This window comes from Acinonyx jubatus, chromosome A3, assembly GCF_027475565.1.
Source record: "Acinonyx jubatus isolate Ajub_Pintada_27869175 chromosome A3, VMU_Ajub_asm_v1.0, whole genome shotgun sequence".
Classification (NCBI taxonomy): domain Eukaryota; kingdom Metazoa; phylum Chordata; class Mammalia; order Carnivora; family Felidae; genus Acinonyx; species Acinonyx jubatus.
Window position 1 is genome coordinate 26,053,697 of NC_069388.1, and position 567,432 is coordinate 26,621,128.

At 48.8% G+C, this 567,432-nt stretch overlaps 17 protein-coding genes and 3 long non-coding RNA genes across 51 annotated transcripts in view; 8 read left to right on the forward strand and 12 right to left on the reverse strand.

Moving 5' to 3' along the window:
• Positions 1–3,285: 3,285 nt before the first annotated feature.
• Positions 3,286–56,173, reverse strand: TM9SF4 (transmembrane 9 superfamily member 4). Of its 2 annotated transcripts, none has more exons than XM_027069823.2 (18): positions 56,145–56,173; positions 34,589–34,702; positions 29,315–29,414; positions 24,317–24,485; positions 24,087–24,216; positions 22,813–22,936; positions 21,389–21,507; positions 21,144–21,255; positions 19,707–19,777; positions 17,164–17,296; positions 16,028–16,109; positions 15,857–15,932; positions 12,874–12,957; positions 11,153–11,328; positions 10,575–10,638; positions 9,164–9,283; positions 8,220–8,309; positions 3,286–5,241 (listed from the first exon to the last, which is right to left on the reverse strand). In XM_027069823.2, the coding sequence occupies exons 1-18, from the start codon at positions 56,157–56,159 to the stop codon at positions 5,092–5,094; spliced, it is 1,929 nt and encodes a 642-aa protein (XP_026925624.1). In that variant the 5' UTR covers positions 56,160–56,173; the 3' UTR covers positions 3,286–5,091. The 2 variants fall into 2 exon arrangements, with proteins under 2 accessions (XP_026925624.1, XP_026925626.1); XM_027069825.2 differs by lacking the exon at positions 56,145–56,173 and adding an exon at positions 34,799–34,828.
• Positions 56,174–56,387: 214 nt separating this feature from the next.
• LOC128311135 (uncharacterized) lies at positions 56,388–79,063 on the forward strand. The gene is made up of 3 exons (XR_008289153.1): positions 56,388–56,571; positions 56,804–56,929; positions 77,704–79,063. It is a non-coding gene; the product is annotated as an uncharacterized LOC128311135 (long non-coding RNA).
• Positions 60,704–102,150, reverse strand: HCK (HCK proto-oncogene, Src family tyrosine kinase). Its single transcript, XM_027069822.2, has 13 exons — positions 101,854–102,150; positions 86,641–86,755; positions 83,515–83,557; positions 83,057–83,156; positions 81,692–81,790; positions 78,191–78,294; positions 75,122–75,271; positions 74,424–74,576; positions 72,775–72,954; positions 71,899–71,975; positions 65,470–65,623; positions 64,492–64,623; positions 60,704–61,236 (listed from the first exon to the last, which is right to left on the reverse strand). Exons 2-13 carry the CDS (start codon positions 86,752–86,754, stop codon positions 61,037–61,039), a joined length of 1,506 nt encoding a protein of 501 aa, XP_026925623.1. The 5' UTR covers position 86,755; positions 101,854–102,150; the 3' UTR covers positions 60,704–61,036.
• On the reverse strand, positions 64,036–64,479 carry LOC128311136 (uncharacterized). The gene is made up of 2 exons (XR_008289154.1): positions 64,139–64,479; positions 64,036–64,102 (listed from the first exon to the last, which is right to left on the reverse strand). It is a non-coding gene; the product is annotated as an uncharacterized LOC128311136 (long non-coding RNA).
• A 17,852-nt stretch (positions 102,151–120,002) lies between the features above and the next one.
• Positions 120,003–137,012, reverse strand: CCM2L (CCM2 like scaffold protein). 2 transcript variants are annotated; one of them, XM_053200103.1, is made up of 10 exons: positions 136,910–137,012; positions 133,965–134,132; positions 132,337–132,420; positions 132,055–132,238; positions 130,787–131,256; positions 127,810–127,900; positions 125,482–125,545; positions 122,802–122,931; positions 122,069–122,207; positions 120,003–121,149 (listed from the first exon to the last, which is right to left on the reverse strand). In XM_053200103.1, the coding sequence occupies exons 1-10, from the start codon at positions 136,937–136,939 to the stop codon at positions 120,839–120,841; spliced, it is 1,671 nt and encodes a 556-aa protein (XP_053056078.1). In that variant the 5' UTR covers positions 136,940–137,012; the 3' UTR covers positions 120,003–120,838. The 2 variants fall into 2 exon arrangements, with proteins under 2 accessions (XP_053056078.1, XP_026925622.1); XM_027069821.2 differs by having other exon boundaries at positions 127,810–127,945.
• A 5,749-nt stretch (positions 137,013–142,761) lies between these two features.
• Positions 142,762–172,196, reverse strand: XKR7 (XK related 7). The gene is made up of 3 exons (XM_027069820.2): positions 171,610–172,196; positions 150,957–151,159; positions 142,762–149,701 (listed from the first exon to the last, which is right to left on the reverse strand). The coding sequence occupies exons 1-3, from the start codon at positions 172,194–172,196 to the stop codon at positions 148,746–148,748; spliced, it is 1,746 nt and encodes a 581-aa protein (XP_026925621.1). The 3' UTR covers positions 142,762–148,745.
• Positions 172,197–185,277: 13,081 nt separating this feature from the next.
• Positions 185,278–191,749, forward strand: PDRG1 (p53 and DNA damage regulated 1). Its single transcript, XM_015071909.3, has 5 exons — positions 185,278–185,458; positions 187,077–187,152; positions 188,159–188,233; positions 190,146–190,226; positions 190,825–191,749. Exons 1-5 carry the CDS (start codon positions 185,372–185,374, stop codon positions 190,905–190,907), a joined length of 402 nt encoding a protein of 133 aa, XP_014927395.1. The 5' UTR covers positions 185,278–185,371; the 3' UTR covers positions 190,908–191,749.
• Positions 191,750–192,535: 786 nt separating this feature from the next.
• Positions 192,536–232,446, reverse strand: TTLL9 (tubulin tyrosine ligase like 9). Of its 3 annotated transcripts, XM_053200105.1 has the most exons (17): positions 229,214–229,259; positions 223,737–223,829; positions 222,811–222,969; positions 222,243–222,294; positions 221,828–221,911; positions 221,532–221,643; positions 220,580–220,765; positions 211,561–211,629; positions 210,889–210,963; positions 209,647–209,737; positions 208,692–208,732; positions 207,711–207,798; positions 202,523–202,581; positions 201,285–201,481; positions 199,446–199,559; positions 197,912–198,036; positions 192,536–193,866 (listed from the first exon to the last, which is right to left on the reverse strand). In XM_053200105.1, the coding sequence occupies exons 6-17, from the start codon at positions 221,574–221,576 to the stop codon at positions 193,790–193,792; spliced, it is 1,167 nt and encodes a 388-aa protein (XP_053056080.1). In that variant the 5' UTR covers positions 221,577–221,643; positions 221,828–221,911; positions 222,243–222,294; positions 222,811–222,969; positions 223,737–223,829; positions 229,214–229,259; the 3' UTR covers positions 192,536–193,789. The 3 variants fall into 3 exon arrangements, with proteins under 3 accessions (XP_053056080.1, XP_026925619.1, XP_026925620.1); XM_027069818.2 differs by lacking the exons at positions 222,243–222,294; positions 222,811–222,969 and adding an exon at positions 232,375–232,446 and having other exon boundaries at positions 229,214–229,257; XM_027069819.2 differs by lacking the exons at positions 221,828–221,911; positions 222,243–222,294; positions 222,811–222,969 and adding an exon at positions 232,375–232,446 and having other exon boundaries at positions 229,214–229,257.
• Positions 232,447–239,435: 6,989 nt separating this feature from the next.
• DUSP15 (dual specificity phosphatase 15) lies at positions 239,436–248,412 on the forward strand. 2 transcript variants are annotated; one of them, XM_027069816.2, is made up of 7 exons: positions 239,436–239,542; positions 240,529–240,562; positions 242,179–242,261; positions 244,812–244,861; positions 245,610–245,684; positions 246,829–247,000; positions 247,849–248,412. In XM_027069816.2, exons 1-7 carry the CDS (start codon positions 239,531–239,533, stop codon positions 248,119–248,121), a joined length of 699 nt encoding a protein of 232 aa, XP_026925617.1. In that variant the 5' UTR covers positions 239,436–239,530; the 3' UTR covers positions 248,122–248,412. The 2 variants fall into 2 exon arrangements, with proteins under 2 accessions (XP_026925617.1, XP_026925616.1); XM_027069815.2 differs by lacking the exon at positions 239,436–239,542 and adding an exon at positions 239,612–239,798.
• A 2,463-nt stretch (positions 248,413–250,875) lies between these two features.
• On the forward strand, positions 250,876–261,090 carry LOC106985963 (interferon regulatory factor 4-like). Of its 2 annotated transcripts, none has more exons than XR_003423978.2 (8): positions 250,876–251,049; positions 255,407–255,596; positions 255,910–256,010; positions 257,424–257,529; positions 257,648–257,713; positions 258,520–258,888; positions 259,500–259,598; positions 260,054–260,194. XR_003423978.2 is itself a non-coding variant. In XM_027069812.2 (8 exons), exons 1-8 carry the CDS (start codon positions 250,876–250,878, stop codon positions 260,186–260,188), a joined length of 1,260 nt encoding a protein of 419 aa, XP_026925613.1. In that variant the 3' UTR covers positions 260,189–261,090. The 2 variants fall into 2 exon arrangements, 1 of the variants encoding a protein (XP_026925613.1); XM_027069812.2 differs by having other exon boundaries at positions 259,480–259,598; positions 260,054–261,090.
• Positions 261,091–261,235: 145 nt separating this feature from the next.
• Positions 261,236–264,098, forward strand: FOXS1 (forkhead box S1). The gene has a single exon (XM_027069814.2). The coding sequence runs from the start codon at positions 262,841–262,843 to the stop codon at positions 263,831–263,833; it is 993 nt and encodes a 330-aa protein (XP_026925615.1). The 5' UTR covers positions 261,236–262,840; the 3' UTR covers positions 263,834–264,098.
• An 8,644-nt stretch (positions 264,099–272,742) lies between these two features.
• Positions 272,743–286,218, reverse strand: MYLK2 (myosin light chain kinase 2). 2 transcript variants are annotated; one of them, XM_015084191.3, is made up of 13 exons: positions 286,071–286,218; positions 285,875–285,974; positions 284,876–285,404; positions 283,655–283,956; positions 282,002–282,107; positions 281,309–281,402; positions 278,962–279,071; positions 278,736–278,877; positions 276,147–276,217; positions 275,879–276,007; positions 274,933–275,085; positions 274,622–274,754; positions 272,743–273,706 (listed from the first exon to the last, which is right to left on the reverse strand). In XM_015084191.3, the coding sequence occupies exons 2-13, from the start codon at positions 285,924–285,926 to the stop codon at positions 273,626–273,628; spliced, it is 1,902 nt and encodes a 633-aa protein (XP_014939677.1). In that variant the 5' UTR covers positions 285,927–285,974; positions 286,071–286,218; the 3' UTR covers positions 272,743–273,625. The 2 variants fall into 2 exon arrangements, with proteins under 2 accessions (XP_014939677.1, XP_053056081.1); XM_053200106.1 differs by having other exon boundaries at positions 285,875–286,147.
• A 12,155-nt stretch (positions 286,219–298,373) lies between these two features.
• On the reverse strand, positions 298,374–359,319 carry TPX2 (TPX2 microtubule nucleation factor). 10 transcript variants are annotated; one of them, XM_053200108.1, is made up of 19 exons: positions 359,181–359,287; positions 356,369–356,502; positions 345,959–346,039; positions 344,412–344,583; positions 342,436–342,558; positions 336,370–336,496; positions 329,363–329,491; positions 328,371–328,499; positions 326,731–326,852; positions 325,475–325,626; positions 323,077–323,245; positions 318,876–319,017; positions 317,605–317,821; positions 308,906–309,001; positions 307,465–307,641; positions 306,885–307,031; positions 304,270–304,381; positions 303,379–303,566; positions 298,374–301,811 (listed from the first exon to the last, which is right to left on the reverse strand). In XM_053200108.1, exons 4-19 carry the CDS (start codon positions 344,515–344,517, stop codon positions 301,701–301,703), a joined length of 2,247 nt encoding a protein of 748 aa, XP_053056083.1. In that variant the 5' UTR covers positions 344,518–344,583; positions 345,959–346,039; positions 356,369–356,502; positions 359,181–359,287; the 3' UTR covers positions 298,374–301,700. The 10 variants fall into 10 exon arrangements, with proteins under 10 accessions (XP_053056083.1, XP_026925609.1, XP_026925612.1 ...); XM_027069808.2 differs by lacking the exon at positions 345,959–346,039 and having other exon boundaries at positions 344,412–344,580; XM_027069811.2 differs by lacking the exon at positions 345,959–346,039 and having other exon boundaries at positions 303,379–303,545.
• An 11,206-nt stretch (positions 359,320–370,525) lies between these two features.
• On the forward strand, positions 370,526–421,201 carry BCL2L1 (BCL2 like 1). Of its 6 annotated transcripts, none has more exons than XM_027069804.2 (3): positions 370,526–370,646; positions 372,192–372,885; positions 417,709–421,201. In XM_027069804.2, exons 2-3 carry the CDS (start codon positions 372,322–372,324, stop codon positions 417,844–417,846), a joined length of 702 nt encoding a protein of 233 aa, XP_026925605.1. In that variant the 5' UTR covers positions 370,526–370,646; positions 372,192–372,321; the 3' UTR covers positions 417,847–421,201. The 6 variants fall into 6 exon arrangements, with proteins under 6 accessions (XP_026925605.1, XP_026925607.1, XP_014939674.1 ...); XM_027069806.2 differs by having other exon boundaries at positions 370,552–370,646; positions 372,210–372,885; XM_015084188.3 differs by having other exon boundaries at positions 370,559–370,760.
• A 14,525-nt stretch (positions 421,202–435,726) lies between these two features.
• Positions 435,727–441,401, reverse strand: LOC106986011 (cytochrome c oxidase subunit 4 isoform 2, mitochondrial). Of its 5 annotated transcripts, XM_053200112.1 has the most exons (6): positions 441,115–441,389; positions 439,921–440,002; positions 438,658–438,746; positions 438,174–438,338; positions 437,247–437,378; positions 435,727–435,973 (listed from the first exon to the last, which is right to left on the reverse strand). In XM_053200112.1, exons 4-6 carry the CDS (start codon positions 438,319–438,321, stop codon positions 435,837–435,839), a joined length of 417 nt encoding a protein of 138 aa, XP_053056087.1. In that variant the 5' UTR covers positions 438,322–438,338; positions 438,658–438,746; positions 439,921–440,002; positions 441,115–441,389; the 3' UTR covers positions 435,727–435,836. The 5 variants fall into 5 exon arrangements, with proteins under 5 accessions (XP_053056087.1, XP_026925601.1, XP_014939676.1 ...); XM_027069800.2 differs by lacking the exon at positions 438,658–438,746 and having other exon boundaries at positions 435,727–436,755; positions 441,032–441,401; XM_015084190.3 differs by lacking the exon at positions 438,658–438,746 and having other exon boundaries at positions 441,115–441,385.
• A 23,092-nt stretch (positions 441,402–464,493) lies between these two features.
• ID1 (inhibitor of DNA binding 1) lies at positions 464,494–466,227 on the reverse strand. Its single transcript, XM_027069798.2, has 2 exons — positions 465,167–466,227; positions 464,494–464,946 (listed from the first exon to the last, which is right to left on the reverse strand). The coding sequence occupies exons 1-2, from the start codon at positions 465,587–465,589 to the stop codon at positions 464,905–464,907; spliced, it is 465 nt and encodes a 154-aa protein (XP_026925599.1). The 5' UTR covers positions 465,590–466,227; the 3' UTR covers positions 464,494–464,904.
• A 25,586-nt stretch (positions 466,228–491,813) lies between these two features.
• Positions 491,814–530,669, reverse strand: HM13 (histocompatibility minor 13). 7 transcript variants are annotated; one of them, XR_003423972.2, is made up of 14 exons: positions 530,370–530,669; positions 521,984–522,082; positions 521,482–521,610; positions 516,408–516,490; positions 511,253–511,341; positions 509,517–509,656; positions 509,313–509,438; positions 508,449–508,506; positions 505,228–505,311; positions 502,085–502,121; positions 499,395–499,497; positions 495,054–495,139; positions 493,125–493,327; positions 491,814–492,278 (listed from the first exon to the last, which is right to left on the reverse strand). XR_003423972.2 is itself a non-coding variant. In XM_027069794.2 (13 exons), exons 1-13 carry the CDS (start codon positions 530,550–530,552, stop codon positions 492,176–492,178), a joined length of 1,320 nt encoding a protein of 439 aa, XP_026925595.1. In that variant the 5' UTR covers positions 530,553–530,668; the 3' UTR covers positions 491,814–492,175. The 7 variants fall into 7 exon arrangements, 3 of the variants coding, with proteins under 3 accessions (XP_026925595.1, XP_026925598.1, XP_026925597.1); XR_003423973.2 differs by having other exon boundaries at positions 509,517–509,602; positions 530,370–530,668; XR_003423974.2 differs by lacking the exon at positions 521,482–521,610 and having other exon boundaries at positions 530,370–530,668.
• Positions 497,952–498,842, forward strand: LOC113602511 (uncharacterized). Its single transcript, XR_003423976.2, has 2 exons — positions 497,952–498,008; positions 498,482–498,842. It is a non-coding gene; the product is annotated as an uncharacterized LOC113602511 (long non-coding RNA).
• Positions 530,670–556,310: 25,641 nt separating the features above from the next.
• Positions 556,311–563,485, reverse strand: REM1 (RRAD and GEM like GTPase 1). The gene is made up of 5 exons (XM_053200114.1): positions 563,365–563,485; positions 561,933–562,335; positions 560,778–560,860; positions 558,090–558,291; positions 556,311–556,899 (listed from the first exon to the last, which is right to left on the reverse strand). Exons 2-5 carry the CDS (start codon positions 562,270–562,272, stop codon positions 556,631–556,633), a joined length of 894 nt encoding a protein of 297 aa, XP_053056089.1. The 5' UTR covers positions 562,273–562,335; positions 563,365–563,485; the 3' UTR covers positions 556,311–556,630.
• A 1,924-nt stretch (positions 563,486–565,409) lies between these two features.
• The window catches only part of DEFB124 (defensin beta 124), a 3,113-nt gene continuing 1,090 nt past the window's right edge, over positions 565,410–567,432 (forward strand). The window contains exon 1 of the mRNA XM_027070304.2: positions 565,410–566,115. Coding sequence (XP_026926105.1) covers positions 566,058–566,115 — 58 coding nt within the window. The 5' untranslated portion in view covers positions 565,410–566,057. The remainder of the gene's footprint in view (positions 566,116–567,432) is intronic.

A 567,432-nucleotide genomic window follows, 5' to 3' on the forward strand; every position in this document is an offset into this window, starting at 1 on the left:
AAGAAAGTAGAATATGGGGTGCCTGGGTAGCTCTGTCAGTTAAGTGTCTGACTCATGGCTTAGGTCATGATCTCACAGCCGTGGGATCGAGCTCTGCATCAGGCTCTGTGCTGAGCATGCAGCCTGCTTATGATTCTCTCTCTGCCCTTTCCCCACTTGCACATGTGCTCTCTCAAGACAAATAAATAGGCATTAAAAAGAAAAAGTCGAGGGGCATCTGGGTGGCTCAGTTGGTTAAGTGTCTAACTTTGGCTCAGGTCATGATCTCACAGTTTGTGAGTTCGAGCCCCATGTCTGGCTCTGTGCTGACAGCTCAGAGTCTGGAGCCTGCTTTGGATTCTGTGTCTCCCGCTCTCTCTGCCCCTCCCCTGCTTGTGCTCTGTCTCTCTCTGTCTCTCAAAAATAAAAAAACATTCAAAATTTTAAAAAGAAGTAAAACTGTCTTTATTCACAGACAACATGAGTATCTGTAGAAATCTGATGGAATCTACAAAAAAAGGCTACTAGAACTAGTAAATGAATTTATTGGCAAGGTTGTCAGGCTATAAGATCAATATACAAAACTCAATTTGCATTCAATTGTATAATGAAAAATCAGAAATAAAAAATACCATTTATAATGCCATCAAAAATATGAAATACTTAGGAAAAATCCAACAAAAAGATGTGAAAGACCCAAACACTGAAGAGTACAAAATATGGCTGAGAGAAAATTAAAAACCTAAATAAATGGGAGAGATATATCTTGTTCATGGGTCAGAAGACTCATTATTAAGATGCCAATTATTCCCAAATTGATCCATATTAATCCTGACTGAAATTCCAGCATATGTTTTTATAGAAATTGTTAAGATAATTTGAAAATTCATATGGAAATCAAAGGGCCTACAAACCCTGAAAAAGAACAAAATTGGAGGACTAAAAACACCTGATCCTAAGAATTATAAAGCTACAGTAACAAAAAGTATGGTATTGGTATAAAAATAGATCAGTAGAACAGAATGGAAATTCCACAAATAAATCTACAAATATATGGGCAACTGACTTTTGTCAAAGGCACAAAAAGAGAAAAGATGACCTTTTCAACAAATGGTAAGAAAAACGAACTTGGATCCATACTTTGCACCATATACAAAAATTACCTAATGGATCATAGGCCTAAACACAAAACCGAAACTATGGAAGTTCTAAAAGAAAAAAGAGGAGGAAAATCATTGTGATCTTGTGTTAGACCAAGATGTCTTAGCTATGACACCAAAAACTAAATCCAGAAAAGAACAATTGATAAACCAGACTTCCTCACAATTAAAATTTTCTGCTCTTCTCTAAAGGACACCGCTAAAAGAATGGAAACACAAGCCAAAGACTGGGAGAAAATCCTTGCAAAGCGTAGATCTGGTGAAGGACTTGTATGCAGAATATATAAAGAACTCCCAAAAGTTAGTAATAATAATAATTTTAAAAACCCAAGCAACTCAATGAAAAAAAAAAAAAAGGCAAAAGATTTGGATACTTCACCAAAGAAGATATACGAGTGACATATAAGCACATGAGAAGATTCAACATAATTTGTCACTTAGGGATATGTAAATTAAAATCACAGTGTGATGTTATGCACCTGTTAGAATGGCTAAAATTAAAAAGATTACTCACAGCAGGTATTAGGATATGGAGCAACTGGAACTCTCATATACTGGGATGGGAATGAAAAGCGAAATGATCATCTTGGAAGAGCTTCCACGTTTAACTGACACACACCTATCACATGGTCTAGTCACTTTCCTTCTCCACTTATTCACAGCAACTTTCTTTGTAGTAGACCCAAGCTAGAAACAACCCAAACATCCATCAGGAGATAAGCAAATAAATTCTGGTATATCCATACAAAGGAATGATGCTTGGAAATAAAAAAGAATCAACTGCTGACACACAACACCACGGATGTCTCAAAAGACTTCTGCTGAATGAGAAAGATGGGAGAAAAAGCATACTGTATTTATATAGAGCCCTAGGAAATGCAAACTCCTCTATAGTGACCGAAAGTAGATGGGTGTTTTCTTGTGGATGGTTAGAGGCTGTTGGGCAGAATTCCAAACGACATAGGAAACTCAGGTCGATGGATAGATGGTTCTTTTAAAAGGCAGCTATGGTAGTGGTTAGAAGAACATGTTTGGGAGTTTTCAGCTGAAAAATACTCTGGTACGCACCTGCCAGGGGACCCCCAGCAGGCTACCTCAACCACAGGATACCTCAGTTACCTCCTCTGTAAAAAGGGGCTAATAACAGAACATGCCTTAGAGGATCATATTCAAGAATGAATGGCTAATATGTGGAAAGTGGAACAGCATCTGGAACACTGGAAGTTTTCCATGAGTGGCACCCAGCGCCCTTCTCACCGCAGGAGAGGAAACCAAGGCACGAGTGGAGGGAGTAGGGTATGAGGTAATTGTTGTTTTTGTTTGCTTTGCATCCCTTGCTGTGGTTAATTATTCTTTCTACCCCTTCCAAGGGATTCTGGTGGGGCTAAAACTCACAGTGTCCAATACCCTTGGAGCATGCAGCCTATAACAGAACCCTGTCTTCCTGGATAGAGTGATGCTCTAAGTATGTGCAAACAGTAATCCAGGCCCATCAAAAACCTTTTCTGGGATTGATCTAAATTGAATATACTGAGGCAAGGAAGGGGAGGTCTTTTTCCTCTAGGCTTTCCAAACTGGCTAACGTAGGCCTAGAGTGATCTGTGACATGCCCTTACCGCCTCCCTCATAGGAAAGATTTTTGACAATGGGGCAGAATGGGATTGAGGGAAGCAAATGGAGAAAGGGAGAATCCTAAGGCTAGCCTTTGAACCCCTGGATCTATCCATACCTGAAGCCGAACCACTCCTTTCCTTGATGACTTACGAACCAGTCAATTCCCCTTGGGACACAAGACAGTTTGACCTATGTTTCTATTTGAAGGAGTCTTAGAGGACAGAGAGGTGAAGTGAGTTGGCAGTAAAATATTGGAGCTGGGAATCCAAAACCAGGTCTCACTGCTACCCAAGCTCAAACTTGATTGCCACTTCCTACCTGTGGGACCAGGGCAGATGCCTGCGATTAAGGATGGAGGGACCGAGCCAATGGGAAACGCTATGGGCTTGTACCACACAGGGGAACAGGGGCCTGAGCTCCCGAAAGCCTGACATGAGACTGAGCTTTGAGGGAAACCACTCAGCTCAACCCATGTAGGGACGATGTCTCACTTCAGGCTCCTAACCCCTTGAAGAGATTCAAGAGACAGGACAACAGGTCAATGGCATATTTATTTACAATCGGACCAAAAAAAGGCATACAGGCATCTTTTAATTAAAAATAATAATGATGATGATTAAAAAAGTCAGAAAAATTGATGATGTTTGAACCTTTTATGAGGAGTCCATTTCCTAATTCCCCCCACCCCCAAAAAAGAGAATCTCTTAGGGAAAAAATCCGAGATTTGAATGAACAAAAGCCTCCATTATCATTCTCTACTGCTTGGGTTCCCTCCTCTCCAACCTGATTCTTGGTGGACACCGTTTGGCGCTACGGAGTCACTGTGAGCAAGGTTGAGAAGTCCACTGGTTTGACTGGTGGAGCTGGTAGGGGCTGCTGGGAGAACCTGGAGTCGGGGTGCAGGGTGTCATGGGGGTGGGGTGTGTTCCGAGCTTAGCCAGCATCCTGAGCTTTGTCTTGTGGTGGGAGTCCCAAAGGGGCTGATGCAAGGGTGAGCGGCTGTTACTTAAACGCTAACCCCAGGGTGGGTCTGGCCTCTTGCAACTTAAGAACAAATGTTTGGTTTGGGACATGCACAGGGTGCACAGGGGGTTGGGTGCTGACAGAGGAGCCAGGCTCGCAAAGCTAGCTCCCTCTTTCTAACTTGGCTCTTTGCCTATTCCTGGGAATCGGGGAAAGAGTGACAGAACTGACCTTCCGTCTTCCTTCCCACAAGCAGGTGTCACCCAAGGAGGCAAGAATCAGACAGACGAGAGGTGGAGGTGGAGGTGGAGGTGGAGGGGATGGGTCTGGCTGAAAGAGCTGAGCATGAGCACTGAGGCTGGGGAATGTCAGGGATAGAATGCCACCTAAAGGAGGGCATCTGAGGTCTCCCGGCCTCGTTCTGTGCTGGTAGGGAGAGTGGAGAGGGCCCGCCACCAGCACACTTCGCAAAGAGCAGCAACCCCCCGGGGAAAGAACTGGGGAGCAATCCTGAGGGGTGAGGACCCTTGTCCCAGACAGACACGTGGATGCTTGGCTTGACTCTGTAAATACTTGGCCCTGGATCCAGGGTTTCTTGGCACACACAGTTCACTGCAAGTCTCTTCTCTGGTCCAGCAAACTCCCGCTGCTCTGAGCAGGGGTGAGTCCTGCTGTCCTGGGGCACTTGGCCCCAAGTACTTCCCGGGGTTTTTCTTGTAGCAATAAGACTTGGTCACCCTGGAGGCCTGGCTGGAAGCCCTGCTTTGGGCAGCCCTGGGAGGAGGCTGGGGGGAGAGAAGAGTGAGGGAGAGGGCTGGTAGAGGCTGGTCGGCACTGAGGATGCACGTCCGGGCTAGAGCTGGGCTTTGTCGCGGCATCAGAGGTGAGGACGGGCCGTGAGAGGCTCGGAAACCTCACCGAAGCCCCAGAAGGCCAGGCGTTTCCTCTTCCAGTTAGTTGTAGGGTGGCCAACAGCCTGAGGAACTGAGGTGGAGACAGTGCCAAACCCAGTGTCTTGGTGATTTATCCATCCTGGATCCTTACGTTAAAAAAACTAAGGAAAAAACCCCCAACCAAAAATAAACCTGAATAAACAGGTCTGAGAGTTCCTGCTGGAGGGAACTTTCGTAGCACTGAAGAAAAAACAACCCACAAAAACCTCATCCCCCACAGAACTGGAATAAATTGATGAAGAAAAGTCCAAGATTTATCTACAGGCCCTCCCGCCCCCCACGCAGCCCCGGGATCCAGGAACACTGTGCCAGGAGTTACATTCCAAACGAGCAGGAGTTATTTTATTTGCGTGCCTGCAGTTCCCCACGCAGAGTGGCTTCCTGTCCGTGGACAGAGTGGGCCTGGCCATGGTCCACCCCCATCAGTCTATCTTCACAGCAGCGTAGATCTTGCGGACAAACATGTAGGCTGCATAGAAGCCAATGGTGCCCGTGAGAAGCCAGAAGGACAGGACCATGAGGGCCGTGTAGCCAAAGTACAGGAGAGAGGGGATGAACTCGACGATGTCCAGCTGGGCGAGTGGAGAGAGAAGAGAGGGGTGGACACTTAGTGTCAGCCTGCCATGGCCAACCTGGACACCGCTCCCCCCCACCCCCGGCCTTCTCACTGATCTTGTGGTGAAGCGGAGGCCTGGTAGGGGAAGGGGCTTGCTCCGAGTTGGCAGGGACGGGCAGGCGGAGCTCACAGCCATGGCGAGCCTTCATCGGCAGCAGGGCCCGGGTACCGCCTTGAGTGCTCATGACCACCATGGCAGGTTTTTAACCAGCCACAGATGGGGGACAGAGGGGTCCAACACCACCCATGGTTCCACAGCTAGGAAGCAGAAGGAGGTAGAATTTAAGCCTTGGGCTGGAGGGCTAGGGGTGTCCAAGGCCCAATTCCACTATCCTAGGCCATTTCTTGTGCGGGGGGGGGGGGGGGGGGGGAGAGGGGGGCGGGCGGGTAGGGGTAGGAATCTTCCTGGAGAAGGGCCTGAGAGCTCATTGGGGGAGAGAGAGGAGCCAGGGCCAGCATGCCTTAGGAATGGCCACAGCTGTGTCACTTCTTCACCCTCCACAGTCCCCAGAACAGCATGGCAACAATCCTGGATGGCTGGAGCAGCAGCCGGGAGGTGGTGGGAGACAGGATTAAAGAGCAGGAGCCACCATTAAGCCAGCCTACAATCCTCTCCTCCTAAGAATGCTTCTGTCACTTTTGTTAACATCTCACAGGGAATTCATCTTGGAGCACGCTGGACTCTCCTGCAGAGTTTAGGGGCCTGGCAGGGATGCTACAGACCTGTTTGTGGTGGTGTTTGCTGGGCTGGGCAGAGCTAATGTGGAACCTTGGTATCAAGACCTACTCGGCACACCAGGGCCTGAGTGGTGCCTGTGCTGGGGCTCATGGGCAGACACATGGTCACAAAATGCCAGGAGCTCGGAAGAAATCAATATATCCTCTAACTGGGGGGTGAAGGCCATGTTTTCAGGCTTAACCCTCCCCAGGTTCATACTTTCTTGTGTCTGGAGATGGGGTGAGGGAGGTAGGGGACAGGACAGTGGTAGGTAAACCCAGTGGCAAAACCAGGAAAGGTACAAGGCAAACAGGCAAAGCTGGAAAGGCCCCTAGAATTCAGGCCGGCCAAGGCTGTCATTTTACAGACAGGATCTGGGGCTGGGGTGGAGGTTTTTAGAGCAGAGAAGAAAGACTGGGGCACAGGGAAGAAGAAAAGGAGATCATGATATGACCCCGGGGGCAGTCTAGGAGGCCCTGTAGCTAGGTTTCATTTGCCCAACACTGTCTCCCATCTTCCATCTTCCCAGTGTTTTGGGGTACCCACTCCTTTACTCTGTGGCCCTGCTGGGGCTGTCAGTTTTAACACAGAACCTAAGCAGGTCGATCAGAGGACGCCATCCCATGGGACCTGAGGAGCAGTGAGGGATGGCATGTAACCCAGGCCAATGAGCATCTTCCCTGGGACTGGTAACTTGACGGTAGAGGAAAGATGTTCTTTTAGCTCTAGGGCTGCCACTGGCATCTTTCCACTTTGAGGCAAGATCCTGCATGCAGATTAAAGCCAAGAATACACACAGAGCTGAGGAATGGATGTGGAGCACCATTTGAAATGCTGGATCTAACCATGCCTGAAGCTAGAACTCCAGCTTCTCAAACTTCCCAAGTTATATCAGTCAATACATTCTCTTTTTGCTTAAGCCAGTTGGAAATGAGTTTTGGTCACTTTCCGCTCAAAAGTTCTGATGAATACAGGCTATAGAGGAGGGAAATTAGATTTCTTCTGGATGATTCCAGGAATAAAAGGATGGCCTGAAGATGGAAGTTACAGGGTGATGGATTCCAGTGTGAATCAAGGAAGACTTTGATAATGACAGGAGCTAACCAAAGAGACTGAGAATGCCAGGAGGGAATGTCTTCTGTCACTGGAGGTGCTAGAGCAGGGGTCAGCAAGCTTTTTCTTCAAAAGCCAGATAATACATAGTTTAGGTTTCGCAGGCCATGTGGCCTCTGTCACAACTACTCAACACTGCCACTATAGTGTGAAAGCAGCCATAGACAATATGTAAGTGAACGAGCATGGCTGTGTTCCAATAAAACTTTATTTACAGAAACAGGCTCACTGGCGCATGCACTATAGTTTGCTGACCCCTGAACTACATGGTTACTTGCTGGGATCTCTGGAAAAGAGGGGCACAGTCGGCAAACCGGAAGCGGGGGTGGAGTACCACAGGATGATCCACACAGTTCTTTCCAACCTGACGATTCGGCCAAAGGGCGTTCTAAGCCTCCACCAACTGACCTGTGACTCTGGTTTGGGAGGACACCCTGGTTGCAAGCAGAGAGGACTCTGCCTGTTTTTGGATTTTGGAGACCTGAGGCACAGCGGGTGAGACCGTCTTCGGTGGTAGACTTGGAAGGGAGGGGTCCACCACAGTGAGCCCAAACTCCTCTCAGTGGCCCATCCATCTGGCTTATGTGTCATGCACAGACCTACCAAAACCACTGTGGCAAGTGGGGATCTGCTTGTGTCCTTCTATGCCACCAGTGGGTGAACCCGAGTTCCTAAATTTGGGCGCCAAAGCCTATTTCGGAATGTTCTGCTTTTATCCTCATTAACTCTTCTCATCTACATTCTTTGTTCTTTCACGTTCTTGCTCTTTCTTTCTTAGTTTGAGCTGAGTACCTCATTATCAGTGTCTCCAATTTCCTGTGAACAGTGCTGTAAGGTGAGAGATTTCCTTTAAGTTCTGCTTTGGCTGTATCTCACAGGTTTCGCATGCAATATTGTGCCACTTATCCTGAAGGCTTTTGTCTCCCAAACACACACAACACAGATTCTCTCTGTCCTAAAAGGCAGCATGTTCTAGAACACAATGACTTTGGTTCTTCCCACTGTTGGTGGGAAAGACTCAGACACTTGGGTGTTCCCCCAGCACCCTCGTCTCCACCAACCTGCCCTGAAAGGGCTGGGGGCTCCCTCACACAGGGCAGTACCTTGTTAACAAAATAAAAGATGGCATAGACAAGGACGTAGAACGCAGATCCCCCGGAGACTAGGAAATTCCTCCACCACCAGCGGTAATCCTGAGGAGGAAACAGAGCAGAGTTATTGTCTCTAGGCACAATCTCTCTTCCCCAAGTTTCATGGTTGCCTGAGGGGCTAAAGACCCTAGATAAGAACAGTAATATTTGGGGTAATGGGAATGTTTTCTATCTTGACTGTGATCATGGTTACACAACCATATGCATTTCTAAAAATTCACTGAACTGTAGACTAAAATCGGTGAACTTTATTCTGCATACGTGATACCTCAATTAAAAAAAAAAAATCAACAAGGACCACAGCAAAAGAGCAGTAATAACAACAACTAACATTTCTTGAGCAAATGCTCGCTGCAGGCCAGACACCATTCTAAGTGTTATACATGAATCAGCTCATCTACTCCTTGTAGTAGCTGAGTCAGGCCCTCTTGCTATCTTGTCACATGATGAGGAACAGAAGACACAGAGAGGTTAACCAACTGCCCAACCAGGGCTTCTAATGGAGGAGCCAGGGATTCAGCTCAGGCTGTTTGTCCCAGAGCCCTTCCCAAGGGGCTCCACCAAGAGCTAGTCTGCAGAGGGAGGGAAGGTCGTCCCATCTGCCTCAGCTACTGGAGAAACCACTACTGGAGTGGACTCTGTACTGACAAATCTAAGTGTCCTTCTGTCAAGTCGCAGTGACTACTCCATGTGACTATGCTGTGAGGTGAGGTAGGGATTCTTAAATCCAGTCTACAGCTGAATAAATGGGGGTTCAGCTAAGTGAAGTGATGTACTTGCCTAAGACCTCATAGCCAGAGGAGGGGGGCCCACATGGGAAACCCAGACAGCTTCATGACCCATCCAGTCCAGACCCAGCTTTCCTCACCCCCAACTCTTGGCCCCATTCCCCTCACCTCTGCACAGAGCTGGAAGTACACCATGACGATGCTGATTTGTGAACACGACACCACCAGGATGATGAAGACAAGGAACAGGAAGCCAAAAAGGTAATAGAACTGATTCTCCCAGATTGCCTGTGGACACATCACAGCTGGCCTTCAGCTAGCCTGCCTCCACCCAGCGACCCCTTCCCTTGGCACATACTGCCTGTTCTTGAAAAGCCACCCCTCAGTTCCAACTGGCACACCACCTGCCATCAGGACAGGAATGGAGACACCATCATGATACCATTGGGGCCTGTAGGCCTCGCATGTGGGTCTGACTGGCCCTTCCTCCCTGGAGCACAGGGGGAGCCAGGCTGTTCTCAGGGAGGAGCTGCGGCATGGCTGATCCTGCAATGGGTGGGCCCCAGCCTGAACTTGACAACTTGTGGAAAATAATGAATCCCACCCAAATCAAAATTACACAGCAGCCACCACCACTTACGGGCAGCCTACTGTGTGCCAGACAAGGTGCTACATGCTTTATGTGCATCTCCAGATATAAGCCTATGAAAGCGTGGCCATTCATGGATGAGGAAGTCAAGGCTCAGAGAGGCTGGCGATTGGCCCAGGGTCACACAAAAAGAGTAAGGTACCCCCTCTGGGGGGCAGCCAACCCATCCTCTGACCCTTTTCCTAGGCAGGGCTAGGTGGGCAAGGGGGTCTCAGCAGGGAGGGGCTGGACCATTCCAGAGCAGCAGATGCTGGGCCAGTATATCAGCAGGGAGGGGCTGGACCACTCCAGGGCAGCGGATGCTGGCCCAGTATAGATTTGGTGCAAGGCACTCTAGGTGCAGAGTGCCGAGCTGGCTCAGCCAGGTGCAGATGGCTCTAAAGAGCCCTTCTGCCAACTTTCATCTTGGCAAGCCTGGGCAGGAGTCACATCATCCCAACAGCTACTACTTGACAAGTTCTGCTTGAATGCCAAGCCCTGTGCCTTTTATAGACATTGTCACATTCTAGCCTCACAACAATCCTGAGAATTAGGAATCACTCCCCCCGCTTTCCTGAGAGTTCAGAGTATAACAGGTAAAAAGATGTATAGGGACCTGGAAATCAAATCAGATGCCATGATGTTAGTCATGGTGGAGACTGGCTGCCATATTACTGACACAGCTTCTATTTACTGAGCACTTCCCACACACCAGACCCCATATACGATGGCCTATCTCATTTATCCTTCCAAGCCATCTGAGGGGCAGGAGTGGACACCCTGAGAGCATAAATGGGCCTGTCTGAAATCTCTCAGGTGGTAAGAGGCAGAGCACATAAGTGGAGGGACAGGGACGAGGCTAGTAGGGGTGAAGGTTGTGTGTGGAGGGGCGGGGGAGCACCCTACCAACCTCCTGGGGCTGACCTAGCCCCGGGGAGAGGCAGTACTCACACTGAAAATGAAGAAGAGCTCGATGAACATGGCGCCGAAGGGCAGGATCCCAGCCATGAGAATGCTACGGTAGAAGGGGAGGGTTAACACTACTAGGAGAGCCGGGCCACTGGGCATCCAGGCTCCTCCCAGGTAGCATGAGGGATGGTGCTCACACAGATGTGGTGGTTCTAATTCTCTGACATACTTTTTGGACCATGACAGCCTCCTGAGAGAGAGGCAAGCTGGGCATCAATCTTCTCATTTTATAGATGGGGAAAGTGAGGTACAGAGAGGTGGCATAACTTGCCTAGATCTAAGTGATGGTCTTCCCCTGTCTCATCTGCACTTTTCCATCCCTCCCTTCCCTATCCTGGGGGTTCTTAGGCCAACACCAAGTCTGGTTACAACTTGGTCTCCTTAATGTGGCGTCGAGTTAAGCTTTCACGAAGTCTACGAGAGCCTGTTGGAGCTGCAAAATACCAGGAACAACATCCCAGGGGAGGGTACCCGGTTCCACGTTCTAAGGAAATGGCTCAGGGCAGTGTCCGCCTTGCCCACTCTAGAATTCCCTGGCCTCACCCCTGCCAGAGACTCACCCAACAAATCGGTTCATGTACCACCGCTGTTCAGGGATCTGCCGGGGAATCTGGTTGGTGCGCACAGGGTTGTCATATGGCTGCTTGCGGAAGCCGAAGTAGTAGCCCAGGTAGACAAGGGGCAGGGAGATCCCGAACCACATGCACAGCAGGGCCACCATGGTGGGGAAGGGTACCTGCGGGCACAGCACCGTGAGGCCCCACAAGGCCCTGAAGCTCAGGCCAGGGGCTATGCAGGGAGGAGGGGGACCTAATGGGTCCCACGGAAGGAAGGCCACCACAACGGAGAAGATCCTGCAGACACATCCCCCACAAGGCTCCTGGCCAGAACCTCCTGGGGCTGATCCAGCCCTGAGGAAACATGGAGGGCAGCTTGAGGACCTTAAAGAAGGAGCCCCGGCATCCCAGAGGGGCTCGTCATCCAGGGAGGAGGCAGGAAGCAAGAACATAATGGGGTGGTGAAGAGGCCAGGATGAAGAATTACATGGTATGTTAACCGAAGACAAAAGGGAAAAAACAAAAGTGTACAAATTGTGTGTTCCCAATTTTGTTAAAATGAAACACCGTAATACACTATGAAGCCAAAAAAAGCAGGTTATAAAACTGTATGTATAGGACTCCATTTTAATAGAAGCAGCCCAGTATTTATATGTACATGTGCCTACAGAGGCCTATGCTGAAAAGTTGACAGTACTTCATCAGATGGGATGTAGGGATTATAAGTGATTTTTCATTTTCTTCTTTATCCTGTTCTACACAGTATTATGTTGTTACAAGAGTCATGCAAACTGGAAGAAGTGAATTAATATATACAAAGTGTTGAGAACAGTACTTATTCCAATGTAAGCACAATATAAATGCCTGCTGTTACATTGCAATTTTAAAGTTATATCATTCTATTTTAAATATAGCTGAAAAGACTGCAAAAATATACTACAACTTCTCTGTACTTTCCAAAATTTCTACAATGAGTATTTATAATGAGCAGTTGGTAACTAACTGGGAGGAAAATGTTGAAAGAGAGAAGGAACACAGGTATAAAAGAGGAAGTGAGAGGATGAACATGACTCTGTCTTTCCTGAGGGCGGCTTCCCCAACTGCTGCAGAGAAGCCAGTCCACTGGCACCCCGGACTCCCGGCCTCACCCAAGGACCTCTGATCAATGGGCACCTGCAGGTGGAGGGGAGGTGGCTCTCGCCACTGAGGCCAGGATGGCAAATGCCTGCCCTCTCCCTCCACTGCAATCCTGCCACAGGATCAAAACCCACCCCCAGCTGAGTCTGCAATCCTACTCCATGAGTCCCACACAAGTTACTACCAATGGCCGGGGCTGGCAGGGTCCCTGCTCTGAGGGCAGGACAACGTGCGGGGGCTGGTGTTGCGGGACAGTGACAGGCGGAGAGCCTTGTTTGGGATACTGACCTAATAAACCCACAGCAGGCAACGTTCCCTTGGCTGAGGCAATGGGAGATTCCCCAGCTGGCCCCTGGACTGTGGAAATCTCCCTTTAGAGAAGTGAGCTCTGGCCAGCTGTCTGCAAGAGCCCACAAGAAAGCCAGGGCTGGAGTATGGGCAGCCGGACGGGCAGGGCTGGGGAAACCCCAGCTCGTCCACAGCCCCTGGGACTGGAACAGAATGCTGGGGACTCAGAAAAGGGAAGGGAACAGCAGGAAGTGACCTGTGGGAGTGGGACCGAGCATAGCCGTCCCTCCCTTACTTACTGCTCCTGATGAGTGCTTTCCCCAGATGAAGCAATTCAAAACGAAGCAGATGCCAAAAACCACACCAGGGTACAGCGTTGCCGTCTGGAAGCAAGGGAGACCAAGTTGGGGGTTGCAATTAGGGAGCTGCCACCCGTTCCAGTGGGGTCCCCAGACTAGAGGCCCTCAACCCTCCTTGTCCCTCAGGACTCAGCTCAAGGACCATTCCTTCCAGAAAACATTCCCTCAACTGCCCTTCCCCTGCCCTCATCCCAGTCTGTGAATATGTATTGTTACCTGGTCAATGTCTGCCTATCCCCGAGACTGGAAGCTCCTCAGGAGCTCCCCCTGCCCACTGAGCTGCTCCCAATCCTTAGAACACAGTAGCTGCTCAATACACATTTGCTGAACAGGAATGGCAGCTCCCTAGTTGCAATGGATGCAACTCCCTAGGAATGAATGAATAAAACTTTTATAAAACACCTATGTCCGGGCCTCACCCAAACAGCCTAGAGTGGTGGATAAGCTTTGAATCTTAGGGGCGGTGGGTGCTGGCCTCACAACACATCCTCTCACCTACTCCTCACTACATGCCTGCCTCGATGGATAATTAGCATTACCCTTTTTAAAGAAGAGGGCACTGAGGCCCAGCAATGTTAAATACACACCCTGACTCCACACAGCTAAGGGTGGATCAGAGGCTCAAACACAAGCAGTATAACCTGAGTCCCAGCTCCTGACCCACTGTGTTGTAGACCATCCACTCAGATCTCTTGGACTGGGGCCCAGGCAAACGGAACCAAAGCCCTGGGCCTACAGGAGCCTTCTTCACTGCTGTGGCCGCCCAAGCACCCAGGAGGGGCACTGACCACACTGCCTGAGGCCCTCTGCAATCCGGCACTCAACCTCCAATGCCAATTTCATCTTAGGCCCATAGCCCCACTTCCCCGCCCTCCACAACGGGTCACTGCCCTTGTGCTGTTATGCAGAGTTATCAACATCTCAGGGTATCTGCCTCCTGAGTGCTAATGCCGTGCCAAGGACCTTCCATTCAGTTTCTCTATCCACACAACAACTCTGAGGGGTAGGTGCAACCATCCGCCACCGGAGATGGGGAAAGAGAAAGGACAGAGCCAGGACTGGGAACTAGGAGATTCCAGAACCCCAGACCACCCTGCTGGCTGCTTCCGCCCATCTGAAACCTTCCTCAAGGCCCACTTCAAATGCCATTTCCTCCCTTGTTGCGTGTTCCTGCTTCATACCACTGTGCAGCAGGGCATTCATCTGCCCTCCTGGCCAAAATTTACAGAGTGGGCACTGTGCTAGGTACCAGGGGTGAGAACAGGAAGAAGATTCCAGCGAGGCAGACAGACCCGTAAATGGAGAACTAGCTCCATGGCACTATTTGTAGGCATGAGGCTCTGCCCAGGCTCCTCTGGGGTGTCAAGGAGGACACAAAGGTCAGAATGGAGGAGGAGGCTTCTAGAGGGTGACACTGGAGCTAGACCTTATGGAGGAGGTGGGAGGAGAGAGGGGGTGGTGTGGCCGGGCACAGGGGAAGACAGGCTGGAGAAGGGCAGATGAGTATCTGCACAGCTGTGGGCCGTAGCACATGCTCACCTGTGGGCAGAGGCAGAGACCCAGGGAAGGGTCATCTCTTGCAGGGACACCAGGGGCGCCTAAGATAGTCAAGGGTCCGGGCGAGAGGTAAAGGTATCCTAAACCTGGGCAAGAGTTCTAGAGCCAGAGCTGGAGCTGGGAGGGAATTCACAGACTGTCTGGCAGGAAAACTCTCAACACTTGTTGCCCGAGAGGAGGTGGGCAGGAGGGAGCAGGAGGCTGGGAAGCGACGCAATAGTCTGGCCTGGGGGTCCAGGTGAATGATGGTGCCCTCAGACGCAAGGCCCAGGTGCAGAGTAGAGAGGCTGGGTTTGGTGTGGGGCTGGCTGAGGGAGGTCCTGGGGGTGCTGTGGGAGGAAGAGCCGCACCAGGGGAGGTGGGGCTGGGTTCCACGCCTCCATAGGTCCTCAGTTCTTGGCACACCGTGGCCTGAGAAAAATACTCAATGCATCAAGAATTTAGGACCTTTCTTTGATCCTTCTAGAACAGTCCCCTTCACAGCTCTTCTACAGGGAGGGCTTAATTTGTGCCAGGGGTGTCGCAGCTAGAGCTCCCCTGGGGCTTTTGACAGAGAGAGAGAGAGAGAGAGAGAGAGAGAGAGAGGGAGGGAGGGAGGGAGGGAGGGAGGGAGGGAGGGAGGGAGGGAGGGAGAGAGAGGGAGGGAGAGGGAGAGACAGAGAGAGAGAAGGGTTTCAGAAAGCTGGGACCACAAGCTTCTCTGAGTTTGGCACCAGGGAGTTCCTGGGTCCTGGAGGGCCTCACTTGTCTGGGAGAGGGGGCTCAGGGCTCCCTGAGAGGTAGGGTCAAGTCCCAGGCATCCTCCTGGGTTTCTATGGTCTTTTCTGTTGCCAAGAACTGTCCTCACCACCAGGAGGACAGAGAAGGGCAGGACCTGTTCTCCCCGAAGAGGAAATGGAGACAACAAAGTCCAGAAGATAGGCTGGAAGCACCACGGCCAGGCCTCTTTTACCCCTGGCGGGTACTTGTCTTTGCTCCATGGCGCAGGATGTTCTCTCAGCAGCCCTGGTGGTCAGTTTCTGGCCTTAAACTTTGACACCTAGGCTTGGTGCCCAAATCCTGTTATTCTGAATTTTCTATTTCTTCTCTTGTTTGAGCCATCAGACAGTGTAAGCTAAAAATCACCTCAATTCAATCCTCTCTTCTTACACATGCAGCAAAAGGCCCTTGGAGGTCTCAAGGTGCCTGTGGCGACAGCCCAGTGTTCCTGACCCTCAGGTGAGTACCCCCCCGCCCCAACTCTATCACTCTGCTGCTCTGCCTCTGGTCCTAACCCCCACCACAGACTGCCTACAACACTGCTGAGGAGCCTAGGAAGAAGCTTCTTGGCTCCACACCAACACTGGCAGGAGGTTAGGATACTTACACAGAAGGCTCCTTTCTTCCACCGATGGCCTTTTAGAGTGCGGTACAGACGGCCAGCAGAAAATCCACCAAACACCCTGCAGGGAAAGGGGAGGGATCCACACCAATGGGATTTGCTGGCTGAAGGGCAGGCAGCCTATGCCAGCCCCAGAGCCTGCTCAGACACACCTACCCCATGAACATGAAGAGGAAGCAGGCCGTGGTCATGAGAGCTCCCCGGCTGGAGGGCGACAGCATCCCGAGCATGGCCACGACTGTGGAGGGAGTGGGGGAAGAGAGAGAGTCAGGGTGGCTAATGGCCATGGTCCCAGGCCCCAGCCCCCATCCCAGGATAGCACACAGGGCCCAGGGCAGATGAGGCTAAATGAGGCTCCCTTCTCCCTTGGCCTTCTTGACAGCATACTCCCTTCCTCTCTGCAGGGGAAGACCGGTCTCAGCTGCGATGCAGAGGGGCACAGTGGCACTGGGCCTTGGCTGGACACATCTTAACTGTGGCTTCCAGCCCACAGAGCACTTGCAACCAGCCAGGCACTGAGCTGACAGACAGCATTATGAACGCCAGCTCACTGAATCTGCCCTATCAGCCCTCCAAGGTAGAGGCTGGTTATCCATTTCTCCAATGAGAAAACACGTTCGCAGAGGTTAAGTGACTTATCCAAAGTTACAAAGCTTAAAGGCGTGAGGCTGAGATACAAATTTAGGCAGATCAGCTGCTGAGAGATTAGATCTTAAAAGTTCTCATCAAAGAAAAAAAATTATGTACCTACGTGGGGTGATGAACGTTAACAAAATGTACTGTCGTGATCATTTCACAATCTATACGTACATCAAGTTGTTGTGTTGTCTACCTTAAACTTACACAGTGTTATACGTCAAAAAATAGTTAAAATGGAAAAAAAAAAATTTAGGCAGACTGACTTAAGAACCATCTAGAATTACCATATATTAGGGTTTTTTGGGCTGTTCTCTGAGAAAAGACCTGATTTTGTTCCCAATGCCATTGCTGACTTATGTTAGTCACTAAGGCCTGACTGTAGAGAGAGGCTGATGTCACAGCTGATGTGCGGCTTCACTGATGGAGTGGGCGTGGTAGGCTATCAATAGTGCTGGAAAACTCTGAGGGGCATCACACCACCAGAGCCTGGTGCTGAGAGGACCCAGCCTTCCCACTGGGATGGCTGACTCTGTCTGGCCCTGTGTTGCTGACATGCCCCCCTTCTCCAGGGGGGAAGCCACTCCTCTCTCAGACTCAGGCCTGTGTGCCTCTGGTGACAGGACCCCACACCCAGCCCCACCAGGCCCACTCACAGATGACTATGAGGATCATACAGAAGAGCTGAATGCCTGAGCCCAGGAGGGAGCTGAGGATCATGGGGTACTGGGGGGGCCTGAAGACATCACCATGAACCAGCTTCCACCCAGACTCTTCCATGGTGTCTTCCTGCAGGAAAGGGTAAGAGAATGAGGCTGCTTCCTGGGCTTCAGAGGAGGCAGCTCCTGCAGGGACCATCCCCAAGGACCCATGCCACCTGACTAGGGCTGAGGGTCCCTCAGGTATCAACCAGCCTCCACTCTGACAGGGGTGTAAGCAAATGAAATAGCGCTTCCCAGAGAACTGTCACATGGAAAAGGAGGGCACAAATATGAGGCTGACAGCTACATAAAAGGCAAACCTCCTCTCCAAATTCCACATGCCTCGGGCATGAAAAAATAATTTAAACATCAACAAAATGAAATGTTAACTCTGAGGGGTTTTGGGTGGTGAGATTTAGAAGCAATTTTTTTTTTAGCTTTTTTTTAATGTTTATTTTTGAGAGAGAGAGTGTGAGCGGCGGGTGGGGGTGGGGGTTTCAGGGAGAGAGAGGGAGACACAGAATCTGAAGCAGGCTTTAAGCTCCGAGCTGTTAACACCGAGCCTGATGCGGGGCTTGAACCCATGAACCGTGAGATCATAACTGGAGCCGAAGTCGGATGCTTAACCGACTGAGCCACCCAGGTGCCCCACCCCCCCACCGCCAGCTTTTTTTTACCTGATTATAAAAGTAGTATGTGTGGGGCGCCTGAATGGCTCAGTTGGTTAAGTATCCAACTCTTGATTTCGGCTCAGGTCATGATCTCACAGTTCATTGAGTTGAGCCCCACATCGGGCTCTGCGCTAATAATGTAGAGAGCCTGCTTGGGATTCTCATTCTCTCTCTCATTCTCTCTCTCTCTCCCTCCCTCCCTCCCTCCTCAGCTCACACATGCGCATGCTGTCTCACTCACTCACAAAATACACTTAAAAAAAGTATGTGTTCTTGTGTAATAAAAAAGTGAAAAAATATTTTTTTGGCATATGGCATGATATTCAAATAGACAAAAAGTAGAAAATTTTTTAAAAATCCAGAAAGACTACACAAAAGATATAAAACTCATAAGTAAACAGTCAAAAGTTTTTAAAAACCCAGAAAGACATAAAACAATGCCATTGTTTTGATACATTTCCTTTAGCCCTTTATATATGTATATGTGCATATTTATATATAATTTTTAAACAATGGAATTGGAATCATACTGTATTTACTGCGTACTTTGTTATTTTCAGTTGATGTTTGATCATGAGCATTTCATCATTTCCAATAAATATTCCTTGCATTACTATTTTAATGCCTGCACAATTTTTCATTGTGTAATTGTACCATAACATAACCAATCCATTATTATGGAATATCAGGCTACATCCAGTTTATTTGAGTTATAAATATAGCTATAATAAATATTTCTAGACCAAGCCTTTGTGTTTTTGTTTTCCTTAGGAAAATTCTAGAAGAATTACTGGGTCAAAGCAAGCAAATCATTTTATACCTTATGGTATATAGACTGATTAGTTACTTTTCAGAAAACTACCAATTTATACTTGCTTGGGTGGTGTGCAAAGGTGTTTAGCTCAGGTCAACCGTGCCAATGGTAAGTATTATACTAAAAAACACTTGAGCTGATTTGAAGGTCCAAACTTTTTTTTTTTTTAATGTTTATTCTTGAAAGAGAGCAACCGAGCACAAGTAGGGGGAGGGGAAGAGAGAGACAGGGAGACAAAGAATTTGAAACAGACTCCAGGCTCTGAGCTGTGAGCACAGAGCCCGATGAGAGGCTTGAACTCACAAACTGTGAGATAATGACCCAAGCCGAAGTTGGATGCTTAACCACCTGAGCCACCCAAGTGCCCCACTGTCTTCTCATTATTGTTGGACTCTGTATTTGCGGGGGGGGGGGCGGGGGGGGGGCGGTTATCCCTGAGGTAAAAATGGTTATTCGCAAGTTTACTAGCCATGTATAGTCTATACATTTTTTGTTCCTTCTCACATTAGAAACTCTGGGGCTTTTTAATTCTTTTAACTGTATCATCTTTTTTCAAGTTTGTTGCAAATACTGTCTCCCACTTTTCTGTTTTGTGTGTGTATGTATTCTGACATGCAGAACAGTTTTTAGATTTTTTGTTTTAAGTAGGCTCCACAGCAAATGCGAGGCTTGAATTTACAGCCCTGAGATTAAGAGTTGCATGCTCTACCAGGCAGGTGCCCCCAGTTTTTAGATTTTTAATGTCATATCCATTAAGTTTTCTTTCTGTGATTTCTCCCAATCCTTTTGTGCTTGGAAATCAGAAAGCCTATCCCCATCATTTTGGGATTAAACATTTATTTTCCCTTTCAAACTACTCTATGAAACACACACACACACACACACACACACACACACACACACACACACACACACACACACACACACACACACACAGCCTGATAGGCCCAGAGCCCCACTGCTAGTCTGCCGTCCCTCTCCAAGTCCATCCCTCCCCAGCCAAGACAACGTACAATGTCATCCTCCTTGTTATAGTTGGCGATGTCCTTCCGGAGGGTCCGAATGATGATCATGCTCAGGATGCCTGAAACAAACGGGTGGGGAGAAGAGTTGTGAGTACTGCCAATACGGTCTCCTGGGCTGCATGCCCTCCTAGGCTTGGTGTTTTGCTGAGTGATGGCTGGGAACTTCCTCCAGTGGGAACTGGCTATGCAGCTGCCTCTCCTGAGCAGAGCTCTACCCCAGCTATCAAGACAAGGGCACACGGAGGATTGCTCCCCTGGTAGGGGCAGGAAAGAGGGCAGGGGACAGGCGTGGGCAGCCAAAGCACAGTGCTTTTTACTCCAGGGAGAACAGCACCCAGCTGCTCTGTGGCTTGGTCTTACTGACTTCTGTAGCCTCACTTCCTCCCAGACTCACCTCTTACTCTGCCCTGCTTGTCTGCTCCTTTTGTCATCCGTTCACAGCCTCCTCTACTCTCACCTCACGCCTCTACCGGGGCTATTCCTTGCTCCCTTTGCCTGCAACGCCCCACTCTGCCCTGACTCCCACCCCCGCTGCAAGACTCACTCTAGGCATCTTTGCCTTTCAACACACCAAATGGTTTGGAGGTCCCTTCACTTGTACCTCCACAGTAGCTCGTTTGCCTCTCTGGGCAGCACACGACAGTGGTTAAGAGAACGTGTTGTAGGACCTCAAGCTAACTTAACATTTTAGGCTTAGCTCATGGAATCTGAAGGAATGAGAGGTTTGTAAAGTGCTTATTAACACAGCAGCTGGCCTTCAGTAAGTGTGAAATACAGAGCAGCAGGCATTATCTTTACTTCCCATATGATACTGAAATGACCAGTTTTACTCTACCTCTGCCCACTACCCTCCCCCTGCTCGCCAGCCTCTCACCAAGCCTGTCCTACTGCAGGGCCGTGGCCTTGCTGGACCAGTCATTCCCCGGGTCTCTGAATGGTGGCTCCTCATTCAGAGAGGGTTTCTCTAACGCAGCCTTCCACAGCTGGGCGTCTGGTCACCCTGTATCTGCTCCACAGCACTTATCACCCTCAGGTCTCAACCATGTTTTTGCTTTTTTGTCTCTCCTACCACCAGAACAGACTCTTTGGGGGCAGAGACTGGGCTGGACCCGCTCAATGCCACATCCCCGGCCTGTGGCACAGTGCCTGCACAGCATGGGCAACAACAAAATCTTGTCGAATGAATCAAGGAAGGTGTGCACGAAAAGAGATGTATCTGTCTCTCCCTAGGGAGCTCTCCAAGGTAGAGACTGAATCTTCTTCACCTCTGCACACCTGATGCCTAGCACAGAGCCCTGATGTCTGTTTTGACCTACACTCGACCCCCTGGAACACCCTAGAAGTCCCCCTTAAGTAATGTGATGCCTCAGACCTTCCTCCCTCACCCTCTTGTCCTCTCTACCTTCCATCCCACAGATCTCTCACCTGATAGGAAGAAGACCACCACGACGGAGTTAATGATAGAAAACCAGTGGATTTGCACATCACTCATGGTCAGGTAAGTGTCCCAGCGAGAGGCCCATTTGATGTCACTTTCCTGGAGGGTGGCAGGGGGAGGGGGAAGAGGGGGAGGATGGAAAAGAAGCACTTGGGAGTCAGGTCTCTTGTTAGACAATTCCTGCCCAGACCAGAACCCACCTCCCCTGTCATGAGCTCCAGCCCCTTCTCACCTCCCAGTGTACAGAGTAGGTGAAGTACAGTTGATTCTCCTTGGTGGGGTCAATTTCCTGGGGCGAGGAGCTGGTGCCCTCAGGCAGGGTGCAAGAACTCTTCTCGTCTGCTTTGATGTCTGTGAGAGATAGAGACTCAGTCTGTTCCTGTGGAGGCCAGTGACACTACCCATGGACTGTTCTGTGGGGTTGGGAGGGGGGCCTCAGAGGCCTGCTGCTGGGACCCAGGGTCTGAGCAGAAGCAAGACAGTTGTAAAACTGTGCATCCCAGAGCCCTGACCTTCCTAAGGGCCATTGGGGATGCAGAGAGGCATGTGCTGGGTATGCAAGAGGGGGTCTGAGACCCTCATTTAATGTCTTCCTTCACTCAATTCAAACATTCACGTATTCACTCAGTCACCCTCACCAAACAGGAAAAATACCACCAATTCATGCTATCATGTTTTCTCATTCACTGTCTCCAAAGACCCAACACTTCAGTACTGCAATCAGATGCTTCGTTCTTCATTTACTCATCTGTTCATCCTGTTATCTGTCCACCAATTTAACGCATAATAAGAACCTACTACGTGCCCAGTACTGTGCTAGAAACAAAATGGGGAGAAAAGGAGACAGAGTCTCTAAACTCAAGGAAACAGTTGAGGGGAGAGATGATGTCAAAAAATCCCACGGCAAACGTAAAGCTGTGCTCACGACACTCACCAGAAGGAGGGGCAGCACAGTGCTCTGAAAGCACAGGATCTATGTCTTACATGAGATTTCTGGGTATGACTGAAAACGAGGTTCCATAGCTTAAAAAGAAAAACAAAGAAAAAAAAAAGCCAGAAACCCACTACCACCTGGACCAAGGCCAGGCCTGCTAAATCCAAGTATGTCCCATGGTGAGCAAAGGCTGACAGGTCAGAAGCTGGACCAGGTCCTATCAGGCCTATAGGGCTAGGGTTGGGCTCTCAGATTCCTGCACAACTGTTGACCTGGGCCAATTCTAGTCTACGCCAATCACTCACACAGAGGAAGAGAAGCACAGAAACCAGCTGCCCGACCGCTCTGCCTGCCCCTTTGTTCTTCAACTGAGGGTAAGCCGGCTGGTTCTTATGAGAGGCCTAGCCAAGTCCCAGTGGCTGTGTGTTCTTGGCCAGGTCACCAATCTCTCTGAGTCTCTGGTTCCTCATCTATGATCACCACATACCTCCAGGGGTTGCCAGGAGGTGGTAAACTGGGAAGGTGCCAGGCCAGGACACAACAGATGGCAGCTCTCCCCTTGCTCGTCACCTTTTCTGATGGGAATGCAGTGACCCTACCTTGGCCGGGCCCATATAACACAGTGGCCTATCAGCTGTCTCAGAAACGAGTGTGAGAAGACCCTGGGTGTGGAAGCCCAGGCCCATCCAGCCCTGCCCCTCTGGTCACACCTCCCCACTCACCCTCCAGCCTGATGCTCTGGGGAATCACCTCGAAGCGGACGACGCGGTACGTGTGCTCCTGGTCCTCTTCCAGGTCCTCCCGGTGGTAGTAAAGGATGAACGAGAGGTGATTGTGCAGGTAGATCTAAAACAGCGATGGAGAGAACAAAATACCAGCAGTCAAGAAATAGCCAGAGAATCACCCCAGGTAGCAGGTCCCTCCCCTCGTCCAGCATGCCGAGCTATTTCAACCTGCCAGAAACACTGCTCTCACAGCACTCCCCACTCAGAAACCCTCTAGGGGTCCCTGGGGCTTAGGCCCACCATTCAAGGCCTTCTATCGTCTTCTCAGACATCTAGCTCCCCCGCAGTCTCACCTGACATCTCCCTTCCCCGTGCACAGTCCCCACTCCGCAGCTGTGTTCTCACATCTGCTGCAGCTAGGATACCACCCGACTCCACTCAGCTCGAGCCTACCTAGTTTTCAAGGCCCACCTCCTCCATGACAACCTGAACGCACAACAAGCTCTTCTGAACTCTGCTGGCATCAGTCGTCATGGCGCCAGCACCATCAGTGAGCAGCAACTAGGACTTAAGATGCAGGGTCTACATGGTCAGTCCTCTTCCTAATTGGGACCAGAAGCCCTTTGAGGACAGGGATTTTGCCTCAAAAGAAATGGTTTTGCCTTTTATTCCCCACGCGGTAGGAGTTCCGTTTAGAAAATTAGAAAGATAGGAGAATCACTATTACAACCATTGCCGTTATCAGCATATTTCTCAGAGGCTGTGCTATGAAGCAGACACACAAATTATCTGTGTGTGTGCCACAGGGCGGGTATGGCCCAAAGGGCGGGTATGGCCATTACATACATTTCACCGACAAGGAATCGAGGGCACAGTGAGGAAATAGGTAGGCTCAAGGTCACTCAACAACTAGTAGGTGGTGGAAGTGAGATCCAAAACCCAGGAAGCCAGCATGCTCTAGACTACTACAAAGCTCTCTTTCCTACATACTGATGGAATTCTGTGTTTTTTCTTTTGTTTTAGTCTTATAAATGTGGAATCTAACTTTTTAGGGACTGTGCCTTCCACTTCCTGTGTAGCATCTGCCAGAGCCTTGCCCAAAGCACTCGGACTCTGACAGGCCATGCCTAGGGGCACTAAGAGAAAGCTGCCCTGGCCATCCTACCTTTGTGATAAACCTCTAGCTAAATATATCCTTCCCTGGGGCCCCAAGAGCTCGTGCCTTAAAGGGTGAAACTCCCACAGCCCTTCAGCCCGCCGAGACACCCTACCTTGTTGACATCCGTGAAGCCAAGCCGGTAGCCATGCTCAAACTGCACATCCTTTTCCTTCTTCTTGTCATCGCCTTCGCGGCTGGAGTAGAGCTCCAGCCGGGTGGCCACAGGCAGGTTATCGGCAATGCTGGAAACCAAAGGCCCGCTCAGTCCCTCTGGGCCGCCTCTCCCGCCAGTGCCCTCCCATCCACCAAGGCGAGGCTTGCAGGGAGCAGAGGACAACTTACAGGTGGACATAGTAGTCTTCCGTGATCCGCTCGGCCACAAGCCGGCTCTGTTCCACGGTCAGGGTCACTGGCTTGTTGGACTGGCTACACAGAACCTCACACTTCTTTTCGCTGTTCATTAGCACCTGGAAAGGGGTGTTGACAATCCGGTCCCCTCTCAGCACCTCTCCTGCCGTAAGAGAGACAGATGGATCTCAGAGTTTCAGCCCTGAGGTTGCTGAGGCCAGCAGAGCCACGGGGACACCGGGCTGACTTGCAGGGCCTCTGGCAGTTCTGCGCCTGGCACTCAATGCTCTGCCCTGTCTGTAGATAGCTTGCCCATCCTACTCCCACCTGTACGTTCCACCCCCGTTCTGCTCTATCACCCCCAGACTCTCCAGGGCACATCAAATATGCCATGTCATTCCATGCCTCTGGGCCTCATGTCATTTCCTTTGCCCAGAGTGCTACTTCTTGCCCCATGTTCCTGGGAAATTCCTCCTCACTCTTCAAGCTGTTTCTATTTCACCCTCTGGGAAGTGCTTTCTGAATTCTTCAGGGCTGAGCCCGTCACCCTCTTCCCTGATTTGCCTCTGTATACAGGCAGTCTTGTACAGTGGCGAAGACAGGACTGGCCATTGAACCTTGGCTCTGCCACTCACTATCTTAGCAGTCTTGGTTAAATTACTTAATCTCAACAAACTTCAATTTCCTTACCTGTAAAATGGGGATTATAATAGTAACCATCTCACAGGGTTACAATGAAAAATAAAGTACCAGGCACAGAGCAGGCAGACAACAAATACTATTTTTATCATCAGCATCACCTTTGCACCTTTCCATGTCAATGATGCGACTTTGCACAATGTGTTAATATATTAAATTTCTGCGACCTCTGAGTTCTTTTAAGAGCCGACAATGTGTCCTATTCATTTCTGTGTCTTCAGATCCTAGCTCAGGCAGGGAGAGGAAGTGGACTGAAATCCAGCACCTGAGATTTTTTAGCCAAAACATGTTTTTACTTAACGAACTGGCACACCCTTTGCATGCCTGTTGCTTCAGAGGGGCCTCCGGATGTCATGCTAGCAGGCACTGAGCAGTTAGGGACTGTCAACTAAAACCGATGGCACTTTCATTCTGAACTCTACTAACAGTTCTTCTGGGACATTGTGAAACTGGGGCAAGCTGAAGACCCACCAAAGCCAACAGGCAGGACTAGCTCCTGCAGGAACACTTGGTCTAACACGTGCTTCCCAGCATGGACCTGCTTGGATACAGCACTCTCTGCCTAGTTAGTCAGTCATTCCTTCAGTTGTTTGTTTGTTCATTCATTTGTTCATTCATTTGTTCATTCATTCATTCGTTTGTTCATTCATTCATTCGTTTGTTCATTTGTTCCTAACTAGTATTGGTTACGTGCTGGGCCCTGAAGATGCAATGTTGAACAGACATACTCATGGATCTTACAGTGTAGTGGGAAGACAGACTTTGGTTAAATCATCAGGATAACGAGACTACATCGTATAACAAGAGGAACTTGCTCTAGACATGGGGGAGCAGGTCTAGGAAAGTTTCTCTGAGGAAGTGATGTTTGAAGTGAGCTCTAAAAGAAGAGAGGCGTTAACTATGTAACGAGACAGAGGAAGAACATTCTAGACAGAAGGAACAGTACATGCAAAAGCTCCTGAGGGTGGGAGAAGTGTGGTGAGTCTGAGACACCTGTGTGGTTGCAGTGCAGAGGGCACGTGGGAAAGTGACTTAAGGTGAGCTCAAGAGATGGGCCAGAGCTGGACCTGAGGGCCTGGGGGCTCTGCTGGAAGTCCGATCTTTATCCAGGGAGCAAGAAACGCCAGTGAAGGGTTGCTAACAGCTGAAGGAAGATAGTATCTGATTCTGATGACAGAAAGATCACTCTGGCTGTTTTGTCAAGGAAACACAGAAGAGGCAAGGGACTGGTTGGGGCGATGCCAGTCAGTCATGCACGTAAGTGATGACGGTGGCTGGTCAGGGCTATGCTGAGGCTGGAAGCACGTACACAGATTCAGGAGCTACCGAGCAGGCAAAACTAGGGGACCTGATGCTGACTGATAAAAGGGATGAGTGAGGAGTGGTGCACATCAGGTAGACTGAGGTTTTCACAGCCGAGTGCTAGGGGGAAAACAGGAAGAAGAGCAAATTTAGACCGAAGGCGTTTTTTCAGTTTGGAGATGTCAGGTGGGTATGTCAAGCAGGAGGTGAGATACCCAAATTTAGGGCTCAAAGGCCAGGTCAGGGCTGTGGATAGAAGCTGTGAGTTGCTGGCCTGTAAACCGTGCGGCAGGGCACGAGCTGCACCACCTCAGGGAGTACGACACAGCCATGCAAAGTAGCAGCCGTGACGAGTGTGGACGAGGCCACTCAGGAGACGGACTCCCCTTCTCCCCCTTTTAGAAGCCTAGTAACGGCAGCTGAGTCCATTAAACCCAGGGAGCAACTGGCCAGTGGAGAACAAGGATGCCAATAAGACACGTGCACGGTACACTGTCGAAATGATTCAGGTCATACTCTTCATTTCACAGACGGCCATGCTAGAACCAGACAGGGACAGTGACTAGCCCATGATCATTCAAGGGGACTGTGGTAGTGCTAAGCTCTTGGGCCCCTTCCTCTACACCATGCCCTAATGCCCACTTCTTTTTAGTTTACAAGGAGCTCACTTGAGAAAAGGAAGGACATACACAGAGAGAAACCAATCTGCAGACCAAGCCAGCAGGTATCATTTCTTGATATTTAGAAATTAAATTTAAACCAGGAAAGAGGACATGCTGGTTTGGAACGGCTCATTTCTAATACAGAAGTATTCCTTTCAACCTTTAATAGCTGGAGCAGAGAGCCAGCCAGGCTGAATGAGCTACAAGCTATGAACGTGGACCCTCTAAGAGAGCCTGACATTGTACTCCAGTGCATCTGCCACAGACACTCCCTCGCACGCCATGATATGAACCTCCATCAGTGCGATCACCATGAGCACAGCCCTCAGACAGCCCAAATGAACCTTTCTGGGGAAGGCAGCCAGGACAACAGAAAGAATCGTCTTTAGAGTTAAAAAACAAACAAACAAAAAAACCTGGGCTAATATCTCAGTTTCTCCACCTATTGGCAAGTCTTAAACTCCTGAAGCTGCTGTTCCCTCTACTATGAAATGGGGGTAACCCTATTGGTGAATGACTGGGGCACATGACTTTACCTCCTTTTGTCTCACTTCCCTTACCTATGTTAAGAGGATAGTAAGGGTAGCTACCTTCATAGGGCTGCTGTGAGAATTAACTAAGTTAAAGCAGAGAAGGGCCTAGAACAATGCCCAGCTCCTAGAAGAGCCCTGTAAATACTAACGGTGGTGATGACGATAATGCTAAGTACAAGGCTTGCCATCCAACAGGTATATAATGAAGGAGGTTTCTGCTCCATTCAGGTAGGACACTAACATTGACTGAATCCTCCTGTGGATTCTTACACTGGGTCAGAAGTGGGAGAGAGAGGAATGGAAGGCATGATCCCTCCACTCTAAGAGCCCCTAGGCCATGAAGGGAGCCACTCCTTGAAGACAGAATGATACAATACAGCAGGATAACTTTTGTACACAGAGGTTTCTATTTCTTTTTAAAAAAAATTTTAAATGTTTATCCATTATTTCACACACACACACACACACACACACACACACAGTGCAAGTGGGGGAGGGGCAGAGAGAGAGAGGGAGACACAGAATCTAAAGCAGGCTCCAGGCTCTAAGCTGTCAGCACAGAGCCTGACACGGGGCTTGAACCCACAGACCATGAGATCATGACCTGAGCTGAAGTTGGAAGCTCAGCTGACCGAGCCACCCAGGTGCCCCAAGAGGTTTCCATTTCTATGAGGCAGGAACATCCCCCAGCTTCATAGAAGATATGGCAGAGGCTCAGAGAGGTTAAGATCACCCAGTGTCACACCGAGGTGCTGAGCCACAGGCTGCCAACGAATCCACACCAGCTCATGGGAAGGGAGGAGCTGCTCTCAAGGGTCTGGGTAGCAAGGGGCCTGGAAGACAAAGCAGGTCACGTTTCTCAGACAGAGACAGGTGGTTGGGCGTGGCATGGTGTGGTGTGGAAAGAGAAAAGAAGCATAAGTGACAGGCAGGAGGGGCAGCCCAGACAGTCAGTGGAAATCAGCCCTGAGGCAACAGTACGAGTCAAGACTGAGGGCTGGGAGGTGCTGCCTGGTTCTGGTTAAGCTGACTAAAACATCTGAGCCATGGGTAGCCCTGACAGAGAAGGCAGCCCTTTCAGAGGCCTGCTCAAGAAAGTTCTCTCCTTTCTCCCTCCTCAGCTAAAAGAGGGAAGTCTCCTAAGTTCCTTGAGGTCAGGGACAGCATCCTTCCAAAACCAAGATGGGCACAGAGTAAGTACTAATAATTTTGTCAGGAACAGAGGCTTCTGAATGAGTGTCTTTTGCTTTAAGTCTAAAATTCTACCAAATGAAGAATTATTTGAATTAGAATAAAATGGCTACTATTTATGGAACACATATGTCAGACACTGCGCTGGGTGCTTCACACATTATTTGAGGCAAGTCTTGCACAACCACTTAGCAAGAACTATGGTGATGTTTCTGCTTCCTTTAGGGCCAGAGGCAGTCACTCATTCTTTTAATTAAAAGCAGAGTAGGTTACAGAAGCCAAGAGAGACAGAAAGGAGTATCTAGAAATCAAGGGAGAGCCAGTCTGAGCAGTAGCCTGCAACTCTGAAGTCCAAACACATGGACTCCAAGCCCAGCTTAGCCATTAACAACATGACCAGAGGCAAGTCACTAAACCTGTAAAATAGGCATAAAAACAGCAACTACCTCCCCGGGGATGTTACAAGGATCGAATGAGCTGATATGTACGTAAACCACGTAGAATGGTGTCCAGCACACGGTAAAGTCAGGGTTCACGGCTATCATCATTACGCAAAGATCTGGCTTCCCATCTGCGACAGGCTGACAGTAAGAGAAAAAACTTACCGAGATTCTCTGCCTTGTAGGTTATTTTGCTGGGCTGGCAGAAGGGCAGCGAGTAGTATTCATAAGGTAGCTGGGTTCGAGAGCTGGTGAGCTTCACAGCCTAGTGGGAGAAGGGAGGCTGTTTGTTGTTCCTCAATCCAGAAACCAAGACAGCTGTTTCAATAGTTCTACCTGTACCCACACATCGTTGGTATAGTTGCAACGTTATCAAATAAGCAAACTAAGTGCAGCAGATGCAACTGTAGCATACTACACACGAGAAAGTCTACAATTCTGATTTCGTGTGTCATCAGCTTTAGACTACCTCACAGATTTTGTTTAAAATCATAACCAAATTCAAATACACTGAGAGTCTGATGTCCTTTGACCCTATAATTTCACTTCCGGGCATCTTTCCTAAGGAATAACTCCAAATGAGGATAAACTTTAGGAACAAAGAGGTCCACTCCTTGCTCATAACCACAGCGTGGTTACAGTGCCTACAGTTCCTCGAGCCCATCAGGGTCTGCACCCGCTGCTCCTCTTGGTCCGACCCCGTGCCTGTCTGGCTCCTTCTCACATTTAGGTCCCAGCTTAAGGCCCCTCATCTGGAAGTCTCTCCCCAACTATTTCATCTAAGGGAATTCCTTCATTTCCTGTACTCCAACATGTGTAGTTTCCCAGGTAACAGGTCTGATACAACAAAATTATTTTGTTTACCTGTTTTAAAAAATCAGTTTCCCCCACTAGAATTTAAGATTTAAGCTTCATGAGGGCAAGGACCTACAGAGCCAGGCACACAGTAATGCTTATTAAATGTTTGCTGCATGACAGAAGAGAGGAAAAACGTGAAAACAAGTATAAGCCCCCACAATGGTCAGTAAGCCATAATATACTCATCCAATTAAATATCATGCAACCATTAAAAATGAGGTTTAAGAAGACCATGAAGGAGAATGTTTAGGAACTGATAACATGCACACAGACTATAGCTCTGAAAATAGTGACAGTCATAGACAACACCAAACCGTAGGTAAACAGAACAAAATGTCGCAAAAAAAAAATTCTAGTCTACGTGTAAATAAAATTATCTTTGCTATTTAGAAACTATCAACCATTCCTCATGCATCATCTATAAAAGGACAAATAATTTTTAGAATCCAGGTCCACAATCCTTTTTTAAAATTCATGCTTTGATATGGAGGTTCCTTAAAAAATGAAAAAATAGAACTACCCAACGACCCAGCAATTGCACTACTAGATATTTATCCAAAGGATACAGGTGTGCTGTTTCGAAGGGGCACATGCATCCTTATGTTTACAGCAGCACTATCAATAATAGCCAAAGTATGGAAAGAGCCCAAATGTCCGACAGATGAATTGATAAAGATGTGGTGTATATATGTGTATATATACATACACACAATGGAATATTACTTTTTAAAAAAATTTTTTAATGTTTATTTACTTTTGAGAGAGAGACAGAGAGAGCACAAGTGGGGGAGGGGCAGAGACAGGAGGGAGGGAGAGGGAGGGAGACACAGAATCCAAAGCAAGCTTCAGGCTCTGAGCTGTTAGCACAGAGCCTGATGGGGCTTGAACCCACACACAAACTATGAGATTGTGACCTGAGCCAAAGTCAGACGTTTAACTGACTGTGCCACCCAGGTGCCCCTATATACAATGGAATATTACTCGGCAATCAAAAAGAATGAAATCTTGCCATTTGCAACAACATGGATGGAAGTAGAGTGTATGATGCTAAGCAAAGTAAGTCAGTCAGAGAAAGAGAAATATAATTTCACTAATATGTGGAATTTAAGATATAAAACAGATGAACATAAGGAAGGGAAGCAAAAATAATATAGAAACAGAGAGGGAGACAAATCATAAGAGACTCTAAAATACAGGGAACGAACTGAGGGTTGTTGGAGGGGTGTTGGGCTAAATGGGCAAGGGGCATTAAGGAGGACACTTGCTGGGATGAGCTTTGTGTGTTGCAAGTAAGTGATGAATCACTAAATCCTATTTCTGAAATCATTATTATACCATATGTTAACAAACTTGGATTTAAATTAAAAAAAAATCTCATGCTTTGAAATTAGGAATTTATTTTAAAAACATTTTAATGTTTATTTTTGACAGAGAGAGAGAGAGACAGAGCATGAGTGGGAAGGGGCAGACAGAGAAGGAGGCACAGAATCAGAAGCAGGCTCTCTCTGAGCTGTCAGCACAGAGCCCGATGCAGGGCTCAAACCCATGAACCACGAGATCATGACCTGAGCCGCTACCTGACTGAGCCACCCAGGAGCCACAAAAATTTTTATTTTAAAAGGGCAGGGTGGACAATGCTCTCCAGCTGAGTCTGGAGCAGTACCCCATATTTAATGACTATCTGTGTAAAGAAATGCAAAAATGTTCATACTAAGTGGGATAAATAAAGTCAAACACTTCAGGCCAAGTCCTGTCTATAAGGAACTTAGAAAAACTGGGTTTCAGAGCTTTTTAGATGTCAACTAAGAGAGAGAGGACATCTATTAAGCGTTTCATGAATTGCTTGAGACAAAATGGCCAAAAAGTTACTGTCTATTAGAACAGCCTGCTATTTTGTGTTTCTCCCATTCTCTCTTTCTGGATAATCAAAAAAGAATCCACATTGCAAAGAAACTGAGCCCCACCTTTACGTTCCCTCCCACCCTCCCTCCCCCAACCCAAAGTGTGCCCTCTTCCATCCCCAGCCTGGCAGGACTGGAAGCCAGAGCCACCCTCTCCTCCCTGTGCCACAAGCTTTGCTCTGGAGGCAGCTTTTGACAAAAGCACTGAGAGGAAGGGCACTGCAGTAGTTAAGAGATGGAGCAGTTAAGAACTAATCCTATTTCTTTGTCTCCATATGACCTTGGGCAAGTTGGTTTACTTCCCTGGGCCTTGGTTTCCTTATCTATAAAATATACAGTAAATCTGTAAAATATACAGTATCTGCCTCAGAGGGTTCCTGGGGCTGGGGCGGGGGGGGCGGAGAGGGAGGAATCGTGAGTTAAATCAGGCATAATGCCTGGCATGTACATAACCCTCAATAAATGTTACTTTAATTACTGCTCCTGAAATTAACAGTCTGACCAACGAGGAATAGAGATGCTCACAATAATGCAACACACCTAATGTTGCATCTACTCATTAATTACTGCTTAGTTCTAAATGCAGATGCTTTTTAACATATTTATATGCTTTCAGACATACTTATACACCCTGCCAGGCTATGTATTAGGAGCTGGTAACACAGCAGTGATTGAGACAGATAAGATCCCAGCTCTTTTACAACTTGATTCATAGCAGTTTTCGTTTTTTTTTTTTTTAAACAAATGTATTATTTATATATTTATCCTCTTCACTGATTAACAACTCCTGGACAATCACAAACTGCTTGTATATGATGCCCCAAATAAGCACGACACATAGCAATCTGTCATTTTGCTAATACCTAAAATGTGGTGTCAAACAAAGGGGCCCATACATGGTGGCACATCAGGTAGACGGCCCTTTGTGACCTTCTTGTCTTCTGTTTCTCCTTTTGGACACTGTGACGCTCAGGAAAGGATACAAACTTGATTTTCATGCAATCTTACTGAGTTGCTTCTGCATAGACCAGTGAAGATGTGGTTCACATCACCACGATAACGAGGCAGGAAATGTACGTTTATTTTAGGAGCAGGATTTATTTTTGGAACTGAGTTTTGTTAGCCCTTTTTACAAAATCACTAAGGATGTGAAGGACTACTCAAAACTTTCAATTACTCGTTACTTTGCCAAGGGAGGAACAGTGTAGTAATCAAGTAACTGGGGATTTACAGAGGTGAGGGGATGCCAAGTGCCCTACACGGTCAACACTGTACAGGAAAAAAAAAGACCCAGAAAAATACCAAAGTATTAAGAGTGGTTATATTTGGGTGATGACAGAGGAGAGACCCTTTGGCTCGGAGCCCTTGCACAAGATTACGCCCCTTCCCCGCCCTCCCTGGTGGCAGTCCATATCCAATGACTGGTTCATTGAGGGATACAAAGAACCAGTCCTCTTGCCTCAACTTGGAAGAACTCTGAAGGGTCGGCCATTCCAGTTCCAGAGCTTCCCGCAGGCCTCAGTGAATCCCTCTGCCCAGTCCTGCTTCCCTCACTCCCTCCCGAGCGCCGACCCTGAGAGCCTATCCAATAAATCTGTACCATATCTCTACCTCAGATTTGTATGGATCCAAAAAGATCCACCACCAACCCCTAGCCCTACTTGGGGCTCTGAGAATGCCACCACCAGTACACTGTTAAAGAGCCACTAATCAAAGTGCCAGCCTGCCCACTGCCCCTGACCAACCATATTTTAAGAGACTCGTTCCCCACCCTGGCTAGTTCACTGACCGACAGGTGGACATCTAGCTTGAAAAGCAAAGGTGTCTGGTGGGATGGCTTCTCTTTACACTTGAATTGTTCATGCACCAATTTGCCTTATCTATTTACCATTGATTCCACTATTTATTTGGCTCTGATTCATTTTTTAAGGAAATACATTTAAGAAGCTAATACTATTATCACTATTAAAAATGGAAAACCAAGAGCAGCCATAAAATCATGAGTTGAAGTAGTAGCTATATTTCTCAATACACATTAAAAGAAAATAGCTATTAAAATAAATCGTATTTGTCAACTACTTGAAATCACCTCATATACCCCCACTCAGATAGGTAGTACACAGTTTAGAAAAACTGAACTGGGGAATCCAGCTGTGGCAAAATCTGCAAGCAAAAACACAGAGCCGTATACGATAGGCTGTGTATGTGCGGACAATGTGGGTTATGCAAGAGAAACTGGTGACTGAGAAGAGAAGGGGAACTGATGAAAGAGGGAGGCAGAGGTGCCACAGAGGAGGCAGCCGGTTGAGAGAGACAGACACACACACACACACACACTCACAACTAGGAACAGAGACACACGTGAGGATGAAAGTGAGAGAGAAACACAGGCCTGGCCAGAGCCAGAACCAAAGAGAAAGCCGGAAAGGGACACAGAGAGAACACACTCCCACAAGCAGAGTTGCAGACAGGGAAAGAGAGAGAGATGAAGAGGCAGAGTGCCCGGAACGGTGGACTCCGGATAGCATTCCCCTTCCAGCCAAGCAGCACGCAGCGGACTCGCTTTTTCCCAGGGTGACTGGCACGGGCTTTTGTTCTCTGCAAGCTTGGGCCCATCTCACCAGGGCCCTCCAGCCAGGCTGCCAGCACAGAGGCTCCAACAGTCCAGAAACGCACCTACCTTGATTTCTACAGGGTCGTTCTGGTGGAAGTTGATTGGTGCAACCCCAGGGACGTAGAAGGCGTGAGAATCACACGCGAGCGAGAGAAGCATCAGGGACCACGACAACCAATCCTGCTTGGAAGAAGAGAGGCTGTAGTCAGAATGGGGGAAAGAAGCGAACATCTCCCTGGGGCAGGTCAAGTCATAACACCTTCACGTCTGCTTTACCTGACCCAGTGTCATCCCTACTCTGTAAGTGCTGCCTTCCACATGCCCCCAAGAGTCCCACACGGCACCGATCTTGCACTTCTGCACTTCTGGAAACGAGTCACAAAATGAGTGAAATAATTAACATGGGGACAAAAGGGAAGACTGTCATACAGGAGCCACACTTCCCCACTTCCGGATCAATGTTCTTTCCACCATGTCATGTTGTATCACTCTTCAGTATAGCTAGCAGGAAGCTAAGCTCCACAATGTTCCACAAATTCCCTTTTTTCTATGTAGCAATGGGCTTACTTTGTCAGGAAGGTCCCACATCACCAATACAGCTTCATACATGCCTTCTCCAAACTGTATGGGCCTCATCCCCTGCCACTCTCCTCCTCACTCAGTTCCAGCTATGTTGGCTTTCTTGTTGTCTCTTGATAGCAGGCCCTTCTCTACCCCTCAGGGCCATCCCCTTTACTGCTCAGAATGTCCTTCCCACAGATACATGCATGGCTAATCTCATTCCTTATTTCATTCAGGTCTCCCTCAGACATCACGTCCTCAGAGAAGCCTTCACTGACAATCCTATCTAAAATAAGCACCCCCACGGTTCCCATTACCCATTCTCCAGCCCCCTTGCTTCATGTCTCTTCATGGACTTATGTACTTGATATGTACAATATGCATGTGTTTATTTGTGCAGTCTGTCCCCTTCCACTTGAATGTGATCTCCGTGTGTCCCCAGTGCCTGGCACAGAGCAGGCACTCAGTAAATGACCTACCTGCAGGATAGTCACCTGGGAAAAGACAAGAGTGACCAATTACTGGCCTCAAGAAATGCACTCCATCGAAACATCTCTTTCCCTTAACAACATGCTTCACCCCCTCAAAGAACTAGAAGAGTTTCCCGATTCTCTCTCTCCATTTGGTCTAGACAAGGGACTCTTGTCCAGACACCCGGATCACAGATTCACTAGTGTTCCTGCATCTGCCCTGTCTCTCTGCCCCCTGTACTGTCACAGCATTTCAGACCCTTGTTTCCTCTCACTGGACACAGCCTTCTGATCACCTTGCCTCCACAGCCCCTCCATTCTTCAAGTTACCAGCACACACGCGCGTGCGCACACACACACACACACACACAAACACACACACTCAGATGGTTCTTTGGGAACTCAGTCTTATATGGAGTCAGAATTGCTCAGGGGGCTTGTCAAAAATGTGGCCTCATCTGCATTCTTACCAGGAGCACAAGCTGAGAAAAAGTGGCTTTAATAGTTTAAGGTTCTGAGCTTGGTGCACTTTTTGTAGATGCATAGCTTGGTTAAAGCCTTAAAAAGAATATATTCAGAGTGTTCACCCCCCCCCTCCCAATTTGCTGTAAATGTTTGTAAGTATCTGCCAGCTTGTTCATTATGAAATTACGAAGGAACAGTGCAACCCCAATAAAAACAGTGAAAGAGGACTATGACAGCTGTACTGTACTTAGTAATCAATGGGGTCAGGGGTTGACAGCAGGATATTTAAAAGAAATGACCACACTAGAAGGTAGAAAATTATCAATGGGGTAGGATTCTGTATAGGAAAACAGTACTTTCCCCTTTCTGTCTCTTAAAAATTTTTTTAATTTTATTTTTTTAAGTTTATTTATTTTGAGAGAGAGTGTGTGTGTAAGAGGAGGAGGGACAGAGAGAGGGGGGGAGAGAGAGAGAATCTCAAGCAGGCTCTGCACTGTTAGCACAGAGCCCGATATGGGGCTTGAACTCAAGAACCGTGAGGTCATGACCTGAGCTGAAACCAAGAGCAGGATGCTTAACCAACTGAGTCACCTAGGCACCCCAGAAACTTTCAATTTTAAAGTAAATTTAGATTTATAAAAGAGTTGTAAAAATACTATGAGAGTTCCATGTACTCTTCACCCAGTTTCCTCTAATGTTAACAGTTTACATAACTACAAGCAGGCAAGGCTTTTAAAAATAACTAGCTTAAAAATGTTTTGAAAAAGTAGCACATACACAGTAAATAATTCACACAGTACAAATGGATATACCATGAAAAAGAAATCTTCCTCCCACTTGGGCTCCCTATAGACAACTGCTATCACCAGTTCCTTGAAAATCCCTCTAGAGACATTTTACGCACTCACAAAGAGAAGGGTTTAGTAGTATGAGTTTGTCTTGAGTACAACAACAACAAATAGGATTTATTCTCTCTTTTTGTGATGGAAAGCCTACGGACCCAGGCTGGCTACAGCATCTGATTTCCTCTCCAGCAGACAATTTCCTCTAATTGACCTGTTGTGAGAAGATTATGGCCCTTCCTCTTTGGAGCCCTGTGCTAGGCCTCATTGGTCAGTCTTTAGGAATGTGAGTGCTTTGAGTCAAAGAAACAAATCAGGTCCTCTTTCCCCTAATTCCTCTTTCTACTTGAATTCCAGTTCACTAAATGCAAGGAGAACAAATCCTGCAGTTCTGGCACAAACCGCCACACAAATGTTTAAAAAACAAAAAAAACCACCTGTGAATTTTTGAAAAACGAGGCAGAAGACAGACCATCCTCACGCAAAGATACTATCAACATATCACACATCAATGGATCTTAGAGGAAGGATCAACCGATGAAAAATGGCAAAGGCTATTTCCTTAATGTGCTATCATCTTTGAATAATACAAGTTGGCAACCAAAAGCAATTCAGAAGTTCAGTTGAGAATTAGGGGCTGCATCAAAATGACACTGTCAGTTTTAGATATTAAAATGTCACTGTTTTGATATTCTCATATGGCTGGAGGGATAATTAACTAGAACCCTTCTGGAGCAGGGGGGGGGCAATCTGGCACTCCATCAAAAGCATTCCCCCTCCTCCCCAAGCACATACTCTTTGACCCTGCAATTCTACTTTGAGACATGTTAAGAAAAATATGGCAGGGGCACCTGGGTGGCTCAGTTGGTTAAGTGTCCAACTCTTGATTTCGGCTCAGGTCATGATCTCATGGTTCGTGGGATAGAGCCCCATGTTGGGCTCTGTACTGACAGCTCAGAGCCAGGAGCCTGCTTTGGATTCTGTGCCTCCCTCTGTCTGCTCCTCCCCACTTGTTTTCTCTCTCTCTCACGCTCTCTTTCTCAAAATAAAAAGGAAAAATTATTTAACAAAAGAAAAATACAGCAAATATGCCAAAATGTACACAAAAGGATGTTCAATATGGTGTTATTTAAAATTGTGAAATTTTCACTAAAATAGCCAATATTAGTGGAATAGGTTAAATTATAATGTATCCACTTACCTATTTATATACTCACTAAAAAGGAAATATTTCTTGAGTGGGAACATTTAAGCTTTAGATCTAAGTAGAACAAGCAGGGGATAGAACACTGCATAGCAGGATTCTCCCCTTTTTAAAAAAGTTACCTTTGAGAAAATGTGTAGCAGGCAAAACGGGCTCTGGGTGTAATGGACTTTCTTCCTTTTTTTATATCTCTATTTCTAACTTTTCTTAGGGGATTATAAAGCATTTATATTAAGAAAAATAATAAAATAAATTACGCAGAAAAAAAAAATCACCCTTCTGAACACCTAGGGTAGAGTAATTCTAGGTCGGTATGGAAGGACTTGCACCTGCTGGCCCAAGATACCTTTCCATCAGCACCTTCCACCTTTTGTTTCTAAGCCTTCAGGAAAATCCCAAGATTGTCTTGCCCCTTAGTGAGCAGACTTGGTTAGGTGAGGCTGCCTTTAAGCCTCTGCTCAAGCTGTTTTTCACACCTGCTCTCACCTTATTCAAGTCTACCTACACTTGAAGGTCCAGTTGAAATGTTCTTCAAGACCTTCAGATCTCCACAAATATGTCAAAATGTACATAAAAGGATGCTCACTATGGCGTTATTTAAAATCGTGAAATTCTGGAATATACGCAATTTCCTTTTTAATTACCTAGTTATATACTACGTTAATAAGTATATAACTGGGTAAGTGGATACATTATAATTTAACCTATTCCACTAATACTGGCTATTTAAAAAAAATTTTTTTTAACGTTTATTTATTTTTGAGACAGGGAGAGACAGAGCATGAATGGGGGAGGGTCAGAGAGAGAGGGAGACACAGAATCGGAAACAGGCTCCAGGCTCTGAGCTGTCAGCACAGAGCCCGACGCAGGGCTCGAACTCACGGACTGCGAGATCATGACCTGAGCCGAAGTCGGACGCTTAACCGACTGAGCCACCCAGGCGCCCCAATACTGGCTATTTTAGTGAACAACTTCACGATTTCAAATAATGCTGTGAACATCCTTTTATGTACATATTTTGTGGAATTATTCTTTCCCTTTCTTTTCAAGGTACCTTGTAAATATCTCTATGATGTCACTAGAGGCAAGAGAATGGAAACTACCCAGTACCCAACTTTCACATCTGTACATGTTCAAGGATTAGTGCTTATGTTATTTGGCCAATACTTAAATCTGCACTTGTCTAAGGCACTACTATAGTACATTTCATGCTGAATTGTGGTCATTTAAGTTTCTGCCATCTGTCCACCTGCACTAATTACTTGTCTAGCCATGTTATGGGAGTACTCAAACTAATAATAAGCATCAACCAACCTCTGATCTATAAAAATATAAAACCATCCACTCACATAAGATTGAATGCTATGGGTTTTGTTTTGTTTTTTAGTAAGCTTTATGCCTAACATCAGTCTCGAACTCACAACCCTGAGAACAAGAGTCGCATGCTCCATGGACTGAGCCAGCCAGGCACCCTGGAATATTATGGTTCTTAATCTCTGCTGTATCCTTAAGAATCTGATTTTTTTTTTTAATTCTTAAATTTAAGGAGTTCTTGATACCTCCTACCTTTCCGCCTGTCCAAGGATCTAGTTTGAGACTCCTGGAGAATATCTATTACCCCTATACCCTATCTGTACATCTAGGATAGTGGTTCTCAACCCTGATGCATATCAGAATAAGCTGGGAGTAAATGGATTAAATTCCCAATCAAAAGGCACAGGTTGGCTGCATGGATAAAAAAAAATAAGATCCAGCAACATGCTGTCTACAAGACACTCACTTCAGATCTAAAGACTCACGAGGGCTGAAAATGAAGGGATAGAAAAACATATTCCACATAACAAAAAGAAAGCAGGGGTAGATATACTTCTATCAGACACTACAGACTTACAGTTTAAAATTGTGTTTAGAAACAGAGAAGGTCACTGTATGAGAAAAGGGTCTATTCAACCAGAAGATATAACAGTTATATCTAAGTTATAAACATATACACACCCAACATCAGAGCACCTAAATGTATAAAGCAAATACTGACAGATCTGATGGAAGAAACTGACAGCAATACAGTAATAGTAGGGGACTTCAATATCTCGCTTAAAATAAGGGCCAGAACATCCGGACAGAAAATCAATAAACAGCTGACTCAAAAAACACTATAGACCAAATGGACTTAACAGACACATATGGAACCTTCCACCCAACAGAAGAAAACACGTTCTTCTCAGCTGTACACAGAACACTCTCCAGGACAGTTCACATGTTAGGTTCACACAACAAGTCTTAACAAATTTAAGAAGACTGAAATCATTCCACATATCTTTTCTGATCATAATGGAATGAAACTAGAAATCATTAACAAAAAAAAAAAATGGAAAATAAGCAAATATGTGAAAACTAAACAACACACTCTTGAACAACCATGGAGTCAAAGAGGAAATCCGATGAGAATTAAAAGTACCTCAGACAAAAGAAAAAGACAACCTACCAAAACTTATGGAATGCAACAAAACTAGCACTAGGAGGAAGTTTACAGGGGTAAACAACTACATTATACATTTATATATCTCAAAAAGCCTAACTTTACATTTCAAGGAACCAGAAAAAGAACAAATGAAGCCCAAAGTTAGCAGAAGAAAGGAAATAATAAAGATTAGAACAGAAATAAATAAAAAGGAGGATTTTAAAAATAGTAAAAAACAAAACAAAATAAAACAAAAATAACCCCACCCACAACAGAACTGTTTTGGCTTTTTGAAAAGCTAAAAATTGACAAATGAAACAAAATTTAGCAGCACCAATGAGAGAAAAAGAGGGAATGCTCAAATACAATCAGAAATGAAAGAGGAGACATTATAAAAGGTGACTCAGAAATAAAAAGGATCATAAGGGACTATTATAAACAATTATACACCAACAAATTGGGTAACTTAGGAGAAATAGGTAAATTCCTAGAAACACATAACCTCCCAAAACTGAATCAAGAAAAAACAGAAAACTAAAACAGACCAATAAAAAAGGGGGGGGGGGGGGGCAGAGGGTTCAATCAGTAATCAAAGAGCTCCCTTCACAGGTGAATTCTCCCAGACATTCAATAAATAATACATACTAATCCTTCTTAAACTCTTCAAAAATAAAAGAGGGCAGAATTCTGAACTCATTTTATGAGGACACCATCACCCTGATACCGAAACCAGACAAAGATACCACTAGAAAACTACAGGCCGATAGCCTTGATTAACATAGATGCAAAAATTCTCAGTAAAATACTAGCAAGCTGAATCTAATAGCACATTAAAAGGAGCATACACCAGGGGCACCTGGGTGCGTCAGTCAGCTAAGTGTCCGACTTCAGCTCAGGTCATGATCTCACAGTTTGTGGGTTTGAACCCCGCGTCAGGCTCTGTGCTGACAGCTCAGAGGCTGGAGCCTGCTTCAGATTCTGTGTCTCCCTCGCTCTCTGCCCCTCCCCCACTCCTGCACGCACGCTCGTGCTCTCTCTCTCTCAAAAATAAACAAACATTAAAAAAAAAAAAAAAAAAGGAGCATACACCAAAATCAGGATTTATCCCTGGGATGCAAAGATGGTTCAACTTAAGCAAATCAATGTGATACACCACATTAATAAAATGAAAGGAAAAAAAAACCACATGATCATCTCAAGACACAGCAAAAGAATACGACCAAATTCAACATCCATTCACAATTTAAATTCTCAACATAAAAGATATAAAAGGAACTTACCTCAACACAATAAAGGCCATATATGAAAAGCCCACAGTTAACATCATTATTTCTTGCTAATCAAAAATATATGTGTTCTGAATTTCCCCTCTCAGAAAGCCAGATACCGGACCTTTTTGCCTTACCTAATATGTGATTTGAAGCCAGGGCAGAGGATTACAACCTTCTGTAGTCATCAAGCCAATTAAATCTAAGAAGTTACTCCAGTTCTACCTTCTTGTGAAACAGAGATACTGCCCTGGACAACTAAGGGGCTCCCTGAGAGCTTAACGCTGCAGAGAAATGAAAAGCAAATCCTGAAAGGCTTCAATATGCTTCTGTTCCAAAGTCTCGAACCCATAGCACAAGTACATACACCAAAACCAAAACCAAACAAAAAGACACAACAACAACAACAATACTCACCCTGGTAGAAAACTCAACACGAAAAAGCAACAAGCCACAGAGCCACTGGGCACCTACCAAGTAAGTACAAGGCACTGTGGCACACAGTCCTTTCCACTTTACAAATACTGACTGGTGCCATTCTCACAACGACAACTGCCTGGGGATTTCTGTCACCATCTCACAGATGACTGCCAGTTAACCCGAGACTCAGAGATTAAATAACCCAGCTGAGAAGGCAGAGGAACAGGGATGCTCTTTTCAGGCAGGTGAGCTGCATTAAGAGATGACGAGCATGTAAGGATGATACTGATCACAACGGCAGCTAACACTGAATGCTGGTTACGTTCTATGAAATACTAAAACACAGAGCTCTCCAAACTGGTACTGGAGAAGGCAAAAAAGACTTAAACAGACAAAATGAAACAGAAGTGTTAGAAGCAAATATAGATATACTTTTAAACAATCTTGACATGGAAAGTTTTCTAAGAATGAAACAAAATCCAGAAGCTAGAAAGAAAAAGAATATATATAGGAAAAAGGAAGGAAAATGTACAATTATATACATTATAGACAAAGAAAAAGACAATTTGGGTAAAAATATTTACCATACACCCAACAGAGGATGAATTCCTTCAGTATACCAAGCGCTCTTACAAACCACTGAAGGGCAAATAACCGAAAAGAATATGCATGGGCAGTTAAAAAAAAAAAAATTCAAAAGGCCAAACAGAAATTTAAAAATAATTTTAAAAATGCAAGTCAAAATAACAACATCTGACTTTTTACCTGTCAGAGTCACAAAGCTTTAAAAAATCTGAATATACTAGATATAGGTAAACTGGTACAGTCTTTAGGGAAGGCAATTTAGTAATATATACTTAAATGGAAGGTAGAACTATTTTTGAAGGACTGCCCACATAAGTTATGAAGTGTAAAAAAATGATGCACAGCAGTGTGTGTATAGCATAATCTCATTTATCTAAAAAAAATTTTTTTAAAGCATGCCAAAGACATCGTAAGAAAACTACAAATCGTCCTCATGAACACAGATGGAAAAAATTCTTAACAAAACATTAGCAAATCATATCCAGCATATATAAAAAGGTCTACATGGGGCACCTGGGTGGCTCAGTTGGTTGAGTGTCCAACTCTTGATTTCAGCTCAGGTCATGATCCCAGGGTTGTGGGATCAAGCCCTATACTGGGCTCCACACTGAGCGTGGAATCTGTTTAAGATTCTCTCCTTCCCTCTGCCCCTCTCCCCTGCTCCTGCATGCACTCACTCTCTCTCTCTCTCTCTCTCAAAAAAAAAAAAAAAAAAAAAAAAAAGATACATCTTAACCAAGTGGGGTTTATCCTAGGAATACAGGAGGGTTGGCTTAATATCAGAAACTCAACGTAATACCCCATATAAATAAAGGACAAAAACCACGCAACCTTCACAAAGAAAAAGCACTTGACAAAATCCAACACTCATGATAAAACCTCTCAACAAACTAGGAATAGAAAGGAACTTCCTATTCCTATTTTTTTTTTTTAAGAAAGGAAAGACATTGTCTTTATCCTTTTTTTTTTTTCAACGTTTATTTATTTTTTTGGGACAGAGAGAGACAGAGCATGAACGGCGGAGGGGCAGAGAGGGAGACACAGAATCGGAAACAGGCTCCAGGCTCTGAGCCATCAGCCCAGAGCCCGACGCGGGGCTCAAACTCGCCGACCGCGAGATCGTGACCTGGCTGAAGTCGGACGCTTAACCGACTGCGCCACCCAGGCACCCCTCCTATTCCTATTCTAAGAGCAGCTATGAAAAACCCACAGCCAACATCATTCTTAATGGTGAAAGACCGAATGAGCCTCCCAAAATGATTGATAAGGCAAGAATGTCCACTTTTGCCATTTCTATTCAACACTGTGCCATAAATGCAGACAGTGTGCACTGAAGCAAATAATTAAAGACACCCATACTGAAAAGTAAAGGAGCTTTCATTTGTAGATCACATATTATATATCTAGAAAATCCTAAGGAACCCACAAAACAACTATTAGAACTAATAAAGTGAGCAAGGTCAGAGACTACAAGGTAAACATAAAAATTAATTGTATTTCCACATACTAGCAATAACCCCAAAATTAAGAAAATAGTTCCATCTGTAATACCTTCAAAAAGAATAAAATATTTAGGAATAAATTTTTAAAAAAGACTTGTATACTGAAAATTACAAAACATTCTAAGTAACTGGAGAGATGTTCCATATTCATGGATTGGAAGACTCAATATTGTTAGGGTAGCAATTCTTCCCAAACTGATCTATATATTCAATGCAATCCCTATCAAATTCCCAGCAGCCTTTTTTTTTTTTTAATGTTTACTTATTTTTAAGAGACAGAGAGAGACAGAGTATGAGCGGGGGAGGGGCAGAGACAGAGAGAAAGACACAGAATCTGAAGAGGCTCCAGGCTCTGAGCTGTGAGCACAGAGCCCAACATGGGGCTCAAACTCACAAGCCATGAGATCATGACCTGAGCCGAAATCGGACGCTTAACCGATTGAGCCACCCAGGCGCCCCCCAGCAGCCTTTTTTGTAGAAATTGAAAAGTTGATCCTAAAATTTATATGGAAACACAAAGGATGCAGAACATCCAAAACAACTTATAAAAACAACAAATTCTAAGCTTATTATAAAGCTATAATAATCAAGACAGTGTGGTAAGGATATACATAAAGACCAAAGGAACAGAACTCAAAGTCCAGAAATAAAGCTATAGGTTTAAACTGATTTTCAACAAGGTTGAGAAGGCAATTCAATAGGGAAAGGATAGTCTTTTCGACAAATGGTTCTTGGACAACTGGGTAGCTATCTGCAAAAGGAGCCTCACACCATACACAAAAATTAACTTAAAATGTATCTTAGACCTGAATACAAAAGCTGAAACTTCTAGAAGAACAGTAGGAGATAATCTTTGTGACCTTGAGTTAGGCAAAGATGTCTTAGATACAACACCAAAAGCACAATCTATATTTAAAAATTTGATAAAATGGATTTCATAAAAATTTAAAACGTTTACACTTCAAAAGATATCATTAAGGAAATGAAAGATATGGGCCAAGAGGGTACTAAGCTAAGTGAAATAAATCAGACAATGATAAATACCATATGATTTAACTTGTATGTGGAATCTAAAAAACAAAACAAATAAACAAAACAGAACCAGACTCATAAACACAGAGAACAAATCAATGGTTGCCACAGGATATGGGATGAGGGGGATGGGCAAAATAGGCAAAGAAGATTAAGAACTATAAACTTCCAGCTATAAAACAAATAAGTCATGGGGATGTAAAGCACAGCATAGGGAATACAGTCAATAGTACTGTAATAACTTTGTATGGTGACAAACGTAACTACACTTATAGTAGTGAGCATTTCATTATGTATATAAAATATCACCATTCTGTACAATTGAAATGAATACACTGTAGGTCAACTATACTTCAAATTTGAAAAATTTGAAAAAAAAAAGAAAACGAAAGGTCACAGACAAGAAGAAAAATCTTTCTAAATCACATATCTGATAGAAGACTTGTATCTAGAATATATAAGGAATTCTTATAACTTAATGATAAGACAAACAACCCAATTTAAAAATAGGCAATAGGGGGCGCCTGGGTGGCTCAGTCGGTTAGGCGGCCGACTTCGACTCAGGTCATGATCTCGCGGTCCGTGAGTTCGAGCCCCGCGTTGGGCTCTGGGCTGATGGCTCAGAGCCTTGAGCCTGTTTCGGATTCTGTGTCTCCCTCTCTCTGACCCTCCCCTGTTCATGCTCTGTCTCTCCCTGTCTCAAAAATAAAAATAAAAACGTTAAAAAAAAAAAATTTAAAAAAATAAATAAAAGTAGGCAATAGATCTGTATATACATTTCACCAAAGATGTATGAAACGCTAATAAATACATGAGAAGATGTTCAATATCATTTGTCATTAGGGAAATGCAAACCAAAACCACAATGAGGTAGACCACACATCCCTAAGAATGGCTAACCTCAAAAACAGACAGTAACAAGTGTGGACGAAGATGGGGAGAAACTGGAACTCTCATATACTGATAAGAGTGTAAAATGGTACAGCCATGGGAAAGTTTGGCAGTGTCTTTAAAAAGCTAAACATAAACCTAGTATACTATTCAGCAGCTCCAATCCTAGGCATTTACCCAAGAGAAGAGGAAACAGTAGTCCATGCAAAGGCTAGTACATGGGGGTACACGGGTGGCTCAGTCAGTTAAGCCTCCAACTCTTGATTTCGGCTCAAGTCACCATCTCATGACTTGTGAGATGGAGCCCTCTGTCAGGCTCTGCTTGGGATTCTGCTCTCTCTGCCCCTCCCCACTCATGCTCTTTCTCTTTCAAAATAAGTAAATAAACATTAAAAAAAAAAAAAAAAGACTTGTACATGAATGTTCTAACAGCTTCAATCACAAAGTCCAAAGCTGACAATCCAAACACCATCAATTGGTGAATGGAGAAATAAAATGTAGTAGTCACTCAATGGAATACCATTCAGTAACAGAAATGAGGGAACTACCAATTCATGTTGCAACATTGATGAACTCCATAAACATTACACTAGGTTAATGAAGCCAAATGCAAGTCTATATGGTATAGGATTGATTCCCTTATGCGAAATGCCCAAGAAAGGCAAATCTAGAGACAGAAAGATCAGTGGTGGGCTGGTGTTCGAGCAGGGGTGGTCTCCAAGTGTCATCCCCTTGGCTGGAAGGGAGCCTGCTGGGGTGACAGAAATGTTCCAAAACTTTGTGTCATTGTGATGACGATTGCACAAGTCTATACATTCGCTAAAACTTACTGAATTCTACACTTAACATCACTCATTTTATGGTGTTGAATGACACCCTTATAAACCTGAAGAAAAAAAATAACCAGTTCAAGGGAGGCACAGAGGAAACAAGTCTGGCAATAGAATGGTAGTTGTTGAAGCTGAGTGATGGGATATGGGGGCTCCTTATGCCGTGTCTTCTTCTTTTGTACATGTTGAACACTTGTTATAATAAAAAGTTGTCTTAGAGATTTTTATGTGTACAGAAATGTTCTAGAGGAACTTTTCTTTTTTCATCAAAGACTATGTACCCCTGATGAATGGACTAGGAGGGTAGCTGCGTGACTTTTTCATTGATAACTTATTTATCCTGTTTTCCAGGTACATGGATCACCCGTATTCAAAATAAATACTTACATTTTAAGAAGGGGAAGGAAATGGGTTGCCTCTGAAAATACTTGGGCAAATTCCTCTGAAGATGTACAGAAAACGAGAGCTAGAAGGCAAGGACGGTGCAGAGGGGATTCTGGCAACAGATGTAGGCATAACCAGTGCTGGCTTCAGCATCGCATGTACTAATTAGAACTGGAACGATAACGGCGATTAGCATGGCCCCTGTGCAAAGATGTGTGAGAAATCAAACAAGATCAGTAATCTTTAACCTTGCGGAGAGTACTGCAGACCCCTCTGAAACTCTTCTAAGTCACTGGGATGAAAGGTACAGCATAGAGAAGGCAGTCAATGATACTGGAACAGTGTGGTAAGGTGACAGATGGCGAGCAGACCATAACGATTAGAGTTAACAATCACAATGTTGTGTGCCTGAAACGAATACAACACGTGTGTCAACTATACTTCAATTAAAAAAAAAAAAAAAAAGAAGGATCTAGAACCTGTTCCCAGAAAACACACTCCAAAACACAATCTGGGGGCGCCTGGGTGGCTCAGTGGTTAAGCGGCCGACTTCGACTCAGGTCACGACCTCACACTCCTTGAGTTCGAGCCCCGTGTCGGGCTCTGTGCTGACCGCTCAGAGCCTGGAGCCTGTTTCAGATTCTGTGTCTCCCTCTCTCTCTGACCCTCCCCCGTTCATGCTCTGTCTCTCTCTGTCTCAAAAATAAATAAACGTTAAAAAAAAATTAAAAATAAAATAAAATAAAAAAAAAACACAATCTGATAATATGACCCCAGGAGGATCATGGACCTAGAAGTTCACCGGTCCCAGAGATAAGACCCTTGTACTTGTTACCATTCCAACTTTTTCTGACTCTTTGACTTCATTGTCGCTGCAGCCCAGACAACCTGATAGAGGATGTTTGATCCACACTTCATTTCTGTAAGGAAATTAGGAAGTAGCAAAATACCTGCTTTTTAGGAAATTCCTTTGTACCTTCCTGTAACTTTTAATTATCATCATTGCAACTTCCATGTGTGGTTCAGTATGAAAAGCCAATTAAGTAGTTAGCAAATGTCTGTTCAGAGCCAAGAAAGGAGTGGGAGTCCTAACATGTGAACCAGCCCATTCAACATTATTTTGCTTTACTTGGTTTCCAAGTCACGAGGCAGCAAAGGTAGCATGTCAAGAAACAAGGCGATAGCAATCTAGAAGCCCTTCATGCTGTAATCTAACACGCCATCACTGGCAAAGATATGGGTGACCTGGAAAGTTATAAAGCTCAAGAGACCCAAGAATCAAGGTCTTGCCCTCCCTATTTTATTCTTGGGGGGCTGGGCAGGCAGAAAAATCTCTCCCAAGAGCCCAATGAAGAACTGGTAGGACTAAAAAGTACCCCTTTCCTCCTAAAATCTGCTCCACCCAGTTTGAAAGGTGTGAACAATTAACTTCTTCCCAGGAAAATAAGTTTCTTCCCCCTGCGAACTAAAAATTAGTTCATTCACTCATACTTCTCTGTAGCCATAAGTTAACATTTTCTCTTCTGGAGCCCCCTGCCTTGCAGTCTTCTTTCCCATAAATAGCATCACCCCAGTGATCAAGTCTGGCCTGTCTGAACAGCTTTTCTGGTTCTTATTCCACACCTCTCCTGCTGCAAAAGCAGCGCCTGCCTGAACAGTAAGCTAGATTCTTTCATTTCCTTCTCAAAGATACAGTCACCATTTTAAGATCATGTAGTAACTGCTCCCCAGATTAAGAAAAAAATAAAGAAAAAGAAAATGGCTTTGGGGCACAGTTTGCCAACAATTAACTGAAATCAATTACCCAATCAGTTAAAGCTCCCTAAGAATTCAACCACACACACAAGATGGCTAACGACAGCTTAGGACCACTTACCAAGCAGCCCCCATGGAGCTAAAGAACTAATAGAGGAAAAAGAAAAAGGGAGGAGGGAGAACCAAATTAGCCACAGGAGGCTCTGAAAATGTAGCCTTTATTTCAGAGCTCATAGATACAGAGTTGCTGTTGAGCAGATACATAAAAGACTCAAAGCTGTTCTTTGGGAGTTGGGAAAACCCACAGCCAGCTGTGCAAGAGTCCAAGTGAAAATAATAACTACCCTCACCAAGCAACAGACAACCAGGCCTAAACCTACAGGCCATAAAGTGCAGAAATAAAACACAAGAAATGCACTCACCTTCCCTCTCCCCTTTGGGCATTTATAAAAGAACGCTCAGTTTGTTGAACCAACAGGCTTAAATGGTTCCCCTCTGGAAGACTTCAAACCTTGGAACTGAAAAATTACAGAGAGCTCTTTTTGTGCTAGGCACTCTCATCTCATGGTCTATTTAATCATTACATCAATCCTTTGAGGACAGTATCATTCTCGTTTTAAAAATCAGGAAACTGGGGGCACCTGGGTGGCTCAGTCGGTTAAGCATCCGACTTTGGCTCAGGTCATGATCTCACAGTTCGTGGGTTTGAGCCCCACACCGGGCTCAGCGCTGACAGCTCGGAGCCTGGAGCCTGCTTTGGATTCTGTATTTCCCTCTCTCTCTACACCTACCCCTGCTCGTGCTCGCTCTCTCTCTCTCTCTCTCAAAAACAAACATTAAAAAAAAAATTTTTTTTTTAAATCAGGCAACTGATTCAGTATGGGATGATATCAAGTTCTGAAGATGGATGGTGGTGAGTGTTGCACAACAATGTGAATGTAATTGATGCCACTGAACTGTATACTTTAAAAAAATTACAATGATAGGATCTCCTGAGCCCCTCATCCCCTCACATCCCCTCATCGGGTTCTCTGCTGTCCGTGCAGAGCCTGCTTCAGATCCTCTGTCCCCTTTCTCTGCCCCTCCCCTGCTCGTTCTCTCTCAAAAAATAAACATTAAAATTTTTTTTTAAAGTTACAATGATAAATGTGTACATACATGTGTATATATATGTATTTTGTTTTAAACACACACACAAAAATTTTAAAAATGGCAACTGAGGTTTAAAAAACAGCTTGCCCAAAGTTATGAAATCAATCACAGTGTCAGATTCTAGCCCAGGTCCTTAGACCAAGGCTTAGTTTCTTCACCTGTAAAATGGACTTTTGTAAGGATTATATGGAATACTGGATGGGCATATGGTTTATCAACTGAAATGTATCATGTGAGTAGAAATTTTTCTCTTAAAGTCAGGTCACATAGGTGGTTACTACAAACCTTTGATAGCTTTTGAATCAGGATGTCAGAGTAGGACACACTTTATAAAGAGACCAACTTATTCGGGGGTTGCAAATTTAAACACTTAGTGGGACCATGCACGTGACCTAAACGGTGAGGCTGCTCAAGAGTAACACAGGAGGGCACCGAGGATTGGTGAGCTGGGCCCCATATGGAGAACGCCCTTGACAGGGAATCTGGGCCCAAATTCTCAAGAGAAAATGAAAACCTAGAAGCTTTTAAATGTGAAATCTCCCAATTATGAAATGTTTTGGCAACCAACTCAAAAAATTTTAAGCCTGTGCCAGTCAAAACAAAACAAAACAAATTTAAAAAACCCCACCCCAAATCAACTCCACGTGAAGATGTGGCCCATGGACTGCGAAATTTATAGCATCTAATGTACCACGAGTAGAAAGTAAGGCCCAAAGATGTTAAGTGACTTGCCAGGGCACCCACACTTCCTTCTAAACCGGCTTAAGAATTCAGTTCCAACTTATGATTTGATTTTGTTTTTTAAGAACTGTTAGTAGCACTAAGCATATCCTCTGAATACAAAACCTCAGGATTTCAAACCGTGGGAGGCCTGTCAGTTTAATGCTCAGGCATAGGTGAGAAATCATGTTAGGAAGGCAGAGAAGGAAGCAATGAAGAGGACGGAGATGGAACTGAGAAGTCCTGGGTGTCCCCAACAGTGCCCCATTTGGGAAACACTAGTGTCAGCAAATGGTTCAGGGATCAAAGCAGGTTGGGGGGTGGTAGGTGGCTATCATTCGTCCGTGGCCAGATGGCCCTGCTCATCCTGGGTCCTTCCCACCTTCCTGCCAGTGCCCAGAGATCAAAACTCAACCTTCTCCAGCATTCTGTGACCTGTTTCTTTAATGCCAAGATCAAAGGAGAACTTTTGTCCAAGTTGTAAAAAAGAAACCAAGAGGCAACTTAATGTTGTCTCAGTCTCCTCTGTACTTCCTGAGAGGATTAAGGTGCTCCTTTAAAGGAGCACCTCAGAGAAACGCATCGGAACCAGGGCCTGGGGTCGGCACCTTAACTCCAAGGACACAGCGGCTCCTGTGGAATCCAATCCATACCAGGTAGGGCAACTGCAGAGATCAAAGAGGCAGCACACCCAGCAGACAGCAGCTGGGAAAGACTACAGACACTATGATCATGGGGGGAAAAAAACACTTAAATTTGAGTATTCTGACGTGCAGAATTTTCAACCTGAAATTTTGAAACCATTAAGTCCAAACTTTAATCTCATATATGACACTTGTGGAAACAAACCAAAAAAACACCAAAGTGACTTGCCTCAGGCCACAAAGTGGATCGCTGTCAGTGCTGGGACTAAGCCCAGACTGCTGACTCGGGCTCCAGGGCTCTGTTCTCAATGAGCAGATACCAAGCCACACGCGAGGCCCGGACAAAACAGCAACTTTCCCACACATGGGACTGCTGGCAGAGTCCAGGCCTCCTGCACTCCAGCCCTCTACCATCCAGATTGAGCCATTAAAAACAGTTCCTGTGCTTCTGACTGGAACTGCTGGGATGGGCGTAGCTGGCTACACTGCCTCCATCTGTCCAAATGAAGCTTGTGGTCATTCGGCCCATTCCTCTGCTTCTGGACTCGATCAAACCCAAATAACTCCAAAACACTGTGACCTGAGCTAGCAATTCCACTCCTAGGTGCACGCCCAAAAAACTGAAAATATGTGTTTGCACAAAAAAACATATGTGCACATAAATGTTCACTGCCACGTTCTTCACAACAGCCAAAAGTCCCAGCGTCCATCAACAGATGAAAGGATAAACAAAATGCGGTCTATCCACACAGTGGAACATGATTCAGCCACAAAAAGCAATGAGATATTGATACATGCTACAACATGGATGATCTTTGAAAACATTATACTATGTTAAAAAAAAAAAAAGCGCCACATATTCTATGACTCCAGTTATAGGAATTGTCCAGAGTAGGCAAATCTTATACAGATAAAAAGTAGATTAGTGGTTGACAGGGACAGAGGAGCGTGGGAAGTAACTACTAAAGCATTTCTTTTTGGGGTGATGAAATGTTCTAGAAGTCAATGGTAGTGAGGATTGCACAAGTTTGTGAATATATGAAAAACCACTAAACTGCCATTTCAAAAGGGTATATTTAATCGTATATGAATTATATCCAATAAAGAAAGGAAAACGATAAAATCCAGATCGTATGAACCATGATACATGTGAGAGAAGTACAGTTTTATTCTCCAACTGGAGGTCTCCACACTCCTGAGGTGCCTACAAATGTACTCAATGGATTTTCCAAATGCCACCAAAATATTTCCCAAAACATATTTCATATGCTCAGTAATTCCAGCAACAATGAGATATGGGCCTGCCTCTCACCCAAGACCCAGGTAGAACAACTCAGTATCCTGTTACTTTATAAAGTCATCTAAATCCAGGGTACGAGGAAAGCAGGAAACTGACAGAACTTCCATTTACATCAGCCATCCACTGCTATGGTGGGAGAAGTCTTGCCCTGCAGCTTTAGTAAGGAAACACCCACTGTGCAAACACAGACCTGAGAGGTGGCAGCCCAACCCCTGAGGAAGAAGAGCCATTCACCAAGAAAAGGGAGGGAGGGAAAATTCCATAAAACATCTCTAGCAGCTTGCACCCATAACCCTAACTTTCAAAACAAAAGGACAAACCAAAAACCCAGCCTGTTCCCATGGTCACTGAATCCACTAGCTTGGTTCCTCTTTAGTTGTATGAATTACCACGGAAACCCATATACCCCCAGAGCACATTCACACACCTCCATCCCCACTGGTTGTGAAACATTAATTATACAAGGGTGTGGGGACTGTTTTGACTTCCGTGTAATAAATGCTTGACACAGACCAAACTCAAGTCTATCTGTGACCCCACTCTGCCCTGTTACGCACGTCCCTCTGTAATACACTTGATTCCACTCATTTTCACTATTGCATCAAACATGAAGTTTCTCGTGTGCACCCTTTAAACTGGCCTCTGTGAGTCACTGTATACATTACAACTTCAGCTTAAAATCAGTTACTCTATACACCATGAAAGCACAGGACGATACTCCCAAGTGATGTGACAAACACCAAATCACTGACCGTGCTTTTCACCGAACTTGGAATAAAATCCCAACTCCTTTTCATGGTTTCCCTGCAGGCTGAAAACAAGCCGGCTCCCCAAATGGAATGTTCTGGAGGGGTGGGAAAGGGAAGCACCCTAATAGAACAGTCTATTTCAAAATGCAGCCCACAGACTACAAACTGTAGACTACAATCCACTGCAATGATAGGCGTGCTTCTAGAAACACAGCTGCTCTTGCCTCTCCAGTTTCCTTTTGCATCATTCTCTCCCACCCCCACCCCTCACCATGCTTCAGCCCCTCCAGCCTTCTGTGTTCCTCAAATATACCAAGCTCTTTCCCACGCTGGTCCTTTATGCTTGCCATTTTCTTTGCCTGGAACATTCTTTGCATTATGCTGGTTCCTTCTTGTCAGTCAGGTCTCAACTCACATCACCTCTGAAAAGACTTCTCTGACCATTTAATCCAAAGTAGTTGCATCACCCCATCGCCCCTAAACACTATCACTTTACCTTGCTGTCTCCACAGCATTTATCACAATCTGACCTTATGTCATTCATCTACTTGTTCATTCGTTCACTGCCTGTCTCCTCTCCTCAAACTAGAAAAGCCCCACAAGGGTGGGGGATCATGACCCTCGAATTCACAACTACATCCCTAGTTCCTGCCACAGAGCAGGCACTCATATATTTATTAAGTCAATGTGTGCCAGAAATACGTATTGCTAACTTATTACCTCTTTAAAAACCTCTGAACAGGGCAGGAACTTCCCCAGTGCAATGTGATAAATGCCACTTTATTGAACTTTTCCCCTCCGGCAAAGGAGGGTGTGACTTTTTCTGTTACATTCTTACACCATTCTTGTTTTGAACATAGTCCAGAGAAAAATCAGTTTCAACACACCACTTGTGGTTTAAACTGGAGTCTGAAACCATAGAAATCAAGCAAGGCTATGAAATCTTTTACCTGACCTCCGAGGTTCTAAATAAGGAATCCCTCATTAAACAAAAAGGATGTTACCAATTGGTTAACAGGAGGGAAACTCATTGTCAGCCATTAACATACCATTGTTTGGAGAAAACCAACACCAAAGAATTTACACAAGAATCTTATCTTTCTTTCTTTCTTTCTTTCTTTCTTTTTTTTTTTTGCTGAAGTTAAATGTCAGCTCCTTTTTTTCTGTCTTCCTTTGCATTTACTCTCAGGATGAAATTATCTGCTGAGGAAGCAACATACAGGAAGACCTAGAAAATCGCTCTGGATGAAGTGACTTCAATTCTGGTTCTGGTCCCTTGACAAGGAGAATGTGAGCTGAGCTTCTGGAAGGAAGGTCTGTCTTTCACAGATCTACTTCCCGGGTTCTGTACTAGGAGCCAATAATGTTCTGACCCACATTCCAGGCACAGCTCTTTTACCTGCACTCTTATCCACACACAGGCTTCATCCTAACAAGCTCCATTCTAATGAACCCTCCACCTAAAGAGCTGTGTGGCCCTGCAGGGGCACCCAAGAGGGAGGCAGCAGACAAGGCTGGTAAGGTGTTTTTCAAAACGCAGTTCACAGGTCATCTGAATCATTATCACTGGAGTGCCTCTAAAAGTGCAGATTCCTGGGCATCACCTAGATCTACTGAATTACAACTTTGGGAGTGGGGCTCAGGAAACTGCATTTTTAACATGCCTCCCCCACGCACACCCCGAGTCTTATGCACAGTGAAGTTTGAGAACCAATGGGATAAAAGCTCCCCCGAAGAGAGGCAGACAGGTGATTTAGAGAAGACCAGACAAAGGTTTAGGGAAGGGTCTGGAGACAGAAGATGGGGGGGGTGGGGGCAGTGTAAGGGCACGCTCCGGGGTAGCGACAGTCAAGACCTGTGCGCGGTGGGAACAGTTGAAGGTGGAGGTGAGGACAGGGCTCCGGAAAGGATCTGAGACTGGGTTTGGGCTGGGAGGCTGGTCAGAGGTGAGGTCGCATCCGCGAACCGGTCAGGACAGAGGGGAGGCGGAAGGCGGAGAGACCAAAGTCTGGACGTGAGGAGGAGGAGCAAGGATGGAAATAATAGGGGGCTCTTCAGAGGGGTCGGGGCTGGGAAGTGAAAATTAGAAAAAAAGGGGGTCACAGGAGGTGGAGACCAAAGCAGGAATAGGAACCGGCCGAGACGGTAACCGAGACCTTCCCTCCTACCGAGTGCCTCCCCCAAAACTCTGGGCCCTGACAAGCCTGAGTGTGGGACCAGGGTCGGGGAGAGGGAGTTTGGGACAGACAAGCCCAGTCAGGGACGTCCCTCAGGACTGAGCTAGGGGTCCCGGAGGTGGCTCGGGCCAGGCATGGGGCGCTGGAAGGTCCTGGGAGCCCCCGGAGGACCCCGCTCCAGCTCTGGCTCCCGGAGTCTCCTTCACTCACCATCGCCGCCGCCATCTTGGATCCACGTGTCGCCGTAATGACGTCAGCGGAAGTGGTGTTTCCCTGGTTACGGAGTTTAACTCCGTGGGGTGCTGCCTGGCTTCGATCTCTCCTGTAGTCGTGTTCAGCAGGGGGGCGAGAAGACTTAACTCCTGATCGGCAGCCTGGTCTGGGCAGGGAGGTCGCTGATTAGGTGACGAAAGGATGGTGTAACTATGGGGGCCATATTAACTCCTGGCAGAGACTGCTCCTCCTCTTCTTCCCCACTGTATTGTGGGTAATGGGGGTGTGCGTAAACGCGCTTGTTCTCTGGACGCCATCTTTACTATTGGCAGGAAGACCCGTTGCCAGGGTTACCTGAGGCCCTGATTTAATGAGTGGGATGGGTACCAGAGCTCCAATAGCAGTCCAACTAGGAGAATAATTTGTAATTAAGTATATGATTATTTGCTTGACTATTTTATATCCTGTCTAATAGATTGTGATTCCTATGAGGGTAGGATCCGCTCTTTTATTTAACCTTGTACTACCTTATTCTCATTGGCAAAATAGGTAGGGATTATAATAATAGGCTTATGATGAGGATCTAATGATATAATGTTATATGGTAGGTATTCAATAAACAATTGTCTTTTTACATTTATTTTATAATCCTTCAGGTAGATGGTAGGTGCCCAATACAATACACTACTTATTAAACGATGAAAAGCAGCGTATTTCATGGAGAAAGACATCTTTGAATATGGACTTCACCATGGCCTGGTTAGCTAAGAGTGTGACTGGAGGTAAGTTACTCAATCTTGCTAAGCCTCAATTTCCAATATCTGGAAAGGGGACTCAAAAGAGTCATGGTGTTAAAATTGGGAAAGATCTGAAAGTTCATTTATTCCATGTATTGCTGTAAAGTGGATACAGTACCAGTGTTACCAGAGACTTTTTCAAAAAGTTGTTTAAAAAAAAGAACCATGAGATCATGGACCTGAGCCAAAATCAAGAGTCCAATGCTCAACTGATCGAGCCACCCAAGTACCCCCTTAGAATGGGGCATCTTATCTACACTTTCCTTTGCCACCTTGCAGGGAAGGAGTCCATGAAGTCTTCCCAAAGCATTGGTGGCACAAAATTTATTTCCATGTTTTTTTTCTTTCGCTTTTTTATTTAACAGACTTTTTAAAGAATGTTTATTTACTTTGAGAGAGAGAGCAAGAGAGAGAAAGAGGGAGGGAGGGGGAGAAGCAGAGAAAGAGGGAGAAAGAGAATCCCAAGCAGGCTCTGTGCTGTCAGCATAGAGCCCCCAGTTCGGGGTTTGATCTCACAAACCATGAAAAATCGTGACCTGAGCCGAAATCAATAGTTGGACACTTAACCCACTGAGTCACCCAGGCACCCCAGCAGACTTTATTTTTTAATGTTTATTTACTTATTATTTATTTATTTATTTATTTATTTATTTAGAGAAAACATGAAAGAGAGAGGATCAGAGAGAGAGAGAGAGAGAGGGAAAGAGAGAATTCCCAAGCAGGCTCTGTGCTGTCACTGTGGAGCCTGACATGGGGCTCGAACCCATGAACTGTGAGATCATGATCTGAGCTGAAATCAAGAGTCGGACTCTTAACCGACTGAGCCACCCAGGTGCTCCCAGACTTTATTTTTTAGAGCAGTTGTAAGTTTACAGAAAAATGAGTAGAAAACACAAAATTCTCATATACTCCCTCACCTGGCCTCCAGTTTCCTCTATTATTAACATGTTGCCTTAGTATGCTACATGTTACAATTGGTGAGCCTATTATTATTTTTATTTTCATTAACTTAATTCTGTAATTTGCATTATAATACACTCTGTGCTATGCATTGAGTTTTGACAGATAATGATATGTATCCACCATTAAAAGTATCATACAGAATGGTTCCATTACCCTAAAAATCCCCTATATTCCTCTTTATTCATCCCTCCTTCTCTGCCAAACCCCTGGCAACCACTGATCTTTTTATTATCTCTGAAGTTTTGCATTTTCCAGAATGGCACAGTTGGACTTCACAGTGTGTAGCCTTTTCAGGTTGGCTTCTTTCACTTAGCTCTGTGTTGTGTAGGGTTCTTCCATGTCTTGATGGCTCGTTCCTTTGGATCACCGAACAATATTCCAATATATGGATATACCACAGTTTGTTCATCTCTTCACCTGTAGAAAGGCATCCTAGTCACTTCCAAATTTTGACAATTGTAAATAAAGCTACTGCAAACATTAGCGTGTAGGTTCCTATGTGGACAAAAGTTTTCAACATGCTTGAGTAAATGTCAAGGGACGCAATTACTGGGTTGTATGGTAAGAACATGTGTAGTTTTGTAAGAGGCGACCAAATGTTTTCCAAAGTGACTGCACCATCTTGCATCCCCACCAGCAAATGAATGAGAGTTCTTGCTGCTCCAAGTTCTTGCCAGCTTTTGGTATTGTCAGTGGTTGGATTTGGGCCATTCTAAGCAATGTGTGGTGATATTTCATTGTTTCAATTTGTACTTCTCTAATGACATATGATGTTGAACATCTTCTCGTCTTCTCAGGTGAACATCTTCTCAGGTGGCTTGTTTGCCACCTGCATATCTGTTATTTCTTTTTTAATGTTCATTTATTTTATTTTTGAGAGAGAGCGAGAGCACAAGCCAGGGAGGGGCAGAGAGAGAGAGGGAGACCCAGAATCCAAAACAGGCTGCAGGCTCTGAGCTGTCAGCACGGAGCTGGATGCGGGACTTGAACTCACAAACTGTGAGATCATGACTTGAGCTGAAGTCAGACACTTAACAGACTGAGCATATCTTCTTTTGTGAGGTGTCTGTTCAGGTCTTTGACCATTTCTTAATTGGGTTGTTTGTTTTCTTATTGTTGGCCTTTAAGGATGCTTTGTATATTTTGGATATCGGTCTTTTATCAGATATGTGTTTTGCAAATATTTTCTCCTAGATTGGAGCTTGTCTTTTCATTTTCTTAACAGTGTCTTTCTCAGAGCAGAGTTTTTAAATTTAATGGAGTCCAGTGTATCAATATTTTCTTTCATGGGCTGTGCTTTGGTGCTGTATATGTCCCCATGTTTTAATCTGTCTTTCCTGTGACCAGATGGATAAATCACAGTATAGGGCAGTTAAACTGAAAGAGCAGGAGGGTAGGCATTGACCCCTGGTCTCGTCCATGTAGCAATAGGCTCCCTCCTATGGATCACTGAACAGCAATCCAATGCACCACAAATCATTAGTGCAAATTCCTACTGTAGGAGATGAGCTCCGCTTTCAGATACCCAAAAACATATCCCAAACAAGATAGCAGGAGAGAAATTCAGTTACTGACTAGGTAAGTTGAAACACTGCTAGATGTGCTTTCCACTGCTTATACCCAGTTCCTCTGTGCTACTCGGGGGTACAGAAGCAATTCAGGATAGGGCTCCAGGGGACCCTGGCAGGTGCTGTGAAGTAAATCTTTCAGGGGATGCAATGATATAGAAAGGTGTCATTGGCTCCCCATCTCGCTGTCCACCTCTTCCCGTTGTTCCCCTTCCAACGAAAGCTAATGTCAGGCACTTTCAACTGAGACAACATGCAGGAAGGGCCCATTGATCCTTGTCCTCTCTACTTCCTTCCCACATCTCCCTCCCCTCTACTGAGAACTTCCCACGCAGGGAACCAGATACGTCTCAGCAACTACATCTCCAGACTCTGGTATTCCTACGATGGTGGATACCATCTTAACAACCACGATGGCTGCTTGGCCATGGGAAATGCCCCGGCTTCGGACAGCCCTGCAGCCCTAGGGGAGACCCAGACTAACCAGCTCAAGTATCACTGTGGCTTGGCAGGAAAGTCCGGGCTCCAGTCATGAAAAATCATTCCTATCATCTTGGCAAACTCAGCTCTTTGGAGACACAACCCATCCAGCATCCCAGTGCCAATGTGATTAGCGGAATAAGGCCCCTCCTCCCTGCCCAAGATGTCCCTGTCTTAATCCCTGGATCCTGTGAAGATGTTGCCTTACATGGCAAAAGGGGCTTTGCTTTGCAGATGTGATTAAAGATCTTGAAAGGGAAAAGTTAGTCTGGATTCTCCAGGTGGGCCCAATGTACTAACAGGTATCCCTACATGTGAAAGAGGGAGGCAGGAGCCGGTCAGGGAAGGAGATGTGAGGACAAGCAGTTTGGAGTGACGAGTGGAAGAAAAGCATGAGTCAGGGAATGTGTTGGTTTCTAGAAGTCAGAAAAGACGAGGAAATGAATTCTCCCCTAGAGGCTCCAAAAGGCACGTAGGCCTGCCAAACCCATTTCAGACTCTGACCTCTGGAGCTGTGAGATAATGAATTTGTGTTTTAAGCCACCAAGTTTGTGGTCATTTGTTGCAGAAGCCAAAGGAAACTAACATAGCCAGCGACTACTTGGGGGGCAGTTAGAAAAGCTGGAGCATCGGCCCCCATTTCTCTTCAGACTGCTGGTCTTTGGAAGGGTCCCTGCCCCTTTCTGTCTTGTCATCTAGCAAAAAGGCAAATAGATATTCAGGAACTGGCAGAACAAGACAAGCTGTTAGGAAAACCTTTAGCATTTGTATCTTTTATTTAAATATTTATTTCATGATTTTTAAAAGTTTCCCGTCCAAACCACAGCTGTAACCGGAATCCAGCTGTCCCAGGCACTAGAAGAAATATCAGCTTGGGGTCTCCTGAGGATGGCAGACTGGAGATTGCTAGAGTCAAAAAGAGATTGTCCAGTTCAGCCCACCCACCTGACAGATGAGGCGCTGTGGCTGGGGCGAGGGTGGGTGTCCGGGAGTGGGAAGGACAAGCAGGCACCAGGCAGATGGCGCTGGAACCATCTCTCGGGCGTCAGCTGGATACTCGGCCCTGCCCGGGCTCTGCCCATCATGGCTGTTGGTACTGGCTCTCCGTGGCCGTGTAGAAGTCATCCAGCACGCTCTGGATATATTCGAAGGTGGGCCGCTCCTCAGGGCGGTTCTTCCAGCAGCGTGTCATCATGTTGTAGAGTCCCTCGGGGCAGTTCTCGGGTCGAGGCATCCGGTATCCATGCTCCAGTGCCCGGATCACCTCAGGGTTTGACATCCCTGAGAAGGAGCCATGGAGTGAAAAAGGGAGGGACTGGGACAGGGAATCCTGGGGTGGCAGACACTGTTGCGTCCCCGGGAGCCATCACTTCTTACCTCTCCTGGGAGCTGAGCCCCTCCCACTGGGAAAGCCAGGTACCCCTTCCCCAGCCTCCCCTGCAGGCAGGGCAGGGACATGGCACCCAGTTTTGGCCAATGGGAGCTGAGGGGCATTCTCCCAGGAGACTGCAGGAAAGGTGTTCCTCCCTGATGAGAAAAGAGGCCTTGGAAGATACACCCCTCCGCTTTCCTTCAACACAGACACATGATCCTGCCAGGCTCCTCATCCTGGGGACTAAGAACTCGCCTACTGTTTCCACACTCTTAGTTATTTTGTTACTTCCAGCCTAATGCATCCTAATGGATTCAGGTCCCATAACCGATTGCCTGGTTTTTACTGGTGTACTCTCAAGAAAAAAACAGGCAGCCTGTCTCTATGTCACTCTGTGAGTGGGACCATTTCCTTGTTCAACTGATGTTTATGTGGGGTATCCTTAAAATTTTTGTTTAATGTTTTATTTATTTTTGACAGAGACAGAGCATGAGCGGGGGAGGGGCAGAGAGAGAGGGAGACACAGAATCCGAAGCAGGTTCTAGGCTCTTAGCTGTCAGCACAGAGCCCGATGCAAGGCTCAAACTCATAGACCACGAGATCATGACCGGAGCCAAAGTCGGACGCTCAACCGACTGAGCCACCCAGGCGCCCCAATGTGGGGTATCCCTAAGAACAATCTTCCACATGTCTATGATCCCCGATTTTATATTACCAGTAGCACCAAACTCATACATCCAAGTGCTTCTTTGAACATCTTTACTTGGATATTACAAGTCACGTCAAATTTAACAGGGCTAATCCAGAACTCTTTAAGTTCTATCCCTAGACCATCGACCAACATCTACCCAGCTGCTCCACTAAAACCAAGAGGGTCGACCCTGGTTCTCCTCCCTCTCTCTGTCTCACCTTCCACATCAGCAAGTCACATTTTTCCTTCTTTTGAAATGTAGTATCAACCCATCAACTTGCGTCTGTCTCTACCACCTCTCCCTGTCCCCACTGCTATGGCTGCTACCTTCTCCCCAGCCCCCAACCCACTCTCCATGTTGAACCAAAGCATCACTTAAAGATGGAAATCAGATGATGCTACTTCCCTGCTCCAGACTCTCCAATGGCTCCCATACACTTAGACTAACATCCACAATCCACACCCTTCACCATGACCATGGGCCCTACCTGATCTGGTCCCTGCGAACCTCATTGTTCACCATCTGCTCTCATTCCTTGTCTCCAGCTACCAGGCTTCCTTGCTTTTCTTCAGGCACACCTCCGGGCCTAAGAGCTAGCAAAGCAATGCCTTCTCCCTGGAATCTTTTCTCTAGATCCTCACTGAGCTGTCTTTCAAGTCACATATGACCTGCTCTGACAGGTGCTGGGGAGCCCCATGTCACCCTCTCTCACAGGTGCCCCATGTCACTCCCTCACACACGTCCTGCTTCATATTCTCCTCAGCAGTGATCTCCAGCTGAGATGGAGAGCCTAGGATGACATGCTAGCCTGGATGTGCTCCATGGCTAGGATGTGCTCCTTATGAGCAGAGACCTCGTCTCTCACTGTATCCTCAGTGCCCAACACATAGTAGGTATTTGATCAATAGTGATGAATGAACCAAGTATCTACATCTTTTATTTCTAATCTTTTCAAAAATGTCTTTTTAATTTATTTTCGAGAGAGTGCAAACGGGGGAGGGGCAGAGAGAGAGGGCCAGAGGATCTGAAGCGGGCTCTGTGCTGACAGCAACAAGCCTGATGTGGAGTTTGAACTCACGAACCGTGAGATCATGACCTGAGCCGAAGTCAGAAGCTCAACCAACTGAGCCACCCAGGTGCCCCCTTTAATATTTTTTTAAAGACATTTAATTTTTTTTTAATTTTAAAATTAAATTTTTTTTTTTAAGAATCCCAAGCAGACTGTGCTCTCAGCACAGAGCCCAGTGCGGGGCTCTAACTCACACGCCACGGACCATGACCTAAACCAAAATCAAGAGTTGGATGCTTAACTGACTGAGTCACCCAGCTGCCCCTATTTCTAATCTTCATAACCACTTCTGCAAGGTTGATATCATTGCCTATATTTTTAAAAAGTGAGAACACTGGGGTAGAAGAAGCGAAGTGAATTTCTCAAAGTGTAATCGTGGATGGGACAAGAACATAAAGTCAGGGACCCTTTATATCTACCTTTCCCCTTCTTCCTGGTATTCTGGCTACAGATCCATAAGGACACATCCTGACCAAAAAGGAACAGAAAATGACATTATTTACTGAGTCTTGGGCAATCTACATGTTGGGTATATCTGTACCTACGTGGTCTATTCAGCATAGGGTGCTGCCCATAGACATTGGGGATACATTCATCCATTCAACAAATAGTTATTAAGTATCGACTATGTGCCAAGCACAGAGGTGAGCAGTGCAGATATATTAATGAGGAATATAGACGTGTTTTCTGGCTTCATAGAGCTCAGTGTCTGGTGGGGAAAATTTAAAAAAAAATTTTTTAATATTTATTTTTGAGAGAGAGACAGAGCATGAGCGGGGGAGGGACAGAAGGAGGGATACACAGAATCAAACAGGCTCCAGGCTCTGAGCTGTCAGCACAGAGCCCGACGCCGGTCTTGAACCCTCGAACTGTGAGATCATGATGCTCAAAAATAAACATTAAAAAAAAAAAGTGGATGTATATTTTTTAAAGTGTATTTATTTTGAGAGAGAGAGAGAGAGTGAGCATGAGCAGGAGAGGGGCAAAGAGAGAGAATCCCAAGCAGGCTCTGCACTGCAGGGCTCGAACTCAAGAACCATGGATCATAACCTGCAGGGCTCGAACTCAAGAACCGTGGATCATAACCTGAGCCAAAATCAAGAGTCGGTTGCTTAACCAACTGAGCCACTCAGGTGCCCCTGGGTGTGTATTTTGGAGTCAAATGGCCAGAATCTTGTGACTGCTTGCATGTAGCAAGGCGTGAGAGAAAAGGAAGGACCAAGGAAGCCCCCAGATTTTCAGCCTAAGAAATTGGGTGGATGGTGGTACATTGAACTGAGATGGGGCAGGTGAGGGGAGGTTGGGGGCAAGGATCAAGATCTCTGCCTGAATGGACACACTGACAAGTGAAGGGACCCAGGCTGGGCCATGGAAGCAGTCGCAGCTGATGCCCCCTTCCCTACCTGGGTAAGGGATCCGGCCATAGGTGACGATCTCCATCAGCAGAATACCAAAGGACCAGACGTCTGATTTGATGGTAAAAGAGCCAAAGTTGATGGCCTCAGGAGCCGTCCACTTGATGGGGAACTTGGCCCCTGTGGGGTTGGACAGAGCAGAGTCAGCGAGAGTCTGGGAGCAGTCAGGGCTGGGCGTGTGCTAGGGAACAGGACAGGGGCACACCCTTCAGTCCCGCCTCTGCGGAAGCAAGGGGTATCTATCCTCAGGACAGATATCTAGAGTAGAGAGGAACAGGCAGAGGGGTGTGGGGTGTGGCGGGGGAGCTGACACTCTGGGCCCCCTCGTTGATTCAGCTGATACTGCAGTGAACCACAGCCCCTGAAGAGTAGGGTCCTCAAGGCCTCGTATAAATGGAATCATACAATATGCCATCCTGGTGTCTGGCTTCTTTCACTTAACATGATGTTTTGAAAGTGTATCCATGGTTAGCATGTATCAGTACTTCGTTCCTTTTTTGTGGCTGAACAATATTCTGTTGTTGCTTCCAGTTTCTGGCTGTTATGAATAATGTTGCTATTCATACGCGAGTTTGCCTGTTTCTGAATTTTATATAAATGGAGCCATCCTGCAACGACTCTTGCATGTAGCACTGGTTTGGAATTTTCCATTGCTGCATAACATTATATTACATGAATGTACCACAACTTATATATCCATTCTACTACTTATGGACATTTGGATTTTTCCCAGTTTTCATCTATTACCCACAAAGTTGCCCTCCCCTTAAATCCAACATGCACTTGGCTAGCGCAACCTAAAATTGATCAGAGCCACTAGGTGAGACTACAGGCCTGGAGACTCTATCCAGAAGGACTCCATCAAGCTTAATGACAAGAGCTGGTGCCAGGACAGACACATGTCTCAACTCTCAGCACTCACAGCCCACCCAAGTGGCCCCACGGTCCCTGGGTGGCGCTCCCTACCTTCCCGGGCCGTGTATTCATTGTCCTCAATGACACGCGCCAGGCCAAAGTCGGCAATCTTGCACACCAGGGACGCAGAGACCAGGATGTTGGCGGCTCGGAGATCTCGGTGAATGTAGTTCCTCTTCTCGATGAAGGCCATGCCTTCTGCAATCTCCACCCAAAACAGAGACACCTCCATCCTCACAAGTGGCCCAGCCCAAGGTGGGTCCCACCCCAAAACACAAGAGGAGCGTCCAAGTTTGAGAAAACAGGGGAGTGTGTGCATGCAGCTCCCCCTTTCTTATGGAAGGGTCCTGAGCTCAGGTTGGCATTTCTCTACCTTCATGTCCAGGCTGGGGGGAATCTCAGGGCCTGGTTCTCTTTGGGGGTTTTTCTCTAGGGTTCCCAAACTCCCAGAGACTACTTTGAGGAAAAAGCAATGGCATTATTTTCCCAGGAACCTCCCCCGCCCACACACACACCAGGATACTGTGAGGTACTTTCATCCCCAGCCCTCTTTCTGGGGACAACCTAGGCTAATGTCATACTCTGCTGTATATCTCTTGTACCTTCTTCATTCTCAAGCTTGGGTGGGGAAAATTCATTTATTCATTCAACAAAAATCTACTGAGTGTCTCCCGGGTGCCAGACCTATTACTTGAGCGGGTGCTGAGGCAGGCAATGCCCCTGCAGGTGGCAGTAAGTGCCATAAAGGATAAAGCAGAAGCAGGACATGAAGTGTAGAGGGCTGTTTTGGATTGGGTGGTCAGGGAAGGCTGCTTTGAGGAGGTGAAGTTTTGGCAAAGATCCAAGTGGTGGTACTAAGTGTGTGAAATAAGAGTATTCCTGGCAGCAAGAACATCATATGCAAAGGCCCAGAGGTAGGAATGAGTTTGGGTGTTCACGGAACAGGGGGCTGAGCAGAAGTTGCCACATGGAGTTGAAGTTGAAAGGGAGGCGGCTGGTTGTGAAGAACCTTCTAGGTTTGAAGAGGGGTTGGACTGTATTCTGAGTGCAATGGGAGGATGGTAGAAGGACTGGAGCAGGAGTATGACATGGCCTGATGCATATTGTAATGCCATTATGGCTGCTGAATGAATAATAGACTATATGGAAGATTCTTTTTTTTTTTAAGTTAAAAAAATCTTTTTTAAGTAATCTCTATATGGGGCTTGAACTGATGACACCGAGATCGAGAGTCCATGCGCTTCCAACTGAGCCAGCCAGGTGCCCCTGCATGGAGGATTCTTATTCACAATGAATGGGTCCCTGGAAGCCTCTGACAGAAAGATGTGGGATTTTTTTCCTCAGAGACATTTTTCACTTACAAGGGTTTGTGCGTTTAACTCTCATAAAGAGGTTTATAATGAGCTCCCAGACACCCAGAAAACAGTACTTACAGTTTACAAATTGGGCTTTGAGCTCCTTGGGCCAGGTCTCATTATAATACGTTTATATGTTTTATAGAGGGGGGACACTTTCCAGATTATACAACCAGGAAAATTTTGAATGCCGGATTCAAACCAGTCTGTGGATTTCCAATACCTGTGCCCCACGTTGCCTCTAATTACTGCAGAATTGGAGGATTGTTTTGGAGGATTGCAGCTGGGTGCAATCTGGTGAGATTTGGGGGGTGGGATAGGGGAGCATGGCAAGACAGACCAAACCAAAACAAGCCTACTCGAGGTCAGAGGCAAGTGGGGGGCACACTTTTGGGAAGTGGCCAGCAGGGGGCACCCATGGCTACTGGAACTGAGGTGTGAGGCTTCAAGCTTTCCAGCAAAAACTTGAGACTGTGCTTTTGTTGGGAATCGCAGGCTAGGGGTGAGATGAGACAAGGTCTTGCCGGGGCGGGGGGAGGGGGACATTTATCAGGAGTCCTTAGACGACAGAAGAGTTAACAAGGGTTATTATGTTAATGGAAAACATTGTCGTTTATTCATTTATCGGAAGATGATACTTGAGCTGAAATCGCATTTACTCTGTGCTTTGGGGGGAGGCACGATTGCTATCAGCCATATTTCCCAGGCAAGAAAGGTTAACCCTAGAGAAATAAGTAACTGGTCCAAGTGGAGACCAGGATTGGAACCCCAAAAGCCCAGCTCAGCATCTGTGCACTAATCCATTACTCTACCTGGATTTGTGGCCTTAGATTTGAAAGAACAGGCACTCATGCTACCAGTTACCATTTTTTAGTGCCCACAGGCAGACATTCACGTTATTGATTTTCACATATGCTCAGTGGGGCAGGTGGGATTCACCCAATTTGGGAGATAGTAGAGGTTAATGCCTCAGTGACTCCGGAGTTGGACCAGCTCAGCCTGAGCCCCACAGCTCTGTGATCTCAAGCAAGCTATTTCACTACTCTGTGCCTTCCTTTTCTTCTCTGTAAAAGGAGGGCGACAATAGAACCTGCTTCTGAGGGGTCATGTGAGGATTAATCCTCCATGCCTGCATCAAGGGTTTACAACAGTGTCTGGCACGTAAGTATCCACTTTAACAGTGGCTATTCATGCTCCCTGTTGAGGAAAGTGGCATTCAGAGAGGTTAAGGAACTTGCTCAAAGCTACACAGGCAGAACTGGGATCAATACCAAAACTCTGTGTGACTCCTCCGTCCATGTACCTACACAGCGTGGCTTCTCAAGGGTTTGTCACCTGAATGAGTAACGAAGAGGTTCCCTGGGCTCAGGGGTGGTCTAAGAACTAGGAGTCGCTGAGGGGGTGAGATTTCATAAGCACCAAGCAGGCTGCCTTGATGTTGAGCATTAAAACTTGGGTTTACTTCTGAGAGTTATCGGGGAACCCACAGAATTAGGGCTGGAAGGGTCTGTAGGGCTGTTCGAGCTCCGGGCTCTTCAAACCGAATCCTACTGATACCTCAAGGTTGTCTTGTGAGTGACAGGACAAAGCAAAGGGCACCCTCTTCAATCAGAGCCGCTCTGTTTTAAACTATTGGCTCCTGGGACACCTGGGTGGCTCAGTCGGTTGAGCATCTGACTTTGCCTCAGGTCGTGAGTTTGAGCCTCACGTCAGGCTCTGTGCTGACAGCTCAGAGCCTGGAGCCTGCTTCAGATTCTGTGTCTCCCTCTCTCTCTGCCCCACCCCCATTCATGCTCTGTCTCTCTCTCTCTCTCTCTCTCTCTCTCTCTCAAAAATAAAGAAAAACATTTTTAAAAAATTAAACAAAATATTCAGCTGCTATATAAGATTTCATTTGATCAACAGAATTATGGCTTAAAAAAGGGCTTTTGAACTTGAAAAGTACAGATATGGTCTAATTCCCTCATTTGACAAATGAAGACACTCAGGTTCATGGTAGATCTGAGGCCCAGACGGCCAGTTGGTGACAGGGCTGGGGCATCTTCTACTGCACAATCTGCCTCTCTAGGACTGGAGGTGAAGACCAGGTCCCCAGGTTGCCTCCTTCCTATCCCCAGACCCTCTGCCCTGGACATACAAGGGCCAGGAACCTCTTTCGCTCCCTTGGTTTCTGTTTTCCCATCTGTGAAACAGGGAGAGTGGCTTCTGCCTAGCCTGACTCTCCCCCAGCAAGATTACTTGCCAGTCTGATGGTTATAATTTAGTTACAGGCCAGACTATTGTTTGCCTAGGGACAGGGACCATTACAGTGAAAATAAATATCAGGCCTTGATTTCCATGTGCCTCTGGCATTCCAGGCTCCAAAACTTAAAGCCTTTTTTGGGGGTGCCTGGGTAGCTCAGTCGGTTAAGTGTCTGACTTCGGCTCAGGTCACAGTCTCGATGTTCGTGAGTTTAAGCCCTGCATCGAGCTCTGTGCTGACAGCTCAGAGCCTGAATCCTGCCTCAGATTCTGTGTCTCCCTCTCTCTCTGCCCCTCCCCAACTCATGCTCTGTCTGTCTGACTCTCTCTCTCTCAAAAATAAACATTAGAAAAAAATTTAAGGCCTCTTTTTTTTATACCTCTGGACATCCCCTCCCCCACCATTGGGATTTTCATACTCAAATGAGTTCTGCCTTAAAGATCTCCAGAAGACACAGCCCTAGGCCCTAGGCACGTCTCACTTAACACCCTCCAGGCTGCAAACCACACCCCCTTTATCTTTGCCAGTCCCAGGGTCCAACTGACCAGGCCCAGCTCTTTTGTTTTTCCCCCATGGGCTTTGGCACAGGCTGTTTCTTCTATCTAGAATACTCTTCTCTCTCCATTCCAGCTGCCTAATTTCCACTCACCCTTAAGGATTCAGCCTAGAAGCCTCTTCCTCTGGGAAGACCTCTTGGGTTGCTCCTGGACCATGATAAATGCTCTAGCCATGTACTCCCACAGCATCCCTTTCCTCCCGGTTTCCCACAGAGAGGAGAGGATGACAGAGGACAGAAGTGAAAAGCACTCAGGCCGCAGGTAAGAAGAGCTGCAAAGAGTAAAGGGAAGATGAGAAAGAAATTGGGATTTTAAGAGTGCTTCTGTGGTTTGTGTACATTATTTGTTTTGCTGGATACTGCTTTCTTTTGACGCTGAGCCAGGATCACTTGGGTAATGGCTCTTTCGGAGATTCAGTTGTTTAATGTCTCTAAACTCTGGGAGGAGAGAAATACTCTCCATTTCATTCACTGCCATATCCCCCCAAATCAACACAGTGATTTAGGCAAACTACTTAACCTCACTGGGCCTCAGTTTCCTCTCTATGCCTTAATATCCTATTCTGTAAAATGGGGTAACAATTACCTATCTGTGGCCAGACTGCTACACTGGTGGCCCCCAATGGACTGTGTCTCTTGGGACTCATGCCCTTGTGCAGTCCCCTCCCATACTGACTCTGGACTGGGCTGTGGGCCATACTTTGGCCAATGAAACAGAAGCAAGCATGATAGGAGGAGAGGATTCATAAGGCCTTGCACACAGAGCTAGACCTGTTGGAATACTCCCTCTTGGAACCGAGCCACCATGCTGTAAAGAAGCTCTGACTGGACTATCAAGTGACGAAGGTCCACAGGAGAGAGACCCCAGAGGATGAGCCGCCATGTTGGCCATTCTAGCCCCAGGCAAGTTCTCAGCAGAATGCATCCACATGAGTGACCTCAGTTTCACCATGTGGAACAGAAGAACCACCCAGCCAACCCCAGTCAACCCACAGAATCACAAGAAATAATACATTGCTGTTAATTCAAGCTACTAAGCTTTGGAGTAGTCTGTTCCATAAGAACAGATCATAAAAATCCCACTCTAAGGTTCATGTGAGGACTGGATGAACCAGTACCTACAAGACACATAAAAAGTATACAGTTGGGGCGCCTGGGTGGCTCAGTCGGTTGAGCGTCTGACTTCGGCTCACGTCACGATCTCACAGTTTGTGGTTTCCAGCCCCCATCAGGCTCTGTGCTGACCGCTTGCTCAGAGCCTGGAGCCTGCTTCAGATTCTGCATCTCCTTCTCTCTCTGCCCCTCCCCCGCTCACGCTTTGTCTCACTCTGTTTCTCAAAAATAAATAAATGTAAAAAAAAACTTTTTTTTTTTAATTTTTTTTTCAACGTTTTTTATTTATTTTTGGGACAGAGAGAGACAGAGCATGAACGGGGGAGGGGCAGAGAGAGAGGGGGACACAGAATCGGAAACAGGCTCCAGGCTCTGAGCCATCAGCCCAGAGCCTGACGCGGGGCTCGAACCCACGGACCGCGAGATCGTGACCTGGCTGAACTCGGACGCTTAACCGACTGCGACACCCAGGGGCCCCAAAAAACCCTTTTTTTAAGTATACAGTTGACCCTTGAACAACACAGGGTCAGGAGCACCAACCCCCACACAGTCAGAAATCCACATATAACTTCTGACTCCCCCCAAAACCTAACTACTAATAGCCTACTATTGACAGGAAGCCTTACCGATAACATAAAACAATTGGTTAATACGTGTTTTGTATGTTATGTGTATTATATCCTGTGTTCTTACAATAAAACAAGCCTGAGAAGAGAAATGGTATTAAGGAAATCATAAGAAAGAGAACATACATTTACGGTACTGTAATCTATAAAAAAGAATCCGCGGGGCGCCTGGGTGGCTCAGTCGGTTAAGCATCCGGCTCTTAGTTTCGGTTCAGGTCATGATCTCGGGGTTGGTGAGCTCGAGCCCCGTGTCAGGCTCTGGGCTGACAGCTCGGAGCCTGGAGGCTGCTTTCGGATTCTGTGTCTCTTTCTCTCTCTACCCCTCCCCCACTGGTGCTCTGTCTCTCTCTATCAAAAATAAATAAATGTAAAGAAAAAGTTAAAAAAAAAAAAAAAAGAACCCACTTATAAGTGGACCTGCCACAGTTCACTCGCGTTGTTGGAGGGCCAGCTGGACTGTTGTTCTGAGCGCTCAGTACATGTTAGCTATGATTGCGTGCTATTATTACAGCACGTGTCCAATGAGAACGTTTTACATAAATCATTGAATTCCTGTCCCCTCCCCCCACTTCCCCATTGGACTCTCACCTGCGCTGAGAAGTCGATGAGCTTTGGCAATGGCTGCTTGCTGCCCTCTACGCTTTTCAGGAAGTCCAGCAGGCTTCCTGTTGGGGGGCGGGGGGGAAGCCACAGGACTGCGGTCACTGTTTTGGTGAATGGTTAAAGTTGTTCGTTGTGATAGACTTCAATAAAAACATTTACTCGCCACTCCTTGTGTTTGAGACATACAGTTGGAGTGTTTTTAAAGATGACTTTGTGATTACTAGACCGGGGGGCAATCACTATTTCTTTTGAGGGAGAGAGAGCTTTCTGAGCCTGGTGGACCGGGGCCATGGCTTTAGGGTGCCGGCATAACTGTGTATTTAGAAAATGAAAAGCGTTTTCAGGTTTCCAGATTGCACTAAATGAGGTTGCGTGACGTGCTGCTGCTGTTTATCGAAAAATGGGCAGGGATTGAAAATGGTTGTGGAGTGGTGGCCTAAAAAAACTCCCTGAGAAATCACGGGTCGGCCGGGTGCGGGCAGCTCGGAACGAGTGCTTGGCCAACTCTTTTCCAGAGCATGGTCCACACAGGAGGGATGGCTGGTGAGGCAGGGAGCCGCCCCCAGCCTCGAAGGCTTAAGCCTCTTCTAGCATTACCCAGCGGGGCTCTGGCCATACTGCCCTCTCCTGTAGCTCCGTGAGCTCCCCGTCCTCTGGCATCCCCTTACCATGATTTTACCCCATGAACCAGGAGGGCTGGGCCACTCACTGCCAATGGAGGCCCAAGTACTCAAGTTCAAGAAGAGCTCCAGGCCAGACCAGGGGCATCTTGAGGGCAAGAGCCATGTCAGAGTCACCTCTGAGTCCGTAATCGACTAGTATGAGCCACGGCCTGCATCCCCAGCCCCCAGAGGGCAGCACCTTTGGCCATGAACTCTGTGATGATGTAGATGGGCTCCTTGGTGACCACTGCATACAGTTTCACCAGCTTATCATGCCGCAGAGTCTTCATCAGGTTGGCCTCTGCCAGGAAGGCATCCACGGACATGCTCCCTGGCTTCATCATCTTCACGGCCACCTTGGTGTGCTTGTTGTAGGTGGCTGGAGCAGGAGAGGGAACAGGAAAGGTGGTCAGAACCCACTGCTCTTTCCCCACAGCTCTGGGAGGCCCTGCTGCAGGCCTGCCTCCTCCAGAAAGCCTTCCCTGCTTATCTCAGTCCTCAGAAAGGGAAAGGCTTTGGCCTCAGAAAGATGCAGCTTGAAGGCTAGTTCACCACTTCCTGGCTGTGTGCCTTTCGGTAAGTCACTTGACCTCTCTGAGCTGTGGTTTCCTCATGTGCCAAGTGGAAAGGATCAGCACTGCCTTTGAAGGGCTGTTGTCAGGATTCAAGAATCGCCTCAAAACAACGCTCAGTTATTACTTGCACACGCATGGGCACACACACACACCACTTTTGCTTTGACACATAATCATACATACACACTATCTTTGCTTAAAATGTTTTAATCTTAACACTGCTCTCAAAATAAACACCAGCCATATCACGGTCCACAAGGCCCTGCATGATTTGGCCTTGCCCGCTTTGCCCACCTCCTCATCCACCAAACTCCCCCTTCCTTTTTGTGCACCAATCAGCCTGCCTATCAATCAGTCTCTCAAGCACCCAACTCCCCCTCCCACCACAGGGACCCAACCCACCACACCCCTGCTTCATCTTGTTGATCTTGTAAATCTCATAATTACTTGTGTTTCCATTTTTGCCTTGGCTGCCAGGAAGCTCGAATCCAGATCTGAGGTCTTCCTGTGGTGAGAGTCTAAGGCCTTACATAATATTTTTGGTTTTCTAACCTTATCACCCAGATCCATTTTACATTCTTCTCTATACTTTCTCTGCCACATTCTCTTATTCAATACCTGGCACACAACAGGGTCTTAGTAAATGTATTTGAAATACATGAAATTTAAACTTATTTTTTCTGGCTGAATTGTTTGCATCTCTGTAAGTCACCTTCGCTCCCATTTGGAACATGGTGGAGTGCACCGGGCACTGGCCAGGCATCTACCCCACATCCTGCAGAGAAGGCACTGCTGTTCTCAAGTTATTAGGGGCCGGACAGCCTGCCTTTTGGGTGCCCCACGATGCCTTCGCATGGCGCTGGGCACATGACGAGCGCTCAGGGCAGCTTGTTCATCAGTTGGCAACATTGAACTTACCTGAAAATCTCCAAACTACATTTCCCCACTTTTTCATCATCCTAGGAGGCCTCTGGTTATCTCCACCCCAGACTGGTGGACTGTTCCAGCTCCACACAAGGAAGCAGATTCCTCATCCAGGACTCCTCCTTCCCAGAAGGAAGACCTGGACCCCAACAAGCCTGGCCTCCAAGGCAAATCAGTGTTTGCATAGCAGGACAATGTGGTTGCTATCAAAGGAATTGCTCCTTTATGGTTATTATTCAAATCTCCCCTTACACCCGGTGGCATCCCAACTTTGCCTCAGTCCGTTCCTGGAAGCAAAGACCTCCTTGTCTTTCTGCCCTCCCTCCACCCTCTGGCCCTGGATCCTTACCCATCCAGACTTCCCCAAACTGCCCGGCTCCAAGTTTCTTCTCTAGCTTGAGTAATTCCCGTGGGATCTCCCAGGCATCTTTCTCCCATGGCTTCTGGGGCTTGGAGGACACGCAGGGCACTATCAGCTTCTGGCAGAGTCCATCACTCCCCTCTGGAACAGAGCCCTTGGTTAGTGGAGGGCAGCCAGCTAGAGGCTTCCCCTTGGAGGCCTCCCTGCCTTGTCTTCTGCCTGTGGCTGCTACCATCGGGGACATTCCCAAGATGCCACCTTGACCCTCCTGCTCAACAAGCCTGAGACTTCAGGAGAATCAAAGCAACTATTTGTCAGGGCGCCTGGGTGGCTCTGTCAGTTAGGCATCCGACTTCGGCTCAGGTCATCATCTCGTGGTTTATAAGTTGGAGCCGCAGGTCGGGCTCTGTGTTGACAGCTCAGAGCCTGGAGCCTGCTTCAGATTCGGTGTCTTCCTCTCTCTCTCTGCCCCTTCCCCACTCACGCTCTGTCTCTCTCTCTCTCTCTCTCTCTCTCTCTCTCTCTCTCTCAAAACTAAACATTAAAAAAAAACCCTCACAGCAACTATTTGTCTAGGGAGGGTCAGGAAGAGCTCAGCAGGCCTTAGAGGCTACAGGGCACCCTTCACTAGGATTCTTGACAGACGAGTCCACGCTGGTTGGGACGCAGCCCTGGGCAGGACTCACTCTTGTAGTGAGCCACCAGCTCCTGCAGGGTGTTGAAGGTGCTCCGTGGGGAGATGTAGAAGCCCCCGCTGTCCAGGGTCCGGATCTTGTAATGTTTCACCGTGTCCCCGTGCTGGGGGTCGTAGTCTCGCACTGACAAAGAGTAGCTTCCTGCATTGGCCAGAGAGAAATCCTTCAGGAGTGGGGTCTCAGCCTTGCCACCTCGTGTTAGCACTCTGACACCCCCTCCCGACACCCCTGTAAGGCCACTGCTGACACTGTGTGGGCACCTGGGCAGTGGAGTCGAGTTAAGAGTGGGCTGTGGAGTCAGGCCGTCTGGGTTGTTGTCCAGCCTCCTCCATGTCCAGCAGACAGACTCTGAACAAGTGCTATGTCACCGCCGTGTGCCTCGGCTTCCTCATCTGTGAGATGGGATTGGTCACCATCACTCCCCCTACTTTATCACATTGCCTGAGGATTAAAAGATGTAATGCTGGGGCGCCTGGGTGGCTCAGTCAGTTAAGCATCCGACTTCAGCTCAGGTCATGATCTCATGGTTCGTGGGTTCAGGCCCCGTGTCGGGCGTTGTGCTGACAGCTCAGAGCCTGGAGCCGGCTTCGGAGTCTGTGTCTCCCTCTCTCTCTGCCCCTCCCCCGCTTGTTCTCTCTCTCTCTCTCTCTCTCTCTCTCTCTCTCTCTCTCTCTCTCATAAATAAATAAATAAATAAAAGAAGTAATGCAATGTAGCACTCAAGATGTGAACACTCAGTAAATGTTGGCTCTCACTTATCTATCTATCTATCATCTATATCTATCTATCATCTATCACAAAAGCCAAGACACCACATCGGATTGGTAAATACGTTACTCAGAAACAAACAAAAAATTAGCAACAACAAAATGCAGTCTGGTTATTGAAATGTAAACATGAAATATTGTGGTAGGCTGAACAGCAGCCCCCCAAGATGTCCCTGTCCTAATGGCTGGAACCTATGACTTTCTTAGCTTATGTAGTAAAGGGGCTTGGAGGATGTGGTTCCATTAGGATCTGGAGATGGGACATTATTTTGGATTGTCCAGGTGGGCCCGATGGAAGCACGAGGGTCCTTATAAGAGGAGGTAGGAAGGTTGAAGCCAATGCTATGACACGCGAAGATGGAAACACAAAGTTGGAGAGAAGTGAGAAAGGGGCCATGAGCCAAGGAATGCCAGTGGCCTCTAGAAGCTGACGACGGCAAGGAATCAGATTATTTCCTGAGGTCTCTAGAAGGAACCAGCCCTGCGGACACCAGGACTTGAGGCCAGCGAGACTGATTTCAGACTTCTGAGCTCTAGAACTGTAAGATAATAAGTTTATCTTGTTTTGAGCCACAGAGTTCGTGGTAATTTGTGACCGCAAGAATAGAACCTAATGTGCATGACATCGCATAGACCAGAAACACCCAAGTCTTTCAGTCCATGACCATACTTCTGCCATTTGCAAGCTGTGTGTCCTTGGGCACGCTATTAGCCTCTCTGTCTCTCAGTTTGCTCCACCACAATGGAGCTCCATTGCTCCACTGTGTCTCAGGATCTTGCAGGGGTTTAAATTGTTGCATGAATAACAAGTGACCATATATGCCAGCCACTGTCCTAAGAACTTTGTCCAAATAAACTATGAATAAATATGAATAATAGCCTCTACAATGAATTGTAATTATATGAATATAATGAATTACATAACTTATTGTAATGAATGAATAACCCCACATGGTACAGGTTTTATAGCACCATCATTTTACAGGCAAGGAGACTGAGGTCCAGGCAGGTGCATTAACTCACTTGCAGCCATGCAGCTGGTAAGCCGCAGAGCCAGGATTCAAACCCAGGCCGTTGGCTCCCCACCCCACTCATTGCCACTCTGCCCAGCCAAGGTGAGGCTGGCTTGGCTGATGCTAGATGGGGTGGGGCAGAATCCAAGAAACAGCAGGCCGGGATTCAGGGCACTCGTGCTGCCACTTTTATTAAATTGGCTAAATGGGTCCCTACGGCCCTACCTCTGGAGAGCTGTGAGAGGGAACCAGGCTCACCCTTCTGGCCTGCAGGTCTGGGTTGTTTCTTTGGCTTCTCAGCCTCTATCTGCAGAATGGACCAGCTCAACCAATCCCCCAGCTGCCCTGGGAGCAGTCGGAGAGGAGAAGATGGGGGTTGTATACAGCTTTGCCTTTTTGTCCTATTTCTCTTGTCCCTGGGCTTGAAGGGGGCTTGTTGGGTGGGAGAAAATTAAGCCTAAATATTCACTGGTCTGAAACACTGATTGTGAGTGGCGTTATCCTGCCATGTTCAGGCTCGGCCAATTCAGACATCCAGCAGTAGAGTAGAGGACCACACAGACGCCTTTGTTGGATGTCCCCAAAACTGCTTAGGGTACTGTGGGGTCACACTTTGTACAATTTACTTGACTAATCTGAACCAAGCAGCTTCGAGTCTAAACATATTAGTAAACACGCTTCCATGTATGAAATCTGACATCACGAGACTCCTTATTTCTATTCCTTCCTTTGGGAAAGTTAGCCTCAACTGATGCCAGTTTGAGTGATGTGATGTTTTTGAGTACTGTTCTAGCTTCCTGTGCAACGGCCCTGCAGAAAACCAACCTCACCGCCCAGGAACTTCAGGAAGCAGGTCGCCAACATCAAAACTTCCAAAAAACATCAAAAGAGACAGTTGAAGCAGTCTCAGAGGAGCCTGGCCTGGGGCTCTTCCTGCGGGCTGGTCTACCCCTTCCTTATGGAAGGAAGGGCAATCAGCTTTGTGGACAAGATATACTGCGATGGGTATTTTAAGTAATACAAGCTGGTAAAGATCAAGCTTCACTAGAATATTTTTGTTAAGGGTCCACAAGCACTGGGGCTTACTTCTAGGGACCCAACCAGGAACTACAGAAGCTAAGAAGACCCAAACCAGGCTCGAGCAAAGGGCAGGAGAAAATGTGGCAGTCTGGTGGGCTGGGTGAGTTACTCAGCAGAATTGCATTTGTAGAGGGAGCGTGGCGGCCAGTCATGCCTGGGGTACCCCTGCAGGGCGGGCAGGGTGGGGAGGGCTGTGTTACCTTTGGTGGTCTCGCTGTCCCGGATCATGAAGGAGCCCAGCATGTTGCCCGGGGCCAGAAGTTGGCGCTCCGCATCCTTCCGGCTGATGCCCTTGAAGAACCACCTGGTGGAAAGGGGTGGGAGCCTTGTGTGAACCTTGGAGTAGGCCAGTCCTGTCCCACCTCCACGGGGCGCCAGGAGACGGAGTGCCTGGCTTCCTGCAGCGTTCATTTTCCTACAAGATTCTTTTGGGAAAAATCACCATTCCCAAATGGTGATTTGAAATCAAAACAGAGACATTTTTACTCGGAGTGAATCCAGTTTGCTGAGATAGAAACTTATGCAATTTGGGGAGATTTCTTTAAGAAAAATGATACCAAAAGAAAGAGCCCCCCTCCCCAAAAGACTATTAAAAAAAAACAAAAAAAGAAAAAGAAAACTGTTTTTAAAGAAAAAGAATACAGCATTACAAATACAAAATGCCCATGGGTCATTCCATTGCCACCCACTGTTAGGGATATGGTGATGGATAGAAAGACGGGAATGGTAAGGTAACAGCAGTCTTAACCAACTGTGGTCAAAATCTGGCTTTTGCAAATTTCACAAGGCCACATGACCATCCTCTCAGGGTCTCCGAGGTCCATGTGAGTGGAGGCCTGAGATTCGTAAACTTCACAGTGTATCCTCTCCTGTGGGTAAAGTTGAATACAAAGTCAGCAAGAGGGGCGCCTGGGTGGCTCAGTTGGTTAAACAGCCAACGCTTGATTTCAGCTCAGGGCATGGTCGTGTAGTTCGTGAGTTCAAGCCCCACATCAGGCTCTGTGCTGAATACCTGCTTGGTATTCTTTCTCTCCTTCTCTCTCTGTCCCTCCCCAGCTCATGTGTGCTCTCTCTCTCTCAAAAATAAATAAACATTAAAAAATAAATTCAGCATGAATTTTCAAGCTAAAATGTGAGATTTCAAACAATTTTATACTTGGACCCATATTCTTGGATCTTTTCATTTTTTCCCCGGGGATGTTTGGGATATTGAGTGGGAAAGTCCAAGCAGCAGCTGTCAAATCCTACCGTCAGCAGGGTGAGGAGTGGTTTGTGTGCTCTTAAGGAAAGAGTCCCAGACCCAAGGTCAGCTGGCCTTAGACCTGCCACCAACCTGCTGTGTGACTTTGAGCAAGTTGCTTTCCCTCTCTGGGCCTCTGTTTCCTCTGCATCAACGGGGGGGAGAAAGACAGCTAACATTCATCAAGTTCTTGTCATCCACCTAACAACTGCATGGAACTGTAGCCCTTATCATCCCCATTTTATGGATGAGGAAACTGAGGAACAGAGAGAGCAAGCTACTTGCCTGGCGTCACCCAGCTGGGAAGTGGTGGAGGCAGGATTCAAATCTGGGCAGGCTAACTCTTAATCACCTTGAGACACTGCCCACCCGCCTTCTTTGCTTTCATTTTGTGGAGTGAGTCCTGCGGTGGTAAAATTTTCAAGCAACGGAACAGGGTACACCTTAAGAGCTGTCTCCCTGGCAACCCCCCCCCCCCCCCCCGCCGGGGAAGTTATCCCAGGGGATCGTGCATGAGGAAGAAATGAATGACATATATACACGGAGAGTCATTATAGCACAAGACTGGAAGCAGTTTTGATGACCACTGACAGGGGGCTGTAGGGCGTCTACACAATGGACACTGCAGCTGTGAAAGGATCTGAACAAAAGGTGCAGAACAGCAGGCGTGGTACCTTCCACTTGTGTAAAAACAATGGGAGCTGTATGTATTTTTCTTACACAGTAGGAAGCATTTGGGAAGACTCATAAGAAAACTGCTTGCTTCTGGGGAGGGGAAGTGGCTGGTGGGGGGACAAGGGGGCAAGGGAGACTTTTCACTCTCTTCTATGTCCTTCCCCTCCGTTTGCATTTGGAAACATTTAAAGCATTGTTTATTTCAAGGAGGGAGAGGAAGTCAGATCACCTCCCCCTCTGCTTTCCAATGCCAGGAAGGCCCTCCCCAAAGGCACCCTCTGTTAGCAGTTTCTTGATGCAGGTACAAGAACCTGTGAGTGCAGTCTGCAAGACTGCTGTGTCTGTTTAGGTCAGTGGTTCTCAAGGTGAGAACCTGGACACAAGCAGCAGCCTCACCTGAGAACTTGCTGGAAATACCAGGTTCTGAATCAGAAACCAGCATTTTAACCAGCCCTCTGCGTGATGCTGATGCACTCAAGTTTGAGAACCACCATTTAGGTTATCGCCCTTGTTTGCAAATGATAACCCATCATACATGCTGTCTGCACCCTGCCTTTCCCACTTGGCAAGCGTGTTGACCTTGAGGAGTACCACCAGCCATGCCTCCTCCAAGGCTGCTGGGAGGTGTGGTGTAGGGATTCAGTGAGTGTTCAGATCTTGGAGTCTGGGAGCAGAGCACTGGATGTGCCAAGAGAAAGCCTAGAAGGAGGAAGAAGGAAGCAAGACCCACCTGCAGCAGGCAGGAGGTGTGCTGGGGGGTAGTCCAGGACAGAAGAGTCCGTGGTAGGAGAGGGGCCTTCCTCACGGCCACAAGAAGGGGAGACTTCACAAGGCAAAGAGGTTTCATATGCACTAACAAGAGCATGACTTTAAGATGGGGAAAAAAAGCCCAAACATTGTCATTTTTAACTGGTCAGTATTTCAAACTGTCAACCAGAGGGAGGAGGCAGAGGAGAGAAAACCGTAGGGACTGCCGTGTCTTAACTTTTTGAATGGCTCGTCCTGAACTGGACCCTTTCGTTGCCCTGTAGCATGGCCATCTTTGTACTCGCTGGTTCCACCCACCACGCTGTGAACGTCTCCAGGGAAAAACCCTGTCTGAGTCACCTAGTGTCCCTGGAACGGGGCTGCTGGGTGCATAAATGACTTATAACCGTCTATGTTTTCAGAGTTAAGACAGATGCAAAGAAGAGCCTGCAGCCAAGCACGCTGGGTCACAGGGAGCTCTTTGAGGGCAGGGCTGTGTCTTCCTGGATCCTGCAGTCCCCGGTCCGGCACAGGGTTGGTGACATGCAGGTGCGTATTTATCGAATGAACCAAATGAAGGGTGACTGAACAAGTGTGGGCTGGCTTGTCTCTCAGAAGACCCTCTTTGGCACAGGCCGTGTACTTCAACCAACACGTATCGGGTACCTACTGCATGCCAGCCTGTGCCCAGGATGCAGTCACAGACAGGCAAGGCCCCTGCTCCCATTCTGGAGGGGGAGGCAGGCAGTGAACGTGTGAGCAACCACAGAAACAGGATTGTTTTTGCTAGCAAGGAGTGTTCAGAAGGGAATAAAACAGGCCTCCGTGAGAGACAGAGGCCCGGAGGGATCCACGTTAGACAGGATGGTCAAGGAAGTCCTCTTTCGGACATGAAGGGTGAGAAGGAGCCAGGCAAGCCAAGATCCCTAGGAAGAGTGTGTCAGAGAGGGGAGATAGCGAGTGCAAAAGCCCTGAGGCAGGAACAAACCTGATAGAGCCCACACTGCCTTCTGTAGGGCAGGAAAAACGGAATACTTACTCCTCTGTCTCCAGGGAGTCAACGCGGGCAACGTAGTTGCTTGGAATGTAGCCTTCTTTCCCGGTGGCCAGGGATCGAGCCCTCCACCACTCCCCAGACCTGAAGGACAGGAGGGAGCAAAGGAGTCAGGGAGCAGAGGGAATCCCCCCGGTCTTCTTGGGCCCCCCAACCTTGGCCTAGAATACACCCCCAACCCCAGGAAGCTGATAGGGTAAGGGGCAAGGCCGCTACTGTCCCAGTCCCCAGCACATACTCCATGATTAGGGTAGGGATCTTTACAACAGCCCCCACTGTGCGTCCGAGGGTCTGGAATCAAGCCCTATACCTGCATTCCACAGCCCACAGCCCTAGGTCTCTGGCCTCACTCTTTTCCCCGGGACCTGCAGGGGTTCCTACTCATGGTATGGGGCCCTGTGCCCATGGTGGACTCATTGTGGGCTGAGAACCAGAGTGGTCTGACCAAGGACAAGCACTCCCATTCTTGAGCCCCATCTCACAGTGACACTACAGTCCCCCCCCCCCCATATGGTGAAGAGTATTGGGGATTGGAGGTAGCAAACTCTGAGATCTGGGGATTCCTGAATGCAAACGTACCTCAGCAGGTCTGGTCCATAGATAAACCTGTACCTTAATTACAGGAGCCCAAGGAAAGCCTCCTTGAGAAAGCCTTTCGCCCATTCACTGTCACCTGGATGTGCACCACTAGTAAGTACACAAGGCCCTCTGTGGTGGCTTTCGTCCAGATTAATAGCAAACCCTTTCTCCTCTATTATGATGAGGTTCTTATCAGCCATTTACTCCCTACTTTAAGATAGCCTGTTGGGGTGCCTTGGTGGCTCAGTCGGTTAAGCGTCCAGCTCGGGCTCAATTCACGATCCTATGGTTCGTGAGTTTCAGTCCTGCGTGGATCTCTGCGCAGAGCCTGCTTGGGATTCTTTGACTCCCTCTCTCTCCGCCCCTCCCCTGCCCGCCCACACTGTCTGTCAAAAATAAATAAATAAATGTATTTTTAAAATTGTTATTAGTTTATTTACTTTGAGAGACACAGAGACAGTGCAAGTCGGGGAGGGAGAGAGGGAGAGAGAGAGAGAGAGAGAGAGAGAGAGAGAGAGAGAGAGAGAATCCCAAGCAGGCTCCTTGCTGTCAGTGCAGAGCCAGACGTGGGGTTCAAACTCATGAAACTGCAAGACCATGATGTGAGCCAAAACCAAGAGTCGGACGCTTAACCAACTGAGCCACCCAGGTGCCCCTACGTAGACATTTTTTTTTTTTTTTTAAAGATAGCCTGTCAGGTTCTTTATTGAAGCACAGAGGAGAGCACATTGAGTGTTGGAGGTAGCTATGTCTTAGGAGTGGGAAACTCACTCTTCCAGGATCACCATTTTATCTCCCTTCTGGAAACTGAGGTCTTCATGGTGAATGGCCTTGTAATCATACAGGGCAATCACAGTGATGTCATCAGGACCTGCAGGGAGAGAGACACGGGATGGTGAGGCTTTATCTGAGCACCGCCACAGTCCTGGGTGTTTCCCATCCCAACAACCAGCACCCAGCCCCGGAGCCACTGAGGGATCTGTCTCATGGTATGAGCATCTTGCCATGTGGGGCGGGATTCTGGAGTTTAAAGCTAATGGTGTTTTGTCTGTGTTACCAGACAGTGTAATAGAAACAAAATAGCCTATACAAAGTACTTTGCGAGCAACTGAAAGGATTTGCAAGTGTGGTTTTGACTGTTTGGGATTTGGGCCTTAAACTCTGACTGAGAACCTAACCTAATCCTTTACACAACACAAGACTGCACCACTCGTCTGCCCAATACTTACCCTCCGTCGGCCCTGGTGGGTTGTCGTTGCTGTTGTCAGGCCGCTGCGGGGAAGAAATGGGAGAAGGGGATGAATCCAATAGTGTGTAGGGAGCCACAGGAGGTCTGTGTCCAAAAGGATACCCGAGAGCATCTCATCTCAGCCCTGTGTGTCATGGGAGGAGGACCTGAGAGGGCTGGGAACCGATGTGAGGTCACACAGCGCATTAGAGGCACCACAAAGATCCAGGTCGCTTGGGTTGTGGCCTTGGCCTTGGGTATACTGGGGGACACTGGCCTGTTCCCCCCACCTTGACATATGGTGAGGGGTTGGTCCAGATCAGTGTTTTCTATGATACATTTGAAGAAACTGTAGGTCTTCCAGTATGTCCCATGCGTAAAGGCTCCATTATAATTATGAAAGAAACTGTTCCTCCAGAGGGAACTGGCATCCACTGTGGTGCTCTGAGCAGCCCTTAGCCGCGGTGGTGGAGACGGGGGGGGGGGGGGGGGGGGGGAGGGACTTCATTCCTGGAGCAAATAGACCTTAAAGATACATTGTTGAGTGAACAAAGCTAGTTCTTCAGAAGGATAAACATGATACATATATAAAGAACACATACACACACATCCTAAATATGTTCTGTGCACATGTTACTATATGTGTGTGAGTGTAAATTCATAGAAAAAGGTTTGCAAGGGTCCACACCAAACTGACAACAGTTGATGCCTCTGGGGAGGGGGGCCATTGATGAGAAGAAACTGTGGCTTTAACTGGGGCTGTATGATTTTTCTTTTCAAGGGGAATGTATTTGTGTGTTGCACACATAAGTCAACTTACAGAAACAGGTGTGGGAAACGATGACAAGTATGTCTTTTTGGAGGGAGATTCAAAAAGCGCATTAAGATTCATGAAAGCTCTGAGGACTTCCACAAGAAAGGACCCTGTGTCTTTAAAAAAATTTTTTTAATCTTCATTTATTTTTGAGAGAGAGACAGAGTGTGAGCAGGGGAGGAGCTGAGGGGAGGGAGACACAGAATCAGAAGCAGGCTCCAGGCCCCGAGCTGTAAGCACAGACCCCAACACGGGCCTGAACCCACAAACCGTGAGACCGTGACCCGAGCCGAAGTCGGACACCCAATCGACTGAGCCACCCAGGTGCCCCAGAAAGGACCCTGTTTTGCCCAGTGTTTTATAAACTGATTTGGCCTAGGAACCCTCTGTCTGAAGAACACTTACTAACTCATCACTGAACTAATGCTCTGCAAGAGAACAACGAAAGGCTGATAATAGCATCCTTTAAACCTGATGCTCAGGAGACAACCAAAAACTAGTGGGAGAAAGCCCTCGGCCTCCCACGGGTGCCAGGCTAGAGGGACTCAGAGAATCTGGAACCCTAGCCACAGAAAGGGACCAGGGCCACACAGGTTAGGAAGGAACAGATCTAGGAGTGACTTAGGGTTTAGGATGTCAGTTCAGGACATTACTGGTGAGCAGCTCATGCAGTCGCAGGCTGTATTAATAGAGGTCAAGTGTCAGAGGGAGGGAGGCGACTGACTATTCCATCATCTGCCCATTCCCAGAATTAGTCCTATTCTAGGCATCACGCTGGGGAAGGGCAAGCAGAATGGAGAGAAGACAGGAAGCAGTCCACCCCCACCTCTAGAGACCGCAAGCAGAAGCTGTGCTTCCCTAGATGGTCTCAGATAAGGGCATGGACTCCAGGACTCCAGAGGAGACAGAACCCCAGCCCTGGGGTTAGAGCGACCCAGCCCTGTTGCTGCCCAGCTGTATGACCCCCGGGGAGGCATTTCACCTCTTCGATCCTCACTTACAGTGGCTTTCAAGTGGCATAAGTCCTGGCTCACAGCTTTCGGTGGGGACTAACGATGTAGAAACACTTCACCCCAGTTGCCCGGAACACGGTAGGTGTTCCAAGAATGGTAACGGTTGTTACAACTGCTCCTGCTGGTATAACCACCATCACCACCCTTGCCAGTGGCGTTACTGTTGGCACCACCCGTGTCTAGCATTGCCGCTCTCCTATTTTACCATCACAACTACGTGGCTAGTGGTGCTGCTGTTTGTGGGAGGGTCCCCTCCCTAAGGAGAAGGACAAAACAAAACAAAACAACTTCAAGGTGACCTGGCTGTGCGCCTCTGTGCGCCTCTGTGACAACACCCCTCATGACCCTGTGACCTGCGACCAGTTAATCAGACTACACGTTTGTGCGCGTTATCATCCGTGGGAGACAAAGACATCGAAAATGCACTAAAAAAACGATGCCACGTGACGTTCGGTGCTCGGTGCTTCGGGGACGAACCCCAACTGAGCGGGGCCGGCACGAATGAAGTTGCTTCCTGGAAAAAAAGCCGCGGCGAGAGATTCCCGCTACACTGGCTGCCATGATCACCACTATTCCTGCCCTTACCGCCACGCCTCACGAGTGGTTGGAACTTGCGCTGCCTGGGTTTGAATCCCGCCTCTACCCTTTACTAACCACGTGGCCTCTGGCACGTTATGAAGCTCTGCGTCTCACCTGGAAAATGGGCATGATAAAAATCGTGACCTAGGGTGACCGTGAGGCTTCAGGGTGTTGACAACCGTATAGCCCTCGGGCCGGGGCTCGGTTCCTCTTAAGCTCTGTTTAAGCAGAAGGTAAGCAAGCAGATGCCTCTACGGGTGTGACCGCTTCTCTTATTTACTGCTTTTGCGCTGGCCGTTCTACTCCCACCCCTCTTGCTGTTACCACAATTGTTACCATGGTGATCGCTACCACAAGTGTACCATGATCACTGCCTCTACTTTAACTGTTGGCTACTGGTCAGGTCACTCACAACTCTCAGCACCGCTCATGCTACCGCCCAGGCTCGGGGCCTCTCTCGTGCCCTCTAGGACCTGGTCCCTGGAGCCCAGGCTGAGATGCCAGGGCCTGGGCAGTGGGACCAGGAGAGCCGTCATTGCCCTGGGTACTCGGAGCAGATGTAGCCCAGAGAGCTGGGGCTACATCTGCTGGTGAAGGGTAAGCTCCATGTCACCCCAACACACCCTGCTCACCCTCGGAAACACAGGAGGATGTGAGGGCGAGTTGGGGCAGCACGGGGCAGCCCACAGGCTACTGAACTCCTCTTTCTTCCCCCACTCACCCGTTTGCCCGCAGACGTGGGATCCGGCACATATACGGGGCTGTGCAGGGCACTGGGCTCAGTTTTTGAGACCTTGCCTCTGTCCTGGAGGAACTTGGACTTCATGCATCCCATCCTGCGGCAGAGAGAAGGGAAGTGAGCCCAGCTTGCCCCGAGCCCCACACAGGGGAGTCTTGGATGCTGAGTTCCAGGCCCCCTGCCTTCAGACTGGCTCCCTCTCCCCTACCCTGTCTCCGCCCCCCCCCCCTTACCAGCCCCACTCACCCCACCCTTGCCACACGAGCTCACTCTGCCCTTGCCACTTCTGGGTTTCCCCACGTCCATGTCGGCCACATACCCACACAGGGCTGACTAGCTGTCACAGTCCTGCTACCGAGGACCCCTGCCACGGGGAACTTATCCAGATAATGAATCATGATGATCATCAAAATTCAACATGCAGAGCCTTGGAGCAGTGTGGGTGGTAGGCACCACAGGTCTGGGATCAGAAAGCCTTGAGCTGACACGTGGCCCCTCCACCCCACCGACACCACACTTGTCATTCGCCCTGCTCCCTAGTCTCAGTTCCTCATCGACAAAGTGGGGATAATAATACTGTAGCCTACTCGCAGGGTGTTGGAAGGGTGAGAAAACATGTAGGCGGGGAAATACTCAGCCCAGCGTGGGGCTCAGAGCAAACAGTAAAGTGAAATCACACTATTATCATGTAATAAATTATCATTTTATATGAAATGACCAAGGTGAGGTCACATCGTATGGCTCAAACAATCTAGCTAAATGATCATAGTCAAGGCACCATATCCCTTAGTATCATTTTACAATTGCCTTGCACTAGTTTCCTTCCTCCTCTCCCCCCTTTCTCTTTCTTTCTTCCTTCTTTTCTTCCTCTTGTGGGTTTATTTGGTCATTCCCTCCTGCATTTACTCAGCAAAGATTTATGGAGTATTTTTCGAAGCCACGAATGAGACAAGCAAGGTCATGCCCTTAAAGAGCTCACCCTGGAGATGAATGGGAGACACCGACAAAAAACAGGCAAACAAATACGTAACAAGATAAATTTAGTGAAACGTGTGAGGACAATTCAAAAGGATGTGACAGAACACAACAGTGCAGGGCTTCTGTAGACAGGATGATTGGGGAAGGCTTCTCTGAGGAGGTGACGTCAGACCTGGGACCCGAACGGCACAAAGCAGCCAAGTCGTGTAACACTCTAAGGAAACGGTGCTCCGGGCAGAAGGAAACGTCAAGTGCAAAGGCCCCGAGGCTGGAATGTGCTTGGAGAGAATAAGGCACTGAAAGGAGGCCAGTGTGGCTGGAGATCACAGGCATAGAAGAGGAGTGTGGTATGGCACAAGGTTGCCATATCTTTTACAGCCAATCAGCAATCTGGATTTAATTCCAAAGATGAGAAACCATGTAAAGTTTTAAGCAGGAGAATGATGGGATTCATTTGCACTTCAAATAATGGCTGCCGGGTGGCGTATGGACTGTAGGAGGCAGGGCAGGGAACCCTGTCCACTGCAGGAGTCCAGGCATGAGAGGATGGTGGCCTGACCTGGGGTGGTGACCATCGAGGACATCTGTAAGCAATGGACAGATTCAGGGCGACATTTGGGAGGTAAGGATGACAGACTTTGCTGATGGGTTCATGAAATTTAAAGATACTTAAAGAAAACCTGTTTGCCTGATCAGAGTCAAAACTTAATTGCAGAAAGTGGCAGAAATGTTTTACTTCTTCTCTCAAAATGCCCACATGTATTTGCTGAGAAGACATGCCATAGGCATCCACATAAGAGAGTAATTGTTTTCCTCATCTCTGCACAATTATGCATTTCTTCCAAAGCAATTAGAACTCAGTTATACTTATCTGGCTAAATAAACACATGTTTGTGGTTTAAGGAAAAAAGTCCATATTCGTAGGCTCCGTGGAGTTACTTTAAAAAAAAAAAAAAAAAAGATTTTTAATCACAAGGATGTTTTTGTCTGTCCTGGTGGGAACTGGCAACAATTTACCACTTCAAGACTTAAGCGGTTTCTGCTTCACTTGCCTGTCTGTTGTGAATAAAGTAAGGAATTGGTTCAGACTCCCGGAGTGCTGGATCATTAATTTGAAAAATTATCACAATTAATCACTGCTTTATAATGTACTTGTATGCATTTAAAACACCTCTCTTTGATTTGTGATACGTATGCATTACAGTTCTGGAAATAAGACGCATAGTGTGTGGTTCTGTATGGGATACAATTATATTACATTGCATATATTTTGATTACATAAGAAAGTTCTGGGAAGAACACTGCTGTGATGCAGAACAGCTCCTTCTGCTTCTCTGAGTACCTACTGAATTTCATTTATATAGTCAATTTACATATTCAAGATAGCCACAGGGGACGGAGGTCACCTTCGTGCATGATCCAAGGTCACCTCTGAGACCGGATGGTGGGGCTCTCCCTCACAGGGTGGTGGTGAGTACTGAATGAGTTGATAAATGTAAAGGTTCTTGGCACACAGTAAGCACTACAGAAAATGTTGACCATAACCAATTCCGTTTACTAGCAAACATGGACATGCTCTGGGAGATAAAGCAAAACCACATGGCAATTCCTCTGACCCACAAGCTTAGAGATACAGCAACACTTAAGTTAACCTTTTAGGGGCGCCTGGGTGGCTCAGTCGGTTGAGCGTCCAACTTCGGCTCAGGTCATGATCTCACAGTTTGTGAGTTCGAGCCCCGTGTCAGGCTCTGTGCTGACGGCTCAGTCTGGAGCCTGCTTTGGATTCGGTGTCTCCCTCTCTCTCTGCCCCTCCCCCTCCCATGCCCTGTCTCTCTCAAAAGTAAATAAACATTAAAAAAAGAAAAAAAAAAGAAGTTAAACTGGAGTTCCCATTAGTTCAGCTTTTGCACAATAAAATATTATTTTTAAAAAGTGATATGCTGGCAAGAGTCAAATTTGCATAAAATGTGACAGTCCCCCTAAATCAGGAGAACTATTCTACTCCCTGGTGTGGAATGGCCTCAGACATGTTCTTTTTGTGACCACCAGACCTAGAAATGTAATGTGAGCCATGTATGTAATTTAAAATGTTCTACAGCCATATTTTTCCAAGTAAAAAGAAACAAGTGAATTAATTTTAAGATACATTTATTTTCTCCAATATGCAAAAAATGATTAATTTGTAACCCATATAAAAATGCTCAATGAGGGGCGCCTGGCTGGCTCAGTCGGTAGAGCATGCAACTCTTGATCTCAGGTTTGTGAGTTCAAACCCCACGTTGGGCCTAGGCTTAAAAATAAAAAGTTAAAAAAAAGTTAAAAATTATCAGTGAGATACTTTATACTTGTTTTTCCCTCTAAGTCTTCCAATCCCAGTGTGTATATTACATGTTTAGCACACCTCCGTTAAGATTTGCCAATGTTTCAGGTGCTCAATAGCCAAGTGGCTGGGCTCAAAGCTAATGTATCAAACAGCACAAACATAAAACATTTCCATTATCACAGCACAGCAGAGGCTGGTCCTACATAGATCTGCGCCCCTCAGTGCTTGGCTTAGCACCTCCCTACAGCTCTTGGTTTCTGCTCAAGTTATGGTCTCATGGTTTAGGAGTTCGAGCCACACATTGGGCTCCGTGCTGACAGTGTGGTGCCGGCTTGGGAATTCTCTCTCTCTCTCTCTCTCTCTCTCTCTCTCTCTCTCTCTCTCTTTGCCCCTCCCCTGCTCATGCTCTCTCTCTCTCTCTCTCAAGACAGATGAATAAACTTAAAAACAAAAAGGTATATAGGGGCACCTGGCTCAATTGGCTAAGCCTCCAACTTTGGCTCAGGGCATGATCTCACGGTTCATGGGTTCGAGCCCCGCGTTGGGCTCTGTGCTGACAGCCTGGAGCCTGGAGCCTGGGGCCTGCAGCCTGCTTTGGATTGTGTGTCTCCCTCTCTCTCTGCCCCTCTCCCGCTCATGCTCTGTGTCTCTCTCCCTCCCTCCCTCTCTCTCTCTCTCCCAAAAATAAATGAACGCTTAAGAAACTAAAAACAAAAACAAAAACAAAAAAAGGAATTGTAACCGAATGCCTGGCTACTGTGTGTGATCACGGTGGGGACCAGCAGCAGCAGCACAGAGGAGCTGTTAGAAATACAGACTTTCAAGCCCCATCGCCCAAATCAGAACGTGCACTCCAACAAGGCCCAGATGAATTGCGTGATCATTCTAGCTGAGAAGCAGTGAACATCTCGGCATCCATCCCTCTTCTGATAACAGCACCTGGCTTTTCCTCGAGAAGCCAGCCTTCTCCCACTCAGCGCAAGGTGTTTCAGGAGGCTAACCCCACTCTTGCCTTCAGGGAGTGACAACTTGATACAGGTCTGGCCGATCAGAGAATTCTGTGTCCCCCTGGCAGCCAACGGTGGCCGATTCACTTATAGGTATGTAAGTGACCCTGACTGAGGCGATCAAAGTTAGCCCTGGGATTTTGCTGGGAAAATTAGGAAAAAGGCACTCTGTTTCTATAAGGATTGCTGATGCAGATGTAGGTGCAGGTGTCGAGGCAGATATAGATGTAGACGTAGGAAACTAAAGTGAGTGACTGTCTTAGTGTGAGGCCGTCACAGAGGACAGCAGAGCCGAGCAATGAAGACAGAGTGATTCCTGAAGACATGTATGAACACCTGAAGCCAGCTGTGCCTGAAGCTTGCCAGCCTCAGGATTTTTCCAGTTTGTGAGCAAATAAATTCTCAATTGCCTAAGACAGTTTGAACTGGATTTTTACCGTTGGGACCCCAACAGTCCTCACTGCTTCTTACATATCCCTGTGCCATGATCTGGACCGAATGAACCAGAGTCTCTGGGGATGAGGGCCCGGAATCTGCGTTGCTAACAATTCTTCAGGAGATTCTTATCCACACTAAGATGTGAGATCCACCAATGTAGTAGAGTGAGGGCTGACCCTGGGGTGAGAATGCTCGGGTTTGGGTCCCGGTTTTGCCCCTGACCCTATGTGACCTCAGGTAAGTCACTTCCCCTGAACTTCATTTCCTGCCCTGCAAATAGGAGGCTCTTGCTTCTCAGGTTTGGCCTGACATCCTGTGTGATGGGGATGGGAAAGGCTTTTGAAAACCTCTGTACACATGATTCTTGTCTAATTGTGGTTCAAAACCAGGCTCTGAGAGCAGAAGTGGCCTGCCTGGCCCCAGACCAGTTGAGAACTGCTGACCCCTGACAAAGGCACGTCCTCGGGTCACTGCCCAAATCCTGGAAACTGAAACTCGCTCCTTCCCCATTCAGCTTCTGTTGGCCCTACATGGGAGGGATATGAGAAAGGTCGGCATCCTTGCCCTGGGACCTTCCCACGGTCACTCCACGTAGGCCATGGAGCCTTAGAGACTCCTCCTGCGTGCTCAGAGTAAAGCGCAAGGAGAGAGGCCAGTGTACTGCCTGGGCATCCTGTGGAGTGGGAGGGAGACTGTTTTCAAGGAGTTTTTAGGGTCCAGCAGAGGCCTGTCAGGGCTGGGGCCGAGGAGCCCTGGATTCTGTTTTCGCCTCTACCACAAGCTCACTGTGTAAGCTCAGGCAAGTCCCAAACTCTCTGGGCCTCAGTTTCTCCAAATATGAAGCGAGGTGTTGGATAAGTTGTCTGAAGGGGACAGCTATGGTTCTTTCCTACATAGTCTCTGCTCCCCCTTTTTCGGAGAACAGCTCCCCAGTCTTCCTTTTGTCACCACCTCTCCCGCATTCTCATTTCGTGCATCGGGGTAGGGCTGACTTCAACCTCTGGCTCAAGTCTGACCAAGTCTGGCCAATCAGAACTGCAGTAACGGAAGCAGAGCTGGATGTGTGACCCAGTCCTGGACAAGGAGAGTCATCCATTGGCCTTTGGATGGAAGAGAGTTGCAAAGCAGAGCCCAGAAATGGAGGAATACAGGTTCCCAAGCCCTTGAATCCAGCCCTTCCTAAAGTGGAAGTGTTTGCGGACTTTCTAACAATATCCCTCTTCTGCTTGAGCCAGTTTAAGTTGGATTTCTGCCCCCTCCCCCTTAAACCTCAAAGAGTGCCGCCTCATGCAGAGGAAATTCTTACAAGGGATTGCAATTCATACTTCAGTGTAAATGGCTTAGGGCAAAGACTTCGTAGACAGCAGGTATTGATGGATGAGAAGAGGGTACTAGACCCATTAGGCTAGGTGAGGATGTACGCAATATGGACCCCAAGCAGCTGATGGCACTGACACCATGCCTAGGAAGTGCCTGGCATGTATTAGGACCTCCATATATATTTGTGGACTAAATATATTGTGTTCAACCTTCTACAGGCCTGACCATACTTGGTTGAAGTCAGCAGTACCAGAATTAAGAGCCCATTTTGCAGACAGGGAAACGGAGATCCATGGCACAGAGATTCCCCAGGGGGTCACTGGCAGGTAGAATGAGAACACAGCTCTCTTGCCTCTCATCCTCGGGAGGGGGGGGTGGGGAGTAGGCAGCCCCAGAGGCTGCAGTGGGGAACTGCAGGGTGAGGGCGAGGAACCCCAACAGGAAGTTCAGGAAGGCAGACCTCAAGGGGCCCAGGGCTCAAGACTGTTCACTAGAGGAACTTTCCCTTCTCGGAACAGCTCAGCCATGGAGGTGGGGAAAAAGTCCTCCCCCATCAGGGACAATTTCCTAAAGAGTTTGCAGGGGTGCAGAGCCCTGCAGAGCCCTCTCCTCTGGTTCCCTGACGATCTTCTCAATGAACCACCCAAAGTGACTGTTATCCCTAATGGACGTGCGGGGATCACCCCAACTCCTCATCTCTCCCCTTTCCTGACCCCCAGCTTCTTTCTGATCAAAGAGCTCAAAACTTGGACTTTTCAAAAGGAAGGAGGCGGAGAGACCTCTGTTACACAGGCAGAACAGCAGCCCCGGAGAGGGCAAGTGTTGTGCCCCCGTTTACACAACAGCGAGTGACAGAGCAACACGCTGAAGAGGAACTCAAGGCCTCTGGTCATCTGCCCGACTCGCCCAGAGGCCTGGCCCTGAGGTGCATTTGTCCCACCTGTTTGCTCCAAACATGTACTAGATTCCTAGCATGGTCATTGCGACCTCTGGATCACCTGTTAAAGTCCGGAATGCCAGGGCAATTGTGACCCTCCTTGGAATACTTTTATCTCTAAGGTAAGCAGGGGGCAGGCAAGTTTGGAAAATATGGGATGGGATTTGAAGTCACAAAGAGCTAACTCTGAATACGAATCCTGCCTCTTAGAGACAAGCAAACCTTTTCATTTATTCATTTATCTATCTATCTATCATCTATCTATTTTTAAATGTTTATTTATTTATTTTTGAGAGAGAGAGAGAGAGAGAGAGAGAATGAGTGGGGGGGAGGCAGAGAGAGAGGGAGAGAGAGAATCCCAAGCAGGTTCTGCATTGTCAGCATGGAGCCCATGACGAGGATTGATCCCATGAGTTGTGAGATCATGACCTGAGCCAAAAATCAAGAGTCGAACGCTTAACCAATTGAGCCACCCAGGCACCCCAGTTTATTTCTTTTTTAAAGTTTATTTATTTATTTTGAGGGGGGGGCAGAGAGAGGGAGAGAGAGAATCTCAAGCATGCTCTGCACTGTCAGTGCAGAGCCTCATGTGGGGCTTGAACCCATAAACTGTGAGATCATGGTTTAGGCCAAAATCAAGAGTTAAGACACTTAACAGACTGAGCCACCAGGTGCCCCAAGCAAGGTTTTTAAACTGTAAATCAGGTCATATCCCTCCTCTGCTCAACAACTCCTGGGTTCCCATCTCACTTGGAATAAAAGCCAAGTCCCCTCTATGGCTGCCAAGGCTCCATGATCTGGGCTCTTCCCAACCTTGAGGTCCTTTCATCCTCCCTTGATGTTTCCTTTCCAGCCACACTAGCCTCTTGCTGTCCCTCAATTCACCAACCACGCTTCCACCTTGGGGCCATCACACATGCTACTTTCCGGAATGTCCTTCCCCCAGAAAGCCTCTTTCATGCCACCCAAGTCTCTTTGCAGACCTCTCTGTCTCAGAGAGGCCTTCCCTCACCACCCTGGCTAAGAATGGGACACCCCCCCCCCAACTCCCATCACTTTCTAGCCCTTCCCAGCCGAATTCTTCATGGCGTTGACCACCAGCTGATGTGGCAGCCATGAAGATGAGCCTCCCAGATCTCTGACTGCAGACAGTGGCATTGACCAATGGCCCCAGCTGCTGTGCTTGAAGTGCATCATCACTGTTGCCATGGGCTGTTCCCGGCCAATGACGGAGTGTGGCAGGGATACTGAGGCAGGCCGTGCCAGGGGGGCCTGTGACAGGGGGCTTTGGCTAAGGGGTTCAGGCAGCCTTGCCAAGCCTTCCTTGGAACTGCACTGTAGTCTAAGATATTTCCGCCTCTCCTTCCCTTCTTCTTGCTTTCCTTTCCTCCCTCCTTCCCTTTCTTCTTCATTTGGAGTCAAACATGCCTTGCTGTGTGCTGGCTGGCTTTCCTAGCGTTTTCTTGCAGGGCGCCTGGGTGGCTCAGTCGGTTGAGCATCCGACTTCAGCTCAGGTCATGATCTCCAAGTTCATGGGTTTGAGTCCCATGTCAGGCTCTGTGCTGACAGCTGAGAGCCTGAAGCCTGCTTCGGATTCGGTCTCCCTCTCTCTCTGTCCCTCCCCAACTCACACACTCTCTCTCTCTCCAAAATAAATAAACATTTAAAAATTTTTTCTTGCATATTTAATCTCTGAAGTGAGAGTCTGCTTCTCACCTAATGCACTAATATATTACCTAGGGATTTGTTTATAATCTGTCTCCCATAGGATGTAAGACACATGAGAACAGTGATTCTTTTGTGCCTTGCTGTATCCCAGTATAAAATGAGAATGCAGTAGGTGCTCAATAAATTCTTGAACAAGTGAATTAAGTCTCCTTCAGCTTCCTGGGAGCCCCAGCTTTCCCCATCAAAACAAGTTACATATGCAGGTTTAAACTGGAAAGGGATATCGTGTTTGTTCCTCTCTGCTTGGAGAAGAGCAACATCCTTCCCTGACTGTGACTGACTGGAGTCTGCCCCCTTCACCCAGGACATGGTGGCCAGTTTGCCCCCAGGGGTGGGGAGAGCTTTTCACCCTAGCTTCTCATCATGCTCCAAGGTCAACTGCCCCCAAATCTTCCCCCCGACCCCAGAGGGAAACCTTGAAGCTGCCATAATGCCTGCTCTGACCATGTTACAGTTGCTTTTTTATAGTTGACAGAATCTCGGTTTCTTTTCTGTTTTGGAGGGTATTTTGTTTTTTAAATTACCTTTCATCACCTGGTACACAGTATATCGTCCTTATATATAACATTGCAGATAAATCTAAGATGCCATTGGATTGATTACTCCCTTTGCAGGCTCTCCATGGCCACTCCTTTCCCCTCAGGTAGCCTCTGCCTCTGTGTTTACACCTATGCGTATTGATGCACGTGAACCTGTCCATGCACATCCCATCACCTTGCCTGTTACCGTTTCAGAACACTCCTACAGGCAGCACCTGTGTTTCTTCCCCTGAGAGATTTCTCTGTGGCCATCGGTGTCTGCTCAGCCCGTGAGCTTGGCAAGTGGGAGTGTTAGAGAGACATCCCCCCCCCCCCCGCCCCGGGAGCAGCCTTCAACCAGCGACTGATAGCAGCAGGTGCATAAATACCCCAGCTCCCTCACCTCTTAAACACGTTCACCAGCTCTCAGAGCTCGAGGGCTCCCTGCCCTCCAGGTGTCCACACTAGTGACTGGTGCAATAACACACTTTTATTGGCTGCCTTCTCTTCCGTCTCACTTCCCCACTCTCCTACCAGGGCTTTCTGGGACCCTCTCCCAAAGAGACTAAATAATAAATGCATATGAGACTTTTTCTAGGGTCTGTTTCTAAGGAAACTCAAACTGAGACCTATGTCCATGGAAACTACGGAGTATCGTTTTTTTGCGTGTTGACCTCAAAGGATCTGTACTACGTGAATTGACCTCAAAAGGTTTGTACTACGTGAATTTGTGTACTGTGGAGTATTGTTTTTTTGTGTGTTGACCTCAAAGGATTTGTGCTTCGTGAATTTGTGAGGTTGTATCCTCCTTATCCCCATTTCTCAGATGAGGAAACTGAGACTCAGGAGAGTGAGCAGCTTGGCTGAATGCACCACAACTTATCTGAGGCACCGTCGGCACCCAAACTCAGGTCTCCCACGCCCGATCTCCGGTTCTTCATTTCTCTGGCAGAGATGAGGGAAAGTCTGCTATTCGCTTGGCTGCACCTACGTCTCCCAGGCCAGAGGATTTCAGGGTGATGGTGAGAGCTTGGGCTTCTTAGGGCAGTATTAGGAATGCAGGCCCTACTCGGTGCCATCCGGCGGGTGCAGTGACACGCAGAGGGTGCAGCCTGTGTGGCCACAGGCACCAGCCAGGAACAAGGGCACACTTTCCATTTAAGGAAACTGGACAAACGGAGCGGGGGCGGGGGTTGTTTAGAAAGGTGGAGGCTAAGAGACATGGTAGCACTAATGTTCTGTGTAACTTTGGGAAAGCTACTTACCCTCTCCGGACCTGACATTCCTTTTCGGTGAAAAGGAAGGCCTTGTCATGATAGGGAGGCAGGACTTGAAAACTAAAACGGCTACAGGGGCCCACAGGGACACCCACGGGAGGAAAGTGATCCAAGAAAGGGTGGTGCAAGCCGACAGCTCAGGGTTAGTCTACAGGGCGGTCCCCACACCGCTTCACCGATGCTGTCGTGAGTGAATAGCAGATGGGCATGGGAGACAGAATTTCTAGTCTCGCTATGGCCAACTCTGCCAGTTTTTCACAAGACAGAAACCCAGATTTGTGTGAGTTCTCTTGACTTTAAAACTTGGCGACTAATTAGGCGCGCTTGGGTGTCTCAGTCCATTAAGCAGCAGACTTCGGCTCAGGTTATGATCTCAAGGTTCATGAGTTCAAGCCCCGCCTCGGGCTCTGTGCTGACAGCTCAGAGCCTGGAGCCTGCTTCAGATTCTGTGTCTCCCTCTCTCTCCGCCCCTCCCCTACACTTCTCTCTCTCTTTCTAATAAATAAACATTTAAAAAAAAGTTGGCAGCTAATTATAAAGAATCAGTATGTGGGGCCAACTAAAATACACCTATATGCTGAAATATCTCAGGCAAGAGAGGGGAGAGGTTGTTCAACATTCCTACAATGTTTCTGAGGCCCTACCATGTGCCAGGCACTTAGTATGTGTTAGCAGCAGAGTGGTTTAGGAGCCTTTACTTTCTAGAAGCGTTTAAAGTGTGCAAGGCCTGGAAGATCCCTTGAATGCAGGTAATTTTCTCCTCACCCTCAGGGGTAAGGGCCCCCAGCAAGCAGCCTGGTTGGGGTGAGATTAAGATTCCCACACCCCCTAGGGTGGCTATAATAACCGTAATGTTTTTTGGTTTTTTTTTTTAATTTTTTTTAATTATTATTTATTTTGGAGACAGAGAGAGACAGAGCATGAACGGGGGAGGGGCAGAGAGAGAGGGGGACACAGAATCGGAAGCAGGCTCCAGGCTCTGAGCCATCAGCCCAGAGCCCGACGCGGGGCTCGAACTCGCGGACCGCGAGATCGTGACCTGAGCTGAAGTCGGACGCTCAACCGACTGAGCCACCCAGGGGCCCCAACCGTAATGTTTTAAAAAGGAAAACAGCAAGTGTTGGCAAGGATGTGGGGAAATTGAACCCTTCTACATGGCTGACGGGAGTGGAAAGCGGTGGAAAACAATCTGGCAATTCCTCAAAATGTTAAACATGGAATTACCACAGGACGCAGCCATTCCACTCCTGGGTATATACCCAAGAAATCGAAAACAGGAGCTCAAACAAATACACTAGGTGAATATTCACGACAGTCAAAAGGCTGAGACAACCCAAATTTCCATCTACAGATGAACGGATAAGCAAATCGCGGCATATACATACAATGAAATATTATTCAGCTATAAAGAGAACCGAAATACGAATACATGCCACGAGTTGGGTGAACCTTGAAAACATTATTATCTTAGGTGGAAGATGCCAGAATAAATTAATCCAAAAATACAAAGAGCAGGCAGGTGGTGGCCAAGGGCTGGGGGGTGGGGGGTGGGGCAGAAAGAAGAATGGGCATGACTGCTTTAATGGGTACAGGGCTTCCTTTTGGGGAGATGATGATACTTGGGGACTATACAGAGGTGGCAGTTGCACAGCACGGTGAATGGACTAAATGCCACTCAAATGTTAGTTTTCAAATGGTTAATTCTGTAATGCTATGTGAATTTCGACTCAAAAGTCAAAAATTACAAACTACAGGGTGCCTGGGTGGCTCAGTGAGTTACGTGTCCAATTTCAGCTCAGGTCATGATTTTACAGTTGGTGGGCTTGAGCCCCGCATCAGGGCTTTCTGCTGTCAACATGGATCCCTCGTCAGATCTTCTGTCTGTCTGTCTGTCTCTCTCTCTGCTCCTCACCCACTTGCTCACTCTCTCTTGAAAAGAAATGAACAGTTAAAAAAATGGCAGAGGCGCCTGGGTGGCTCTGTCGGTTAAGCATCCCTTCAGCTCAGGTCATGATCTCATGGTCCGTGGGTTTGTGGGTTTGAGCCCCGTGTCGGGCTCTGTGCGGACCCCTTGCTTGGAGCCTGGAGCCTGCTTCAGATTCTGTGTCTCCCTCTCTCCCCACCTCTCCCCCGCTCATGCTCTGTCTCTCTGTCTCTCAAAAATAAATAAACATTTCTTAAAAATGGCAAACTACCTAACAGTGCTCTCCTAGGACGGCTAAGCAAATTATAGTGCATCCAAACAGTAGAATGATATGTGGCCATTAAAAATCCAAGGATATTTTGGAGGGCCTGGCCGAAGGAGCATGTGGCTCTTGACCTCGGGGTCATGAGTTCAAGCCCCATGTTGGGTCTAGAGATGACTTAAACAAATAAATAAATAAGTAAACTGAGAAAAATAAAATGACAATTTAAAAAATCCAAGGCTGTCTTAATGACATAGGAAAATGTTTACAATGTAGTGCGAAGCAAATCACTAGGATGAAAATTGTATACGCAGCAGTTTACTGATTATGTTAAATAAAAAGGGCACAGAAAAGAAGACTACACAAAAACAAACTATTTGTTATCCAAAAACTTTTTTTTTTTTTTTTTAAAGGAGCCGTGATTCCATGGTTTGAGTTTCTACCAAGTGTCGGGCAGATGAAGAGCTTTGCCCTCCTGCTGGAGAACAGGAGACATGGAACAGCGAGCAGCCCTGGGAGGTCAGCAGACCCAGACTCTGCTGTTGTCCCTGACCCAGACTCCTCAGGTGACCCTTCCCGGCTTTAGTCCACCTCATACACAAGAGGACTTGTGGCCCCTCTCTCCATATTCCCCAAGAAACACCTGCACCCCACACCTCCAAAGCCATCCATCCAGGATGGTCCCAGCAGAATGGTTTGTTGTAGTAAACACCTGTTCCACACCTGAATGTTTAGCAGCAGGGGAACGGGTACTAAGGTAGGGAGGTCAGTCACTTGCTGGGACACTCCACTTAGAAGGAATGAACTAGGCCTCCCTCTGTTTCTCATCCTGGCTAGACCCTGACACCTTAATGATGAGAAGGCAGGGACAAAGGATATTGTAGAGGAATCACAGCTGGATAGCATTTTTGGAGATCTTCAATACACAGAAAACAATTCTATGTATAATTTGTGCATTCATCTCTATGCAATACATTCATGAAAGCACAGACCGGGAAGGATTATATTTCATGGCAATGGTTGCCTCTGGGAAGGGAGAAAACAGGACTGAGAGGGATACAAGGCAGAAAGGCTTCCGTTTTATCATTACTTTTAACAATTTCATTTTTTGAAAATCAGAAGCAAAAACATGACAAAATGCTAACATTTGTTAATTCTGGGTGGTGGGGTTCCTGGGATATTTGGTATAGGGTCTTCTTCACTTTTCTTTATTTTAACCTTCCCTCCTCCCCTCCTAAGGAAAACAAAACAAAACAAAAAAAGGATAGTGAAGAGAAAGCCATGGGTAAAGGAAGCAATATCTATTGAGGCCTTTCTCTGTACTGGCCGAAGGCTAACGTGGTGGCTTTCAAAGTGTGGTCCCTGGACCACCAGCAGCATTACTCCAGAATGTAAATTCTCAGACTCCCAGGCCAGACCTACTGAATCAGAAACCCTGGGATCAGGACCCAGAAACCTGTGTCTTAACAAACCTTCCAGGTGGTTCCGGGGTACTGCTGAAGTTTGCGAGGCACTGGGCTAGACCATAATGTAGCTATGACAACAGTTAACGTGTATTAAGCATGCATACCTGTCAGGTGGTGTCCTAAGAGCTTAACTTAATCTAACCTTCAAAACAACCCTGATGAGGGAGCCATTATCATTATTATCCCTAGCCGACAGGTGTCAAAACGGAGGCACAGGAAGGCAAAATCCCTTGCTCAAGGTCAACAGGCAGCTTGCTCCCGGAAACCCCCTTCCCCTACACCACACTAAACATGACTTCACATACTCCAGCTCCCTGTGGCCTTGGGAAAACAACAGCCCCACCTAACAGATGAGGAAACTGGAATTGGAAGAAAGAGAGCGACTTGCCCAAGGTGTCACAAGGAGGAAAGCGACCGGCAGCCACCCTGCGGTCTGTCCAGGAGGTTTTGAGGTTCGACCTAGACCTGCTGGGGATCAGGGCCCAGCGCGGGAGGAGGAGGGAGCACAGCCGGCCCAGGTGCAGCTCCGCCCGGGTGTGGTTCGCACGTCACGCCTACGGCCAGCTGGCCCCTTCCCCACGAAGGTCGCCAACCCGGCTGCCAACCTGCCGTGACTCGTCACCCACCCCCACCAGGAACCGTAAGGGCCTTCCCCTCCCGGTCTCCGCGAAGCCCCATCCCTTCCTTCTCGTTTTTCTTGTCTTTTGCAGAAGGGGAACCTGGACGGCCCCGAAAAGTGGAGGCTGGAACAAAGTCACTCCGTGGCCAGAGCTCCCCTCCCCTCGAGCTTTTCCAGGTTCGCAGGGCAATCCCGCCCCTCATCTGCCCCACTCCCCGCTCCGTGGGCCCCTCATCCCACGGCCCGTCCGCCGCTTCCCAGACGGCACCTTCCCGCTGCGCACCCCAGCCCGCCCTGTGCAGCCCCAGCCCCCCATCCCCCTCCCTCCGCAACAGCCAAAGACCCTCAGGCCGCGCTCACCCTCAGGCTGCCCCGCTTCCCCCGTCCGCCGCACTCACCTGGGCTCCCGCTCCTCGTCCTGCGGGCAGCCCGGATCCTCGCAGCTCGAGCCCCCCCCCAGCTCAGCAGCCCCCGGCGTCCCGGGGCGCCCGTTCCCTAAGGGAGACGGGCTGACTTTCGAGAGGCAAGGATGACGCCCTGAGGGGCCTCGGCGGGCGCCGCGGGGCTTCTCCGGCTCCCCTGGCGCAGAACTGCCCGCGTCCTCTCCCGCTCGCCTCTAGGCCCCGGCGGTGCGCCCGGGCAGGGACCAGCAACGCCGTGGCACCCACAGGCCATCTGGGCTCCTTAGCCGCGCCCTGAGCGATGCTAGCCCCGCCCCCAAGTATCCTAGCCCCGCCCCTGAAGACTCCAACCCCGCCGCAGGGACTCTAATCCCAGGCCCCACCTCCCAGCAGCCTAATCCCGTCGCCCATCCGAGGTTTCTAAACCTGCCTCTAAGGATCCTAAACCGCTGCCTAAAGGATAATAAGAACGCCCGTAAGAACTTTAACCAGGCCCACAAAGATCCTAACCCCACCCCCCTCCAACACCTCCAATGCATTGTAATCCCCCCCTCTCCAAACCTAACGCGGTCCCCAAGGGATTTAACCCCACCCCAGGAATCCTAACCTGTCTTCAAGAACCGCAACACCCTCTCCTCCTCCCAAAATCCCAATTCTGCCCCAAAGGATTTTGGATTTCACATTTGAATAATTTGTAATCTCGCCCACCAGAGGTTTCTAATCCTGTCCCCAAAGATTCTAATCCAGCTAACTAAAGGATCCCAACCCTTCTCTTCAAACGATTCTGACCCAGCCCTCCAGATTTATAACCCTAACCCCAGGGATTCTAATCCCGCTCCTGGGTAACCTCAATCTTGTTCACAAAGGATTTTAATCCACCCCGCCCCAGGATTCCAATCCGATCCATCCAAAGATTCCAATCCGACCCTCCAAAGATTTTAATCTCTCATCAAAGGATTCCAACTGGGTCCAGAAGAATCCTAACCCCTATCCCCCTCGCTCTCACAGGATTCTAATCCCCTTCTTCCCGCCCCAAGCATTCTGATCGGTTTTCCCTACCATTCAGATCCACTCTCTCCAGCCCAGACCCCTCCCCCAGGCCGTGTCCCAGCCCAGATCCTTCCCCCAGGCCGTGTCCCAAGCCTTCCTGGTACTTCTGTGGTCCGCGGTTTCCGCTCCGCAGGCCCTGCGCTATTCAAACCTCATGCAAATTTTCTCACCCGCAGGCACCGCCCTGGCTCATTCTTGGCCGGCTTCCGGCAGCTCAGAGGACTTCGAAAATTAGGGGGGCGGGATGCCGGGCTTGGAGGGCAGCTGGAGGCCCCACACGATCGTGCGCAGGACCCGGCAAGGGCAGAGCACACCTGTTCCTGGAAAAAGAGAGATATTGTCGCACTAAATTCTGCCACGCACACTTCCGAGATGTGTAAGAATACTGGTGCGTTTCTATGTTCCCACCACTACCATCTCTTCATTCATTCATTCATTCATTCATTCATTCATTCAGCAATGCTGTGCTGGGCTACACAGGGCTTCTCAAATTCAGTACTTCTGACATTTGGGCTGCATCATTCTTTTGGGGTGGGTTGGTGCTGCATAATTCTTTGCTGTGGGAAGCTGTCCTGGGAATGGTAGGATGATAAATAGCATTCCTGGGCTGCACTCACTAGATTAACCTCCTTCCCCAGTTGTGACAACCAAAAATGTCTCCAAACATGACCAAATGTGTGTGGGGGGTGGGGTGGGGTGGGGGGAAGGGGCGGTAGAACCATGAGTTAAAAGATAATGACCCTGCTCTTATACGTGTTTGGTATATGTGCTTAAATACATATGTGTGAGTTTTAAAAATACATTTAATTCTGTGTTTAATGTACTTGAATGAGACTCAGTTTGTGCCCCCCCCCCACAACATCACTGTTACTAATATTTAGTAGCCCACGTTGTCTACATCCTCCAGTTTATTTACCCATTCCCCTAGTCATGGACACCTACATTGTACCCAACTACCATGCCTCCTATGGACTTGTAAGAATTTTGTAAAGACTTTCTTTGCCAAGAATGATGGATGCTTGCAGAAGGGCTGCTGCCAACATTCTTCCAACATTTCCCCACATCTTGACGGACTCTTGGTATCATCCATTAGTCTTAATTTGAGTTTCCCAGAAGCAGACCTTAGACACAGATTCGAGTGAAAGTAGGTTATCTGGGAGATGCAGAAAACACTGGTAGGGAGTAGGTGGATGAGACAGGAGAGGGAAGAAAGCCAACTAAGAGAGCATTGTTGGGGTGCCTGGGTGGCTTAGTCGATTAAGCGTCTGACTCTTCTTTTTCTTAAAATTTTTAATGTTTATTTTTGGGGGGGGGAGGGGCAGAAAGGGGGGCAGAGACAGGATACGAAGTGGGCTCTGCACTGACAGCAGTGAGCCCGATGCAGGGCTCAAACTCAGGAACTATGAGTTCATGGCCTGAGCTGAAGTCAGACGCTCAACTGACTAAGCCACCCAGGCACCCTAAGCATCTGACTCTTGATTTCAGCTTGGGTCGTGATGTCATGGTTCATGAGATTGAGCCCCACATGGGGCTCTATGCTGACAGCGCAGCCTGCTTGGGATTCTCTCCCTCTCTCTCTGCTCCTGCTCCTGCTCTCTCTCAAGATAAAGTTGGGTTTTTTTGTTTGTTTTTCTTTTGAAAGAGAGCATTGTTAAGCAAGTTACAACTGTGGGCTCTTGGAGCTCGCTCCTGCTGGAGCAGGAACTCTGGAGACAGTGTACTATTTTCACTTCAGAGTTATCCTGCCTAGGTGATGAGGGAGCCTGGGCATTTCTATACCAACTCCTGGCAGACATTGGTTGAGGGATGCTCCCAAGAGGTATTAATCCTCCAGCACTCTGGCCTGCCCCGTGTGTGCTCCAGCCACCACAGGGAGCCTCCAGGAAGAAAGATATGTGTTCTGGGGACTTGAGAGTGTCATCATTAGCATCAGCTACACCTTCCACAAATTTGTTATTCTGATGGTAAAGGACCACAGATAGCTGAAACATTCTCCTCTTAATAGCCAATTCTGCCTCCCCACCCCACCCCTTTTTTTTTGCTATTGAAGTACTTCTGCAATAAAAATCCTTGTATGTGTTTCCAAAGCTCCTATAAACTTTACTGTGGCATAGTTTTATAAATAAAATGCACCATTAAAACATTCAACTTGATGAGTTTGGGCAAAGGTATACATCTGTGTAACCACCACCCTAATCAAGATCGAGAACATTTTGGGGTGCCTGGGTGGGTGGCTCAGTTCGTTGGGTATCCGACTCTTGATCTCAGCTCAGGTCTTGATCTCGGGGTTGTGAGTTCAGCCCCGCTCTGGGCTTCACGCTGGATGTAAAGCCTACTTAAAAAAAAAAAAAAAAAGAGAGATACAGAACATTTCTCTCACTCCAGAGAGTTCCCTTATGCCTATTGGAGTCCATGTCTCCCACCCATTGCCTTAGGGAACCACTGTTTGGCTCTTTGTCATTCTAGATTAGCTTTGTATTTTCTAGAATTTTCTATAAACACAATCATACAGTATGATTCTTTTATGTCTGTCTTCTTTTTTATTTTTTTTAACATTTATTAATTTTTGAGAGAGAGAGAGACTGAGCGTGAGCAGGGGAAGGGCAGGGAGAGAGGGAGACACAGGATCTAAAATAGGGTCCAAACTGAGCTGTCAGCACAGAGCCCAACATGGTGTCGAACCCATGAACTGTGAGATCATAACCTGAGCCAAAGTCGGACAGTAAACCGACTGAGCCACCCAGGCATCCCTTGTCTGTCTTCTTTTACTTAGGGATTGCTTTTGAGATTTCCCATGTTGTTACATGTTGCAGTATTTTGTTCCTTTTCACTGCTGAGTGGTATTCCATAGTATAAATGTATCACTATTTGTTTATCCATTTGTTTGTGATGGGCATTTGGGCTGTTTTCAGATTCTGGTTACATGAATAAAGCTGCACGAACATTCAGGTACAAGACTTTGTCTGCACATGTTTTCATTTCTCTTGAGTAAATACTTAGGACTGGAATTGCTGGGTCATATAGTACGTGTAAGTTTTAACCTGATGATACACTGCTAAATCAGTTTTCAAAGCGTGCATATCATTTTGCATTCAAACCAGCAACGTATGATTTCCAGTTTTTCCACATCCTTGCCAGTTTGGCATTGTCACTCTTTTTTAATTAAAAAAAGTATTTCTTATCTAACTCATATTAGCATTAAAAAACATTTGTACAATCACAAATTTTATCCGGAAAAACATCCTTACCAGTACTCGGGATGGCAAACATTTTGCCTATTCATTCCTTGCCACGGGGAATGTAGCAGACCCCAAGAAGTGGTGTTAAATGCTGCATCTTTGGAGTCAGTCTATAGTTCAAACCCTGTCACTACCATGTACCAACTGAGTGATCTTGAACGCATCAAATCACCCCTCTGAGCCTCAGTTTCCTCACCTGTCGAGTGGAAATAACAACAGTATTTATCTCAGCGAGTTGTTGTGAAAATCAATCAACATCTTACACGCAGGGGTGATAAGAATTCCAAGAAAAATAAATCAGGGAAAGAGGGCGGGATGTGACTTGAGACAGAGTGGTCGGAAAGACCTCAGGAGGAGAGAACATGCAGAGACTCACTGGGTTGGGAGAGCGAGTCATGTGACAATCTAGGGGAAGTGTGTTCCAAGCAGAAGGAACAATAATGGCAAAGGTCCAGAGGTGCATCCACACTTGGTGTGTTTAAGAAATAAAGGAGGCCCACGTAGCTGGATCAGAGTGGTATAGGGAAGAGAGTGATGGAGATGACGTTGGAAAGGTAACAAAGCCAGATTGTGAGGCCGTGAAGTCTCGGTGTTGATATGAAACTTTAATTGACACAAGATGAGAGGCACTGGAGGGTTTTGAGCAGAGGAGTAAGCCACACTGACTTGTATTTTAATAGGATCTTTCTGTCTGCTGGGTGAAGAATGGATTGGAGGGGCACGAGGAAAGCAGGGAACCAAGTGAGCAGGCTGACGCAGTCATCCAAGGATAATATGACAGTGAGCTTGGGACAAGCTGGTGGCAACTGACAATCATAAAAACTCAGAGAGAGAAAATATCAGAATACCTGAGACTTCATGGGTATGTACAAGGAAAGTTATTACAGTGCCACTTCTACTGGAAATAACCTCGAAAAGGACTAGTCAATAACCTAGAAAAGGAATAGTCCTAGGGAAGGACTGGAAAGAACCTAGATATCCATCATTTGGGGACTGAGAAAATAAATGATAAGACAATAATGAAGTACCAAGCAATTGTCGAAAAGAATAGGGATGTATAAAAGCTAATTGTATTTCGGGGCGCCTGGGTGTCTGAGTCAGTTAAGCGTCTGATCTCAGGTTAGGATCTTGTGGTTCATGAGTTTGAGCCCTGTATCGGGCTCCCTGCTGTCCACGTGAAGCCCGCTTCAGATCCTCTGTTTCCCTCTCTCTCTGCCTCTCTCTCTCTCTCTCTCAAAAATAAATTAATTAAAAAACTAACTTTATTTCTATAGAGTAGCAATGATCAATCTGAAAATAAGATTAAGAAAACAATTTCATTTACAATATCACCAAAAAGAATAAAATGCTTGGGAATAATTTTAACAAAAGCAGTGCAAGGTACTTCAAAACCTAAAAAAAAAAAAAAAAAAAAAAAATACCCTCGAAAGAAACTGAAGAAGACCTCAACAAAGGCATCTCATGGGGTGGGAAAGATATCTCATGGAAAAGACATTCTTTCATAGCTTGAAAGATTTCATATTGTTAAGGTGAGGATAGTCTTCAAATTGATCAACATAATTCTCATCTTTTAAAAAAAAAGACACGCTCATCCTGGAATTTGTATGGAAATGCAAGGAATCCAGAACAGCCAACCAATCTTGAAAAAGTAAACCAAAGTTGGAGGACTCACAATTTCTAATTTCAAAACTTACTACAAAGTTACAATAATCAAGACAGTGTGGTAGAAATACCTATCAGTGGAACAGAACCGAGAGTCTGGAAGTAAACCCTTACATTATGGCCAACTGATTTTCAACACAGGTGCCAAGACAATTCAATGGGGAAAAGACGAGTCTTTTCAATAAATTGTGCTGGAACAGCTAGATATCCCCGTGCAAAATAATGAAGTTGGATCCCTATCTCACACCATCCACAAAAATAAGTCAAAATGGATCATAGACCTAAAGATATAAGCTAAAACTATAAAATTCTTAGCAGTAAACCTTCATGACCTTGAGTTAAGCAAAGCCTTCTTCGTGTGACACAAATAACAACATCAAAAATAAACTGGACTTCATCAAAACTAAAAACGTGTGTAGCAAATGAGATAATAAGAAAATGAGAAGACACCCCACAGAATGGGAGCAAATAGTTGCACATCACAGATCCGGTAAAGGACTGGTATTCCAAATACATAAGTAACACAACTCAACAATAAAAAGACAACATAATTGAAAAGTGGGCAAAAGATTTGAATAGACATTTCTCCAAAGAAGTTATACAAATAGCTAATAAGCACATGAAAAGATGCCTCTTATCATTAGTCGTTAGGGTAATACAAATTAAAGCCACAATGAGATGTCACTTTACATCCATTAGAATGGCTATAATCGGGGCGCCTGGGTGGCTCAGTCAGTTGAGCATCCGACTTCAGCTCAGGTCACGATCTCACGGTTCGTGAGTTCGAGCCCCGCGTCAGGCTCTGGGCTGATGGCTCAGAGCCTGGAGCCTGCTTCCGATTCTGTGTCTCCCTCTCTCTCTGCCCCTCCCCCATTCATGCTCTGTCTCTCTCTGTCTCAAAAATAAATAAACATTAAAAAAGAATGGCTATAATCAAGAAGACAGTCACAAGTGTTGATGAGAGTAAGAAAAAATTATAACCCAAATATATTTTTGATGTGAATGTAAAATGGTACAGTGCCTTTGGGAAACAGTGTGGAGGTTCCTCAAAGGGTTAAACATAGAGTTACCATATGACCCAGATATCTCATGCCTAGGTATATACCCAAGAGAACTGAAAATATATGTCTACACAAAAAACTTGTAAATGAAAATTTCATAGCAGCATTATCCATCATAGCAAAAAGTGGAAACAACTTCGATGTCCCTCAACGGATACATAAAATGGGGTATGTCCATACAATGGAATATTAGTTGGCAATTGGCAATAAAGAGGTATGCAGTACTGATATATGCTGCAACACAAAAGAACTTTGAAAATGTTATGTTAAATGAAAGAAGCCAGTCACAAAAGACCACATATTGTATGATTCCATTTATATGAAATGTCCAGGAGAGTCAAATCTACAGAAACAGAAAGTAGACTAGTGGTTGCCTAGGGCTGGGGGTTAGACTAAAATAAGGAGTGACTGCTAATGGGTATGTTTTTTTGAGGGGGAGTTGGCTAATGAAAATGTCCTCAAATTGATTGCAGTCATGGTTGCACAACTCAGAATATACCAAAAAACCACTGAATTGTACATTTAAAATGGATGAAAGTATGCTATGTGAGTCATAATTCAATAAAAACATTTATTTTTTTTAAAGAATGAAGAAACTCCTTAGGTACTACTAGGGGATAAGTGGGTAAGTGGATTGGGCAGGGAGCAAAGTGCACAACAGCTCTTGTATTTTACCATTTGTGTCGAACAAGAGAGCAAACATACATGGGAATTGACCAGCACATGTCGGGCTGAGTCAGGAAGGGCGCACCTAAACACAGTCCCCATAGTTTCTTCCAGGGAGGGAAATTGTGTAGCCGGGTGACAGAACAGGGAAGGAGACCTACAGGTCCTGGTAGACCCTCTGTACTCTTTAATTCTGGATCACTTGACTATAGTAACTACTCAAAAATTAAGTCAGTTTAAAAATCAGAGACTTCACTGACAAGATACAATTGAAGCTGGGTAGGATTTCCAGAGGATGAAAAAAGTCAAGAAAAGTTTGGTATGTACTTGACAGTGGGGTCGAGGATGGAGGAAAGATGGAAGCACAGGCTGGACTGACTGCCTTTAACTAGCCGTGACTTTGTTTTCTCATCTGCAAAGTGGAATGATCAGAGTACTTACTTCACCAGGTCATTAAAACTTGCCTTAAAAGCTCTCATTATTATGCCCTCACTTATATCATCTCATTTAATCTCTTTGAGATAGGAATGATTATAAGGGGGTGGCTCAGAGAGGTATAGACACCTGTCCAAGGTCACACAGCCAGCAAATGGGAGAGCTTGGGATTCCCAAGTCTGGGACCCTCAGGTGTACCTCCAAAGCCGGTGCTTGTAATCTGTACACAAACTCAGTAAGTGTGCCCTGGAAACTGAGGAATAGAGAGACAAATTGGGACCAGAGGACACACCCCAGAGTTCAGTCCTGGAGGGAGGGCAGGAGCTAGGGAACAACATGGGCTTCACTTTACAGTGAGTCATTTGACTCTTCCAAAAATATATTTTCCTATTTCTAGGGGTTATTTGCATTTCATATTTCGAATTCTTTGGGACCACTGTTGATTGTTCCATATTCAAAACAGGATGGGGGGTGGGGAAGAGAGCCACAATCATTATTTCAGGACTCAGATATTTCCCCTTTAATTTGCAAAGTAGCCAATGCTCATTTCACAGCAATACCCTCCCAAGCAGGTCAGTGCTGCGCTCATTTCCCAAGACAGGCAAATGAAAATCTGAGAAGACTAGCCCTTAAGAAACTCAACAACAGCCCCCAGCAGGTCCTTGACACCCCTTCTTAAGAGTTCCTCCACTCTCCATCTTCTCCTCTCACCCTGCCTTATTTTTCTCCAGAGAACTTGTCACCACCAGGCAGTGTAATACTTATTCATAATAAGTTAATCTGTTTATCGTCTGTCTCTTCTGCTTATTTGCAAGTTCCATGCAGGTACTATTCGTGTGCCCATTTTACAGATGAAGAAACTGAAGCTCGAGGTTTGCAAACAGCCAGTGAATGATAGCACTGAGATCCAAACCCTTCGTACTTTGATAAATTGTATTGATGTTTATTAAGGACTTATTATGTATGTCTCTGCCAGGGGCTGGAAGCACAAAAAGATGGACAAGATAGTCTTGGCCTTCAAGCAACATCCAGTCCGATTAGGGAGAGAAAAACTTAAATCAATAACTTAGATGCAGAGCGGAAAATGCTGTGGGAGGGAGTGAGGCCCATGATACTGTTAAGACCAAAAGTTGGAGGGACACTGGTCCAGCCTGGGCTGCATCAAGGAGGACTTCTTGAAGGAGGTGATAGGTTGACCTTTCAAGGTTGCTAACAGAAGATCATGGCAATGGGTATTTCAGACAGAAGAGACAGCCTGGCGAAGGCTGGAGGGAGGAACAGCCTGGCCTGAATGATGAACCGTATTGTTGGTGCCTGAAGCCCTCGGGCGTAGACAGGTGGAAAATTAGGCTGGAAATGGCAGCAGACGCTGATAAGGAACTGGGGCTTTCTCCTGTGGTGACCGCGGACACCATGAGTGCCTTGGATCCCTACAGCAGGTACCATCCTAACGTCAGCTGACCTGTGCCCAGGGGTGTGGCGCGGGAATGGGGGTGCTGAGGGGAGCCCGTGAAGTTGTTTTTCTGCCCCCAGCTGCGTGGCCTCCTCCAGCTGACGGGTCCCCCCCCCCCCAGGGGGATTGGGGGACAGCTCGGTTTCACAACCCCCTGCCTTCCCCCAGGGTCCCCGGAGGGCAAGAAAAGAGGAAGCGCTTATCTGACTTCCTCCTGGGCCCCTGCGCGTGCGCAAACCCAGGCAGGCCCCCTAGGCCTGCCGCCCCCCCAGCATTCCCCGACATAAAAGGCCTGCCCAGGGGCGCCTGGGTGGCTCAGTCAGTTGGGTTGGGTGGCCGACTAGGGCTCAGGTCATGATCTCGCAGTCCGTGAGTTCGAGCCCGGCGTCGGGCTCTGTGCTGACAGCTCAGAGCCTGGAGCCTGCTTCTGATTCTGTGTCTCCCTCTCTCTCTGCCCCTTTCCTGCTTGCTCTCTGTCTCTCTGTCTCTCAAAGATAATAAACAAAAAAAAAAAAAAAAAAAAAAAAAAAGACCTGCCCTGCCCACTCAGCCTTGGCCGGGCTCCCGGAGGGTGCGGCCACGCCCCAGAAACCAAGAGAATGGGTTCGTGTCCCAGCAATTCGGATTTACCGTCTGCTCTTGAGCAATACCTCGTGCCCGAGCTTCGCGTCTTGAACACGGCACGTCCTCTACTCAGCAATTTAAAACTGAGGCCATTGCATGAATTGAGGTGGAGAGATCCTCAAGACACATTGGCAGGATAGGATGAAAACACACTCATCAAAAAAAAAAAAAAAAAAAAAAAAAAGAACACGGTTTTGTATTTACCCATATATGTATGGAGATGCTAAGAGAAAGGTCTGGAAACTACACAGCTGGCAACAACAGACGTTGTCGCTGAAGAAGAAAGGAAAGTTGGAATCGGGGAAAGAGAGGATGACTTTTTCTCAGTTGTTTTTTTTTCTTCCATTTTTAAACCAGACTGTATTTGTTTTTATTTTGTGTAATTGAAACACTAATAATTAATGAGAGGACTGACATATATGGTTATTGAAGGTCTTTTCCCCAAACATTTTGTTAATGAAAATTGCCAGGCATGTAGCAAAATTGAAAGACTTTTACAACAAAACCCCTACAGGACTTACCACTTTACATTCCGCCATTAATATTCTCCTGGCTTCTTCACATGTCTGTCCATCTAGCCATTTGTCCACTCTCCCCCCCTTTTTTTTTTTTAATTTTTTAAATGTTTATTTATTTTTGAGAGAGACAGAGACAGAGACAGAATGTGAGTGGGTTAGGGGCAGAGAGAGAGGAGGGAGACACAGAATCTGAAGCAGGCTCTAGGCTCTGAGCTGTCAGTACAGAGCCTGACGCGGGGCTCAAACCCACAAACGGTGAGATCATGACCTGAGCCGAAGTTGGACGCTCAACTGACTGAGCCACCCAGGCGCCCCATGTCCACTCACCTTTTTAAAATGTATTTCAGGGGCGCCTGGGTGGCCCAGTTGGTTAAGCGTCCGACTTCGGCTCAGGTCATGATCTCGCGGTCCGTGAGTTCGAGCCCCACGTCGGGCTCTGTGCTGACAGCTCAGAGCCTGGAGCCTGTTTCAGATCCTGTGTCTCCCTCTCTCTCTGACCCTCCCCCATTCATGTTCTGTCTCTCTCTGTCTCAAAAATAAATAAATGTTAAAAAAAATTTCCCTTAAATAAATAAAATGTATTTCAAAGTAAATTACTTCAGGTCACATTTTCATTTTTTTTAATTAAAAAAATTTTTTTTTATTTTTAAATTTACATCCAAGTTAGCATACAAGGCAACAATGATTTCAGGAGTAGATTCCTTAGTGCCTCTTACCGGTTTAGCCCATCCCCCCTCCCACAACCCCTCCAGCAGCCCTCTGTTCTCTGTATTTAAGGGTCTCTTATGTTTTGTCTCCCTCCCTGTTTTTATATTCTTTTTGCTTCCCTTCCCTTATGTTCATCTGTTTTGTATCTTAAATTCTTCATATGAGTGAAGTCATATAATTTGTCTTTCTCTGACTACTTTCACTTTTTGGCTCACATTTTATTAACTGGAATTCAACGTTTGTTTACAGTATTTTTCGTGTAAAATTTACATACAACAAAGTGCATAAGATTAAGTGTTCATTTGCTGAGTTTTTATAAATGCACGTACACCAATGTAACTTCAACCTGATAAGATATATATTTCTATCACTCTAGAAAGTTCCCTTTTGTCCTAGAGGGTATTTTAATTGCCAACATTTTGTGTCAGCATTCAGCACAGGGCCAGGTATATAGTAAGTGCTCAATAAATAGCGGAAGGACCCCTGGCTGGCTCAGTGGGTGGAGCGTGCAACTCTTGACCTCGGGGATGTGAGTTCGAGCCCCACGTTGGGTGTAGAGATTACTTAAAGATAAAATCTTTAAAAAAATAAATGTTAGCTGAAGGAATGAACGTGCACATGGCCTGCTCCCCTGAAGTCATGCCTTTTTCTCTTGCAATCCCCCTGCCCCGGAGCTGAAACTCAGTAAAGGCTTAATAAAGATTTATTGATTGCATTGGGTGTATATTGCTGTGTACATTTAGCAGCTTAAAACATTAGAAACAGTAATTATCACACACAATTTGGGGGGGGGGTCAGGAATTTGGAGGCAGTTTAGGTCAGTAGTTTGGCTTGGGGTTTTTCACCAGCCTGCCATCAAGGTCAGGCCTGGAATCATCCAAAGGATTGACTGGGGCTGAGGATCCATTTCCAAGATGCCTCACTCACACGACTCGTGGCAGGAGGTGGCAGTTCCTCACCAAGTGAACCTCTCCATAAGACTTGCCTGAGTACTCATGACACGGTGGCTGGCTTCCCCCAGAGCAAAGGATCCCGGAGAGCAGGGTGAAGCATCACATTAGTTCTCCAGGTCATCCCTGTTCAATGTGGGAATGGTTCAATGTGGGAATCTCTGCACGAGAGCAGAGATACTAGGAGGCTAGACTAACCGGGGTCTCCTTGGAGAAGGTAGTCATTGTGAATGTGTATTCAAATTTTCTGAGCACTTGCTTTGTGCTGGGTGCTACGCTGGGCTCCAGGGAGTGCAGGAATGAGTCAGAACCAGCTATCCCTCTTCCCCTCACAAGATGTGTGTGTGTGTGTGTGTGTGTGTGTGTGTGTGTGTTGGGGTGGAGGATGGAGATCAGATAGACATGGAAACAGATGGTGTTACAGAGTATGATAAATATCACAATAGTGTTTTTTTTTAAAGCTTTTCTATAATTCACATTCATGGTACAACATTTAAGACACATCATGAAACAAAGTTTCCTTCTCTCCTTGTTATATAGCTACACACTCTTCCAGCTCAGAGGCAGCAACTACAACTGTTTTGTATATTCTTCCAGAACTATTCCATGCATATACACAAAGACATTTCCCACCCTCTTTACGCAAAAAGACAGCACTATTCAAAGTGCATTGCTCTACACCCTGCCTTTTGCCCCTCACTTACTTTATCTTAGAGATAATTTCATATCAGTTCATAGACAGCTTCTTCATTTTTATGAATGGCTGTATGGCATTCTATTGTCTGCGTGAGCCACAGTTTATTTAACCAGTCTCCTATCCCTGAACATTTCTTTCTTTCTTTTTTTAAGTTTATTTATTTATTTTTGAGAGAGAGAGAGCAGAGGAGGGGCAGAGAGAGAGGGAGAGAGAGAATTCCAAGCAGGCACTACACTGTCAGTGCAGAACCCCACGTGGGGCTCACGTTTGCCTCACAAACCATGAGATCATGACCTGAGCTGAAACCAAGAGTCGGACGCTTAACTGACTGAGCCACCCAGGCAACCCCTGTTTATTTCTAATCTCAATGATTTTCCTTGCACATCCATCTTCTCCACTTGTGTGAGTATACTTGTAGGAGAAATTCTTGGCAGTGGAATTGTTGCATCAAGGGGTCTGTGCATTTAAAATATTGTTAAATAGGGTTTATACCAATGTACCCTTCCACCTGCCATATGTGACTGTTTCCTTGCACCTGCAACCACATGTACGTTACCAAACCCTCCAAGCTTAGCCAACCCAGCACTTTAAAAATGTTTTCTCAATGTAGTATTAATTTGTGTTTCTCTTATTATGGGTGAGTTTGACACTTACCACATATCAGAGTTATTTGTATTTTCATTAAAATTTTTTTTATGCTTATTTATTTTTGAGATAGAGGGAGAGAGAAAGAGAGTGAGCAGGAGTGGGGGCGGGGGGAGCAGAGAGAGAGAGAGAGAGAGAGAGAGAGACACAGAATCCAAAGCAGGCTCCAGGCTCTGAGCTGTCAGCACACAGCCCAACGTGGGGCTCGAACTCACTAACTGTGAGATCATGACCTGAGCCGAAGTTGGATGTTTAACCAACTGAGCCACCCAGTGACCCCTGTATTTTCTTTTCTGTGAACTGTACAAGTTGCTACTGGGCTATGGGTGTTTATTATCTATTTGAATATCCTCTGCACATCAGAGTCCCTATCCCTTTGTCTACATGATAAGCTTCAAAACCCAGGTTTTTGGGGTTTTTTTTGGAACAAGTTGCTTTGAGTCAGATAAACGAGAAGTTTCTGCAGGTTGTGTCATTTTCTGTGCATCACTGCAGAGCTTGCCCGGGGTCCAAGGGAGCAGCTGTGTCATGTAGGGTTCGAAAAGGTGATGCTGGGACCTGGGGGTGGGGAATAGGAGGTGAGTGGGCAAGGAGGCAGTTGTTAGCTCTTGCACTGGATGAAAAGGGCTGTCACAGGAGACAGGGAACTCACCATCACAGGAAGCGGGCAGGACAGGCTGGCCTGGCTCTAAGACCCTTTGCCCTTCATCTGAAATGTCTGACATAGACAAGTCAGAAATGGAAGGCACACCAACAGGACTGCCAATTTCTGATCGTTTAAGCCTAAACAGGTGGATACTGCACCTGCGGGCTCCAAGTAACATTATTTAATAGGAACGTAAACTTTCTAGAATGTAAGCCCCACGAGGCCAGGGTTCAAGTGCTAAATAACGGATGAATGAATCCAATCAAAGGATGTGAAAGGCAGCTGTTTCTGAACAGGGAGGGAGCCCTCTCAACCCTGCCCCTCCCGGAACACGCCTTCTCCTTTTCTTTCTCCTCGCCCTATCTGAGTCAGGTCTCTGCCTTTCTCCTCAGGTCCTGCCCAGCTCCCAGGCCCAGACTCTCCTTGGACCTCCAGTCAACCCTACTCTCCAAGCAGCTAGACTCACTTCAGTAACATGCAAGCCCTTTAGGTCACTCTCCATTGCCTGCACTTCAAAAGCCTTCTCAATCTGCCCACTCCTCTGCTTTCCTCTCCTTTAAGTCCTGCTCCCCACCCCCGACACCCCATGTTCCTCCAGCAATAAAAATGGTCGTATTTATTGAGCACTTGCGGTATGTACGTTTACGTGGATTATCCTGAAGTCTTCAGCAATCTACAAGATCTCTGAGGCTGATGCTATTATTATCCTCATTTTGTAGGTGAGGGAACCAAAGACCCAGAGACATGTAGGAGCTTATCCAAGGTCCCCCAACGAGCACATGATAGAATTGGGATTCAAAAGTCACTTGGTCTGACCCCCGGGGCCACCAGTGCCTAACCACTGCAGTAGAGCTAACTGGTTACCAGTCCTTGGAGTGTGCCATGTTCCTTCGTGCTCCCTGCCCTTTGCTCATGATGGCCCTGCCCAGGAGGGGGGGTGGGGCTCTCCTGTCTACCTTATTCCACTTGCCAAAAATCTTGCTCCTTCTTCAAAGTCTTGCTCGTAAGTCACCCCCTCTGCAAAGCCTTTCCTGTCTTCCCTAGGAAGAGATAGTTTCTCACTCTTTGATTTGACAGTTAAGAACTTTATGCTGTAGTGACTTGGGGACTCCCATCAAGCTGAGAGCCCCCCCAGTGGGCAGGGATTGTTCTATATCTCCCTCTTATCTAGCACAATGCCTGCTACAGAGTGTATGCTCTCTAAACATCTGGTGATCAAATGACAGCGGCCAGAGGACTCTTTCCCAGCACACAGTCAAGCAGCACCACTAGGAGTCTTCTGTTGGAAGCTGGGAGGGAGAGAAGTTAAGTGGCAGGGCCCTAAATAAAAGGAGCCACACTGTAAGGGGCAGCTGGAGATGATTTCACTAACTTTACCACTTGTCCATGGGTCAAAACTGTGCCCAGGAGACCGAGCTGGTACAGAAATTCCATCCTTACCCCACCCCTAGGGGTCTTTGGGAAGCAGCTATCTCATGCCCAGGGGTATTTCCCCTTTTGCAGTGCCAAGAATGAAACCATATTGGGAAGTGATCCTGGCAGGGTCTCTGAATGCTACAGGAGGAAGTGTGGCCAGAGTCCACAGGCTCAGAGCCTAGACTGCCCCAGTCAGGGCCCTTTGGACCTCAGAAACCAAGGCATTACATGGCTTTGGTAAGAGGGTAGTTCCGGGGTGGGTGGGGACTTCCTCGGGGTGTGAGGGAAATTGCTCCATCCCTGGAGCTATGAGGCAAGAATGTTCCAGTGACTCTGGGCAGCCCTGTCACTGTGCTTCTCCCTCCACGTCTGCCTCACTCAGGAACTTATTAAAGTTCCCTATAGTCTCAGGACAAATGCCTCAGCCTGTGGTCACTACATCCCAAAAGCTGGCGGACAGGATAGCAGAGCGGCTAGGAGCATGCGTGCTGGGGTTGGCCAGATATAGGTCCGAATCCCAGCTTACTGTGTGACCTTGGGTCATTCACTTCACCTCCTTACGTTCCAGTTCCCTCATCCATAAAATGAAGGTAAATAAATTTGAAAACATCAAAATTATGGATTTGTTCAGTGGAACAAATTCGTTCAAAGGAAGTCACCATAGGCCAGTGGTTCGCAAAGTGTGCTCCCTGGACCATCAGCATCACCTGAGTACTTGTTAGAAATGCAGACTCTCAGGTCCCACCCCTACTCTAGGGAGTCAGAGACTCTGGGGTGGGGCTCAGTGATCTGTGTTTTAGCAAGCCGAACAAGAGATTCTGGTGCACGGTAGAGTTTGAAAGCCACTGCCACAGACAAACCCAATGGATGAGCAGTGGATTAGGTGAAGATACTGGCAACATCAATATCCAGCAAGAGATTAATATCTAAAATTTACAGGCTACTCCTGCAAATTGACAAGAAAAAGACAGGAAACCCAATTCATAATGGGCACCAGACAGGAACAGGCAATTCACTGAAGGGGAAGCCCAAATGTCTGGCAAGCACAGAAGATTCTGAGTCTCATATCATCAGAGAAATTCAAGCACTGAGATGACCTTACACCCAAACTATAGGCAAAATTGAAAATGTGGGGAGACAAGCATCTTTCACATGCTACTAGTAGAATTTAGTGACATTTAAAAAATATGTGCCCTGTGATTTAGGATTCCATCTTGGGTATAGGGTCCAAAGAAGTTTTCACACAGGCTTATAGGGTCATGTACACAGATGTTCATCACAGTGTTGTTTGTGGTGAGAGGGAATTGGAAGCCACCTGGGCATCCATCACAGGGGGATAGGGGTGAATAAATAATGCCATGGATGCTCAGCTTGGAATGCTTTGCAGCAATATGATACAATAGGCTAGATTTTCCCGCAGAAACATGGGTGGAACTTAGAAATAATCATATGATGGAGTGAAAAAAGGAAGCGTCAGATTGAGATCTTTACACAATACCATTCATGTGGTGTAAATACACACACGATGCATTGTGTATTTTACGTCCAGGACATAGATCAACACATAGGGTGGGTGCCCATGGTGGGGAGGGGAAGGAAGGTGGGGAATGGGTGGATGGAGGGGGGAATAAAGCAAAAGAAAACATCATTTGCTACAAACTGAGTATAAATCCTGGAACCCTGGACCTGAAGCCCTAATAATAATATTACTTTAAAATTGGTGATAATTAGGGGCACCTGGGTGGCTTAGTCTGTTAAGCAGCCAACTTTGGCTCAGGTCATGATCTCACGGTCTGTGAGTTCGAGCCCCGTATTGGGCTCTGTGCTGACAGCTCAAAGCCTGGAGCCTGCTTCTGATTTTCTCTCTCTCTCTCTCTCTCTCTCTGCCCCTCCCCTGCTTATGTTCTGTCTCTCTCTGTCTCTCAAAAATAAATAAATATTAAAAAATTTTTTTTAAATTGGTGATAATTGTACCTACCTCACGGTAAGGACCATGTGTCTGGCCATGGAAGGCTCTAAAGCTTTACAAATAAGTTTCGGCACTTCTGCGTGAGTCTCTGGCCCCCTCTCAGAGGTCACTCCTTCTAGCTTCCAAGCCTTTACTCAGGCTGTGTTGAAGCTGTCCTCATGCCGACTTCTCTAACCTCTTCAACCCGGCTGTCAGGTTTCTTTAACCACCCCGGCCCCCTGTGATGATAACCTGTGGAGTCTCAGGTACTTTTCATTTGGGGCTTGAGCGCAGAGCCAGGGTGTAATAGGGCCATGAAGGGCAAGTCCTAGTTCCTCTTCACAAACTTCCCCAAAGATCTGCTTACATCTGACCCCTGCCTCAGTTTCCATCGTACTGCGCCCAGCCAAGACAGGTACACCAAGTCCGAAGTGGAAGGGAACATTTATTGAGTGCCTACTATGGGCTAGACCCAGCACTAAGGCCTTGTGCTTTTGTTAATCCCCACAGCCATCCCTGTGAGGTGGATGGGGCCAACCTCATGGGACAGATTAGGGAATGGAAGTCACCAAGAGGTGAGAACACTAACCAGACAGGAGACCTAGGTCTGTCTGGCTCCCAATCCAAGATCCGAACAAGCAACTTGTTCAGAGTCTTAGGGCCAAGACTGGGACCCCCATCACCTACCTCTGACCCAACTGTCAGTGGAGATATGTCACACTGGTGATCCAATTCCTGCCATCAGAGGAGGGGCGACCCTGCCATTTAGAGTCTTAAAAAGGCCCTCTACGCTATTGTATGTGTACTTTGAGGTAATATCTCAGGAGAAATAGGAGGTTTCCTCAAGTTCCTTCACCTTTTTTTGAACCTGTTTCTCAAACTGTAAAATAGGAGGAACAAGAGGTCTCTGGGCTCTGGGAAGTCTTTTCTCAGTCTGTCAGCAGTTGGAGCCCACTCCTCATCTGTCCTTTGGCCTCCAGAAAGCTGCAGGAGTGGCGGGAGAGAGGGGCTGTCCCTGGCACCTGGGGCTAGTGACACAGTAGAACAGGTCTGGCAGAGGGGGGCTGGCTGAGCCTCCGGCAACTGCCTGCGATTTTGGGGTCCCGCCCCCTGCAGGACATTCTCGGTATTGCAGGGACTGGAGCGCCAAGGGCGAGGTCGGACACCCCGGGAGGGGGGCCCTGGGGCTGGGGTCCCACAGGCAGGAGCGAGCGAGACACAGGTGGGATTGAGGATGCTTCCCCGCCTTCCGCATGGGTGGCGGCTACAGGTAGTTGTCCTCAACCGTGTCGCCCCCACCCGGGGAGTCCCTGGCCTCCTCGTCGGTGCTCTCATCGTCCGGTGCCAGCGCCTCGATGTCATGCGTGATGTCGGCCAGCAGCCGGTGGAAGGCCTGCGCTTCGGGCCGCTGGGCCGCCCCGTCGTAGCTGCGCACGGCCGACGCCGACGTGGAGCTCATGCTGCGCTTGATGCGGCCGAAGCTGTCGGTGAGGATGCCCCCCTCGCGGATGCCCACGCCCTCCAGGAAGCCCTCGAAGTAGCCAATGTCCTGGTCTGGAATGAAGGGCCGCATCCCTGCGGGGCCAGGGGCAGAGGGACGCCTCAGGGTTCAGCCCTTCCCCTCCCATCGTGGAATCACCTTCTCCGGAGAACCGAGTTCAAATCCCCAGCCCGCCCGCTCTCTGGCTGTGTGGTCCTGCACAAGTTCCTTGACTCTGAGCCAGAGAACAATGACCTAATGCTCAGCACATAGTAAGTTGCTCACTACACATTAGCTTATCGTTATTGTCATTATTGCAACTGCTACTTTCCCATTTATTAGTTGTGTGACCCTCATTAAACAGCTGCTCTGGGCCTTACTTTCCTCCCTGTAGAACTGAGATGATTGCACCTCTTCTCCCAGGGGGGGATGTGACGAGGGGCCAGCACACTGCGTGCTTCATATAAGTCAGCTTGTTTTGCTTCCATCTCCACTCACAAGCTATGTGACTTTAGCACTTTACTTTGCTTCCCTGGGCCTCATTTTGCTCATCTGCCAAATGGGGGCAAATGAGAGCTTCTACCTTCCCAAACTGAAGCATTCAGTGAGATGATGCTTGACAAAGATATTACCTGTTAGCTTATTAATATTATTCCTGTTATTATGATCAGCCCTCCTTACCAGCTGTGTGATCTTGGACAAGTGCCTCAGCCTCTCTGAGCGTCAGCTGCCCCATGGGGTAAATGGGGAGAATATTCCCCCCACCACCCCAGCTTTGCTATGAAGGTGAATGGATATACCAGTGCTCTCTACTGATGGGCTGTGACTGCAATCAAGTCCCTCCCTGCCCTGCGCCTGTCTCCTTAAATGTGCCACGGATTTCATGATCTTCGCTTTATCGGAGGCTGAGGACTAGGAGAAAATGCTTCTAGCCTGATGCCTAATCGGGAGTGTCGTGGACCAGTTGGGAGCAGGGTCCTTGCCTGATCTCGGGGGGTGTGGCAGGGGGCTCACCAAGGAGGAGGAACTTGCGCCGGTCCCCATAGAGCTTCAGCAAGCCTGAGCAGTAGTCCTGGATGGGCAGCCCCAGCCGGTACTCCCGCAGCAGCATTGCAAACTTCTGGATCTCGGGGGGCCCTAATTTACTCCGCAGCTGTGGGGACAACATCCAAGGTCAGTCCCAGGGAGCAATCCCCACCCAGCCTTTGCCTAAAAGACCCAAGCCCTCTGTAAGGGTGTATTTGGCCAACATCTCCCCCAAAACCTTTCCCATGGCCTACTGGGCGGGGGGGGGGGGGGGGGGGGGGGAGCATGCAGACACTGGGCTGAATCTAAGCACGAGATGTGCCTGAGTTCAAATCCTGGCCCCTTGGTTGATCAGCTCTGTGATCTTGGGTAGGGGGCAACCTCCTTGACCCTTGCTTTTCTTATATATAATAAAGATAATGATGGCACCTCCCTCTTTGGCTGTTGAAAGGATTAAAATAAACGCATAAAATGTGCTTAGAACAGTGCCTGCTCTACAGACGACACACAATGAATGCTAGCTGACATTAGTGAAGGCTTTCATAAGCTGCCCAGTTTACTTTCCTAATCTCATATCCCCCCCACCACCACCCTGCCCCCGATCTTCCAAGGTCTACTTCAGTTATGTCCAGGATTATTCAGGATTCCTGAAATACTCTCTGTGTTTTCTCCAGCCTCCAGACCTTTGCTTGTGCTGTTCACATTGCCTGCCCCTGCTCACCGTGACCATGTAATCCTGCAACTGCTCAAGGCCCAGGCCGCTGTGGTCGCTGCCGCTGCAGTGGGAGCCATGGAAAGAGGGTGTGGACGTGCCACTGTAACACGCTTCAAATGTATCCTGGGAGCCATTGCTGCAGAGACAGGCAGAATGGGGCTCTCACTCACCTTCCTCTAGCTCCTCTCCCTACAGCAGGTGGGGGAGGGAGGGCACAGCTACTGATGCTCTGGGCTTCATCCTAGATCCCATTTTGGCCTCCAAAGCCCCACTTATCTGGCCCTTGGCTGCCTCTGAAGCCTCATCTCACCCTTGCTCTGTGTGCTCAGGCCTCTCTGCCATCTTCTCTAATACTTCAAGTACCTCTTTACCTCTGGGCCTTTGCACATGCCATTCCCTCTGCCTGGAATGCCTCTCTACCCTATCTTTTGTCCAACTAACGCTTACTCATCATTGGAGCTTAAATGTCACCTTCTCGGGAAAGTTTTCCCTGACCTTCCCCCCCCATGACTGGGTTGATCCTCTGTCAAATGTGGTCACAAACTCATAAGTCTACCCATGACATGCAAGGCCTTCCCAGATCCTCCCCACCGACATCCACAGTGGCCTCCTGGCTGCTCCTCAAATGCACCAAGCTTTGTTCTCCTGCTTCAGAGCCCTTGCACTTTCTGCCCCTCTGCCCGGAGTGCTCTTCCCCTCTCCTCCTCTGGGCCTCGGTTCAAGTTTCATGAGCTCTGAGAGGCCCTCCTGACCCCCAAAGAGGTAGGCTCCCCATGGGTCTCTCTCAGTGGTCTGAAGTGCTCGTTCTCTTTAGTTATCGTTAATGCTCATTTCTGTCAAATAATGACTTCATCGTCTCCTGTGCTAGACGCTGCAAGTGTGCTTGCACGATAAACCATGCAGGAGCAGGAATCTTGGTTTCTTATTTGCTGAGTACCTACTGCGTGCCAGTCACGGATCTCATCCTTGTATGGTTCCCCACCGTAACCCTAGCACACAGCACAGTGCCTGGTACATGAAAGGTACTCAATAATTCTTGCTTAATAAAAAAATCAACCTGCCCAAGATCTCATGGTTCATGAGTTTGAGCCCTGTGTCGGGCTCTGTGCTGACAGCTCAGAGCCTGCTTCAGATTCTGTGTCTCCCTCCCTCTCTGCCCCTCCCCCGTGCATGCTCTGTCTCTCTCTCAAAAATAAATGAAACGTTTTATTAAAAAAAAAAAAGTAAAAAAAAAGTTAACCTGCCTTCTGGTTTCTAAATTGTTCCAGAACCATCTTCTATGATTAGCTACAGAAAAGCAGTGTAGCATCGTGGTTAGGGGGTGTGGACCTAGAGCTAGGCTGCTTGGGTTCAAATCTGAGGCCTACAGCTTGACCTTGGGCAAGCCTGCTTAGCTTCTCTATTCCTCAGTTTCTCCATGTGTAAAATGGGATGACAAACATTGACGTCATCAGAATTAGAGGAGTCTATTCGTACAGCGCTCAGAGTCATAGACTAGAAGCAATAAATAAACAGCAGCCACTGTAATGTTGCTATGTAGATTTTTCTTGGCTGGCTCAGTTGGCAGAGCATGTGACTCTTGATCTTGGGGTCATGAGTTCAAGCCCCACATTGGGAGTAGAGTTTACTTTAAAAAAAAAATGAAGTGCTTTATAGAACAGCACTAGGCACACAGCAAGCACAAACGTTAGTCATTATCATGACTCTAGCAGATCCAGATCTGGCAGCAGATATCAGGTTAAGGACTAGCCCAAGGGCACACAGTATAAGGAAGCCACAAATATTGACACAGAAGAGGGAAAAAAATAAAAGTAGGGCGTATATTAGTGGCAGAGCCTGATACCTGTCAAGCCAGAGGCCTTAGTAAGAGAACTAACTTTGACCAACTTGTTCCAGTTTGCCTGGGACTTTCCTGGTTTTAGTATAGAAAATCCCAAGTCCTGGGAAACCCCTCAGTGCTAGCGTGGTTAGTCATACCAAACAGAACCCTGGACAATATGGCCAACTGAGTTTTGTTTTGTTTGTTTTGTTTTACCTCCTACATTTTCCAGCCTTGAGGCGGCTAGCTGTGACCATGTGACCAAGTCCTGGCCACTAAGACATATGCAGAAATCATCAGGCCAGGATCCGAGCGAAGCTCTTTACAGACATCCCTGGCATTGCCATTGTGATAACTGGAGCTCTGACCACCATCTTGGTCCATGAGGTAACTCTGAGTACGGAACCAGGTGCCGAGGACCTGGACCCTCGATGACCATAAGGGCCATAAACTCCTGATCTGTTTTACGTAAGAGGTGAGGGGGGGGAAAGCTCGATCTTATTTAAAACTCAAATCCTTTTTAGGGTTTTCTATTACATGGAATTAAACCAAAATTAGTTTTTGGCATTAGTTGTGATTTGGGACTAGGCAGGCCACTGTGTCTGGATGACTGGCAGAGAACTACAGGCCTACGTGGAAACCACTCAGGGTTCCGGTTGTCCCCCAGGCCTCTTAGGGTCTGGGTCTGGATCCTATGAGCTCACTAGAGCCTGGAGAGGTCAGTTCGCCTACCCTCCTCAGGGCTCAGGGCATCAGCACAAATCGAGGTGGGGTCCTTTTCACCCACCCTTTCTTGCCCACTGGGAGCTCAAGAATGCCTAGAAGAGAGACCCTATTTGTGCAAGGTGGGGGTGGGGCGGTACCCACAAGGAGCTGCAGCAGCTGAAGTCGGCGTCATAGGCGTACGTCCCGTCTGTGCGGCAGCTCTCACCTGGGGTCAGCAGACAGAGGGGCTGTTAGAGGCAGCAGAGAAAGGACCAACGTCCCCAGCTCCCTGAGCCGCCAACCCCAGTCCCACCCTACGGTTGGGATGGTGGTTGGAGCACGGATGGCCTTGTAAGCAACTGTAAGGGTGTTAGCTTTTACTCTGAGTGAAATTGGGCAGCTGCTGGAAGATTTTGACCATGAAACCTGCCCCCATCACCAACTCACAGCCAACCTTGGGCAACTCACCTCCTCTCTCCCTGCCCTCAACTTCCCCAAGGTTGGGACAATACCACCTGCCTGCCTGCCTTGGGGGGGGGGGGGGAGAGGGGGGAGTGGTCTTGAGAACAGCAGGTGAGGGAACAGGTGAGGGGATGTTTTGAAAACTGTACATGTCTGAGGCGAGAACAAAAAAGAACTTTGAGGGAAAGGAACTCAAGATCTCCAGAGAATAGCAGCACTGTTCACAGAGAACTTGCTCTGTACCTAGTCCTGTTACTTCTCTGACTCCACTAGCCTTACCCTTCTGATCTTGGCTCACCTCAGTGTCACTTCCTCAGGACACCGCCCTGACTTCCCAGGTGAGGCTGGTTCCTCAGTCTATGTCTGCAGAGTACAGCACGTGGTTACATTTTGTGTCCCTATTTACTGTCGGCCTACCTAGCAATGCAAGGCTGTGAGGGCAGGGCCACACCTGGTTTTGCTCACCAGTATGTCCTGGTGATAGCAGGTGCTCAATAAATACTTGTTGAATTTGTTGGGGGTGCCTGGCTGGCTCAGTCAGTAGAGCATGCGACTCTTGGCCTCAGGGTTATAAGTTCGAGCCCCCAAGTATAGAGATTACTTAAAAAAATTTTTTTTAACGTTTATTTATTTTTGAGACAGAGAGAGACAGAGCATGAACGGGGGAGGGTCAGAGAGAGGGAGACACAGAATCTGAAACAGGCTCCAGGCTCTGAGCCGTCAGCACAGAGCCCGACGCGGGGCTCGAACTCACGGACCGCGAGATCATGACCTGAGCCGAAGTTGGCCGCTTAACCGACTGAGCCACCCAGGCGCCCCTAGAGATTACTTTTAAAAAATTAAATCTTTAAAGAAAAAAAAATGAATTTGTTGGAATGTTTGTTGACTCATTTATTTATCCATCATTTGCTCATTTGTTTATCTCATCCTGTGAGAGTTGATGAACTATCCCAACTTCCTAATAACCTCAGTTCCTACAGATGGGGGTGCCTGCAGAAGTAATGAGCTGTCGCTCTGTTCCTGGAGCTTTGCAGACAGGGACCACGTTGAGGGGGCTGCGGCTGAGGAAATTCACTTAGCAGCCTTGAAGGCAGCATGGGAGCAAGGCTGTTGCAGATAGGAGCTTTAGAAATCAGACACACCAGGGTGCCTGGGTGGCTCAGTTGGTTAAGTGTCCGACTTCACCTCAGGTCATGATCTCGCAGTTTGTGGGTTCAAGCCCCATGTCAGGCCCTGTGCTGACAGCTCAGACCCTGCAGCCTGTGTCTCCCTCTCTCTTTGCTTCTCCCTTGCTTGCACACGTTCTCTTTCTCTCTCAAAAAATAAGCAAACATTAAAATTTTTTTAAAAAATAAAAAGAAATCAGACACACCTGGGTTTGAATCCTGACTCTGCCACTTACCAGCTGTGTGACCTTGAGCAACGCATTGACTACTCTGAGCCTTAATGTCCTCATCTGTAAAATTAGAATCATAAGGTCTCAAAGAAGTCTTTTATCTAGGAGCACCTATGATGTCCCTGGACCTCTGCTTGGCCCATGGGGTACAGTGGCAAATAGGACTGACAAGGCTGCTATGAGTCACAGTGGTACTGTGCTTGGCACATAGTTGGTGCTCAATAAATGCCTCTCCTAGTCTCATTCTCATTCTAGCCTTTGATTGCGTTCAAGGGTGGGCCTGGAAATCTTGGTTTTGACCTAGAATCCTAGCAGGGCTAGACATCTCAGTAAACAGACAATGCATGTGCTTGCATTTCTGCAAAGAAGGGACATCAGAAACAGAAGGGAGAGAGAAAAGTTCAGCTCTGAGGGGCTCATTCCAAATCTGGCAACCAGAACGTTGTGCAGAAGCTAAGTTTGAGGTCACCGTGAAAACTGACATTTCATTTTAACTACATAAGGGGGGAGTACACTATAATTGCGGTAGAGATCGGGGTCCCTACAGGCTTTCATTGGCCCTGAGTCCCAGAGTCCTCGCCGGCCTTTTGGGATGTTTCACAGGAGGGGTGGCCAGGAGTTCCAGTACTCACTGCGACTGCACAGCCACGGCCGCTCAGGCGTTGACGTGTAGTGGTAGCCGGCCCGGTCCACGCACTCGATACTCTGGTCCCCGTAGATGATCTGGAAGACCTGACAGATGAGGGCACAGGATTCCTCGGCAGCATCCTGGCCCAGGGAGGAGGACAGAGCACTCAGGGCCTCTCCAGTGCCCAGGACACCTCTGCTTCCTCAAACAGTGTGAAGAGGTTCACAGGGCCACACGCACATCTATGGGCACCTTTAAATAGACTTGCAGAGCATTTCCTATCAAAATTACATGGCCACCCTCTGGGTCTTAGACTCCTGTATAGAGTCCAGCAGCAACGCTAAGTCTTCTGCTCTGAAAAACACACCCCAAACTTCTGGGGGATTCATAGGACCTCCTGAAGCCTATCTAAAATAAGTCCTAGTTTAAATTTGTCAGTAGGAAGTTGGGGCTCAGAGAGGTAAAGTGATTAGCCAGCACTAGAACCCAGGTCTCCTGTTACGTACTAGGAAGAGGAAGAATCACATGTGTGAAAATTTTAGACTCAACATAGTTACTGCTACTGGATGCCATATTTAGATATGAGCTTCCTGGCATCCAGGGCAAAAATGGAAGTAGGATGAATACACAAACCTCAGTCTCCTGATAGAAGGCAGGAATTTCAATTCTTGGGTGAAACTTTTTTTGAGACTGCAAATTTGAAGGGAATTTGCCTAATTTAATTCTTTATGTCTAAGCAAGAGACCCAGAAAGACAATAACTTATGAGACCATCTTCATGATACTATTTCATATTTTTGCCTCTAAAAAAGCCCAAGGTATACATTAAAATGTAAGCCACAATAGGCAGGATTGATCCTTATAATAGAAATAGGCAGGGAAGAGAGTATTCTTATTTTATAGTTAAAGGCACCGAGGCTTAGAATGGTTAGGTAACTTGCCCAGGCTAATATAGCAAGTTCACAGCGTTGGTTACTACTGGCACTCAGATTTTTTGACTCTAACTCCTGTACCCTCCTTGGGACCCCAAGGCCTTGGATAGGAGGCCAGGGAATCAGATACTCCTGGAATGCAACTCTTGGTTTATTTACTCATTTTGCAAATTCTCATTTAGTCCTGTTTCAGGCACTGGGCCAGGCTTTGGGGTCTCAGATGAGGTCTGTATCCTAAAGCCCTCACCATCCAGTGCGATAAACAGGGCACACTGTTCCCTCTGCTTGGAATTCATTTTCCTGGCTTTTCGCCTTGTTTTTGCTCCCCTTCACCTTTCAGTTTAAAAGGAGCAAACTCTCTCTATGCAAACTGGATCTCCTTCATTACCACTGCAATCTGCTTGTTTTCTTTTTGGTCTGCATCATAAGGTATAATACTATAATATACATTATTTCACCCATTCGTTCAATACTTATTGGGTGCCAGGTGATATCAATATCACGGTGAACCATCCAGAATGCACAGGTCTCTTGTACTCTCTAAGGAGACCAGTCCAGCTGGAGTAGAGCGTATAAAGGGGGACACAGAAAGAGATGAGGCCAGAGAAGAAATGGACTTCAGCCACCACTATAACGTGGGTGGTCTTACAAGCAGTTGTAAGGACAATAACTTTTCCTTGGAGGGAAGTGGGGAGCCACAGGAAGATTTTGAGCAGTGATAAGATGTGACTTATGTGTTAACAGGACTGCTCTGACTGTGGGGGGTACAGATTGTAAGTGAGAGGCAAATCTGTGATCTGGATGACAGAAGATGGGCCATGGACCTGGGCAGGGGCAGTGGAGGGTGGGGAAACGTATATAGGTTTGGGATATATTTTAAAAATAGGGCCAATAGGGTTGACAGAATGGATGTGGGCTGTGTGAGAACGAGAGCAGCCACAGATCACTGCAAGGTTTTGGTCTGAACAATGGAAGGACAGAGCTGCCATTAATCAAAACAAGGAGACCAAGGGAGGAGCAGGTTTGGGGGAGAAGATTGGGTGCTTAGCTTTGGATGTGTTAAGTTCGTGATGGCCATCAGCCCACCGAATGGAGAGGCTGATTGGAGAAACATGCCTGGAGATTTGGTGAAAGATAAAATTTGGGGAGTTCTCGGTGTTTTAAATCCATGAGACTGTTTTGTTCACTAAGATATATATAAGGGAGCTGGGGCTGGGGCAGGGGGGAGGGTTGGGGCCATGGGTCAGAGGAAAAGTTTAGAAAGCCTAGGGCTTGAAGGTGTCTGCTAGATTGTGAGCTCCTTAAGGGAAACCACCAAATATGTCTTGTTCATCTTTGTATCCATAGCACCTAGCCCAATGCCTACGACAAAGTCGCTGCTCAGTAAAGATGGTCAAATGAATAAAAGCAAGGATGAATATGAAGCAAGGGGGGAGGGGAGGGAAGGCAAGAATGGAAGGCTTCTGCCTTGGGTGACTGCCATAGTTAACAAGAGTATAGGCTCTGAACTTCCTGGATCCCAGTGTTGAAACCACCACCTGCTTCCTGTGTGATGTTGCACAAATTACTTAGCCTCTGGGTCTCAGTTTCCTTCTCTACAGAATGGGGATGGTTGTAATATTTGCCTCTAGGGGTTAGTCAAAGAATGAAATGTGTTCATGCTGGGTCCTTGTCTGGCATGGGTTGGCATTCCATTCATGCTGGTGATTAGTGTCCTCATGATTGTTACTGTGGTAGTGCTGACATTGACGACGTGGGAGAAGGAGCAAGGCTGGAGGAGGGGGTCTGTTTTGGCTATTCTGGGTTTTCATCTCACTGGGACAGCAAGGGGCAACAGTCCTGGAGGTGTCCAGGCTGGAGATTAGAAGCCCTTTGGCGTCGTGGGCACACAGGTAGTACCTGAAGTCCTAGGCAGGGCCGCAGGAGGGGAAAGGACAGAGGCCAGGGTAGACCCCAGGAACAGGGCGGGGTGGGACGGAGACCTGCGCCCTCCATCGCCGGACGTGCCCGGGGAGCACGCCGCTGGGGCTCCGGGTGCCCTCGGGCTCACCCTGTTGGCCACAGCCAGGATGACAAGGTTGCAGTAGGCGTCGGGGCTGGGGTCCTGCGGGTCGAGTGGGTTGGAGCCCGGGTGGCGCCGCTCCCAGCTGCCGCCGCCGCCGCCGCCCGCCTGCCTCCGCTCCCAGCTGCCGCCCGGCTTGCCCGCGCCGCCGCCGCCGCCGTGCCGCCGCTCCCAGCTGCCGCTGAACGTCTGCCGCCGCTCCCAGCTGCCCGACGCCCGCGCCCCGGCGCGCTGGCGCTCCAGGCTGCCGCCGCCGCCGCCGCCGCCGCCCCCGGCCCGGGCCTCTGCGCCCGGGCCCCCGCCCCACGCCATCCGCCAGTCCAGGCTGCAGATGGTGTGGCGCCGCTCCGTGGTGCCCACCCGCCGCTTCTCTGGCGCCGCGCCCGGCGGGCCTGGGTCGCGCCCCGCGCCGCCGGGGCTGGCGTCGACGCCGGCTGGCACCGGGTCCACGCCCAGACCTAGGAGTGGCGGGATGGCGGTCAGGAGACCCGGGCTAAGAGCCCCCCACGAGGCCAGCTGGGGACGAGCGGCGCGTGGCCCCACCTCTGCCTTCTAAGTCTGGAGGCCAAACCCGCCCCGCTCCGTGCCCTTACTTTCGGGCCCACCCCCCCCACCCCCCCCGGCCTCGGCTCCACCCTGGTCTTGTCCCGCAGGCCTTTTCCACCCGCCACACCTCGCTTGGCGTCTGGTCTGAGGGCGGTGGCCAGGCAGTCTCCTCCCTCTGTTGGCCCTACCTCGGCCCCAGTCTCTAGTTTCAGAGACCTCTTCTTTGATTCCTGTTTCCCCTCAACCCCGCCTCTGGCCCCAGGCCACGCCCCTAGCCTGGCGGGGTTTGACCTGTCCCGCCGAAGCCCCAGCCGCGAGCTCCGCCTCTCTGGCGTGTGGCCACGCCCCTGGATCAGACCCGGCTGCCAGCCCGAGCTCTCTCCGAGCGCAGCGATCTCGCTGTGTTTCACCAAGCGCTTTAACTTCAGGTCTCAGAATTTGGGCTCCTCCAACCTTCCCAGGCCCCGGCACCTGGCCTCAGGCTGGTGGCGATCCACCCTTCAACCGCAACCTTGGGCCGCGACTTCTTGCTTATAGCCATGGCCTGCCCTTCGTCTCAGGGTAGCGCGCTCAGGCCTTTTCCATCACGCACCATCCATCCTCAACACCCCCACCTGCCCGCCCCCGCCTTTCCCAAGACTAGACGCTGGGTCTTTTCTCACCCGGTTCACCTCCCAGCCCTGCCCCTGGCCAGGCCCCGCCAGCTGTACCGGTCTTAAGCACCAGCAGGTGCAGCGCGTCGTCCTGCAGGTAGGAGGCGGCGGCGATCTCGTGCGTGGGGATACGCAGGATTAGCTCTTCGTTGTCGCGCCAGGTGAGCAGCAGGCAGCGGGCCGACAGGCTCAGGATGCTGTCCTGCTCCGCCGTGGTCTTCAGCGGCAGCTCCTTCAACTGCTGCGGGGTGGGTCGGATCTCCTGGGTCCCGGAGGAACTCGGGTGGGAGAGGGCGAAGGGGACAAGACCCTGCCCTCCCCCCCTCTCCAGGGCCTCACCCTGGCGGTGTCCAGCAGCTGCAGGAGCTCGTCCCGGCTGGAGGGGTTCAGTGAGGAGGTGACCCAGGTGAGGTGGCCCAGGAACTGGATACAAAATGAGGGAGTGGGTGGGAGAAGGGCAGAGAGAAGTCACTTTGAAGCCTTGGAGGACCCAGACCTCCTCACTGAGGCAATGTAGATAGACTGAGGTATACATATCTGAATTAATAATAACCTGATAATAACTCTTAAGGTGGTCACAGAAGCCAGACCCAAAAAATGATGTCCCAAATCAATCAATAATTCTCCATCCATTGTTAGTTATAACTTAATGTTATCACAAACTTTAAGTTACTCAATGTAAGAATTAACTTTTTCCATTAAAATAATGGAGTAATAGTTTTGTTCTTCTAGGTGAATTCCACCAATCAAACTTTTTTCTTCTTTTATTCTCTATGAAATTTCAGCGCCCAGTTCTTATGTGCACCTGTTAGTTAGCTTTACCCTCCATATATCGTTGCCAGGTAAAATACAAGATGCCAGTTAAATTTGAATTTCACATGAACAGTGAATACTTCAAAAAAATTTTAAAGTATTTTTAGTCCCATGCAATATTTGGGACATATTAATACGACACAAGTAGTTATTGCTTATCTGAAACTCACATTTAAATGGGCAGCCTGTCAAACCTGACACTCCTATCCCCATAGCAATCTTCCCTGGGCAATGAGGATTCTCCACTGCTCCTTCATGGTGCTCTTGAAATAGAAGAAAGGCCTTGAGTGATCTAAGTCCTCTGTGGCTTGCTGAGCTGGGTTCCTTTACCCTGGAGACTGAGTACTGACCACGTTATTGCAGTAAAATCTCACAGGAAGGTATGGCTTTTTCCATCTGCTCTCCCTTGTGGGTAGGTTTTGAGGCTCGTGCTGGGATGACAACACTGAAGCTGAGCAGATGGACATCATTTGCTGAAGGGCTGCAGCATAAGGCAGGAGCTAGGCTAACTTGAACCCAGGTCTCTTTCCTCTGAGCCTCCCCTGTGTGAGACTGGGCTGGTCAGGGCTTGGTGTGGGGGAGAGGGGCAGTCTCTCCTGACGGGATCCAGAACATGCTACCCCAAAATATGGCACCTCGGCTTACAGAATATCCTAAGCTTAAAGAAGTTGAAGAAAATGGTAGAAGCAGGAAGGTCCCTCTGACCTGCCCCCACCCCTACCTTTCTTCCCTGAAAGCAGAAGATGAATCTCCCACATGAAAGGTACCTTCCCTGTACCGGAAGGGAACCAGACATCCTTCTCATGAGGGAATTTAGGGCTGAGAAGGCTGTATAAACAAACCTTGTTCTTTCGTCACCCTTTACTACCCCTAGCCCCCACCCCTCTGCCTTGTCAGTTCTTCACAAATTAACTGATTGTAAAAAAGATACAAAAGCTTCATGCTCTGGTCACTTCTTTGGTCCTTCACTCTCTCGCGAAGGCTCTCATGGACATGTAAACATTTAATAAAATGTGTACACTTTTCTCCTGTTAATCTGTCAGCTCAATTTTCAGACCCTGCCAGGGACCCTTAAGAGAGTTAAGGAAAACCTTACCCCTCCTTTACCCCTTGCCCCAAGATTCTGCCCACCCTTCTCCTCATCCCACACATACCTTGACCTCTTTCTCCAGATAGTCACACAGCAGAATCTGGGGGTCAATGAGGTAGTCAGGGGGATAAAGGGGCATCGAGTGCAGGGGCCGGCGACTCACGCTGGTCCGAAAGGCTGCCCGGCGCGTGGCCTTGGGGAACACCAGCCTCCGGATGGGGGAGACAAAGCCCTGGGGGGGGGGGGTGTGCAGGAGAAATAACAGTAATAACAGCAACTGACTTTATCAAGCACATCCACATTCAACATTTTAACTATTTCCCTATTACCTGATTTAATTCTCATAGACTCTGCAGAAGGGGTACCTCTGTGATCCCCATTTTATGGATGGAGAAACTAAGCCTCAGAGGGAGAACTAGCCGAGAAGATCACCAGCTATTAGCAGTAGAACCAATAGTCTGGCTCTAAAATCTCCATTCTAAACACCCAGATGAGGGCGGAGACCCTGCTAAGGCCCAGGCCCAGGCCCAGGCCCAGGCGTAAGGAGTGGGTCCAGGCTGGGACAAGTAAGAAAAATATTGAGATTCAGTGTGGCTGAGGGGTGCCTGGGTGGCTTAGTCGGTTAAGCGTCTCACTCTTGATTTCAGCTCAGATCATGATCTCACAGTTCCTGGGACTGAGCCCCACTGACAGCACAGAGTCTGCTTGGGATTCTCTGTTTCTGGCCCTCCCCCACTCATTCTCTCTCTTTCTCCCTCTCTCTCAATAAATAAACTTTAAAAAAAAGATTCAATGTGGCCAAGTGGTGAATGCACAGATATTTGTTAAGCTATTCTCTGTGCTTTCCTAAAAATTAGAAATAGTTAATAAGTAAGGGCACCTGAGTGGCTCAGTTGGTTAAGCGTCATGACTTGGGTCATGATCTTGTGGTTCGTGAGTTCGAGCCCTGCATTGGGCTCCCTGCTGTCAGTGCGAATCTCGCTTTGGATCTTCTGTCTCCCTTTCTCTCTCTGCTCCTTCCCCACTCATTCTCTCTCTCTCTCTCTCAAAATAAGTAAAAATAAACTTAAAAAAAAAAGTTAATAAGTATGTTTAAGTAGAATCCAGCAGGCACTTGCATAAAAATGGCCTACAGCAAGGTTAAAGAAGCCAATTCCAGGACTCCAGCCCAGCCCAACAGAATCTAAATCTCACAGGAAAGCACTACTCTAGAGCAGTTCTTAGTGTATGGTTCCTGCATCAGCAGCGGCACCAAGGAACTTAAGAGATACGCATATTCTCGCTTTCCATCCCAGACCTATTGGATCAGAGCTTAGGGGTAAGACCCAATAATTTATGTGGGTTTTTAAAAAAATTTTTAATGTTTATTTATTTTTGAGACAGAGAAAGAGGGACAGTGTGAGCAGGGAAGGGGCAGAGAGAGAGGGAGACACAGAATCTGAAGCAGGCTCCAGGCTCTGAGCTGTCAGCCCAGAGCCTGACGTGGGGCTTGAACACAAATCATGAGATCATGACCTGAGCTGAAGTTGGCTGCTCAGCCAACTGAGCCACCCAGGCGCGCCCCCCCCCCCAATAATTTATGTTTTAATCAACACTCCAGATGATTCTGATGCGTGCCCAGCCCAGATTTTAAAACCAGTATCATGGAGCCTGCATGAGATATATGGAGGTTCTGCTAAATGAGAGCACATGGTCTGGGAAAGGGCATTCCAGGCAGAGGGCACGACATGTGCGAACGTCTGGGGGCTGGCAGGGCTGGCTGAGCATGATGAGCCTGGAGAAGGGTGGGAAGAAGATTCAAGCCCACAGAGGGCTTGAATGTCAGCTGTGGAGCCGGGACTTTATTCTGTGTGTGTGAATATGTGTGTGTGAGTGGAGTGTAAAGGTAAAAGTTTGGTCTGTGGCCCTCAGTGGTCCAGCCTTGCCCACCTCTCCAGCCTTATCTTACTGCCCCCTCACTCCTGCCCTCCAGCTACAGGGCCATCTTGCTTGCTACATTCCTTCCCACTGAGAGCTTTTGTACATGCTGTTCCTCCCCCTGAAACACTTCCCTACCCTCTCTCCTTCTGCCCATTAGATCTCAGCTCAAGCTGACCAGGCTAGGGCTGGGTCCCCTAATATTCTGTACCCCAGCACCACGTATGGCGTCTCTCATGCAACTTTGTATTAATTGCTTTTCTTCAAAGTTGCCTTCCCCCAAAACGCTGTGAGCTCCAGGGAGGGAGCAGAGACCTTGTCTGACTTTGCTCACTGCTAGATCATCACCAGCACCAGGCACAGTGTGGGGCACAAAATAAGTTCTCAGTGCACATCTGCAGAAGGAATGAGCCAAGAGAGAACAAGCACCTAGGTCTTGGCTCCCTTCTGAGCCCTCACGATTCACATAGCCTGACCTAGGATTCTTGGGGGAAGAGGGATGGGTGGGGGTGGGCGCTGGAATCTGAGGGACTCCCTGAATGGCAAAGACAACCAGGTGAGGTGTCCAGGGAACCAGACTAGAAAGCTTCTGACAGTAAGGAGGAGTGAGGATCTGGGGGGGCAGGGCGCAGACGAGGCTGGAACCCAGCAGGGGAGCAGGTAGGTGTCTCAACCTGGATAGACAGCCTCATAGCACAGAGCTGCCCTGGCTGAGGTCCTTCTGTCTGGGAGGTAGGGAGAAGAGGAATGGGTCTGTTGGGTGTCTGTCTGTCCCTCAGTCTGAGGAAACCCCAGGAAAACTGTGGCAGCAGTTTGAGAGTATCTCCCAAAGTCATCTGTCTGGCTGGGTTTCCCTGGAAGGTGCCTGAGTGTCCCTTCCAGGGATGGCAGAGGCCATTGAGAGCCGGGAGACAGGTTAGGGAGTTTGAGCCCAAATGTCTGGTTGCCCAAGGGTGGGAAGGACGGTCTTTCCAAATGAGAAGGAAGACTCTACTTATGCCACTCGCTGCCCATCACCCCCACCCGGGCTCCCCACTTTACTCCCTCCAGGGACATTTCTCTACCTGGCATCCCTCCCAACCTCCCACCTACCTTTTTTCCTTTCTTGACTTCATATTCCATGGTGAAGCGTCCCCTCCACTCCTGTCACCCTCCTGGCCAACCCCCTCCACCCTCTCCCCCCACACAGTTCCTTTGTTCTTTTTCCTGCCTGGTCGGAAACTCCACCAGCCCTGGAGTTCCTGCCCCTCCCGTCTGATAGGGAGTGGGGGGTGGGGGGATGGAGGCTGGTGCAGGATGCAGCCTTGGGCCCCTCCAGCTGAAGGGTGGAAGGAAACCCAGCCAGAGCAACTGTCCTGGGGAGAACGCGACCAGCCTGAAGCCAGAAGGCTTGCTGTTGAGGGGCGCTTGGGAACGGAGTCAGGCTAGGGATGGGTCCCCTGATTTGGAGTCAGAAAATCCCAAATCCCAACCCTACTTCTGCCACTGACCTTGTGGTGTGACCTTGGCAAAGCAGGTCAGTTCCCTTCACAGCCTCAGTTGCCCCCTCCTCTCTATAAATTAGGAATAAAATTGCCTCCCTCTCTGTGGTGAGGAACATATGCAAAAGTGGGTAGGAAAATGCTTCCCAAACTATAGGATACTTAATTTAAAATTAATTAATTAAAAATTAATCATTACTCTTAAGGAGGCAGTATTCATGGGCTTTGAGGACAGGCTGCCTGAGTTTGAATCCTGATTTCACCAATTACTAGGGTGATGACCTTGGGCAAGTCCCTTATCCACTCATTTCCCCATCTGTAAAATGGGCATCATGCCGGTCTGACCTCACGGTGACCTTGTAAGGATTAAATGCACTTAGAAGAGCTCCTGACACATACGAAGTGCTTCGTGAATATTAACTACTTCCCTATCTATGTGTCTGTGTGTCCCGGGCTCTTTTTCTCTCTCTTGGGAGAATCTTAGTGAGGCAAATTTCCTTTTGTGGTTCTGTGCTGAGCACTTTACATATTTCATCTCTCTTATTCCTTACAGCGTTGGGGTATCGTTATACCTATTTATACAGATTTATACGTCAGCCTCAACTGCAGAGGCTGACCCGAAAAAGTCATAGCGTTTGTAAGAGGAGGACCTGGGATTTCTGGAAAGTCTGGATCTGAATCCTAGTTCCTTACCTCTAGGGCCAGTGTGCTCAGCCTGTCCCACCCAGGACAGTTGGGGAGGTTCTGACTGACCCATCCACACCTCCATGACACCTGGGTTCTAGAGGTCCCAGTTTGCTGTATGATCTAGGGCAGACTGCTTATTGTAACCTCTCTGGGTCTCACTTCCTCATCTTTCCAATGGGAGCAATGATCCCAAATACCCTGCCCTGCAGTCAGAGGTGTGGCAGGAAAGGCATCTGACTATGCATGAGACAGAGCAGCTGGAAATTGTGAAGGGCAGGGGCTAATGCATTGGACTGTTTTGAAGCTCGAGTGTGCCAGATCAGTGCCCACAGGAGTGAGAGAGAGCTCCCCACTGCCTCTGGGTGTGAGGTCCACGGAGCCTCCAACCACTAGCCTTCCGCCTTCCCTCTCTTTCGGGGGAGGAGAAATAGTCCAGGCTGCTTAGTGCTAGCTCACACAGCCCCTCCCTCCCGCTCCCCTATATCCGGGTGTCATGTCCCAGCATCAGGAAGTGAGATGTCCAGCAGCCCACTAGGCCCAACAGGAAGAGGCTGGGATGTGCAACCCCAGCCCTAACAGCTCCTGACACCCAGGACACCCAAACACCCACTTTACCCCTTGAGCAACTCCCGAATCCCTCAATTTCCCTATCTGTAAAATGAGGACTTCTGTTATTCCTGGACTAACTCCAAGTATCACCGAATTGCTGGGAATACCAAATAGGACGAGAAGTATTCTGAATGCTGCTAGAAATAGCAAACTATCTTTGCATTCCCTGCATGCCCACCCCAGGGCCACAAACAGTAAATTCATGTGCTCCGTAAATGTCAGCGGAAATAGGTGGAGACAGGTGGACTTAGGTTCAAATGTGTATGACCTGGAACAGGTCATCTTTCAGAGCCCCAGAGTCTCAAGCGTCAGCAGCAAGATAATGATGATGCTTGCCTCATAAGGCTGCTACAGGGATTAAATGGGAACAGAAGCATACAATGGTAACATTGATTATTAAAATCAGCTTGTGGGGGCGCCTGGGTAGCTTAGTCGGTTAAGCATCCGACTTCGGCCCAGGTCATGATCCTGCATTTCGTGGGTTCGAGCCCCGCATCAGGCTCTGTGCTGACAGGTCGGAGCCCGGAGCCTGCTTCAGATTCTGTGTCTCCCTCTCGCTCTGCCCCTCCCCTGCTTGCGCTCTGTCTCTGTCTCCCCAAAATAAATAAACATTAAAAAAATTAAAAAAAATAAAAGTAGCTTGTGAATCAAAACAGATGAGTGAAACAAAGTCCGTGTTCTCAAAGACTTAACAGTTGTGGCAAATAGGGTTCATCTCTTTGGGACCACCTCCGGTTGATTGGCAGGGGCTGCCTAGAGCTCTGTGTAGAAGATTATGAAAACCAGATCTACTCTCAGAACCAAAAGGGGATTGATTATCAATGCCTGCCATGGGACAGGAGGAAGGGATGTGACAGCAGGTATATGGTGCATATGCTGACTCTGATCTGGCTGGAGAGACACATAAGCAAAAACTCTGATGCAAGCCAAGTATTTGGGGAAGACAGAATCAGGGGCCATTCACCGAACTCCAATGCATTCAAGTTGAGCCTTGAAGGACATACAGAAGATAGGTCACTCTAGGCAGAGGAAACAGCTTGAGAAAACACACAGTGCCTGGGTTGTGATGCTTTTGGCTCCAAAGAACAGGCTGCCCAATCAAAGATGGCTTTGACAGTAAGGAAACTGTATTACCTCTCAAGACAAGAAACCCAAAGGCAATTGATTTCAGGGCTGGTTAATTGAGCACCCCAAAATGACATCAAGTTCCATACATTTCCTACTGTGCTGCTGTTATGGGCTGAATTATGTCCCCCCACCCCCGCCAAATTTATACGTTGAAGCCCTAATACCCAGTACCTCAGAGTGTGGCTCTTTGGGGAAATAAGGCTTTTAAAGTGGTGATTAAGTTAAAATGAAGCTGTAAAGTGGGCTCTAATCTCATCTGACTGGTGCCCTCCTGAGAAGAGGAACTTCAGACACACAGAGAGACACGAGGGGTGAACACACAGAGGAAAGACCACAGGAAGACAGAGCGAGAAGGCAGCCGACCAAAAGCCAATGACAGAGGCCTCAGAAGAAACCAGCCCTGCCAGCACCTTGATCTCAGGCTTCCGACCCCCAAACCTGGGAGAAAATACAGTTCTGTTGTTGGAGCCCCTCAGTCTGCGATATTTTGTTACGGAGGCCCAGCAGACTGATACTGTTGGCCAGATGGGTGCAGTGGCTTTTGGAATAATACAGACACAATGCCATCCATCACTGTCCTGCTTGTGATGCTATCAACTCCCCCCCCCCTTTTTATTCAATTTTTTATTTCAATTCTACTTAGTTAACATATATGGTAAAGCTGGTTTCAGGTGTAGAATTTAGTGATTCATCGCTTACATAGAACACCCAGTGCTCATCACAAGTGCCCCCCTTAATTCCCATCACCCATTTAGCCCACCCCACACACACCTCCCTCCATCAACCCCCAGTTTGTTTTCTGTAGTTAAGAGTCTCTTATGGTTTGCTTCCCCCTCTCTCTCTTCCCCTCTCCCTTCCGCTATGTTCATCCATTTTGTTTCTTAAATTCCACATATTAGGGAAATCATATGACTGGCTTATTCCACTTAGCATAATACACTCTAGCTCTATCCACATCATTGCAAATGGCAAGAAAGATTTCATTCTTTTGATGGCTGAGTAATATTCCACTATATATGTGTGTGTGTGTATACATATACATGCCACATCTTCTTTATCTATTCATCAGTCAATGGACATTTGGGCTCTTTCCATAATTTGGCTATTGCTGATAGTGTTGCTGTAAACATTGGGGTGCATGTGCCCCTTCAAATCAGTATTTTTGTGTCCTTTGAGTAAATACCTAGTGGTGCAATTGCTGGGCCATAGGGTAGTTCTATTTATAACTTTTTGAGGGAACTCCATTCTGTTTTCCAGAGTGGCTGCACCAGTCTGTGAGGCCATCAACCCCTGATAAGGCTGAAGGGTTTCCCCTTCTTTGATTGTGAAGGAACACCTGTCCCACAGATTCTTCAAAAGACTTCCCCGAGGAGTCTAGGAGCCAGATGTATGAGCCAGGACATATTTTGGCTGTGACAAAGACACAAATAACAGTGGCTTAAACATAATAGAAGTTTCTCTCCTCTATCACCTAAGCAGTCGGGGCAGGCATGGCAGCTCCAGATGTCTGGGACCTAGGGGCTTCCTATCTTGTTACTCCCCATACTAGGATTTTTTTTCTCACCTTCAACACGGCTCTGGTCCAGCCAATAGGAAAGGTAAACCTAGCCGGAGGAGAGCACAACCCCTCCTTTTAAAGGGATACCTGTAAGTAATATGAAATTCTACTGCTCACATCCCATTGGCTAGAACTTGTTTCCTTGGCCACACCTAACTGCAAAGGAGACTGGGAAATGTAGTCTCCCAGGTGGCCACCAGCCCAACTAAAAAAGTTCCTTTATAGACAAAAGGGAACATGGCTACTGGGGGACACATAGAAGTCTCTGCCTCACAGAATTGAGTCATATGCCCTTGCCCCCACCAATCTTCAGTCAGGGGAATCATTTTGGAGCAATGGTTCTCAAACTTGAGTATCAGAATCACCTGAAAGACATAAAAACAAGCTGCTGCCAACCAACCCCACAGTAGCTGATTAGGTAGGTCTGGGTGGGGCCTGAGAATCAGCATTTCTAACAAATATCCGGGTAATGCTGGTCTAGGGACCACCTTTTGAGAACCCCTGTCTTGGGCCAATTCTGACTTGCTTCCTGGGGCCAGGTAGAGGCTGCATTCCTGGAGCATTTGGGATGGGGGTTCCTAGGAAGTGAGGCTCCACCTGCGTGAAAGAAAGGTGAGAAAGGCTGTTGGGTGGGAGCCAGGAGAGGCTCACAAAAACAGGAAGATGAACGGTTTGGAGAGGCCCTTATCTCTGTTGGAGATAAGGATCAAGGAGTATTCGGGGCCCAGTAGTGAAAAGTCAGCATTTTGCAAAGGGTTCACTCTTTATCCTGAAGGCTCTGGGGAGCCATGGAGGTTCTAAAGCAAAGAACTATTGTGATGAGATTTGTAAGAGGATGAGAATACATTAAAGCAGTGGGCCTCAAAGAGAGGTTCTCAAACCCCTTGCATCAGAATCTCCTGGAGAACCTGTAAAATGCAGACTTCCAGGCAAGCTCTATCCATTCTCGGGAGATGGAAATCTGCATTTAAAATTAACCCCTCCCTCCCCCCCCCCCCACTCTACCCAGGTGATTCTGATGCACTTTGAAGTTAGAAAACCACTACACAGAGAGGAGGCAGGGAGATCTTTTAGGGGCAATACTCACTAGAACGGAAGCTCTATGAGGGCAGAGACTATGCTCGTTTTTTTATCTTTCTTGTTCACGGTGCCTAGAAGAGTGCCTGGCACATGATAGGTGCCCAACAAATATTTGGTCTAGCGGTGTTAGGAACTTCAGTCTGGGTCCTGATTTTGTCTTGGATTCATTCTGGGACCCCAGGCAAGTCTGTCCCTAGCCGCATCTCTTTCTTCCCCTTATCTGTAGAATGAAGCGTTTGGAGATAATCCCTCAGAGTACTCTGGGTTCCTCTCCTAGCCAACTGCCTTCATCTCTTAGGGGAACCAGAGGGATTGTGGCAGAAGATATCCTTCCTTCCTTCTCCCTCCTTCCTTTTTGCCTTCCTCTGGCCCAGAACAACCAAAACAATAGGACACAAGCAGCACGTACTGAAATGAATTTTAATATCTCATGTTGCAGCAAAATTAAAAATATACAAAAAGTTTGTGGTGTACAAAAGAGTCTCAGTACAGAAGCCCCAGCTTGGGGTCTCCTCCCCCTCCTGGGGGAAGCGCAGAGGGGTGAGTGGGGGTGGGGGACTGAGGATGGCACAGATGTAGTAAATACCAGGAGGTGGGACCGGGAAGGAATAGGAAACAGGGGTGGGCCAGAGCGGGACCGATTAGGGAGCAAAGAGAGGACCTGGAGGGGAGAATCACCAGAATTGTGCTGAGGGAGGGAAATCAGCCCCTCAGCCATGGCTAGTGGTTCCTGGAGTTGGAGACAGAGTGGAAAGGGAAGCATCAGTGCTGGGAGTGTTCTGGTGGGACTCCCAAAGGACGTGGCCTGTGGTCCCACCCTGCCACCAACGGCCCAGTGACCTTGGGCTGGTTGCCTCCATAGGCCTTCCCCCTTCCATAAAACAGGAGGCTGGATACATAGATTCCCAACTTGGGGTCCCAGACCCTAAGGAACCCTGGAGGCAGGAATGGGGGCCCATGAGTGCTCTTCAGAATTGTGTATTAAACACTCCAATATAATACAGGCATTCCCCAACCCTCAAGCCCTAAAAGCTAACCTGAGGCCTTGGTAGCCTTTATCTGCAATCAGAAGCTCAGCTTGAGTTACTTTAATGTGGAAAGATGAATTATTCTTTAAGAAGTGAGACTTGTTTGGGAGAAAAATCTTCCAAACTATAGGATCCCCACGGGTGAAAATAATAAGAGGGGGCCCTGGGAATTGTTCGGGTCCTTTCTAGCTATTTTACGAGTTTGGAAAACCAAGGAGGTTGGGGGCTGTGTTGTATGAGCTCGCTCCCCCTGCCTAGTTTGGTGGGCTAGCTCAAGGGAGGCAGGTCTGGTTTGGGTTCTGGGATATTTGGGTGAGAGAGGGGTAGAGGAATACCCTTCTCCCCACCCCACCCCTGCCCTCCGCCCCACCTTTTGTCTCAGGCTACCTTCCACTCTGGGATTATTGCAGGTGCCCAGGGGCCCCCCACCCCTTCAGCCTGGCCTGAGGGTGCCCTTACAATGATTGTGCATAGAAAAAAGGCCAGGATTGCTGGGGAGAGGGCGGATCCTGCCTTGCTGAAGGGTGGATAAGGCCAGGCATTGGAGGACCTCTTCCCACTTGCCCGGGGGTGGGGGGGAGGAGGTCTGCATCCAGGAACCAGGCCATCCCGGGAAGGGGCCTTCCTTTCCCACTTCCATAGTTTCCTGCTCTTCCTCCCCTGGCCTCCACCTGCAACAACCAAGGACCCAGAAATGTCCTAGCCTGTCCTCAACCAGAAGGACATGTTATAATCCCTTTGCCCCCCAGGCCCCAAGTCTTAGAAGGCCCTCTGGTTGGGGAGGGGAGACTTAGCCCCCTTGCCCACTGCTGCCCATATATGGCTTGGCACTCAGTCCCTTTCAAGGAGACCTCACAACGCATATCAGTATAGGAATTGGTAGCTCCTCCCCTGAAGTCCCTGCCTCCAGCTTTACCTGGGACAGAGATAGGTGCCAAAGAGTGACAGGGGCCAGCACAAGATGGCGGCAGTTGGGTCTTGGCTTTCGGTCCTCATCCTCTCCCTGGACTCTCCCTTCACACAATGCAAGTTCCTCCTAACCGGGGGCCCCAACACTGGAGAATACCCCAGCCTCCAGCTTTTCCCCTTCAGGTATGGAGAGGCCTGTAACCCTTATCAGACGATGGTTCCCCAGGCAGGGACCCTGTGAACACCCAGGTCTCCCTCCCCTTTCCACTTTTCAGATGAGGGGGGAAGGGGAGACACTTCTCAGGTGGCCAGTTGGTGGTGGTGGGGGGGGGGGGTTTAGAAAAGTCTCAGAGGGAGCCAGGGCTTCTGTCCTTGACTTCCCCAGAGGGGTTTCCAGACTCCACACGGCTTCCTCGAACCTTCTCAGCATTTTGAACTAGAGATTTCAAACAGGCGGCCCATGGGCCAAGTCTGAGATTAGTTTGGCCAGCACAGGGTTTTTCAAACATTTGAGTCCTAGGGCCTATAGGCAGGGCATGTACCCCCTGTGTTTTCCAGAGTCCCCACCACTCCCTATTGTATGGCACTTGCCCTTCTCTCCTTTTCTTCATTACCTGAAGACATTTGAACTTGCAACCCATACACCCTTGTCCAGGAAAACCTCCCCACTGCCTGAGGTTTCTGTGAACTCCAAGCCCAGGTGCGCTCCAAGGGAAGGACCTGTGGGACTTTAGCCCTTTGGAGGGCATTGGGGTGCCAGGTAAGATCTTCCCTAGATACTTGCAGCGCCCTTGGCCCTCGCCAGGCTTTTCTCTCCCTGGCCTTTTCTCTCCCTTTCCCCAACTCTTCTAGCGACATGCCTCTGTGGGATTCAGTGCAGCAGGGAGCTGGCAGGGGTAAGGCAGATTTGGGGGGGACACAGGATGGGACAGATGAGAGGAGGGGACCAAGAAAGCCTTCCTTTGGGGAACCCCCGCTGGGGAGGGGTGGAGGTCTGTGCTGTCTAACCAGGGTGACAGTTACAAGGCACGTGGTACATCAGTGCATGGAGGTGTGACAAGGGGTGTGTTGTGCCTGGAGAGGTTTGGGGAGCAGTCAACAAGCTGGGAGATCAGTTCAAGAAAACTAGGAGACAGAAGTCTATCCTGGAAATGGCGATGTGGTCTCCTGGGGGTAGAGATATCGAGGGCGAATTTGGTACTCAGTGTCCTCTTCTCTTCTTGGCAAAATTAAGATGGCCCCAACTACCTCTCGGCTCCAGGAAAAGCCTAGCTCTGCCACTGACTTTCTGTGTGATCTTGGGAAGGTCCCTGGCCCTCTCTGGGCCTCCATTTCTCTTCTATAATACATGTGGAGGGCAGGTAGCTTAGGGGACCCTAAGGTTCTGGGGGGCTGTGGTTCTGAAATATTCTCTCACGGCAAGGACCCTGTAGGGATTCTGGGAAGGACTAAGCAGCCAGGCTAGGGTGCAGGACAGAGATTGGGGAGCAGGAGGCAGGGACCCAGGAGGTCCAATTCTGGCAAGGAAGAGAGGGACTGGCTGAGGTAGATTGTGTCACAGAAAAAAAAAAAAACAAAAAAACACCAAAACAACAACACATGGGATGATGCCCCTTCATCACTCTGACCGCTCTATCCCAGTGAAATGAGGACTCACGGGGACCAGATGAAGTAGAGACAGGCCAGTGGAGAGCATGACCTCAGGACAGGAAGCGATGGGGTCCTGAGCTCCTGGATATATGGGGGGTGGGGAGTGGTCCTTAAGAGACTAAGCTCTTTCCTGAGGGTGAGAAGCAGGAGAAGGCGGCTCCGAGGGCCCTTTGACTGTGGCATTTCCAGTGCTGGGTTGTCCTTGCAGGCAGAGGCTCTGAAGGCAGGTTTTGTGGGAGAGAGATGTAGGGGTGGGGAGGGAGTAAGGTCCAAAAACGTGGCCCTGGTTTCCCTGAGAGCCTTACGCTGCCTCTTAGCACTGCCAGCTCATTCCTATTCCCTGGTTCTCTGGTGGCTTCTGGATCTGTAAGAATTTCCAGCTCCTGGGAGGGCATTTTTAACTTTTCCTTCTAGGGTGCTGGATCATGGGGCAGCCAGACAGACCACTGTAGTACACTGGGGAGTAAAATAACTTGCCAAGGCTGACCCTCATGTCACTTCCCTGAGCCTCTTTACTCCTTTGTAAGATAGGTTGATAACAGCTGCCTTGCAGAGCTGTTGCAAACAGGGGCGAGTTTAAGTGAAACAAACAGTCAGTCCTGGGGAAGCGGTCGGCCAGACCTGTGTCTGCCTCCCCAACGGGTGAACCCACCAGAGGGCGTCTGGGTCAGCCCTGGACCCCGCCCCCCTCCCCATCCCCTTCAGGCCTGGTTCCTGAAGCTTCTTAGGGATCATGGAAGTACTTTCTTCAAGTAGGAAAAGCATTCTTTGTGTGTTGGCGGGAGGGACGCACTCACCATCTGGGCCTGTGTGGATGTCTATGCAGTCACCTGTGTGCCAGGGGGTGAGGGGACTTGCGTCACAGGTGTGGTGTGTGCTTGTGTATATGTGTATGTGGGCAGTCCTGCCCTCTCTGCCTTTGGGGTCACCCTGCACGTTGAATGTGGTCCTTTCCTTATATCCTCAGCAAATTCACCCTCACTAATCACTATCTGAAGGGACAGCAGGAGTCTGGGACCTGTGGGGCTAAGCTGCCACTCTGGGCCTCAGTTTCCCATTTATAAGCCGAGAGAGGCTGAACCAGAGAGGGCAAAGTGCCTCTCTAATTTGCATAGTCTAGGATTCTCATGCACCTCCTCACTCCCAGCCCAGGTCTGCATCTGTCCTTAATATCGCCTGCTGTGCCCTTGCATTGAACACACCTTAGCTGGCATGGGGGGGGGGGTGGGGACTAAATAGTGGGGGTTCCAAGCTCTGCTTAGAGGCTCCATCCCCTCAGCCCACAGAACTGCCTACTTCTCTGCTCCCACACTCCCCCACCCCATCCAGGACTGGCTGCCCCAGCTAGAGAGGAGGGGCCACGGGCAAGTGGTCCCATGGGCACCCAGGATATGCAGGAATGGACTGCAGGTCCTAGGGAGTTGTCAGATCTGAGGCAAAACAAGTCAGCTGGAAAAATGACATCCCAAGGAGCTACATCTGCAGGGCGGCTGAGAGCCAAGATTTATGTCATGTCCCCAGAGCTAATTTTTTTCCAGCTGGAAACCAGTTGGCAGTTGAAGTGTCTCAAGGGTTGTGAGGACAATTTCCTCTGGGGAAGACGGCTGTGGACCAAGGTGGATGGGGCATAGAACTCCTATAAATCCCAGAGATCTAGAACTGGAGTACCCGTTCCTAGAATATTCCACTCACATGGGATTCTAGAGCCCCCTCCCCCACCACCTTGGCAGGAGCCAGAATCCCCCAGAGCAGAGTAGCAGGGCTCCAGTGCCCTCACCCTCATCACAGAATCCAGATCAGAATGACTCCTTAGGACATTTTATCAGCTAAGTGCTTGAAAACTTAATCCAGAATTAAGAATGTCTCTCTAGAACAATTCCCCTGCTAAGTGTGCTAGGACCTCACCAGACAGAGTATCTGTTGTATTCAAGACTTTTATCTAGAAGAAATGTTCTAGAGACTCATCTAGAACAAACAATGGCTCCTTGAAACGTTTCACCTGAGGTTTCTGGAACCTCATCCATAACAGAGCCCATAACAAAGGGTGTCTCCTGATGAGTTCACCTTGGAAACATTCTCTATGCTGTGCATTGAGGGTTCCCCTCCCCCCAACCTGCTATCCCTTCATGCTTCTGCTGGCTTGGACCCCCTCAGTTGTCTCAGGGTTCTTCTTCCTGTCAGCCCCCACTCCAGCTCCCTCTTTTAAGCCCCCTTTTGTCCAGGCTCCGGACCTCAGACCCCACAGGAGCTACACCAGCCTTGTCCACCAGACGTTCAACCTTCCCTCACATCTTCCACGGCCTCCTCCGTCCTGCTCAGAGATCTCCTCTCTCCAGAGAAGTAGCCCACCCCCAACACCCCCTGAGGAGCACAGGGCCTAGGTCACGGACCCCAGACGGTGCCCTTTCTCTGGCAGGTCCACCAGGAGCGACATGTGGGTGACTCCAGGCAGGGGAGAGGCTGTGGTGCCCCTGTCACCCGACTTGGCATGGAGGCCTCCTTGGAAGCGGGGCAGCTAATGAGGAGTGTAGCACCAGTTGATTCCCTGGGCCCTGGTTCAGGGGAGTTTAGGAGATGGGCCACAGGGCTGCAAACAGGCCTAGGGCTGGGGCCTCCACAAGGCTGCCCCCTCCCCAGAAAGAACCCATGGTTCTTTCTCCATAAAGGTCAGGGCCACTCTACACTTGGACCAACAGATCCACACCCCTGTAGCTGGGTGGCCCTGAAATTCCAGGCTCAACACTGTGGTCGATGTGGGGTCGGCCAAGCCTGTCCCTCTTCGTGGGCGAGACTGTGGCTTACACCGTGGTCTCATACTCCAGCAACTCCTGGGCGGTCCCCACGCTCCGGTACTGCAACCGGGGAGTGACAGGAGACGAATACTCCAGCGCCAGAATAGTCTTCCGGAGCCGGCGGTCAATAAAATGAGCATCCCATGCAGGGTACTTCTTACGCGGCAGGTCGATCCGAATGACAGGCCCCTCTGTCCGCAAGGTACGGGGCACTGGTGTGGGAGGCAAGCCAGGCCGCACCTGGAAGACAGGTGGCGTGGGGGTCCCTGCACGCTCGCCCCCCACAGAGGCCCCATCCCGCTCAGTGCCTGTAGTCCTCGGCAGGGACCTTGGGGGGCTTGTGACAGCGTCGGCCGGTGGGCCACAGGGTCCTGGGGCCTCAGGGCAGATGCAGCCAGGCATCTGGGGACCCAGCATGGGCCCGTTGGGGTGCAGGAGGCAGTAGTAGACACACATGAAGAATATGCCCAGCGCGAAGCTGGAGGCCACCACGCAGACCAGGATGAGTGAGTGGAAGTCGGTGGAGAAGTTGCGGCTGGAGTACCAGAAGCCAGTGAGCGCAGCGTTCTCAAGCAGGACGATGCAGTAGTAGAGGGTCATGCGGCGGCGGCTGCGGCCCTCCTTGACGTTGAACCAGCAGAAGATGTAGATGATGCCCACCACCATGTTGTAGATGATCTCCTCCCACTTGGACATGCAGAAGTCCGTCTCGCCCTGGATGACCCAGAAGGTCATGACGCACCAGTGGGCTACGATAAAGATGCCGAAGTAGAGCTTGTAGACGCTGGCAAAGAGTGCGAAGGCCAGACTGCGAGCGGCGATGGTGAACAGGTGCCACAGCACCTGGGCCACAGCGCCCTTGTAGGACAGTGGCCGCTTGTCGTCCCGTGAGTCCCGCAGCACCTTCTGGTAGGAGGCCAGCGTCCAGGCCAGGGACACGAGCGAGGCGGAGGTGGACAGGGCTGCAGAGACAGGGTGAGGGCAGGGCGGGCTGGGTTAGGGGTGGGTCCGGGTTGGGGTGTGGGGAGAGGGGGGAGGGTTCTGGGTCAGGAGCTGGGTTCCGAGGAGGTGTGAGGGGAAGGGTCTATAAATCAGGAGGGCTGTGGGGGAGGGTCCGGGTGGGTGGCCTTCAAGAGCAGTGATGGGGGCAGGTAGAGCGGATGGGGCTGGGTACCTCTGGAGGAGTGGGAGCATAAAGGGGGAGGGAAGGTGGGTGACTTTGGTCTCCATAAAGGCCAGGGCCAGGTCTCTAGAATAGGGATATCAGGATTCAGGAGTCTTGGTGGAAGGGTGGGAAATTAGGGTCCAGGATTCTGGGAGTGAAAAGGGAAGTGAAGAGTTGGGGGGGGGGGTCACGATTAGGGCATGAAGGAGCCAGGAGGGGACTATTAGTAGCTATAGGCCACCAGGGTGAAGCTGGGGTATGTCGAGGGGTGTCCAAGCTAAGCACAGCTGAGGGCACGGGAAGAAATCTGCAGTGGGAAGTTTTGATTGGGGCACAGTATCCTAGGCAAGGTGTTCCCAGGGGCCTGAGGGTGGTGATAGAATCTCCTAGGTCATTGAAAGTGGGATGGACAGTGTGCGGGTGGGAGGAGCACGGGGGTGCTGCCCGGATGTGGTTTTTGTCTGACAACGAAGGTTGGCCTGGTCTGTGAGAGTTAGGGAAGGGGCAAGGTTGGTGGTGAGCACCTGGGGACCAGGTAAGCCTGGGAGGGGTCCCCAGGGAGTGAAGGCCAGTGAGGGGGTAAGTAAACAGACTCTCTGGAGACTGAGGGTGACTGAGCAGGTCTGTAAGTCAGAGGGGTCCCCCAGAGATGCAATCTGGGATCAGGACACGTCCGGGAATGAAGAGCAGGGAACTCCAGAAAGGGCCCGAGGTGTGGTGATGGGGTCAAGGGCCTCTCTGAACTTAGCAGAAATGGGGTCTGCTCTGCCCTGGCAAGGAGGAAGGGGAGGAGGGCGAGAGCGGGCAGCACCCAGGGGTGCCAAGGGGAGGCGAGGAGGTGGAGCCAGGCCTCTCCCAACACGGAGGGTAAGCAAGCCCGTGGAAGCGACATGGGGGGTCTCCAGAGGCCTGGTGGGTGGTGAGAGTAGCAGGGGCGGGGCCTCCAAATCCCCGAGGGTGGGCAGGAGTGTGGGTGCTAGGAAGGAGGGGGGCAAGCAGACTACGGGGGATGAGCGAGCCCCGGGCGGGGTCGGGGGCGGGGCGGGGCTCACCGGGCAGCAGGTCTGGCTCACCGCCGCGGTGCACCAGGAGGCTTAGCTGCAACACCAGCTGCGGCGCGCTGCGCAGAAAGGTCTCCAGCAGGCGCAGCATGCTCACGTCGGCGCTCTCGAACAGCATCCGCCAGTAGAAGTGGCGCCGCAGCCGCTCCCCGCGCCAGCGGCTCTGCAGCCCCAGGTACATGGCGCGCAGGTACCTGCGGGAGGGACGCCGTGCTCAGGCCAACACCCGCCCCCCACTCACCGCCCCGCGCGCACTCGTCCGGGTCTCGGCTCCCAACTCGCCCCCCGCCCCCGCCCTCCCCGGGCCGCGAGGCCAGCGCCCGGCGCAAGCGCGCCGTGTGCCCTCTGTAAAGTAGCGCCCAGCCCAACCTGTTTCCTCGGCCGTGGCCTGGACATATCGGAAGGATCGCCTCCCCAGGCTGTCGTCGGGGGACCCCGAATGCGCGCTCATTAGCTTAAAGCGTTTGGCACAAAGTAAGCCCCTGACTCAGCCTTCTCACCTTCATTTCTGCTCCCGGGGCCCGCTTTCTTTGCAGGATTCCTGACACTTCACAGTGCACTGAGGTTCTAGTAGCCTCGTGATTGCCCTCATTTTACGCATGAGGAAACTTGAGGCCCGGAGAGGTATGCCACTTGTCCAAGGTCACACAGCTAGGAAGCAGTGGAACCGGGATTCAAACCCAAGCAGCCTGGTTCCTTCAGGAACACTCTCTGGTGCCAACCCCCAGCTTCCGGGCCTGTTGCCCAACCCCACCTCTAAGTGGCCAGTTTTTCCCCACAGGGCACAGGGAAGCTGCTCATAGATCCCCTGGCACGAGACTTTGCTGCTTCCTTCTTGAGCTATTTCTCCCAACAAACGTCATGGCTCCAACTGCCCTGTACAGGTCACAGACCCCAACTCTCCATGTTCTCCCTCACTGCTGGGCTTTTGCACCTGCTGTTCCCTCTGCCTGGAACACCTGTCCGGGTCCTCCAACCCCACTCCAGCCCCAAACCTGGCAACTCCCGCTTTTCTTCCAAGGCACAGCCCTTAAACATGACCTTTTCCAGGAAGCGTCTGCTAACCACTTTCTACCAGGGGTAGGGACCTCTCCTGGGCTTCTGTCTAACCCACAGTGGGTTGTAACTGCCAGGTTATGCGCCCATCTCCCCCAGGCTGAGAACTCTATGAGGATCACTAGGTCAGCTTGCTAACTGCTGTACCCTCAGTTCTTAGCACACAGTAGGTGCTCAATCTGTGTTGGCTCAAAGAATGAATGCATGCATAATTGCAAGGTTTTGTTTGTTTTTGTGTTGGAAGTTTGTTTAATTAAATGGAACTCTGGTAACCCAGTAGGGGGTATGGGCAGGATCCTGAAGTCCTGAGTGCAAGTTCTGACTTTGCTTCTCATTTACCCTGTGATCTTGAGCCAGACCCTCTCTGAGCCCTAGTGAATCCCTCCCAAAGTGGCTGTGAGAATGAAATGGATGAGAATATACTCTGCACCTATGAAGTGCACTGCCCGTGTAGGATGAGAAGGGAGGGGCCTGCCATCCAGATCTCTGGATGTGCTTTTCCTTCTCTGCCCTTGTTCTTTGCCTAGAAGCTCTGCCCTGGGTTGTTGCAGCCATAGACCCTGGCCCCCAAGCCCCTCAATTCTCTGATTCATGGGGCAGGCACACCCTTTGCTGAAATCAGAGAGTGCTCTTCTAGAAGTTATCTCTCCAGAAATCAGGGGAGAAAATCCCAACACAGATTCAGTGATCTTATCACTTGAATCTGAAATTGAGGAACCAGATATTTGGGGGTCTCCTCCCAGATGTGAAGTGCTGGCATTTTTAACATGTTGTTTGGGAACCTGGGGACCAACTGTATTCAACTGTGTGTTGCCAGCCCACAAGGAGAATCATGGTACCCCCTGGAATTTGGTATCAGCTGATACCCAGAGTTTCCCAAAATGAGTATCCCAGTTATAGGAATGGTGTGGCCCTCCCTGAACCTCAGTTTCCCTATCTACCAACAAGAAGGATGGGCTTGATGACTCTGGAGATCCTTTTAGAGCTAATGTTCTGGGACTCAAACCTCCTTCCCCAAAATGTGGCCAGAAACATCCCATTCAAGGCTCTCCTCCCCATCCCTGGGTCTTCCCAGCACCAATCAATGGTGTAGACACACCTTCAACATGACACAGTGTAGGACCAGCAGCTGGGAAGGGGAAGAGGGCTGGTCCCTCAGAAGTGGACTGAACAAATGCAAAGGCCCTCAGTCTAACTCCCCCATCCAATCCTAGAACTCCTTCGGCAATTCCCAGCCTCGTGTGTTTACACCTTCTGCTTGCACGCTCCCCAGGATGGGGAGTCCCTACCTCTTAAGGCAGGGCCCTTGCCTTCTGAGCACCTTCAGGACTGGATTGTGTTTCTTCTGATGAGCAGAAATTTGTTTCCCTATGCCTTCCATCCTCTGGGCCCCTGCCTTCCCCACCACTTAAGGATCCCTTCAGCCAGAATCATTCATTCACTTACCAAGTATATTTTGATCGCTTGTTATGTGCCAGGCCCTGTGCCCAAGGGACACAGATAAGATAAGATCTGAAGTAGATGCTGTAAGATGCTTGGGAGCCCAGAGAAGAGATGGGTAACTTTAGCTTGGGCGGAGAGGAGATCAGGGAAGACTTCTCAAAGAAGAAACATTTCATCTCAGTTTTAAAGCATGGGTAGGATTTGAAGGCACACAGGAGGCAGAAAGGCATTCCGGGCAGAAGAAACGGCCGAGGCAAAAGCATAGAGGCATGAGAGGGCATGGCCTTTTAGGGGAACGGCCAGTGGTTTGCTGGGGCCGGAAGGGAACTCAAATTGTGAAGGGCATCAAATTCCAGACTGAAAGGTTCATATTTTATTTTAAATCTGAATTCTATCCCACAGTCAGGATGATGTGATCAGTTTGCTGGCTTAGAAAGCTCGCTCTGGAGGCTGGCTTGGAGGAAAGCCAGGAGAGGCTGGGGTTTGGTCCAGGCCTGAGATGACAGGCTGAGCAAAGGCAGGGCACAGAGGAGGGGCAGAGAGCAGAGGAGAGATGGCTAGGTGTGGGGGATAGGGGCTATGGGAGAGACCAAGATGGCCTCCAGAGATTCTGGGGAGCCCAGAGCACAGACCACCTTCCCCAGCCTCCATCTTCTCCCAGACCTATTCCCTTCCCTATTCCTGTGGCTCTGGCTTTGAACAGAGAGGAGAGACCAGCTGGTCCAACATGAAGGGGCCTGGGGAGTTGGGGGAGGGCGACACCCTGGAAGTTTCTCTCAGGCTGAGGACCATCTGTTTCCTGGCCCGGGTCAGCATGAGGGAGGCCCTCACCCAGCCAGCATCCTTCACCACCTGACAGGCTGCCTCCCACCTCCCCGCCCCCTCCTGCCCCCTCCCCTGCCAGCTCCCAAGGCCCCTCGTCCCAGATAACCGCAGACAAAGGGCTCACCCAGCCCAGGGCTACTGTGGGCCGAGCAAGGAAGGGAGAGGGGAAGGAGGGAGGCCTCTGATTCCCAAAAACATGGTGTTGGGCAGGGAGTGTGGAAAGACCCTGCTGCATTCTGGGGATGAGCGGACATGGGTACAACCTCACTCTGCCCCTTTTGGCAACAGGACCCCAAAGCGTGGCTGTTCCTTTCAGCCATCACTAAACACTCGCTGCCAAGGGCCTGTGAGGTTTTCATGAGCCTAGGAAAACGTTGGAGGCCTGGAAAAAAAAATTGGCTCTAAAACACAGGGAAAAACTGCAGAATCAAAATTAATAAATGTTTAATTAAATGTCTGCAAAACAGAACATGATATCAGCCAGTTGCCTGCAATTTGGCTCTTATCTGGTTATATATAATTTACATTTGGTGTTTGATGTAGCTGCATTTTAATATGCTTGATAGATGTGGGGCCCACCAAGGTTTTAAAACAGCCCTGCCCAGGACATACCACCTAATTTCCCTGCGCCTCAGTTTTACCTTCTTTAAGAAGGGGCCAGCACTCACCATCCTGCCTGTGTCACAGCCCCTGGGGTGGGGATCAGAAAGGCAAGGTGGCAAAATGCTGGGCTTGTGCGTTTGCCTCCCAGCCCTGATCTGGATGCTGTGTGGCCTTGGGCAGTCTCTTTGCCTCTCTGAGCCTCATTTCTGTCTTGGTTGTGAACATTGAATGAGGTGATGGGTTTGAAAATAATTTCTACACTAAGAGGGGTGGGTGTGCACAGAGAGAGGTAGCACATGTTAGGTGGGGGCCTCCAGCTCCTCCTGATCACCGAGCAGCCTCTCCTGAAACCTCTTCTGGGAAGCCCACCCTGCTCCACCCTATTTGAAGGGAAGTTGGAAGAAGTTGATTTTCACCACAAATGGGACCAACACCACCCACAGAAAAGGACACCCCATCTCAGGGAAAGGAATCCAACCTGGGGGTGGGGTCTGGGGGTGCATCTGGTCTCAACAAAAGGCATCCCCGGTCCATCCATCCTTTCCACTGCCACCACCCTGGTCCAGGCCACCATCATCTTTTGCCTTCTCGGTGGGTTCCCTGACTTCTCCTGCCCCCTGTAGTCCACTCTCCACGTGGCAACTGTTGGAATACTTTAAAAACCAGTCAGATCACATCATTCCCCGTCTCAAAACCTCCCAAGGGCCTCCCATCACACTTAGGATAAAGTCCAGTGGTTTTCCTTTGGCTCGTGGGCCCTAAACCATCTGGCCCGGCCTCTTTCTCTCCTCGTCTCAAGCCAGCATTCCAGATGCCCTGGAGGTTCCTCAAACCGGGCCGAACTTGTTCCTGACTCAGAACCTTTGCACTTACTACTTGCTCTGACTGGAACATCGTCTCCAGACCCTTCCGTGGCTGGGTCCTGGGTCCTCACCGGCTCCCGTGTCACTTTGTCAGAGAGGCCTCCCAGGTCAGCCATCCCCTGTGGGCCCTCTGCCCTCCCCACCCCAGTCTCATCACTTGCATTGCCCTGTCTGATCTTAATATAGCCTATCAAACAATCTTGTTTATTACTTGACACATTTATGTTCTGTTTTACCACTGGGCTCTATGACGGTAGGGACTCTGTCTTGGGCACCACTGTTTCCTCAGCATTAGTGCCTGTAGTAGGTGCTCAATAAATATTTGTTGAATGAATAAAGGTGAGAGAGTGTTCGCGTGCATCTTTCTGCTGACCTCAGAGGCCCTGGGGCTCCTTCGCCTGAGTTTTCTTATTGCCAGAACACCTTGTGGGCAACTCCTGTCCTCACCAACTCATTCCTGTCCTTTCTCCTCCAGGAAGGCTTCCCTGATATTTCTTAGCATGGTTGGGCCCCACACAACACTGACTTAAACTGCCGAGACCGGTGTGAACCGAAACCTAACAGGTTTACCGTCACCCATTTTACAGTATGGAAACGGGTGCTCAGAGGTCTCTTTTGGATTAATTTGCTGGCTGCCCATTTTGTGCTCAGAGAAGAAGAAGCCTGTCTGGGAGGAATTGGCAGAGCAGGTAAGTGTGTATCGTTGAGAGTGGGGCTGGGTGGGGGGAACCCACCCCACCCTAGAGAAGAGAGAAGCCAGCAGGTAGGCAATGAAATCGCTTGCTCAGATATGCAAAAAGCTCTCTCTTCTAGACCCCATTGCCTCTGAGAGCAGGCAGCAGGATCCAGAAGTGGATGGAGCTCTTTCCCTGCTTCCTGGGTCTGGTTGCCATTGTGACCCAGGAACCTCCCAGTGTCCCCCAGACCTGGGAGCTTCTCCTCAATGGGCAGAAGGGAGGAGGAAGGATGAAGGGATCTCATGTCTCTGAGAAGCCAGGAGGCTCCCGGGCCCAGTGTCTGGGTCACTCTGTCTCTCTCCTGTTTTTCGTTCTTGTATCACCCGGAGTCTCTCGTGGTGGCCAGGATTTCTGGCCTGGGCCTCAGTCTCCATGCAGATGGCCAGCTTGGACCCATCCTTTTGTTTGCCCTCAGATCAGGTCCGGGGCCTTGTCTCTGTCTGTGACTCAGATCAGCCTGTTGTCGTGTCTATCCCTTGACTGCGGGGTTAGCCTATTTATTTATCTTTTCTTCAGTTACTGTCAGTCAGTCAATCTGTTATTGAGTCTCACCCTGGGACCCTGGGTCAACCCACCTGTCTGTCCCTTAGACTATGGGTCACGCTGCCTCTCACATACTATGCTCCTCTGTTAGACTGACCTTAGGGTCCTGGGTCAGCCTATCTGTCTGCTCTTAGAGGCTGGGAACATCCGTCTGTGTGTCCATTAGAAGTCAGGATGGCTTGTCTGTCCCTTTGGATACTGCACCTGCCTTTCTGTCTGTCTGTCTGTTTCTAGGATCCTGGGTCTGCCTGTTGTTCTGTCTGTCTGTCTTTCAGTCTCTCGGCTGCCTGGTCCATCTGGTGGTCTGTTGCTCAGCTCGTGGCTCGGCATGACTGCCAGTGTTCCTGCCGTCCTCCCCTGCCTGCTCCTCCTCTCCCGACTCTGGGTCTCTTTCTGTCTGTCTGCGTCTCTCACGTCCTCAGCTCCTCCATCTGTCGGTCTCGGCGTTTCTGAGTGTGTGTTCTCGCCCCTTTCCACTCCCCCTCACGGCTCCGGGCCAAAAACACAGCAGCTTCCAGCGGCTCCCCCACTCGGGCTCCATCCAGGAACCACCCCCCCACATGGCTGGCTCTCTGGTCTCCCACACGGGCCAGGCCTGCAGATTCTGGAAGGTGAGCCCGTGGAGCTGATGGGAAGGAGCAGGAACCCCACCCGAGCGGAGCCCATGACTGTTCTGTAGGTGTGTAGGGGGACAGCGTGCAGGTGTTAATAATAACGATAATAGCTCACATTTATTGAGCACCAACTGCACGCAAAGCCTTGTTATACAGACTGTCCGTTCCTCACGGCAGATCTTTGAGGTGGGTGCTATTATTATGCGCGTTTTACAGATGAAGAAACGGAGACCCAGAAAGGGAGTGGGGCTTGTATAAGTCACACAGCAAGTTAGTGCCAGACCTAGGAGTCCGACTTGGCTCTCCATGGGCCCCTGCCTCGGAGGTGATTCGATTCCCTGGAGGCTGTGCAGTATGGCTGCCAGGGAAGACCCGTGTTGGACAGGGATGGACCTAAAAGCTTTGACTGAATGACAAGTGTTCAGAGCAAACAGGAGGAGGTAGGACACTGGCAATTGGAGTCAGAGGACTCAGGCTCAGTCCTTCACTGGACTTTCTGGGAAAGTCTAACCCCTCTGGGGACCTCAGTCTCCACTGAAAAATGGGCCCTAGTAACCAGATTCTTGCCTACCACATCGGGCAGTCATCAGGCTCACAGCCCACCCATCCAGTTCTGGTAACTTTAGGGCCCAACAGCAGTGTCTTGAACCCAAGCACTTCCTTCCACCAGGGGGCACCATTCTAGTGCAGGCCCCTGAACGCCGAGCGGTAGCTGAGGTCTCTTTCTTTTCTTTCTTTTTCTTTCTTTCTTTCTTTCTTTCTTTCTTTCTTTCTTTCTTTCTTTCTTTCTCTCTTTCATTCTTTCTTTCTCTCTTTCTTTCTCTCTTTCTTTCTCTCTTTCTTTCTTTCTTTCTTTCTTTCTTTCCTTCCTTCCTTCCTTCCTTCTCTGCCCTCTGAGCTTATTTTTAACACAGCTGCCTGAGGAGTCCTGTGAAATTCTGATCAGGTCGTACCACACCCTACTATCTTAGAATAAAATCCTCACCATGACCTTCAAGGCCTCGTGTGATCCAGGTTTGTTCACCTTGGAGAGCTCATCTGCCTCCACCTTCCCCTCTCATGCCTCTCCAGCTGCTTCCTGAATACCCCAAGCCCATTCCAGCCTCAGGACCTCTGCCTGGACAGGGGCTTCATTCTCAGTCTTTCCGTAGCTCAGTGTCACCTCCCCAGATCCCCCTCACACCACTTCCAGAGCATTTCTACCCACCCCTTGGCCACTTTCTGTCCTGTCACTGTTTTCTTTTTTTAAAGTTTATTTATTTATTTTGAGAGAGAGAGAGAGAGAGAGAGAGAGAGAGAGAGAACACTAGTGGGGGAGGGGCAGAGAAAGAGGGAGAGAGAAAATCCCAAGTGGACTTTGCTCTGACAGCACGGGGCTCGGTCTCGTGAACCCTGAGATCATGATCAGGAGTCAGACGCTTATCCACTGAGCCATCCAGGCACCCCTGATTTCTTTTCTTAATGACACATATCACAATTTGAAATGGTCAAATTTCTTGCTTACATATTTGCTGCCTGTCTCTCTCTGATGGTGGGGACCATGGTTGTCCTGTTTTTGGCTACGTCCCTATTGCCTGGCAGAGAGTTAATGTTCAATATATGTTTGTTTCTTGAAAGAGTGAATGTGTAAGTGCACCTTATATATTATGTACTTTATATATATAATTATAATTATATATAATATATAATGTAATAATTATATAATATATTCATATAACATATACGAATATATAATATAATAATTATAACTAATTATAATATTATATATTCATATGTTATAACATATATGAATATATAATACAATAATTATAACTAATTATTATATTATATATTCGTATGTTATATGAACATATTATATAATTATTACACTATATATTATATATAATTAAATATAATTATTGTATTATATTATTATATTTATATTAATTATGAAATTGTTATATAATTTTTTAAAGTAGGCTCCATGCCCAATGTGGGGCTCGAACTCATGACCCTGATACCAAGAACCACACACTTTACCAATTGAGCCAGCCAGGCCCCCTGTGAATGTACTTTATAAAATCTACTTAATAAGCTCCCCAAGTAAAGGCAGTCAAGTGCAGAGAGAAAGAACCCAAGCTTGGGAGTCAGGGAGACCCAGGTTCAGATTCTGGATCTATCATTTATGGTCTGTATAGCCTTGGACAAGTTGCTTCGCTCTCTGAACCCCTCAGCTCAATGCCCATTTTATAGAGTAGCTATGAAATCAGAAAGTGGTGATAAGCATAAAATTCCCAGCCCAGTTCTGGGCCCTTGACCTATGGGAGGTTTTAGGAGTTGCCTGACTCGGACGTCTCAGCAGGAAGAGGAAGCCTTGTGGTTTCCAGTTTCGTGTCTGGGACCTATTCCTGAGACCTATTCCTAGGCTGGCAGGACCTATTCCCAGGAGGCAGAGGGTCAGAGAAGTCCCTTTGGGGAAAATGCATAAGGCAGGGTCTTCTTTGGGGTCTTAGAAACAACCCCCGCTCATCGAGAGGCCTTCTGAATGTACTTTGCTAAAATCCTCATTGCAGACCCGTGAGATTTCATGGGCATGATTCCCATTTTCCAGATGTGGAAATGGAGTCCCAGAAAAGAGGAGGTTTGTTTGACATTTACTTACCCCGCATTTGTGAATACCTACGCAGCGCCAGACACTGTGCTAAAGTGTTGGTGGACACGATAGTGAGCAAGACAGACCCAGCCCATGTCAGGTATTGCCTTGTAGGAGACCTGGACGTTATTTAAATCATCATGTAAACTTGTAACGACAAACATTCCATGGGTACCAGACATGCTCCAAACAGGATTCTGTGCTCTAGGACAGGAAGATCGGGCCTGGCCCTGTAAGGTGTGGCAGTCAGAGATGGCTTCAGAGGGGGGTGGCTGCTAAGCCATCATCTGAAGCAGGCACAGGAATTAACCAGGTGAAGGAGGGAGCAAAGGGAATTTCTGGCAGAGGAACAACATGGGCAAAGATCCTGAGTTGCAAGGAAGCAGTGAGTGATCGGAGGGGCTGGAGCTCAGAGAAGGAAGCGAGAAAGTGTGAGATGAGGTGAGCCTTGGCGAAGCATTTGGTCTTTATCTTAAGAGTGATGGAGCCATGGAGAGGTTTAAAACAAGGGAGCAAGGGTAGGGCTAGCCAGCACTTCTGCATTTTAGAGGGAACACTCTGTGGGGAGCAGAAGGGAGAGAGGCAAGGGTAGAAGGTGGGAGACCAGTTACAGGTGAGAGTTGAGTGTGGCCCCCACAGAAGGGCACGGACTCCAGACTCGAGTAGCAGGCACTTGCGAAAGTGACTGGTCCAAGGTCAATAGCCAGAAGCATCAGAGTTGCATCTCATCTCAAAATCAGGGCACAGATCAGGCTGAGTCAGGCCCTGCAGACCCAGCTACAGTCTCTGGGTTCTCTGGGAAACAGTGGGGCCCCCTTAAACAGCCACCTTACCTGCGGTGGGGCTCAGGAAGCTCTGGAACGGCCCTGAGGCTCCCTCCCCATCTGCCTACCCCTCAATGCTGAGCGCTCCTGTAAGGATGCAAAATGGGACCTTCCTGGGGTTGGCAGCCAAATGAGTCATAAATGTCAGAAAAGAATGTGATTTTACACGTTTGGCTCCCGTTCGTGTGGTGCTGAGAGCTGGGCTGTTTCCCTCCTCCTTAGCAGCCCTCTACAGAGTCACAGCACCTCTCTCTCTCTCTCTCTCTCTCTTTTTTTTTTTTTTTTTTTTTTTGCTGGGCTAAGGCCAAACACTTCCCTGCCACTAATTTTAGGCTCTGGCTGAAAAGCTGAGACCCTCTCCCCTCCCACCTACTGCTATCGGCTCATCTTTTCACTCAGCAGGAAGTAGGCAGCCCCTCTCCAGCAAAGCATTTGGGACGAGGTTTCCCACCTGGTTTGTCCTTTACTGTGTGCGTGCAGCCAGATCTCCTCCGCTGTCTGAGCCTTACTTTCCCCATCTGTGAAATGCGTGCAGAACAGAGACTGTGCTCTAGCCCAGGGCACTTTGCCTGCCCCCTCCCCTCCATTTCTCTCTTTTCCTGATATCTTTGGGCAGAGTCATCCCTATTTGGGAAGGCATGAGCCACTGGGGCACAGGGGTTAGGGTCCAGTCTCCTGGTGGCATCTGAAAGTACTTGGAGGCCCAGGCAGGGAGGAAGCACCATTTCTTTCTGTCCCTGGCCTGGGGGACCCTAACTTATAGAGAGACCAAGCTGATATTATGGGGGACTCTGGGCAAGGATAGATGGCTACCTTGCCTAGAGAGCAGAACAGCTCTAGCTGACTGCTACCCTGGGAGACTGTGAGCCCAGTATGGATGGAATTGCAATTTTTCAAGAATAGATGGAAATTAGGATATTCATGCAAAAAAAAAAAATATTCCAACTTGGAGATGTTGGCAACTAATTTTTTAAAATACCATATGAATTTTTAAGAAATTATTATTCCTTTTTAAAGGTGTGATAACAGTATTAGGTATTTTAGTTATACTTTTAAAAAGTCTGTCTTTTTAGAGATGTCCTGAAATACTTGTGGATGTGGTGATATGATGTCTGAGATTTGCCTCAAAATAACACGGAGGGGAAGGAGACAGGGTGGGGTCTAGACCTATGTTCTCCAACATCTGAGTGTCCAACCCTAGCCGCATATGGTTATTGAAATTTAAATTAATTAAAGTTAAATAAGATTTAAAATTCCGCTTCTCAGTCACACCCAGCACACTTCAAATGCTCACTAGTCATGCCTGGCTAGTGGCTACTGTATTGAACAGTGCCGATGTAGAGTATTTCCATCACAGCAGAAAGTTCTATTGGATGCTGCTGGCCTAGATAAAGCAAGGTTGGCCATGAGTTAAGTGTTGAAGCAGGGTGGTGGCACGTGGGGGGGTCAATATCCTGTTCCCTCTACTTTTGTATATTTAAAAAATTTTTTTTCCATAATCAACAGTTTCATCGAGCAGTAGGGAGAAAATACTGTGTGGGCCAAACAAACACATCCTCAGGCTGGATTTGCCCATGGGCCACCGATTTGCAACCTGTGATCTGGCAGTTAAGCCTCACGAAGCCCCCAAGTTCGATCTGCACAGTCTTAAAACCATAAGGGGCTTTACAGAGCATCTAATTTACCCTCCAAACAGAGCAGGAGGCCCGGCTGCAGCTTCCCTGCCAAAGTCAGTCACTCTTGTCTGCACTTGTGTGGTGATGGGGAATTCACACCCTCAGGAACAGCCCACTCAGTTCCTGGACAGCTTGATTGTCAGGGTGTTCTTGCTCCTGTTCAGACAGATTCTACCTCCCTTGGACCTTGGGTTGTTATCTGTCCTCACACTATCTCTGGCGCCACAGGAAAAGTCTCTTTCCTTGAAAGATTGTCTGTGGATGAGGGTTAGCACGCATTAGGACTCCCGATGCGCCTCCTTTACCCCCTATCTTGTGACTAAGCAAGTGGGATGGCTGCTACTTGGGCCAATAATAATAGTGATCGCAGTAAATATTTCCTGAGCATATAGAATGTGAAAGCTCTGTGCATTTATGTTATCTCAGGACATCTTTACAAGAACCTTAAGAGGTGGATGCTGTTAGGGGCGCCTGGGTGGCTCAGTGAGTTAAGCGTCCCATTTCGGCTCAGGTCATGATGTCGCAGTTCATGAGTTCGAGCCCCTTGTTGGGCTCTGTGCTGGCAGCTCAGAGCCTGGAGCTGCTTCAGATTCCGCGTCTCCCTCTCTCTGCCCCTCTCCTGCTCACACTCTGTGTGTGTCTCTCTCTCAAAAATAAATAAACATTACAAAAAAATTAAAGAAGTGGATGTTATCACCATCCCCACCTCACAGATGAGACTAGAGTTCTGGCTGGTGAAGCAACTCGCCCGGGGTCACACTAGTAGGAAGTCATGGAGCCCTGAGCCCGCCAGCACTCCAAGCTCTCAGCTACTCTGCCCTCTCGTCCGAGTCCCGGGGAATTCAGCCAGTGTTCTTGAGCCCCTAACTGGACTTACAGATGGGGGTAACTGAACTCTAGGGAGTGAAGTGCCTTGCTCAAGGTTCTTGTTTCAAAGAATCCATTTAGTTCGCACAAACATTTATTCAGGACCTACTGGATCCATCTCCGAAGTCAGCCATGCCAGCATTCCTGTATCCTTCTGGGAACCTAGCCCCAGGGCTGTTCCTACCACATCTTATACAAATAGAAATGCATTGCCCTTAGCCTGCATTTGTCCACTGACAGTGTGGAAGCCTGCAGATAATAGGCCTAGCAGACCCCAACTGTGCCCACAACCATACTGGGGTCCCACACTGCCTTAGCGCCCCCCACATCGGCCACAGATACAAAGCCTACTTCAACAGACTCATGTTCTAGTAACTGCTAGGGACCTTGCCAAAGCTGGCCAGGTGCAAGGTCACCCACAGCAGTTGAGGGTCTGCTCTGGGCCAGTCACCATGGGGGACGGAGGAAAGAAAGAGCAAGGCCTCACCTCCTCAGAGGCTTGTAATCTGGTAGGAAAACCAGCTAGGTGGGCAGGCGATCACAACAGAATATAATCAGGACTGTGAGGCTGCAGAGGAATGAGTAATTGTGCCTGGAGGGAAAGTCTGAGAGGAAGAACCCAGAATGTTAACAGTAGGTACTTTATATTCAAATAAAAACTTAAAAATATCTTTCTGATTTTTCCCCCCTCTTCCCAAAGCAAACCTTGATTGGTTGTGTTGTAGGAATACACTTAACTAGCAGACTTGGGAGCCTGACTGCATCACTTTAAACCGTGGCTTTGCTCTTTACTAACTGGGACACTGTTACCTCTTTGTGCCTCAATTTCCACATCTGTAATATGGGCCAATAATGCCAACACTAATTGAGCACTTAATGGTATGCTGAGTCCTGGGCAAAGCATGTTCCATATATTAGCAATAAGCCTTCACAATGGCTACTTGTCTAGCCATGGGACATTATTATCCTATTTCACAGATGAGGAAACTGAGAGAGGTTAAATGTCTTGCCCAAGGCCCATTAGCTCACACATGGCAGAACCAGAGTTTGAGCTCCACAGTCCTTACGCTTTATCAGCACTCTCCCTACTTGACAGAATTGTAGTGAAGTGGAATGATCTGATTGAAGTTTCTATAAGGTAACTATAATTTTCAGGGGCGCCTGGGTGGCTGAGTCAGTTAAGGGTCTGACTTCAACTCAGGTCATGATCTCGAGGCTCATGAGTTCGAGCCCTGCATCGGTCTCTGTGCTGACAGCTCGGAGCCTGGAGCCTGCTTCTCATTCTCTCTCTGTGTGTGTCTCTCTCTGCCTCTCCCCCGCTATCTCTCTCAAAAATAAATAAACATTTAAAAATTTTAAATAAAAGTATAAAAACAGGTGAATGTGTACATGTATTTCTTGGTTAATTAAAACCAAAGAATATCTTTACGCAATACAAGAAATAGCCACTTAGTAAGCGGAAATCTTTCGTAACCCCACCTCTCTGCCCCTCAAGATAATGAGGGGAGGGGAGTCTTCCTTATACCTTTTCTATGCTGCCTGAGGTTTAAACAAGAGTATATAGTTCCTTTATAGACATACAAAACAATGAAACAATTTCCACTTTAGATTAAAAACAACAACTTGCCTGAGTGAGAGAGTGGGGGGTGGGGTCTGAAGGGTTGAGGGCAGAACGGGTTTGTTCAGGGAAAGCTTCTCAGAAAGGGCACCACTGGAGCCCACCTTTAAGGATGTGCAGAATTTCACTGGGAGGAGAATGGGACAGAGTGTTGCCAGAAGGACTACAGGCAGCTGCTCAGGGACATGAAGAAAAAAAGCGTGTGGCTTGCTTGGGGGGGCGGGGGGCGGCGGAGGGTGAGGAGGGAAAAGGGCAAGAGGTCAAGGGCCCTAATGCCCCACTAAAGCATCTAGACTGGACTGGTGGCAAGGTCAGATTTGAGCATTCAACTATCCTTCCGGCTGCAGGTGGAGGCAGCGGGAGGGGGATGGGTGGGATGGAGGGAACTGGAGGCTGATAGGATTTCCCAGGGGAGGAATTTCAAGACCCTAACAAAGGCTGGGTGGTGAATGGAAAGGCCAGAGTAGATCCCAACCCATCTTCCTTCTCCTCCCTAGGGACCTTCGCCCCAGCTGCAGGGGTTCAAAGCCATTTCCTGGCAGCCCTCCATCCTCCCCACAGGGCTTCTCCTGTGTGGTCTTTATAGATCAAACAGGGGACGCTGGGCCCAACTGCCGCCACTGTGTCTGTTAGGAGCAGCTCTAATGGCCTGTTGCAGGCGGATGGGCTGGGAGAAGGGGGTGGGGGGTGGAGCGCCTCCTGGAGAGGGGTCTCCCGGGAGGTAGGTGGCGAGGCTGGGCTGGAACAACCCTGCAGAGTCAGAGCAGGGAGGAACCTTGTGGACAGTCATTGAGTTCAGGGGGGTTGTAAACCCGTTTCAGCAGGGGTCCTGTCAAAACAAATCCTAGGTAGGTAACCAAAATAATCAGAAAAGAGAACCTCAGAGATTTCAGTTGAAATGATAGTGAGAAGGGAGTGAAACGGTTTGGAAACCATTATGGAATCCACTCTCTGGCCGGCTTTATAAATAATAATACAAATAGGAATGGCTAAGGAGAATTGCACACTTCCTGTGTTTCTGGTACTGTGCTAAACACCACGTATACATTATTTTACTCCCTCAAGCCACCTATGATAGGTACTGTTATTAGAATATCCATTTTGCAGATGAGAAAATCAAGGCATAGACCAGTTATGCTGTTTGCCCCAAATCACAGAAAGTGGCCAACATGGGATATGGCTGATTCCACAGTCGAATTCTTAACCATTAACATTCTGGCCCCAGTGGGGAAATTGACAAAAGAGGGAAAGATACCTTGTCCACTCGGCCTGAAACGGACCCCCCCCCCCCCCACTAGCCTGGCCCAGCCTTCATCTCCCCTCACCTGGATCATGGAGCAGGATCCTCACCAGTCTCCAGGCTTACCCTGGCCACCCTCCAGTCTATTTCCAGTAGCCAGAGTACACATTGTGAAACTTAAGTCAAGACCCTATTCCTCTTCTGCTCAAATCCTCTGGGGCTCCCGCTTCATGCAGGATGAAAAGACCAAGTCCTCCTGTGGCCTTCGAAGCCCTGTGTGATCTCGCCCCTGCCGATCTGTCCACCATCATCTCCTACGGTCCCACGACTCTCTGCTTCAGCCACACAGGACCTCTCCTGGCTCTTCTTTTTCCCTTTGCCCTGGACATCCTTCCCAAGGCCTCCACACAGCTCACCCTCACCTCATTCTGCCCTCTGCCCACAAGCCACCTCCTTGCAGGGGCCTTCCCTGATCATCTTATCTCAAAGAGCCAAACGCTCCTCCCTGGAACTTTGTAGCCCCCTGCGCTGTTTCACTTTTTCCATAGCACTTAGTATTTGACTCATTATATTTTATATTCTGTTTAAAATGTATTACCATATTTTATTTTGCTTGCTTATCGGTTTCTCCCGTTAGACTGTTGAGCTCTATGAGAACAGGGACTTTGTCTTATTCACCACTCTATTCCTAGCATGTATATAGCAGGTGCTCTGCAATATTGTGGAATGAATAACTATAGATTGAGTGCACAGGTACCTTTGAGGCCCTCTTGCCCTCCTGCCCCTCCCTGGTTAAGTATGAAGTGAACAAATCTCCGTCCACAGGAAACAAAGCCCAGGCTGATGGCACAAATCACCTCCAATGGTTCTGAATACTTAACAATGGGGCCAGCCCTCTGCTAAATCCTTGGTATGTGTTGTCATATTAAACCTAGAAAGAACCCAAGAGGTGGTCCTTAGATTATGAAGGATGAAACTCAGGCACAGAGAGATTATATAGCTTGTCACAATCACATATAGTAAGTAGACGGGTCAGGATTTGAAGTGAGGACATTTGAATCCAAAGTCAGTACTCTTAACCATTAAGCCAAGAATATAACTTCCCAGAGAGAAGACCCAGAGACTGACTTTCGCACCCAGTAGGTTACTCATTCATTTCAGAACTTCTCTTGAGTGCGGGGTTTGTGAGGAGGCAGAGGGAGCAGTGCTGGGGCCTAGACATAGAAAGAGTATTAGAGGGAAGGCCTTCCCTCTAGAGGCCTGCCTGCCCCCCTCCTTTCCCTCCCCACTTTGGGGTCCCCAGATCCTGGCAGCCTCAGAGGAATCTATGCCAGATCATCTCTCACTAATTGGCTTAGCAATTTATGCTTATCTGGGCAAAGCTTGGGCCCAGTGAGTTCAAGATTAGGGAAAGCAGGATTCATTGTCTACCGCTCTGCTGCCCACAGGGTCAGGGAAGACAGGGTTAGGACTTTAATTGGCTTAACAACCCTGAGTGGCTTAACAGCTCAGAGGGTTGGCGTTGAGGAGGCCGGGAGGGATGAAAACACAGGTTGCTGTCCAGCTCACAGCCAGCTTCATGTCCCACCAAAGGATCTGGATTTGATTTTCTAAGGGATCAATCTGTCTTTATGTGGGCCATTGCTCTGGGATCCTCCAATGCAGCCACTGTGTGGTGCCAGAGATAAGACTTAGGCTTGGGAGTTGTTGGACACAGCTGGGTTGACACCCCAGCTCCCCCTACTTCCTCAGTGGGTGACCTTGGATGTGTTATTTGACTTCATCTGAGCCCTACTTTCTTGTCTGATTGGGTATATCAATTGCCACCAGTGGGGAGCTTTCAGGGTAGAACGAGATCCTGTGCCTGGAGCACCTCATATGGAGTCTATTGGGTCATGGTGTGTGTACAGTGTCCATGAATTCCTTCCCCTCGTCTTCCTCCTCAGAGCCCCATCTTGGGTTTAAAATAATAGTAACACCCATTTTCACAGGGCTGTTTGGAAACAGAATCCAGCTTTATCAATTGAAGCCATGCACCGATACGAGTCTGTGTTACCTGGCTCCTTAAAGTATTCAGACTTTTGATTCAGCATTGTATAAGCTTGAAGAGTTGAAAGATATTTTTATAATTCAAATTATTTTATTCAGAATTGAGGGTGTGAGATCAGAAGGTGGACTGGCCAGCCTCCCAGCTTTGATCCTGTAGGGCTCTTCCTCATTACACCAAGTTCTACCACTCAGAACATCTGCACCAAGGCCTGCTGAACAGTGAGCATGTTCATTGTGGGAACATTTCACGTGGTAAGCAAACATATGCCAACGTTGCTTAATTTCTAGGAATGCCAGCCCCAGTGGCTTCTCTCTATCTTGTCTGGGTTTTCCTCCATTTAGCCAGACACTTAGCCATTTTAGAATCCAGAGCTTTTGGGACAGGGGCCCAGAGGCTTTAGCTCTGGTAACTAGTCCCAGAGTCAAAATTCCAGAAAGGGAAGGCTCTTAAGGTCATCAGATCTAATGTTCTCATTCCACATACAGGGAAATCGAGGCCCAGAGGTGGGAAGAGTCTCACCCAAGGTCACCTAGCAAGCTAGTTGCAAACCCTGATGAAGACGTGGGTTTCCTAATCTCCTCACCCCAAGTCCAGCACTCTCCCCACGATACACGCTGTCTCCCCATCCTCACCCACATAGTTCAACTCCCTCTCCCTCCTTTCACATTCTTATCTCAGTGCAGCAGAAGCCCTGACTTTCTATCTCCTGGAATCTTGGAATCTCAGACTCATAATTCTTTGAGCTTGGGGGACACTTTCGTGGCAGAACTGCAGGATGGATAAATTGAACTTAGGCTTTGAAGGCAGAGAGTCCTGAGTCCCAGCTCTACTACAGCTTAGCTGTGTGACCTTGGGCAAGGATGCCCCCTTTCTGAGCCTCCACTCCCTCAGCTGGTAAGTCGGAATAATACCACCACATCCCAGGATTATTAGGAGGGATATAAGAGATGAAACAGATAAAAAGGCAACCAATGGGCTTGGCACAAAGTGAGTGCTTAATAAAATAATTGTTATAGAGCTGTAAATTAGGGCTCTCATGCCTCTAATGCCTAAGTGAAATGGTCCAGATGTGACCAAAGGGAATGGAGCTGGACAACCAGGAGACATATACCCTGTATACATGGCTATAGGCCTGATACTGCTGGATTCCTTTTTTTTCCCCCCAAGAAAAGCTAGAACTCTTGGTTTTTGAAGTACTATACAAGCCAAACAAAACACGTTTGTATGCCATATTCAAACGTGGGGACATTAGTTTGTCATCCCTGGAGAATCATCTCATCCCAAGCCCCTCACTTTACATATGAGGGAGAGTGGAAATAGCCCTTTTATCTGAGAAGCCATGGAGCTCAATGGACCCTCAGCCATCTCTAGGTACTCTCCCTGAGACCCCCACCCCTACCCCATGGTCATTTTTTGCCCTGTTTGAGGGAATCTCAGTTTATGTTCAAGAAAGAAGTATTTGTTTCTTGTAAGTAGATTCTAAACAAGGGGAGGAGGGGGTTTGAGGTAGCCAGTGAGTTGAGGGGCAGCTGGCCCATTTTAGGCTAAAGGGAAAGGGGGATGAAGCTTTGGCTACCAAGAATAGGAAGTTGCCATTTCAGAATCTAAAAATATCTATCACCATCTGTCCACTCGGGCACAGAATGATAAATGCAGATTAGTTCCTGGATGTAGACATGAATATTTTTATGTGTCAAGCTAATAATAATAACACCACCTTGTGTGGCTAGAGCTCCACCTCCCTTTTCCCCCAGGGCAAGCTAAATGAAAATTACACACCATCTCAGCAAGGCGTGGATGGGGAAACCAAGGCAGAGAGAGACTCAGCAACACAACAAGGGTGACACAGCAAGTGAGCAGCTGGGACAAACCCTGGGAGTCCTGTTTCCAACCCTCAGCCCAGCACTGAATCTTCTGAGTTAGGCAGAATGTGTTAACAAGTAGCAGAATAAATATAACAACAGCAGTAATCACCCCTTACGTCTCTACAGTGACTTTGACTTTTTCCTTGATTTCCCTACATCTGTGATCATGACAATCTATTACATCCCTAAAATATGTTACAGTCTGCAAGGCCTTCACACAGACTTTCTCTCACCCTACCATCCCAACAGGTAATAAAATGGGATGGTAGACCAATGAGATGAGATAAGTAGGAATTCTCCCTCATTTCACAGGTGAGGAAACAGAGGCTTGGAGGGAGGTTTATCTAAGACCATAAAGCGGGCAAGTTTATTCTGTCAGTGCACAGTAGAGCCTACGCTACCAGAGCGATTCTGATTCAAGGGGAACCCCAGGTTCAGAATTCCCCCTGTCTCCAATTAGCTCAGCTCAGCAGACAGCCTGGAAGTGGGCTGCTTGTACAAAGCCTCAGTTTTGTTTTACTGTCCTGGGATTAAAGGTCAGCTAGTGGCCATTTAATCTCAGATTCAAGATCTTAAATCCCCTTGGCCCTGTCGGGATAGGGGAGACAACTGGGGAAGTCCTAGAAAACAGAAGACAGCTTCTCAGCAGGGTCCAGCACACCCTTAACCAGAAGTCCAAAAAGTTTGGGCGGGATATTCATTTAGCTGCCTCAGACTGTTTCTCCTGGGAGGTTGGGAATGGACTGCAATTCCAAACTGAGAATCTTTGAGAGCAAGGAAGGACTTCTGAGATCTTTCCTAACCTGAGGCTTGGCACTCAGGCAGAGAAGAGTGGGTCAAGGCTGGAGGGAGCCCTGGGGCCCTGTTCCAAGCTTCCCTTTCATAACCCTTCAGCCCCTGGCCCTCCTTATTCACACCCATGAGGATCACTTTTTCTCTCTTCTTGCCCCATCCCCTCCTCCCTCAATGGCCAGATCAGAGAGGATGGTACTGAGGTTGGTCAGTGTTTGAGGGTAGAGGGCAAGAGAAGCTGGCAGAGAAGAAATCAGAACTGCAATAGGGTGGGGCGGGGCGGAGGTCAGGACGCAAGGGGGACCTGAAGAGGTCAGAGCAGGGCTGGGGCGGCAGGGAGCCCCCTTGCCACCCCCACTCCTTGGGCTCAGCTCCCTCCACCTGCGCTTCTCCTACCTCCAGACCTGGCCGAGCTGCAGGAGGTGGACGAGGGTCTGCAGCAGCCAGACGCAGAGGCGGCAGCAGCGGCGGCGGTAGGCGCTGGCCGAGGAGGGCGCGGGCCCGGGACCCAGCTGGGGGCTGCCTTCTTTGGTCCGGAAGGCGGCGGCGCTGTCCTTGGTGCTGATGGAGGGCCCGCCGGTGCCGCTGTCCTTGGTGCTGACGGCGGGTCCTGGGGCTCCCGCGGGCTCCGAGTAGTCGTAGACGAACCAGCGGAAGCTGAGCAGCTGCACCACCAGCGAGGGCAGGAGCACGAATAGCAACGTGAGGCCAAAGTAGGTGCGCTGACCCTGCAGGTAGTAGGAGGCCGCCAGCCACAGGTCCGTGGCGCCGTCGGAGAAGAACACGAGCAACGCGCACAGCACCCAGCAGCAGTCTCGCAGCTCGTAGCGCGGCCCCGAGCCCCCCGCCCCGGTCACTCCAGGGCCCCCGGCCACCGCCGCCGCCGCCTCCCCGCGCCCGCCTGCACCACCCCGGGCTCCTCCAGACGCCCCCTCCGGCCCCGGGCCGGCCGCGGCCGCCGCTCCATCCGACTTCGCGGCCATGTTGGTAGAGCAGGAGGCGGGGAGCGACTTCCGGGCGGCGGAGGGGGTGGGGTGCGGAGTGGGGAGGACCCTGTGCGGGAGGCTCCCGCCTTCTCGTCTTCCTCCTCTCCTCTTCTTCCTCCTCCCCTCTACTTCAATTATTCATTTCCCTCGGCGCCGCCCCTGTCCCTCCCCCCCCCCCCCCCCCCCCCGCCAGGGCTGTGGCCGGATGGGGGCAGTTCCCCTGGGAATGGAGAAGGGGGAGGGAGTGGAGAGCATCCCAGGTCATCCTCTCCTTCCTTCCTCAGAGGCTTTCTGCCTCTCTCCCACCCCACTGCACTTCCTTATTTCCTCTTTTCTTCACCGCCTCCCCCTCCATCCTCTCCTCTTCCATTTATCCTCTGTTTACCTTGGTGCCTTAGGTCTGAGGAGAGTAGGGGACCAGTGATTTGGAAGCAAGGGAGTGCCTAGGCAGGAACGTCAGTAACTCTTTAGCAATCACTGGATGCTAACAAGCCACTTCCTAGTTTCCAGAGTGTTCACATATTGTTCCATTCCCATCTTTGATCTTGAAGGGTCCCTTTTCTTATTGTCTTTGAATCTGAGAAAATTGCAGCTCTGAGAGTTGTTTTCTTTTCCCCACTCTCCCCTTTCCCTCCCTCAGGGAATGCCTTCACCTGGCTACAGCCCTAGCAGAGTAGGGGCAGGGAAGGGGGCAACATCAGAGGGAAGGGAATGGGAGGAAACACCAGGTGGAGGGAAGAGACAGTGCAAAGGCTTGCAGGCCTGAGATTGGAGGGCATATTGTCAAGAAAGTCTGGACCACAGATCCAGGGAGATGCAAAGCTTGGAAAGATGGGGCTGGAGAATTCTGAGGAATGAGATCCTAAAAGTCCAGAAGATATACTTTATCCAAGATGCAATGGGAAACCACCACAAAATTTGAGCAGGAGACAAATGCAATCAAGTCAAGATTTGGAAAGAAGCCCTTGCAGCCAGAGAAGCGAAGTAACTTGGGGGTGGAGAAGCCAAAGAGAGAATATAACAGTAATCTAGGAGAGGAGGTAGGGTTGCTCATACATCCCGGATACCCCCCCACACACCCCCAACCCCTTTGCTCAAATTGGATATATCAGGATATACAAACACTCATGTAGCAGTTTCTCTTTGCCTGAGACACCGGAATCACTGTACAATTACTAACTCATTTTATCTTCACAATTTGTGAGGTAGTTTACGTTTTGTCTTCCCATTTTACAGGTGAAGAAATTGAGTCACAGAGAAGTTAATTCATTTCTTCAGAGTCACATAGTTACTAAGTGCTAGAGACAAATTCAAGCCATCATCTGGCTCCAGAGTAGGCTTTGCTATCTCCCAAGGTGGGAGGGAGGGTTGAGGACCACCCTGCCTCAGAGTAGCTGGGAAGGGAAGATGAAGGGCAAACAGCTGCCCTGGGTCAGCAAGGAGCAGCCATCTGCAGTCCTGCAACCCAGCAGCCCTTTTGTGTCCAGGGACTGTTTTGGTCCCAGCAATGCTCAGGAGGTTGGAGTGCCAGCTGTGGCCCAAACCTGAAAACAGAAAAGGAAGAGTTAGGGATTAAAGGAGTTTTCCAGGCTGGATTCAAAGCTAGTAGTCTCTATCCACAGGCATGTGTAGACTAGTGGGAGTTTTTGTGGGTTGGGCTGGAGGGGAGTCTGAATCCCAATATGATTTAGGCAGGAACAATATCTTTTCCTTTTTTCTCTGTTTACAGCCCTAGGCAGGGAGACTCATGGAGTGCACAGAGCCCTGGGCAGAGCGAAGCTCTGACCTTGGACCCCGTAATGGCCCTGGGCCGGTTCTGTGTGTGTCTGGATCTCTACCTTCTCATGGGTACCTGGATGGGGCTTCACAGTTAGGTTCTGACCTCTGGGCCCCACCACAACAGAGGCAGCTCTGTACCTCCCATGCCTTTCTACATCCTCATATAAACCTGTTCAAACAGGCAGTAGAAGATATACTTTTATGTCTGAGGCCCTAGAGCCAGGGAACCTGGGTTTGAAACCTACTCACCCCTTCCTGACTCTACGACCTTGGGCAAGTCACTCAATTTCTCTTAGCTTCAGGGGGGAAAAAAAGCAAAATGGGGAAGGGCAACCAGTGTTTTCCTCCTGGAACTGTGGTGAGGAGAATTAATGCTAATTATTAGCTTAGGGTGATGCCTTCCACAGGAAGCCCTCCGGATCTCCCACCCAGTTGTGCCATGTTCCTTATCCTTCAGAGAAATCTCCCTGATGCTCCCCTGTTATGAACTTCCATGACGTGTTAGTCCGATTTATCCTTTTATGTTTGCCTGTTTGGAATTTCCTGACAGCTCCGTGAGAGTTGAGACAATTCATCTATTTTTTTCACCAACAAACTGCTGAGTGCCCAGTGCTGTCCCTGGCACCCAATAGGTATTTGATAAACATCATTGAAGGAATGAGTGAGTGATCAACTCTATGAAGTAAGTTCTGTTGTTCTCTGTAATTTATAAACCAGATAACTGATTCACACAAGGGCGGTGGCCTACAGAATTATCAATCCATTCTGTGTATCAGGAGTTGTGCTAAGAAGTTATGGTTATGACTATATGTTGCCCTCAAACTGTGCCCCCTTTTTTTTTGCGTGAGGAAACTGGGACCCTTGGAGGTGCCGTCACTTGCCCAAAGCCATTAGTTAGGGAGTAGCAGAGTTGGCATTCAAGAACGCTAGTTCAGGCCACTGGAGAGGTGACAGAAGAAGGATCTGATGGGATGTCTGAAGTGTGGGCCAGGTGGGAGTGACCCACCTACCAATGGTACTTAGAGGGGACCCTGACCCGAATGGTTTGGACTGGCGTGTTCTGAGTGGTCTGAAATCAAAGATCAGGGATTCATACTAAGACTAATAAGGGAGTAAGGGAATGGTGTTTTAGTGGAAGGGGTGTGTCAGTGTGTGTTGTGGGGGGCAGGTGTGGCACAGAACAGCTTGAGCAAAGGCCCTGCAGTGGGACTGAGTCAGGCTCATGCAAGGGCTGAGGAGAGGCTGGATGTGGCTAGTGTAGAAGGAGAAGGTGGACCACAGCTGTTTAGAACTGGACAGGCCCTGAGATCTGATCCAGCTCCCCAAGCCCCTCTTTCATTTTACAGATGGGGACACTGAGACCCAGAGAGAAGTCCCACATCTAGCAAGGGGCAGAAGCAAATCTGGGAGCCTTTCCTTAGGTCCCTAGGTCATGGTCTCTGGGCTTTGGTGGGAATCTGAAGAATCACTCTTGGGGAACAGTCCTTATCACATTTTTCTGATTAGCTCAAAACTCAGTCCGTGCCTACCGCACCCTCTGATTGGAGCAGCTTCTAGTAATATTCCTGTTTTTCTTGTGTAAACTATGCACAAGATAATTGGCACGGCATTGTTTATAGCAGCAAATATTGGGAATGACCCAAATGCCCATCATTTGGGGACTGGTTAAATAAATCATGGACTTTCTGACAACAGAATGACATGTGGCTGTAAGGGAGGCAATGAAGCTTTCCATCTCCTAATACAGAGAGGTCTCCATAGGGACATGCAAGGGACAGAACGGGGGTGAAGCTGAGTGAAAATGAGGAGAATAATCTATTTGTTGTATATGCATAAAGAAACTTTGGAAGTCTATATAAGAACATGAGATTACTAAAGAAGGCAGAAGGGGAACAGGATGGGAGAGGGAGACTTCATTATATGCCCATTTATAATTTTTTTGGAATCACGTGAGTGTATTTACCTATTAATAAAATAAAATAATAATGAGGACAGCTGCTACTCAGCGATTGCTGAATGTTGTCTTATGGGAATAGGCGGTCAGCATGGTCAGATTTTCTAATTACTCAAGAGAAACCAGAAATCTGGATTTTATTGTAAAATCTCTTGATTTTTAAATGTTGGCTCCATTTTTGCTCAAACACTTTTCAGGCCAAGTAAATAGGTCAGTGGGTCAGACACGGCCTGAGGGCCACCAGTTTCAGCCTCTAATGGCTTCCTGCTCCCAAAGCTGGAGTTCTCAGCACCCCAGGGCCCCACCCCCATGTGGGCAGCAGAGGACAGAGAAGCACTGTCATGCCCCTTGTCCTGCCCCTCTCCTGGCACCCTCATGCCCTTGCCCCTTGGGGATGTGACATTTGGGGCTTTTAACTCAAGACCTGGAAAGCAGAGAGGGGTTATGAACTCTCAGATAATTCCCTCCCCCGGGGCCCTGCAGGCTTCGAGGCCCAGCTGCTTCCTGCTGCCCACCCATCTGTCAATGGGAGGTGGGGACCGGAGTGAGGCTGGCAGTGATGGGGGTGGGCAAGAGTCCCCGTGCTGAGCCTCAGATCACTGGGCTCTGTCCAGACTCAGAATCCAAAAGGAAAAATCTAGAGATTGTGAGAAAAGGAAAACATGGGCTTGGCTGCACCTACTTGGTGTATGCTGAGCTAATTCACCAAATTACGAAACGCCAGAACTAGAAGGGCCCTAAGGGACCATGTCATCCAACTCCTTCAGTGCACAGATGGGGAGACCAATCTCTGCTCCCTATACACTGCCCCAGGCCATGGCTTTGTCACCTCTCTCCTGGACAACTGGATCACACCAGCCTCCTCCCTGGGCTCCCCACAGCCCCTCTTTTGCTCTTAATGTTCAATCTCCACCCTTAGCCAGAGGGGCCTTTTTGAAAAAGAAATCTGATCAGGTTCCATGTCTGCTCAAAACCTTCTGAATATTTCCTTCCTCACTTTGAGCCAATGTCCTCAACCCTGACTATAATCTCTCTCCTGTTCTCCTCTCTGACCTCACCTCCTTCTGTCTTTCCCTCCCTTGTTCTGTTCCAGCCACTGATTCTGCTATTCTCTTCCCATGCCAACCTAATCTGTCCTGCCTGGCTTTACTCCTGCAACTCCCCCAGGAATTCACAGGCCTCCATCTTTCTCTTCTTTAAAAGGTTTCCTCTTCAGAGAGGTTTTCCTAGTAATTTTCCCCTGACACTCCATCCCCTTACCTGCCTTATTTTTCATCCGAAGTATGTATCACTACATGATGTTATAATATGTGCTTGTTTCTGGTCTAGGATATAAGATCTGTGGAGGCAGCAGTCATGCCTACATTGCTCACCACAGTGTCTTCTGCACTTAGTGGAACTTGGCACACAGATGTGTAGTGATCCCGAGCCAGCTGACATGAAAGGGCACAGGTCTCTAATTCAGGCGACAGCCAGTCCTGAGTCTGCCAGTTACCTGCTTAGGTGACCTTGAGCAAGTTACCTCACTTCTCTTCTCTGGGCCTCAGTTTCCTCACCTGTAAACCGAGGAAGTCACTTTGGATTCAACAATCCTGGAGTTCTCTTCTCTGGGCTCAGTTTCCTCATTTGTAAAACAAGGAAGTCACTTTCGATTTAACAATCCTGGAATGTTTTCCCTGTTTTGCTGTCACTTTCTTCCCTATAGAATCTGAAAGTCCTTTAAACAAACATAATTGTGTGTGTGTGTGTGTGTGTGTGTGTGTGTGTGTGTGTTATCAGTGCATATTTCAGGGCCCTCGTTCCTTTTCATGGCATCACAGCACCCCATTGCATGGATGTACCACAATCTACTTCTCCAAGCCCCTAAATAACGGGCAGTTAGGTTGTCCCCAGCCTGTTGTAATAATCCATTAATGAATAATTTTGTGGACGCATTATTTTGCATATCTGTAGAATAAATCCACTTGCTGACGGAATGGTCTGTGTGTTTATAATTTAGATAGAGGCTTCTACAGAGAATACGGCAGTTTATCCTTCACATACTGGCATTGAGTAAAAGGGCTGTCAGGGGGCTTTGAAAATGGACTACAATACATCCTCAAGACTCCTTGCATATGAGGAAATCACTCCGCCTTGCTAAACCTGTTTCCTCTTCAGTAAAATGAGTATCATACTTCGTGGTGTGTGGTAGTAAGGATCAAACGAGATTTTTCCTGGCACACAGTAGGGCCTCTAAAGATAAGCCATTCCTCCTCTGTTTAATGTTATTATCTGCCCCTGGACTGTGAGCTCTATGGGAACGAGGATCTTGTCTGCCTTGTTCCCTGGCAGAGGCACCTCCAGGCGAATGGAAGGTGTCCAATAATTACTTACGGAGTGAATTAATCCACTTTTCAATGTCACCTTGCCCACCAGGCCCTCCATTATGACCTAGCTCCTGCTTACCCAGTCCAACTTCATTCCTTATCTCTCTCTCCCCTTCTCCTTGGGCTCCCGCCACACTGGCCTCTGCCAGGTTCCTTCCTGCCACAACGCCATTGGAACAATTTGTCTACCTCACCTTCACCCGTAGTCTTTCCTTTTGCTTGGTTTATTTTTACCCAGCCTTAGATCTTGGGTCAAATGTCACTTTTTATAGAAAGCTTTTTTTACTTCTACTCCCTGATTTAGGTTAAGGCACCCCTCTGTATTATTTTATTGGACTCTGAGCTTTTCATATGAGCCTTATTGCAGTTAGAAACGGTATATGCATGAATGTTAATCTTATCCTTGTGACTGAAAGCTCGCCAGACTCAGGACTAGACCTGTCCTATTTTATCAGTGGGTCCCCAGGGCCTGGCACAGGGTAGGCACTCAATAACCATTGCCTTGAGTGACTGAGTGAGTGACAAGGCCTATTTTACAGATGAGTTGAGCCTCTCATCTCCACCCAAGACAGGGGAAGTCTTGACTCCATGTTCCACCCTATTTCCAGCGGAATGAGCATCTCCTGAAGGATTCTGGTTGGTGAAGAAGGAGAGGAGAGGGGAGAGAAACAGAGACAGACAGACGGACAGGACCCTTAATTTCCTCCAACATATGATTAGGTCATGGACACACTCAATCATTCAGTAGACCTCTCCTGGGGGTCCCAGACACCTGACGGGAGTCCATGGAGCCCCTAGCCTCAGTGGGCTCCATGGCTAGTGAGAAAGCCAAAACAGTGGCAAAAAACAAGCAGCCCAAAACAGGAAAGTGGTTGATGTCAGAAGAAAAGAAGGACCAAATTCCCTCTGGCAGACCTGGGGGAGAGCAACCTTTCTGGTGAATCAGGCGTGTGGGAGGAGGGTGTCTTCTAGGAGGAGAGACCTTCGGGGAAGAGTAAGCCCTCAACAAGTGGTGAAGGAAAGCAAAGGATATTCCAGGCAAAGGGCAGGGCCTGAGCAAAGGCAGAGAGGTGAGAAGGAGGGTGTTCAAGTGGGGGCGGGGGGAGGACTAGCTTTCAAGAAATGTGGGGGAAGATGAGGCCAAGAAGAAGTGGAGCTCACAGACAAATACCAGGAGACATGTCCCTGAAGGATCATTGTAGCGCTTCCTTTTTTTTTTTTTTTAATCTTTTTAAATGTTTGTTTATTTTTGAGAGAGAGAGAGACAGAGCACGAGCGGGGGGAGGGGCAGAGAGAGAGGGAGCCACAGAATCCGAAGCAGGCTCCAGGCTCTGAGCTGGCAGCACAGAGCCCGACGCGGGGACCGAACCCACAAGCGGTGAGATCATGACCTGAGACGAAGTCGGATGTTTAACCGACTGAGCCACGCAGGCGCCCCTCATGTCTGCGCTTTGTAACGGCCCCACGCTGGAAATCAGCCCATGTCCACCAATGGCAGCAGAATGGTTTCGTTGTGGTGTGATCCCACCAATGGAGCACCCTGCAGCATTGAAAGTAAGCGATCAACAACCACACACATAATAGAGATAAGTCCCATGAACAAAGTGTTGAGCAAAAGAAGTCAGACGCGAAAGAGCACACACTGTGACCTCCCATTTGTTTAAATTTCAAAAACAGACAAAATCAATGTCTGGTGTTAGAAGTCAGGGTGGTGGTTACTCTTAGGGTAGTTAGCGGTGGGGAGGCCTTGGAGGGGATCTCCCAGTTCTGTTGCTTGATCTGGTTATATAGGTGTGTTCAGTTTTGGAAAGTTCTTGAACTGTTGTCCACTTATGATTTGTGCCCATCTGTGTGTGTGTGTGACGACCTCATTAAGATTTTTTAAAAACACATAAACACACGAAACAACTACTTGCACTTTGTAAGAACCTCAAATATTTGAGGTGCCTGGCTGGCTCAATCAGAAGAGTGCAGCTCTTTTTTTTTTCTTTTTTAAAAAGTTTATTTAGGGGCGCCTGGGTGGCTCAGTCGGTTGGGCAGCCGACTTCAGCTCAGGTCATGATCTCACGGTCCGTGAGTTCGAGCCCCGCGTCGGGCTCTGTGCTGACAGCTCAGAGCCTGGAGCCTGTTTCGGGTTCTGTGTCTCCCTCTCTCTGCCCCTCCCCCGTTCATGCTGTGTCTCTCTCTGTCTCAAAAATAAATAAATGTTAAAAAAAATTTTAAAGAAGGATCTATTCCTGGGATTTAAAATGAATAGATTTAGTATTAAAGATAGTCGTCACGGCCAGCTCAGGGAGGCCTGGAATGTTCTGGGCTTGCATTCTCTTTGAGGTCACTTAAGATTTTTCAAGTCAAGCCATGGGACCATCTGTTGCCTGATGAAATTGAGGCGAGGGGAGTAGGAAGACGGGTCCCCACCTGGTGTCCCCATCTGGCTTCATGACCTCAGGAAGGTCTCATCCCCTTTCTGGGCCTCAATATCTTCATCTGCCCTATGGGAATCAGGTTTCTGTGTTACTGGGGGATGTGGGAGGATGAAGTGAGGGCACGGAGGAGGAGGATCATATGAATATAAGGATTATTCTCTGGGTCAGGAGAGGAGAAGGAGTGGAGGCCTCCCCACCTCCTGCCAAGCCCACAAGGGCGCAAAGGAAGCGGAGGGAGGAGCTGGGGACCACCCGGGAGAGCAAACAGTCCATCTGGGGGACGGGCATGTTGTCAGCAGCTGGGAGGCCCGGCCCGGACTACTCACGGACCAGAGCCCATGGGGCAACCACCCAGGCTGCCTGGAGAATTGGGATATGGAGCAGACTTCTTGCCGCTCCCAGTCCCAGGGTAGCCACAGCCCTGTTGCCTCTCCAAGCCCTCATCACCACCCTCCCATTCCTAACGCCCACTCCCTGGACTGTAACCCTCCTCCCTTTTAGCCCATCCTATCCCCACCGCCAGAGAGGGCTTTCACAAAATACACCCAATCATGTCCCATACTTCCTCAGAACCTTCCAGCAGCTTCTCACTGATCCGTGAGCAAAACCCGATCCCCTTACCTTAGCGACAAGCCCTGGCGGGATCTGCCACTCCCATCCCCCACCTCCAGTAGAGGGGTTACGAGCCTGGCCTCAGAGAGAATCTGCCTCGGTTAGAGTCCTGGCTCTTTTCCTCATTCGTTCGTTCATTCATTCATTCATTCATTCAAAAATGTCTATTCACCACCGACTGGGGGCCAGGTACTGTTCTGGGCATTTGGGATACGTCATTAACAAATGAGACAAAGATTCCTCCTCTTGTGAAACTTCCTTTCTAGCAGAGGGAGATGAACAACAAATATAAGGAAGTTAATTATATAACACCCTGGAAAGGGACAAATGCTAGGAAAAAAAGGAGAAAAAAGTAGAGCAGAGGAAGTTCATCAGTGGACAGGGAGGGGCAGGGTCTGCATTTTTAAATACAGTGGAGTGGTTGGGGTAGGTCTTGCTGAGAAGGTGAAATTTAAGCAAAGACTTGAGCAAGTGAGAGGAGGAGACACGCAGATAGTAGGGCAGAGGGAAACAGTGGGGAGAGAGGTAGGAAATGCCTCAGAGAGTCAGGGCAGCGCAGGCAGGGTCTTGTGGGTCTTGGTGAGGAGGCTTTTACTGAGTGAGATGGGAGTATTGGAGAGTTTTGACCATAGGGAGTGAGGACGGCAGGGCAGGGAAGGAGGGGAAGCCGAGCAGGCCCAGCAGATGTCACGTGGATGGCAACTTCAGCCTGATCCCATGGGGGGACTGTGGAGTGCAAATTATTCCTCGGAGTTACCCATCCGTACCCCCACGATCATCCCAGGTGAGGAAGGTGGGCTTTCATATCTCAACAATGATGGGTCATAGCTTAAGGGGAAGGTAAGTCACCCCAGGAGGCTCCAGCAGCCTGAGGGCAGTCCCCCCTAAGGGGAGAAGTAGGTGCTGCTCACTGGGCACATACCCAAAGGGGGTGCACAATAAAAGGGGACCCCAGGGGAACAGGTGTAGCTTTGCTCTTGTTGGCTCCAGCCTTCAAACACCGAAGTCCCAGCAGCCATGTCCCTTTTGCCTGGGCTAAAGATTGGGGGCATGCCCGATGTGACCAGGCAGGGTTTTTCTGGTTAGGGATCACCTGCCCACTCCTGAACCTCCACCCCAGGCTGCAGAGGGATCTATCCTCTGCAACATCCTCAGCTTGGGGCAGTCCAGGCTTCTGGGATCGGAACTGGGTTACCCTTGGGTTAGCTCTGCTCATCCTTGAACACTTTGGATTTGACAAAGTTCTGCTTCGTGCTGAGTCTACTCATTCATTCCGTAAACACTGGCTGAGTACCCACTGTGTGCCAGGCACCATTCTCAGTTCGGGATTCACAGCGGTGAGCAAGACAGATACAGTCTCCACCCTGGAGCTTACGGCTGGGGAGGGAGATGACCGGAGAAAAAGGTAGTATTTGAGTGCAGAGATGGGAGAAGCCCAGGAAGCTGTGTGCTCCTAGAGGAGACTCCTGACCCTTGGGAGGAGGTGACACCAGGCTGATAAGTAGGGGGTATGTGGCAGTGACAAAGGTGCAGGAGAAAATTAATCCAGGCTAATGGAGGAGGGAGCGCAAAGGCCATGATATCCCTCACCATTGCCTGCCCACCCCTCGCTATTTCCCAGTGCAGTGACCATCCTCTCCTACTTGGATGATTGTGGCAGCCTCCTCTTGGGTGTCCCACAGAGGGGCAGAGAAGCTGGGGTGCTCAGTCACTAACTCCTCTCTTCTTGGTTAAGGGTCACGTCTCTGGGCCATAACTCACCGGCATTCCTCCCACTCCACTCCGTGGGCAGAGAGAAGCAGGAAGCCACAGACATGTGCGGCAGTGACTGCAGGTGACCTCCAGGAAGGGCTTTGCCCATCTGGGCCGGGCACCCACAGCCCCTTCTGTAGAACTCTTTGTTCCATGCTCCTTCACCTTTCTGACCCCACCTCCTACTTTCTTCCCCTTGCTCATCCTGTTCTACCTACGCTGGCCTCGCTATTCTTCCAGTTTACTAAATAAAGCCTCACCTCAGGGCCTTTGCATTTGCTATTCCCTCTGCCTGGAACACTTTTCCCCCAGATATTCACATGGCTCGCCCCTCACCTATTCCACATTTCTGCTCCAATGCAACTGCCTCAGAGAAGCCCCCTGGCCGCATTATTTCATATAGCCCCTCTGTAATTTTTTTCCCCACCATCCTGCTCTGTTGTTCTCCATGGCGTTTATCACCACCTGATGTATGATACATTTACTTGTTTGTGTGTTTATTGCTTGTCTCTCCTGTCAGACTGGAAGCTTTCTGAGGGCAAAGACCATGTCCGTTTTTTGCCCGTGGTGGAATCCTTATAACGGGATCAGGGCAGTCAATAAATATTTGTGAAATAGATGGTTTGGGATATAAATGAAACATATGACTTCTCTCCCCAGGGGTGCTCTCTAAGGGCCAGTCACAGTCAGTTTGGGAGCCCACTTTAACCCTTCCCCATCCAGGCTCATCTGGCAGGGGTCAAGGGTTAGCCTGGTCCAGCCCTCTTTGGGCCCCAAGGTGGAGGAGACCCAGTCCTGGGGTCTAGGCCCCAGGGATGCCTGGTAAGTCCTGTTTCTCCTTTGGCAAATGTTCCTCTTTCCTTTATAGGGCCTGTGCCTACGTTTCTGAACCAGAAGGTGTTTACACAAAACATCTTGGGTTTGGCGACAAATTCACCCTCAGTGAGGAATCCTTAATGAATCTTCTTTCCCCACGCAGGGCAGCTGCAGGGAAAATTAGCCGTGCCTCTGGCACTTGAAGGAAGCCAAAGGCCAGGCAAAGAGGAGGTGGGGCTCCTGGGGCCACAATCTGGGGTGGGGGGAGTTTTTTTCCCCCAGAATCCAAAGACAGTTGTGGTATGGAGACCAGAATGCTTCTAGACACACATTTGTTCCTGATTTTCTGTGTGACAGGGCATTGTGCTTCTCCTGGCCTCACTTTGCAGCTATGAAATGGGCGGTAATAACCTATCTGTACAAAAAATTGTGAAATTCAAGTGAGGCAAGGGACATTAAGGGGTTTGGTTACCAGGGGCCAAAGGAGAGAATAAAAAGCTGGAATCAGGGAGGCAGGAGGTCAGAATCCTAGGTCGGCTGTTGGCTGTGTAAGGTCCTCACTCCTCTCTAGGCCTCAGTTTTTCTCAGCTGTACAATGAGGGGTTCAGGCATGAAGATCTCTAGGGACCCTTCTAGTTCTGAGTGGCAGCCATGTTCCATCTGCCTGCCTTTTCTTGGACATCCTTCCAAAGCCTATGGCCCACACCGATTTGCTTTCTAATACTTACAGAACTTCTTTTCTGAGCTGGCACTTCATTGTTCACTGCACATGGTTTTCCAGCCCCTTCCCTGGGTCTAGGTCAACCACTCTGAACATTGGGCCTGAGACAGGGGCTCGATGAATACTGGTGAAAGCTGAATTTTTTAAATGATGCCTACCTCCTTCTGATCCAGCAGAAACACAATGAGGGAGAATTTTATTCACTCCCATTTTTATAAATTGGAAACTGAAGGTGTCAGAGGTTAAATATAAGCCACTCTGACACATGGACCTTCTTCCTTCTTAGTGTTCCTGAAACAGGGGAAGAATGATTTTATTACTCCCAAACACCATAGTATGTAATTATATGTTTTGTCATGAATTGTCGGTGTTTCCCACTAGGATGACGTTGCATGAGGACAGAGACTGTGTTTTGTTCACTGCTGCGCCCTCAGCACCTAAAACTGCCTGGCGCCTAGTAGGTGCTCAACAAATAGAGAAAGACAGGCAGGTGGGTTCAAAGGCAGCGCGGCTCGCTAGGCGCTCTGGGCCTGCAGGGGGCGTTCCAGTCCCGCCCCCAAAGCTAGGCCCGCCTCTCTCTCGAGTGTTGGAGCCTGCGCGACACAGTTCTCTTAATTGCGCATGCCCGCCGGAAGGCCTGCCCGGGCGGCGCTTGCGCGTGCGCATGCGCAGCCGAAGCGGAGCCCGAACGGAATTTGAGCTGTGTCGCAGCCGAGCCGAGTGGAGTGGGGTCGGAGGTGGTGGGCATGCTGTCACCCGAGGCGGAACGGGTGCTTCGGTACCTGGTGGAGGTGGAAGAGCTCGCCGAGGAGGTGCTGGCGGACAAGCGACAGGTAGGAGGCCGGTCCGAGGCGCTGGGGCTGGGGTTCGGCGGTTGGGGCCTGGCGGCGAGCGCCGTAAGGCCGCGCGCTGGGCGCGGAATCCGGCTCCAGCGAGGGCTCGCAGTGGGCTGACCTGGGCTGGTGGGCTCACGGCTGTGACTACAGACGTGGGGCGGCGGTAAGGTAAGGTGGACCAGACGCCTGTGACGGCGCCTCGCTTCACGCATTTATTAGCACGTGTTAAGTGGGCGCCTGCTCTGTGCCAGAGATTCCCTGTGCCCATCCTTTCTCCGTCCCTCGCCGTGCCCTCGGGATCCCGAGCCGTTACCTCTTTCGTAGGTTTACCTGAACATCTTTTTCAAAGGGCAGTTCCTGCTGCCTCGCCCCACTGGCTGTGGGTGCTCTGCCTTGGCCAAGGCTCTCAGGGGACAAGAGAAAGAGAAAAGAGTGGTCTTGTGATTGGGCAGGTGGGGACGCTGGAGAAGTGGGGCCTTGGTCGTGGAGGGCCTTGTAGACCTGACCTGGAAGTCTGGGTCTTGGGTCTTGTGCTAATTTAAGCGTTGAGGGTTTGAAGGGAGTTGATGGGGGGAGGGAGGATGATGTAATTGGATTTAGGCTTTAAAAGAGTTCCTCTGGCTGGTGTGTGGAGCACAAAATATAGGGGGGCATGGGGGGTGGTCTGTGAGGAGCCACTGCCAAGGTTCAGGCAAGAGATGGGTTTGGCTCTAGCTGGTGGTGATGGAGACAAGGGAATGGGTCAGAGGTATATTTGGGGGCTTTAGTAGGCCTTGATGTGGTTACATATGGGGGTAAGGGAGTGGGAGGAGTGAAGAGTGATTCATGACTCGTCTGCAGTTAGAATAATTGGATGACTGGTCGGGTGTTTACTGAGAAGGGGAAGACTTGGATGAATAAGTGCCCATTAAATGAAACACTGCATCAGGGTGTGCTGGATGATAATAATGAAGCGATTAAAATTTGCCGAGTACTTACTGTGTGTCAAGGACTATGCGAACTCATTTAGTTCCTGGCTCAATAACCTGTGAGCTAAGTGCTATTCATATCTCCATTTCTCCGAAGGTGAAATTACACAGCTCGTGGCGGGCAACAGGATTCAAACCTGGGTATCGTGGCTCCAGAGCCAGCGCTCTCCAGAAGGATACCGTAGCGTCTCCTCACTTCCTTAGTAGCTTTTGTGTTGTTAGCACTGTTTCAGTGCCCCCACCCCTGCTATTGCAGTCCAGGAATGTTGGCTTTCTCCTGATACTAGGTCAGCATCAGCCGAAGGGACTTGTCCAGGGAGCGGTTTCTACTGCCATGGTGATTCTGAAATGCTCTGCAGCTTGAGAACTAGCACTCCAGTGAATAATAAGTTATCCATTTAGTCAGCGAACTTTTCCCCAGCACCTTTCTCTGTGGGGACAGCACCTGCACGGAGCATTGTCTTTAAGGACCTGGAAACTGAATAGGAGAAGTACATTTGCACATCAGTGTGTTTTGGGCATGACATTGGAAGAAACCCAGGGACAATGCCTTGTGTCTGTTGAGTTTTAAAAGCCTCTGGTCTGTTGGAAGGTAATGGTTTGGGGCAAGAGGGAGCTGAGTTCCCTCCTACCCCTGTGCTTTGCAGATTGTGGATCTGGACACCAAAAGGAATCAGAACCGGGAGGGCCTGCGGGCTCTGCAGAAGGATCTCAGCCTCTCCGGTAAGTCAGGGTTTCATCACTGTGGCTCTGGAGCCCTGTTCTATCTTCCTTCTAAGGCTTTCAACTTATCTGTAACAAAGACAAGTCAGGAAGCCCCACGTGTGTGACACAGCCTGTGGAGATGAGGGAGAAAGTGTTGCAGGTCTGACACGGACTGTGGCTCAGGGTTTCAGCGGCTCATCTCCACGATGGAGGTTAGTTGCTGGCTCACTGATGGCACTAGGAAGGTGCTGGGTGGGGGTTATGGACACAGTGCAGTTCCTGCCCTTGTGCTCTTACAGATAAAACAGCATAAATACATAATTGGAAGTTGTGAGAAAGCTGAGGAAGGAATTGGACATGAGGTGGGTGTTGGAGCAGGGGTTGAGGGCTTTTCAGATGAGGACAGGTGGGTAAGACAAAGTAAGCGGGGGGGGGGGCGGGGGGGGGGGCATGTGATGTGGCTGGAAAGATGGGCAGAGGGCAGGCCCAGGGTTTAAAGTGCACCAGAAAGCCTAAAACCTGCTCATTGCTTCTCATTTCACCAGAGTAAAAGGCGGAGTCCTGTAAGACCGCCTGGAACTCTCCCACATCCTCTCCTCTCCTGTTCCCCCTCGCTCATCGACTCCATTCACCCTGGTCTTGCTGTTCCTGTTTCCTCTGCCTTGCTCACTCTTTCCCCAGATGTCTGCAGGGCTCACACCCACTTTCTTCAAGTCTCTGCCCAGATGTCACATGATCATTGAGGTCTTCTCGGACCACCTGATACCAATGACAAGTTCGTCCCCTACTCTGACATTCCCTATCGTCTTACCCTGCTTTATTTTTCTGTGGAGTACTTAGACTTATCAGGGTCTGACAGGTCCTATCTTTGCTTATTTATTCTTTCTCCTCCACCGTAACATAAGCTCTGTGAGGGCAGAAACTTTGTGTCGTTCTACTGTGTTGTCAGCATCTCAGACAATGCCTGTCAAGAGTGTAGGTGCTCCAAAATATTTGTTGAAAGAGTGACCATTTGCCCTTTCAGAAGATGTGATGGTTTGCTTCGGGAACATGTTCATCAGGATGCCTCACCCTCAGACGAAGGAGATGATTGAGAAAGGTAAGGCCTTCTGGGGATGAGTCAGGGACACATCTCCCCCACCAGCCCCAATCGTAACCCAGAACTGAGTGAGAGTCAGGCTTTGGGCCATTTGAGGAGAGGCAGCTGTGTTACAGGGTTCAGGTAGGTGTGGGTTTGAGTCCCTGCTCTGCCACTCTGAGCTACTTCTCATCTCTAAAGGGGGGGACGCATCTCCGTAGCACGCTTGTGAAGGTGGGATAAAACAGTATATGTACTTAGCCTAGTGCTTGTTTACCAGTGGGAAACAGTTTGTGCCACAAATACAAAAGACCCAACAAACCGAGGCTTCAGGAAACCTGGTTCTGTTTTTCTCCTCAGTAGTTGTCCAGAGGCAGGCAGTCCAGGACTGGCACTGCTGCTCACAGCAAGGTCACCCTCACGTGTTCTCGTGGTGGCGGTGTGGTCATTGCAGGCCTCGTGTCCTCGTGCCAGGCTGTAGGAAAGGCAGAGGGCCTGCTCCGTGTATGGCCTTGCTTTCTGTTTCAAAGTAAGGCTGTCCTCCTTAGAGACTTCGGACATCTCGTTGGCCAGAACTAAGTCATGTGGCCACCCGTAGCTTCAAGGGAGCCTGGCAGAGTGAGCTCTTTATTTTTCAGGTCCCCTGTAGTAGAGACTGCATTGAAAATGGAGGTTTGGGGAGAGTGAGCCTCCGGGCTCTGCTGCAACCTGGGCACTCAGCATGTACTCAGATCTTCATAGCCACGACCCTCGAGGCTCTTTGTAGGAGCATAACGGCAAAAAGTCAAGCTGCAAATGGGTCCTTGCCTGGGAAAAGGAAAGACTATGCATAGTTTTTTCTCTCCCGACCCTTGGAAAATGTATAGACCAAGAGGACCGGCAAGGTCGCCCGTCCCTGAAGGCAGAGTCTCCCTAGCGCTGTTGAAATAAAATTTTAGCAAAGGAGACTAGAACAGCTTAAAGAAGTTTCTGACTGCGCTTTTGAAAAATGTACACTAATACTATGGTTATAAAATTAAGAGTCGTCATTGCACTTGGGTGGTGGCCACAGTTCACTCAGGCTAAGCTTTCAGAGGGGGTTGCTTGCCTGGGTTCAGGATCTGGTCCTCAGCTGTCTCAGTCCACAGATATGGTCTTGTCACCATACATCGAGGGGTTCTGGGACATGATTGTCGCTGGTTCTCCGGGTCCTCCCAAGCTAACCAAGCCCCTGAGGGCCTAGCGTTGCTCGTTTACCAGGAGCACTGGAACCGCTGCCCAGGCCTTCTCCCCACTGGAAAGAATGAAAATCTGTGGGGAAGACAAACCAGCAGGTGGTCGTTTGGGTGACATTAGGCAGTGGTGTCACCAAACATTGTGGCGTCTACTTCTCATAATGCAGTGTGCCCTAAGGTATGAACAGTCTTGGCAAGATAACCTTTTCTGTTCACCAGGGTTAATTAGGTTAAGCCCGAGCATCGGGCTTGTCCATTGATCGTTTAGGTCACATGTTACCACAGTCCTATTACCTAAAAACCCCTCGTATTGATGGAGTTAGGTTTGTAAAACTCCTTAGCCATGCTTTTCCTAACCATCTTCTTCACTCTGGTTTGATGTTTGAATTTTCTGTGATTTCATTGTGGGAGGGTGACCTAAAGTCCCATATTGCCTTCCCCACCCACTGAGCAGCCGAAGGTACTTTGCATATGAAAATAGGTCAGTGAACGGAGAGGCGAGTGCTCAGTCCTTTCCTGGGCTTACTCGACCATCTTGGGCAGATCGCATCCCTTCTCTAGGCTTCACTTCCTTCCTCAGTTGGTCTCTCAAGTCCCCTTCTTCCCGAATGCCAGGAGCCCTTGATCTCAAGGAGTGGGGGGAGAAGCGGATGGCTTCTCCCTTTGGGTGGGTCTGTCTGTGGTGTAACCTCATCCTCTGCCCACCTCGTTTTTTTCAGATCAGGACCATCTGGATAAAGAAATAGAGAAACTCCGCAAACAACTTAAAGTGAAGGTCAACCGCCTCTTTGAGGCCCAAGGTATTGGCCTGGCGGGAAATGGAAACTAGGAAGAGAGAGGACTGTCAGCATGGACTTTGCAGAGCAGGGTGGAAGCCTCTCCCAGGCGGGCAAAGGCCTGGGCGGCAAGCGAGCGGTGCTGAAGCTGTGGGCAGGGACGGTGGTTGTAGCTGCCCAGAGATGGAATGAACAAGGAAGGTCGTGGGGTCTTATTCCTGTCATGAGTCCTTTTCCAGGCACAAGGAACAGCCTGGGCTATCTCACAGGAAATCCTAGGCATGGTATAAGAAGCAGGATAGCTCTGACTCAGGGCACTCAGAGGGCCTCAGTCAGGTGGTTAAGGCCAGAGCTAAATTTCTGGGTAAACCTAACCCCTCCAGATTGGTCACGGGTCTGGCAGAAATCTGGAGGTTTCTGGGCAGCAGAGTCAGGTTCTTGGTGACTCCTGTGCCTTATCCAATGCATTGCAGAATTTGAGGCCCTTCCCTGTCAGACCTCAAGGCCAAGTGTTTGGCAACATGAATGCAGCATAAGCCCCTTTCCTGGGCCTGACTCCAGGGCCAGCAGGAGTTGGACAACAGGAGGCCCAACTAGCTGATGGATTGTTTTCTCCCTTTAGGCAAACCAGAGCTGAAGGGTTTTAACCTGAATCCCCTCAACCAGGATGAGCTTAAAGCTCTCAAGATCATTTTAAAAGGATGAAATTCAAGATGAGATGGGGGACCTAGGACAGCATCCCCCCTGAGGTCATGGAGGACCCAGGACTCCAGCTTTGAAACCTGCAAGGACACGATCCACCCTGCTAGAAGATGGGCATCTTTACACTTTAAGATGTAAAGAAGATCTGCCCCATGAAAAGCCTTTGTCTGGGGGGATTGGCTCTCCGTGATGGCAGGAGGGAGCCCTCAGCCTGCCAGTGTCTGCTGGGGCGGACTGCTGGGGCTGGATGGACACAAGGCCCATTGACAGGCCCTGGCAGCCACCAGTGCTGAGTGGGGGCAGCGCCTGTGGGGGTGTGAGAATGGCCACAACAGGCACTTTTAACAAGGGCCCCTGTTCAGATGGGCCCCGGACGTCGGGGAGCATCATTCCTGCATTCCTCTCCAGAAGAGAGGCATTCTCAAGCAGCATGTAGTGGAATTGGAATAAAGCAGGAGGCTCACAGGTGGTTTCTGAATGAAAGGCCGAACCAGGGTTTCGTAGTTCACCACAGCCATCTGTGGGCCAGACGCACCACTCCCCCAGCACCGCCTCCACTTTGACCCTTTTTTCCTGCTTGCCCCCAGAATGGAGCCCAGAGTGGGTGCTGCTTATCAAACTCTTGCACCTGTCTTTTAGTCAGGAAGGCCTTGCAGAGTCCCACACCAGGGACGGGTGGGGGAGCTGCCTCTTCACGAGGCCCTCTGCCACCTCTGAAGGCGGGGCCTGGGTCAGCGCCACTCAGGGTTCCGGCCTGCCTTCGCTGGTGTCAGATCCTAATGTGCTGTGAGGCAACACGCTGTCTTTCATGTCACTGAGAGCTTAATAAATGTTTCCTAAACGAATGAATAGTAGCTTCTGTTCTTTACCTCATTTGGTCCTTAATCGAGGCCACGCTGCCTTTAGGATGCCACCAGCCTTGAAATGCTAGCAGGACTAGACCGCCAGTACCAACACTGGTAACACGGAGCAGGCACGCCTCACCCGGTCCCCTCACTGCACTTGGCTCCAGCCGATGATCACGTGGGAACACAGGCTGGTATGTCCAGAGGTTACTTTTTTTTCAAGAGGAGCTAGAAATCTGGATTCTTAAATTGAATCTTCTGCCTTTTAAACATCACTAATACAGAAGAGTTTTAAAGACTTAGGTTTTGGCCAACAAAATACCCTACATAAGCCAAATTTGGCCCCATACCTACAATTTTGCATCTTCCTGAGTTTTAAAAGTAGAATTACATTGTTTTCCCCATCATGGTCCTCAAGTGGGGAGGTAGAATTGGAAGCTAGATGTCCATCCATAGTAGATTAGTTAAAGGAGTCAACAGGTCCAGACAGGGGAATACGCTACACCTACAGTCAGGGATAAGGAAGCTTGCTGTGCACTGATTGGGAGCCAGTTCCAGGGTAGAGTAAGTGAGAAAAGCAAGACGACAGAGCAGGGTCTCCTAAGCCGATAATTTGTGTGCAAACACTGTATGGTTCCCTCCCCAAGACAGAAACTGCAGGGCTGGAGCACAAGTGTGAAAGAGAAGGACACCTCACCTTTGTAGTACATATTACATAAAAATGTAAAACAGGGACCGGAGCATTCGCCCTGGTAGCTGCTGTCTGTATGTGTGCCTGGCGCGTGACTTCTGTCTGAACGTTGTCCCTGCCTGTGTGGCAGGGTGGATGCTTGGCCAAAGGAGCCGGTCAGGTTGGCTGTCCTGGAAATGAGGAACCTGTGTCCAGGGCTGTCTGGCCTTGCCTCAGTCACATGGGTGGAAGGAGGTTCCCACGCTCTGAGGCAGGAGGCCCAGAGTGGCCTAGCTTCTGGCCTTCCCAAGGCCACTGGTTCACTTCTTGGGTCTGCCGGTATTTTTCCTTCCAAAAATCCCTTCCCCTTCCCCTTCTGCTATTTGCAGCCAAAAGAACTGTCCTGCAGGGGGGAGAGTTGCAGCGGGAGCTGCCTGGGCTCTCCTAGGCGGTCCCCCGTGGAGCAATTTGCCCACAGCCCACTCTGCTGCAGTCTCTCTTAAACCAACAAGAGGCTTAGGAATGGTGGAATGTGTAGAGAATGCAGAACTTTCATTTGCGCCCAACTCCCCAAGCCGTATCCCGTTGCTGGCCAGGCCAAGGCCTTCTGGCTTAAAAAGCTCAGCTCCCAACCTCGGGAAGGTGCGTAGAGGCCCCACATCACCTAGCTGCCTCCCAAGTGCACCTTTGCAGAGACCCTCGCTAAGCAGCTTGGCCTCCCCGATCCTTACCTTGTCCACTTGAAAAACAAGGATGCTCTGGCCTGTTGATGTTAAGATGGTCAGGGGAGCTCCATGAATTCCTGACACGCCAAGTCAGGGTGTTGCATGGAGGGAAAGGTGTATTTAGGGCTCAGCCTTTCCCCAGACCCCGAGTAATCCAGTAAGTGCTTGCTTTGCAAGCACACCTTAAGACCAGTTCCCTAGCCCCTGACCCCTTGCTCCTGAAGGCTCGTTTTAAGCACTGACCTTCAAGACATCAAAGGCTCAAAGCCAGGAGGGCCTGGCTCCGGTCAGCATCATGCCCTGAGCCAGGCCCAGTGCCCAGTGACTCCGAGTGAGGTCTGTTCTCATTTATTCGACAGGATCTCTCTGGGGTAGCAGAACTTGCTGCGGTTGTCCTTGTCAGGCCCGATGGCCAGGCCAATCCCTCAAGGTTAATACGCATCCAGTCCCAGGGATCGGCCGTCTCCTGGTGCAGAGGTGCCCAGGTGGGGGCATCCAGGGGACCTGGAACAAGCAGTAAGCAGCAACGCTGCTGCCAGGCCAGAGGGAGGGAGGTGAGTGCTTGGAGGCACCGCTGTGCCGGAAAGAGGGGGGAGAGGACTGTGCTGGCACCTCCCAGGGTCGCTTTCCTCCCCACCGCGGGGACTAACTGGAGGCTTTCTTCTGGCTTTGAAGGGAGCGGAACAGTTGCCTCAGCTGTTTTTTCCGATCGTTGACACAGCCTGGAAGGGAAATGGAGTGTTAGCTGGGATGGCCTGTCCTTGGTAGAGGAGACATGGGGGGCGTGGAGGGGCCTGTGCTCCCACTTCCTGGAAGAGGGAGGGCCTGCAGGAGCCGTGCAACCCCGGATGGCCTGTGTTTTTCGTCCCGACTCCGCTCCTGAACTGCACGCCCTCAAGCAGATCATTCTCCCCTGTTGAGCATAGTTTTCTCATCGATCAACCAGGATACCTGCCTTGTGGACTGGATGTAAGGATCACCAGAAAAAGGTAACATTCAACCCCGGTGCTGAATGTGGATGAACTTGCTGAGCCTTCACAGGAATGACGTGGAGAAGAAAACTGAGTTTCAGACAGGGTAAGAAATTTGCTTCGAATCATACCGCAAGTAGCGGAACTGAGACTCGAACCCAGATCTAGCTCCCGAGGCCAAGCTCTTTTTTTTTTAAATTTTGAGAGAGAGTGTGAGCAGGGGAGGGGCAGAGAGAGAGAGAGAGAGAGAATCCCAAGCAGGCCCTGCACTGTCAGCACAGACAGGCCAAGCTCTTAACCACTACCCCACACTACCTTTCCTCTTGGCTTCGCTTGGTGAAAACATTGCAAGCTAGCATAGTGCCCGGTACCTAACAGGTTAAACGTTAGCTTCCTTCCCTTCCTTACCCAACCCCATATGGCAGGCACAAGTGGTTAAGAGAGGAATTTTCCCCGCAAGTGGCCCCTACTCCTGGAAGGGTGTCCCAGGCAATCCATGCTGAGAGGCCGACAGGAGCTTCTGAGACACCTCCTCTCAGCACCTTCACGGCGTTACCCGCTTCTCGTTTGTTCTCACGGCTGGCCTGTGAGGCAGCACCATGGTCCTTTAGTTGTGCCAGGCACACTGATGGCGCTCACAGATGCTGGCTGAATGACTGCATCGCTGTGGCCACAACTACTGACCTGGAGGCATCTGCCCTCTCAGCACCCCAGAGCCTCCTGGGTACTCAACTGATCAAGGCTTCACTGAGCTGAGGCCCACTATATGGGTCCCCTGGGTTTTCCAAAGTGAGTTCCATGGAACTACCTGGTTCCTTCATAACTCCCAAATCTCTGTGTCCAATGCAAGCCTCTTGTTGGAGTTCTAGACTCATCTCTGAGTTACCTGCTGATCTTTTCACCCGGAGACCCTTCAACCCTTCATTTCATCCAGGCTCTTCCCAACTCGACCAGCTTCTCTTGTGCTCGCACCCAGACGCTCGACTGGAGACTTGGGGATTATTCTAGAGACTTCTAAAGCAGGGGCTCTCAACTAGGCTGTGCTTTAGTCAGCTGGGACCTTTTAAAACTCCTAAGGGCCAGATCAACTGTATCTTTACCTTCAGCAGACATTAGTACTTTTGAAAGCTCCAGCATAATTCCTATAGCGGCCAAGATGGAGAGCCACTGTTCTGCATCTTTGCGACTCAGACAGGGTCCAGGGATAAGCAGCATTAATATCTGAGGCAGATGGTTGCCAGAGATGGCTGCAACAACTCCTTCCATTCCTATATGCACGCCTTCCTGCAAGGTGACTGCTGCTCCTTGACCCAGTGGAGGGCTCCATTTCCTTGCCCTGTGAATCTGGGCTACAGCAGCTTTGACTAATGGATTGTGACGGAATGACACTACACCGTGGGACTTCTGAGCCTAGGCCTCAGGGGGCTTTGCTAGGTCTCCCACCTTCTTGGAATGTGAGACTACCATGGGAAGAAGCCAGGGCTGGGCTGCTGGAGGATGAGTGGCCACCTGGAAAGAGAGGCCCCGCTGACAGCATCACAACCACCACCCGTGCGAATGAGGCTATTCTAGGCCTTGTGTCTCAGTGAATCAGCCAGGTGCCTGCAGCCTTATGAATGACCCCAGGCGAGACCTGAAGAATCAGCAAATGGGACAGAAGTTGTTTTAAGCCTCTAGGTTTGGGGAGAGTTTGTTTGTTACATAGCAACAACTAGGAGAGCATCACCTGGGAGCTTGTTAGAAAGGCAGAATGTTAGGCCCGCATCCCAGACCTACTGAATCGTAATCTGCATTTTAACAAGATTTCCAGATGAGTATATATATGCACTCAAAGCTTGAAAGCTCTGTAGAGTCATCTTGCAACAACACAAGGTGGCACTGCTGTAGAAAAGCCTTTCATAAATCCCCTCTCCTCTCCTTTCTCAAGCAAATTTATCGACACTCCAGGCTTCCTTGCAGCTGGGGTGGCCATGTGACCCAGTTCTTGCCAGTAAGATGTCAGCCCTGGGAGGGTTTCCCTTTTGGAATAAAGAGTCAAATCTTGAAGGAAAAGCGTTGGCCCTTGGGCCTTCCTGCTTCTTCCTGCCTGGGACAAGGACACAGTGTCTGGAGTAGGAGCAGCCATATTGCAACCATGAGGCAACAAGCATGAGCACCAAGGCAACCCACTAAGTGTAGCCAAATGGAAAGAAGAAAGCGCTGGGTCTCTGGGGGCATTTTGCATCCATTGTGTCAGCCCTGTCACCTACCCCAAGACATCCTGTGGCTCAAAACAGATCATTCCCTTTCTGCGTAACTATTATTTGGCTTTTCAGTTGCTTGCAGCCAAACTCAATCCTAAATCCTATCAAACCCTAAAAAAAGATTTAAAACTTCTTTTCATCAAAAAAAAAAAAAGGCACTTAAATGAAATTTAAAAAGCAAATAACAAATTCAGGAAAATATTTATAAATACATTTGACAGAGGGGTAATGTCATCAATGTATTGATATCCAAGGCCTTTATAAATTTAGAGAACAAGCCACTGAAAACTGCATAAAGACTATGGACAGCTTACAAAAGAAGAAATACGAATTGAAAAACTCTGCAACATAACCAGTAATCAACAGAATGCACATAAAAACAAATCTTTTTTACCTATCTAGCTGACAAAGGTTTTTTGTGGTGTTGTGTGTGTGTGTGTGCGTGTGCGTGTGTGTGTTTTATTCAGAGCAGGCAAATCTGTGTACTCTTTCTAAAAAGCAATTTGGCTGTAATAAGTCCATCCCTTTGACCCAGTACTTCTACTTCTAGGAATCTGTCCTAAAGAAATAGCCAGAATTTCAGCTGAGCTTGATGTGAGAAGATGTTCATCACAGCATGGCATTACTTATAACAGAAAAAAATTGGAATCATACCAAATGTTCAATTATGAGAAATTGATTTAGTAAGGTTGACCTATATACAAGCTGGAATATTTTACAGCTGTAGAGTAATTTTGTTTTTAATTGTGCTAAGGGATAGAATTTTCTAGCACCCAAGCATTCAGGTTTTAGAGTAAGAGGGATTGGAGTTCAACTCCTCATCACTTATAACTGGGACCTTCAGCAAGTTGTGTAACACCTGGAGACTATTTCTTCATCTATAAAATGATACAAGCTGCCTAAAAATGAAATGATGTACGTAAAGCTTGGACCTGGCCAAAAAGTGTTTCCAAAAGAGAGACTCTTATTAGTATTGTTGAATGACATGGAATATACTATGTGGAAAAGTGGGACTCAAAACTCCAGCCCAATGCCAATGTTGTAAAGAAAAAAGTATAAATATAGGCATTTTTGAAAAACTGGAAGGAAATACAACAGATTGTTGAAGCTGGTTATGTCTGGATGGTTTTTTATTCCCTTTTAGTTTTCAAATACTCTACAATGAGTGAATAATTTTTATAATCAAGAAAATTTTTCACTTTTTAAAAACCAAGTTTAAAGTCAAGCCCTGAAGTCCTTAATTTCTTTTACCACATTGTACATTTTGGAGTTCTTTTCCACCTAAGCCTTTTGCAATCCACCTCCTGATAGATGAATAATATCTCTTGCCATGTGCCAGGTGGCGTTCTAGGCATATGTTGAGATAAAAACTCTTTTGTCTCCATTTTACAGATGAGGAACAGAGAGGTTAAGTCCCTTGCCCAAGGTCACACAGCTGGTAAATTGTAGATCAAATTAAAACGGTCTAACCGCTATGCCAAGCTGCCTCCTAGACTACCTGGCTCCTCTCATGACACATCCCCCGTGCCCACTCCCCACCTGGCCCCACTTACCAAGGTGTGTGTTGGTCACAAAATTCCCCATCCCTGACAGGTCAGGAGCCCCCTCTTCTCGGCTGACAGGGCCATCATTCCACATGAGGTCAAAGCCTCCCACTCGCTTCTCCCTTCCTGTGAGCCTAGATGGGCAGGAGATACAAGGGACTAATGAAGGTGCACCTGATGAAGCCCTAAGACCCAGACCAGGCTCCTGATCCCTCCCGGCACCCTGCACGTGCCCACGCTGTCAGCATTTCTTCTTTTGTTCACCCATTTCCCAGGTTTCAGAGGGGTCGTCTCCCATATTGTCCCCAGGCTCCCACCCTTGCCCTCGGTAACATGAACCTACTTATACTTAAAGTCTGCTGTCCTTCCCAGACTATAAACTCCAGGAAGGCAGGGACTAGGTCTGTTGTGTCCTTTACTGTGTCCCCGGTGTGGGGCACAGGTCTTGGCACATAGTAGGAGCTCAAATGTTTGTTGAATGAGTGAATGATGGTAGATACAGAGGACACTTGAGGTTCTACCTGCTCAGCACCCATTTCAGCTTCTTTCAGCCTCGGGGTACCTTGGGTTTTTTTGAGAACCACTCCTCCCTCTCTCACTCACATGGCTCAGCTCAGGGCTGATCCTACTCCCCTGGGAGATGGGCACAACATGTAGGCCCAGGCAATCAGAGTCACAATGATTGGTTCAGAGATAGGCATTGACATAATCCCCATGAATAAGAATGAGAGTTAGCCCTCAAACTTTTGCTGGAATAATTGGGAAAAAGCTAATACACAGGAAAGAGGTGGGTCACGGAGAAGGAGAAAGGGAAAGAAAGGGAATCAACCAATACTGACTGAGCATCTGGATTCAGCCATTCCTGAAGTCAGACCCTGGGTTTTCCCATCATATGCGCATCGTTATAACAGTAGATAGTCTCAGGGCGCCTGAGTGGCTCAGTCGGTTAAGCTTCTGACTTTGGCACAAGTCATGATCTCATGGTTTGTGGGTTCAAGCCCCGTGTCAGGCTCTGTGCTGACAGCTCAGAGCCTGGAGCCTGCTTTGGATTCTGTGTCTCCCTCTCTCTCTGCCCCTCCCCCTGCTCATGCTCTGTCTCTCTCTGTCTCAAAAATAAATAAAAACATTAAAAAAAATAACAGTAGATAGTCTCTTATTGAGCACTTATTATGAGCAAGGCACTTTATAATAAATTATCTTAGTAGATTAATTTAACAATCCTGGGGGTTAACATGAGGTTTCCCATTTTACAGACCAGAAAACAGGCTTAGACAGGTGAAGTCCAGGGTCTCATGGAAGTCCTGCTGGACTGAATCTCAGAAGGCTATATAGTTGGCCCTGCTGTGCCTCAAAAGGGCTGAGTCCTTGGACCAGGATCCAACCCTGTGTGGACATCTCAGTTTGTCCATCTGTAAAATGGTGAGCAGGCCCGAACCATCTCTAAGGGCCACTCAAGTCCCAGGGTTCTGAGTTCTCTGTCTTCCTTGATGGGAGCCCCAACTGTCACATACAGGGGTGCCTGAGCGAGGCTGCCTTCCCTCACCTGGCCTCCATGTCCACGACATGCAGGGTATCTTCCAGAAGGCAGGTCTTGAGCTCATAGTCCTCCTGGCTGCTGGCTGTCAGCGATGGGGATGCGTTGACCTCCAGGAGCCACCTGGGGAAGGAGGGGAATGGAGAGCCTTAGGGTTGCCTGGTCCCTGGGGACCCTGGAATTTCATGGAGAGGCTAGATGGGGTGCCTGGGCCCAACCCTCAATTCAACCAAGGTTGCTGTCTCCATTTTTCCACTAGAAGAAAGGTTTCAGTGGCTAAAACTTTTTGAAAACAATTGTCACAAACTTGAAATCCCCACTGGGGCCAGGTGGTACCCAAATGAGGCAAGCTGGAGGGGGTAGAATGATCTTGGTGCCCTCGTATTGCTCTTCCTTCTCCCACTAGAGCTGTGAATACAAGACAAAGTCCCGTTTCCTAGTGAACTTTTGCACGTGTGGGCAATGGCCGCTGAGGACGGCAGGAGCTGGGAGGGGTGGAGAGCGGTGAACCGGGAAGAACATTCCACTCTAAAGCGGTGGCCCCTCCAGGAGACTGTCACCCTGTGGGAGTGTGAGCCCAGGGTTCTGAGTTTTCCAGAAAAGGCGAACATCCAGACTGTTGTGTAAACATCTCCCAGTTTTTCGAGATGCTCAAATGAATTTACAAGGAAAATAATTTGAACTCCAAAATTGAAGCGTCTGTGGCCAAAAGCAGCCCAAGGGCCTAGAGCTTGCAAACTCTTGTTTTGTGCAAATCCTGTCATTTACAGACAAGAACCTGGGGCACAGAGAGGGAAGGACCCATCCAGCAGGCGAGTGGCAGACTCGGGTCCCCCTCCCACCCCCAAGCTTGTTTCCCCATCAGTGTCCACTTTAATACCCGCAGCCACATCTTTGTAGCAGGGGGCAAAGGAGAGACCCGCTGGCACCCAGACCCTGTTTCCTTGAACCTGGGTCTGACATAGGTATCAGTCTAGAGCTCCAACTGCTGGCTCGGAAAGCCCTCAGCACCTATCCAGTGACCCTGGGGAAGGAGCTCGGGAGCCGCTGTGCAGGCAGGGAGTAGCTCAGCCCAGGAATTATGACCTGGCTCTGCCCTTGACAATGTGTAACCCCAAGCGCCCAGAACAAACCCACTGGGTTTCTGTGTCCTGTTGTATCACATGAGGGCCATCACGATGGTCCCTGCCACCTCAGGCTTGTCTTCCTCATCAGCTCAACCTCCTCTGTGGGGACTGTGGGAGCACACCAAATTCCTTTTTTTTTTTTTTTTTTAATGTTTGTTTATTTTTGAGAGAGAGACAGAGTGTGAGCAGGGAGGGGCAGAGAGAGAGAGGGAGACACAGAATCCAAAGCAGGCTCCAGGCTGTCAGCAAGAGCCCAACACGGGGCTGGAACTCACAAACCGTGAAATCATGACCTGAGCCAAAGTTGGACGCTCAACTGACTGAGCCACCCAGGCGCCCCATGAATGCATCACATTCTTAACAGGAAGTGACATGGTAACAATATTCCCTTACATGGCACTTTGCATCCTGAGAGCAGCAGGGCTTACAGAGAAGTTTCTTGCCTGGTACTCGGGAAGGATTGCTGACTCAGCAGATGTTCAGGAAAGGTCTTTTAGTGCCAGGCAGGGCGTTCGGTGCTTTACAGACAATACCTCATGTATCCCTCATAATAATTCTATAAGCACAATGTCCATTTTACAGATGGGCAAACTGAGTCACAAAACCTAGGAAGTGTGTCCAACCAGGAAGCGGCAGAGACCACACCCGGGCCGTCTGGGTGCAGAGTGTGTGAAACGTACCCCCCCACCCCATTCTCCGGGCTGCCGGCCCACCCACTTACGGTTTGAGGTCCTGGTCTATGAGGATGTCATAGCCGTACAGCTCAAAGCAGTGCTTGTCGCTGATGATCACCTTCTGCACGCTCTGCAGGCTCCTGATGAAGATGTTGTCCATGTCGCTGAAGAGCGTCTCCACCGCCTCCGGCCCATGCTTGGACGCCAGGTACTGGCGGAAGCGCTGGATCATCCACTTGCAGCCCTGGGGCCCCAAGCACCCAGGGAAGGGGGGGGGGGGAGAGGGAGCCTTCGTTAACTGGGACCTGGCCGGCCGGGACCCTCAAACAGTCACCATCAGCACGGGCCTTGGGTTTCGACAAGAGGCTCCCAACAGGGTCCTGTGATTAGGAGGACTCTGAGTTTGTCCCTCTTGCAGGGCAAAGCTACTGCATGCTCAGGGGAAGGGGTGGATGTGCCCTCCCAGAGCCTGTGCTTCTTTCTAGAGCATAGCCTGGGTCCCCAGGCTCCCAGAAGTCGCTGCCCCAACACCCTGCACAGGTTTCTTCCCTGGGCCTGCCTTCCTGGGGACAGACTGCACTGACCATGGTGTACCCTGAGGCCCAAAGATGACCAACTGGTTACTGTTTTCGGGGGGCTAGGGGTACGTATATGCAGGAGGCCCCCACTGTGTAGGATGGAGCTGGGGGAGGGAAAAGACGGGAGCGGGTGTGAGCTGGGAGCCAGCTCTCCCTGTGCTCCTCTGTTCTGGCTCTTAACTCTGAGAAGTCTGAGAATTCTAAATTCAAACTTGGCCTTGTCGGTTATTAGATAGATAAATGGATGGATGGATGGATGATAGATAGATGGATAGATAGACAGATGAAAGAAAGAAAGAAAAAGAGAGAAAAAAAAGAAAGAGAAAGAAAGGAAAAGAAAGAAAAGAAAGAAAGAAAGAGAAACGAAAGAAAGGAAGGAAGAAGGAAGGAAGGGAAAGAAAGAAAGAAAGAAAGAGAAAGAAAGAAAAGAAAGAAAATACTTTCAAGGTAGGAGGATAGAACACATTTTGTTACAGGGTGTGTGTCTTTGATTCGTAACTTTTAAATATTCAGACACACAATGTGTGGGCCTCCTTCTGTACTCTTGTCCTGGGTCCTGCAAGTGGGAAGGGTGGTCCTGACCTCACTGATGAACTGGAACTATGAGCCCAAGACTGGCCTGTCCTGGGCTCCGTGGCACACCATCTCCTCACCCCAACCCAGTCCCAAAAGGCTGGCTCTGGAGGCCAGAAGCACAGCTTCCTCACCTTCTTTGGATGGTAGTCAGGAGAGGTCTTTTGCACAGCGACATTGGTGAGGTGAACATCTGGGAGAGGTAGGTGGTCAAGGACAAGTGTGAACAAGAAGGGTGAGCCCTGTTCCATGGAACCCCCGGAGCTCAGACTAAGACTTGTGCTTGGACATTGATGAGGAAGGCGCCACAATGGCCCAGATGTCACATATGTGGGCCTTGAGTTCAGATGGGCCTGGGTTCAAATCCCACCTGCGCCTTTTACTGGCTGTGCGCCCCTGAGCAAGTCACTTAACCCCTGAGCTCTATTAAGTGGGGGGACTTAGGTGGGGGAAACGGGCAAAGAGTAAGCAAACAATCAAAACCTATCTGGACAGAAGTGGGGCTGATTAGTTATGCAATCTTTCAGCGGGATTTTTTTTAGCTTAAAAATGACAATAGAAATCACAGAGGAAGTCAGTGGATGAACAGAGCCAACCATGTAAAAATAAAAATAAGCAGATATCAGGGCAAGAATGAAAAGCAAGCATGACTAGATAAAAGATTTGTAGCAAATGTGACAGACTAATGTTTTTATCACATGAAAATCCCACATAAATTGTTAACAATAAAAATTTATGACCCTAATAGATACATAGATATAGGGGTATGAAAACATCAGGGAAAACATAACTGCTAAAAGACCATCTGGGAAAATGCCTGACGTTTCTAGTAATAGAAGATACATAATTTTAAAGGGATGTAAATGGAGGGGAGGGGTGGCGCCCGAGTGGCTCAGTTGGTTAAGCATCTGACTTCACGAGATCAGGTCAGGATCTCATGGTTTACGAGTTCAAGCCCCGCATCAGGCTCTGTGCTGACAGCTTGGAGCCTGGAGCTGCTTCAGATTCTGTGTCTCCCTCTCTCTCTGCCCCTCCCCTGCTCGCGCTCTGTTTCTCTCTCAAAACTAAATAAACATTAAAAAACAATTAAAAAGCTATAAAGAAAGGGATGTAAATGAGGAAGAAGTACAAATTGGAAGAAACGCAAATTCTAAGGCAAAACCCTGCTTCCCCATTAAGTCAGTTACATATTTTTTAACCTTTTTATTTGGAAAAACTCAAAACTCACAGAATCATTGCAAGTGTAATGAATGCCCATATAGGCTTCATCTACGGGTGCTAATCGTTTTAGAAATGTCTTTAAAAATTTTTTTTTAATGTTCATTTATTTTTGAGAGAGACAGAGCACGAGTGGGGGAGGGGCAGAGAGCGAGGGAGACACAGAAAATGAAGCAGGCTCCAGGCTCTGAGCCGTCAGCACAGAGCCCAATGCAGGGCACGAACCCACGAACCGTGAGATCATGACCTGAGCCGAAGTCGGACGCTTAACCGACTGAGCCACCCAGGCGCCCCAGAAATGTCTTTTTTAAATGATTGTCTTCAGGGGCGCCTGGGTGGCTCAGTCGGCTGAGCATCCGACTTGATTTCAGCTCAGGTCATGATTTCACAGTTCGTGGGATCATGCCCAGTGTCGTACTCTGCACGGACAGCTCGGAGCCAGCTTGGGTTTTTCTCTCTCCCTCTCTCTCTCTGCCCTTCCCCCACTGATGCGCGCTCTAAATAAATAAACTTTTTTTTTTTTTAAGTTCCAAACTGTTTGAAAAAATAAAAATCAAATGATTGTCTTCAGCAAGGAGAGCTGGGATAAAATGGGCCCTGTCAATGGAAGGGTAATAAAAATACAAAAGAACCTTCTGTAAAACAATCTGGCCCATATACCCTTGACCCAGTATTTACACCTCTGCAATGTCGTCTGAAGGAAAAATTAAATATGGTAAAAGAGTTATGAAAAATATGATTCTTTCCAGCATTGTGTGTCATAATTGGAGGAAGCAGAATGCTTTCTAAATGCCTGCAGGGTGGAAGATTAATAAACCAATAAGTCTACTCGGTGGGATACTTTATAACTAATAAAAAATGTCTACAAGGAAAATACTGATATGTGTAGTGAAAAAAAGTTATGTTTATACAGTTGAGATCACTCCTTTATAAAATGCAACAACAACAAACTGTACAAACAAACTGTACAACAAACTGGGAGAAAATACGTCAGGGTAAGTAATTGTCTCTAGAAAATAAGAACACAGAAGGTTTCTTTTCTTTTCTGTTTTTCCTTTTTGTACATTTTCTGAATTTTCTGATTTGCCTTTAAACGGCTTTACTACTTATATTGTGAAAACTATACTCTTTAAGTGTTTTATTATTTTTATTATTAAAGTAATACATAATGGTTGTAAAAACAATTCATAATATAGGAAAACGTGTAAAGGTGAAAATAAACGTTCCTGGCCTGATTCTAATCCTCCTTGGTGTTCAGAGTTTATAAATTAGTGAACATCCTTTCTGACTTTCTTCTGAATAGAAACATATTTCCTTAAGAGCAAAACTAGGATTATAAACACACCAGATCCATACCTGTATGTTGTTTTTCATTTTAATAGTCTGTCTTAGATACCTTTCCATGATATTTTAATTGGCCTCATTATAACAGCTGTACAATAGCATGTAGATGTTTTATCGTTCATTTTGCCATCCTTCAAGGGTGTTTTAACTTGTTTCTATTTATTGTTACAGTGCTGAGGTCATTATTTTTATATTTTGTGTGTGCACATACATGCATACATATTTGAATAACTGTATGTGAACTATATATAAAAATATAAATCTCTAACTCTTAAATATGGAGAACAGAGGGTTACTGGAGGGGTTGTGGGATGGGGGTGGGCTAAATGGGTAAGGGGCATTAAGGAATCTACTCCTAAAATCATTGTTGCACCGTATGCTAACTAACTTGGATGTAAATTAAAAAAATAAAAGGAAAAAAACATTTAAAAAATGTAAATCTGTATATTTAAGGTCAGGTTAAAATATGTCTTATTACTTTATGATCCAAAGTTGCTTTATTATTTTAAAAGTTGGTGTGTAATATACAAAACACATACAGCAAAATATTAATATCTGCTAAATCTGGGTGGTGGATGCCTGGATTTCTCTTATAGTCTTTTTTCTGCATTTTTGTATATATTTTAAATATTTCAACGTTTGAAAATTAAAAACAATTAAAAGAAGTTGTGGAACATCATGTATATTGACTCACTGTGAAAACAGCAAAGGCTTGTTCACTAGAAACTAGTCCTGGGAAAGGCCGGGGTCTGTTTAACAAGGCGCCATGACCCGAGATATACAAGCACTTTTAAGTAGGGAACGGGGGACCACTAACGTGTGCTGAACGCTCACTTTGTGCCGGGCACTGTCCTAAGGGTTTTACGCGTGTCATTTAATTTTAACAAAACACATGGCGGCCAAAAAATAAAACTACAATGAATGATGACTTGCATATGTTAAATGCTTGCTAGAATCACATAATTAAACAAACATACTAAAAATGCTAGAGTTGGCGCTCCTGGGTGGCTCAGTCGGTTAAGCGTCCAACTTCGGCTCAGGTCATGATCTCACGGTTCATGAGTTCGAGCCCCATGTCAGGCTCTGTGCTGACAGCTCAGAGCCTGGAGCCTGCTTCAGATTCTGCGTCTCCCCCTCTCTCTGACCCTCCCCTGCTCATGCTCTGTCTCTCTCTGTCTCTCAATAATAAATAAACATTAAAAAAATTTTTCTTAATAAAAAATTTAAAAAATGCTGGACTTGGAAAAATGGGGGGGAAATTGTTAGAAATACTCTGCAGGGCCAACTCCCATTCTAACACGCAGGCGATGCATGTGCATGAGCTCGGGACAGACACCTAATCGAGAGACCAAATTAAGGCAGGGGGTGGAACTGGCTGGAAGCATTAGCTGTGTTGTCCAAGCAGCAGCAGCAGCAGCACCTTCCGTAGCCTTCTCCCCCACAGGCAGGTAATCCAGTCCTGCTGATTTATCATCTCTCCATTTCTGGATTGCCGGCCTCTTTGCTTCTGATGCTCATGTCTAAAAATCTTATGTTTATTTTTTGAGAGACAGAGCATGAGTCGGGAGGGGCAGAGAGAGAGGAAGACACAGAATCCGAAGCAGGCTGCAGGCTCTGAGCTGTCAGCACAGAGCTCGAAGCGGGGCTCGAACCCATGAACGATGAGACCATAACCTGAGCCGAAGTTGGACGCTTAACCAACTGAGCCACCCAGGCGCCCCACATCTAAAAATCTTAGAAACATTATTTTTGATGTCAGTATTCTAACCAGATAATACACTCACGTGGTTCAAAAGTCAAAAGGCATCAAAATGTGCCTGAGGAACTATCTCCTCCCCACCCCTGTTCCCACCCGCCCAGTTCTCATCCCAAAGGCAACTTCCGTTCCCAATTTCTTATACTTCCTTCTAGAGATGTCTGCGCATGGATACAAACATATACAGAGATATAATTTGTAATGTGAATGGAAGCATACTTTTCAGAGTTCTATACTTTGTTCTTTTCCAATTAACAATACGTCACAGGGATTATTTCATATCTGTACATAAAGCACGGCCTCATTCCTTTTTAACAGCTGCATAGTATTCCATCATGTAAATGAGCAGTTTGTTTTATTTCCTTTTTTTCTCTCTCTCTCTCACAAACAAGGCTGAGCAGTGCATTGCCTTTAAACCTCTCTTTTCCTATGTTGTGAGTGTACATGTCGGGTAAATTCTCAGAAGGGAATTTGCTGGGTCAGAGGGTATGTGCTTTTGTCTTTTGATAGACATTTGCCAGATTGCCTCTGGAGTGGTTGTACCCACTTACACACCACCAGCGACACACGTATTCCCCCAGCCTCGCCAGCATAGTGTGTGATCATATTTTTGGTCTCTGCCAGTTTGATGGGTGAAGAGGGCATTGTGTTTGAGTGAATGTGTGAGCCAATGTCTAGGCACATGGAAGGATGCAAACATTCTCCAAAGGAGCTCGAGCTCTCCCATCCTGTGAATGTGAGTCAGTGTGGAGCGAGCAGAGAAGTTTGGGGTGAGCTGCTCTGAGCAGAGTGGGGCTGCTCCCCTGGGATCACCAGGGGCTCCCCACCCCCACAAGACTGCCAGCTCCCGGAGGGAGGGACCAGGCCCGTCTTGTCCACTGCTGTATCTCCTGTGCCGAGACCGCAGCTTGGCACTTGGTGGAATGAAGAAGTTCTCCCTGACCAGCTGGGGGATGAAGAGGGGCAGGGTGCAAGGGGGCTGGGCAGACGGGATCCGAGGATACACTGGTCATCGATGCTGCTCAGTGTGAAGCGGGTGTTGGAGAATCGGGCGAAGCCGTCCCGGTACAGCCAGGCCCGCAGCGGGATATACTGTGTCAAGGAGGGAAAGGAGGGAGAGGAAGGGGAGAGGGGTGAATACGAGCAATCTGCCCCTCCTAGCTTTTGCACCCGCTGTTTCTTCCACCTGGAGTGCCCTTCCTTCCTTCCTTCTCACATCACCCCTCAAGAATCCGTCCAAACAGCCTCCTCTGATTCCACCCCCTCCCTCCCTGGTGTCAGGGGCAGGGAGAAGACGCAGAAGGGAACCGAATGAACGAGACTCTTCTCTGCTCCACTACCACGCGCGACACCCTTCCGGGTGTGTCCACGTTCCCCACCAGACGCTCAGCTCCAGGAGCCCAGGGGCTGAGCCCGCCTCCCACGCCCTTATGTCCTCATGCCCCACATTGAGGAGCACCTCACGAAGGTTTGAACGGTTGCTGAACGAATGGGTGGGGAGAGGCGGTATGGCAGCTCCTTGTCTGAGAGTAGACTCTGGCACTAGGCCGCCTGGATTGGGAGCCCAGGTCTGTCCGTCACCTGTGCGTGACCTCGGGTAAGCCACTCAACCCCCTCTGATTCTGTTTCCTCGTCTGTAACATGAGGATAATAATAGAACCCGCCTCCCTGGTCGTTAGGAGGCCCAAACGTAGTAAAACCTGCTGAATACCGGGGTTTGATACTTAGGAGGTGCTCGGTAAAGGTCAGCTGCGGTTACCACGAATGGCTGAGTGAATAAAGGACAGGAGGACGGCAAATCCAGACTCGGGTCTCTGAGATGGCAGAAATGGGATCTGTTTACGTGCCCCCGCCTTACCCTCAGACGCCCTCTGGGCTCTCCCAGGCAGGCTCACATAGGCACCCCCAGAATGGCTTCTGCCCCGTCTCCTGGCCCAGCTCTTCCTTACCTGCTGCTGGAGGAGGGCCCCATCTTAGCTACTCACCGACATCACCAGCACGTAGACGCGCAGGTCAAACTTGCGGCCTGTCAGGCAAGGAAAGAATTCATGCAACAAATATTGACCGTGTGCCAAGCAGCATGGTAGGTTTGGGGGTTAGAGCAGTGGACAGGCAGAGGTGAATGCCAATAAAAGCACAAGAGGTACAAGGAGAAGGTAACGAGGAGGGGAGGTGGTTAATGTGGGGGAAAAGCTGGAGACAGGGGATCAAGGAAGGCTTCGTGGAGAAGTGGTGGCCTAGAGGAAGAGAGGTGCCCCCCAGCCTGGAGGGGGTGGGCCTTGGGGCAGGAGGGACTGCCTGAGCAAAGGGCTCGGTCCAAGGGCAGAGTGGAAGGAGACGAGGTCAGTGAGGTCAACAGGGGCCAGCTCACGTGCAATATTTGGATTCTGTTTTAGCAACCATGGGAAGCCACTGAGGGGATCTTGTCCCCCTGGGTACTGTGCTGGAGCGGAGCATAGGGGACCAGAGTAGCAGCGGGCATCAGTGAGGATGGGAGGGGACAGTGGCCAGAACCAGGACGGAGGGGGTCAGATGGATTCAAGAGCTGCGTGGGAGCTTGATGGAGGTCGGACATGGGAGGGGAAGAGAGAAACACACCCACAACGGTCTCCGGCCTCTGGCTTAGCAACCAGGGGCTGGAGGGGCTGTATCCCGACGGGGAGGCTGGGTAATGAGCCATATGGCAGCGGGAGGGCGAGGGTTGGATCTTAGGCATGTTGGGTGTGAGCTGCCAGGAGGTGCCCAAGGGTCGGTGGGACATCAGGATCCGGGCTGCTGGGGTGAGGTCCTGGCTGGAGACAGAAAGCTGGGAGGTCACTGGCATCTGGGGGTGTTGAAAGCCACGAGAGAGTCACTGGGGGAGGGGAGGGAGGATGTTGCCCGAAGCGGTGAGAGAAGCCAAGTGGCCCTCTGTTCTGGGGGCAGAGACCGCCATCTCACCTCCTACCAGGTAGGGGTTTTCGATATAGCGCTGAGCTACGTAGTTCTCCACGGGGATTTCATCCTTCTGGTCATCAGAACTTCTTGCGTCCTGGTTGTAACAATAACTATTATTAACATCTACGGAGCATTTCCTGTGCAGGAGGCATCGTGCTAGACACTCTCCTCGTTTGGTCTTTAAATCAACCCTATCAGGGAAGGACGAACATTATCCCCCATTTTACAGATGAGCAAACTGAAGCACAGAGAGGGGAAGCGACTTGCCCAAGGTCACACAGCTGCTCTGTGGCACAGCTGGGACGTGGACCCACACGCAGGCTGGGCCCAGAGCTTCCGCGTTTAACCTCTAGACCTGTGCTATTTACATTTAAACTGCTTAAAAATAAGTGAATTTAAATGCTATCACGTGGATGAACCTTGAAGCCATTACGCTAAGTGAAATAAGCCAGATACAAAAGGACAAACACTGTAGGAGTCCATTTAGATGAGGTCCCTGGAGGAGTCAGATCCACGGACACAGAAAGTAGAAGAGTGGTTGCCAGGGGCTGGGTTGGGGGGGATGCTGGGAAACAGGGAGTTAGTGTTTCCTGGGGACAGAGTTCCGGAAGCGGACGAGAGTTCTGGAGGTGGATGGTGGTGGTGGTTGCACTAAGTGCCCCTAAATTATACACTTAAACGTCGTTAAGATGGTAAATGTCATGTAGATAAAAGAACGAAAAGAAATTTAAAATCCAGTCCTTGAGGGACACCAAGGTGCATTTCAGGTGCTCAGCGTCAGCTCGTAACTAGTGGTCACGGTACTGGAGAGCACAGGCATACACCGTTCCGCCTCTGTAGAGAATTCTATTGGTCCGTGCTGCCTGGAGGGCCACTCAGGTGCCTGGGGACTTTCCTCTCCCGTCTCTGCCTGCGAATCCTTTCCTGGCCAGCCCAGCAAGGCTCTGTCTCACACCTGCACAGCACCTCATGGTCTGCAAAGCCCCTTCTCAGCCACTGTCCCCTTCACGGTAACCATGTGAGAAAACTGAGGCCCAAAGGCGAGTGGCGCATACTTGGTGAGGTCACACAAGGGCCTGGTGGCAGGGAGCCACTGGAACTCAGGGTCTCTGGCCCCCAGGGCAGAATTTTCTACACCTGCTATCATCCCCCGGCCCCCTCCCCCTCCACCGCCAAGCTGCTTCAAGACAGAGGCAACCAGGCCTTCCCTTCCTGGGCCCCGGGCCACCTGGCACCTGTACTCACATGGCCTCCGGGTGGATTGACAGCGCTCCGGGCTGGCTGGGCCTCTGAGCTGGTGAGCTTCTTCCCAGCGGTGCCCTGATGGGAAGGAATCAGACACACAGAGGAGGGAGGCAATTCACTTACTGAGCACCTGCTCATGCAGCAGGTGCTGGTTGTGTAGCAGCATTATCATCTCTAAAGTTCAGAGGGGGTTAGCAATTTTCCCAAGATCACACAGCTGCTGAGTGGCAGGGGCAGGATTGGAAGCGGGATTTCTACTACGCCGCATCCTGGGATAAGGATGGGTCATGGGGAGGGAGGGAGCTACCTCAGGCTTGGCCTGGGACTTGGAGGAAGAGTCAGCCAAGCTCTCCCCAATCAGGTGAGCAGGAGTCCCAGGTACAGAGGCAGCATTCTCAGGTTTTAGGCATGGTAACTCGTCCTCAGCAGGCACTGTTACTACTCTCCCCCGTTTACTTGGGCACAGAGAGGAGAAGCATCTTGCCCAGGGTCACACAGCTTTTAAAGGGCAAAATCAAGATTTGAGCCCAGGCAATCTGGCTTCAGAGACTCCGTTCCCAGGGGCAGAGCTTCGCTGCCAGCCCTTCAAGCTTTGGAGGAGGGAAGGAGGGGCCCCTCATGGCAGCAAGGGCAGAGGGAGATTTCCAGAGCAAGGGGGAGGGGTAAGCTTACCTTCCTCCAGTCCATGATGTCCTTCAGCCTCCGGAAGAGGAAAATGCCTTTTCCCTGCGACCGGGCTACCTGGGGTGGGGGTGAGTGCAGAAAGGTCTGCTCTCAGCTCTATGTGGTTCCTTGTTGGCCCCTGTGCCTGCGGCACCTCCCCACCATTTCTCTGTCTCTATCTCTCCCATGGGCTTCCAGCTCTCCCCAGAGGAATGGCCCAGCCCAGACCCATGGGGCCAGCCACTGAGAAGGCACTAAGCCTGGCTGGCGGGTGGGAGGGAGGCAAGGGGGGGAGGAAAGAGAGAAGCCGACTTCGCTCACAAAGGCATACAATGGCATGAATAATACAAAACAACAGACAATTAAAAAACCATTTCTAACAGTCTTGGGAACACATCATCCAATTCTTTTTTTGGAAATCAATTTGCCTCCCTAATTAGGTTTTGCTTCAGCTAATACTGATCAGTCTGCCTTTACTGAATCCCAGCATGGATAATTCATGGCTTCACAGAGTCTAGGGGCTGGAAAGATCTTTAATATCATGCAGAGCAGTCAGCACCAAAGGCATTACTCCCCCCTGAGAAATCCCTCTGTGATGGTCACCTGCCAGGGAGCTCGCCACCCTCCCCCTACCTCCGGATGCAGCTCATTTGTTGCAGGATCGCTCTATGAAGCAGTCATCCCAAAGATATCCATTAGGTGACTACTGTGTGCTGGGCATTATGCTATAGCCGTGACCCAGACCTCATGGAGCTTTCACAGCCTAACCTGTGTTGAGCTAAACATTTGCCAGCCTGGCTCTGGCCTGTAGGGCTTCCTAAAACAAATCTGATCCCTGGGCCCCAGAGCAGCCCTTTGGGTAATCTGCAGCCACTGAGCAGATCCCCTCGAGGCGTCTTTTCTCTGGCATTAAGGCACCCAGGTAATGCAAACTCTCATTTCCCTCTGTTCTTCTCAGAGCAGGGCCAAGTTGGTTAATGTGATGTTCTCTGTACAATGCAGGGGCAGGCAGGGCTGTCAGGCATGGATGGGCAGGCTGTCCACTGCACAAGGGCTCCCCGTCATGGGGCCAGTGGGAGCTGAAACTCAGCCCCCGCTCTGCCTGCTGTGCTGTGTGCCTGTTTCGGGGTTGTGTACGCCCAGAAGATGGGGTGCCCGCAAGACCTGGGAGTACTGGTAGCATTTCAGGGGAAGCCACGTGCGCACAGCTATTTGGGAGAGCAATAGTGTGCATAAAGGGCTTCCCACAGTTCCCAGCTACCCACAAGGCTTACATTCACCTCACAAAAGATGACCCAACGTAAACAGTGAAAAAGTCACTCAACTTCATTAGCCTCAAGGAAATGCAAATGAACACCCCAAGAGGATGCCACCCTATACTCCCTGAGAGTGGGTAAAACTAAAGACCGACAACGGAAAGTGTTGGCGAGGCTGTGGAGAAACCAGAACTCACAACTGCTGGTGGGCGTGCACCAAAGCTGGACATAGGCATCTGCTCTGACCCAGAAACTCCTCTCCTGGGCACCTGCTCGGCAGAAACCCGGGCACCCGTGGACATGTACAGGACGTGTAGCACACGATTCACAATAGCTCCAACCTTGAAACTCCCAAATGGACAAGTACACACTCAACGGAATCGTGTCGACAATGATGATGAACAATGCACCGACCCGCGTCAGTGTGGATGAGTCGCCTGAACACGATGTTGAGGGAGAGAAAGCGGACGCAGTGGAGCCATACTACGTGATTCCAATTACACAAAGTATGAAAGCAGACAAATGATGAATCCATGCTGTTAGGGACCCGAGGGGTAGTGAGTGGGAGAGGGTCGGAGGGGAGCTGTTGAGGGGCTGGCAATGTCCTGATTGCAGTCTGGGTGCTCGTTACTCAAGTGTGCTCGCCTCGTGAAATTGACCAAGCTGTGCCTCTGTGACTGGGGCATATTCTCTTTACTAAACTTCAATTAAGAAGTTTTTTTTAAAGACTCCTGCCTTTGGGTCTAGGACCCCCCACCCCCACCTTTCCTGTAGCCATTCCCCTTCCTTCTTTCTGGCCGGCAGAGCCCAGCTCTCACACAGAGGCTGGAAAGACCAGATACCTGTGTGGTCAGCCTCCCATGCAGCTCACGGGAACCATGCGACTAGTTTTGGTCAATGAGGCCCAAAGAGACATCGGCTTGGGGCCTTGGGGCTTCTGAGAACGATTTTTTTTTTCCTTGTTCACAATATTGGGGTGGGCGCCTGGGTGGCTCAGTTGGTTAAGTGTCTGACTCTTGATTTCAGCTCAGGTCATGATCTCATGGTTCGCGAGATCGAGCCCTGCATCAGGCTCTGCTGATAGAGCGGAGCCTGCTTGGGATTCTCTCTCTCCCTCTCTGCCCCTCCTTCCCTCTCAAAGTAAATAAACAAGCATTTAAAAAAATACATTGGGGTTGAGGAAGAGGAGAAAGAGAGGGAGGGAGCAAGAGAGGAAGGGAGGGAGAGAGAGAGAGAAAGAGATGTTTGCCTCCTTTCCTTTCTTTGAATGCTACACTCTGGGGAGGTGAGGACTATAACCGTCACCAATGAGGTGACGAGTCTGATGGAGGAAAGCCAATACACTGAGGATGCAGAGTGATGACAGAGAAGAAAGATAAGGAATGTGGTCTTTTCACAGTACCACTGAGCACATCCCCCAAACCTGGAACTTCCTACCTCTGGCTTTCTTGTTATATGAGGTGATAAAATGCCTTTATTGTTTGAAGCATTGCTAGTATGTTGGCAAACACGCCTGTTCCGGGAGATGCCCTCCTAAGGGAATAATCCTTAGGGTGAAAAGTAAACTTCCTGCTTGGTGATCTATCAGCTGGAAACCACCACCTGCTCCCTAGCTCCAGCAGACTGTAGTTTCCAAAAACAATCACAAAAATATTTCTACTCCCATATGTTTTCCCAGAACCTTGCTACCTCCACCCTCCATCAAGAGGTAAATTCAATGTCCCGCCCCGAATCTGGGCCAGCATTTGGGACTGTCTCTACTAATTGCATATGGCAGAAGTGACATTGTGTGGATTCCAGTGCTGGGTCCTCCAAGGCAACACAGCTTCCACACAGCTTTCTCTTTGGGGATGGTTGCCCTTGGAACCTAGCCACCATGCCGTGAGGAAGCTCAGGTCACATGGAGAGGTCCATACGGAGGGCAACTGAGTCTTCCAGCCCTCCACCCTGGCTGAGCTCCCGGCCAACAGCCAGCACTGACTTGCCAGCCCAGTGAGGGAGCCAGCTCGGAAGAGAATCCTGCAGCCCTCACGGGAGCTGTCCCAGTAGATGCTCAAACAGCAACGAGCCTTCCCTGTCAAATGCTGCCCAAACTAGCATGAGCTAATAAATAAGACAGGATTTTCGTTTCAAGCCACTGAGTTTTGGGGTGTGGGAATAGGACCAGCACACTGACTTTAGGGGAATGGTTTCTAACAGTGGTAGCCAATACTTCTCAGATGTTTTCTGGGTGCCAGGCACAAAGACTTATGCCCATGAGCTCCTTAAAGCTTTACAAAGAATCTTCTATGGAGGCATTAACATTATCCCCCTTTTGCAGCCAAGGAAACCAAGGAACAAGGCCAAGCACTCTGTTCAAGGTTACCCAGCCTGTAGGTGACAAACCCAGGTAGTTATTTTTTTTTTTTTACATTTATTTATTTTTGAGAGACAGAGAGAGACGGAGTACAAGTAGGGGAGGGGCAGAGAGAAAAGGAGACACAGAATCCGAAGCAGGATCCAGGCTCTGAGCTGTCAGCACAGAGCCCAACGCAGGGCTCGAACTCACAAGCCATGAGATCATGACCTGAGCCAAAGTCAGACGCTTAACTGACTGAGCCACCCAGGCGCCCCCCAACCCCCACGGTCAACATGGTCCTACTGTTGGGACTATCAATCTTACTTGATAATCTGGGAGTAAAATATTATTTTTATAAAAAGATATGTTTTCAATTGGAAAATAATATGAATGGATTGTTGGGGCGCCTGGGTGGCTCAGTCGGTTAAGCCTCCAACTTCAGCTCAGGTCATGATCTCACGGTTTGTGAGTCTGAGCCCTGCTTCGGGCTCTGTGCTGACCGCTTGCTCAGAGCCTGGAGCCTGCTTCCTCTCTACCCCTCCCCCACTTGTGCTCTGTCTCTCAAAAATAAATAAATGTAAAAAAACATATATATATGAACGGATTGTTAGAATGAACCATATTTAGATTTAGATTTAGATATTTAGATTTAGAACCTGTGGCCACTCATGGCCCTCGATGCCCTGCCCCTGGGGATCATTTCTCATGAGGCATTCGTTGTGTGGCATTCATTGGGTGTTACAGATGTAGTTGGTGGTCCACTCAGCAACGCCAAGTATGGAAAAAAATTCCCTTTTTTCTCTGCCAACAGAACCCCATTTGGGTATTTGTTTTTTAATGTAAGCTCTACACCCATCGTGGGCATTGTATTCACGACCCTGAGATCAAGAATTACCTGTTCCACCAACTGAGCCAGCCAGGCGCTCCCAACAGAACCTCATTTGGATCACCTCTTCCTGGTGGCCCTGCCCTCTGCGGGGTCTGATGCCCACGGTGGTCCCATGCCCCCACCATGTGACCGGTTCAAGCAGGGCCAGCAGGATGCCAGGGGAAGTCTACTGCAGTGACCTCTGGGGAGTTTGTGTCTTCTTCAAAAGGGACACACAAGACCAGGGTGTTCCTTCAATCCTGTGGCAATAGTGGAGGCATGAGGAGGTGAAGCTAGAGCTGGCAGCTACATTGTGACCAAGAGTAGCGGCCAGCCCCCTGGGGTGGGAACCGATGATGATGTCGAGCTGCCCTATGATGTTGAATCATCCCTGGAAGCGACCTCTCGTCATTAAAGGAAATGTCCTGGGGTCTGTAAACTTGAATGAGAAGAAAGTTTTTCATCCTAACCAGATTTTCCCACTGCTTCCCATTATGAATGCAGACAACAAATCCTAGTAGTACTAGCCAAGCCTGTGACTTTACTCTCAGAGGAAATCTCGGTTATTTTTAGATCACATTAGAGTTGCTGCAGGTGTCTCAAAATATTGTTTTTGCTTGTCATGATTTTGAAAGTATGGTAACAATGGGGCCTGCTGTTAGACTCTCTTTCACTGTTAATGAAAAGCACATATATTGTTACTGTTACTGCATACAGATCATTTAATAGTTTGTGTGGCCGTTGTGAGAACATGCTAGCAAGTCTCCAACCGCGGAAGGTGCTGGACTGACCGCCAGCTTCTACTACCGCAATCCACGCTGCACTTGTGGGGCCCCGCCTGCAGGGGACGCTCCTGCCACGGACGGAGGACAGAGGGGGCCTTGAAGGCTAGCCCACTCCCTGGAGAGTGGGGCCTCCTCTGGCATGAGGCCTCCCCCAGGCCTTGCTGCCCGGCCTCTAGGTGCTTCTCTTCCTTCCCTCTCTCACTCGCTGGGGTCTGACTGCCATCCAGGCTCCCCCCACTCCCTCCCCCAATTCCTCACGGGCAAAACTCCCGGCATGTTCGTTTGTTTCTCAGAGGACCCAGACTAACCGGTTGATAACTGTTTTTCAATAGAATTGCTTCTTTTTATAACCAAATTATTTTATCCTTTTAAAAACACTATTTTGTGACCGTGTGAAACACTATTTTTACCAGCCCTCTCGTTTGGGCTCCCTGTAGTCGTGATTTCTGTTATTTGCTGCCCAAGGCATCCTGCCGACCTCCTGCCCACCCAGAGGGCCTGAGCTGGTAGGAAGGGAGAATGTTTCGATGGCAAAGAAGTTGGGATCGATGCAATTTTTACATCAGTTGGACTTTTAAATGGCAAAGCCAAGGGCTTGTTCTTATACTCTGAGATGGGCTGGGGCTCAGGCTCGGTGGGAAGAGGGGTTCCTGAGGATGGCAGGGAGGGGATGCTGCTGCTTACTCCCTTCTGAGTCCAACTCGCCCCGCCCACCCCACCCCGCATCACCCCTGCTCTGCTGCCGGGAGTGGAGGAGGAAGCTGAAGAGTCAGCAGGCCCTAGGGCACCGTGCAGAGGAGATGCCAGAGGGAAAAGGCAGGCCAGTGGCTACCCTGACCCGCCGGCCATGGCAGCTATGTGAAAACTCTTGTGTGTGGGTGCACGAGGACAAGCTGGCTCACAGAGACAGGCCTTGTGGGAGGAGTGGAGGGATTCAGGATTTTTTCTATTTTCTGAATTTGGAGTAATGTCCTTTTTTTTTTTTTTTTTTTTAACATTTTCCCCACCCCAAAGGATCCAAACAACAGGATCCCAGAACTAATACTCCGTCCCAGCGGTTCATGGTTCTGTGGCTCCAGAGAACCCTGGTTGCTCTACCTGGGAAATTGTTAGAAATGCAAATTCTTTGGCCCCACCCACATCAGGCCTACTGAATCAGACCCTGGGGGATGGGAGGGGGGCTTTAATAAGCTCTCCAGAAAATTCTGATGCACTCTCAGTTTTGAAAATGATTCCGCTAGGGTCTCACTCCTCAAAGTGTGGTCCGTGGACCAGCAGCAAGGGCCTGACCTGGGAGCTGGTTAGCAAGGCAGACTCTCAGACCGACCCAGACCTGCCGAATCAGTCTCTGCCTTTAACCAGGTTGCCTGATGATTGTGGGCACATTTGGGTTTGGGAAGCACCGACCTCGTGCTTTCCAGGTGTCTCCTGGAGTCTTGGAAATAACCATAAAAGCGGTCAATGACTGGACACCTAAATGCCAAACCCTTTATATAATGTGTATAACCGCATTGGATTCTCTCGCAAGCCCGGCAGATAGGTGCACTCATTCATTCCATTTTATGGATGAGGACGGTGAGGACGTAGACTTAGAGGAGTTGAGGAACCTGCCCAGGGCTTATGCGTGGCGGGTACAGAGTTAGAGCTCAGAGCACCCACTCCTGGCTCCCCACACCCCGACAGGGCGCCACAGCTATTCAGGAGCAAGGACACACGCACACAGCCAAGATGCCTCCTCTTAATTACAGCTGTCTTGTGTCTGCCTCTAACAAAGGCCGTGGGCTGGGAAAGGAATCAACTTAATATGCAATTGCTCATCCCAATTAGCACAAATTACCATTTGTCTGAGAGGCTAATGCTGGGAGCTGGGACCGCCCTGTGGCTTGTAGTCTTCCTGTGCCTAACGAACCCCTTCTTCTCCGGCTGCAGAGGAGGGGACAGGTGCAGGAGGTCCCAGGGTCAACGCTGGCTGGGACCCAGTCGGGAGGATCCGTCGTTTTTGTCTGGCACGTTGATTCCCCCTCCAAGCAGCTGTGCTCTTGGTTGAATGTGCATATCAGCCAACACCAGGTCTAGTCCCCAGCTGCACGAGGAAGGGCTGCCCCCCACGTCCTCCCCCCAGCTGCCTTCCTGGGGCCTGGCACGGTCCCAAGCCCAGAAAATATTAGGGGGCTTTGATGATACCATTCAAGGCTATGGTGGCTTTGTGGTGAGAAACCAGCCCTGGCACGAGGAACAATCGAGGGGCTCATAGGTGCTCTGCCGCGCCTACCCTCCACTCAGTTTCTTGATCCCCAAAGGGCTGGCTACCTCCGGATGCAAGGCTTTCATGCATGCAGTCCCTCTTCCCAGAATGCTCTTCCCTACCTCTGCCCTTCGCCAGGCTGACTCCTCGGCATCCTTCAGGCCACAGTCAATATTTCTTGACTTTCAGTCAAAGTCAAGATTCTTTTAATAATACTAATAACAATGGCAGCTATCATTTATGGAGTGCTTAAGGTATGCTCTACCTGTGTTAATCACACCACAACATTATGTGACAGGTAACACAGTCTCACTCTGCAGATGGGAAAACTGGGGCACAGACAAGTTAAGTAACCTGTCTGAGCTCACACAGCAAGTAAGTGGTACAGGCAGTATTTAAACTAAGGGATTTGACCTTGGAGCCCAATCTCCCTTCAGAAAAGCCCGCTGGGCAGCAGGGAACCTCCTACTGTTTCCTCTCTAGTGTCACTTAGAACAACTGTACTCACACAGGTATCTTCTGTATCGTCTGCACTCAAGGAAGGTAGAGACCCACTTCCAATTTGCTGACGGCTGTGTCCCTAGCACCTACTTTTATGACTGGCACGTAGCCAGCGCTCGGTAAACATTGTGGAATGCTTGAATAAATGGGTCGCAGTCTCCTCATCTTTAAACCAAGGTAATATTGGGACGCCTGGGTGGCTCAGTCGGGTTAAGCGTCTGACTCTTGACTTCAGCTCAGGTCATGATCTCATGGTTTGTGAGATCAAGCCCCACGACAATCCTGCTTGGGAGTCTCTCCCTCTCTCTCTCTTTACCTCTCCCTCCACCCCCTGCTCTCACGCAAGCGCACACACACTCTCTCTCTCAAAATAAATAAATACATATTTAAAAATGAAATGAAATAAAATAAAATAAGGTAATATCTCATCCCAAAGACCGTCTGGAGAATCAGGTAATGCAGGCAAAGCGCTTGGCATGGCCTGACTGCCACCATTTTATCTCATGTCAGGAAGAGAGGTGGGGATCTGAGCTCCAGCAAGGCTCTGGATTCACTGCCCTGGTGTCCTGAGGATACTTTTCCATCTAGTAAACATGTATTGAGCACCTACTGTGTACTAGCAGTCATAGCTGCTGGGTTCAAACACTGCAAAGAGGAGACAAAGCTCTTCGGCAGAGGGACACCTGGGTGGCTCAGTCGGTTAAATGTCTGACTTCGGCTCAGGTCACGATCTCGCAGTTTGTGAGTTCGAGCCCCGCATCGGGCTCTGTGCCGACAGCTCAGAGCCTGGAGCCTGCTTCAGATTCTGTGTCTCCCTCTCTCTGCCCCTCCCCCACTCACACTCTCTCTGTCAAAAATAAATAAACTTAAAAAAAAAAAGCTCTTCTGCGGAGGCAGATGGTGCATCTAAGGCTGAAATCCCAGGCAGGGGTTCTGTCTTGGGATGCGCCATGAAGGATCCCTGCTGGTGCCTGGGCAGCCCTCCCTCCCCCTGCCCCTTCCCCCTGGTCCCCGGACTGGGCACCGGGCACTCACAGGCTTCATGATCCAGGTGATCCCCGGGTTTTTGCGGAACTCTTCCACGAACAGGTGGTACTCGCATGGCATCTCAAAGGTTTTGGGGAAGAAGTCGCACTTGGCTGCCTCCAGCTTCCCTTCCTCGCGCTCCAGCTGCTTCCGGAACCGCTTCAGGTTCTTCACCATGTAGTTCTTGCGCGTCAGCTGGGCAGCGGGATGGGTGGACAGGCTGTTAGTGCTCGTGCCCCCTGCCCTGCTCCACCTCCCAGCCCCAGCCATCGCCACTGCCTCCCACAGCCTCCATTCTCGGCCCACGAAGTAGCAATAACAGTAAGAGTAACTTTGAGAGCCTGCTATTCTATAACCATCCCCACTTTACAGGCAAGAAAACTGAGGCTCAGAAAGGCCAAGTCAATTGCCCAGAGCTACCCAGCTAACAGAAGGCACAGCCAGGTCTTGACCCGGGCCTGTCTGACTCTGAAGTTCATGTTGGTAACTTCTAAGCTGCACTAACCTTTTCAAATCTCAGCATCTTTGGCTCCTCCAGTGTGATTTGTGATCTGATTCCTCCCGGACCTCCCTCCCAGCTCTAGACTCCCAACTGCTCAATCTGTCTCTTCCCTGAAATCACCATATGGCTCAAGCATCCTGCTCCTGCGGCCCTCGCCCCCCAAGCCAGGCTGCCCCTCACATCTGTAGTGTTGACATGCCCACCAGCCTGTGACCTGAGTCCCCACCCCAAGATAGCCTGCTGCTCGGGTATTAGATCCTTACCCTCTCACATCCTTTAGCCCATCGTGTATCTTGTGCACATGTTCCCCACCTGGCATGTACCCCAAACTCCCTTACGCTTTTCCATTCTGCTCTTTGCACTCCCGTGCCAGCCCCTGCTCGTTGCGACATCCAGTGACATGAAGTGGCCGACTCAGTGCCCCCCCTTCCCCCACCACCACCAGCCCACCCAGCTCACCTCGTAGTGGTTTCGGAAGTGACTGATCCGCACATGTTCGTCCATGTAGGTGTGGTCAAAGTTCTCCCGGAGCCAGCTGACGTCACACCAGTAGAAATCCCAGTCCCCTTCACTGGGAGTGGGTGGGACAAAGGTCATGAGGTAAGGACCTCAGCACTGCTGAGGGCCTGGGGCCCACGGAGGTGCAGCTGAGGGACAAGCAAGGTTCATAAGGAGCCTCAAGGGGGTGCCGTGGGCCAGCCCTGCCCACAGTGTGCATCGCTAGGCCAGAGTGAGAACAGGAGAAATATTCCTACACAAATCCAGGCTGCCGGCTTCCTTTGGGTTCCCTTTGAACAACCGGGGTATCGGCCACACGGGGTCCTGATGCCTCCTGACACCTGTCGGCGGGAGTGAGGAACAGCCACCAAGTTGGGACGTACCCTCTCCAGATCACAGCCCCTACCTACCACTGCCTACGGCCCATGGCAACCAGCCAGCCTCACCTGATCAGGTTACCTGCCTGGGCTCTAGAAGCATCTGGGTTGCCACCCCCGGCTCACATCACCAAGCAGTGCCTCCCGATAACATCTGTAAGCCCTTCCCTGTCCACAAAGCCCTCCCCTCACTGAGTCCTCAGAACAGCCTCAAGAGGTGACTACAATCATCCCTGGAGCCCTCAGTCGAGGAGAACCTCGCTCGCCCAGGGCACAGCAGCATCAGCATTCTTACCCAGGCTAATCTACCGAATCCGACGCCAGAGCTGGGGTGCAGAGAGGAGGTGCTTGAAAAGGATGTGACAGGAAAGAAAATAATGCCAGCACCGTTGCTTCCAACGTTGTTTGTTTGTTTGTTTGTTTTTTTAAGTTACAAAATTACAACAATAACTGAAGACTAGACTCCAGCACCAGGCAGTGGGAATCATGGATTCATCCATTGGCTCGTTTGTTTCCTCATTCACCGAGAGGGTAGAGATGCACCTGGGACTCTGCACCTGGGACTAGGTGCAGTCCAAGCCCTGACAAGCCAAGTGACCTCCAACATGGCACTCTTTACTCTTCCATGCCCAGGTGTCCCGTTCTCCAGCAGATGGGTATGACAATAGCACCTCCCAGAAGAAGGTTTGCTGGACGATTCAGAGGTCAGGCGTGTAAACTGCTACAGTAAAGAGTGTCTAACGGGCTCAGCTATTGTTATGCAACAACATTGGTTGAGCACCAGGTCAGGGCAGCTGGTGGCCCTCCCCCCTCCTATCCATTCTCCCCCTTTTGTCTACAGTAATAGAATTCCCAACATTTACCTGGGGAAATGTAATCCACATTTTCCAAAATAAAAGCTACATTTTCCAGATTCTCTTGCAGCTAGGCTAAGTCTGGCCAATGTGAGGGACTTCTGGGCTGTGTCCTTCAAGGGCAGGGCGTGTACTTTCTTGTCTCCTTCCTACCTACTGCTGCTCGCCCTGTGGATGCAAGACCGGAGCTTCACCTTAGACCGTGAGAAGGGCTTCACTCAAGGGATGGCAGGATGGAAAGACGGAAACAGGTGGCTCCAAATTTCTATGCGATCTCTGAAATTCCTACACCTGGACTTTGGTGGGAGAGATAAATAAACTTCTGGTCCGTCAGAGCCTCTTTTGCTTTGGGTCTGTGTTATATGCAGCCCAACCTTAGCCCTCACTAACATTAGCACCTGCTATGTGCCAGACATTGTTCATCTCAGCATCCCCAGGGCCCACCATAGAAGAGATGTAGGCTTAGCGGTCAAGTAACTCGTTCAAAGTCACAGGACTAGTAAGTGGCCAGGGACGAGCAGCCCTTGACCTCGACCTGCCATCCCCAGAGGATTCAAGCCAGCTAGTCTGTGACGGCTGCACTCCTTGATTCTCCAGAGAGCTCTAGGACCCTGGCTACGGAAGAGTCCAACGGAACTGGCAGCAACTCCCACTCTGACACACATGTGCTGTGTGACCTTCAACAATTGGCTTGATCCCTCTGAACATAATCATATCTTGCTGGATGGTTCTAAGACTTAGACAAGGCAGAGATGGCGTCTGTAATGTGCCTGATACACTCGGAGTGCTAAATAAATTTTGGTCCCTGTCACAGCCAAATTGGGACAAGTCCCAGTAGCCACCCACAGGAACTGGGAGAAAACAGAGGGAGACAAGGCCTGGTGAGTCAAAGGGAAAGAGGGCCGAGATTGGCAGGGGGCGGGGATGCGTCTTACTCCTTTACTTCTACCCAGCCCGGCCTGTGGCGAAGGACATCCATGAGAGTATTCACGAGAGTGGTCTTGAATCGGATTGAAGCTCTCTGCTCTCTGCAAGACAGGGTGACAGATCGCTCGTTCAGGGTCACGCAGAAACCTGTGCGTGGATGTTCACAGCAGCTTTATCCAGAATAGCCCGAAGCTGGCAACAACCCAGATGTCCTTCAATGGGTGAATGGTTAAATAGCGGTCCATCCATACCATGGAATACTGACTTAGCAATAAAAAGGAGTGAAATATGTGTACATTCAACCTGCATGCATCTCTGGGGAATTATGCCGAGTGAAAAAGGCCGATCCTAAAACGTTCTTATATACTGTACAATTCCATTTATATAGCTTTTCTTTTGAGAGAAAGAGCATGCACGCACATGCAAGTGGGGGAGGGGGGTGGCAGAGAGAGAGAGAGGGAGAGAGGGAGAGAGGGAGAGAGGGAGAGAGAGAATCCCAAGCAGGCTCCTCATTGTCAGCACAGAGCCTGACGCGAGGCTCCAGCCCACAAACTGTGAGATCATGACCTGAGCCAAAATCAAGAGTTCTCCGCTTAACTGACAGAGCCACCCAGGTGTCCCTATATAACTTTTTGAAATTACAAAGTTATTAACATGAAGAACAGATTAGCAGTTGCTTGGGGTTAAGGACGGGGGGAGGTAGGGTTGTGGAAGAAGGCACAGGGAGAAGGAGGAAGTGTATGTGGTCATAAAATGGTCATATTAGGGATCGGTGGTGGTGGGAACTTTCCTTATCTTGACTGTATGGATGTCAGTATCCTGGTTGTGATACCACATTATAGTTGTATTCTCTGTTACCATTGGAGAAAACCAAATACAGGGCACATGGTAACTCACTATATTATTTCTTATACTTTGTTTTTTTTTTAAGTAGGCTCCTCACCCAACATGAGGCTTGAACTCACAACCCTGAGATCAAGAGTCACATGCTTTACCAACTGAGCCAGCCAGGCGCCCCTCACTACATTATTTCTTATAACTGCATATAAATCTACAATTATCTCAAAGTAACTATTTAATTAAAAAAATTAACACATCGTTAGAAGTCTGGATAATGGCTACCTTTGTGGGGAAATGATAGAAAGAGAGCATGAGTGGGGTTTCTGGAGTGTTGGTGATGTTCTGATTCCTGATATGTGGGTGTATTAAGTTGACGAAAATTCACTGAGCTATAAACTTACGACACATGCACCTTTCTGTATATACAACAGAACTCTGTAACAAAATACACCACGACTAAAGCTTAAAGGACTGGTTACAGATTAAGACAAAATATTTGTAATGCTTACAATCTGTAAGACATTTGGACCAAGTACATAATGAGCTTCGACAAATCATTTTTAAAAAGACAAAAATGCCTAAAGGATTGAACAGGCAATTCATAGCAGGGGAAACGTACCAGTAAGCACGAGAAAAGATTCTCAACCTTCCCAACAATCAAGTAAACGCAAATTAAAACATCGCAGGTTATAGTGGAAGAGGATGCAAAAGACTCTCAGTCCTATTGAAGCAGGGAGGGGAAAAATGTGCAAACTAAACAGCACACTTGACTATGGGGCTAGTGGGGAGCAACGGACAAAAGAAAACCTGAACTGATTCCAGAGAGAAAAAAGCCCTTAGGGAGAAGCAGAGAGCTATAGCAGGTGTCCAGGTTGGGGGGGGGGGGGGGGTGGCGTCTTGAGTTCGGGCGAGGGGAGGAACGAGCCAGCCACGGAGAAGCAGTCACCAGGAGAAAGCAGCTGTGCTTGGACAAGAGGGAGGGCGGCCAAACAAATCAAAATCTAGAAGAGTCCCATTCCGAAACCAAAGCAGACCGAACCGAACCAAAACAACATTGCGGCAAATTTGCTTAAGAAAGAAGCAGTAGAGAATGTAGTAAAGCAGAGAGAAAACTCTGAGCCACCCCAGGCGCTCCCTGTGCAGCTCTTCCTGCCCATAGATCCTGTCTGCATGCCTTAATTAACCACCTTTTTGCACCAAAGATGTCTCAAGAATTCCTTCTTGACTGTTAGCTCCTAAACCCTAACATTTTTACATCATCTGGAAAATCAATCAATTGATCTCTCTTTCTACTCACATATCCATTTTGGTACATCTGAATCTCCATCAGGGATAATTTTCCTTGACCCTGAAGCACTTTCTTTAGTGTTTAAATACATGGCAAAGAGTCAGAGCACCTGGGTGGCCAGTCGGTTGAGCATCTGACTTCAGCTCAGGTCATGATCTCATGGTTTGTGGGTTCAAGCCCTGCATCAAGCTCTGTGCTGACAGCTCGGAGCCTGGAACCTGCTTTGGATTCTGTGTGTCTCTCTCTCTCTGCCCCCCCCCCGTGCTCTGTGTGTGTCTCTCTCTCAAAAATAAACATTAACAATTTTTTTTTAATACACGACAAAAATAACAGCACAAAGGACCAGAGGGGAGTAAACAGAGCAAGCTGTTCTAAGGTTCTTCCATTGTGCACGAAGTGGTATAATACTGATTCACAGTAGACAGTGATGAGTTAAGGATGCGTATTGTAATTCCCTAAAACAGCAGTTCTTGGTGGGTGGTCCAAGTTTCCAACTACATATATTTGTGAGGCTGGATTTCCTTCCTCTTCTTCAACCAAAACAACATATCACAACAGATTGAATCCAGAAGGTTCAGGAAGCCAAATGTTGTCTATTAAGCCAGACATTTAAGAAATACACAAAGATGTGCAAACATTTACTACTCATCATAATAAATTTGGAGGAGGGAGAATACGGTTATAGTTCGTAGAAATGCATCATTTACACTACCAGGTAATGAGTCCATTGTTGCTTTCCAAATGAATTAATAAAATTTTTTAAATGTATCATTTGAAATTTCTAATTTTCGAAGTGTTTATGATAAAAGTTGACAAGAGTCCATAATAATTTTGAAGTAGAAAACTTGAGCTCAAATTTTAAGAACCTTGCTATAAAGTAGTAAAGTAAGGAGTATTTAAACATTAATCCAAAACAATGAAGAGACCCAATTTCAATACCCATCAGATCGGGGGAAATGTTTAAAATCAGACAAATACCAAGTGTTCACAAGAATGTCTCTACATTTGTCATAAAATGACAATCATCCTATAATGCTGATGGAACTGTAAATCGGATAAATCTTTAGAGAGCAATCTGGCAGATTAAAACTGTCAGTTACTATTCAGGCACATTAGACTGGCAAAAACCTAGACGTCCAAGTTCGGCAACAATGTGCTAAAACGGAAACTCTTCCTGTACTGGTAGAAGGAACTCTGGAGAACCACGTGGCAGTATTTAGTGAAACTGAACTTGCACATACTCTATGGCCAGCAATTCCATCCTAGCTCTATACCCTAGATAGATACCCTAGGCATTATATGTACACGGATGTTCGTTTGTAATTATTACTGTTTTTTACGGAAATAACCTGCAGCACACGGTTGGTGGCCCACCCTTGTCCCTTGGACATTCTCCATTCCCGTGCACACAGTCAGCTCAACCAGTGCTTAAAGCAGGTCCGAAATGCCCTTCCCACACCGGCATACAACTAATGACGACTGGAGTTGATGGGTAAGTCCTCCAGTTCCTCAACACTCAGTGGGGACGAGTCTGCGGTGTTCTGTACTATCTCCTAGGAATCCCCAGTGGGACTGAGCCCCACCGGCCCACCACAATAACCTGTCTGTAATGCCCTTTTATTGGTTTCCTTCCCTTGGATGCCTCGCATCCCCCCTGCCCTGCCAATGCTTACTGAAATCAACTTCCAACCTTCCAAATAAACTACTTGCTCACACACCCTTGTCTCAGGGTGTGCTTTCTAATTCTAATTCAATTCTAAGGCCCAGCCAGAAGGCCTCTCAACAGGAAGCAGATAAATAACTCGTGGCTTACAATGGAACACAGATAATAGTCAAAATGCATCCAGAGCTACGTGCACCAACGTGGATAAATACTGAAAATAGAATTTTGTGTGACAAAAGCAGGGTGCAGAATAATAACACGATAACGTCACTTATGTAACTTATATTCCTAACCATTCATGCAGCTAGGGGTGTCCAGGCGACACGATTCTGGTAAGATAAAAACATAAGATGGCTAAAGAGGGTGGGTGCCTGGAAAGCACTGGTTCTTTTGATGAAAATAAAGAAAGATGGGGTGCCTAGGTGGCTCAGTCGGTTAAGCAACCAAACCTTGGTTTTAGCTCAGGTCATGATCTCAGTTTCATGAGTCCAAGCCCCACATCAGGCTCTGTACAGAGCCTGCTTTGGATTCTCTCTCTCTCTCTCTCTCTCTCTCTCTGCCCCTCCCCTGCTCATGCTGTTTCGGTCTCTCTCAACAGCAAATAAACCTTAAAAATGAAAGAAAGAAAGAAAGAAAGAAAGAAAGAAAGAAAGAAAGAAAGAAAGAAAGAAAGAAAGAAAGGGAAAGAAAGAGAGAGATGTGGCTTGAGACTTCCCTCACCACTCCTTCCCACCTTGATCGTGACATGAAGGCTGGAGCTGTAGCAGCCACTTAGTGTCCAGAAGGAAAAGGTCAAGGCAATCACAGAGATGCTAGCTCTGAGAGCGTTGAACCACTCTGCACCCTCCCTCTTGACTCTTCGTTATATGAGGAAAGCAAATATAATTGTTTAAAGCTACTATTAATTGGGTTTCCTGTTACTTGTAGCTAAACACATTTCTAATTGGTGTCTGACCCAATAAAATAGACCCTGTTAACTGAAGTGCCCTTTTTTGGCTGGGGTGCGAGTGGGTGTGTAAGTTTAGGGTCAGGACCCAGACTAGAGCTGAGCTGCTCTGTGGAAGAGAGTATGAGATTTGAAATTGGTGGCAAAGTTCTCTCAATATGTAGAGAAAGAAGGCAAAGTCGATGGGCGCTGCACGAGAGGTGGGGTCAGAGACCACACACACCCTCCTCAGTGGTGACATGGCCAGATGTGACTTTAGAAAGAATAGAAATACCTAATGAAACAGAAGTATCGAAAATATGCGCCACGGTGTGTGTGGTGTAACTTCTAACTTCTCACAAAAAAACCTCCAGGGAAGTCCACACCGCTCCCTCCTGCTTTGGGCATCGTGGGCCCTGGAGCCCAACAAGCTCTGCCACTAACTGATCCTACAGGCTTCAGCAAATTACCTACTTAGCCTCTCTGGGCTTCAGTTTCCCCATCTATAAAATGGACACAATAGCAGTATCTACTTCAAAGGACTGTGGTAAAGATTCAAAGAGATACTACAGGTAAAACAACTAGCCTGGCACATGGTAAGTGCTCAGTGATTGTTTGCTATTATCATTGTCATTACTGAAGCAAAGAAGCGGGGCTGGAGAGATGGGAAAAGGGAAGGAAGGAAGCAAAGAAGGGAGGGAGGGAGGTGGGAGGGAGGAGAGAGGAGGAATTTAGTTCTGCGTTTATTAGATTGCATGGGACCACTCACCGCTCTTTTCCCTTTGATAATCCATGGCCCTTGTAATTTTGATTCTGCAATGAGAAAAGGAAAGTGATGTAACTGGTCCTGCATATCCACTCTGCCTTCCCAGCTCAACTGACCGCAGATCTTAAAATGCTGAAACCATCAGATGTAATATCGCCCGATGCTGAGACAAGAAGGACCTGCCTGGCCAAGTTCACATTGGTCAATATGTGCCCAGCAACGTGGTCCTTGGGATAAATCCTCAGGTATTCAAGGGCCCACCTCATAGGATTGTTCCGCAAGCATGACCAGTAGAGTGAACACCTAGTTTTCAGCGCTCCAAAGGTCCAATCCCAGTTTTGAGGGCTGAGTTTTAAGGGCTGAGCTCAGCAGGCTCTGTGAGAAGGAGCTGAAACATGTTTGATTAGATCCATGATCCAGGAGTGGACTGAGTCAAAGGCTCGGAGCAAAGTTAATCTCTTGCATCCAAAATGGGCCTTTCAAATCCTCAAAGCAGAGTGGGTATTATTTTGCTTCTACCACGTCTAAAACAGTTTGGCCTTCAGTCCTGGCAAGACTGATCCCTAACGGCAGGTATGAGAAAGAAATCAAAATTGGTCTTGTGCAGGATGACTTCTGTAGCTTAGACAGACTTGTCATCTGCATTTGTTTTCTATTACTGTATAACAAATTACCACAAACTTAGCGGCTTAAAACAGCATAAATTTATGTCTTGCAGTTTCCGCTGGCCAGGAGTAGCTTAGCTGGATCCTCTGCCCAGGTCTCACAGGGCTACAGCCAAGGTGATGGCCTGCGTTATGTTTCTCATCCAGGGCTCGGGGTCCTTGTCCAAGATCATCCAGATTGTTGTCAGAACTCAGTTGCTTGGGGCTGCAGGACTGAGGTCTCTGTTTACTTGCTAGCTGTCGACTGGGGTCTGCTCTCAGCAACTAGAGGCCACGCAGTTCCTTTCAACATAACCCCCTAGGCAGTTCACAACATGGATGTTTGCTTTCTTCCAGGCCAGCAGGAGCTCATCTCTCTGACTTCCAACCCTTTCCTCTCCAAGTCAGCCACGATAGAGTCCTATGCCATGCACAGTATACAATCACAGTCGTAACTATCCCATCAAATTCATAGACTCCACCCACACTCAAGGGGAGGGAATTACACAAGGTGTGTACATAAGGGATGGGAATCTTGGGGGCCATCTAGAATTCTGCCTACCACACCATCCTATCCCTCAGAGGGATAGGGACAGTGGAAAGGGATAGAGAGTACTGCTTTATGAAACAGACAGACACTAGCCCCCCACAAAAGCAAGTGAACTCTTATCTCAATCATATACACAAGCCCCTCCAAGTACCCCAGGACTAGTCAGGTGTCCCACTCTTTTTTTAATTATTGTATCTTTTATACTCTTTCATGCTTTCAGTTCTATTTTCCATAAGTTTATCCAGTTGCTCAGAGTATTTGGCTGAAAAACTTTTCCTTTCCTCACTGAATTACATTGACTCTTCTGTCAAAATTCAGTTGACTGTGTATATGTGGGTCTGTCTCTAGACTACATCTTATTTGCTTATTTATCTACCCTTATGTCACCACCACACTGTCTTAATTACCATAGCTTTCTAGTAAATCTTGAAATCAAGTAGCATAGGTCCTCTAACTTTGCCTTTTTTCAAGATTGTCTTTGCAATTTGGGGTCATTTGCACTTCAATATAAATTTTAGAACCAGCTTGCTAATTTCTACAAAAAAAAAGCATGTTGGGATTTTACTGGGATTGTATTGAATCTATAGATCATATTGAGAAGGGACATCATTGGGTATTGAGTCTCCCAATCCCTGAATATGATCTATCTCTCCATTCATTTAGCTCTTCTTTAATTTCTGTCCACAATATTTTCTAGTTTTCAGTACAGAAGTCTTGGACTTTTTTAAATGTTTATTTATTTTGAGAGAGAGAGAAAGCACAAGCGAGGGAGGGCCAGAGAGAGAGAGGGAAAGGGAGAATCCTAAACAGGCTCTGAGCTGTCAGTGCAGAGCCTGACTCAGGGCTCACAAACTGTGAAATCATGACCAGAGCTGAAACCAAGAGTTAGACACTTAACTAATTGAGTCACCTAGGCACCTCCATTGGACATTTTAAATTAAATTATTTCATAGGACTTTGATTTTGTGATGTTATTTTTATTTTTTTTTTTTAGGTGGGCTTCACGCACAGCATGGAGCCCAGCTGCGGGCTTGAACTCATGACCCTGAGATCAAGACCTGAGTTGAAATCAAGAGTAGAATGTTTAACTGTCCGAGCCACCCAGGTGCCCATGTGATGCTTTTTTAAATAGTACTTTTTACAATTTCATTTTCCAGTTATTTGATGATAGAATATTGTGGTAGGCAGAATAATGATCCCCCAAAAGATGCCCATGTCCTAATATCCCAGAACCTGTAAATATGTTACATTGCAAAGGAAAACTAAAGTTGCAGACATAATCAACTGACTTTAAAATAGATTATCCTGGATTATCTGAGTGAGCCCAATGTAATCACTTGTTTTTTGTTGTGAGATGGAATTAAAAGAACTGGGGTGCCATGCATGAGAGAACATGGGATAAGAAGCAGGCTGGTGGGGAAGAGGGTGGATTCTAGAGTAATTCATTTCCCTTCTTTGGACCGCATTTTCCCCATTTTAAAGTGGGGGGGGGGGGCGCTGGCCTGTGCATTCCTAGAGGACAGGGACTTATGTGATTCACCTCTGTGTCCTCCTCACTGGTCAGCAGTGGGCTCGGTTTAGAGAAGCCAATGATTAGCGTTTGGGGATGAATGCATTACGAATGGATGGATAGGTAGGCAAACAGGAGGCGGGATGAATAGATCTCTAAGAGCTTTTCCAGGTTCTGAGGTTGCCCCCAGGGTCCCCGAAATCGCTGAGTACAGTTTAGAATCCCAGATTTTCGTAGCTTTCCCGCCAGCAAGCCCCGGCTGCGGACTCGCGCAGCATCTCGGGCGGCGGCGCGAGGCCAGCCAGGGCTTGAAGTCTTTTCTCTGAATTCATTTTCCTCCCCCTTGTCCGGAATCACTCCGCGGGGACACCACCCCCCCCCCCCGAGTCTGAATCCCTCCGCGGCCTCCCTCCCTCTCTCTCGGGACGTTGAAAACATCTGGACCCCGTGGCACTCCTACCTTCGGGCGCGACATAATACGATTCCACAGGACCAGACCCAAACTGCCACCTCGCCGCACGCGAGCCCCTGCGTCCCGTTGCCAAGGCGACAGAGGGTGCCCGGATCCGCCGTGCTGATTGGATGAGCCGAGGCGCCTCCTCTCCGCGCGATTGGTGCGCCTGACCCGGGGCGCGGGAAGCTCGCGCGCCCCAGAGGCCCAGACCCCCCTATTCCCCAGACCTTTCCCTCCCAGCCCGTAGCCTCCGCGACCCGGGGGCGCACCCGGCCGGAGACTGGCTGCCTTTCGCAGGCACTTACTGCGCCTCCTCCAGCTACGTTTCGCTTGACCTAAGAGCAGCTAGCCTGAAAAGTGGCCAGTCTTTGGTAAATGCAACGGCACTGTTTCTTTACTCGGTGCCTCACTAAGTCAGTCACCTTGTCAGTTGGTCAGTTGGCAACGTGGCCAGGCACTCCTGCTTTTGCTCAGCCACTCTCTCTAATTCTTAGGCACCAACTCGATGCCAGGAGTCACCTCAACGCCTGCTGACCAGTCTGCTAGTGCCTATCCGTAACAATTCATTCTTGGCACTGCAGCTAAAGAGCATTAAAAAAATTTTTGTTTTTAATGTTTATTTTTGGGACTGAGCCAGAGACAGAGTGCACGTCGGGGAGGGGCAGGCAGAGGGTGATACAGAATCTGAAGCGGGCTCCAGGCTCTGAGCCATCAGCACAGAGCCCAACAGGGGGCCCGAACTCAGGAACTGTGAGTTCATGACCCCAGCCAAAGTTGGCCGCTTTACCCACTGAGCCACTCAGGCGCCCCTATAGAGCATTCTAGAACACGAATCCCATCGTGTCTCTACACTACATATAGCCTGAAGTAGCAATTTGTTTGCCATTGAACCCTGTAGTGACTCCCTGCCTTTTCCTGCCCCACTTCTCCACTGTCTTGGGATCTATATACCAACCACAACTGATTAGAAACTGTTAAAAAAAAATGTGTTGTTTGTTTTATAGCAACAAAATATAAGTTGTGTAGGAATATATCTAATAAAATATATGCAAGATGCTTCATTAAACAACAAGTTATTAAGCCTCTAGTCTTTCTTTTAAGCCTCTAGTCTTATGGCACGCCTCATTCTTGACTCTGAGGATACAATGAACAAAACCAACAAGCAACGGCCCTTGTGGAGTGTATGTTCTCACAGGGAAAATTACAAAACATTGAAGGGCATTAAAGAAGGCCTGAATAAATGGAGGAATATACCCTGTTCATGGACTGGAAAACTCAATATCAAAAAGATGTGTATTTTCCCAAATTCAGTCAGGATTTTTGCGAAACCGTCTCAACCCAAGAGAGGCAAATATCAATGGGATAATAAGGGGATCCTAGAAACAGACACAGGTGCCTGTGTGCATGTGTGTGTGTGTGTGTGTGTGTGTGTTTTAACTTGATGTGCAATAGAGGTGGCATCATAAGTCAGTGGGGAAAGGATGGGGAGCTCAGTATATAGCGTTGAGAAACTGGCTTTCTGTAGGAGTGAAAAATAGATGCCTAATTCAAGCAGGTTAAAGAATAAATACAGCAAACAAATACTTCAGGCTATTAGAAAATATACATATATATAATATTTTATGATGTCATGGTGGAGAAAGATTTCTTAATAAAGCACAACTCAGCAGAGAAAATTAATCTGTGACCCTCTCAAAATCTAAACTGCCATACAACAAAAAAACATTGTAAGTTCAATCAAAAGACAAGCTACAGGGGTGCCTGGGTGGCTCAGTCGGTTAAGTGTCCGACTTTGGCTCAGGTCATGATCTCACGGTTTCATGAGTTCAAGCCCCGTGTCAGGCTCTGCGCTGACAGTGCAGAGCTTGCTTGGGATTTGCTCTCTCTCCCTCTCTTTCTGCCCCTCCCCCACTAGTGCTCCCCACTAGTGCTCTCTCTCTCTCTCTCAAAAATAAATAAATAAAGGTAAAAAAACAAAAAGACAAGCTACAGATGAGGAGGAAATATCTGCAACACATATAACAAAGGACCAGTACTCAAAGAACTACAAACTATTAAGAAAAAGACTACTCTTGCCTCACAAAAGAAAACTGGACAAAGTACATGAATAGAAAACTTTCAGCAGAAGAAACTCAAGTAGCCAATAAGCAAATTGAGATATGTAAATCAAAACAATTATAAAATATTATTTTAAACACATCATCTAGATAAAAATAAGAACATTAAAAAAAATTTTTTTTAACGTTTATTTATTTTTGAGAGAGAGACAGAGCATGAGCGGGGAGAGGCAGAGAGAGAGGGAGACACAGAATTGGAAGTAGGCAGGCTTCAGGCTCCGAACTGTCAGCACAGAGCCCGATGTGGGGCTCGAACTCATGAACTGCAAGATCATGACCTGAGCTGAAGTTGGACTCCTAACTGACTGAGCCACCCAGGCACCCCTAATGTCAAGTATTTTTAAGGATGTGTGGAAATCAAACCTGTATATGCTGTTGGTACAGTCACGCTTTGGAAGGCCATTTGCAATATCTCATAAAGTTGAAAATGCACACAACTCACAACCTAATTCCACTACTGGACATATATTCTAGAAGCTCTCTGAATACAGCTGCACAATCTGGGGACTATCACTTTGAGGCAAGAAGTCATCCTTCCCTAAAGAAATTCTCATTCTTGTTCATAGGTTATATGTACAAGGATGTTCATTGCAACATTCTTTTTTTTTTTTTAACGTTTATTTATTTTTGAGACAGAGAGAGACACAGCATGAACGGGGGAGGGGCAGAGAGAGAGAGGGAGACAGAATCGGAAGCAGGCTCCTGGCTCTGAGCCATCAGCCCAGAGCCCGACGCGGGGCTCGAACTTGCGGACCGCGAGATCGTGACCTGAGCTGAAGTCGGACACTTACCCGACTGAGCCACCCAGGCGCCCCTCTTTTTTTTTTTTTTTTTTAAGAGAGAGAGAGAGCACAAGCAGGGAGAGGGCCAGAGGGAGAGAAAAGAGAGAGAGAGAGAGAGAGAGAGAGAGAGAGAGAATCCCAAGCAGGTTCCACACTCAGTGCAGAGGCCAATGTGGGGCTCGATCCCACAACCCTGGGGTCATGACCTGAGCCAAAATCAAGGTTGGGTGCTCAGGGAGCCTGGGTGGCTCAGTTGGGTAAGCATCTGACTTTGGCTGAGGTCATGCTCTCACGCTCGTAAGTTCAAGCGCCACACTGGGCACTGTGCTGACAGCTCAGAGCCTGGAGCCTCCTTCAGACTCTGTGTCTCCCTCTCTCTCTCTCTCTTCCCCTCCCCCCTCTCAAAAATAAATAAAAATTTAAAAATTAAAAAAAGAGTTGGATGTTCAACCAACTCAGGCACCCCAAAACATTCTTTATACTCATAAGAAATATTAGAAACAATCTAAATGTCCACTCCTAGCGAGATGGATTCATAAAATGGAATATATTCTAATAAAAATACTATAATGCTAAAAATTAATGTTCCAGATCTATATCAACATAAAAGTAACCCCAAACTTACTGTTGAGTGAATAAAAGAGACTTGCAGGATGACAAATATTTTTAAAGGTTGAAATTTGTATTAATTATAAACATACAAAAGTGTATTCTACATACTTACGGATATATTGGCATTCAAAGTTTAAAAATATGACTAGAAAGATGCACACCAAACTCACAATAGTGGTTTCCTCTAGGGAGAGTGAAGGAAGAAGGGAGAGGAGAGGAAACTCCAACTGCTTTAAGTTTATTTGGAACATTTTGTTTTATTTAAGCAACACAGTTGAAGCCAATTAGCCAAAGTAGTCTTATCCGGATTTATTTTTTGGTTTTTGCCATAATAATAAAAGAATATCAGTACTACCATAGAGGAAGAATTTTAGGATGCTTTGGGAATGCATAACTGTGGGGTCTAACCATCTTTAATTGGAGTCAGCAGACTGGCGGGACAAAATGGGAGCTAGTCTGGTAAAGGGGATGGGAAGAGCATTCCAGACAGAGGGAATGGCATGTGCAAAATTGGAAATCAGAGAGAGTGAAGCATGTTTGTGGAAGTGAATGCCGATCAGTGACCAGGAAAAAGTTAGGGAAGAGGGGAGAGATGAGGCTGCCAACCCTGTATGTTTTGCTGTTTCCTTTTTTTTTTTTTTTTTTTACAAATGTGGAAACAGAGCCCTAGTGAGGAGAACAGAACCCGGGCTTCCTAACTCCCTGTCAGTTGCTCCAGGCAAATCATAATGACAATGGTAACAATGAAGATGTATTATATGCCTGTCTCTCTACGAGGTACTTGAAATATGTCCTCCTCATCTCACTAGAGACCTATGAGGTTTTTCCTTCCTGTGTTACAGCTGATGATACCGAGACTCACAGAAGTTAAGAAATTTGCTCCAAGTCACAGAGGCAGAAGCCAGATCCCACAAGGCCTTGTGTGCTATGCTAAAGAGATAGAGCTTTTTCCTAAGGGCATTGGTGAGTGTACGATGTTCCTATTGTAGCTGTAATTAGCACAAACTCAGTGACCTAAAGCAACACAAACACGTGAGTTTACAGGGTTTTTTAAACAATGTTTATTACTTTTGAGAGAGAGAGAGAGTGCACAAGCAGGGGAAGGACACACAGAGAGACAGAGGGAGACACAGAATCTGAAGCAGACTCCAGGCTCCGAGCTCTCAGCGCTGAGCCTGACCCGGGGATCCAACTCATGAACCCGTGAGGTCGTGACCTGTGCTGAAGTGGAGCCACCCAGGCGCCCTGAGCTTACAGTTTTTGAGGTCAGAAGTCTGAGGTGGATTTCATTAGGCTGAGATTAAGGAGTTGGCAGGGCCGGGTTCCTAGGAGGCTCTAGGAGAAAATCTGTTTCCTTGCTTTTTCCACCTGCATTCCTTGGTTCATGGCCCCCTTCCATCTTGAAAGCCACCAATCCTACCACTCTGACCTCTGTTTCTTTTCTTTTCTTTTTTTTTTTTTATAATCTGAAATTTATTGTCAAACTGGTGTCCATACCAAACCCCGTGCTCATCCCAACAGGTGCCCTCCTCTGTGCCCATCACCCACTGTCCCCTCCCTCCCATCCCCCCCATCAACCCTCAGTTCAGTCTCAGTTTTTAAGAGTCTCTCATGCTTTGCCTCCTTCCCTCTCTGTAACTTTTTCCCCCCTTCCCCTCCCCCATGGTCTTCTGTTAAGTTTCTCAGGATCCACATAAGAGTGAAAACCTATGGTATCTGTTTTTCTCTCTATGACTTATTCCACTTAGCATAACCCTCTCCAGTTCCATCCACGTTGCTACAAAAGGCCATATTTCATTCTTTCTCATTGCCAAGACCTCTGTTTCTATCGTCATATCCCCCCAGACTCTATTCTCCTGCCTCGCTCTCTCACTTATAAGAACCTGGGTAATTACATTGGGCCCACCCAAATAATCCAGGACAATCTTTCCATCTGATGGCCAGCTCATGAGCAACTTTAATTCCATCCACAGCCTTAATTCCCCCTTCCCATATAACATAACATATTCACAATTCCCAGGAATCAGAGCATGGACGTCTTTGGGGAGATCGTTATTTTGCCTACCACAATGAACCACACTGAAGTGTTTTGTTTTTTTTTTTAATTTAATTTTTTAAAGTTTATTTATTTGGAGAGAGAACTGAGATGTGCTGTACGTGTAAGATAGACACTGGATTATGAAGACTTAATACACTAAAAAGGATGTAAAATGTCTCAATAATTTGAAAATATTGGCTACGGGTTGAAGTGATAATATTTTTGATATATCGGGTTAAATAAAAACTTACTTACAACCTGTTTCTTTCTACCTTTTTAATGTGGCTGCTAGAAAATTTAAGATTACGCGTGTGGCCCACGTTACATTTCTGTTGGGTGGTGCTGGTCTACACTGTTAGCCAATGAAGGTAGGAACCGTCTCTGCTTTAGCCACCTCTGTGTCCCTAATATCTAGCATATAGTAGGTATTCAGTAAGCATTTGTTGAATAATTTCGTTTTTATGAGAACCCCGTGCACAGGGAGAGATGAGACAGGCAGACCCATGTATAGTGTAAATTCAAGGGAGAAAGAAATGCCAGGGAGTTTTAGTTCTCTCCAGTCACTGCATTTCAAACCGAGTTAACTCTCGGTCCTGCTCTGTAGCAACATTCCCCCCCACCCCAGTCACCTACTATGTAGATGGGGGGGGGGGGAGAGGGTGGCCGGAGGAGCCAAGCTGGCTCAGCTACTTCTATTTCAGACCCCCAGGAGGTGCCTGGTCTCAACTATTTTTACATTCTTCATCTTTGGTCCTAGCAGCCAGAAAGGCTCACTTCAACACCCTGAGACACAGATAGGGTAGCTGGAACCCCAGAGAAGTTGTCCAGGGTCAGCCAGCAGGGCAGAGCTGAAGAGGGCCTGGAACGTTATCAGGTCCAGGACTCTTGCCTCTAACTATATCCTCCTGGAGTCTCCTTTACTCCAAGGGACCCAGGTGTCTGTAACCCCCGCCCCTCACCTCCCTCTCCTCACATTTTAGCTCTGATTTCTTGAAGCCTCTAAGGGTGGTTATGCCTGGTCTCAGCAGATGGTGACCCAAAGCAGAAGGGAGGAAAGGATGAGAGGGAGGGAGACTGGATGGATGGATGGATGGATGGATGAATGGACGGACCGAGGGAGGGATGAATGGGTGGACTGGAGGATGGGAGGGCAGATGGCTGCATGAATTGGAGACGAGGATGGCTGGCTGGTAGGAGGCCCGCATGGGGGCGGGGCAGGAGTGGGGACGGACCGAAAGAAGGAATTACCCACACAGTGTCTGAATATGGGGGGACCCACAGCAATCCAAGTTCAGGCCCCCGTCACGTTTCTGCTAGGAAACCGCGGCCAGGCCCAGGGAGCTGGGCGTGCTGCCCCAGGGCCCGCAGGGAGGTCCGGGCAGCGCCCGAGCTGTGATCTGAGCGGCTGCGCCACCGGCCGGGGGCTCTTCCCGTCCCCGCGCCCACCCCGCCCGCGCCAGACGGTGCCAGGTGGGGGGGAGCCCCCGCCCCCACCTCCGGAGGTGGCGGCCCCACGCGGCCCAACAAGCTGCCGTTGTCCCGCGGGCCCTGGGCCCGGCACACTGGGGCTTTGTCCAGCCCCCCGCCGCGACCCACGGTGGGGGGGGCCCCACATGACCGAGGGGGTAGGAGGAGCCTGCGGCGGCGGTGGCGGCGGCGGCGGCGGCGGCTCTACCACCATTTCCCTCCCTGGCCGGGGGTCGGCGGGCGGTGGTGGCGGCGGCGGCGGCGGCGGCCGGGCAGGGGCCCCTGTTCCCCGCCAGGCTGCAGGCGCCGGGCGTGGGCCAGCAGGGCAGCTGTGACCCGAGCGCTCTCCGGGCGGCGAGCTGGGGGTGCGCCCGGACCCCCGTCCCCGTGATCATGGGGAATGGCATGACCAAGGTAGGGGGTCGGGGATCGCGCAGCTCGCACCTGGCCGCCCCCAGTGTCGCCGCGGCGCAGGCTCTGCCCCGGTCGCTGTGCCCGCCTCTGACCTTCTGGCCCTCTCTCTGACGCTCTGTGTGTCCAGATCTCTATCTCCCGGTGACTCTCTGACCCTGCGTCCCTGTGTCTTCTGCTTACGTCTCGGTCTTCCTGTGTCTCTCTGGTCTGTTCTCCCTGTGCCTCTGTCTCTCTGCCTGTTTCTGTGACTCTATTTCTTGCTGGGTCTTTCTGTGGCTGTCACTCCCACACTCTATCTCTCTGGGTCCCTTTCCCTGTCTCCAGGTGTCTCTGTGTCCCTTGTCTCTGACTCCTTGGACTCTGTCTGGTGCTGTTTCTTCATCCTTCCCCCTCTGCCTCTGCTTGACCCTCCACCTGTCCTTGCCTTCCCACCTCCCTCTTCAGACCCCCCCCCCACACCTGGTAAGTCCACCTCTCCCCTTGCCCCACTCCTCTGTGATCCTCCTCCCCTCTCTTCTCACCCCTGCCCAAGCTAGCTTCCCCTGGTGCCCCTCTCCTGCCATCCCCGGCCCCTCTCACAGTCCAGGCCCAAGAGGGAGAGGAGATGGCTCCCTGAGTCCTGAGGTCCAGACACCTCACATGGGACAGAGATGGGCTGTGGGCCCCCCAGCTGCCAGGTGGGCAGGGCGTGCACCCTTACCCCACTGACCACAGCCTGTCTCTCCTGTAGGTACTTCCTGGACTCTACCTCGGAAACTTCATTGGTGAGCACTGCCCACACTGTCCCAAGGCTGTGGCACTCTGCCTGTCCCAGGCCTGTGTCCACCATTCATGCTCCAGCCCACGCACCTTGGAAGCACTCAGGAATGGGGCCGGGGGCAGGGAAGCAATGCCAGGCTGGGAGGGAGAGGGAGCTCATGAGGACTAAGGGATATGTGGGCGGGGAATGTCCTCAGTGCCGAGGGCTCAGAACCGCCCTTTCTGCCAGATGCCAGGCAAGTCTGCACCTGCTCTGAGCCCCAGCCTCTCCCTCAGCACAAGGTACACTCACCTCTAAGGGCTCTTACAGCCCTGAGGTCTGTTGAGTTGAGGTCTGTTTGGGGGTGCTGCTTCTAGCTGGGAAACTGGGAGCCTTCCCCACCCCACCACAACCTTCTACACAGAGGGGCGGTCTCTGGAGACTAGACTCTACCTCAGAAACTTGGTAGTGAGCACTGTCCCCTCTTTCCCAAGGCCATGGCACTCTATCTATCCCAGGCCTGTGCTAAGAGACAGGCTGACCCTGAGACTCCACACATTTTCATGTGCAGTCAGAGAAAACTTCAGAGAGGGAGGGGCATCTGTGCGAGGGGCAGGGTTTTCCCCACCACGCCTGCGCCTCTCCCACCCGACCCGGCTTAGATGCTCCACTCTCATAAATCTGATCTCCTCCCTGGAAGGCCCCTCGGCAGTTCATGCCACTTGATTTCGGAGTATTAGGCTAAGTAAGCTCTGAATCCTTTTTAAGTCCGTAGCCCCATGAGGGTAGGGGCCACGAAACTGCCCCCACACCCTCATACCCAGCCAAGGCTGCACCTAGTAAGCACTCAGTAAATGTGTTGAATGAAGTAGACATTTGGAGAAGGAGGGGAGGAGTGTTATTTATTCTAATGATAAAAAATCTGTACACACTGGGATTTCAGCTCCTAGAAATAGCCACTGATGGAAGCATGAGGTTCATCCCTGGGTCAGTTTACATAGATCTTTGTAGATACAGATATAATATATAAAATACAAATGGGAACCTGTTCTGCATGCTGTTCTGTAACCTGTTTCCTATTTAATAATATATTGTGGACACACTGGCTCATCAGCACATAGAGGTCTTTTCAATGGGCAGCACAGTATTCAAGGATGACAATACTTATTTATCCAGTTCTCTTACGGTGGACGTGTAGGTTGCCCCCATTTTTAACTATTTCTGGTGTGTCTGCTGTTATAAGCAGAACCGCAGAGAACATCATCCTCTACACCCAGCTTTCTGTGTGAGCAAACCCCTCTGTAGACAGGATTCCTGGAAATAAGAGTTGCTGGATCAAGGATATGCCAGGGAAGGGTGTTTGCCATGGAAGGGAACAGCCTGGGCAAGACCAGGAAGAGGCTGGGCTGTTACTTATGGGTGCCCCCGCGACAAGACTGAAGCGTTGGGGTGTGGTAGGACCTGTCACGGCAGGAGCGTGACAGGAAGTGGCCAAGGAGCAGGGAGCTGGCAGAGGGTGGGCCCAAGTGGAGAGGGAGAGGTGGGGAGGGGAGCTGGGCAGTGAGCTCCCACCCTGCGTGGCCAACAGGGACACGTAAGCTGCACCCACCAGATTGGCTCAGGCATCCTGTCTCTTTTCAGATGCCAAAGACCCGGACCAGCTGGGCCGGAATAAGATCACACACATCATCTCCATCCACGAGTCACCCCAGCCTCTGCTGCAGGTACTCTTTACCCCCATCTTTGGGCCGTGTGTAGGTGGGGAAGGGGGCTTCCGACCCCCAGTGGCACCCATTTATCAAGGACTTACCACGCGCCGGGTCCTATACTGTCTTCCTGACCTATACTAGGTCATTCCATTAAAAACTGATTTGTTTTATATTAGCATCCCCATTTGATCCCTGTTTGGCCACTAGGGCCCAGAGAGGTCAAGTAACTTGCCTGAGGTCACACATTCAGGAAGCTGAGGAGCTAAGATTTGACCATCTGACCCCAGAGGCCTCACCCTGAATCTTAAAGAGGACCCTACATGGGCTTCCCGTTGCCCAGCTGAATGGATGGCTACAAATGGATGATTCTGGGTTCTGTGTCTTGCCATGTAATCTTGAGCTGTGACTTCACCTCTCTGGGCCTCTGATCCCTCAGTCCTGTCTGCCCCCAGAGAGGCTGTTGTGAGGAGGCAAAGGGGCTGCAGGACGGTGAAGATGCTTTGCACATTGTAAAGCACGGCCCCCACCGGAAGGGTTGATACCGGTTTTCTGGAGTCCTGGAAAAGACGGGGTATGGGTGTTATAAACCAGAAGAGAAAAGTAGGAAATCCAGACCACTTATTCTGTAATCTTGGGCACAGGACTTCATTTCTCTAAGCCTCAGTTGCACCTACCTCACTGAGTTGTTAACAGCCGCAAAACAGCCAACAACTTACAGGTGATATAACAAAGCTAGTCATATTCTTATCCCATAAAGACAGCCCGCTCCTCCTAATCTGTTAGAGTCTGTGTCACCCACTAAAGGGGAAGAACAGTGGGTAGAAAAGGGCTCTGGAGATCTGAGCTCCAAACCAGGTTCACAGATTTGCTGTGTGACCTTGGACAGGTTCCTCTCAGTCTCTGGGCCTGAGTTTCCCCCTGTGTCAGATTTGACAGTCTCTAAGAGCAACTTCCAATAATCTGTGGTGCTCAGTGTCATTCAGACAAGAAATATCCAGGTCAATGGAGTCTGACTTTGCTTTATAGGGCAGGCTTGTTTTGGAGTATTTGGAGTATGCAGTCACTAGATTGCACAGGGAAGGTTGTCAAGTCGTGAATAGATTGACTAATGAAGTGACTGCTTGCCAAACGAGTCCCCACTCCAACCGCCTTCCCCTCTTCCCACAGGCAGCCCTGCCTCCCCGTCTATTTACCAGCCAGGGTTTGATAATGGCAAGCAATCCCAAGGCCAAATGTGTTGCAAAGTGAAATTGCAAACCTTGCAAAAGATGCAGGATGGTGTGACCTTGGGAAAAGTGAGTCAGAGAAGGGCTGGAATCTCACCCAAGGCCATTAACAAATGAGGATCTGGCCTGGGGTCCCTTAGCTTGTGGCTGAGGGTGGGCCAGGCACTTGAAAAGAGTCATTTGAATATCAAAGAATTAAAAGAGGTCCTTGAGAAAAGTGATTCTTGAGCACAAATCATCTTTATGATCTTGTGTGAAGGTTAAGCATGAAGTAGAGGATATTATAGCAAGTTTGTTGGAGAAATTACTGGCAATGTTTTCCTTGATTATTTTAATAATTAGCACATAGTTTGATAACCATAATTAATGAGCCATATAAACTTATTTTCATGGCTTTGTTTCTTTTCAAGGTAATAAAATGTTTTGCCCTTTTTTAAATTTTATTTTTTATTATATTCTTCAAATTTTTTTAGAGAGAGAGCACACACGGGGGGAGAAGGGCAGAGGAAGAGAGAGAGAGAGAGAGAGAGAGAGAGAGAGAGAGAGAGAATCCCAAGCAGGCTCCACACTCAGCGCAGAGCCCAACACAGGGCTCGATTTCACAACCCTGGGATCATGACCTGAGCTGAAATCAAGATGCTCAACTGACTGAGCCACCCAGGCGCCCATGCTCTTTTTAAAAAAGTAATCTCGGGGCTCCTGGGTGGCGCAGTCGGTTAAGCGTCCGACTTCGGCCAGGTCACAATCTCGCGGTCCGTGAGTTCGAGCCCCGCATCAGGCTCTGGGCTGATGGCTCGGAGCCTGGAGCCTGTTTCCGATTCTGTGTCTCCCTCTCTCTCTGCCCCTCCCCCGTTCATGCTCTGTCTCTCTCTGTCCCAAAAATAAATAAAAAACGTTGGGAAAAAAAAAAAAAAGTAATCTCTGTGCTCAACATGGGGCTCAAACTCACAACCCTGAGATCAAGAGTTGCATGCTCTACTGACTGAGCCAGCCAGGCGCCCCCTGTTTTGCCCTTTTTATGCTATAGTTTTGTAATCCTCATTTGGAGGAGAGTTACTGCTGTGGCCCTTTCCCACCTCTTAAAGGTCCCTGGATCCTTTTTATCAAGTCCTCATGCCCAAGTCACCTTATGAGTTTAGGATACCATCTTCTCAGAAGTTTCTGGATAGAGCTGGGAGGCACTCACGCATGCTATCTACCCTCTTCAGATAGAGAGGGCAACAGTGGTCGGAGAGGGGTGGGAACTGGCCTGGGATCATGAGGTGCTTGGGCAGCCCAGGCCAGGGTCAGGGCTGCAGCCAAGGGCCCCCCACTGCCCATGTGTGTTTTGTACTTGCAGGACATAACCTACCTTCGCATCCCTGTGGCAGACACCCCTGAGGTACCCATGTAAGTTCTCTGGATACACCAACAGATGGACAGACAGCTGCCATCTGTGGTGATGCGGTGGGGGGGGGGGGGGGGGGAGGGGGTCTGGGGGAGGACAGAGAGGACTCACACCAGAAAGCTGTCCTGGGGACCCTCGCACCAGTGGTCACTCAGACCTATGTCTGTCTCAGCCATGCCCTAGCCAATGCCCCTGGCCAAGACTCTTAATCTCCCAGAGCTCGGTGTCTTCAGCTGAAGAAATGGAGAGACTGTCCTGTCTCAGGACCAGATGCCCCAGCAGATCTGAAGGCTCAGCCAGTTCCTGGCCCTGGAGTTAAGATGTCTGGGCTCCAGCCAGGCTTTGCCATTTACTAGCTGTGTAACCTTGCACGAATTGCTTTCCCTCTCTGAGAGGGATCAAAGATCAGATTGCAGACCCCAGAGGAGTGGGACTCCTCTGTCTCCTCCCACTCGTTGCCTTGAAAGATCAAGATAAACCCTCTATGACAGTAGGATCCGTGGGACCCACTGGAGAGGTGCTCCTGCCTCTGTGGCAGGATTTCTCATTATTGGCCTCTTTCACTGGCTGACATGCCACCATTGTTGCTTCACACACACCTCCACTTGTACTATAGTCCTGGCCCTTATTCGCTGCATGGGCTGGCTGACCTGAGGACCCAGGGCTCTTGACATCCCATCAGTGGGGAGGGAGACAACTCCCAGGAGACCTGCCCCCCAGCACTCCCTACCCTATTGCTTTCTTCTCTAGCAAAAAGCACTTCAAAGAATGTATCAACTTCATCCACTGTTGCCGCCTCAATGGGGGGAACTGCCTTGTGCATTGGTGAGTTAAGAGAGGAATGAGGGCAGGAAGTAGGGGAACTGCCCTCCCAAACACACACTCACCCTATGGGGAATGGGGAACCTGGGAGGCACCTTCTCCAGCCTGTTGCCATATATGACAGTCCATCAGTCCTCTCATGGAGGCTGATCAGGGGCTCCAACCAGGGCTCTGTGCCTTACCAGCTGTGTGGCCAAGGCCAAAGAGCGGTTTCTCCCTGAGGCTCCACTTCCTCATCTGTAAAATAGGGAAAAGAATGTTGACCTGCTGGGCTACCAGGAGGGATAGGAAGGTAGCTCGACACTCTCCAACAGTTCTGGCTCCCTCTCCTCCCCTCTAGGCTTTTGAGGAAATAGGGCAGAGCAGGAACCCTGGGCTGGGAGACAGGACCCCTGAGTCCTCCCATAGCCCCTGGATCAGTTGATGTCATTCATCCCTTAACTTCCCACTGAGCACCTACCCTACACTGGACTCAAGGCAGCCCTGCCAGAGCCCAAATCATAGGAGCAGCTCCTCCAACCTGTCACCCTCTGTCCCCCTTTCCCGCACTCCAGCCGCCTTGGCCAACTCCCCACACTTCAAATCCACCAGCTCCTACCTCATGGGCTTCATACACTGCCCAGAATGTTCTTGACTGACCCTTACCCATCTTTCAGGACTCAGCTTGCTGGCACTACCTTCCCTAATCCCTCTCCATTAACTACATTAATACCTTTTCCTATAGGATCTCCTAGCTCCTGGACTCATCTTCAGAGCAGTTATCACCCTTGAATTGTTTCCCTGGTTAGCGTCTGTCTCCCCCAACCATACTGTAAGCCCTAGGATGGCAGAGACAATGTCTATTAATTCCTCGCCATGTCCCCAGTTCCTGAAAAATAACAGATGGTCAGGAAATGTGTGTTGAATGGATGAAGTGATGTTTCACTTGGACCTTTGATGTGGGAGAGTGCCAGGGGGATACTCCAGGCAGAAGGAACAGCACGGGCAAAGGAAATAGGAAAACAGGTCCTAGTGGGTTCTTTGTGATGGGAGCTCAGGAGGAGAGGGTGGGAGAGCTGAGGTGGAGACCGGGTGCCTGAGGGTAGGGCATGGAGGAGATCGGACCTTCCCTGAAGCCTGGTGGGTGGGTGGGTGGGGGGTCTCCCAGCTTTGCAGGCATCTCCCGCAGCACCACCATCGTGACGGCATATGTGATGACTGTGACGGGGCTTGGCTGGCGGGACGTGCTTGAAGCCATCAAGGCCACCCGGCCCATCGCCAACCCCAACCCAGGCTTTAGGCAGCAGCTTGAAGAGTTTGGCTGGGGCAGTTCCCGGAAGGTAGGGGCTTGGGCAGAGGCAGGAGCTGGGCAGGGCTAGGAGACTCTTCCTGCTTGAGTTGAGCACCGACTGCAAAGAATTTAGCCTATGCTTCAGACCTGGCAGGAGATTTTGCTTGGGTCTTGAACTCATGACCCTTGAGCTAATCTAGTCCCTAGGTGTATTTTGTTCGGTCAGCCAGATGTTCCCTTTTCTTTTTTAGTTTAGAATTGGGTTGCCTTTGGGCCAGACTATGGACCCTTCAATTTGACCAGGTCTCAGCACTGCCTGCTCTACCTGCCTGGAACCTGAAGGCATTTGAATGTTTGACCCCTTTGGGGAGAAATGCCATTTCCCTACTCCACCCCTGGGTCCCTGGTGAGGCCAAATCAGTTCCTTCTCTTAGGCCCACTGGGCAGAGGGCACACGGGGATGGCAGGAACCGAGGCCTCCCTCGGAACAAGGGATGAGAGACAGAAGCAGCCGCAGGAAGGCTCTCTCCGGGGTGGCAGGCTGGTTCTCAGAGGCTGATGTGCAAGGCCACGTTAGGAAAGAGGCGGGCAAAGAAGAGGCCGGCGTGGGTGGAGTTGATGCGCAGAGAAGAGGGTCTCCCCTGCGCCGGGGGCGGGTGAGCGTCGCTTTAGCTGGTCGGAAGACGGGGTGGCAAAGGGGAAGGGGGGGGGTCCGGAGGAGATAGGGAGGAGGAGGCTCGTCTAGGGCGAGGTGGGAGGATGCTCAGGAAGGGGAGGGGCCCAGAGAGGGGTGGAGAGCTCTCGGGCCGGCGGAAGCGACCAGGGCCGGGGTGCGGGGGCCCGCCGGCGGCCTGGCACCGATCCCCGTCTCGTCCCCACCCCCGTCCCTTCCCCCAGCTCCGCCGGCAGCTGGAGGAGCGCTTCGGAGAAAGCCCTTTCCGCGACGAGGAGGAGGTGCGCGCGCTGCTGCCGCTGTGCAAGCGCTGCCGGCAGGGCTCTGCGCCCGCGGCCGCGTCCCCCGCACCGCACGCGGCGGCCTCCGAGGGAACCCTGCAGCGCCTGGTGCCGCGGCCGCCCCGGGAGGCCCACCGGCCGCTGCCGCTGCTGGCGCGCGTCAAGCAGACTTTCTCTTGCCTCCCGCGGTGTCTGTCCCGCAAGGGCGGCAAGTGAGGATCCCGGCCCGCCGTCGCGCCCCTCTTCCTCCCGACTCGACTGGTCCCCTTCGGGGCTGTCTGGGCCGCCCACGGCCTCCAGGACGGGCCCAGAGCCTGTGGGAGCCCCCGCGGCGGCCTGAGCCCCGCCCCCATGCCCGCCCTGCTCATCCGCGTCCGCAGTCTGTGTGTCCTCCAACTCTGCGCGTCTGTCTCTGTGTCTGGGCCGGCCTGCTGCAGCCGCCTGGTGCCTTAGTCCTTGGGCCGGGGGGAGGGGGCACCCGGGCCTCCACCCTTAAAGGCAGCGGGAGTGGGATGGGTGGGTGGGGGTTAGGTGGGCCTGGAGGATATTAAAGAGACACAGAAGCTGTCCGTCTGAGCTCCTCCTAATCATTCCGCAAGGGCTGGGTGCAGAAATCTGCCGGGGGTTGGAGCCTGCCACCTCCCATAAGTTGCAGTGGGCAGGGCTGAACTCCGAGACTCCATGCGCTGCCCTGACCCCCCACCCCCACCCGTCCCCGGAGCCCTGGCCTCCTGAAAAGGCCCCTGAACCCCTCCTTCTCCCTGAACCTCTTTCTTCCTCTGAGCCCTTCTCTTCCTCACCAGCTCCCTCCTCTTCCCTATTTACAGATCCTAGCTAGGAAGCCATGGGGGAGTGCCTTTTTCATGCCTGCCTGTTTACATGCATGAGTAAACTTAATCCTCGGGAGGAAACTGAGGCTCAGAAAGGGTAGGCAGCTTGCCTGAGGACAGCTAGAGTAGGGGAGGCTGGATTTGAACCTGGGCAGTCTGTGCCCTGTGGTGGTTGTTAAGAAGCAGTTCCTTAGTGCCCATTTTATTTGGATTATTTGGGGCTTTTTGGTGGTAACTTGAATATGTTCTTTATATATTTTGGATATTAACTCCTTTTTGGATAGATCATTTGCAAATACCTTCTCCCACTAAGAGCCTGCCCACCTAGAGCTGAAAGCCCCAGGGCAGCCACTGAGGAGAGAAGGCTTCAGGGCAGCCCAAGAAAGTAGCAAACTGACCCCAAGGGTACACAGAGGTCATCCGAGCTGAGTTTTCCTAACCTAAAGGTTACTTTCAACTGGGGTTGAGAGGGGTCTGAAAAAACCCTGACCTAATAGCCACTTGTATGGGGTTCCTGTTATGCACCAAGCACTGTTCAGAGACTATGCACCAAGACTGTGTTCAGAGCTGTGGGGGAGGCCCAGATGCCAGTACTGGGAGTGCGAGGATGAGGACGGATGAAATAATCCTCACCTGCTGCCCAACCTGCTCCTCAGGAAACAGGTTGGTGTCCAAGGTCACCAGCTAGCAAGTGGTGGGGCTGGGATTTGAATCCAAGCAGTCAGGCTGGGAAGTTGAGGGCACGCCATTCTCCTAGTTACTATGATTCTGCCACCCAGAAGTATGAAGAGACTGACACACTTCAGTTTCACACTTAGATGTCGTCTTTACCCTTGGATTCAATCCTATGAAATGCTTTGGGCCCCCACTGGAGCCCTACAGTGAGTCTGAATCCTGGCCACACCCATAGAGGTGTCAGAACTGAGTGGCTGTTGGCATGTGAGAACAGAGGGGTGAGGAGCATAAAGAAGGCCCCCCTGACCCTCAAGGTGCTCATGAAGGACAGTGCTACCAGCCTCTGGTCAATGCTGACTGGGCATCCAGCTCTGTGCTCCCTCGGGGTTTGAGTTTCCCCATGTGCACAGCAAAGGCTGCACTGCCTGATCTCTTTCAAATCGCAACCCCCCTTTGGCAATTGAATGAAAGACACAAGCCCTGGAAAATGCATAGGCATGAAAAAATTTGCATACACTTTCTGCGGGGTTGGGTGGGGGTGTCCATAAACCCCAGGCGTAAGCTGTTGGAAGGCAATGTGGGGAACTGTTTAGGTTCCTGGGCTCTGGGGACACAGAGACACAGGTTCAGATCCTGACTGCCCCCACGTACTAGTTCTATGACCTTGTTATAGAACCCAGAGGGCTTTCACCTCTCTGAGCCTTATTCTTCTTAATCATAAAATGCGTAATTATCACCTCACCATGCCTTGTGAGAACGAACTGAGACCCTGCAGGAAAGGCTTTAGCCTGGCCAACACTGTAGTGAGGCATCAGCAGATGAGGACTTCCAATATTCAAGGAGCTATGTCTCCAAGGGTGACCCTTGGACCACCTGGATCAGAATCCCCTGGGAGAACTCGTTAAATGCAGATTACTGGGCTTCTTGCCCAGAAAGCCTGATTCTGAGGGTCTGGGATGGAGGCAACGAGTGTACATTTTAAACCAGTCTCTGCCTCTCAATTCTGATTGGAGTTAGTCTAAGAAGCATTATGGCTTTACAACCTCTACAGTCTAGGTCCCGTAGGCTGGGAAGAACAGAAAACAGGTGCACGGGCGGGGCAAGAGACGCCTCTGGGTGCCCGTCCACTCTGGGGACGGACATATCCCGGGCTACCCACCCCCTACCTTCCAATGGATCTTGGCGTCTCACCGTGCCTCTGCCCCCTCGGCGCCGCCAGGCTACCACAGGGAGGGGCGAAAGGATAAGGCTTCCCGGGTGAAGGGGGCAGAAAGGAAAGCGAAACTCGTCTTTCCAGAACTTTCACTTTCGCCGCCTCCGCGCGCCACCCAGGTGGCTTCGCGATCCACTGTCGCGCTGGGGTCCCGCTCTCCCCGGGACCTGGCCCCTCCGGCGCACGGCGGCTCGGATGGCCGGCGACCCCTGGCGGAGGGAGGAGAGGCAGGTCCCCGACGGCAGGCGACCGATGGCGGGGGCCGGGGGTCCCCAGCGCCTCCGCGACTGGCTGGTGGCGCAGATCGAGAGCGGGCGCTATGCGGGGTTGCGCTGGGAGGACGCAGGCAAGACCCTCTTCCGCATCCCCTGGAAACACGCGGCCCAGCAAGGCTACCAGGCGCAGCAGGACGCGGCGCTCTTCAGGGTAAGGGGGCGGGAGCCGCGGGACGCCGACCTGGAGCCACTCGCCCCACTTATGCGCAGCGGTCTCTAGCTTGCGGTAGAGTTCCGCATATACGAGAGACCCTCTGACGCCCTCTTAAAACAGAATCAGCCAGAACTGCAAAACCTGCCCCGTCCCCACCTCCCCCAGGGAGAGCTCTCCTCCCTCTCCAGGGGGAAGTTAGATGCCACCCAAGGGAATTCCAACTCCCCCCCCCCCAAACCAATCCCAGCAGCCTGAGGACATTTTCTGTGCTTCCCCACCCCAGTGACCTCCTCCAGGGATGCCCTCCCTCACTTGCTTCAGTCATCATTAACTTCCTCCAAACTGCCTCCTTCCTATCAACATTTCAACTCTGGAATCTCTCTCCTGAGCAATAAGCAAGAGCCGCCGCCACCCCAACCCCCACAGCCACCTGCAGCTCCCAATTCTCAGGCCTCCCCTCTCCTTTCATAGGATGAAGGGCCTGGAAAGAAGTTCCTGGTCATCAACTCCCTCACTCATAGCTCCCCATCCCCCCCCCTCGTCTGGCTCCCCCCCACCCTTGCTAACGTCACTAGTTGCCAAATCCAAGGATGCCATCACTGTCATCTTTGATGCCTGCGTGAGTTTGGGCCTGGTGGACCCTTCTTCCTTGAAACGGTGGCACTTGGTTTCCAGAATCTGCCCCCATCAACCCCCTGCTCCGTTTTCCTCCTCAGACCTTGCCACTCCCCTTCCTCAGCATCCACCCACCCCCTCATCTTTTGGTGCTCTCAGCGCTGGCTCCAGGACCTCCCTGCTCATCCCCCTCTCCCCCTCCACACAGCCTTAGCATGAGCCCTACAGTTTCCAGCCTCCTCTCCAAGCCCCAGGTGTGCTGGTCTAATGGCCCCCAGAACTCTCAAACTCAACGTATCCTCAGTACCACACTTGTCAGCTCGCCTCGACAAACTTCGGTGTTTCCCCAAGTGGAAGATGGCCCCGATTGTCACCCAGACCCCAGAACCAGGCACCTGACCCTGGCCTTTCCCCTCTCTTCCAATCTCATTGCACTCCATCACCAGGTCTGCTGGATCTTCCTACAAAAGCTTCTCTGCAATTGTCTGCTTGGACCCATTCCCACCGTCTCTCAGCAGGACCATTGTGGGGTGACCTCACAGAGCTCCCTGCTTCCCCCTGCCTCACAGCTCTCCCCTCAGTCATCCAGAGAGATCTTCCTAAATGTAAATCTTGCCTTGACACTCCCCTACTCAGAATCCTGCCGTAGCTCCCCATTGCTCTTGTGATAAAGTCCCAACTCCTTACGGAGGCTTCAAAGCACCGCATGAACTGCTCCTCCCTGACCTCATCTCTCCCCACCCCGCCCTCCCCAGCTTTAGGCCTGGCCTGACAGTTCTTTCAGTTTCTAAATGCTTCATGTCTCTCTCACTATTAGACCTTTGCACTTGGTGTTGCTCCTACCTGGAACACCCTCTCCTCTCCCCCTACTCCCGGCCAACTCCCATGTGCTCAGCTTGAACATCCCCTCCAGAACCTTCCCTGATGCATTGGTCTGTTGAATGCATCTATCCAGCTCAATGGTTTCCCCCAGCCATCTCTGATTCCTTCTGCTTCCTCCACTGGAGGAACTTGCCCTGTGCATCATAAGTGCCTTGTATGAGTCTGTCTTCTCTAGCAGACTGCCTCCAGCTACTCGAGGGGAATGACACTGAGCGCAGTGACTGGCCCACAGAGCTGTTGAACAGGTGGTTACATGAGCTGTTCAGAGAAGGGAGATTCTTTTTTTTTTTTTAATTTTTAAGTTTATTTATTCATTTTCAGAGAGACAGAGAGAGTGGGGGGGGAGGGGCAGAGAGAGGGAGAAATCCCAAGCAGGCTCTGCTGATGCATGTGTGGCTCGAACCCATGAAACGCGAGATCGTGACCTGAGCCGAAACCAAGAGTTGGTCGCTCAACCAACTGAGCCACCCAGGGGCCCCGGAGAGAGATTCTGAGGGCTGCCCTCCCCTTCCCTCAATCCACCGCTGACCCACACAAGGGATCCCCTGGCTTCACACCTTCCTGTGCCCCTAAGCGCAGGGGATAAAGTTTGGCCCTTGAGAATCTCCGTGCTCCAGCTTCAATCTGTCTCTTCTTTCTTAGTTCCTCTTCCCCTTTCCCCACCATGGCCGTTGATCCTCATTAGTCATGGATTCCGCATTTGCCAGTTGCCTTATTCGTTAACATGTATTGGCAAGGCCAAAATCAATACTCAAGGCACTTCTGTGGCCCACAGGCATGTGCAGAATGGTGAAACATTTGAGCCCCCAGACACGCACGTTCCCAACCGAGGCCGAACAAGGTCGCTCCAGGTGTGGGGTTCACAACAGCGAACACAACAAAGGCCCCTCTTTCATCGTGGTGATAGCACTCTGTGCCCTGTGCCCAGGCCAACTTTCAGTTATGTCCTTAATAGAATGAAAAACAAAACTGCAATAGCACGGACTGTGTGCCAGGCACCGTGCAAAGCACCTTACGTAGACCACTCATTCTACACCCCCTCACAACCACACGAGGTTAGGTATTCTGGGCACCATTTGCCGACAACAAAATCAAGCCTGAAAGCTCTCCCCACGGGCAAGTGGCACCAACACAGGAGCTGGCTTTTCTGTTTGGTGTCCGTTTCCCCACCAGGCCTGGAACCTCTGGGGGTAATGAGTGAATGGGATTCATCAGTTAAAACCCCCCAGGCCTGAATGTGACCAGGGCAAGTAATACATCTCCCACTGCCCTCCCCTGTGGCTCCTCTGCTCCAGCCACACCGGCCTTGCTTGCATCTGTCAGCCTCTTCCCACCTCAGGACCTTTGCACTTGCTGTTCTTCTACCCAGACCACCCTCCCCCCAGTTCTTTGTCGGACTCCATCCTTTGCACTCAGGCTTCAGCTCAAATGCTACTTCCTTCTGGAGGCATTTCTGACAAACCTTCTAAAGTAGCCTCTTATTTATTTATTTATTTATTCATTTATTTAATGCCTCCACCACAAGAGTCACTCACTCTAATGTGTATAATGAATATCTTTGGTCTGCACGGTTTCTTGCAGAGTGGGCATTGCTGTTTTGTGTGTGTTCTTACCATATACACTTCATGTGGTCTATAGATCTCATTCTGTGCCTTACTCTTTTGTTTTGTTTTTTTTTGTTTTTTTGTTCCGGATCATGCGCTGAAGACTTATTCTTGTTCCCTGTGCATCTAATTTATTGCTCCTAGATGCTTCTAGATGCTGCACAGACTCCCTGTTGGGTACCATGACACACACCCCCAGCCCGCTTTCCCAAGGGTGGATATGAGTTTGCTTTCCAGGACCAGAGTCAACGCTGTCGTGAATATCCTTGCCCGGGTCTCCTCATGAGCCTCTGTGAGCATTCCTTTGGAATCAGAAATTCTGCTCACAGGGTATATTTAGACTTCATTTGACTAGGCATGCCTGATTACCATCCAGAAGTTCTGCACTATCCCAGGCCCACCACCTTCTGTATCCCCACCACCTTCTGGCATTATCCAACTCACTAAATTTTGTCGGCTTGTGGGTGATAGCTCACATTTCTATTTGCATCTCTGTGACACTAATGAGTTTAAGTACATTCTCATATGCTCACGGGCTTCTGGTTTCCTCCTCCCTAAACCACCCGGGCTTGCCCTTTGATAAGAACTTTTTCTTTAGGGGATGCTCTCTGTTTCCTGTTGGTTTGCAAAGTTCCTTGTATATTCTAAAATTAGCCCCTTGCCGGTTTCAGACATTGTAAATGTTTTGCCTTCTGGTCCCCGCCTTTGAAATTGTTGAGGATGCTATTCTCTGCCCCTACAAGAGTTTCTCCCACATTATCTTCCACGAGCTCCCAGTTTCTCCTCTAACCTTTGGTTTTCTAACCATCTGGCGTCCACTCTGTATGTCGCAAGAGGTAAGGATTTAGTTTTCTGGTTTTCCAGGTAGCGCATCACTGCCATTATTTTCTATCCCATCATCCTATTTTTAAAAATTGATCATAATCCATTACTTGAAATATAATGATTCCTGCTTGGCTGTTTGAAGCTGTTTTCTCTCATTAGACTTGAGTTCCTGGAGAGCAGGGACCACGTCAGTCTGGTTCCCCATTTGGTCTCCAGCTCCTGGCTCAGGCCTGGCGCACAGTAGGAGCTCGAGGAATATGTGTTGGAGGGAGGGGGGGAAGAACAGTGAAAAGGATGAAGGGGCAGAGAGACAGAGGCTTGGAGGGAGAGAGAGAAGGGTGAGAGGCACGGTACACCCTCATTCATCCGCACGGCAGCAGCCCCCTCTTCCAGGCTATTCCTCCCCACGTGCCCCTGCTCGTTCCCAGGCCTGGGCCATACACAAGGGCAGGCACCTAGAGGGCATTGACAAGGAGGACCCCCCCACATGGAAGACCCGGCTCCGCTGTGCCCTCAACAAGAGTGCTGACTTCTGTGAGGTGCGTGAGCGCAGCCAGCTGGACATCTCCGACCCCTACAAGGTCTACCGGATTGTGTCCGGCAGTGCCCATGGCCCAGGTATGATCCTGCCCCTGGAGGTAGTGACCGAGGATGGCTCTCTGGGCAATAAGGACCCTACCCTGCCCATCTGTAAACTGGGAAACGGTGGGCTTATGGAGCTTAAACTCATGTGCTGGTAAACGCAGAAGGACCCATAGACCTTCTTGGTTTATCTTCCCATTAGAAGGGATTAGGAGGAAACTGAGGCCTGGAGAGAAGTGGGCCCTGCCTGGGATCATGCCATGAGCTGGGGTACTCTTGTGTGGGAGCTCCTCTGTTGGGGGCTCCCCTGGAGGCCCGGGAAACAACAGGCTGTTCTTGCTCTATCCAGTGGCCAGGACTTGCGCCCTGCCTGGGAAGAAGAACATCCTCCGGAGCCGGCAGGAGCCCCCTGGAGATGTGACGGAGCTGGTGGCCCACAGGACAGACCAGGCCAGTTGTCCTGCCAGCCCTTGCAGCCTTGCCAGCTCAGTCATCTCTGCCCTCGGTGCTCTCTGGCACTGTCGTCTGTCCTGTCCTCTTCTCCAGCTGCTGCCTCGTCACCATCCCTGTCTCTCCTGCCAGCTCGACCTCTTCTTACCTCTGCTCCACCTCTACTGCCACCCTCAGCCCCACCGGCCCCTTCCCTTCACCTCCAACGTCTGCGGCTCCACCGCCGGCTGCATCCGCCCTGTTTCCTCCAAATTCACCCCTCGCCCCTGTCATCACTCTTGCCTCTGTCCCCATCTCCATCACCTCTGTCCCCACCTCTGTCACCTCTGTCCCCTCATCTCTGCCACCTCTGTCCCCATGTCTATCACCTCTGTCCCCATCTCTATCACTTCTGTCCCCATCTCTATCACGTCTGTCCCCACCTCTGTCACCTCTGTCCCCTCATCTCTGCCACCTGTCTCCATGTCTATCACCTCTGTCTCCATGTCTGTCACTTCTGTCCCCATCTTCATCATGTCTGTCCCCACCTCTGTCACCTCTGTCCCCTCATCTCTGCCACCTCTATCCCCATGTCTGTCACCTCTGTCCTCATCTTTATCACTTCTGTCCCCATCTCTATCACCTCTGTCCTCACCTCTGTCACCTCTGTCCCCTCATCTCTGCCACCTCTGTCCCATGTCTATCACCTCTGTCCCCACCTCTATCTCCTCTGTCCTCTAATCTCTGCTACTTCTGTCCCCATCTCTATCACCTCTGTCCCCACCTTTGTCAATTCTGTCCCCTCATCTCTGCCACCTCTGTCCCCATGTCTATCACCTCTGTCCCCATCTCTATCACTTCTGTCCCCATCTCTATCATGTCTGTCCCCACCTCTGTCACCTCTGTCCCCTCATCTCTGCCACCCGTCTCCATGTCTGTCACTTCTGTCCCCATCTCCATCATGTCTGTCCCCACCTCTGTCACCTCTGTCCCCTCATCTCTGCCACCTCTGTCCCATGTCTATCACCTCTGTCTCCATCTCTGTCACCTCTGTCCCCATCTCTATCACGTCTGTTCTCTAATCTCTGCCACCTCTGTCCCCATTTCTATCGCCTGTCCCCATCTCTATCCCTTCTGTACCCATCTCTGCCACCTCTGTCCCCATCTCTATCACCTCTGTCCCCTACCTGCTCACTCTGTCCTCACATGTCTCTCCCTAGCACAGTGAGCTTCACCTCTGACCCCATAACCTCCATTGACTCTCTTTACTTCTATGAGGGAAAGGGTCTTGAGCTCTGAAACCTCAAAGTCTCTATCAACCCCACTGGCCTCAGTCTGCCCAGACTTCCCTCTGCCCCAGTGAGCACAGTCTGGGAACTCCGGTGACCCACAGTTTCCTCTCCCACCCTCATGACCCTCTCTCCCAATGGCCAGGATGGCTCCAGATCAACCACAGAGGATAAGGACAAGGAGGGCCCCCCCAGGCTGGCCCAGCAGGGCTCCCTGCCACCAGCTGTCCCAGGCCCTCTGGCTGACCACAGTAAGGACCGGATCTCCTTGCCTGCCCTTACTTCCTCCCTGGCCTCCTCCAGGATCTTGATTCAGGGGTCGAGGGACCCAGGGCAAGTTGTGCCTGGCTGCTTCCCCTCCTTCCCTAGGGTACCAGGCGCAGGACCCCACACACCGCTGGAGCCCATCACCCTCTGAGGACTTCAGCAACCCCGGTAAGGAATCTGAAGGCCTTCCCCTCAGGCAGGTGCCCAGAAGTGGGGAGGGCCAAGGGGTGAGGCCAACTAGGTCCCTTCACCCAAAGCACCCAGCCCGGATAACAACAACAGCTCATGTCCGCTGAGGGCTCGGTTTATGCCAAGCATCTTTCTAAGCTCTCCCCACAGCCTGTGAGATAGATACTGCCATCGTCCCCACTTTACAGATGTAGAAATGCACTCCAAGGTTAAGAACCTTGCCCCAAATCAGACAGTGAGGAGTCCTGGGAAGGTTACTGTGGGGTCACAGCTGCTAAGTAGCAGTGAGGGGATCAGAATGCAAAGGCCTGGCTGCAGACCCCCCAGCCTTAACCATTGAGCATCCCACTGGCCCCTCGTATGGAGTGTTGTTTCTATCAGCATTAAAGTAGGAGCTAAGAAGCTCCTAGACTACCAGCAGTTAGGACTGGAAAGGCCCCAGTGTCGTGGTACATTGCCCCAGGTGTACCATGTAGATGGCCATGTAGTTCTACCCCAGTAGATGGCCCCTATGCTTTTGACTGTGGAGCTCGAGCTACCAGTTCATTTATACTGGAAGCTGCTGCTATTTAACTGGTGCCAGTCCTACTACTGCTACTACTAGAATCATCATCATCATTTATCCGGAGGGAGCACCAAAACTTCCCCAGGTGTGGGCCGGAGGGGCCTGGGGGGGGGGGGGGGGGCTCCCCTGCCCTGTTGGCGCGGGGGAGGGGGAGGGGAGTAGGGCGTGCGGTGCCGGGCGCCTCCAACGCCCCGGCGCGCCCCCTCTGTCCGCCCCGCAGATTGCTGGCTGCACGTGCGTCTGTTCTACGGCGCGGAGCTGGTGCGGGAGGCCACCTCGCGCACGGCCGAGGGCTGCCGCCTGAGCCGCGAGGCAGTCAACGCGGCAGAGCGCCTGCTGGGGCCGCCACCGCGCGTCGCGCAGGTCGGCTTCCCGGAGCCGCCGCCCGGCGCCCGCGTGCTGCAGCGCCTGCTGCGACACCTGGAACGCGGCGTGCTGCTGTGGGTGGCCCCCGAGGGCGTGTTCGCCAAGCGCCTGTGCCGGGGCCGCGTGTACTGGCGCGGCCCGCTCGCCCCGCACCGCGCGCAGCCCAACAAGCTGGAGCGCGAGCGCACCTGCCAGCTGCTCGACACGCGCCGCTTCCTCGAGGGTAAGAGCGCGACGGTAGGGCCGCGGGCAGCTTGGGACAGAGTGGCTGGGCAGAAGGGGCGTGGACAGCGGAGAGTGGGCACACAGGATGTGAGCGCAGGGGAATGGGATTCTGAGCTTGGGATGGGCATTGAAACAAGGGATGTGACACATAAGCACTGGGAGTGGGAACGAATTATAGGCGGGGTGGGGGGGGACTTGGGCACAGATGTGGACATAGGCTTATGGGGAATGTAGGCACGGGGCGGTTTGGGGCATTGGGTGTGGGGCATAAGCATAAGACTTGGGCACATGTATTGGCATAGGGCGCAAAGCATAGGCTGGGCACTGGGCACAAGATAGGCACAGGTGAATGGCAGTAGGCATGGGGTGGGCATAAAGGTGTGACAGTGAGCACAGGAGCACAAGGCACAGGGCATGAGCACTGGAAGTGGGCACAGATGTGGGACATGAGGCGGGTATAGGGACGAGGAAGTGGGCACAGGGCATGGGCACACAATGGGAATGAGGCCTTATAGGACATGGCCATGGGATATGAGCGCAAGGTGGGCACTAGGTGGGATTCCCAAGCCTCCAGTCTTGGTCCCTGTAGAACTGCGCGCCCACCTGCAGGATGGCCACCAGGAACCTGAGTACCAGATCCGTCTGTGCTTTGGCGAGGAGTACCCAGGGCCCCCAGACCAGCCCGAGGAGCGACTCATCATGGCCCACGTGAGTCACCTCCAGCGAAGAATCACACCCTCCAGTCGCCTCCAAACAGCCCCTTACTGATTTCCTCCAGTCCTCAGCTCCTGACCTGATGACCCTCTGATCTGTAAGACCCTGCATGTAAAATACCGGTGGGGTGGGGTGCCCGGAGGTCGGCTCTGTCGGTTAAAGCGATAGAATTCAGCTCAGATCAAGATCTCACAGTTCATGAGTTGGAGCCCCACATCAGGCTCTCCGCTGTCTGCGTGGAGCCTGCTTCAGATCCTCTGTCTCCCTTTCTCTCTCTCTCTCTCTGCCCCTCTCTCGCTCTTGCGCGCTCGTTCTACCTGTCTCTCTCAAAAATAAAAATGGGGTCAGGTGGGGTCAGGACTGACACTAGGTCTGTGACTTCCCACCGGAATGTAGGGGGCGCTAACGGAGACAGTTGGCTCATTGCCCCACCCCCACGCCCCCTGCAGGTGGAGCCCGTCTTTGCCCGCGAGCTCTTCCTGCACTGGAAGCGCCACTACCACGGTGCCACGGCCAAGGCAGGTCCCCAGCCCCGCATCTCCGATGGTATCACTCACCTGCTGCCAGAGCTGAGTCAGCACTAAGGGGTCACTTCCTCCCCTCCTCCCCTCCGAAGTCAGCACCTCCCCACCAGCGGACCCCATCCCAGACCTGCCCAAAGAGCCAGTGGACTTGGGACTGCCCCCCACTCATCGCCCAGGTCGGTGGGGACAGCGGAAGCAGATCCCTGCCCTTCAACCTCCCCGCCGCAGAGACGCAGCCCTGGAACGCGGCGCGTGGGCAGACGGCAAGCAGCTGGGCCTGGGAAATCAGGAGGAAACCAAACTCGACCTTGAGGTTCTGGAAACAGCAGTTATGGCAGAAACAAGACTTCATTTCTTGTTGAGAGCACAAGAGGTCTGCAGTGGTCTGCTTGAGTGCCCGTTTTACCTGCAACTGATTCATTAGAAGGTTTGCTTCAAGTTGGGATTACCAGTTAGATCCTTAGGGATTAGCATGAAGCCAGACAGTAACAGAATTGCTTGGCCTCTGAGAGGTTCTGAGTTTCCAGAACCTTCCTCCCACCTACCATTGGTCTGTATTCTTATGTGGCCGGGGAGGGGTCCCACAGCAGAAAACTTGGCCTGAATGGGGCGGGGGTGGGGATGGGGGGCTGATGACTGAACCACCGGCACCAGTAGATAACCATCTTTGGGGAAACTGACCCAGACCCCTAAACACAGCAGTAAGGCAGAAGGCAAAGTTGGAGGCAAGGGTCCAGTCCCTCCCCCAAGCCCCGCTGATTTTTGCAAACGGCAGTTTGTAGGCAGTCCTTGAGAATTGGGAGGGAACCCCATCAACCATAAAGGCAATTGATCCTGCCTTGTCAGTAAAGTCACTTTCTGCCCCAGATATCAGACCTTTTTTCCTTTTTTGATTTCTGACTTTATAGGGATTCTCCTACAGATGGCAATGTAATAAATCTCTTTCAGTGATACATTAATAAGCCACTTTTATGGAGGGAGTGAGCTGTATGCTTCGACAAAGGACAGAAATCAGCCAGATCACTGGTTTTTATTCATTGGACAAATGTTGGTTGAGCACCTACTCTGTTCCAGGCCAGTACTAGACAAAACAGCATGTCCCTACTCTCTTGGGGTCCATAGCCTGTTTTCCGAGGGGGGGGGTCCAGTGACTGTCCTCTATTCCTGCTCCTCTTCTATAGAAGGGGTCATGTTAAGGAGTTATAGAATCCTAGATTCAAATCTGGATTCAGATGTCAGGTTTGTCATTCACTAGTTGTGTGACCTCAGGCAAGTCACTTAACTTTTCTGAGGCTTAGATTCCCCATCTATTCAAAAGAAGCCACAAAGGTCTTTGGAGCAAGGTTGGTAAATGCAAGGAGTAAATGCAGAGAGGGAAGTTGAGCTGTCAGGAGGCTGACTTGGGGAGTGGCACACAGTAGGTATCCTCTGACTTGGTTACTTATGGGTGGGAGAACATGGAGAGCATCCTTAAGATTGGATCCTGACTGTTCTAGGCTTTGCTGGTGCAAGGCTGCAGCTGGTGGGGAGCCTCAGTCCAGAGTGACATTCCTGAGCCAGGTCTAAACCCCAACTCTGTGCTAAACTCCTGGAGGCTGCTGGATTCCGTGTAAGGGGGCGTGTTACATCCTCACCACAGTATGGACAGCTGAAGAGTCGCCAGCTCCAGTTTAGAGATGAGAAACTGAGGCTCAGCCAGGGTCAGGGACTTGCTTGAAATGCCTCTTGGAGGTGGGCAGGGGTGGTGGGGGGAGGTCTCTGCCTAGATGGCCGTCCTCTCCACAGCGGTCACTAGAGGGCGCCAGAGCTCAGAATACTGGGTTTGGCCGTTCTCCTCGCCTCCATGGGGCCGCGCCCCTCACACACCCCGGAGCTAGGAGGGCAGCAGTATTGTGACCTCAAGGGCTGTGCACTGCCGGGAGAGGGGGGCGGGTCTGGGGCAGGGAGAAAGGAGACCCCAGGCCCGGAAGGAGAAGGAGAGGAGAAAAGGGGAGCTGGAGGAAGGGACTTGAGGGCCCCTGGGGCTTTTCTCACAGGACTCCCAGTTCTCTAGATCAGCCCCTTTGATTCTGCCTCCTGTCTCTCTCATCAGTGTGCATCTCTCTCTGTCTCTCTGCCCTACACATCTTGTGTCTGTGCCTGTGTCTCTGTCTCTTGCTCTTTCACTCTGTCTCTGTAGCTTTATTTCTTTCGGTGACTCTGTCTCCATATAGCGTGTGTGTGCGCGTGCGTGTCTGGCTCTGTCTGTTCTTTCTGTCTCTGTCTTACCTTCGTCTCTCTAGGTATGTCTCTGCCTCTGGCTCGCTGTGTGCATCACTGTTTCTCTTGTTATGTCTTTACCTCTCTGTGTCTTTCTCTCTGTTTTTAACTGCCTCTGTCTCTTTCTGTTTCTGTCTCTCGCTCGGTTTGCATGTCCTGTCCCTTGCAGCCACCGCCCCCCCCCCCCCCCCCAGCACATGTGGGCTGAGGGTCTCAGTCCCTTCCCTCCTATCTCCTCACCCCTGGCAGCTGTGCAGTTTCCCAGTCCTGGCCTCCCTGCCCGCCCCTCTTGGGCCTTAGGGGAGCGGGGTGAGAGAGGAAGGGAGGGCAGCCTGGTGGGCCCACCCCTTTTTGCCTTTCCAGGCTGGGAGGCTGGGCCAGTGAGCCTTTTAACCAGCCTTGGACGCAGTGCCTGGCCCCTCTGTGGTCCCAGCCGCCGCCAGCCCGGCCAGCATGCAGCAACAGCCCCTGCCTGGGCCCTTGGCCCCTGCGGCTGAGCCGACCAAGCCTCCCTACAGCTACATAGCTCTGATTGCCATGGCCATCCAGAGCTCCCCAGGACAGCGGGCCACACTCAGCGGCATTTACCGCTACATCATGGGCCGCTTCGCCTTCTATCGCCACAACCGGCCCGGCTGGCAGAACAGCATCCGCCACAACCTGTCACTCAATGAGTGCTTTGTCAAGGTGCCCCGTGATGACCGCAAGCCAGGCAAGGGCAGCTATTGGACGCTGGACCCCGACTGCCACGACATGTTTGAGCACGGCAGCTTCCTGCGCCGACGCCGACGCTTCACCCGGCGAGCAGGTGCCGAGGGAGCCAAGGGCCCTGCCAAGGCACGCCGTGGACCCCTCAGAGTGACCAGCCAGGATCCGGGAGTCCCTGACGCCACAACTGGCAGGCAGTGCCCGTTCCTGCCGGAGCTGCCAGAGGCCAAGGGCCTAAGCTTCGGGGGTCTGGTGGGGGCCTTGCCAGCTACCGTGTGCCCTGCAACCACTGACGCCAGGCCTCGGCCACCCATGGAGCCCAAAGAGATGCCCGCACCTAAGCCTGCAGGCCCGGGGGAGCTCCCTGTGGCCCCCTCGTCTTCCCCGTGCCCAGCATACGGCTTTCCTGCTGGCTTCTCTGAGGCTGAGGGTTTCAGTAAGGCCCCTACGCCCATCTTGACCCCAGAGGCGGGCGTTGGGAGCAGCTACCAGTGCCGGCTGCAGGCACTGAATTTCTGCATGGGGACTGACTCAGGCCTTGAACACCTCTTGGCCTCAGCAGCCCCCTCTCCTGCACCACCCACTCCTCCAGCCTCAGTCCGGGCCCCGCTGCCCCTGCCAGCTGACCCCAAGGAACCTTGGGTTGCAGGCAGCTTCTCTGTCCAGGGAGGTTCCAGCTACCCACTGGGGCTGACCCCCTGCCTATACCGGACACCAGGAATGTTCTTCTTTGAGTGAAGCCAGCCTGGCCTCGGGCAGTCCCTGCAGGGCCCCTGCCAACTACACCCTCCAGGGTGAGCCTGACTCTAGGATCTGGGGCACTCTCAAGGGACCCGGGCCTGGCAAGCCAACGACAGCTGGGACAGGAAGCCAAGATTGGAGTAGCGAACACGCAGCCAGGCCCCAGGGCCTCTGGACAGACTTGAGGGAGAGGGGAGGCAGGGCCCCCGTGGGATTTACTCTGTGGCTCTCAGGGCCAATAAAAGCAGTATGATGATGGTCAGCCTGCTGGATGGTTGGGGACTGAGGGCTGGGACGCCTGGCTCTGTGTGTGGTGGCTGTGGTTGTGGGGTTGCGGGGCAGAGTCAGGGGATCCTGGGTGGAAATGTCCCATATGAGGCTTTCTCTTGCCGGGGACTTTCTCAGGGAGTTTCCCAGGAAAGTGGAGGAAGGGGGAGCAGGGAATAGGGAAGAGAGAAAAGAAGTGTAGCCAAGAGATACCAGGCAGGGGGTGAAGATGGGCTGGCCTGAGGGGCTGATTCTCCAGCCCCAAACTGTGACTCAGCACCCCCCCATTATCAGTGGTCATAATAACTGTGACCATTTGTGGCATTTATTCTGCCGTGGGCTTGTGTATATCCTTTCCCCAGACCCTATGCAATTCAGGATGTTATCCCCATTTTCCAGTGGTGGAAACTGAGGCTCAGAGAGTTCAGGGCTCATTAGCTCCGACCCCAGATGGCAAATAAGTGGCTATGCCCCCAGCCCCTGACCCGCAGTGAGGAAGCAGGGGTGGCACATGGGAGGAGAGCTGGTGGTGACCCCCAGGGTGGGAGAGGCTTTTCTGGAATCCTGGAATGCCAATGCCAACAAGGCACCCTTGCCCCTTTGCACAGACATGGAGCCCAAGGCTCAAAAAGGCAGACCCCAGTCCCTTTGCATTTTCCACATGAATGGGGGACCTCCCTGAGCCCCCAGCTCTCCAAGGCCCCCTGATGACTCTTTAAGAAAGCATTTCTCTTATGGGGGAAGTGTGACTGTCCTGGATACAGATCAGAAGTGACTGATCCCTGACTTTTGGCCTCCTCTGGCCATCCCCCTCGGCAGAAGCAAAAGACGTGGGTATATTCGTGGCCCCTATCAGAGGAACAGACTCAGGGACCTGAAACCTCAGTGTCCCCACACCCTTCAATACCAGCGTTGCTGAGGCACAGGGCTTCCTTGTGGAGCCTCAATGCCCCATCTGGATCCTGGGTATAGGGAGAAAAGAGAGAGGCCAGGGATACTGGGGAAACCCCCTTTCTGGCATTTGCTGTAGGGGCTTTGAGGGTCTTCTGTCCCACAAGGTGACACCCAGGGGTCTGGAGACCCCTTGGTCGGGCAGGCGGCACAGTGCCTCCAGAGGCCCTCACTCGGGCAGGCGGCCATGCTGATTTCAGTCTCTGCTGCTCCGTCCTCCCTCAGCAGGTCCCCTGGGGCCAGGGAGGAAGCGAGCCTGGCTGGACAGTCCCTACTGTCTGGTTCCCACAGACTCCAGAGCCGCCAGGGTGGAGGGGGGACCTGCAGGGTGGGGGCTCACTGTGACCGGAAGGGGTTGGGAAAATGCCTGGCCAGCTGTGGAGGCCCTCCCCACCACATGCGCGGGACCCCAGCCTGGAGTCCATCTAGCAATGGGGAGAAGGAGAGAGGGTTTGTTCTGTCTCGTCACATCTAGGCAGCCTCATGGGTGAGGAGTAGGGGGAAGTCCTGGGTGTGCAAGGCATGGGTGAGGAGAGGGGAAGGAGGCGCTTGTGTGGGTTTGTTCTGAGGTGTGTGTGTGTGTGTGTGTGTGTGTAATGCGCAAACAGTTACAGAGACAGGGACAAACAGATTCAGGGGGGTAGGAGTTCTTTTTCAGTTGGGTCAGGGAAAGAGGCCTCTGCCGGGCACTGTTCCCTGTGGTGCATTCCTGTGGAGACCTGGTGACCCCAGTCCCTTCCCAGCTTGTGTCCTGAACTAGTAGGAAGATGGGGAGGCTGGCCCGACGGCGGGGAGCCCCGGCCTCTGCATCCTGCTCCAGCCATCCTCTGAGGAGGTTAGCATCTGAACTGGGGTCGGGGGCGGGGGCTGTGCCTGGGGAGAACATGCAAAAAAGGCTCAACCACACCCTGGTGCACAAATCCGCTAGGGGCACGAGCCCTCTCTCCACGTCCCTCTCTGACCCCCAACATAGTCAAGAAGTGAAGACAGGCCCCTCTGCTCCAATCCCCAAGCAGGACCCGGGGCTCAGTGCCTGCCTTGGACTCCCTCTATGATTCTGGAAGCGTGCCCATCGCTCTGGGTCCTGATTTTACTTCCTTTGCCCAGTGGGGGCTGGAGGAAGGGCAGCCTGACTCTGAGTCTGCGTCCCAGGGGAGGGTCCGACATGGGAGACTGCCTGGAAGGGATCCCATCTCCAGAGGTGTTGGACCAGGAGGCCCAGACACCATGATCTCATGTTGCCCTCTGCTTGCTGCCCAGCCGGAGGACCCCACCCACTGGGCCTCCTGCCCTCACATTCTTTCCATGACCAACAGACGCCCTGTGCTCCTGCCTGGCCACCCCCACCTGGAGGAGCGGACAGTGTTTAGCAGAGATCCAGAATGCCTACGCGGGGGCCAACCCAGAGAGAGCACCTCAGTACAGATGGCCCAGACCCAGGCCAGAGAAGGCAAGTGATGTGCCCAAGGCCACGCAGCAAAGCAGGAGCAGGTAACCCCTCTGCTGCCTTAACTGTATAGCTCTTGGCGGACAGGGGCCGTCCCATGTGACTCTGCTTAAGGGACCCTCCTTCCTGGAGGCTTGTCTGTCTCCAGAAGGGGATCCCGACCCCTTCCCCTCTTCCCCAGCAGGTCAGAGTGGGGAAGGGTGCCCAGTTGCCTTGCAGAGGCAGGCTAAATCAAATTCTGAAATGGTAGAATCAGTGGTATTTAAGAATATTCCAGAGCTTTTAATCACAGCAGCTTAGATTCTTGGAATATCAGTGCTGAAAGGGCGTGTCCTGCCCAATTTCTGAACCCCTTCTATACCAAGAAGTGCATGTCACGTGGGGTTCCAGGAAAGGGGAGCCCACTGCCTTCAGAGGCCACCCCTTCCCGCCCAAGTCTGGCAGCTCTGAGGGGCTTTCAGGAAGTTCTTCACCTGCTGGTCCTCCGGTCTCTGCTCTCCCTGCCCCCAGGGAAGCCCGCCAACCCCCACCCGCAGGGCCGGGCCTTCCTCAGACTCCTCCACCCTCCACATTTTATCTCCCCGCCGCTCTTTCGCCCACCCGCTTCCTTCCCCGGTTTATGGCATTCCACTGTCCAGAGCTCAACGCTCCCCACACCCCAGACAGCGCCTGAGCCAGGGGCCCGGAGACCCTGTCCTGATGAGGGCGGGCCACTCTGAGGCTGCCACATTGATGAGGACAAAGGGGGAGGTTGGGCCGGCCAGCCTGTCATGTCTGCCTGCAGCGAGTATACAGAACCTTGCGATCCAGTCTTCAGCCAAAACAGGCTGTCCCAACACGGGCTCCCATCACTCCCGAAGGCCAGGCTGCCAGGGGCTAAAAGCAGGAGCTCTGGAGCCCAACTGGCTGGGTTCACATCCCAGCTCTGTCACTTCCTTGCTGTGCAACTTTGAGCAAGTGGACTTGCCTCTCTGAGAACCACTTTGTTCATCCGTAACCTGGGGGTAATGATTTCAGCCCCCAGGACTGGTATGTGCAAAGCCTCATCGTACATACCATGATTACAATTCAGCCAACAAGAATGACATCAGAAGTAAAGACAGCCCCACTGAAGGGCCTGGTGGCCTCAGCCCGGTCTGTCTGCCCCTTCCTTTGCCGGGGGGGGGGGGGGGAGGGCAAACTTCTGTCCCCCGACATCCGGAGGTGCCTAATCCCTACTCCCTCCCCACTGGTTAACTGGGTGGTGACAGGGAGGCAGCTGGTGGGGCCAAAGGAAGTGGTTCCAGGCTAAAAACAGGCCATTTAGTCACACAGCCAGAATCCTGCGTGGTGGCCCCTGGAAAGCCAAGGGCTGCCTCCTCCTGACCACAGCCCTCAGGGAGCCCTGATCTGTTTTGGATACAAATGAGAGGTTGACCCTCCTGCTCCTGAAGACAGCCAACTCACTGGTGAGTGTCGTTTCCACTTCTAGGCCCTTACGCTAGCCGTCCCCTCCACCTGGCACGCTCACTCCCCACGGGCTGACATCTCAACATCCAGAGGCCAAGTTAAATATCACCTTCTCAGAGAAGCCTCCCCTCATCCCCCTGATTAGACGCCCCTAGATTATTCTCCATCTCTGCATCCTATTTGTGTCCTCCACCAGGCACCTGTTGCAATGTGGATTTATGCATTTCTATGCGTATTCACTTTTTATTGTGTCTCTGCCTTAGAATGTAAGCTTCAGGGAGGAGGGGTTGGGTCTGCCTTATTCATTTTACCTACTTCCCTAGCCCGGTGACTAGCACACAGCAGGCCCTCAATAAAGGTTTGCTGAGTGGAGAAATGGAGTCATGGCCACCCACCCATTCATCCATTCGCCCTGGATTAAATCTCAGAGGAGCCCCCAGGGGCTCCCTGACCCATTCAGAGCAAAAGCCCACGTCCCATGGGCCCGTGCCGTCTGGCTCTGCCCCTGCCAGCCCTGTTCTCACTCCAAACAGCCTTTGTACCTGCTCTTCCTTCTGCTGGGAACAGTCTCCACTAATATGCCCTGAATACCCTTCAATCTCTGTTCAAACGTCCTCAGAGAAGCCTTCCCAGACACTGCCCCCACCCACCCCATCAACGCATTCCAAATTCACTACTGCCGGTCAGAATTCTCCCACCTAGAATAAAGTTCCCCAAGGCCAGAGATTTGTGTCTCCTGGCTGGCTGTTCCAGACCTAGAACACTGTCTGGAACACTGTAGGGGCTGAAGAAATAGTTGTGGAACAAGTAAGCTCAGCAGCCTATGCCACCTGCTCTATCCACACACCCCATGTAATGTACTGTCTCTGGGGGGCAGGTGCTATTATTACCCCATTTTACAGACAGGAAACTGAGGCTCAGAGAGGGCAAATAAGTAGATTTGAACCCCATTCTGTGTGACCCGAGTGCAGTCTCCCTGTCATCAGCCTGTCTCCCTAGAGGCTCATGAGACCTGCGTCTGCCTCCGGTCCCCAACAGTTCTCTTTAACCTCTCAAGCCAACCTGGCCCAGCCTCCTTCTGGCCTCCCTGCCTCCAGTCTCCCTCTCTCACTCACCAACCTCCCTGGCTTCAGATATCTTGTAAACCACAGATCTGGCCCTGTGTCTCCTTTGCTCAAAACCCTTCCATGTCTCCCTATTGCCATACTGGAATGCTCCAAGACAAGCTTGCCCTTAGCTACAGGTCTTTGGACATGTGATCTCCTCTGCCTGGAACACCCACCTCATGCCGTCTGGAAAAGGCCTGCCCCTTATTTGCCCTCAGCTTGGATGTCACTCGCCGCCATTGAAAAGAAGAGAATGGGGGTTAGTGTCTTCTTCTGAGGCCCTCCAGCTTCGCCCTGACCCCCAACCTCCCACCTGGTAGGGTTCCAGACATTGTGAGCTCCCTGAGGGTGGGGACCATGCCCGCAGTTCACCTCTGGGTTCTAGCTTGGGGCCAGGCCCAGAGAAGGGACTCAACAAACAGCTGTGACATGATTGGATGTGTCAGAAATAGGACTGTCTGCTTTGCATCGTGACTCCACTGTTTACTGGCTGGGAACCCAGAGACCTGTCCACAAACTCCCTGAACCTCAGCTGCCTCATCTGAATGAAATACCTAAGGAAAATACCCACTCACAGGGTGAGGATGAAATGAGTTCATAAATGGAAATCACTCAGTACTGTGCCTGGCGCTCAGTAAATCGCAGCATTAACGTGCCGAAAGGAACAGGTGTGTGGGCAGCTGCACGAATGGGAGCTCGGCGCAGGTAGGCACCTCCTTCAGGCCAACGCTGGCCGCTTCACACCCTCGGGCAACCCTGTCACTGGCTGAATCTTTTCCCACCACTGCCCCATTGGGTCCAAGGTGGCCAGTGGAATTCAAGGCCACTGGACGCAGACAGGAAGAGGCAGCGTCACCAGGCCTGGTGTAATCCAAACCAGATGCGGCCTCAGACCCATGGGGGTGGTCACTGTGGGCCTGGCCAAGGCCCAGAGGCAGGAAATAGTCTTGGAGGAACGCTTTCTGGGCTGGAATCAGCCAGGAGGAGCTGTTCCATTGAGGGTGTTAACCCTTCTTAGCCCTCAAGGGGATGCCCAGGACCCTGAGCAGGGAGGGGAAGCTCATGGCCCTGTGGCCCCAGGAAGCACCTTGCAGGGAAGATCACAGCGTCAGCATTGTAACGGGCCCCGTGCCTGAGGAACTGACCCACAACCAGGCACTATGGTAGGGCACAACCAGCTAGGGGATACTCACAGCTGGCACCTGGGACTTGAAGAACCACAGACCAGAGCCTTGGCCCTGGCCCTGGCTCCAGCTGGCAGGCCCCAAAGAGCCATGGATTCACTCTCTCCACCAGGATGGCCCCTAGGATGAGAAGCTTTTTCCTGCGAGGCTGCTGGGGATGGGGGTTCTAGTGGTGGTAATGGGGCTGGGGCCCAGGCCTGCCCAGAGGCAGAAACTCAGCCCCACACTGAAGGCTGCCACCGTAGCTTTTTTTCTGAGTGTGCTCTGTGGCCCTTGGAGGGGACAAAATCTCTCTGAACCCTCATTTCCCCATTCATATTGTTGAGTCTATATCCTTTACCTCCAGAGACCAGGGGAGGCACAAAGGAGGGCCCCTGATAAATCAGAAAGAGCTTTCCAAGATGCACTCCTAGGAGGTGATAGGGACAGAAGCAGTGATCAGCCCTGTTCCACGGTTCTGGGTGGGCTTCCTTCCTAGGACATGTTCATTTACTGTGTGGTCTTGGGCAAGTCACCTGCCCTCTCTGAACCTGTTTCCTCATCTGTGAAATATGGTAAATGGGCACCCTATCCCATCTTGCGACTGTCACAATGCCCCTAGGAGTAGCAGTGCGGAGCAGAGCTGAGGCTGTCGTTTGCATACCGTAGAGGAGGAGACTGAGACTTGCACCCAGAGTCCAGGGGCCTGGGTTCTCTGCTGAGGGGCCTTCCTTGTTTTGGCCTCGGTTTCCCCAGCTGGATCCAGGCCCTGGATCTCTGCTGTGGCCGGACCTCATTTCCTCACCCCCCGCCCCACGGCTGTGACTCATCCCTCATCATCACGCTGTGTGGCCGAGGCTCAGCCTGGGTGGGGGCCAGCGACTGAGAGAACTCAGAGGAAACCACAGGCCTGGCCCAGCTGGCAGGTGGTGAGCAGGCAGGCAGGCAGGCAGGCCGGCAGGGATCTACAGCCCTGGGGGCCTTGCCCATAAGCACGAGTCCCATCAAGAGCCCAAGCCAGGCTCCCCAGGCTTTTCAAACCCTGAGTGCAAGACCCCCAGGCTTAGTCCCCAAAGTCTGCCACACCCTGCCCGTGTGGCACCTGCTGCCATGGGATGCTGCACTCACCTGCTGGTACGGGGCCAGGGTAGGGGGTGAGAACCCTGGCCTTGCCCTCCAGGCCAATATTCACGGAGGCAGGGGAGGTAGGGGTGAACTGTCAAGGTCTCGGTAGGTGGGCAAGTCCAAGATTTCTCAAAAGGTAGGCAGTGTAACGGTTAAGAGCAGGGGCTCTGGGCCCCATAGTCCGGGTACAAATCCTGGCTCTGCCATCAACGAGCTGTGTGACCCTGAGAAAGTAGCTTAACCTCCCTGAGGCTTGGTTTCCCCATCTGAGAAATGGACATAACACAGTGCCTGCCACGTGGTCACCATGAGTAATCAGTGCGATCATGAACACATAGAGCTGGACCAGGGCTGGTACCCAGCAGGGCTCAATGCGTGCGAACTGCTGTCCCTGCCATTCCTGCTGGAACCAGTTCACCCCAAGCAGGCAGACCTGCTGTCCCATGTAGGCCAGTCCCACCTCTGACTCAGCTGTCCTCACAGCCGGAAAGGCTGTGCCCTATTAGTGTTAAGCTCTCTTGCCCCCTGGGCTGCCCTCTCCAGCAGATGGAGCCCCCTCCCCTGCATTGTATGCAGGCCTGGGGAGGAGCAGACTGTGGCCCACGGGGAAGAGTAGAGAACAGCTCTCTCCTCCCCCTCATCCCCCTGCAGGCATCCCCTCCCTGCAGCTCCAACGAAGGCACCACAGTCCTGCCCGAACTTCTGATGCCACCCGGAGCCTCTGTTTTCTGCTCCCACCTTGTTCTGGAGAGAAGCAGGGTGTGCGCATGGGCAGAGCCTTGCTCTGGGGGACAGAAGAGTTCATTTCATGCTCCAGCTTCTGACCTGTTGAATAGCCTTCAAGTTCCTTCCCCTCTCTAAGCCTCAGTTTTCTCCTCTGTAAAATAGAAATAATAAGAATATTGGGGCCCCTGGGTGGCTCAGTCGGTTGAGAGCCCCACTTCGGCTCGGGTCGTGATCTCGCGGTCTGTGAGTTCGAGCCCCGCGTCAGGCTCTGGGCTAACAGCTCAGAGCCTGGAGCCTGCTTTGCATTCTGTGTCTCCCTCGCTCTCTGCCCCTCCCCCACTCATGCTCTGTCTCTCTCTCTCTCTCTCTCTCTCTCTGTCAAAAATAAACATTAAAAAAATTTTTTAAAAGAAATAATAAGAATATCTACCTCATAAGCTTACAGTGAGAGAGAAATGAGTTAACATCCATACAAGCACTTGACTGGAGTCTGGCACACAGTAAGCATCCAATAATGGTGCTGTGGCAGATGAGCAAACCAAGGCACAAAGTAGGGAAGCCACTGGCCCCTATCGCGGGCTGGGCAGTGTGGCTCCCGGGGCTGCGCCGGTAACCACCCCGCCACCCTCTGACCTCACCCGAGTGCGGGCACACACACACACACAGGGAAGAGAGCCACATCCAACCTGTACATTTATTTACAAGGCACAAGCTGAGAGCAGGTTGGGGACTGCCCAATGGCTTTCCCCCTCCTCCTGGGCCTGCTGACCCCATCATCTGAAGCCGTGGATGACCCTTGGGATGAGGGTCCAGAGTGGCTGGGTTGGGCCAGCCTGGCCCTCAGGCACGCTTGGGGGTGGTCTCCCTGTCCCCCAGGCCTCTCCCCTCACCCTCTGCCAGGCCTGGGCTGGGCGTCCTTCTCTCACACGGAGTTCCTGTGTGTTGGTGGTCGTAAGGAAGGTGGGCGGGGGCCGGGCCGGGCCAGATGGTGTGTACTAGGCCTTATCTGTTGGGAGCGGGGAGGCGGGCGGGGGCATGGAGGTCCTCTTTCACAAAGCCTGCTCTGTTCCCCTGGCAGCTGGGCCTCAGGAATTGGCCTCGCTGCCTTCCTGCCCCACCAAGGGCCTCCCATCCACAACCGCAGAAGCCCCACGTGCTGGGACCCCCAGCCTTCCCGTTCCAGCTAGGAGCAAGCCCCGGCCAGGGATGCCCCAGGTGAGGCCAAGCAGGGGTCACCGGGGTAGCAATTCCAAGAGGGGGAGCCAGGGAAGGGACAACAGGGCCTGTGGCATCTGGGCTGTGACAGACGGGCCGGGGAGGGCCCTGTCTGGGAAGGCGTTAGCAGGATCGATTCAGGCCACATCTGAGGCGGCTCACGTCGGGGAAGCAGTCGCTGCGCGGGGTTGTGGGGAGCCCCGAGCCTCCCAGCCTGGCGCAGCCTTGTCCTAGCCAGCCCACCCTGGGGATCTGGCCCGTCTTCTCTGGCCTTCTGGGCTGTGTGGCCTCAGCCCCAGCCACTGTGCAGCTGCGTCCAGGCCTCAGGCGCTCCCGGGGCTCAGACCCCCAGAGCCATGAGTGCCCCCGAGCTGCTGATCTTCTTGAAGCGGTTTGCAGCACTGACGGCAATGAAGTTTTTCTGAGGGATGAGGGAGAAATGTCCCAGTCAGCCTCGGGGCAAAGGAGAAGCTGTGGTCCAGCAGAGCGTCCCCTAAGTAGGTCTCCTTCATTCCCCAAAGGCCAGGTGGAGGGAGGGTGCAGTACCCAGAGTGGCCACAGGAGGTGCCATGATACCGTATCTTCCAGGACGCCGTCCTTTATTCAACAGGTATGGCAGCCAAACCTGAGTACCTCTCTGTTCTAGATGCTTCAGTGGCTCCTATTTCGCTCCAAGTAAAACACAAGCCCTTTGCTATGGCCAACAAGTCCCTCCACCCCCTGCCTCCCACCCATCTCTGATTTCATCTCCCTAACCCCTTGCCTACTCCCCTCCAGCCTTACTGCCCACCCCACCTGTTCCTCACACTTCTGCCTCAGGGCCTTTGCACCGGCTATTCCCTCTTCCTGGAACATTCTTCTCCCCAGTACCAGCATGGCTTACTCCTCACTGCTTTCAGGTGTTTTGTTCACATGCTCTCTCACAGTGGGCCTTTCCTGACCACCCTATTAGGAAATGCAACCTCTCCCCTGGCACTCCTGAGCATCCTCATTCTTTTCTAGAGCCCTTCCTTAACCTCTTTTAATATCCAACCCCCCCCCCCCCCCCGCCTACCCAAAGTAAGTCCATAAAAATTAAAATCCTTGTCTCTTTTGTCCACTGGTGTGTTCCCCATGCCTAGAAGTGATAGAAGCTTCTAGGGGGTGGGTGGAGGGTCACTACTCCAGGAGAGGAACCAGCCCGGGACAGAGAGAGAAAAACCAACCCTGTTTTCCAGACAGGGCTAGGCCTGGTCGATAGAAACTGCCAAGGCAGGGCTGGTGGGGCCTGGGATCTGGTGCCAGGAGCTCTTCCCGCCTGCAGCCCCTCCCTCCTCCCCACCGTGTCCAGTGGTACCTTCCAGCGCCTCTTCATGAGGTATTTCTTAAGCAAGATCTGGGACTTGAGGCGGCGGTTACAGCGCTTGGCTTTCTCTGCCAGGTTGTTGAGCCAGGGGTGGGCGAGGCACTGGGCAGCGCTCATCCGGGCCCTGTGGGAGGGGGCAGTGCGGTGAGGATGGGCGGAATGCCTGCGAAACACCAGAGCCCAGCCGCTGCCCGGCCCTCTTCCTGCCCTGCAGTGCGCACACACACACACACACACACACACACAGGCACGCACGCACTGGGCTTGCACACACGGGGTTTGTGTCCTGGGGTGAGCCTCACCTCTGGTCCTTGACAATGAGGTTGGAGACAAAGTCTTTGGCCTCATCAGACACGGCCTCAAAGGTCTCCTCGTCAAAGTACCAGTTGGCAGAGAGAACGTTGTTTAGGGTCTCTGTGTCATCGTCTCCCAGGAAGGGGGAGAGGCCACTCAGCCTGGAGAGAGGGGATGTCAGGGGGCAGGGAGATGAAATTGGGGACCCTGAGTCACCTTTGGGGGCTCAGGGGATGGAGGCAGACCCTAGAAGGCAGCACCATGAGCTGAAAAGACTCCCAGCTTCTTTTTTTTTATCATTATTTTTTTAATCTTTATTTATTTTTGAGAGAGAAACAGCATGTGAGCAGGGGAGGAGCAGAGAGAGAGGGAGACACAGAATCCAAAACAGGCTCCAGGCTCTGAGCTGTCAGCACAGAGCCCGACGCGGGGCTCGAACTCACGAACTGTGAGATAATGACCTGAGCCAAAGTGGGACACTCAACTGACTGAGCCACCCAGGTGCCCCGACCCCCAGCTTCTTGAGTGGGACAGACCTGGGTTTGACTGGCTGGGTGACCTTGGGCAAGTCACTTCCCCTCTCTGAGCCTCACTCTTCTCATCTGTAAAATGGGCATAATCATCCCAGCTTCCCAGGTTACAATGGAGAAGAGGAATGATGAGTGCATAAAAGATGTCTGCTGCCCCTCTGCCCCCACCTTGAGTCATAAAGGTCTGCTGTCCAGAGCCTTAGGCTAGGACACTATGCCTTTAGGGGCCTTCATTTCTCCATCTATAAAATGGGTACAAAGTTCCCTTCTCTTGGTTCTCCCTAGCACTCCCAACCCCAGCAACCCCCTTCCTGAGGGAGTGGAGAGATGGGACCTACCCCACCAGGACCCCAGGGCCAATTTTGGCCCCAGCTGCCCACCCACATGCCCAGTCCCACAGACACCACATTCTCTCAGGACTCACAGCATATAGGTGATGACCCCCATACTCCACATGTCTGTCTTATCGGAGATTTGGTCATAATTCACCACCTCAGGTGACAGAAACTCTGGGGTCCCAAAATTCACCTTCAGCTTCTCGTTGGGATTATACCTTGGGGGTGAGAGCAAGAGCTCAGAGTGCAGACCCCGGCCCGCGTGCCGGCACCCTCCGCTCCTCCCCTGCCCCCTGCCCACCTCAGAGGCTTGCCCTGCCCTTCCCCTCTCCCCCCGCGCCCCCACTGAGGTGGTACCTCCGTGCCAGGCCAAAGTCAATGATCTTCACCAAATGGCCCGTGGTGTTGACACACAGGATGTTCTCTGGCTGAGGAGAAGGGGGTGGCCCGGATTGACCTCTGACCTGGCTCACCCTTCGTCCCCACCCAGGTCCACCCATGTCTCGGGCTCTCTGGAGCAGAGGCCCAGGCTGCCAGTGTGGGCGGCCGATCAGTGACCCCCTGGGACTGCCTGTTCCAGGCACAGATGAGGATCCCGCAGCCCAGAGAGGGACTTTCCCAGGGCAGGGACTGTCCCCTCCCTGCCTCCCTGTTCCCCCCACCAATGTCTAACTAAGGCACCGGGTAGGTGCTCAGCCAAGGCTCCTGGGAATCCTGTGGCCCCAGCACAGGCGAGTGTGTGAGTGAAGTTCCTGTGAGACCGGTCCCTCCCTGCTCTGGGCCTCCATTTTCTCCTCCTGTAACCCGAGGACACGGGGCTAATCTGAGATTGCAAGGCAGAAACATTTTTGATAGTTAACAATGGTTCAAAGACAGGAGACTTCACACAAAAACCCTGCTTTCCAGATCTTCTGCACCTCCCGAAACAACAGAAGCCCTTGCCTCATGGCCACACACCGCTCGGGGTGAGTTGTCAGTGATCCCCGACGGGTGCTAGTCAGTCCCCTGGTTCCCCGGGGACCTTCACGGCCCTGGCCTGGCCCCCGTTACACATCTGGGCTCTGTGGCGTTTGACTAGAGCACCCTGACAGCATGCTTTCTGAAGGCGCTTTCTGAACCGAGGCATCCGCTCAGAGCAGGACACTAATGACACCCGCTCACCTGGTGTTCGAACAAAACAGAGAAAGAAAAGAAAGCTCCCAGGGTGCGATCTTTTGGGGGAAGTGACACAGACTCAGACCTCCTCCTGGTCTGAGAGTTCCCGAGGGGCCCCGGGAAGGGCCGTCGGGCCATGGGTCACCCAGCTTACTTGACCACAAAACCCCTCTTCGAGGAGAAACGTACTGCTCTCCTGAAAAAACACATTTCAGGATAGAGAGGCTTCAGAATGAGCTTCTTCCCAGGGCACTTCATTTTAACTGGGGACCCTGCTCTACCCCAGAGGCAGTGGCTTTCATGGGGGGGAACGGGAGGCCTCCAATGCCACGTGCAGGCACCAGCGCTGGCCAGAAACTCAGGAGTCACCCTGCTCTTTCCTTTCCCTGCCCTCTGCCCCCTCCCCCATCCAAACCCTCAGCAAATCAGACTGGCTCTAGCTTCAGAATGTAGCCACCGTCTGGCCACCTTCCGTCCCTGCCACTGGTCCCGGCCGCCACCCTCTGGGCCCTTGGTCATTACAACCACCCCTCAGATTCCCTGCCGCCACGTTGGCCCGTTGGAACCCATCTCCTTACTCTCCTGGCTTCACTTGTCAGGGCGGATGCTCACAGCACACCCGCCCGCGGGCTGTCGGAAGGCGCATACGCCCCAAACAGGTCTGACCCCAAGTGAGCCCGTGGTAAGGGTGCTGGCCAGCCCCGGGCCTGCTCTGGCCTTTGCATGCTCCTCCAAGTTCACCTCGTACGTCTCCCCCCGTTACTCTCATGTACTTTTCACAACGCTTTTCCGGTTTCAGGTGATCTATTTGAGGAAGGTCCGTTTCCCCCACTAACCTGTAGGCCCCCCCGGGAGAAAGGGGCGTGTCCTTCGCCATCCCTATGGTAACGCCCGTGCCCAGCACCGTGCACAGCAGCACAGAAGCAGCCTAGCACCGCACAGGTACTCGATACATATTTGTCGAGTGAATGAGCGAAAGGACTATCCACGAGGCCAGCGGGTGCTAACCCACCGCAGTGGTCATGCTCCGTATTCTCCACCAGCCCTGCCGATTATCCTGCAAACGTGACACCCAGCACTCACGCTGCCCCTGCTTACTCTGCACCACGGCCGGCATCGCCGAGCTCCAGTTGACCACAGCTGGCATGATGCATAAACCCGATTCGCTCTGTCCCTGACCCCCTACCTGCAAGTTACTGAGCAGGGTCAGAGGAGGGATGTGAATATCCTCTCACTGAACGTTTTTGTTAGTGCCTATCACGTGTGTGTTGCTGCACTGATGCTATACGTAATTGATTTGTTTTTCTGACTCCCCTTCTGGAACATAAGTTCCCGGAGGGCAGGTGTTTTTATCTGCTTTGTTCACTCCTGATCTCCACCACCTAGAACACTGCCTGGCAGAGAGTAGGCCCTCCACAAATACTTGTGGGATGAATCAATAAACACTCGCGGCGCCTACAAGGGGCCAGCACTGAGGTGGACGCGTTAGCAACACTTAGCAAGTTCATTGTGTGAGACCGTGCGCTTGGGGCTCCCAGGACTGTAAGAGATGTGTACTTAGCACTAGACTAGATGCCCAGAGAGCTAGGACCAAGTCTCTCACTCTGTCTTGTGGCCCTGGCTCCTGGTACTTAGTGAAGACTCAATAAACCCTTCGGGATCTATAGATACAAGGATGGAGGGAGGAAGAGAAGGACCGACGGGAGGGGCGGAGGGATAGCTGGTTGCCACCAGGTTTCAGGTGGTCGGATGCTGCTCCTGACCCCTCCCAGGAGGCCCCAGCTCCAGTACCTTGAGGTCCAGGTGCAGAACCCGCATCTTGTGCATGAAGAGGATCCCATCACAGATCTGCCTGACAAACACCATGGTGTCCACCTCAGTCAGATGATAGTCCTCATCCACAATCCTCTCGAAGAGCTCGCCGCCCTCGATGCTGTGTGCACAGACCCCTCTACAAGCTTGCTTCCGGGCCGGCTGGCACCCCCACCCGGTCCCCTGCCCCACTGCCAGCACTCACTACTCCATGAACAGGACGATCTCATGCGAGGTCTCAATGGCCGCGTAGAGCTGGATCAGGTTGCGGTGATTCAGCTGGTTCATAACCTCGATCTCAAGCATCACCATTTCCTGGGGACCAGGGAAGCCAGGGGCCCCACCTGAGTGTCACCACTCCCTGTCCTCCACCCTCCACCCCTCTGCCCTTGGCTGGACCTGTCAGGTCCGGACCACTGCCCGGCCTCCTCCCTGCTGGCCTCCCTGCCTCCTATCTCTCCCCACTCCCAAGACTGTGTCCTTACCCCTGGTCATTCCTGCTGGGACACCATTCCTTTGCCAGATCTTCCCCTTCTCCTCCCGCCTGAACACGGGGGTGCCCGAGGGCCAGTCCTCCGCTCACCACTCTCCCCGGGGCATCCTCCTCAAGCCCCAGTACCTGCCATTCTATCCAAATGTAATTGATCCCCAAATACGTACTTCCACCTCTGACTGCACCCTTGAACTCCAGGCACCAACAGCTGCAAATGCCTAACTGCCATTCCCCTTGGATGTCCAAGTGACATGTGGAGTCTCTCAGGTCCAAATGAAACCCTCGATGTGGCCCCCTCCCCACAACTGAGCTGCCCTCAGCTTGCCTGTTAGCAACAGGGCATGAACCCTGGCCCAGGTGCGCAGGACAGAAAGTTAGAGGCTATCTCAGATTTCCCCGCGTTCTTACTCCCTCACACCCGCCATCAGGAAACCCTCTTGGATTACAAACCCAGTCAGTGCCTTCTCACCTGCTCCATCACTGCCTTCCTAGTCGAGGCTGCTAAACTGTCACTTTCAGAGAGGCTGAAAGCCACCTGTCACACCGGTAGCTTGATATCAGCCAGGGTAGGAATATTGACACCAGGGATATTGCCAGATGCCACAAATCAAGCCTCTCCCCCTGCCCGCCCCCTTGCCCCCCAGCATCACGTCACTGCCCAAATTTTTCCCATTTTCCTTGCGATGCTACTCCTTCATTCGTATCTCACCGCGCTTGTCACTTCCCCAGAGAGGCCTTGACCTCACCACCCTATCTTTATGGCCCCCTTGGCCCCCCACTCCCTGTACCCTGCCTCGCTTTACTTTTCCTGCTAGCGCGTCTCAGTGCCTGACGCCATGCTTTGTGCTTGTTTTTAGTTGTCTGCTCCTCCTCTCTAGCTTGCCAGCCCATGAGGACAGGGACCCACGGACTTCACCACCGTGTCCCCGGCACCTGGCACAGCGAATGGCCCAGAAAAAGTACTCAGGAAGAAAGCAGTCAAGAGCTGCCTCCAATTAATGTCCACAGCACATGTGTCTTGAGCGTCTAGGCCGAGCCAGGTCTATGACAGAGGCCTGGAGACCCGGCAGTCGAGTAGGGGAGTTGGAGAAAGGCAGAGTCACGTAGAAACTACACGCCTTCCCAGCATGCATAGAGCTGTGACAGAGGGGCAGGGCTGCAGGCCTCTGGAGCTCCTTCTCATGCTCTTCCCAGGCTCCAGGCCTCTGCAGGTGCTGGGTCTCTGCCTCGAATGCCCACCAGCTCACTTCTCGGCTCCCCTGCCTCAACCCAAGGGTCCCCAGCAGGTCTCTGCCGTTTCTGGCCTTCAGGCCTTCCCCCTCACGGTTCCCCTCTGGTTGAAACTCTCTCCCCTGCCCCGCCACCGGAATCAGCTTCTGCTTCAAGCCTTTGTTCTAGAGAGACCCACCAGCTGAATCAGGAGCCTTCTCCACAGCCCCTTCCTGACCCCCCGCCCCAGCTTTCCTGAGTTCCAGCCCTCACCACAACAGGTTGCTAGACGGTCATCACCTCCTCACACACCTGACTCCCTCCCTCACTTCACGTGAGCCTCTGCCCACATTCATTCATTCATTCATTCATCCACTCATTCACTCATTCCTTAAATAAACACTGCCCTCGGCCTCCTCTGAACCGGGCCGGGCTGGGTGTGGAGGCACAGCTCTAGACAGGGCCTGATTACCTCGGCATTCCCTGAAGGCAGAAACCACATTCACTTCCCTTGGGGACCCCCAGGGCCCAGCACAGGGCCTGGCCCAGAGCCCACACTCATGAGTGTTTGCTGAATTGAACCAAACAGAAGGCCTGAATGTCCTGTGCCTAGAAGGGGAAGTCGCAAGGATAAGTTCACTAACTGAGGCGTCTTGTTTATGGGTAGGGGCTTCAGGCCCTGTGGCAGGGTTGTCTGCCTGTCCATCTGTCTATCTGAGTGACCCCTTCAGCAACATCAAGGTCCACACAGCAAACCCCTGGTGCAGACATACGGGTAGAGGGAGGTGAGAGGTACCCACTCCCCACTCCAAGGACCCCCTCACACTCCCATGCAGCCAGCCCCTACTACCTTGTCTTTGGGCGTCTGTTTCTTGATGACCTTGGCTGCCAGCTTGAGGCCCGTGGCTTTCTCCGTGCAGGTACAGACTGCTCCAAACTTGCCGCTGAAGAGAGAAGAGGTTGGGAGTGAAGGGGTTCCCGGGGACACAGGGCTGAGGTAGGGGGCTTGTGTTCCGTTCCCATCTGGATCCCCCTCTGTGACGTTACGCTTGTCCCAGCCAGCCTGGCTCCGTTCGGAAGCTATGAGCTCCACTGCAGGGACAGTAGCTGAGCCACAAAAACCACGGGCACAGGACAGGTCGGCTCATCCAGAGGATGGCCCCTGGCGTGACAGCTCACAGGCTTGTGGTAAGCATGGGCCCTGGGGCCCTGGGCAAGTCACCTGTGGGGTTTTTTATGAAGCACCTTGCGGGGGTCAGGGTGGTGCCTAAAACTGAAACAGCCAGGAAAATACCATTCATCTCCTATGGGCAACACTGAATGGCCGATGGTGTATCTGTGTGAGAGACGGGGGCGTGAGTGCATATCAACCCACGTGACAGCTTGCGTACGGTGGGGGTTATTAACCACGTAGAAGTAATTGTGTGCACAGAGATCATGTCCAATCGGGGTGTGTGGGGGCCTTGTACATGAAAGACGTGAGGCCCTGGGTGCTCGATGTGCTCCTGCCTGTGGGCCAGGGGCTCCGGGTCCCAGCTCTCACCCGCCCAGCGCCTCCTTGGAGTTCAGGCTGAATTGACTGTGGATGTTCCCAGGCCTCAGCTCCACGATGCGGTGGGGAAAGGGGGCTGGGGGTGGCGGACAGTCATCTGGGGAGGCAGAACAGAGCCATCAGTCGGTGGCAGGAGCTGCTGAGGATGTACCCCCGCACCACCCCCTCCTGCCTGGCCTGGGCCCCATCCAGCAAAGTTCACCAAGTGATGATACCTGGGGGACAGCTGGCTCCAGGATAGGGGCTAGGGGGCCCAGTTTCCAGTTTCAGCTCTGCCACCAACACACAAAATGGCCTTGGGACTCTGTCAGAGGGGGCTCAGCTTCTCCTGGCACAACAATGGGGACAGCTGATTGGATTTCTTGGGCCCTCCCACATTATAAAGTAGGAAGTCTCCATCCCAAGCTATCTGCATTTCCATTAAAGAAAAGAAAAAAAAAAGGCGGGGTGGGGTGGGGACGATAATGGCGGAGCGCCAGATCAGCGTTACTATGTCTGAATGATGGGGTAGGTGATTGGACCTGCCTACCATCCCCTCTAATAACACCACAAGCTGCCCCGAGCTGGGCACCGCCCAAGGGCAGGGCGAGGGCGGGAGGAGACAGGGAAGGCGGTGTTTGGTAAGGAGAGGCTGCCACCTAGCGGTGAGGACGGGGAACAGCGGGCCCTGGCGGCCCACAGGCTGAGTCATCGGGAATGGAAACCTCTTTATAAATAGCAAGAGGCAGCAGGGAAGCCGGGCTGGTGATACATTTGACGGCCCTTGGAGGTTGTTCAGGTCCTGTCACCCCAAGGATGTGATTTCTGAAGGGGGCGGGGCAGAGGCTCTGATGCTGCTTGGGGGAGGAGGCAGTGCTCCTGGCCGCTGCCCAGCCGCCAGGCCCTCCCACCCTGTCTGGGTGGCACCGTGCCGCTGACCAGGCGGGCTGACTGGGCTTCCATGGCACCTCAGCCTGGAGGAGGGGGGTGTCAGGACACTCTGGGCTCTCCTGACCCCATCTCACCCCACCCCCTCCCCTGCTGCACCCCTGCCCAAGCCTTTTCCCTACTCAGCTGATCCCCAAGCCCACTCATGCTCTATGTCTCCTCCTTAATAGACCACTAACCCCCCAGCTCCTTGTCTGACCATCAGTTAAGGCCACTCCACAGTCCTGCCCCATCTCACGTGCCCAGCTTCCTTGGTCACTGCTCCCATACACATACACCTGTGCTCCTCAGTTCATGAACCCTCTATGGCTCTCATGACCCTCCCTACCCCCTCCAGGATGCAGCTGAACTACCAAAGCTTGGCCTTTGAGCTCTTCTACAGACTGACTTTAAATTCCACTGTCCAGAGAGTTGGTGCTGCTCCAAAACCTGCCTAATTCCCCCCCGCCCCGCAACCCCATTGTAGACAAAGTAGAAGAGAGTGCAAAAAGTGAGCTCTGGAGTGGGGCTGTTTGGACAGGTACAGATCCTGTCCTGGCTGTGGATTTGGGGCACTCGCTACATTTCCCCTTCCCCAAGCCTCGGTTTCTCCATCCGAAGGGACCAGGAACTTGTACTTCTTAGAGTTATACGACACTCAGTGCTCCAAACTGGGAGACATGGGGACATCTGGGGAGCCCCTCTCCCTCCCCAGTCCCCAACCTGCCCCTGGCCTACCCAAAATCTGGAAGCAGTCCTCTTCCTTGGCTGTGGGACCAAGGGCCTGCCCCACCTCCGATTTCTCCGAGGGAACAGCCTGGAACTCGATCCCCCTTGAGGTGTCCCCTTGCACCTTAGCCTGGCCATCCTGGCCTGGAGCCTTCTCTCCTGCTTCCTTCTGGCCTCCTGCCGGGATGTCCTTCCCTCCTTCTGCCACCGTGGCTGGCCCGGGATCCGCGGGGCCGGGGGTCACAGGCACCCCTTCAAAGATGAGCTCTGATGCCTCATTTGGGGGTTTCTCAGCCGGCAGCTTCTCGGGCCTAGAACGTGACGATGCAGAGATGATGCCTTTAGCAGTCAGAGCTGTGCTTTGGCCTCCGGGAGGTCTCGATGCTTCCAGAGCCTCTCCTGCAATCTGGAGCTAATACAACCCCCCACCACTCCCTCAAATGCATGGGGTGATGCATCCAAATTCATTTTGAATGAAGTCAAGGGACATTAATAATACCATAAATGTCTGTGGTCACTATCTTGACTATCAATGCACTAATAGATCATTAATATCTACTAATAGGATTGTTGTTTTGGTTAATTGTTATGTGGCTACAATTAGGGACAGTGTGTGGCTCTTGATTCACAAAGACCGTGGTAATTCAATGGATCACGTATCAATGATATCAAGGTATTAACTGATATTAATATATAATTCTGACTGATACGGTGTTACTACTGTGGTTTACAATACATCTCTAATATCATTCATGTGGTTAGCATTCAGGTTAAGTCTAACAGATTGCCTAAGACTGGTGCTATATCATGCTTATGAAAGTATTAGTAATGATCTATCAATCCGATTATTAGTCATCTTTTCGCATTATAGTAAGAAGGTAAGTTATCTTCCCCACCCACCCACCCCCGCCCTGATATCTCAGTCCTGCCCTTGGCTAGAACCAAGTTCACGGAGGAAGGGGAACTCTGGACTCCAGATGCTTAGAGAAGAGGTCTTTGAGGACCTCTCTGTGTTGGCATTCCTGGTGTCTATGAATGCTCACCACGTCCTGGTTTCTGCAGGGGCACAAGGTAGTAGAGCCAATGCCCAGGACAGATGCTAGACTGTCTCAGAACCGCCCAATCTAACACTGAACATGGTGACAACGAAGCCCAAAACAGAGGAGCTACGCATGACCTCTGGGGCCAGAGCCTCAGACCCGTCCCCACTGCCGGACAGGGGGCATTCACCTGGAGATGATGGCAGGACAGCTCGGGCTGTGCAGAAAGGCTGGGGATCCCCTCCTGGCCCCTGCTTGGCCCTCGGCTGCCTTCTTGTGTACCTTGGGCTCTCCGGGGCCCTGGCTGCCTGAGGTCTCCTGCTTGGCCTTGGGCTTCTTGACACTGGCCTCCGCTGTCGCGGTCTGCTGGGGCAGGGCTGCTGCCTGCCCAGCGCTGCCCTCCGCGGGGCCCCCACCCAGGTCGCCTTCTCCCTCGGGGCCCTGGCTGCTCGTTGAGGGTTGGGCCGGGGACCCGTCCCCTTTCTCTAGGGCATCGGCTTTGGCGTCTTTCTTCAGGGTGGGTGGAACAGGTTCTTTCTTTGGGTCTGGGGGCCCAGGTTTTTTCTTTGCATCCGGGGGACTGGTTTCTTCCTTTGGGTTTGAGGGGCCAGGTTCTTTCTTCCCATCTGGCGGCCCAGGACCTTTCTTTGGATCTGGTGGACCAGGCTCTTTCTCCGTAGCCGGGGGTCCCTCACCTGCTGTACCTTTAGGTGCCTTGTCTGCAAAGGAAGTGAGACACCAGTCAGGATCCACCCACCACCCCCAGCCAGGCTGGCCAGAGACCAGCTCTGGGCCCAGGTCCCTACCTAGGCAGCGATTTGCAAATGTTGGTCCCACTGAGCCTCTGGGGCTATCTGATGGGCTCTAGAGATGGGCTGCCGGGAACTGGGAGGCCCTTTTGGGAGACTTCTGGTCCTCTAATGCGCCTTGATGCCCCCACTGTCCCTTGCCCAGGATGTTTAGATGCCATGCATGGGGGCTTCCCATTTTCCCGTTCTTTCCAAGGAGGGCTTCATGCAGGCCCTCAACCCAGCCCAACATCACCCAGAGATAGCTGTAATTTCTGGGTCTTTCATACGCCATACAAAAAGGCCTGGGGCACAGAACTCCCACTGAGGAACGGGCCCAGCCCTGGATTCAAACGCCCCTTCCCAGGCTCCTCCCTCTGTCTCCTGCCCCAGCTTGGCACCTGTCGATGGGCTCTGGATTCCCAGCTTGACTGCTCCGTTTGCTGTCGCCATGAGGTAAGGAGGCGTGTGCTTCTGCTTGTCTAACTCAAGTCTTTCTAGCTGCAGAAAGAAGAGTGAGGTGTGTCAGGCTGTCAGATTCCTCCTCTTGTCTGGCCGAGAGGAGCCAGGGCCAGCTGACTGAGGGGAGAAAGGTACCTGGAGCAGAGAGGGGCAACTTGAGGGCCGTCTGACTTGCAGCGGCTACCCAGAAGCAGTCCTGGGGCAGTTGTAAGGGATTGGGCTGGGTGGGCAGAGGCGGAGGCAGGGGCGCGGGCAGGGGAGGCGGGGACGGAGGAGAGGATCTCTTACACCAGGGGCCATGCAGCTCGGACTGCCACCACCTGTCACTCTTGGCCCCCGTTCAGAGGACACGGCATTCTTCCCACAGACCGACTGGGGGGAGAGTAGTGCTGGGAGAAGCAGGAAGAGAAAAGGGAGGGGGGCATCTGGGGCCCTGAGGGAGCAGCCTTTTCCCAGGCCTTGCCTGGTGTCGCCGGCTTGGACAGGATCAGGAAGGGGGCCTGGCACACCAGGGGGTCTCGGGCGGGGCTGGAGGACAAGGCTATGCTCAGGTCGGGCCCTGGCTCTGCCCACCTGCGTGCCACGTCTCCTGGGGTTTCCCAGAAGCTGGTTAGAGCCGTGCAGGCCTGGGGCTATTCACCCTGACCCCCCTGCCCAGCTCTGCGCCCATGATCCCTGCCCCTGGCATCCAGACCTACTTGGGGCATCTTTGGGTAAGAAATTGTCTCGGGGACATTTGTTCAATATGCCCATGGGCCTAAAAGCCTTTTCTTTTGAAGATATGTTTTTCTTGGGCTCCCCGGGAGACAGAGGCTGCCCCAAGCAGCAGTGGGAGACGGTCAGTGCTCAGGGCCACCCCACCAAGCAGAGTCGTTCTCCCCCGAAGCCTGTTTGGAAGGAGGGGGCTGCTGGAGAGCCTTTTGCAAGGGTCCTCCAGTGCGGTGGTGACCTGGGGGCCACTCAGGCCCGAGGTAATCAAGCTGAGATGGGATGAGGAGAGGTATCCAAAGAGCCTTCCATCATCCAGGGGCTGCCTGCCCAGAGCCTGTCTCTGAGGGGGACCTTGAGAACTGGCTGAGCTGAGTGTCCCGGAAATAGCCCTGGAGTGGGCGTCTGGGTTCAGGTCCTCGCTGTGGCGACCATCCTGTCCCTCCACCCGTGCTCTCCCATGTGGAGGAAACCACCCCTGCCCTTGGAGGGAGGGGGGCGGAAATGACCGAAGCAAGCAGCACGTCTAAGCAAGGGGGAGATCACGGAGCGGTAAAAAAGATCGAGGATGCTGTGAACGAAATGATACGAAGCCATCTCCAAAATGGGGGGGGGGGGGGCGCGATTAAAGCCATGTGCAGAATATGCTATCATCGGGGCAAAAGAGGGTGATCTCTATGATAACACACAAACTTTCACTGTATTCAGGTAAGAATGTCTTTGGGGCCGTAAGGAAGAAACAGGGGATCGGAGGTAGGAGGGAGACATCACTGCACACCCTTTCACTTTTTCTATTTGGACCGTGAAGTATGTGAACGGAATACCAGTCAAAATGAGTGATTTTTTTTTTTTTTTAAGGGAGCAAATGTTGGGGTTGTTGGCAGAAACTAATAAAGACCGAAGTTGGAGTTCCTTCTCCAGTCTTGGTGACTTTTGCCCTTCCTGGCCCACCTGTCCTCCGTGTCCCTCCTTCGAGGTCCAGGTGAAAGTCTGCCTCTTCTGGGAAGCAAAAATCCTCACGAACGCCTGTCTAGTACTCAGCAGTGTCCCACGGCCTTGTTCCCAGTGCTCTTATAAAGATCCACTCGTGTGATATTCAGAACAACCCAATGAGCTAGGTACTATTCAGATGGGGAAACTGAGGCACGGAGCAGTTAAGTCGCTTATCCAAAGCCATATGGCTTGTCAGGGGCTGCATTAGGATCTGAACCCAGGAAAGGAGCTCTCTCTCTCTCTTTTTTTTTTTTTTTTTTTTTGAGGGCCTGCAGTTAGCTGTCTCCATGTTGTCTGAAAACTTCATCTTCGTAATCACTCTGTGGGGCACTTCCATCCTATTTCCTAGAATAGAAGACGGGGATCAAAAGAGTAACTTGCCCAAAGTCACTCTGCAAGGAGTGGAGCCAGAAATGTCCTTCCTTAAAGTCCAAAGTCCTCTTTCTTCCCTAAAACTTCCCCGGCCTGTGTCTTGCCCTCCTCTCCCTGCCAGGTATCCCCTTTGTGGTCTGATGGCGTCCTGAAGGTTGAAATGCTTCCTTTTAATTTTTTTTTAATGTTTATTTATTTTTGAGAGAGAGAGAGAGAGAGGAAAAGGGGCAGAGAGAGAGGGAGACACAGAATCCGAAGCAGGCTCCAGGCTCTGGGCTGTCAGCACAGAGCCTGACGCGGGGCCCGAACTCACGAACCGTGAGATCATGACCCGAGCTGAAGTCAGACGCTTCACTGACTGAGCCACCCAGGCGCCCCCGAAATGCTTCCTCTCCATGTCTGTTATTGGGAGCCCCTGGCACCCTACTTGGTGGTTCCCACAGCATGTTCTGGTTTAGCTTGAAACGCTGGACGCTCCTGCTTTGGCCTCCTTCAGCTCCAGGCTGATCCCACCATTGACAGTCTCTGGGAGCCCCCCGAGGGCAGGGGCTTTATGGTGCTCACGTGTGTCCCCAGCACAAAGTGTACTTGCCAAGTCAGTGTTTGGTGAGTAAGTGACTGACTAGCAGGGCTCCGGACGGGGTCTGTGGGATCTCTCTAGTATGATGGCCCTTGCTGACATTCCCGTGTTACTAACTGGTTGTCGGTACTGATCAGTTACTGAGTCGGTGCACACTAAGTGCCAGGCCTGACTCTGCCAAGGGCTTTACGCAGCTCACTGGATCCTCACAAAGGACTCCAGGGCCAAGGATCAGGCCATTTTAAAGGTGCGAAAGCTGGGGGCGCCTGGGTGACTCCGTAGGTTAAGTGTCTGACTCTTGGTTTCCGCTCAGGTCATGATCTCACGGTTCGTGGTTTGGAGCCCCACGCTGGGCTCTGTGCTGACAGCGCAGAGAACCTGCTTGGGATTCTCTGTCTCCCTCTCTCTCTCTCTCTCTCTCTCTGCCCCTCCCCCACTCACGCTGGCTCTCTCGAAATAAACGTAAAAGAAAAAAAAAATGCAGAAGCTGATGCCGAGAGAAGGTAAGGGACTCTTCCCAAAAGTCACACAGCCATTGAGTAGCTGCAAACTGTTCAGATTTGAATCCAGCACCACCTCCTGTCGAGACCAAAGTCCGAGCTGGGACAACATAAGCGGCTTTATTTGCTACATTTGTTACTGTTATGCTTCCCAAATAACTGGCCTCTCTTAAACTCTTGGTAAGAGGGTGAGGCCCCGGGGTAAGCAACTTTGTGACAACACATCTCCAGGGCAAGGGTTAGGAGCTCTGAGATCAGCCACTGAGGCTTGGACAAATGCAGTCGCGTTTGAGCACCTCCCTCATAGGGGGAGGTATATACAGCCTGTAGAACACGGGGAGGAGACATTCTAAGTGCTGTATAAATGTCAGTTTTTCTATCCCCATTTCACAGATGTGACAGGAAAACTGAGTCACAGGGCAGACTCACAGAGTTGGGTTTGAACCATCTAAGCCAAGGCTCAGCGCATCACCCCTCTGCCCCATTGCCTCTCCCAGGGTGGCTGGGAGCTTTAGGGAGCACACGGTATATGTAGAGCGCTTGGCACCGTGCTGGCAGTGTGATAATGTTGTGGACGCCCCAGGTAGATGGCTCAGCTGTCCCTGCGGCTCCTCCACAGGCTCCTCCACAGTCCTTCCCCCGCTGGGATGAGAGGCTGGCCTGGTTCCGGGTCCGCGGGATTGCCTGCAGCTCGCCCAGGGTTAAGCTCAGCTCTGCCAGCTGCGCCCTGGGAGTCCCCGGGCTTCTTCTCATTTGCTCTCTTGCAGGCACAGGGGAGGGGTGCGGGGAAACCTCCCAGCCCAGCGGGGGGCTGCCAGAGACCCTGCCCACCCTTAAGAAGGGGCTTTCCCGGCCTGCACCAGCTGGGCTGCCGCCCTCTCTGCCTCTACAGGGGCAGGGCAGGAAGTGGGGCAATGCCAGGACCAATTAAACCCGCCAGGGGAATTAAGGTCAGCAGGATGCAATTATGCCTGTTGGATTTAACAAGGCCAGAAGGAAGGTTTCTCCAGCCAGAGTTCACGGCTCCTTAGGCCTCTTGCCCTGGATGGCTCTGCATTCCAGAAGCCTGGGCTCCCAGGCTCACCCATCCCTGGGAGAATTGCTTGGGAGTCGAGGGGTTAACTTCACCCGGGCACTGCTCCCCTGGCTCCTGGAAGGAAATTGACCCAGCCAAGAGGCTTTAAAAGGCCCTGCTCAGAGAAGACGTTTCCCAGCCTGACCCTCTCCCTGCCTGGCTGTGATGGAAAATCCAGGGAGTTGAGTAACCTTTCTGACTCCAAAGAGAACGGCCAATTCCCCTCCAACTCTCCTGTGGTCCTGACATGGGAGCCTCTCAGGGCGGTTTTCTCCTGCCCTCTCCCACCTCGGGCCCCTAAGCCTGGCACTCTGAGAGTACTTCTCAGGCCTCTGGGAGAGGCCTGGGTGAGGCTGTCCTTACAGCAGACTCTGTTCTTCCTTCTGAGGCTGATAAACAGCATCTATGGACACTCTGTGCGGCAGACTGAACAGAGATCCCTCTGGAAGCTCCAATGACACACTGATCCATCTCAAAACTGTAGTTTCATTGCTAAGATTACATACCGAATGCTCTACTCTGTGGCAAAGACCAAAGTGGCCACTTTGGGAACACAGATGTTGAAGAATAGCTATAGAATCACCACATAGCACATTTTTAGTGAAAACTGATTGCAAAGTCATTCATGAAGTAGGATCCTTTTTTGTTGTTAAAAACATTTATTAAGAAAATGGCAGGGGCGCCTGGGTGGCTCAGTCGGTTGAGCGTCCGACTTCGGCTCAGGTCATGATCTCACGGTCTGTGGGTTCGAGCCCCGCGTTGGGCTCTGGGCTGACGGCTCGGAGCCTGGAGCCTGCTTCGGATTCTGTGTCTCCCTTTCTCTCTGCCTCTCCCCTGCTCATGCTCTCTCTTTCTCTCTCTCTCTCTCTCTCTGTCAAAAATAAATAAAACATTAAAAAAATTAAAAAAAAATAAAATGGCAAAATGTCTAGAGGGATGTAAGTATACATATTTAATAGGTATGGGAGTAGAGATGGTTTTCATTCTTGGGATTTTCCAAGTTTTTTTCGAAGTGACCATTGGTGACTCTAAACAGCTTAATAAATAATTTGAAACATATCGATACGGACACAGGTTTCTACAATTCAAGACAGAAAGGGGTATGAGCTGTATATGAGATAAAAAGACAACACAGATTGGGACTGATGGTCAGGGAAGGCTTCTCAGTTGAAGGCCTGGCTCCAACAGGCTTTCAGTACCCAGGCTCCGGAGTTGGTTTTAGATGAAGCCACCTTAGCAGGGAGCCCCGGGACTCTGTCTCTACAACCAGCATGCGCACCCAAGTCCGAGAACCCCCAAGTCAGAGGACCCGCTTTGAGGAGCTCCTGAGAGAACGCCACTGGTGTAGCTGATGAGCTCTCAGAGGCCTCCAGAGCCTGGGCCATGCTTCTTAGCGCTGATGCAAGTGGGAAGCGTCTGGAGAGCTTTTACAACTCCCAAAGCCTGAGCCCCTCCTGAGTTCAGGTCAATTAAATCATAATATTGGGGAGGTGCAGCCCAGAATGTTGGTATTTTTTTAAATCTCCCCAGAATATTCTGATGTGCAGTCCGGGTTAAGAACCACTGCTTTGAGGCTCTCCCAGGACAAGAACTTCACCTCGTTTCCTTGAAATGCCCTTACAAGTTAGGGTACAGGGGCACCTGGGTGGCTCAGTTGGTTGAGCATCCGACTCTTGATTTCAGCTCAGGTCATGATCTCACGGTCATGAGATCGAGCCCCGTGTTGGGTTCCTCCGTGCCAGGCGTGGAGCCTGCTTGGGAATCCCTCTCACTCTCCCTTTGTCTCTGCCCCTCCCCTGCTCTTGTGCACTTTCTCTCAAAATAAATAAACTTAAAAGACACACAGCTTCGGATACAATGGCGCACATGGCAGGCATTCTCTTCTGACTTTTTGTATGCACGGTGCCCCCTGTCCCAGTAACTGGGGCTCTGGGGGGTCTGGATCCAGATCCAGCTCAGGACAGGGATCAGGTCAGTCAACTTTGTATCCCCAAGGATCTGGTACAAAAAGTGGTGCCATTGTTAATAGTAATAGCCACGAATATTTATTGTATATTTACCATGTGCCGTATTAATTCCTTTGATCTTCATAGCAACTTTATGAAGTAGATACTACTATCACCCCCATTTCCAAGAGGAAACTTGAGGCACAGAAGAGTAATTTACCCAAGGTATCGGAGACAGTGTTCCAGTGGTGCTGAAATTTAAACCCAAGCCATACGGCTCCAGGGCCCCCATGCTTAATTCCTTCCCGTATCACTAAATGCCCACAGAACAAAGAATTTGTGAGTGAGTGAGTGAAGAATGTTTGGACTATGTCATCAGGTTGGTAGCCCAGGGCCTGACATTCGGTAGGTGCTCGGTAAGTGTTGAAGAGTAAATGTTCCCACTTTGGCGGGGCCCTGGGACAATGGGAAACCTTCACTTTCTCGCTCTCCCCCATCTCAGCCCAACTCTGCAGCAATAAACAGCAAAGCCAAAAATAGCCATGTAATGACGTCAGAGGAACAAGGTCATCTGAAAATTACCCAGGGCCACTGGACACCTCCCTATAGGATCAAGTAGCAGGAGGGTACCCCAGGCTGGTGCAGCTGTTCCAAGAACAGGAAACGTCCCAGGAGCAGAGTTGGAAGCACCACTTCAGGAAGGCAGGGCCAGTGGGGGTGGGGGACAATTGCAGACACATAAAAGAGTAGAAGCGAGACCCAAGTACGGAGTACAGACCTGGGAGTTGAAAGTAATTCAACTTTGCACAGGAAGTCACTCCCACCACACGATCCCAGGAAATGGCTCAAAAAGCGGGGAATGCATGTTCTGTCCCGTTGCACAGGATGGTTTCCCGGCCTACCATTGTGCTATTTATAAAACTCGAGGTCCATTTGCTAAACTGGGTTCCCATAAGATCCAGGGGGTGCTTGGCAAGCTCTGAGCGACCGCTGTGAGAAGAGGGCCCTGCCTGGGATGGTGAGGGGGCGTCCAGACGAAGGATGGGGAGTGGGCCGGGGCAAAGCACCTCCCGGCAGCGGTCACTTGGCAGTTTGACCACCCTGGCCACCATTCTGTCCTGCTAAGGCTTGTGACTTAATTGACTGGCAGCTGCCACCTCCCTGACGGGAACCCAAGCATCCAGCACGGTCTGAGAAGATGCCTGCTGGGTGAAAGGGAGGAGGGGGCGCCTGCCTCCGGCCTCTGGGATGCTTAGCTGGAGGTTCCTGCGGCAAGTGCGAGAGCTGAGCGAGGGCTCCGGCCCAAGCTGCAGCCTTCATAAGACACTTGCTCCCAGGTCCTAAGTGAAGTTGCTGGCCCTGGAGGTTGACAGACACAATCTCTTCTTCACCCAGGGGGGTCTGGTCAAGTGTCACCCGATTCCAAAAAGAGCCAGGAGCTCCTGAGAATGTCCATCCTCTGCAGCTGGCTCTACTCAAGGGATGCAACCGGGGTGGTGCAGAGAGCACCCGGGGGCAGACAGACCCGGATCCACACTGCCACCTACTAGCAGTGTGACTTTGGGGACACTCCAACTTAAACTTGGAGCCTCAGTTTCCTCATCTGTCAAATGACTTGTTGGAAGGCCCTATGGACAAGCCTTCTGCTCTCCTTTATTCTGGTAATGGAGCCTTGGCTAAGGAGATAAATACCTACTCAACAAACTCAGCAGCTCTCCTATGTCACACGAACGGATTTCACAAACGTGTCGCCCCGAGGAGCTCCAGAGGGGAAGAGTGTTCTTGCCTTCCACATCCCCTCTTGTTTGGCCTCAGCACTGAGGGTCACGGGAGAGAATGGCTACTGGCTCCTTGGCCCATAGGGACCTTTGAGTTGGGAAACCTGTTGTCTATCAGGACCTACAGGTCTCTCTCCCGGCACTCGTCCTCCCCCCTGGGAGTGCCTCAGTCCCCCGGAGGGGCCCCACATCCAGAGTCGGACTCAGGACGTCTGCAGAACGGCTAGAGAATTCACACGTCTAGTCCTGATGAGGCTGGTCTGCCGGTCCGCAGACCACACCCTGAGGACCACTATCCCGGGGACAAGTCCCCCAGCCCAAGTTGCTGAGCTTCCGGCCTAATTCCTACCCATTTTCATGAGGCCTCCGAGTAATAGAAGCGTTGTGTGTGTGTGTGAGGAAAACGCAGAAACACTCAGACCCAGGTGTCAGTACAGCGAATGTTGCAAGGGAGGGAGCTGCACAAAAGGCAAAGCTGTTTAGTGAAGGGCAGTGGGTACCGGCAGCCCCTTCTGACGCTTGTGCCAGGTTTTCTATCGCTGCAGTAACAAATCACCACGAGAAAAAAGGCTAATGAGCAAATGAGAATCAGTGAGCCTACAGTGCAGACATCAACCTCCAGCCAGGAAGGGTGATTTCTACAGGCTCAACTCAAACCCCTCTCCTTTCTTGCCTGCACAAACTCCCATGAGTCTCTCTCTGAGAGGTCTCCCTGCTCCCTTTGCTGGCTGTTAACCAGCAGCTGCTAGCCCTGTCCTGTCAGGTTGTTAGCTTTGGGTAAACAGCGGGGGCTTCTGGCAACCCCTGGTGACACATACCCACTGATAATTAATACTGAGCCTATGACTCCTGCATGGTCACACTGAGTCACATTGGCCAACAGGGATGAATAAGTGCCCAATGTGACAGTCACCATTGCTGCTCAGAGTGCCTTTGGGTCACGTTAAAACTGGGAGCAAACTGTCATCTGAAAAGCTGGAGGAAAGTCCTTTCTAGAAACATCATTCTAACTTCTATGATGAGGAGATTGAGCCTAGAGAATTCAAATGACATGCTCAAGGTCAGAAAGCCAGAAGCCACTCTCCCAATTCCTAATCTAGGACTTTTTCCACTAAATAATTTTGTGTTCTTCCTGAAGCCTGTGACAATTACCCCAAAACAATCCAAATCCCCTTGACCACGAACACTGTAAAAACTGGATTATGGTGGAGAGAAACAGAAGAGCAGCAAGGCAAGATCATTGGTTTCACTGTGATGTCCTTAAACTGCCTCAATAGAAAAACCACTACTGGCTATCCTCACATCTTGGAAAAGCCAAGGATGGGAGGGACTTCCTCGCAGTAGTCTGTAAGAATTCAGTGAACATTCTGTGCAGTCTTTAACCAGTTCCAAGGTCAAGAGAAACATCAGAAAATATGTGTGTGTGTCAGAGGACATTATTCAGGGATTAGTCCCCTGGAGTGATCTGGGCTAGATTTCCGCTTCCAGAACAACCCTTGGAAAGTCCTCAACAAGATAGCACACAGGTCTCCAACATACTTCATTGAAGTTCAAATGGCAATCCAGGGGCAGGAGAGCTCACTAGAGGTGCCCTTTTGCAGTGGTTGAGCAGGTGGCTATAGAAAAATATGAAAATGAAAGTAGGTCTGGTGTGGTTAAAACAGACAGCCTGTTAAAAATTCTGAAAATACTCAAGCTGAAAGAGCCTTACTGATCTTTCCAGTTCAATCTCCGCCTTTGACAGATGTGGAAACTGAAGTCCAGAAAAGGAGAGTGACTTATTACAAATCACCCAGCATGTCAACAACAGAAGTGAGATTATATTCCCCGCTCTTACTCTTCCCAAAAGACACATCACAGCCCCAGGTAGAGTCACTTAAGACAAAGGGTATTCTCCTTTCAAATCTGATCTCACAGGCTTGGAGATACCAATTAACTTTGTAAGTCTGTCTGCAAATGTAGAGTTTTAAGACTTTAAAATAACATAATGAGAGTTGTCTCCAGAAAGGCTTTGCCAAAGGCCAGTAAACTTTTTCTCTGGGCATGAGTGCCAGTAACATTGACATCACCTCAGCCAAAAAAAGCTTTCCATTTTGCAAATGTGTATGCCAGAATAATGCCATTAAGTGTGCTTTGGAGAGGGGTTTGTTATTTCCTTTTAATATTTTAATTACACAGCTTGAAAATGGTTTGAAACAGCCATTTCAAGTTTAGAGCCAGACATGATACATTGGAAGCACAAACAAATCTGTCCTATAAATAGACTCTAGGAAAATCCTTTGCAAAACAAGCATTTTCAACGGGGAGAAGCAAACTCAAAACAATGTAACAATAAGTGACTGTTAAAATTGGCATTTACACAGTATGCAGTAATACGGAAATATATGAGTTACTACTATGCTAAGTGAAAAACAGAATGAATATATATATGTATATATCCTTCAATGTAGAGAAACAGACCAAAGTTTTATATAAGAAAAAAAAAACAAAAAACATTATACAAAGAAGCACCAGTGCTCAAGGTGGGTCATAGATTTTTTTTCTTTTCTCCTATTACCAGGTATTTTCTGAATGGTATATAATTAATAATAAACCCCACCTTAAAAACTGAAAAAATAATTATAAAACCCACTCAAGATTTTCTGCATAGAGCAAATTCAGTCACTTTGGAGTCACTTAGCAGGTTATCTCTAGGACACTGACTGGTGTGTGTATGTGTGCTCCGAGGGGGAGCATGTCGGTGTCAGGCTAGAGACTTTTCAGCTCTTCTTACCAGGAAGCAAGCTTGAACAATGCTGCCCCAAACTGCTTTCATGTTGCAAGTTATGACCAATGACTCTATTTTGCACCTTGACCCACTTGAAAACTAGATCTCCCACCCCTGCTCCTGAAAGAAAACCTGGTAATAGCTTTGTGCCAAAACAGACCAAGCAACGGCACTTGGCCACAAATCTTAGCACACTCACATACTCGCCTGGGATGTTCTGGGATACCAGTCCCGTAACTGCATGGGTCTCAGCACAGCAGACAGGCCAGGTTTTTATTCCTTTCTGGCTAATAAAGTTTTAAGGGAAAGGGAGAGGGTAATGGATGCCTTCAGGTCAAGGTTAGGCTGGTGAAATATTCCTGATAAAACCCAGTGTTTTCTAAGGCTTTTTCCCTACCCCTCCAACTATGGTTTCTCTGGGTGAAAAGTCAGCATCTGCCAAAACCCTTTCAGGAAGCTGATACCCTCAGCACATAAGAGCCCTGCTTTGACCTGAGCCCCATGTCTTACTCTCTTGCAAGAAAGAAAATGACAAATACCATGAAACATTTTCAATGTCAGTAACCTTCTCTACAGCACTAGAAAATAGAGCGGGTATGCAAGAAGACTAAGGAAACCGGGAAAAGTATGTTTTGTCCCCAGGCTTCTTTATGGTAGCAACCACACTGGCTTCAGCTGGATAACAAATTGTCCTGGAATTCTTGGCGTTGGTGCAAACATGTCAGCTCCCTGGTTACGCCTTCGTCACCACTCAAAGTACCACACGCTTTAACCTTCCTGCTCTTTCCATAGGCCTGGGTTTGTCCCGTATCCAGGAAACTTTATATGTTGTCTAAACTGAGCATCCCAGCAGGCTGCAAGGCAGATGGCAGCTCAGGACTCAGAATGTTGACTGATTCCTACCTGGATCCACACCACCGCGCTGTAACTCAGCCTCTGCCTGTGCAGAAATAGGAGCCCAGCCACGTGGCTAACAGCTTTTTTAACTGCTACTCTCAGCAGTGAGGAACCTCCTCAGCAGACAAAACTCAGAAGGAAACTGAAAAGGCAGCAATGTCAAGATTTATCAAAGGGGATACACAGGTTTAACCAGATACTCAAGCCAAGAAGCCCCCCCAGGCTCAGCTAAGCCAGAAGGAAGTAAAAGACCAGGTGTTGCTGACCTCTCTTTGGGTCCTTGGGACCTCAGGTCACTAGCCTAGGATATCATGCAGAGGACCTAGACCCCCACTACAGGTCAACCTCCATGTCATTAGATTCTCCTAAGAGGCTTCATACTCCAGTCTGAGAGGAAGCCAGGCAGACATGCCCACGTTAGCACCTGAACCACATCATTCAATCCAGAACATAAATGAAGAGAACAAGGTACAGAGTGTAGAAAAGCAGGGCGCTATTTGCATAAAAATAAAAGGAGAGAGGAGATAGAAATATGCATATGGTGATGCGATCTCTGCAAAGGAGCACACCTGGCAGCATGATCTCTGAGGGAACCGAGCAGCTGGGAGAAAAGTGGAGAACTTTACCTTTGTAGCTTTTGAATTTTGCACCATGTGAACGTATAATGTTTCAAAGGACAAATTAAAACTAAAAACAAATGCAGAATGCTATGATCTTCTTGTTACAAAAAAAGAAAAATGCTCTAGAAATCTGTGTGTGTACATAAAAACATTCTAGAAGAATATGCAACTGTTGTCAATGAGGTACTCCTGGAAAATGAGAGTAGGGAAATAAGGAGACTTGCATGGTTTACTTTATATGGTTTGCATTTTAATTGTTTCCAAAAGACATTCGACTTTGGCAATTTTTACTTAAAAAAGAAAAAGAAAGAAACATGTTTAAGAACTGCAATCTCACCTCAAAAAGCAGTGTCTAAACTCCCCCTTTTTGTGTCTGGCGTTACTGAGTCCCATCTTATCTCGTGTTACGATGCCTTGTGCACGGGTCTCATCTCCTTTAAACTCTGGGGCAGCTGCAACTGCAGCCAGTCTACCACTCAAGCTCCACTTTCCAGGGATAAAGAACCGGTAAGGAATAAAACGGCAGTCAAGACGGCAACACAACAGTCACACAAGGACAAAGCGACCAACCAAAGTAAGAGTGAACAGTAATCTTACAAGTATGTTAATGAGCCCAGGACTATTAGCAATGGGAAACCATGACCAAGTCAAAATAACATTGAAAACAAGAGTCCTTCCCAGAAATTGTGGGAATTCTAACAATCTGCCTGTGTGCATGAGCTAGGAGATTTGCAAAACCGCCAAGCAAAGTGTGACAGCCAGATTTCTCAGTAAAACTCAGTAAATTCCTATCAGAGGACATGTTCTTTGTTTAGGAAAATCTCAGAATGACCTCTGAATGTTGAAAGAGAAGCTCCCTCTAGAATATGGCCTGAAGGGATAAAGAACTAGACTTTCTCTGTAAGATAGAAGTGGAGATTTTGAGCTTTGGAGGAAATGGGAAGCTGTATTAGAAATGAAGGTCGTGTGAGGTGGTCCAGAGAGAACTCAACACTAGGCGGACCGTGCTGAGAAGTAGACAGCCACTGGGAAGCTGGGGAATTCTGGGAAGCAGGAGGCAATGGATGTCTGTGTCTCAATTTTAAGCTATTTGCTCTAAAGTACTATAATCCCGCTCTGTTACCTCTACAGACTGTCACACATTACTACCCCGAAATGGGCGTGTCTGGGTGGGATCATCCAGACTGGGGCGTATGGGGTAGAAGGCTCCCCGAAGGTCCATAACTGTCACTAACCCTCTTTCCAGACCCTCAGCTTGAGGGCTGGATTTATTCTCGTACCTGAAAAAAAACAAAAAAAAATGGGCAAAATATATTAAAAAACTGATACCAGACGGAAATATATGAATGATTGTGAACGGTCAAAAAACTACTGATACATGAGAGGGGGGAAAGCTACAGAGGACAGACAGACACAGAGGGGACCAAGAGATGAACAGAAGGAGAAATACCGTAACAAGAGGGGACCAGAAAAAATGAAAGCCCTCCAGGGATCCACAAGAGATATGAGGACCGCGGTAGAACTGGATTTCTCACAGGACAAAGGATGGAGAACTTGGTCTCTGGAGCCCTCCTTAATGACCCTCTTTCTCTCATTCCACGTCCAATCTGTCAGCAGATTGCCAGTTACAACTTCCAAGATACACTCAGAACCCAACCGTTTCTCACCACCTCCACTGCTACCACCTAGCCCAACCTCCTATTAGCTCTCACCGTCTTGTTTCCACCCTCACATGCCCCCCATCCGACCCCAGTCTACTTTCCACACAGCAGAGAAACATTTACCATGTGACAGAAGAGAAGACAGCAACTTGCTTATGGTCTGTCTGCCTTCCTAAGAGGTAAGCTCCATGAAGGCAAGTTCTTCTATTTCTGTTCAATGCTGTATTCCCGGAGACTGAGCAGTCCCAAGGTATGTACAGTTAGCACCAAATAAATATTTACTAAATGAATTACAGAAGTCATTGTGGACCTGCATACTCAACTTCTGGGAAATGAGTAGAGGAACTGTATTTTGCATCAGTTTGTGGGTCTTCAGGAGGCTTAGAGATCTGCAAATCACGTCTTGGCTTTGTCATCAATTCATCCATCACTGAATCTACAATGACCTGTTCATAATGCTCACTGAATGAATAAACAAAAGGAATATAAAATAGGTTTACTGTCTTCTTGGTGCCTAGGACTGGCCTGGGGCAGAATATGGATGCTTTTATATTCCTTAGCACAGGAGTAGATAACTAGTAGAGTTCATAAATAGTATCAAGTCTAAAAGAAAATACACTACCTAACAAGGACCTAGTGAATTCTGTGCCAGCTACAAAAAATACAGAGATGACGAAGGTAATTTTTGTCTTTGAGGACTAAGAAAATTTTAGGTATCTGGGTCTCTACTAGTTTGTGAACAAGTACAAGAAACTGTTCTACTAGAGAAATATACAAGAAGCATTTGGGTGGAAGGAAGTGATCATCCTTACCTGAGGAGGTCAGGTGGTCAAGGAAGGATTTATGAAGATTTTACTTGAGTCTTATAAGGAAGTTTACCAGACAAGAAAAGGCACATTTAGGGAAGAAGGCACAGGACTGTCTGAAGGCATAATAACAAACATGAGTGCCTTCCAGAGTGGTGCCTGGGAGGCAGTTAACAAAATATGGAAGGACAGAAAAAAGTTACAAAACCTTTTCCTCTAAGAACGGAGCCTGTGCTTTTCAAAGTTCCAAAGTTCCTGGACCTTCTTCCTCTCAAAGTACTCATTTCCCCAGTAAGGTGTGACCTCCAAAGGGGCTTGACAGAATTAAAAACATCCAGTGACAAAATCAGGGAAGGGAAGACAAACATATTTATTCTACTCCAGTTTATTGGAGGACTTCAAACGTGTCCTGCACAGCATTCCCTGTTCTTATCAGCACTGATGAGGGAAGAACGTGCCTTAACAGCAGTCCTGTCCCAAAGCTTGCCGATGGCTGCCACGAGGTTCCCTGTCAGTCCATGCAGTCTTCTTCATGGTTGTGTCATTGAGGCTTCTACCCTCATAGTGACGGGTTCTGTAACACTAGATTCATTTTGTGCAGAGAAGAGGAAAGAACCTGACATACTCGTTGTTCCTCAGGTAAGCCATGACTTAAATCCTACCTTAATATTTAACTATCTTTATTTTCTGATTAAAATAGAAAAAAGGGGGAGGGGGGCAAAGAAGCAATAGAAATTATACTGTGCTGATACAGAGACTTTAAAGTCTAGTCAGAGTTAAGACTCCTATTAAAGGTCTACTGATGGTTCACAGGAAATAACTACATGGGGTCAGAGCGTGACATGCATGAGTTGAGTCTCATTATTAGTTTCAATAATGTAGGAAAACAATTCTCAACAAAACTGGAGTCCACACTTGTCAGGTATGCTCTGTTTGGTATGGGCAGGTAAAAGTCTGGAGAAATGGATTCTCTTCATGCCCTGTGGCAAGGAAAGAAGGCTCCTGGTTTGATGAAAAGAGCAGCTTCTGTTCCCAGGTGGTGTCTGCAGCTCACAGCTGAAGTTAGCAGTGGAATCGAGTGGAGAACTTGGGAGAAACGGGCACAGTCAGAGGCTGGTCACTTGACTTTACTTCCACACCCTGGTACTTGCGTATTGGATTTGCCTTGTGCACCTGCAGAGTGAGGAAAGATAAAGTTACCAGTGATAAGGATGTTACAGAACTATGCTTATAGTTGTTTTTATTTTTCCTTCTTGAGAAAATGCTTGTATAATCTTACAGATGCAAGTCAAAGAGGGGAAAAAAGAAGGCAACACAGCATAATGGAAAAGCACATGTGCTTTGGAGCCCAAGCAAGTTTTGTTCAGGTCCTGCTGGGTCTCTCAGCTTGCACTAAAGAACATCAAGTCTATCTCCAGCTTGGCTGTCTATTACTCAGGTGTTAACAGGGCTGCACACAATTGCAGCAGAGAAGAGATACCTGTTAAGAACCTGCCAAGGTACAATCTTAAGCTTACTCAGTCTTAATATTCACCAAAACCATGGACAAAAACAAACAAACAAACCAATAACCAGGAAGGGTTGCTGGGAGAAGGCCATCTCCCCTCCTGGATAGTCTAAAATCAATCCTGAATTAAGTCAGGTTAGTCGAGAGAACATTGACTGAACTGTGCTTTAGGATGCTGACATCAGCCTATACTGAGAATCGCTGTAACACCTCTAAGATAAGCACAAACACAAGAGGCAGTACCAAATGTTGAGGAAAAAAAAACCAAAGAACTGGAAAAAAGGCTGGGTTTTGTGTGTATTTCTAGAGCAGGGACTGTATGGTTTTTCATCCAATCAGCAAATGGCAGCTTAAATTTTGCCAAAGAGCTAGTCCCTTTAATAACTTGTCCCTAGAGACTTCCTGAAGCCAAAGTCCTCTCTGCCAACAGCTGTATCAGCAGCTGGCCTAGCATTTTTAGGCAAAACCTCAACAACTTATATATTTCTATATTCTTCCTTTTATTAATCATATGAAGTTCCATCTGAAACTCTTCTTCCTCATTAATGCAGTGAATGCCGCTTGCTGCCCCTCCTAGTGAAAAAGTCCTGTGAATTAAGCTTTCTTTCTGAATAACTTAATATTTAAATCATTATGTTAGTGTTAGCATGGAGGGTCACATGGACCAACATGTGCTATGACGCCAAGGAATTTGAGTCCAGTATTAAGAGGAAAATGAAAATACAGTTGCCACATTATTCCCGTCCTTCCCTACCTGTGTATTCTTGTCTAATTATAAAACCACATTGATTTTCTTAAGTCTAAAGGGAATAATAAAAATGAATAAATAGTCCTAGAAATGCATCACTGTGCATGTTACACTACATGATATCCTCCTTATGAAGACCCTTGGAGGAAATTCTGTCTGAATTCAGTATCAAGAATAAATGTATTTTTTTAACAACTAGCACATTATATCTCATGAACAGTGAGTTTTGTAACCAACAAGTTGGTTCCTAAAAAGGGCCAAAATTATGGCTCAAACTTCGATACATGGATCACAATGTGCACACCTTTAGCACTGTTCACATCACAACTTAGTCACCATTCTTGGTTTGTGTGATTTCCCGCTTTCACTCTTCTTTTATGTGTCCTTGTAGGCACCCTAGATTCTTCCTGGAACAAGGCAAGGCTTACAGATAACACAAAACAGGGACAACTGTGGGTTAGTGAGTGCTCGTGCTGCTCAATTACCAGTTCTTTCCGTAGCCTGGCCAGCTCCTCCCTCTGCTGCTCTTCCTCCTGGTGCCTGGCCTCCTCCAACTGCTGGACTTTCTGAGCTTCCACCTCAGCCATTTTCTTCTCCAGCTCCTGCCGCTCCTTGGCCCTCTTCTCGGTGGCCAGCTGAAAAGGTTCCTGAACTAGAGAACCAGAAAGGCCCTCTGAGTACAGAAACAGAGAGAATATTGGTGCACAAGCAGAACCTGCATAAACTTAGCCTGCAAGGACGCAGCAAGTGGTACTGACATGCAAGGCAACAGAAAGGCTAAGCTCAAGGGAAGCCCTGTTAGCAGGAAGGTGGAGTAAACCACATATAAAAAGTCCTAGAATCTGGAAAAAAGTCCTAACAGTTGGAAAACCTCTTGGAAACCACCTATTAGGAGAAAAGCAAGACTTATACAGATGAAACAGCTTGCTCAAAACTATATAGTGATTCTGAGACAGATGTAGGAGGAGAATCCAATTTTCTGACACCCTACCCAGTGCAAAGGAATTAAATGTTTTATATCTAAGGCTTGCTTCATGGTGAACTCCAGAAAGAAATCCTGGACCTTCCTCCCTCACTTACGACTCTTTGGATGAGTAAAGCCTATTGTAAAACAGTAGAGCTGCTGTTGAAAATGCCAGCTGCCTCTTCCCAGGCTCTTGTTCTATGAATTTGACCCCAATACATTCTGCAAACTCAACACAGCTGATGTGTTCAACAAAGACAAAAAAACTACTCTAAAAGGAGAACAACTAGATCCTCTACTAGGCAAAGGCTTCTGGTTGACACAGCTGATACTGACATAACTGAATCCCAACATCCTCCCTGAGAAGTCTGACAATTCTACCCTGATCCCCCAAGAGTACATATACTACTACCAGCAACGGATTTCTTCTCTTTCTTGGGGACAAAGGGCTCCTGGGAGATGACGGTGTTTGGACGAGCCTTGAAGCATGCTGCTTCTTTCTGCTGTTTCAGTTCTTCCTCCAGCTACAAGAAAGAGAGTCTATTAGATAAGCAACAACACAACTCTCCATGACTACCTCCTCAATGATTCAAGCATTAATGTTTCTAAACTGCTTCATCTAAATGAAGATAGCAGATGGCTTCATCCAAACCTGTTAAAACCCTCTTTATAGGGGTGCCTGGGTGGCTCAGTCAGTTGAGCGTCTCTTGATTTCAGCTCAGGTTATGATCTCACACTTTGTGAGAGCAAGCCCTGTGTTGCATTCTGCACTGGCAACGCGAAGCCCGCTTGGGATTCTCGCTCTCCCTCTCAAAGTAAATAAATAAACTTTAAAAACAAAAAACAACCCTTTACAATGAGTTGATCAGACTAACAACCTCTGAATCCAATGAGAACTATAAAGTATCTTTAAGGTACTTTTAAGGCCTATCTGAACATCACAAAAATAAACACGTAGATATTATATACCCTTGGATGTGATCACCTATAAAGTATTCTTCCTTTCAACCCCCCAAAGAATCTAACTAGAATTTAATCAAGCCTCTAGATCTAACTACTCATTTATAGGAAATACAGAAGAGGTGACTGTCCGGCTAGCTCAGTCGGTAGAGCATGAGACTCTTAATCTCAGAAGAGGGCACTTGCGTGGCTCAGTCAGTTGAGTATCTGGCTCTTGATATCAGCTGAGGTCATGATCTCACAGTTCGTGGGATTGAGCCCTGAGTCAGGCTCTGTACTGACAGCATGGAGCCTACTTGGGATTCTCTCTCCCTCTCTGCCCCTACTCCCCCCACAACATAAATAAACTAAACAACAACAACAACAAAAGAAACATAGAAGATACAGGAACGTATTAAAGACCATCATGGGAATGCAATGACCAAAATCTGGATTGTGGAAAACTTATAAGACAAATCCCGTTTATTCCACAAGTAATATATAAGTAGAGAAGCCTATAGAGAAAAAGGGATTTAGAGATTCATCAAACAAATCCATTATGTAGACCTTATTTGGACCCTGATTTGAACAATTCAACTGTCTAAAACAATTATGAGAGATGTGGGGTTATAAGAACACTATTTGTCACTATTAAGGGATTACTGTTAATCTTTTTAAAAATATACTTATGTTTGTAAAGATACATACTGAAGTATATTTACTTGCTGTTTGTGAATGAAATGCGGTGATACCTAGAATTGGCTTCAAATTAATCTTTTGTTGGTAGAAATACCCAGTGTAGAGGTAAGTAGGTAGAAATATAGATGAAATAAGATTTTCCATGTTTTGATCATTATAGAACCACACGACAGGTTCATGGAAGATCATTATGCTATTCTCTCTACTTCTGTGTATGTCTGAAAAACTTAAAAAAAAATTTTTTTTTATTATAGTAAATGCCACACACAGACATTTTGTGTCGTGGTCCTTGAAAGAGAGATTCACTACTACTTCCAAAACAACAGTCCTAAGTTTTCCTAGGGAACAACACCGACAAGGGACGTATGTGCAGTCATATAAGCAATCACATCTCTTAAGCTTCAAGAGGCGTGACTTCCTAAAAAGATTAGCCCAGAGATCCTTTTGGACAGAGTCCAGGATAAATCATGATATAAAAACAGTGACAAACTTAGGGATTCAGGGGAATTGTTTTCCAATAGGGCAGCATTAGATCCCAATTATAACAGCCAACAATCAATTAATTGTTTTTAATCACCTGCCATCTACAAAGAGCAAATAGCACACTATGTTGAGGAAACAGCATATCATATTAAGGATCTATTTTCACCATACCGATTCTTATCAAAGCACCAACAGAAAGGAGTGAACAAGTAGTGAACAAGTCTAATAGATGGAATAGAGGAGATCTTAAAGAAACTCCTGATGCAAAAAAAGCCTGACGGTTCTCACATTCTCCAGATGATCACTTGGAGCAGAGATCAGCAAACTTCAGCCTACAGGCTAAATCTAGTTTGTAACCGCTTTTTGTACAGCCCTTGAGCTAAGACTGGTTTTTACATTTTCAGAGGGTTGAGACACACAGACACACAGACACACACACACACACACACCATATGCAACCTACAACATCTAAAATATCCACTATCCGAATTTGGGGCACTTGGGTGGCTCAGCTGGTTCAAAGTCCAACTTTGGCTCAGGGAATGATCTCACAGTTCATGGGTTCAAGCCCTGCACCAGGTTCTGTGCTGACAGCTCAGAGCCTAGAGCCTGCTTTGGATTCTGTGTCTCCCTCTCTTTCTGCCCCTCTGTCTCTCGCACTCTATCTCTCTCTCGCTCTCAAATATAAAGACACATTAAAAAAAATAATAATAATACTAAAAATAAAAAAGTATTTACTATCTGGTCTTTTACAGTAAAAGGCTACTGACCTCTGATTTAGAGTAAGAGCCCCTGAAATAATTCAGGATGTTAGCTCCCAAATGAATTTCAATGTAGTGGGTCTATGTATTCTAACCAACCAACAATGAAGCAATGAACATTTTGGCTGCTCTTCCCATCTCCCACCTGGTGCTTCCAAGTCTGTGCCTTCAGAGCACCTCTTCTGTCAGTCTCCAAGCAGAAAGGCTCAATCTGAGTTGTGTTCTTCACCTTCTTCTCTGGCAGGTTAATAGTGTCAAAATGAGGCAAAGGAAGTGCTTTGAACTTGGGCACCTAATAGAAAGGAAAACATAAGATTTAAAATCCTAAGGTCTCTCTAGCTAGAAAGCAAGAACTGCTCCAGAATATTTGAATGAATCTGAAAAATAGGAAAGGACGGTTTTCAAAGCAGTATGGTATGAACAGCAGAAAGAGTAAGGGGCTCAAAAGAGCCCATTAGGGCTCTAGGTTATTCTAGAATAACCTAGGAGAATCTAGGTTATTCTCCTAATATTCTCCCAATAACTGGTAGCACAATCATGGGCAAGTCACTTAATCTCCTTGTGGCAGAAGGGTTATTAAAAACTTGCCCTATTTATACTTCATAAGGTTCTTAGAGGGATCAAAGGAAGTCAGTGATTTTATAGTTAAAAGTGCAACATAAAAGATTATCTTTGACAGATGAAAGGATAGTATTATGTTACTTGCAGAAAATGGAAACACCTACCTCCCCTTTCTGCAGTTCTTTTATTTTCTTCTCCTTCTGTAACTGACGTTCTTTGTCTCGAGAATCAAAAGAGAAAGGGCATATTTCCACAGTTCTTGCTTCTGGGATTTGGGGCTTAAAAGGTACCCCATAATGTGGCACAGGTTGAGCTCTTATCACCACCGGCTCCTCCTCTTCCTAAGGGAAAAACTAGTTTAGACACAAGCTCTCTCTCACCTCCTCAGAATACAGAGTCAGAAAACACTACATGAGAGAAGAGGCATTAATTAAGGCAAGTCACTCAACCCCCTAGGTTACCTCGCTTCTTTTTTTTCTTCATTTTTTTTTTTTTTTAACATTTATTTATTTTTGAGAGACAGAGAGAGGCAGAGCAGGGGTGGGGAGAGAGAGAGAGACACAGAATCCAAAGGAGGCTCCAGGCTCTGAGCTGTTTGTTAGCACAGAGCCCGACACAGGGCCCAAACTCACGAACCGCAAGACCATGACCTGAGCCGAAGTCGGACACTCAACCGACTGAGCCACCAAGTTGCCCCACCTCGCTTCCTTTCCTATCAAAGAGCGATAATACCTAAGTTACCTACCACTTCTCAGGGGTGAGACCGGTGTGGAAACATTTGATGAAGGACTAACACAATTACTACTCTTAAAGGATCTCACGTTTTTACAAAGGAAGGTTGTAAAAATGAAATGAGATCAAACAGCGTGAACAAAATGGAGAACAGAAGAGAGGTACTAACCAAGCATATACCTTGGCCTCTTCTTTGACCCAGCCTCCAGACTCCACTAAAACATGTGACTGGGAGTTAATGGTTGCCAAACCCAGAATAGGACCAAGTAAGTTGTTTGGGTTCAAGCTGGTAACATAAGATTACTGTGTATTTTAGTTTCAAATGAACCTATAAAAAGGCTTATGCTTGAGATCTGCTATAAAATTACCCTAACTCTGGATATTTATAGATAAAATGGGAGATGTAACAAGAAACTAGCCTGATCAATGACAGTTCATGTATTCCAATTTCATGAACCATCATCACCACACAGTAAGTAACCTTAACAACCCTTGGGTTGGTGGAGATTGGATAGGGCGGATGTAACTGCTTAGTGTGAATTTTAAAAGTCCCTCACTGAATGGTGACAATAGCTCAGGCAAAATAAAATACAAGGCTTGGCAAATTTTGATTCAAGTTATGACAGGCTGATTTTCAATGCTATAGAAAAGGACAAGCCTCCAATAAGTTGCAACCAGTTACTACTGAAAGCCAGAAGATTCATACCCTTACCAACTACTTTGCTCTAGAGGGGGAGCAAAAAAGATGATCTGCCACTGTTAAAGACAACTCCAGATAAGAGTGACTGCCTTTGAATTCTATTACGTTTAAGAAAGAGCAATGCTTAGATGGATGGTGCAGAAGGAAGAAAAACCCTCCATCCCAGGAGTCACCTCATCTTCTTTGGTGGGCATTCGGATCCTGTTCTTCAATGCAAAGGCTGGTGACTTGGGGACAGTGATTGGAAGTACTTTCTTTTCAGGAACACCCTGCAAGGAGTAAGCAATTCAGTTAGACATCCCAGAATAATATCTACTAGGCTGTGTGAGAAGATTAAATCCCTTTCTTAAAGGGGAATTCATAGACCAGGAATCAAACAAAGGCTAGTATGATGTTGCTGTCTACCCAAGTAAGACAAAAGCATACTGGAACACAGTGGCACTCCAAAAGTGGCCTAAAATAATATAAAAAACATATTATATGTTATATAAAAAATATAATAACAATAAAAAAATTTTTTTAAATTCTTTTTTAAATTGCAGTAAAGCCACACAAAAGTATACCATACAGCCATGAAAAAGAAATAAATCTGTTCCTGACATATTACAGTGTTCATAATGTTGAGAAGAGAGGAGGGACAGGTTGCTGAAATAGAGAATATTTTTTTTTTAATATATTATTTTTTCTTTTAAAAATATATATAAGTTAAGCATAAAAAACAAAATCTGGGAAGAACAACTGTTAACTCACACATCTCTTTGAGAGTGGATTAAGAGAGGCAATGAATTTTCTATATTGCATAATTCTTTTTTTTAAATCCTTATTTATTTTCATGAGAGAGCATGAGCAGGGGAGCAACAGAGAGAGAGGGAGACACAGAATCTGAAGCAGACTCCAGGCTCTGAGCTGTCAGCACAGAGTCCGACACAGGACTGGAACTCACGGACTGCAAGATCATGACCTGAGCTGAAGTCGGACGCTGAACCGACTATAAACCCCAATATTCCGTAATTCTAAATATTCAACTACTTTGAGGATTTTTCCCTTCAAGATTCCAAAACACTGCCAACATTTCAAGTCTTTGCACACTGAATTATATGTACCATACTCTGCACATCATTCAAAACTAACATGTTTTAGACAGTTGTTTCATAAGCATTTTCTAATTCTCACAGAATTTATACTCTATCGCAAATCTGGCAATTAATCCTAACTACAAAATGGTATCTCTTGGTCTCTTTTTTTAATGTTTATTTATTATTTTTTGAGAGAAAGAGAGAGAGAGAAAGCGAGCGCATGAGTGGGGAAGGGGCAGAGAGAAATCGGGACAGAGGATTTCTCCACGCTGCAGAGAGCCATTGTGGGTCTCAAACTCATGAATCATAATATCATGACCCACGCTTCTCTCTTGGTCTTTTTTTTTTAATGAAGTGGCCTTTTAATGAAGACCAGATCAATTGAAAAAATAATCAAGGGGTGCCTGGGTAGCTCAACTGGTTAAGCGTCCGACTCTTGATTTTGGCTCAGGTTATGATCTCACGGTTGTGGGACTGAGCTCCATGTCAGGCTCTGCACTGAGCATGATGCCTATTTGGGATTCTCTCTCTCTCTGCACACACCCTCACCCCCTACCCGCTGCTCACATGTGCCCATGTGTGCGCACTCTCTCTCTCTCAAAATAAACTTTAACAAAAAGAAAAAGCAAAACCATGCTCTTTAAAAAAAAAAAAAAGATCAAAACTGCAGCATTATATACAATAGCCAAACCATGGAAGCAGCCCAAGTGTCCACTGTTAGTTAAATGGATAAAAAAGATGTGGCACACACACACAAATATTACTCAGCCATAAAAAAGAATGATATCTTGCCATTTCCAACAACATGTATGGAGCTAGAGAGTATAACGCTAAGTGAAATAAGTCAGAGAAAGACAGATACCATATGATTTCACTCACATGTAGAATTTAAAAAACAAAACAAACAAGCAAAGGAAAAAAGAGAGAGAGAGGGACAAACCAAGAAAAAGACTTAACTATAGAGAACACACTGATGGTTACCAGAGGGAAAAAAAGTGGGGGAATGGGGGTTAAAGAGTACACTTACAATGATGAAAAAATGAAATGATTAAAAAAAATCAAAACCCTAAGCCATCCTCAATCAGTCCTTGTTACATTCACATGTGTATGTTGCCCACCCCCACCCCCCGCCCTCTACTCTGCTTCCTCTCCACCAGCCACACCACCTACTGCCTGTGCCACCCTACTAGCCTTGTAAGTCTTTCACCTTCTCATCTCACTCCTCTAATCCATCTTCTATATGCAGTCACAATTATTTGTCTAAGACACATTGGATCAAATAACTTCCTGACTTAAATTTCTTTAATGGCTCCTATGCTACCTATAACAGTATAACAAGTTCCTTGCCATGAAGTACAAGGCGCTTCACAATATGGGGCTCTGACTCCCCAGCCTTATCTCTCACCCTTCCCTACAGATTGCCCTCCAACCACTACAGGCAATTGCCAAAATGTTAATGCTGGTTCTCTCAACACCTTTGTGTTCTCTCTGAAATGCCCCAGCTGCTTGGAAACACCTAAGCTTTCTTTTCAAGCCTCCATGGAAGCACCTCCTCTTTTATAAAGGCTTTCAATTGATCTCTCCACTCCCAGAACCTATGAACTGACCTCTCTCTTTCCCTGTGTATGGTTCTATGACAATACATACGAAACTTCATAGCACTTGTGTGTTTAGATGTTCATCTGCTAGCCTTTGAGAGTGGGGACTATTATGCCATCAATCTCTAGTACCTAACAAAGATCATAGCAAGTATAAAGCAGTCAGTAAATGTTGAATAAATACAGTAAAAATGAAAACGGAATTTATACCTTGGACTCTACTACTCTTGGACTCAAAAAAATAAAACAAAATAAAATGAAACTCTTGGACTCTAATTTATAACTTGGGAAAGAGACTTCTTCTTAATCTCAACAATGCTGTAACTGCTCAAACCATGTTTGGAATGTCTTTCTTGGAATGGCCTTCACAGTCAGTTTTTAGGCAATGCGAGGTATACACCCAATCTTTTAAGCAAAACTTTCCACTCTATTATCTTGGACTATTTAGTTTTAGTTCCAAATTATTTAATACGCTCCTAAAAGCAAATTAATCTTTAAAATAAAAACACCTGCCATTGCTAAAGAGATCCAAAAGACTATAAGCCACAAGCTTCAAGCTTTCCCAAAAAAGCTTTGCACAGTATCAATCACTGGAAAGAATGTATATCCTGCCAAGGTGACTATTGTAAAGAGAATGCTCATTCTGCTGTGGAAGTTCTGTTTTCTAAAGAAAGCCGGGATCACTAGCACAGTGAAATCTCATTTAGCAGAACTTGTAATCATAGTGACAAAAGTCTGCGAAATGGGTTTTCAAATAATGCTTACTGTAAAACAACAGCAAAAGCCTATTGTTCTATACTGCCCTGGACAGGTGGCCACCAGCCTCTCTTACTTGAGCACACCCAGGGTATGTGGGAGCGGGAAGAATGTGAAGGAAGGAGCCAGAGGTTGGTTCTAGCCCAGTTCTGATTCCAACTGCATAACCCGGGGCACACGAGATAGCCTTCTAGGCCTTGGGTTGCTTTTTTTTTCTTTTCATAACATAAAGTAATAGAAATAAATACCTGAGAATTCATTTAGTTCTAAAATAATCCCTCTTTTCCTTCCCCCCACCCTTTCCATACACCCAGCAGAGATGTGCATTTTCTTTTCTTTTTTTTTTTTTTTTTAACATTTATTTATTATTGAGAGACAGAGAGGCACAGAGCATGAGCAGGGGAGGGGTAGAGAGAGGGGGAGACACAGAATCCAAAGCAGGCTCCAGGCTCTGAGCTGTCAGCACAGGGGCTCGAACTCACAAACTGCGAGATCATGACCTGAGCCGAAGTCGGTCGCTTAACCAACTGAGCCGGCTAGGCACCCCCAAAGATGTGCATTTTAAAAGAAGAGCAATGGAAATCTCTAACAAATAAGCCTCGAAAGAGGTATTTATGAGTGGGCTCAATCCTCATTAATTGGGGGAGAGGAAAGGGTGATTTGTGGATATCAACTGTGCAGCAAATACCCACCCACACCCCATCTCCACTGCAATCAATGCCAACCAACTGGGGGCTCAATCAGAAATAAACATATATTGGGTTTCTAAAAACAACAGTCATCTCGTCTTATTGTGCTATTTAAAAAAATTTTTTTAATGTTTATTTATTTTGAGAGAAAGGGAGAGAGAGAATGCATGCAAACATGGGAGGGGCAGAGAGACAGGGAGAGAATCCCTAGCAGGTTCTGTGCTGTTAGCACAGAGCCCGATGTAGGGCTCAAACTCACAAAGCATGAGATCATGACCTGAGCCAAAATCAAGAGTCAGAGGCTTAACCGACTGAGCCACCCAGGCACCCCTTGTTTTAGTATTTTAAGTTTTCCTAGTTGTAAGCTCCTTGAAGGCTGGGATGTCCTCATTTACATCCCTTTGCATTCTCCACAGTACCTACGAGAAGTAGTAATTGTTCGATGAACATACGTTGATTGAACTGTGAAAGCTTTGAGGATGTGTGCTTTGTTTTTCCCATCTTTGAATTCCCAGAATATAGACTGGTGCATTTCAGCTCTTACTCTTACTCAGTTATCCAACATTGGATGCTACGTGCAGGGGATACAAAAATGAACAAGACAGACATACACAGTCCCTGTTCTCAGGGAGCTCACGTTCTCATGGAGGAAAGAGACAATGAAAAAGTAACAAATCAGGTATTCCCTGATTTTCACAAGTGCTCTGAGGAAATCTGGCAGAATGTGGAGCTAAAGGATAACAGGGGAAGTTCCTAACAGGAAGCTCTGGGAAGGTACTGTAAAGTGATATGTGTTAGAAGTACGCAATGTGAGTAGGCAGAAGGCGCATTTAGGAAAAGCAGCCCAGGATAGGGGAGCAGGTATTAGGGGTGAACACTTCTCCCTGTGGCAGGATATGGCCCCAAATGCCCTGCCACAAGAGCAGTTAGGAAATTACTATGAAGCAATATTATCTCAGGGAGTATGGGGGGGGGGGGAGGGGTAAAAAAAAAAGCCTGCTGGTCTCCCCAAGTCATCCCTAAAATATCACTGCTAAAATTATTCCCTGGCCTCACCGACACCACATCCACTTCTGTGGTGCCCCGGTTCCCCACTAGATGTCGGCACCAAGTTCACATTTCACACCCTTGAGCTCAAGGTTTTCATCACTCCACCTCTGCCCCAAGAGGCCTTTTTTCATCTCTGCCTCACAGCCCACTGCTGCCCAAGCCCATCTCTCATCAGCCCCATTGTCTCCTTGCCACCTATCAACCACAAGTTTAAGAGCACAAGAAATACCGTAAGGACACACAAAAAGAGCTTCAGCACTAGAGGGGCAAGGATGAAGAACAGTGGTGAACAGACCAGATGAATCTGGGCTCTGGGAAGCAGGCTCTTCTGTTCTGAGAGTCCAGAAGTAGAAGTTAAGGGACCTAATCTCAATTCTACCAGCAACTTTTAAAAATGATCCTATGGGCAAGCTGCATTCCCCTTTCAAAGCCTCTTTTTCTAAAAAATGAAGAGGGTGAAAGAATACACCTAATGCTTCCTATGCTTTGCTTCTCTAGAAACCAAGAGTTGAAGTGCAATCACTGGAACTTTTAGAAGGGAGAGTTGCAAATGGCCAGTATCAAACTCAAAAACTGAGTTTGCCAAAATAAATGATGGTAGAATAAGAAAGTGCGGTAGAATAAGCAAGTATTCAAGGAGATGGTGGGTTCAGATCCTGGCTCTGCATACTAGATACCTCCTATTGTCTCTTCCTCATCTGAAAAACAGGAATAAAGATAAAACCTGCTTCTTAAGAATTGTTGCAAGAAGACAACAATCTACATAAAACGCTCGGCATGAGGAGAGCATGTGAGAAAATGACAGTTATTACTATTAACAACATAACTGCTTACTGTGTGTCAGACACTAATTTCTCACTGGGGCTCTCTCTAATCTATGCTGCACATAACAAATCAAAACTCCAGGGGTGGGGCCCAGGAATCTGTTTATGTAATAAGATCCCCAGAGGATTCTGAGAACCAGCTGGATTTGGCAAACACTTCCCTGGAGCGTACCACATCAATTCAGTTGCATCTTACTTACCTAGTGCTTTGCTGATATGTTTATCCAGAATTCTCAACAAGGCATAAACTAGTACAAGGCTACTCTAAGATCTCACTTAACTAAATCTTACCGAACTCTAGGCACCCTTCCCCACGTACAAGTTCACCCTAGCATGTCCAAAGTGCAACAAACTGCCAGCCCAATTTCCTTAATCAGGGTTTCTAAAATCAAAGTTCAGGTAAGACAGATATCATGGAAGAGGATGTTAAGTGGGATGCAGACTATTTTTTTTTTTTAATAGTCACATATTTCCCAAGACCTTTCTATTTAAAAAGGTACCTTCTATTTTAATACAAGAGTACAGACCCTGAAACCATATACCTAGAATCTATCCAGCTCTGCCACTGGCTAGTTAGTGATCTTGGGAAAGTTATTTAACTATTATATTTCCTAACTATAAAACAGACTGATAATAGGACCTAGAGTGTTTACCTCAAGAGTTATTATGAGAATTAAGTTACTATATAAATTATGAGAATTAAGTAAGTTATTATATAAATTGAGGAGCGTAGAATAAAACTTGGCACATAATAAGCTTCATATATTAGCTGTTAGTATTATTATTCATGGCAAAAAGTACTGGTTTTCCATTTACACAATGATTTATATGCTCCCTTTAAAATTACTTTAGGGGCGTCTGGGTAGCTCAGTCGGTTAAGTATATGACTCTTGATTTCAGCTCAGGTCATGATCTCATGGTCCGTGAGATTGAGCCCTGGTCGATCTGCTGACAGCACAGAGCCTGCTTGGGATTTTCTGTCTCTCAAAAACAAATAAATAAACATTGAAAAAAAAATAAAATTACTTTAAAAATTAGTCAATTTTAAGAATATATAAAGTCAATACTGGTAATATGAGATACAAGGATATAGTAAAAATCAAAAGGGTAAAAGTGAATTAAATAAAAACCAAAGCTTTGTAGCAGGGGGGAAAGCCAGGAGCTTAGAGAAAAAGATGTTACTAAAAGCAAGGTACTAAATGCATGTTACAAAAGCCTTGAAGAAGTAACTTCTCTTCTCTGGGCCTTGATTTTCTAGTGTGTAAAATGAAAACATTGAACCCTTCTGCTAGGCTCTAGGATTCTGAAGTTTGCATATAACCTACATTTCCCTTGTTACATTCAGAGCATTTTCCTCAGTGGGTAATGACAAAGGGCAAATGACAGCATAGGACTTGGAGAATGATCACTTGTGTGGGAAGAGGTTTCTTAGAAGTTTGTGCAATAGAATTTGGCCTATAGTACTTGTGCATCAAGGAAAGAACAGGAAAAGGAAAAAGCATTGTGAATAGAAAAGAGGTCTCATATGCAGTAAGCCATAAAGGTGGGAAGAAGGGAAGAACTATTTCTAAGCATTACTGTGCTTTCTTAAAGCCTGGAAAATATAACTTTGGATTGCTTCTGACTTAGTGCTAAGAAAATGGAATAAACAGAAGTGCCTGGCTAGCTCAGTCAGAGCAGCATGCGACTCTTGATCTTGGGGTTGTGAGTTTAAGCACTATGATGGGTGTAGAGATTACTAAGAAATAAAACCTTAAAAACAACAACAACAAAACTAAGTACACGGACCAAGGTAATAATATATTTTGATGCAGTTTCACTTAAAACCATGGTGACTCAAAAGGGCAAGCAAAAAGAAAGAAAACAGAAAAAGAGAGTTCTTAGTACCTGGATATAAGTCAGTCCAATACAGGAAGAAGGTGTTTCCCTACCTGCACAGAAATACATCTAAAAACCATCTTTGCACTTATGTAGATGAACCCTATTATTGATTCTTTGTGGCATCTCTTCCTAATTGTATGTTTTCCCTAAATTCCTGACTATATGCCCACCATCACATTATAACCCACTTCTCTAATCTCATTTCCAGTTGCTCCTCTTGATATACTGTACTTCTTTTCTGTAGCTTAAATGAGCCACCCACCTGCTTCCCAGTAGCTACCCTGTGTTTTCGACCTTTAGGCTTTTATGTTACTTCCACTGCCTGGAATGCTCTGCCAGTCCATTTCACTTGTATTTCTATGAGTCCAAAATCTACCATACAATGGAGAGACAATATAACGAAGTATTAAGATCATGAACTCTGGAGCAGAGTGCCTGAGTTCTTATCTCTGCTCCACCATTCACTAGCTGAATGGCCTAGGAATGCCACTTAACCTCTCTGTGCCTCAAGTGCCTCATCTGAAACCAGTGATAATTACAGTAAATCACCTGAAGGCATTGTGGTTAAAATGAATGGGTTAATACACAGAAGGGGCTTAGAGGAGCGTTTAGCACATAGTGAAAGCGTCAGCTATTATGACAGTGACAACACATGATGAGGACGATGTGAAGACTCAGGTCATATGCTCTGTCCTCCACAGAGCATTCCCTGAACCTCCTGTCTGGAAGAAATCATTATCTCCTTTGAGTTCCTACAGTACTATTAACTGTCACCGCTCTTAGAATACTTCTAATTTTATATTATTTATACATGTTGTCTCCCTTACTTGACTTTAAGTTTCCTGAGAGCAAAATCCACCTCTGACTTGTCTCTTATCACCTACAGTTCCTAATACAATGCCCTGATCATAGTATCTACTCAAACATTTGTGAACAGGGAGATATTTGGTCATAAGAAGGATATTTCTGCCAGCATACAGGGCCTTAACCATTCTTACCACAACATCTTCCAAGATTTTAGTAGGGCAAGGTCTAGAATGAAATTCAAAGTGTTCATCCTCAGATTTCTTCTTGGACTCCCGCTCCTGGATTCTTTTCTCAATTTCCAAATCAAAGCCAATAGGCTGAGTGGGTGGCTTCACAGGTGGTTTCTTGGGCAAGATGGGCCCACCTTCAAGAATTCTGGGATCAAGTTCCCGTGCTTTGAATTTGTATCTGTAAGATAAGAGTTTAAATGACACCACAAAAAAATGTTTTTAATAAAATAAAAATTACACAAACAACAAAGCAGGTCTAAAACAGAAAAATAATTATTATGATTACCCAAGCACAGCAAAATTTTGACTCATTCCATAGCCATTGTCTCTACCTCCAGAACAAAGAATAAAGGAGCCAGTCCTAACACTCCTACCACTTTAAAGACTGGGATTTCTCTTCCCAGAGGAAGCTGCCCCTCCTCAAAAGAAGTACAAAAAGGAATGAAAGAAGGGTACAGGAGACAAACTCCAGTGCTAACCACACTTTGTTCCAGTTTCCTCCACCAATAATAGCTGTAATGAGCCCTTGGGTAGCCATAAAGGATGGGATCTACCTCAACTAAGTTCAGAGGACACTCCTTAGTTGGAATCCTGAGTAAGTTTGCCTACCCCCTTCGTTTTTAACACTTTATGTTCCAGGATATCTGCATATTCCCACTTCTCTCTTTTTTTGTTTAATATTTTATTTTCAAGTAAACTCTACATCCAGCATGGGACTCATACAACCCTGTGATCAAAAGTCCCATGCTCTACCAACTAAGCCAGCCAGGTGCCTCCTACCCCCCCACCCCCCTTCTAATTTTTTAATCACAGAGGCAGGGGCACAGACTACAGAGCCTATAACTCAAATGCCATAAATTCCCATGACAAGAAAAACAGCAACTATCCCCATTATAGAACTGAAAAGAAAGCAGCCAAGGGCGCCTGGGTGGCTCAATCGGTTAAGTGTCTGACTCTTAGTTTTGGCACAGGTCATGATTTCATGGTTGGTGAGTTCAAGCCCCACATCAGGGTCTGCGCTGACAGCATGGAGCCTGCTTGGGATTCTCTCCCTCCCTCTCTCTCTCTGGCCCTCCCCTACTTGCACTCTCTCTCTCTCAAAATAAATAAATAAAACTAAAAAAAACCCAAAACATACATATATATGTACATATATACGCACATATATATGATTGAAAAGAAAGCAGGCAGATTCTTGGAACTCTTCCTCAAATACTGCCAGTTGGACTTACTGTTGCAGTTTCTCAAGCTCCTCAGCCTCCTGATCCGCTGCACTTTTGCAGGTCACTGGCCTTGTGCGCTGTTTGGTTTGCAGCACAGGAGTCTGTGGGTCTCTGGATATCTTGACCACAGCAGACTTGGAGGGTAACAGAGCTGTAAACCAAGATCACAGACATTCACCTAGCTCCCAAGACTCCCAGCACACTATAGGTGCTGACTCAGCTTAGGCAGCCCAGAGATGACAAATCAGAGTGGCTGCCCTCCACACTCAGCTCAGCTCATGTCAGTCAACCTGACAAACATGCAGCCCCTTCTTCCCTGTCACTCTTTACTGAGGGGTATGATGAAGGTAGTCTTTGGTTAAACTCTACTATCATCTTCTGAACGTAAAATCCATTTGTGTCTGATGGATTCCTTATCACTGCACAGGCATGTACTGCCTTTCTATTCACAATGCCAACTATTTTGCTTATTACTGACACATAAGACTTTTGTTAATTCCAGCTTTAAAATAAGGCCTTTCTAAAGATCAAGTAATGACTCCCAATTTTGTGAATTTCCTAAATGCGTCTACATCAAAACATCACGACCTGTTCAAAGAAAGTCAAATAGAGAAAGTAAAAAGACTACGTCAAAGCATCAATCTTAAGACTACCACTACCATTCATAGACAATATTGATTACCTGACCAGAGGCAACCTTGTCAATTTTCATAATTACGTGGAATGAGTCCTCTAATTTAGATCTGGCCACATAACAGCAGGAGATACAAACCAAATCTATTAATTTTAGAAATAAGTCAGCCTTCCAACCAACGGAATGGGAAAAGATATTTGCAAATGACATATCGGTCAAAGGGCTAGTATCCAAAATTTATAAAGAGCTCACCAAGCTCCACACCCGAAAAACAAATAACCCAGTGAAGAAATGGGCAGAAGACATGAATAGACACTTCTCTAAAGAAGACATCCGGATGACCAACAGGCACATGAAAAGATGCTCAACGTCGCTCCTCATCAGGGAAATACAAATCAAAACCACACTCAGATATCACCTCACGCCAGTCAGAGTGGCCAAAATGAACAAATCAGGAGACTATAAATGCTGGAGAGGATGTGGAGAAACGGGAACCCTCTTGTACTGTTGGCGGGAATGCAAACTGGTGCAGCCACTCTGGAAAACAGTGTGGAGGTTCCTCAGAAAATTAAAAATAGACCTACCCTATGACCCAGCAATAGCACTGCTAGGAATTTACCCAAGGGATACAGGAGTACTGATGCATAGGGGCACTTGTACCCCAATGTTTATAGCAGCACTCTCAACAATAGCCAAACTATGGAAAGAGCCTAAATGTCCATCAACTGAGGAATGGAGAAAGAAATTGTGGTTTATATACACAATGGAGTACTACATGGCAATGAGAAAGAACGAAATATGGCCCTTTGTAGCAACGTGGATGGAACCGGAGAGTGTGATGCTAAGTGAAACAAGCCATACAGAGAAAGACAGATACCATATGTTTTCACTCTTATGTGGATCCTGAGAAACTTAACAGAAACCCATGGGGGAGGGGAAAGGAAAAAAAAAAAAAAGAGGTTAGAGGGGGAGATAGCCAAAGCATAAGCGACTCTTAAAAACTGAGAACAAACTGAGGGTTGATGGGGGGTGGGAGGAAGGGGAGGGTGGGTGATGGGTATTGAGGAGGGCACCTTTTGGGATGAGCACTGGGTGTTGTATGGAAACCAATTTGACAATAAATTTCATATATTGAAAAAAAAAAAAGAAATAAGTCAGCCTTCAAGTATACATATAACAATTATTTATAACTACATAAAGTTTTAAATAATCATTGCAGAAAATACACCATCCACAAAAATAAACTCAAAATAGATTAAGGACCTAAATGTGAGATCTGAAATCATAAAAGTCCTAGAAAAGAGCACAAACAGTAATTTCTCTGACATTGGCCGCAGCAACATTTTTCTAAATATGCCTGCCAAGGCAAGGGAAATACAAGCAAAAATAAACTATTGGAACTATGTCAAAGTAAAAAGCTTTTGCATAGCAAGGGAAACAACAAAACTAAAAGACAACCTATGAAGGGGAAAAGATACTTGCAAACAACATATCCAATTAAGGGTTAGTATCCAAAATACATAAAGAACTTATACAACTCAACACCAACACCAAAAACACACACACAAAACAAACAAACAAACCCACAAAAACCCAATAATCTAAAAATGGGCAAAAGACATGAGCAGACATTTCTCCACAAAAGACACAGATGGCCAAGGGACACATGAAAAGATGTTCATCACTCATCATCAGGAAACGCAAATCAAAAAACTACAATGAGAGATCACCTTACACCTGTCAGAATGGCTAAATCAAAAACATAAGAAACACAAGTGTTAGCAAGGATGTGGAGAAAAACGAACCCTCATGCACTGTTGGTAGGAATGCAAACTAATAGAGCCACTGTGGAAAACAGTACAGAGGGTCATCAAAAAATTAAAAATAGAACTACCATGTGATCCAGTAATTCCACTACTGGGTATTTACCCAAAGAATACAAAAACACTAATTTGAAAAGACACATGCACCCCTATGTTTAATGTAGCATTATTTACAATACCAAATTATGGAAGCAGCCCAAGGTGTCCACTGACAGATGAATGGATATATATATAACAGAATATTACTCAGCCATAAAAAAGAATGAAATCTTGCCATTTGCAACAACATGGTTGGATCTAGAGAATATAATGCTAAATGAAATAAATCAAAGACAAATACCATTTGATTTCACTTATATATGGAATTAAAAAAAATAAAGGAAAAAAGAGACAAACCAAAAACAGATTCTTAACTATAGAGAAAAAAAAATGATGGTTACCTGGGGGGAGGTGGGTGGGAAATGGGTGAAATAGGTGAAGGGAGTTAAGAGTATACTTATCATGATGAGCACTGAGGAATGTATAGAATTGCTGAATCACTATAACTGAAACTAATACAACACCATATGTTAACCATATTGGAATTAAAAAAAATTTTTTTTAATTGCAGGAAATAATTTTTTTTCTATTTGCCAGGACCAAGATTCTAAAAGCAGGGCGTATCAGACTCTAGAAGTCATATTATTATTTGGAAAGTCATGTTTAATATTTAAATTTCCACTAGGATAAAAAAAAGACATTTCACTATTTTTGTAATCTAAAATTTGACAAATGACCCCTGGAATATAATAACAATATTAATGCTGTACTTAAAGAAGCTTGCCTGGCTGCACTAAACAATGCCAATGCAAGGGCAGAAAACACTGAGACCTTCAAAGGCAAAACAACAAAATCCTGCTTTATCCAGAATGCTGGTCCTACATTCTAGACAACTATTTTACATGACTTCCATTTCTCAAACTTCTCTACTTTCCTTCTTGCAGTAATTATTTTCATAAAGACAAAAGCTAAGAGATTAGAATCCTCTCGTGTGTTCATCCCAAACCTACAAACCCTCTGGCATTTGCACCCATTCTTCTCTCTTCTACCCTCCCTTCAAAGAACAAGCACTCCACCTGAGCTAAGTATCCCTCCTCCACCTGCTGGCACAGGGCCAATCACTGGTTATCTCCTTTCTGCCCTGGTTCTTCAACTTTTTTCACTGCCAGGGACTTCTCAGCTTACAGACATGCTCTACCTATCTCCCTCCCACATCTCTTCACTCTTGTGTGTCCCTCTACATTCGTTACACTTACCATAATCTATAGTGCTCTGTTTCTCTCACTGAATTAGAAACTTAATGTTGAGCAGCACCAAGTCCATTTTGTTCACTGCTATAACTCCTACACTTCTATACCTGGTTTATAGTGGTGAAATTTGTTGAATGGTTGAACAAAAAGCACACAACCCTGAATGAATGGAATGCTTCCATTTTCTATAGTTAAGTAGCCGCACCAATACACCCTGACAAGTGGCAAAGGTATAATACCTGGCCAATTATTGACCAGGAGGATCAAGGTGGTTGATGTATATAAGTAGACAGATAGCCAGAGCGGGGAGTACAAAGATGTTCAACTGTGCACTTCTTGTCTGCATGTAGGCATATGCCATACTTTAGTTCAAAAGCTAGGATTTCAACCAAAGGCAAATTTATGTAAGCAAATGAAATCCTAGGGGAGGCTCCAACCAGCTATAATGTTGATATGAAACTTACTATCATCCTTCTTGCTCCTCAAGTGATATCTGTTAGGGGTTCGTTTATGAAAGGCTTCAACCTGCTGTGCGAGGGGCACGTACGTAGAAGTTGTTTCATCAAATGTTCTTTTCTTTCCTTGGGACAGGTTGAATGGCTTAATAATGGTGCACCCCTTAGTCACTCGAGCCTGTAAAGAAAGTTGGTCCTCAAATGAAGTGTTTTGGAAGAGCTCAGATCTACCATAAGCCGCATATTCAACACAGAGGATCAAAAGAAAAAAGGACTGTGGTAAAGTCAAGATTATTATGGGGCGCCTGGGTGGCTCAGTCGGTTAAGTGTCCGACTTCAGCTCAGGTCGTGATCTCCCAGTTCATGAGTTCAAGCCCCGCATCGGGCTCTGTGCTGACAGCTCAGAGCCTGAAGCCTGCTTTGGATTCTGTGTCTCCCTCTCTCTGCTCTGCCCCTGCTCATGCTCTCTCACTCTCTCTCTCAGAAATAAAGAAATGTTAAAAAAAATTTGTTTTGTTTTTTGTTTTTTTTTTTAAATAAAAAGTCAAGATTATTATTCCTAAATTTGTCAGTCCTTGAGCAAAGGTTAAAACTAGTCTGTTCCCACCTTTTAAAAAAGGGAGAAAGGGGCTGGGGGGGGCGCCTGGGGAGCTTAGCTGGTTAAGTGTCCAACTCTTGATTTCAGCTCAGGTCATATCTCACAGTTTGTGGGTTTGAGCCATGTGGCTCAAAGCCACGTTCACGGGTTCTGCGCTGACAGCATGAGCCTGCTTAGGATTCTCTGTCTCCCTCTCTTTCTTCCCCTCTCCTGCTTAAGCACCTGTGCATGCTCACTCTCTTCTCTGAAAAATAAACATTAAAAAGAAGGGAGAAAGGATCTAGGGCTTAACAAATTATCTATTCTGTAATAGTTAATAAGGTGATTTTTTTTCTCCAAGCATGTCAGTGTTTTGAAGCCAGCAAGAACAAGTTTTCTGAAAATTAGAAGGGAAAAAAAGCTGCAAAGGTATTCCCCTCACCCTTAATCCCATTAAGAAAAAATTGATTTGGGTTCTGGGTCTGGATCAGGTCAGGCAACTGCCTGAATCAGAATCTCTGCAGACATCCTCCCCAAAACTGAGTGATGAAGGAGTCTGTCCTTGGATGATTAACTTTCATAAAATTAGTCTCTGATTAGAAACAAAACTCTTTAAGGACCTACATCTGAAAGGAAGAAGCACAACACCAGGGTTTAAGACTGCAAAGGACTGACTTCAACAAGTAATGATGCTTACTGCAAATACAAGAAGAAATTCTTAGTATTAGAATTTTTAGGGATGCCTGGGTGGCACAGTCAGTTAAGTGTCCATCTCTTGATCTTGGCTTAGGTCATGATCTCTGGGTTCATGAGTTCAAGCCCCACATCCCCACATCAGTTCCTGTACTGATGGTGCAGAGCCTGCTTGGGATTCTGTCTCTCCTTCTCTTTGCCTCTCCCCTGCTTGTGTGCCCTCTCTCTCTCTCTCTCTCTCTCAAATAAATAAAACTTACAAAAAATATTTTTTAGAATTTTTAAGTAGGATTCTTATCATTTTGTTAGATTTGAATGGTCTGCCCCAACCCCATTTCTTCCATAAGCCCTGTCATATATTGCACAAAACTTTGTAAACACAAGATTTTTTCAAGAATTTTGTAAGAGCACAAGCTGTAGCAAGCTGGCACCTACAATTTGCCACACAGAATTCTAAGTGCTTTATGTACATTCTTTTTCTATTTTTTTTTTATGTTTATTTTTGAGAGAGGCACAGAGTATGAGCAGGGGAGGGGCAGAGAGGGAGACACAGAATTTGAAACAGGCTACAGCTCTGAGCTGTCAGCACAGAGCCTGACGCAGTCTCAAACTCACAAACCGTGAGATCATGACCTGAGCTGAAGTCAGATGCTTAACCACCCATGCACTCCGCTTTCTTTCTTTCTTTCTTTTTTTTTTTTAAGTTTATTTAACTATTTTTAGAGACAGAGAGAGAAAGTGCATGTGTGCACAAGTGGGGAAGGGGCAGAGAGAGAGAGGGAGAAAGAGTATCTCAAGCAGTTTCCGCACTGTCAGGCAGAGCTTGGTGAGGGGTTCAATCTCACAAATGTGAGATCATGACCTGTTCCAAGATCAAGAGTCAGATGCTTAAATGACTGAGTTACCAGGAGCTCCATCCATATGTACATCCTTAATTCAGTTTTCACAGCAACTTAAGATGCTTCCCAGAGAGGCCACATGACTTCTCCAAGATCACATAGCTAATGGGGCAAAGTGAGGGTTTAGAGCTACCTTAACTCAAAAACACGCTTCTCTCAATTATAGTGACCACAAGTAGTGCACCCGAAATCCTCCCTGAATTAGTAACAAGAATATCCATTTAGCCCATCAACTTACAGGAGACGGAGGATGCTTTCGCAGTTCAGATGTAAAATTCACTTCCTTATATTCCTCCTGGTTCTTAGGATGTTGTTTGATTCGCTCGTCTGTGCGGAAGTGAAAGTCAACTGATTTGGTTACCTGGCTCACTGATTTCTTCACAGGTTGCCCTGAGTAAGAAGCAGAGTAAAACACACAGGTAACACTAAGAATAGAGAATATCAGTAAATCCCCTTTATCCAGTCCTTTTGATATTTCTATCATCATGGATCTTAATATTGTTCACTCTCTACACATAGCCCCAAATTTGAATCAGTGCTCAAGGACACTACTTACTATATGTACCTTATTCATTGAGCACTACTGGTGTGAGGACCTCTGGTCAGAGGCAAACTGCAAAGAGGTAGAACAGGGGAGAAGAATCCCATCTCCTAGGTGTAGTTATAGCTCTGGACACACAGTAACTGGAATACTTTTGACAAGAAAGGCTATGAATTGTCTTAAAAAGCACACTTAACATGTCTATGAAGGAAATCCTATAAACTCCAGGGGTGCTTTTTCAACTCAGTATTCAGGGCTTTATAGCTTTGACTCCACCAATAATAACTCTATGTATGCCAGAGCAAAGCAGAACTCTGACCCTTTCGCTCCCTCAGTCCTATTTGTCCTCTGTAGCTACAAGTGGATTCGCACAGCTGTCTTTTCCTCTGTCTAAAATTAAAATGGAAAAACAACAATAAAAAACTGGCATGCCCAATGGCTTTATCTTCTGTCTCAATCGTAATTCCTTCTTTTTCTAACACAAAGAAAAAGAATTAGAAAGGAAAAGTAGAGAGGAATCAGTTATCCTTGAAGAAATGAGGGAAGTTTTCATGGAAAAGGGCCTCAAAAGATGGGTGTGAGTTCTACAGTTAGAGACAGAGAGCAACAGTGCGCTCTAAGAAAGGTCTGGTGTATATATATAATACCCCCCCCCATTTTTTTTTAAGTAACCTCTATGCCCAATATGGGGGCTTGAACTCACGATCCTGAGACCAAGAGTCACATGCTCTGTCAACTGAGCCAGCCAGGCGCCCTAGTCTGGTGTATATAAAACGTTCTAGGGAACAATCATTGGGATATAAAGAATATCCATGTCCAGCTTTCTAACAAACATACCTTTTTCTACTGGCTACTAACCAATAAAGACTTTTATCCTTTAGAGACTTCAAAAACCCTACCAAGATTATGGGAAGGACCCCTCATAAATCAGAATCAACCAGAGCCAAGCTGACCTATTCCTGCAAGAGCAAGTTTCTTGAATTCTTCATTCTTTTTCCGCATCTCCATCACCTCCTGTTGCATTTTCATTCTCTTCTCCAACTCTTGCTCCTCAGTACTTTTTAGAGTCTTTTGCCTAAAGGGAAAATCAGTAAAGGAGGTAAGAGAGGAGAGAAGAAAGAGGCTCCTGATTCAAAACAGTCTAAAGGTATTACAGACAAGATTTTTAACCTGTGATAAAATAATCATCAAAGCCAAAAAGGATTATCTGATAAATCGATACTGACTTAATTATGTAACAGTATGAAAAAAAACAAAAAAAACCCAAAAAAACCAAGATGCACAAGTTATAACGATATTGAAAATTTTTCAAAAAGAAAGCTAAAATTGACTATAGAAGATATTACAAAAGACATAAATTTGACTATACAATGACCAGCTTTTAGGCCACAAGAAAAAGTAGGATTAAAATACCAGTAGAATGGGGAAAATATTTGCAAGAAATATGACAAAAGACTGACATACGTAAAATATACACTGTGATGGAGAAGAGAGACTTAGGAGTGAAACCAGCTAGAGTTCAAATCCCAACCATGTCATTTCATGTTCTACCTATGTGCTCTTGAAAAAAATATTTAATCCCTCTGAGACTCAGTTTTCTCCACTGTAAAATGAGGAATATATTCATCCCCACAGAATATTTGGTGACTATTAAATCGGTGTTTCCCAAGTACCTGACACATAGCAAAAGTTCAATTTAGAGTAATCATTCTTAACAATGAGACTATCACTAATACCATGTACAGATAAAAAGAAAAGGAAATAGACAATCCACCCAAGAGGAAATATGGAAAAGATGTTTACAATAACAGTAATATAATCCTGTCAGCAAATAAAAATTAAAATAAGTTGATGCCATCAACATTTTATCAAGTAAATTTAAACAATTTTAAATGCAAAAAACAAATTCAATGTGGACAGGGTACACGGAAATAAAAATATTCATTCAAAGCTGATGGTATTGTAAATTCATACATTTATTTCAGAAATAAAATTGGCAATATCAATAGCCATAAAACTAGCCTTGATCAAGGAATTTCTCTTTCCTCAGCCTGAAGAAACTACTCAAAGAAAAGTCCCTACCAATAAAGATGTTCACTGATTATTTCTAATAGTGAAAAATTGGTAACTACATTTTCAACAGGAAATGGTAAATATAATTTGATAGAGTATTTGCTATTGAAAAAGGATAAATGGGAAGATTTTATAGTATAGTATAGAAAAAGAAAAAAGAAATAGTCTTGTGGCAAGCAAAGAAAACAAATCCCAAAGGTTACTTATACACAGATTGTAAAAATACATTTTTTACTTGCGTAAAGACCTGAAGGGAGCTTGGTAAAATAGAAACTGTTCAATTCAGGTAGTAAGGACCTTTTTACTAACTTTTTCCTTTTATATTCCTTTTAATTTGCTTTAATAGTATATTTTCCTCAATGTTTAAGACTTGAGCATCCCCCAAGATATAAAACAATTCACCTCACCATAGTTACAGCTTTATTAGTTCCCCAAGCTCCATGTGCTCCACACTACAGATGTACCTGCTTATAATTTTACTCTACTGACTCTAAAGTTTAAATTCAGGAAAGAAACATACCTCACAGGTGGTATACAAGACACAGTATGTCGGCCCTTGGCTTTCTCTGGGGAAGACTCATGTTTTTCAGAGGTATCTTGATGGGCACTGCTTTCTTCCTCTTCCTCTGGCTTCTTTTTTTTGTTACAACTTGAGTTCAAAAGAACAAAAAATAAATATTCTCAATTCCCTAAAGCATACACTGCTGTACTCTCCTCCCCAAATCTATCATGTAAGGCTTAAATTTTCTCTTTCATTCGGACAACAAGCACGTCTCAATTGCAAGATTCTTTCAATAGTACGTACCAATGGATAAAATGGGTAAACTCTGAGAACACCAACAGAAGTCAAGGTAAGAGTTGTCTGATGATGGTTCAGGAGGGTGGGGAGAGATTCCAACTGCTTATCATAAAATGCACAAATGGCAGATAGCTAGCTGCCTTCCCAATATCTATTCCACTTTCTTTCTTATCAATAGAATTCTAATTTTGTTTGGGGTGGCAATGTACAAAGGCTGTACTTGTTTTGAGAGCTTCTCTTGTACTAGGGAGAATTCAAGCAACACAGTAGGGCAACTGAGGTATAACCAAGGTTTCTGAAAAATTTTCACTTTTGTGATATGGGTGCTGCCCCTCTTCATCATACTCTCCTTCTTCTCTTAAACATGGATGTGATACCTAGATATATAGCAGCTATCTTGTGACAATGAGGCAACAAGCACAAGGAAGAAGCTAAGAAACACAGAGCTGCCATCTTGAGTAACAAGTATGAAAAAAAAGCTAACAATGCCCTGGCACTGTTCAGTCACTGAACCAAAGCCAACAGCAAACTTCTGTGAAGCAAATAAATCACTATTCTTTAAACCACTCGAGGTGAATAGTCTATTTCTTATAGCAAAATACATTCCTAACTGATAAATATAAGAACAAGCACCATATATTCTGCTTGCTGTTAACCACAGAAGCAAACAGGAGTAAAACCTATGCCAACCGACAGAAGCTGTGGCTACTTACACTTTCATTTTTTTGGAGGGTGGAATTTCATTGATGATTAGAGGAGTAGCACATCTCTTAGCTTTCATTTTTACATGATGTTTTTCTTTCTGTTCCAAATCCTTCTGAGCAGAGAGTCTAGTAGATCGCCTATGGTACAGGAATTGACAAAATTTATCCAGAATGAATGTATCTACTACAGATATGCAATTGTGCCCCAGAAATGTGAAAGTATGTCAAACTGCCAATGGCTACAAAGAGTTTTGTGGTATTATTTCCACTCTAAAAACTTTTTGCCTTACTGATAGCTTCTGAACCTCATCATAAAATGTTGGTACTTAAATGCAATGGATTTTTTTTCTTTTAAGACACAGGCAATCACCTAATACAACTCCCTCCTTTTAAATGTAAAAATCAATAAAGATGAGGTGACTTGACCCTGTTACATAGCAAATTGCTATCAGACTTGAAATTTGAGATCAGATCTCCTGGTAACTAAGGTGTTTATTTTCTCCTTTTAGTCACGCCCCCGTTTTTGGTAAAATATTTAACACATACCAAAATGTGCACAAAACAAAAATTAAGTTAAATGATTACAAAGTAAAGACTCATGAAATCACCACCCAGACTAAGAAGTAGAACACTGGCAGGGGTGCCTGGGTGGCTCAGTTGGTCAAGCGTCCAGCTTTGGGTCAGGTCATGATCTCATAGTTCGTGATTTTGAGCCCCATGTCGGGGCTCTGTGCTGACAGCTCAGAGCCTGGAGTCCGCTTCAGATTCTGTGTCTCTCTCTCTCTACCCCTCCCCGACTTGTGCTGTCTCTCAAAAGCAATAAACATTAAAAAAAAATTTTTTTAAAAAAGAAACCTTCAGGTAATATAATCAGACTACTGCAAGTATTGTTTTTCTGTCTTGTTTATTTCACTCAACATTATATTTGTGAGATTCAGCCACATTGAGTCATGTAGCTTTAATTCACTGATTTTTAATGCTGTATAACAGTCACTGTAGGAATGTACCACTATCTATCCAGTCCACTGCACAGGTGCACATGTTGCTGGCGGGTGTAGGCTTTAAGACCATTTGTTAGGTCATAGGACCCTGGTTATATCAATTAAAAGTTGTTTCCAAAGTGCTTGCACCAATCTATGCTTACTTACACTGGCGAGTTGATATTATAGTCTGCATTGCTCTACACCCTCCTGAACACTTGGTACTGTCAGATGTTTTAATTTAGCCGGTATGCAGTAAAACCTTGCTGTGGTTTTAATTTGCTTTTCTGATTCCCAGTGAGATAGAGCAACTTTTCACATGTTCACTGGCCATTTGGTTATCCTATTTGATAAAGTACTAGTTCAAGTTTCTTGTTTGTTTTCCATTGGGTTGTCAATCCTTTCCTGAGTGATTAGTAAGAATTCCTTATATACTATGAACATAAGCCCTCTGTAGGTTTTATGTGTCACAAATATCTTTTCCCACTTTGGGGGTTGGCTTTTTACTCTCTTTATGGTACCATTTGACTAGATAAATGTCTCAAATACATCAATACCCCTCCCCATTATGGTCAGTGCTTTTCTGTGTGCATACTATTTAAAAAAAAATCCTTCCCTGTTCCAAGGTCATGAAGATATTCTCCAATATTTCATTATATGAGCTTTAGCATTCACATTTAGATCTACAATTCCACCCAGAATTGACTATTTTAGGGGCCCCTGCTGGTTCAGTCAGAGGAGCACATGACTCTTGATCTTGGGGTTGTGGGTTTGAGCCCCAACACTGGATGTAAAGAAAAAAAGAATTGACTGTTTTATATGCAAAGGGGGACCAAGTTTCATTCTGTTCGATCTGGATATCCACTAGCAAAGCATTGTTTTTTAAAGGGTGGGGTGGGGGGGAGCACTGTTTCCCCACAGGTCTACAGTAACACCATTGTCATATATCATGCCCATAGATGGGTGCATGAATTTCACTAATCTCATTAATCCTTGGATAATACCATAAAGCTTGAATTACTGCAGCTTCATAATAATATGTCTTGCTATCAACTAGCACTTTGAAAGTATCTGGCTATTCTCAGACCTTTGCATTTCTGAATAAATTTTAGCATCAGTTTATCAATGTCCATAGTGAAAACCACTAGGATTTTAATGAATATTACATTGAATCTATACATCAGTTAGGGAGAACTAATATCTTTTTAATACTGATCCCCCAATCCATAAATATGGTATGTCCTACAATTTATTTAGATCTTGTTTAATTTCTCTCAATACTTTTTTTTATAAAAGTCCTAAACACTGTAAAGACTTATTGCATTTTCAGGCTTTCATGCTACTGCACAGAGTACCAATTTTTAAGTCTTTATTACAGAGAATTTCAAGCATATTTTTAAAATAAGGAGAGGGGTGCCTGGGTGGCTTAGTTGGTTAAATGTCCAACTCCTGATTTCAAGCTCAGGTCATGATCTCACAGTTTGTGGGATTGAGCCCCATGTCAGGATGTGCACTGAAAGTGTGGAGACTGCTTGGGATCCTCTCTCTCCCTCTTTCTCTGCCTCTCTCCCATGCACATGTGCTTTCTTTCTCTCTCTCTCTCTAAATACTAAAAAACTAAAAGTGAGAATAAAATGGACTAGTGAGTACTCATCATTCAGTTTCAGAAATTATCAACTCACAGCCAATCCCAATCTATTTTCCTTCCATCCATCCTATTGGATTTCGAAACGAATCCTAACTGTCTACCTTTCATCCACAAATATTTCATACTAATCTCTAAAAGAAAGTACTCATAAAAAAATTACATGGAGTAATGAAGAGCAAATTTACTGAATTAAGGAATGAAGAAATGAATGTATTGAATGAGTAATGAAGAGTGCATATTACAAAATGCAGACAAGATACAATAATACAACCATTTGAAGGCACTGGAAAGTGACCAAAAGCAGGCAGAAAACAGAGGCACATTTATCCATGAAAAACAACTGCAAAGGGTAAAAATTATGAGTTGGTAGCTTTTTTGCCTGAGGTACTCCCCAAATGTAGCAGCTCTAACAGCAGAAAATTCCAGTCTCACTGGCTAGAGATAATAGAAGATAAAAATTCAAGGCCAGTATAACACCTAGAAATTTAGAAGAAAATCCCAAAAGAGCCACAGAAAAAATGTCACTCAAAATCTGAGCAAAACCTCTGCACAAATTCCTGCCTGACTGTTAAACCATGTATGTTTAGAGGACACCCATGGAGCCCAGCAAAAAGGCAAGCAGAAACTGGTGAGGTGTCCATCCTTAAAAAATAAAACCACACCACGTAAGACTGGTGAGTTTGCTGCTTTTTTTTTTTTATCAATGTAACCCCCACTGTGCATATAGTAAGATGGCACAAAACTAACATCTTACTTGCTTGAGGTGTCAATAGACAAACATTGGAGCTGGCAGCAATTTAGAGACAAAACCTCAGAAACAAGAGAACCACAGAGAGGATGAACACTTAAACCTGAGGATGAACACTTAAACTCTACTCAAAGTCTTGGCTGACTTCTAACTTTCACAGGTCTGGGGGAGACCACAGGGAACCAGACTAAAAAAGCGGCCAGCTATGTATGCAAATACATGAATGGCCAATAATCACATGAAAATATGGATCAACGTTATTAGTCATCAGAAAAATGCAAATTAAAACCAATGAAATATCATTAAAAAGACGGACAATACCAAATGTTGGCTAGGATACGGAGCAACTGAAACTCTCATATACTGCCAGTGGGAATGTAAATGGTACAGTCACTTTGGAAAACTTTCTGGCGTTTCTTATAAACATACATTTAACACTATGACCCAGCTATTGCAGTCCTAAGTATTTACTCAAGAGAAACTTATGTCCTCAAAACTACTCAGAGCAGCTCTATATAGCCCCCAAATGGAAACAACCCAAATGCCCATCATCTGGTAGATGGATAAATAAATTGTGGCATATCCATTCAACAGAACTTACTATCAGCAATAAGAAGGAACAAATTACTGGGGTGCCTGGGTGGCTCAGTCAGTTAAGCATCTGACTTCGGCTCAGGTCATGATCTCACGCTTCATGGATTTGAGCCACACATCAGGCTCTGTGCTAACAGCTCAGAGCCTGGAGCCTGCTTCGGGTTCTGTGTCTCCCTTTCTCTCTGCCCTTCCCCCGCTCACTGTCTGTCTCTCTGTCTCTCTCAAAAGTAAATTTAAAAATTAAAAAAAAAAAAAAAAAGGAACAAACTACTAACATGAAAGGACATGGATGAATCTCAAAAGCACACGCTAAGTGAAAAGAAGTCAGATATAAAAGAGTACCATAAATTTCATTTATAAAAACATCTAGAACGGAAAAAATTAATCTACAGTGACAGGAATTAGAACAGTTTTTCCTCTGGGTAGGAGGTGAGAGAGTGAGAAGGTAGAAAAAGCAGTAAGAATTAACTATAAAGGGTTAAGATGAGAGAACTTTTGAGGTGATGAAAATGTACTATATATGTTGATTGTGGTGTTATGGCTGCATGGTAGTATGTATTTATCAAAACTAATCAGATCGTACGGCCAAGATCTGTACATTTTACTATATGCAAATTATTACCCAGTAAAGTTAGTTAACTTTTACCTTTTTTAAAACAATTTTTAGGGGCGCCTGGGTGGCTCAGTCGGTTAAGCATCCGACTTCGGCTCAGGTCATGATCTCGCAGTCTGTGAGTTTGAGCCTCGTGTCGGGCTCTGTGCTGACAGCTCAGAGCCTGGAGCCTGCTTCGGATTCTGTGTCTCCCTCTCTCTCTGACCCTCCCCCATTCATGCTGTCTCTCCCTGTCTCAAAAATAAATAAATATTTAAAAAAAAATTTTTTTTAATGTTTATCTATTTGAGAGAGAGAGAGAGAGAGCACAAGTGGGGGAGGGACAGTGAGAGAGGGAGACACAGAATCCAAAACAGGCTCCAGGCTCTGAGCTGTCAGCACACAGCCTGACACGGGGCTCAAACTCATTAACCACGAGATCATGACCTGAGCTGAAGTCAGAAGTTCGACAGACTGAGCCACCCAGGCACCCCAAAACTAGTTAATTTTTAAAAACGGGACTGGGAATCATACAAATTAGAAAGGAAGAAGGCAAAACACATGAACACACAACCATTTTGGACATTATTTAAAGTCAGCAATGATGTTATGAAGTCAAGAGAAGAATTGCTGGGTGTCTTTAGGGAGAAATGACTAAGGGATGAGATGCCAAAAATTAAAACATGTATTTATGGTAAAGCAACACCTCCATGGAAAAATTATTATTACACACTAAGGCCTTATTGACTCTTAACTATTCTGTGTCAAAGAAGTTTTGGACATGTTTTAGCCTATCCATTGAGACCATGTGAAAATAAAATAAAATGGAATTTGTATGACTTTTTTTTTTTTTTTAACGTTTATCTATTTTTGAGACAGAGAGAGACAGAGCATGAAGGGGGGAGGGGCAGAGAGAGAAGGAGACACAGAATCGGAAGCAGGCTCCAGGCTCTGAGCCATCAGCCCAGAGCCCGACGCGAGGCGCGAACCCGTGGACCGCGAGATCGCAAGATCGTGACCTGAGCTGAAGTCGGACGCCCAACCCGACTGCGCCACCCAGGTGCCCCGGAATTTGTATGACTATCTACACCTTCCTATTCCATCTGCCATTCCTTTCTCGATTAGGTAACTCTGGACTCAGATAAATCTGAGATCTGAGATTAATGGCACTAATGTTTTACTTACTATGCATTTTCATAATGCAATATCATTTACCAAGTACTGTCACATGCCATCTTATTTGGCCCTTTCTTACAAGGAGCCTGGAGGATATGATTATTCTCAGTAAACTGAAGTTTTGAGTGGTAGAAGTACCTGCCTTAAAAATAAAACAAAAAACCATTCAGGTCTCTAATAGTAGCTGGCTTCCTCTCACACCGTCATTTCCAAAAGGCATTCAGCATTCAATCAGGATGAAAGACAATTTTAGCAATCATATACATATACAGAAGAGAGAAGTGAAGACACTAACAGTTTCCGGGATTCTGAAGCAATCTATAGGAATCTGTAGGCCTCAATTTACAATCTAAACATGGAACAGAAACCATAGAATCAACCAGTAGCAATCTCTTAAGACTCTTGTGATATATGCCTAGCTCACTGAAATTTCACAGAATTCTTTTTATTAAAATGGGCTTCTTTACCAAAAAAGTTTAGGATAAGCTTGTATGATACCAATCTCAAAAGGTAATACCTTTACACCAGCATGAGGCTTTGTAAACGGTAGTTTTATCACTTCTGAATATAAAATAATATTATCTGTCATCCCTCTTCCTTGAGGATATTCTAGGTAACATCAAAGTATAAAGCAATAAACGGTCTTACAATTTAAACTTTATGAGTGGATGGTAATTATTAGATGTTGAAAGTTTAAAACAAAAAAAACCTAACCTGAATATTCTTCTGATTAGTGCCATCTGAAGGCAACTAATACTGACAGCTCCCAAACATGGTATTTTTGTTATCAAAAAAAAAGATACTGATGCAAATACAACATTCAAAGACATTAACTATTTTAAGTTCACCAGTGCCAAGATTGCAGTTTAACCCACCCATCTATTCATTCATCAAGCATTTAAATATTCAGTTTCTGCTCCTGCCAGACACTGTTAGGCACAGTAAGGATACATAATGCTTGCCCTTATGAAGTTTACTTATAATATATAAATAGGAAAAAAAAAAGTCTGTCATATATCCACACAAATAAAGTGCAATCCATATTGATAGTGCAAATAGCAGGGTTCTGGAACCAGTAAACTTTAAGCAACTTAGTACCTCTAAGTCCTTATCAATAAGTTAAGCATATTACCTACAATTCATAAATGTTATGAAGATTAAATGAGGTAAAATAAAGAGCCTAATATAGTATGAGACACATAGTAGGTACCCTGACAGTAACTATTCTGTGAACATTACTAACATAAAAACCACTTTGGAGCCCTAAAACAGTCTTACCTCTGTGGCTGTGCTGGAGTATTTCTTGAGGTGTTTCCCTTGACTTCCAGGGAAGAAGCAGCATTTGATGGAATGGACTGTTCCACCAAATTTTCTTTTTCTGCCTCTTTGTAGTAAGTGTTGTCAACTGTGGAAAAGCAAAAACTAGTCAGCACTCAAATTCCAAGGAAGTAAGCTAGATATGAGAGACACATCTATATGTATGTGCATGTGTGTGTGTGTATGACAACATAGAATTCTAGACTTAAAATTGTGTGTGTGTGTGTGCGCGTGTGTGTGTATAAAGCTCCTCTAAGCAGTGGAACCTTTAGTTCCAGTGAAATCTTACACAGAAGATAAATTTATAAAATCTACTTTGCTTGAAGCAGAAACAAAGTATCCAGGGCCTATCTGCCAGCCTAAGTCATCACCTCAGAAAAAAAGTATCTCTGCCTTTTAATGCTGATATAATCATATTATTAGGCATTATGGGTATAACCATTTGTTTTTCTCTCCTCCACAAATTAAAAACAGTTAAGAGTTTAAAAATACAGCATTTGGGAAAAGGGAATCTAAGGGTGGAAAGGGGAAGGAGATATTTTATCATAACGTATTCTGATGTTACCATGGCCATCATGAAACAGAAACAAAAGAGTACTATAAGAATAAGTACTTATAAGAATAAGACAAGAATAATCAAAAAAAGTCTTCATGGAAGAAATAGCATTTTCTGGTATAGCTTATGAACTTATGAACTGAGAGCCTTGACAAAAGACAAAAAATCCAACCAGATAACAGGGAAGAAAAGTCAGGCTACGAAAACACATTTCATGCATTATTTATTCCAGAGAACAATTATTTGGCTCATCGCCTAAAGAAATTTTTTCCTGGGGCACCTGGGTGGCTCAGTCGGTTAAGCGGCCAACTTCGGCTCAGGTCACGATCTCGCGGTCCGTGAGTTCGAGCCCCGCGTCGGGCTCTGTGCTGACAGCTCAGAGCCTGGAGCCTGTTTCAGATTCTGTGTCTCCCTCTCTCTGACCCTCCCCTGTTCATGCTCTGTCTCTCCCTGTCTCAAAAATAAATAAAAACGTTAAAAAAAAAATTTTTAAACAAAACAAAAAAAAAAAAAAAAAGAAATTTTTTCCTAGAGGGGAGAAAAAGAAAAAAATGATAATATATTGTGTCAAGGCTATAACAGAGGCACTTACCCCATTTAAAATCAGAGAGGATTAAATTTTAAAAATTTAATATAAAAAATTTAACATAAAAAATTTTATAGGGGTGCCTGGCTGGTTCAGTAGGTACAGCATGTGATTCTTCATCTCAAAGTTGTAGGTTTGAGTCCCATGTTGAGTGTAGACATTACTTAAAAATAAAATCTTAAAATAGAATAAAAAAATTTATATTCTCCCTACAAAAAAAGTTCTTAAAATATCAACACACCATGCTAACACTAATCAAAAGAAAGCTGGGATGGCTATATTAGTATCAGACAAAGCAGATTTCAGAGCAAAGAATACCAGAGATAAAGACAATCATTTCAAAATGATAAAATGGTCAATTCTTCAAGATGCGGTAACAACTGAAATATTTACGTACCTAATAACAGAGTTTTAAAATATAAAAAGCAAAAAGTACAAGGAAAATTAGGCAAATTCATAAATATAGTCTGAAATTTCAATCTCTCTCTTCTAATTTATGGAACAAGTTGACAGAAAAATCGGTAAGAATATAGTAGTCTTAATATATGAGCAAATGTGCATGGCTGTATTCCAATAAAACTTCATTAACAAAAATATGTTGCAGTCCACTCATCAAGAAAATTTAAGTTACAAACATACATACATACGTGGTATGCGTATATATAGATATACACACACACATACATACATGATGACAAAGCCCCAAATACATGAAGGAAAAACTGACAAAATTAAAGGGAAAAACAGTTCAACAATAATAGTTGAAGATTTCAATATCCATTTTCAATAATGGATAGTACACTTAGAAGACCAATAGGAAATAGAAGACTTGAGCAACATCAACCAACTTGACCCAATTGACATTTATGTAACTCTCCACCCAATGACAGCAGAATATACATTATTTTGAAGTGCACACAGAACATTTACCAAGATACACCATATTCTGGGCCATGAAACAAGTCTCAATACAAAAAGATCAAGTCACACAAATATATTTTTTAACCAAATGGAATTAAATACCTTGAGAAATCAATAACAGATTTCTGGAACTGCCACCCCCTGCCACATGTATTTGGAAATTAAATACACACTTCTAAATAACACTTAGGTAACTTGGAACTAGTAGATAAATCCTGGAGATTACAGTCAACAATAATAGTCATAGAGATTATAGTCAATACTGTATTATAAACTTCAAAGTTGCTAAGAGACAAGATCCTCATTGTTCTCACAATGAGAGAAAAGAAATAATTATGTGATATGATAGAGGTGTCAGTCACGTTGCAATATATAAACATATCAAATCAACACCTTAAACTTATACAATGTTGTATGTCAATTATATCTCAATTAAAAAAAAAACACATGGATCAAGAAGATAGCAATGTAAAGAAATTAAAAGTATTTTGAATGGAATGAAAATGAATACAGAGCACACCAAAATTGTGGGATGCCACTAAAGCAGTACTAAGAAAAAAAAAAGAGCATATTGAACTCAAAGTAAGTAGAAGAATGAAAACCAATGAAATAGAAAAAGCAATAGAAAAACAACAACAACAACAATGAAACCAAAAGTTGGTTCTTTCAGAAAATCAGTAACACTAATAAATCTCTAGCCAGGCTGATTAGGAAACAGAGACAAATTACCAAGATCAGGAATGAAAGAGGTGATACCACACAGAATCTGTAAATATTAAAAGGATAATAAGGGAACATTATGAACATTCAACAACTTAGATGAAATGGACAAATTATTTTAAATACAAACTACCAACACTCACTCAAGATGAGAGTGTTAAAAATTTGAATTTGTAGTTAAAAACCTTTCTACAGGGCCGCCTGGTGGCTCAGTCAGTTAAGCGTCCGACTTTGGCTCAGGTCATGATCTTGTGGTCTGTGGGTTCGAGCCCCGCGTCGGGCTCTGTGCTGACAGCTCAGAGCCTGGAGCTTGTTTCATTCAGATTCTGTGTCTCCCTCTTTCTCCCCTCCCCTCCCCTGTTCATGCTCTCTCTCTCTCTCTCTCTCTCTCTGTCTCAAAAATAAATAAATGTTGGGGCGCCTGGGTGGCTTGGTCGGTTAAGCATCCGACTTCGGCTCAGGTCATGATCTCACGGTCTGTGAGTTCGAGCCCTGCGTCGGGCTCTGTGCTGACAGCTCGGAGCCTGGAGCCTGTTTCAGATTCTGTGTCTCCCTCTCTCTCTGCCCCTCCCCTGTTCATGCTCTGTGTCTCGCTGTCTCAAAAATAAATAAACGTTAAAAAATATATAAAAATAAAAAATAAATAAAATAAATAAATAAATGTTAAAAAAAAAAATTAAAAGGGGCGCCTGGGTGGCGCAGTCGGTTAAGCGTCCGACTTCAGCCAGGTCACGATCTCGCGGTCCGACAGTTCGAGCCCCGCGTCAGGCTCTTGGCTGACGGCTCAGAGCCTGGAGCCTGTTTCCGATTCTGTGTCTCCCTCTCTCTCTGCCCCTCCCCCGTTCATGCTCTGTCTCTCTCTGTCCCCAAAATAAATAAACGTTGAAAAGAAAAAAAAAAAAATTAAAAAAAAACCTTTGTACAAAGAAAAGTCCAGACCCAGATGGCTTTAATGGTGACTTCTACCAAACATTTAAGTAAGACCTAATATTAATTCTACACAAATTCCTCCAAAAAAAAAAAAAAAAAAAGAAGAGAAGGGAATATATAGAGTAAGGTATTTATCAAAACAAAGCAAAGGTATCACAAAGAAAACTACAGACCAATATACCTCATGAAAAATATATACAGAAATTCTCAACAGAAATGTAGCAAACAACCTAAAAATGCATACAAAGAAAAAATACCATCATGACCAATTGGGGTTCATCCCAGAAATGCAAGGTTGGCTTAACGTTGGAAAATCAGTGTAATTCAACACAGTAACAGACCAAAAAAAGAAAAATGATCATATAATCATCTCAATATAAGCAGAAAAGGCATTTGACAAAATCTCACATCCATTCCAAATAAAAAATTATCAGCAAATAGGAAGAGATGGGAATTTCCTCAGCCTGATTAAGGATATTTACAAGAAAACTACAGTTAACATCATATTTAATGGTAAAAGCCTGAACGTACAGGAATAAGACAAGCATGTCTACCTTTTCCACTCCTATCCAACATCCTACTAAAGGTTCTAGCCAGTACAGTATGCAAGAAAAAGAAATAAAAGGCATATTTGCAGATGATATGATCATCTATGTAAAAATCTGATGGAATCTATTAAAAAAAAAACTACTAAAACTAGTGAGTTTAGAAAGTCGCAGGATAAAAGATTAATATGTAAAAATCAATTATTTTTTTTGTATTAGCAACACAAAAGAAAATTGAAATTAAAATAGAGGTATGAAAAGTGCTTTGAGAACACAATAAGAGGAATCAGAGAAAAAAGGGTATTTGAGCTGGACCTTGAATGATGAATAGGAACTTTTCAATTACATTAGGAATTGAATGCAGAGGGAACAACACTCGTAAGACAGGTGAAAATATGTAATATGAAAGAACACAGACTCTGAGGGGCCTAAGGGGCATGCACGTAAGCAATGTGCATGGTTTTTGCCACATGACAGACCCAACAGAAGTTTCTTGCTTTGGGGCACTGTTGACAAAACAGTCTTCAACTGAAAGTGGTCCAGACAAATTAGGTAACAGTACATACTCTTTCAATTCAAGAAGAGCACAAAGACCACCAAGGCAACAGAAAATCTGCCATGCCTAATGAACTAATGTAATTTACCTGAGGATGCAGCACTGAGGCCACAGGCATTCCAAGCATGACAAGTGAAACATGCCATACAGTTCTAACCCCTTCTGCAATTAAGATGATGGATGCAAAAGTTCAGGGTCCCTGCCCTAATCCCAAATTCAATAGATATCATCTGTACTCATGAGTTAATTATTTGAAAGTCATCCTAGCAGCTTAGACTTTGTAAACTACAAAAGTTTGCTAGAAATACAGCTATTTCCTGGTATGACTCCTCTACTTAACTGTCTAATTGGAGCCAGTTTCAGATTCATCCATTAAGAGTAATTTTCAAATGTTCTAAATTGATTGTGGTATTGGTTGTACAACTACTCTATGACTGTACTGTGAAAAACACTGATGGAGAGCCTGAGTGGCTCAGTTGGTTAGGTGTCTGACTTTGGCTCAGGTCATGATCTCTCCTTCGTGGGTTTGAGCCCTGCATCAGGCTCTGTGCTCAGAGCCCGGAGCCCGCTTTGAATTCTGTGTCTCCCTCTCTCTCTGCTCCTCCCCTGCTTGCGCTCTGTCTCTCTCTGTCTCTCAAAAAATAAAACATTAAAAAAAAAATTTTTTTTTAAGACTGAAATGTACACTTTGGGTGATTTGTTCATGTGAATCATATCTAAATATGGCTGTTACTTCAAAAAAGTAATTTTTAAGGATTTATGATCTCTTAAAAATGCTTTTGTTCTGATCAAATAGAAAATATTCTGCAGACTTAGTAACCACCAGTTTAAATGCCAATTATCTTTTAGAATCAGATACATGACTCAAAGAATTCTTGTGCAATGACAAGCAGTACATTCTTCTCTCCTACTGCTTTGTTTCCCAGCCAGAGTCAGGTTATGTTATATTAAACCTTGTCATAAAAAGAAAAGAGTTTTGTATCTGGCAGTGAAAGTCTATGTTAGCTTAAGTTCCAAGAAATTAAAAAAAAAAAAAAAAAAAAAGTGTAGTACATCATTAGTGTCACATTCACCATAAAGTGAAACTGGCCCATTTCACCAATAATAAACCAAAGGATACAACATTTACGTAATTCCCCCAGATCCCTCAGGCCCATAACACACTGTTCCACCATTCTACCAAAGAGCTTTTTCCTAAGATGTTCTTTCTTACCTGGTCTTAAAGGTGTGACAATAGCTTGTTGAGGATTAGGCTTTCTCAGAGGGGTTTTGCCCTGAAAAAGCCCTCCTATGCCATTCTTCCCAGGAAACTTGTTCTCCAAATTGGCTTTCTCTTCTGTGAAAAAAAACGAGCATCATTTAAACAACCAGCAAGGAAGCAAAATAAATCAGTCCTATGCACTTGTAAATGGGGCCTAAAGCCCCTACTAGTACGCTTCCAGCACATTTGGCAAGTACAAAGTTCTTGTGATCAAAATGAAATGAGTACACATTATACGTCAGAGATAGAGACTATAAAAACTATCACTGTAACACTGGCAACACTGAACAATGTATTACAGAAAAGAAGTGCAGACTCTGCATTGTGAATAGCTACTTATCTTTGTTTGATACACATTTAGGACCATATAAGCATGAACTGGCCTAATCTACCACCTAAATACATCATGTTCCTCTTAAAGAAAACTGTAGCTATTAAGATCTGCAGGGCTTACAAGAGACATCTTATGGTCTGTTCGAGTTGAGGTTCTCTTTCAACTGGTTGGTAAGAAGTGGGTGTGTGAGGATGGAACAGAGCTAGGCGCTCCCAAGGGATTTTACCTTAGGTTCTCCTGTGCCCAAAAGTGAGGGCAAAGCAGTGAAACATCTGTTCTACCAACTGCCTACCAACAAACAGAAGCTTCAGGAATGTGGTGAGCTCCAGCAATAACACTGTGCATGTACAATCAGAGTGCAACTGTATAAAAAGATATGATTATTTGGAAGAGAATTAGAAAATAATGTATTAGAACCAAGGTGGTTTTGAAAGAATGGTAGGATTAATTTTTTTCTTCGACACTGTATTTACCAGTTTCGCTGTACAAATATTTTCTATCTTGTTTTTAAAGAAACTCAGAAAAAAGATAGACAACCCAGGGTTGTCTTCCTCAAGGTTTCAGTAATGCAAGGACGTGGGAAGATCCTTATAGGGCAGCTGGTCCTCTTCACCTTTCCTCCACACCACTTCCAACAGACCCCTTCTCCAACGGATACCATTAAAGGCCTTTTGCAAGAGAAGGGCATGTGCCACCACACGTGGACACTGCACTGTAAGTGATAAGTGCAGCTGTAATGGACTCATTTTTTTTCTCCCATCACATTTTTTTTTTAAATACAGAAGATAAGTATATGAGAAAGAATAAAATGAAGGGACCCTAGCAACTACTAGCCTGACATATCACTGGTCTCACCATATTATTCCAAAATACTATAAAAACATAACCACATCCTTATTTATTATTGGCCTGGTGTCAGGGTTTGCATCAAATCATATGACTCAACACCAGGCAATCCCATTTCTGTTTGGGGATTGGGTTCTGAGTAGCATAATCCCTCCAGCTAAAAATGAATCAGTGAGGGGAAGCAATAGGGCAGTAACTGTAGTTATAAAAAAGCAACACAAGAATGCCTGTGATGTTAGAACTGTTCAGTATCTTGACAGTGGGAGTAGATACACAAACCTACACAAGTGATAAAATTGCATAGAGCTTACTACAGAAATGAGTATGAGTACAAGTGAAACTGGGGAAATCTGAGTAAGATGGGTAGACTGTATCAATGTCAGTATCCTAACTGTAATACTAGATTCTATGCCCAATGGCAGTAGAGCAAGTTTTTATGTGGCTGCTATCACTACAGACATGTTTTGAATCTTTGAGTTTCACTCAACTTTGTTTCATCTGGATTTTCCATATATCCCTAATGCTTAAATATTTACTATTCCTAACTGCAAAATAACACTGATAGCCCACTCCTAAGACACTGGGCATTTCAATTATTTCTATCATATCATAAATGATAAAATATCCTGGTGTAGAAAATAATTTATATTTTAGTTATTTTCTTGAAATTCCTACTATTTTTTTGAAAGGTACTCAGAACAAAGAAAGCTACTAACCCTTAAAATGGCCTGAAAAAGCAGACACTTACCAAACCAAGAATCTATGTTTTGGGTATCTTCCTCATCATCCAAAGAGGTAAAATTGATGAAGTCCGTGGGAGCATCATAGGAATAAGAAGTTTTAACTTGTGACATTGTCCCCTGCCTTGGCACAGAAGAGCAGGTTTTTCCCAGTACTCACTCTTCTCAACAGATCACCTTCTAATGAAAAGAAATGGTTCAGAAACTTGGTTGTGCATTAATCTAAGGTACTGATTCCCCAGCAATTACTTTGATTTTACTACCACATTTGCAATTCTGAAAATAACCTGGACAAGACACCTTATTTTTCAAACCAAACTAAAAGTTAACTTTTCTTTTTCAAAGACTTTTTTTTTTTTTAAGCAATCTCTACACCCAACATGAGGCTCAAACTCACAACCCCAAGATCAAGAGTTTCATGCTCTACTGGCTAAGCCAGCCAGGTGCCCCAAAGTTAACTTTTCTTTTTTGGTAACTTGAAGATATTCCTGAAGATAAATGTGTTGGAATTAGAAGGAGGCAAAGTTTGATGAGTGCCTACAACATGCCAGGCAAAGTACCATACTAGGTGTTTGACATTCATTATTTTATTTTCCCTCAACCTACCATTTTTTCACTTCTAGCCTCTCCCACATCCCACTACTCTTTCTCTGCCCTGAATAACCCAATTTCTGAAACACACCATTAAATTTTACACCTATTAACTAAAATCTTACTCATTATTCAAAGTCCAATTCAATTCTCTACAAACTTTCCCAATTTCTACCTATCATACTAATTGCTACCTCTCCAAGGCCATAATGCTGTTTACCATTCAATTTTATATTAGTTAACTATGCAAATGCCTCTCCTAGTAGACCGTAAATTCCTGAAGACAAGGACGGATTTTATTCACTTGTGTATACCTCAACCATCAAGGTTCTCAGAAGGGTATCTTATACCTAGTAAAAACTTAGTACGTTTTGCCAACTACAGGTTTTCTTTCCTTGGAAATATTTTCATAGGCACCTGGGTGGCTCAGTCAGTTAAGTGTCTGACTTCGGCTCAGGTCACGGTCCCTCGGTTTGTGAGTTCAAACCCCACGTCGGGCTCTGTGCTGAGAGCTCAGAGCCTGGAGCCCGCTTCAGATTGTGTCTCCCTCTCTCTCTGCCCCTCCCCTGCTCACACTCTGTCTGTCTCAAAAATAAACAAACATTAAAAAAATTGAAAAAAAAATAAAGAAATACATAAAAGGAGGCACCCAGCTGGCTCAGTCAGTAGAGCATGCCACTCTTGACCTCGGGATTGTAGGTTTGAGCCCTATGCTGGGTAGAGAGATTGCTAAAAATAAAATCTTAAAAAAAAAAAAACACACACACACACATAAAAGGCACGACATGTAAATTAGGTCAAAGAAACAAGTCAAAGGTATGGGCCCATCCCTGCTCCGGTGTACAAAGTTTTACATTCTCCCGTAGAAACCTGTGTAGGTTTAAAGTCAGCCCCCACTCTAGCCATTTACGGTTAAGAAAATATCTGGAAGTAGTTTCAAAAACAGTCTGAAGGACACACTCACTGGCAAATAATTTCCCTATGAAATCCAATGAGCCATTTGTCTTCATCCAGGGAACAACATGTACTTTAAAGTATTCTGTATCTTGGAAGAGAAGTAGATACCACTAATTACTTGCATACACATTTATTAAATTAAGTACCTTTAAGCCTTTATTTTATTATAAAAATTCATGCTCATTAAAGAAATCATAAAAAAAGCTCCTATAAAAAATAATAATCTACAATACCACACTATTCCAATCTGTCTCCGTCTCTCTCTCTCTCATTTTTTCTCTATATACACACATGTATTTGAAATCTGCTTCACATATTGTGAGCATTTTCCATGTCAATATATATATAGATATTTCATCAACTGACAGCTATACTATAATTTACATATCCCCTATTTTTAGGCATTTTCCAATATTTTCACTTTAAAGATACTACTAGAAGAATATCCTTGTAGTTCAATTTCTGTACACATCCTTAAGTATGCCCTTAAGATAAATTCCTTTTTTTTTTAATGTTTATTCATTTTTGAGAGAGACAGAACATGACTGGGGGAGGGGCAGAGGGAGAGGGAGACACAGAATCCCAAGCAGGCTCCATCCAGGCTTCAAGCTGTCAGCACAGAGCCCAATGCGGAGCTCGAGCCCATGAACCATGAGATCATGACCTGAGCTGAAGTATCGGACGCTCAACCAACTGAGCCACCCAGGAGCCCCTACCCTTAAGAGAAATTCTTAGAAGTGGACTTGCTGACTCTTGATACAAACTGTAAAACCGTTCCTAAAAAGGAACTTATATCACCAGAGGTATGCCAGTTCCCCACAATGTCACCAATTCTGGGCACTAATAACCCTCAGCACTCATTGTCTTTATAGTATACAACTATACCTATGCTCTGAGATAAATCATAAGAGTAGTTACACCCAACTTCATTGCTCAGTGGTTTGGCCAGTATTTCGTTAGCTTCTCTCAGTGGATTGGGGTAATTCAGAAGGTACTTGAGTGCCTGAGAAACATTTATTCTAATAATTATTTGGTTTACATAGTGACATCAATCCATACACCAGAGAACTTCATCTTTCCACGGTCTCTCCTATGAACTCAATGCAGCCAGAACTCCACAGATACCTTTATAACAATGCCCCAGTTGAGGCACTTAGTGTAGAAACATGATTATTTTGGAATCAGAAGGAATCTTAATAACTAACTTTTGCAGTTTATAGATAAGGATTAATTACAGCAAAAAAGGCTCTTCCAAGATCAACACAACAATAATACTAATGATCATGGTAAAAACAGTTACCAAAAGTACTTATACGTGCCAGGTGCCATGAAGTAGTAAATACATAGTATTTCAAATACTCTCCAACAATCCTGTAAAGCAGCAATTATTATTCCCATTCTAGAAGAGGAAGCTGAAGAGAGAATGATGTGCCCAGTATCATACAATTATGTAAAGGCAGAACTAGATCCAAAACTGAGGCTCCTAACATCAACACAATGTTCTTTCCACATTGTTCTGCCCTCTCACCCTATGAATTAAAGAGGCATATTAACATAGTTATGGCCTCTATTTGCATAGAAAAGAGTACTGCATATCCAAGTAAATCCATTCTCCATAGTCTTTTGCCCTGAATAGAGGAGTCTTTATTATTCTCATTTTAAAGTTTTCACTCTCTATGTCTACCTTCATTAATCAATTTAACTCACTAAGTTATTTGTTAGCAGTCCACTCTTATACACTCACTAGGGGCCTTAAATATGGGCTTAATGGTATCGGAGCTCCTTTCTCATTAATACTCAAGTTGAGACTATGTCTTACACAAAAAGTAGAAGATCTAGTCTCAGACACAAAGGAATTTAAAATCTAGATAGGAGCTAAGGTTCTGGCGCACTCAAAAAATAAGATAGTATACAATATTTAAATTATAAACTCTAAATATAAAGAGAATTAGAAATTGGGGCGCCTGGGTGGCTCAGTCGGTTAAGCGGCCGACTTCGGCTCAGGTCATGATCTCGTGGTCCATGAGTTCAAGCCCCGCGTTGGGCTCTGTGCTGACAGCTCAGAGCCTGGAGCCTGTTTCAGATTCTGTGTCTCCCTCTCTCTGACTCTTCCCCACTCATGCTCTGTCTCTCTCTGTCTCAAAAATAAATAAACGTTAAAAAATAAAAATAAAAAAATAAAAAAGAATTAGAAATTAATATCACTTAAGTCAAACTGATTAAATATGTTTCATTGAACATCATCAAAATAGTAGGAAGCACACCATAACAAAAGTCACCTTTTAAGTTTAGTGTAGCCAGAACAGTTCTGGCCAATGAGAATGAAGTAGGAATATGCTGAGGGATTTACAGGAAAACTTACTTTCCTGATATAGCCACAGCCCTTGTTCTTGCCCTTTCCCTTCAACCCTTCTTGCCTTAAAGGCAAATGTAATAGCTAGAGATAGAGCAGCTATCGTGTATACAAGTGGATGGCCAAAAAAGTAACACTGGCCCTGATATTGCTGAGCTACTGACCATTGATCAAATATCAGCAACCATCTACCTCCAGACAATACTCTTTTTGAATAAGCCATTATAGTCACATTTTCTGTCACTTATAGCCCAAAACAATCCCAACAAAGAAGTCCAGAATTCTAGACCTGTCTCTGGCATTTACTACATGTGTAGAACAACAGGAGAGGCACTGTATCTTTCTGCCTACTTACTTCCCATAAACATGAGAAGGCACTTCAAGTACTATACAATGCACTACTATAAGATATCACAGCCTCTCCTCCCCTTGACCATATCTATATTCAAAGGACCCTCACTGAAAGATTCCCCAGTGACTGACAGTGGTTAAAATTCCCCTGTTGCAAGGAAGTTTTCCTGTTCTTGTGAACAAACATGCTGGAAGACATGGGAAAATCTTGGATTCCCATGATCTTAATGCCTAACCCAGGTCACTGGGAACACTTCCCAGGCAGGAATGCAATGAAGACAACTAAAGCTGGGGGAGGGAAGAGGCAGGAATGTAATGCAACAACCCCACTTAGCTTCCTAAAAACCATGATTCCACCAAAGCATGCCACTGAAAAAACCACCTGGAAAGTATTCAAATATAACCCCTCACATTCTTTTTTCTTTTTTAAATTATGGAGCTACATGGTTACCCTCTTTGGAGAGCAAGTGCATGTTTTTGATAGGTCTTGCCAACTGTAAAACTTTATCTTACGGATATGTACTTATGCATACGTAAGTATAAGAAAGTGCACGATAGCATTGTTTATAAAAGCCAAAAAACTAAAAACAAAAATTCCACCAATAGAAGACTGTTTGAATAAATTAGGGTACAATCGTATAATAAAATATTAGAGAATTTAATATTAGATAACTTTGCATATGTGGTAATATGTACACAATGAGCTCCAAGGGCTATTAGGTGAGAAAAGTAAAATGTAGAAGTGCATACTCTCATTCATGTTAAAAAGAAGGAAAGGGGTAATATATACTCATGTATACTTTTGTACATACATAGATTATTGTGGAAGGAGACACAGAAGTGTTAACAGTATTTGGGTCTGGGAAGAAAGCTAGGGGTTCTGAGTCAGGGGAAGACTTTTCACTATACGAACTCTTTGAATACATCTTATTATATAAATGAATATCTTTTCAGTTTAAAGAACTGGTTAAGCAGTACTTATTTCCCCCTAAAGTGGCATTTACAGTCCATAAATCACTGCACTTTCTGGGATTTTTATTAAGTACACTTGGTAATCCAGCAATAATTGTTAAATCTATTGATTTTTGGAAATAAAGTTTCCCATTTACAGGGTCTGAAATTGGCTACTAACTTCACTTATCCAAATGTTACACATTATTTCTTTTTTTAATGTTTCTTTATAAAAACAAAATGCTCCTGAGTATTGACTTAATAAAAAGTACACAAACTTGTGGGGCACTTGGGTGGTTCAGTCAGTTAAGCTTCCAACTTTGACTCATGATCTTGAGGTTCACGAGTTCAAGCCCAGCATCAGGTGGCACTGTGCTTACACCTCAGAGCCTGGAGCTTGCTTCAGATTCTGTCTCCCTCTCTCTCTGCCCCTCCCCGCTCATGCTCTGTCTCTCTCTCTCTCTCTCAAAAATAAACATTAAAAAAAAAATTTTTTTTTTAAGTATACAAACTTGAAAAAAAAAGTTAAAAATAATAGCTAATGGGGCACCTGAGTAACTCAGTCAGTTGAGCATCTATCCGACTCTTGATTTCAGATCAGGTCATGATCACAGTTATGGGATCAAGTCCTGTGTCTGGGTCCTGGACCGAGCATGGAGCCTACTTAAGTAAGATTGATTCTGTCTCTCTCTCTCTCCTCTCTCCCTCTACTGCTCATGCTCTCTCTCTCTCTCTCTCTGTCAAAATAAACCTAAAAATAATAATAGCTATTGGGGCACCTGGGTGGCTCAGTCGGTTAAGCGGCCGACTTCGGCTCAGGTCATGATCTCGCGGTCCGTGAGTTCGAGCCCCGCGTTGGGCTCTGTGCTGACAGTGCAGAGCCTGGAGCCTGTTTCAGATTCTGTGTCTCCCTCTCTCTGACCCTCCCCTGTTCATGCTCTGTCTCTCCCTGTCTCAAAAATAAACAAAACGTTAAAAAAAAAAAATTATAAAAAAAAAAATAATAATAATAATAGCTAATAATTACTGAGTACTTATGACATGCCAGACACTCCTGGCGATGTTTTACATGTATTAATTAACTCACTAAATCCTCACAAAAATCCTATGAAGTAGGTACTATTATTGTCTTCATTTTATAGACAAGGAAACTGAGGCAAGGAGAGATTTACTACTTACTCATGATCACACAGTTAAGAAATAGCAGAGCCAGCATCTGCATTCAAGTAGGCCCTAAAGGATGTGTCCTTATCCACTAACCTCTCTTATTTACTTAATTTTTTTTTTCAGTAATCTCTATGCCCAAGGTAGGGCATGACCCCAAGATCAAGAGTTGTGTGCTCTACCGACTGAGCCAGACAGGTGCCTCTTTGTGTGCGTGTGAGTATATATTTTTATTTATTTATTTATTTATTTATTTATTTATTTCCTCTCATATTTATTTTAAAAAATAGAGATTTATGTAGATCAATGTGAAATGTCAAGGCACAAAGGATAAAACCATTTATAGACAATAACTTCCAAATACTATTTACTACAGGCCAACCACTTTATTAGGCACTTTACATAAATCATCTCATTTGGGGCACCTGGCTGGCTCAGTGGGAGGAACACAGGACTTTTGATCTCAGGGTCATGAGTTTGAGCCCTACAGGGGGTGTGCAGATTACTTAAATAAAGAAAAATTGAAAAATAAATACATTTTTAAAATTAAGAAACCATCACATTTAAAGTGCATTAAAAATATACAAAGTAGATATCATCATCACCTTTTTACAAATAAGGAAACAGGCCCAGAGTAATTAAGCCACTCCACGATCACCAACTAGGTATGTAGCAGTGTTAAGTTTTAAGACCAGGTCTGTGGGATTCCAAAATCTCAGGTCGCTATAATGTACAGGTGTTTCCTATAAATATTCCTTCAAAGATGAGGTAGATAACCAAATCATACTGTCAGTCAAATGCAAAAATTAACTCTGCTTTACACAAAACTAAGCATCCTGAGAAGCTGTTGATAAAAGAACACTGCTAAATTAAAAACCCTATTCTAAATACACTGGATAGGGGGTCTGGGTGGCTCAGTTGGTTAATTGTCCGACTTTGGCTCAGGTCATGATCTCATGGTTCATGGGTTCAAGGCCGGCGTCGGGCTCTGGGCTGACAGCTCAGAGCCTGGAGCCTGCTTCGGATCCTGTATCTCCCTCACTCTCTGCCCCCCCCCCCCCCCCGCTTGTGTGCTTGCTCACGCTCTCAAAAATAAACATTAAAAAAATTATAAATAAGTAAATACATACATACACCGGGAAAACTCTGAGCTAAATCATCCCATAAAGTAAATCACCACCTCTTAATTTCTCTTTTATTAGTTTGTACTCTTGCATATAAAGTTTTTGCTATTTATAAGACGGAAGTTAGTCTGAACCTCTCAGTGGATATTATAGAGTAAAAGAGATCATGAGTACAGTATTTAAGCATCAGAAGAAGAAATGTCTTCTGAGGTCTAGGAGTGCATTTGATTGATGGGGGTCAAAAGGCAAGGGGCTCAAACCTAAATATGCTTAATCTTTATTTAGGTGAAATTTTAAAACTGAAATATTATTTTTCTAACATGACCATTTTTTAAAAAAGCTTTTTGGGATGCTTGGGTGGCTCAATCAGTTAAGCATCCAACTCTTGATCTCAGTTCAGGTCATGATCTTGCAGATCATGAGCATGAGCCCCACAATAGGTGAAGCCTGCTTGGGATTTCCTCTCTTCCTCTCTGCCCCTCCCCTGCTTGTGCACTCTCTCTCTCTGTGTCAAAATAAATAAATTAAAAAAAAAAAAAAAAGGCTTCTTTTAAAAGCTATTTTTGGTCCAGTATGGCCAACTCAGGAGACCATTCCCACCTCCCCAACTCCCCCCAAAAAGGGGAAAAAGTAAGCAAAATACAAATCCATTGAGAAGTCTGACTCTCTTCAACAAAAGGTGATAGCACAAGTACATGAACAAAACCAAAAGTAACTACTCGGCTATGCCGGTTTTACCACACTGCTTCTCCCATAAATAATAAAATTAAGATGTAAAACCTTCAAAAATTAAAAAGCACAAGGCCTAGTGGGAAATGGAACAGGCCAGAGTCTGGGCCAACTGTTTAAATGAAAGAGACCTAGGCATGATGGGAACTGGATGCCTTCCTGCACCCCTTTATCAAGATTGAATTTCTGTCAACAGGTCTCACTGAAGAAAAAAAAAAAAAAAGAAAGAAAAAAGGCACATGCGTCAACCACATTCTCCCAAACAAATCAGACTGCCAAGGAAGAGAATCAGCTTCACATTTCAAAATTATCTGAATCTACCACAGCTCTAGATTCCTGCAAAACTAGAAACCATTTGAGTGAATAGCTCTTTCAGACCAATAATCCAACAACAGAACTGAGGAAAAAGCCTCTCCCATATTATGAACCACTTAGCTTCCTTTTAGAACTGCCTATTAAGTGCCATCATCATATCACATAGCTCATTTTTGTTTCCAAAAAACAAAGACTAAAAGCATATATAGAATCTCTTCCCTTAAGAAACTCACATTTGAGTGGAAAATACAGACAATTGTGGTACACAGTGACCCGTGATATAATAGAAGAAAACCAAAGGCACTATGGAAGTGCAGAGAAGGGGAACAGGAGGGTCAGAGAAGGGTACCTGGTGGAAGTGATGCATAAAAGATACAAACAGTGGTGAGCATAGCATAACCTACAGAGATGTTGAATCACTATGTTGTACACCTGAAACTCATGTAGCATTGTGTGTCAACTATACTCAAATCAAAATTTTAAGAAAGAAAGAAAGAAAGAAAGAAAGAAAGAAAGAAAGAAAGAAAGAAAGAAATGCACAAAGAACAACAGCAACAACAAGATAACCAGACACAGACAGACCTACAGAGTTCTACAAGGATGAATACTGACTTTTTCTAAGGGAAGAGATAAATGGAAAAGGGAAACAAATGAGGGAAAAGCACACAACTGAGGAAGATTGCAAAAGAAGCAATGTAATTTGTTTCCACATTCGCCTGAAATTAACCTCGATCATGTCCTGTCCCTCTTCACTCTCAAACCAAAAATAACTAGCCTTGACAAGCTCTATAAATCAAAAAGCACAGGTTCAGGGGAGGTGGGGGAAAACTGCAAAAGGGTAAGGTCTAAGGAAAGCTGGAACAGTGGACTGGCAGCTCCTAAACAAAACAAAGACTTTGGTGTGACAGATGCTCTCAAGCACTTCACTATCCAGTTTGGGAGCTGCATCTTAACCTATTCCTATTGGAAGAAAAATCATGACTTAAACAACTGGTAACATAGTAAACAAAGTAAGTCAAGACTTCATTAGAAGTGCAGTTAGTAAATGGTCCCATCCCAAATGGTGCCATTCCCCCAGGGACACCCTCTCCTACTTTCACAAGGGAAAAGAGATCCTGTTACCGAACCACAAGTTAAATAGAGTTGAGTTATTTTCATCTTACCTACATTTTTTTTTTTTGTACATAAGGGATTAGCAGGAGTCAGTAAATGGCAACATAATCCAGCATGTCATTTTAACTGTTAATCAAAGTCACAAACTAAGTCTGAAGGAAGTAAATGGACTTTGTGTTTCCACATTTATGTTTGCTAACTTCTACGTTGAAATTGGATCTGTTTACCGAAACAGATCCATGAAGCTTCCAAAATTGGGTCAATTTAAAATCCAATGACAATCCCTCACTGTCTAAGCACTCAGAAGTCAGCACAGGACACATGGACACTTGTTGTAATTCATCACTGTCCAGAAACCTCAAGCAAATGTAGTTTTTTTTTATCGACTCTCTCCCAAACTTGTGAGTTATGGATTACAAACTCAGTTCTGATTTAATTTATCCACAGAACTTTGTAAACCCTAATCTACTCTTATACAACTAATAGGACCTTGATAAAAATCAATGATGCCATTTACCAAATAATGGCAATATTATTACCAAATAATAACACAGATCTCTGTAGAATAGTAAAAGGAAATCTTTGTAGAATATCCAAGTATTCTGCTGTTCCAACACAAGAAGCTGAAAGAGTTTTGTAAGGGTTGACAGTGGGGCTACAGGAGGTTACAATCCTAGTCAAACCTCAATCACTCAGTCTTGTAAAGATTTACATCCTTCAAAGGGTATCTTTCTTGGGATGTAGATACACATGTACCTAAGAACCTCAAAAACTGATTACCTATTAGATGCCAGGAAGTGAGACAGACAGTGACAGAAGATTTTTAACTATAAATATTTTTATATTATTTTTATTTTTGTGCCACGTGAATGTATTACATAGTTTAAAAATATAAATTTGTGCCTGTGTGAATATACACTACTAAGTGGGTATGTTTATCAGCACAATTCTCCCATGAGGCAATTGGTATTATGTACCAAAGTCTTGAAAATATGCATTCTTTTCACCAAGGATTTCACTGCATAAAATACTATGGTAGAACCATCTAATGGACTACCATGTAGCCATTAAAATTATGTTGTAGCAAATTTTATTGACATGAAAAAATGTTCATAACCTAATCAGGTTGAAAAAAAATAATGAAAGTTTTTAGTGTATGATTTTTTTTTAAATTTTTTTTTAACATTTATTTATTTTTGAGACAGAGAGAGACAGAGCATGAACGGGGGAGGGGCAGAGAGAGAGGGAGACACAGAATCGGAAGCAGGCTTCAGGCTCTGAGCCATCAGCCCAGAGCCTGACGTGGGGCTTGAACTCCCGGACCGCGAGATCATGACCTGAGCCGAAGTCGGACGCTCAACCGACTGAGCCACCCAGGCGCCCCTAGTGTATGATTTTTTAAAACCAAATACAGGCACAGAAAAAAAATTGGAAAGAAATCTATCAAATGTTAGCAATAGTTTATCTAAGAGGTAGAATAGTGAATCATATTTATTTCTTTTGCTTTTCCATATTAAATAAATTTTCTGGGGTGCCTGGGTAGCTCAATCAGTTAAGCATTCGACTCTTGATTTCAGCTCAGGTCGTGATCTCATGGTTTGTGGGCTCAAGCCCTGGGTCCGGCTCTGTGCCAACATTTTGGAGCTTGCTTGGGAGTCTCTCTCTCCCTCTCTCTCTCTACCCCTCCCCAACTTGTACTCGCTCTAAGTAAATAAACTTAGAAAAAATAATTTTTTCCCCAAATATGTTACTTTTTAAGATACATTAAACACCTTTAAAATATTTTTTTAACGTTTACTCATTTTTGAGAGAGAGAGAGAGACCAAGCAGGGGAGGAGCAGAGAGAGGGAGACAGAACCAAAGCAGGTTCCAGGCTCTGAGCTGTCAACACAGAGCCCAAACAGGGCTGGAACCCACGAACCATGAGATCATGACTTAAGCCAAAATCGGACGCTTAACCGACTGAGCCAACCAGGCACCCCTAAAGTTAAACACTTTAAAACAATTTTTTTTAATACTTATTTATTTTCTGAGAGAGAGAAAGAGAGAGAGAGAGAGAGAGAGAGAGAGAGAGAGAGAGAGAGAACGTAAGGGGGGAGGGGCAGAGAGAGATGGAGACATAGAATCCGAAGCAGGCTCCAGGCTCTGAGCTGTCAGCTCAGAGCCCAATGTGGGGCTTGAACCCACGAGCTGTGAGATCATGACCTGAGCCGAAGTTGAATGCTTAGCTGACTGAGCCACCCAGGTGCCCCTAAAGTTAAACACTTTTGATGCTAATATATTAATGTTCCTCTTATTCCTTTTTAATGTAACTCACTGTAGACTCAGCTTTACTTGTGGTTTAATCCATCAGTCAGTCCACCTGCCTATAGACTTGACTTAGAGTTGCAATGTACTCTTTCACCTCTCTTCTGAAGTCCTGAAGTCTAGCAAGTACTTGTTATCAAGAACCTGGAAGAAACAGAAAGGTGATATAACAGGTTCATGATCTCTGTAGTAAAGATGGTTAACAGAGAATAGGAAGGGGCTGCATAACACCAGAGATAGCCAGCCACTCTCCAAACCAAAGAGTGCTTCTGAGAGCTAAGTTCTAAATAGCATAAATCTACCCCAAATGCCAAACTTCTTAATTTGTCATTTCAGCTTAAATTTTAGTATACATTTGCCGTCTTCTGGTGTCTTTGACATTATATATTCCCACTTTAAAACTACCTTTCCAAATCTTTCAATTTAGGAACACTGACACCAAGGAGTAATAGAGTACATTTCTATTCAAACCTCAGGACAAATAGTAGGCACACTTATAATAAGTAAGCACACTTATAAAGTAGGCACTTATAAGTAGGCACACTTATAAAAAAACTTTTACTACCTTTTTCTATTTAAATGAGTAGATATAGTATTTTTTATATATTTCCAAAGTAAGCTCCTTTCTCACTAATCTTTAATTGCTCCCCAATCAAGTTTCTCTGTGCAAACAAACCCAGAACCCCTCCCAGTTATCTATACTTTTTGCACCAAGTACCTTAAAACCTCTGAGCTCTATGTCTGTCTCAAATACAGATCTATTTACAGAACTGAATGGGCTGTTCAGTCTCCCTGTAGTCAATTAATTCTGTTTCCTAACTTTACTCATTGCAAAGACAATTCAGTTTGCCAAAGGGCATTTAGGTCTCTCCTCTTCCTTCCTTCACCAGCAATTCAAAAAGGATTAGGGAAAAGACCCAGGAGAGGCTGAAAGGAAAAAATATATAGGGGACATAGAAGAACTCATCATCTCCTGGCACCTAAACAAAAAATGAAGGACTTTCTCACCTAATCCTGTCTCCCGGAGAAGCTTAATTGCAAATGTAGGATAAGTCAACTTTATTAACCTTGGAACACACAGACTTAAGCATCACTTAAATAATTTTAAAATTTAAACAAATTGACCGACCTAGCTGAAGTCATCCAGTTTTTCATATGTGCAGTTGTGTAGTCAATTTAGATAATGCCCTCTTGCCTATCCAATACAGCAGATATTAAGTGGGCAACTTCTGTGCACCAAGACTGTTCTAGTTCTTGTCTAACCACACTCTGCTTACCAAGAGCCAGTTTGTGTCCCCTCTGCTTCACAAAGACACGCCTTGCTTGTCTTAAGCCTCACTGATCTCCCTCACCTCTACATTGCCAGGGCGCCTACAATACATAACACTAGAGGACTCCAATTCGGTCGTGTCTTGTTCAGATTGTCACTTGTCAATCTGAATCAGTCCTTTGTCCTCAAACATACCAGAAAACTCACGAGAACATCATACATCTGAATACCCATAGTATCTAATACCAATCTGAGCGCACAGTACACCCTCAAAAAGTCAATTAATTAGCTAAGTGAGCTGGGAGCAACAATAACTTTTATCCCGAGAGTGGCAACTTAATGCTGAGCTAACACACCACACCAACAGTGTTACTCCAAAACAACCAAGGCTGATCTAGGGGTGGCTGGACAGGGGTTATGATATGATACGCTGACGACACAACAGAAGAATATCCTTATCATAGTAGTAAATAATTCAAATTCTGACATCCGATGAGTGAGACAAATACAAAGAAAGGTCATAGGATGTCAAGACAAGGTAAAACGGAATGAACCTGGGAGTACATAAAGCAATGACCTCAGAGCAAGATCAGGAGAGCGATGGACGCTGTCTGGTCCTAAGCAAGACTGATTGGGGAAAGTCCTGGGTACTTAACTACTAGAAAACTGTATGTGAGACAAAGAAACCATACATCAAAAAAAAGGGGGGGGGTGCTTTTTATAGTCTGGCTCACACTTTTCCTTTCCTCTCCAACCTAGAAACGTTCTAGGATAGAAAATTAGAAAGGAAAGAATACCTAGTTATTCGTTACAAAGAGGGAGGGCTAAGCAGATACAGATAAAACAGGATGAATTTTAAACCCCAAACAGAAAGACAACTCCAACTGCAATTAACCTGTCCCGCAATTCTCACACCATATCTATTACCTTTCTTTCTTACACAATAGTTTTTAAATGCAGTTGCCTGTGCCGACATCAGTTTTCCTCCACCGAAGCCACACTCCTTGAGGGCGGGGCTACTGTTGCACCCATTTCTTGAAATCTGGGCCTGTTTCCTCCTCTATAAAGTGGGGGTTACGAAGAGCGCCTGCTTCATCGGCTTGGTGCGAAAATTGAACGAGAAAACGCACGCAGAGTGCTCACTCCAGCGAATGCTTATTTCATCCCTTCGTGGTAACAATGGTCGTTACCGTTATTAGCCTACAACCTCCCACCAACCCTCCTTCCCCCTATTTCCCACGGCCGGCCTCCGTCTCTACCTCGAGACGCAGCCCGCCAGCCTCGGTCCGGCCACACTTCACGGGAAAATCCTGTCACCAAGAAAGCGGTGGTCCGAAGTCTAGCTCCCTCTCGGCCCGGCCAAGACGGAGCCCACACACACACACCACCGCCGCCGCCTGTGAAGCCCGGGCCAAGACGCTCGGGCCGCACTACGGGCTTAGAGGCGAGCGACCTCCAGCCGTTCGAGAACCAGGTAGAGCAGCAGACAGCAGCAGAGAAAGCAGCCCCGCACCCCTAGCTGCTCCCCGTTTCTCCCCAAGGCTCCCCTCACCTCAGCTCTGACAACCGAGCATCCGGAACACCCGCCGCGGGCCTCATTCAGTACCGTTGAAAATTTGAACCCAGGCTCTCTAGTCGAATGCACCAATCAGAGTGCCAGGAATGGGCAGTCTTAGCCTCCCGATTGGCCCCGCAGTGCGCCGGGACGCCGGAAGTCATGATGAGGGACAAGCAAACAACCGGCCCGCGAGCCTCCTGGGAAATGTAGTCTCAAGCAACTGCGCGAGCCCCCGTGGAACAACTCTAATAAGGAAATTACTACAAAGCCCAGAGCGCTCGACTACAAATTATTCGGGAGAGGTGGTACCGACTGAGGAGATGAGGAGTCGCTTCAGGTAACAGAACGGCGCGCACCTGGACCTCCCCAAAACTTTAACCGAAGAAAAATATTTATTATTCTCCCTATAGTGGTGTATGGTGCCTTGCATGTTCATAGAAATTCTCTTCGTTCTAACATAGAGTCCCCTGTGTACAACACAGACGCGCCCTCAGCTTCTCTGCCAAGGAGAGGAGTCTCTCAAAGTCTTCATTAGTCCAGGCCCTGACATTACTGGCTTAAACTCGCCGTTTATGATTGCTTGGTCCTTCCCTTTTAATTCCATTTACGTCCCTTGCTTTGTCATCCTGGTATTATAAAAGAGAAAACAAAGGCTCAGGGAAGTTGAGTGAATGTGTCTAAAATCAATAAATGGAGGAGGTGGAATTTGAATTAAGGACATCTGGTCCTAAAGATCATCAATAATCAGTTAGAAAATAATAGCAGCGAAAAGGGGGGAAGATCGCTGTAATAAAAACTACAGCATTTAAGAAAAGATACCTAAGACCTTTATCTGAAAATTAAAACCTGTAAAGCTTGGTTGAATAACTATAAAAATAAGTAAAAAATTTTATACTTTGTTAGTGGGTGGGGAGGTCCAATATTGTAAAGCTTTAATTTTCCATATGAAGGGTTCAAGGCAATTCCGATGAAATTTCCAATATAAAACGTTTTGTCATGGAACTTGCCAAGCTGATTCTAAAATTCATATTGAATAGGGGCACCAGGGTGGCCCAGTCGGTTAAGCATCTGACTTCGGCTCAGGTCATGATCTCACAGTTTGTGCGTTTGAGCCCCGCGTCTGGCTCTGTGCTGACAGCTCAGAGCCTGGAGCCTGCTTTGGATTCTGTGTCTCCCTCTCTCTCTGTTCCTCCCCTGCTCGTGCTTCATCTCCCTCTGTCTCTCAATAATAAATAAACATTAAAAAAAATTTTAATTCTGCTTGACAAAAGGAAAACAAACAAGAAAGACTGAGTGAAATATTTCCAACACATAGTACAAAGAATTAGAACCGAATATATAAATAAAAAAATCTCCTATGAATCAGTGAGAAAAGGACCAAAATTCAACAGGAAAAAAAAAAAAATGAGGAAGATGGGCAGTTCTTAGAAGAAGAAACAAAATTGGCCATTAAAGATAATGCAAAGGGACACTCCCTCTGTTTGGTAGATGGGATGCTGCCAGATTCATGAACCCCTTAATAAAGCCAGTTGGACCTTCAAATTAAAAAAGAAAAGAAAAGACATGCAAAGTTGGTTGGCCTCAACTAGTAATACTGAAATTTAAAATAAATTTAAATTTAATTTAAGCAAGAAGGTACCATTTTTCACCCATATCAAACATGTATGCCCTGTGACCTAGGACTTCTATTTCTAGGTTTAGTTCCAAGAGATATTCATCTACTTTCACATAGAGGTACAGAGGCACGGTTACTACAGCATGAATTGAGCACCTACCATGTGTCAGTCACTGTACTAAATGTGAGGATAGAGTAGTGAAAAGACAGACAAAATCTCTGTCCTTGGGAACCTGACATTCCACTAGAGAAGATAGACTCTAAACAAGGTAAATAAATGATGTAGTATATTAGGAGGTGGTAAATGCAAAATCATTTGCTCTCCAGGCCCCAAGGGGCAGATAACAATGACAGGAGGAAGGCAGGGGCTGGACAGAGACAAAGGAAGGACAGGGTCTGCCTACACTGTGGCCTCCCACTTTCAGCAGACACATCAATCACCCAGCTACTAGGGACCTGCAGGGCCATGGAGTAGCCAGGCCCAGGCTGGGGTGGAGGTAAAGGGAGCTCGCTTTACATTAGGAGAGCAGGGGCAGCAGACCTGTGCTGGGTCCAGGGCGTACTAGACAGAAGGTGCTCAGTAGGTGAGTGAGTGAATGGGCAGTGCCTCGGGCCAGGATGTGTGTGAGAACTTCCCAAGTCGTTCCAAGGGGTGAGCCTGACCCAAGGGATTCATCTCCTGTCATTCCTTCTGCATTGATGACATTCTAGACGGAGTCTCAAGTTCCCATTCTTCATGAATGGCAGACCGTGAGGTCTGAAATCACCAAAGCAGCATTTTAGAGCTGAAAGGGCAGACACATCTGGTCCAGTCTACCCACAAGTTCACCATCACTGTTTTGGCCTCCATGTGAAGGAGTGTTGTAATTTTAAGTAGGGTAGTTCAGGGACATTTGGACAAAGACTTGCAGAAGGTGAAGAGTGAGCCATCCAGATAGCTGAAGGAAGAGCATAGCAGACGTGTTTTAGAAATAGCTAGGAAGTCAGGGTGGCTGAATCAACTGGACAAGGAGGAGAATGTCAGGAGATATTCTAGCAGACCAACTGGGCTACTGTGAAGACTTTGATCTTTACTCTAAATGAGGTGGGAGGCCTGGGAGGGTTTTGAGCATTGGTTAGCTCTCTGCTTTTAATGGGATAATTCTGGCTACTGTGCTGAAAACAGAGGGAAGGAGAACAGGAATGGAAAAAGGGAAATCAATTAGTAGGCTACTGCATTGTAGTTGTGAGAAATTGGAAAGCACCTAAATGTCCGTAAGTAGGAAGGCATTTTAATGAACTGGGTATAACATGGGCTACTAAGCATCAGTTCAAAAAGAGTTCGATTGATCCGGACTGACAGGGAAGTATTTTTGAGACACATTTTTGGTTAAAAAACAAATTGCTGATTGATATGAATTCATTCTGAAGCCATTATGGTTTTGTTACATTTATTTTTTTAAGTAAACTCTATCCCCAACGTGGAGCTTCAATTCATTACCCAAGATCAAGAGTCGCATGTTCCACAGACTGAGCCGGCCAGGCCCCCCTGAAACCATTATGTTTTTTAAAAATATGCAAATACAGAGAACAAACTAGGGGTTGTTAGAGGGGAGGTAGGTGGGGGGGGATGGGTTAAATGGGTGATGGGCATTAAGGAGGGCATTTGTTGGGAGGAGCACTGGGTATTCTATATAAGTGATGAATCACTGGGTTTTACTCCTGAAACCAATACTACATTGTATGTTAATTAACTTGAATTTGAATTAAAAAAGTATGCAAAACAATGCTGTACTTTTTCTGTGGGTGTGTATAAATAATGACATCTAGCACTTACCTGGCACTTACCATATACCAGGCACTGTTTGAAGTACTTTATACTTATTAACTTATTTCATCCTAATAATAACTCTGTGAGGTAGGTAATGTCCTCATTTTCGCCTTATAGATTGAGGAAATTGAGGCTCAGAGAGGGTAGACAGCTTCTCTAAGGTCACACGATTTGAATGTGACAGGCCAGAATTTGAACACAAGAAGTCCAACTCCAGAGGCCAAACCCTTAACCATTGCCCTACATTGCCTCTTCTAAACACAGATGTATGGGCCGCCTGGGTGGCTCAGTTGGTTGGGCATCTAACTATAGCTCAGGTCATAATCTTGCAGTTTGTGAGTTTGAGCCCCACATAGGACTCTCTGCTGTTAGCACAGAGCCTACTTTGGGTCCTCTGTCCCCACCTCTCTGCCCCTCCCCTGCTTGCCCCCCCTCAAAAATAAATAAAAATTTAAAAAATTAAACACAGATGTATATATGACAGAAAGGTATGAAAGAATTCACAACAAACTGACAAATGTGGGAACTTCAGAGGGAAGGAATTAAACTGGATTGTGGACAGAAAGGATAGATAATGTGGGTTTTATCTTTGCTTTAGAAAAGAATGTGGCCATGTATTATTTGTGTGATTTGAATTTATTGTTTTTTATAATGGAAGTATGGTAGGGGACAGAAGTCTGCGAAGGAGAGAGGAGGAGGAGGAGCCAGTGGGGTGGAAAGTCACTCAGACTCTTCAAACTCTTATTTTTTGAAAGTGAGAGAGAAGAAAAGAACCAACTTCTACCCTTGCCCCTCCCAAATCTGCTCCTTCATTCTGTGCCATGAGATGTCAGTCCCTCCGACATCTAACCAGTGGTCACCAAACCAAAAATCTGTACTTGCCTTCCAGCTTGATGGAGTCCTCCTACTTCGTGGAGAATAGACACCAGCCAGTCATTGGCTATGGGTGGTGACTAACTCTCAAATACCTCCAGGCAGAGTGGCTACAGTCACCCAAGAACACTTGCCTAGAGAAAGTTGCAAGTGTGAGCCATTGGTGACGGCCATCCAAAGGATCCCTGAGAAGGGGGCACCACTCTGTCTTCCATAGCTCCCATCCACCCAAGCAAAGGGAGCTCTACAGGTGTTTCCTGGTCTTTTTCTTCATGGCTGATGTGTAATTCCTCTTGGGGAAGGATTACAGAGATTTTAGGAATCTGTGATTAAAAACAACAGACTATAGGAAACAACCCAAATGTCCACCAACTGATGAATGGATCCATAAGGGGTGGTAAATCCATGCAAAGGAGTAGTATTTTTTAAACAAAATCAATTGTACTGATACATACTACAACACAGATGAACTTGAAACATACAAGTAAAAGGAGCCAGACTCAAAAGGACAAATCGGTATGACTCCATTTATAAGAAATTTCCTGAAGAAGCAAATCCATAAAGACAGAAGGTAGATTGATGGTTGCTAGTCCTGGGGGTGGGAGGGAGGGAATGACCGCTGATGCAAGGGTTTCTTTTCAATAAGCTCATGTAAAATCGGTGGTAGCCAGGCTCAAGTGGGGCCTTTGTCTTTTGGGAAGAGGAAAGAGAGAGAACCCCTTGAAATTCCATCCTCTTCATTTGTAGTGGCCACTGGCTTGGTCCGCAGGCCAGATACTTCAGTATGTGAGATCTTTTCTGTTTAAATAGGTTTTTAAATTACAAAAAAAAAAAAAAAAAATGCTTATGACAGAGTGGAAGGTATATATAAGGTGCTGTACATCCATGACTTCACTCAATCTTTGCAACAACCTTGCCAGGTAGGTGCAATTATATCCAATTTCCAGATGGAAAAAACAGAGGCTCAAGAGAGGTGACATGAACGGCCCAAGGCCACATACCAGAGTTAAGATTTGCAGTGAGATCCATCTGGGTTCATAAACATACATGAAGTAAAAGTGAAAAAGCCCTATGCCTCTTACCACACCCCATCACCAATCCCTCTCCCTCAGTTAAAAAATTAGTGTTAAAAGATGAGTATGTATCTTTCAGAGATCTTTTCATAAATATAGCAAATCCTCATATCTATATCCTTACATACTTATATTTATGTACTTTTATATTTTTATATGTTTATTTTAATTTCTCATTTTAAAAGTAATGCTTTCTTACTTGTAATATATTTCCTTCCAGTCTTTTTTTTAGTCTAGTTTTTTAAGATTTTGTTAAAAAATTTAGTTATTCTGAGAGAGAAACAGAGCATGCAAGCAGGGGAGGGGCAGAGAGAGAGAGAGGGAGAGAATCCCAGCACACAGCTTGAAGCAGGGTTCTATCTCACAAACCATGAGATCATGACCTGAGCAGAAATCAAGAGTCAAACACTTAACTGACTGAGCCACCCAGATGCCCCATCCTTCCAGTATTTTTAAAATTGATTGTATGAGATATGGAGTAGGTACAAATACATGTATGTATAAAAAATGAGGCAAAAAATTCTGAATATATATGTACAATTCAATTGAATAAGAACATTTCCATTATCTTTCAAACTTTGAATTGTATCTGATTCCCCAGTTCATCCTGAGCCCACCCCTGTTAATGTGCAATAGCTATCTTGAATTTTGTGATTATTCCTTTACATTTTTTAATAATTTTACCACATAGGTATATATCCCTGTATTAGTTATCTATAGCTACAGTGCAGCTTAAAATTACAAATACTATCTTTATACAGTTTCTTAGGGTCAGAAATTCAGCTTAACAGAGTGGTTCTGGCTCAGGGTCTCAGATGAGGTTGTAGTAAAGCTGTTGGCTATAATCACCTGGAGGCTGGGGCAGGAGGAGTTTCACATGACTGTTGGCAGAAGGTTTCAGTTCCTCACCACACATGGGCCTCTCTGTACGGCTGCTCACAACATGGCAGCTGGTTACCCCCAGAGTGCGTGATGAGAGAAAGAGATAACCTAGTCTTGGAAGTGACATACCATCACCTCAGCCATTTGCCATCAGTAACATAGAACAGCTCTGATATATTGTGGGAGGGGACTACACAAGGACGTGAATACCAGGAGGGAGGGATCTTTGGGGGCCATCTTGGATGAGGCTGGCTACCACAAATCCTCCGTAGAATGTAGATTAGTTTTTCCTGTTTTCAAACTATGTATAAATGGAATCATACTTCATTATTCTCTTACAATTTTTTTCATGCAACATGTTTCTAAGATTCTTTCATGCTGTATGTAACTAAATCCACTTATTTTCTGATTGTATCATATTACTGTGTATAAATATACTACTATTTGTTAAACCATTTTGCTATAATGGACACTTGAGTAGTTCCAAATTTATGCCATTATAAGTAGTACTGCTATAAATATTCTTTTAAATTTTTTTTTTTAATTATCTCTACACCCAACGTGGGGCTCAAACTCACGACCCTGTGATTGAGTCACATGCTCCTCTAACTGAGCCAGCCAGGTATTCCAGATGCTATGAATATTCTTATACTTGAATCAGTACATGTGCAAGGGTTATTTTAGAGCACATATCAAAGAATAGAATTGCTGGGCATCATCAATTCTACTAGGTAGTAATCCATTTTTTTCCCCCAAATTGTTCCATATTCTTGGAACCACACTTGATTTTATTGGATTTTCTCATTTTTGCCAGTCTGGTGGGTGTGAAATGGTGTCTCACTGAGGTCTTAGTTTTCATTTTCCTTGATAACTAGTGAGGTTGAGCATCTTTTCAGATTTACTGACCACTCTGTTCCATTTCTCTTTCGCATCTGTGTAAGGATTTTGTCTTTATCACATTGATTTTCTAGCCTTTCTCCTATGCATGGTATTTAGAGATGAGATTGTATCACATATCTAATTTTGTGTATTTTAAAAAAGTTTTTTTTAATGTTTTATTTATTTTTGAGATAGAGAGGGCACAACCAGGGGAGGGACAGAGAGAGAAGGGGACAGAAGATCTGAAGCAGACTCTGTGCTGAGAGCAGCAAGCCCCATGCGGGGCTCAAACTCACAAACTGCAAGATCATGACCTGAGCTGAAGTTGGATGTTCAACTGACTGAGCCATCCAAGAGCCCCTAATTTTGTATACTTTTCACTTAACATTACACCACAAGCATTACCTCATCATCTAAATCTCAGCAAACATGTTTTTAAAAACATGTTTTCCAGGGAGCCTTGATGGCTTAGTGGCTTAAGTGTCTGACTTTGGCTCAGGTTATGATCTCATAGTTTGTGGGTTCAAGCCCTGTGTGCAGCTGTGTGCCGACAGCTCTGAGCCTGAAGCCTGCTAAGGGTTCTGTGTCTCCCTCTCTCTCTGCCCCTCCCCTGTTCGCACTCTGTTTTTCTCTCTCTCTCAAAAATAAATAAACATTTAAAAAATTAAAAAATTAATTAAAAAAACAGTGTTTTCCAATTAAAACAATGTAGTCATGTTAGATAACACAGAAAAGTATTTAAAAAAAAAGAGAATCACCCATAATTTGACTACTCAACAATAACTACCTTTCGAACTCTGGTATAATTCCTTCTACTACATCTTGCATGTAACATATATTTTTATAAATCACAATTTTTGTAATTTTTAAGTGTTATGTTTGGAGCCTTTTCCCATTATATTAAATATACCTCAGTTAACAATCTTAATGTGGGAATTTAACCCATGCAAACCGTCACCCTATTTATTGCCCTTCTTAGTTTTAATGTTTCTTTCTGGTGTTATAAATAACCTTGCACAAACATCTCTGTGGATAAATCTTTGGATGCATTTCACTTCTTAAATTCAATTCCAATCAAAGATCATTTCTCAATGATCTTCCCAGACTGGTGTTTAAGGCTTTTGGTAAATATTGCAAAATTCCCTTCCCAAAAGGCTCTATCCATCTTTCCAAAATATAAATCTCTTCACGTCCTTTCCTGGCTGGCTCCTCCGGTGTCTATGCAGTGTCCTGAACACGCATTTACACATTTACATTCAGTCTCTGCTACCACCACTCCCTTCTCAGCCATCCCAATTTATTTCTAGAACACACCATTGACTCTCAGGTTAGACCTCCATGCCTTTGCTCAGGCAGTGCCTGCTGCCTAAAATGCTCCTTACCTCCCTTCTCTTCCAGGCAAAATCCTTTTCTCCTTTTAAGGACCAGTTCAATAAAGCCCATGTCTCTGGGCTGGGTTGATCTGCCCTCTGCTGGACCCCCAAAGCACATCATAGACTTCCATGATGATAATTTTCATATTGACACTGGAGGTTTCAAAAAGGAAAGCAGATCACATCTTGCCCCAGTTTAAAACTCTCCCATTGAACACAATAGAAAGTTCAGAAATTGGCCCCATACACTTGGGAATGTAGATTATGATAATACAGACGTATCAAATGAGTTGGGAAAAGATGATAGTCATGGGGTAACTGGGTATTATTTGGGAAAAAAAAATTGTGGATTCCTGCCTCACAGCCTATATACCAAAGTGACTTTATGATGGCACAGGATTGAAATATAAAATATGAAGCCAAGTAAAAGCTAGATGAGTACAGAGAATTTTTTTTCTAATATTGAATTGAAGAAAGTCTTCCTAAGAATGACAGAACCTGGAAGCCACAAAGGAAAAGACTGATACATTAAAATACATATGAAGTAAAAGTTTGTCCATGGTAATAAATAAACTGGAAAAATATTTACAGCTTAGATGTAGAAAAAAAGGATAAAAATTCCTATAAATCAATGAGACAAAGCTCAATGGAAAGACCAACTGAAAAAAAGGGCAAATGAAATGAATAGAGAATTCACCACAACAAACTCCCCCCAGAAGAAGACTCATCAATACGAAAAACTGCTCGACTTCACTCTTGGTGAAAAAATAAAAAGAAGAAAGAAAAATAAAAGTGCCTCTTCGTTTTTATCTATCTCAGTGGCAACACACTGCAGTTCAGGATGTGAGGACAAGGCACTCTCATATTTCACTGACAGGAGAGGACAAACTGGTACAACTGATGGGAGAGGACTTTGCCAATATCCATTATAACAAAACAAAAACAAGTTCGTGTACTCACTTACTGGCATTCTACTTCCAGGAATGTACCTAACATAAACTCCCACATACGCAAAATAACGAATGGATGAGTTATAGTATTGTTTGTAATAAGAAAGGAATGGAAACTACCCAAATGTACCCAAAGAGAATATTAGGCAAGTAAATTAAGGCAGGTATTTATATAAAGTTGTGTGTTAATTTTAAAAATTGAGGCAGGGGCGCCTGGGTGGCTCAGTCGGTTAAGCGGCTGACTTCGGCTCAGGTCATGATCTCGCGGTCCGTGAGTTCGAGCCCCCCGTCGGGCTCTGTGCTGACAGCTGGGAGCCTGGAGCCCGTTTCAGATTCTGTGTCTCCCTCTCTCTGACCCTCCCCTGTTCATGCTCTGTCTCTCCCTGCCTCAAAAATAAATAAAATGTTAAATTTTTTTTTTTTTAATCGAGGCAGACCAAAAATGTAGAGCTCAGCCAGAAGAGCAAGATGTAGAAGTGTCTATAGCAAGCTAGCATTTGTGTAAAAAATCTGTACACATAATTTGTTTGTGAATACAGTGACCATCTCTGAAAGACTACAGAAGAAAGTGATTGATGTGGGGGTAACTGTGGATTGGAAAGCAGACGTGGGAAGAGGACTTACTTTTCTCATTCTATGCTCTCTGTATATTTTTATTTTTTAAAAGGAGTTTTTTTAGTTTATTTATTTATTTTGAGAGAGAGAGAGGGAGGGGCAGTGAGAGAGAGAGAGAGAGAGACAGAGGGAGAGAGAGAGAATCCCAAGCAGGCTCTGCGCTGTCAGCGCCGAGCCTGATGTGGGGCTTGATCCCACAAACCATGAGGTCATGACCTGAGCCGAAATGAAGAGTTGGTTGCTTAACCAACTCAGCCACCCAGGAGCCCTTGGTATATTTCTAATCTTCAGTGTTCCCGTATACCTATTTTTAATTAATTAATTTAACATAAAACACCTCTCAATGTTTAGACTCAAGTCTAACTCACTTCTATGGTCAACTTTCCAACCTCCTGCCATGCCACATTTCCCCTCCCTCAACTTGCTTCTCCAGTTTCTGAAACATGTCAACATCTTCCTGTTCTGAAGAACATTCTGCATTAAGCTGTTCCCTCTACCGAGGTTGCTGTTCTCTAGTTTCTCACCATGGGTCAGCATTTTCTTATATTTTAAGTCTTGGGTTCTAGGTCTCTTTTCCAAGAGGCCACCCTTGGCCATCCCACATAAGCAATTGTTGAACAAATCCCTCTCTCACTGGGCTGGCAGGGCAGGGTTTACATCTCTGGGTACCCAGTCTAAAGCAGCACACTCCCTTCACTCTATGACAATAACCTGATTTACTTCTTTCATAGCACTAGTCACTATTTGAAATTTCCTTGTTTGTGTATTTTCTTAGTTGTTTACTGTCTCCAGCTCAAGGGTTTAAGTCTTCATGAAAGCGGGGATCATGTCTTGTCTTGTTTCTATCTTCAGCAACCCAAATGATAAACATTTGTTGAATACATTTATGCAGCATATACTATGGACCACACACTGTGCTACAGATTTTACAAACAACAACTCTTTCAATCCTCACAATAACTCAGTGAGGGAGGTTGTGTTTTCACCTATTTTACAGTTAAGGAAATTGAGGCACAGAGCAGTTGAATAACTTCCCCAGCTGACAGAGTTGGAATCCCAGACACAACGTTCTTAGTTATAACGCGACGCTTTTTAGATATATAAACACAGATAGAGGACACTGACTAAATGAACGCACCGAAATGTGAATATAAACGTTGACTTTTTGGGTTTTTTTTTTTTTGCGTCTCCATATTCCCCAGATCTGCCGCAAGGGGGCGCTCCCTCCCAGGTCTTGACGCCAGTCCTCAAGGCGCGCACTCCCTTTGCGTCTCGGGCTCGCGCGCGCTGCCGCGGCACCGGAAGTGACTGAGCTTGCAAGTTCCCCCGGTCTCTTCAGGGGAAACTGAGGCCGGCTCGTTCGGAAGAGACAGCACGAGCCGTCAGCCAGGTAGGCCGGCCCGGGTCCGCAGCGCGGAACTTGGCTACGAAGAGCCCCCGCGTCTGGAAACTACCTGGCGGATGAAGGGGGGACGTGGCCCCCCACGGCTCGCGGGGCTCGCAGGTGAGAGCACCGCCTCCCCTGTGCGTGGCAGGCGCTGCGCCCAATGGGAGCCCTCGCCGTCCCGCTTCCGTGCCGACTGGACTTACTGATTGGCTACGCCGGGGCGGACCGCCGGGGGCGAGACCCCTCCTTCTTGAAAGGGCTAGGGGGCGCCCCTGAGGGAGAGCGGTTGCCTGGCAACGGGGCGGTGGCCCGGCGGGTACCCGGCCTAGCGCGCGGGAGAAGCCACCAGGCCGCAGCCCACCCGCCCCGGGCTCCGGAGACGTGCAGCCCCCGGCCCCCAAGGCCTCCCGGGGGCGCCAGGAAGCCACCTTGGGCCTGTCCTCAGGAAAACGTGGTCTCAGCTGGGCGGGGGGTGGGGGGGAGACGTTCGAGCAGGCCTCAGGCCCTCTCCCTGACCTGAGGAGAGGCCCGGAGCCTCACCCTCACCCCCTCTTTGTGCAGGGCGCCGGCGGCCATTGTGTCCGTGCGGGGAATGGAGGACCCGGCAATCCCCCACCACCGCCGCTACGTCCAGGGCCTTTGGGGAATTCAAAGAAAATCGGCGGTGTTTCTGGGGGGTCCCCGGCCGTCAGCCTCCCGGAAAGGCCCGGGGATGGCCTTTCCGAAGTCAGACCGCAGATCCGAGGCAGTTTCCCCCTCCTTCTGTCCCTTCTCGAAACCTTGAACCCCATTGAGAAGTACCTTCAGGGTTTCGGAAGCCTTACCCCGGGCTGGTACTTAAATAGAAACGACAACAACAACAAAAAACCTAAACCCCACACCAGCCACCTCCGGGAGAGTTCTCCTGGCTCCCAGTAGGAGGCGGAGAGCCAAGGGGCGTGCAAGAGCGAGGGGGCTGGGCTCTCGGGTGGCAGGAGGCCGCTGCCGAGTGGCCGCCCTCGATCCGGGCGATGGAGGAGGAAGCAAGCGAGGGGGCCGGTTCCTGAGCTTCGTAATTCCTGTATCGCCTTCTGGGCTCCCAGCCTGCCGGGTCGCATGATCCCTCCGGCCAGAGCTCCTTTTTTTGCCAGCCGCCGTGAGGCCGGCTGAGTTGCCGGCATCCCGGCTGCCACCTTTTCTCCCGACCTATGTTACAAAAGATCTTCCGGGGGTTGCACCTGCCTGCGGTCGCCTGAGACGGATTTGAATGTAGGTGGTGCGGGGGTGGGGATGGGGGGCAGACTGCCCGTGCGGGTGACTTTCTGAGGAAGGCATTTCGGAGAAAAAGGGGTGGCTGGAGTAAAAAAAAAAAAAAAAAAAAAAAAAAAAAGCCTGTGTGATGATTCAGAAAGAGCCCACTGGTGCTTTCAATTTGACTTCATTGAAGTCTCCTGGAAGCTAGACCCAGACCTTCCTAAGAGCCACAAAGAAACCAGTTCTGGTACCTCCAGGGGGAATGGGATATTGTAGGGTAAATGGCATGCATATTAATTTTTTTTTTTCCTGAAGCTCTTTCTCTTCCATCAGAACCTTATCTTGGCTTTGGATCTCAGAAGAGAACCACCAAGCAGAGACCAGACTCAGTGAGTGAGCAGGTGTTTTGGACAATGGACTGGTCGAGCCCATCCCTATTATAAAAATGTCTCAGAGCAACCGGGAGCTGGTGGTTGACTTTCTCTCCTACAAGCTTTCCCAGAAAGGATACAGCTGGAGTCAGTTTAGTGATGTGGAAGAGAACAGAACTGAGGCCCCAGAAGGGACTGAATCAGAGATGGAGACCCCCAGTGCCATCAATGGCAACCCATCCTGGCACTTGGCGGACAGCCCTGCGGTGAATGGAGCCACTGGCCACAGCAGCAGCTTGGATGCCCGGGAGGTGATCCCCATGGCAGCGGTGAAGCAGGCGCTGAGGGAGGCCGGGGATGAGTTTGAACTGAGGTACCGGCGGGCATTCAGCGACCTGACATCCCAGCTTCACATCACCCCAGGGACAGCATATCAGAGCTTTGAGCAGGTAGTGAACGAACTCTTCCGGGATGGGGTGAACTGGGGTCGCATTGTGGCCTTTTTCTCCTTCGGTGGGGCACTGTGCGTGGAAAGCGTAGACAAGGAGATGCAGGTATTGGTGAGTCGGATCGCAACTTGGATGGCCACTTACCTGAACGACCACCTAGAGCCTTGGATCCAGGAGAACGGCGGCTGGGTAAGGACCACGCCCCTTGTGTGTCCCTTTCTCTTGGCTTCTGGTCAGAGAGATCCCTAACAGCCTCTCCCCTGCTTCTCCATGCTGTTGTGCCGGGTGATTATTGGAGGTATTGTTTGTTAAGGAGATGTGACCGGCCTCCTTGCACCACAAGAGGTTAGCTGTTCTCAAATACAGATGACCTAGATCTTGAAGGACCAGGCAGCTTTCATTCCGGTCACCCTCACGGCCCTGCTCTTTCATACTTGTGTTCCAGTTTCCCAGCGGAAGAAAACAGCCTGTGTGTTTATTTGGCCCCAAATCTTTGCGAGTGAGAAGTGAGTCCAGTCAGTGCTCCCCTCACCACAGAAAGGGCTGCTGAGTGTAATGCCTGTGAGCCCCTCCATTCTTACTCCCCCCGGGATGTCAGTCCTGTCCTGGGCTTCCCTCCCACAACTCAAGTTCCCCTTTATTTCAGAGTTTGCATACATGTTCCTCTCCTCTCAGAACAGGGCACGGCCAGGCAGAAGTTCCCACTGGCTTGGATGGCTGAGGATGGTTAGATTCTAGGGCAATGTAAGCTGTGCCAGTGGGCTGGCCGTGTTTGCGCTGCTCCCCTATGTTCCTTTGCTCCCAAGTGTGTAACTTTCTGCATGGCTGGCCTGTTTGCCGAGCTCTTGCTGTGTCACGCATTAAGCCCGGGGACTTTGCACCTCGCTGCCTGGGGTCGGTTGGGGAGCTCCAGCTGTTCTGCCTGTTGCTTTCCGGCCAGGGCCCTGGGGCCTCTTCATGGAGCACTGTGTGCTGGCAAAGCAAGAACCCGGTCTTTGGGACATTGAGATTCAGTGACAGACTTCGGGAACAGACTGACCTAAGGCTTGAGTGCCAGCCCGGTCACTTAACCAGCTGTGTGACCTTGGACACACAGCCTCGGTTTCTTCCACTAAAAAAACGTGGCAAGCCCTCTTTGCCTTGTAGGATATTGTAAATCTTGGAGCTAATGTGCGCAGTGACTGGCACCAGCAAGTTTCCATAGTAGTAGTTGTTACTGGTTCCAGACACACTTTCTAGGCCCAGGAGTCATGCCTCATTCCTTTCTTAGGGAGGAAGAATTCTCTTGCCCATCACCAAATTAGGAGGAGACAGTGATGAGAGGTTCTTTACCAATGGTCATTATAGGCAGTTTTTGCTCTTCCACAGTGAGATGGGTCCTAATTTCCTTGCTTCTGTCCCTGCGTAGGGGAGGTGCAGGGCTTATGAGAGGTATTTGGTCCTCTCAGAATACCCAGAAAATTGAGCAGGCTTTGGGAAATAAGTCATCTATTGAAGGAGCTGAGGTGGAAGGGGCCTTGCACCGGGGACTCTGGAATGTCAAGAATGCAAATTATCCATAGGCTGGGCCTAGGGCGTGGCACTTCAGTTTACCTCTGAGCAAGAGACCTCCTAGTTTGCCCTGGAACCCTTCCCCCGTCTTATTTCCCATTTCTTTGCAACTTCATTAACTCTTCCTGCTGCTAGTTCTTGTAAAATACAAAGGGGTCAAGTCAGTAGAGGTCAGATGACTGGGGTGGGGTTGGGGAGGTAAAGGTGGAGAGCTCTCCAGCTAAGGCCGACCAGACTTGAAAGCCATTCTGTAAATGAACTCCCTGGGGGGATAAATGATTAAATAGTTCCTGTTGGTTTGTGTGATGACCTCGCCGTTCCCTCCTGCTTTGATTCTCTTTGGGGGCAAATATTTGTTCAGCTGATTCCAGGAGGGATGGGATTCCAGCGCTTTAGACACACCCTCTGAGGTATCTCCTAGTAGACTTGGGCCTTATGCCCACCTTGCCCAACTATTGTCTTTGGCCAGTGGTGCTAATACCAGGTGGGTTGTTGCCAGCTATTAACAAAAGACAGTCTGGGAGAGGAGCCTGTTCCGTCGGCCAGCCTCTGCAGAGGGCTACGTGGATCAGAGAATTGCCAGTCACCCAGTATTGTACGTAGAAAGAGGTTTTAGACACAGCAGCATAGGGTGAGTTCATCAGATCGCCCCTGGATTGAAATTCCATCTTCTGTCTCTTTGCTCAAGGATTTTCAGAGCCCGTTAGACAACATACCATATGTTACTTCCTCTTGGTGAACAGAGGGGTTGTGTGCAGAAGAGCAAGTTATGTCAGCACCATTTCTCGGCACACATGCTCCCTGAGGCCAGGACATAAAGAACATTTGGCTGGGGATCCTTTGGATAGAGGCTACCCACCCACCCTGTTTGAGCTGCACAGACTGGCTGCTGCAGTGGCATCTCAAAACCTTCCTGGAGGCTGTGGTGGATCCACGAGTGTAGGACTTCTGGGCCATTACCACCTTGGGGTATGCTCTAAATTTAGCATCCCTACCGGAAAGGGGAAGGAAATGAACCTTTATGGAGTACATCTTATGTATGAGGCATTGTGTTGGGTCTTTTATTTACGCAACCAAAATTTATTGAGCATCTACCATGAGGCAGGCACTGTGCTGGCCATAAGCTGCACGTGGTATCTTCCCTCGTGGAAATGACATGCTATTTCATAGAACCCACACAATAACTTTCTAAGGTAGGGGGGTTTATTCCCAGTTGACGTGTGAAACTCCTGATAGCTAAATGACTGGCTCCAGGTATCCCTCAACCAGTTAAGTGACTGAGTGAGAGTTTATACCTAGGTCAGCTTGACTCCAAAGCTTGAAGTCTTTTCCATCCCATATCAGGTTGTCCTGGGAGTAACAAAGTGACCCAGACATGCTGGCACAGAAAGCCAGAGATGCAGTAAGGCCAAACAAAACATGCCTGTGGAGGTACTCACTCTGGTCTGTGATGCTGGCATTGTGCAGGTAGAACAGTGCCTTTGTTGGCCATAGCAGGTCCCAGGTAGTCTGATTCTGGCACTGGTAAAACTCAAGTGGGCATTAAAGGTTTTGCCTAGCCAGAGTGACCTTCTTGTTAGTTTTTTCATTGTTAAACCCTCTCAGGCTTAGATAAGAATCACGTGCATGTGGGGAGAAGGTGGCCTGCTTCAGATCTGTCTACTTAATTGTGGGTGGGTTCCAAGGACTGGAATTTCAGTCACAGCCACACCACGGCCTTACTGGAGTCACATGGCAAGATGCTGAACCTGTTTGTCTCTGTTGTCCATCCATCTCTCTCACCTGTAAAATAGAATAATGATAGCCACCTGCCATAGCTTGACTCTAGTAAAGGATCTAGAACAAAAGCCCTTCCTCGGCTTTAATTGTAGGGTGGAAGAAGCACTCTTTAATGAGTGGGCTCTCTTCCTCAGAAAACTGAACTTTGGCCTCAGAGTTTCTCAAGAAACAAAGCCAGCTCCTGAGATAATCATCTAGATTGGAATATGATGTGACCTTCTCTGTAGGAACAGAGTGTTTCTAAGGGGCTTTCAATGGGAATGTGGACAGCTTTAGGGTGAGGACCCAGGTAGACTAGGCCATTTTGGGATCGCTGTGCCTGGGAAACCCCTAAGCCTGATGGAAATACCATTGCTGAGAGCAATGAACAGTGTGTGGGGAGAGGAAGCGTAATTTGGCCTTTCCCAGGTTGCATGGCTCTGTGGTCTTCTAGTTTCTATAGGTTTCTTCTTGCCTATTCTGGCTTCTTTGGCATGGGTATATGCTTAGCTGAAGCACCTCAGTGACCTTTGCAGATCTCAGCAGCTGTTGGCAGTTCTGCGGTTTTCTTGGGGAAACCCCATTAGAAACCCCAAACGTGGAAATTTTTAGTAATCTCATTCAGGTCCCAAAGTGAGGTAGAAATGTCTCAGGGACTCCACCTCAAAACACCCAGTTCTCCTGGATGTACATTTGACATTGCTTTTAAAATTCTGTCACCATCACAGAATTTTCCAGACTTCCTGAGACTAATTTCCCCAGTGTGGCCCCATGGAGCCCTTCAGCCTCTGCTAGAAAATTACCCAGGTGTTTTTTCAGGGGGTCTTGACAGAACCCAGAAGATTTTCTTTTCTTTTGTGTGGACAATCACCACATTTGTTTGGGCTGCAGGAAGCAGCGGTTGTCAGCTGTCCTTTCCCCAGCAGGTATCTGTCCTGAGACCGATGGACTTCAGCAATTTTGAGTACCGACAGCCTTCCATCATGGGGCTTTCTTTCAGCAACCATGGTCTTGTCTGGGTTTAGCCTGGATAGATTTAGGGGTAATTCCCAGTGAGCTGCTCTTCGACAGAAGCATAATCTCCTACTACCTTAATTAGCAGGGCCCTGTCCCCACCCCCAACCTCCAACCTAATTCCACAGAGTCCTCCCTCGGGACTCCCTCTTTTTTCTTTGAAGGAGTCACTCTGCTCCTGGAGCCACTTCTCTTCTGTCCCTATAGCCGACAGTCTGTCTTCCCCGTTCCCAGTTGGCAGACCTGAGTCAGACAATCCCACTGGGTCTTTTTGTTTAGCCTGGGGAAGAGAAGACTCAGGAGAATATGATCACCAGTTTCAAATATCTGGGAAGAGAGCCTAAGCCTTTTTTTATTGGTAAAATACCCAGCAGAACTCGAATAAATGAGAGAAAAAAACAGTGGTAGTATTAAATGAGTGTAAAGAAGACATTTCTAACACGATCATATCTCTGCCAGATTTAGGGGTTTTCCTGAAGGTCAAGCTGCATCTTGCCCAGAGGTCTTGGGCATAGCAGGCACCTAATGAAAGAGATGCCCACTAAATTTCTGAAGAAACACAGCTATCAAACCAGAAACCAGAATAATAGTAATGGAAACTCCTTTACCTGATGGTTCAGTCATTGATTCAAACAGTGTTTATTGAGCTTCTATGCACAGGCTGTCCTAGGTACTAGGGGTACTGCCTTAAGTAAAATGAAGTTTTGCCCTTGTGATGCTCACATTCTAGTGGGGAGAGACGGACAACAAACATGTAGTTATGCGTATATAACATATCAAGTGAGAGTAAGCGCTGTGAAGAAAATAAAGCAGGTTGAAGTATAGGGCATGCCTAGCAAGGGAGGTGGGGCTGCAGTTTTAAGAGTGGTTAGGGAAGGCCTCACCAAAAAGTAGTATTTGAGCCCAAACCTGAAGAATGTTGCAGGAGAAGAACTAGCAAGAGGGAGAGTGGTTGGGACTGAAGGGGGAGAGGTGGCCAAAAGCCAGATTGCACAGGGCATTACAGGCCACGATGAGGACTTGGCTGTGGTTGAATGAGTGAGAGACCAGAAAAAAGTTTGGGGCATGGGTAAAGTGATCTGAATTCTGCAAGGGCTGCAGCCAGGAACCCTGTGATGAGGTTGGTGCAACTGCCAGGTTAGAAAGAATAGTGGTTTGGATCAGGAGACGGAAGTGGGAGTTGTAAGAAGGGACTAAGAGCATATGGCCAAGCTTGCACATGGCATGTTGATGGAGGCCACATTTTTTAACCACTAGGAGGTCATGAAATCAAGGCTAAATAAGCTAGATGTTCTTCAGCGTAGTTCTGTCCAAATGTGGTATCCTGAATGGTTCTCCTCCATTCTAGCAATATTTCTGTTTGAAATGTTGTCTGGGCCTAGGTCCTAGCTCACCCACATCTAGCTGTGTGACCTTGGGCAAGCTTCTTGAATTCTCTGAACCTTGGGGCAGATGATATCTGCTTCATCAGGTCATGACAAAGAGCTTATGAGGCATGCCCAAGATGTGTAGAGCCTGGCACATGTTGTTAGCATAATTCCTATCATTTTTACCCCAGAACTCAAGTCAGAAACCTATTCAGCATGCATTCACCTTTTTTGGGCTCCATGCCCCTCCAGCACATCCTCAGGGCAGGGTCCTAGCAGTGTTTTTGTCATGGCAGGAGTCCATGGTGTTTCTGTGCTGTGGTGGTATAAGCACTGGTCATAGAGTCAGGATCCTTGTTCTGTCATTCTGCTCTGACTCACTGTCTTACCTTGGCCAACTCACTTCACCCCCAGGCTCCAGTTTCCCCCAAATCTGTAGGACAGAGGGTTGAAGTGGACAGTCTAGGTAGGAATCTGGTTGTCATTGGCCTTAAGCCTTGTGGCCAATTCCACCATTAAGGCATATTAATTACATTTGAGGATGGCTCTTTCCTATAACAGCTACAGCACTTGAGCTATAAAAATTAAGTAATTCCAGTGTCAATACAGGGTACTTTCTCACTGACCCCACAGTGATAATATTCTACATTTATGTAGCACTTTGCAACTTCCAAAGCGCTTTCATATCCACCTTGCCTTTTTGATGCATATAGCCATGCTGCAGGGTGAGCCGGAGGGAAATCAGGCTGAGAGAGGTGAAATGGCTTGCCCAAGGTTACACATCGGGAGGAAGAGGCAGGGTTTGGATTTGTGGATCACTTGACCACCTACTTGCTGTGTGACTGTGGACAAGTCTTTTAACTTGTAAATAGCCACAATAATAGTGCCTTGTTCTGAAGACTCAGTGAGTTAATCTACTTCTTAATGTTCTCAGAGTAGTGACTATCAGTATCAGCAGCAAACAGCAGCCACATCCTAGGGCTCCTTCTGGCTTCCCGTTTATTACATATTGATTTTTGCAAATAGTGTTTTTGCAGAAAGAAACTGCCTCTGGGACCTTCTGGTACTTGGTTTCATCCCTGATGAGACTCTCAGGCCAAGCTGGAGCCTTACAGCTAGCTCCAAGCTACAAGGCTTTTTGGGCAGACTCCAGAGCTCCCCTCGGAACTAGAGGTTTTTCTCTCGCTCTTCAGGAAATGCCATTGCAGTGACTTCCATGGACTGCTTCCTGTCCCAGCCCTGCAACCGATTCCTGCTGGTGAGAGTGTAGAAACTGGAAAGTAATGTCCCTAAAGACTCCCCCCTCCCCACAAACTACTTTTTTTGGACGTGTCCCTCCCTTTCCTCTTGTCAGTTACTTTCTTTGCTCCCTCCCCCTTCACCCTTCACCTAGCTTCTCTCCCCAGCCCTTGGTCAACCCTTTAAGATTTGAAAATGCATTTCCAGTTAGTTCTGTCAGAACAGTTCTGTTCTGGGGGCCGGCCAGAACTCCATCTCTCTCCCAGGCTCCATCACTCAGTAGCAGTTTCAGTCTGGGACTCCCCCTAGAGGGACATTAAGCCTGTCACTTGCAGTGCCTTGTGTCATCCATTAACCCTGAGTTTCCCCTGAGGTCCCTACCCCCCCACCCGCTCCATCCCCCTGCACAGGATGGAGACTCCTAAGAGAGATCTTAGAGGTTTGGCACATATAAATCCTGCCTCTTGGAGACTGATGACGGAGGATGGAGTGAAGTGGAGTCAGCCCCTCCCCCCTTCACCTTTCAAGAGGAAGCTAGAAGGTTGAAAACCTTGTTGGACAATCATCTGAGGAATGGGAGCTAGCTTGGGAGGGGATTGGAACGCACTCAACTATGCCTCAGATCCTTTGTTCCGCTCTTGAAAGGGAAACATTCCCCTCCCTCCTCCCTGGCCACACACACGTGCCTTTGTTCCCCCTGGTCAGGCCAGGCGGAGCCAGGAACACAGTGTCCCTTCCAAGGAGCCTGACTTGTCTCCCCAGAGGCTGGCTTCCTGGTCAGCAGGATTGAGATTTTTGCTCAGGAACCCCCCCCCCCCGCCCCACCCCCCAGCCTCCTGTCCTTTCCATGGAAGAGTCTTTCTCTCAGCAGCTGAAAACTTGACTACAGAGCTGTCCAGGGACTTCCCTGGAATTATTCCATGGGATGCCCACATCCCAGGATTAAACAGTCCCTCCCTCTTATTCCACTTGGTGATTAATAGTATTGTTAACATTACTATTAATAGCACCTAACATTTATCAAGTGCTTACTCTATGCCAGGCATTGTTCGGAGTGCTTTATATGTATTTATTTATTCCATTCGTCTAGCTGCACTTTGAAGTTGGTACTGTTATTAACCCCATTTTACAAGTGAGGAAACTGAGGTACAGAGAAGTTAAGCAACTTACGCAAGGTAGCACAGGTAGAGGTAGTAAGTGGCAAAGCCTGGGAGAGTAGTTTCCAAGCTCCCACTTTTAAGTACTCGGCCCCTGCCCCCCATTGTACCAGTGTTTAGATGATGGTGGGTATTTATCCAGTGCCACTTACGTGACAGGCCTTTTACCAACATCATCTCTCTGTTACTGTCCCGACAACTTTACCGTTATAGGACACTGAGATTTGGAGGGTTTACTTAGCAGGAGGCAGAGTCAGGATTTGAAACCAAGACCATCTTACTCCAAACCCTGTGTTCTTTTTCTCTACCCTTCTTAAAAGCCCTACAAGGTTATCTTCATTCTATGGTTGAGAAAAACTGAGGCTCGGAGAAAAGTGACGTGCTCTGGGCCTCATAAGCTAATACCAGGGCGACCTGGGCTTCAAACTCGAGGTGACACTTTTAACACTTTACTGCCTTAGTAGTCTGTAGCGTGATGATAGTAGCTTTTATGTGCGTGTGAACGCTGTGTAATTTACCAGCCTCCTTTGTATACATCATTTCACAGCGAGGTAGGTGAGGTGGGTATGTTTAGACCCATTTCAGGAAGGAAACTAAGGCAAGGACTCTTGTCCCACAGTAAATGGCAGAGTCAGTCTTACAAGTCTTTTTCTGGCTTTTAAGGCCTGAATGTTATATATAATGTCTGCCTTCCCTAAGGCTGTTCATTGCTTGGAGCTGTCCTTAGAGTTTTATTTCATTTGTTAAAGCAGCAGGTACTGATGAATGTTTTACATGTGCTAAGTGCTGGGGATACTGTGGGTACTGGGGTGAGTAGACCTGGGTCCCGTCCCTCAGTGGTCTGTTTCCGTGCCCCACACCTGGGGCCTTGCTAGTATCCTTCTGCCATCTGAGTCAGGCTATATGTATCACCCGTCTACCCCCTCTATTGCCAGACACACCAGGCAAGGTTCATTATAGTTAGTGTGTACTGATCACCTTCCACACACCCATAGATAAAACTCCGGACTCAGACTTGAAGCTTAGCTTGATTTCTTGCTCTACTACATAAGTACTAGGCATATCAGTTTCAAGTTCTCAGCCTTAAATCTGAGAGAATACCAACTCATCAGAATAAGGGAGGCTTAAGCAAGAAAGTGAAATTTAAAAGTGCTTTTTAATAATAATAACAGATACTGTGTGTTGAGTGTTTGCTCTGTGCCAAGTGCTACATTTATGCCCTTGATGTTAATCATCTTGTTTGGTCCTCACAACTGTGTCAAGACGGAGAATCCAGAGCTTCAAGAGGCTCTATAGGGGCGCCTGGGTGGCTCAGTCAGTTAAGTGTCTGACTTCAGCTTAGGTCACGATCTCACAGTTCTTGGGTTCGAGCCCCTCGTCCGGCTCTGCTGACAGCTCAGAGCCTAGAGCCCGCTTCAGATTCTGTGTCTCCCCCTCTCTCTGCCCCCCCCCCCCCCAGCTAGCACTCTGTCTCTGTCTCTCAAAAAAGAAAATAAAAATGTTGAAAAATAATAATAATTAAAAAAAAAAAAGAGGCTCTATAATATGTCCACACTAACATACCTTACAGGAGGCAGATCTGGGTCTCGCACTCAGATGTATCTGTTGCCAAAGCCTACCCTCAAGCCACTGCGTCATTGCTTCTTTGCAGGTCTGGACTGGCTTATTTTACCCTGAGTTCCTGGCACAGGGCCTGAGGTTGGGTAAGGGCTTGGCCAGCATCTGCTCAATGAACATGAGGTTATTATTAGATGCAGGTTAGGTGACAAAAATGTCTGTGTCCCTAAGGAAGCAAACTCATTTGCAGCAGGAGGAATAGACCCGAAACACTTGGTGAATGGCTCCAGGCAAACTGTGCCAAATCTGTGGTGTCGTTTCCAGAAGCAGAAGAGGACAGACCCACTGGCTGCATCCCACAGATGGCCTGGAACTCTGCCAAACCAGGCCACTTCCACCATCAGCTATTCAATTGATGACTCGGTCCAGAGGCCTCCACTCCCAGGCTGCATCATCAATATGCGCCTTCTCCCTTGCCAACTGCACTGCCAACCCAGACCCTCTCCTGCGCCAATAGTGGAAAGTGTCAGGAGGGGAAAGATCACCAAAGGCTTGAATAATAGCCTTCTCAGCAGTGTGGCTTTGTGCAATGCAATGCACACTGAATCCTCAGTTTCCCCATCTGTAAAGTGAAGATAAGAGTCATCCCTTAATGAAGATAATAGTAGTAATGTCTTTCTCATGGAATTGCTTTTTCTTCAGCCTCCATCACTCTTCTCCTAGATCTGATCAGGGCTGTCATCTTACCATTTAAGTCTCGACTGAAATTATCACCTCTGGAGAAGCCACCCATGTTTACATGTTTACCGTCTGTCTCCTCCAGTAAAATCTAAGTCCCCTAGAGTGTAGGAGTTTTGTCTCATTTTTTCCTTCATCCCCAGCGTCTAGCAGAGTGTTTGGCATGTAGGAGACACTCAGCAAATATTTATTAAATGAGTGAGTGACCCTGTAGCCCACCTAGCACAGTGCCTGATGCAGTATACTCAGTCAATGTTAGGCATCATTGTTACCTATTAGGAAGATGTGGACCATGAAGGCTTTCAGTAGTTGGAAGGAATGTGCAAGGGCAGCCTTGGTAGGTAAGAACCACTCGGGCAGATCTGGAGGGTAGAAAGTGATGCGTTTGGGAGGTAGTGAGAGGGCAGACTGGCTGAAGAGGGTCTGGGTTGTGAGTAAAGCTGGTCAGGGAAAAGGGAGCAGTGACTGATGGCAGAAGTCTCTGGGCAGAGGGATAGGGATGGTTGACAGTACAGGTGGGCCCAGTGGGGAGAGGCCCAATACCAGAGGGATGCAGCCAGGTCTCCAGTGACGCCTGGGAAAGAGAATCTCTTGCCAGCTGGGACACAGCAGGGAAAACTGCAGGGAGATAAAAGCCAGAGGCACCTGTGACCTGTGGATCAGGTAGGCTGCCCGGGTTGTTATTTTGGGGCTCTGGGGCAGGTGCAGATTCAAAGGCTTGATTGAAGCCTTTTGGCAACTCTTGTCTCAGTAGGGTAAACATCACCTGTCTCCTGCCACCTGTGGCAACAATGCCAGGAAGGTACCCTAGGAAGTCCCAAAGGGGCCCAACTTTTTTGCTGCCCTCATGGAGCAAGAAATACTCACCATGACAGGCCACTCCTTCCCTGCCGTACAACCCCCTTTCTGAAGGTCTCAGGTGGCAATAAGATACCTCCTGCCCAAGAGGCCTCCATGGTTCTGGCCCATGGAAGGCAGGGGCAGAGCTTTGGGAGCCGTTGACAGCTGGGCCCAGCTGGGGGAAGGGATCAGTTTGGGAGCAGGTGCAGATTTCAGGGAGGGCGGGGCCTGAAGGGAAGTAGGGATCTTGGTAGACTACAAAATTGCCCTCCCCATCCCCCAGCCACAGCTGGCTTCTCTAGGAACCTGATGACCTAGTTACAATGCTTAGAAATTGTTAGCTTAGCTTGCAATTTAGGGCTGTACCAGTCTTTCCTTTCTGAGGCTTCTTAGGTCCAAAAGGTGCCCTGGCATTCCCCCAAGGGGGTTCCATGTGAAGGATATGCACTGTATCACATGTATGGGCTTCTTGTCCAAGAAAGGAAAGAACCAATCAGGTTTCTCCCTTCTTCCTTGATGTGCCCTCCACCCACCCAAGGGAGAAAAGACTCCCCTGCCCCCACCCATGCCCACTTCTTTCTCTCTCTGGGGGGTTGATGGGTGGCAAACAAAGGTCACAAACTTCTTACCTGGAGGTTCTGTAGAGAGGGAGACTCCTATTCCCCTAGAGGTAGCTTGAGCACACCTAACCATTTCCTCCTTACCTTCTCATCTGTGTGATGTTAAGGCTGGATGGAAGGGGGTGAAGAAGAATCTTTTGGGGGCTCTGGAGGCTCCAGCCCTGCCAGGCAGTAGCTGCTCCTGGTGTTCCTGGTGTCTGCCTCTCCATGGCCTTCTTCAGACAAATTTCATCACTGTTAAGAGGCACAAAATTTGGCAAACCAGTACTGGAGCCTACTTGCCCTATAGTTATCCTTGGACAAATTACTTATCTCCCCTAGCCTTAGTTTCCTCATTTATAAGAAGGAGGTAATAATATATAGTGCTTTTCTTGAAAGAGTCTTGGGAGCATGAAAATAACTGGTAAGATACATGGAACACTTAGCATGGGGGCTGGCATATAGTAAATATACTAAGTATGACAGCTACTATTACTGCTATTATTATCAGAGTCTCTTCACAGGTGGTCAAGTTGCTGTGGTCACTATTGGCGCTACTCTCCAAGAGAAAACTTTTAGGTTGAGAGAGTATGTGGATATCCTTTGAACCAAGAGCTTGGAGATTTTAAGATCCTGAAGCTGAGGACAGTGGTCTATAACCTTGTCCTCCACCTCCTCCACAAGTGCCCCAAGTCATGCTCTGTTCACAGTAATCGTGGCTGACCTGGCATTTGGCAGTAGGGCGTATTTGATCTTTGCTGAGTACCTCCAGGAAGGCAGGGCCCTCCTCCTCTGCTTTATTTACCGCTGTGTCCCTAGAACCTGCCACAGAACCTGGAACATAGAAAGCACTCAATCATTATTTGTTGACTGAATGGAAGGCTTAGTGAGTTGAATATTTAAACTATATAGAAGTTGGGGCACCTGGCTGGCTCCATCTGGAGCGTGTGACTCTTGATCTTGAGGTTATAAGTTTGAGCCCCACGTTGGGTGTAGATAGTACTTAAAAATAAAATATTTTAAATAAAATAAAAATAGAAGTACAGAGAAGCACACCTAGCGCATAGTAGGTGTGTGACATGTGTTTGAACGATTAAACAAAGTGTTGTGAGGCCTCTGAGTTTTTCCAGGATGGCTCCACTCCTCGTTTGCTGTGTGGCCATAAGCCTCTTGCCCAAGCTCTGCCTGTTGCCTCATCTGTTGCAGAAAGATAACACCCGCCTTGCCTCCCTCGTGGGCTAGCTGTGAGGCCCAGGGAGATGATAGATGAAAAAGCACTTTGAGAACTATAAATATTTGGTCTTGTTGCTGTTCCTTGACGAGGTCACAGCCATAGCTGTGTCATTCATTCATTCATTCGTTCATTCATTCAACCAACAAGCGTGTTTTGAGTAGAAGCAATAGCTGGCTCACTTATCTGGCTTCACGAATTTGGACAAGTTACTTTACTTCTTTAACTCTGAACGTCCATAAAATGGAAACAATACTCTTTTCACAGGATTGTTGGGAGGAAGCCGAAAGCAAGGCCCCCTGAACTTATCGAGGCTGAAAACTGTCTCTCTCGCTGTCATCAACTATGATGAGGCCTAGCACTTGGTGGCTGAGGGTTTAGTGACATTAAGCCATTACTGCCTTCTGTAGTCAAATTACCAGACAAGGCCAGAACTCTTGAGTGTGACTCAAATGGGAAGTAGAAATGAGTGTTCCCTCCTAACCCCAGGATGTCCTCGCCTGCCTAGGCTGGACTGCTGAGTGGGAGATCTGACCCAGCCAGGATCAGTACTGCTTAAACATAAAACCATGAGGCACAGTGGGCCTCACCCCACGCTCACCTCTGATTCAGAACAAGAACATCCACCCCTTGTTCTACCCACTTCTCCGTCTGCTACTCAGCCAGAAAAATTTCCCTTTGTTCACAGCACCCACATTCATATGAAACCCTAGGGGTTACCATATCAAGGAAATCTTCAGGGAGTCCTCAGAAACAGCCCTTTGGGGCAGGGTCTAGTGAGGGAGCCCAAGTCTAAGTTCAGGGTCTCCTGGGACTGGGTCAAGCAGCAGGTGCAGGCATGAGGCCCCAGGCTGGTGGCTGAGTGACGAAACTGAGAGATGTATAGGGCCAGACAAGAAGCCAACCTAGAGGAAACTGCCTGCCTGTCCATGCAGGTGTGTGGGCACCTGGGGGCAGTTTCTGGTTTGAGTTAGTGGTGGAAGTTGGCTTTCGAAATCAGTACTCCAAACCTCAGTGAGGGAAGCCCATGGAGCTCCAGGGCAAAGCCTGCAGTTGGCACCCAGTCTGGGCTATAGAGTCAGACACAGCTTAATTTGAATCCAGGCTCCATCACGTACCAGCTGCTTGTCCTTGGACACATTCCTCCCCTTCTCTGAGCCTCCGAAAAGTGGAAATAAAATAATACCTGTCTCAGTTTTTCATAAGGATGAAATGAGATCATACATGTCAAGCTCAACACAGATGTTAGAGTAATTTTAACAACAGTATTTTTTGTGCAGTTCCACTTAAGTGTTCATATGTATTAATTCTCTGAATTCTCAAAACGGTAGCACTGAGGTAGGTACTCTTACTATTCTCATTTTACAGAGGAGAAAAGTGAGGCATAGGGAAGTTTAAGGAATTTGCCCAAAGACACAGCTACTAAGTGGTGGAGTCATGAGTTGAACCCAAGCCTGCTGGCTCCAAAGCCCACGTGTTCTACCTCTGGATAAGGAGGGCCCAGTAAATGTTGCTGCTGTTACTCTTGTATCCTACATTGTAGCTGTCTGTGGTTTTGGCCTATCTGCTGAATTCTGAGCTCAGTGAAGACAAGAAACCCATGTTAATCACCTTCCATCCCCAAAGACCAACATAGTACTCATAGTACTCATTAATATGTGCTTAATGGCTGAGAATATTCCCCATCTTCATTAATCAATCAGTAGCTCTTTATCGACCATTTCCTGTAGGCTAGATTTGAACTAAATCCTGGGAGGAATGCAAAGTACAACTGTGTCTCTGTAAACGGAAGATTGGGTGTGTGTATGGTTGAGGGGGAGAGGGGGAAGCATTCCAGAGCACTGTGTCATTGGCAGAAACTTCCACACAGGAGGCAAAAACAATACAGGTGGCTTGGGGATGTTTTGCAAGCTGGGATTCCCACCCCTCCCTGACTGGGCCACTCCCTCCATCTTCTGCAGAACAAGGTGGCACAGATTCCCTACTACTGCCCTAGGCAGAAACCACTCCTTCTCTTTGCACTCCTTCTCTCTGCGCCCTCTCCAGTGAGGAGGGTGCATCTTTCTTGCTCATGCAGCTAGTTCATGGGAGCCTAGAATGACAGGGAAAGAATCAGAAGTTTGGAGCTGGGAAGGGACCTTAAAAAAAACACTACTGCCAAACCAGGTTGGGGGGGCGGGGAGGGAGGGGGGCAGGGTGGCTCAGTTGATTAAGTGTCTGACTCTTGGTTTCAGCTCAGGTCTGATCTCACAGTTTGTGAGTTCGAGTGGAATCTGCCTCTGCACTGACCGCGAGGAGCCTGCTTGGGATTCTCTCTCTTTCTCTGCTCCTCCCCAACTGGTGTGTGTTTGTGTGTGTGCATGTGTGTGCCCGTGCGTGTCCATACTCTTTCCCTTTCAAAATAAATAAATAAACTGAAAAAAAATTTTAAAAACCAGGTCCAGATCTTACCACATTCTTGCTTGCCAACCTCTACCCACTTAGAACAAAACCCAGAGTCCTTACCAAGTCTGCTAAGACTTGCATGATCTGGTCCTGGCTGCCTCTCCCATCCTCCATCCATTCCTCCACTCCCTCTCTGTACCCTGACCACAGAGGCTTCTTCTGTTCCTTGTTCCCGTCACACTTGTCCCTGCCTTTGGGCCTTTGTAGTTGCTGTTTCCGCTACCTAGAGTGCTCTGCCCTGGTGTGTGCCTTGCTGGTTCTTTCCATTGACTCAGCTCCCAGGTCACCTCCTCCAAGAGGTTCTCTTTGACCTTTTGTCTAAAGTAGCTGAGCTACTTTGTTTAGTCTTTTACCTGCTACATTATCTAGTCTTTTACCTGCTTGTATTTTTTGTCATAGCACTGATCTCTGACATTTTCCTTTTGTGTGTTTACTTGGTTTTTGTTTCTTCCACTGGAATACAAGTGTCATGATTATAAGGACTTTGGTTTGTTCATTATTTTATCTGTAGTTCCTAAAACTCTAAAACTGTTCCTTGCAGGTAGTAAACATTCAGTGAATGATTTTGGAACAAATGACTAATGACTGAGCAAATGAACAAACTTGAGATGTTGTTTTCATTTTACACATGAGAAAACTGAGGCGCAGAGAGGTGAAGCCAATAAGAATTGAGAGTGTTGTTTCAGCTCATCTTTTGAATGCTAGGTGCCAAGCACTGTGTTTAGTGATTTACTTGCATTATCTTTGTTGTTTCTCTTTAATTGTTATAGTGAGTTGTTTGGAACATCATTTTTTGTACACCATTATAGCATTTACAAGAAAACTAGAGGAGCGGCTTGGTCGATTGAGCATTTGACTCTTGATTTCAGCTCAGGTCATGATCCCAGGGTTGTGGGATCAAGCTCCATGTTGGGCTCCTCACTGAGTGTGGAGCCTGCTTAAGAGTCTCTCTCAGGGCATCTGGGTGGTTCATTCGGTTAAGCTTCCAACTTCGGCTCAGGTCATCATCTCAGTTTGTGAGTTTGAGCCCCGTGTTGAGCTCTGTGCTGATAGCTCAGAGCCTGGAGTCTGCTTTGGATTCTGTGTCTCCCTCTCTCTCTCTCTGCTCTTCCCCTGCTAATGCTCTGTGTCTCTCTCTCTCTTTCAAAAATAAACATTAAAAAAAATTTTTTTAATAAAAAAAAAATTCTTTCTCTCACTCTCTCTCTCTCTCTCTCTCTCCTGCCTCTCTCTCCCACTACTGCTCTTTTTCTTTCTTTCTCTCTCTCTCTCTCTCAAAAAAAAAAAAAAGGGAAAAAAAACCTAGACTCTTATTTTTTTTATTGGAACCCCATTCTGTTTTACAAAGAGCTGGAGGCAACTTAGGAAAATTCATGTAACTAGAAGGATTTAGCTAGAGATGTCAGGTAAAAGAAAAGTATGGGTAAGAAAACAAGAGCCAGAACTAAAATAGGGTCCACAGAAATGGATACTTGAGTCTCTTTGAACTGAGCAGTTTTTCTACTGTTGTTATGATTGATTACTAAATTATGCCCAGATTCTTGAAAATGTTTTTTTTATTTTTTTTTTAACGTTTATTTATTTTTGGGACAGAGCGAGACAGAGCATGAACGGGGGAGGGGCAGAGAGAGAGGGAGACACAGAATCGGAAACAGGCTCCAGGCTCTGAGCCATCAGCCCAGAGCCTGACGCGGGGCTCGAACTCCCGGACCTCGAGATCGTGACCTGGCTGAAGTTGGACGCTTAACCGACTGCGCCACCCAGGCGCCCCTTTTTATTTTTTAATCCAATCACCAGGCACTTAGCTGGCTCAGTCGGTGAAGCATGCAACTCTTGATCTTGGGTTTACGAGTCTGATCCCCACATTGGGCATGGAGCCTACTTTAAAAATAAAATCCCAGGGGCGCCTGGGTGGCTCAGTCGGTTGAGAGTCCGGCTTTGGCTGAGGTCATGATCTCGCAGTCTGTGAGTTCAAGCCCCACGTCGGGCTCTGTGCTGATGGCTCAGAGCCTGGAGCCTGCTTCAGATTCTGTGTCCCTGTCTCTTTGCCCCTCCCACACTCATGATCTGTCTCTGTCTGTCTCAGAAATAAATAAACATTTAAAAAAAAATTAAATAAAATAAAATCCTCTCACACACTTGACCTTGAGATTGTCCCGACTGCATATAATAGTCCAGGATTTGTTGGCTTCCTCACCACCTCATCAGCTGGACTCCTGGACTAAGGCAGCATGATCTCTTCCTTCTCATTTACCAAAAGAGCCAGTCCAGCAGGGAGGAGCCTGGCCCTTGCCTCAACCCCAACTTTGTCTCAAAGAGAGCCTTTTCCCTAAAAGATTAATTGAGATATCACCCAATTGAAGACCCAGTTCTTAAGACACTTTGAACCAAATTAAAGAGGGAAGACATCACATGAAAAGAGATGTTGTGAAAGCCACCAGTAAATGCTAAATGCCAAGTAAAAGAAGCACATCACAGCAGAGGGGCCATTAAAGCTGGAGCTTACCATAGAGAGGGAGAAGAACTGGTGCTCCCAGCAGGGGGTCATGTGAGCTAAGATGTGCCAACTGGGATGGACTCTTGAGAAGAGACCCATGAGCAGCAGTAGTCCAGTTGGGAGTATGTGTGGACTGGCCCCTCTCTTACTAGTTGATAAAGCCAGAAAGGTCAGTTGGAGCCAAATTTGTGGAAGCCTCAAGTGCCAAGAAAAGATTCTGAGGCCCTCCTCGGCAGCCCTGGTATCCCAATAGATGAGTCATTGCCAGGCATAGATGCCCATCCTGGCTGCCTGTCAGTCCACTGATTCCCAGGTAGCAGTGCCAGCATCTGAAATGGGAGCCAGGACCTTGAACGGACAGTGAACAGAAGAGTAAGTGTGGGGCATTTGTCAGGTGAGACTCTGACCATCCTGGGTGCATTCCTTCATTTTGGTGATTCAGCAAATGTTCATTGGGCACCATTTACATGCCAAGCTTTGTGCTAAGTGCTGGGGGTGCTGTGATGACCAAGACAGTCAAGGACGCTGCTGTCACAGAACTCTTATATTAGTGGGGAAGACAGCTAGCCTGTAAAACAAATAAAATGATTTCAAATAGAAGGTTAAACAATGTAAAGAAAATGAAACTGAGTAATGGAGTATCTAGGGAAGCAACTTTATGCAGGGAGATCAAGGAAAGCCTCTTTAAGGAGGTGACAGTTGACACGAGTTAACCTAAGTAAGGGGAAAGAGCCAGCCTGGGAAGATTTGAAGCAAAGATTTTGCAAACAGAAAAGCAAGGCAGGGGTGCACTTGGCTCATCCAAGCTTTGGGCCAGTGCAGATACTCAGCTCTGACAGCAGCGTGCCCAGTCTGGGCCTTTGTTTCCTTTTGAAATGTTGTAGATGAAGATGTTCTTCACACCTCCCTCACAGACATCCAAGGGGAATAAGGGTGACTGCCATTTATCGAGCACCTGTCGATAGCCATGTCGGGTACTGTGTGCATTTTCTCATTTAATTCTGCCACCCAGCCTGTGTGGTACATGGTCTGTTGGCCCCCGTTTCTCTTCCAGTGAGGAAACTGAGGTCTGGAATGGTAACGTTCCACGCCTAGGATCCTGCAGCTTGTACACAGTAGAACCTGGATTCAGATCCAGATTGGTGTGGCTCTAAAACCAGAATTCTTTCCGTTGCCCCACCTTTGGAATGAATGAAGCATTGTTAGTTCCGGATGTGCAGAAAGCTACTTAGCAAAAACAGGGTAGAGGAAGAAGCTTGGGATAAGGGTCTTGAATGATACCTACTATCCTTGCCAACTGAGAGGACTCTTTTTGCTCATCTTGAGGAGGATGCCTCTGGAGCCTGGGGTTACTGTTGGCCTTTGCCACAGGCATGTTCGGACTTAACCAGCTGAGTATCCCCCAGTTTCCTGCTTTTACCATCTCAGCTGCTGGTCAGGAGGTTTGGGAAGGTGACATCATCTAGCTGAATCAGCTGCTGCTTCTAGACACTTTAACAGGAACTGAAAGTCATTGCTCCTTCCTTTCTGCTCTGCAAGTCTCTTCAGAATGAGGCTGGGGTACAGGTATTCCACCTGTCTGCAGGGGGTTGGGTGGAACAGTGCTCCCACTTTTAGAGAGCTGGAAGGTTCATTTTCTTGGAGAAAGCTGTCCTCAAGGCTTCCCAAGCTAAAGGATCAGTGTTCTTGGGAAATAGAAGGATTCACAGGAGGGTGAATGTTTGTAGTACCTCTATTATTTATTTGTTTGTTTGTTTGTTTGTTTATTTCTGTGTCAGTGTGGAATTTTTTTCTAATTTTAATTCTTTTTTTTTTTGAGAGCAAGAGAAAGCATGTGTGGGAACGGGAGGGGCAGAGGGAGAGAGTGAGAATCTTAAGCAGACTCCACACCCAGTGTGGAGCCCAAACAGGGCTCAGTCTCGCAACTCTGAGATCATGACCTGAGCCAGAATTAAGAGTCGGATGCTGGGGTGCCTGGGTGGCTCAGTTGGTTAAGCGTCTGACTTCAGCTCAGGTCATGATCTCACAGTTCGTGAGTTCGAGCCCTGCGCCGGGCTCTGGGCTGACAGCTCAGAGCCTGGAGCCTGCTACAGATTCTATGTCTCCCTCTCTCTCTGCCTCTCCCATGCTCATTGTCTGTCTCTCAATAATAAATAAACGTTGGGAAAAAAAAAAAAAAGATGCTTAACCACTGAGCCACCCAGGTGTCCCTCTTCCACCTTCCCTGAGCCCTGTGATCTCGGCAAGAACTCCGGACCCTTCTGATCTCTTTCACCTAAGTCCAAGGTCCAGGCCCAGCACTGTAGGATGGGCAAACAAAATGTTATTTGTGGACTTCAGCCTTCTGGCATTTAGAGTCTGGTCAAGGGGACAAAAACCTTAGATTTCAGAGCAAGGCAGCCGCCACATTAAGATCTGTTGAAATACCTGCCTTCGCCTCTTGACCCAGTGGTCATAAAGGAGAAAAATAAGTGAAATACATTTAAGAAAGGAAAACAATCAAAAGAAAGTAATAAAAAGATGGCTCAGTGCCAGGTAAGTAGGACAACAGATGGCTTCTTTGTGCTGTGACTTTGCCTCTCTCAGCCTCACTGTTTTCACATGTAAAATGGATTTCACCAGGATTTTGGCTCCTTGGGTCATTAGAATATTACGTAACACATGGAAAGCATTCAGCAGTGCACCCGGCACCCAGGGAGTATTCATTAAATGGTAGCCCTTTAGATAGGTTCTCAAAAGAGAGCCAGCCCATTGGGTTAAGGTCAGGGAAAAGGTGGGCTTAGAACTGGACTTTGGATACACGTGTGGATGGATGCTGATCATCTGCTGTGTAGTCTTTGACAGTTGACTTTTTACCTCTCGGAGCCTCTGTTTTCTCTGTAAAACATGGGTCCTGTTAGAACTCACTTCACAGGGCTATTGAAGGGGTTATTAAAGTGCTATATTAATGCGGCACCTGGGTGGCTCAGTCGGTTGAGCATCTGACTTCGGCTCAGATCATGATCTTGCAGTTTGTGAGTTCCATCCCCGCGTTAGGCTCTGTGCTGACAGCTCAGAGCCTGGAGCCTGCTTCGGATTCTGTGTCTCCTTCTCTCTCTGCCCATCCCCCGCTTTTGCTCTGTCTCTCTCTGTCTCTCAAAAATAAATAAATGTAAAAAAAATTTTTTTTTAAGTGCTATATTAATAGTGGAAACCACTGACTAGAGTCCCTCTCCAGTATGTGCTATTGCTGTTTCTTAATTTGGCAGGGGAACTAGCCTGGGTAAAGACTAGAAATGGGATGTGGGAAGGCCCAGCTATTGCTCATTCCCTCTCTCACCTAGATCAGCTGTCTCTCTGCTTCTGCCCTTGCCTGCCCCCCCCCCCCAATCTGATATCTATATAGCAACCAGTGATCTTTTTTTTTTTTAATGTTTATTTCAGAGAGAGAGAGAATGCGCACACGCAAGTGGGGAAGGGGCAGAGAGAGAGGGAGACGCAGAATCCAAAGCAAGCTTTCTTTAGGCTCTGAGCTGTCAGCACAGAGCCAGATGTGGGGCTTGAACTCATGAACCATAAGATCATGACCTGAGCCGAAGTCAGACGCTCAACCGACTGAGCCACCCAAGCTCCCCACAACCAGTGATCTTTCTAAAATAGAAATCAGGTCCTGTCGTTCTTCACTTCAAGACCCTCCAATGACTCATCATTCGTGAGAGTAAAAACTGAAGTGTATACAGTGCAGGGACAGATGGAGGACAGTCCCCCAGAAATAAGTAGCCTAGGCTTATTCCTTCTCAGAAGCAGCCCTGCTCCTGTGTCCCTGTGTGTGTGCGTGTGTGCAGGCACAAGTGAATGACACAGTGATGATGCTGTGCACCCAGGACATTTCATAATAGGGCAGGACATTGACCACTGCCTTGGGGCTCTTGAAGGTCATCAGGGCTGAGAAAGCTAAGGGCACTCCTCCCCTCTGAATCTGAGTCATTTCCTGAGAGATGTTGGTCATTCATTCATTTGTTCATTAACAACTATTTAGTGAATGCCTGCCACGCATTAGGCACTGAGCTATAGGTTCAGTACACAGAGTGAACAAACCAAAGCCTCTGTTTTCACTGTACAAGCAACGGCAGAAGCAAGAGACTAATAAGAAATTGGGGAGGTGAGCATGGACAGCAGCAAGAGACCAGTAAGAAGCTGGCTGGGTGACAGTGGGAGTTTGTATCAGGCTGGAGGTGTGGCAAAAGTAGTGAGTAGGGAAGTCAGAGCTTCAGTATAATTTGAAGGTCGGGCCAACTGGGTTTGTTGATGATTGGATAAGAGGTGTGAGAGAGGAGTCCCAGGTTTTTGGCCTGAGCAACTGGAAGGAGCTTGCTGCCATTTAATGAGAAGGGGAAGATGTCATGGCCAGTGGAGTTAGACTGCCTGCATTCAAGTCCTAGGTTGCTTGCTGTTTGACTTTTGGCAAGTGTTTGACTTCACCAAGCCTCAGTTTCCTCAAATGCAAACCTATTTCGGCTTTAGGCAGTTGGATGCTGCGAAAACTTCATGTTTCTAAAGGGTTTAGGACAGTGCTGGCATACACTAAGTCCTCAGTAAGATTTAGCTCTGATTATTATTATTGTGCAGGGCAGGGAATCCCGTGACGGAGCAGGCAGCAGGTCCCACCCCACCTCTGCCACCCCCTCAAGGAGCCCACCCTCCAAGAGGCAGCTCAGACACCATCTGTCCAGCAGAGAAAAGCCACAGGGAGACAGCTTTCAGGGGGCATTAGATAGATGAGCCCTTCCCAAGAAACTTAATCTCATTCTCAGCAGGTGCTAATCCCAGCAGCCTCCCTTGGTATCTGAGCCCAGCCCACCCAGTTCCTTTTCCACCCCCACCGTGAGTCCCAGACCCTCTTCCCCTTCTCACCAGCCCCAACTGCCACCAACACACTTCCTTACCAGATGGAGAGGCTCCAGTAGGAGGAAACTGCCATCTATCTGACTGAACCGAGTCCCTGACATGTATCAGGTCACCAAGGGCTTCAGGTGCCACCTGTCCAGAGCCCCATCCGCCTCCCTCCCCAGGTGCCAGTTCCTGGGCGTGGTGCTTGATCCAGGCGGATTCAGCCTGGAGCCAGCTGGAGCCGGGGACTCCCATTGTGCCCCAGCTGCTGCCTGCCCTCCTACCCACAGGCCAAGAAATCGGCTTAACCCTTTGGACACCACACATGTAGTGAGAATTAGTGGTTGCAGTTCTGACTGAGAATTGCATTATTTTCCAGCACACCATTTTTGTTTGTTTAAGAAAGTTATTGTAAATACAACAGTATATGTAATGTGTATATAAGGTTTCAAGAATAGGAAAAATGATCACCTGTAAACTCATCACCCAGTTTAAGAACTCAAACGTTGGGGCACCTGTGTGGCTCTGTCGGTTAAGCATCTCCTGATTGTGGCTCAGGTCATGATCTCATGGTTCTTGAGTTCGAGCCCTGTGTCGGACTCTGCACTCACAGTGCAGAGTCTGCTTGGGATTCTCTCTCTCTCTGCCCTCCCCCCGTCACATGCACGTGCTGTCTCTCTCTCAAAAAATAAACTTAAAAAATTTTTAAATATTTTTAAATAATGGAAAAAAAGAACTCAAACATTCATGAACACCTTGGAGCTCCCTTGTGTTGCTGTCTCTAGTCACAGCCATCTCCTCCCATTCTCCTGAGAGTTGTATTTACCATTCCCTTGCGTTTTTAAAAAAAAAAAAAAAAACAGTTTTACTATATAGAGAGTATTTTGCATGCTATTAAGTTTCATTTAAACATACTATGTGTGTATTCATCTGTAGTTCGCTTTTTTTTATTCAACGTTGTGAGATCCATCAGTGTTAAGTGTACAGCTGCAGTTGGTTCGCTTTCATATCCCCTTGTATGATTATGTGTCTGTGTATCCATTCTACTGTCAGTGGTTATTTGGGCTGTTCCCTTGTTTTCGCTATTTCAAATGCGGTTTTGAATGCCCTGTGTATGTCTCCTCCACATGCACATGTTCTCCAGTGCGGTGGTTCAGAGACTAGACTGCCCATCAGAATCACCTGGAGGCCTTGTTAAAACACGAGTTGCTGCCCCCCCCCCCCCCCCCCCCCCCCGCCAAGTGTTTGGTTCTGTGAGTCTGGGTTGGGATCCTGGACCACACTTTGAGAATCATTGCTGTAGGGAATGCACCCAGCAGTGGAATTGCTTGATGGAAGGTCATGCCTGGATTGCTTTCCTAGCTCTGTGTTGGTGAGAGTTTACGCTGCCACCAGCAGCATGTGAGTTTCCATTGCTTTACGTCTTTGTTAATACTTGATATGGTCAGACTTTAAAATTTTTGTAGAGCTGGTGGGTATGAGATGGTATCTTGTGGTTTTAATTTGCATTTCTCAGATTACAAGTGGGGTGGAGAAGCTTTCCTTACTTCTATTGACCATTCATGTTTCCTTTTTTTGTATAATACCTGCTTAAGTCTTTGCTCTGTTTCTTTTGATTGGCTTTTTTAGGGATTTGTAGGAACTCTCTATATATTCTAAATACTAATCTTTTGCCTACATGTGTAGGCTCTCAGTTTATAGTTTGTCTTTTCAGTTTCTATATGTGTCTTTTGATTATTAGACTTTCTTAATTTAATGCAGCTTAGTCTTCTATGATTTATACTTTTATGTTTTGTTGAAGAAATCTTCCCTTAACCTGTGGTCCTGAAGACATGTGCTTATATTTTCTTCTAAAAGTTTTAAAGTTTTGCTTTTCACATTTAAGTCCTTAATAGATCTAGAATTGACTCTTTTGTCACCTTAAAGTTTTTGCTGGCGGGATACCTTTATTTCTGTGGGTTTTAAACGTCTACAGATCTGAATTATTTATAACTTGAGTTGTACCTGGAGCTTATTATGTACACTGCATTAAAATTTCATATTGAACAAAGGTGCCCTCTTTGGAAAAGAGTTTTGATCACATTTAAAGCCCTTCCAAGATTTTTTTGATTTTTCAGATCTTAGATATAATGGTATTGCGTTTTTTTTTTCTTTTTAATATTCCTTCTTTTTTAGAAATACATACTGACCTATGTCTGGACTTTGCTACAAAATAATACCAGGATGAAAGAGAGTGTTTGGGAGCAGATGAAATCACATTGGTATTGAGTTGATCATTGTTGAAGCTGAGTGAGGGGTACATGGTGGTCCATTTTATCATTCTGTCTACTTTTGTACATGTATAAATATTCTCATAATGAAATATCCAAGGACTATTTTCAGAGTTACTTATGGAGTAAAGCATCTTTTCTTATACTTTATCAGCCATTTGTATTTCTTCCAGAGCCAGTGGGTCTCCCATATACTACCAGGAGTCCCCAGTAGTGTTCTCAGCAGGAAAGCAGGAGATTAGTTGTTAAGAAAAACAGGAGGGACTGGGAATAAAGGTGGGATGCACCAAGAGCCTGACCACCCCCACTCCCTCCAGGACTAGTTTCCTTCCTTCCTTTTTTTCTTCCAGAGCTATTAGGGATAATTTTTATTTTAACCAGAGCCTTCTTTCCCTGTTATTCTACCTGGATAGCCTTAACCCGGGGGATAAAGGAGCATCCTCACAGATGCTGGTCCTTCCCCATCTTAACAGGACCCTGAGACAAAGGGTCAGAGATGGTGGCAACCCTAGTGCAGTTAATCACATAGTAGCAATGCTGTTTTGGCATCCTAGGATGCAAATACCTGAGTTGTCATTTTTCTTCTCATAGTGTAATAACTGGCCAAAGCGTCAGTCTCTGGGGAGCCCCAAATGCATGTCGTGGGAGAATCAAATTTTTTCTCTCCCACTCTTTAATTTTGATGTATTTTCTTGGAATGGGTAATATATTCAAGTGTTTCAAAATTCAAAAGGAACAAATGCCTCCCTCCCACCCCTGTCTCCTAGCTGCCCAGTTCCCTTGCTAGGAGAATAGACTCAGTAGACACAAGCAAATGCCCATATGTTTCACCCAGTTTTTACACAGATAATCGTGTGCTATGCACACGGTACCTTGGTTTTCTCACTTAGCAGTGTCTCAGAGGTCATTCCATATCAGTCTATTGAGAGCTTTCTCATTCTTTTTAATAGCTGCATAGTATGCTGTACATGATACTATCTTCAACTTTATTTATTTAATGTTTATTTATTTTTGAGAGAGCAAATCCATGCGCTTGAGCACGGGAGGTTCGGAGGGGGGTGGGCAGCAGATCCTCACTGACAGCAGCAAGCACAATGAGGGGGTCGGACTCACGAACCTTAGAGATGATGACCTGAGCCAAAGTCAGTGGCTCAACTGACTGAGCCACACAGGTGCCCCTCTACTCTATTTAACTAGTTCCCATTAGTGAGCACTTTTTTGCAGCCTCTTGCAGTTATAATAGCGATACTCAGTGAATAGCCCTGTCATATTTGTCATTTGGCCCATCCATGTATGAATATGGGGTTATCTGTGGGGGATAAATTCCTAAGAAGTAGAATTGCAAGGTCAAAGGATAGGTGCACCTATGATTTGGTAGATATTGCCAACGTGGGAATATGGCAGTGGTGCCAGTTTACAGGAGCATCTTTTCTCTATGCACCCCTTCCACTGAGGCTAAGTTTGATTCAGCACATTTATTGAGTGCCTTACAGTGCTGGGTCCTGGATACAAAGATAACACTTTCATGTATCAAGTAAAATGGTTACTATGTGTCAAGCACAGGCAAATACAGCCACAAGGAAGCCAACAAGGAAGGTTTTTAAGTGAGAAAACTAAATAAAGCTCAGAAAGGTTAAATAATGTGCCATGGTCACTGGCCCAAGCTAGTAAGTAGCAGAGCAGAGTTTAACCCCAGGTTTAAATCCTCTAACACCTATGCTCTTAAAGAACACCCTTGACTGCCTCTCAGGAGGAATAACATACGGTCTTAGAGTCTAACACAGGTGAGAAATTGGGCTCAGAGAGAATAACTGGCCAAAAGAACACACAGCCAGGAAACTAGGGAGTCCCCAAGGGGGAACCCCCATATGTCCATTTGAGGCCTGTGGTCTGTCTGTACTGAGCTGCCTCCCTTCCTTCCATGGAAAGAATGTCCAGTCTCATTAGGATTCCATGAAGAAAACGTTCTCCATCCAGTTGCTATAGAGAGCCATAAATCACCGGTTCTCTATGTGCATGTGTAGACCATTAGAGGTACCTATAGACAAAACCCATCTATGATTAATATACTAATGACAATATAGTTGCTGCTGTTTATTGAGTACCTATTGTGTGTAATATGCTATATAAAAGGTACCCTGTGTTGTATTTTTAACTCTCACAATAATCTTGCTTGGGAAACATTATTGTCCCCATTGTCCAGATTGGAAAACTGAGAATAAGACAAGTTAAGTAATAATCCCAAGGTCAAATGCTAATAAGAACAGAATGCAGATCCAATCCGTTAGACTCACAATCACTCATGTCCATGGTCTTCCCTTGGCTCTCTCTTCCTCTTCCACTTGTCCATATCATTTGGTGCTCTCTCGGGAGGGTGAGTCTGGCTCACACTGAATGCTTTAGAGAAGAGGGCCCTTTAGCTTCCATTCACCCTCTCCCCCCCACCCAACTCCTACCCCAGTATAGGGTACTTAGCATAGGGTAGCCAAAGAGCAGGCTGCCACGTGATGCCTGAGGTTTGATGATGCCCCCTCCCCCCCATACTGGCTTAGAAAGGACCCATCTCCCAATTGTGTAGCAGGTGTTCTTTGAACACCTGTCATGTACTGCTCCAGTGGGAGAGAAGTATAAAGTACAGGCCTAGTTCTCAGTAACTTAAATCATAAGACTGCAAATACCAAAGTAAATGGAACAGACTAAAAGGATCAGAAGGGTTCACAGGAAAGAGGAAGCATAACATAATTATAATAATAGCAAACAGTCATGGAAGACTATCGGGGGTAGGGCTTCTGCCCATTTTATGAACACTCAGAGTTTGAGTGATAAGCCCAGAGTCGCACAGCAAATAAGTGTCAGAGCTAGGACTCTGAACCCTCCACGGCCTCTGAGGGGAGGGCATTGTGGGCTCTGTGCTGGGTGGCCAGGTAATGGGAGTCTGGAAGGATAGGCCTGATGTGGATGAGAAGGGAGGTCAAGATGGAGGATGAAGGCTGAGAAATAGGGCTGTTATATTCCTAAGATATTATGGCTTGTACTTTAAGCTCTCCTTTTGAATGTGGGGAAACCCAGGCTTGGGTCATAAAGTAACGGAGCAGGATCATTAACTAAGGTTTGTCTAGTGTTTTTTTGTGTCCATACATTATCTCATTGAGCCTCTCTCTGACTATGCTAGGAAGCAGAGAAGGTCTTACCATGGAGAGAACTGGGGTCTTCTGACTTTAAATCCCAAGTCCTTTCCACCATCCATGCCACCTCCACATTTCTATAGTGAGAGAACATAGCCTCAGCAATCAGACACACCTGGGTTTGAATCCCTACCTCCTCCATTCTGTCTCTAGGATCCTAAGGTTTGCAAATTGGGGCAATTCCAAGTAAAGAACAAGCCCCGAGGGAGGCAGGCAGATGGCTAAGGGATGAATGACACAAGGGAGACACAATAATGCTAAAGTTCTTGTAGTGCTTTTTCTCAGTGCACTTGCAAGTATTTGGTTTACATATGAAGAAAGTGAAGTGACTTGCCCAAGATCACAGTGAGTTAATGAAAGGCAACCTGGGGATTAGAACTCAGGTCTCTTGTCTCCTAAGAGAGCTTTTCCCTTATGTGACACCCAACCTCTGAGGGGGCCCACGGGGAAGGCCTAGGAATAGAATCACGGCCTTGAAACTACTAGAGCCAGAGAGATCATCTGGTCCATTGTCTACACTTGATAGATGACAGATGTGAGGCCCAGGGTGCTCAGTTGACATGTCTGCAGCCAGATGGAACCACCGCAGAGCAGGAGTAAACCCATGTGTCCTGACTCTAAAGTCCCAGGCCCGTTTTACATTACCATGCAAAACTTCCAAATTGCTTCTTTTCTGTGCAGATCGAAAAGCCTCCCTCCAATGCCAATAATTGACAGTTGGAACAACTGTTTAGTTTGGGGAGTTCTTTTCCAAATAGAATCTCATTCCCTCTCTCTATCTGTGTCTCTCTTTCTCTCAATTCTTAGGGTAATATACTAGAATAGGAGGGAAAAAAAGCTTCAGTGGAAGATTTGGTAGAAAAAAGATGAACATTTGATAGAGTCTCCGAAATCTAGGGAGGTCCTCAAAGCCAGGAAATAATTTAGAGGCCAGCCCCATCATCTTTCCCAGCCAGCTTACCACTTGCCCTGCCCTCCTCACAACAGGCCTTCAGAAGGCCCAGCCTTCCCTTGGCAGCTGCATCTGGTGAACACCAACGGAAATCCCTGGTATTTTTCTTTGCATGCAACCAACCATGGAGATGTAGGTCAAGCATTGCTGGCCTGGCAGTTACAACAGCAATAGCTTTGCTCCGTGCAGCTGCAGCCATGTTTGCTAAGCCCCATGAGGATGGGAAAAGGATGTTCCCCTCCACACAGATAGTGAATCCTCAAGGGCCTGTGTGGGTGGAGCCGGCTGGGACTTAGGAGGGTGCTGGAGAAGACCATCTGGAATGTGGGGACTAGGAGGGTAGCTCTCTGTCTCTTTCCCCCTGAACGTCTGCTGTGTGTGCCTAGTGGCAGGATTGGCAGTGCCTCTTCTCCGCTCAGCTTATCATCAGGGATAGAGGAGGCTGGGAAGGTCCCATCCAACTCCCTGAGCTCAGCTGGGCCCCAGGCCTGCACCTGAACCCCCATGCCTGTCTGGTGTTTACAGGATTGAAGCTGCCACCCTTTGGGACCCAGCCTGTTTTCATTTCTTGCTCTCAGCTGTCTGGTCTCCATGGACCTCACCTACAGGTTTGTGCGTGCCCGTCCCCCACAATGCAGCCCCATGAGATTGCTGTAGCCTGGCACACTTCTCTTTGGTCTTTGTTCTCTCCAGCAGAGCCTCCAGTTCTGTGCCTGGTCCAGAGGATAACTTTTCCGGCCCCTCACACAGGCTCTGTTGCTTCAACCTAGCTGTACCTTTCCCAAGACTCAGTTGCTTTGTGTACATTCTGGGGGGGGGTGGGGCTGTGGTTTTAAGGCACTAAAGCGTTTACCTGTGTGGTTCTTCTGGACTGATCTCCAACTGGCTGGCTGCTTCTGTCCTGAGCTTTCTCCTGCTCTGGACCTCCTGTGTCTCTTTTGTAAAGGTGTGAGCCCAAGATCGATAGATACATGTATCACTGACCTTCAAGGTAACTTATCGGTGATAAGCAAATGGACATTCTTTTAATAATGTTTTTATTTTATGTTGATTTCCAGTGCGGCAAATGATATTGGTGTTCTAGTTATAGTAGTAATAACTTAAGCTGCCTTTTCATTTCGTTTACTCACTTGGCAAATATTTACTGAGTATCTATTCTGTGCCAAGCACCATTCTAGCTACTGGGAATATCTGCCTTCATGGAGTTTATATTCTAAAAAGATAGAGAGGTGGTAGGGAATGGAGGGTGGCGAGGCAGCATTTGGGGTTTGGGGGGTTGTTTGGTTTGTTTTTTTTTCTTTTGGTTTCTGTTTCTTTTAAATAAAGAGTGATTGGGAAGGACTTTTCTGAGGAGGAGACACATGGACAGAGATCTACATGATTTGAGGGAATAAACCATGTATCGATCTGTGATACAGTGAATTGCTTTCAATCTGTAGTAAGAACATTCCAGACAGAGGGAACAAGTACAGAGGCCCCAAGTTGAGAAGGGTGTGCTTGGCATGTTTGAGGAAGAGCAGAGGAGGTAAGTGTGACTAGAACGGAGTGAGCAGAGGTGGAAGGTAACGGTTTGTGCGAGCCACCACGGGACACTCTGGCTCCTCCTCTAGGTGACATGGGAAGGCAGTGGAGTGTTTTGACCAGACAGACTGTGGACGCTCTGGTAAAGGACCATTGCCAGGGGGTAAGAAGCTGGGAGACCAGTAAGGAGGTTGTTACAACAGTACAGGCAGAAAATGGTGTTGGTCTGGACCAAATGACAGTGGTGGAGTTAATGAGAAGTGGTAAGATTCTGGATAAATTCTGAATATAGTTTCAAAGGAATTTGCTGACAGATCAGTACTAGGGAGGATATTTAGGAATGACTCCAAGGTGTCCCACGCTTCAGCACCTGGAAGAGTGAAACAGCTACCGTTTACTAAAAAGGAGAAAGATTGCAGGGGCGCCTGGCTGGCTCAGTCGGTGGAGCATGCAGCTCTTGATCTCAGGACTGTGAGTTTGGGCCCCACGTTGGGTGTAGAGATGACTTAAAAAAAAATCTTTTTAAAAAATAAGTAATAAGTAAATAAATTAAAAGGGAAAAGATTACAGAAAGAACGGCTTTTTGGGGGGGGAGAGTAGGGATTGAGAGTTTTCAATACATTTATTTAAAGTTTTTAAGGGGCGCCTGGGTGGCATAGTCGGTTAAGCGTCCAACTTCAGCCAGGTCACGATCTCGCGGTCCGTGAGTTCGAGCCCCGCATCAGGCTCTGGGCTGATGGCTCAGAGCCTGGAGCCTGTTTCCGATTCTGTGTCTCCCTCTCTCTCTGCCCCTCCCCCGTTCATGCTCTGTCTCTCTCTGTCCCAAAAATAAATAAACGTTGAAAAAAAAAAAGTTTTTAAAAGTGAGTCAATTGATAGGAATGTCAATAATAACAATGATACACGGAGAAGGCCAAAACAGTGATGGTGAACTTGTGGGTAGACTGGACCAGATGTGTCTGCCCTTTCAGCTCTAAAATGCTGCTTTGGTGATTTCAGACCTCACGGTCTGCCATTCATGAAGAATGGGAACTTGAGACTCCGTCTAGAATGTCATCAATGCAGAAGGAATGACAGGAGATGAATCCCTTGGGTCAGGCTCACCCCTTGGAACGACTTGGGAAGTTCTCACACACATCCTGGCCCGAGGCACTGCCCATTCACTCACTCACCTACTGAGTACCTTCTGTCTAGTACGCCCTGGACCCAGCACAGGTCTGCTGCCCCTGCTCTCCTAATGTAAAGCGAGCTCCCTTTACCTCCACCCCAGCCTGGGCCTGGCTACTCCATGGCCCTGCAGGTCCCTAGTAGCTGGGTGATTGATGTGTCTGCTGAAAGTGGGAGGCCACAGTGTAGGCAGACCCTGTCCTTCCTTTGTCTCTGTCCAGCCCCTGCCTTCCTCCTGTCATTGCCATCCAGCCCTCAGGGCCTGGAGAGCAAACTGCTTTGCCTCCATGAGAGCAGAAATGATTTTGTCTCTTTCTTCATCCCGTAGGGTTCCCAGAGTTATCAAACTGGAAAAACATCCTCAAAGGCCTCTTTCCCTGCCTGTTGTAGGTGAGAAACAAGGCCAGAGAGACTAGCAACTCCCCTAGCCCACAAAATTCATCAGCAAATCCTTTCAGCTCTACTTTGGTTTTTTTTTTTTTTTTTTTTTTTTTTTTTTTGTTAGTTTGTTGTTGTTGTTTTTTAAGTAAGCTCTACATCCAGTTGGGGCTTGAACTCATGACCTTGAGATCAAGAGTCGCATGCTCTACCAACTAAGCCAGCCAAGTGCCCATCAGTTCTACTTTTAAAAATAAACTCTGAATCTGACTGCTTCTCACCAGCTTCCCTGGCACCATCCTGGCCAAACCACTATCATATTTCTCTTGGATGACTACATCACCTTCTCACCAGACCTCTTGCTTCCACCCTTGCCCCTGGAGGTCTTTACCCAGCAGCCAGAGGGACTCCATTAAAACCAAAGTTAGGTTGTGTCCCTGCAGTGTTCCCTTGTCACTCAAAGGACAAGACTACATTCTTGAATTGCATTCAAGGCCCTGCACAGTCTGACCCTTGCCTACTGCCAGACACCATTGTTACCATTCTCCCTCATTCATTTTCCTTTAGCCATACTGGTGTCTCCTGTTTCAAGAGTGCCCAGGTATGTTCCTGCCTCAGGGCCTTTGCGTTTGCTGTTCCCATTGCTTTCCTCACATCCTTGTGATGCCTGTACCCTCACTTCATTCAGGGCTCTGATCAACTGTTACCTCCTCAAGAAGCTTTCCCTGACTATGGGTTCTAATTCTCCTGTCTTCCATGTTTCTGTCTAACCCTTTTTTCTCATTTATTTTTCTTCTTAGCACTTGCTACCATCTGACACATTTATTTATTGCCTGTCTCTTCCCATTAAATTGTAAACTCACGCAGGTAGGAATTTTCATCTGATTTAGTCACTCCTTTATCCCCAGTACTTAGCATAGTGCCTGGCATTTAGTGGGCACTTAATAAAGATTTATGGAGTGAATGAATGTCCAGAGCCAGCAGGACAACTTGTCTGGTCCTTCCTGCAACCTCACAGCTCAACCCACAAAGGGGTCATGATCTGTCTTAGAAAACTCAGATAAGGGGCGCCTGGATGGCTTAGTTGGTTAAGAGGCCGATTTTTGATTTCGACTCAGGTTAGGATCTCAAGCCCTGCATCGGGCTCTGTGGGCTCTGCACTCAGAGTGTGGAGTCTGCTTCAGATCCTCTGTCTCCTGCTCTCTGCCCCTCCCCTGTTCATGGTCGTGCTCGCGCACTCTCCCTCCCTCTCCCTCCCTCTCTCTCTCTCTCTGTCTTTCTCTCAAAAAAAATAAATAAACGTTAAAAAAGAAAAGAAAACTCATATATAAGAGTGCTGCCAGAGCTACTTGGCATCACTTTTGTTTCCAAGATAGTGGCCAGATAAAGGGAAGGACTGGCCTTGCAGGGGATGGGTTGATGGTTGGGGGGGGCGGGGGCTCTAAGCAGCCACAGCACACCTCTCCCTTTCCCATCCACGAGGCACCAGGGAGCATGCCACTTCTCTTCCGTGTCCTCAAAATAATTTCTGATTCATATGGCCTAAGAGTAGCAGATCTTCACTAAATAGCAGGCAGCTATGTGGGGTTAAAGGGGGAAGGAAGGAAGAGCTTAGTAACATCCCCGTGCATCTGCCCCATTGCACTCGCAAATTTAATATGCCCTGGAGTCAGACCCCCTCGTTCAGCAGCTGGTGATCTCAGACAAAGCCTTGTCACCTCTCCGAGTCTTAGCTGTTTCGTTAGTAAAATAAGGACAACACCTACTTTGCAAGATTTTGAGAATTCAGGCAGGAACTCGGTAAATATTAGCTGTTTTTGTGTATTTGTAGCCGTAAATAATGAGATGGACCATGAGAAACACAAATGAGGCCCCTCTTTTGAAACAGCTAACTTTCATTGAGTTCTATGGACCATTTACTTCTTGCTGCCAAGCCTGTGATGTTAAGTACAGTGCTCTCAGGGAGGAACCCTGGTTTGGGAAGGTAATGGGTCTTGCCTTAGGTCCTGCAAGTAGGCAGTCATAGAGCTGAAGCCAAAACCCACACTGTCCAACTCCAAGGGTCAGGAGGCCTTGCAGGGGAGTCCCTTTACCTCCTCTGGGTCTCAGTCTTCCATCTGTTTAGGGAGGGAGTTGAAGTATACAGCTCTGTAAGCCACAGATCATGACACATGAATTCTTGAGTGATCCACATGTCACATCAGGTGGGACAGCAAGTTGCTTTGGGGCCTCCTGGTGGTGGTGCTCTTCTGCAGTTTATGGGTGCTCTGGGTGTTGACTGTGAACAGTAAACCTCCTGGTGGCCCCCACCCCGTGTCACCCCGCCGCAGAGGCAGTAGTCCGGCTCTCCTGGCACTATTTCAGGCATCTTGCTATTCTGTACCTTGAGGCAACCCATGGACTGGGGTGAGAATGGACTGAGGAGAAGACCAGAAGGAACCAGAATGTAGGAAATGCAACTCAGCGGGAGCCTTCAGCTCTGAGTTTTTGGTTTCAAGCAGTGTATATGTGAGCATTCATATGTATAGGGGGGAGGGAAGGGTGTTGCTGGGATTTCTCCCATCCTCAAATCCTCCGGAGCTGTTGGCCTTCTGCTGTGGAATTCCAAACATTTCCGATCAGATAAAGGTGGCTGAAAATACCCTGACTTGTTTGGACTAGTCAGAGGTAGTGCTAGGGTGAAGAAGGAGGTTGAGGCCACAGGGACAAAGCCCGGCAAGATCTGGCCTCTCTGAGGAGCTTGCCCTGGGTCACAGATGTGCCCATTGCCCCTTTCCCCTAGAATCCTACAGGTTAGAGGGCAAGACTCAGCAGGCTCTGAGGTGGGGGAAGATCAGACTCTTTTATGGCAACAAGTCCTTCTACTCCAGAATGTTGCCTCTCACCTTCCACACTAATTATTGGGTCGTCTGAATACCCATCAGAGAGAACTCAGGTAGTTACTAATCCATCCGTGTGTGAGCTACTTTCATCCTCTTCATGCTGTAGCACCAGTAGGAGCCCTTGAGGATGACCCCCCCCCCCCCTTCATTTTACAGATGGGGAAAGTCCCAGACTTTCCCAGTATCCCAGACAGGGGAAGAGACTCAACCCAAGCGAGCCATTGATAGAGCTGGAACACAAAACCCACATCTACTGACTCTTGGCCTGGTGTCTTTTCACAGCACACGGCGTTGATCAGCACCAGACAAGGTAGTGGGGATAGCTTTGGGTGGAAATAAGAGGGGGGTGGCTGCTTTGGACCATGGAGTACTTTGAGGCATAGATCCCAGAAGAAGGAGTTTTAGGGAAAGGGTTGGCCCCAGAGACCAAGCCCCTATTCTTTGTAGGTTGCTAACCCCGGTCCCTCCTGCCTGTTGCCTCAACACAATTCAGATGATGTCTTTTCCAGAACCTTCCCATAAACTTCCATCATCCTTCCTGAGCCTGGAAGAACTTGGTTATCTAGGGAGTTCTGGTCACCCTGCCCAATCACCTGGTGTCTCGGGGCTTCCTTCTAGTTTCACCAGGCATTGAGGATGGGGATAAAGAGAGAGGGAGCTGGCCTTTTCTTCCCTACCCTCTTCACTGTCCACCAGTCAGCCATACTCATCAGCACCTCCTCTGGGACCAGGCTGGGCTAGGCCTGAAAGAGCTCACGGTAAAAAATGAACAGCTCAAAGCAAAATAAGTCAGCCAAAGAGAGACAAATACCGTATGATTTCACTCATGTGGAATTTAAGAAACAAACAATCAGAGGGGAAAAAGAGGCAAACCAAGAATCAGACTCTTAACTATAGAGAACACACTGATGGTTGGGGGGGGGGGGGATGGGGGAACTGGGTGATGGGGGTTAAGGAGTGCACTTGTTGTAATGAGCGCTGGGTATTGTATATAGGCATTGAATCACTAAATTGTATAGCTGAAACTAATATTGCACTGTAAACTAACTGGAATTTAAATTAAAAAATGAACAGCACAACAAATTGGTAAGAGAGCTGAAGGAGACTTAGAGTCAGAAAGCAGGAGGCCTCCTTGAAGAAGGAACCTGTAGGTGAAGACTTAAGAGATAGGTAGGAGAGACCTTGGCAGAGAGACCAGCATAGGCACAGGTCCTGAGGCTGAAGAGAACATGGTATGTGAAGAATGAAGCAGCCTAGCCCTGGACAAAGCTGAGGAAATCCTCCAGGGTCTTGCAGACCACAGAGAAGGCTCTAACACTCAAGCTGAGCCCTGGTCTAATAATAAGACCAGTAGTAATAGCCAACATGTACTCAAAGTTTGCTCTGCACCATGCAGAATTCTAAGAGCCATATGTGTATTACTGTTAAATCTTCACAGTGTTCTTGTGAAATAAGCACATCTTTAATCTCCATTTTATAGACAATGTCCAAAGCTAACACCTCTCAAGTCTAATTGCAAGACTTGGTGGGTAAGGTGCTGGCAGCCCAACTTGGTAGAGAAATAGAAGAAATAGAAATAGAGCCTTGGCCTCATCCAGATAGCACTGCCACTTTACCAATGAGGAAATTCTACTCAGAGAGGAGCACAACCTGGTCCAGGACCCAGAACAAGGCCAGCAAAGCTTCCTCTGCCAGCCCCTGGTGATTTCTTGGGCAGCCCTCGGGACAGAGCTAGAGGAGAGAGGACCATATCTGATGCCAGCCAGTGGGGGGAGACAGAGGAAAAGAGGCAAAGAGAGCTTTCCAAAAGTGAAGTGCTCCATGAGTATATAAGCAGAGATGCCCTAGAGATGACTGCGAACTCCCACGAGGATGGGCCATCGGGAGTGAAACACACCTACCACATGACCTTGATGTTCCACCTTTCTGAACCTGTCTGGGAAATCAGGACGTTAGGGATGAGCTTCAGCATCACATGAGAGGTTGGGTAGGTATGTTATGAGGTCACTTTTGAGTCTCCGACTCTTTTTCAAGGGTGAACCTTATCTCCCAGGACACTGGAAGAAGAATGAAAAGCTATAGCCATCCACTCATGAGACAGTAGGGGGTTAGCAGGGGTGGGATGAGAGACAGCAAAGTGAGGGAGGTCTTGGATTTCCAGGGAACGAATGCATATGAACATGCAGCAGCCTCCCAGGAGCCATTCAGTGCTTGGGCTCTAGAGCCAGACTGCCGCATACAAGCCCTAACTCTGCCATATGAGCCGTACGTCCTTGGCAGGGTCCCTTGACCTCTGAGCCCATTTCCTCATCTGTAACATGGAAAGTAACAATAGCACTTCATGGGGTTATTGCTAGGATTAAGTGAATTCATATACATGATGAAGCTCTTAGCACCATGCCTGGTACACAGTAAGTTCTCAGTAAATATCAGTCATCCCAGGGAAGGAGGTTGTAAGCCTCTAAATGAGCATCTGTGCCCCCAGTAAACGTCTCTGCCTCTAAGACTAGCATCCTGGTTCTGAGCTGAGGAGGTGGAGAGCCCACGCTTGCACTGCTAGGCCCGATAGCTTTCTCAATTCCCCAGCGGAGGTGTTATCTCCTCCCGGCACAACCACTTCCTTTTCTGAGAAATGAGCACATCTGTCAGGCTTAGCTTCTGAGAACTAATGGTGAGGGAGGAGGCGGGGGAGGAGAGGCTGGCAGCTGACAGGGGCAGAACTGGAGAAAGATTAACGTGAAGTTTGCTGCAAGGATGCCTCCAGATATTCCCTGAAGCCCAGATGGCTTGAGCCCCCTCTCCCCGCCCCCCCCCCCCATGACACACTGTTGTGCCAGTAACACCGAGGTCACCTTGCTTTTTAGTAAGTGCTAAGTGCTTTCATCCCCTTATCTTACCACCACTGTCTTGGGAGGTCAAAACAGGAGAAACTGAGGCTCTGAAGTACAGAGGTTTGCTGTGGTGCCCACAACTGGGCTGGCTAGGCTGGGGTCACCCTAGCATAATCTGGTCACCCGTCTCTGCCTCTGCCCTGAGCTACCTCTCTGAATTGCCCACTCCCAGTAGAGGAGAAAGGCCGTGTTTCTTTCACATTGCTGACCCCAACGGCTCCCCCGGGAAAGCCAAGGGAAGTGGATTCCAACCACAAACCTCACTTCTTCCGAGTCTCCGCCTGCAACTCCCTGCCAAGAGAGTGATAAGGCCTCTCCTTTTGCCCCATCCCCCCTTCCTGCCATCTCCCTGGGATCTCCTAACAAGGCCTCATTTATCTATTCAGCAGGCATGTATCAGCCTCTCCTTCAGGGAAACTGAGGCTAGCAGCAGAAAGTGACTCTGCAAGGGATCCCTGGCCTGCCCATGCTGGGCCGTGATGAGGCCAAGGGAAGGTACAGTGCTGATGTCTCTGGCACTTTCTCTGGGCTGCTAGGAGCCCCTTCCTCTTCTCCACCTACCTCTTTCCCAAAATAACCAAGCAGGAAGGAAGTGGTGGGCCTGGGCCTTCCAGAGTCACCCTAGAGGAAGGAAGGGCCCGTCTGGCACAAGCACTTGTTCCCCACTGAAGCCAGGACGGAAGGGTTTCACTTTCCCTCCTGGTCTTCGTCACATCCTTTTCCTGTGGCACCCAGTTCCCCTCAGCTGGCTGGGGGCCAGAGCTCATTCATTCAGCTGGTGGCCTCGGGCAACCTTCCCCCTCCGAGAGGGACTCAGGACTATAGCCCTGGCCCAGAAATGGGGTTGCTGCTGCACATGCTGGAACTTGCAACCAACTTCCCCACATACCCACTTTGGGCAGGTCTCTTGGTGTCTCTGAGCCTCGGTTTACCTGGCTGTAGATTGAGGTCCTCCTTCAGTAATACAAGTGCATGCACCTGGACCATGATGGGGCTTGAAAAGTATTGTCCTTTTGAAAGTAAGCATAGTCCTGTATGGAGGTTGGGAGCAAAGATACTGGAGCCAGACTGCTAGTGCAGGCAACCCAGCCACTGTGTGACCTTGGGCAAGTCACAGATCATCTGAGGGCCACAGGGCCATCAGCTGTATGATGAATTAACAACAGTACCCACTGCCTGACAGTGTGGGGACAATTCAGTGAAGTGATCCACTAAAAGGACCAGGAGGAGTGCCTTCTTGCAGGGTAAGTGCTCAGGAATCATCTCCCACCACTGCCACTGTGTAGGTCAGGTTCTCTGTGGGCAGGGGCAGCAGGGACTGAAGAAGGCAGAATCAGATATCAGAATGAGCAAGAGGCCAGAACTCTGACAAGTCCCAGGTGAACTCTGAAGCCTCCGTTTTCACATCCGTAGATGTGGCTATTGATAAATAGTACGAGGATTAAACGAAAGTAATCATTTGTTCATCTAATGATGTGTACATCATGTGTATATATGTGTGTATATATATATAATCTATGTGTATATATATAACAGATTCATTTAGAATGGCACCTGCTGGGTTCCAGGTACAGCATCAGGTTCTAGAGGTACAAGGGATAAAACCACACACAATCTAGTGGAGGAGACAGGACAAAACATAGTCACTCAACTGTATGTGATTGTGCATGTAATCAGGGAGTATGCCTCAGTCTGGGTGAAGTGCTTTAGCTCAGTGCCTGGTACAGCTAACATTCAAATGTGTAATAAAGGTCAGCTGCCATATTAGCAGTTGTTATTATTTTATTGTTATTTAACAAGTGAGGACTGGGCTGCTCAAAGTCACACCGCTGTGAAGAAGGATGGAAACGTGGGAGGTGAGAGAGAAGGGTGGGCATCAGAGGATTGATCAGTCTCAGGTGGGTGCTGCACTTCAGCCCCTGGCAGGGTGGATGGGCCGCTGCCTGAGGGGCATTGTGCCAGCCTTTTTCCTCACTTCACCAGGGTTGCAGATGGCTGCAGGGTAACCTGCATTGTTCAGTTGGCCTCTGGGCAGAGATCTAGCTTTAGTCCGTCTGTGCCTGTCTGGATGGGCCTGGCTTCAGACATATGTCAGTCTTGAGCCCGCTGACTGAGGGGGGAGCTGACACACAAATGGGGCTCAGCCTAGGGACACCTTGCCTCTCATTCTTGCCTCAGGGCCTTTGCACTTGTTGCTTCTGCTGAAACAGGCTCTTTTTTTACCCCAGGTTTTCTATCCTCTCTTGGCTACTTTCACCTTGCCATTCAGCTCTCAGCTCAAACCTCACTTCCCCAGGGAGACCTTCTCTGACCACTCCACCTATATCAGTCCCCCAGCTATTCTCTGTCACCACCCCATGACTTACTATCTTCAAAACCCCAATTTCATCTCTGAAATTGTCTTGCTTCTTACCCTGTCTGCTTTCCACCAGGACAGTGTTTCTCAACCTTTTTTCCTATTGCCATCCGCCTCAGGCATCTTTTTCGACATTCTTGTCCTTGTTGCCTTCCCGTGACATTTGAATACCACAAATGTACTCCGTATCTCTTTATGTGCTGTGGCCCCGTGGAAAGCCACAAACCACTGTAATATCCAAGAATTTTTTGCTTTGCCCCACTGGGAGTGATAGCCCTCCCGTTGAGAACACACAGACTAGAACAGAAGCTCCATAAAAGCAGAGATCATCTTTGTCTTGTTCACTGCTGTGTCTCCAGTACTGGGCTTGGAGCATGGTTAGCACACAAGAAATAGTTACGGTGTGGGGCGCCTGGCTGGCTCAGTGGGTAGAGAGAGCATGCACTCTTGATCTCAGGATCGGGAGTTCAAGACCCACATTGAGTGTAGAGCTTACTTTAAAAAAAAAAAAAAGGGGGCGCCTGGGTGGCTCAGTCGGTTAAGCGTCCAACTTCGGCTCAGGTCATGATCTCGCGGTCCGTGAGTTTGAGCCCCGCGTCAGGCTCTGTGCTGACAGCTCAGAGCCTGGAGCCTGCTTTGGATTCTGTGTCTCCCTCTCTCTCTCTGACCCTCCCCCACTCATGCTCTGTCTCTCTCTGTCTCAAAAATAAATAAATGTTTAAAAAAAAATTAAAAAAAAAAAGACATATTTATGGTGTAAATGAAAGTGCAAAAACCCTGGAAGCACAAAGGAGACCTTTGTCATGGAGTCTCGTAAGCTGAGTAGCGGTTGGCTAACTGAGGAAGATGATACGGGGAGGGTGACCAGTTAAGACGACACACAGGGGTGAAAAGCACCCTGGAGTATGTTGGGTGGAGCCCTTCCATGTATGTGGCCAGGACTGTTGGAGGCAGGATCTTGAAAGTGGTCCCAGCTTTGGCTTCTCCTGGGGACCCTGGTTCTTGGCTCACTTCTCTAAAGGGCCCTGATGCCAAGTCGGGAGACACCAGTTCCTAGTCCAGGCTCTACCACAAACTAGCCGTGTGAAACTATAGAATGGGCAGGTGCATTGGTCTTACTAACTTGTGGGGGATCTGGTTGGCGGGGGAGTCCATGATCCTCCCATGGAAGTCATTAGCCATTGCCTATCCCCGGTGGCCCTGAAAACTCCTTTATGAATCCCATGGCAGTGGTCACAGCTACAAAGAGAAAACTTCCCCCACGTTGCTGTCACCTCAGCTGAGAATGCAGACAGCCTCATGCCCGGATCTCTTGAAAGCCTCTGTGACATCAGAGACTTCCCTGCCACTCACCCTTGCATCTCACCCTCCTGCCCACCATGCCAGCTCTGGCTGAAACTAGTGGGAGCCATTGAGGAGCACCGGGGCTTATCTCTGCTTTTCCAGAACCAGGCTGCTCTGCAATGCTGCTTGTTTATCCAGGGCAACCGCCCACTGAGAAAATGGCTGTGTTTGTTTGCAAGTGTGTCGTGTGAACCTTGAGCTAAATATACCCACACCACTGTCTCCCCAGCACCCGCCCTGCAGTAGCACACCCCATTTTGCTCATGCTCTGTCTGCAAAAGCAGTCCCCAGAATCCGTGGCCCCTGGAAATCCTACTCCCCCCCCCCCCCCCCAGGAGAAGGAGCTCCTAATGAAGGTTGTCCTGGCCAGGAATGCATGAGTCGGGGGGTTGGGCAGGTCAGAGTCTTGTTCTCTATGGCACCGAAACGAGAATGTTCCCTCCACCCTGGAATGACTGTTCCTGGACAGTGAGTGCTTTGTGCCCTTGCAGGGACAGGGCCTGTTTACTCCAACCCAGCCCCAGAGAGGAAAGTTTCCTGTGGCTGCCAGCCCTCTACTTTAGGAAAGTTCCCATCGAGAGAGCCAGGCCTCTCCCACTTTGGCTGCAACCCCAGTGTCCCTGGTTTCTTAAGAGACATTGGGCCCCTTGGGAGAGCCAGTTCCTTCTGGCCTTGGCCTCACTTCTCCCATGCCCCCGATAGCCCAGTAGTCTTCCCCCATCACAGATCCATCTTTTTTTGTGACTCCACTTGGGCCTACTTCACTTAGGACACTTAGGACCAGAAAAATTACAACCCCTGTAAGAATTTCTTTGTCCGCCAACACCCATGAGGCTAGCCGGGATGAGGGGGGAGAGACGGAAGCATATCCACACGGCGATGCCTGGGCAGCGACAAGGCCAGAGAATTAGGAGGCTGGCTGCTGCCACACCACTGCCCTTCTCTCTCCAGACCCAGGGCTCCTCCTCAACTCCACTCCCCCTTTCTAGAATCCCATTTTAGCACTACTGACAGGACACGTCATCCCAGCCCCCTACATAGGGAAGTGTCCTGCTATAGCCATGCTTCCTTTGGAGCTGAGTGTCCCTGCGTCCTGATCCTGGCTCTGCCACCTGTTAGCCGGCTGACCCCAGGCAAGGTCTTCCCTCTGCAGTGTGAAATGGGGCTCAAATCTAGCTGATGAAGGTGAAATGGGTAACTACGTGGCACTTGGTAGACTTGTAGTACCTTCATTCTACTCATGTGTTTATTGAGCACCAACACGTGCCAGACACTGTTCCAGGCACTGGGTATATAGAGACAAGACAGGGGCTCTGCCCTCGTCAAGCCACACCTAGTGCAAGAGACGAAACAAAGTGTTGAATCTGTTCATTACGCACCGTTATGAGAAGTGCTGGGGAGAAAAATAAAACAGGGTAAGAGGACAGAGAGGAGGATGGGTACCATTTTAGACGAGGTGGCCAAGGCAGGCCTCTCTGAGGAGATGACATTTGAGCAGAGTCGGCAGTGAAATGAGGGAGTGAGGTGGGTGGTGATCTGGGGTCAAGTGCTCCAGGCAGTGAGAACAGCAAGCTCCCAAGCAGATGTTGGAGGAAAAGCAAGGAGAGCCGTGTGGCGAGTGTGCAACAGGGAGGGAGGAGCAGGTTCCGCGAGACCTCGCTGGCCGTGGTGAGGAGTGAGGGCTTTATTCCAGGTGTGATAGGAAGCCTTGTGAAGGCTGAGAGCTTGGGATGAGATGGGAAGGAGTGACATGGCCTGAATGGAGGGACTTTTTCTAGTGGTTTTCCCCCCATACATCGTAAACTATCTGGTAGGGGCTGCAGCTTCGGTGTCTCTGCTGTTTCCCTGATGGCTTAATAAACACTCAGGAGTCTTTGAGTCATCTTGGCAGTTTGGTGCACAGGGCACTCTGCTAGGTACCAGGATGTGAGCAAAAATGACACTGGCTTTCTAAGTGCAAGGGAAAGCTGTTGGAGGACTTTAAACCCAGGCGTGCCGTGATCTGATCTACGTTTTTAAAAATCCTCTGTGTGGAGCATGGACTGAGGGGGCTTGTCAAGACCAGAAGGAAGGCCAGGCACACATCACAGTGAGCAAACTGGCCTGGTGGAACTTGGAACCAACTGGTCTGAGGGAGCAGCCACCACTCGGCCAGTTGGGACCAGGTGGAAATGAGGGCCCACCTTCTTGATGGAGAGGAGGAACATGGGCCCTGGGACCAGCAGGTGATCCATTCACACTCTAGACACACACCTCCCTAGGCCCAGAGGCTCCTGGTCTGTAAATGGGAAGAGAGGGTCTGTACTGCAGCATTGTTGGGAGGATTAGAGGACAAATAGGGAGCAAAGCCGCCTCACTAAAGGGTACTGCAAACCCCCTCTCCCTGCCCCACAGGCTGGCTCCGCCCTGGGCAGGGTAATTTAACCCACAGCCCTACCTTCCCCATATCATGTGCTTCCCTCCTGACTGGCCTCAGGGCTGAAGGCTGTGGCTCACCTCCTCCTGGGCCCAGAGTCACGCCCCCTGGGGGCAGGCCGAAAGACATGGACAGGGCCTCCTAGATCCTGTCCCAGTCCTGCGTCATCATTGCTGCCCCTCTACTCTGCCCCGCTCTGTCTCCCCATCACTCATCCTGGCCAGAGGCTCCCTCCAGAGGGAGAAGGAGCCTTTGGCTCATAATCCCCAGACTTGACCTGCCCCTGAATCACTGGGAATTTAGCCCCATCTCCTCTCCCTCCCTGTCCCCTCCCTCTGTCACAGCAGTGGGAAGGCTACTCACAGACTCAACTCCATGCTCCTCCTCTGCTTCCAGACCACACATGAGCCAGCTCTTGCTCACCACTTTACCCTCTTCTGCCCTGTCCCCTTCTTTCCTGCCCTCTGCTCCAGCCACCTAGCCTCCTGTCACCTCCCTGCCCCTGCCTATCTCTTTCCCGCAGGTTCTCCAGTACCACTTTTTAGCCAGCTCACCTTGGACAAAGCTCCTTCCCAGCTTTGCACCTGTTATCTCAACAATAATGTGTGTTGGTCATCCCCAGCTGGGCATCAGGAAGAAGGGCCGCCTTTAACCCTGTATCTGGCCCAGAGGAGGCACGGATGGCTATAGTTTTTCAGATCACCATTGCAGCAGATGGCCCCCTTCTCCTACCCCCCCATGTTCCTGTCAAAGGACTCAAATAGCACCTTCTCTTCTTCTCCCTGCAGGACACTTTTGTGGAACTCTACGGGAACAATGCAGCGGCCGAGAGCCGGAAGGGCCAGGAGCGCTTCAACCGCTGGTTCCTGACAGGCATGACTGTGGCTGGCGTGGTTCTGCTGGGCTCACTCTTCAGTCGGAAATGACCAGACACTGACCACCCACTTACCCTCCCTGCCCTACCCTGCCCCCACCACATCCCTTTATCCAGCAACCATTGCCACCAGGAGAACCACTACATGCAGCCTGTGGCCACCTACCCATCACAGGGTTGGGCCTAGACCTGGTCCCCTGCAATTAGTTTTCTAGAAATCTACCATGCTTCTGTGAAAGCCGCCTTCCCCACACCTCTGTTCTCCTGGCCTCAGAACCCACAGAGTTTCCCCAAAATCTGCCCCATGGAAGCTGGCAGGTGTGGGGGTGTATGTGGTTGGGGGCTGGAGGGCCCTGCCTGTTTGGTGGAACCCCCCAACCCCTTAGCCTCCCTGAGAATGCTTTCTTGCCAGGGACCTGGAAAGTTTTCTGACCCTTTTCCCCAGGAGAGACTAGATTGCCTTCGTTTTGATGTTTGTGGCCTCAGAATTGATCATTCCCTATCCCTTCCAGGATCTAGGTCCCCTTCCTATCATCCCCACCTTCCCAAGAGCCACTTAGGGGCCACTTTTGACTAATTAGGGATTCAAGCTGCTTGGGATAAAGAAACAAGGACCAGGACCCCCTCTCCACCTCTGGCCTGGCCAAAGTCCCTGACCCCAATCCCAGTGTCCTCCAGAGGCCTCTGGCTAGAGGCCAGCCCCACCCAGGTGGGGGGCTGTAGCTGCAGGAAGCACCCCATGCCAAAGCTAGGGTGGCCCTTGCAGTTTAGCACCACCCTAGTTCCTTTCCCCTTCCTTTCCCTTGGCTCCCATGACCATTACTAAGGGACCAACTGGGCCTGAGAGCTGTTTATGGCCAGAGCTGTTTATGGCCTCAGCTGCCTCACTTCCTGCGAGATCAGCCTGTGGCATCTTTGCCTTGGGCTGCTGCCCACAGAGTTCAGGGGTTCGGGGGCCTCGGCCCAGACGTGAAGGGGAGCTACAGGGAGCAGCTGTGGGAGCCCTAGAGTCTTCCCTACCTCAGGCAGGAAGGGCAGGAAGGAGACCCTGATGCACGAGGTGTAGGTGGGGGTGGCTGGAAGGGCCAGTCCTACCTGGTCAAACAGGTGTGTGCCCCACCCCCATTCAGCCTGGGTCACCAGGCTGCCAAGGTCAGAGTGGCCTGGCCAGGAGTCCTTCAGGCCTCCCTCTACTCCACCCATGGCCTGTCTCATCCCCAGGGGTCCCGGCCTACCCCTAGCCATCCCGGGCTCTCTGCTGTACATATTCGAGACTAGTTTTTATTCCTTGTGAAGATGATATACTATTTTTGTTAAGCGTGTCTGTATTTATGTGTGAGGAGCTGCTGGCTTGCTGTGCGTGTGCACGTGGAGAGCTGGTGCCCGGAGACTGAACGGCCTGATGCTCCCTCCCCTGCCCTGGTCTGGGGAAGCCAGCTGGGGGTCCTGGCTCCTTAGGGGCAACTGTCCCCCCCCCCCCACTCAGCCCCCACCCCACACTTGTTCCAGCTCTTTGAAATAGTCTGTGTGAAGGTGAAAGTGCAGTTCAGTAATAAACTGTGTTGACTCAGTGAGCAAAGGACCTGGGCTCTTGTGTGCCCCGGGCTGGGGAAGGAGGGGATGTGCGGCTGGCTGCTGGGCAGGGGTGCTGCAGGGGAGCTCCCTCTGGGCCTGAATCTCTCCACCTGCCATTGATGGGGTTTTTATTGAGTGCCTGCTGTGTGCCGAGCCACTGGGGCTGTGCGTGAACAGGATGGACACAGTCCCTGCCCCCAGGAACTGACATTCTAGGGGAAGAAACAGCCACTTGGCATATGTATTTACTGAGGCCTGCCTGGCACAGGCACAGTCCTAGAGCCCTGGGGATTCTGCAGTGAACAAGGCCCTTCCTTTATGGAACTCCCATTCTTGGGAAAACAGACAAATACAAGGATGGGTCTGGCTGCTGGAGGGCAAAGGTGGAATCTGGGTGACCATGAGGAAGAATGGCAAGACTAATGAAGGACCTAGTGGGGAAGGAGGTAGGAAGGAGTCAGACTTGAGGTAACATTTTAATGGTAGATCCCACAGGATTTACTGATGGATTAGAAATCGGTCAAGAAAGAGGAATCAAGGGTGATTGGGGAGTTTTTGGAATGGTGACTCCATTATAATTACAAAAGTGAAGCACATTTCTGAGGCCAGTGCAACTTAAGAGGCTCATAGTGAGTGCCCCAACAGTATTTAATGTGGAGCCTGAGCTTGTCTGGGAGTCAGGAGTCAGGGAAGGCTCCCTAGAAGACGAGGTAATGAGATCTAGGGCTGGAAGAATGTAGGAGTTAACTAAAAGAATGGGGGAAGCAAGAAGAGTGGTCCTGGTGAAGAAGAAGCAAGTGCACAGGGTGAATAAGTTTTCTTCAGGCTGAAGGAAAATGGGTGTGTCGAGTTGAGAAGGCCTCCTGGGTCAAGGTGATGCCAGAGCGGTGGGATGAGGGGGCTGAACTTAATCCTGAGGTCAGTGAGAGCCAGAGGGAAGTTGTCAGGGAATGATAAGCCCCCGTAGGGCCCCAAAACACCCTCTGGCAGCTGCGTGAAGGTTCTGGAGGGGAGCAGAGTAGAAACCTGGAGACCAGTGAAGGAGCCATGGTTTGATAAGGTTCTGGTTCTCAGGGTGGGCAAGTCAGGTATGTTTCCTGGGTCACCCTTCCTGGGCTTGTGACTTTGGGCAAGCTACCTACCTTCTCTGTGCTCCAACATTCACCTCCGTAAATGGGATTGATGGCAGTACCCATCTCACGCGACTGTGGTCCACATTGAATGAAATAACCCAAAAGAGCTTGGGGGAGGCTGGTTGAGGGAGTGGGGAGGGTGCGGCAGCGATGACCCCACCTTCGGGCGGGCTTCCTATACAGTTCCACCTGTAGCAGCCGGTCCCGAAAGGGTCTGGGAAAACGAGGAGTCGATGGGCGGGCGCTCGAGCCGGGGACGGAGCTGGAGGCGGGAACCTGCCTCGGACGCTCCGCCCCTCACGCCTTCAGGAGCAGGCTTGGCTGCCCCCTGGTGGTCGAGGCTGGTGAGACCTGAGGCCACGCCCACTGCCTCTGCCCTTCCGTAGCGCCCATGACCTCTCTCTCCCACCTGGCCAGCTTTCCCCGGTGTCCTCCGTCCTCCATCCGGCTCACCAGAAGGACCTCTACACTTCCAATCGTTGGGTATTAGATTCAGAGCTTGCCACTGCTGTCCCTGTGCTCAGGGTCATCATTCTCTTTAGTTCAACACCAAAGTCTCCAGCATTTCCCCCACCCCTATCCCCACAATGTGTCCCTTGCCCCTGCTCTTTTACCTTAGCCACTCAGGCCCCTCTTCAGATTTTTGATCCTTCTGGAAACATCTTTTCAGATACAGACAAATACATAGATATAAATATACTTTTATCCTCCCTGCCTTTTTTTTACACAAATGGTTAACAGACCTACACTGCCTTGCATTTTCTCCCTAAGTAATGTCTCATACACGTTTACATACTCATACAGGAATCCCCGTGTACTCATCATACAGGTTCAACAGTTATCAATACTCATGACAGCTTCATGATTTATTCTAGCTGTGTAGTATTTTAACCAGACCTCTATCTAACTCAGTGATTTCCAACTTTATACATGCTATGGCATGTGCATAAAAGACTGGAACTGCACACTGAGGAAAAGTTGGAAGGCGTTTCAGACTGTCCATGTGGGTCTGGGGAAGGGGACGGAATTCATTTCTATATACTGTATTTATAATGAGAAAAATGAAATATATTTCATAATGAACTTTGAAACAGCAATATACCCATTTTAAAATTTATTTCTTAGGAGACACAAATATTTTATATGAGCTTTTATAATCAAAATGGTTCACACAATTTCCAATCAAGGCTTATTAATGATGATCTCTTCAAATTCTTGGTAGTTGACATCAACAAAAGACTTCATAGCTGCAAGTAGGTGCTAAAAGAAAAAATTTAACCATCCCAAAGCTTACAATTGAAATTATATTTAAACATTCCAACAGCTCTTCCCTTTATTTAATTGACAAATATAATATATTCAAGTGGATTTCAAATCCAAATGAACTTTTTCATTTCAGGTATTTAAAAATATATATTTTTTAACGTTTTATTTATTTTTGAGACAGGGAGAGACAGAGCATGAACAGGGGAAGGTCAGAGAGAGAGGGAGACACAGAATCTGAAACAGGCTCTAGGCTCTGAGCTGTCAGCACAGAACCCGACGCGGGGCTCGAACTCACGGACCGCGAGATCATGAGCTGAGCCGAAGCCGGCCGCTTAACCGACTGAGCCACCCAGGTGCTCCTCATTCAGGTATTTTAAAGTAATGATGAGTTCCAGAACACAGGAAATGACATAAAGCTTTCCAGTCTTTTTTTTTTTTTTTTTTTTTTTTTTTTTTTTGAGAAGATTGTGACTTATTAACACTAGGCAAGGCTTGCACAGCACACGGGAAGAGAGGAAAGGAGGCAGGGAAAGAGGGAGAAAGGAAGGAAAGAAGGCAGGGACAGACTTTGTGGTAAAACCATTTAAATTTCATAAGAACTCATGGGCTGTTTCACGGAATTGTTCAAGCTAAGTGTTCATGTATGAGCCCTCAGGAATGGGGCAGTTTCAATAATTTAGGAGGGAATTAATACTTCATATGACCAGAATTCTAACATTAGAGCATGGATATTTATTAAAAATCAAATAAGACAGGGACACCTGGGTGACTTAGTTGGTTAAACGTCTGAGTCTTGATTTTAGCTCAGGTCACGATCTCACGGTTCAGTTCGTGGGATTGAGCCCTGTGTTGGGCTCAGTGTTGACAGTGCAGAGCCTGCTTGGGATTCTCTCTGTTCCTTTCTCTGCCCCTCCCCCACTTGCTCTTTCTGTCTCTCAAAATAAACATTTGAAAAAATCAAATAAGACAAATCTATAGGGATAATATTTGCCAATCTTAAAATTTGAGGAAGTCATTCTTAAAACATTGATACTTAAAAGTATCAAGGTGTCTGGCTGGCTCTTGATCTTGATCTTGGGGTTGTGAGTTCAAGCCCCACACTGGGTGTAGAAATTAAAGATAAAATATTAAAAAACAAAACACTGAGGTACCAAGAATATAAGCATAAGAAAGAAAAAGTTCTGAAAATAAAATAAAAAGGAATATAAACAATGCAGTGGCTAGCCAACAAGATAGTTTGTAAATTTGTTGCTGAGTGGGGAAATGACCAGTGCCTAGTCAGGAAGGCTCGGCTCAAATTGCACTGATGTAAAAAACCGTGCCCTCCACCTGGCCCCTGCAAAGCAGAACAACTGTTCAGTGCCCCCCACCCCGCCCCCTGCAAAACAAAACAAAACGCCTGTTCGCTGTCCTAATTGCCTTGTAAAAATAATAGCAATAAATAAAAATAATGATAAAGCCCTTATTTACAAACTATTTATGTGGCAGGACATCTCTCTGCAGCTAGTTGACCATCCCTTCTAGACACATCAGTCTCACCTGGACTTCATGCCAAGCTCCTGGGGCACCTGGAAAACAAATTTCTCCGGTGGCTCCACAGACTTTGTGTGAAGGTCCTTGTGGAGGATGGGTGGCCACGTGCCCCGTGGCTGATCCCTGCAGTAGACATCCAGGAAGAAAGAGCCCAACCTTCGCCATGCTCAACGCATCCTGGTGGAGCGGTGAGGGCCGAAGGAGACACAGGCTGTGTAGCAGTTAGGAGCAGGGCTCTGAAACCATACTTCCTAGGATAGCCCGGTGCCCTTCAACCTCCCTGTGCCTCAGTTTCTTCACCTGTAAAATGGAGATGATAATAATGGGTGGTTATGCAGATTTAGTGCAGGTTTTATGCTTGTGAAGTGCCTAAGAATGGCATCTGGCACCATAAATGTACGTGCTTTTAGGCTAAGCTGTCAGACCACCCCCTTCCATCATCCCCTACCACTGCTCTAAGGACCCCTGAGGGGACTAGTCTTGGGACTCCAACTGCCCAAGCTCTGTGTCTTCTTATGGATATCCACTAAACGCGAAGTCTAAAGTAAGGATTCAGGTGTAAGCAGTTTAAGTGGTGATCCTAGAACAGCAGGGACAGCGAGGCAGGGCAGGCCAACACAGGGTACAATGGCACGTAAATTGCCACTTGAGACAATGGGGCTCTTTTCCAGGACATCCTTTGAAAAACTTGTAGAACGTTCTAGGGACAAGAACCTCAATGTATTCACTGAACGACTCCCATCCCTCGTTGGCTGAGGGCTGCTCCCGTGTATTTCTCCCCAGCATTTGGCACTTCCTGCCTGCCCCAGGCTTGGGCCCGGCATAAACCTATGGTCAAAAGGACAAGGCAAGGCGCCCGTTCCTTGAATGAGAACTGTCCACCAAAGTTACACATGACTTCTGAGGACGGGCTTAAGGGCACATGGCCGGGGCAAAAACATGTCTGCCACAGCTCACGAAACTATGTAGCACACCAGCTGGGAAACTCTCCTGGAGGGAGGAACAATTTGGTAGTTCTCAACTCTTGCTAATCCAAATAGTACTGCAATCAACAGCCTGGTGTATCCGTCATTTTGCACATACACATGTACACCCACGGGATATTCATAGAAGTAGAATCACTGGGCCAAAGGATATATGCATGTGTTATTTTGATGGAGACAGCCAAAGCTGTCATCCCGTGGAACTGCGTGTCCCCTGCACCCTTGCCAACATCCGCGTGAACACTCTTTGATCTTTCGTCAATCTGGCTGAGGAAAAAAAAATAGTACCCTATACTTTAAAATTTCATTTTCAAAACTCTAATTGAGGTTGGCGTCTTTTAATAATTTGAAAGCCATCTGTGTCCCTGATAAGTTAATGAATCCACACAATGACCAGCAGGGGCTGCAAATGGCACCCAAGGACGCTGCCATCGTGCGCCTCCTGGTCAGAGAACACAGCACACCCCTGAAATGTTCTTGTCGAAAGTCGGCTCTGCGTGTGACCAAAGCTTCTAAATGTAACCACCATGGATGGAAAATACAGGGGCACAAGAAGTGCTACATGGAACGCAATCGGTAAAATGCAGCCTGGCAGAAACTCCTCCGGACAAGTGACCCTGCTTCTATCTATACTCGCACTTTCAGGAAAATGAAGCAGATCTGCTTTTTCCTTTTTCACCTAATTAAGCTAAAAACCCTGGACATTGCATATAAAACAAGCATAAGAAAACTGAAAAGTGAAGAGAAGGCAGACAGGCCAGGGACCTCAGGACCCCAGGAATGACCCAGTGGCAAGTCCTATGGGTTTTCTTTTTGCCTCAGAGATCCCAGACTTGGAGCCAAAGAAGCTGGAGCTGGCTTTTTTGGCTACCCCAAAAAAGCCAATGGGCACAGAAAAGACAACACAGCCCCAACAAAAGCCTACTTTGTCTAGTCAAGGGATTAGGAAAGGAACAAGCCAGCAGGGTAGAACATTTCTAGACAGTAAGAGCTCCACTCCAGCCAAACACCATGGGAAAAACAGTGGCCTTATCCACATCAGCGAAGGCCAAGTGGGTTTTTGGTGAGTCCGTCCAACCTCATGAGTCAAGGTGCCCAGACACTCCCACCAGTGTGGGATGTCGTAAGGCCAAGGGAGCCAGGACTTTCATGTCTGCTGGCCAGTAACGAGCCCTCCTCGCCTGCCTCCTCCTTCCCACACGTCGATGCAGACACACTGGGAGCCCACGATTCCACCCCCACCTGGCAACAACGAAAGTGGGTAAAGGGATGTGAAGAGGGTAAAGTTTCTACACTTCACTCAAATTGCAAAATGAGGGCGCCAGTAGACTGTGTTATGTGCACGTGATGTTATACCTACGGCAACCACCATCACGGTTTGTGGGTTCGAGCCCTGCGTCTGGCAGGCTCCGCTCTCCCTCTCTCTCTCTGCTCTTCCCCTGCTCACACTGTCTCCAAAGTAAGTAAATAAACTTAAAAAAAACAAACAAACAAACAAAAAAAAACCTTACTTCAAATGTATAGGCAGATGGAGGAAAAAAGGATAAAAAAGATCACGCAAGCAGCAAAAACTGATGGAAAAGAGAAACAGACAAATCCACAATTAACAATACACTTCTCTCAACAACTGACAGAATGACTAGACAGAAAATCACCAACAATATAGAAGAACTCTCTACAGCACCATCAACAATGGAATCCAGTTGACATTCAGAGAACGTGGCATTCAACAGCAGAATACTCACTCTTTCCAAGTGCCCGCTGAATATATCTCAGTATAGACCATATTCTGGACATAAAACAAAAAACAAACCCCAACAAATTTAAAAGAATGGGAATCACACGATGTGTTCTCTGACCTCAGGAGACTCAAACTGGAAATTAACAACAGGAAGATGAGACGAAATCTCCCAACACTCAGAAAGCTAAACAACGCATTTCTAAATCATTTATGAGTCAAAGAAGAAGACTCTAGGGAAATTTAAAAAATACATTGAGTTGAATGAGATGAACGCATGACATATCAAAACTTGCAGGACACGGCAAGGGCAGTGCTGAGAGGGAAGTGTGTACCAGAAATGCACACATCAGAACAGAGAAAAAGTCGGGGCGCCTGGGTGACTCAGTCGGTTGAGCGTCCGGCTTCGGCTCGGGTCGTGATCTCACGGTTCGTGAGTTCGAGCCCCGCGTCGGGCTCTGTGCTGACAGCTCGGAGCCTGGAGCCTGCTTCACATTCTGTGTCTCCCTCTCTCTCTGTGCCACAATCCCCCCCGCCCCCACCCACTCATGCTCTGTCTCTCTGTCAAAAATAAATAAACATTAAAAAAAATTTTTTTGGAAGAACAGAGAAAAAGTCTCAATTCAACAATCTAAGCTTCCCACCTCAAGAAACTAGAAAAAGAGCAAAGTAAACTCAAAGCAAGAAGGAGGAAGGAAATGATAAAGAGTACAAATCAGTGAAATTTGAAGACATACAAAGAAATAAAGAACTCTGATAAAGGTAACTACATAGATATAAAAGAAGCATTATTATATTTTGGGGTTATAACTTTCTTTGTCTCCTACATGATTTAAAATGCAAAGGTATAGGGATGCCTGGGTGCCTCAGTCAGGTAAGCGTCCAAGTCTTGATTTCAGCTCAGGTCATGATCTCATGGTTCGCAAGTTCAAACCCCACGTCAGGCTTTGTGCTGGCAGTTCGGAGCCTGCTTGGGCTTGTCTCTCTCTGCCCCTCCCCTCCCCTCTCTCTGTCTCTCTAAATAAATAAACTTTTAAAAAATTATTTTAAAAAGTGTGTATTTGGGGCGCCTGGGTGGCTCGGTTGGTTAAGCGTCCGGCTTCGGCTCAGGTCATGATCTCGCGGTCCGTGAGTTCGAGCCCCGCGTCGGGCTCTGTGCTGACAGCTCAGAGCCTGGAGCCTGCTTCAGATTCTGTGTCTCCCTCTCTCTCTGACCCTCCCCCGTTCATGCTCTGTCTCTGTCTCAAAAGTAAATAAACGTTAAAAAAAATTAAAAAAATAAATAAATAAATAAAAATAAAAAAAAATAAAAAGTGTGTATTTTAAAACCAAGAAACACAAATGGATAAAAAAAAAAGGGGGGGCATCTGGCTGGCTCAGTAGGAGGAGCAGATAACTCTTGATCTCAGGGCTGTGAGTTCAAACCCCATGCTGGGTATAGAGATTACTTAAATAAATAAATATTTTAAAAATAGCATACAAATGCCTAAAACCTTAGAACTCTATGTTAATGGGCACATAATGTATAAAGATACAATTTGTGACAAAATAATAGAAAAATATTAGAATAATAGAATAATTAGAATAATGGAAAGGGGGAGCATGGAGCGGTTTTTATATGTTACTCAAATTAAATGGGTATCAATGCGAGATTGTTCTGAATTTCCTATGTTAATTGAAATCCCCATGGTGACGGTGAAGAGAATATTTTAAAAACATACACAAAAGGAAATGAGAAGAAATCGACAATGTAAGCATCACTAGAAACCAACCAGCCCTACCAGACATCTACAGAACACCCCACCCAACAACAGCAGAATACATATTCTTCCATACACATGAAAACGTGCTTCAGGGTAGGCTGTGTGTTCAAGCACAAAACAAGTATCAATAAACTTATCGTATTTTTTTATGTTTATTTTATTTATTTATTTGAATGTTTATTTTATTTTTGAGACAGAGAGACAGAGTGCAAGTGGGGGAGGGGCAGAAGAGAGGGAGACACAGAATCTGAAGCGGGCTCCAGGCTCCAAGCCGTCAGCACAGAGCCCGACGCGGGGCTCGAACTCACAAACCGTGAGATCATGACCTGAGCCAAAGTCAGACGCTCAACCGACTGAGCCACCCAGGCGCCCCAACGTTTATTTTTGAGAGAGAGAGCATGAGCGGGGGAGGGACAGAGAGAGAGAGACAGAGGGAGACACAGAATCCAAAACAGGCTCCAGGCTCTGACCTGTCAGCACAGAGCCTGATGTGGGGCCCAAACTCGGGAATGGCAAGATCATGATCTGAGCTGAAGTCGGATGCTCAACTGAGGTGCCCCAATATTTTTTAATTTGAGAGAGAGAGTGAATCTTAAGCAGAATCCACACTCACTGCAAAGCCCAGAGCAGGGCTCAATCCCATACCCTTGGGATCTTGACCTGGGCCAAAATCAAGAGTCGGATGCTCAACTGACTGAGCCATCCAGGTGCCTTTTTTTTTTTTTGTTAAGTAGGCTCCACACCCAATATGGGTCTTGAACTCACAATCCTGAGATCAAGACCCGAGCTGAGATCAGCCAACTTAGCCACCCCAGCACCCCAGGTTTGTTTTTTGGTTTTTTTTTACATTTACTTATTTATTTTGAGAGAGACAACAGAGAATCTGCACTGACAGTGTGGAGCCCGACTCGGGGCTTGAACTCACAAACCGTGAGATGATGTCCCCGAGCCGAAGTCAAGAGTATGACATTTAACTGACTGAGCCCCCCAGGCACCCCCCAGGTGTTTTTTTTTTTTTTTAACATATTAAGGAAATCAGCCCTCTGTCTCTCATACAGATAAATACTTGTTAGTTCCTTATCTGTCTTTGCAGTCTCTCTCTTTCTTTGTTTTTACTGATAATTTTACTATTACAGGACATTTTGACCTCATGGTTGTGTTTATCCCAAGACTATTTTGACTATGAGTTTTGACTCCAAATATTTTTATCAGAATTACACTAATTCTAATACATCAAGAAAGGGCTTTTTTTTTTTTTTTAAGAGAGAGCTTTCTTGAGCAAGCTGCCTGAAGTCAATTTTATTCCTCAATCAGTTATTTTATGACCAAAGTCAAATTCTTTCCAATGTTTGCCATTTTAAATTTAATTTTACAAAATTATTTTTTTTATTTTTTTTTTAACGTTTATTTATTTTTGAGACAGAGAGAGACAGAGCATGAACGGGGGAGGGTCAGAGAGAGAGAGGGAGACACAGAATCTGAAACAGGCTCCAGGCTCTGAGCTGTCAGCACAGAGCCCGACGCGGGGCTCGAACTCACGGACCGCGAGATCATGACCTGAGCCGAAGTCGGACGCTTAACCGACTGAGCCACCCAGGCGCCCCTACAAAATTATTTTTTTCATTGCAATCAACTTGACTTTGTGGAGTAAATGCTGCCAACAAGATGTGATTCTCCCCTCAGTCATTTTTACCCACATTTCATTCCTTTTTTTTTTTTTAATATTTTTTAACATTTGTTCATTTTTGAGAGACAAAGAGAGACAGAGCACAAGTGGGGCTGGGGCAAAGAGAGAGACACACACAGAATCCAAAGCAGGCTCCAAGCTCTGAGCTGTCAGAACAGAGCCCGATGCGGGGCTCGAACTCATGCACCATGAGATCATGACCTGAGCTGAAGTCGGATGCTTAACCAACTGAGCCACTCAGGCGCCCCATCCACATCTGATTTCAAGGGTTTTCTGCCATTATGCATTGTCTGCTAGTATCCATTATTTCTATTTGGTCCGATTAAAAAAAAAATTTTTTTTTTAATGTTTTATTTTATTATTTGAGAGACAGAGAAAGACAGAGCATGATCAGGGGAGGGGCAGAGAGAGAGAGAGAGGGAGACACAGAATCCGAAGCAGGCTCCAGGCTCTGAGCCGTCAGCACAGAGCCTGATGCGGGGCTTGAACCCACGAACCGTGAGATCATGACCTGATCCAAAGTTGGACACTCAGCCCACTGAGCCACCCAGGCGCCCCTCACCAGAATTCTCAGGTCTAAATTTGACCATCTAAATGTCAAAATGTTACTGTTTGAAGTTTTGTCGACATCCAAGTTACTGTGGGTCAGTTTTAGCTTTTATCAACATGATTGTGTGTTGGTTACTTCTCCCCATCTGTGAGACAGGGTGGTATTTGCTCACAGTTTCCCTCCACCCCACGCTCTCCACGTGTACTCCGACGGAGGCTATTTCTCTGCCCGTTGATGTTGGGCTTGGCTGTGGGTGGCAGACTATATTGTCCAAAGGTGGCCACAACCGTATTTCCCATCTCGCGTGCATCTTGCATCTTACACTGTGACCATCGGGTAGGGAAGTCTACGTCCGCTCCCTCTTGAACGCGGGTGGAGCTTTGTGAGTGCCTTGACCAACAGGGTTCGGCAGAAGTGATGCTATGTGTGTTCCGAGGCTAGATCGTGAGAGTGCAATACCCTTTCTTCTTGTTCTCTCGGAGTGCTCTCTTGGGACCCGCCCACCAGGCCCTGAGGGAGCCCAAACTAGCCCACACAGAGAGACCACCCGGGCATGCCACAAAAGAAGGATGTCCGGTTGACAGAGCAGGCCGGCTGGGCCAGCTGACAGCCAGCGTCAACCACCAGAGTGAAAACACCTCCAGAACATTCTGGCCACTGCCTCTGGAGTGTTCCCAGCCGAGACCTCAAACATTCTAGAACAGAGGCAAACAGTAACCGCTGTGCCCTGCCTGACTTCCTGACCCAGAGAATTGGCGAGCAGAATAAAATGGCTGCTTTGTGCCACTACGTTTTGGGGTGGTTTGGAAGGTAGCAACGGTAACCGGAACACCAGAGGACTCGCGTGGACCAGTGGAAGGTGGTGCTGATTCTGTGGAGCCCGGGCTTTAAGAGCATCACGTGTCCCTAACCATCCCCCTGCCCCCTCGGCAGTCTCTGACTTCTGCCAAGAGACAAAAATGCCCTCAGTGCCCGCAGCTCCCAGAACAAGGAGACACATGGAATCACTTTGAACCCAACTCTTGTGGGTTGAGTCACGTCTCCTCTGAATTCGTTATGTTGAAGCCCTAACTTCAGAATGTGAGGGTATTTGGAGATAGGAATTTTAAAGAGGTAACGAAGTTAAAATGAGGTCATTAGGAAAGGCCTTAACCCAAGCTGACGGGCGTGTCTGTAAGCAGAGGAAATCTGGACATACAAAGAGACACCAGGGACGTGCATGCAGAAAGGAAAGAACATGTGAGGACATAGCAGGAAGGTGGCTTTGCAAGCCAAAGAGAGACGCAACAGGAGAGACCAATCCTGCCAACATCTTGGACTTGGAGCCTCCGGAACTGTGAGAAAATACAGTTTTCTGTTGTTTAAGCCACTCAGTCTGTAGTATTTTGTCACGGCAGCCTGTGATATTGTGATCTATACTAAGAAATCTACCTATTTGGCTCCTGGCACAGAGCTTCTGAAACCCTTGGAATTTCCTGAAGTGGTGAGAGCCATAAAGGTGTCTCTTGTTATGTCAATGATGTGATTTTTTTTTTTTTGGACCCCATCTTGGGACGGGTTGCCCAGAGAACAAACCACAGGATTAGAGGGTTGGACTTTCAGTTCCCACACACCCTGCCCCCAACCCCATCCCACTCCTGGGGAGGGAGAGGGGCCCCCCCTGGAGGTTGAATCAATCCCCAATGGCCAATTATTTCATCGATCATGGCTATGTAATGAAGCCTCCATAAACCCCCAGAAGGACAGGATTTGGAGAGCTGCTGGACTGGTGAGCACGTGGAGATGTGATGACAGCAATGCCCGGACAGGACATGCCAGCTCTATGCCTTTCCCCATGCTCTCTTCCATCTGGCTCTTCCTGAGTTATGTCCTTTTATAAGAAACTGGTAATCCACTGAGTAAGTGGGTTTCCCGAGTTCCGTGAGGTGTGCTGGTAAATTAATCAAACTCAAGGAGGGGGTCGTGGGATCCTCCGACTTATAGCCAGTCCGTCAAAAGTGCAGGTAACAACCTGGGCTTGGCCTTGGGGGGGTCTTAAAGTAGGGGGCGGGGCAGTCTCGCAGGACCCAACCCTTAACCTGTGGAAGCTGACGCTATTTCCAAATACACAGTGTCCGAATTGAGTTGAATTTTCATACACCCACCTGGCGTCCAGGGAATTGTTCAGTGGGTCCAGGAACCTAAAAGACGCCCCAGAAAACCAAAGTACTAACCCGCAGTCCGGAACTAAACCTGGCTGATCCCGGCAGAGCCTCAGCCAACCCACAAGCCCATGAAAGTAGAAATAAATGCTCAACGTTGTGAGTCACCAAGTTTTGGGGGTTGTTACACAGCATTACTGCAGGCGAAAAAACTGACGAGTTTAACATCTGATTTGTTTGCCTTGGCCGAGGGGCTGGGTCAGAACAATGAGGTCCAAGTGTACTGCTGACCATTTCTGTAGCTAATACCCCATGAGCCTCCAGCTGGCTGAGCCCGTATCAGTCCTGCCCAGCTGGCTGGGGGATCTGGAGGGCAGGGCTCCTGTCGGCTCCGTCTCTGGATCCCTAGCATCTCTCATGCTAAGGCAGTGGCTAATACAGTGGGTCTCTCATACCACACAGAGCCCAGGACCAGGCAGTTGCCTTTCAGATAAAAACCAAATCGATGTGCAAGACTCCCCATACTCTGGCCCCAACACACTCCCCCAGCTCCATCCTTCCCTGCTTTCCCCCACATGTGTCTCTTCGGTAGGGGCAGCAGGGCCTACAAAGCCCTGTGTGAGTCTCTTACTCCCCCACCCGTCCTAGTCCAGATCTTCCTTCTCTTCTGTGTGGTAGCCCAACGGGCTTCCTTTATTTCCTCTATCATGCTGTGGTCCTCACTACCACAAGGCCTTTGCACATGCTTTTCTCTGCCTAGAATGCTGTTCTACCACCCTGTTACCTAGTTATGAGTCACCTTTCATATCTCAAGTCTGAGGACACTTCCTCAGGGAAGCCGCCTCCGACTTCTCTAGATGAGTGCAGTTTCCCTCTGTTGGTCAATTCAACCAGGTACCGCTTCCTCTTAGCATTCATTTGTACTATAACTTATTAAAGTGGCCATCTGGCTAATGTCTGTCTCCCCATTGCAGCATGTCAGATTCATAAGGACCCGGAATTCATGACACTTGAATGAGGTCTCATTCGCTCTGTACCCCCCTGGCACACAGTGGATGCAAATAACTATTTGGTGATTGAATAAATATTGTTGTCCTGACTGCCCTGTTAAATGCCTCCAATGGCATCGAGGGTGTCCATGGAGATGTGCTGTTTGGGTCTCTCTTTGAGAGAACCTGCTGTAAGGTGGGTGGTATGACCACTTCCTGCCACTGCTCTTTCACAAGTGCTGCAGTGCTCGCACGCTGAGGCTACTGTCCCCCAGGGCTCCTCCCTGCTGAGGACGGAGCACAGGGGTGTTGTTAGGGAGGAGTCCCTTTCGGCCAACACAGGACTCCCCTAATGGATATTTTTTGCTCTGGGGCTCCCCACTGGCCTGGCCGAGACTGTCACAAAGATGCTGCGCGGCTATCGACCTCTCGCTTCTCGGCTCCAAATTCACCCTTCAGTACCTGCTCTGCCATAATGATCTGGACTCGGCATTTCCTCCTTTACAGTGAGACGCTAAGCTTTTTGCCAGGAGAGGGTGCTGGAGGGGACATTTCAGGAGGAAAGTCTTCTCTTTCTGGTTCTGGGATGTGTGTGTGTGTGTGTGTGTGTGTGTGTGCACGTGCACGGCCGTGTGATTAGTCAGCAGTGTGTGAGGATGCCCGGCGATGATCTGCCACAGCCATGAGCTCAGTGTTCACAGTCTCTCAGCACCTTGCAGCCCTCGGGCCTAAGGACCATCTTCTTGCAACGCTCCTAATGCAGATACCACACGCTCCAAGTCTCACATCTGCAAAGGTGCCCCAATCCCACCTGCCCACCAGCCTCGGCTCCCTCAGGCCTCCGAGGGTTGCTTCTTGCCCGCCCGCTGACTACGGACCAGCTCTGGTCCGGGTGACCCAGCAAAGTTCCTTGCACTGCCCTGGGCTTCAACCACACCTGCTCCAAGGAGGTCTCAACCCCAGCTTGGGGAAGGCACTCCACTTCCAAGTTCAACCCTCCCTGGGTGCTCTCAGTAGGATAGCTGTCACTGCTCTCTTTACATCTTTGTAGAGTCGCTCGCTTGCTTATGCTGACGACTTCCTATTAAACAGCGCCGTTTACGTTCCTGTGTGGTTTCCGACTCAGATGGAGACAGCACAGTAGAGTCTGAGGCTCTTCCTCCCCTGCCCTCCTTCCTCCCTCCCCTCCTCCCACAGAGCTCAGACCTGCACCACTGCACCGCTGTCTGAGGGTTCTCGACACCTGCTCCCGCTCCCTCTCTTCTCTATCCTTCACAGACATCAGCCCCTTAAATCTCCACGTTTAATTCCTTCTTGGCATTTGCTTCTCGGAGGTCTTCACACTTAGAATAAAACCCTACGGGGGCGCCTGGCTGGCTTCCCCCAGGCAAGTCAGTAGAGCACATGACTTGATCTCAGGGTCGTGAGTTCAAGCCCCACGGTGGGCACGGAGAAATAAATAAATAAATAAATAAGAAAGACTAAAACCCCGTGAGGCCCCGTATAATCTGCTCTCTGCCCCAAGCCCAACCCTGTTCCCCAGCACACACCTTCCTGCTATTCTCTAAGTCATTCCGCTATAGCCCCTGTGGCCTCTGTGAGGTCCCCCACACGGACCAGAATCCCACCTCGGAGTCTTTGCCCTTGCTCTTCTATCTTTTTATTTCATTTTTTTAAGATTTTATTTTGGGGGCGTTTGGGCGGCTCAGTTGGTTAAGCGTCCAACTTCAGCTCAGGTCACGATCTCACAGTTCGTGGGTTCGAGCCCCGTGTCGGGCTCTGTGCTGACAGCTCAGAGCCTGGAGCCTGCTTCGGATTCTGCGTCTCCCCCTCTCTGCCCCTCCCCCACTCACGCTCTGTCTCTCTCTCTCTCTCTCTCTCTCTCTCAGAAATAAACAAACATTAAAAAAAATTTTTTTCAAGATTTTAAGTGATCTCTACACCCAATGTGGGGCTCGAACTCACAACCCCGAGATCAAGAGTCGCACGCTCCACTGACTGAGCCAGTCAAGCGCCCCGCTTTTCTGCCTTTGATACAAGGTTTGTTCCCTCATGTCATTCAGACCTCTTCTCAGATGCCACCTCCTCTAAAAGGCCTCCACCTACCACCTCCAGTCTCCTTTTAACTCTGTCCCTTTACCCTACTCTGTTTTGTTTCTTCATTTCTGCGTAACATACTGTATGTTATACTTACACATTCATTTTTGTGTCTCCCAATGCTGCCACTATGTGGCCAGAGACTTCGTCTTATGCACTGTTGGGCCCCCATGGCCTGGGTTAATACCTGGCACACAGTAGGTGCTCAATAAATATTTGTTAATTGACTGAATAAAGGAGTGTATTTGCCTTTGCTCAAGCCACTCCCTCCACCTGGAAAACCTTCCCTTCCCCTTCCTCCCTTTCCTAATGCCACATACCTGTTAAGACTAAGCCCTAGTCCCTACTCTTCCATGAAGCCCTCCCTGACTACCTGGGCTCTGGGCCCCCGGAAGGTGGCTTATTCCTGTCCTTCCTTCACTACACTGCTTGATTTTAGATGTAATGAAGGGTTCGTGGCAAGTAAAGAGGTGGAGATTGAAGGCAGAAGAGAACAGGCCAGCTTTATTGGGATTAAGAGGAGGAAAGGGCCGTCCACAGGCCCTGGGCCAGGGTGGAGCTGCAGGGACAGCAGCCAGGATGCCATGTCACTTCTTCCACTCCTTCTTCTCATAGTCCCACCGGGAGGCTAGCCCTTGCACGGGGTTGCCCTTCATGTCCAGGATGCGCTGGAGCTGCTGGGCCTTCCACTCATCCGTCAGGGTGACGGGCTTCTTAGGGAACACTGCGGGGAAGGCACGGGTGGGGACAAGGGCATTTTAGATGCCTCGAGGTGTGCATCAGGGAAGGTCTGGGGGCAGAGCTCCCTACACAGCTCATACCTTACTTCCTGGTCCATTTGTCCCTGAGGCTGACCCGGCCTGCCTGAGTCACTGGTACTTTCTATCCCAGTGTGTGGTAAGGAAGGAAAATATCTTTATGGGCCCCTATTAGCCCCAAACACTGGGCTAGGATAAATTTTTTCCCAAAGGCTCTCTCATTTCATCCTCAAGCAAAGCGGGAATTCACATCACACTCTCGCAGAAGAAGAAAGAAGGTGAGGCCATCAGAGGTGAGGTCAGCTGGCACAGAGACTGCCAGCTCTTCCCCAACATCCCCTCCCTTCTTCCAGAGTAGTGCCTCTCCAGCCCGAGTGGGCAGCAGAATCACTCTGGAGAGCTTGTTAAAACACAGATTGCTGGGCTCCACCCTCAAAGTGTCTGACTTGGTAGATCCAGACTGGGGCTGAGAATGTGCATTTCTAAAAGTTCCCAAGTGATGGTGTTGGTCCAGGGTCTCACACTCTGAGAATTACTCTTCAGTAGTAATAGACAGCTGGGCATGTGACGGCCTCGCTGAAAACTACATTTCCCAGCTTCCCTTGTGGCTAGACCCAGTCATGTGATCGCTTCTAGCCAACGGGTGGTGAGCAGAAGTGGCGTGCGCAACTTCTGGACCTTAAAGAGGTCTCTCTTCTCTCTTCTTGGGTGGAATGTAGGCTTTAATGGCTGGAGCTGGGGCAGCCACCTTATCAAGAAGAAAGCTTCACGTTAAGGATGGCAGAGCAGTATGACAGAAGGAGCCTGACACTGCAGTCTCGATCCTCCCCCAGGCCTTTTTTGTGAGAGAGGAACAAAACCTGTATCTTGTTTAAGCTCTTGTATGTTGGTGACTCTTTGTTACAGAAAAATACATGGCTAATAACAGCAATCAGTAACATTACCATTCATGATTATGTGCCAGACGCTGGCTTTCGGCTCTCTCATTAAATCCTCACAAACCCTGTGATGTGGGCACTATTCTTTTCATTTTACAGACAAGGGAATTGAGGTCCAGAGAGGCAGAGCCCCTACATCCCAACCGAGGCAGCCGTGCTCTGCCCTTCACCCTACACCTCTTTGGGGGACTTTTCAAAACTCTTCAGACGAGCTGCCTTATAAGAGCTTGGCTGGTGGCTCTGACCACAAGGGCGTGGCCCCGGGCGGTAGCAAGGGGGGCGGGGGGTTGTTGCCACTCACCATAGATCCGCTGCCACCAAATCATCAGAGCTGTGAATCCAAAAAAGAAGAAGACACAGCCCATCACTGTCTTCCACTCATTGGAGCGACGGTTCATCTCCGCGAAGGTCTCATGGAATTGGAGCCGGTACACTGGAGGCAGATGAGGGGTGAGGAGGTAGGAGTCTCGGGCGCATGGATTCCGAGGACCCTGGACCAAGTCTTGGCCTCAGGGATTCCCAGCCTCCCCGTCCCTGAAGCAGGTGTTGTCCATTCAGCAAATTCCTATTGAACATCGACCGTATGCAAAGCATGGCCAGAAGCAGGCTCCAAATATGAGTCCTTCGGGGGCACCTCTGGTGGGCAGGACTTGGGATTGCACATCCCTCCGGTTTCCCGGGGTCAGGCCCCTGCTCTCCCACCCACCTGCCTCTCTGCTCCTTCCCCCCACACCACTCAGTGATGCCCACACTTTCCTGCTCCTACATCCCTCCCCATGCTATTCCCACTACCAGGCAGCACCCTCGTCCTTATCATTCAAGGCCAGCCAGAATGTGCCCTCCTCTGAAAGGCCCGCCAGGATTCCATGCCTCTCTCCTTCCGGTCCTCACAACCCCTTGGACACACACCTCGCCCTAGCCGCAAAATTCATATTACAGTTATCTGGGTTTGTGTCAGTTCCCCCACTGGCCTGAGAGCACCCTGAGGGCAGGAACCATCTGGGTGATTCACTCCTGTATCCCCAGCATCACCTCGCATCTGACTGTGCACAAATAGTTGAATGAATAAGAGAATAGATGAACAAAGGGATAAACTTCACCCCTCAGGTATGAGTTCAGGCGTTCAGGGGTTTCTGGCTGTCTTGAGTGGGGGCCCTTCTTTTCAAAGTCACCCCCCAAAGCCCGCTCTCTCCAGCCAGCCTCCCCCCCCCCGCCCCCCGATACCTACAGGCCACCTTCTCGTCATGGGTCAGCTGGGTCCAGCTGCCCTTCTCTTTCTCCTTCAGGGCCCGCTGCTCAGCGTTGAGCTCTGTGCAGAAGGGCTCATCGGGCATGGGGTAGGAGCGCTGGGCATGGTAGTTAGTGTAGGGGGGCATCTTCTCCTTGCTGTGGGCTGCAGGTACAACAGAAGAGTTACATTCAGGCTGCACCTGGGACATCCCAGCTCTAACCATACTATTAAAAAAGAGGGCTGCACCGGGGCGTCTGGGTGGCTCAGTTGGTTAAGCATCCCACTTCGGCTCAGGTCATGATCTCATGGCTCGCCAGTTCGAGCCCCGCATCGGGCTTTTCGCCACGGAGCCCACTTCAGCTCCTCTGTTTCCACCCCAGCCCCCTCTCTGCCCCTCCCCTGCTTGCTCTCCCTCTCTCTCAAAAATAAGTAAACATTAAAAAAAAAAAAAAAAAGAGGGCTGCATTTATTGAGCACTTACTGTGTGCCAGGAGCCACTCTAAGGCCTTCAGGTGAATTGACTCATTTACTCCGCGTCACTCTGAGCCAGGCGAGACTGTTATCTGTCTACTTTACAGACAGAGAAACTGAACAGCTAAGTGACTTGCTGTAACTCACAGAGCGAAAAGGAGCAAGGCAGCCCCTCTGGGTTCAAACCTTGTGCTCTCTGGGAAGAGGTGAGGTGAGGAGGGCATGGCAGGCAAAGGCAACGGTGGGACGAAGGCTGAGTGAGATGAGCCTGACGTGGCGGAGGTACACCTGCTCTGCAAACTGTAAAGCGCCAGCCGCGTGCCTTTGACCACCGGTCAAGGGCACGGCTTTGCAGTCAGCTGCGTTTGAACTCCAGTTCCACCCACCCCGGCTCCAACGAGCCCCTTGACCTCACTGTGCTTCAGTGTCCTCATCGGGAAAGCGGGGACAGTAAGCTCCGGCTGCACGCTGTCGTGGGCAGCCTCAAGATAATATACTTGAAAGGGTTAGCGCCACGCCTAGCAGCGGACGCTCGGTCAATTCCACTGCTAGAGGGCCGTTTTACGACTGGCTTCCTTCCTAGAAGCTTTCCCTAGTGTCTAAGCGTCAAGGGCTCCGTGTGGGTGTCCAGGGTGTCCAGAGCAAGGCTGGGCACCAGGAGGGTCTCGATCAAGCTTCTGTTTATTGTCACCAGAGGTGCCCACATGGAGGGCATTGGTACCACCTTGCCAGGACAGTGCTGGAACTGCTTTGGGCTCTTTTAATACCTAGGCCTCCGGGCCTCAGTTTGTTCATCTGAAAAATGGAGATAACAGCCCAGCATCCACCTCACACGGTTGTTATGAAGACTGAGTGTTTTAGTCCGTGTGAAATGTTGATCACAGCTTGGGGCACATAGTAAGGGCTCAGTGAACGTTATCCGTTATTCTCCGGAGGGTCAAGAAGGCCCTTCTGCTATGTGGTTGAAGTCTCTCCTGCTTTAGGCCTCTTTTTTCTGAATAGGGTCTGGAAAGGAGGTCCAAGGTCCCATCAGCACACTCCACCTCAGGACACAAAGGCCCTAGGAGCCCAAGGTGTGGGGGGGGGGGGGTCAGGCCCCGAGGAAGCTTGGGGTGGAAGGGGACCCTGTCAAATGTGAGCTCCAGATCCTGGAGCATCCAGGCCCAAGGGGTGGGATTGTGGAAAACAGTCTAGGGCAGACCCAGGGCAGCTGGCAAGCAGGAGCCCACCCCTAGCCTTGGAGTTGGACAGGTGTGGGGTGTGCGGGTCTTACCAGCGCTTCCCGGGCTGTGCATCTGCCGCATCCTGGGTCCTCCTTTCCTCAGCACCAAGCTCCAGACAGCTCTGAAGAACATCTGTGTGTGTGTGTGTGTGTGTGTGTGTGTGTGAGTCCTGCCCCACATTGCCCTCTGCCCCTACCCTCAGGGCCCAGATACAGAAACCCTTTTTCACAGGTGGTGGCGGGGTCCGTCTGTGGATTTCGAGGTCACCCTCATGCCCCTGACCCTTCTACTTTTGTCTGCGATCCTGGTGGGGGGAGATGGGGGTCCTAGACATTTGGAGCCCCCCTCGGGAGACCTCAGTGAACCATCTGAGAAGTGGGAGGAGGCCTAACTCCCGGAGGCAGGGTCCCAGCGGTTTGGCGCTGTGGGCCAGGGTTCTGGTCCCAGCTCCAGCTCAGCCAGGCCAAGTTGGGAAACCTCCCTGGGCTGTTTGCTCTCCCTCCCTGAGGAAACTGGGTGGGAGTCCAGGTAGGGAGGGAGCAGGGCCTGGGGCTACCTCTCTTCCTCACAGGGCCATCTGCCAAGGTCTCTGCACAGACGGTCTGGCCCCCACCCCTTCCTCCCTAATTGGCTGCCTACGTGCTCACAAAGCCTGCTCTGCGGTGGATCTGGTGGGGGAAGGGGACAGGCTGAGCCCAAGCCCCCACCCCCCAGGGAAGTCTCAGAGTCTGGCTCCCATGGGGGTGGGGAGGGGCTTTAGAGGAGGACAAGGACCAAAGTGGGTCAGAGGGAGGAAGAGGAGCACACGTTTTGGGGAGAGGAAGGGGGTATCTCACTTCTGGAAAGAAAAAGTACCCCCCCTTCCCGCATCTGGGGAGAGAGAGGGGCACCCAATAGAGAGAAGGAGGGGGTGTACCATGTGTGGTGAGAGGGGGCCCCCGCATCTGGGAAGGAAGGGCTCCTGTCTGTAAGTGGGGAGCCCCACATTTGAAGAGAGGGAAGGAGTCATCTACATTTGGGGAAAGAGATGGCGCCCCACATTCGGAGAGAGGGTAATTCCCAAGGAGTCCTCAACTCTCAGCTGCCAGGACCCGCCCCCCACCCCCCAACCATCCCCCGCTCCTGACCCTACTCGATGGCAGGGACCACACGGATCCTCACCGGTGGCGAAAGCAGGGGTCCAAGCCGCCGCATCCCTCACCCGCCAGCCTTGGGCAGCCAGGCTCTCCCACCCACTCACTCACCTCCCTGCTCAGCGCAGCGAGCTAGGTCAGCCCAACAAGTAACGGAGAATGGGCGGCAGAGGGACCAGAGCGCGGGCGCCCGCCCCCAGGCCCGCCCTACAGCCTTTCCCAAGGCCAACCCCTGCGTGGGAACGTCCTGCCTCAGCGGGGCGTGGGAGCGCCCAGCCCGCGTCCCTGGAGACACCCGGGCCCCCCAGCCCGGGGAGGGGGGCCGCAGAGTGAGTCCCCGCCTCAATTTCCCCGCCCCCGGGGGTCCTGCCTCTGGAGACAGCTGACAGCGCCCAGGACCCAGCTGGCGGGGTGTCCTGGGCCGGCCCAGCCCTCTGACTCTGGTAGTCCCAGGAGCTGAATCACCCTCCCTCCGCACCTTTGCTCATTGCCTTCTTTGCACTTGGAATGCTCTCTTAGTGACTTTGCCCAGACCCAGTCTTGCCAACTTTCCAGCCCAGGCTCAATGCTTCCTGCTCCAGCAAGCCCACAAACATCTAGAATCTGGGAGCTGGTCTGTGGTGTACCTACCACCCTGCTCCCATGCCGCCAGATACCCTGTGGGGGTGAATAAAAGCCTCCCTCTGGTGTTCAAATCTTAGCTGTGTGGCCCTTAACAAGTGGCCTAACCTCTTAGGCCTCCTAGGACGAACCTCTGAGTTCCTGTCTTATGTTCTAGAAAAGGGAGCTAATGATAGTACCTACCTGACATGGCTGTTGTAAAGGTTAGATAAGTCAACAGAAAAGCATCAGGTACATTTACTCAAGAATTATTTATTAAGGGGGAGCCTGGGTGGCTCAGTTGATCAAGCGTCCAACTTTGGCTCGGGTCATGATCTCATGGGTTGTTGAGTTCTAGTTCCAGGTTGGGCTCTGCCCTGACAGCTCTGGGCCTGCTTCGGATTCTGTGTCTCCCTCTCTCTCTCTGCCCCTCCCCTGCTCACGCTGTCTCTCTCTCTCTCTCTCTCTCTCTCTCTCTCTCTCTCTCAAAAATAAATAAATACGCAGTTAGGGGAAAAAAGAATTATTTATGAAGATCTATTACAGCTGGCATTTATTGAGTGCCCCCAAGGTAAATGCTTGGGGATATAGAGCCAAACAAATCCAAAAACAGTCCCTGGCCTTTTAGGGCTCACAATCCAGTTCCAAGCAGAAAGTCCTGTGCAAAGACCCAGAGGCAGAAAAACACAGGTGTATTCAAAGAACAGAGAGAGGACATCTTGGCCAGAGTGTGACAGGTAGAGGGGAGAGTTGGAGAGGGGCTAGACTCCCAAGTAGGGCCTCAGAGGCCATGCTATGGATCTTAGATTTTATTTTAAAGATAGGAAGCCACCAGAGGTAAGTAGGGGAGTGATATTGTTAAATGGAGTGGAGCATGAGTTTAGGAAATGTGGCGTGGGATTGTTAGAATACTAATGGTGGACTGATGAATGAAAGCTGGGGATCCCTTCTGTGGCCTGGGATCAGAGCTTTCTATGTCTCTCGGCTCTGGGCCTATGAAATGTGTCCAGTGCCCACCCATCCATCAGGGTTCCTCTAGCCAGTGAGGCCACAGGGACCTGCTCTAGCCAGTGTCTGGAGGGAGGGGCTTAATCCCCAGGGGGTAGATGAACCTAGAAGGGCAGAGACTCAGGGAAGGTGCTAGAGAGACCCTCGGGTGGGCAGGATGCACATTTCCATTCTGAACTTCAGCAGCAACAGACACAAAGCTGTGAGAAGGCAGTGTGGGACTCTCCTGGATCTCCATGAGAGGAAACCCTCAGCTCCCAGGATTAGCCCTGGTTACTCCTGGGAGCTGTCCCACCCTCTTCCCCATGACCAAGGGAATTCCAGGTTTGAGCGACCCCTAAGAGGACCACCTTACCTCTTCGATGCTGACCAGGGTGTCCTGAAGAGTAGCCCTACGGACAAAGGATCAGGGAACACCCTCCTTCAGGCAACCTGGGGAGAGCACGCCTTAAGTCCGGTCAGAACTTTCCAGGGGCAGGCAGATGCCTGCTGCGCTGGAGAGAATGGCTGGTGTGTAGGCTTTGCTGCTGCCGTGCTGGTAGCCAGGCTGTGCCATTTGTGGGCCTCAGTTTCCCCATCCCTCACAGGACTTTACAAGGAAAGGCCTTTGGGGAATGTTCTGCCCTGCCCTCTCCCCCACCCCAGCTTCTGTCCGAACTCTAGGCACCAGATGTGGGGCGATGCCGTGATGAGGAACATCTGTAGGAGAAACCGGCTTGGGATGAGTAAATGGAGGCAGGCTTCCGGTGGCCCAAGACTGGTATAAGGCAGCACAACCGCCTGCGGGGTGATGGCCCCGAACCTGGAAATAGTCAGGCTCCCCCATAAGGTAGGTCACCCAGGGGCCCCCGGGGCCAACGAGCAGGAGTCTTCCCTGGGAACCTTGGAGGGCACTGGAGGGGAGGGGCTCGGATGGGGCTTTACAGGCTAGTTACTGCGATGGACCCTACACGGGAATGCAGGGTGGGGTTGCAGAAACTGCAGGAAAGGGAGATGAGCGGAATCTGCCCCTTTCCCCCTGGCCCCGCCGCTCCGACCCTTCAGTGGGAGCCTACAGAAAGGGGCAGCCCTTACTCGTTTTATCAGATCCAGGGAGCTCCCGAGATTCTGCCAAGATACAAAGACCTGAGCCACGTCCCCAGCATCCTGCTGGTAGGACCCCCAACCCCTCTTCCCCCACAGACTATTCAGGCTTCGGACAGGACCATTCCCAGAGGGAATACTGAGGAGGACCTAGGCTTCGCGAAGGACCCGAAGACGAAAGTAGGAAAAGGCGTTGGACAAAGCGTCGGGGCCCCCTGCCTCCAGCCCCTCGGGAGCCCCGGGAGCCTGTTGAACCAGCGGAGATCTGGGACTGGAGGAGCGGGACGGGGGAGATAGGGAGGTGGGTGTCAGGGAGAGAGGGGCGGGGCAATGCAAGGGTGGGTGGAGCTTATTCTTCGGGGCGGGGACTGTAGTGTCAGAAGTGGGACTGGAAACGGAAAACCTAGGGGCCCTAAGCAAGGGGGGCCAGTTGGGCGGGCCTGGTGAGCAGAGGGGGCGTGGCCAGGATCGGGGGCGAGGCCTATCCCGCTCTGCCGCAGAAAGGCGGGCTAATTAATGGCAAGGGCCTGTGATTTCGGAATCCGCCGACCCACAGCTCCAGGGGCCAATCCAGAAAACGCTTCGGCAACTGTGGGCCGAAGGGCCAGGTCAGAACAAACGCCGAAACAGAGCTGCCACAGAGAAGACCGCTAATGACAGTTTTTCCGGTCCTGGGGACGACGGCTTGCCTGGATTTCGCTGGGACGGGAAGGGACTGTTGGCCTGGAAGGTGGAGGAAACCTCCTTCGGGCGGGTCTGACCACTCTGCACAGCTCCCGTCCCAGGGCAGAAGTTCCCGGAGGAGGGGGCGGTGCTGAAGGTGGGGTCCGGCTGGTGGCAGCAACGGCGACAGGTCCCCCCACTTTGCACACGAAATGAGCGAAGCTAGCGGTATTCGGCGGAAGGGGAATTTTTTGCAGAGCTGCAGAGGCGATGTTTGAGACCGACCCCTCTGGCTGTCACTCATGGCCCCTTAGCCCCGCCCCGGAGGCGTCAATCCTCTCGCCCCGCCTACAAGCAGTCCTCATTCCCGGTCCCGCCACGTGCCCTGTCACTCATACTACACCACCTACGTCCCGCGTCTCCCTCCTTCCCCGGCCTCGGGCTGCCGGTCATCCCTCCCCGGCCCCTCGGACAGTCTTTGTGTCCCCCTCCTGCTGGGCTCCACCTGGCTGTCCCCCGCGCCGTCTGCAGCCCGACCCCGTCCTGTCAGTCATCCCTGGCCCCGCCCAGCCCCGCTGGCCTTCGGGGCTTACCCGGCCGCTGGCCTCCCCCCTACCCTGAGAGGCTCCTCCTCTATCACTCAGCCCCTGGCCGCCCGGGCCCTGTCCGTCTCTCCGGCCCTGCCTTCACAAGCCACACTAGACCCTTGCCCTGGCCCCAGGCTTGCTCTTTCAGTTCTCTCCGGCCCCCCGCACGGCGACCGCCTCCACTCCCTGACCCTGCCCGCGCTGTCGTCCTGCCGGCCGCTTCATGCGCCCCGCCCCGCCCCCTCCCTGTCAGCCACTTGAGCCCCGCCCACAAGGCACCGCCCCTCCCCGCCTTCTCCGTAGACCTGTTCCCGAGGTCCCGCCCACTCTGTCACTCCCCTCCCGCCCCCTGCCTGCTCCAGCCTCTCCCGGTCCGCCCCCCGTCCCCGCCACCACGCCCCGGCTCAGGTCCCGCCCACGCCACGCAGTCGGTAGGGGTGCTGGGAGGAGCCGCACGCTGACAGCTGCTGCCGCGGTGGCAGGGGAGCCGGAGGCGGTCCCCCGACGCGGCGAGCTCCGACCGCGGGAAGGGCGGCCACTCGCCACCAGCTAGAGAAGGGGCGTGGCAGTTCGTCAGAACTCGCTGCAGTGAAACCCCGGGGCCCGGGTCCTCGTCACCACCCCCTCGCCTGGGCAGATGTATACAAACGACAACCTAGCTAGTATCAGGGGCGGTGAAGCTACCCTCCTGCCCCCCGCCACCCGGGTAGCCCACGTCTAGGATTCTAGTCCCAGCTCCACCCTCTGCTGGTTTTCTTCCCTCTTCCCTGCCTCCCCTCCCGCCCGCCCTACCCCCACCTCCCCCCATGGCTTCGGTTTCCACATCTTTACAGTATCGGTCAGACTCAAGCTCTGTTTATGGGTGTGGGGGTGAATGCCATGGTCTGAGCAGAGATTCTCCCAGAGGCGCCCGCACCGGTGACGTATCGGCCAAGCTATGGATAGGGCTATGGGTGGGGTGGGCGCCACCTCAGAGGAGAGCAGCAGCGTCACCACCAGGAGACAGTCCAACTTGGTAAAGGGGTAAGGCGGTGGGATCCTGGAGGTGCAGCGGGTCAAGTCGGCCCTGGGGTAGGCCCAGATCCCTCCAGATACTGCTCTGGGGCTCCACACTAACCCGGAACTGTTTACAGCTACCGCTCCAAATCTTCCAGGGCTTTCTGCTCCACAGGCCAAAGGGGGTGCACAGAGCAGGGGGAGGGACCTGGCCAGACCCCAAGACCTGGGACACAACTGGCTCATGGACATGGCCATATGGCCCCCTGATGTGGCGGCGCAGGCATTTGTGGGGACCTCATGGCTTCCTTGAACCTTCATTAGCACCCGCTGGCCTCCCGATAAGCTACTTAGCCTGATATTCTGGCCAAGCTCTCTAACACAACTCCTTCATCACCTCTCCTCTCCTCCCCTCCCTCCCCCCCCCCCCCCCACCATGCTGCCCTTTAACTCTTGGAACACACTCTGCCCTTGCCTGGGGCTGGGCCTTTGTCACTGCTCTCCCCTCTGCTGAAATGCTCTTCTCTCTAGAGCAAGACTCATTTATTCCCACTCACATGTTTCCGTGTGAGAAAGCTTTACTGGCCCAACACCCGCAGACCTAGGCCTTGGTCTACAAACAAATTTGTCACTATTTGTGGCCTCAACAAAAGCTCCAATTCCACATGCTTTTTTTCCCCCAATGTGACCTTGATACTCTTCCCGTCAGGTGGTGGGATCGATGTCCCCATTCCTTGAACCTGGGTGTACCTTTGTAACAGCCTTAAACATAGAACATGGTGAAAATGACGCTGTGTGTCCTGCAAAGCTAGATCATAAAAATGCCACGTACTGAATTGGGACACTATTTTAGAATGCAGCCATGCTGTGCCAAAGCCACCTTAGCCCATGTGGAGACGCCACATGGACATTGTGGGAGGTGCCCTTCCTCACCCGTCTACCTCTATTTTCTTCCCAGCAATTTTTATTTTCCAAAAATGACACACAGAAACCCCCAGCCTTGGTGGCCTGCGTGTGCTCCACACCGGGCCTGTTCCCTCACGTCCCCCCACTTCCAGGACCGGGATGCAGTGGTGGGGCAACAGACTGAATGCTTGTATCCTCTTAAAATTCATATGTTAAATCTAATCCCCAATGTGATGGCATTTGGAGGTGAAGCCTTTGGGAAGTGATCAGGTCATGAGGGTGGAACTCTCATGAAAGGAAGTAGGGCCCTTCTCAAAGAGACCCCAGAGAGCTTCCTCATCCCCTCTGCGGTGAGGTTGCAATGAGAGGCTGGCTGTCCATGAACAGGGAAGCCAGCTCTCACCAAACATGGTATCTGCCAGCACCTTGATCTTGGACTTCCAACTTCCCGCACTCTGAGAAATAAATTTCTGTTGTGTGTAAGCCATTCAGCCTGTGGTATTTTGTGATAGCAGCCCAAATGGGCTCGGACCGGGTGTTAGAATGGTGCCTCGGGGCGCCTGGGTGGCTCAGTCGGTTAAGTGTCAGACTCTTGATTTTGGTTCAGGGCATGATCTCGTGGTTTGTGAGTTTGAGCCCCACACTGGGCTCCGATATCACAGCGTGGAGTCTGCTTGGGATTCTCTCTCTCTCCGCTCTCTGCCCCTCCCCTGCTTGTGCTCTCTGTCTCAAAATAAATACATAAACTGAAAAAAAAAAAAAAGATTGATGCGTCACTCCTTTTTGTTGGTGCTATTGTCGATGCAACTTTAAAACGTTTCCAATTGACAGTCACTGCTATTATGTAGAAATGCGATTGATTTTTTCACGTTGGCCTCATGTCCTGTGATCCTGGTAAATTCATCTATTGGCTGTGTTAGTTGGCTGGGGCTGCCATAACGAAGTGCCACAGACTGGGTGGCTTCGACAAAAGAAATATATTGTCTCACAGTTCTGGAAGCTAGAAATCCAAAATCAGGGCGCCTGAAGATTTGCTTCCTTCTGACATCGGTGAGGAAAGGCCTCCTTGGCTTACAGCTGGCGGTCTTCTTCCTGTGCCTCTTACTATCGTCCATGGCGTCTCTGTACCCAAACTTCCCCTTTTCATAAGGAGACCAGTCATACTGATCTTTCCAAGAACAAGCTTTTGGTTTCATTGTTTTCCTGTGTCCCGTATCATCGATTTCTGTTCTTTCTTTCTTTCTACTTGGTTTGGGCTTAAGCTGCTTTTCCTTCTTCTAGTTTCTGAAGGTGGAAGCTTGTATCATTGATTTGAGACTTTTCTTCTTTTCTCATAGAAGAATGCACTCTTAACCCTGTTTTAGCTGCCTGGTGCAAATTTGATACGTTGTATTTTCTTTTTAATTCGGCTCAAAACGTTTTCTAACTTCTCTCCAAACCTCTTCTCTAACCCACCGTTTATTTAGAAGTGCATGGTTCAGGGGTACTTGGGTGTCTCAGTCAGTTGAGCGTCCGACTTTGGCTCAGGTCATGATCTCATCATGCGTGGGTTCTAGACCCGCATCATGTTCTCTGTTGTCAGCACGGAGCCCACTACAGATCCTCTGTCTCCCTCTCTCTCTGCCCCTCCCTTGATCATGGGCGCTCTCTCTCTCTCTCTCAAAAATAAGTAAACATTAACGACAAAAAAAAAAAAAGTGTGTTGTTCAGTTTCCAAATATTCGGATTTTTTTCTCCAGGTATCTTTCAGTTCCTAACTTCTTTAAATGTTTGTGTTTTTTTTGTTAAAATTTTTTTAACATTTTATTTATTTTTGAGACAGGGAGAGACAGAACATGAACAGGGGAGGGTCAGAGAGAGGGAGACACAGAATCTGAAACAGGCTCCAGGCTCTGAGCTGTCAGCACAGAGCCCGACGTGGGGTTTGAACTCACGGACCGAGAGATCATGACCTGAGCCGAAGTTGGCTGCTCAACCGACTGAGCCACCCAGGCGCCCCTTTAAATGTTTTTTTAATGTTGATTTATTTTGGTGAGAGAGAGACAGTTAGAGCGTGAGTGGGGAGGGGCAGAGAGAGAGGGAGACACAGAATCCGAAACAGGCTCCAGGCTCCGAGCTGTCAGCACAGAGCCCGACATGGGGCTGATCTCATGAACCGCAAGATCGTGACGTGAACCGAAGTCGGATGCCCAACCGGCTGAGCCACCCGGGTGCCCTTCCCAGTTCCTGATTTCTGATTTAATTGCTCTGTGACCAGAGAACATACTTTGTATCATTTACATTTTCAAACATGTGTTCAACATAAGAGGCCCCAAAGAGGGTCTATCGTGGTGAATGTTCCATGAGTACTTGAAAAGAACGTGTTCTGGGCTACTGTTAGGTTGCGTTCTCTAGAAATGTCAGTTAGGTCAAGTTCATTGATAGTGTTGTTCAGGTCTTTCATATTTTTGCTAAATTGCTATTTTATCAGTTACTGAATGAGGAGTGGTGGCATCCACAAGTATAACTGTGACTTTATTTCCTTTTTCTTTTTTCAGATCTACCAGTTTTTGCCTTATATATTTAGAAGCTTTGTTGATAAGCCCAGACACTCAGGATTGCCATGGCTTGATGAACTAACTCTTTGTTCATTACACAATGTCCTTCTTTATCCCTTGTGATTTTTCTTGTTTTGAATTCTACTTTGTCTATTATTAATATAGCCATGCCAACTTTTGAATTTTTATTTACGTTTATTTTTGTAATGTTTATTTATTTTGAGAGAGAGAGCACAAGTAGGGAAGGGGCAGAGAGAGAGGGAGAGAGAACCCCGAGCAGACCCCACACTGCCAGTGCAGAGCCCGATGTGGGGCTTGAACCCACGAACCGTGAGATCATGACCTGAGCTGAAACCAAGTCAGACATTTACTCAACTGAGCCACCCAGGTGCCCCTAATTTTAATTTTTTTTATGTTTATTTATTTATTTTGAGAGAGAGAATATGGGGGAGGGCAGACAGAGAGAGAGAGAGAGAGAATCCCTATCAGTCTCCATGCTGTCAGCACAGATCCTGACTTGGGGCTCAATCTCACAAACCATGAGATCATGATCTGAGCTGAAATCAAGTGTCGGATGCCCAACCGACTGAGCCACCCAGGTGCCCCCCAACTTTTTTTTTAAATTTGTGGTTCCATGGTATATTTTTTATATCCTTCTTTTAATCTGCCTACATAATTATATTTATTTATTTTTTTTTTAACGTTTATTTATTTTTGAGACAGAGAGAGACAGAGCATGAATGGGGGAGGGTCAGAGAGAGGGAGACACAGAATCCGAAACAGGCTCCAGGCTCTGAGCTGTCAGCACAGAGCCCGACGCGGGGCTCGAACTCACGGACCGTGAGATCATGACCTGGGCTGAAGTCAGATGCTTAACCAACGGAGCCACCCAGGCGCCCCCATAATTATATTTAAAGTGGGCCCCTTGTGAACAGAAAATAGTTGGGTCTTGCTTCTTTTTTCAACTTTAATCCAACAGTTGCTCTCTTTTAATTGGTGCATTTATGTAATAATTAGTATATTTATATAATTATTGAAATGCAAATTTAGGTCTGCTAAATTGTGATTCTTTTTAAATGTTTATTTATTTATTTTTGAGAGAGAGAGAGAGAGAGAGAGAGAGAGAGAGGAAGAGGGGCAAAGAAAAGGAGAGAGAGAATCCCAAGCAGGCTCCATTCTCAGCAAAGAGCCCAATGGGACGGGTCTTGATCTCACAAACCGTGAGATTGTGACTAAACCAAAATCAAGAGTCCGACGCTTAACCAACTGTGCCAGCCAGGTGCCCCTAAAGTCTTCTCTTTGTTCTGGCTGCTTTCAAGGTTGTTTTTCCTTTCTGTTGGTTTTCAGCAATTTGGTTATCGGCATCCGGACTCAAAGTTGTCTTTGAGTTTACCCTGTTTGGAATTCACTAACCTTCTTGAATCTGTAAATTTATATTTTTCACCAAATTGGGGAAAATTGAAGTCATCATTTAAAAAAAATTTTTCTGCACCAATAAGGGACCCCAGTGGCATAAATATTAGATTTTTTAAAACTTTTTTAATGTTTATTTATTTTTGAGGGAGAGAGAGACAGAGAGAGAGTGTGTGCAAGCTGGGAAAGGGCAGATAGAGAAGGAAACACAGAATCCAAAGCAGGCTCCAGGCTCTGAGCTGTCAGCACAGAGCCCGACATGGGGCTAGAACCCACAGACTGTGAGATCATGACCTGAGCCGAAGCTGGACACAACCAACCGACTGAGCCACCCAGGTGCCCCAATATTAGAGCTTTTGATATTGTCCTACACGTCCCTAAGTCTCTGTTTGGTTTAAAAAATATTTTTCTTGGGGTGCCTGGCTGGCTCAGTGGGTGGAGAATGTGCCTCTGGATCTCGGGGTTGTGAGTTTGAGCTCCACGGTGGGTGTAAAGATTACTTAAAAATAAATTAAAAAAAAATGGTTTTCTCTCTGTCCTTTAGATTGGATAACTTCTACTGATCTCACTTCAGGTTCACTAAGTCTTTCCTTTGTCACCTCCCCTCTACTATTAAGACCATCTAGCAAATTTTTAAGCTCTGAGATATTATATTTCTCCTAAAATCTTCATTTGGTGATTTAGTTTTTTTTCTTTCATTCTCTTTCTTTTTAGTATAACAGTGATTTATTTATTTTCTTTCTTTCTTTCTTTCTTTCTTTCTTTCTTTCATTCTTTCTTTCTTTTTAGTATAACAGTGATTTATTTTGTTTGTTTGTTTTTGAGAGAGAGTAAAGCGGAGGAGGGGCGGAGAGGGGGGACAGAAGATCTGAAGTGGGCTCTGTACCGACAGCAGTGAGCCTGATGTGAGGCTTGAACTCACGAACCACGAGATCATGAGCCGAAGTCTGATGTTCAATCAACTGTGCCACCCAGGTGCCCCAACAGTGATTTTTAAAAAATCATTTCATTAAGATGTAGGAACGCGTGGGTGGCTTAGGCAGTTGAGCATCCAACTCTTGATTTCGGCTCTGGTTGTGATCCCAAGGTTGTGGGATCCCACCTGGAGTCGGGCTCTGCACTGGGCATGGGGCCTGCTTGGGAGTCTCTCCCTCTCTGTCTCTCTTTCTCCCTCTCTTTCTCTCTCTCTCCCTCTTCCCTGTTCCCCTGCTTGCACACACACACACACACACACACACACACACACACACTCTCTCTCTCTCTCTCTTTAAAATTAAAAAAAATTTTAAATAATTTTATTAAGTTGTAATTGGCATATGAAAAGCTGTAAATATTTAATGTATACAACTTGATGAGTTTGGTTAAAAATAAAATAAAAATAAAAACTTAAAAAAATGAAGTACTCTTAGCGTTCTAACTGCTGGTTCCCTCTCCCAATTCCTTGCCACTGGGCCTGCCCTCAAGGCAAAGCAGCAAGAGAAAATAGAGAAGGAGATTTGGAGGATTTCCCACACTATTTGCGCCACAGGGACCCCATTTTCCATGTTCTTTTCCCTTAGAGGGCCAACGGGTTTGGGGACAGCAGAACAGACTGGGGCTGCCCTGGGGCAGAACCGGGTGCAAACATGATTAAACACAAACGATGAGGAGGAGGACTCTCCTCACCCTCCAGCTCACAATGGGGGGGCGTTTTCCAGCTTCTCTGGCCAGAATGTTAGGCTTTCCTTCTTATTATATTCTTATTTTATTTCATTTCATTTTGAGAAACAGCGCAGGAGCAGGGGAGAGAGGCAGAGGAAGAGACAGAATTTCAAGCAGGCTACATGCTTGGTGCAGAACCCAACCTGGGTATTTATTTGTTTATTTTCCAACGTGGGTTTTGTTTTTTAATTTTTTTTAAACGTTTATTGGGGTGCCTGGGTGGCTCAGTCGGTTGGGCTTCCGACTTCGGCTCAGGTCATGATCTCACGGTTTGTGAGTTGGAGCCCCGCGTCGGGCTCTGTGCTGACAGCTCAGAGCCTGGAGCCTGTTTTGGATTCTGTGTCTCCCTCTCTCTCTCTGACTCTCCCCCATTCATGTTCTGTCTCTCTCTGTCTCAAAAATAAATAAACGTTAAAAAAAATAAAATAAATGTTTATTTATTGAGAGACAGAGAGATACAGAGCATGTGCAGGGGAGGGGTAGAGAGAGGTAGAATCCGAAGCAGGTTCCAGGCTCGGAACAATCAGCACAGAGCCTGAGGCGGGGCTCGAACTCACAAACTGAGAGATCGTGACCTGAGCCAAAGTCGGTCACCCAACCAACTGAGCCACCCAGGCGCCCCTCCAACGTGGGTTTTGATCCCACGACCCTGGGATCATGACAGGAGCCAAAATCAAGTCAAGTCGGATGCTCAACCGACTGAGTCACCCAGGTGCCCCCAGAATGTCAGGCTTTTCCATTGGCGTTTTTGCTGCACTGGTCAACTGTACAGTTTCTGATTCAGAGCACTCTAGGTCAAAGCAAGAAGATACAAGAACATTTACCAGGAAACGCACCGATGCCATACTAGTTGGTCTTCACATTTGGACTTTTCACCCCAATCTGCTCTCTATTATTTACAGACTCCTTCTGTAAGTGGCTGCTTTTTGTGTTTGCCCAGAGTTTTCAGTTGTAATCCGTGGGAGGCAGGGGCTGTCGTGGTGGGCCTGCTCCAGCTTAGCCTTCATTATCTCCTTCTCTTTCTTAATTTTAATGTCAGTTTTTTCCCTTTGAGATACTTTATTTATTTTTGAAGATGTTATTTTTTGGGACACCTGGGGGACTCAGTCGGTTGAGCGTCCAACTTCCGCTCAAGTCACGATCTCGCTGCTGCTTGTGGGTTCGAGCCCCGCGGCTGTGCTGACAGCTCAGAGCCTGGATCCTGCTTGGGATCCTGTCTCCCTCTCTCTCTGCCCCTCCACCACTCGCGCTCTGTCTCTCTCCCTCTCCCTCTCAAAAATAAACATTAAAAAAAATTTTTTTTTTTAAAGATTTTATTTGTAAGTAATCTCTGCCCTCAATGTGGGGCTTGAACTCCCAATCCGGAGATCAAGCGTCAACATGCTCCACGGACTGAGCCAGCCAGGCGCCCCTCTCCCTTTGAGATAATTTTTAAACTTACAGAAGTAACAAAAATAAAACAAGTTACAGAGAGTTCACCCAGCTTCCCCATTTGTCAATATCTTGCATGATAGAGCCCTTATCAAAACGAAGAAATTAACCTTGGCCCATTACTACTGACTAAAGGACAGAGATTATTTGGATTTCACCAGTTTGCACTCCTTTTCTGTTCTGGGACCCAGTCCAGTCCTCATGTCTCCTTACACTCCTTCAGTCTATGACAGGTCCTCAGTCTTTCCTTCTCTTTCATGACCTTGACACTTTTGAAGAGGCCCAGGCAGCTATTTTGTAGAATATCTGTCAGTTGGGGGTTGTCTGAAGTTTTCTCATGATCAGGTTGAAGTTATGCACTATTGGGAAAAATATCACAGAAGCGACATCACGCCTTTCTCAGTGCGTCCTACGGTGGGGGGGGGGGGGGGGGGGGACCTGAGGCTGGTGACCCTCACCTTGATCACTTGTCTGAAGTGTTATCTGCTGGGTTTCTCTGCTATAAAACTACTGTTTTACTCTGCATGATGATTAAATGTGTTAAGGGAGATACTTTGAAATTATGAAAATAGCCTGTGTCTGCTTAAAGTTTAATGCATTGAATTTAGCATCCTTTAGTCGGTCATTCTTTTTTTTTTTTATGTTTATTTACTTTTGAGAGAGAGAGAGAGAGAGGGCGCGCACGCGCGAGTGGGAGAGGGGCAGAGAGATTCAGACACAGAATTCGAAGCAGGCTCCAGGCTTTGAGCTATTAGCACAGAGCCCCACACTGGGCTGGAACCCACTAGCTGTGAGATCATGACCTGAGCTGAAGTCAGATGCTTAACTGACTGGGCCACCCAGGCGCCCCCTAGGGGATCCTTCTCTTTATAGTAATGGGGCACCTGGTTGACTCCGTCTGAAAAGCATGTGACTCTTGATCTCGGAGTTGTGAGTTCAAGCCCCGCATTTGGGTGTAGGGATTACTTAAAAAAAAATCTTAAAACAATAAATAAATAAAATGGGGTACTTATGAACCTGATCCCACTGGGCTGTGGAGATATTGAAATGAGGTACCACAGCAAAAGAGCCAGCACAGGGCATGACGCATAGTAGGTATCTTGGGATGGGGACTGTCATGGTTTGAGGACTGAACTGTGGGAGAGAGGGCTCTAAGTGCAGGTTGGGAGGTGACAAGGTGGGAAAAAGAGGTGCTCCGAAGGCACTGGGTGGGGCTCATCGCAGATGAATCCCTGCAATTGTCTGTGATCAAGAAGCTGGGCACAGAGTGGGGTTTATGGAGGCCAGGACCAGCCTGGGACAGTGCCCAACTGGGCCAGCTTTCTGGAGGCGGTGCCCTGAGATAAAGGAGGCCTCCTTAGGCGAAGTCTGGAGGACAGAACGTCATGGAGAGGCCGTGGCAGGTAGCACTTACCGAAGGGCGCCGAGGCCCCGGTGAGCTTGTGACCAGAGCCACTCTCTGTACCCCCTTCCAGGGCTAGGGACTGGGCCGCCAGGGGATGGCAGAAGCCAGAAATCTTCCCAATACCGAGATATCTGCAAGATTATCCCAGAAACGCTCCTCAGCAGGGTGAATGGAGCTGGGCCCGAGTATGGTGTGCATATGTCTATTCACCCATCATCTCATTTATTCAACAGGTTGTTATTGAGCACCAACGGTGTGCCAGGCTCTGTGCTCCACAGGGTGCACACAGCCCAGAACAAAGCAGCCCATGGAGCACCTCTTCTAGAGAAAGGAGACACGACGGACAAGGAAACAAACAAGATTGTTCCGGGGATAAATTGTTCTGCAACCAACTACCCCAAAACTTAGCTAAAACAACATCCATTTTATTTCTTTATTTCTTTATTATTACTTTATTTCTTTATTTATTATAGATATCCTAACTTTTATTTATTTATTTATTTATTTACTTACTTACTTACTTTAAATTTACATCCAAGTTCGCATATAGTGCAATAATGACTTCGGGAGTGGAATCCGGTGATTCACCCCTACATATAACACCCAGTGCTCCTCCCAGCAAGTGTCCTCCCTAATGCCCCTTGCCCATTTAGCCCATCCCCCCACCCACAGCCCCTCCAGCACCCCTCTGTTTGTTCTCTGTATTTAAGAGCCTCTTTTGTTTTGTCCCCTTCCTTGTTTGGGTATTATTTTTGCTTCCCTTCCCTTATGTTCATCTGTTTTGTACCTTAAATGCCACATATGCGTAAGTCATATGATACTCGTCTTTCTCTGACTAATTTCGCTTAGCCTAATACCCTCCAGTTCCATGCACGTTATTGCAAATGGCAAGACTTCATCCTTTTTGATCACCGAGTAATACTCCATTGTATATATATACACCACATCTTCCTTATCCATTCCTCTGTCGATGGACATTTGGGCTCCTTCCATACTTTGGCTATTGTCGCTAAACAACAGCCATCTTATTACATGTCGTAGATTCCATGGGTCAGGAATTCTGGGAGGGGTTGGTTGGGTCGTTTTTCTGTTCCCTGTGGCATCAGCTGGGGTCTCTCAGGAGGGCTCAGCTGGCTGACAGGCTAGTCTGAAGGATCCAGTATAGCTTCACCCCCACATGAGTGGCTGGAAGGCTGAGCTCAGCTGGAAGTGTCATCCGGACTAACTACACAGAGCCTTGCCAGCGTGACAGTCTCATGGCAGGCTCACAGGACGGCTACTTCCTCCAGACTGAGCGCCCGGGGAAAACCTGGCAGAAGGCTGCATGACTTTTCATGATCTAGCCTTGGAAAACAGAGCATCGCTTTTGCTGTAATCGGTTGGTTAAAATAGTCACAAAAGCCCATCCAGGTTCACATAGAGCCACCTTCTGATGGGAGGAAGTGTCAAAGAATTTGTGAGGCGTGTGTGCGCGCGCGCGCGCGCGCGGTTATTTTTAAAAACCGCCATGAGGATCAGAAGCTTCTAAGTGCATGAGAGGTTAAGCAACTTCCCCCAGGGACAATGACAGATGTGAATGGGGAGGACCTCTCTGAAGAGGCAACAGCAGGCTTAGCTCTGAAAGACAAAAGGATTTGTGGGGCACAGAATCTCAGGCAGCAGGCACAGCATGTGCAAAGGCCCCCCGGGGTCAGGAATGAATGACTGGAAGGGGACCAGAGGACAGCAGGGTAGATGAGGGGGAGTGCAGGAGAAGGAGGACTCAGGTGGGAACCACACCTTACTGTGCCTCGGAAGCCGTGGGAAAGAAATGAGGATTCTTTTTAAAGATTTTACTTTTGGAACAGTTTTAGGTTTACAGCAAAGTTGAGAGGGAAACAATTAGGATTCCATTCTAAGTGCAACTGGAAGCCGCAGGAAAGTTTTAAGCAGGCAAGCAACAGGACCTACCTATGTTCTAGAATGGTCCTTCTGACGGCTGTGTGGAGAACATGGGGCAGACACTGGGAGAAGCAGGGAGAACCAGTGGGGAGGCTACTGCAATGTGCAGACGAGACATGATGGCAACCGGGGGGGGGGGGGGGGGGGGGGATGGGCAGAGGTGCGTGGATTTGGGGAACATTCAGGGGTTAAATTGGCAGGACTTGGAGATCCGGTGAATGTGAGTCTGTTTGTCCGTGGGACGCTCTCCAAGGAGCAGTCGGTGCTTCCACTTCGTCCAGAATTCTAAAACCAGCCGCGAGGACAATTTTGAAGGTTAAATAGGAGTGCCTGGCTGGTTCAGTTGGAAAAGCATGCGACTCTTGAGCTTGGGTCGTCAGTCTGGGCCCCCAGTGGGGTGTAGAGATTATTTATATAAATAATCTTTTTAATAACTAACTAACTAAATAAATAAATAAGCTTGCTACTCCTCAAAATGGGAAGGAAACGTCCCCCAAATTACTCCGGGGCCATGATAGGAGACCAAGGCTGTGGGACTCTGGGCAAATCACTCTTCACTTCTCTGGGTCTCCCTTTCTACAATAAGTGTGTTGGGTTCAGTGATACCTTGGGGACCTCCCAGTTCTGACTGCTCTGTTTAATTGACATAGACTCTTGGGGCGCCTGGGTGGCTCAGTCGGTTGAGCGTCCGACTTCGACTCAGGTCATGATCTCACGGTTTGTGGGTTCGAGCCCCCCATCAGGCTCTGTGCTGACCCCTTGCTCAGAGCCTGGAGCCTGCTACTGTGTCTCCTTCTCTCTCTGCCCCTCCCCGGCTCGCGCTTTGTCTCACTCTGTTTCTCAAAAATAAATAAATGTAAAAAAAAATTTTTTTTTTTTTAATTAACATAGACTCTAGTCCAACCTGGTAACTTTGAAACTGTGCGCGTGCCCTCCCTCCTCACACATTCACTGGGAGACGCACGCAAAGACGTTCAGAGCAACACCACTAGACAATAGCAAAACTCACGAAACAACCCAAAGGTTCATCCACAAGAGATCAGGTAAATAAATCACATTGTGGAGGACTATGCAGCTAAGTCTACACCCACCAACATGGATGATTCTTGTGTAATTTATGACCACGTGACAAAACATTGCACGTAGTATGATTCTATTTATATAAAAGGCAAAACCCAGGTAAGATTAAGTAATAACGTATTTCAGGATGCAAACTGGTGCACATGTGGAAAAAATAAAAGAACAAATGACTAATTAACACCAAGTTGAATCGTGACAATGTGTTGCAGGGAGGGTTGGGGTTTGTATCTAAAGGGGCACACAAGGGCCTCAAAAGAACAAGTCTGTTAGGGTGCCCGGGGGGCTCAGTTGGTTAATAGTCTGACTTCAGCTCAGGTCATTATCTTTTGGATCGTAAGTTCAAGCCCTGCATCGGACTCTCCACTCTCAGCGCAGAGCCTGCTTTGGATCTTCTGTTCTCTCTCTGCTCCTCCCTGGCTTGTGCATACGCCCGTGCTCTCTCCTTCAAAAATAAATGAACATTAAAAAAAGAAACTAATCTTTCATTTCTTAAAAAAAAATGTTTTTTTAATATTTAGAGAGGGACCAGGGGTAGGGGCAGAGAGAGAGGGAGATACAGAATCCAAAGCAGGCTCTAGGCTCTGAGCTTATCAGCAACAGAGCCCAACGCGGGTCTTGAACCCACCGTGGGTGGGTTCATGCCCTGAGCCTAAGTCGGAGCCTAAGTGGGATGCTTAACCACCTGAACCACCCAGGCACCCCATCCTAATCTTTCATTTCTTAAGCAGAGTGGCTGGTACTTGAGTGCTCATTATTACCTTCAAACTGTATACATTAGCCAATATCTGCTTTTTTGTATATATAGTACATTTCACAGTTTTTGAAACATTTCAAGGATTTGTCCAAGATCTGCTTTTATAGATGAAGTAATGAGGCCTCAGAGGGGGTTGTCACAGAGCAAGGAAGAAAAAAGGGGATTAAAGAGTTGGGGAAAGGGTAGCTAATGCACCGATAAGAGCAAGGGCTGAAGACGGATATCTCTGGATTCCAAGCCTGCGGCCTACCTGTACACAAACATTCACAGACACAGAAATGCTCTTCCAATGTGCGCACAGCTCTAGCCACCTGCAGTTTCCAGATAGTCCGCCAGAGGCCGCCAAGGCACCAGCTTTCGCCGCCCGCCGTACGGCTGCGACGGCCCTGCTTGGTTTCTCACCGGCGCTGGCGCACTTCTGGATCTTCCCGCCAGGGGGCGCAAGTGGACCGAGGAAGGCCGGAGCCCGCAGGGCGCCCGCGTTTGCTGAGGCGCGGAGTTGTTCAGCTGCGTGCGGGAGTGCTCTCATCTACCCAGCTTTCCCTACCACTGGCAGAACTTGGGGGCTGTAACTGAAGAAACGAATAACACCCGTAGAATTGATTCTGCTGCGCCTCTTGCACCCTTGCCTTCAAGTTTGGATCCTGTGGCGCTACCCTCTTTGTGATTATTTTAAAGTTTATTTATTTTGAGAGAGAGTGCGAGTGGAGGAGGGCCAGAGATAGAATCCCAAGCAGGCTTTTGCACTGGCTGAGCGGAGCCCACACGGGGCTCGAACTCATCGTGAACCTGAGATCATGACCCGAGACAAAACCAAGTATCCGTGGCTTAACGGACTGAGCACCCAGGTGCTCCTCCCCCTTTGCATATCCAGGGGAGAATCTAGGTTTCATGGAACCTAGATTTTTGCAACCTAGGCACAATGGTTTGCAAATTTTACAAAACACACACACACACACACACACACACACACACCATGAACATGTTTCTAGGACTCTTTCCAGGCAAGAAGACTTGAAGTTTAAGCTTCAGTAATTTCAGGGTGAAGCTGCCTCTTATACCTATGCATATTTATTTCCTGTCTGTCTTCCTCCACTAGAACGTAAGTTTCAAGAGGGCAAGGATTTTTATCTAAATTGTTAGTTCCTGCAGCCCTGTTAGTTCCTAGTACATGGTAGGAGCATTATAACTATTTGTTGAATAAACCAGTTGAGGCTGGCACAGTTTTCCAGGTGGAGATGACAATAGCCTAGCCTGGGGCTTAAGGAGTGGATGGGATCAGGATGATGTCACTGAAACCTCTGAACAATGACTGGAACACCCATTTTAAAGCTGAGGATGTCGAGGGCCTGGAAGGTGCAGCAAGTGTGCGGTGACAAGTGGCATGGGGCCTAGAACCTGAGTCTGCCTTTTCTTGCCCCTCTTGGCCTGCAGGCACTGCCCCATTCCCCTGTCCCAGCTGCCCCTTGCACAAGCCCCTGATGCAACCCTGTACTAGCCCAAAGCACCCACCTTGGGGGCAGCGCTGGGAAAGAGATTTTGCAAGAGCTGGGGCAGGAAGCACCAGCCAGGGCGGGTCTGGGAAGATAAGGGCTCCCCCTCCAACCATGTGCGCCTCCAGGCCTTCTGGTTTCCTCTTCCCTTCCCTTTCCCGGACCCTGGCCTGGCCATGACTCACCTCCTTTCTCTCCGGCAGCCGTGCTGGGATCATAGGCCCGCCCGTCCCAGGAAAGCCTTGCTCTGTATGACCTCTGGCGGTGGAAAGCCCTATCTGGCCAGAAGTTCCTGGACCTCAAATTAGAGTAGCTGGCACAAATAAAGGTTATATGGCTGAGCTTTTCAGTCTCAGGAGACAAAAATGGGGGGGTGGGGTACCAGGGTACCTCTTTATTAAGCCAACTCTGAGCCCTGGGCAACTCAAACAGGCAGGTGCAGGGTTGGTTGGTTGTGTGTGAAGCACCCTTACTTCTGCAGAGGGGAGAGCGTGCATCCAGAGGTAAGGGCCAGGTGATCCCTCGGCCTCAGAAGGAGCAGACATTTCCACAGATTGGTTGGTCTCTACCTGCTTCGAGACCTGGGTCTAACTATGTGACCTGCCTCTCACAACCGGCTCCCACAGAAGAACCTGCACCCACAGCACCTCTTAGAGGTCAAGAAAGCCTGGGCCATTTCCATCTTTTGGGGCTATAATTCGATTTTTTTAAATTAAGAAATGCCAAAACATGGGTTGCAAAAATTGTGATTTGCGTTATGTGTCTTGCATTTTTCCAGCTTACACATTTCAAACAAAAATATATAATGACCAGGTATGATTTCGACCGGAACTATGATGAAACAGCCCAACCGGATGTCCTATGGGAACCTGAAACCCCTCATTAGCCTTGTTTGGACCAACCTGATTTCTGAAAAGCCCTCTAAGTCAGTGTCCTGTCACCTCTCTGATTGATGCCTCCACTTTACTCAGCTGAAAAGTAGAAATAGCAATAAGCCCGTAAAGCACCAACATACACTAAGTGTCCACTATGAGCCAGTCACGATGCTAAGCTTTTTATATACTCTGGTTCACCTGATCCTTGGAGGCAAGGTTCTGGATCCCATTTTTCAGATGAGAAAATGGAGGCTGAAACAGGTGAAGTGATGAGCGGCAAGGCTGAGCCCCAGGCTGATCCAGCAGCCTCCCAACTGAAATGTTAGCCTATTATTATTGTTGTTGCTGTTGTTTTGATTGAAATGAGCATGATAGCACTTCTCTGGTACAACTGTGAGGAGGGCTAGATGAAGTAAATTTTAAAAGAACCTAGTATGATATCTGGCACATAATAAGTGCCCTATAGATGTTTGTTAAATTAAAAAAAAACAACAAAAAACTTCGAGTCTCAGACCCGCAGCCATGGACAGGCAGGGTCTAACGCCCAAGAAACCGTCCTGGTGTTTCTCTGTGGCTTCTGTGCCTGGTCCTCCCTGCACCCTGTCCGGGAGGGGGGTTACGGAGTTAATGGTTTCCCAAGCAGCACTGAAAGGAGCAGGGTTTTGCATCTGACCCCCCCCCCCCAACACACCCCACAGAGCAGGGTTTTGTGCATACACAGAGCAGGTTTTTGCGTGCTACACACACACACACACACACACACACAGTCACGACGGCCCCTGGTCGTGTCCCCCCGCCCCGCCCCTGCCCTGCGAGGCGAGCCTGATGCAAGCCCGGCGCCCGCCCGTTCCCAGGCCCGGCTGCAGCTGCGGGCGGAGGGGCAGGGCGGGGGCGGCGCTGTTTGTCTAGCGCGGCCGTGCCAAGGGCGGCGGGCCCCAGACAGCCAGGCGCCTCCGTACACCTGGGGATGCTCAGGTTAAATAGCTCCGCATTCCTCGGGCCCAGCTGATGGAAACGCTCCCAGGCCGCCGCCGAGCCGGCCTCCAGATGGGCTGGGCCCCGGCCAAAGGGGAAAAGAGGGAAACGTGGAAGCCAGAGTGTGCCTGAATGGCGGGGGAGGTGGCCGAGGCCCCAGCCACAGCCCCTTCCTCCCCTGGAGGAAGGCCTTCCCGTGTGGGAGGACACGCGGGGGACACGCCCACGTGCCCGTGGGTGGGCTTGCGGGGGGAGGCGCACACGGGAGGGAGTGGGTGCACACGTGTGCCTCTGAGGACACTCCAAGGACACACAGGCGACAGTTAATGATAATTTATAACTACCAAACACTGCGTGCGAAGCGCTCCATTCCATTTATTCTCTACAACAATTCTGAGAAGTCGATGCCACAAAACAGCAGCGGGGTGGGGTGTTGAGCGGGGAGTAGCAAAGGACATGATTTACCTCCAAATACCGTGTTCTTTGATTAAGTCCATAACGTGCTCCGGGTAGGAAGGTACCTGGCTCAATGTCAGTGCTCAATGGGTGATAATCTTTCATTGGCTGCTGATGGTGTTCATCCCTTCTGAGCCTGTTTCCTGTAAATCGGAATGCAGCCGGTAGCCCCACAGGGATCCATGGGATCCGCTATGTAAAGAGTGGAGCATGGAACAGGTTCGTGGTACTAGGTGCTGTTTACTTTATTCTATTTATTGGAAAATGTATTAATAGGCCTTACCCTCTGGGGGACAAGTTCTTTGCCCTGGCAGGGGGCTTGGTTGTTCCCCCCGGAACCCACGTGGTAGGGATACTTGAGGGGTGGTGCCCCAGGGCCTAATAATTGCTCCCAGGGTGGGTACTTGAACTCCTGAGGGAGGGTTTGCCTGAACACAGCTGCCCACACCTCCACCCCAAACCAGCGGAGGCCTAGGAATGCCAGCCGGCCTACGGAACAATTACACACTTAGAAACCCACAGTGCGGTTCCACATCTCTGGGACACACAAACCCATCCATCAAGCCAGACCCATGCAGAGATGCCCATGATGCATTTAGGCAGAACACACAAGCCCAAATGGCTGGCGGCTGCACACACTTATCTGTAGAACACATGTGCTCACATTTGCCCTCCTGCACGCATCCCCGTGCACATCCTTATCCACACTTCCAGGCCTGTACCCCAACAGATGACCCAGCCCCGTGAGGGAGAATTACTAGTTGGCTCTTGTCTCACACACACACACACAGGGCCACACCGTGTACAAACTCACACATGTCCAGGCAGATAGTCCCTTGCAAGTGACACCTTTTTCCTGCTCCGGAGCTAGGGACAGACTCGCCCACTCCTTGGCCCACACGGGAACCCTGGGGGAGGGAGAGACGTTTGTCTGAGCTGTTGGCATACCCAGGCCGGGGTGAGGGGGCCAAGTCCAGACCCAGAGCAGGTGGCTCAGCAGCTGTGCCCAGGCTGGCCCTGCCAACTTGCTCACCCACTTGGACAAGCCAGGAGCCCCAGGGCAGCCTGCTACAATCCAGGGCTAGGCGGCCCAACAGGGAGACGGGGAAGGCACCTCCTACTGGGAAATGGGGTGACAGAAGTCCTACCTCAGACAGGCTCTGGGAAAGTCTTTCCTTTAGATCTCCCCTTCCTCTACCTTGGGTGAAGAGGGAGGTGGCCCAGTGACCTGGTTCTCCAACTTACATGGTTTGTTTGAATACTCAACCCAGAGGGGGACTTAAAAGGTTGATCTGCATTTTAACCTCCCCAGGTGACCCAGGTGGCCCAATGACCACTTGGCAAGACTCTAGAAGTCTAGAGGATTTAATTTTATGACACTGGGGAGCAGGGAAATGGCCAGTGATGGGAAAAGAATGGACTTTAAAGACACCGGAAAACACTCAGTTCAGGTCGGTAAAAGCGACAGTCCAGATGTGGCCTTCTAGTCCCCCTCCCCGCTCCCAGCACCAGCTGGGAATGGGGTCAGGGGTCAACCCCCTCCCTCAAGGCCCTCCCCTGCGTCCAAGAAGTCACTGCAACTGTACCGCAGTCTAAAGTATTTGTTTAATAACAACAACAAAAACAAAAACACCCCACAGAACTATTGTAAAACAATATTCTCGGTGATCATTGTAATATACAATACAAAGCAATTAATTTCCTCAGAAATCTGAGAAGCACCAAACGTGACCATTTTTTAAAATGTTTGCTTTTCAAAAAATAGAAACACACGGGGGGCCGTCCCCCAAGTCTCTGGTGGCTGGTTGGTGTAGAGGGGAGGGTCGGCCTGCCCTCTCAGTCCGCCAACCCTGGGCTGCATTCGGCAAGCGCCCCACGGTCGCTGATCTCAATCTTGCTCCTCCCCACCTCCGGCGAGGCGCTCGGTAGGATCAGAGAGCACGAATTCCTCTCGCTCCCTGGAGGGCTGGGGTCTGCCAGTCCTTGAGGGAGGCGCTTCAGCGACACAAAATGCGATCGTCCGCTGGAACACAAGCCGCCTGTGGGAACGAGAGAGAGGAGGTGAGACGGGCAGGTTGGAAGGGACGAGGCTGCAAGCCCTTCCCCAAAAGAAGCGTTAAGGGAGCGCTCTCTCCGATCTCGCGTAGGCAAGTGCACGAAAGGAGGGCGACGACCTCGGGCCAAGTTTCCCCCCACCCCGGGCCTCAGTTTCCCCATCTGCAGAAGGACAATGCTCTCGTGCTCCAGTTCGGACCTCACCTCGGCCGCCAGAGCGCTGATCTCGCCGTTGAGGGTGCTCAGCGGAGCCCGGGCGGGGAGCCCCCGGCCCCCGGGGGCCCCGACTTGGGATTCCGAGTTCAGCTCCAACTCCAGGTCCCAGATGTAGTCGATGACGTGCTGGAGGATCTCCACCCGGCTCACCTTACGGTTCTGGGGGAGGGTGGGCACCAGCTCCTTGAGGCGCGAGTAGCAGCCGTTCATGTCGTAGAGCAGCACATTCACCTGCTGCTCGTCGAGCAGGGCAGGCAGGCGCGCCCCGGCGCCCCCCGCGCAGCGCGAGATGGCCACGCTCTGCTCGGACAGACAGCGCACCACCTCGCCCGCGCCGCCTGCGGTCTTGCCGGCCTTCAGCGCGCAGCTGGGGCCCGCAGCGGCCGCGGCGCTGCCAGTGGCGACCTTCATGATTCTGGCGTCGGAGTAAGAGGGAAACGAAGCGCACAGAGGACGCCGGGCGAAGGTAAAGAGAGACCTCGGAGCAGGGAAGAGACGGTTGTAGAATGCGAGGTCTGAGCCCGGCAGCCCACATTTTATAGAGACGCCGGGCTCTCCCCCGCCAACCCAACACACCCCACTAGAGGCGGGCTCAGGGGTTCAAAAGCAGCCAATGGGAGATCTCAAGGCGTGGCCTCGAGCGCCTCTGGGTTCCGCCTCCTGCTCTGCTTGTGCACCCTCGCGGCCTTGGAAAGGGAACCCATCTCAGCAGCAGAGAGAGTGGGAGGGCACGGGGCGGGGTGGCTAGTGGAGGCGAGGGCTACCTTGGGCTCCTCGCGGAGGAGGCTTTGCCGACAGGAAAATGACTTTAACAATCCGTTTTCTCAGGTTCATTTTCTCACCTCTCAGCTCCCTTTTATAGATGGGAGAAACTGAGGCCCGGGTGGGGAAGGGGCTGGCTCTGGGTTATCTAGAGAGCCCTTGACCAAGGTCTGGGCTTCTGGGAGCCTGATCTCCCGGCTCTTTGGACTAAAACTTAAAGCGGGCCTCCCTTCACACACTGCTTCCCAGAGCTGGTCTCCCTTACCCAATTCCCGGAGAAAGTTGCTGGTTAATGTTTCTGGGACCATTTTTTTTTTTTTTTTTTTTAATACCCAGGCTCCCCGGGCTGGGAGCAATTAATTCGAGAAAGTCTTCCTCTGGCATTGGGGGCTGGTCCTCCGGGACACGAACTAGATAGAAGGAGCCCCGAGGGGTCTGCATCCCCTGATTCTACCCTAAGTTTGCATCGCCCTGCAAAAATTCCCCATATCTGCATCAACTAGTTATTTTTGAATTTTTCTCCCTTTTTTGGCTGTTTCCTGTCCCCTCCTTCCCCCCCACCCCCAAGACCTCCGATCAGGGTCTCCCTCCCACGGCGCGGCAGCTGCGGAGCTCGAGTCTCCCCCCCACCTCCCGGGCGGGTCTGTGTCAGCGTCTGAACAAGCGGCTCAGACCGTTAGACGCCAGGCCCGTGACGTCACCCATTCATAAAACCGGGACGGGCTGTCAGGCTGGCGCCGCGCGGGCGGTCGCCATGGAGACTGCAAACCCGGCTAGAGCGCTCCCCCACTGAGCCCCGCTCGGCCAGTCACCTGCGGACCTCGGGCGGGCGGGAAGGCTGGGAATGCGCTCCTCGCAGGCGCGGTAGCTGGGAAGGGTCACCTTACCTCCCGGCTCCACACCTGGGAATCGCCCCACCAGGCCCACACCTCAGATCACTGGGACGTTTCTTCACCTCCTTATCCACCCCAGCTTCCCCTCCCGTCTGGGGAGAGTTCTGATCCCAACTCTGAAGCTGGGTGAAGTTAGTGGTCTTCGGCCCTCTCTGATTCCTAATACACTATCTGCCTGGTATTTTGATAATAATGACAAAGGTGACGGCTTATTGAACTCTGAGTTCGCGTCGGGCACTGTGTACTTCACTGTGTGTGAGGCGTTTGCCCTTATCATCTTCTGTAACCCTGGCCCCAGCTCTCGAGTGGGGCTCTGTTGTTTTTTTGGAAAGGAGGAAACTGAGGCTCAAAAAGCCTCCCAAGAGCCATGGCTATTGTAATGGTTGCATTATTATAAGAGGGGCACTTTATTGTAATGCAATCCCTTCCTGCCGGGGTAGGCAGTCTGCTCCAGAGCCCTAGATTGGCCAGAGGCGGGGACACGGTGGATTACAATAGCCACCCAAGGGCACACAGCTTTAGCAGGACTATAATACTGTGCCCACCAAAGACAGAACTGATATTATGGTCCCTCCCCACCCCCCACCAGCAATTAATTCACTGGGCATCCGCCGGTTTGCTTTTCCCACAGAAGTCTAGGGGAGGGGCCAGTAAACCCCTGCTTCTGCCTCCACATGGGGAAACCAGGAAAACTGATCAGTGAGACCAGCTTCAAAGGAGAGGCACATTATTAATTAATTAACTGGATTCCTCATCCCCTTTACCACCCCTCCCCCCAACTCTCCAAAGTCCCTAAGCCTTGTTTAGCAATCTTCTAATGACCAGAGATAACTTTTTGGTGTGCGAAACAATTCCTGAAGAATTGGAAAGACAATGACTGGCCAGAGGAAATTACAGTATTATTTCATTACCTAGTGTTTATTAATTGACGGATCAATTCTACCTGCTGGCATTAATTCCAGAGAAACACTCACAGACACAAAGATATCTGCTCAAGGATGTTCACTGAGGTGCTATTGGCAAGAGGGGAATTTGAAATAACCTAAATGTCCACCAACAGGGGCATTATGTAAACTATGAATGGAACATATACACTATGAATGGAACATCAGTGCTGTGGAATGGCCATGCAGCAGACGGGAAGTAGGGCTGAGAGATACCTAGATTCTGCTGTTGGGAAAGCAAGTGTGAGACTGGGGGTCAAGGTAGGACATCTTGCATGTAAAAAAGCAAACATATTGCTCCCAAGTACAAGTGTATCTGGAAATGAATGTTTAAAAAGAGAGGAAATAGGGGTTACCTGGCTGAGTCAGGTCACCAGTCAGCGGAACATGTGACTCTTGATCTTGGGGTTGTAAATTCAAGCCCCATGTTGGGTGTAGAGATCACTTAACAATAAAATCCTTAAAAAATATAAAAATAAAAATAAAAAAGAGAGGAAATCAAGCTCCAGGAAGAATTTCAAACACAGTGCTGTGTGATTTCTCCTATATCAAGTTCTAGAATAGGCACAACTAATCTATGGTGAAAGAAATCAGAATGATGGCTGCTTATGGGAGGTTGCCAAGGAAGAGGTGTGAGGGAACTTTCTGGAGTGATGGAAATGTTCTATATGATGATGAGGTGTGGGGTACACAGTGCATGAATTAGTCAAAACACACTGAATTGTATACTTTGTGCATTTCATTGTATTTAAATTGCACCTCACCAGGGGTGCCTGGCTGGCTCAGTCAGTGGAATATGGGACTCTTGATCTCAGGATCCAGCCCCAGTGTGGGGGTAGATATTACTTTAAAAAAAATTCTTTTTAGGGGGTGCCTGGGTGGCTCAGTTGGTTAAGCGTCTGACTTCTGCTCAGGTCATGAACTCACGGTTCTTGAGTTTGAGTCCCGCGTGGGGCTCTGTGCTGACAGCTCAGAGCCTGGAGCCTGCTTTGGAGTCTGTCTCTCTCTGTCTCTCTCTGTCTCTCTCTCTCTGTCCTTCCCCCGCTCACACTGTCTCTCAAAAAATGAATAAATGTCTAAAAAGTTTAATTTTTTAAATTAATAAATAAATTGCACCTCAACAAAAAATATTAGAAAGAAAAAAAAAAGATAAACAAACATCAAATTCCTGACATGACTCACCACTGTGAAGAGGACTAAGGGAAGGAGAACACTATGAAGTAGGAATTTCACTTTTACCTTCACATAGATGTTTCATTCTTAGATTTGTCCTTAAACAGTGTTATTGAAGTGTAATTGACACATGCAAACTGCAAATATTTAACTTGTACATTTTTTAAAATTTCTTTTTAAAAGTTTATTTATTTTGAGAGAGTGAGGGAGTGCAAGAGAACGAGTCGGGGAGGGGCAGAGAGAGAAGGAGAGAGAGAGAATCCCAGGCAGGCTCCAAGCTATCAGCGCAGAGCCCAAGAGCCCAATGTGGAGCTCGAACTCATGGACGGTGAGACCATGACCTGCGCCCAAGTCGGACACTTAACCGACTAAACCACCCAGGCGCCCCTAACGTGTACACTTTGATAACTTTAGACACAAATACTGCCCCTTGTAATCCTTCCCTCCCCCCTCTTCCACCTAGTGCCCAGGCAACCACTAGCTTTCTCTATAGATTAGTTTACATTTTCTGGAATTCTATATAAATGGAGTATAGGATATACTGTATATATACTCTTTTCTCAAAAAAAATTTTTTTTTTAAGAAATAAATAAATAATAAGTAAAGGCTTTTCAGCCTCGTTTCTTCAACTCAACATAATTAGTTGGAGATTCATCCGTGGTCATTCTTCGTTATTGCTCAGAAGTAGCAGTGTGTGGATATGTCCCAATTTGCTTATCCATTCGCCTCCCTCGGACGTTTGGGTTGTTTGGAGTTTGGGGGTAGGACACATAAAGCTGCTGTACGTTTGTGTACAAGTGAGTCTATGAATCTTTGCTTTCATTTCTCTTAGGCAAATACTTCGTGAAATGACTGGGTCACAAAGCAGGAATGTATGTAACTTTACAAGAAGCTCCTAAACTGTGTTCCGGAGGGAGTGTACCACTTACATTCCTATCAGGGGTGCTGAGAGTCCTGTTCTTCTGCGTCCTCTCAAAGCGGTGGTATGCTCAGTCTTTCTCAGCCATTCTAACAGGTGGGTGGTAGAAGCTCACGGCGGTTTTAATTTGCATTTTCCTAATGACTAAGGATGTTGAGCATCTTTTCATGTGTTTATATGCCATCCATATATCTTCTTAGGGTCATTCACTTCTTTTGCTCATTAAAAAACCCATTATTTTAGATAATTGTAGACTCACCTGTAGTCATAAGAAATAATACAGAGAGGGGTAGCTGGGTGGCTCAGTTGGTTAAGCATCTGACTTCGGCTCAGGTTATGATCTCACGGTTCATGGGTTCAAGCCCTGCATCGTGCTGACAGCTCAAAGCCTGGAGCCTGCTTCGGATTCTGTGTCTCCCTCTCTCTCTCAAAAATGAATAAACGTTAAAAAAAAAAGGTTTTTTTAAATAATAAAATTAAAAGAAATAATACAGAGAAATCTCTTCTAGCCTTCACCCAGTTTCCTAAGGGTATCATCTGGCAATACGAAATCACAACCACATTTCACCAGGTTTACACACATTCATTTGTAGGCGTGTTTTTAGTGCTATGCGATGTTACTACATGTGCAGATTCACACGACCACTACCACAGTGAAGACAGAACAGTTCCATCACAGAGACCCCCATGCTACCTGTCAATCTTTTGCCCACTTCTTTTTTCTTTTCTTTTTTTTTTTTAAGTTTATTTCAGGGAGGCTCCCTAAAGGAGGTGACTTATCCTCTGGGCATTCTGTATAGGAAAGGCACAAGGAGAAACGGGCTGAATGAAGACCTGTGAGGGCACTGGCGTCTGGACACATGTAAAACTTTGACAATTTGAGGAGAGTCTGTTGGCTGTGGACTAGTCAAAAGGGCCGGGGCTCAGGCTCCATCAGCTCAGGCTTCAAATCCTTGCTATACCGTGTGACCTGGAGGAACACCCTTCACCTCTCAGAGCCTTCTGCTTCCCCACTGGCAAAATGGTAAGTTCCCAGACGAGGAAACTGAGGTCCTGTGGCTTGGTCACGGTAGAGCCGGGATTTGAAGGTACAAGTCTCCCTAAGTTACTAAGAGGAGTCACTGAGATTAGGCTGGCAAAGTGCCTGCCATGGTCTTGGGACACAGTAGATGCTAACTAAACAGCCAATGGTAGTAGCAACTGGTCAATTCCAGGCAGGCCCTTAGGACCCATTTGGTTACGGTTCTGCTTCTGGGGGTTTTTAGTGGGCTCTGTAAGACGGGCTCCCCATCCCCTGAAACATTCTCTTCACGGCACTCCCTTCAGACTTTCCAACTGAAATAAGGACATCCTCCTATACGCACACTGATCCCAGGCCTAGGGGTAAAAGTTGGCTTCATCTCATTCCAGAAAATCTTCAGTACTCCCAGGCATTGGTTATCATCTCTTACAGTTTTTTAAAAAAAATTTTTTTTAAGGTTTATTTGTTTTTGAGACAATGCGAGAGACAGAGTGCAAGCAGTGGAGGGGCAGACAGAGGGAGACACAGAATCCAAAGCGGGCTCCAAGCTCCGAGCTATCAGCCCAGAGCCCGACGTGGGGCTCGAGCTCACGAACCGTGAGATCATGACCTGAGCCGAAGTCGGACGCTCAACCGACAGAGCCACTCAGGGGCCCCTCTTACAGTTTTAAGGCCTGACAAGGAATTTAAACAAAGACTCCCTGCGTATCTGGTTGCCAAATGGGCATTTTTCTCACCCTCTCCTTGGCGCTATTAATTGAGGGAGCATTTTCCTCCCAGTCCTACCTACTGGTCCGCTGAGATTGACGGACTCCTCTTAGTGGCCAGGAAATTTGGAGGACTCATTAAATGAACTCCCGTGGTCCCAGCCCAGGGTTCGTGCTCGTGGTCTCTTTGGAAGCCCTTTACACGCACCTGGCACCATCTGATTTGTCGAATGAAGGAAAAAACAACCCATGACAGAGGTAGTAATACTGTGTTCCCTTTATAACTGAGGCCACCGAGGCGCAGAGAAGTTGAGTGATTTGCTTCAGATCAGCTGGGACATGGAATTGAATCTCAGGGCACTGGCTTCTGAGGCATTGGCCGTGTGGGGCCGAAAGACTTGTGTGCATGTGTGTCTACACTGCAGAGCGCATCCTTTTTGACACGGGTTCGTGCCCGGCACATTCACCGCTGCCCCTCTCGGAGTCTTGGCCTTGTAGGCTCCAGGGCGGGCCAGCCTGTGCCACGTGACCTGCTCTGGCCCTGGCCCGGCAGCTGTTCCCCAGATGTGCCCACAGCATGGTCTTCCAGCCGCCAGGCCGGCGCCTCTGGGCTGGGACTGCCGGAGCTGCGGGGGAGAGACCTTTGGCTCTGGCAGTCCCCGCCCCCTCCCTTGTAACAGGAGACGACAAGCCCCCCCCCCCAACTCTACCCCCAGAACCCTGCCTCAGCCAACATTGCTTCTCTGCCCATCACACTGAGGATAAAATCCAAACCTCTCCCCAGCCTGCAGGCCCGGCTCACCGCTTCAAACCTCGCTGCCTTCTCCGCCCTTCCTCTCACTGACCACAGAGTCTCTTCTGCTACACTAGCAGGTCCTACCTCAGGGCCTTTGCCCTTGCTGTTCCCTCTGCCTAGAACACTGATCCAGATCGGCACCAGACTTCTTCAAGTCTCAGGTTAAATGTCACCTTCTCAGAGGCCCACTTAGAACCTCCTGTGGGTATTCAACTTTCTTTCACATTCCCCTGGTCTTAATTATGCATAGAATTTATTACCATCTGAAATGATCTTTGTTTTCTTGGGTGTTGCCCATCTTCCTAGCTCCATGCTCTCCCTCCCAACTCTATCCCCAGGAGGTACAATTGTGAGCCCTAGGAGGGCCCTGGGAAGGTAGGAAGCATGGCTCCTTTGGTCACTGCTGTTTGCCTAGAGCTAAGCACAGGCCTTGGCCCAGAGTGGGTAAGTGAGTTGCTCAAAGTCCCACAGCACAGGGGATGCCTGGCTGGCTCAGTCGGCTGAACATGCAATTCTTGATCTCAGGGTCTCATGGTCACGAGTTTGAGCCCCGTGTTGGACATAGAGATTACTTTTATTTAAAAAAATTTTTTTGTTTATTTATTTATTTTTGAGAGAGACAGAGACAGCATGAGTGGGGGAGGGACTGAGAGAGAGAGAGAATCCCAAGCAGGCTCTGTGCTGACAGCACAGAGCCCAACACGGGGCTCAAACTCACGAAACTGCAAGATCGTGATCTGAGCCGAAATCGAGACTCATAGGCTTAACTGACTGAGCCACCCAGGTACCCCATAGAGATTACTTAAAAAAAACATACAATTGGGGCTCCTGGGTGGCTCAGTCGGTTAAGCATCTGACTTCAGCTCAGGTCATGATCTCACGGTTCATGGGTTCAAGCCCTGCATCGGGCTTTGCACTGACAGTGTAGACCCTGCTTGGGATTCTCTCTTCCTCTCTCTCTTTCTGTCCCTCTGCCTCTTGAGCCTTCTCTCTCTCTCTCAAGATAAATAAATAAACTTTATTTTATTATTTACTTATTTATTTTAAATATTTATTTATTTTGGGGAGAGTGCAAGTGGAGGAGGGGCAGAGAGAGGGAGAAAGGATCTGAGAGGGCTCTGTGCTGATAGGTTGACAGCAGTGAGCCCGATGTGGGGTTCGAACCCACGAACTGTGAGATAATGACCTGAGCTAAAGTTGGACGCTCAATCAACTGAGCCACCCAGGTGCCCCAATAAATAAACTTAAAAAAAACAAAAACAAACCAGCTGTGAAGTTGCACTCTCCATCAGTGAGGTCAAAGTCGCACAGCATGGTACTTAGAAGAGAGTAATATTTAGAGTAATATCTGTTGAATCAATGAATTGTTACCTTATGGCCTTCAGTTTCCTCATGTGCAAAATGGGGACAAAATATAAACTTAACCTACAGATATGACACTTCAGTACTTAGCACCTATGGTAAGCTCTCAGAAATGGGAACCAGAGGTGCCTGGGTGGCTCAGTCGGTTGAGCGTCTGACTTCGGCTCAGGTCATGATCTCACAGTTTGTGAGTTTGAGCCCCCGAGTCAGGCTCTGTCCTGCTTTGGCTTCTGTGTCTCCCTCTCTCTCTGCCCCTCCCCTGCTTGAGCTCTGTCTCTGTCTCTGTCTCTCTCTCTCTCAAAAATAAACATTTAAAAACATTAAAAAAAAAAAAAAAAGGAAAAAGAAAAGAAATGGGAACCAGAATACACCTGTGTGTCCTTCTAGGGATTTCACTGTTCCACCCCCCACACCCAGCAGGGGCCCTGGAGGGGCAGATGAGGGTGTGGAGGCTTCAAGTTCTCTGTCCTTAACAGCCGTGAAACCTCTGCCCAGTCCCTTTCTCATTCTGGACCTCAGTTTCCCCATCTGCAAAATGGGGACTATTACCGACCCTCCGCCCTAGGGGTTCTGTGCTGGACTCCTGGGTCATTTCAGGGAGTACAGGGGTCCAGGCTTAGGTCCACCTTTTGCCTCTCATCCTGTTTTCCAAAGAGGCCCCAGAACAATGGACAGGGAGGCTGGAGCCCGCCAGTCTGGGCCCCTCCCTGGGTCCCCTGCAGATGGAGGGGGTGGGGCCTTCCTGTGGCCTGACAAAGGACCACTGCTGTCCTGGGGTCTCAGGGGCCAAGAGGAAGGGCAGTCAGGCCCAGGGAGCTCCACACTCAGCACAGGCCAAAGCCACACGGCTGCACAAACACGGTGCTACCCACACCCACAGAGCGACTACAAACACGCCTATCTGCACACCAGACAGAGCACTTGTGTGTAACTGCCACATCCGATGGACAGCAGCATCTCACGACACACAAGAGCAGCCCGTCAGCACGCACGACACAGCTACGCACCCTCTGTCCACGCTGACCTCAAGCCACACCATCGGAAGCCAACTCCGCACAACTAACACACCAGCAAGAGTTCGGAGACCAAGGAGGCAACGCATCAACACACCTGACCTTCACACCTCCCAGAACCTCACCACAGCCACATGCCGCAGTAAGGCCCCCAACAAACACAGCACACACAGGCACACGCCCTCCTCTGCGCCACACGTCCACCAGACACGACCCGCGCTGGCCCCACAGGTGCCCACCGACAGTGCCCGCAGCCTTAGAGAAAATGACATGCAAATTGACAGAGCAACTCCCCGCCCCCGTGCCCCTCCTCCCGACGGCAGTGCACATCCCTGAGCCACACTCACCGCCACCGGTTGGTTCAAGCAACCACACTGCCTCCTCTCCTCTCAGCCGTTTCGGGTGCGGACTTCACCCCCGCAACACACACGCCGTTCAGAATCCCGCGAAAACCCCGGGGACACGCACCATTCGACCACACCCGCGCAGACCCCAGGAACTCCTGCCAGGGAATGCAGGCCTGGGGCCTCTCGTCCTGCGGGAGCTGGTCTGAGCTCAGCGGCCGGAGGCCGATGGCACCGGCCAGGAGCACCCCAACTCGGGGCCCTCTGCAGAGCCCCGGCAGAGACGACTGACCCTGGGCAAGCGCAGTGTAGGACCAGAGGTGGGATAAGGGAGACCCGGCAAGAGGCCTCCAGTGAGTCTCCAGTGGTGTTTCCTCGTATGCCCTCTGGGGGGCGGGGGGATGGACGGGAGGCCCCAAAGTCTCCCCTCCCGGAAGCCGCACCTCTTCCCCTACCTCTACCCCGAGCTGGCCAAGCCCTCCCTTGACTCACCTGCCTTCCCTACACCTGGCTCCTCCCCCTGCCTGGGGGCCCGGAACCTGGAACCAGCTGAGGGTGCATCTCTCAAGACCTGCCCAGGACCTGCCCACCCAGAAGAGCCTGGAGCAGTCCCCACCCTCTCCGCTCACCCCAACCCTAGTACCCTGTCACTAGGGGGTGGCACCTCCGCTGCGCCCTTGCCTCAGGTCACAGGAGTGGCTCTACTCTTGAGATACTGTGACTCACGACGACGATCTCTTAAGTCTTGAAAAAGGCTTATTATTTTTTGCTGATGCAAAAGCAAAGCTGTTCCGGTTGAAAGGAAGTCGACATCTCAGAAACACTTAAGAAGAAACCTTTATTCTAGAACACTGCAGACCGAGGTCTCTCAGAGAGCCAAGGAGCCCCCGTTTGCATCCTGCCCTCTGCTTATGAGCTGACTGCAAGTCACCTCATTTCCTCTTATCAGTTTCCTCAGTTTCCCCATCTGTGAAAGTGAGGAAGGTATGAGTTCCCATCTCCATGAAGCTTAAATGAATTGAGTCACAACAAAGAGCTTAGAACGGTGTCTGGCAATGGCAACATTCAATAGATTCTAGTTGTTATTATTGTACTTTTTATTTCACTTTATTTTTTATTTTTCTAAGTAGGCTCCAGGCCCAACGTGGGGCTTGCACTCACACCTCGAGATCCAGTTGCTCTAACGACTGGGCCAGCCTGGGGCCCCGACTCGAGTCGTTCCTAGCTCTGTGACTTTTCTACCTCTCCTCCATGTAACCCCTGTTAGGTAATTGGGTATATGCTCCACCACTGAATTACAAAACTTTAGAGTTGTTACGTGCCAACCATTCATCCCATAAACAATTAGTGCACGTCTACTTCGAGCTAGGCCCAGCGGTGAAAGAACAAGATGAGTGCGGGTTGACGCTTTTCAGGGAGCCATGTGCAGCTGGGAGTAACCAAGTGGAAATGAACAGTACGAGCCGGGTGGTCGGTTCCTGGCTACTGTGGCCACATGCTGGGAGGCGGACGCCTCAGATCTGTGGGCTGCTGCCATCCCAAGGGGGCACTTTGTAGGAATTAGCAAGAGGAGTCCTTTGGGGCGCCTGGGTGGCTCGGTGGGTTAAGTACCCGACTTCAGCTCAGGTCATGACCTCAGTTCAGGTCGAGTTCGAGCCCGGCATCAGGCTCTGTGCTGACAGCTAAGAGCCTGAATGAAGCCTGCTTCAGATTCTGTCTCCATCTCTCTCTGCCCCTCCCCCGTTCGTACTCGATCTCTCAAAAATAAACTTTTTTTTTTTAAGGTTTATTTATTTTTGAGACAGAAACAGAGCATGAACGGGGGAGGGTCAGAGAGAGAGAGGGAAACACAGAATCCGAAGCAGGCTCCAGGCTCTGAGCTGTCAGCACAGAGCCTGACGTGGGGCTCGAACTCACGGACTGTGAGATCATGACCTGAGCCGAAGTCGGACGCTTAACTGACTGAGCCACCCAGGCGCCCCAAAAATAAACGTTTTTAAAAAATTAAAAAAAAAAAAGAAGAAATAAAGAGGAGCCCTTTATTTTGGGTAGATGAAGGCTTCCGAGGGCACTCTCTGTAGCCCCTTGGGGCTCCTCGCAGCCTGCCCAGTGGGTCTGCAAACCTGGGTCCCGCCTGGGGAGTTCCCAGTCTGCTGGGGGAGGCGGTCACGTCCCTATACCAGATGCCTATACCCGATGCGGTGATGGGGAAACACAGGAGGCTGAGGAGGCGTGGCCCAGAGAGACCTCCCTCCGCTAAGGGAGGTCAGGGAGGGCCTTCTCCTAAGAAGAGGCAAAATCTGGGCTGAGATTAAAAAAGATGAGGAAAAGCAAGACAGACGCTCCTGAGCCCCAACATTTCACCTGTGGAGCGAGCCAAGGACGCAAGTGCCACATCAAACTGCAAAAACTTCGAAGTCCCATAATATAACACGTGGTGAGAATGTGGGGAAACCACCCTCATCCCCTGCTGGTGAGCGTGTAAACTGGTATGATCACTTCGGGGCTCAATTTGGCAATATCGAGTAAAAGTGCATCCTGGGACACCCTGTGACCCGGCACTTAACTCCCACGGACACTCCCTGCAAGTTCTGCACACCAGACACCGGAGACGGGGTGGGGGTGGGGGGGCAGACATGGCGGCTTTGTCTACAGCAGCAACAGATGGAAAACTACCTCCTTGTCCAACCATGGAAAGCGAAAACGAAATGACAGTGGCACAATCGGCAAGAGTTAACGGGAAGGAATTAACCCTATGTGTATTCTGCTGGAGACACGCAAAATCTGATGTTACTTAGGGAAAGTGCTGAATGATTTTTTTTAAAAGCGGAAACACAGAAACACACACAAGTAACACTAATATCAGGGCGCCTGGGGGGCTCAGTCGGTTTGAGCGTCGCACTTTGGCTCAGGTCATGATTTGACCCATCTGTTAAGTTCAAGCCCGGCATTGGGCTCTCTGCTATCAGAGCAGAGCCCTCTTGGGATCCTCTGTCCCCCTCTGTCTCTGCCCCTCTCCTCTTGCCCCCCCACTTGTGCTCTCTCCCAAAAATAAATAAAACATTAAAAAAACCACACACACAACAAGTAACACTGATACATGTATGTGTAGTCAAAGTATAAGGAAACATGCCCAAGTCATGGCTAGTTGGGGAGTGGGTGACAAAAAGTCTTGGAGAAAAGGGCAGCGGCTCTGGTTACAAAATGGTCAGCCCGATCTGTAAAGTCTTATTGTTAATTAATTAATTATTTTTAAGACATAATTTTGTTTGTTTATTTTCTGTTTTTTTGTTTTTTGTTTTTTTTTTTTGAGGGTTGGGGGAAGGGCAGAGGGAGAAGGAGGGAGAATCTTAAGCAGGCCACACTCAGCAGGGAACTCCATGCCAGGGCCATGAGATCGTGACCTCAGCCGAGATCAAGAGTCCCAGGCTCAACCAACTGAGCCCCTAAAGTTTTATATTTTAAAGGAGATGAAAGGGGGGCAAATACAGCGCGCTGCCCACAGTTGGTAGCTCTGGGTGGTGGGAATGTGGTGTTAGGAGCACAAATCGCTGTTACTAGTCGGTAACTTTTACATTTCACAGCACAAGTTGGGCGAGCAACGAGAGACCGCGGCGTCTCCAGGCAGCGGGAGCGGCACAGTTACGGGTCTAGGGGCTGGAAGTGGAGGGGTGCGCAGGGACACCCCGACCGTCCGCTGCAGGCGGCAGAGGTGGGGGGCAGAGGGCGGGCAGGTTGGCAAATGGCCCCGGAGGGAAGAGCAGGAGGCCGGGAGGAGCCCAGGGGCGGGGACTGCGGGCCCAGTGGTGCAGGAGAGGCCCCGCACCCCGGGCTTTGTTCGGGGCGCGCACCCGCCTGAAAGGCATTCCTGGGCACGGCGCCCCGCCCCTTGGGGACGCCTGGCGGCTGGACCCGCCACGCCGGGCAGATGGGCCGCCCGGCTTCCCGCGCTAGACCCGTGGGAACCGAGCCTGGAGGGCGGGGGCGAGGGCGCCGGGAACCGCCCCGGGGGGGAGGGGGCGCGTGCAGATGGGCGGGGGCCGCGGGCGCCGGCAGATGGGTGCGAGGCCGGCCTGGGGCCGGGCGACAAAGTCTCGGGGCAGATGTTCGCGGCCAGATGTTCGCGGGATGGGGTGGGGAGCCTGGGAAAACCCAGCTTGCTCTCCCGCCGCCCTCCCCCTGCGGCTGCTGAGGGCGAGCAGCGAGCAAGGTGCGGCCGGGGTGTCCACCGCCGGGGGCAACTGGGGAGGAAGGGCCGAGGCAGGGTCTAAGGGCTTCTCTAGGGCAAATATGTTACTTCTGGCCCTGCCCCCAGCCGCCCCACTTGTCTCAGTTAAGTGCCAGAAAGGAATCTGGGCTGAAAGCTCTGCCCCTATGCCCTACTCCCGCCAGCCACCCGTATTAACGCGGCGTCCTGGCAGGGGGACGTGTGGAGGTGTCCGCGCACAACCCGGGGCTGCACCACCACCGTCCAGGCAGCAGTGCTGGCTGACGTTTATTAAGCATTTATCGGACTTAACATCATTACCTTAATTGTCACAACCACGCTGTGCCGAACGTGCGCTAAGTTCCGCTCCGGATCGAGGGAGCACGAACATGGAGGTCATGAAGGATAAGTGACTTGGCCGAGGTCACAGCAATGTTGTGGCAGGGCTAGAGTCGGAGTTCAGGATTCTGGAAGCCTGTGGGTTCCTGGATACCACACTTCTTTTCCTGTGTGCTACGTGCTTTGCAAACTTTATTCTTACCCTCGATAGACAAGAATTTGGGGAGCACCTATTGTATGCCTGGCTCTGAGCCAGCTGGGATGTCATAGTGAACACAACAGACAGAAGTCCTTGTCCTGTGGGAGTTTGTGTTTGGGGGGGGGGGGGCACACAGTGAACAGGGTCAGTACAATATATATTATCTAATGATAAATATTATGGAAAAAATTAAATCAGGAAGGAGGGAATAAGGAGGGCTGGGGTTTGGGGGGGGGGTGTCAACAAAGTCCTCTCTGCAAAGGTGATATTTCAGTAAAGAACTTGTTCTCTGGGTGCCTGAGTGGCTCTGATGGTTGAGAGTCCAACTTCGGTTCAGGTCATGATCTCACAGTTGGTGGGTTCAAGCCCCACAATGGGCTTTGCACTAACAGCGCGGAGCCTTCTTCAGATTCTCTGTCTCTGTCTCTCTCTGTCCCTCTGCTCGTGCTCTCTCTCTCTCAAAAATAAATAAATATTTAAAAATTTAATTAAAAAAAAAAAACCCACAAAACTTGTTCTCTCACTTCCTTCAGCTATCAGGGGAAAATATTCCAGGCAGAAGTCACAACCAGTGCCAAGGTCCTGAGGCAGAAGTGTGCCTGGTGTGTTCAAGAGGCCAGTGTGACTTTAGCCAGAATGAGCAAGGAGGAGGGTGCTGGGAAGTGAGGTCAAGGAGATATGGGGGAGTGGGTAGAAGGCATAGCTGGGATCATACAGGCCACAGTGAAGACTTTGGTTTTTACTCTCGGTGAGGCAGGAGCCAAGGGAGTGTTTTCGGCAGAGAGGACTGTGTGACCTGACTCTGTGCGGAATCTCAACAGCTCTGCTGCTACCCCTGCAAAGTCATTATCCCCACTGTGTGAAGCATGACCCTGACCACCTCGGGTCTTATGTTTCTCCATTTGAATGATGGCAGCAGTTGGTTTAGATCAGGGTTTCTTTCTTTCTTTTTTCTAAAAAAAATTTTTAAATGTTTTATTTACTTTTGAGAGAGAGAGTGCAGGGGAGGGGCACAGAGAGAGGAAGACACAGAATCTGAAGCACGCTCCAGGCTCTGAGCTGTCAGCACAGAGCCCGACATGGGGCTTGAACCCACGAACCGCAAGATCATGACCTGAGCCGAAGTCGGACGCTTAACCGACTGAGCCACCCAGATGCCCCCAGATCAGAGTGTCTTAACTTTGATGCTTCTGGGTAGGTTTCCAAGTTGGGTGAATTTGATGCATTTTTTTTCCCCCTGGGGGTGGCTGTCAGAAGTGGGGAGGATCCACAGGTCCTAACACCTTGCTCAAGGGGTCTGAGAGGGATGTAAAAGTGTTCGTAGCAGATTTATTCGGTTCATAGCAAATTTGTTCAGAAGTGCCACCAATTGGAAGCAACCTAAGTGTTCAACAAAAGGAGAATGGTTAAATAAACTACGAAATGCCATGTGGCCCTGGGAAATCATGAGACAGCACTTCCACTCTCAGGAATTTATACTAAGGACACACTCCAATGTGTGAAATGATGTATGTACAGGACGAACAGGCAACTGGAAAAAACCCATCACTAGCGGATTGGTTGAATGAAGGATGTTCTCTCCATATAACGGAATCCAAGCAGCTGTAAAAGAGAAGGAGGAAGCTGCCTGTTACAGGGATCTAAGATGGACACGGTACATTGTTAAGTGGAAATAAACCCCAAACAAGATGAGTTGCCGAGTACTATGCATAGACTGCCGCCACTTAGATTTTATCTTATTTTTTAATTTTTTAAAATGTTTATTTATTTTCGAGAGAAAGAGAGAGTGACAGCAGGGGAGGAGGAGGAGCAGAGAGAAAGGGAGACAGAGGATCCAAAGCAGGCTCTGAGCTGACAGCAGAGAGCCCGACACAGCCTGAACTCACAGACCAAGAGATCGTGACCTGAGCTTAAGTCTGACACTTAATGGACTGAGCCACCCAGGTACCCCATCTACTTATATTTTAAACAGGAGAAAAATTAAAAAAAAAAATTAAAAGAAGAAAAAGAAAAGGGGTGCTGGGGTACCTCAGTCAGTTAAGCATCCGACTCTTGATTTTGGCTCACGGGTCATGATCTCATGGTTTGTGAGTTCAAGTCCCACGTCAGGCTCTGTGCTGACAGTGTAGAGCCTATGTGGGATTCTCTCTCCTTCCCTCTCTCTGCCCCCCACCCCGCTCTCTCTCTCTCTCTCTCTCTCTCAAAATAAGTAAATAAACTTAAAAGAAAAGAAAAAGGATCATATACCTGTTTTGCATTTGCTTGTATCTCGATGGGATACTGATCAATCTCTGCCTCTGAGGAGGAAAACCCAGATGTTTACACTTGTTTATTTATTTGTTTAAAAAATTTTAAGGATTTATTATTATTATTATTAAAAAAATTTTTTTAAATGTTTATTTATTTTTGAGAGAGAGAGAGACAGAGCATGAACGGGGGAGGGTCAGAGAGAGAGGGAGACACAGAACCCGAAGCAGGCTCCAGGCTCTGAGCTGTCAGCCCACAGAGCCCAACCCGGGGCTCGAACTCATGGACTGTGAGATCATGGCCTGAGCTGAAGTTGGATGCTTAACCAAATGAGCCACCCAGGAGCCCCGAGATGGTTACATTTTAAAACTTTTGTACTGTGACCATGTATTATGTGTTCAAAAATGAAGTGGAATTGAAATGTAAAGGGGAGAGGTCTGGACCCATTAAAGATGAAGGGAGAGTGCTGTATCCCACCGAGGACTGTGTGTTTTGGAGAAGTTGGTGAACAATGAGTCCGAGAGTCATAACCACCTGAGGGTGGGACCAGGAGGGAGTGGGTCTTGAAGGTAGTGAGCACCCCATCTTTAGGTTAGGGGCTCAGAGACAAGAGTTTCCTTTTTTTTCTCTCTCTCCAACAGCTTTCTTTCTTTTCTTTTTTTTTTTTTTTTTTTAACATTTATTTATTTTTGAGACAGAGAGAGACAGAGCATGAACGGGGGAGGGTCAGAGAGAGAGGGAGACACAGAATCTGAAACAGGCTCCAGGCTCCGAGCTGTCAGCACAGAGCCCGACACGGGGCTCGAACTCACGGACTGCGAGATCATGACCTGAGCTGAAGTCGGATACTCAACCGACTGAGCCACCCAGGCGCCCCTCTCCAACAGCTTTCTTGAGGTACAATTCACATATCATACAATGCACCCATTTAAAGGGTACGACTCAGCAGTTTTTAGTACATCATGGAGTTGCACAACCTTCATGACAGCTAAGTATAGAATATTTTCATCAAGATGTTCTAAAGAAAAAGAAATTCCGTTCTCATTAGCAGTCACTCTCCATTTGCCCCTGCCTCTCAGCCTCTGGCAGCCACTAATCTATTCCCTCTTTTCTGTCTCGACAGGTTTACCTGTTCTGGATACTTCCTATAAGTAGGGGGCTCAGACTGAAGGTGGACCTTCTCTTTTTTGTTGTATGTACTTCTCTAGGATCTGCTTTTTCATAACAATGGACTCATTCTTGGTGTAAAAGTTGGTTACAATGGTAATACATACTCATTATAAAGAATTTGGACATGCAGGTCAACTCTAAACAAAATTAAAATCCTCCTTAATCCTATCTGTGCACCCATAAATGCAGAGAGAAAACCTCTGAATACTTATGTGTGTGTGTGGGGGGGGTGCTGGATTTGGGCAAGTTGTAGGAACGCACTGGGGAGCAGCTGGGTGTGGGGCAGAATCCAGTGATTTCCAAAGACTCCGTTTATTATGACTTATTTCTTTAAATAGGTAATGCATTTATTTTTTAAGTAAACTCTCTGCCATTGTGGGGCTTCAACTCATGGCCCTGAGATCAAGACTCGTGTGCTCTACCGACTGAGCCAGCTGGGCTCCCCCAAGACTACATTTAAAGAGGCAATGATTTTGGGCCATCTGGGTGGCTCACTTGGTTAAGTGACCAACTTCGGCCCAGGTCATGATCTCACGGTTCGTGGGTTCGAGCCCCATGTCGGGCTCTGTGCAGACCCCTTGCTTGGAGCCTGGAGCCTGCTTCGGGTTCTGTGTCTCCCGCTTGTGCTCTGTCTCGCTCTGTCTCTCAAAGATAAATAAATGTAAAAAATTTTTTTTTTCAAGAGGCCATGATTTTGATTTTCTGTTGCTTGCTGTAACTGGTAACTATCCCTGCTCTCAGAGACCTGCTGGGAATGCTCTCCCCCTGCACCCCACCCCCACCCCAGGTCCCTGTTACTTGTCACAAGGCAGAAGTATGCATTTATTTGGGGACTCATGTATTCAGGAGCCTTTGGGTTTCTGCAGGGTGTCAACCAAATAGGGACAACAATTTCAGCCTCACTCAAAGAGCAACAGTGCAGAGACAGTCTGAAACCAGGCAGGGCACAGGGCCCGGCATTCAGCAGGTGCTCAACAGGGTAGAGGAGATGAGGAAGCAGACTCTATTCAGTCATTAGGCACCTGCTGTGTGCCAGGCTCTGGCCAAGTCCTACATGAGTGGCATTTAGGCCTTCGTCCCTTCCTAGCTTCCTTAGGGACTTTATGAAGCCTTTTCCAGGATCATTATCTAACTCAGTAATTGTGAGGATAATAATGGTGGTAATGATCTAATGTAGGGGTTGAGACTTCAGGCTCTGGGGTGAGGCACACCTCGATTCCAACCAGGGCTCTGATGCTTTGGGGACTGTGGTGCTTTGGGCACACGGTCCGTCTTCCCTGGGCCTCAGTGTCCTCTTCTGCAAATGGGATTCTAGCAGTGCCACCCGGAAAGGTTCTGGTGGGGACGCATCCTGACAAGGATGCAATGACTCCTGACACTTTGTCATTGATCTGACTCTCCGTTGTCCATAGCCCACGCTTCCTGGCACCATCCCCCACGGAATCCTTCCAGCCACACCGTGCCCCAGGTACATCGCCTCCATTTTGCAGATGAGGAAACTGAGGGGGCAGACGGCTGAGGGGCAGGGGGAGTCGAGGACCTGGGCGCTCTCCCCGTGTCTGGACCAGGGGGCAAATGGGGCTGGGGGCTGGGAGGAAGGGGCTTTTCTCCTCCACCCTCTCCCCCCCTTCCCTGGGAAAGTCCAACAGGTGGCAGGCCGAGGCGCTGGGGGCCATTGTGCGGGGGGCCGGGGAGGGTCGGAGGGCCCAGTGTGTGTCTGGAAGAAGATGGATGCCTTCATTACCATGTGAATCCTGGGAAACTGCCACCGGGGCTGGGTGGTGGGTGGGCGCGGGCCCCAGGGCGGGGGGCTTGGCGTTCACAGGCCTGGACCACACAGCAGCTGGGAAGGGGGTCCCTGTGGAATCCTAAGGGACCCATTAAAAAAACTCAGATAATGGGAATTCCCCTCTTGTCTAATTTCTTATTTTAGGACATCTCCATCCTGTGGGGCTTGAGAGAGACATCGATTGAAAACAAAAAGATTTTCTTTTTTTAAAGGACAAAAAAACCCTTGTTTTCCCCCTCTCCGTTGATAGCGCTGCACATTTGGGCCTGAACAGTTAAAGTCAGAGCCTTTCACAGCATGCCGCACAGATCAGCAGCTCCGTGGGGGCATTTTCCAGGCTGTTCCCTGAATGGCTCTTTCATTCCTGTAAAATATGTCCTAGGTAAATCCAGGGTGATTAGCAAAGAGTTGCTGAGCAAATTGGGAGAAGCAGGTTTTCGGCTTAAAAAACAAAGATGTCATCAATTTGACTGGAGCAGAAAGGACTGGCCAGTGCTTGGAAAGGAGGCAGGCGGTGGAGGAAGATAAAGGTGATCAGAACAACCCCAACAGTGACCAGTCACCAAGCACCCGTGTCTCACAGGTGGGAGAACTGAGGCTTCGTAGGGACCCACGCAGAGGGGAGCACGGACCACAGAAGGAGACCTGGAACACAGACCCACACACACGTAGGCAGGTTGCAGAAGTTCCTCCAAGTCAAGCTTTTCCAAAAACGCTTTTATAAGCCTAGACACTCTCCCAGTCATGCACGGTCGATCTTGCTCTCTCTCACACGCACACCAGCGCAGGCGTTTGCTCACAAACACACACCCTCAAACACAGCACAAGTACACGTTCACAGACGCAACCAGGTGGAGGCACGTCTACAAAATGACGCGTGTGTCTAGTGTGCCTCCACCCCCTCTCCCCCATTGCAGCTGGGGTGCCCCAGCTGGCCCTTGGGGGAGCCCGAGAAGCGGTGGGCATCCAGCTCTTAGCAGCAAGGGTGGGCACCTGCCTGCGGGGGACAGGCACGTGGAGGCCTTGAATGCAGAGCCAAGGGGCTCATTCTTCTCTGGGTTTCCTTCCGCTGTCCCCGCAGGGCTGCTCCCAGGCGGGCATGGGGCCGGGCCACTCCACTCTTTAGCTTTGGGGAGGGCAGGGCCCAGAGGGGAGGAAGGGCTCACCGCAGAACCCAGCGGGTCTCATCCGCCACACAGGGGTCTGCCTTCACATGCAGATAGCCTGTTTGTCTCACCTGGTCTGCCTTTAAATGACAAAAAAGGTTGGATGCAGTCAGGCAGGGCATTAGCTGAGTTGACAACTGACCAAAATGGGAAGGGGAAGGTTGTTAACTGTGGAAACAAAAAAAGATGTCAACATAGATGCAGCCTAGATATAATTTGCGTTACAAAAAAGACATGATGAGCATTAAAAAAAAAAACAAAACCCAATGACAAGGAGGTGGTGGCCTCATGGGAGCCCAGAGCTTGGGCAGGCTCTTGATTGCAGGCGGGCGGTGGCTGGTGCCTTCTCTTCTGTGCCTTTATTTTCCTCATCTGTATAATGGAGACTCGCCACATGGAGGGCGATGTGAGCTTTAAGGGTGTACTGCATGTAAACGCTTGGTGCTCGGGACACAGTAAGTGCTCGATAAAGGCAGCTGCTCTTCTTATTCTTCCAGTGAAGGTTTTCTGCTTACACTGCCAGGGTACAGTGTCATCTGTACTGCCCGCAGGGAAGGGTGTGCGCGAGTCCCCTAGGCTGACTTCCTGTGCAGGTTCACACGCATAGAGATCTGCCCATGTGTGCACACCCAAACCGTGCACATTGCACACACGTGGAACATCACGTACATGGGCAAAGTGCATGCAAACAGGAGCCAGACCCTTGGCCCAGGGCCCCTCGGTGGGCGGTGCGGACACCCTCTCAGTTCTCCACCTCCAGCACCCTTGTCCCTAATTCTTTCAGCTGAAAGCCGCTGGAAATCTAGGCTTTTTCCTGGCACCTCACCAGGTCCAGGGCTGCTTCAGGGGTCTTAGGACATTTGTAAGGGTGAGAGTGGTGTGGGTTGAATGGCCTCCAAGCAGGGGTGCCCCGGTGGTTCAGTTGGTAAAGCATCAGACTCTCGATTTCGGCTCAGGTTAGGTCATGATCTCAGGGTTTGTGAGATTGGAGTCCCACATCCGGCTCTGGCTCTGCGCTGACAGCATGGAGCCTGCTTGGGATTCTCTCTCTGCCCCTCCCCTGCTGGCATGTGCACTCTTTCTCTCAAAAAATAAACATGAAAAAACCCCCAAAAACCTCCAAGGAAAAGGACAGAGGTAAGTAGAGCTGGGACATCTGGGGTTGTGGCCCTGCTGTGCTACAGAGGGACATCTGGATGAACTTGGGTCCACTCTCTGGCCTGCTCTCGTCTATTCATGTCCATGGCCCTTGCCCTAACATCACTATCACTGGCCTGTAGCTCCACACCTGGCTTCCTGACCTCCATTTCTAATGCTTAGAAAGGACCATGTCACTCCCTTGCTCAGAATCCTTCCTTGGATCCCCACTGCCTCCAGGATAAAACCTACACTCCTTGGCCTGGCCTGTGGGACCTGCTTACCTTTCCTCATTTCTTACTCTTTCTCACTCTGCTGGCTCTCTCACTCTTCCTCACTCTCCCTCATCTGGCCCCTCTGCTCAGACTGGATCTCTCCTGGAAGCTGTGATCTCTCCTCTGTGTATTTGACTTGGAGTCCAACAAATTGGCGTGCAAATCACATCCTTGCCATTTCCTAGCTCTTCAGGACCCTGGGCAGGTTTCAGACCCTTCCTGAGTTTTAGATGCCTCCTTTGCCAGAGGCAGATAATAGTTAATATTTCTTTCTGCTGAGGTTGGATTTCTTTTTATTCTCCATTTCATTTGTATTATTTCAATTGTATTTGTTTTTGAAAAGTATGTTCACCTGGCTCAAAATTTTAAAAATACAAAATATACAAAAGAATACCAATACAACAGAATTTTCCTCCCAAGCTGACCAATTCCTTTTTATCTTTCTGGCCCTCAAATTTACCCCAATAATATCTCTTTTTACACATCTGGTAGATGCTTTGGTAAATATCATCTATGGAGGACCTATTACGTGTGCTTCCCGTGATGATTTCACTTAATCCTCACAGCCACGCACGAGGTAGATGGGGAAACAGGCTCAGAGACAAGAAGCCACTTGCTTGAAGCTATACCTCTGGTAAGCGGTGGACTCAAGGTAACGTGTGTTCGTTTATGAAGTGCCTACTATGAGTCAGGCCCCTAGGGTACTGAGTGTCCTCATCTTTCGGTTACTGGGCCAGGTTCAAATGGTGGCGAGGGCGGCTCAGCCCTCTCAGAGTTGGTATTCTAGTGGAGATGGCCCATCACCGTCACCCCATTTCCCGGGTAAGGGAACAAAGGAACAGAAGGGCAAGAAACTGCCCCGTGTCATGTGGTGCTGAGAAAAGAGCTAGGAAAAGCAGACCCGTTCCACTGGTGGGGAAACTGAGGGCCAGAGAAAGGGAGAGGTTTGCCCAAGGGAGCTCAGGGACCACACCCGCTGACCCGACACCACGCTTGGCCGCTTGGCCCCTCCCCACAGGGGGCGGCCCCAGATCGGGCCCCGCCCCCGGCGCTCGCGGCCGCGTCCCTGGCAGCCCGGGCGGCCGTTTCCTGCCTGCGTCGCTGGGCGGGCGGCCGGCCCATCTGGCGGCCCCCAAGAGGCGGCGCGGGGAGGCGGCCCAGACTCGCTGGAGCCAGGCGCCGGCCCGCGCCCCCCGCCCGCCCGGAGAGCCCAGGTGTGGCCGCGGCGGGGGTGGGGGTGGTGCCTTCCTTCCCGCTCGGCCCTTCCTGGCGCACCCGCGGGCAGGATGCGTCCGCCTCCCAAGACCCGGCCTGGAATCGCGGAGGGAGTCCCAGCGGTGGGAAAGCCGGTTGGGGTCGGAGCACCCCTCCCCAGTATCCACTCCTTGTGAGACCCCGGGTAAGGCTTGCCCTTCCTTGGGGTGGGGCCCAGTCTTCCCACGTGTGCAAGGACAGATGAACTCTGACCTCTTGGATCTCGAAAGCTCTCGCCTTGCCTCTAAGGGACCCCGGACAAGATTGTGGAAACCGGAGGCACCACTCCTGCCGCAAGTGTTGACATTATTCACTTTTTCAGCCGTTTCAAGCCTATTTCCCCATCACAGTTTCAGCTCGGGGGGGGGGGGGGGGGGCTGACCTGTGTTCCCTGCTGTGCCCACTGACTTGACCGGTGCCCAGCTCATTCCTGGTGCTAAGCTCTGACAGGGTTATCTCAAGGCTTTAACCCCAGAGATTGGAGCGGCCCTGGGAGGGTCTTACCCATTTCACAGCTGAGGAAACAGGACAGAGCGGGCAGGCCCCTCCAGGCACAGGGTGGCAGCCAGCCCTGCTCCGCCAGATGCTGACCCTCTTCTCCAGCGCTGCTCCCAAGGAAGGGAACCTGGAATCCAGTGTCCTGATTTATGTCAAACAGCACCTGTGGTGAACACTGTGGTCTTGGAAGCCAGACATCCTGGGTTCAGATCCCCCCCTAAGCACTTCATGTCTCTTTGCTTCAGTTCCCTTTATCTGTAAAAATGATGGTACTACCTTACAGGGTTGTTATAACGATCACATAAATGTTTTTAAAATACATAACATCTTGCTAGAAACATGTTAAATACAAAGGAAATCGTATCAGGGCTCTCAGCAGGGCTGGTCCTCCCCATTGGAGCCCCCTGCTGCCTACTGTAGTCAGGGGAAATGGGAGGCCAGAGAGGAACACTTCCTCTATCAGGGACAGAACTTGGGGGTTTTGGAGCAGTTTGTTTCCCAAGAGTCCACCCCTACCCCAGGGTGAGGCTGGCACCAGGCCCACCCAGAGCCCTGCCCAGGCACCCACCCACCCCCACCTCTCCCGCGTGCAGGCCCAATCCGTGCCCGGCCTGGTGCCATTTTTCCATGGGACTCTGGCGGTGGCGGTTCACATCTGGAGTCTAGACTCGGAGGCTCTGCGGGCCGGGCCTACCGCCCGGGCTGGGCCACCGCTGCCCGCTGTTTGCTCAGCTGAAGCTGGTTAATTGGAATTAGAGTGGCCTCTGCGGTGCCGGCTGGCCGGGCGGGCCCTGGATGGCCGCTGCCGAGGTCTGTGGAACATCTGGCCGGGCCAGGACGGTCATTAGGTGGCAGGCGCCCGGCGCCACTGCCACCTCAGCCTCCGCCGGGGGCCGGCGGTGACTCAATGAAGCCTTTGTGGGCCCTGGGCCGCAGAGCCAACCATGCTGTGTGCCTGGGCTGCCTGCCCCATCTGCTGCCCTCAGAGGGGCCTTGTTCCAGGACCACACGGCCTCCCCTCTGGAGGCGGCAGGAGCCGGCAGAGATCCGAGAAGCCCCTGAAAGGGACCCCATGGCTGGGAGAAACCTTTGAGATTTCCTACCCTTCCTTTCCTTCTCTGTAGGCCCAGAGAAATTGGGCGGCTGTCTCAAAGGTGCCCAGAACAGCAGTCAGTGATGCAGGCCCAGGGTCTAGAGGGGAGCTGCACAGTCCTTAGGAACTTTGGAATTCAGCGTGGATCGCTTGAGGTCATATCCACCTCCGTGGGCAACCCACCTCAATTGTCTCATTTGCACAAGGGGACTAATACTAGCACCTGGAGCCTAAGACGGAAATGAAGTGAAATCCCGTATGGAGGTGTGATTACTATAGAAATACTTCCTATTCTCTGCTCATACTTGTCTTCTGGCCACCTCCAAACTGCCTGGAAGCCACTGTTATTTCCAGCCTTTGAACCCGAAGCTTGGGCAGGAGAGCTCTGGAATGGGAGTTGGAGGCCTGAGTCTCAGACTGGTGGTCACCCCCTCCCACTTGTTTCTCCACCCAGTGACCCCCGCACCAGGCAGGTGGAGAAGGGTGGTGCCCATGCCTCGCCTGGTCCACTGGAGATTCTCCTACAGGTCTGGGCTGCTTGCTGTCTTCAGCAAACTTTGGAGAAACGCTGGCTCGGATATCTCCAGCTCTCGGGCCTGGATCACCTCCCAAAAGCACTGGGCCTCCTGTCCTCCCACTGCAGCCTCTCAGGGGCCCTGGCCCCTGTGCTGTGAGTGGCGTCAATGTGGGGGTGGGGTGGGGTGGGTGGCTTCTAGCAACAGCATCTTCCTGGCCTTGCACAGTCATTGTGGGAACAACCCTGGGAATGAGCAGAATAGGAATGATGCGGGCTTGATCTCCAGGGTGACCTAGAGTCCAAGTGCTCTCCAGCTGAAGCCATATGGACATCAGGCCCAGAGAAGCAGGCTCCTGCCAGCATGGGAATAAAATTTAAACTCATCCCTGGGGTCCGTGAGGCCCTGCACATTTCACTAGCTTTGCAGATACTGGTCCCCTTGCAGAATCAGGTCGGCTTTTTGGTACTTTCCTTGTGGACGTGCTGGGATGGGTGGGTGACACATAGAGCACCTGTCCCACAGCCTCATAGCCCCCAAATGTTGGAGGAAGTGGCAAGGAGAACTGAAAGGGTGGGGGTGGGGGTGGGGGGGAAATGAAGGCAGGCTCGTGGGCCCCCTCTGCTGGCTAGAGGGTATCCATGGGAGGCTGAGCTAGCCAGGCACTGGGTGGGGATCCAGGAGTATGGAAGGACCTGGAGGTCGGGGCCTCTCCCCCAGGTTGTGAGAGTTCACAGTCCCCAGGAAGGGGCTTGCAGGGAAGTTTCTGGGTGGGAGGGTGAGAGCTAGTAAAGTCAATGCAAGATGCTGGGTGCAGAGAACCCCTCCAGGGGCACAGTGGCCTGCCCGGGCAATGGGATGAATTTTTAATGTAAGGCAAAGTCAGTCCACAATACAAAAGTCTAAAAATCAGACCCGCTTTTCCCACCTGGCCTCTGGGAGGGTGGGGGAGTTTGGGGGCTTCCTTTGCCTGCAGGGGATGTGAAGGGGCAGAAGAAGGCCAGAGAAGGGGGAAGAGGGAATCAGGCCATGGGAGGCCCTGCTGGAGGGATCCTGCTGCCCCCGCCCCTCTCCCGGAGCTGCCAGGCCTCCTGGGCCCTCTGCCCGTGCAGGCCTATGCTGGTCCGTTCCCGCCTGCCTGGTCTGGCCCTCAGAGGGTCAGGCAGCAGCCGCATCATTTCTCCTTCTTCTCCAGCCCCTTCGATGCCGAGGCCGCTGTTCCCTCTTTGGATCCCTCTGTCACTGCTGCTGGATCCTTAGGATTTGACTCTTCATAACTGACCAAAAAACAAAACAATAAAAAACAACACCTTTAGAGGAGGCGGAGGGCAGAATCTCTGGGCCCCGCCTCCCCACCATCCCCGGAAAATCCCTGGGCACACGAGGAACACCAGCCTGGCATCCATGGCCCAGCATCTTCCAGTACTTGGCCCTGGCCCCGCTGTATGCCCTCCTCAGACAGGCTGCTCTCTCCTTTCTCTGTGCCTGGTGGTGCCACGAGGTGGCAAGGGCAGTGGCAGATGGAAGAAGGGCTGGTTGGGCTTGGGTGGACTAACTTTAAGCTTCTTGAACTTTCCACTGGAGAGAGTGGGGAAAAAAATGGGCAACCAGGACGAGGCTATGGAGATGGGCTGCTTCCCAGAGCACATAGCAAGGGTCAAACAACTCAGCCCCAGGGGTGCAGGCAGGTAGGGGATTGCTCTACTGGCAAGTAGCAAGGTGCCACTCTCGAAGGCCACCACCCTGGCTTAGCTCTTGCTATGGGCCCCATTTATTGAACAACTGAGTTCACACCAAGGATAGTACCTGTATCTCTTCCCCAGGTGAACCCCATGAGGCAGGAATGTGCCCACTTACAGATGAACAGAGCGAGGCTCCGGGAGAGGAAAGTGATCTGCCCAGGGTTACATGTAAGAATATCTACTCCTGGACAACAAGGGCTGTACTGTCCGCTCTCTCGCATGAGCCCCACGCTACCGGTGAGGACAGTGAGGTTCTAGAGCCCTGTTCCCGGCCCTGAGGCTGGGTGTAGTGACTGCCTCATGGCTGTGGAGGTGCCACTTGCTGCCTGCCCCTGGCAATGCTCCCTGCCCCGTACACTGGAGCTGGGATGTCTGCCCTACCTTGGGCCCCGGGGCAGTGGGGGGAAGCGGGCAGGTGGACACCCGCCGGGCATTACATGGCGCTGGGATTCTGCGGGCGCCGGCGGCGAGGGCCAGCTAGCTTCTGCTGCATGGAGTCGGCCAGGCTGGCTGGGGAGCCCGAGACTGTGGGGAAGTGGGTAAGTCTCGGGGTGTGAGGCAGGATTTCCGCTGAGGACTCGTAGCTGTGTGAGAGACAGAGAAGACAGAAAAAAGAGATGGAGAGGAAAAGACGGGGGAGGACAGAGACTTCTCTTGCAATGAGCAGGGAGCAGAGCCGTGTCTTAATTTTGTCTTCCTCTGCACTTTTGGACTCCGTGGAAAGAAGCCGCAATTACTAGGAGAATAAAACGATGCACCCGTACAAGGGGACACTATGCAGCTGTGCAAAAGAGCAAGGATGCTCTAGATGTGCACGTGCTGCTGCAGAAACGTCTCTGAGATCTACCGTGGTGTGAAAAACCCAGATGCAGAATGCTCGGAGAGGGTCACCGGCTGTGCAGGAGCGTGCACGCGCACACGTGCTGTTAGGAGCAAAGTGTTCTCGGAACGTCTATGCGACAGAGCTCTGAGATGGCTGGGGTGTCAGGGGGTTTTCCTTTCCATGGCTATGAAATTTGGAGCCATGTGACTGTGCTACCTATTTAAAAATAAACAAGTGAATAAAAAAAGAGAGCCTCGTAAGGGAAAAGTAAAATAAAAGGTAAGGTGAAGAATTAGGGAGAGATGGAGAAAGAGAGAGACCACCTGCTTTTTCACCTTAACCAGAGGATATCCTGGGGGTGGGGGCAGAAGGGGTATAGAGTGCCTAAGTGGTAGAATATTCAGGGGAGCCCAGCACCGAACAGGTGCCCTGGCTGTGGATATTCAGAGCTTGGCCCAGTGTGGACACAACAGGACTGGGACTGGCAGGAGGGGGTTACCCCAAGGCAGGGGGGTGGCTGAGAATGGATGGGCCAGAGGGTGAGGGCAGGTGCTAAGCTCAGACATCAGATCCCACCCCTGCCCCCAGATCTGCCTCCAAGTTCATCCCCCAGCCTTGCGTGAGTCCACAGGGCTTTGCCCGGCCAGGAGATTCGGGCAGGCAGGTTGGGAGCCTGGGGCTTCTAGGCAAGACAGGGAGGGCAGAGGCAGGTACGGGGGAGGGGGTGAGTCACAGGTTCCCCTGCAGGCAGCCAGGTGCACAGATGGCCCTGGCAGGCACTCGAGGGACAACCTGGAGGCCAGGCAGGTGGAGCTGGGTGGAAGGCCCCCGAGTGGGCAGCTTCAGTCGCAGCTGGCAGCTATTTCTGGGTCCCTGGCAGGCGGGGTCAGTGGTGCTGGGGAACAGACACCTGTCAGAGTCACGCAGGCCTTGGGGTATGGGTGGGGCTGTGCACAGGGCGTGGCAGGTGTGCGTATGGCCACGGGGAAGGGGTATGTGTGTGAGTGAGACATTTGCTGAGACAGAGCTGTGGGTCAGAGCCATTGAGGCGGCTCAACAGGGACTGACATTTGATTTCCAACCTGGGGCACCTCCCACCACACTAGGATCCTCCCTATTACTCACATGGGAAAGCTGAGGTCGGGGAAAGGAAGGACATGCCTGAAGTCATGTGGCAGAGTCAGGCTGGGAACCCAGGGCTCCTGACAGTGGGGCAGCCTGGGGGGAAACTCTCCCAGCCAGTCCCTTCTCAAGACCCAGCAGGCATCTGGATGTGGGAGCTGCCTTCCCCTGGCTCTTGGCCCGAGGAAAGGGGCCTGCTGGCGCCAGAGGCCAGGCACCCACATGCTGGCAGAAAGGACAAGAGGTGGGCTGGTGGCAGGAACAATGTTCCCCTGGAGACGTGTACAAGCAGCCCCGGCAGGCCCCACTAGCTGCCTGCAGGTGCACCTGGGCCATGCGGACGTCCGCCCCCTGCCCTGCCTTACCTGAACATCTCTGTCACTTCTCCCTTGGCCAGTGCCACCAGGACGGGAAAGCCGATGCAGGCGGGGACCAGGTATAGAAGGGCAGGCTATGAGAGAACAGAGGCTGGTGACAAAATGCTGTATAGGGTACCTGCTCAGGGCCACGCCCATCACTCCAACCCTCTTCTGGGAGCAACTGAGGGACAGTGACTGCCCAGGTTCCCAGAGCAAGTCAGTGGCTGGGCCCTTACCTGGGGCTCCTGGCTCTCTGACCAGGCTGCTCCTCCTTGGGAGGGAATGCAAGGAACCCAAAGAAACTCAAGCATGCAGGGCTTTAAGGGTCCCCAGGAGTCTGGCTGGCAGTATCCTAATCACCTGGGACATCAGGTTCAAACAAACAACCTCCTGGGTGGATCCTAGTCCCAGAGACTAGGGGGGGTGGCTGAGAACAGATGAGCCAGAGGGTGAGGGCAGGTGCCAAGCTCAGGCTTCGGATCTCACCCCTGCTTCCCGAGTCTGAGGGTGGAAGTCTGAGTCCTTAACAAACACTCCAGGAGGTGTTGTTACAATAACATGACCCAGGCAGTCTGGCTCCAGAGCCTGTGTGTGGAGACTCCTGCTGAAGCTGGGTTTGGAAGGCAGGATGGAGCATGTGCTGGACACACTATGCCGAGCTCAGCCTCCCAAGGAACACTTCAGCCCATCTCCAATTCCCTATGACCATCCTCTTGTTCACAGGAGGAAGGCTGAGGCTTCGGGAGGACAGGGGACAGCACAGGCCTCAGCTATTAAATGGTGAACCGGGGACTGAACCTATTCTTTTCCCCACAGCATCCGAAAGTTGGACATTACTGCCCAGCCCTCCATGACCACCAATGCTCCCAAGGGCCTGAAGACCCCGTGAGACGTGACCCCACTTCCTTCTCCAATGTCACCTGACCTGCCCTACTCTGGCCACAATGACCTGATTTTGGTCCTCCTTGTCACCTCCAGCCACAGGACCTCTGCACCGGCAGTTTCTGCTGCCTGCGATGCTCTTCCCACCTTTGCCTAGACTCCTCCTCCTTGGACCTCTGCTCAGTTTTATTTCTCCGGGGAAGCCTTCCCTGGCACGGAGCCAGGCCCCCTTGTTATCCACTCTCAAGGTCCCTGCCATGCCCTGCAGCATTCTCTGGCAATGTGGAGTGGAACACTGCTGTATCATTGCAGACTTCAGCCTCTCTGCTGCTAGGCTGTGAACTTCATGAGGGCTGGGTCCACGGCCATCTTGGTCACTGCTCTATTCCTGGCATTTCAGGAGGAGGCCTGGTAAATCCTAAGCAAGCGGCTTCTTCATGGGTGCTCGCAAAGTTAAGAGGGTGTCTTGTAGATGTAAGGTGAGACCTCACTCCGAAGGGGAAGCCAGCCCCTGCTCAGAGGACAGGACTCCAGAGCCCCCCAAGCCTGACCTTCAGACCATTTCTTGGCACCTGCCACGCATGGGTCATGTACCACACCGCTTCATATGTATTACTTTTGGAGCTAGTAACACAATCTGAGTTCTACAGACGATGCTACTGAGGTTTAGATAAGGAGAAATGACTCACCCAAGGCCACACGAGGTGTGTAAATGGCTGAGCTTTTCTCACTATATTAGGTGTTTGCTGAGTCAGGACTTGGGTGAGTTAGGCTTTAGGCCTTTTGGAGAGCGATAGAAATGACAATGACTAAAGTCCACACCAAAACCTGTGAAAGGCAGCCACAGCAGTACTCAGAGGAAAATCTATAACTCTAGGTGCATTTATTAGAAAACACCAAAGACTTGAAATAATTTTAACTTTCAAGTCAAGAAGCCGGAAAAAGAATAAAACACCAAAAAGTAGAAAGCAAATAATGAAGGCAAAAAGCAGAAATTTGTGAAACAGAAAATGAAATAAATACAAACTTAATAGAATTTAATTCCTGAAAAGATCTCCTTATACTTTACAGATGAAGAGACTGAAGATCAGAGGAGGGAAAGGACTGCCCTAATCACACAGCTGGCCAGGATGTGGCTCCAGGTGCCTCTGTCTCTAAGTCACCAGCACCAGGCTGGGCAAAGTACAGGGCTTCCCGGGGGAGGGTGGAAGAAGTTTGGCTCCCTCCAGGCCTGCCTCACTTGAGGGCCGGGGGCCACTGAGGCTCCTCTGAGAGGTGGCGACTTTGCTATCATCACAGGAATACACGCCTACTATTTTCCTTCCTCTCAAGGCACCGAGGAACCTCTCCAAAATTGGCGCTGAGGAGAGGCTAGGATGTATAGCTTGGGATGGTGAATTGGGTGTCAGGCTCCTGGCTTTCCATCTGGCCTCTGCTCTACTGTGTGACCACAGCTAAACCGCTTCCCTCTCTCTGTACAACGAGGACACTTGATCATCTTGGAGGGGGCTTTTCTAGGAGGCTGCCAGACCCCTGGCTTGGAGTGGGTTTTTGGTAGAGGCTACATGGGTTGAAAACCACTTAAGCAGCACCACTGGGACTTCCACCTAGGGAATTACTGGCACTGGGATTGCCTGTGTCATGGAGAGGAAGAGGGTCTTCAAGAAACAGGCTGCCCTTGTGTCCTGGATCCCCTTCCCAAGATTTCCAGGGGGAGGCCCAGGTGGATGATGGGGCAATGGCTGGGCTGCTGCTTAGGGGGCAGCACAGGCCTGGGGCCAGGGGTCAGGAGTCCGGGGCTCCAGCCAGGGCCCAGCTTAACTTGCTGTATGACCCAGGAAGTCTCCTTTTCTCTCTGGCCTACAGTGTCCCTGCACAGAGGACCACCTCTCCAGCCAGTATGGGAGCTCCCAACCGGATCCTCGAGTCTAGCCCAGGCAGCGGGCTAGGCTGCCACCTGGTGGCCTCTGGGGGAATGGCTCCGGGCCTGGAATCTGGGCTGGGAGCAGAGACCTCCCAGATGACTCTGAGTTCGTCCCCCAAGCCAGGCCCAGTCAGTCTCGGAGACCTTCTTGTCAGGTGTGTGTCACTCTCGGCTTGCAGGCCATTTGGGGTAGAAGTGAATAAGACATGGCTCCTCACTGGTTCTTGGTTTCTCTACCTATAGGCTAGGGGACTCTGGCTCTTGGACATTCTGTAGAAAGAGACCACTATTTGGTTCATAAACATCATAGGTACTGTAGGAACTAAATGAGTTAATGAGCAAAAGGGTTTAGCACAGCGCCTGGCACAGAGTAACTGCTCAACAAACAGCTCTTGTGATTAATTCAAAGGTGGCTTCTCTGTGGCTGGTGCCCTGGGGAGGGGAGAAAGCGGGGGAGCAGAGGGAGTGGAGGATGGAGGGGACAGTGACAACAATGACAGCTACTACTACCTGGGCCAGGCACAACTGTGAGCACTTTCCTTACGCTAACTCATTTCGTCCTCAAAAAACTCCAAGCTAGCTACGATTAACTAATCTCACTTTTTTTTTTCTTAATTAACTACCAAAGGAAATCAAGCAGGACTTCTGCAACCTGCCCACAGTCCTGCTCTGAACAGATGGGGGAGTCTGGACTTCCTCCCCCGAGTCCCCTTGGCCTTCATTTCACCCAGCCTCTCCCACTGCCAGGGGTTCAGAGCCTGGGCTTGGTTTCCACATGTCACAATCTGGGATCCTTGCTCTAGCACATGCTTGCCATGTGGCACCTGACTTCCAATTCCCTTACCTGCTCGTGAGGACCCTCGGGAAGAACTGAATGGAGACTGGTGTACGGGAAGGGCCCTGCTTTCCAGTACTCAGCAAGCCCATCTGCTGGTGGTCTCCTCCTTGTCGCCCCCTCCTCAGGTCTCAATAAAAGCTCTCAGCCCTCATCCACCCTGCTTCACTCTGCGGCGGCTCAGTACCCATCTTGGTGGGAGGAGGAAGCAGAGGCTGGATGCTTGGGGAGTCAGGGAGGGCCCCGAACAGCTTCTCCCTCATCCGGTAGGGTGGGCACCGGGCTGAAACACTCAACACCCACCCGACACTGTTCCACTGGCCCCACTCCTGAGGCTCAGAAGCTGCAGCCTCTCTTTCCCAGTCTCCCTGCAGTAGGGGCCATGTGACCCTGATCTGGCCCATGAGATTCGAGCAAAAATCTGACAAGTGTTCCGGGAGAGGTTCTGCCTTCCTGATGAAGGCCACAGGCGTGGCTGGTATCCATGCTCCTCTCCCTTGCCACTCATGTGCCTGTGCTCCCTGGAGAAGCAGCAGCATCCTGCCATGGGGGAAAGGCCAAGGGTCACAGACGTGCGCACTCTGACATCGTTGGGGAGCACCTACCTCTGGGTTGCTTGTGTATGCGACAGACAAGCCCCAGGTATGTAAGTCCCTACTACCTGCAGTGAGAACATTCCCGAGGCACCGAGCACAGTCCTACTCACCTGAGCGTGCTTGAAGATGTGCATGATGAAGATGGTAAGGCCCAGGCCGAAGATGTAAGCTGCGAAGCTGGTGTAGAAGTACGTGTGGGTGTTCTTCTTTAAGCTTCAAGAAGGTGTGGGGAGAAAGAGGAGGAGGGTTAGTTACAGGCATGGGAGCAGCGCCACCTCTTCCGCGGGGAGAGCCTCCATGGAGGCTGGCTGGGACGGCTGAGAGTTTGGCACTGGCTGTGTATTCAGGTGCTGCCCCAGCCGTATGTCTTTGGACAAGTCACTTTCCTTCTTTAGGCCTCAGTTTACTCATCTGCAAAACGGGAGAACCATGACCCATCTGCTCAGTGGTTGCGAATATCAAACGCCATGACCTGTAACAGTGGCTTTAAGACTTCAGCCAACATACAAGTTCCCTAGAAAGCTTGTAAAAAATCCCTCAAAACCAAAAAAAAAACAGCAGACTTTCAGGTCCAAATCCCAGGGAACCTGATTAAATAGGTCTAGGGCAAGGACCAGGAATCTGCATTTTGATTTATTAAAAAAATTTTTTTTAATGTTTTATTTATTTTTGAGACAGAGACAGACCATGAGCGGCAGAGAGAGAAAGAGGAAACAGAATCCAAAGCAGCCTCCAGGCTCTGAGCTGTCAGCACAGAGCCCAATGCAGGGCTCAAACCCACTAACTGTGAGATCATGACCTGAGTCGAAGTCGGACACTTAACCAACTGAGCCACCCAGGCGCCCCCAGGAATCTGCATTTTTAAAAATTATTTTTCATATATTTTTTAAAGTTTATTTTTGAGAGAGAGACGGAACGAATGCGAGTGGGGGGGAGGGGCAGAGAGAGAGGGAGACATCTGATCCGAAGTGGGCTCCACACTGACAGCAGAGAGCCCCATGTAGGGCTTAAGCCCATGAACCATGAGATCGTGACCTGAGCTGAAGTCAGGCACTCAACCAACTGAACCACCCAGGCGCCCCTACATTAAAAAATATATATTTATTTTGAGAAAGAGAAAGCACATGCAGACGAGTCGGGGAGGGGCAGAGCGAGGAGAGAGAGAATTCCAAGCAGGCACTGTGCTGTCAGCACATAGGCCGGATGCAGGGCTTGAACTCACGAACCATGAGATCATGACCTGAGCTGAAATCAAGAGTCAGATGCTTAACCGGCTGAGCCACCCAGGTGCCCAGGAATGTGCACTTTGAAAAACCACCCAGGAGAATCTCACATGGGGGAGTCATGCTTTGAGAAACACTGATGCAGAAGCTGCAAAGCTGAGTTATTACTTTTCAGTACAGTGGATGTAACAGTTCAGCAACCTGTTCTGTAAGCTAAATAGACCCTGACTACCTTGGATAAAGTGGCAGTAGCTTCCTGGAGGCAATTCATCCAAGATCAGCCTCAGAAGGGCTGGATACATTGCCATGACGGGACTTCCCTTTCACATCAGCTCTATGACCTCCGGGTGTTCCCAGCACCATCTGTGGAGTGAATGAGTCCTTCCAGTCCTTTTTCTCCTTGTCCTGGCTGCTGCTGAGCCCAGAGCTGCAAGTGCTCTCGAAGCTATGCTGCCGTGGACCCTGGGGTGAAGCTGACCACTTCGGGCATGCCGCCCGGGTTCTGGAACCAGCTCTGAAGGGCTAGCTGATCCTGCAAATCCAGGCTAGGAAGGAGATCCCGCCTCTGAGGGTGCTGGCAGCCGAATGTGAATCTGTGTCCCTAGCCAGTGGCCCAGGGACTCTCCTGGGGTTCTCTCTGTATTGCCTCTGAACAGCCAGGACTACAGCCAGTTGGCACAGATGTGCCTCTACTTACAAACTGGCCAGGTCCCTTCCAAAGGCCGCCTGTAAGCCCATGTTCGTGAGCTCCGAGTGGTACTACACAAATAACCCAGATGTACGTCGGCAGGGTCAAGTTTCACAGGCCAATTCGATTTCAGTGACACTGGTACAGAGTTTCTTGCTATCACTGTCAACACCATTACTGCTTTTGCAACTACTGGGCACGAGGAGATTAAGAAAAGTTCATGAACCACCTCGAAATTCAGCATACATGCTGCCAGCCTTACACAGGGAAGACCGGGCGCCACCTGCTGGTGGGAGGCCCAGGGGCCCAAGTGCTTAGTTAACAGTGCAACCTCTTCTGTTGGAAGTGGGGACTCAAGTTGGCCCCCTTCCCTCTCCCTGTGCTCACTTCCTACAATGGACTGAAAAAATCTGAGTAAAGAGAGGGCGGGAGCAGCTAGAGCAGCTGGGATGCAGTGACCCGACCCTCGGTTGATAATACATGGTGACGGCTGACTGGGCTGCAGCTGGGTTGCCCTGAGGCCCTGTGCTTACTCCCTCCAGATTTTCTTGGTAATACACTACATTCAGAATGCGAAACCTTAGCACAGAAAGGTCAGCTCACTTGGCAAGGACACACAGTAAAAGCACTGTGAGTACCACTGGGACCTTTCGCGTTTGAATCTCTCGGACCGTGATCCATTTTTCTTTCTGGCCGTAGGCTCTCTGAACACTCAGACGTCAAGTGCAGACAAAATCAGAATTGCACTGGCTGCCGTGGAGGTGGAGGGTCTGATCTCCAAGTTACTCTTCTGGGAGTCTGAAAGCCTCTGGGAAGCCCCTGGAGTACCTTGCCCAGAGAAGGCCCCCCACTCATGGAGCTTGAGGGCTAGAATTTCCAGGTAGCTTACCTGATGTCAAAACGTAGCAGCAAGGCAATGAAGATCCCTGTGGGCAGAGAGCCAGGGTTAGACGGTGGCAGGGAAGCTGGCACTCAGGAAGGCTCGGGGATGGAGTCCCCTGCCTGGGATGGGGAGGAGTGGGGGGTAGTAAACTAACACGCAACCGGGTCCCCAACCTCGTGTTCCCAGTCATGCAGCAATCACTGGGGAACAAGGGTGTGGCCAACACTGCCAACTGCCAGCAGAAATCCCGCTTCTCTGCCCTCAGGCCACCTAGAACAATGAGAAGGTCCCAGGGGTTTGCTTTGGTCTGGGACCACACTGACCCGGCACCTCAGAGCACCACACTGTGTCACACTGGGCCCATCCACCCGTATGTGTCTTGAGGCCTCCTAAGTACCAGGCACTGTAGGCAACAGTAAGCAAGACCACTGCGCACACAGAGCTCAGCTGAGGTGGCAGGAGGTAGACAAGCTGATCAAACAGTAACAAAATGCAATGTAAGATCATACCGTGAAAGGGTGCTTTCTGTGTCATGGGAAGGTCTATCAGGGGATATGCCAGGCTAGGGGGAGTGGAGGGAAAGAGGAAGGCAGGCTTCTTTGAGGAAGTGACACTTGCCAGGGAGAGGGAACGGCACGTGCAAAGGTCCCGAGGAAAGAGGGGCTGGAGTTGTGGCAGGGGTCAAGGCGCCAGCTGAGATTGCACGCAGCCCAGAGCAGGAGATGCAGGGGCTGGACCAGCCATGCAGGGAGGGCCATGGGGCACAAGGAGGAACTGGGTCTCCATCCTGACTAAGGGAACACGTGGAAGAATTAAATTACAAGCAGGGGAAAAACCTAAACAGATTCTGAAAACAAATCATGTGGCAATTGCTTGCTTGGAGGGAGTAGGAGCAAGAAGACCACCCGGAGGCCCTGGGGGAGCGCAGGAGAGGATTAACTCTGTCTACCCGCTGCACTCCTATTCGCATTTCAAAACCCAGCCCAGACACCCCCAAAAGCCAGAGTCCCCGAGACACAGCAGGCTAGCCCAGACTCTGTATGCTGTTCACATACCACTGTCTGTCCCCCTTACTGGTCTTTGGGCTCAGACAGGGCAAGGGCTGAATCTCATTTAGTTGAGAGTAGGCTCTCAAGAAACAAAACATTCTGTACTGATCAGAAGCACCGAATGGCAACATACGACTTTTTTATTTTATCTTATTTTTTACTTATATTTTTAAGAGATTCTATCCTTAAGCAATCTCTACACCCAATGTGGGGCTCGAACCTACAACTCCGAGATCAAGAGTCACGTGCTCTGCTGACTGAGCCCTCCAGGCGCCCTGACACAGGACTTATTTTAAATCGGGAAATCAATTAATCCTCCCTGAAGACCATGAGGCTGTGTGTGAGAAGGAGTGGGCGGGTGCAACGAGAAGATACATGCTGCCTTTCTGGAAACAAAGCTGGGAACCCAGTGCCCTCCCCCCCGCCCCCCACGGCCGAATTCTACATCTGCTCTCCTACCAATCCAGGGGCCAGAGTTCTGCTAAGAGCTTTCACTCCTAGTAACGCATCTGGTCCTCAAAACAACGGTCTGCAGCAACCCGTTATCCTCTGAAGAGCATCACTGGGGCGCTGTGAGGGTGCCATCAACCTCCTCCACCTACAGAAATTGCTCAAAGACTTAGATACACAGGGACGTGCAGTGACGCCCCGTGCACGCCTCAAGTCCAGAACTATAGCCAACGAGGATACCGGGGAAGTCTGTGGGGGTGCCTGGGGCAGTCGGCGCCCTGCACAGTGGGTTGACTGCTTTCCAGGATTCAATTTCTTCTGTCTGACAGAACTGCGTCTCCCTGCCTCCCAGCACTGCAAATTATGGAAACTCCTGAGTTCAAGACCATACCCCCACGTGCCCAGGAACGTGAGCAGGTCTCTGAATCTCAGTTAACTCATCTGTAAAATGGAAATACCCTCTAGCTCCCTGGGCTGCTAGGAGCAGCAAAGACACTGTATGAAAAGCATCCGGCACGGTGGTGGGCATGAAACAGGTGCCTGGCAGATGGGAGCTGTGCTCATCATCCTCTTCTCACTGTAACTGCTCGTAGAGGGCAGTTTTGACAGTGAAGCCCTTCTCTGCGGACAGACAACTTGACCTGAGTCCTGGCCCTGGCCCTGAGCCAGTGTGTGAAGGTGTGTTAAGTCCATTCACTTCTGAGCCTCAGTTCCCTCACTGGTAAAAGAGAAAACCGCTGCCTTACCGCACACAAAATCCAAGTGTCACGACGGAAGTGCCTGTGCCACCTCAGGTTATTAGAACTGCTGTTACTTCTTCGAGTGAAGAATAGGTTGGCTTTTCATTTGTTCTTCCTTTCAAGCAAGCACCAGGGGTGCTTCTGATCCTTTGAGCCTGAGCCTCTGGACTACAGGAACAAGTGTCCCCTTTGGACCCGTCACCAGGATGTGCGTATCCCGGGCACAGTCGCTGCAGCTACGCGCAGAGCAGCAGCTCTGAGTCTTCTGACTGGTGGTTCAGGCTGCCGGCACCCCAAGGCAAGGCTGTGGGCCCCCAGAGATGCATGCCCACAGCCACAGGTGCACTGGCGCCCACATGCAGACGGTTCAAAGGTCAGCTCATGTGGACGAGCAGGCGCGGGCCACACGTCCCTCTGCCCAGAGTACAGGAGCCCACGCTCACGGCGCCGGTGTCCACACACCCGGGCACATTCTCCTGGGAGCTGGGGGAGGAGGACCACAGGGGCCTTGGCAGTTCTAGCATATTGGTAATGCCTATAAACATTGGCAAGGGAAGCGTACGCGTGTAGGTGTGAGAAGGGTCATGAACCGTGTTTTTCACAGAACATGGTTCGGTCGGCCACAGACACTTTTGCAGCTCTAGAGTAAGGTGTGTTCCGTCAGATCAGAAGCTCTGTGGGGACAGTCTCACTCACTGCCGTCCCTCCAGTACCCAGCTCAGGGCCAGGCATGTGACTGGCGCTCTACAATGTGTGCTGAGACCCTGGGCTGAGCCACGGGGTGGGTGTCTGGAATCGCCCGGCCTCACCCTTCCAGGCTCCCGGCGGGCGAGGCTGTCTCACAGTGCTCCTGCCCCACCTTTCAGTCCCTCCACCACTCGCGCTGCGGCCCCCACCCCATCCCCGTCACCTGGAATGACGATATCTCCAAGTCCCAGCATGGCAAAGTTGTCTGCCTCGAGGCCCTTCTCCAGCAGGTCCTGGGGAAACACCACTGTGGGGGGTAGGCGGGGACGTAAGGAATCGGCGAAAGCCCAGCTCAGACCACCTCCCAGCCTCCCCGCCTCTGTGACACAAAACTTGCACCTGCGGTCAAGGGGGCAGGGGAAGTAAGAGGATGCTGACAGGTTGAACGGCAAAGCCTCCACCCGGAATCACGGCCGGTTAGAAGAGGAAGAACTGAAGCTAAGACTCATACACCATACCCTTTCGGTGACCTCTGATAGCTATGGAACCCTTTGGTTAAGTGGGATTGACCCTAAAGCCACAAAAGAGACCAAAGAGCCCATGCGGTGCTGACATCTCAAAGGCTTTCCGTCTCACTACAGCAGGGGTAGAGACAGGTGGTGGGCCTGGTCCGCAGCAGGGAGCGCCCCGGCTATAGGCTCCTTCTGGATATGCTGAATGGAAAAGGCCACATTCCTACACTCTCTGTACTTAAAGCCCCCCACTCGAAAACCACGCTGACCCACCTGCTTATTTATATAAACACACACTGAGATAAATGCCTCCTTCTGTGTCCAGTTACGGCAAGAGGTGGCTGTCACTGGACTTCACCCACAGCATCTTGCAAGCTATGCAGGAGAGCAATTAGGTGTGGGCTTCAGGGTCAGACTGAGTGGGTCTGAATCCTGGCTCTGCTTGTGACTTTGCACAGGTTACTTAACTGCTCTGTGCCTTAATTTTCTCATCTGTGAAACAGGTAGAACAGAACTGACCCCACAGAGCTGTGTGAGGATCAGATGATTTGCACACATTGTTAACCGTCACCCCATGCCTTCTTTTTTTAAATTTAATTTTGGTATGTTTTTATTTATTTTTGAGAGAGAGAGAGCAAGCGAGCAGGGGAGGGGCAGAGAGAGGGAGTCACAGAATCTGGAGCAGGCCCCGGGCTCTGAGCTGTTAGCACAGACCCTGCTGTGGGGTCTAGCTCTGACCAATGATATGCAAGCAGAGGTAAACTGGGGGAGGCTTGTGCCTCCCTAGTGAACGCCCGGATGCCCTGCCCCTCCCACTTCTTCCCACATCGAATGCACAGTCAGTGATTTACAGATCTCCTCATTCAATCTTCCCAATCCTGCTACCATCCACTTTGAAGTGGCGGATGTGGAAACCAGACCCCAGAGAGGCGAAGTCTCTTGCCTGAGGCCACACAGCCAGCAAGTGTCAGATCTGGGATTCTAGACCAGGCAGCCTGACTTAACCACTGAGCTAGCCTTCCTGAGCTCTACGCCTAGCAGTGGAGGGCCATGGGGCTTCTCCCCACGCTGGAACCCAAGTATGATAGTGTCACTTCCCCCTTCAGAGTCTTCCAGTAATTCACTCACCGCCCACTGGGCAGCCCAGGCTTCTTGGCACGATACTCTGGACTTCCCCAGCCTGGCCTCTTTTCTGCTGCTCCCCTAAACTCAGCCATGAGAATCCCTCCCCGATTCTCTGCTCCCGGGGCCCTCCATGCATTTCTGTGCCTCTGCCCTTTGCATACTGCTCCCGCCTGCTCCGCAAACACGTGTTCATCCTTCACGAAAGCTTTCCTGGCACCATGGCTGGCTTCATCTATCACGGCACGTGGGGAATAGCTGCGGTTCCGGCTGGCCCAGCATCTGTTCTTCTGCCTTGCTTTACATCCTTGGTTCTGGGGGCGGCCAATTCACACACTGTGCTCCCAGACACTGAGGAGGGCAGAGACCCAGGCCTGTCCATTGTGACACCCCATCTTCCCAGCGGGAGGGCCTGGCTCATGGGCTGGGTTGGGCCCCATCAGTCTATTCAAGCCCAAGCTGGCAGAGACTCCTTTCCTCGGGGTCTCTGAGCCGGGACCATAGCATCTGGGAGCAGCGCTGGCCAGGAGCCTGTCTAGCTCATGGAGGCCAGTCTGCAGCAGTGGTGGGTATGACTGTGAGAAGGACAGTTATTTCTCGCTTCCCCGAGGCTGGCTTCACCCTGGCTGCCAAGTGCCCATGGCGCTCACTTCTCAATGACGATGTCTTCCCAACAGGACGCTATCCTCTTCCTTGCGATCGGCCTGACTCATCCCATCTTCTTCTTTGGGTCTCGTGATCCCAGGAGGTGACTGAGTGGTTTGAGCCTTAAACGTAAAGCTAATCATACTTTTCCCACCTCCTTGCTGATGACCAGTTTGGATTTGGGCCTGTGGGGGAAAAATTTCTCTCTGATGAGAGAGACACAAAGTTCCCTCTCTGCCCCTGGACACGGGCAGTTAGTGCTAGGAACTGCGGCAGCCAGCTTGGGACCACGGAGTGATGAGCTGAAGGGACAGGGGAACGTGTTGAAGACGGTGGTGCGGACACTGGAGCAAGCCAGCTCTTGGGGCCTCCACCCTGTGAGGGTCATTAACTCACTCCTGAGACGCTCTGCCATGGGCCTGCTATAGCGTGAGATAAAATTTCCGCACTGCTTGGGGCGCCTGGGTGGCTCAGTCGGTCGAGCGTCTGACTTCGGCTCAGGTCATGATCTCACGGTTGACGAGTTCGGGCCCCGTGTCAGGCTCTGTGCTGACAGCTCGGAGCCTGGAGCCTGCTTCGGATTCTGTGTCTCCCTCTCTCTCTGCCCCTCCCCTGCACATGCTCTGTCTCCGTCTCAAAAATAAATAAATATTAAAAAAAAAATTAAAAAAAAATTTCCGCACTGCTCACTGACGCCTAGGTGCCTACAGCTAGACTTTCTCATATTTATACAACGGGTAGCTACACCAAAGAACAAAACCTGAGCAGTGGGAGGGGTATGGGACAGACGGCGCCCATAGCTAGGCATCTAGTGAGGCTTCAGGTCTCAGCGTGGAATCTCCTTTCCTGGAGAGTCCTCGCACGCCCCACCACAGGCTGTGTCAGATGCCCCCTCTGTACTGGCTCCCCTCCAGCTCATCCCGTGTCACACTCCACCGGGCCCGAGCGGCCGGACGCCAGGACCTGGGCAGAGGGTGGCTGCGCACGAACACAGCCAGATGAGTCTAAGAGGGGAAAGAAACCAGCCTGAGACACAGGGAAGCCTGGGGGAGGAGGAAGTGCATGGGGAAGAGCCAAAGGAGAGGTACTGACCAAAACAGGACCACGAGGGGAAGGGCCATGAGGCAGAAGCAGAGGGGCTCCCCACAAGGATGTGGTCACTTACGTTTTATTGGTGCCTCAAAGGACTTGGCCACTGTCACCATCACGTTGGTGCCAAATACCTAGGAGGAGAAGACAGGAGTCTGGAGGGAGGTGAGGGCCAGGTGGGAAAGAATGGCTGTCCTAGGGGTTCTGGATGCGATGCTGCCTGAGATCCGCAGGGAGGGGCAGGGAGTGAGGAGGCGCTCCAGAGCAGATGTGAAGCTGAGATGAGGTGGCCACCGATACTGGTCACATGGACACCTCATGGGGCTCCTGGTTCTGGGCAACAAACGGACGATTCGAAGGAGCTGGAAGAGGGCCTCTGATGGCCACAGCCAGGCCTCCTGCTTGCTCAGGGCTCTGCCCCTCCCAAGAGATAAAGTCCTTCAGTACCACCCACTTAAGGTGGAGAGAGGCTGCATGAGGCCAGGGAAAGGGGGCCTAAGTCAGGCTGACCTTGATGCCTCGGCAATGCCTGTCGGGAGTGTGTGTGGCAGGTCCCTCGGCCCAGGGCTGGTGTGTGCCAGGGCGTGCTGCCAACAGCAGCCTCTGTCCTCGGATCAGTGCCCTCGCTGGGCCCATTCATCATCATTAACCGCCCCTGCCTGAACTCTGAGTCTCAGTTCGCTTGTTGGGAAGACATGGGAAAGGAAGTGCCCTGCCAGGGCCACCAGCGGGAAGAGGCGAGAGTGGCTGGAAGGCACCGGGCACACCGTGGGCTCGTAGCCGAGGGGGGAGTCTGTCCTCTCATCGTTTCACAGATGAGGGCCAGCGGACCCAGAGAGGACCCGCTCCGGGGTCTTGCCTTCCACCAGATGACTGCCACCGGGGCCAGAGAGACAGGGAGGAGGCAGCGAGGGGCCCTCTGTGTCCCTGCCCGACTCACCCAGAAGACATCGTAGATGAAGAGTCCGCCCAGCAGGATGCAGCCGGTGCTGACATTGTTCAGGTGTAGGAGCTCCACCCCGTTAAGGGAGAAGGCCAGGCCGAAGAGGTTGTTGGCAATCCAGTGCTGGGGAAAGGGGGGAGTGAGATCAGCTATCTGCCCCCTCTGCCCCCACGTCCCCTCCCCCGGGCCCTGGCTCCTTACCTTCCTCAGCAGGTACCAGACGCCCACAATGCTGCTCAGGCCCAGGCACACCAGGTCCTTGGCGTCAAACTCATAATTGATGATCTCTGGGCAGAGAGGCCGGGTAAGTCCACTCCCCGGGGCGGGGCTGCCCCTCCCACCTGTCAGCCCCTGGACGGAGGAGGGCATGGCTGTGGGCACCGTCAGAGCCTCCCCAGCACCCACCCCCTCCCCGATTTCCTAGCAGAGGGACTGGAGGCCCAGAGAGAACTCAGGCCTGGCACAGGGTCAGTGGGAGGTGGTCCGAGGTGCTGGAAGCACAGACACAGCATTTGTAGCTGGGTGACCTTGGGGGAGGCAGTTCCCTCTCTGAGCTTCAGTTTCCTCCTCTGTAACAAGGGGGTTGCAGCACCTCCCCGATAGAGCCGCCACGGGGACCAAGTGAGATGGTCCTTAGAAAGCACTCAGCACAGTGCCTGGCACACAGTGGGTGCTCAATGAATACTAGCTGCCACTGAGCCCCAGTCTTTAGCTAGGTCCCAGTTCATTCAGGAGTCTCTCTACTTTGCCACCAAAGGAAACCAAGAAGGTTGCTGGCAGCCCTACCTCACCAGCAAAGGAGGAAGAAGAAGTAGGTAAGAGTGGGAGGCCTGGAGAGAAAGCAGGAGGGAGTCCGAGTCTGCTCCTGTGGGGAGCCCTACGGTAGACGTCCCTTTACAGCCAATCTCTGTCACTTTCAAGTTTCCTAGTGAGGAAGCCTAGGGAGGTGGTGGGGCTTGCCCACGATCACAGAGTGCAGCCATTTCTTTCAGATTCTGGAGTGGAGTGGACTGCTGGTTGGCCCCAATTTCTGTTCTCTCCTCTGCGGTAATAGCACCCTGGCGATTTTTAACTGGACATGAGGTCAGTTAGCTCACGGCCACATCTTCTGGCTTGCCCTGTAGCTAAAACGGGCCCATGATACAGCTGCCTCTCCCTCCCTGTGGAGGGACGGTACATCATCCTGGGCCTAAGGGCCACCCGAGTGTGGCAGAGTACAAGACAGATGAAACCTAGGACCCCAAAGACTCTGTGGTGTAAGCTTAGCCTTTCTTTTTTTTAAATTTAAAAAAAATGTTTATTTATTATTAAGAGACAGAGCATGAGCATGGGAGGGACAGAGAGAGGGGGAGACAGCAGAATCCCAAGCGGGCTCCAGGCTCTGAGCTGTCAGCACAGAGCCCGAGGTGGGGCTCGAACTCACGGAGTGTGAGATCACGACCTGAGCTGCAGTCGGTCGCTCAACCGACTGAGCCACCCAGGCGCCCCTCATAGTTCTCAATTTTTTTTCAAGCCAAAGAACCCCTTTTCCAAATCTTGGTGGGAGAGTAATCACACTAAAAGTAGGTATGACACAAGGAGCCATGACAGCCAGCTTGACTGAGTGCTCCTGTGAGCCAGGCAGGGTGCTGAGTGCTCCCCTCATCACGTACTCGCAGTCCCAACAACATGCCTATGAGGGAGGTACTAGATTATCATTTTCATTTTACAGATGAAAAAAAAAAAACCCCAACAAAACACCTAAGGCTCGGAGAGGTAAAGGCGTTCACCCAGAGTCCTATGTGTAGGTAGCAGCAGAGTGGGGACGGGAGCCCAGGCGGTGTAATTCGAGAGCCCACCTTTTCCATCACTCGCTTTGTTGGAGAGCCCCGAATTTGGAGACAAAGGGGAACGGAGGTGGGAGATCCCCAAGGCAAGGGAAAGCGGGCAGCACTGACCTTCCTTGTTCTCCCCAGAGCCCTGTGTGAAGAGCAGCTGGTACTGTCGATTCGGGAAGTTGGCTGGAAAAAACTTATTCATGAAGGGGCTGGAAGGAAAGACAAAGCAGGTTGGCAAACTGGGCCCCCACGGGCAGTCACAGCCCCAACACCACCCCAGAGGCACCCACTCACAGCTCTTGCCCTCTGGCACCCTCACGGCTGCCCCGGTGGGGAAGAGTCATTGTCCCTATTTTACAGATGGAAACAGAGACCCTCAGAGAGTTAGTGACCGCCCGGGGTCAACAGCCAAGGGTCTCTGAGCTGAGACGCGAACCTAGGCCTCTGGACTCCTAGTGCTTCCACACTGCCTCTTGGTTATCGTCCCAGAAGCACGAAGCAGGGGCAGACTTCCATGTAAAATGCACTTTTAGGACAGCAAGAGAGGCCAAAGCCTGGTCCGCTTACTGTCTCTGTGAGAGTCCTTTGTCAAGAATGCCTATTCTTGGACTCCCTTCCAGACCTATCAAGTCAGATGACCTGATGGCTACTGCCTACCTCTGACTCCATGACTTGTCAGGCCTGGATTTTTATAAACTCAGCTGGACTCAATTAGCTGGATGAATCACAGCCCCAAGGTGGGGGGGTGGGGGGTGGGGGGAAGCACCTCACATTCACTTCTTCCATGAGGCCTCTGTTGCTCAGGATGGGCTTAGCTTCATCTCTGGAAAAACTGTCTCTGATTATCCAGTGTACTCTATGCCTTGGCCAGGCAGGCAACGGAAATTCTTTTCTGGATCACCTTCAGAGAAAGATGAGCAGATAAGGACCTCTTGGCCCAGCCTGGCCCTGGGGGTAGCCCAGCCCGGAAGACTATTCTGTCATATACCAGGCTGTGTGGCCTTGGGCGACTCACTTCAGTGGCTCATCTCCTCAGCTGTATGTCAGGGTAATAATACCACTCTCTGAAAGGGTTGCTGTAAAGATAGAGAGAAGGCAGGGAAGAGGCTTTAGTCCAGCTCTGGACCCACAGCAGGGAGGTAAGAACTGTGAGTGTCCATCAGCGTTGGCACTTGTCCAGAGCATGAGCTCAAAAGCATTTGGCAACACCGGATCAGACTGACAATGGCAGATGAGGTGGGCAAATCCAGGATGGTGCTCCCGACTGGTAGGTAAATGGAGGCAGGCCAAGAGGTACCCAGGGCACAGCAGTAAAGGCAGGGAAAGAGAGCTCCCTTTCTAAGACCCTGGAGGTTAGAGAAAGAAGATGTGGAGTTAAGAACTATTTTAGGGCCTCAGTTTCCCCACTCATCACACAGCCAACGCCTGTCTGCAGGGCTGTGCCATGAACGAGAAGGCTTTGTGAACAGAAGTGTAGTGGGCACAAGGACGGAACCGGGAGCAGGCTTCCACAGGAGGGCTCTGAAGAGGTGGGGGGCAGAGGCTGGGACAGGTAAGGCTGGAAACTACTTTCAGCTCCATTTGCTGAATCATTTTTGGGAGACGCTGGGCCAGAGCTTGAAGCAGAGGCCAAGAAAAGGCTGAGAAGCTAAGCCCTTCACCGCAGCTCGGTCTATTCCTGAGGAGCTTGATGCTGAACTTGGGAACCAGCAGGGTGCAGTGGCTGAGAACACAGACTCTGGGAGCCAGACTTCCTGGCTTCAAATCCTGACCCGGCCACTGATTAATTGCGTGACCTTGGGAAAGCTACTTAACTGTTCTGTGCAACGGTCTCTTCATCTGGATCATTTGGAACACTACGATAATATCTTTCTCTTAGTTATTAAGGGTATTAAATGAATGCTCGACACCCTGTAAGCTCGACTGCAGCTTCGACTTAAAGTAGGAAGTCTCTAGACTGACGACTTGGTTATCCCTAGAAAAGAAGGGCTGCTGGAGGACATGGGACAGGAGTCAAGCAACCTGGCTGGTGAGGCTGAACCTGAGAGTAGGGGTCCTGTCTCATCACCTTCACCCCCACCCACCACAGGCCTGGTGCCTGGGAGGCAGGTGTTAAGCAAACGCTTGCTGAATGCCTCTGAATGCAGACTTTGTAGCAGGCAGATTCTTTCTGGCCCTTGATGGTTCACATCAAACCTAAATAAAGGTCACCGCTTCCTGCTGGGAAACCACATCCTGGTGCCCTTCTCCCCTGGGAGTGGAAAGCAAGGGGCAGCGAAACTGGCCTTTTCCTCCCGGGGTGGCAGATTTTTGCCTTGTGGGCCCTTTTCCCTCTAAAGGTCAGCGCAGATATGATAAAAATAAGCTGAGGTTCCCTTGGCAGGAAGGGTGCTGGCAGGGGCTCGAGTTTCGGCGGCTGTACGAGGTGGAGGCAGGTGGCCGGCCAGGCGATGGCAGCGGGGTGGAAGGATCCATGAGAATCTCCTCCCGGGGCTGACCTGGCTCGGGGCGGGCTCTTCCAGCCCTTCAGCAGGTCTGTTCCCCACCCCAGTCCTCTGGGACCGCAGGACTGCTGCAAGGGGACAGCCAGTCACCCCCTCCAAGCTCTGCTTGCCCTTTACTCTCACCAAATTGGAAAGAACATGGGCTGCAAAGTCGGACAGACCTCGGCTCAAAACCCCATCTGCTCCCACCAGCTGTGAATCCCAGTGGTCACACAACCCCTTGGAGCCACACCTTCCCCGAATCCCACCTTCAGACCCTCTGGTTTGGATCCCGACAGAGGTCTGACTCCAAGTCTGGATATAAACAGCTCATGGAAATGCTAACAACACTGTAGACTTTCTTCCATAAAGTATTTGAGGAAACTCAATTTGACTGAAGAAGAAAAATAAATTTAATTTTTGGCTCAGCTTTCTAAACAACGTGATTAAATTATGCCCTCCGCCCTTTTTGCTAAAATTATTTGCATCTGATCAGTTCTTTTCCCTGTAAATTTTCCAAAGCAATTTCTTTCATGCCACTGTTTTTGGTCCATATGCAATTTTTCAGAGGACAGCCCTGACCCTGTGCGGTGAACACCTTGCCTGTCCCTGGTCATCTGTTAGCCTTAGGACGTCGGATTTTCCCATGTGTCAAATACTGTGCCCTCAACTTTATCAAGAAAATGACTCCTCCGTGAAGTTTCGGTCACTGATGTAGTTTTTACTACACGCACTTCCGTTTGCTGTTGGTTCTATTCCCGTCAGTAATTTCTACCAGTCAAAATCACGAATTAGTTACAAGACAGACAAACAAAATATACTGGGTTCTCTCACTCTGAGGTGGGGGTTGGGCCACCAAGAGGCCTGGGAATCTCAAGCCTCTCAGATGCAGGGGTGGGATGGGTGAAAGGGGGGGAGGGCGATCCTAATCAGCATGGGGAAGGAGGGGCCCCAGTGCCTGGAAGTGACCGCCCCCACCCCACCCCAGATCCATCAGATAGAAAGGTCCGCCCTTTGAGACCGGGTCTGCCTCTATCTTGCTGCTAGGTCCAAGTTACCTAGGTAGGTTCTCTGAGCCTTAATTTTAAGGACGGGGCTGGACTAAAGTTCTCATAAGATGGCCAGAACAAGATTTTGTGGGTAAAGGGTAGGTATAGTTGAAGACAACAATGAACTCAGTCAAAAGACCAGAGTTCAAGTATGCGATCCTGGGCCAGAAGCACAACTCACAGTGTGCCCAGCACCGAGCTCCAGGCAGGTGACTGATGTGGCTCGCTTGCTCCTTCCCACGCCCCAATGAGGAGGTGCTGTAGTGCCTCTGTCTTATAGGTGAAGAAACTGATGCTCAGATGGCTTGAGAAACTTACACAAATCATGCAGCCGGCAGAGCCGGCCTTGGTCCCAGGGCCAACTGTCTCTTGAACCCACGCTCTTGATTATCAACCACACTGTCCTGCCAGTGTGCCTAGAGGAGCAAAGTCAAACTCAAATGGCTTCCAATGCCTTTGGTGAGCAGGCCCTGCGCTTCCTCTCTAGCTTTCTCTCTGACTACTGTGGAAAGATCCTGACTGTACCTTCACTGCATACAGACCTTCCAGCTCCTGGCTTCCCCCTCTCCTTCACACCTCTTCCAGGTTTCCTACCCTTCAAAGTTGACTACAAATTGAGTTCCTTCCTTCTGGCAACTTCCTGGTCTGCTGGCCACCTCATGGTCAGTGGTTCTCAACCTGAGGCTGTACCACCTCAAGGGATCAGGTGAAAACAGCTGGGGACACTTTTGTAGTCACAAGCTAAGGGATGGGCTGGGGACACAACTCCCATTTGGTAAGCAGGGCTAGGGATGCCCTGCTTGTGTTTACAACACATGGAGAACTGGCCTGTCCACAACGTTAACAGCAGCACCCCCTGAGGGCCTCTGGCCTAGGTCCTTCATCCCCACAGAACGGACATAAGCACGTGGCAGTCTTAGCAGGCTGGCAGTGAGAAGATGGGCTTCTGGGGTCACCCAGACCTGGATTTGAATCTTGGCTCTGCTGCTTATCCAATGTGTGATCCTAGCCAATCCCTTAATCTCTTTGAGCTTCAGTTTCTGAAGATAACACAGGATTAAAAGCAACAGCTAACCTCATAAAGTGACCTGGCAGATGAGCACAGGTAATAATGGCAACGACAGTTAAGTCACCGGACACATCAGGTGCCAGATGCTATGCAAAAAGCTTTCCACACGACCCACGAGGAAGGTTCCATTACTTTCCTCCACGTTCAGGTGAGGAAATTGAGGCCAGAGAGATTAAATACCTGGACCAAAGCCACAGGGCTATTAAGTAGCAGAGTCTGGATTCAAATTCAGGTAATCAAATTCCAGAGCCTGCACTCTTCTCACTATACTACCTCTCTCTCATTATGAAATAAGATCACGTGGGAGAAGCCGGGCTCAGTGCTTGGTGCACAACAGCCTACAACACCTGGCAGGTGGCACTGGTATTCCCCACCTCAGCACCGTGACGACTGACATCACGTTACTGCTCACAAATTAACTTTCCCAACAACCGTACTGGTGGGAAACACCCACTGGATACTCTTATGACTCCTTGTAAGGAAACTGTGTCCCCCAGAGGTTAAGGTTCTTGTTCTAGGTCATCCACGGTGTAACACAGGGGAAAGGTGCCCTTGGGTTTTACAGCCAGGATTCAAACCTGGCTCTGAATGACGCCAAAGGTCATGTTCTCATCCAAGACCCTGTACTGGTTCCTGAGAAAGCTGCTTCAAATGTTGCAGAGATGCCTTCTGACCTGATGGTGTGGGACAGGGCCAGGATCCCCAGCACGAAGAAATACATGGACAGCAAGAGGTTGATGTACTCCTGGGAAAATATCTGAGGCAGAAATAAAAAAAGAAACAGGAAGTCAGGGTTGCCAGTGGCTAGGAGGAAACCAGGGTCCCCGCTTCTCTTCTCCAGGCTGGTCTCACCCGCTGGAGTTAGGGAACGGTGTCAGGAAGAACCTCAGGGAGTGCTAGGGGCCTTCTAGCTCCTGTGGCTATAGAGAAGAAGGGAGGAGCCTCAGGTCCCCAGATGCACTCGCAAAGGAGTCTGTACTTTTGGGCTTGGTGGCCCTGCTATCGGGAGACAGGCAATAGATTTGTGCTCAGCGTCCTCGGGTGGGAATCACGGGGGAGGACAGTCTGGAGTGCAGAGTCCCAAGGCAGTCATCTGAACCTCAGAATGCCCTCTTCCAAGTTTCCTTCTCCTTGCCCAAATATCTAGGGAGCCCCCTACGGCGGCCACCAACGCCCCAAGCACACTAGTTACAAGTCACTCGTGCCTGGCTCCATCCTCTACGTTTATGTGCTTCTGGATGACTCCTCCCATGGTAATGGCTGGAAGTTACGACAGCAGGCCCCGACTTCTGCTTCTCGGCCTTACTGTCAAGCTCTCTTTCACCATGTTCTGAAGCCAGCTGTCACTGTTGTGAATTCAGGAGTCTGGGAAGCCTCTGCCATCTCACTCCATGTTTTCCGCACCCTCTGCTGAGTTTGTTTTTAGGAGGGTTTGTAGCCGTGGTATGGGGCAAAGGGGCACCAGCACTCGCAAGGAGGCTGTTATGGAATCTTTCCAAATGCCTGTCTCCCCTTGCTGCTCCCCTACTTCAAGCCTCGCTTTCATAAGCTCGAGACTCATACGCTCACTTCGGCCCTCACCACCCCCGACGGTCACTGCAGACCTTCTCAGCTGCGGCTCATGCCACACTGTTCTCCTTCTACTTGCTGTGGCCACAGTGGCCCTTCTGCAGGGCCTTGTCGGCGCCACAGCCCCGGCACAGTTAGCCAGCCTGTGTACACACTCTTCTCTCCTCGCCTAGACCACTCTTCCCTCTTTAGCTCTCAGCTCGGAGCAGCTCTCCTGGGTACAACCACCCCTCATCAATTCAGCTCACATTTACTGATTGCCTACTATGCGCACGGCATCGTGAGAGCCCCTGGGGATACAGCAAGGAATGAGGCATACAAGTCCCTGCCCTCGTGGAGTTCATGAGCCAAAGAGTCCCAAAAGAAACAAATATGCACTATATTTTGTCAGGGGGTAATGCTGCTCAGAAAAGCAGAGCCGGGCAAGGAGACAGAGAGAAGAGGGGAGAGCTACTCCTGTAGACAAGTGGCCAGGGAAAGCCTCCCAATGGGAAGAGATTTCTGTTGTTCAGGAGTAGAACCTTAACGAAGCAAGAGAGCTGCTGTGAGGATACTGGAGGGCCGGGGGGGGGGGGGGGGGCAGGCAGGGGAAGCATTTGGCGCAGAGGTGAGGGTGAGTGCAAAGGTCCTGAGGTGGGTACATTGCTTATGTGTGTGGGGAACAGTGAGGGCCTGTGAGCTTGGAGCCGAAGGAGTAATGGGATGGTGTATCAGGAGATGAATCCGGGAAGGTAAGAGGGAGAGAAACCCTGCAGTGCCACGAGAAAAACTAGATTCTTCTGGGTGAGGCAGGCTGGTATTGGAGGCTGAGGGCAGGGCTATGACTTGACCTGATGGCGTGAGAGGATCCCAGGCTGCTGTGTGGAAGACGGACTCCACAGGGCAAAGGGGGAAGCAGACAGCCTGGTGAGGAGGGCACTGCATAGTCGGCGGATGGAGGATGGTGCCCTCAGCTGGGGGACGGAGGGAAGGGATGAGCAGCAGTCAGATTCCAGATCTGTTCTGGACCGGCAGAAGCGGAGGTGCTGCTGTCTGAGATGGGGGGTGCAGGGGTGGGGTGGGGGCAGGAGCAGGTTCCCGCTAGCTAGGCTGGCTCTTCCGTGCTTCCCTGGTGCTACAGACCTTGCCCCTGCGATGCTTCCCGGGACCGTCACTCCACATTTATCGATGTGATTGACTGGTGTCCACCTCCACCAATTACTAAGAAGCTCCTCGAGGGCAGGGATGGGTCAGCTGTTTTTCTCACTCTGGGCCTTGTACATAGCAGGCACTCAATAAATGTTTGCAGAATGAATAGATAAGCAAAGCAGTGGCCTATAATGTGACTAGGAAAAGAAAAGGCCCCATGGACATATTCCATGGCATGTGGGCCGTGTTTTAGAAGATGCGGCATAACCTCTCGGCTGCGTTCCTTTCACGTGGGCCCTTGGCGAAACCTCTCTGGCTGCAACTCCGAGCTACCCAGTGGGTTGACTGTGCGGCCTGTGAATGGTGCACCAGGTCTGGCTTTCTTTGTGCTTTAGCTGTTAGAAACTCAGAGCCACACGGGTTTCAGAGTCACTCTGACAAGAGTACAAGTCTTTCAAGTTTAGAACCTGGGGTCAGGGTGTGGTCCTTACCCAAGGCTTTGTTTTCTCCTGTTTTAATTCTCTCCTTCACCCCAATTTCTTCCTTTACTTTTTTTCCTTACACTGTTGGGTATAATTTTTATAAGCTGCCTCGAATAATCAGTTTTGAATGAGGTAAGGAGAAGATAAATTTTACGATATTGAAAAACGTTACAAACTCTCTCTGTCCCACCCGGCGGGAGAGGAGGAAAGGGGCTGAGGGCTACCACCGTTTGGCAAACCACTCCACAAGCCGCCAGCCCAGAGTTTGGTGAGAATCCGCTGGCTGTGTTGTCCAGCTGCCTCTCAGAAATCTCAGTATGGACCCTCTAGAGATGTGGGCAAGAGGTATGCTGTGTCCTCTGCCACAGGGCAGGCTGGGGCTTACCTACCTGGAGAGGGGGACAGGCTGAGCATCCAGTGCTTTAAAGAAAAATGCCCATGCCTTCTGCTGCCAGAAATTTCTCTCAGAGGGAACCTGGCTGAAGGAAAGAATCCTAAGTAGTAAAAACGTTAGAAGGTCTTGAGGCAAGAGCCTGGGTATGTATCCCTGGCACTCAGCACGGCAGAGACTTGAGAATTGTCTGCCAAAAGCCAAGTTGGGGGCAATGGGCTGGATGTAGAGACAGCCACAGAGCGCTCTCAAAAGTATAGGGGCTGGGGCGCCTGAGTGGTTCAGTCGGTTAGGCGTTCGACTTCGGCTCAGGTCATGATCTCACGGTTTGTGAGTTCGAGCCCCGCGTCAGGCTCTGGGCTGACAGCTCGGAGCCTGGAGCCTGCTTCGGGTTCTGTGTCTCCCTCTGTCTGCCCCTCCGCTGATTGCACTCTGTCTCTCGCATTGTCTCAAAAATAAAATAAGAACATTAAAAAAAAAAAAAGAAGTATGGGGGGAGAGAAAGCATACAGGGAGATGTACCACACAGTTCTATTTAGGGAAGCTAGACTCTCGGCACACACAGATATACTAACACCGTACATTTTATAAGGAGACACACATCTGAGGACATAAAGCAAACGCATCAGAGCAGGTGCTGCTCGTGGAGAGGGAGATGAGGTGGGAAATGGAGGCGGGCACTAGGGGTGAAGGGGAGCCTGGCACAGACGCAAGATCGTGGGCTGTGAACCAAAGCGGGGAATAAATTCAACTCTTCACCCGAGGTCCAGGAAAAAAAACCCATCAGTCAATACCTAACGTTATTCGATGCACTCTTATTTTTAAGAGTAAAAACTGGGATGGCCTCTTCTGTTTAAAGTGAGGGGGATGCTGGAGGTGAGCTGTGGGGAATCTGCTTGTGGGGGTATCCTGAAACTGTTAAGAAGTGCAGTTCTGATCCAACAACGAGGGAGCGATGGAACAGCAAACCGGCGTTAAAAATTATGTTTCTGACTCACTCACAGACTGGGAAAGAATTCAGATACTGCTCCATGCAGGTGAAAGTACAGGGGAGTCAGCATACTCCTAACTGTTAGAGGCAATGTAAATGAGTGCAGTCTTTTCGGAGGGATCTGGCACTATCTATTCAAGTGACAAGTGGAGGTGGTATGTGACCTGCTTCTCCCGCTGCAGACACACTTGAGAATACGGGCCGGGCCAAAATACTGTGCGTGATGTTCACACGGCCCTGCGGTGATAGCCCAGCATTAGATATCCCTCGGGGCCACCTCTGTAAAATACAACCACAAGCAGCTGCTAAAAAGAATGAGGTAGATGTGACTTTTGCTGATACAAAAATATCTCCGTGGTAAGAACCCTTTATCTGACACAGATCTATGCTTTTAAATTTTTGCATAAACGTAGATCTACGCGTATGACTCAGAAGACGCTACGCTAGGGAGAAGCTTACGGCTCACTGACACCTTCCCTTAGACTGAAAACAGTGTTTTAACCATCTACGTGTATTTTTAAAATGTAAATTAGGGGCGCCTGGGTGGCTCAGTTGGTTAAGCGCCTGACTTCGGCTCAGGTCATGATCTCACAGTCCGTGAGTTCGAGCCCTGCGTCGGGCTTCGTGCTGACAGCTCAGACGCTGGAGCCTGCTTTCGGGTTCTGTGTCTCCCTCTTTCTCTGCCCCTCCCGCACTGTTCTCTCGCTCTCAAAAATAAAAACATTTAAAAATGAAAACATGTCTTAAATGTAAATTAAAAGTCCTTCTTGAGGAACTTTCAGTGACCAGGACAAAAGCGTGTGTGACGCAGCACTACCCCAAAACCAAGACACACCGCTTCGGTTACAAGAGGACGATTAATTACGTTAAAAGCGTGTGTGTTAAAAGCCTGGAAGGAGACCTGCCCAAATGTTAACAGCGATCGTCACCTCTGCGTATTCTTCCCTCTCTTGATATCTTACCCTCCCTTTAAGTTTTCCGCAGATACCACTGCTTTCACACTCGGGAGATATTACGTGCTGCGTTAAAAAAAACACGGAAGCGTAAGAAGAGTTTGAGGTCACGTGAGCGAATGCCCATGACGTCATTAGTGGGGAGGGAAAGCAGCAGCTACGCAAGTGAGTACGCCGGCCGCGCGGCCACAGCGACGGACAACCACGCACCGGGAAGACAGAACAAGGACACACCTCCAAAGGGAATCTGTGATTGTCTCTGGTGGTGGGGTTTTGGATGACTGCTGTTTTCCCCTTTTTACTTTTCTGTGTTTTCCAGGTTTTCAACACTGAGCCTGTGTAACTTTTATTGGGAAAATAAACCTCGGTAAATTAAAAAAAAAAAAAAAAGAAAGAAAAAAAAAAGAAAAAGAAGGCAATTAGTAGGGCAGAGGCGTGGTGGAGACACAAGCTACACACCCCGTCCCAGCATGAACACGACGTGCAACCAAAACAGCGTCGTGAAAACAAAACACAAGAGCTACGTGGAGAAGAGAAATAAAGACCATGGGAATGAGTTCCAAACACCGTCAGTGGTTATCTCTATAGAGTCGGTCTAGGGGTGAATGATTAATGTTTTTCCCCCTGCTCTTTATTTTCTACAAATGAACATGCATGTCGCCTGTGATGGGAAAAACAAAACAAAACAAAACAAAGTTATCGAAACCAAATGACACACAGGTGGCAAAGGACTTACTTTGAAAAAGAGATAGAGCCCCAAAAGCGTGCAGCTGGCGATGATGGGGAACCGGGCGGCGTCCCGGCTGGTGATAGTCTCAGGCATGTCCGAGGCGTTCTGGAGCAGACAAGAAAGGTGGCTGTGAGCAGGGGTTGTGGTTCGGGCCTCCAAAGGCCACAGCTCATTCACCTCCTTCCCCTCCACGTCTTCCGGACCCAAGACTTGTCCGTGTGACAAAGACGGTCTGGAGCAAGATGGTCTACCCTGCCATTTTGCCATTGGGGAGATCTGGACCCCGACAGGGACAGTCCAGGGAGGACACGGGGCACATGTGGCCCATCTGGGGAGAAGGGTGACAACGAGAGCAGTTCCAGTATATGATAACCGAGAGAAAAAACCCTGGAAACTGGTAACACTAGAGTAGTCCTAGACCTCGTGAGAACTATTCCCAATTTCCTTCTGGATTAGCTCAACAGGATGAATTTTTTATCCAATAGGTATGAGTAGAAACAAATAAACAACAGCCGCGGACACCGTATGTGGGAAGACACCAACTCTAAGAAGCAAATCTGGACAATACTTAAACTTAAGGAATCTGACTGGGAAAAGTGAATCTGGTAAGAGTAAAAGCCACAATTAAATCTACAATGGCAGATGCCATAGTTGGTGACAATGCGATTTGGGTGAAGAGATGACAGAGGATAAATATTTACATGAAAAAAAACCTGAATGTAGTCAAAATAATGTCAGTACTTTAAAAATGGAAAAAAATGAAAGTAGAGCAACAGTGCAGCACAGGGATTGTATCAGCTTCATAGAATTCTTGCCAGAAAACGTTCTAATGAAAATCCATCAATGGTAGTAGAATTCTGGTTTAAATTTATAGTAAAAAGACACAGAGTCAACAGCTTTCAAGATCATCACGCTCTCCATGCCCTCTCTGCTAGGCAGGATCCTCAGTCCTCAAGGACCTGGCCAATGTCCCTGCCACCAATCTTTCCCAGATTTCCCACCATGCTAAGCCTACTCCCCCCAAGGCAATTCCTATTATATGTGTAATTCTATTCATAACCTAGCTACCTGAAGTCCTAGCAATGCCAGATGAGACTTCTGCCCATGTCAAAGTGAAGTTCTCTCGTCACAATGCCCGAGAGTCCACCATCACCACATCTGTCCTATGAGTAAGGTACCAGCACACCTGGGACAAGGGATCATGTTCAGCTGTAGAGTCTCATTAATTTTTTGGCTCACAGCTGCCTCTTAAAAACCAACAGGACAAAACATGCTCAAGGGGAAGTTGCCCAGAGACGGAAGATTTTGGCTCAGGCAGGCCTTCTGCTCAAGGATGGAAGGAAAGTTGCAGGAGGGGAAGGTGAGGGGGGCAGAGAGCAGCAAGCCCGTTAAATGGTTACGAGATGGAGGTGGGGGGCAGGGGAACGGGGATGCACATACACTGTAGGTTTCAGTATACACTGGTCCAGCCTTTTGCGGAGGACGACTCGGCAGTTGCATCAAATTGTAATTTGCACATGTCCAAGGACAGAGAAGGTTCACCGACCAGGAACCACCTAAAGCTCTTAATCGCAGGTATAAATGTTCACCCTCACTTTTTTAGTAAGAGAAACTTGAAATGAAGTACACAGAGAGTCCATTTTTCATCAGAATGGCAAAAGTCCCCATGCTGGCTAACAGGTGGAGCTGGTAAGGCTGTGGGGAAACAGGGCCTGACCCACGGTGCCTTCAGGAGGGTAAATTGGTCTTCCTGCAGAGAGCATGTTGGCAATATTTGTCAACACCATAAATGCGGATGCCTGGGTAGCTCAGTTGCTTGGTGGTCCAACTGTGGCTTAAAGGTCATGATCTCACAGTTCGTGAGTTCGAGTCCCGCATCGGACTCTACACTGGCAGTGCTGAGCCTGCTTGGGATTCATTCTCTCTCTCTCTCTCAAAATAAATAAATAAACTTAAAAAAAACCAAAAAAACCAACAAATGCACATACCTTTGACCAAGCAATTCCACTGCTGGGAATTTCTCCTACAGATAAGTCACACACCTGCAAATGATGCATGTAAAGCATGGCCAAGGTATGCAGTGCTCTATTAATAGCTTGCTGGGTGACTGTGGCAAGTCCTTGTTCTCTGAGCCTCAGCTTACCCATCCGTCAAACAGGAGCACAATCTCTAGCTTTATTTACCTCTAAAAGGGCCAAAAGACTTCAACGAAATGAGATGGGATGTGAAATAGCCTGGCAAACTGTAAAGTACAAAGACTGTATGAGGAGCCATGATGGTCAGGGAGAGGTGAGTGAGAGGCACTTCACCAAACCCCAACACGCATGACTGAGGTGGGCTAGGCACCGGGCTGGGAGGGAGACCCTCGTCTCCGGAGCCCCCGGGGGCAGCTCTGCTGGGAGGTGGGGAGTGGGGCAGATGAGTGGTACTGACAGAGAGAGGCAGGGCTCTCTCCCTCCTTCTCCCCTGGCCCTAGGTTTCTGCTTTGGGCAGCAGTGTGCTAGTGGGGGCTTGGGAAAATTCCTCCACAAATCCAGAGCATGTCCCGTGTAGCAGGAGCTTAGGCACAAACATAAATTAGACAGCTGCTGATCTCAGAGAGTTCACAGGCAGGCGGGCCAAGACCCTGCTGTGTAAACAGAATATCACAATACAATGTGACACGTGACAAAGTAAGATGTATACCGGTGTGATACCCAGTACGAGTGCCACATGGTTGAGAGAAGGTTCTGACGTCAGAAAGCCCAGCCCGACTTCCAGTTCTGCCTCTTCTCAGCTGTGAGACCCAGGAATGTCATTTTCTCTCTCAAAGCCTCGATTTGCTCATCCTGTATGAGCTTCAGGATTCTATGACTTTTGCATTGGAAATACTTAGTGTTGTGCCTTGAGCTATCACACAAGCTGTCTAGAGTCTCTGTAAGATGATGATGGTGATGGTGGTGGTGGTGGTGGTGTAGAAGGGAATCACATGAAAGCAGGGCAAGGCCCTGAAGGTCAAGCGCAGGGTCTGGTATGGGGCAGGAGTGAGATAAATGCTGAATTGAGGAATCCGCTCTGTGTACAAGGTAGGGAACAAGGCAGAGGGAGCTGCAGGTGCAGAACACATGGGACTCTGGCCTCACCTACAAACCGGTGTTATGGCTCATTTCCACATATTCCTTTTAATTCGGCCCAGTGACCTGGGTGGGGAGAGGCTTAAAATTACTTGATAACAAGCCAAGGTGGGACACATGCTCCACTACACAGAGGAACCTGGTCTCCTTGGTGGGTGACTATGTAAATACCCATGCTGCAATGCTGGGTCTGAATGGGAGACTGGAAATGTGACAACAACAGTAATAAGCATAACATTTACAGACAGCTTTCTAGATGCCAAGCACTGTTCTAGGTGCTTTACGTGATTTCATCTTCGCAAAAACTCTATGAAGCAGGTATTTTTAAGAGCTCCACTTTACAGATGAGGAAACAGGGGCTCAGGGAGGTGAAGCAACTTGCTTAAGGTCACACAGCTGGTGAGTGGTAGAGCTAGGATTCAAACTGAGGCAGTCTGGTTCTAGTGTGCCAACTCTTAGCTCCTACTTCCTAGATGACCTGTACCTTCCCTACCTGGAAATTCCTGCTGGAAAGCGGTGACAGGATGCTCAGGGGGCCTGTAGCCATAAAACAGTTGACCTTCACCATTACAAAAATACAAAAGGTTATGAGGATTCTCCATCAGTTCAATGTGGATTTTTAAGCCAGACGCTCTTGTGCAAACACAATAGCTCCCGAAACACAAAACGTAATTAGAGAATATGTGTTGGGGGGGGGGGGGGGAAGCTGACACAAATAGGAGAAATAAATTTAGCTTCCAGTGACATTCTGGATGTTCAGTTAGCAGGGCAGAAGCAAAAGTAGTGAGGGAAGACAGATGCCCAACGTCAAGTCATTGGCTCGGCCTGAGCTCTGGGAGTACTGCTTCCAGGCCATGCCCTAGAAATGATCTGGGATTTGTGGACCATTGTGTTCCTCTGACACCCCAGCTGGAGACCCCAGGGTCTCTTCTCCTTTCCACTACACTCACTCACTCACGTCACCACAACTCTGCTTTGTAGGCATTTCTAGCACTACCCACTCCAATCCTGTGCCCCACTTGAGTCTTTAACACGACCTCCTTCCTGTCCTCTCTGCCACCCATCACTGACCCTGCCAGGAGCGCTTTCTGAAGCCTGGGCTTGACTGTATCACATACGTACCTGGCTCAGAAAGCCCTGGAGACTGGACTATCACACAGCCATCACACAGGAATTGAGGTCACTGCTGGTGGGGGTGTAAAACTTATACAACCTCTATGGTGCAAACGTGGTAAAATCCATCTAAGTCAAACATGCACATAGCCTGTGACCCAGCAGATCAATTAAAAAAAAAAAAATCATCCCACAAACACAGACAAGTGTGAAGTAACAAATGTATTAGATTAATTTCAGCATGGTTTGTAATAGCAAAAGACTGACACCCGTCTGAATGACCAGTGGAGGACTCTAAATCGCACTTGAGCACACATCAGAATTGCCAGGAGGGCTTGTGGAAACAGGCTGCCAGGCCCACCTTCGGTTCTAATTCAGAATCTGCATTTCTAATAAGTTCCCAGGGGATGCTGCCGCTGCTGGTCTAGGAAACCACATTTTGAAAACCAGTGCTCTAAACAAACTGTGGGACACAGGTAGGCTACTATGTAGCTGTTAAAGAACATGACCACTCCTTATGTACTGACGTATTTGATCTCCAGCATATATTTGGTGAAAAGAGCAGGTGCAAAAAAGGGAGTACTTATAACAACATAGAAGTTATACAACAAAGACGGGGGAAAGCATATGCTTATGTATTTGTAAAGGCACGTATTTGTTGGATGGACATCCAAGAAACAGGTAAGGGGGGCTGCCTCTGGGGAGGGAAAATGGCTAGCGGGGGTGGGTGGGGGGTTTTCACCATGTGCCCCTCTGCGCCTTTGGAAATCTATGCCACGAGCATGCAGTACTCACCCTCCCCACCATAAAATGAGGCAGATCTGCATGTACTGACACAGAGAAATGACCAAGACATAGGGCTAAAGCAGGAAAAAAAAAAAAATCAAATTGCAGAGCACGAAGTACTATAAAATCCCACTGTTGTAAAAAATAAACCTATGTATGTGTATACACATAGGCACACGCATAATACATTTGTATACACACAGGACAAGTTCTGGAAGATTACACACCAAACAGCTAAGTGGGTTCCTTCGCGGAGTGGCACTGAGGAGGTTCTTCCTTTATACTTCTGCGCGGCTTTACAAGCGCCAGTGTGTGGTCGCTTTGTTAACTACGAAGATGAACTGCTGTGTTGCCTTCAGGATGCTGTCGCCCAGGAAGGCTGCAGGCTGCCTGAGCATCTTCTTGTCACGGTCTCCCGGCCCCTGCCCCGGCTCACATCACAGTGCTCACTGCCTCCCTGAACACACTCCTCGGTGCCACGCCTCCCTCTCTCCTGTTCCGCCTGCTGAACTTGCACCCATCCGTGTAAAGGCAGCTGTGCTCTCCCCTGGAAGGCATGTCAGGATTCGGTTTAGGCGGCTGCTCACACATCTGTTTCTCTATGGGGACTAAGCTTCGGGAGGGCAGGTCCTGGCCTTCGTTGTCCCAGCACCCCTGGTACCCAGCCCGGGGCCTGGCACACAGCAGGAGCCCAGTCCAGTTGGCTGAGGGGCTCCTCTGAGTTACAGGCCAAGAGCCTCTGAAGCAATCTGATCCCCAGCTATTGCCTGGGCTGGGATCTGCTCCCTTCTGGGAACACAGGTCTCTGACAGGGATGGGCACCCCTCTCAGGCTGCTCCTCCCATGGCTACTTCTTCCCAACACACTCCTGGATGCTCCACCTTCTTCTCCCCATGATTTCACAATTTGCTCTGCCTGTTATGGACAACTTGGCTCCCGGGAGAACTCTGTCCTCACATGCCCTCTCTCAGCTGGCTTTAAGGTCTAACGCTGGTGGGAAATAAAAACTCCTGGGCCCCCACACTAACTTTTCTCTCTCCTTGCCACATGACCAGGGAAACATGAGTCAGGGTAGAAAATGGGAGCTGTTTGGCTTGTTTTGTTTTGTTTTGTTTTTCTCCCCTAGGCCCAAATGCCACTTGTGTGGGTCTTTGGAGGCACCTGGACTAGATCTAGCAACACCTAGTTCTGTCCTTAATTGGCAGAGGGATCATGAGAAGTCATTTCTCTGACTCTCAGTTTCTTTCTCTGAACCACAGGGAAAATAAAACTGGCTCCATCTGTCCCATTCAGTTGCTGGGAGAAGCAAAGATGGTGAAGGCTCTGTAACTCTCAGAATATCCTAGTTATCGGTGGTGGGTCTGGCTGCCTGCGATTTCATGCGGCTTTCTAACTCCCCTACCCTGCAGGAGACGGTGGCGGAGGTATTTAGAGGCTACAGTGGATCGAAAGCTCCCTTCTATGCACACCTTCTGTGCCTGCCACACCAGACCTTCCACCACCTCCTAAACTGCTTCATACAGCTCCTTACCTGGTTTCCTCTGCCTAGAATGTCTTCTAGCTGAAATTCTACTTCTGCATCAAGGCTCAAGCCCACCTCCAGCACAAAGCCTCTCTGCCCTGCCTCAGGTGTGCTCCAACTCTCTCCCTAAGCTCTGCAGCACGACTGTACTGCAATCACATAACTAGTTATTCCTTCTCCATTCAGGCACCTAAAGCCCTTGGTGACAAGAGCTCTGACCGATTCATTTTTGCAGCATGCCCCCCCCAACAACAGTGGAGGTTCAGGAAATTCTGTTGTCAGTAACGTGTTTTCTTAAGAGATTAGTGATCCTTGTGGAGAAGACACCAAGGAGAATTACTCAGTTTTGGGAGCCCCTCAGATCAGCTCACGCCATGCCACCTTCACTTTCCTTTGTCCTGGTCTATTTCAGCACCCCCCCCGCCCCCCGTCCCCCACAAGTGTCTGCCCAAAAGGCATGGCAGGGAGGCTGAAAGCCATCTGAACTCTGCTTAGAAGAGGCAGAATGGAAAGGCAGGCAAATGGGGCCACCTAAGCCCTACCTGACTACTCCCCTTTGTGTTTGTCCACAGAAGGAGCTAACAGCAGGTTCTCTGATCTTGGGGAAGGAAGGTGCCAGCCCTCAAGTTGGGTAATGTTTTGAGAACCCAGGCTCGAGCAGTTTCTGAAGTGGCAGCTGCTTTGTGGACCTGCCCTCTTTGGGTAAGACAGCTTCCGCTTAGGTTCAATTTCAGGTTTGGGCCAGGGAGGAGTTACAGATCAGGAGGGGAGAGGGTGCCAGGAAGTGAGAAGGCACCGGTGTAATGGGCTGGAGAGAGCTTAATATAGGGAAGAAGGGTGAGGGGAGGAAGTCAGGGGGTGGAAGGTGCCAGGGTCCTCTTAGGTATCCAGTGGGACATATACTGAGGAAGGTCAGGAGTGGATCTGGCCTCGTCTCCTAAGAGAGGCCCATAGCGGCTTAGTTCCTCAGCAGGTAAACCAAAGTTGGTGGAGAGACTGTTTTAGGGAGCACAGGAAGAAAAGCTGCTTTGAGGTAGGGTCTGGGTTCAGCCCAGGACAGGTCCAAGGTAGGAGGTGTCTACCAGTCAGGAAGAGCAAACCAGCAAAAGAAGGGTCTATGCCTGGTAAAAAAGAGAAGTGCTATGGTGTCAGGCTCTGAGGGGCTGGCAAACCCACTTCCAAGTGGTTTGAGAGGTGATGCAAAAAACTGGGGCCTCAGCTGCGGCCATATCCTTGGGTTAATTTTTTTGAGGCAGCGCAGGGACCTGATCTGGGCGTTCTAGGAAAGCGCACTGCGGTTCACAGATTCCAGTTAGACAGGTGTCACAGCTTAGGGATGGACCTGGATCCTAGAACTTGCCCTAGGGTGGGTGAGGCAGAGTTCCTAACGGAGGAATGACAAGGGATTGTACCACTCAGTTGTCAGGACCAGCGCCCCATCAGGTACAGATTGGGGTTGACCCAGAGCCCAAGATGAGGTGTCCCATATGGGATGAGCAGCCAGAGCAGAGGGTGCGGCCGATCTGCCTGGGTCCAGTAGGCTCAGAACAATACATCCCCGAGTCGCATGTGAGGCTGACAGTGTTTGCAGCATGATGCACGCAGAGGGAGGGATGTGTCAGGGTCCGATTGCGGGTAGAAGCCAGTCCCCTATCTGGGAAGGTGTCAGATCCCGGGACACCTAAGGCCAGCTCCCGGATGTAGTGGGGAAGCGGTGGTGATCCAAGCCGGGAAAGGTCAGTGTCCGGAGAGAGGTAGTGTCTGTCCCGTGTAGGGCGGGTGGGGGAAGGATCCGCGTCAGTCACGTCCCGGAGAGGAGGTGGAAAGCGCGCGCGGCTTTGCCTCTGACCCGACCTACCTTGCCGCGGGCGCAGCGCACGGAACGAAGGGCGCCGAAGAAGATGGGCAGCAGCGCCATGAGCAGGAGGCTGCCGTAGGCCAGCGCGATGCCCTCGGGCGTGGAAGGCGGCCGCGCCGTGCCGTTGGCTGCGCCGCCCGCCTCGGCGCTGCCGTTGTGCGGGTCGCTGAGGGCCGAGTCCATGGCGACGCTGCGCTCGGGGTCCGACTCCAGCTCCGGCCGCCGCAGCAGAGACGCAGACAGGAAGACAGGCGCTGCAGGGAAAAGCCACGTTCCCTTAAAGAAACAGGAAGTGACGTGCCCCGCTTGCCGGCCCGCGCCGCGCACGCGTGCGCGTTCACGTCTCCCCGCCCGCGCGCCCTCTATTGGAAGCGGAGGGCCGGGCGACCAGTTGCTAAGCAACTCGCGAGTGGTCGGGAAAGGAACACTGGACGGCTGCGGTGGGCATCCATCCGGAGAGAGAAACCTGAGGACCCCATGCCCCGGTGCTCGCCGGCTTCCTTGATCCCAGGCTGTTCTGCTCCCTACAAGTCCTCATCCGAATAACTGAGAATTTGTTTATGCATGCATCATTCATCCAATATTGAATCTTTGCATCGCTCCTTAAGTATTTGAATATCCCGTTATATGCCAGACGCCGTCCTAGGCTCTGGGCACACAGGGAGAATACGGGCAAAAGTCCGTCCCTATACTCATGAGGGTTGTTGCATTTTTAGTGCAGTGGTAGGGGGAGGTGTTGGGAAGACTATAAATAAAATGAGCAAAATAAAATATGAAGCGTGTAGGATGTTAGTGTGTAGTTGTGTGTTCCATAGCGTGTTAAGGGACATAAATAGTTCATAGATATCTCCCTCTCTAGGAATCTAGTGTACTTATATGGCTTGGGCACTTCTGTAGAGTGATTCCCTTCAGTCAGTTCCAGCGGACAAAAGTCAGGTGGTTGGCTCTGTAGATGGACAGCCCTGTGGAGCTTCCAGTGTACGTGTGTCCAGGGCTGAGAAGGTGTGGGTAGACGTGATCTGAGTTTGGGTGCAGGCCCATGCTGTCTGGGGCTCCTGGCTATGTTATCGCTGTCCTAGTTAAAAGCTGGAGAAAGTATGTGGCAGACAAACTGAGAAGTTACACCCTGCAGAAACCTAGCACTGGAAAAACTTTGGACCAAGTGATGGAGAAAAAGTATGCTCTCCTGGAACCCAAGAAGCAAGCCAATCTGAAACCAGGAAGGAAGATCCATTCCCCTCCAATGTCCCTTTATTATTATTATTTTAAAAAAGTTTATTTATTTTTGACAGAGAAAGAGAGAGAGACGGAGCATGAGTGGGGAGGGGCAGAGAGAGAGAGAAAGAGAGAGAATCAGAAACAGGCTCCAGGCTCTGAGCTGTCAGCACAGAGCCCGATGCGGGGCTTGAACTCACAGACCATGAGATCATGACCTGAGCCGAAGTCAGACGCTCAACCGACTGAACCACCCAGGCACCCCTCCAATGTCCCTTTAGTACACGGTACTGAAAAAGCTTAACTATGTCAGCTGGAAAAGGAGAAATACTTACAAGGCCCATCTCCATCAGCCCAGAGCAGGCAAAAAGAGTGGACTGAGAGCTGAGAGGCAATAAGTTGATAAATGGCACAGAGGGTATAAAATCCCATGGCCTGTTCCAAGCTTGACAGGTGGTGAGGTGGGGTTGGAGCGTGGGGCTCATGGTGAAGGCAGACAAAGGTAAGGAGTCAGACTATAAGAGTTTGAATGATAGAGTTGTTTGCCTAGGACGTGCCAGGCACTGTACTAGTAACTTTGTGTGTGTGTGTGTGTGTGTGTGTGTGTGTGTGTGTGTTATCTCCACAATACTGGTAGGAGTTGATTGGTCCCAATTTACAGGTGAGGAAACTGAGCCTCACTGAGGTAAGCTAAACTAGCCAGCCCAGGACACACAGTCAGCAGTGGAAAAGGAGACCCTTGAGCTCAGGTCTGTAGGACTCCAAAGCCTTTGCTCTTTGCAATATTCCAGCTACACAAGAGGCTAAGGAGTTTGGACCAGAGTAACTTAGTTTTGGGAGGATGGCATACAGTTTCAGGCTCTGTTTTTCACTAAGCTGGACCTGACATGAATGGATGGGTGAAGGTGGTGTGCCCAATCAATTCATCCATCAATAATTCAGGCCACAGGATTTGCCCAGCAACCAGGCCTCACGGCTCTGTGCCTCCCCAGCTGAGAGTCTGTGACCGGAAGTTGGACACTCCTGTTTCCCGCCAGGCTGAGCACTTGATTTAGTTTGTTCTAAGGCGGATCCGGCCATCTCTCTTCACACTCCAGAGTGGGAGGTTGTGAATGTGACCCAGGGAACTGAGGGTTTGACCCAAGTTCAGAAAGATCCTGTCAAGGCTTCTGGAGGGTTGGATTTCTGGCTTGGAGCAAACCTGTCTTGATATTGTCTGGAGACGGGGATGAGACACTCTGCAGGTGGGTGTCCTGAGGCTTTATCTGCTGAAGCCTGCTGTATGGGGTTACTTTCCCAATTTCTGAACTGACGTCAAGAAAGGAGCCTGTTGAGAGCCTGAGGTAGCTCAATGGCCAAATATTTGTTCCAGAGAAGGATGTAGTCCCTCTCTCTTGTTCGCTTATTACTGTGTTCAGTCACCGTGAATGGGTTTCAGATTTTCTAATTTTTTCCCTCATACATGCCCACACACATATTCACTCACACTTACACACGCTATCAAATATTTAAATATTTCCAGACCCCAAAAGGAAAGAGTGTGAATGGATGCTAAAGTTGTTGTGAGAAAGGTTGAGGAGCTATCCATACGGTCTTAGAGTGTCACCTCACAGATTACCTGTTAGCTACAAAAGGTTTCCTTTACAATGGAGTGACAAAATGGGATGGGATGGGACAATATGACAACAGGTGATGTGATGTGTGGGACACATCATCTGGGTGGTCTTCTTGCCAAACATGTTTGACTCCCATCTACTCATGAAGGAACCTCAGAAAATGTCAGAAAAGTACAGACTGTGGAAGGTTCTACAAGACAAGTAGTCTGGACTCTTCAAAAATGTTGGTGCCGTGGGGGAAAAATTCTATGGGGGGATTGTTGCTGATGAAAGGAAACAAATGTAATGTACCATTCTTGATTGGTTCCTGGGTCACAACATTTAAAAAATGTCTATTTATTTACTTATTTATTTATTTTGAGAGAGAGGGAGAGACAGAGCGTGAGCAGGGGAGGGGCGGAGAGAGAGGAAGACACAGAATCCGAAGCAGGCTCCAGGCTCTGAGCTGTCAGCACAGAGCCCGACGCGGGGCTCAAACTCACAAACTGTGAGATCATGACCTGAGCCGAAGTCGGATGCTCAGCCGACTGAGCCACCCAGGCGCCCCTGGGTCACAACATTTTTAAAAAGGCTGGAAAGGAAAGTTTGAGATGAGTGGGAAAATTCAAACGTGGATTGTTTAGGTGTGATGATTGTCTGGTGATTGTAAGACCTCGCTAATCCAGGTGTGGTGCCCAGGTTAGCCCCATCAGCATCACCTGGGAACCTGGAAGAAATCCAGAATCTCAGCTCTACCCAGACTACTGGATCTCTACCTGATCCACGTGCACATTTAGTCTGAAAAATGCTGGTATAGGAGAAGCTCCTTATTCTTAGATGGTATATGTCTGCCCGAGGGCCCAGATAGTCCCATGTTCTTGATCCCTGTAAGAGAATGGGCAGGAAAGCAGTAAAACTCTATAAATGTTTCCTGTTCTCAATATCTTCCAAGGCCATGGGGCCTTTACATATATGTGATCCCTAAGTGTTTGTATATGAATGAGGGAATATATCATTCTCTTCACGTAACCTTCGCTTTCTCACCCCACAATCCCTCCGAGCTTGAGTTGAACGTCAGCTCTGTGTCAGGTTCCAGTATCGGGGAACCCCAAGGAACCCCTGTATCTCTGGCAGAGTAGAGCTGGCAGAAATGCCCCTGGGGTTTCACTAAGATGAAAGAAACAGGGAGAAACACTTTTGGTGCCTCCATACCTCCTTGCCTTAGGGCTGGAATTCTCATTCAGGAAAATCTTTTTTTTTTTAAATGTCTATTTATTTTTGAGAGAGAGAGAGAGAGCGAGAGGGAGAGAGAGAGCGAGAGGGAGAGAGACAGAGAGAATGAGCAGGGGAGGTCCAGAGAGAGAGAGGGGGACAGAGGATCTGAAGCAGGGTCTGCCCTGACAGCAGAGAGCCTGATGTGGGCTCCAACCCATGAACCACGGGATCATGACCTGAGCTGAAGTTGGCCACTCAACCAACCGAACCACCCGGGTGCCCTGGAAAATCTTTTTGGAGGCCCAAATGGCTCATGTGGATTATTTTCAGCTCCATAATCCTAGAGAAATTTTCACGCGGGTCTATCAAGGGACATGCCCAGGGATTTCCAGCAGTGTTTGTTATTTTTCTTGGTAGCAGGAAGTTAGAGCAAATTTAGGTCTGTGTCACTGGGGAAGGATTGGCAAAATGTGATGGATGTGTCTATGGAACGCTAGCCAGCAACAGGAAGCAATCTCAGAGCATGCTCAGCTGGGGTGACGCTGCCTCCTGGTTTGGCGGGGAGTCATGGTATATGCCCTTTGCCCTGGCCTAATTATTATTTATTAAAAAAAATTTTAACATTTATTTAGTTTTGAGAGAGAGAGAGAGAGAGAGTTTGAGCAGGGGAGGGGCAGAGAGAGGCAGAGACACAGAATCTGAAGAGGGTTCTAGGCTCTGAGCTGTCAGCACAGAGTCTGACACAGGCCACAAACCCGCGAGCCGTGTGATCATGACCTGAGCCCAAGTCAGAGGCTCAACCGACTGAGCCACCCAGGCAGCCCTCCCCTGGCATAATTATTAATAGAACCCCTTGCACTCTCAAAAGGGTACTGGTTGGGATGATAATGGTTATAGTCAAGTGGTCAAGTAGAAGCAGAACCTGAGATGAGGATTCTTACTTAATAGATTTTTTGAGAGAGAGAGAGAGAGAGAGAGAGAATGTTTGAGCAGAGCAGAGGGGCAGAGGAAGAGAGACAGAATCTTAAGCAAGATCCATACTCAGCACGGAGCCCAGCACGGGGCTCGATCCCATAACCCTGCGATCGTGACCTGAGCTGAGATTTAAGAGTTGGACGCTTGACTGACTGAGCCACCAGACACCCCATTGTTTAAGCGATTTTGAGGAAGAGTGTTTTTAGGGGGACGGGCATGAGGGAATGCAGGAAATAAAAGGCTAAGTGAGGAGGAGGTCTCAGCCAGAGACTTTGTTCTCTGTGACCCCAAGGAGAGCTCTGGGGCATCACAGAATTGTTCCTGCCTTGACCTCTTGTACCCTGTATCTGTCCATCACTGGCCAAAGTGTAAGAGTCGGGGGTGAGGTACCCTGACTAGTTGGCCCCCGTTTGACCAAGGGCAATTCTCCAGAGAAGGTGGCCATTGCCAGTGGCTTTCAGCCAACACTCCCAACAGCTGGGGGATGGGCCACTATGTCTGTTAAAGGGGATCTGGGTGGGGCACCAAATACATCCCTTATAATCTCCCTAATCTTCATCAACATGTAGAGATCTTTAAAACGTGGAGCTGAGTGTGAAGAAATGTGCAACATGATTTCCATAAATCACAAGTCCTTATCACATAGCAACATTGCAAATCTAACAGGAATATTTGCATATTAAAGAATATACATCTGGGAATGCAAACTGGTGCAGCCACTCTGGAAAGCGGTAGGGAGGTTCCTCAAAAAATTAAAAATAGAACTACCCTACGACCCAGCAATTGCACTACTAGGAATTTATCCAAGGGGTATAGGTGTGCTGTTTTGAAGGGGCACATGCACCCCAATGTTTATAGCAGCGCTATCGACAATAGCCAAAGTATGGAAAGAGCCCAAATGTCCATTGAGGAATGATGAATGGATATATATACACAATGGAGTATTACTCAGCCATCAGAAAGAATGAAATCTTGCCATTTGCAACAACGTGGATGGAACTAGAGGGTATTACCCTAAGCGAAATTAGTCAGTCAGAGAAAGACCAATTTCTTGACTTCACTCACATGAAGACTTTAAGATACAAAACAGAGGAACATAAAGGAAGGGAAGCAAAAATAATATAAAAACAGGGAGGAGGACAAAACATAAGAGACTCTTAAATATGGAGAACAAACAGAAGGTTAAAGGAGGGAGTGTGGGGGGGGATGGGCTAAATGGGTAAGGAGCATTAAGGAATCTAATCCTGAAATCATTGTTGCATTATATGCTAACTAATTTGGATGTAAATTAAAAAAAAATAAATAAATTATTAAAAAAAAACCAAACCAAACCCTGGGTCTGAATAAATCCTAAGAAGAAAAAAAGAAAAAAAAAAGAAAAGAAAAGAGTATACATCAAGCACATTAGAATGGTTCCCTAGAGAGGGGTGGGAATGAGAGTGGGAACTGGGGATTAAAACAATGACAACAGGGGTGCCTGGTTGGCTCAGTTGGAAGAGCATGCGACTCTTGATCTCGGGGTTGCGAGTTCAAGCCCCACGTTGGGTGTAGATTACCAAAAATAAATAAACTTTAAACAACAACAGCAACAACAAAACTTACATAAGTAAAATGAAACAGGGACTTTGCCGGACAGCAGTGAAGACAGTCTGCCATGAAGGAAGGAGTATGATGAACTCATCCCTCTACTTTGGAGATTCAAGAAAGAAAATACATGGGCGCCTGCCTGGCTCAGTCGGGAGAGCATGTGCCTCTTGACCTCAGGGTCATGGGTCCAAGCCCCACGTTGGCCATGGAGCCTACTTAAAAAAGAAAGAAAAGACAAGATCTCTGAAGACTTGAAGCAAAGACTCATTTCTTCTTTGTTGGGTTGGGGACAGAGGTTGGATTTGCAAAAGGAATGAAGTGCCCTTCAGACAGTGAGTCAGGATTCTTTGGTTTGCAAGGGCTGAAAACCCAGCTGCAAACACTTTGGGCAACGATAGGAATGTTTGGCTCTTGAACAACAAGGAAGAGGTGAATAACCGAACCTGTGGACAGGACGTCAGGGACCGAGCTGGGCCTCAGTTTCCCTCCGAAACCAGGGCACCTGTGCTGCCAGGATTGTCTCTCAGCTCGTCTCTGCTCCCTGTCTTTATTCTCTTTCACAGCAAACCTGTGCCCTACAAATGGCATCCCCCATGAGCTGAGTTAACATGTTATGATTTGCCTTAGGAACCCAGAGGCTCCTGGGTTCATGAACCCTCTTGGTTCAGGGTGGTCATGATGTGCCGCCCCACTGTCAGAAGGCCTCTGGGGTGGGTGAGCCTTCCATTACATGGTGGGGGTTGGGAGGGTCAGTGAGGATTTCTGTAACCATGGGCCAAGCCATAGGATGTTGGAATGATGAGACATTAGAGTCCTAGCATGTTAGCAACACACTGTACTCAGGGTGAAAGTGTTATCGCCTTGGCATTGGTATTTTTCCCAGGGAAGCAACTGTCTATATGGTTAGCATGGGAAGACCTTGACAATTCACAACAGGGGAATGTGAGACCCCGAGAGCCCTGGCTGGCAAGTGCCAAAGAAACAGAAATAGCAAATCTGCTTTGTGGTAGACATGAACAGGAGGCAGAGAACGAGACAAACAGCAATGAAGGGGAGGATGGAGGAAGGAGAGGAGCCAACGAAAGGACATGAATAAGCCAGGGCATGTGTATGCCAGGGATTTCCCCGTTGGGCTCCACACTGAGCGGTACGAGGAGCTATCCATTGAGGAGAAAGAATTTTGGCATTAGAGGGTATCGTGAGGGCTCTGGCTGCCCAGTGGGAAATGGATTGGCCAGAAAAAGGTAAGTAGACCAAAGGAGAGAGGGAAGCGGCTTTGGCTACCGTGGCCTGGTGGAGATGGGGAGCAGTGGGTGTGATTAAGATATACTTAGGAAATTTCTGATTTAGGATTCTATTTAGGAAACGGCATCAACAAGACTCCCTGATGGGGTGTAAGGGAGGAGGAGAAACTGAGGCCTGCATTTCGGAACAGAGTCACTGGATGATAAAGGTGCTGAGATAAAGATGAACTGAGGTGGGGGAGATTTGGGAGCCCAGGTGTCTTCTTTTTCCGTTACGGTTTCTTCCAGAGGCAGATGCTCCCGTTGCGCTAGTGCCTCCTTCTGCCAGCAGAGGGCAGACTAGGCCAGTGAACGGACACAGCATAGGCGGTAGGAGGATATCCAGGATGGTCCCAGGGACCCTGACTCTGGAAAAGCCATTCATTGCCTGGCTTATGGAAAAGCAGTAGGTTTGCTCTCAGGCCTAAATCCAGCCTTTGACTTTGAGGCCAGTTCAGACACCGAAGTCTGGGGCTGTCCATGCCCAAAGCTGCTGGTCAATCCAGGCCACGTTGTCTCTTCTAGGCCATTTCAACAGCTTCCTCATGCAACTCCTGGAGACCCCCCTGTATCTTATCTCTTTGCTTGAAACCCTTCAATGGTCCCCCTGCCCTCAAGATAATCGCGTGCTCCTTCCTCACCATGGGCTTCAAGGCCCTGAATGCCCTGTCCCTGCCAAGATACTTAGCTCATCCATTATTGCTTTCCTCTTTTGCATTAAACTCTTTTCAGCCTCAGGTCCTTTGCATAAGCTGTTTCTCCTTTCCTGGTCTTCTCTCACTTTGATTCTCTTGGCTAAGCTAGCTCTTTCTCACGAGTCTTAGCTTAAGTGTTGCCTTACTTTTTTTTTTTTTTTTTTAATTTAAATTCATGTTAGTTAACATATAGTGCAGTATGGATTTCAGGAGTAGAATTTAGCGATTCATCACTTACACATAACACCCTGTGCTCATCCCAACAAGTGCCCTCCTTCATGCCCATCACCCATTTCATCCATTCCCCCACCCACCGCCCCTCCAGCAACCCTCAGTTTGTTATCTATATTTAAGTGTCTCTTATGGTTTGTCTCCCTCTCCGTTTTTATCTTATTTTATTTTTCTTTCCCTTCCCCTATGTTCTTTTTTTTTAAATTCCATATATGAGTGAAATCATATGATATTTATCTTTATCATCCAGTGACTTGTTTCACTTAGCGTAATACAATACTTCCATCCATGTTGTTGCAAATGGCAAGATTTCATTCTTTTTGATCGCCGAGTAATATTCCATTGTATATATACACACCACATCTTCTTTACCCATTCATCAGTCGATAATGTTACTTTAAATTCTTTATCTCAGCATCTTAAAAAAATCCTCATAGCACATAACACTGCAGTGGGTAATGTGCTGTGTACCAGGGTAATTTGACATATCAGTTTGTGGTTTTGTCCCTCTTTTCTCCTCCCCTTTTTGTATTTCTTGCCTAGGGAAGGTTTGGTCATAGAGTTCAAAGCTGAAGCTGCCTCCAAGACGGTTTCCTTTCTGGCTTCCATTTTGTACACGTTTAAACATCATAGAACAGATACGGAAACTCAGCTCCCTAGGTCCAGTCCTGTTCACAGATGTGCCTTGTATGACCTTCACCTTCACAGGTTCAACAACTGTTTTCACTCTGCTGCCAAAGTTCAAAAATAGAGCAATTTGGGGATGTCTAGGTGGCTCAGTCAGTTAAGCGTCTGACTCTTGATTTCAGCTCAGGTCATGATCTCATGGTTCATGAGACTGAGCTCCACGTCCGGCTCTGTGCTGACAGCTCGAAGCTTGCCTGGGATTCCCTCTCTCCCTCTCTCTCTGCCCCTTCCCCACTCACGCTCGTGCTCTCGCTCTCTCTCAAAATAAACAAATACACATTTTTTGAAAACGCAATTTCAAAGCAAAAATTTGGATCTCTAGCTTCTCTTGAACACTTAAGAGGATCTGGCAATCTCACGCTTGCATTTCCACTAATATTTATTGAGTACCTACTGATGTCAGGCACCGTTCAAAGTGCTTTCTCCCCTGGAGCTGTTGTACAGGTAGGTACAAATATTCTTTTTCATGGCTAAAGAAGCAGGCACAGAGGGGTTAAGTGGCTTGCCTAAGAACTCACAGGCAGTCGGGGCGCCTGGGTGGCGCAGTCGGTTAAGCGTCCGACTTCAGCCAGGTCACGATCTCGCGGTCCGTGAGTTCGAGCCCCGCATCGGGCTCTGGGCTGATGGCTCAGAGCCTGGAGCCTGTTTCCGATTCTGTGTCTCCCTCTCTCTCTGCCCCTCCCCCGTTCATGCTCTGTCTCTCTCTGTCCCAAAAATAAATAAACGTTGAAAAAAAAAAAAAAAAAGAACTCACAGGCAGTAAACAGCAGCATCAGCATTTGAACCCAGGTAACAAAGCTCTAGAATGTGGGCTCCTAACCGTTAGACCGCATGGCCTGATGGCAGCTTTGTGGGCTGAGCTGTGCTGCCCTCTCTAGGTAGAGCACGTGTTCTCTTGTTACCAAGCTTCACACTTTTGTTGCTGTTGTTAAGTGTTTGGTCTCCAGAGACTCTGAGTTTGCAAATTCTTGTTGCAGAGAGAATGCTCCTTGCTTCTGAGGGCAGGGACGCTGGGAGACACAAAGGAGCTCTAGGAAGCTGTGAAGGAAGGTCGATGGAGGCTGGCATGGGGTGGGGGGAGGGGATCCTCCTGCCCCCTTCTTGATAGTGTGGCAACAGGTGGCCAGACTCTGTGGGGATGGATCCAGGCCCGGAGATGCCAGACTCCAGCAAGACTTTGAGGCCCCAGGCTTGGAAGCAGGCTTGGACTTTAGGGCTTGTTGAGGCTTTGGGCACAGCCGTCAGAGGCCTCCCGTGGTCCAAGTGCCAGGGAGAGCCCCCTGGCTTCCCTTCTTGTCCTCTGGCGGGGAGTAGCCTTCAGTAAGGGCAGAGATTAAATTTCTCTCTAGTCCAGAAGGATGGGGGCAGTAGGGGTAGAAGTTTATTTTTTTGTTTCTTAAAAAAATTTTTTTAATGTCTTTTTAAATTTATTTTTTAATGTTTATTTATTTTTAAGACAGAGAGAGACAGAGTATGAACAGGGGAGGGGCAGAGAGAGAGGGAGACACAGAATCCGAAATGGGCTCCAGGCTCTGAGCCGTCAGCACAGAGCCCGACGTGGGGCTCGAACTCTCAGACCGCGAGATCATGCCCTGAGCCGAAGTTGGACGCTTAACGGACTGAGCCACCCAGGCGCCCCTTAATGTTTATTTTTGAGAGAGAGAGTGCGAGCAGGGGAGGGGCAGAGAGAGGGAGACGCAAAATTGGAAGCAGGCTCCAGGCTCTGAGCTGTCAGCACAGAGCCCGGCGTGGGGCTCAAACTCACAAGCTGTGGTATCATGACCTGAGCCGAAGTCAAAATGCTTAACCGACTGAGCCACCCAGGCAACCCATGTTTCTTTTTTTTTTTAAAGGGTAGAGACCCCTAATGTGGGGCTCAAACTCACAATCCCGAGATCAAGATTCACATAGTGTCCCGACTGAGCCAGCCAGGCATCCTGAAATTGATTTGGTTTTTGAGAAAAGAAAGAAATGAGTATTTCTTGCACACCTGAGTCTGGGGGTTAAGGTTTACATCTGATGTGACAGTCTGTAATTATTATTATTATTTTTATTATTTCCGCTTTTATGAGGCTCTCTTTTTTGGTTTGTTTCTTGCATTAGACTGTGAGCCCCTCGAGGGCAGAATGACGGACAGTGTTCATCCGTGTTCACCCTGCACACCTACTGTCTAGAGAGCGCCAGGCATATGTAGATACTCAATTATCATCATGGTCATTGTCACGCACACGCGTGGAGTGCTTACTTCCCGGGCACTGCGCTTGACATCTATATATAGTAACCAACCCATTTGATCCTCACGCCATCCCATGGGCAGGCATCTTCATTGCCCTCATTTACATGTGAGGAATCTGCAGTTCAGAAAGGCTAAATAACTTGCCCAAGGTCACACAGCCTGCGTCATGTCTAATAAGTATTCATGAATCAACGGATGAGGGACTGATTCCTGGTATGCTCTCGTCTCTCCTCCTGCATGGCTGTGTCCCAAGGCGCCCGGGAGTACAAGGGTCAGACCCAGGCGGGAGTCCCTGAGGCGATGTCTTCCCCCTAGAACTGCCGATCGATTGTTTTCACTCACCTCTGGCCTCTCCTTCTGGCCTATTCTCTCTTCGCCCCCAGCATCATACCTACACTTCAACATATTAACTACTCTTGGGTCTCCAGATTCTTTCAGCCTGTCTGTTTTGGTTCCTGCTCTTGCCTGTGCCAGGACCGTCCTTCCAATCCTGAGATTCCATTCTTCTAAAAGGAGAAGCCCGGAAGGGAGGCCAGGTCTTTGAACCACATCATTCTCTGGTAACACTAAAATGCTGGATTGCATCTGGTCTCCAGCAGCCTTCGGGCGGTGGTGGTGCTGAAGAAGGCCAGTATTCTCGTGCCCGTCTCTCTGGTGGGGATACAGGGTCCCAGAGAGAAGAAGGGACTTGGGAAAAGCAACAGGGGATCAGATTCAGGACTGTGCTAGAAATATGAGCCACTGTCCTCCCAGCCCAGAGCCCTTTCCACGATGGGGCAGCAACTCTGGTGTTACACAGAGAACAGGCCTGACCGCCCCCCAAAGAGCTTCTCAATTCTGAGCTAAGAGTGCCTGAAGTTCCTCCAGTGGAGAGATCACTTTCTTTGGGGGGCAAAGGGTGTCGAAGACGTTTTGGCCCCCAGGGAACCCCAGCGAATGATGAAAACCCCTGTGAGGAGTCCTACACTGAGCTCATGTCAGCCTGTTCCCAGGAGGGTGATCTGGCTGACAGGCAGCCAAGGGTGAGATGCCGTGGGAAGGAGACCCTGACTGAGGGCTGGAGGAATGTGGGAAGCACCAAGGCAGGCAGAAAAATGGGTCAAGGGTGGGGGTGTCAGCCAAAGGACGGAGTGGCTGTGAGAGCCTTCACCCTCAACTTGCTGTGTGATGTCAGGCAAGTCTCTTTCCTACTCGGAGCTCCGATCTGGGTCAGTGCAATGGAAAAGACTTGCTTCTGGTTTATCTTAAGGCTCTTGGTGTCAGGAAGTTGGGGCCCTAGGTGGTGGTTGCCTTGACGACTATCTCTGTGGAGATAGTGACCGAGGAGACTGTTGCCATGACTATGATTACAAGGTCCAAGAGCCAATGGACTGGCTATCAGTCCCGCCTCGACACAGGTCCCTTGCCGTCACCTCCTTCCATCACCCACTGAAGTTCAGTGTTTGTGGGGGCCAGAGAAACTGACACCCAAAGATGGCGTCAGGAGTCAGGGACCTGCCTTGTCACGCCTTCTCTTATCCTCACCCGCTGTGTAACCTTGGGCAAGTCTTTGCTTCTCTCTGGGCCTTTCTCCACATCCGGAAAATGAAGACGTTGCACAAGGCCCTTTTCACTCTAGATTCCTATCAGTTTGCCTTTAAATAGGAGACAAAGTTTTAAGCCAAAGGGTAGTTTCCAGGAATGATCGGAAAAGTATTAACAACTGTTATGACTGGCCATCGCTCACGGACCGGTCCACACAGGCCTGGACTGCCCTGCAGTGGCAGGGGTTATCCCTTTAGTAGCTGTAAGTCCCAGAGGAGGGTCCAGAGTGGCCAGTATGCTTGAGGGGTACCTGGAGGGCACTCGGGACAGGGGTTGTTAACAAGTAGGCAAATATCTAAGTATTTTGACCACTGGGGTGGCCATAACTCTGCATACTGGCTGAGCGCGAGCCTCTGTTGTGTCTCTGATAGTGGCATTATAGGCACTGAGTAGCGAAGGATCAAGCCAAGCCCTCGTCAAGATCTCTGAGAGAAGGATCCGTCCTTCCTGGTCACTGCACCTTCGGACTAGGCTGTGCATAATCCCTAGAGAGTCAGACTTGCCAGCGTCTCAATTCCGGGATGACTGATGCCCAGACTAGTGGGGAGGGCACAGCAGGAGCTGGCAGAGCAGGGGAGCCCAAGGAGGAAGCAGAGAGCTCAGGGGACGCCTGCTCCCCCTCTCCCAGGAGACTAGGCCCTGGGCGGAGGCCAGACCCTTGGCCCCCGGGATCTGCTCCTCTCCCCCCGCCCCCAGTCCACTTGTCTCTCTCAGCAGGACTTTGCAAACAGCTTCTCCGGATGGACGGATGGACGCGGCTGCTGCCTCCTCCCTGCACACTTTCTATTCCCAGCCCTGAGCCCCAGCCAGGGTTCCTCAGGAAAATTGGCTGAAAGAGACATTTTCCATGCCCTTGACTCCTCTGCTGGGTAGCCGTCCCTGCCTCCACTCTCTCTAGCCTCTTCTCCAGCTGCTCACCAGGACCCAGAAGGAGGGGAAATACTTACTTGGTCAACTGGTTGCCGCTCTGGGACCCTTTAATTTTGTATGTCATTTTATCTTCCTGGGCCTCAGTTTCTTAATCTGTGAAATGAGCTAGCTACCTTGGGAAGCAGGCTTGAGAGTCAGACTTTTTTTTTTTAAGATTTTATTTTTAAGAAATCCCTACACCCAATGTAGGGCTAGAACTCACAACCCTGAGATCAAGAGTTGCACGCTCCACCAACTGAGCCAGCCAGGCACTCCAGGAGTCGGACATTCTTGATTTATTCATTGGCTTAGCTGGTTACTAAACTGTGTGACTTTGGACAAGACACGTCCTGGGGCCTCAGTTTTCCCCATCTGTAAATGGTGTTGTCTCTTACTGCTGAGCACTCTGCACATGGCAAGTGTTCAACGAACACCTATTTTTTTAAATTAATTGTTATTAGAGCCTACTAGAGGCCAGATGCTGTATTACATGCTTTACGTATCCGATTTCTTTTCTTTTCTTTTCTTTTCTTTTTATGTTTTATTTATTGTTAGGAGAGTACAAGTGGGGGAGGGGCAGAGAGCGAGAGGGACAGAGGATCTGAAGCGGGCTCTGCGCTGACAGCAGCGAGCCCGATGTGGGGCTTGAACCGTGGTATCATGACCTGAGCTGAAGTCGGACGCTCAGCCACCCAGATGCCCCTATGTATCCGATTTCTAATCCATACAACACCTGTGCAAGGTGCTGTCACCCCCTTTGTAAAGTCGAGGGTCCAAAGGTTCAGAGAAGCTAAGTAACTTGTCCAAGGTCACAGATGTCATATGGCTGAGCCAGAGGGATTCAAACCCAGATCTGGCTGATTCCAGACTTCCTCTTCTAACCAAGGCTCTGGTAACTGGAAGAAAGAACATCCCTCTGCCTCAGGCAGATAATAAAGAACAGAATAGCTCTGGCTGAGATTTTTAATCCAGCCCTTACAAGCTGTAATTTCAAAGCTTCACTGGGGTTTTGGGCAGCTAAGGGGCACAATCACCAAGAGGAATACTGCTCAACTTGGTTATAATTAAGGAAATGCAAAGTAAGTAATGAGGCATCTTTGTTTCCAAACTTTCCTCATCCTGGCCCCAAGAAAATGTGAAACGAGAGAAAACCAGTAATACCTAATGTGGGTCATGGTATGGGGAATTGGGCACTGTTGGTCTGAATATAAAAAAAAGCAGTCCTTTTGGAATGCAATTTGGTAGTGCCTGTCAAAATGTAAAAGGTGCATGTTCTTTGACCTAGTAAATTTGCATTTGGTGATTTCTCCTATATGTGCAAAAATATTCACTGCCATCCTGTTTGTAAGGGCGGAACATTTACAGTAAACTAATGTCCTTCAGTGGGTGAACTATGTACATCCATATTGTGGAATATCTGGCACCCATGAAAAAAGAACAAGGTGAAAACAAACAAATAGACAGAAAGAATTGACACAACACAATTATAATTGGAGGTTCCGGCATTGCTTTCTCAGCAACTGGTGAAGTGATAGGGATAAAATCAGTGAGTGTGTGGAACACTTGAACAGCATTAGTAATTACCTTGACCTAACTGACATTTTAGAGCACCCCACCCAATCATGACATTGAACAGTATTCAATAGTAGCATGGAATGAATAGTATTTTCAAGTGCACAATGGAACATGAATTGCGGTAGACCAGATGTTGTGCTATAGAACAAGTTTCAAGTTTGCAGTCGAATTAAATTAGAAATCAGTAACAAAAAAGATATGTAGAACTGCCCCCCTCAGTACTTGGAAATTAAACCACATGCCTTTGAATCACCTGTGGGAAGAAGAAATCACAGGGGAAATTAGAATATATTTTGAACTGAGTGATCATGGAAACAGCACGCTAAAATTTCTGGGCTGCATCTAGAGCAGTGCGTAGAGGGAAATTTATAGCTTTATATAAATTATGTAGTTTTTTTCTAAAATAGCTTTATTTTTTTATTTTTAAAGGTTTTATTTTTAAGTAATCTCTACACCCAATGCGGGGCTCGAACTCACAATCCCAAGATTAAGAGTTGCATCCCTTTTAAAATCGCTTTAAGTGCTCGTACTAGAAAATAAGAACGTTTTTAAACAAATGATATAAGTTCCTATTTTAAGAAGCTAGAAAAAGAATAACAAAAAGACCTCAAAATAATGAGGTAAATTTATGTGTACTGGCATTGATGAAAAGCCAGAGTACATTAAGTGAAAAAAGCAAATTATATCTAATATGTACATTTCACAGCAGGGATTGCTTGTCACCTCTCGATGTCCATACTCCCCTTCTTTAAATATGGAATTCCTTATTTTGAGCTGACACAGAGTAAAGTACATTTCTTAGACTCCTTTGCAATCAAGATGTGACTAAGTACTGGCCGATGAGATATAATCAGAAGTAATGTGTGCATATTCTGAGAGGCTGTGCCCTTTTTTTTTTTTTTGGCTCCTTCCCACTTCCTGCTGGCTGAAATGTGGATGGGACTGTTTATAGCTTGAACAGAATACTGTACTTAGGATGGTGACTACAAGATAGAAGGAGTCAAGGTCCCTGTTCTGTAGAATGCTATGCCAGCCTTGGACTGCCTACTTCTGGACTTCTTTTACATGAAGGAGAAATAGACTCCTGTCTTATTTCCATTACTGCTATTTTGGGTTTCATTCCTTGCAAATGAACTCCGTGCCAATGCATATAACTGATTCCATTTATGTGAAAAACAGCAAACGAATCTATGTATGTGTATCAAATGGGTGATTTTGACTTTGGTGCAGAAGTCTCCAAGATAATTTGCTTCAGCATTGAAGACATATTCTTTTACGTAACAATAAGTCCAGAGGTGGAATACTTCTGGGATGGCTAATTCAGTGACCCGACTTCCTCATCAAGGACTTGGGTACTTCCCATCTTTCTACCTTGCCACCCTCTGATTAGATCTTGTCTGAGCTGCAAAATGCTGACTACAGTTCCAGCATCACATTCATACATTTCAATGACCAGCAGAAGAGAAAGGATGGTCTCCTCCTGCTGCAGCTCAGTTTGTTTATCTACAAGCCCTTTTTAAGAAAAATTTATTTATTTTGAGATAAACAGAGGGCATGAGCGGGAGAAGGGCAGAGAGAAAGAAGGAGAGAGAGAATCCCAAGCAGGTTCCGCACTGTCGGTGTGGAGCCGGACTCCAGGGTCGAACTCACGAATCATGAGATCATGACCTGAGCTGAAATCAAAAGTCAGACGCTTAGCCAACTGAGCCACCCAGGCGCCCCTCCCAGCTCTTTTTTTTTTTAATTTTTTTTTTAACGTTTATTTATTTTTGAGACAGAGAGAGACAGAGCATGAATGGGGGAGGGGCAGAGAGAGAGGGAGACACAGAATCGGAAGCAGGCTCCAGGCTCTGAGCCATCAGCCCAGAGCCCGACGCGGGGCTCAAACTCACGGACCGTGAGATTGTGACCTGAGCTGAAGTCGGAGGCTCAACCAACTGAGCCACCCAGGCGCCCCTCCCAGCTCTTTTTTAAGAGCAAAGAAACTTTTATCTAGAACCCTCCAGTAAAATCTCCCTCGTGTCTTATTGACCATAGCTGGGTTGTAGGTCCATCTTTAAACCAATCTCTGGTTCTGAGCAATCAGGATTTTAGATCCCATGGAAAAGAGAACAACAGAGTAAAATTGCAACTCTGACAATGTGGAAGAGAAGAAAAATGACCAAATGTCTGCATGTATGTACCGAAAAATCTGCAAGGATACACCCCAAACTGCTGCTAATGGTGGGAACCCCCGGGGAAAGGAGTAGTACCGGGGGAGAAGAAAGGAATTCTGTAGCAAATCCTAAAGTTGCCTATCCAATGACCCTCCCCACTTATCCTTTGCTTGCAAAAACCATCTTGTTAGGGTAGCATAGGGATGAATCATGATTGGCCCGAGCCAGGTGTGGCAATCTCTTTCCTTTTTGCCAGATAGTTGGCTTTCTCAGCCCACCTTGCATCTGGTCATGAGACCCAGTTTGGCCAGTGAGATATGAAGGGAAACTGCTGGGAGAACAGTTTCCTCTTTGGTAAAAAGAAAACCTCTTTCTGACCTTTCCCTTTCCATTCTTGCTTGAGATACTGGGGTGAAGATGTGATGCTTGGGGTTGTTGCAGCCATATTGCAACCATGAAGGAAACGCCGAGAGAATTATGGAGATGCAGACCCAGTGACCTGGCATTTTTAGGGCCTCTGGACACCTTGTTAGAAAATATCCTTATAAGGATTTCTATCATGTGTAGCTGAGGGCAGCTTAACAAATAAACGCATCTTTACTTTTTACCATATATTTTTCTGTTGTTTTGATCTATTCTTCTAATTAACATGTATTCTTTTTGTAATTCAAAGTTCAATTTAAAAAATATACTACTTGGCACTGGGCACCTTTGGTATCCCAGTAGGTTTGAAGAGGCACTTTTGGAAAGGGGAGGGGAGGAGTTGAACAAAAGGGACAAGCTGTTCCTTATAATTAAGTACTAACTTCATGGTCTGAGGGTTGACCTTGCAGATGGGGGAATGGCTGAGAGTACATTCTTCTGTCACTGTTTGGGTTCAGACCAGAGGTTACAAACTGTCGGCCTCTGGTCTGAATTTGGTTGGACATGTTTTGCTTATCTTGTCCAGGCTTTTTATTATTTATTGATTTATTGATTTATTGATTCAATATAATTTATTGTCAAATTGGTTTCCATACAACACCCGGTGCTCATCCCAACAGGTGCCCTCCTCAATGCCCATCACCCACTTTCCCCTCTCCCCCTGGGTTTTTAAAAATTAAAATTAGCAAGGGCATCTGGGTGGCTCAGTTGGTTAAGAGTCCACCTCTTGATTTCGGCTCAGGTTATGATATAGAGGTTTGTGCGATCGAGCCCCGCGTCCAGCTCTGTGTTGACGGGATCTGTGCTGATGGCATGAAGCCTGTTTGGGATTCTCTCTCTCCTTTTCTCTCTGCCCCTCCCCTGCTCGTTCTCTCCCTCCTTCCCTCTCTCTCTCTCTCTCTCTCTCTCCCCCTCTCAAAATAAATAAGCATTTAAAAAAATAAAAATAAAAATTAGCAACTAGTATTTAAGAATTCGTATACTTTGGGGCGCCTGGGTGGTTCAGTCGGTTAAGCGATCCACTTTGGCTCAGGTCACGATCTCACAGTTCGTGAGTTCGAGCCCTGCGTTGAGCTCTGTGCTGACAGCTCAGAGCCTGGAGCCTGCTTCGGATTCTGTGTCTCCCTCTCTCTCTGCCCCTCCCCTGCTTGCACTCTGTGTGTCTCTCTCTCAAAAATAAATAGTCAACACCATTTGTTGAAAAAAAAAAAAAAACAAGAATTGGGATACTTCACATAAATATCTGCCTTGCTGGCTTTCTTGGAAAAACCTAAATTCAGGCAACACTGGATTCATTTCCTAACAGCAGTAATAGGCAGCTCTGATCTGTTGCTCCCCGTACGCAAGGCAGGTGCTTCCAGTTGGCTGCAGACCTTGGTGCTCCCTAATGTCCTCCATTCAGTCTACTTCATGATTTATGTTACCTATCTGACTCTATGAGCATCTGTTAGTGACCCCTGGGTTTGGGGTTTAGAATTAACGCACATGTGGGTATGTAAGATTCAATGATCGCTTCCTAGACAATTGGCTGTCTACAAGGCATCTATCCTCATTCACATAGGTGGGCAGATTTCTCAAAGAACACTGGGTTTGGCGTGGGCTGTTCTCTAGGCTGTTCTGTAAGACCAGAAGAGCTCTAGCACCCTTGACTGCCCGGCTGGAGCAGCTGGGGGTCTTGATCCAGTCCCCATAACCCACTTCTGAGGATGCATTACTGCTGGGGGAGAGGGGTGATCCGGAAGCAAGACCTACATCTGTGGGTAAGGAGTAAGGTTTTCTGAAAGGTGGGTGGATATTTGCCCAGTGGAGCTCTGAAGAAGCTGGTGTTCCTGGAGAGAAACAGGAACATGAGGAAGGCAGGCAAGGTCAGATTCTAGGAACAGTGTTCCAGTGCCTCTGACATTCCACTAGGAGGGAAGCCCTTCAGTTTAGGGTTTTCTCTATTCATTAGAACAAGACTGAGTGTCTGTGTGTGTGTGTGTGTGTGTGTGTGTGTGTGTGTGTGTGTGTTGGGGGGAAAGTGAAGACCCAGTCACCACTTTCCCACACCCTTCATCCTACCCTGCTGTGGTAGGCAGAAAAACAGTTCCCCAAAATGTCCACGTCCCAATCCCTGGAACCTGTGAATATGTTACGTTACATGGCAACGTGGAATTAAGGTCACAGACGGCATTGTTTGCTAATCTGCTGACTTGAAAACGGGGAAGTTATCCTGGATTATCCGGTGTGCTGCACGTAATCACAGGGGTGGAGAGGGAGGCAAAAGAGGGAGAACCAGAGGGATGGAGGCATGAGATGGACTTGGCCTGATGTTGTTGGCTTTGACGATGGAGGCAGGCAGGGGTCATGAGCCGAGGGAAGCACCTGGCCCCTAGAAGCTGGGAAAGGCCGGAAACAGATTCTCCTCTAGAGCCTCCAGAAAAGAATTCAGCTTTGCTGACACCTTGATTTTAGCCCAGTGAGACCCACGTCGGACTTCTATACAGAACTGCGAGATAACAGATTTGCGCTGTTTTAAGCCCCTATGTTTGTGGTAACTCATTACAGTAAGAACAGGAAATAAAGACACCAGGCCACGTGTAAGTGAGATCCCTACATTGCCAGCTTCAACCTCCAGACTCATGAGATGATTCCAGTCACTCGAGTCTTCAAGTTTCCCAGCCGAGGCCCTAGAGAGGAGTTGTATCCACTCTGCCCTGCCTGAATTCCTGACTCACAAAATCTAGAAGCATAATAAAATGCTTGTTTTTATGCCACTAAGCTTTGGGGTGGTTCCTTATGCAGCCTAGAAACCGGAACGGTGACCTATCCTAGCCTTGAACTTGAACCAGATGGAACTGGAGAAAATTGCACACATTGCTGAACCCAGAGCTCCCATTCCCATCATCAGCATTATTTTTAACTGAACCCTGATCCGAACAGAAGGGAACGCTGCTGAAATTGAAACTGAACTTGTGTATTTTTTCAAGCTAAGGTACTAGAATATTCCAATATTCTTGAGTCAGAGACAACCACATAGAGAATTTTACCCTAACGCCTTCACTCTGTATGTTTTGATTTGCCTAAGGTTTTACGGTCGTGGCAGAACTGAGAGATTCTTGGTCTTTATGAAGCAGACAGCTGTGACGCTCTTTACCCTCCTTGCCCTCCTTCAGAACACACACCCTTGTCCAAGTTTGCTGAGTAAAGGGAGGCTTCAGCCGCCCCTAGCCCCTAGGGGACGGGAATTTCCCACCATCTGGGGACAGGCAGTTTCAGCCTGAACCTGATAACTCAGGAGGGGGGCTCCCTGAGTGGAAGCTTTGTGCCCTTGGCTGAGAAATTGTAACTTTCCATCGAGGCCAGTGATCCTCAGTATTCAGGGAGCCTGGCTGGGGTGTGTCAAGTTCCAGGTGGCCTTCGTCTCATCTGGATCAGGCTGGCACAGTTTGTGGCCGTCTCCTACTAAGGAGGCTGGTGGGGGGGTGGGGGGGGGACTGTGAAGAGACTTGGGGCCCTTTGGGAGACATTCATCTTTCCAGTGCTTTATCATTTTTTCCATAACAGTACTCTCCCTTCAAGGTGGAAAGTCCCAGCTGGCGGCTTAGAATACACTCAATGTGCTTTTGTTTTCTGCCCCCCACCCCCACCCCCCACCCCCAGTCCGGGAAGCAGGGTGCTGGTGCCCCTTCATTTACACCAGCCTGCTCCGGACTTGCCATACTGACAGATGGTGTAACAGAGGCAAGCCCTTAACAAACCACAGGACCACACGTCCCTGGTTCGAATCTTAGCTCTGCTATTTGCAAATTGTGCAAACCTGGCAGGGCAGTGAACCTTTCCTTCTGCGATACAGTGTCTCTATCTGCAAACTGGCATGGGTGATAATATGACCGGTGTTGAGGACTGAATATACGGAAAGTACTTAGAACAGTGCCTGATACATAGTAAGAGTGATGTAGTTGCTTGTTATTATTATTACATGCCTTTGGACAATTTGTCTCCTTTCTCTGGGCCTCGGTTTCCCCAACTATACAATAAAGAAAGCAGTTCCTACCTGACCTGAGTGCAAATCCTGACTACACTTCCTTGGACAAATTTCTTAGGTTTTCTTAGCCTCACTCTGCTAAGTCTGCTCATCTGTTAAATGGTACTTATTAAGTAGATGGGTGTGGTGATAATTAGATAAGAAAATGTGTATCAAGCATATAACATGGGGCCTAGCACACAGAAAGAGCTAAAACAAAGTTAGCTTTTTTTTTTTTTAGTGGGTGAGAAAGACTTTTCTAAACTATCACAGGTCATGTCCCTGGGAGGAGTACTGTGGTTTTGTCACATGCTTTCCCAGCTATGCTTTATTCACAGACTCCTAGAGTTGGAGGGGTCAGGATTGGAAGGGCCATTTTGCAGATCCATTAATCACTTCATTCAACAGGTATTTATTGATCACCTATTATGAGCCAGGCACTGTTGTAGGTGGCTGGGGAAAGAGAAGTACTGGGGGCCCTAACCTCATGGGGCATTTATTCCCCGGGGGGTGGGCAGACAGTAAATGGGTTCGCACATGAATATATGATACAAGTTCACATTCAATCTCTTTATTTTACAGATGGGAGACCTGAAGCCCAAGAGGGGAAGAGATCTTCCTAAAGTCCTCCAGTGTCACAGCAGGGCAAAGACTCCCAAGCAAATCTTTACAGTCCCAGAGTATCCCACCCTGAACCAGCCCTGGTCAGGGCGCCTGAGTAGCTCAGTCTGTTAGGTGACTGACTCTTGATTTCGGCTCAGGTCATGATCTCACGGTTCCTGAGTTCGAGCCCTGCATCGGGCTCTGCACTGACAGCACGGAGCCTGCTTGGGATTCTCTCTCTTTCTTTCTCTGCTCCTTCCCCGCTCGCAATCTCTCTCTCCCCAAATAGATAAACATTTAAAGAAGATTAAAAAAAAAAAAAAAACAAGCCCTGGTTTCCCCAAGGTCTTAAGATATGCTAGTGGGAACCAACAGTCACTGAATCTTCCTTGACACAGGGACTGTTTTAAGAAATTTACACATCTTTAAAAAAAATTTTTTAAGGGGCGTCTGGGTGGTTAAGCGTCCGACTTCAGCTCGGGTCATGATCTCGCGGTTCGTGAGTTCGAGCCCCGTGTCAGGCTCTGTGCTGACAGCATGGAGCCTGGAGCCTGTTTCGGGTTCTGTCTCCATCTCTCTGCCCCTCCCCTGCTCACGCTCTGTCTCTCTCTTTCTCTCTCAAATATAGAATAAAACAAAAACATTTTTAATAAAATTTTTTAAATGTTTTTTATCTTTTTTTGTTTAAAAAATTTTTTTTAATGTTTATTATTTATTTATTTATTTATTTATTTATTTTTGAGAGAAAGAGACAGAGAGTGAGGGGGAGAGGGAGACACAATATCGGAAGCAGGCTCCAGGCTCCGAGATGTCAGCACAGAGCCCGACGCAGGGCTTGAACTCACGGACTGTGAGATCATGACCTGAGCTGAGGTTGGACGCTTAACCAACTGAGCCTCCCAGGCGCCCCAAGAAATTTGCACATCTCAGGTCATTGAATCCTCACATCAGTCCTGAGGAGGGAACTGTCATGAATCCTATTTTATAGATGGGGAAACTGAGAAACAGAGAGATAGAGGATTGAACACAGACCCTCTGGTTCAGGACCCATGACCCACCTCAACCACTGAGCTGCCATGTTGGCTGCATACTTTTCCCCCTGACCCTGGTCTACTCTTCCTCCCTCCCTCCCTCCCTTGCTCCCTCCCTCCCTCCCTCCCTCCCTCCCTTCCTTTCCTCCCCTTCCATCCCTAATCCTGGTCTCAATGACTTCTTCCACACTCTGAGTAGCCTGGGGTAAGCCCGCCCCCTCTCTCCGGTTCTCAGTTTCCCCATCTGTAAATTGGCAGGATTGCACTGGATTATCCTCAGGGCCTTCCACGAACACCCTCATTAGTCCCTTATCCGTTTGTAACCATTTTATTCACTTACTTGTGTTCTAGCTTGCTTTCCCCACCAGATGGGGGCTCCAGGGAGCAGCATCCTACTGCTTCGGTTTGCCTCTACCTCCCCAGAGCCTGGCACTGTGCCCCGCACTTAGTAGGCCCTCAATAAATATTTGTGGATGAAGAAAGGAAGAAATGACAGCGATTACCCTCAGTGTTCTCAAAACCAGCTCCTGTGCTCTCCCCCTGGCCCCTCTTCCTTTCTCAGCCTGTGGGGCCCCCCTCCCTCCCTCCCTCCCTCTCACCTCCCAGGGCCGGCTCAGGCCCTCCATCCGGCTTGCATTTTTCCGGGTTTGATATCATTTTTTCCACTCTCCGGCTGCTGCCGGCTGCCTCTGCCAACTTTCCACAACTGGAGCCCCTCCCCCACAACTGCAGGCCAGAGACAGCTTGGGGTGGGGGAAGACCCCCCTCCTCCTCCCTTAACCCGAGCTGGAGTTAGGATGAGGAAATAAGTGCCATCAGTGCCCTGCTGGCAAGACTGGGGGCTTGAAGACGGAGGATATGGGGCTCGTCTGCCCCAAGCTCCAGCCTTCTTTGGCACCGTGTTCCTGGTGGCCAAGGCATCCGGGCGGGCAGCTGGTTGGGGGCAGGGGTGTCAGGCGTCAGGGACATGACGGTCCCAACCATTCGCATCTTGTTCTCCTCTCAAAGTAGTGACACCCCTTTCCCCTTCGGCTGGAAACTCCTGACCTGACCCCTAAGGTCCAGCCTCAGCCCCACAGCCCCAGCCAGGCTGGATGCCTCACTACCTCCTACTTCCTGCGCAGACATGAGAGGAGGCTGGGTCCTGGGGTCTAGTCCTCACCCTCCCTAGCTGGGTGACGCTGGGATGCTCACTTCCTCTCTCTGGACTTCAGTTCCCACACTCAGAAAAATGAATGAGTTGAACTAATCCTGGGGATTAATGGATGGGTTTCATGGAGGCAAGGATCCCCCTCCAGGTTAAATCATATGCAAACTTGTGTTTGAAAGTCCCCTTCCCCAGGACTCTATAGCTTTTTGTCACATTCTCCAAGAGGACTGCAGATAAGGGCACAAACCCTAGCCTGACAAGCCTGGATTGGAATTTTGACAACTTCACTTATAGTAGCTAAATGATCTTGACCGCGGACCTTCACCGTCTATTGGTCTATTTTCCCAATTAGTAAACAGGGTTTGTGAAGATCAATTCCTAGTTGTGACAGCTTAGAACACAGCTCCTAACAAACGATAGCTATTACATCGTGAGGATGAATGCTGAGATTCCTTCCAGATAAGATTTTATGAATCTACAATCTAAAAAAATGGGTTTATGAGAAAATAGGAGGTCAGCACACTGAACTGTGGTTGTTTATGCTCCACGGGGTCTCCCTCAAAGATGGGGGAGTGGGCACGAGGGGTGCCGCACAGGGGTCATGCCCAGTGTTCGGAGAAGGGGAGAAGGGCCTGAACACACAATTGATCCAATGATTTGACTGACCTTGACCCAAGTCAGCAGGTTAACCCAATCCGCAACCAGGGTAGATGGGAGAGTGGGAGGTGGAGATGCCTGGAAGATTCCAAAAGAAGAGGTCTGGGCATGCAGACAGGACATCCTTCTGGTCTGGTTTATTGTGAGTTGGCCAGAGCCAAGGGACAAGGAAGATTTTTACAAAAAGACACGCACCGCATAAAAAAACAAAAACAAAACCCTACTCTGTGCCCAACTTGAGGCTTCGGTCCCATAGTCTGTCCACCCCTTCCTGGGGCGGAGGGGGTCCCTGAAGCTGCAGCTCTGGGAGATGCTGCGGCCCTCGGGGCAGCGGACAGGCACAGCCCACTGTGCCGAGTCCAGGCAACTGCGTCGAGGACCCTCGGTGGCATCGGTGGAGCTCAGAATGCAGCCCAGTGTTCCGCCACCCCCAGGAGGCAGGGCGGCCTCAGAGCACCGCCAGGTTGTGGCAAGACTTAGAGCGGGCCTTGAGTGCCCGGCGGGCGCTGCGGGCCGTCAGCCGTGCCAGGAAGCGACGAGCCCGCTGACCCAGGCTGGCACGCCGTCGGGGCGCGGGAGGCGCCGGGGCCGAGCTGTCCCGGCGGCGCAAGCGCAGCTGGCGCACCACGCCCTCGAAGAGCTCGGCCACGTTGTGCTGCAGCGTGGCCGACGTCTCGATGAACTTGCAGTCGAACACCACCGCGCAGGCGCGGCCCTCTGAGGGGCGGGGTCAGACGGGCCGGGTGGAGGGGGACATAAAGGTAGGAAGAGGTGCGTTGAGTCTCAAGATGAGTCACTTTTTTCTTTGTGCCCTAACTTGCGTTGGGTGCCAGGGGATTCCGAGGACAACGAGACCCGGCTCTGAGGAGTTAGTGCACAGGCTAGTGACTGATACTGATGCAAAGCGAGGCTGGGAAGGGTCTTGAATGCCAGGTAAAGGGTCTAAGCTGTGCATTAGAATTATCTGGGGGAGCTTGTTAAAATGCGGATTCCTGAAACCACCAGCCAAGAATCTGATTTGGGAGGTTTGGGATGAGATCTGGGACAGCATTTTCACAAAATCGCCTGGGGATTTTGCTGCGGAATTTGGGGATGTTTGCTCACAAGGCATATATCGTCTTCCATCTCCAGGAAGCCACTGGGCTGGGAGACAGGGGCCTGGGTTCTAGCCCCCAGTGGCTGGTGACCCCGTGGAGCTGGCTTACCTTCTCTGGCTCTCAGTTTCCATATTTTTTAGATTTTGCCCTGTGAGGAAGGCCATTTTGAGATCTTTATGGGTCCCACATGTTATCAAATGTATTGAAATTAATTCCCCATCCCACTTTAAATACAACTTATATATAACTAAACGTTTTGGTTTGCAGTTGTTGGCTGTCACAATATGAAGTTTTGTAGATGATTAAAGCTTTGTGAAATTGGAATTTACAAATTTCTCACTGTATTTGTTTTGGAGCTCATAATTGTTTCAGGTCTCAGGTATAAGCCCCTGAAAAGATTGTAGGCAGTGGACCTATCCCGTCCGGTGGACAAAGTGTCTCTGATTAAGGGCATGGGGGAGCCATAGGGGGATTTTTATGCAAAGTAGGGACAAGGTCAGGTCTGGTTTTGGAAAACTCTGGCAGCTGGCGAGGAGAACTGATTGAACGGGGAGAGAGAAGTAGGGGGGCTGGCCCAGACTAAGGTGGAGATGCCAGGATGGGGCAGAGGTTGTGGGCATGGGGGGAAGGGAACGTGGGGTTAAGGGAGGTGGGCCTCACAGGATTTGGGGGACTGGTTTCCGGAAGTGAGAGAGGAGGCAAGAACAGTTCCTAGCTTTTAGGCTGAGGCAAGTAGATGCAGGATGGGGCCAGGGTTAGGGTTAGCGGCAGAGAGAAAGCTGGAGGAGGAGGGTGGAGTAGACGGCTCACCTTCCACGGAGACTTCCCGGCAGCGTGCCAGGTCAGCCTTGTTGCCCACCAGGATGATGGGCACATGGTCGGCCTGATGCGTGCGCCGCAGCTGAATGCGGAGCTCAGAGGCACTCTCGAAGCTGCCTCTGTCTGCGATGGAATACACAATGACATAGGCGCTGCCCACCTGCAGGCATGAATCCTGGCTCCAGCTTTCATCCTGCAACAGAGGGACCCCAGGCCTATCCTCAAACCGTAAGGTACCTACCTCTCCGCTAGAGGGGCGTCGCTGCGAAAGGTGGGGCTGGGATGGTCTGATGGGTGGACCCGGGCTGAGGCTGGGATGGATGGTCTGATGGGTGGACCGGGGCTGAGGCTTACAACCTAGACAGGTTTGAGGAACAAATTCTGCCGTTGTTGTCTGTATCGTCGCCGTGGGCAAACCACCAACCCTCTCTGAGCCCCAGTTTCTCTTTGCAAAATTGGGCTAGTGAGCCCACCTGACTATATTTTCTCATTCCTGGATTCCTAGTGTGGGCTGGACACTGGAGACCAAAGATTTGTTTGGTTTCTCTTCCTGCTGAGAAGGGTTCAGCTCTTGTGTCTGGTTTCTGAGGAGGGCTCAGTCTTGCTAGACTGACAGCAAGGAGCCTGCTTAAGATTCCCTCCCTCCCTCCCCCCACCTCTCTCTCAAATAAATAAGTAACTAAGTAAATAAATACTCAATCCAATGACACTGCTACTGTGGACCCTTTTTGGAAATTGCCTCGACCCTCCACCGTCACTAACTTGTTCAAACTGAACCAGTTTCCCCATTTTACTTGTAGGAAAACCAAGGGCCAGAGGAGAGAGAAAACGTTCTTAAGGCCATACAGCCAGCCAGCTGGGCACAGAATTCCAGTTCCAGTACTCCTCCCCCCGCCTGCCTCCCAAATGGGACTTCTAGGCTGATCCCTTTTCTTAATTCACTGGACTCTGCCCCATAGGATTTTCAATTGCATTCAAAAGTAGCCCCTCCCTCACCAGCCTGTGAGCTCCATAAGGCCAGGGAACGCATCTATCTTATATGCTGCTGGGTCTCCAGTGTCCTGGCCCGTGATACATATCCCACTAGTGTTTTTTAATGAATGGGTAAAGGGGTGAAACCCCAGCTGAAGGCTCAGAAGGTGGTGTTCCCAGTGGCGATGGAGAGGGACAGTCCTCGTGCATAAGAGTACAGACTCGGAGGGCACCTGAGTGGCTCAGTTGGTTAAGCAGCTGAATCTTGACTTTGGTTCAGGTCATGATCTCACAGTTCGTGAGTTTGAGCCCCACATTGGGCTCTGCGCTGACAGCACGGAGCCTGCTTGGGATTCTCTCTCTCTCCACCCCTCCCCTGCTCTCTCACTCTCTCTCTCTCTCTCTCTCTCTCAAAACAAAACAAAACAAAACAACACAAAACAAAAAACAACTTAAAAAAAAAAGAATACAGGATCAGAGTCTTACAGATCTGGGTTTGAATTCCACTTGCTCTCTGACAACTTTGGACCCATTACTGAACCTCTCTGAGCTTTGGTTTACTCATCAGTAGAATGGGAGTCAGAATACTCACAGATTTTGCTTTGCCTGAACATCATAATATATATACAGAGCTTAGCACAGGGGCTGACTCTTGGGAAAAGGGTGGGCTTCCACCCAGCTGCATAAATGCCAGCTGCTGTTAGGAAGACCGTCATCATCCTCATCACGCTCATTTGGACTTGGGTGTTCTTTTATTCTGCCGGAAAAGAATTGGCCACTTAGCTCCTTCGTCCCCATCCTTTCTGCCTATCGCTAGGGCTGTCAGCCATTCTGGCCAATCACCCAACAGTGCCCTCCTAAGCCCCACCCCATGGGCGAGGCCTCTCTGCATGTTAGGGGCGGGGCCTACCCCTTACTGAGATAGGCTCCCGGTGATTTTTACATCCTTCTCTCTGGTTGTATTTCTTCAAAGTTCTACACTGAGCATGTATTATCTGTATAGCAAGAGAAAAGAAAACTCAGACAAGGTGAGACAAGCATAACAGGGACATATCCCTGTCTGCTTTCTTCCTGCTCTGGAAGGGGGTAGGGAAGGACTTCCTTTGGTTTCTTTCTTTACTGGCTACCAAGTTACAAGTCATTAGAATGATCATTATTTACATCTCTTCACCTATTTTCAGCATTGTCTCATGCTGCACACCGCTTGCTCACCACTGTGAAATTGCATAAGGACTTAAAAAAACCAGCTGGTAAGGAAGGCAGGAACGATCAACCCATCTATCAGTTGAGAAAACTGAAGCTCAGGGTGACTGGTGAGTCACCTGCACAAAGCCACACAGCTGGGAGGCAAGAGAAAGGGGGTCGGTTTACCCTCAGACATTTTGGTGCTAAATGCAGTGTTCCTCCTTCTGCACAGTGTGTGGGGGGTAGTGTGTGGGATGAGGGTCCTGAGGACAAGGTGGGGGTCGGCAGGGGGAGAAGCACATCCTGGGATGGCTGTAGAGGGCATCAATGGAGTGAGAAAGGACTCACGGTCATGAGGTTCTTCAGTCTTTGGTTCCAAAGGCTGCTTGGGAGTTGTTGGCCTTGGGGGTTGCTGAGGATGGCCTCTGCCATGTCCCTGTTGTGTAGTGTCCGAGGAGGGGACAGGGGTCTGGTCCTAGGCTCAGCACCCCCCCCCCCCAAGTCCTGCCTGCTGTGCCATACCCGTTTCTCAGCCTCCCAGGTGTCCATGACCACCAGCGTGGTATCCTCTCCATCCACCGTGAGGGTCCTCTCGTACACATCTTCTGCAACCAAGGGAAGAGCCAGATCTCAGGGAGGAGGAGCAGGCCTGGGGAGGGTGTGGCCTCCCCTAGTCCCCTTTCTGATCACAGCGCCCCCTCCACTTGTGTTGGAAGTGCTCCTGGCACTTGCTTGATGTCTTGTCTCTCCTGACAGGTCAGGAAGCTCCACGAGGAGCCCATGTCTCCCCAGCTGCCAGCAAGATATCTGACACATAGTAGGTGCTGAGAAAACTTTTGCTACTTTGGTTGGTTGTTGGTTGACACGTATGGGATGGTGGGGTTAAAGTTGGCTGGGAATTCTCTCATTCCCGTTCTGTCCCTGGCTTAGTGCATGCTTCAGGCAGGTCGTATGAACCCTCTTTGGGCCTCAGTCTCCGCATCGGTCACGCCTACAGGTACACGTATGTACATGCCTCATATGGGTTCTCACACTCAGAGGGGTCAAGGCTAGAGAAGGGGCCAGAGTGTCCCCACTTTCTCTTTGCTTTTAACCAACCTCCCTCTCTACTCGTCCTGTGGACTCTCAGCTAGTCCTGTAGGGACCCCTCTTCATTTCCTGTGTCCTGTCCCTTCTCTCCTCATCCTGGGGCCCCCGGCTCTCTCTGCTCACTGCATCACTTGAAGATAAGGGAACCTGGGAAGTCTCCATTTGGGTCAAGATCTTAATTTTGCTGCTGGTCATGGCGGGCGTGGATGGTTGTCTGTGGAGGTAGGAGGATCTGAGAGGTGGAAGTTGGGGCTGGGAGTTTCTGAGCTGGCTGGAAGCCTACTTATTTCTTTCCCTTTGAGACTCATGGAGCTCAGAATTGCTTCCCTTATGACATGGAAATTAATCATCCCTGAGAAACTGGCAAAATTCTCACAATTCAACAAATTTCCCTCCTCTAGACCATTGTGTGGGCTGTGCCCTGCACAACTGTCAGGGGGCATCATTCACTTCACAGTCTATGTGAATGAAGCCCTTTAGAGTTGAGCAGTGTGTGAGTTGCACAACTGTTCTTGGCAGCCTTGTGCCCCTGACTACAGGGCTTTTACTCCTGTGGCCACAACCCAGCCCAGCCCACAGAGTCCCTACCTCCAAGCTGTTCATGGAGGTCTCGCTCTTGCTTCCCTGCAAAGAGGCTGGCCAGGCTGGTCTTCCCTACGCCAGGATCTCCAAGCAGTACCACGCGGTAGAGGGCCTCCCAGGAGCCTTCAGAGTCGCTGGATTCAGAGGACCAACCATTGGGGGCAGGTGAAGGTTGCCGGGGGGGAGGATTGAGGGAGGCTGACTGGCCCAGCCGGGGATGCTGGGATTTTGTGGAAGGTGCTGTACACAAGAGGCCAGGTTGGTGGCCCCGGGCGGACAAGGGCAGTGGAGTGCTGGCTCGCCGACGCAGGGGGGTCTTTGCTTCTTGCTGGGTGTTTAGTGTCATCCTTGGGTGGGAGGGGCTTTGCTCCTTCCTTCCTTCCTTCCTTCCTTCCTTCCTTCCTTCCTTCTGTGAGCAAGAAGCAGGAATGGGCAGTGAGCCAGGTGCTGTCACCCCCTTCTGCAGGGTCCAGATGAGCTTCTGAGATGACTTCCTCCCAAACCTTCTCTTGTTCAAATGACAGGAGGAGGCACCTCAGCTCCTTGGGGTGGGGGCTTCCTGGCTTCAGGGCCAGAGTAAGCCTAGAGCAGGCTGGGAGGGGTGAGCGTGCAGGCTGTGAGCACACGCATGCACACCCAGAGGTCACTTCCTATGCCTTGAGGATGACCAAATACCCCAGGACACACAGGCAGGGACAGGCAGAGGGGCAGCAGGGAGGTGGGATCCATACAAGCATGCACACACCCTGTCCACAGACGTGTCCCTCCCATTCGGAACATGGGACCTACGTTCTGAAAGGCACCTGAATTGCCCCGGCCCTCCCCTACCCCACAGCTCACTTCCCCAAGGTTCAGATCGGGGTTGGGGGGTACGAAGGAGGGTTGAGGGCCCCTGGGGGGTTCACTTCCGCTGAGGGCTAAGAGGCAGCACGGGGTGGGTTGGTATTCCGAAGGGCGATGGGAATCTGGGGGTTCCCTGGGCTGTAACTCGAGAGCCCTGGTGCCATGGGAACGGCGTGTCCGGCCCGCCCCCTACGTGAAAAATTCAGGAGATGCTGGCGCGACAGCCTCCAGCGGCTGCTGGGGGGCAGGGGTTGCGAGGCAGCCGGGCCCCAGGTTTGGTGACAGGACAGGGTACAGGGTCCTGGAAGGGGGCGGGGAGGAGACCTCCAGGGCCCTGGGGCGCATGTGCCATTCCCGGGGTCTGAGTCCAGGCCTCCCCCGCCCAGGGTCCTGGATGTAAGTCCCCTGATCCCGGGAGGGTTCCTTGTCCGAGGCTATCCAACCCTCCGGGCCCCAGGTCGGAGGACCCTCACCCCGGGGACGCGGGTTCGAGGCCTCCCTCGCCCCTGCCTGCGCCGCAGAGCCCCCCGTGCAGGCGCCTGGCGAACTCCGCTCCAACTTGACTAAGTTGGCGGCGGGCTGCGCGGGCGTTTACCTCGCTTGAGGAGGGGTCCAGGGTCCCCGGCCGCCGCAGCTGCCGGGTGCTCCAGGCTGCACCACCGCCTCGGCGCGCAGCCCCTCGGGCCAGTCCCGCCCCGCCGCCCGGGCCGGGGGAGGAGCCGAGACCCCGCCCCGTCCAGCCCCGCCCCATCAGGGCAGCCCGGGGGTCCCCGCCCCGAGGCCTCGGTCGCGGAACGACTTTTCACCGAGCTCAGTTGACCCACGCCCCAAGTCCTTCGCCTGGGGTGGTAGTGGCGGTGTCAGGGTTGTGGGGGGGAGGGAGCGAGATAGGAAAGATGGGGTTTCTGAATTCCTGGGTCTGGATCCTCTTCTGCATTCACGCCCGCAACCGGGTGCACCAACTTTATCTCGCCCTCGCAGAAACCACCTGCGGAACTGGTTGAATGTTGATTCCCAGGGCCCACCCTCCAAGAGAGGCGGGTTCAGCAGTTCTGGGAGAGGGGGTTGGGAATCTGCATTTCAAACAAGTGCCCAAAGTGACCTTTATGCTGAGTTCATGGGCCCCCACTTTGAGAAACTCTCCTCTGGATGGTGAATGAATTTTGGAGGTGGGTCCAGGGGACGAGGGAGCTTAGGAAGTCTGCGCTGAAGACTTCTGATACCTGATTTTGGCATCCCATTCATTCATTCACCAAATTCTGGGTTAAGCACTCTTTATGCAGGGGTCTGTCCCGTGTCTGGAAGAATGGCGGTCCCCTCTTTGATGAATATTTACTGAGCATTTGGGCTGTGGCTAGTATGATTTGAGCGCTTTGCCTAGATTATTAGCTCATTTAATCCCGACACAACACTGAAAGGATATTTAACTGAAGCTTACCTGGCCCCGGGACTCAGGTTTCTGCCTCGCAACCCACTGTCCTTTTCTTTCACCGCTGTGGCTTAGAAAAAAAAAATCTTCCTAGGCACTTGAAGGAGAGAGACACTGTGATGCTGGTAGAGTAGAGCTGTTGGCTATAGGGAACTGGTGATTTGGGCCATCCAGGGGGCGAGGATCCAGGCGCTTTGGGCAGGGTGCTTCCTTTGAGATCATGAGGGACTGGGGAGGGCAGGTTTGTGTGTGGGGCCACGCAGAGCAGGCTGTACTTGTGGGTGGAGCTCATTGTCATGGCTGAGGGGGTCCAGGTGTCCAGCTCAGAGCAACTCCCACAGCAGCCTGTAGATTAACTCAGCCCCGCAGGGCTCTGGGCAGACGCCGAGCCCCCTCATGTCTGTGCTCTGTGCTCTGGCCTTCTGAGAGTCCCTTTCCCTACCTACAAGATGGGCTGTGACTGATGTCATGTCGCACGTTGTCTGGGAGTGAGGCAACTTGGTTTCCAGTCCCAGCTCTGTGGCTCAATTGCTGTACGGCCTTGAGCAACACACCTCCTTTCTTGAGGTTTCAGTTTCTTTATTTCACAGTGATATCTGGACAGGTTACACAACGCTTACAGCCTGAGCTTGGCATTCAAGGCCCCTCGTGCTCTGGCTCCTATCCTCTGCAGGGCCGTTTCCAATCTCTCCTCCTAATGAACCCCTCTCTGGCCATGCCCCACTCTTTCAGGTACATTCTGTTCCTTCTGCCTGGAATTCTGTTTCTGCTATTCCTCTCTCAAGAGGCAACTCAGATGCCTGGGTAGGACACTGTTCTAAGCTATTTGCACATATGGTCTCAGTGGTCCTCAAATTTTAGCTGTGCATTAGAATCATTTGGAGGCTTGTTAAACCACAGCTTGCTGGGACCTGCACCCAGAGCTTTTGATGCAGCAGGTTTGGGCAGAGCATGAGGATTTGCATTTCTTTTTCTTTCTTTTTTTTTTCAGAAACGTTTTTATTTGTTTTTGAGACAGAGAGAGACAGAGCATGAGCGGGGGAGGGGCAGAGAGAGAGGGAGACACAGAATCCGAAGCGGGCTCCAGGCTCTGAGCTGTCAGCACAGAGCCCGACGCGGGGCTCGAACTGATGGAGTGTGAGATCATTGGAGTGTGAGATCTTGACCTGAGCTGAAGTCGGACGCTCAACCGACTGAGCCACCCAGGCGCCCCAAGGATTTGCATTTCTAACAAGCCTCAGGTATTGCTGCTGTATGCTGGTGTGGGTATCACACTTTGAGAACCGTTGTACCATTTTGCTTAATCCTCTAAATGAGCTAGGTAGCCATTCGTTTCTGTGAGGTAAGTACTGTTACTCTTTCCATTTTGCAAGTGGTCTAAATACATGCTTGTTTGAATGGGTTAGTGAGTTCTGGCCCGTGTATTTAGCCTTGCAAGGGGGGCCTGTCATCATTTCCTTGATGACTGCCTGAGGCTCAGAGAGGTTACAGGATTTGTCCAAGGTAGCACAGCGATTAGAGGGAGACGCTGGCATTGAACCAGGTTTCTCTGAAGCCCCACCTTTCCCCACCCTCTCAGGTGGAGAGGATGTCTAGTTTCTGACCTCAGACATCGCTTCAGGAAATCCTGTCCGTAGCTTCAGAGCTCAGCAATCTCTGGCAGGTATGGCTGACCAGTTCCCCACGTAGCTGGCTGAGATCCAGTTATATCCTCAGGACCACAGAGCCCCGGCCTCCCACTTAGGTCTCCTGCTGCCCACGCTCCTGCCTTGATCTGCAGCCTGATAAAGGCTGGGCCGCAGGCAGCAGGGCTCAGTAAGCCTGGCTCCTTTGGTGGCCTCCCCAGAAGCCCTGTGGCCATGACGCAGCTGCTTCTGCTGATTGTGGCCCTCCTGGTCCTGGGTCATGTGCCACCAGGTAACATCACCTGTGTGTGTGTGTGTGTGTGTGTGTGTGTGTGCAGAAATGAGGGAGAGCCTCCCAGATTCTGGGGGACAGAGGAGGCCTAGACCAGCGATTGAGTTCTGGCCCCCCCACTGAGTTGCTGGGCACCTTAGGGCAACTTTCTAAATCAGTCTTCACCTCAGTTTCCTAATCTTTAAAATGGGACTCACTCGACAAATATGTATTTGAAAAACATTTGCTGTGTCCCAGCACTATGACAACCGCTGGGAGAGGAAAAAAAAAGTCCTTGCTTTCATGGGGCTGATAATTTTAGACAGAAGGGAACCAAATAAACACATCATGTGTCAGGTGGTGGTAAGTGCTAAGCAGAATAGAAGCAGGACAAGGGGTTAGGGTGGTGTGTGCATGTTGGGGAGGATGGGAGAGCTGATGGGGAGGGTCACGGGAGCCCCTGCGTGGTTGTTTGTTTTTGTGTTTTGAAAAACTTGAAATGTACATGAAAGTAGAGAGACCAACACAAGAAACAAGGTGAGTTAACAAAAAACCATTTTATTATGGAAAAATGTAAACGTATGCAAAAATAGAGACTAATGTAATGATGTAAGTTTTCAAAAGAAACCTTATTTTAGAAAATGCCAAACACAAATAAAAGATAGTATAAAAACCCTCTGTGTATCATCACCCAACCTCAGCAATTTATTTGTTTTTCTTTATTTGTTTTTTTAATGTTTACTTATTTTTGAGAGAGAGACAGAGCGAGAGGGCAGGGGAGGGGCAGAGAGAAAGGGAGACGCAGAATCCGAAGCAGGCTCCAGGCTCTGAGCTGTCAGCACAGAGCCTGACACGGAGCTTGAACTCACAGACCGCGAGATCATGACCCCAGCCGAAGTCGGACCCTTAACCGACTGAGCCACCCAGACGCCCCTTTAACGATTTTGTATATAAGGTCGGCTTGAGCAGAGATCTGACTACAGTGAGAATATAAAGAAGATCTTTACAAGCAGCAGGAGGCAGAAGAATGACGGGGGGTGTCCGAAGAGCAGTGAGGGGGCCAGCGTGGCTGGAGTGGTGGGTACCAGGAGAGAAGTGGAGCGAGGGTGGCGGGGAATACAGACGATGTAGGAGGAAACAGCACCTCTGGGTCTCAGGGTCGCTGGAAGGTTAAGATGTGATGATGTGTCAAGAGTAGTTGTAGGAACCGCCCTCACCTGGGAGTCAGGGTCTTGGGTTCCTATTCCAGACCCACCGCTTACTGGCTGGGAAAAGTTGGGTGAGTCCCTTTCTTGATCCATAAAATGAGAGGATTGGCCTCCAATGAGTCCTGGTTGC

Bases quoted from the DNA above. Each gene is read 5' to 3' on its own strand.
- HM13 (XM_027069794.2), bottom strand. From the start codon at position 530,552: ATGGACTCGGCCCTCAGCGACCCGCACAACGGCAGCGCCGAGGCGGGC. The intron at 511,342-516,407 runs GTCAGAAGGCAT...CTTTCCTTCCAG, and splicing joins GCCCTGTCCCACACCATCAG to CCCCTTCATGAATAAGTTTT. The intron at 495,140-499,394 runs GTGAGTAGGACT...GTTCTCTCATAG, and splicing joins ACATCTTCAAGCACGCTCAG to CCTGCCCTTCTATACCTGGT.
- ID1 (XM_027069798.2), bottom strand. From the start codon at position 465,589: ATGAAGGTCGCCACTGGCAGCGCCGCGGCCGCTGCGGGCCCCAGCTGC. The intron at 464,947-465,166 runs GTGAGGTCCGAA...TCGTTCCCACAG, and splicing joins TCAGCGCTCTGGCGGCCGAG to GCGGCTTGTGTTCCAGCGGA.
- TTLL9 (XM_027069818.2), bottom strand. The intron at 223,830-229,213 runs GTGAGTGGTCCC...CCTGTCTTGCAG, and splicing joins TTATCAAAGGGAAAAGAGCG to AGAGCAGAGAGCTTCAATCC. The intron at 202,582-207,710 runs GTATCCTCGGAT...TACCTCTCCCAG, and splicing joins GAGCAGCATCGATGACCAGT to ATGTTCACCTCACCAATGTC.
- TPX2 (XM_015084194.3), bottom strand. From the start codon at position 344,517: ATGTCACAAGTTAAAACTTCTTATTCCTATGATGCTCCCACGGACTTC. The intron at 336,497-342,435 runs GTAAGAAAGAAC...GCTTTTCCACAG, and splicing joins TGTCACACCTTTAAGACCAG to TTGACAACACTTACTACAAA. The intron at 307,642-308,905 runs GTGACTCCTGGG...TTTTTCCCTTAG, and splicing joins TGCCCACCAAAGAAGATGAG to GAAGAGGAGGAGCCGGTGGT.
- FOXS1 (XM_027069814.2), top strand. From the start codon at position 262,841: ATGCAGCAACAGCCCCTGCCTGGGCCCTTGGCCCCTGCGGCTGAGCCG.
- HCK (XM_027069822.2), bottom strand. From the start codon at position 86,754: ATGGGATGCATGAAGTCCAAGTTCCTCCAGGACAGAGGCAAGGTCTCA. The intron at 65,624-71,898 runs GTGAGAGTCCAA...TTTTGGGTGGAG, and splicing joins TCATCGACTTCTCAGCGCAG to ATTGCAGAAGGCATGGCCTT. The intron at 64,624-65,469 runs GTAGGGAGCGCC...CCAACCCCACAG, and splicing joins TGAATACACGGCCCGGGAAG to GGGCCAAGTTCCCCATCAAG.
- BCL2L1 (XM_027069804.2), top strand. From the start codon at position 372,322: ATGTCTCAGAGCAACCGGGAGCTGGTGGTTGACTTTCTCTCCTACAAG. The intron at 372,886-417,708 runs GTAAGGACCACG...TTCTCCCTGCAG, and splicing joins TCCAGGAGAACGGCGGCTGG to GACACTTTTGTGGAACTCTA.
- PDRG1 (XM_015071909.3), top strand. From the start codon at position 185,372: ATGCTGTCACCCGAGGCGGAACGGGTGCTTCGGTACCTGGTGGAGGTG. The intron at 185,459-187,076 runs GTAGGAGGCCGG...TGTGCTTTGCAG, and splicing joins TGCTGGCGGACAAGCGACAG to ATTGTGGATCTGGACACCAA. The intron at 188,234-190,145 runs GTAAGGCCTTCT...CGTTTTTTTCAG, and splicing joins GAAGGAGATGATTGAGAAAG to ATCAGGACCATCTGGATAAA.
- LOC106986011 (XM_027069799.2), bottom strand. From the start codon at position 441,064: ATGCGGCGGCTTGGACCCCTGCTTTCGCCACCG. The intron at 438,339-439,920 runs GTAAGACCCGCA...TTGTACCTGCAG, and splicing joins GCACAGCCCGGGAAGCGCTG to CCCACAGCAAGGAGAAGATG. The intron at 437,379-438,173 runs GTAGGTATCGGG...ATCTGCCTCCAG, and splicing joins CCATGACGAGAAGGTGGCCT to TGTACCGGCTCCAATTCCAT.
- DUSP15 (XM_027069815.2), top strand. From the start codon at position 239,778: ATGGGGAATGGCATGACCAAG. The intron at 239,799-240,528 runs GTAGGGGGTCGG...TCTCTCCTGTAG, and splicing joins TGGGGAATGGCATGACCAAG to GTACTTCCTGGACTCTACCT. The intron at 242,262-244,811 runs GTACTCTTTACC...TTGTACTTGCAG, and splicing joins CACCCCAGCCTCTGCTGCAG to GACATAACCTACCTTCGCAT.
- REM1 (XM_053200114.1), bottom strand. From the start codon at position 562,272: ATGACACTAAACACCCAGCAAGAAGCAAAGACCCCCCTGCGTCGGCGA. The intron at 558,292-560,777 runs GTATGGCACAGC...CCTCTGTTGCAG, and splicing joins CCTGGGAGGCTGAGAAACGG to GATGAAAGCTGGAGCCAGGA. The intron at 556,900-558,089 runs GTGAGCCGTCTA...CCCGCCCCTCAG, and splicing joins CCGGGAAGTCTCCGTGGAAG to AGGGCCGCGCCTGCGCGGTG.
- MYLK2 (XM_015084191.3), bottom strand. From the start codon at position 285,926: ATGGCGACAGCAAACGGAGCAGTCAAGCTGGGAATCCAGAGCCCATCG. The intron at 283,957-284,875 runs GTGAATGCCCCC...GTCACGTTCTAG, and splicing joins TGTCCTGCCATCATCTCCAG to GCCCGAGAAGCTGCCGGCTG. The intron at 279,072-281,308 runs GTAGTAGGGGCT...CCTGGTCCCCAG, and splicing joins AACAGACGCCCAAAGACAAG to GAAATGGTGATGCTTGAGAT.
- LOC106985963 (XM_027069812.2), top strand. From the start codon at position 250,876: ATGGCGGGGGCCGGGGGTCCCCAGCGCCTCCGCGACTGGCTGGTGGCG. The intron at 251,050-255,406 runs GTAAGGGGGCGG...GCTCGTTCCCAG, and splicing joins AGGACGCGGCGCTCTTCAGG to GCCTGGGCCATACACAAGGG. The intron at 256,011-257,423 runs GCCAGTTGTCCT...CCCAATGGCCAG, and splicing joins TGGCCCACAGGACAGACCAG to GATGGCTCCAGATCAACCAC.
- TM9SF4 (XM_027069823.2), bottom strand. The intron at 29,415-34,588 runs GTAGGTGCGTTT...TTCTCCCACTAG, and splicing joins ACGACCCTGTAGAAATCAAG to GCTGTGAAGCTCACCAGCTC. The intron at 21,256-21,388 runs GTGAGAAGGGGC...GCCACCCTCCAG, and splicing joins CCTACTCTGTACACTGGGAG to GAAAGTGACATCAAATGGGC.
- XKR7 (XM_027069820.2), bottom strand. From the start codon at position 172,196: ATGGCCGCGAAGTCGGATGGAGCGGCGGCCGCGGCCGGCCCGGGGCCG. The intron at 151,160-171,609 runs GTAGGAGAAGCG...TCCCTCCCGCAG, and splicing joins CAGCTCGGCCAGGTCTGGAG to GTACCTGCGCGCCATGTACC. The intron at 149,702-150,956 runs GTGAGCCCCGCC...CTGTCTCTGCAG, and splicing joins TGAGCCAGACCTGCTGCCCG to CCCTGTCCACCTCCGCCTCG.
- CCM2L (XM_027069821.2), bottom strand. From the start codon at position 136,939: ATGGAATATGAAGTCAAGAAAGGAAAAAAG. The intron at 131,257-132,054 runs GTACAGCTGGCG...CGCCACTCCTAG, and splicing joins CCTGCTGGTGCTTAAGACCG to GTCTGGGCGTGGACCCGGTG. The intron at 121,150-122,068 runs GTGAGCCCCCTG...CTGGCCCCGCAG, and splicing joins GCGCAAGTTCCTCCTCCTTG to GGATGCGGCCCTTCATTCCA.